The 576,716-nt window shown below is 40.4% G+C and overlaps 3 protein-coding genes across 5 annotated transcripts in view; 2 read left to right on the forward strand and 1 right to left on the reverse strand.

Moving 5' to 3' along the window:
- The first annotated feature begins 18,137 nt into the window (after positions 1-18,137).
- c11h11orf96 (chromosome 11 C11orf96 homolog) lies at positions 18,138-19,159 on the forward strand. The gene has a single exon (XM_072273165.1). It carries the CDS (start codon positions 18,216-18,218, stop codon positions 18,582-18,584), a length of 369 nt encoding a protein of 122 aa, XP_072129266.1. The 5' UTR covers positions 18,138-18,215; the 3' UTR covers positions 18,585-19,159.
- Positions 19,160-146,631: 127,472 nt separating this feature from the next.
- cstpp1 (centriolar satellite-associated tubulin polyglutamylase complex regulator 1) lies at positions 146,632-429,976 on the reverse strand. The gene is made up of 9 exons (XM_072272685.1): positions 429,827-429,976; positions 373,148-373,250; positions 295,156-295,286; positions 230,953-231,037; positions 189,993-190,078; positions 160,860-161,049; positions 158,048-158,157; positions 149,985-150,048; positions 146,632-148,612 (listed from the first exon to the last, which is right to left on the reverse strand). Exons 1-9 carry the CDS (start codon positions 429,867-429,869, stop codon positions 148,459-148,461), a joined length of 966 nt encoding a protein of 321 aa, XP_072128786.1. The 5' UTR covers positions 429,870-429,976; the 3' UTR covers positions 146,632-148,458.
- Positions 429,977-494,987: 65,011 nt separating this feature from the next.
- Positions 494,988-576,716, forward strand: part of lrp4 (low density lipoprotein receptor-related protein 4) — a 452,403-nt gene continuing 370,674 nt past the window's right edge. For all 3 annotated transcript variants that reach the window (XM_072272686.1, XM_072272688.1, XM_072272689.1), the window contains exon 1: positions 494,988-495,243. In XM_072272686.1, the coding sequence (XP_072128787.1) occupies positions 495,186-495,243 (58 nt within the window). In that variant the 5' untranslated portion in view covers positions 494,988-495,185. The remainder of the gene's footprint in view (positions 495,244-576,716) is intronic.

Raw genomic sequence — 576,716 nt, forward strand, 5'->3', positions numbered from 1 at the left:
GAGTTATTGAATGCAAAGTTGTTTCAACAAGGAAAGAGATTGTTTGGCACTTTGACCTTGCAGCTCCTCCAGTCCCAAGCGTTATTATTCACTTTCTCCTGATTGTGGGTGTCATGGGCAATGCCATCAGTAATGGTTTCTTCTCAATTGCCCTTGAGAAAGTGGTGGCCAAGTGCTCTCATGAACTGCGAGTCACCTTGGTCAATGTCCTTCCACCCCTTTCAACTGGATAGCAGATTCCAGGGTCTAGACTCTGTGCTGATGATGTAATGGTAATATATTTCCAGGTTTGTATAATGTTTGATTTGAAAAAGAGCTTGCTTGCGATAGCATTCCCGTGCTCATTTGTTCCTTGGTGGTAGAGGTTGCCACTTCAGAAAGATCTTCAGAATATCTTGGCAAATACTACACTATGTTGTATTCTTGGCTATCTCCTTCAGCCTGCAATTTTCCTAGAAAATCTATTAGTTTCCCTTTTGAATATTCTTTGCAATAAGACCATAAGACATAGGAGTAAAATTAGCCATTCAGCCCATTGAGTCTGCTCTGCCATTCCATCACAGCTGATCCCCGATCCCACTCAACCCCACACACCTGCCTTCTCACCATATCCTTTGATTCCCTGACCGATCAGGAAATGATCAACTTCCGCCTTAAATATACCTACAGACATGGCCTCCACTGCAGCCTGTGGCAGAGCATTCCACAGATACAGTAATCTCTGGCTAAAAAAAAAAATCCTCCTTACCTCTGTTCTAAAAGGTTGCTCCTCAATTTTGAGGCTGTGCCCTTTAGTTCTCAATACTCCCGCCAAAGGAAACATCCTCTCCACTTCCACCCAAACCGTAGTCTTTTCAACCTTTTTGCAGGTTTCAATGAGATCGCCCGCATTCTTCTAAATTCCAATAAGTACAGGCCCAAAGCTCCAAGTGCTCCTCATATGTCAACCCCTTCATTCCCGGAATCAACCTCGTGAACCTCCTCTGGACTCTCTCCAATGACAACACATCCTTTCTGAGATATAGGGACCAAAACTGTTGACAATACTTCGTGTGGCCTGACTAGTGTCTTATAAAGGCTCAGCATTATCTCCTTGCTTTTATATTTTATTCCCCTTGAAATAAATGCCAACATTGCATTTGCCTTCTTTACCACAGACTGAACCTGTAAACTAACCTTCAAGGAGTCTTGAATGAGGCTCCTAAGTCCCTTTGCACCTCTGATGTTTGAACTTTCTCAAAATTTAGATAATAATTTACACTATTGTTCCTTTTACCAAAATGCATTATCATACATTTCCCAACACTGTATTCCATCTGCCAATTTTTTGCCCATTCTTCCAATTTGTCTAAGTCCTGCTGCAATCGCATTGCTTCCTCAGCACTACCTACTCCTCCACCTATCTTCGTATCATCCGCAGACTTTGCCACAAAGTCATCAATTCCATTATCCAAATCATTGACAAGCAATATGAAAAATAGGGGTCCCAATACTGACTCCTGAGGAACACCACTAGACATCAGCAACCAAGCAGAAAAGGCCCCCTATATTCTACTTGCTGCCTCCTGCCTGTCAGCCATTCCTCTATCTATGCCAGTATCTTTCCTGTAATGCCATAGGATTTTATCTTGTTAAATAGCCTCACGTGCGGCACCTGATCAAATGCCTTCTGAAAATCCAAGTAAGTGACATCCACTGCCTCTCCTTTGTCCACCCTGCTTGTTACTTCCTCTAAGAATTCTAACAGATTTGTCAGGCAAGATCTCCCTTTACAGAAACCATGCTGACTTTGACTTATTTTATCATTAGTCTCCAAGTACCCTGAAACCTCATCCTTAATAATGGACTTCAACACTTTCTCAACCACTGAGGTTAGGCTAACTGGCCTATAATTTCCTTTCTTTTGCCTTTCTCCCATCTTAAAGAGTGGAGTGACATTTGCAATCTTTCATTCCTCAGGGACCATGCCAGAATCAAGTGATTCTTGAAAGATCATGACCAATGTATCTGTTATCTCTTCAGCAACCTCTCTCAGTACAGTGGAATATAGTCCATCTGGTCCAGATGACTTATACACCTTAAGACCTTCAACTTTGCCTAGCACTTTTTCCTTTGTAATAGCAATTGTACTCACTCCTGCTCCCTGACATTCACGGACCTCTGGCACACTGCTAGTGTCTTAAACAGTGAAGACAGATGCAAATTCTTCATCTGCCATTTCTTTGTCCCCGTTACTACCTCAGCAGCATCATTTTCCAGTGGTCCAATATCAATTTTCACCTCCTTTTCACTCTTTATATAACTGAAAAATCTTTTAGTACCCTGTTTTATATTATTGGCTAGCTTGCCCTCATTTTTCATCTTTTCCCTTATAGCTTTTTTATTTGCCTTCTGTTGCAATTTAAAAGCTTCCCAATCATCCAACTTACCACTCACTTTTGCTACCTTATATGTCCTTTCCTTGCCTTTTCTGCGGTCCTTAACTTCCTTTGTTAGCTACGGTTGCCTGTCCCTGCCATTTGAGAACTTTTTCCTCTGTGGGACATATCTCTGTTCCTTGTGAACTGTCCTCAGAAACTTCAGCCATCTCTGCTCTGTTGTCATCCCAGCCAGTATCCTCCTCTAGTCCACCTCATACCTCTGCAATTCCCTTTATTCCATTGCAATACTAATACATGTGACATGTTTCTCCTCTGAAATTGCAGTATGAATTCAATCGTATTATGATTATTGCCTCCTAAGGGTTCCTTTACATTAAGTTCCCTAATAAGTTCTGGGTTATTACACAACACCCAATCTCAGATAGCCTTTCCCTGAATAGACTGAGGCTGTGCCCTTTAGTTCTGGATACCCCCACCAGAGGAAACATCTTCTCCACTTCCACCCTATCTAGTCCTTTCAACATTTGACAGGTTTCAATGAGATTGCCTGAATTCTTCTAAATTACAGTGAGTACAGGCCCAAAGCTCCAAGTGCTCCTCATATGTCAACCCCTTCATTCTCAGAATCAACCTCGTGAACCTCCTCTGGACTCTCCAAAATCTGTTTGAGATATGGGAGCCAAAACTGTTGACAATACTCTAAGTGTGGCCTGACTAGTGTCTTATAAAGGCTCAGCATTAACTCCTTGTTTTAATATTCTATAACCCCTTGAAATAAAAGGCTTTGCCAATTATGAACATGAAATGTTTCATGGTGATAGCATTTAATATTTTAAAGTACCTCCATTCCATCCGCCACAAGCGGGACTTCCCAGTGGCCAAATACTTTACTTCATTCCCGTTCTGACGTGAGCTCATGACATCCTCTTGTGCCAAGATGAGGCCACCTTCAAGGTGGAGGAGCAACACCTTATATTACATCTGGATACCTTTCACCCTAATAGCATGAATATTGATTTCTCTTTCCAGTAAACAAATTACCACCCCCACCCCCTTCTACTGCCCACTCTTACCTTTTACTTCTTGTCTGCCTATTACTTCCCCTGGGTCACTTCCTCCTTCCCTTTCTCCTATGGTTCACTCTCCTCCTCTATCAGATTCCTCTTTCTCCAGCCCTTAACCTTTCCTACACTTCTGCATTTTGTGTGTGCTGCTTAACCTTTGTAATTGGTTATCAACTAAATTCACAGCCTCATTTGTGGCACTGTGGAAGAGTACCGAGCTCAGGCTAGTTTTCTCTTGGAAGGAGAAATGGAAATTAAGAGAGTCCAAGCTAGTATCTCTCAGTGTTATCATTACAGTTGGTTTCAAACTGAAAATATTGTTACCTTGCAACTACCTTTTAAAATGCAGTGATGTGAAATGGTGATAAGGATGCAGGTAAATGTTTCCACCTTAAAACCATTGATGTTATAAATATTTCCCTTTAAAACATTCTTGAATCACTTTTTGCTCGGTAAATATATGCATACAACTCAGCTTTAACAATTTATCTGTCAAATTAGGATGTATTTTTATGACATCAAGTAGTGGTTCCATGCTTTCTATAGAAATATTATCAATGCTGGATTTTTAGTGCAATTATTCTGATAAGAGTTTTTTTCAGCAACAGGAAAAGGCAAAGTTCCTTTTTGACAGGTTTTAGTTCTCAGTAGGAATAATGAAAACATTGCTTCAGTGGAGTGACACATTATCAACAATCTCTGGCAATTTGGCAAAAGGTTGCTTGCCATGTTTGAAACCTGCAGCTTTTTATAAATAAAAAAATGTTTACAAGCCACCTGTCACACCAGAGCCTTTGAATTAGTACATTATATGGTGCAAAAAAAAATACTGACAACTATCCAGTTACGTAATTTTGGGATGCTGAATGAATGATAAATGTTGCCCAAGATATCAAGATAAAATGTACAGCTCTCCTTTCTGAAGTGCCTTTTTGATGCAGGGATCTTTTATAGTCACCCAAGCAGACAAATTAAACCTTGGTTTAAAGTCCCATTCAACAGGGGAGGAGGGAGGGGGGGTTGTTCTATGTCAGTAATACAGCATTGCATCTTTGTACAATGAACTTGCTGCATTAAAATGTGTGCTATTTACAAAGGAAGATATGGACAATGATAATCCTGTGAATGCCAACACTGCTCCCGAGATCATCTCTTTTCTTATTGTTTATATATAGTACACTATTAATCTGAAAACTAGAGGTTTCCTTTTAAATCTGATATATTTTAAGTTTCAATGAGTTCTTATAGTTACTGTGATGTGGAAGAAGACCATTTGGGCCATTGAATCATTGAATCCCAGGAGAGCAATCTCACCAGTCCATTTCTCCTAGAATTACTTCTTTCTCATATGTTCATTATCACCCCTTTGATTCTTCTTTTCTATGGTCCATGCCATGGGGCAATTTACAGTACCCAGTGAACCTACCAGCACGTCTTTAGGAAGTGGAAGGAAGTGAGCACGCAGAAGAGACTCACACAGTCACTGACAAAATGTGCAAACTCCACCCAGAAGGCATCTGAGGTCAGGAGCATAATATTAATTGGGAAAAACTAAATTTTGAAGTGCTCAGTCTAGAATCTGTGATAGTCTATGTTAGAAACTAGCAAACTGCCAACTACAATGGCCTAGTAACATATAGCATGGGAAATGTTACAACTATAAGTAGCTCCATTTGATTGGTTAAGTTAGCTGGATCATCCCCAACAACTTTAAACTTAATTTTAGAGGCTGACATTTTAACTCTACCAGCTACACTCGGTTCTTGGCATGAACATGGATGGCCCTTCTACTGGAAAAGGTGTACGTGGTAAATTTCCCCCCAGTTGCAGCATTGTGACCTGCAGCTGACTGCAGATCACAGAAGAGGTGAAGTGTTGAGATTCACCTTTTTAGAAATCTGCTTTCTTTGAGGAAATAGAAATATTAACATTTGATCAGGGACTAAAGCAAGTTAAAAGACAAAATAATTTAATATTTACTTAGTAACTTAACCATGTGCTAAGATAAAGGTGTTGAACTTTAAGGGGATATGTTTAGCATTGTGGGGGGTGGGGGAGGACAAAATTCTACATTACACTCTTAGGGAGAAAATTCCAAAGATCCTTTACCCCTTGGTGAAGAAGTTTCTTTTCATCTCCATTCTGAATAGCTCTGTATAGCCTAAGATTGTGGCTCCTGGTTTTAGACACTAAAGTCAAGAGAAGTTGCCCTACAAAGTCCATTCAGAATGTACTTTTCAATGAGATTGCCTCTCATTTTATAAATATGCAGGGCCAGCCTGCTTTAACATGACAGACACAGCATCACGGAATCAATCTGCTGAACCTTGACAATGCTCCCTCTGATGACTCTAGCTGATTCAAAGCAGAATTTAAATGCATTTATCTTTAATTGGGCTAGAGTATCGAGGACTATATTTATTTTACGATCGCATCATTGTTCAATTTCCACATTAAAAATCATTGCAACAGCTGGCGATCATCATCAAATTGTTATCATGTGATATAACAAGCAGTCATCCATTGCTTGGCTCTGCTCTTCAAAAGGCTCACTGAACTGTAGCAACCTGACTCAAGCACGCTCATGCTGTTTCATTCTCAGCTTACTGTCACCTCAGTCTCAGCTTTCTTAAAAGTATCAGTGAGCAAACTATTTTAATTAAAGGCATCTTGAAAGCTCCAAACATCACGGTTTTTGGCACTGCAACAAATTATGTCTTTTTCTATATGGAAATTGCTGGTTTAGCAGCCGATTAATCCACCTACTTTTAGGCCAAGATGTTATCTAAATGTGCTTATTTATACTAGTGGTTTATGTCCTTATGACCACAGCAAAAGCAAATCTTAAAATATACGACAAAGATGTTCTTTGAATGAAAGTAAACATTATTTTCAAGGTGTTAAAGTTGTTCTATACATGTAATTAAGAAAATTTACATTTTGGATTTCTGATACAATAATTTTCAAAATATTCACGAGTGCAAAATGTTTGGATGTACTGTAATCACTAAATATATAAATTAAAACTAATGTACTTTTCTGTTCTCACTGACATGATCACTTCTCACATCCCTCCTTCTCTGTGTAGCACTGTGGCCGGCTCTGAGGCGCAACAGAGCGATAGTGAAAGGAAACTCAATAGTGAGCGGGATGGACAGCAAGTTCCGTTGCCATGATAGAGAAGCCATTATGGTGTGCCACCTCCCAGGTGCTCGGGCCCAGGATATCTCAAAATGTCTGCAGAAGGTTCTCAAGAGGGAGGGTGAGCAGCCAGAGATCTTGGTGCACATTGGCAACAATAACAGGTAGAAAGGGGGAAGAGGTCCTGCCCAGTAAATACAGGAGTTAAGGAAGAGGCTGATGACCCGGACCTCCAAGGTGGTAATCTCTGGATTACCACCTGCTAGTCAGAGCAGAGATGGGAAAAATGAGTGGCTGAGAGAGAGGTGCAGGGGACAGGGTTTCAGATTTCTGGATCATTGTGAGCTCTTCTGGGGAATGTATGACCTGCACCAAAAAAGGAGGGGTGACACCTGAACCCAAGGGGAACCAATATACTCGCGGGCAGGTTTGTTAGAGCTGTTAGGGACAGGGGAGTGATAGTGCTGAGGATGGGGCAGTTAGTAACTCTGTGTGTAGTAAGACTGTGAGGAAAAACAAGCAGATGACAGGGCAAAATTGCAGTCAGTGGGATTAGTTGAAGTGTAACTTGTGGGCAAATTCAAAAAAGGTGATGAATACAGGACTGAAAGTGTTATATTTGAATGCACAAAGTATATGTAATAAGGTAGATGATCTTGTAGCAGAGTTAGAGATTGGCTGGTATGATGTTGTGGGCATCACAAAGAAGATCATAGTTGAGAGCTTAACATCCAAGGATACACCTTGTATTGAAAGGACAGGCAGGTAGGCTGAGGGGTTGGTGTGGCTATGTTGGTCAAAAATGAAATCAAATCCTTAGAAACAGGTGACATAGGATCAGAAGATGTAGAATCTTCGTGGGTAGAGTTAAGAAACTGAAAAGGCAAAAAGACCCATATAGAAGTTATATACGGGTGTCCGAACAATAGCCAGGATGTGGGATGTAAATTACAACAGGAGATAGAAAAATAATGTAGTAAGGGCAACGTTATGATAGTCATTGGGGATTTCAATATGCAGGTAGATTTGGAAAGTCAGGTTGGTGCTGGATCCCAAGAGAAGGAATTTGTAGAATGCCAATGAGATGGCTTTTTGGAGCAGTTGGTGCTTGGGCCCACCTGGAAAAGGCAATTCTGGATTGGGTGTTGTGTAATGAAGCCTCTCAAGTATTGAAAGGCCTAGACAGAGTGCATGTGGAAAGAATGTTTCCGATAGTGGGTGAGTCTAGGACCAGAGCTTCAGAATAGAGGATATCCATTTAGAGTAAAGATGAGAAGGAATTTCTCTAGCAACAGAGATGTGAGTCTGTGGAATTCATTGCCATGGATGGCTGTGGAGGCCGAGTCAATGTGTATATTTAAAGCAGAGTTTGATAGGTTTGTTGTTTAGTTGTTTAGTCAGGCTGTTAAAGGTTACGTGGAGAAGGCAAGAGAAAGAGTTTGAGAGGGATAATAAATTAGCCATAGCGGGATGACGGACTAGACACAATGGGCTGAATGGCCTAATTCTGCTGCTATGTCGTATGGCTTCTGCACAGTTGACATGTGATTTCTGCATTTGCCTATGTTTTCCCTCACAGGTGCTAATGAACTGGATATGTATTTTCCATTCTTTTGCTTTCACTATATTTGTAAAAATAATTGAAATTTCTAGGATTTCTTTTCCTATATCCTTCTCCCTGTTGAACTGACCCACAGACTTCTCCCTTTGCCCATGAAGCCAAACCTCTCCTCAGGCTTTTTTCATACCATTGCCTTGTATTTTCATCTATCTTCCATCTCTCTGTGCAACCTATCACACTTCTCCCACTTCCATTGTACATGATCTTTTAAGTGTTTTCCCTCCTCTCAAGATGTGTTTTCAAAAAGAAAGCCACCTTCATTTCCTTTGTTCTGTTGAACTATCACTCTATCCTCAACCTTTCTTCTGAAGTCCTGTATCATATTGTCTTAAGCCTTCAATTCGCACACTGGAATTTTTACATTAGAATATCCCTCTTCCACAACAATGAATCAGCCCAGTCTGTCTTTCTGGTCACCCTACCTCTTGACAGCATCCTCTCATTCCAAAACCACCTTTGTTGTTGAGCAAAGTTGCTGACAGTATTTAAGGGATGTCTAGATGAGCATTTGAATTATCTTGGCATTGAAAATTATGGGATTAATACAGACGGGTGCTGACTGGTCAGTGTGGATGTGGTGGACCAAATTACCTGTTTCCATGCTGTATGATGCTATGAATACCCTTACTGGATTCCATATATTTACGTAATTATAAAGAATTATCAATAGCAATTATTTCTCTGCCTGACAGCCTTATGCACAGAAAGCATTAACTCTGTTTCCCTCTCCACAGACGCTGTCCGACCTGCTGTATCCCCAGTATTTTGTTTTTATTACAGCATCCAATTATTACTGCTCCATTTCTCTCTGTTGTATTAATTTGTCTATCCATCTGTGTTGTATTTCTTATATGTTAAGCTGCAGCATCAGGTGGTTTTAAGTGTGTCAGATACCGAAAAGGAGAAATACTTTTCTCCTTTTTTTATGTATTACGTAATTTATTATGTATTAAATACGTAATTCATAGAATCCATTTGCTGCAGGTATTTTGAAGCCAAAGTACCAAAGTCAAAGACAAAGTAAAATTCATTATCGAAGTACGTATATTTTACCTTGAGATTCATTTCCTTGCAGACATTTACAGGAAAATAAAGAAATTCATTAGAATTTATGAAACACTATAATGACTAACAAACCTCTCCAGCTTCTTTCAGTCCTGTGTAGTAGCCCTCCCATACCAGACAGTGATGCAGCCTGTCAGAATGCTCTCCACAGTACATCTACAGAAGTTTTTGAGTGTATTTGTTGACATGCCAAATCTCTTCAAACTCCTAATGAAGTATAGCCACTGTCTTGCCTTCTTTATAACTGCATTGACATGTTGGGACCAGAGACACCCAGGAACTTGAAACTGTAATCACTTAGAGCATATTTTCTCAATTTTTTTACACCATGGATCAATACCAGTAAGCAAGGGGTCTATGGATCCCAGTTGGGAATCCCTGACTTAGAGTGTTTAACGGAGACATACCGGAAGATTGGAACAGAGTATTCATACCCTTAGAAAAGATGGATTCTTTCTCTTGAACAATAGGTGGAGCCCTTTCCAAAAGCAGGTGTGGGGCCAAAACATAACTGTGAAAAAAGATATTACATTTTTATTTTTCAGCTTGGAAAAATATGAACAGTAAAAGTTATGCTGCAAAAAGAAAATTCAAGTGAATTTATATGTAAAATATGTTCACTTTTAAAATTCTTATTGAACGTGTGCTGTTAAAGGTTTTGTTTGTAATTAATAGAATCCATTTGTTGCAGGTATTTTGAAGTCAAAGACAAAGTAAAATTTATTATCAAAGTACATATATTTTACCTTGAGATTCATTTTCTTGCAAGCATTTATGGGAAAATAAAGAAATACATTAGAATTTATGAAACACTATAATGACTAACAAACAACGAATCAGAATCAGGTTTATTATCACGGCAGGTGACGTGAAATTTGTTAAGTTAGCAGCAGCAGTTCAATGCAATACATAATATAGAAGAAAATAAAATAAATAATAATAATAAATAAATAAGTAAATCAATTACAGTATATGTATATTGAATAGATTTTTTTAAATGTGCAGAACAGAAATACTGTACATTGAAAAAAGTGAGGTAGTGTCCAAGGGTTCAATGTCCATTTACGAATCCGATGGCAGAGGGAAAGAAACTGTTCCTGAATCACTGATTATGTGCCGTCAGGCTTCTGTACCTCCTTCCTGATGGTAACAGTGAGAAAAAGGAATGCCCTGGGTGCTGGAGGTCCTTAATAATGGACGCTGCCTTTCTGAGACACCGCTTCCTGAAGATGTTCTGAGTACTTTGTAGGCTAGTACCCAAGATGGAGCTGACTAAATTTACAACCCTCTCCAGCTTCTTTTGGTTCTGTGCAGTAGCCCCCCCATACCAGACAGTGATGCAGCCTGTCAGAATGCTCTCCACAGTACATCTACAGAAGTTTTTGAGTGTATTTGTTGACATGCCAAATCTCTTCAAACTCCTAATGAAGTATAGCCACTGTCTTGCCTTCATTCTAACTGCATTGATATGTTGGGACCAGGTTAGATCCTCAGAGACACCCAGGAACTTGAAACTGCTCACTCTCTGCACTTCTGATCTTTCTATGAGGATTGGTATGTGTTCCTTTGTCTTATCCTTCCTGAAGTCCACAATCAGCTCTTTCGTCTTCCTGACAAATGTTCGTTCATAGCATAATCTAGAGGAATAATTTTAGATTAAGAATAAAAAATATATCTATTTCAGAACATTGCAGCTCACTGAAGCTATCTGATTACAATCAGCCAGGCCCTAGTTTTTATCTTGGCCCAAATGGAAGCAAACTAGTATTTTTGTTGTTACAATTTTATTTTAGACAATAGACAATAGGTGCAGGAGTAGGCCATTCGGCCCTTTGAGCCAGCACCACTATTCACTGTGATCATGGCTGATCATCCACAGTCAGCATCCAGTTCCTGCCTTATCCCCATATCGCTTGACTCCACTATCTTTAAGAGCTCTATTTAACTCTTTCTTGAAAGCATCCAGAGAATTGGCCTCCACTGCCCTCTGAGGCAGAGCATTCCACAGATCCACAACTCTCTGTGTGAAAAAGGTTTTCCTCAACTCCGTTTTAAATGGCCTACCCCTTATTCTTAAAGTGTGGCCTCTGGTTCTGGACTCCCCCAACATCGGGAACATGGTTCCTGCCTCTAGTGTGTCCAATCCCTTAGTAATCCTATATGTTTCAATCTTTATGTTTTGTTGACCAGGTTTAATGTTCCATTTATTTATGGGTATTGGGTCAGTGATGACAGTAATCAAGAAAACCCCTCCAGAGTGCCTTCTTGTAAGAGTATTAATTTTAGAAGCTGACATTATTACTGTAATTAGGGTGATTTCCTTTGGTGAAGTGATACTTCTGTAAGAGAGGAGATAGGTTTACCAAGCTGACACATCTAGAACATCGCTGCCAATGTAGTACACATTCCTCTCCACTGACACAGAGCTGAATTAATTCATGTATTCTCCTGTTCCTAGTTTATAATTAGTTAATACTACCTCAAAAGAATATCCCTGTTAACATCAATAACCAGAAATAATATGAAAATAAAACACAGACATATATGGATAGCCTGGGGATTTTTATAGGTATTTATTCCAATGTTTTGCTTCTTTTGTTGAAAGTCTATGAGCTATTATTGCTTGAAATCTCCCTATTATGATCTAAAGTCTACCTTTCAAAGCATGTTGTTTATAATGAAACTGATAGTGTGGTAACCTTGCTGATTTTAACATTTCCTTTGCAAATGGAGATCATATTAGAAAATTTGGTGTTCATTGGGAGTTATAAACAGGATCTGATCTAAGCTGCTGTTAGTTTTATTGAAGCCATCTGATTACTGTCAGCCAGACCTTGGAGCAGTACCAGTTTAAAGAATTAACGTTTTTCATACTTATGTAAGCAATGTTAAATATAAAAAGATGGTCATTATATAGCTCAGAGAAAGAGTAACCTATCCTAGCTAATGTTTCCTAAGCAAATAACTGATGTTGAATTAATTAGCCAATTCATGATACAAGTAAAGGGGATTAAAGTAAGGATGAATTGGCTATTATATTTAAAATACTCACTAATTGTATATGTTTTCCTAAAGCTGCTCAATATTATGACATTCCCTGCTTCTCAGCTTACTCTGCTGCTTTCTGCACTCCTCTAAGTTCCTAAAAGAGCCAAAAGCCTGCAGTGAAGAGCAAAGAACATTAGTTTGTAAAAGCAGGTGTCTCTTCTTCCCTTAGGATTGAGGCTGACTTGCTTTCACTCTGAATTGGTGGATTCTGATATGACTCTTGATACTCGTGAGGGAACTGTAAACTCTTCCAAGCAGGAGTGGGATTATGGGTAGTTTGTGAGTTGGTTTGGTCCTTTCTTTACTTAAGCTATTACATGGACTCATGATTCTTAAGCTATGCCACCATGATACCTTCCAGAAACTCAGTTTGATGTGTGACAAAAAATAATGGTGGGGAAGAAGCCAGTGCAACAAATTCATGTAAACATAGATGTGTTAAAAGGAGATATTAAAAGGTGATATTAAAGCTATGAAAGAAAATCGATTTGGTGAGCAAGGTACGAAGAAGTGATAATTACTGCAGTCTGAAAGATGAGAAGATAATTCTTTGTTTAGAATGATGCCACCATCACAAAGATCACACCTAAGGCCAAATGCAGAAGGAAACTGAGACCATCACCTGGTGATGTGCAGATGCAGAGCATAAAGATTCTGAAGAGCTAGATGGTGAAATGAATGGAAGACTAGCTTTATAAAGATTGCTGCTTCAGGTTGCCATACCCGTATGCTTTGAAAACAAAGTAGAAATTCACAGGAAACATGATGACAAAGATACAACCCAGAATGGCAAAGCTGCAGTTAAAATGTACACAATTAATATAGTTAATGGACTAATGTCATATTGCCGAGCTGTTATCTCACACCTGCTATTCTGCTATTTCTCCTGCTCTTCCTTTAACCATAAGTACAATGCACTGTCAAAAATGTCCTGATAAGCAACAGCCCTGAGTTTTGGCATTTGCCCCATTATCAGCTTTAGTATCACTGACCTATGCCATGAAATTTGTTGTTTTATGGCAGCTGTCCAGTGAGAGACATAACAATTACGATAAGTTACGAAAAATAAATAATTAGTGCAAAAGACAAATAGTGAGTTCATGGGTTCATGGACCAATCAAAAATCTGATGGCAGAGAGGATGAGGCTGCTCCTAAAATGTTGCGTATGCATCTTCTGGTTCCTGTACCTCCTTCCTGATGGAAGTATTGAGTATGTTCAAGATGTCAAGGATGTCACTTTTTTGAGGCACCACTTTTAGAGATGGTGGGGAGGGTTGTGTCTTGGTATCATCTTCTGAAATATGGTCGTCTCCGGTAGGAATGGAGTGTAGGCTTCCATTTACATCTGGATGATTCTCCAGCTAGTGAGATTTGAGAAAAAAACTAATGAAATGTCTAAATCAACACACACTAAATGCTGGAGGACCTCAGCAGGTCAGGCAACATCTACCTATTTGTTGAATTGTCTAGGATCCCCTTAAAGATATGAATCATATTGGAAGAAATCTGCAGCTAGGCATAACAGAGATGCGTGGATACCCACAGGAAATTCCCTTTGTTCATATCTGTATGGTATTTGTCAAATATGACAATGAATTTCACAACCAGCTTACAGACACAAAATGCTGAAGAAACAAGACCAGCCTGCCAATTTACAGGGTAAAATGTACACAAAAACATTTACCCTCTTTTGCCCCAGACATTGCTGACAAAATCATTAGAGAATTAAAAGTGAGCACTCAAAATTCATTGACCTGGGAATTTCATAAGAATACTTTATATAAACCCAATGCAGTTGCAAAATCAAAGTCAAATTTATTGTCATTTGCACAAGTACATGTATGGTGGAATGAAAAGCTTTCTTGCAGCATTACAGGCAGGCACGTCACATCATGTAAGCAGCATTCATAAGATAAACATAAATGTGACATAATTTTTTTCACGTTTTCCACAAGGACACGCAATTTACAACAAAAATCCATTTTTAAAAAGCTCATTTCAGTGCAGTGTGGTCATGGTGTTGCTCAATTGCAGTGATTTGTCACAAGGGGGGCGCTGGTGAACAGACCCAAATGCAAGACACAGACACTGAAGTACTAGGAACAGGACTTGACTAGAGTAGGGATGTGACAGGATACAGACAAGGAGCAGGGTCAAGAATGCAGACTTGGGCTAGGACATGTACTAGACAGGGAACCTGGACAAGGAACTATGAACTAGGAGCCTGGGCTTGGGAGTCTGAGCCAGAGACTGGACAAGGACGCAGAACCTGGGTCTTGCCTTGGGCTCGGACCCCACAACCAGGCAAGTACATGACATGGCTACAGGACAGGATGTGGCTAGGGTCTTGAGTCTTGAGGCTTGAGGCTGCAGGCTGGGGGCAGAATGGCCTGACTTACCCCACAGAGGCAAGGATAAGACAAGACGGATCCCCCCGCAGGGCAATGGCAGAATGGCCTGGCTTATCCCACGGAGGCGAGGACAAGAAGAGACAAACACCGAAGAACAACAGACAGTTCCATCTCTGCATCGGGGTTGCTCCGAATCGCAGTTACGGCCAGCAACCTCAGCTGGCTACAGAAACAGCCGGATCCCTAGCTAGCTCGGAATGGCTGACGGCCACTCAGCTGGCCTGGGAAATAGCCGAATCCATACTGCAAAGATAGCTCCAACTACCGACAGCAAGGCTCCATGAGGCGATGGTTCTCCAATGCAGCCTAAAGATGGCAAGTGGCCGCCATAGCCTTCCACTGGCAGGTTGCTCCCAGGGGATCTTGACAAGACAAACCAGCAGGCCACACTCGAACTAAGGCTACTTATATTCCAAGCCCCAAAATGGGAATCAGGTGCCTATGATTAACCCAACCGAAACAAGGGACAGCTGGAAGACCCAGAGTCTGAGTCTATGGACCGGACCGTGAACCAGAATGTGGACTTTACGGACCAGACCGTGACAATACCCCCCTTTTACGGGAGCCTCTGGGCAACCGAAGAGGCTCTCCAGGACCAAGGACGACATGGGCAGGTGGGGGGGGGGCATTCAACAGGCGAGAACCCAGGATTGCAAGAGTTAAACGATAGTGTCTGTGTCGCTGGGTCCATGAATGGCTGGTTTGTTCTGTCCATACCCCCTGTCTGAATCCCTTATGTTCCCCTTCCTTCTGTTGCCTCGCCTGAAGCATCGCCTCGTTTGAAGCCTCACCTCGTCTGTAGCCTTGCCTCACCTTGCCTCGTCTGAAGCCTTGCCTCACCTATAACCCTCGCCTGCACCGCTGTCTAGTTCAATCGCCAGAGCAAGATAAGGAACTGTCTATCATTGTTTTGAACTATCTCTGTGTCCACGCCTTCACTAGGTAGGTCCGGCTGTTTGCTACTACCTGATGTTGGGATCTGTCTGTATCCACGCCTTCGCTAGGTAGGTCGGGCCGTCTGCTGCTACATTGTGTTGGGAACCATCTCATCGTATTCTGTGGACTGTGTATGAGTCCCAGCCCTATGTCCTGTTTCCAAGGAGGGGTCCCGGCTCTGTGTTCCATGTTCCTGTCTCTTCCTTGACCAAGGCTCTGTGTTCCTGTCTCTCCCTCGACCAAGTCAAGGCTTCGGGGTCTCGTCCAGTCCTAGCCACGATCCAAGAACCTTGTCCTGTCCAAGCCATGGCTTTGTGTTCTTGTCTTGTCCATGTGTCTTGCCCAGTCCAGCAGTACCTTGCCCAGCCCAGTGCTGGGGTTCCCTCGTACTGTAGCCATGCCACATCCTGAAGCCTCGTCATGTCCTCGCCTAGTTCCAGGGTCCGAGCCTGAGTCAAGACCCAGGTTCTGGGTCCTTGTCCAGTCTCTGGCTCAGAGTCCAAGTCCAGGCCCCTAGTTCCAAGTTCCATGTCCTGGTTCCACTATCCTAGTCAAGTCCTAGCCCAGGCCCTATATCCTTGTCCCGTCCAGGGCCCGTGTCATGTCCAGCGTCCTTTCTTCCTCTCTCCCACTGCTTCCTTGTCACGCTTAGTCCTGTTCCTAGTACTTCAGTGTCTCTGCCTCGCATTTGGGTCCGCTCCCAGTGCCCCACTATGACATGATTAGGGGTTTGCCCGCTGATTCAAGTACTAAATGTTTGAAGGGAAGCAGCTGCTCTTGGACCTGTTGGTGGTAGTCTTCAGGCTTATATATGTCATGCGCGATGGTAGCTTCAAAACGATGGCTCGGCTCGGATGGTGGGGATCTCTGATGATAGATGTTACCTTCTTGAACAGTGCCTCCCGTGATGTGTTAAGTAGATCCACTACTCTGAGCGGCTTCCTACGTTCCTGCGCATTTGGAGTGTCATCCCAGACCGTGATGCAACCAGTCGGGCTACTTTCAGCTGTAGAAGTTTGTGAGAGTGTTCGGTGGCAAGCCGAACCTCCTTAACCTCTCCAGGTACCTTTTCCCACCTGAGTGCTAGGACAGGTCATACAATGTGTTAACGGCCAGTGAGTTAAAGCTAGACGCTCTCTCCACCGCCCATCCTCCCAATGTCGATCTGAGCATGTTCGCCCTCCTTCCCCTTCCTGAAGTCAACGAATCAGCTTTTCTGTCTAAAGGAGAAGCTAAAAACCCCTTCACCCAGAGCATGCCCTCTTCTCATTGCTACCATCAGGAAGGAGGTACAGGAGCACACTCATCGATTCAGGAATAGTTTCTTCCCCTCTGCCATCAGGTTTCTGTATGGACATTGAACTCATTACCACAACCGTACGATTGTTTTCCCTTTTTTTGCACTATTTATTTCAGTCTCCATATTTTACTGTAATTTATAGTTTTTTATTATATATTTCAATCTCCTGCTACCGCAAAACAACCAATTTCACGCCATATGCCAGTGATATTAAACGCGATTCTGATCCTGATTCTGAAATGCATTAGATTTTTTTTAGGACAACCGAATATATTTTTGTTTATTGACAGAACTGTCATTCAAGACAGCCACTCTTTGAACTTGTTCAAGTGTGGTGGATATCTTCTGATAACCAACGTTTCTGTTGGCACAGACGTCCATCCACGCACCGACTCTGTCGGAAAATACACAAAACTCATTCGAATCGGTAACCATATCTCCACATTATTGTAAAGAATGGCATCAAAAGCACTCAAAGCGATGAAGAACAATTACTGGCTGAAAGAAAGACAGAAAGAAAGAAAGAAAGAGGAAACTAGTTTGTTGGGAGGAGCCTGTTGGACTTTCGAATTTAATTCTATTATGGGAGCTCGTTTGGGGGAGGGGGGGAGGTCTCCATATACCAGGCATTTGTAACCTGGGGACGGCCTGTATACGATAAACAAGTCCTTTTACCGGTGTTGCCCCAATCACTACCTACTTCTGGTCAAACCATCCACGAAATCCCCCCACAGTAACAGCACGGGAAGTCGAAACCTGAACAGAGGAACGCATTCCAGAAGGTGAGGAGACGCCTCCAATTTGATCCGAGCTGGCTGAAGGTCTTCAGCATGGTTCCTACAATGGTTACTATTACTGCCCCCTTACCGTCTGGCAACACCTTGAATACATTTAATGAAACTTGGGCGCCACTCATTGCAAGCAGGCTATCTTTAATAAGCCGCTTTCTGCCGCTCTATTCAGTATTACAGCAATCCCATGCCAGGGAAAGTCTCGGAAAAGGTGCATCCGGAAATAGGCAGGCAATGGATTAATAAAATTATTTCACTTCTAGTACGTCAGCCCCCAAAAAACGGTGTACGGGAACGACATGATCGCTTTAAAAGGCAACTGTTGTCATCAGAGGCTGCGCACACGTGGGTCGAAGTCTCTGTATAAATGGTGTCTCCAGTGCCGACTGAGTCAAAGTTGCGGCAACTCGCCGAGAGAGGAGACGGTGCAGATCGAAGGCCGGTGCTGTGAAGCGGATGGCAGCGGGCAAGCAGGGCGAGGTGGTGGGAATCAGCACCAGTTACCAGGCGGTGATGCCAAGCTACGCCGGGATAACGGAGGAGTTCCCACAGTCGCTGCGGCGCCAGCTGCAGAAATCCAAGCTGAAGCAGAGGCGACCCCGGGAAGCCAGGTTCAAAACACAGCCGGTCACCTTCGATGAAATCCAAGAGGTGGAGGAGGAAGGGGTCTCGGCCCTCGAGGAGGAGAAAGCCAAGAAGTCGTTCCTGCAGTCGCTTGAGTGTCTCCGGAGGAGCGCGCAGAACTCCCGTGCCCAAAAGGCAACTTTAAGCAACTCAAAGCTGAGGTATAGCTTGGACTCGAGCGACTCGGATTCCGCCCACTGATCGCCGGGGCACCGAACCGCCCCTTAAAAGTACTGTGCTTCATAATGAAGTTTTAAAAAGCTGTATTTTGTAAAAAAAAATCTATTTTCAAAGGAGAAACCTTTACGCATTGATGGGCACAAATCAGGAATAAATACTGATGTGAGATGTTGCTCTGTGCTTGGATGTTTGGTGGTGGCGGTGGATAAAGGCTGTTCGCGGAACCTTGCTCCTCTGCCCAAGTCACGGAGAACGCAGCGTTGGAAAGGAACGGCCCATTCCTTTATTGGACATCATTGAAGTTATGATGAGGATATAAACGCAGCTCAACTGCAATTTAACTGTTGTTTTCTATTCTGCTTTCAGAATTATTAAAATGCAAGATGCAATTTCCAGTAAAATTCCTTTCTATACGTTGTTGGATTGCACTACAGATGTTCCAAGCGTTAGCGATTTAATAGCTCGGCTCCTGCCAAATTTCATTTATGTAATGCTTTTACTACTTAAATCGGTAATTTATATGTTTGTATTTTGTGAAACTTGCAACAAAGCAGGATTGTAATGCCTCGTGATTAATAAAATTAGTGAACACTTAATATCTTACTTACAATGTTATTTTTTTTTGGACAAATGCTTGCTTGAGTATCCAACATCTACGTTAGATCAGCCTGTCCCAATTGGTGGAATAGATTTTGACCAGCGTCACAGGTTTGGGTTTCATACTTGTAATCAGATGAAAATTTGTTTTCCTTTAAAGCAGTCGGTTATATCGTATTAGCCGGATTTGCGCTTTCCACGCGGCGGGAATAGATATTACAGTATTGGAAATAAAGCATATACTTTTGTTTCACTTCGGGTCTGCGCAACGCGCTCGACAACTTCAACCGTTCCTCTTTAAATCGCGTGTTTGCATTTCGTATCGCAGCTTTCAGTTGCGAGTTTTGTCGCAAATTGGTCTCCCTTCTGCTAGCATTGCTTGTTCAATATTACTGAGTACTTAAGGTGTAAGAAGGCTTATTAGAAGCATACACCAGTAGAGCCAAATATGCTGTAAAATCCTTATGTAAGATTGAACCCACTGCAGTCCTTAAGAGGCGCGATTACAACTAACTTAAAGCTGCAAAGCATGTTTTGCTCATCGAGTGCTCCAGTCTTTCCCCCCTTCGCTCGTTCCCGCCCCGCTTGCTGCAATGTGTCGGCCCCGCTACATTTCTGATTGAAATGCGATCGGAGTTGGTGCGACGAAACCACCCCCACGCCCATTAAAGTGGTTTTCATGAATAACCGATGTAATGTGAGGTTGTTGCAGGCCCGCTAACGTATTGATTGTAATTTTTTAAAAAAACTCGTGTTAGTTAATGAAGAGGATTATATTTCTTCTGAGTGAGGAGCAATCTGTTCCTAATTTGGACCGGCATTGAAAACTCCATCGGTCTCGCCGGATCGCAAAGCTCGCTTACTGACGCCGGACAACGCTTACTGCGTCCGGCTGACGGCTCTTGCCCTTTTAGATCACGCGGGACGAAGTGCTGGTCATTTGGGGTGGTGAAAGCGGGAATTGTAATTTTTCTAGAATATAAATATGCTGTAGGAACTGTAAATTCGCAGCATTTTTGAAATAGTGCTTTTAATTTGTGCCTGAATAAATCACATATAATAGGTACAGTGGAATAACATGGCTTGGGCATTTTTATAGTACAATTTAAGAAGCTATATAGGGAGGTGGGGCTTGGCGGGATATGGGCCAAATTTGAATTAAATGTGTGGTCGATATGCACTGTTTCGGCCGAAGGGCCTGTATCCGTGCTTATGACGAGTAAAACAAAAATCACAAAAATACTACACTTCTTTAAGTGATCAACTGTTAACACGTAGTTACTCAGCTAATGTTCTACAGATTTCTGCTGTATTTTTTGTATGTAATCCGTGTGTATCAATGCCCGTAGAAAAATTGGAAACTGCCTGCGATTGTAAAAGGTCATATGAGAATGTAGGGTTTTATTATCTAAATCCTTACAGATGCAGTCCTGAGTAATGAAATATAATGCCCCAGATTTTATAGATACAATAATGTTCAAAGACTCTTAAGCTGCTGGCAGTGATTCAGATTCTTCTACAAGCTGGTTTGCAGCTTCCTGGAGTAGAATGGGGGAAATGTTAAATTTATGTAAGATTATGGTATTTATGAACTAGTTTTACAATGCCATATGGAGAATGCTGGGATCTGTGTTTTAATAGTGTTCCAAGTCTTAACACTTTCCACATTAGCTGTAAATTCTTCTTTTATGTGGATTGTGGTTCCTTCTGATTAAATATTTAAAATATTTCAGATTTATTTTTAACTTATAGTTCAGTTGTGTTAATTATGAGTAAATTACAATCTTGGTGTTCTGAAATATTTTAGTGTGTTTATTGTTTTTAAAAGCTTGTGAGAATTTATACATTTGTGTTTGACTGTTGGGGCAGATAGGTAACAGGAGCTGCCAGAGAGGCTACAGAACCCTTTGATCTCGCCATGCAGTAAGATTTGTACTTTGTTCAGTAAAGAGGATTTTGTTTCACAGCTGACCATAGGGTATCATTTGTGAACAAACTAATTAGAACTGTCAGATTACATACATTTGATAAACTGGTTTAAAAAATAGAAAATATATTAAATCTAAGCTACACTCAAAGGCTGCGTCCATCATGCCCTCTTCTCTTTGCTACCATCAAGGAGGAAGTACAGGAGCCCGAAGACGCAAACTCAATATTTTAGGAACAGCTATCAGCTACCTTCTGCCATTAGATTTCTAAATGGACAATAAACCCATGTAACCCACATCACTTTTTTTTGCTCTTTTTGCACTACTTAACTTATAGTTTTTATTATGTATTGCAATGTACCGCAGCCAAATAAATTTCATAATAAACTTTACTTCTGATTTTGTTTTAGCATCTTAATAATATCTGAATCTGTTAAACCATCCATTAATGATGTGTGATAAATAGAGAGAAGATATTAAGAGGAATAGATAGAGTGGATAGCCAGCGCCTCTTCCCCAGGGCACCACTGCTCAATGCAAGAGGACATGGCTTTAAGGTAAGGGGTGGGAAGTTCAAGGGGGATATTAGAGGAAGTTTTTTACTCAAGGGGGTGGTTGGTGCATGGAATGCACTGCCTGAGTCAGTGATGGAGGCAGATACACTAGTGAAATTTAAGAGACTACTAGACAGATATGTAATGGAATTTAAGGTGGGGGGTTATATGGGAGGCAGGGTTTGACGGTCAGCACAACATTGTGGGCTGAAGAGTCTACTGTGCTGTACAGTACTATGTACGTTCTATGTAAAAGAATTTGGACCTTTTTTGAGTGGGAGTTTCTAATCTTCAACTGTACAACATCAATGATGAGTTCATGACAATGTGAAAATTATTTGTAAAATGCATAAATTAACAGTGCAGTGTTACCTCTGTGCAGTTGTATAGTACGTAATCTACAAGTAATGGTAAGCAGTTAATTTTACACTGAAAAATATTATATCATGAGGTTACAATAACCTCCTATTCATAGCATTCCTTTCACACTTTAGATATTAAGCACACTTTAAAAACACTGTGTGACGTGTTATATAATTTTGCCAATATGATGTATTGCAGGATATAACTGCATTCTTCCATTATTCTGCATGAGTGAGCAAGTAAAATATGTCATGGGATATGGTCAATTTCATGAATGATGTCACCTTGTGTCTTGTCACTTTTATAATATTCTTTTTGAAGAAACTACTGACTGTGTCATATGGAGTCATGTCACATTGATAATTTTACAATTCTGACTCATGATTTATGTTACCTCTTTACAACTTCTATCTTCCCAATTTCCACCCCACCCTCATCCTATTTCCTTCTTCCTTCCTCCTTCCAACATGTGAAAGTATTTTCTCCATTGCTCTCCAACCAAATGGTTCCAGTATTTTAAAGTTGGTTGATTTCTTTGGTGAAAGATTAAGATGGGACTTCAGTCTGGTTGGTCTTTCACAATAAGTATAATAGCATTTTGGTTCTGGAATCATCCTGGTTACTATGTTTGCACCTTCTCTCATGCAAAACAGTCTACTGATCTTGCAAGATATCGAGTTCAATAATGCACAATATTTAAACTTGTTCCATTCAATGTTCTGTATCATTTTAACTATCTTTTTTTTCAGTCTTAAAAAAAAAATTTGGTCTCCTTACCTAAAAAGGATAGAGTAGCATTGGAGGAAATCCAAAAGAGTTACTGAGTTAATCCCTGGGATGAATTGATTGTTCTATCAAGAGAAGCTAAAACAGGTTTGGTCTTAATCCTTTGGAATTTAGAAGAACAGATAAAATCCTAAGGGCAGGATAGATGCTGACATGTTTTCACTTGTGGGAGAATCTCAAATGTTAGTGATACTAACCTGTTTTGATAGTTTCAGTGATTTTTGTGTTTCAATATCACCTCGATATTCATTTTGAATTAACTGGGTATGCACTAGTTTACTATTGTTTTATAATGTGAATGGACAGAGAATAAACGATTGCCAAGGGTTTGTAGTAAGTCTGAAATATAAACAATATGTATATTTTCTTGGATTCAATTTATGTTTAGAAAATCTACGTCCTGATTTATCACGTATAGACAGCCACTTGCCAGTCTTTTTTTTATAGCTCAACATACGGTCTAACTCTTTTTAAAAAAATTTCTGCATAATTCTGTATTCAATATTCTATATTTCTTGAGGCCCTCCATTGGTCAGGGTCGACCAGGGATGTTGCGTCCCAGCTGTCTACGTGATAAACACAGCAGGGCAGTACGATACAGAGAGCGAGCTGTTGCCCATGTAATAGGCTCTCCACTCCACGCAGCTGATGAATCCAAAGCAGCAGCAGAGACCGACGCAGTTTGGCACAAGCAGTGTTGCTCGAGTTGCCAGTCAGTAGGACTGCCTTAGGGACTCTAGCTGTGGATTCTTTTTGGTTGAGGTTTACTCCCAAAGCCTTCACCATGAGCTGGTATAGCTGCAAGGCAATAGAGGTCAGGGTACAGCTTCTCCTAGATGAGCTGCCAACCACAGCTGATGAGCCCCATCCGCCCATGTTTCTAGAGATAAAAATTATATTTAAACATAAAAAACATAGTTTTTAAAGGTTTTTTTTTTAAATTTGCAATGATCAATTTAAGAAGACAATCTCAAATTAATAGCTATTATAAACTCTACCTAAGTTTTGTTTTTGTGGATTTCTACAAAAAGTGAAATCATGCAAATTAAATAATGGACAAACAATTGGATTTCTGCAACATCATATGGACCGTGAAAGTTTGGGTTACCCCTTTTATATTGGATTTTGGCTAAGAATCTACACTTATGATCTCCGAAAACAAATCAAGTTAGGCTCTGTGATGTGAAGCTACACACAATCTGCAGATGAAATTTGGTGGTTGAAGCAGTACATGAGGCGAAAGGAATTTGCAATGTTTCATGTCAAGACCTGTATTAGGACAGGCTATTTTGCTCCATGTTCTGACGTCACACTTGTGTATCCTGAGTGCTCAGATTGCTTCTGAATGTGGCTAACACTGTGGAGTCCAGTTAATTGGGCCATCAGTCAATCAGGGTAGCTGCTTGTTTGGGACAATTCTTAAAGAATAAAAATTAATCAAGAAAGTAGCCAGGTTTCCTTTGTTAATTTGGGACACTGTGCCACCTAATTGGGACAGGAGTCTATTGCCAAACAGTTTCTAACTAGCATCAGCTGTTATGCATGTGTGTGGCTGTTATACACTACACCGTGCTTAGAATGAACATTTTTTAAATGGCACCAGTTGTGCTTGTGCTCAAAAAGCAGGGTTTTGTCAGTGATAGCTGGCGAGAAATAAGCAGGAAGACAATTCAGAACTGCTTTGCTCACTGCAGTTTCAAGCAATCAGGCTTGGAAATGCGAGAAACAGCTGGGTTTGAAAATGAAGCAATTTCACTACTTCAACAAGTTGAGAGCTATGAAGAATTTGAAGGTATCGACAATAATCCTGAATGTTACAATGAAAATGAAGATTTTGGAGGACGCAATAGTTTCTAACTAGTGTCAATTGCGTGCACTTGTGTGGCCAATAGACACTTAACCATGCTTAGGGTGTTATGGTGTCAGTTGTGTACGCTGGTGTTATGTTATTCATGTGAGCCAACCAACGCAAATTGAAAAGCAGTGAATTTTGGCACTACATGCAGAAGGGCAATGAATCAATGATCTGTACTAGATTTTCTTCCTTTATAGTCAGTCAATCAGTCAACAGAATAAGGCAGCATACACTGTATGAATTCCTCCATCAATAACTATTAAGAATTAATACCGTTGTAGAGTGCTGTAGTAATATTGGCAGAGTTCTGATTTGTTCTTTATTTAATTTAAATACATAATTTATTACTCAGTTAAAGGATAGTTTAAAAACGCAAACATGAGAAAATCTGCAGATGCTGGAATTTCAAGCAACACACTTAAAAGTTGCTGGTGAACGCAGCAGACCAGGCAGCATCTCTAGGAAGAGGTACAGTCGACGTTTCGGGCCAAGACCCTTCCCTGAGGGAGACGGGGTTACAGAGTGGTGGTGGGGGAAGGGGAGATAGGAAGGGTCTCTGCCCGAAATGTCAACTGTACCTCTTCCTAGAGATACTGCCTGGCCTGCTGCATTCACCAGCAACTTTTATGTGTGTTGGTAAAGGATAGTTTGTCTCTTTTAAACTATTTCCATAGAACTTTGGCTAATTGGGGTAGTTGCTTACTTGGGCCAAAATGTACAGGTCCCAGTGCGTCCCAATTAACTGCATGGACAGTCTTTCTCAGGCATGAGCCAAAGTTGTAAAACCTTAAATTGGATCAAATTCCTAATAAAATAACTTTATTGACAAAATCTTAGTGTTGTTTGGTGAAAAAGAAAATGTAATTCTTTGCATATTATTATAATTTATAGTTTTATATAGTTTATAGCACTGAACTACTGTCGCAAAACATCAAATTTCACAGCTTGTGTCAGTGATATTAAACTGGATTCTGAGTCAAGACTGTTGTCATTCTTAGCAATCCTATAAATGCAATGTACCAGTAACTGTTTTGAGTGTGGCCATTTACACATAAGGTTAGCTTATTTACATCAATACAATCAAACTTTAAACATTGTTTGTCATGATGAGGGAATCCTTACATGGCATTTTACCATAATAACTGAAAATAATTATTTATATTTCTGTAATCCTTCAACTTTCATAATATTTATGAAGTTGAATTTCTTAGAAATATTGTTTTCAAAAAAGGCTTTTATTTAATTTGGGAACTTGTATGGTAAGTTGGGAAAATATAATCAATGATTTCCTGAAACTTCCAGTATATATGTTCACCAATTAATTGTGATTGTCTGGTATTTGCTTACAAGATATGATTATTAATGTTATAATTTATGCAACTTTTTATAAAGTGGCATTTGTGTAATCAATTGTGAATTGCACTAGCTTCCCTATCCAAATGCAATGTAGCATTTGGTTTTGGTAAATTGATTATTTAATTGCATATATAATGTAAAATATTTTTGAGAAAATAGATTTCCTGTAATTTTCAGACAGTAAACATAGTTGCTTTTAATGCTAATAGCAGTTTGGATTGCCCATCCTGAAAGTCACCAAACTGATCAACCTCTTGCGCTTTGGGTTTTTGGGTTTTCTACATACTTCCATATTGCTATTGCTAGACATATAGCAAATGACCAGAATTTAAGTGATTAACAAGAATGATATTTAAACATAAAGGCATAGCTTTTCAAAGGTAAATTTCAATTTTCAGTGACATGCAATTTCAAGCAATCTCAATTTATCTGCCATAATAAATGCTGCCTAATTTTCCCTTTCACTGATTTTATACCCAAAATCAATTACTGAAACAGGATTTGTGCGATTCGCCATAGGTTGTCACTCAATTTAATGTTATTGTTTCAATTTTTAAAATTGACTTTTATTCTTGTTAAAAATTAATGTAAAGGAGGAAACAGTGAAAGAACAATATCTTATTCATGATTGTTACCTTCCGTAGAGTAAATTTTACAGGTAAACACAAACAGCACCATTGCCCCTCAGGTAGGCCCCTGAGGGAATACCCCTCTCATTGTTTGAGGGGCTTCCCTACCCAACTCTCCCTCAGGTAGCAGAAACATCCTAGACCGGTACCTTCTCCACAGAGTCTTACCGAGGGTCAGTATATCCCTCAGCATGTCGTCCTTTGGCATGAACAATGCCAGTCTGCAGCAGCCCATACCTATATCTCAGCATGGTGGAAGACCAATAGGCTTTGGGCGGACCAAAGGTCATCCTTCACCAAGTGGATGACCTTCCAGCAGCACTTGATGTCTGTCTCTTCCACAAGGCACAGGTAGAGCTGCAAATTCTGGCTGACTGGAGCATCACGCGGTCAAGGGGCCAGACCTATCTTCCACAACCTCAGGATGTAGTGACACTTGGTGCCTGCATACTTTGGATTCACACACCAATTGATAGAATCCTACACAAAGGTCGTCATCGGGAGCAGGGCAACTACTACTACTACTACGTCGACTTAGGCCTAGCCCCTTGCCCCTTTTCTCAGAGGACTTGTGAATCATGGCCCATCTTGAACCCCCAGATAAACCGGAAGAAGTTTCAGGTGACTACCGAGGCAGGGAAGCAAGGGCACCACCACACTTGTGCCCAGTACAGCAGCCCTGAGAGCACCTCACACCTGATTCTTCCCAGTTATTTAAAGAGGACACTATTTCCACAAACACGAGGAAATCTGCAGATGCTGGAATTTCAAGCAACACACATAAAAGTTGCTGGTGAATGCAGCAGGCCAGGCAGCATCTCTAGGAAGAGGTACAGTGGACGTTTCAGGCCGAGACCCTTCGTCTGGAGTACTTCCACAAACTCAGATTTTGTTTTACCTTCCAAACCTGCTCCAGCCAGCTCTTCTTACATGCCTCCAAGTAAGACCCTGGAACCTTCAGGTAGCTGGGCTTGACGGTGAAGGGCACCTTGGAGTGGTTGGACCAGATGTTGAGGAGCGTCCTCTTGCTCTTCCAATTTTGACTCCGGCCCACAATGCTGACTCAGATTGGACACAGATGCCGATCAATCTGCAAAACGACAATGGATCTGAGCGGAAGATAGCACCTCGTACATGTGAAAGGAGGTTTTCACTGCCTGGCAATGTCACCTTCCTTACACTCTCGTCCTTCCCAATGGATTCAAACAAACAAGATAGGGAAGAATGAACAACCCTGCCTGCCTCCAGGTTTAATGGGAAAACTATCTATCTTCCACCCACTGATTTGAACTACACTACAGATACCTGTGCAGAGCATTTGGTTCCAAATTCTGATTCCTGCCCAAACTCATTTTGGAGAGCATGCCCATCATGTACATCAGAATCAGAAGCAGGTTTAATATCACCAGTATCTGTCATGAAACTTGTTAACTTTACAGCAGCAGTACAATGTAATACATAATAATATGGGAAAGAATGACTTTCAGTAAGTATCTATGTGTATCACATAGATAAGTAAGTAGTGCAAAAACAGAAATAAAAAAGGAGTGAGGTAGTGTTCATGTTTTCAATGTCCATTCAGTAATCTGATGGCAGAGGGGAAGAAGCTGTTCCTGAGTCGTTGTGTGCCTTCAGACTTCTGTACCTCCGTCCTGATAGTAACAATGAGAAGAGGGCATGTCCTGGGTGGTGGGGGTCCTTAATCATGGACGCCACCTATCTGAGACACCAGTCCTTGAAGGTGTCTTGGATACTTGTGGGATACCCTGTCAGAAGCTTTCTCCTGGTCCAATTAACTCGGCAGGCATCCATACCTCTGTCCTGCACATAGGTGATGGTATCTTGAGCAACGTAAACCAGTCTGTGTGAATTGTGTGTGCATGTTTGTATGTGTAAAATATTTATGAACTGATAAAAAATATGCACAGAAAGAACTGTGCCAGACAAATTCTTAAAATTCACAGGGGTTATATGTAATCATTTCCCATCACGCTTTTGACTGTAGAATCTGGCCTGGGACATCATTTTGACTGCTTTTCGTTAAATAAGCACAGGAATTTCTTCAAAGATTGTTTCCAAGATTGTATTTCACTAATTTAAATGTGTCTTGTTTTATTTCTGTCATATTCTGAATTCCTTTATCTATGTCATAATGTTTTTTATAAAGTGGATTTTACAGTATTTTTAGGTCATCCTAACTTACTATCGATTGAGGATACAGAACATGTTAAGGGTGCACTGACCTCTGAGTCTAAGTTGCTTAAGCATCTTCACATTACAAAGAGCTTTGTACCAGTGGTGTTGGATGGCAAAACTCACCTTATTAACAGTCTTTCTATGTTTTACTCCATGAAGATTTTATCAGATAATTACTAAATTGAGCTTTATTTTTTTGCATTGCTTTAATGCTTTCATGAAAGAATCAGCTTTAAACAGAGCTACTGCTTGCAGAATGGTGCCTTGGTGGATGAGCTATGAAGCTATTATAAAATGGGAAGGTTTTAAAGAGTTTACAGCGTGTTCTTCATTGTTTTAAAATTGAGTTCTCATCTTAAGTACTGATAATGCTTGATGAAAGCTGAACAAAAACCTAATGCTTGGTGAGCTGATAGAGGTGTATAAGATGATGAGAGGCATTGACTGTGTGAATAGCCAGAGGCTTTTTCCCAGGGCTGAAAAGGCTAACATGAGGGGGCATCATTTTAAGGTGCTTGGAAATAGGTACCAAGGGGATGTCAGGGGTAAGTTCTTCACACAGAGAGTGGTTAGTGTGTGGCATGCACTGTCGGTGGCAGTGGTGGATGCAGACACAATAGGGTTTTTTTTAAAGAGCCTCTTAGACAGGTATACGGAGCTTAGAAAAATAGAGGGCTATGTAAATTCTAGGCAGTCTCTAGAGTAGGTTACATGGTCGGCACAACATTGTGGGCCGAAGGGCCTGTAATGTGCTATATATTTCTATGTTTTAGAAAGGGCTGTGAATTTTCCAGAATAGTTCAAAGTGAAATTGTAATTTTTAACACACACAAAATGCTGGAGGAACTCAGCAGGTAGGTCAGTTACGAAGGGTCTCGGCCTGAAACGTCAGCTCTATTCCTCTCCATAGGTGCTGCCTGACCTGCTGAGTTCCTCCAGCATTTTGTGTGTGTTGTTCTGGATTTCCAGCATCTGCAGAATCTCTTGTGATTGCATTTTCCTTTTGGCTGAAGTCAATCAAAATAGGTCACTAGAAATTAAAATCAGGCAGGTAGTATAATGAATATTCAATTTGCTTGTTTGTTCACTCCAGGAGAAGCGAGGGTGAAAAACATCAGAAAAATGAGAAAATGCAAACGTGGAATTCACTCATGTCTAAAATCTGTTTGTCTCTTTATCTTTGCTCTTTTAAAATGTTCTTTGGAGCTTATCTCTTTGACCTCACTCTCTTACTATAATTTTATTCTAACTTGGTATCCTGATTTAGATTGGTAGTATTTCTTCACCTTAATACTGTACATTAAAGCTATCTTGCAAATAAAAGTTGTTGTTACACTGATGCCACAATTTGTTTGATCTCACTTCGCCTTCGTGCAATTATGTGGTAGCAGGTGGAACTCTGTAATGGAGTCAGGGATGGGAATGCAAAAGGGAAAATATATTAGAGGAGGAAAAATAGATATAGAGTTTATTTTCTTTATAATTTGAAGTAAATTATACTTTATGAATAATGATTTAAGCTTTTTTTCCCTCAAAAATGAATTGACTTTGAGACCTTTTTTGACAGTAGTACTTTCCACTGAAACACACACAAAATGCATGAGGAACTCGGTAGGTCAGGCAGCATCTATAAAGAGGTCCTGATGAAGGGTCTTGGCTTGAAAGTTTGGCTGTTTATTCTTCTCCATAGATGCTGTCTGATTTCTGAGTTCCTTCAGCATTTTGAGGGTCTTACTCTAACTTTCCACCGAGAGGGCTTTATATGACGTCCTCCTCTGTTGATCTATTGTAGTGTTAAGTACTGTTTCCTTTGCTGTTTGTTATGGCTTTAGAATATTATAAACCATAGATCTCAATGTAACATTTTCCTTTTATTGTCAATAAAATTGGATTAAAAGGGAACTGAAGAAGGCTTTGTTATTGATTGCAATATTTCCTCATAAAATGGTGCTTTTAAAAAAACATTGACAGTATAATGGAAACACGAGGAAATCTGCAGATGCTGGAATTTCAAGCAACACACATAAAAAATGCTGGTGAACGCAGCAGGCCAGGCAGCATCTATAGGAAAGGGTAAAGTCAACGTTTCGGGCTGAGACCCTTCATCAGGACTAACTGAAGGAAGAGCTAGTAAGAGATTTGAAAGTGGGAGGGGGAGGGGGAGATCCAAAATGATAGGAGAAGACAGGAGGGGGAGAGATGGAGCCAAGAGCTGGAAAGTTGATTGGCAAAAGGGATATGAAAGGATCATGGGACGGGAAGCCTAGGGAGAAAGAAAGGGGGAGGGGGAAGCCCAGAGGATGGGCAAGCCCAGAGGATGGGCAAGGAGTATAGTGAGCGGGACAGAAGGAGAAAAAGGAGAGAGAAAAAAATATATAATAATAAATAAATAAATAACAGATGGGTATGAGGGGGGGAGATGGGGCATTAATAGAAGTTAGAGAAGTCAATGTTCATGCCATCGGGTTGGAGGCTACCGAGATGGAATATAAGGTGTGAACGTTGACTTCTCTAACTTCCGTTAATGCCCCACCTCCCCCCTCCGTACCCCATCTGTTATTTATTTATTTAGTATAATATATATATATATTTTTTTTCTCTCTCCTTTTTCTCCCTCTGTTCCTCTCACTATACTCCTTGGCCATCCTCTGGGAATCCCCCCTTTCTTTCTCCCTAGGCTTCCCATCCCATGATTCTCTCATATACCTTTTGCCAATCACCTTTCCAGCTCTTGGCTCCATCCCTCCCCCTCCTGTCTTCTCCTATCATTTCGGATCTCCCCCTCCCCCTCCCACTTTCAAATCTCTTACTATCTCTTCTTTCAGTTAGTCCTGATGAAGGGTCTCGGCCTGAAACGTCGACTGTACCTCTTCCTATAGATGCTGCCTGGCCTGCTGCATTCACCAGCATTTTTTATGTGAGTTGATTGACAGTATAATGGATCTTTGATTTTGCACTAAAATGCAAAGGTGGAGTTGGGGATAAGTCTTTCTGTGCATATAACTGAGTTAGGAAGGGAATGCAATAACTATGAGTCATATTTGGAACTATTTTCCATTTCTCTGTTTATGCAGTGTCATAATTCCAATAGTTATGCCGTGAGAATGTGGCTACTTTTTAAAAGTCATCTCATGTAATTTACACTGGAGAAAACAGAGACTTCATAAGTCATTCCATCCAAATAATAGATGAAGCTTCTTGAACAAATACGGCCTAACTTGTGCAACTCTGCTGGCCAGATGCAAGTATTTCAGTCATGGGCTGAAAGGCTTGTACTGTGCTGTAATGTTTTATGTTCTAAGCCTGCTCCTGCTGTGATATCCAAGCAAATATTAGGCCAGGAAGCTGATAGCCAACAACTGTCAGAACTTTATACACAATGTCTTGCAATAAATTTAACATTCATTTACTTTAGTTTTGTAGATAAAATAGCAATTTTTCCTCATGGGTACATTGGCAGAAAAAATCCCCATAATTTCACTGTTATGTTACTTATTTTTTCACCTGACATGTTTCAGAACCTACACTGCTTAAAGGATTGGTGAGACCCATCGTACCCCTATATTGGTGAGACCTGTTGTAAGTTAGGGGACTGCTTTGTCGAGCACCTCCCCTCCATCCACCAAAAGCGGAACTTCCCGGAGGCCCAGCATTTTAATTCTGGTTCCCATTCCCATTCTGACATGTTTGTCCATGGCTTCCTCTTGTGCCAAGATAAGGCCACCCTCAGGGTGGAGGAGAAACACCTCATATTCCGTCTGGATAGCCTCAAACGAGAGGGCATGAATATTGATTTCTCCTATCTTTTCCTCCCCTTCCTGTCTTCTATCACCCACTCTGGCCTCTTACCTCTTCTCACCTGCCTATTTCCACTGCCCCCCCCCACCCAGATTCCCTCCTAAAGGAGCAACGCCACACTTTACATTTGGGTAGCCTCCAATCTGATAGTATGAACATCAATTTCTCCCACTTATGGCAATTTTTTCCCCTCCCTGTTCTTCTTCAATTCCCCATTCTGGCCCCCACTCTTACCTTTTCACTTCTCCTCATCTGCCTACCTGCCCCCCCAGTGCCCCTCCTCCTTCCCTTTATCCCATGGTCCACTCTATCAGATTCCTTCTTCTTCAGCCCGTTAACTCTTCCACCTATCACCAGCCAGCTTCTTACTTCAACCCACCCAACCAACCTGAATTCACGTATTATCTTCTATCTTGTCCTACTTCCCCTCCCCAATCTTCTTATTCTAGCTTCTTCCCCTTTCCTTTCCATTGCTGAAGAAGGGTCTCATCCCAAAATGGCAGCTGTTTATTCATCTCCATAGATGCTGCCTGACCTGCTGAGTTCCCCCAGCATTTTGTAGGCGTTGCTTTGGATTTCCAGCATCTGCAGAATTTCTCATGTTCGGGTGTTAAAAGGATTTTGTTCTCAGCATCCTGACCTGCCTTCCATGCCACGTGTTAAATGTCACAATTTTAGGATTTTGCCTGTTTGGACTTTAGCAAAACCTTCGACAAGGTCTCACATGGTCGGCTGATCTGAAGTGTTAGGTCTCATGCAATTTAGAGAGAACTAGTTTGGTGTATTCAAAATTGCCTCAGAGGTAGGAGGCAGAGGGAGGTGATTGAAGGTTATTTCTCAGAATGGAGACTCGGTGACTAGTGGTCTGCCTCAGAGGCGGGTATTGGGATTCCTTGTTATTTCTTATTTATATAATTGATTGGATGCAATCATTCAGATGACACAAAGTGAGGAGGAGTTGTTGATGATGAAGATGGGTATCGTACATTACAGGGGGATCTTGATCAGTTGGAGAAGTTGGCTGAAGAGCGGCAAGTGGATTTCAATACAAATAAATGTGAGGTGATGCACTTTTGAAATTCAAACCAGCATCGGACATGTGCTAGGAATGGTAGAACACTGGGGGAGTGTAGTGGAACAGAGGGATCTGGGACATCATTCATTGAAAGCAGTGACACAGGTTGGCAGGGTAGTGATAAAGGCATTTAGCACATTGGCCTTCAGCAGTCAGGGAATTGAGTATAGCAGTTCAGAATCTGGTTCAGATTTAATATCGCTGGCATATGTTTTGAAACTTGTTAACTTAGCAGCAGCAGTATAATACAATATGTGATAATACAGAAAAAAATAAATAAGTCAATTACAGTAAGTATATGTATATTAAATAGTTAAAAATAGTGGAAAACAGAAATAATAAAAAAATGTGAGGTGGTGTTCACAGGTTCAATGTCCATTTAGTAAATGGATGGCAGAGGGGAAGAAACTGTTCTTGAATCACTGAGTGTGTGCCTTCAGGCTTCTGTACCTCCTTCCTGACGGTAGCAGTGAGAAGAGGGCACGTCCTGGGTGATGGCCGTTCATAATAATGGACGCCGCTTTTCTGAGGCATTGCTCCTTGAAGATGTCTTGGATACAATGGAGGCTAGTATCCATGATGGAGCTGACTATCTTTACAACTTTCTGTAGCTTCTTCTAATCCTGTGCAGGACCACCTCCCACCCATACCAGACAGTGATACAGCCTTTCAGAATGCTCTCCACGGTACATCTGTAGAAGTTTTTGAGTGTTTTAGGTGATAAACCAAATCTCCTCAAACTCCTAATGGAATATAGCCACGGTCTTACCTTCTTTATACCTGCATCAATACTTTGGGAGTTAGAGCCTCAGAGATGTTGACAGCCAGGAATTTGAATTTGCTCCCTCTCTCCACTTCTGATCCCTCTGAGGATTGGTTCAGATTCCTTTGTCTTGCCCTTCCTGAAGTCCACAAACAACTCTTTGTTCTTACTGACACTGAGTGCAAGGTTGCTGCTGCGAGACCACTGAACTAGATGGTATACCTTGCTCCTGTATGCCCTCCTGTCTTCGTCTGAGATTCTGCCAGCAATGGTTGTATCATCAGCAAACCTATAGATGCCATTTGGGCTGTGCCTAGCCATACTGTCATGGGTATAGAGAGAGTAGAGCAGTGGACTAAGCACACATCCCTGAGGTGTGCCAGTGTTGATCGGCAGCAAGGAGGAGATATTATCATCAATCCTCACAGATTGATGATACTAGAAGGGCCGAGATGGCCTGTTTCCGTGCTGTAATTGTTATATGGTTATATGGTTATATTGTGGTCTTCCAGTTAGGAGGTCGAGGATCCAATTGTAGAGCGATGTACAGAGACCCAATCAGGACTGTAGGAATGATAGTGTTAAACCCTGAGCTATAATCAGTTAACAGCATCCTGACATAGGTGTTTGTATTGTCCAGGTGATCTAAGGCCAGGTGAGGAGCCATTGAGATTGCATCTGCTGTTGACCTATTGTAATGATAGGCAAAACGCAGTGGGTCCAGGTCCTTGCTGAGGCAGGAGTTCATTCTAGCCATGACCAACCTCTTAAAGCATTCCATCACCATCAATGTGGACAACAGTCATTAAGACCACTCACACTACTCTTCTTGGCACTGGTATAATTGTTGCCCTTTTGAAGCAGATGGAAACTTCTGACCATAGCAGAGAGATGTTGAAAATGGCCTTGAATACGCCTGCCAGTTGGTTGTCACAGGTTTTCAGAGACTTACCAGGTACTCCATTGGGGCCTGCCACCTTGCGAAGATTCATCCTCCTGAAAGACAGCCTGCCAGCGGCCTCCAAGACAGAGATCACAGGGTCACTGAGTGCAGCAGGGATCTTCACAGCCGTGGTGCTATTTTCCCTTTCAAAGCATGCGTAAGAGGTATTGAGATTGTTTGGTAGTGAAGCATTGCTGCCGTTCATGCTTCGGGTTTCGCTTTGTAGGAGGTAATGTCCTGTAAACCTTGCCAGAGTTAACATGCATCCGATGTTGCCTCCAACCTCACTTGGACTTGTTTCTTTGCTCTTGAAACAGTCCTCTGCAAGTCATCACTGGTTTCTTGTATAGACCTGGGTCACCAGACTTAAATGCCACAGATCTAGCCCTCAGCAGACCATGAACATCTTGGTTCATCCGTGGCTTTTGGTTTGGGAATGTACAGCAAGTTTTCATAGGCTCACATTCATCCACACGGATTTTAATGAAGTCGATGACAACTGTGGCATGCTTATTCGAAGATGAGTCCAGGTGGACATTATGTTGCAGTTCCAGTTGCAGAAGTTCTTGGTGAGGCTGCACTTGGAGTCCGGGTATACTTTAGTCACCCTATTATAGGAAAAATATAGTTAAAATATTGGGTGACAGGGTGGAGATAGGTCTCTACCAAAGGAGGTGTAAAGTGCTCCTTCCCTCGGCTAGCCTTGGGCAAAGTGTTAGCATCTGGTTAGCCTTCTCGACCCCCGCTGGATCAGGGTCACATGAAGCCATGGGAGCAGGTGGTGAATGGCCACATGACCAGCTGGTACATATCACAATTCCTGGATATGCAAACACTGATGCCAAGCAACCTCTGAAGAGTATCGATAGTGGCTGGGGTCACCCGTCTTGTAAAGACACTGCCCAGAAGAAGACAATGGCAAACCGATTCGGCAGAAAAAAAATTGCCAAGAACAATCATGGCCAAAAGATCAAGATCACCCAAGTCAGACGAAATGGCACATAATGATGATGGCTAAAATGAAGAGTGCAGAAAAGATTAATGAGGATTTTGCCAGGTCTTGAGGGACTGAATTGTAAGAGAGGTTGGCCAGGCTATGTCTTTACTCTGTGCAATGTAGGAGAAAGAGGGGTGGTCATATAGAAGTGTTTAAAATTATGAGAGGCATAGATAATGTGAAGGGTAACCATTATTTCACCAAGGAAGAGCTGTCCAGGACCAGGGTGCAGAGATTGAGGGAGAAAGGGGGAAAAAAATCTAAAATGGAACAGAGGGGATTTTTTTTGTGCAGAGAGAGTTGAGCATCTGATCGAAGTCATTGAGGCAGATATGATAGCAGCCTTTAAGGAGCACTTGGGTAGGTACATGGAATGCTGGGGCTTAGAGAGATATGGACTGAATGCAGGAAAATTGGGCACCATGGTGGTGTGTGGACTGGACTGTGAGGCCTATATCCGTGTGATATTGCTTTATGACTTGAAGACTAATTGTCAAGCTCATCTTCAAGCTAAATCTAATGGATTTAACTAGAGATAAACACACACATAAATAAAGTAATATACAGCAATCTACCAAAAGAGCAATTAGAAATTTGTTTTAGTGAAGTTCTCTACAACAGTTCAATATATAATAAAGCTCTTGGATAACATTGCTTTCCTTGGAGTTTTAGTGATACAATTCTCAGTGAGCGTGTCAAAATCCTTATGTTGGTTCCAAGACTATAATTGTATCCAGAAAACAAAGAGAATTGAAGATTACAGAGAAATCTTGCAGCTTTGTTTCTCAGTCTCCAAAAAACATTCCACCTCAAAGATATCGTAGTGAGCTTTTGCAAGAAACACCAATAAGCAATTTGACAAACATTGTCTCTGCCTCATGCTTTTCAAGACCTTAAACAGAGCTCTTGTTAAATTTCTGCTGGAATGAATACTTCTTTATCTTATCTAATAGTCTAATTACTCAATCTAGTCTGTTTTCTCACTGACAACTTGACTTGGATTGCTTTTGAAACTGACAGTGCAGGCAGCATTCATCTCTATTGTAATTTCAAAGCAAAATAGCAGAATACAGATATTTTTGCTGTTGTCTGTCGAATTGAAGCTCTGAATGTGTTATATATGTATCAAGTGAAGGTACAATGGTGTTTATGATATCGCTTATAGTCTACAACAGCGAAATTTCAAATTCATGAGAACATAAGTTTAAATTAAAGAATTATGAACAAGCAATTCATTGGTGGGCCTATGATACAGAGTTTGTGACACTACAAAGGCAGCCCAAGATCTCTGGATCAGCCTCAGAATGAATCATTGATCACTGACCATGGTGCAGCCTGGTTGCATAGTGGTCAGTGCAATGCCATTACTGTACCAGCAACCTGGGTTCAATTCCCACTGCCGTCTGTAAGGTGTTTGTATATTCTCCCCATGACCATGTGGGTTTTCCTCTAGATGCTCTGATTTCCTCCCACTTTCCAAAGATGTACGGTTTAGTAGGTTAATCAGTCATGTGGGTAAATATTGGATGGCGCGAGCTCGTTGAGTCAGAAGGGCCTGTTACCACACTGTAACACTAAAAGGCAGATATCGCCATTAAGTTTTTTTTTGCCAGCTGTTCATTTACGTTTGCATTTTAGGGCAAACCCTCAAAAAAAAAATTGAGAGAGTACAGAGGAGATTTACTAGAATGTTGCCTGGGTTTCACCTCCTAAGTTACAGAGAAAGGTTGAACAAGTTAGGTCTTTATTCTTTGGCGTGTAGAAGGTTGAGGGGGGACTTGATAGAGGTATTTAAAATTATGAGGGGGATTGATAGAGTTGACGTGGATAGGCTTTTTCCACTGAGAGTAGGGGAGATTCAAACAAGAGGACATGAATTGAGAGTTAAAGGGCAAAAGTTTAGGGGTAACATGAGGGGGAACTTCTTTACTCAGAGAGTGGTAGCTGTGTGGAATGAGCTTCCAGGCAGGTTCAATGTTGTCATTTAAAGTTAAATTGGATAGATATATGGACAGGAAAGGAATGGAGGGTTATGGACTGAGTGCAGGTCAGTGACACTAGGTGAGAGTAAGAGTTCGGCACGGACTAGAAGGGCTGAGGTGGCCTGTTTCCGTGCAGCAATTGTTATATGGTTATATCTCTTCAACCCTTTCCTGGGGTATATTTCACTTACGTACTAAAAACGATGGCACCTGCAGGTTATCACTCCAGAACTGGTCCACAGGAGCCAAAATTTCTCATCTATTGTCAGTGTTAGGACCAGGTACAAACTGCTTTGCAGTTTTTAGAACTGTTCCTGAAATATACTATTCAAGATTAATTTTTAACAACATAATCCAAAAACATAGGTTACTTAATCTGGTGGCACATGAATATTGTAGTTTCTCATGTATTTTTGAGAACTGTAAACTCTAGCATTCAGAAGAGAACACATTCCTTAATCTCAGATTAGTATGAGGCAACTATCCCAAGGGCTTGCTAGATCAGTCTTTGCTCTTCATTTGGTTTATGCAACAAAATACACGTTCCATTCCTTGTATAGTTATGCAGTCTTGGCAACTCTCTTTTAAACATTAATGGAGAAATGTTTACAGAAATGAGGAGCGATCATGTTTCCACCATTCATAATATCGGAAAGTCGGAAGCTAGGCAAAACATGTAGTTCAGAATCTGAATCAGAGGCAGATTTTATATTACTGTCTGATATGACATAAAATTTGTTCTTTGTGGCAGCAGTACTGTGCAAAGACATAAAGTTACTATAAATTACTGAACACATTAATGATGCAAAGCAGAAGGAATAATGAGGTCAGACAGAGGGAAAGATGCAGGAGAAATTTCTTTGGCCAGAGGGTGGTGAATCTGTAGAATCTACAGAGAAGGCTGTGAAGGCCAAGTCGTTGGGTATATTTAAAGTGAAGGTTGATAGGTACTTAATTAGTAAGGGTGGCAAAGACGATGAGGAGAAGGCAGGAAAATGTGGTTGAGAGGGGAAATAAATGAGCCATGATTGAATGAGAGAGTAGACTTGGGCCAAATGGTCTAAATCTGCTGATTTTATGTTGTTCTTGAGTTGTTGAGTGTGGGTCTTAAGTCTCTTGTACCTCCTCCCTGAAGGTAGGAACAACCAGATGGCAAGTCAAAGGAACACACATAAAAGTTGCTGGTGAACACAGCAGGCCAGGCAGCATCTCTAGGAAGAGGTGCAGTCGACGTTTCAGGCCAAGACCCTTCGTCAGTACTCAAAGTCAAAAGTCAAAACAGAAAGCAAATAATAGTGGGGAGTTAGAGGACTGGAAAGCCCTTAAAAACCGACAGTGGCAAAGAGTAGTGCTGGCTGTTGGTGACTACTGGTGTTCCACAGGGGTCTGTGTTGGGACGGATACTTTTTACATTACATGTCAATGATTTGGATGATGCAATTGATGGCTTTGTTGCAAAGTTTGCAGATAATATTAAGATAGATGGAGAGGCAGGTAGTTTTGAGGAAATAAAGAGGCTACAGAAAGACCTAGACAGATTAGGAGAATCGGCAAAGAAATGGCCGATGGAATAGTGTCGGGAAGTGATGATCATGCACCTTGGTAGAAGAAATGAAAGGGTTGACTATTTTTTAAATGAAGAGAAAATACAAAAACTGAGATGGAAGGGACCTTGGGAGTCCTTGTGCAGGATTCCCAAAAAGTTAATTTGCAGGTTGACTGTCTGCGATGAGGAAGGCAAATGCAATGTTAGCGTTCATTTCAAGAGGACTAGAATATAAAAGCAAGGATGTAACACTGAGACTTTATAAAGCACTAGTGAGGCCTCATTGTGAGCAGTTTTGGGCACCTTATCTTAGAAAGGATGTGCTGAAACTGGAGAGGGTTGAAAGGAGATTCATGAAAATGATTCCAGGATTGAATGGGCTGTCATATGAAGAGAGTTTGATGGCTCTGGGCCTGTATTTGCTGGAATTTGGAAGAATGATGGGTGACCTCATTGAAACCTATAGAATGGTGAAATTCCTTGACAGAGTGCATGTGGAGGGGATGTTTCCTATTGTGGGAGAGTCTAAGACCAGAGGACACAGCCTCAAGAACAGAGGGACATCCTTTTAGAATGGAGATGAGGAATTTCTTTAGCCAGAGAGTGGCGAGTCTGTAGAATTATTTGCCACATGCTGTGGTGACCAAGTCTTTATATATATTTAATGCAGAGGTTGATAGATTCTTGATTCATGAAGGGATATGGGGAGAAGACAGGAGATTGGGGCTGAGAGGAAAATTGTATCAGCCATGATGAAATGGCGGAGCAGACTTGATGGGGAAATGGCCTGATTCCGCTCCAATATCTTATGGTCTTATTTCCTGGACGGTGAGGGTCCTCAATGGATATTGTCTTCTTGAGACAGTATCTCTTGACGATACCTTTAAAGGAGGGGAGGGTTGTGCCTGTCATGGAGATGACTGAGTCTGCATCCCTCCTCAGTCTCTTGTGATCCTGGAGCCCACATACCAGGTGGTGATGCAACTATTCAGAATGCTCTCTACCATACATCTATAGAAATTTCTAAGAGTCTCTGGTGAGATAGGAAACCTCCTCAAAATGTGAGTGAAGTAGAGATGCTTGTCTACTTTCTTTGTGATTAAACCAATGCATTCCACTCAAAAGAAATTCTTAGAGACACTGACAACAAGAACTTAAAATTGTTCATACTTTCTGCTACTTATCTCTCAATAAGGAGGACATAAATAATCTTCCAGAAATAGTAGGGGACAGAGGGTCCAGTGAGATGGAGGAACTGAGCGAAATACATGTTAGTAGGGAAGTGGTGTTGGGTAAATTGAAGGGATTAAAGGCAGGTAAATCCCCAGGGCCAGATGGTCTGCATCCCAGAGTGCTTAAGGAAGTAGCCCAAGAAATAGTGGATGCATTAGTGATAATTTTTCAAAACTCATTAGATTCTGGACTAGTTCCTGAGGATTGGAGGGTGGCTAATGTAACCCTGCTTTTTAAAAAAGGAGGGAGAGAGACACCGGGGAATTATAGACCGGTTAGCCTAACGTCGGTGGTGGGGAAACTGCTGGAGTCAGTTATCAAAGATGTGATAAAAGCACATTTGGAAAGCGGTGAAATCATCAGACAAAGTCAGCATGGATTTGTGAAAGGAAAATCATGTCTGACGAATCTCATAGAATTTTTTGAGGATGTAACTAGTAGAGTGGATAGGGGAGAACCAGTGGATGTGGTATATTTGGATTTTCAAAAGGCTTTTGACAAGGTCCCACACAGGAGATTAGTGTGCAAACTTAAAGCACACGGTATTGGGGGTAAGGTATTGATATGGATAGAGAATTGGTTAGCAGACAGGAAGCAAAGAGTGGGAATAAACGGGACCTTTTCAGAATGGCAGGCAGTGACTAGTGGGGTACCGCAAGGCTCAGTGCTGGGACCCCAGTTGTTTACAATATATATTAATGACTTGGATGAGGGAATTAAATGCAGCATCTCCAAATTTGCGGATGACACGAAGCTGGGCGGCAGTGTTAGCTGTGAGGAGGATGCTAAGAGGATGCAGGGTGACTTGGATAGGTTGGGTGAGTGGGCAAATTCATGGCAGATGCAATTTAATGTGGATAAATGTGAAGTTATCCACTTTGGTGGCAAAAATAGGAAAACAGATTATTATCTGAATGGTGGCCGATTAGGAAAAGGGGAGGTGCATCGAGACCTGGGTGTCATTATACACCAGTCATTGAAAGTGGGCATGCAGGTACAGCAGGCGGTGAAAAAGGCGAATGGTATGCTGGCATTTATAGCGAGAGGATTCGAGTACAGGAGCAGGGAGGTTCTACTGCAGTTGTACAAGGCCTTGGTGAGACCACACCTGGAGTATTGTGTGCAGTTTTGGTCCCCTACTCTGAGGAAAGACATCCTTGCCATAGAGGGAGTACGAAGAAGGTTCACCAGATTGATTCCTGGGATGGCAGGACTTTCATAGGAAGAAAGACTGGATGAACTGGGCTTGTACTCGTTGGAATTTAGAAGATTGAGGGGGGATCTGATTGAAATGTATAAAATCCTAAAGGGATTGGACAGGCTAGATGCAGGAAGATTGTTCCCGATGTAGGGGAAGTCCAGAACGAGGGGTCACAGTTTGAGGATAAAGGGGAAGCCTTTTAGGACCGAGATTAGGAAAAACTTCTTCACTCAGAGAATGGTGAATCTGTGGAATTCTCTGCCACAGGGAACAGTTGAGGCCAGTTCATTGGCTATACTTAAGAGGGAGTTAGATATGGCCCTTGTGGCTACAGGGATCAGGGGGTATGGAAGGAAGGCTGGTGCAGGGTTCTGAGTTGGATGATCAGCCATGATCATAATAAATGGCGGTGCAGGCTCGAAGGGCCAAATGGCCTACTCCTGCACCTATTTTCTATGTCTCTATAAGGACTACCGCGTGTTCTCAGATTTCCCCTTCCTGAAGTCCATAATCAATTCCTTGGTCTTGCTGATGTTGACTGTGAGGTTGTTGTTGTGTCATCACTCAAGCAGCCAATCTATCTCAATCTCCTTATATACAGAGAGAAAAGATGAATGTGAAGGTAAGCTAGCCAATAATATAAAAGGGGATATATAAAAGAGTCTTCTCAGATATATAAAAAGTAAAAGAGGGGCAAGAGTGGATATCAAACAGCTGGAGAATGATGCTGGAGAGGTAGTAATGTCGGACTAAGGAATGGCAGACAAACTTAATAAGTAGTTTGTGTCAGTCATCACTGTGGAAGACACAAGCAGCGTGCCAGAAAGTGTCGGGGGTAGAAGTGAGTGTCGTTGTTGTTACTAAGGAGAAGGTACTTGAGAGACTGAAAGGTTTGAAGGAAGACAAGTTTGGACCAGATGGACTACACACAAGATTCTGAAAGAGGTAGCTGAAGAGATTGTGGAGGCATTAGTAGTGATCTTTCAAGAATCACTAGATTCTGGAATGGTTCCAGAGGACTGGAAAATTGCAAATGTCACTCCACTCTTTAAGGGAGGGAAACAGAAAAAGTAATTATAGACTAGTTAGACAATAGACAATAGGTGCAGGGATAGACCATTCGGCCCTTCGAGCCAGCACCGCCATTCACTGTGATCATGGCTGATCACCCACAATCAGTATCCAGTTCCTGCCTTATCCCCATAACCTTTGATTCCCCTATCTTTAAGAGCTCTATCCATCTCTTTTTTGAAAGTATCCAGAGACTTGGCCTTCCACAGCCTTCTGGGGCAGAGCATTCCATATATCCACCACTCTCTGGGTGAAAAAGTTTTTCCTCAACTCCGTTCTGAATGGCCTACATCTAATTCTTAAACTGTGGCCTCTGGTTCTGGACTCACCCATCAGTGGGAACATGCTTCCTGCCTCCAGCGTGTCCAATCCCTTAATAATCTTATATGTTTCGATAAGATCCCCTCTCAGCCTTCTAAATTCCAGAGTATACAAGCCCAGTCGCTCCCATCTTTCGACATATGACAGTCCCACCACCCCGGGACTTAACCTTGTGAACCTATGCTGCACTCCCTCAATAGCAAGAATGTCCTTCCTCAAATTTGGAGACCAAAACTGCACACAGTACTCCAGGTGTGGTCTCACCAGGGCCCTGTACAGCTGCAGAAGGACCTCTTTGCTCTTATACTCAATTCCCCCTGTTATGAAGGCCAGCATGCCATTAGCTTTCTTCACTGCCTGCTGTACTTGCACGCTTGCTTTCAGTGACTGATGTACAAGAACACCTAGATCCCATTGTGCTTCCCCTTTTCTAACTTGACTCTATTTAGATAATAATAATCTGCCTTCCCGTTCTTACCACCAAAATGGATAACCTCACGTTTATCCACATTAAGCAACATCTGCCATGCATCTGCCCACTCACCCAGCCTGTCCAAGTCACCCTGCATTCTCATGACATCCTCCTCACATTTCACACTGCCACCCAGCTTTGCGACATCAGCAAATTTGCTAATGTTACTTTTAATTCCCTCATCTAAGTCATTAATATATATTGTAAACAGCTGCAGTCCCAGCACTGAACCCTGTGGTACCCCACTGGTCACCGCCTGCCATTCCGAAAGGGACCCGTTAATCGCTACTCTTTGTTTTCTGTCAGCCAGCCAATTTTCAATCCATGTCAGTACTCTGCCCACAATACCATGTGCCCTAATTTTGCCCACTAATCTCCTATGTGGGACCTTATCAAAGGCTTTCTGAAAGTCCAGGTACACTACATCCACTGGCTCTCCCTTGTCCATTTTCATAGTTACATCCTCAAAAAATTCCAGAAGATTAGTCAAGCACGATTTCCCCTTCGTAAATCCATGCTAACTCGAACCAATCCTGTTACTACTATCCAGATGTGTCATAATTTCATCTTTTAAAATTGACTCCAGTATCTTTCCTACTACCGACGTCAGGCTAACCGGTCTATAATTCCCTGTTTTCTCTCTTCCTCCCTTCTTGAAGAGAGGGACAACATTAGCCACCCTCCAAACTGATCCTGAATCTATAGAACATTGGAAAATGATTACCAATGCATCCACGATTTCTAAAGCCACCTCCTTAAGTACCCTGGGATGCAGACCATCAGGTCCCGGGGACTTAACAGCCTTCAGACCCAACAGTCTATCCAACATCATTTCCTGCCTAATATAAATTTCCTTCAATTCATCCATTACCCTAGGTCCTTTGGCCACTATTATATCTGGGAGATTGTTCGTGTCTTCCCTAGTGAAGATAGATCCAAAGTACCTCTTCAACTCGTCTGCCATTTCCTTGTTCCCCATAATAAATTCACCCGCTTCTGTCTTCAAGGGCCCAATTTTGGTCTTAACTATTTTTTTTCCTTTTCACATACCTAAAGAAGCTTTTACTATCCTCCTTTAGATTCTTGGCTAGTTTACCTTCATACCTCATTTTTTCTCCGTGTATTGCCTTTTTAGTTACCTTCTGTTGCTCTTTAAAAGTTTCCCAATCCTCCAGCTTCCCACTCGTCTTTGCTATGTTATACTTCTTCTCTTATTTTTATACTATCCATTACTTCCCTTGTCAGCCATGGCCTCCCCTTACTCCCCTTAGGATCTTTCTTCCTCTTTGGAATGAACTGATCCTGCACCTTCCGCATTATTCCCAGAAACACTTGCCATTGCTGTTCCACTGTCATCCCTGCTAGGGTATTGTTCCATTGAACTTCGGCCAGCTCCTCCCTCATAGCACCATAGTTCCCTTTGTTCAACTGTAATACTGACACTTCCGAGTTTCCCTTCTCCCTCTCAAATTGTAGATTAAAACTTATCATATTATGGTCACTACCTCCTAATGGCTCCTTTACCTCGAGGTCCCTGATTAAATCCGGTTCACTGCACAGCACTAAATCTAGAATTGCGTTCTCTCTGGTAGGCTCCAGTACAAGCTGTTCTAAGAATCCATCTCGGAGGGACTCCACAAGCTCCCTTTCTTGGGGTCCAGCACCAACCTGATTCCCCCGGTCTACCTGCATGTTGAAGTCCCCCATAACAACTGTAGCATTACCTGACTTCAGTGGTTGGGAACATGTTGGAGTTCAATATTAAGAATGAAGTGTTGGTGTACTTCAAGGCACATGATAAAGTAACAGGCAGGATAAACTAAGAATAGTCATTGGATGTTGTTTACTTGGATTTTCAGAAGGCCTTTGGCAAAGTGCCACACATGATACAAGGCCATGGTGTTGCAGAAAGATACTAGAGTGGACAGAGCACTGGTTGACTGGGAGGAGGTGAAGAGTGGGAATGAAGAACACTTTTTATGGTTGGCTGCTGGTGACTAGTGGTGTGCCATGGGGGTTGGTGTTGGGACCACTTCTTCTCACATTATGTCAATAATTTGGATGATGGGATTGATGGTTTTGTGGCCAAGTTTGCAAATGGTACAAAGCTAGATGGAGGGGCAGGGAGTGTTCAAAAATCTGAGATTCTGCAGAAGTCTTGGATGGATTAGGAGAATGAGCAAAGAAGTGGCAGGTGAATATAGTGTACGGATGTGCAAGGTCATGCACTTTGACACAAAGAATAAAGGCATAGACTATTTTCTAAGCAGGGAGCAAATTCAAAAATCAGAGGTGAAAAGGGAGGTGAGAGTCCTCATGCAGGAGTCTCTAAAGGTTAACTTGCAGATTGAGTCAATGGTAAGGAAGGCAAATGCAGTGTTAGCATTCATTTCCAGGAGGCCTAGAATGTAAAAGCAAGGATGTAATGCTGTGGCTTTATAAGGCACTTTTCAGATCGTACATGGAGAACTCTGATCAGTTTTGGGCCCCTTATCTAAGAAGAGTTGAGCTGGCATTGGAGAGGGTTCAGAGGAGGTTCACGAGACTAATTCTAGTGAATGAAAGGGCTAATGTATGAGGAGTGTTTGATGGCTCTGGCCCTGTACTCATTGCAGTTTGGAAGAATGAAGGGATTTCTCATTGAAACCTAGTGAATATTGAAAAGCTTTTATAAAGTGGATGTGGGGAGGATGTTTCTTATAGTAGGGGTGTCTAGGACCAGAGGCAATAGTCTCAGAATAGAGAGATGTCCCTTTAGCACAGAGGTGAGGAGGAATTTCTTTAGCCAGAGGATGGTGAAACTGTGGAATTCACTGTTTCAGACGGCTCTGGAGACCAAGTCATTCAGTACATTTGAAGCGGGGGTTGATAGATTCTTGATTAGTCAGGACGTGAAAGGTTACGGGGAGAAGGCAGAAGAATGGGGTTGGGAGGAATAATAAATCAGGCCTGATGAACTGGTGTAGCAGACTTTGGACTGAATGGTCTATTTTTGTTCTACAGTGTACTTTATGGCCTATCTACCTTTATGTAGTTTTCTACCTTGGCTGAAATCCTCTGATTTTTCTGTACCTTGTGCTGTTTATGATTAGAACAAAACCTTCAATAATTTTTATCCCCTAAGTTAATGGCACCATTAGATCTGATAACACAACAGAAGGCCTTGGATCATCATGTGGCTCTTTTTATCTATAATGCCAAAATCCTAATGTTCCTAATCCCAACATAACCTCTCAAAGTAATTACTGTTGAATAATTCACCCCCACCGATTTCTATTAAATTGACAACTGTCTTCGAGCTGATCCAAAACATAAAATAATGCTATGGAGCTTTAACAATTTACTGATAAATAATTTCTGTCGTTCCATAATGATAGATGGATTATTAATTTATATATATGTTTCAGTTACATTGTGATACTATTGCTAAACCAACCTTGAAGTACTGCCTCCCAGTTATATCATTTGTAATCCACAGCGAATAAGGCTCTTGATTATATTCATCCTTTCATTTGAATAATAGCTATGATGGCCTGCTATTGCATTCCCGGATTTGCCTTTATTATGCTTGTTTTCCTCTATGCTTTTGGATATCTGCCACTCAGCAGCCTGTTGTTAAAAGGAAAGAGCTCCACTTTGTTGGTCCCACAATTCAATTAACTTGCTGTAGCCTTCAGATCTTGTGAACATATCCTGGTTTTCCAAAACACAGCAAAACAAAAGAACCAGTGAATCCCTGCTGGGTCAAACTGTACCAAATATGCTCTTGAGCATTTAATCAAAGATGCACCCAAAATGGTATTCAAGCAATTAGAGAACAAAGCAGCACTGTTCATCTTAACAAAGATGTCATTTAGCACGTAGATAACCATGTTGTCAATAGATTCTGTCTTTTGTATCCCTAGTAGAACAAAACGGAGAAAATAACTAACAATAAAGACTATAGCAGTTATTATTTGAACTGTTTGGGTGATTTGAAAAGGAAAAATATTTCCTTTGGCATTCCTCACAATGTTCCTGTTATATTATTTCATACCAGAAACAAACAATTATTTGTGAATCAAAGGACAGAGAACAATTAATATATTATTTTCACAAAATTTTACCCAAACTTGTCTGATACACTTTCAAAGCAGAATGAGCTAAAAATAACTGCATTTTTTATATAAATTTCCCTGCACTAATGTACTGGAATAAAACCAAAAATGTATTCTGGGAGGTAAAAACTAAGATTACAAAGATCAGAGCAGGCCTTCTGTGACACAGTGAAAACAAGGCTCATTTTCTTCAAGATGCAGGCAGGAGGGAGGTGAAGATAGTGACGCGACGCAGCGTGCACAGCCATTCCAAATGAATATTGATATGTGTAACTAGCGGCCGTGCACAATCCAGATTTGATGGAGACAGCCGTGAGAAGCGCAGAGGAACATCTGGAGCAACTTCTGAAATGCCTGCTTCGCTGCCGCTGCTACTGTGCGATTGAGAATCTCTGGAGACGGCCCCAAATTCTCGGCTTTGCGTATTGCCTGTTGCTGGGGCCGGGGTCGAAACGCTCGGTAGAGATAGTGCTTGGTGCTCAGTGTTGAATAGGTGGTCAGAGGCTCAGAGCTTTTGGACGGAGTCAGAGTCGGACTGTGGTTGGATGCTTCCGGAATGCTGCATCGGCAAGTTGGCGGCGCTGGGGGTTTACCGTCTGCGTGAGATGATGGGACTTTGAGAGACTTTGAGACTTTTACTGTGCCATGGTCTGTTCTTATCAAATTACGGTATTGCTTTGCACTGTTGTAACTATATGTTATAATTATGTGGCTTTTGTTAGTTTTTAGGTCGGTTTGTCATGTGTTTTCGTGATATCATTCTGGAAAAACATTTTTATCATTTCTTAATGCATGCATTACTAAATGACAATAAAAGGGGACTGCGTGTCCTCATAATCATAATCTTAATAATAAGTAACATTTGCACCTTGGTCAGTGTTTGTAGAACAAAAATCTGGACTGTGAGCTTAAAACTCAAGTGAGTACAAAGTTAGTTGTAATGTTTGACCAACTGTAGGTTATTGGATACATATTGTAAACTCTGAGAAAAACCAGTGTTCTCAATTCAGCCATTTAAAACAGATTGAGTACTTGAGTGGTAAATTCACCCAAGAAGGCTGTGAACATTATTCAAAATGCATTAAACCTAGCAAAGGATGTGTTACTGAATTTAGGAAATGTATTTTATAGGACAGGGTAAAACCACACTCATTACCCATCTAGGTGAGACCCTCATTATGAATAATTCATAATGTGCTACGAGTAATGTGCAGCTATCCAGTTTTGAAGAACTTCGAAACAGTATTAAAAATGAGCAATGCAGATAATCTGGTGGTGATTTAGCAGATAAATGGAATGATGTTTTTTTGTTCCGCTCTACCCTTCTACCCTATCATAATCCACCAGCTGGTGATTGAACTGATTGCTCAATTCGTACTTGGCAAGGGAAGTTCTTGGTATACTGGTGTGAGAGACAGATCTGGGCTTACAATTGCATTGGGGGGGGGGGAAGCACTGACCTTCATTAAAAAGGTCAATTAAGCTAAACACTATTTTTATTTATTTGTCTATATGTATGAGGAAAGTAGCAAACAATTAAATTAAATTAAGCTGCAGCAGTTTAATCAAACTACAAGCCTCGGATATGCCTTGAGTATTGCCACAACCATGGTAAGTTTTTGCAGTTGTGTGGTTCTCAGTAACCTTGACACCACTTTATTGCAGTCAGCCTGGGATACAGAGCAGTCTGACAGTGGTGACTAGGCCTCAAGCAATGGAACCTGTTAAAAACTCAGACCTGCTGTCACCAAAGTCCTTTTCAAATACTTGCAAACATACAGCACCTGATGCAAACACATTTTAAAACAGCTGAAATACATTAAAGCTTGTACTTTGGGCCATCTTCAATCCATGCCAGCCATCAACCTGACAGTTCCTGATTTAACCCTAAGCTGAATCATGGGGCAATTTACAATGATCAAATAACCTTGATTTACTGCAGAATATTAACCAGCAGACATTCTGTAAACTTTGGCATCAATGTTGAGGTTAGTATTTAAAGAGATAAACAGAACATTTAATCATAAAATCAGCTTGTTCCTCTGTGAGCTACATTTCCAAAAATGGGGAAAACATTGAATACTTCAGAGTTATACCTCCTGTTTATGTTAATACCCTTTATTAGGTACCTCCTGAACCTAATTTCGTGCATGTTCATGGTCTTCTGCAACTGCAGCTCATCCTCTTCAATTTCAACATGACATCTGTCCCAGACATCCCACCCGGCAAAAACTCATTTCAGGGAGGTAGCACCACCACTGCCCCCCCCCAACCCCGGTCGACCTCCAAGGGTGTATGTATATATTGTGGTCCCTAAAAGAAATAAAAGCATAAGGTGTATCCTTATTATATTGTGTTACGCTGAAAATGTGATATTAAAATATGTAGAAGCATAGAAAATAGGTGCAGGAGTAGGCCACTCGGCCCCTCGAGCCCGCACCGCCATTTATGATGATCATGGCTGATCATCCAACTCAGAACCCCGCCCCAGCCTTCCCTCCATACCCCCTGATCCCCATAGCCACAAGGGCCATATCTAACTCCCTCTTAAATATAGCCAATGTACTGGCCTCAACTGCTTCCTGTGGCAGAGAATTCCACAGATTCACCACTCTCTGTGTGAAGAAGTTTTTCCTAATCTCGGTCCTAAAAGGCTTCCCCTCTATCCTCAAACTGTGGCCCCTCGTTCTGGACTTCCCCAACATCGGGAACAATCTTCCTGTGTCTAGCCTGTCCAATCCCTTTGGGATTTTATACGTTTCAATCAGATCCCCCCTCAATCTTCTAAATTCCAACGAGTACAAGCCCAGTTCATCCAGTCTTTCTTCATATGAAAGTCCTGCCATCCCAGGAATCAATCTGGTGAACCTTCTTTGTACTCCCTCTATGGCAAGGATGTCTTTCCTCAGATTAGGGGACCAAAACTGCACACAATACTCCAGGTGTGGTCTCACCAAGGCCTTGTACAACTGCAGTAGTACCTCCCTGCTCCTGTACTCAAATCCTCTCGCTATAAATGCCAGCATACCATTCGCCTTTTTCACCGCCTGCTGTACCTGCATGCCCACTTTCAATGACTGGTGTATAATGACACCCAGGTCTCGTTGCACCTCCCCTTTTCCTAATCGGCCACCATTCAGATAATAATCTGTTTTCCTATTTTTGCCACCAAAGTGGATAACTTCACACTTATCCACATTAAATTGCATCTGCCATGAATTTGCCCACTCACCCAACCTATCCAAGTCACCCTGCATCCTCTTAGCATCCTCCTCACAGCTAACACTGCCACCCAGCTTCGTGTCATCTGCAAACTTGGAGATGCTGCATTTAATTCCCTCATCCAAGTCATTAATATATATTGTAAACAACTGGGGTCCCAGCACTGAGCCTTGTGGTACCCCACTACTTATATTATATTATCATGGAGTCATTTTTTTTTATTCTATTACAACTTTAAGTATGTCCTCATCACATAGGACATCAATAGAATAGCTCCTTAGCAGCTAGCCAGCTGGCTAAATAACGTTAGCTATGCTAATGAACAATGACACCTATTAAACTCACCTCAACATGTCTTTTACGGTCATTTAACCCACCATGGGCAATAGAAAAGTCACTGTTGCAAACAGTGCAGCGAGCAACACTGTTATTATTTTTGACCCCTATTAGGCAGGGGTACACTTTAGTGTGGTCTGGGGTGACGTACGTTTTATATTTTCTTTTTTTTGGAACACTCTGTCATGGCACTGCAGGACACTAAACTAAACTGATGGACAATGAAAGAGAGAGGGAGGTCGACTGTAAAGCCCGCCCACAGAGAAAACAGATAGGTCTACTTAGCACAAAGAGAGACCAATCAGGATGCTCTCTCTGTCACTCTCTTGCTACGTCTGTCACTTGCTCTCTCTGTCTGTCTCTCTCCCTCTCAAAAAAAAAAATCGATTTCCGGGATATTGTATATAATTTGCGGGTGTCAGGGAGCCGCTATCAATAGCGGAACTTCCGGGAGAGGTGGGATGTTTGTCTGTCCAGAGATGTTTTTCTGCACTCCACTGTTGTAACAAGTGCTGATTTCAGTTACTGTCGACTTCCTGTCAGCTCGAACCTGTCTGTCCATCCTGCTCTGACTTCTCCCATTAGCAAATCAACATACACAAAACGCTGGAGGAACTCAGCAGGCCAGGTAGCATCTATGGAAATGAATAAACAGTCGACGTTTCAGGTCAAGACCTTTCATCAGGACTGGAAAGGAAGGGGGAAGAAGCAAGAATAAGAAGGTGGGGGAAGGGAAGTAGTACAAGGTAGAAGAGAATATGTGAATCCGAGTTGGTGGGGGTGGGGTGAAGTAAGAAGCCAGGTGGTGATAGGTGGAACAGTTAAAGGTCTGGAGAAGAAGGGTTCTGCTAGGAGAGGAGAGTAGACCATGGGAGAAAGGGAAGGAGGGTAATGGGCAGGCAGGCAGATAGGCAGGTGAGGAGAAGAGAAGAGGTAAGAGGGAGTCAGAGTGGGGAATTGAAGAAGTACGGGAAGGGCTAAATATTACTGGAAGTTGGAGAAATTGATGTTCATACCGTCAGGTTGGAGCCTACCCAAATGGCAAGTGATGTGTTGTTTCTCCAACCTGAGAGCGGCCTCATCACGGCAGTAGAGGAGGCCGTGGACCAACATGTTGGAATAGGAATGGGGATTGGAATTAAAATGGTTGGCCACCAGAAAATCCTGCTTTTCGTGGAGGGAGTGAAGGGGTTCGAAGGTGTTCTGTTGACAGACTGCTGCTCACTGAAAGTTTTTTTTTGTACCATTTGCTGTAAGATCTAGAGACCGGTGTGCACGAAAGTCTCAGGAGATCAGTAGTTTCAAAGATATTCAGATCACTCTGTCTGGCACCATCATTTCAGGGTCAAAGTCACGTAGATTCCACTTTTTCCCTAAACAGATGTTTGCTCTGAACAACAGCTGAACCTCTTGACCATGTCTGCATGTTTTTATACATTGACTTTCTGTGACGTGATTGGCTGATTAGATATTTCCATTAACAAGCAGGTGTACAAGTGTACCTAATAAAGTGGCCACAAAGTGCATTTTTTTAATGTTAATAACATTTGGAACAACATTTAATTTTAATTAGAGTTGGACTACGCTGAGTGGCTTGACAAAATAATATTTCCTAAATTATATGGATCCTCCCTCTTTTCCAATTATTCCAATTATTCTGAATGATGTCAATGTAAAGCTGTTATTTGTACTCAACAGGAATTCTGCAGATGCTGGAAATTCAAGCAACACACATCAAAGTTGCTGGTGAACGCAGCAGACCAAACTATCTACGGCCTCCTCTACTGTAAAGATGAAGCCACACTCAGGTTGGAGGAACAAAACCTTATATTCCGTCTGGGTAGCCTCCAACCTGATGGTATGAACATCGACTTCCCTAACTTCCGCTAAGGCCCCACCTCCCCCTCGTACCCCATCTGTTACTTATTTTTATGCACACGTTCTTTCTCTCACTCTCCTTTTTCTCCCTCTGTCCCTCTGAATATACCTCTTGCCCATCCTCTGGGTACCCCCGCCCCTGTCTTTCTTCCCGGACCTCCTGTCCCATGATCCTCTCGTATCCCCTTTTGCCTATCACCTGTCCAGCTCTTGGCTCTATCCCTCCCCCTCCTGTCTTCTCCTATCATTTTGGATCTCCCCCTCCAACTTTCAAATCCCTTACTCACTCTTCCTTCAGTTAGTCCTGACGAAGGGTCTCGGCCTGAAACGTCGACTGCACCTCTTCCTACAGATGCTGCTTGGCCTGCTGCATTCACCAGCAACTTTGATATGTGTTGCTGTTATTTGTACTAACAGGGACGGTATTCATTCGCTTGGCAAACGATAACAGTGCTAGCATTTTTTCAGTGAAGTTCTTCAACCTCAGAAAACCATGTGGATGAAATGTTATAAGTGTTTTAAAAAGATTTTAAAATAATTAGCTTTATCTGTCACAGGGAAATCGAAACATCAAGACGTACTGAGAAATGTGTCATTTGCGTCAAATCAAGTCAGTGAGGATTGTTCTGGAGACAGCCCCACGCTTCTGGAGCCAACATAGCATGCCCACGACTTCCTAACCCGAACCCTAACAGTACACCTTTGGAATATGAGGGGAAAATGGAGCACTCAGAGAAAACCCACACAGTCACGGGAAGAACATAAACTCCTTACAGACAGCAGTGGGATTTGAACCCTGATCAGTGATCATGGTGCTGTAGCACAGTTGCATTACCACTACACTACTGTGCATTTTGGAATTTATAAAAATGCAAGACAAATGAATGTTAACTTATTTGAGAGCAGAAGGCTATCCCTCTCGATATTTCAGGATTAACCTTGCTCTCCGTACTACGTAATTATTAATCCAATTGTCACTTTTCGTTCCTGATCAAATGCTTACTTTGAAATCAGATCAGATTTGAAGCTATCTGCCTTTGCCTGTTATATCTCTTAAACGTCACATGGTGCAGGTTCAAAACATTGAGTTAATGGCCTGTTCAACATATGTTTTGAACTGTTTATATTGAAAGTTTATGACTTTGACGCAGTTGCAATGATTATCATGGGTCAGTCCCACCAGTAATGTTGTCATTTGCAACAGCGGTTTATGGGAAATGGCTGTGAGCTTGAACTAGGTCACAGAGTTTAGATCTGTTCTGCCTGATGAAAGACGTAGTTCTGATCAGCAGTCTATTAAGCCTTTCTAGAATATCGTTCACACTGACTAGAATGTAATTGAAAATATTTTTCTCAATTTAAAAGCAAAGAAAATTTACTATGATAGTAAAATTACTATTACACACTCCTTCCATGCTATATACTGTAGACATACCATACACAGCACGTATAGATATGATGCAGCATGTACAGTTACCCATGGCACATGTACTTATGATAAAGCACAATACAGCCACAAAATAATATTAGCACAAGTCTCCCAGAGGCATGGCCTGAAAATTGATGCTGCTTCAGATGTTGGTCTGGAGCCAAATTTCTGTAAGAGTAACTTTGTATATGTATAAACATCTGTGAATTTACGAAGAGTTTTTCATAATTTCTATTGTATTTCTGTAAATGCCTGCAAGAAAATGAATCTTGAGGTAGTATATAGTGACAAAAGTAAGCTTTGTTAATAAATTTTACTTTGACTTTGAGGATTGAAAGACATCAACAACTTAAAAAGTCCTTTCAGTCAATTGCTTGGATGAATTCATTACACAATGCCCGGCACTGATGATATCTTAAACAATGACAGTAATGTTTAAGTCATTAGATCCCTAAGATTGTTTATTACCACTTATAATCTCTGGGACAACTATTACATTAAAATGGACTGTAGATGTCAGAGATTTTTATGTGTTTAGAACTAATGAGCAAACCTCTGCTTCCCTTCTTTCCTTCCTTTACTGTGGATTCTTTGGCTACTTGTTTTTTCCAAAAAGAAAATTTATGTGTCTGGTTTTAGGAAGCTGAAGTCAGACAGGGAATTTGAGGTATATAAAGGAAACAGAAGAGAATTAAAACAGCAGATCAGCAGGGCTAAAGGGAGCCAAAAAACGTCCTTGGCACATAGAATGAAAGAGAACCTCAAGAGATTTTATACATGCATTAATAATTAGTGCAAGTTGATTGTCATTCAACTGTACACATGTATACCACTAAATGAAGCAACATTTCACAGGGACCGAGATGCAAAACACAGTATATATACCAAATACAGCACAAAATATTATTTATAGATAAAAAAGTACTCTGTAGATGTACAAGTTGACGAAGTGCATATAGTTCATATAGTTAAACATGCAACACTATTACTGCTACAGGTGCTGTTATAGTTAATGTGTACTGGGTGGTAACAGGGTGCTCAGAAGTCCCACGGCCTGGGGGAAGAAACTGTTACTCAGCCTAACAGTCCTTGTTCATATACGGCGGTAACTTCTGCCTGATGGTAGGAGATCAAAGAGATTATGGGACAGGTAGGAGTGGGATAATGACGAGGGCTCAGCGAGGATTGGACCATTCAAGGATGTAGGAGGGAATTTATGTCTGAGCAGGATGAAATAAGCAATGGCGTTTAACCCAAATAAGTGTGAAGTGGTTTGGTTTGGAAGGCCAAATTTGAAGGCAGAATATAATATTAATGGTAAGACTCTTGGTAGTGTGGAGGATCAGCGAGATCTTGGGGTCCATGTCCATAGGACACTCAAAGCTGCTGTGTAGATTTGACAGTGTTGTTAAGAAGGCATATGGCGTGTTGGCCGTCATCATCATCTGTGGGATTGAGCTCAAGAGCTGAGGGGTAATGTTACAGCTGTATAAGACCGGAGTTAGACCCCACTTGGAGTACTGTGTTCAGTTCTGGTCACCTCACTAAAGGAAGGATGTGGATACTATAGAGAGAGTTCAGAGATTTACAAGGATGTTGCCTGGATTGGAGAGCATGCCTTATGAGAATAGGTTGAGTGAACTTGGCCTTTTCTCCTTGGAGCGACGGAGGATGAAAGGTGATCTGACAAAGGCATATAATATGATGCGAGGCATTGATCGTGTGGATAGCCAGAGGCTTTTTCCCAGGGCTGAAATCGCTAACACGAGGGGCCTAGTTTTAAGGTGATTGGAAGTAGGTACAAGGGGGCTGTCAGAGGTAAATGTTTTACACAGAGAGTGGTAGGTATGTGGAATGCACTTACAGAGACAGTGGTAGAGGCAGATACAATAGGGTCTTCTAAAAGACTCTTGGATAGGTACATGGAGCTTAGAAAAATAGAGGGCTATGCAGTAGGGTAATCTAGGCAGTTTCTAGAGTAGGTTACATGGTCAGTACAACATTGTGGGCTGGAAGGCCTATAATGTGCCGTAGATTTCTATGCTCTATGATTCTATGACTAAACAAGTACTTGTCATTAGTATTCACCTATTCACTAAAGAAAAGAACGTAGATGATTCGAGATCAGTGAGAGGTGTACCTATATTATAGGCATGTTGACATCATACAGGAAGAGGTATTGGGTCACAGTTTGAGGATAAAGGGGAAGCCTTTTAGGACCGAGATTAGGAAAAACTTCTTCACACAGAGAGTGGTGAATCTGTGGAATTTTCTGCCACAGGAAACAGTTGAGGCCAGTTCATTGGCTATATTTAAGAGGGAGTTAGATATGGCCCTTGTGGCTAAAGGGATTAGGGGGTATGGAGAGAAGGCAAATACAGGGTTCTGAGTTGGATGATCAGCTATGATCATACTGAATGGCGGTGCAGGCTCAAAGGGCCAAATGGCCTACTCCTGCACCTATTTTCTATGTCTCTTGATTTTAATACTTTTCAATATGTTCCAAGGCCCTGCTGGAATCTCACCCAGGTTCTTGAGAAGAGAATTACTAGGGCCTTGATACAGATCTCTTTTTCCATTTTAGACAGCGTCAACATCCGAGGAATATGGAGACTAGCCAACGTGGTTCCTCTGAAAGTCAGCAGGGCCAAACCTGCAAATTATGGGCCAGTGTGCCTAACAGCAATGGTAGGGAAATCACTGGAGAAGATAGGGATCAGATCTACTTGCATCTGGATACACCTGGACTTTATTATTCAGCCTTTGTGCAGGGGACATCACATCACATTGTACAAACCTGAAATGTCTGAGGAGGTGATAAAGATGGATAATAAGGGCAAGTCTGAGAATACTGCATACATGAACTGGAAGCATTTGACAAGCTCCCTCATGCTGATCCTGAAGACTAAAGAGTCCGTGGAAACTTGGTAGATTAGATTCAAAATTGGCTTGACCATAGAAAATAGAGGATCATCATGCATGGGTGTTACTCTGAGTGGAGGTCTGTGCGGGCCGACGGGTTGTTTGTTATCACAAACTGTTTGTTTTGATATACCTGTACATGTGATAAATAAAATGAATCTGAATCTGATTCAGCGGTGTTCTCCTTGGTGTCACAATGGGGATGGACTCAAGTGCAAGACACAGACACTGAAGTACAAGGAACAGGGCTTGACTAGAGGAGGGACGTGACAGGATATGGACAAGGAGCAGGGACAAGAACGCAGACTTGGGCTTGGACCCCGAGCCAGAGACTGGACAAGGACCCAGAACATGGGTCTTGCCTCGGGCTCGGGCCCCAGAACCAGGCATGGACATGAGATGACTTCAGGAATGGAGGCTGGGGTCTTGAGGCCTGAGGCTGGAGACCAGCTTGGGGTCTTGAATCTAGGGTACTTCAAGGCTTGGGTATGGACGTACCGGGCAAGGACTCAGAACCTGGGACTTGACTCGGGCTTGGACTTAGAACTAGGCGAGGACAAGACGAGGCTACACAACTGAACATGGCTTGGGTGAGGAACTCCTGGGTAGGGCAAGACACAAGGACAGGTAAAGGAACAAGGACAGTACTCAGATAGGACTGGACTAGGCAGGGACTGGACAAGGGCCTTCAGGAGCACGGAGCCTTGGACTAGGAGAGACGGGAGCACGGAACACAGAACTGGGACCCTTCCTTGGGAATAGGACGTAGGGCCGGGACTCATACACAGAACGCTGAACATGAAGAGACAGATCCCAACACAAGGTGGCAGCAAACGGCCGGACCCACCTAGCGAAGGCGAGGACACAGACAGAGTTCCCAACACGAGGTAGCAGCAACGGCCGGACCTACCTAGCAAAGGCATGGACACAGAGAGACAATTCCACACAACGAAAGACAGTTCCTTATCTTGACCTAACAAGGCTCCAGTCTTGCTCTGGTGGTAAAACTTCAGCGATACAGGCGGAGTATCCAGACTAGATGAGCAGGCAGAGAGTCAGGCGAGGGGGGAAAAACAAGGAGGGGAACAGAACAGTCAAGCAGGGAATCCCTCGTTTGCAGAGGCATTTATGTCTCAGCCCCAAAATGAGAATCATGTGCCCTCAACAGAAACTGGAGAAAACCAGAAACCCCGGAACAAGGAACCATGGACTGGACCATGAACCGGAACATGGACTTCACGGACCGGACCATGACACTGGGGTCATTGCTGGGCCCTCTAAATGATTTATACAAAGTGTATTGGGCTGATTAGTAAGTTTGCAGATAACACAAAAAATAATGGAGAGTGGTAAAAGGATTCAGCCACATATAGTCCAATTGGCAATATGGGCAGAGAAATGGCAGATGGAGTTTAATCTAGAGCAGTGTGGGGTGTTGCACTTAAGGAGGTCAAGAGGAAAGAAGACAGTAATAATGAGCAGGGCCTTTAGAAGCATTGATATATGTAAGTATTTTAGGATGCTACTCCATAATTCATTGAAAGTTACAGCACCAGTTGATCGGGTGATAAAGAAGGTGTATGGACCACTTGCCTTCATTGGTTGGGGTGTTGAGTATGGAAAACCATGTTGCAGCAGTATGAAAGTTTGGTCAGGCCACATTTGGATTATTGTGTGTAGCTCTGTTTCCCCATTGCAAGGGCACAGAAGCTTTAGAGAGGGCACAGAAGCTTTAGCGAGAGTGCAGAAGTTTTAGAGAGAGCACAGAAGAGGTTCACAGGATGCTGCCTGGATTACAGAGTACTGTATAAGAAGAGGTTGGACAAGCTTGGATTGTTTTCTCAGGAGCATTGAGGGCTGAGGGCGAACTGATCGAGAATATGAAATTATAAAAGACAGTCAGAGACCTTTCCCAGGGTGGAAATGGCAAATACGGGAGGGTGTAGCTTTAAGAGGAGGAGTGTTTCAAGGAGATGTGCTAGACAAGTTTTTGTTACATAGTGAGAGATATGTGTCTGGAACCTACTACCAAAAGAGACGGTGGAAGCAGATCCAATAACAACACTTAAGAGTTACTTACACAGGCAGGAAATTTTAGAGACATAGCTCACATACAACAGATGTGCTCTTTAAACTGGCCTCATGGTAGGCACAGATGTTGTGGAGAGAAGGGCATCGTCCTGTGTTGTACTGTTTTATGTTACATGTCCTGCATTCAATGTACAATCCTGTGGGAAGAGTGAATGGCAATCCTATTGAAAGAAGACATATGCAATAAAAGCTGAGGTAGGCCATAGGCTTATTGGCCTTCCTTAGGTCTGATCATCTAATTTACTGTTGAATACACTTTATGACTTAGTGTCCTTATCACTCAATCCCGATGAAGGGTCTCGGCCCTAAACATTGACTCTTTATTCCTCTCCATAGATGCTGCCTGACCTGCTGAATTCCTCCAGCATTTTGATAGTATTACTCTGAACTTCCAGCGTCTGCAGACTCTCTTGTGTTTATGTTTCATAGTGTTTATGTGATGCTCAAAACTCCCAGAAACCTTGTCCTCATCAGCAGCTTGCAGCCATGTTTGAAGCCCTCTCCACAGGTACAAAATATAAACTTCTTTCCCATGCAGTTTCATTGAACTTTCAACTCCTCTTAGGCTAGCCGTCAGTTAATAATTCACCACAAGATGCCTCATACCATTAGGCCTACTGACATCATACGATATATGTATTTCTGAGATTTCTGAGGGACAACTTCACTCCAGTAATGCGAAGCTGCTTGCAAAGAAGATCCTTCCTGTCAGCCTTAACATGCTGTATTCCATTCAGACCATATCACTAAGGCCACATCGCAATTTAGGAATACATAAATGCAAATTGAATTCTTCAGAATACGAGATAAAAGAAACAATTCAATCTGAAGATGGAATGACGCTCAGGATATACTTGGGACTTTGATTCACTCTGAGCCTTTGATTACGTAGCTGGTTCTTACCTATTGTCAGATATCTATTATTATCTACTTTTGTGAAGTGCTTAGTGCCATTAAGATCATTTAAAGTCTATTTCTCTTTTTCAATGGGATATTTTTATTCAGGCACACAGCAGAGTGCAGTCCTCGATGATGTGTTCAACTGTAATTTTCTTGAACAGAATGCTGTGACTGAACTAAAACTGAGCCACACGGAAGCTGTAATTGGGAAATTTAAAAATCTTCATTCACTCAGCAAACCTTCAGGAGAGAAAGTCCAAGGGAACCACACTCTCCTGGCATGATGTTTATCTTCAACACAAAGATAACAATAAATGATTAACTATAGTTTCAAATGCTATAATTATCAACTTAGCTAACATTTTGAAAACCGTCAGGTAAATTTACAGAATTATACATTTACAATGGTGGCACATCCCAACGAGTAGAACCCCTTCAATACTAGTGTCAGTTCTAAAACCCAGTCACCCAAAACATATCCCTTTTGTTAGTGTTGAGGTTGGCTCCATGAATATACAACTAACCAGAAGATTAAGGGACAAAGCAAATCGATCCTGCACTGTGATTTAAATGTGCTAATAGAAGAAATTGGCATCTATAGTCTTCTTCTATACAGTTTCAATGGGTCAGATTCAGAATGCCCCATGAAATTGTATGCAGGTTTTACGTTTTGGAGCAACTTTGATGTGTGTTGCTTGAATTTCCAGCATCTGCAGAATTCCTGTTGTTTACATTTTGGAGACTGGTTCTTATTTTAGTTAATTCAAATTTATGCTAGCCATAATTCTATAGCTCCAGAATGATCCCTAAGATGAATAATAAGATACTTTGAGTTGATAATTATAATTTGTCAGTCAGCATCCCCAAATACATTTTTGCAAATGTTTATTTGAAACCTTTACATTTCTCTATTGTCTCAGCTGTCATATGTAATACCCTGTCTTTCAAGCAGTTCAAGCAGAGTTGATGTTGTAAATGCAAATCATGCTTTTTTTCCAAGTAAATTAAAAATTTTAACAATTATTTGTGCAGTATGCTTTATTCTTCATGGTCAAGTGTTACAAAGAATGAGTCTGATAGAATAAAATTGTTTGTCACATTCCTATAAGACCTATAGCATTCAAGACCTGTCACAACTGTTAAGTATCCTTCAGTGATTCAAGTTTGGTCCAGAATTGCCACTTTGCTCGTGGGATGGATTTCCAGAGGTTGTATCTGGATCTCTTGTTAGCTCTTAACATTATATATTCAGTAAGCCAATCATGTATGAATCACATATATGATGTGTTCAAAAGTAATACTTTGGGCTTGCCTTCTACACTGCCACCATTCCACTTTGTCCTGATGAAGGGTCTTGTCCTGAAATCATTGACTGTTTTTTACCTTTTCATAAATGCTGCCTGTCCTGCCGAGTTCCTCCAGCATCTCGAGTATATTCCACTCTCACCTCTGCCTTCTGGGATTTCTGTCCCCACTTGCATCCATGCGAAGAGCCAAAAGCAGCCTAGATTTCCACAGGCCACCAGTCTCTTCAGCATGTTAGAATGCCCTTTCAACCAGTTAGTGTAGCCTCATTTTTTCTTTTGCGTAGGCGAGAATCTTTCTGAAAACTGCAGTTTCCCTCTGGGAACCAGCCAGCAGCCAAATTTTCTGTGCATTCCCACCACTATTTGTGGTACTACTTCCAATCTTTCTTAGACCAAAACATGCAGAAATAAATAACAACAGAAATTTGCACAGTTCTCAAAACCTAATAGCTAAACTGGCAACAAAGTTATTCATTAGATCAGCAAAAAAGATACCCTTAGGAAATTTCTCTGAAACTGGACTGCATGTTTGACTGGGAATTAGATGGTGACTTTTTTTCAGGATGCAGGGCGTTAGTTCCTGGTGAAAACTTAACAACCTGAGATATTAAATCTATCTTCCTGACATGCAGTCTGTTTCCCACCTTTCCTGTCTTTGTTTCAGATTTCCAGTATGTGCAGTATTTTTGCATGGAACTTCATCCCTGCTCAGTAACCGTAAACACACCATGTAACGATGCTATCACATTGTTCTTTGCATCAAAAATTATTGCATTAATTTCAATAAAATAGATTTCAGAGGTAGGGTCCAGCGTGCTGTTGCCTTGGATGCTTCTGGACGGGAAATAATTCATGAATGTTTGTCTTTTGCTGATTTCCATCTGTTGATAACTATGGTCATGTGTGTGACAAAGATGTATCATGGGATATGTAGTTTTTATCTAAATCTTCCAAGCACTACTATGTGATGTTTTTATCTTGAGTTAGCCATGTGGGATATTGCTCAGATGAGTTTATTGTATTATAATAATCAGCGAAAAACTGCTGCAATAAGAAACCATTGGGACTATATTAGACAAAAGAGGCTGTTATTTGAGTCTAGAACATTCTGTGAACAATGTACCAGGAAGTGTATCAGACGTGTATGGTTGCAGGTTGTAAAATTAGAAATCTGTCAGCAAAATTTTATTGCCTTTTATTGTGTTGCATTTATTAATTATATCTTTTGTTTTCAGTGATTAATGTTGGAATTTGATCACTTTGTTGAGTCACCTGCATCTGTCAGAAATGGCAGGTTACCGCACATAAAAGGGCCCATTAAAAGAAAAAGGTCATTAAGATTAAAATTGAAAATAATAGCATTATTTGAAAAAACCTATGGAATAATATTTTTTGAAACAACAGAATGCTGTCTTCGCCTCTGATTAATCTATATTTTGTGTTCCTGAGAGCGTGCATTATTTCCCGTACACTTTAGCAGGCATGTTGAGTCTTTCTCCAGGATGGTCACTGCAGCCTCTGGAGCATTCTTTGAACAATGACTCCAAACTAATTCTCATCCACCCTCTTCCTCCTGGCCGAACTTGTTTTGAACTGAAGCAACACTTTCAACTTCACTAACTTCCTGCCGATAAGAGATGTTGTTATGGAAACCTGCACAGGTTCCAACTGTGCCTGTGTTAAATATAGGATGCATAAAGTGTTCTTTTTTCCAGTGCTACTCAAACTTTTTCCTGACTCCTCCTTTTGCCCTTGTGACTGTTAATCATGTTTACTTCAACTAGTAAATTTCATTTACTATTGTACTAATTCACCCTCACTTGAAACATGTCTGACATTGTTCTCCATTTTCCCTCTAGGAGTTCTGTGCCTCTGTACCTAGTAACTGACTTTCCATTGTAATATGACTGATATCTAAAATTCTTTGCTTCTGCTTTCGTCAGCCTAACTCTTTGCTGCATTTGGAAAATGACACAGGGTGCTTTAAATACCAGAGGCTCCGTCTGTCCTAAACCAAACAGGCATTGCTATGATTTGGGTGAAAGGAGGAAAAGCATTCCTAACACAAGGGTTTCTGCCAGCTTGGCTTCTCAATAAAAACTGTAGGAAATTGTACGTTCTCCTTGTAACCATATGTGTTTATTCCAGATCCTCTGATTTCCTCACATCGTCCAAAGATATATGCTAATTGGTCACATGGCTGTAATCGGGCAGCACAGCATGTTGGGCCGGAAGGGCCTTTTGCTGTGCTGTGTCTCTAAAAGCTAAAATAAAATAATTATTTAGAACATAGGCAATGATTCACTACCAAAGTTTGATGATTTGCTGGCTGCCTTAGGAAAAAAACTTACTTCTCGTCTTTCCTGGAACAAGCCAGGAAACCCCTATTGTCCCTGAACCCAAGAGCCATCAATTTCCCAACCTCTGAAGGGATTCTTGCAAAATGGCTGCACCTCCTGTAGGTCAGGCATGCGCTGTTGGAGTGCAGATGAGCGAATATCCCGCTAATCTCTTGGAGCCTGCTAGGGTCAGAAAATCAAACACATCGAAAGAATTTTGTCATGTCTTTCATGGGCAGAAGGGTCTGTCCATGTGATGTACTGTTCCATTTTCTGGCAGCTACCATCGGGAAGGAAGTACAGAAGTCCGAAGAACCACACACCAAGTTCAAGAACAGCTACTTCCTTTCATCATAGGTAAGATAATTACGAATGGTATTTATAAGCAAAGCTTTACAGCTCTCACAACATGCTGGAGGAACTCAGCAGGTCGGGCAGCATCCGTGGAAACGAACAGTCAACGTTTCAGGCCGGATCCCTCCGTCAGGACTGAAGAGGGAAGGGGCAGAGGCCCTATAAAGATGGTGGGGGGAGGGTGGGAAGGAGAAGGCTGGTAGGTGCCAGGTGAAAAACCAGTAAGGGGAAAGATCAAGGGGTGGGGGAGGTGATAGGCAGGGAAGGTGAAGAAGGAATAGGGGAAAGCACAATGGGTAGTAGAAGGAGGCGGAACCATGGGGGAGGTGATAGGCAGCTGGGGGAGGGGGCTGAGTGAAACTGGGATGGGGGAAGGGAGCGGGAGGGAATTACCGGAAGTTGGAGAATTCAATGATCATACCAATGTTTACAGCTCTCATTTCCTGAAAATGTAAATATTTTACAGTTGTTGAATTTGTGTTTGTACTTTCCTTTCTGTTGTCCAAATGCACTTTGAACTATAGTTAGCCTGATCCTAGCAGCTGCACCTTATTAAAAATAGATTTGGAAGAAATATTGGCCTAAAAAATCCAGAGATGCTGGGAGCATTTTGAAAGCAGAACACTGGCTCAGAAATATTCTGTATGGGTTAGTAGGGATAGTTTTTCAGCCTGAGTTGGGCTGTTCACTACATCAGTACGGGCACTAAAGGAGCTGCTCAGGGTCTGTGCAATAGTTGATCAGCCTGTTAGACACTGTACTTAAATATGAAGTCTAATCCCTGTGAATCACACAGAGTCAGCCTGTGTTTACAGATGGTTTAAATGGTGTCAATTAAAAGCAAATGCATGAGTTTTATAAACTTCTCCCATCCATGGGAATCAGGAAGTGAGGGAATACAAATTGTCAGTCCCATCCTGATTACACCCGCAGCCTCTCTCTACACCACTATTAAATGCTAACATTTACTTATGTAGATCTAAGAAGTAGATACCATTGCGGGAATCCAACTTTACCAATTCATTTTGATGCTACACAGAGAATTTTAGTTTTAATTTCTTTTAAGTTGTTTTTTTCTGTAGGCAGAAAGAGAAATGGTCCACTCTTGGTCCATAAGGAAACCTACAGTCTTCCCTGCACACACCCAACTCCTTACACTCCAAGAAATAAGATAAAGGTTAGCTTTACTTGACATATGTACATTGAAACATTGAGAGATACAGTGAAATACGTTATTTTTGTCAATGAACAACACAGTCCGAGGACATACTGGGGCAGCCCACGAGTGTTGCCATGCTTCCGGTACCTACAGAGCATGCTCACCACTTACTAACCTTAACCCTAACCCACACGTCTTTGGAATGTGAGAGGAAACTGGAGCACACACAGGAAGCTCATGCAGTCATGGGAAGAACCGTGTTACTCAATCGGATCTCTATCTCTGCTCCCTTAGTGTGGAGAAACATTACTGTGGTGCTTGTTAGCAGTCGGCATTGGAGCCATGGTCAGTGAGAGATACGGCAGAGAACAGGGGATTCACTCTATGGAATCCATTCCCACCGTAAACCACACATTTACACTGTCCCATTATTTCAAGTCGCCACTCGCCTATACACAAGGGGAGACTTACCGTGCCCAATTAACCTACAAACCCACGTGTTTTTGGGATGTGGCTGGAAACCAGAGCACCTGGAGGAAATTCACATGCTTCTATGAAGAACATGCAAACTCCACGCAGACAGCGCCCACGGCCAGGATTTAACCCAAGTCTCCGGCGCAATGTGGCAGCTGCTCTCCCAGCCGTGTGACTATACTGTCCAGTAAATCTGTTCAAACTCTTTCACTGGGCTGCAAATCAAATGTAGGCAGGAGTCAATTTACAGATTTAACTGAGACCTTGAAATGATCTATATCATATTTCATGCCGCTCTGCAGTTCTGCAATTGTAATTATTGCATCATTCCTTACAAGCTGAACTAATGTTCTCAACTCCTCTTGAATCAGGGTGATCTTTTAGAAATATATAAGATCCTAAATAAGTTTGACAGGGTAGACATTGAAGTATTATTTTTACATTTTTAAAAATAATCTTCATTCCTAATAGAAAAATGCAGTATATACAAAAGAAAGCATTAAATGTTTACATTTATGGTCATTCCATTCAGTAGTGTGAACCGTTGCCCCCTGGGGTGAGACACCAGTTCATTGTTCCTGGGGCTTTTCCTCCTGACTCAGCCCCTTCATGTGCAGTAGCAGAAGCCTAGACAGTGGTGCACAATGGGTAGGATTTGCACAGTGAGCAGCAGGGCGCTGAGCAGTGCAGTAGGACAGAGGGATCTGGGAATACTGATCCATAATATCTTGAAAGTGGTGTCACGGGTCATAAAGAGAGCTTTTGGCACGTTGGCTTTCATAAATCAAACTACTGAGTGCAGGAATTGGGATGTTATGTTGAAATTCTATAAGGCACTGGCGAGGCCGAATTTGGAGTATTGTGAGCAGTTCTGGCCAGCTGCTTACAGGAAAGATATCAATAAGATTGAAAGAGGGCAGAGAAAATGTACAAGGGTTTTGCCAGGACTTCAGGACCTGAGTTACAGGAAAGGTTGAACAGGTTGGGACGTTATTCCCTGGAGTGTAGGGGAGAATGAGGGGAGATTTAATAGAGGTATACAAACTTATGAGGGGTGTAGTTAGGGTAAGTGCAAGCAGACTTTTTCCACTGAGGCTGGGTGAGACTACAACCAGAGGTCATGGGTTGAAGGTGGTTCCGGCCCGAAACGTTGACCGATTGTTTCCACGGATGCTGCCCGACCTGCTGAGTTCCTCCAGCGTGTTGTGAGTGATGGGTTAAAGGTCAAAGGTTTTGTGTTTAAGGGGAACTTGAGGGGGATATTCTTCACTCAGAGGGTAGTGAGAGTGTGGAACAAGCTGCCAGCGGAAGTGGTGGACTTGGGTTCAGTTTGAACATTTCAATTCCAACATGGATGGGAGGGGTATTGGAGGGCTATGGCCCGGATGTAGGTTGATGGGACTAGGCAGCTCAGCACAGACTAGCTTCTCTGCTGTCATTTTCTATAACTCTATGTCTCCATGCCTTTTCCTTGAAGACAGTGGTCAATTAGACTAATTTCTGGGATCAGAAATGTCTCAGGAATATTCTGTGACAAAGTTCCCAATTCTCAAGCCAAGGGAGCTACCCTCATACCATCCACAAGGTCAAGTACCTTAAGAATTTTATACGGTACAAAATTCTTAAAGGGATCACATCTTAATTTTCCAAATTCAAGGCCTAATCTATTCAATTTCCCTGTTGGCATATTTCATCACTTCAGAGTAAACCAGTTAAAATCTGTTGCACTTTCTCTAAATAGCCATTGATCAGGAAGATCTAAAGGGAACTTCCTGATCATTGTTCTTTCTGTAAAATGGAGGCCATCCCAGCCAGAGGATGACTGAGGGAGACAATTAAGCAGCTGCATTTGTGAACCTTGTGCTAAAATAAACAGTGATTCTTTCCCCTCTAAGCACTTTAACGGTGAGAAACAATTTTCTCGCAAAGGGTCTTTGTTTTGCAATGGAAACTATTTCATGTCAACAAATTCAGAAGACATAAGGAAAATAAAATAAAATGAATGTGTTTGGCCAGCTGTGGTAATAAAGCTATGGTATCAATCTAAAACATGTACAGCTTGAAGAATGGTATAAATATGTTCTTCCCTTTTCTTGAATATTAGTTTTAATTAAAATCTTCTGCATTTATCATTGGAGTAATTTCACAAAAATAATCTTTTGCAGCTTTCATGCTGTTCTGATTTAAAATAGACAGTCAAATTGACACAGTGTATGAATTTAAATGAAGACCTTCTAAATAATTTGGCATTGTTTGCTAATGGTGCTGTCTGCAGAACAACATGTCCTTGTACAGTACATTAGCAAACTGATTCTACAAAATGAATCCCATTTGATGTCATCACTGGTTAGATAATTGACTCCGCATTCTATTACTCTCAGTAAGTACAAGTTGGTAAAAGCAGATTTGATATATTTAAAGGATACAGTTGCACTATCCTATTTATAATGTTCCCTGAATTTTTATGTCCCATTAAAATTAATCTGCTGTGCTAGTTATTACAGATGTAAGACGGGGACAAGGACACCCAGCATCTGGACCCAGTAGTGTACAGCAAACAAGGCACCTATCGTCAGAGTCGAAATGTACTTACAGACTGTTCGCAGATTCTGTCGGGATTCTATCCCTGAGGCTAAAGAAAGTGATGGATACAGCCGAGTCCATCCCATCAAAAGCCTCCTGCCTTTACATGCAGCGCTGTCACAAGAAAGCAGCATTAATCATGAAAAGACCCCCACCACCCAGGCCTCACCCTCTTCTTGCTACTACCATGGGCTGGAGGTACATAAGCCTTGGGTCCCATACCACCAAGTTCAGGAACACTGTTACCATTTGTCCATATTGAACTGGCAAAGATTACTTCATTCACCAAAACTCTGAACTGATTCTACAACATACAGACTCACTTTGAAGATTCTTTACAACTTGTGTTCTCAATATTATTTTTTATATTTTTAATTATCTGTACAGTTTGTTTTCTTTTGCATGGCGGTTTGTGTGTTTATGTATCGTTTTTTTGTAAACTATTTTGTATTTCGTTTTCCTTGTAAATGCCTGCATGAAAATGGTAGTATGTGGTAATATATACATACTGTGCCAGTAAACTTGCTTTGAACTTTAAACTGAGAATTGTTTGTAAACCAACCTGTTCATAAGTCAGAGAACAACAAAAACAGTGTGTGGGAGAGGGTCAGGGAAGGAGCTGTGTTGAGAAAGCAAGCAGACGTGGGAAGACCAGGGGCCAACCGGACTCTCTGACTCACGAGTGAGACTACTTAATGATTCTAACCCTGCTGGCCTCAACCCAGCCCCCGATTGTTATGGGGGGGGGGGGGTTGTGGTGGCTGTGCTGTGTGGGGAAAGGAAACACCCTGAAGTCCCTCCTTTCTACCCAGCAGAAGATGCCTGCAGCCTCACAGCAGTTTCCAAATCCATTCCGCTGGACTCCAAATTACTCACTCGGATTCTCACTCACAGGCTGACCCGCAGGGCCTTCATTGCATGGGGTGGACCACTATTTGCCAATTGGATGCCTATATCTGTTAGTTCCCACTCTTAATGAATTGGTTTAGCCTGGATGTGTCAGGGTGACAGCACTCAGAGGCACATAATTCCTCACCAGGGCTTCTGAAGAGTTCTGCGAAAGGGAGCCACCAAAGAGGTGTCATGGGCCGGTCCGTAAAGTCCTTGCCTCCGTGGGATAAGTCAGGCTGTCTTTGCCGTTACCCTGCAGTTGGATCTGTCCCTTCCTGTCCTTGCCTCTGTTGGGTAAGCCAGGCTGTCTTTGCTGTTACCCTGAGGCTGGACTGTTCCCTTCCCCTTCCCCCTCCTTCTGGAGTCTTTGCCTGCAACCTTGTCAAGTTCAACCACTGGAGTGAGACTGGAGCCTTGCTGTGTCAAGACAAGGAACTGTCTATCGTTGAGTTGGAACTGTCTCCGTGTCCACGCCTTCGCTAGATAGGTCTGGCCGTCCGCCACTACTTAGTGTTGAGAACTGTCTCTGTGTCCGCGCCTTCGCTAGGTAGGTCTGGCCTTTTGCTGCTACCTAGTCTTGGGAACCATCTCGTTGTGTTCAGCATTCTGTGTATGAGTCCTGGCCCTACGTCCTGTTCCCAAGGAGGGGTCCCAGCTCTGTGTTCCATGTTCCTGTCTCTCAATTCCAAGGCTCCGTGTTCCCGTGCTCTAGACCAAGGCTCTCTATTCCCGTCCTCCCCAAGACCAAGTCAAGGCTTCTGGCTTTGTGTTCTGAGGTTCCTGTCTCCCAAGACCACGTCATGTCCTCGCTTAGTTCCAGAATCCGAGTCTGAGTCAAGACCCAGGTTCTGGGTCCTTGTCCAGTCTCTGGCTCGGAGTCCAAGCCCAGGCTTCTAGTTCCCAATTCCCAGTCCTGGTCCTGCTTGCCTAGCCAATGTCCTAGCCCAAGTCTGTGTTCTTGTCCCAGCTACTAGTCTGCATCCAGTCACATCCCTAACTCTAGTCTCTAGTCCTGTCCCGTTCCTAGTACTTCAGTGTCTGTGTCTTGCATTTGGGTCTGCCTCCCAGCGTCCCCATTTGTGACAAGAGGTAACTAATCTCAGAAGAAGCAAGCTAAAACCCCAAATGTCTGGTCTAAAGGTGAGCTTTATGAAGTGATTCATGGGGAGCAATTTAGAGAGGTGTCACAGGTGACACATTTAGAGAAGTCTACGGATAGGAAGGAGAAGGCAAGTGGCATAGGTGGGTTTCTCTAAAGCTGGTACATGCCAGTTTGTTTGTTCCTCTTCTGTATTCTCCCTCGTTCTCTTCCCCTAATTACCTCTGCACCTTCTCAATTGCCCATTTTGTGTCAGGTCATTTCTCCTTCCTGAACCTCCACCGCTTCCCGTGACCTAGCTGACGATTTTGGATATGGACTTGGTGTCTCTCCTACCAAGCTGCTTGGTGGTATCCAGCTCATGTAAACAAAGTCCAATGTCCGATATAAGATAAGCTTTTGGTTCTGGTTGGCATCTCATCTTCATATATAAACGAGCTGTCAATTCGCCTTCACCCACAACCCCACAAACTCAGTGACCATCAATGTGGAGGACCAAGAATCCATCAGGACCTAAAGTTTAGAAACCTTGTCCAACTATTCAAATTCGACCATAATGTCATCCTATATTGTCTCTGTAACCAATAATCCCCCCCAAATTAAGCTTCCATATTCCCAGTTTTTCACTCCTTTATTGGTGGCTGTAACTTTATACACATTTGCATATCTTTCCTAAACTGTGCCACCTCTCCAAATTCGTCCCCATGAATCACTTTATAAAGCCCACCTTTATACCCAACTTTAGGGTATTAGTTTACCTCAGAGATGAATTATTGAATTTTGTTAATCAATGCAACTCAACCTTCAAGTCAAGATGTGCGGGATTATTAAGTTCCAAGTTCAAAGTAAAGTGAAGTTCTCCGTGCCAGTTCAGGAGCCTGATGGTTGAACTGTTCCTGGACGTGGTGGTGTGGGACCTAAGACTCCTGTACATCCTACCTAGTGTTAGTTGTGAGCACAGAGCAAGGGGGGTCTTTGATGATGGATGCTGCTTTCTTGTGGCAGCGTTCCTTGTAAGTGTGCTTGAAGATGGGGAGGGTGTTGCTTGTTATAAGATTATTATGTGTCATCTGGGCTTCTCCACCTGATTGTTGGTGCACTATGCTGCTGGCAACCAATGAAGTGTGAAGAGGAACATCACTGGATTTGCCCAGGGGATTATGATTTCATAGGTTCCTCCCAGCAGCCTGTCCATCAAGGATTTCTTTATATTCCACAAGAACAATTCTGCCTAATTGGGAGAGCGGGTTATAGATGACAAGCAAGGATGGGCTATTGATAGCTGTCTTCTTTCTCCTCCTTCTCATCATATTCTTCCGATTCTGTCTGATCACCCTATGGAACAAACAGTGTTTTACACAAAGACTCTGGACCTTGCCTGGCTCTGCTTGAATCACTGTTTATCTGCTCTGAATGCAGTGCAAAATGGCGTGAGGATCCAGGGGAAGCCATTGTCCCCCCATTCTGGCCGTGACACTCTAGGGAGGATGTAATTAAGCTAGCGAGTGCTGAAACGTTTCATAAAGATATTTCGGGACTGGAGGGCTTGCGTTATAAGCAGACACTTGATAAACTGGGAGTGTTTTCCTGCTAAAACCAGGATAAGCACATATAAGGTAGATAGTCACTGTCTTTTACCCAGAGTAGGAGCATCTAAAACTAGAGGCTGTAAGTTTTAGGTGAAAGGGCGTATATTTAAAGGGGATCTGACGTGCACACATCTTACACAGTGATGAATATGTAAAACGAGCTGCAGGGGGAATTGTAGAGTTGGGTACAAATACAACATTCAAAAGACATTGAAATGTTTGTTTTTAACTGTGATGGCTGTGCAAAGATGTTGGTTCATTGATAAGGAAGTTTTACAGGGAAATGGGCCAAATACAATGAATGGGACTAACTCAAGAAGTTCCTTGTGAGGCATGGGAGAGTTGGGCCAAAGGCCTGTTTCCACACTGTATAACTTGAGGACTAGATGACTCTATGTAAATTTAATGCATTCACCTGTAAACCATCATTACCCTGAATAAAGCTAAGTTTTGCTGGATTCATATGTAAGTTACCAAATCTAGAATGACATCTTGTGATATATGAGAGAAACAAAAAGTAGTATAGGAAATAAAGATTGCAACAAGAGAAAGTTAGAGTCACAGAATAATAGAAAAGTGCAGCACAGAAACAGACTCATCTAGTTCACACTGAACCGTTTAAACTGCCTACTACCATCAACCAGCATCTGAACGACAGCCCTCCATATCCCTCCCATCCATGTACCTATCCAAACTTCTCTTAAACATTGAAATCTAGTTCTCATGCACCACTTGTGTTGACAGCTAGTTCCACACTCTCACAACCCTCTGAGCGAAGAAGTTTCCCTTCATATTCCCCTTGAACTTTTTATCTTTCACTCTTAACCCATGACCTCTAGTTGTTGTCCCACCCAACCTCAGTGGAAAAAGGCTGCTTGCATTTACCCCATCTATACCCCTCATAATTTTGTATACCTTTATCAAATCTCCCTTCAACCTTCTACTTCCCAAGAAATAAAGTCCTAACCTATTCAATCTTTCCTTATATCCAGTCCTGGTAACATCCTTGTAAATTTTCTCTGCATTCTTTCAACCTTATTTACATCTTTCCTATAGGTAGCTGACCCTAACAGCACACAATGTTCCAAATTAGATCTCACCAAGATCTGATACAACTTCAAGATAGTATCCCAGCTCCTGTACTCAATACTTAGATTTTTGAAGGCCAATGTGCCAAAAGCTTTCTTTACGAGCCTATCTACCGATGATGCCACTTTCAATGAATTATGGACCTGTATTCCCAGATCCCTTTGTTCTACCACACTGCTCAGTGTCTACCGCTCACTGTGTAAGACCTACCCCAGTTGGTACGACTGAAGTGCAACACATTACACTTGTCTGCATTAAATTCCATCTGCCATTTTCAGCCCATTTTTTGAGCTGGTCCAGATCTCGCAGTAAGCTCTGATGGTCTTCCCCGCTGTCCGTTACACCCCCAATTTTGGTGTAGTCCACAAAATTGCTGATCCAGTTAAGCATATTATTTTTCAGATCGTTGATATAGGTGACAAACAACAACGGTCCCAGCACCGAAGCGTCACGGGCCTCCAGTCAGAGAGGAAACCATCTACTACCACTCTCTGGCTTCTCCCACAAAGCCAATGACTAATCCAATTTACTACCTCATCTTGAATGCCAATCAACTGATCCTTCCCGATCAACCTCCTATGCTGGACCTTGTCAAATGCCTTGCTAAAGTCCATGTAGACGACATCCACTTTCCTGGTAACTTCCTCAAAAAACAACGTAAGAATGGTTAGACACGACTGACCACGCAGAAATTCATGCTGACTATCCCCAATCAGTCCCTGTCTATCCAAATACTCATATATCCAGTCCCTTAGAACACCTATCAATAAGTTTCCCACTATGGATGTCAGGCTCACTGGCCTAAAATCTCCTGGTTTATTTTTAGAACCTTTTTTAAGTAGCTGAAGTACATTAGCTATCCTCCAATCCTCTGGTACAGTACCTCACCTGTTGCTAAGGATGATTTAAATATCTCTGCTAGGGCCCCTGCAATTTCTCTGGGTTGCCTCCCACAGGATCCAAGAAAACTCCTTGTCAGGCCCTGGGGATCTATCCACCCTAATTTGCCACAAGACATCATACATCTCCTCCTCTGTAATCTATATAGGGTCCAGCACCTTGCTGCTGCTTCCAGCTCCTCTATAGACTCTGCATCCATCTCCCGAGTAAATGCAAATGCAAAAAGATCCACTTAAGGTCTCCCCCATCGCTTTTGGCCCTAGACATGGATTACCATTCTAATCTTTCCAACGACCAATTTTGTCCTTTGCAATCCTTTAGCTCTTGACATACTTGTAGAATCCCTTAGGATTCTCTTTCACCTTGTCTGTCGAGCAATATCATGCCTTCTTTTAGCCCTCCCGATTTCTTTCTTAAGTGTTCTCTTGCGTTTCTTACACGCCTCAAGTACCTTATTTGTGCATACCTGCCTGTACCTGATATGCACCTATGATTTTTCTTAACCAGGGCCTCAATATCTCCTGAAAACCAAGGTTCCCTAAACCTATTATCATTACCTTTTATTCTGACAGGTGCATACAAACTTCTTTTTCCTCTTCTGCCTGTTTCACCACTTAGGGAGACATAACCCTTCTCGCCTATTCATTAACAAAATCAGTTGAAAAGAGGAGAGTTCCTCGACAAATAATGCTCCTCCAGTTTCTAATCCATTTTCAATATCAATAGACATTTTTCAAATCTGCTGATAATCCTGTAAAAACAATAATAGAAAAGACTGTGGTTAAATGTTTATTTTCTGGTTTGCTTAAAAACTTCAATAACAAAGTTATCTGTATTATTTCATTTACAACACCAGTAATATCAGAAAGATAATACAGCAAAAGCTTAATTTTGATTATGCCTCCACAGCATTCCTCAGACCCACCATTATCACCCCTCCACTGGAAAAGCACATTCCGGAGTGCACTTTGACCCTTGGCTAATGAAGAGCCCATTTATTTTAGATAAAAATAAAGACTGAATAATATGTGTGCACACCTATGTGAGATGTTTGAAATTTTCTTATTCCTTTGTGGTTAAAGCACATCAGTTTCCCCTAAGGACAAACAGCAGGAAATATAAACATTTCTATTAAAACGGACATGAGACCATGTGTGAAAATAAAGATAACTGTCAGATCTCATGTAATATAGAATGTATCTACTTAATTGTTTGAATTATGTTTGCATGGTGGTTATGAGTGAATTCTAGATATCCAGTTAGTGGTGGAATTGGGTACGTACCAGACACGCCTGTTCACATTGGCTTAGAACATAAGAAATAGGAGCAGAAGTAGGCCCATTGAGCCTGCCCTACCATTTAATAAGACCATAGCTGATTTGCCTTTTCCCCATAACCCTTAAATCCCCTACTATGCAAAAATTTATCCAACGTTGTCTTAAATATATTTGAGGTAACCTCCACTGTTTCATTGGGCAGAGAATTCCACAGATTCACCACTCTCTGGGAAAAGCAGTTCCTCCGTCCTGAATCCACTCCACTGAATCTGGAGGCCATGTCCCCTAGTTCTAGTCTCACCTACCAGTGGAAACAACTTTTCTGCCTCTATCTTATCTATTCCTTTCATAATTTTATGTTTCTATAAGATCTCCTCTCATTCTTCTGAATTCCAGCGAGTTCAGTCCCGGACGACTCAATGTCTCCTCATAGTCTAACCCCCTCATCTCCGGAATCAACCTGGTGAACCTCCTCTGCACCACCTCCAAAGCCAGTATATCCTTCCTCAAATAAGGAGACCAGAACTGCACACAGTACTCCAAGTGCGTCCTCACCAGTTGCAGCATAACCTCCCTGCTCTTAAATTCAATCCCTCTAGCAATGAAGGCTAAACTTCCATTTGCCTTCTTGATCGCCCGCTGCACCTGCAAACCAACCTTTTGTGATTCATGCACAAGCACTCCCAAGTCCCTCTGCACAGCAGTATGCTGAAATTTTTTTACCATTTAAATAATCATTTGATCTTCCATTTTTCCTTCCAAAGTGGATGACCTTGAGTTTACCAACATTGTCCTCCATCTGCCAGACCCTTGCCCACTCACTTTACCTATCTATATCTCTCTGCAGACGCTCCATATCTTCTGCACAATTTGCTTTTCCACTCAATTTAGTGTCAACAGCAAAGTTAGATACACTACACTCAGCCCCTCTTCCAGATCGTTAATGTATATCGTGAACAGTTGCGGGTCCAGCATCGACCCCTGTGGCACACCGCTCACCACTGATTGCCAACCAGAATAACACCCATGTATCCCAACTCTCTGCTTTCTATTAGTTAACCAATCCTCTATCCATGCTCATACATCGCCCCCAACTCCATGCATCCTTATCGATAAGCCTTTTATGTGGCACCTTATCGAACACCTTCTGGAAATCCAAGTATATAATGTATCCACTGCACTCATTATACCCTCAAAGAACTCCAGTATGTTTGTCAAACAGGACCTGCCTTTGCTGAATCCATTCTGCATCTGGCTGATGGATCCGTTTCTTTCCAGATGCCTCGCTATGTAGAAAACATAGAAAACCTACAGCACAACACAGGCCCTTCGGCCCACAAAGTTATGCCAAACATGTCCCTACCTTAGAAATTACCTAGGGTTACCCATAGCCCTCTATTTTTCTGAGCTCCATGTACCTATCCAAAAGTCTCTTAAAAGACCCTATCGTATCCTCCTCCACCGCTGTTGCCAGCAGCCCATTCCACCCACTCACCACTCTCTGTGTTAATAAAAAAACTTACCCCTGGCATCTCCTCTGTACCTACTCCCCAGCACTTTCAACCTGTGCCCTCTGATGGCAGTCATTTCAGCCCTGGGAAAAAGCCCCTGACTATCCACACAATCAATTCCTCTTTAATGATTGCTTCAAGCATTTTCCCAACTAAGGATGTTAAATTAACTGGCCTATCGTTACCTGCCTTGTGCCTACATTCTTTTTTGAACAGTGCCGTGATATTCGCCGTCTTCCAATCCACTGACACCTGCCCAGAGTCCAGAGAATTTTGGCAAATTATCGCCAAAGCCTCTACTATAACTTTGGCCATTTCTTTCAGTACCCAGGGATGCATTCCATCAGGACCAGTGGACTAATCTATCTTCAGGCCCACAAGTTTGCTCAACATTACCTCTTCAGTGATAGCTATTGTATCGAGGTCCTCATCTCCCATCACATCCATAACATCTCTCTTTGGCATGTTAGACATGTCCTCCATTGTGAAGACCAACACAAAATAGTCATTCAAAGCCTTGGCCATTGAAAATCTACTAATGTTGGAAATCTGAGCAACACCCACAAGATGCTGGAGGAACTCAGCAGGCCAGGCAGCATTTAGGAAAAGTACACAGTTTACGTTTCAGACCTAGATATTGCCTGGCCTGCTGCATTCTTCCAGCATTTTGGGTGCGTTCCTCATTACCCAATATCAATTCCCCCTTCTCGTCCTCCAAGGGACCTATGTTCATTTTAGCCACCCTTTTCCGCTTTATATAATTATAAAAGCTTTTACTATCTGTTCTTATATTAGTTTATTTTCATTATCTACTTCATTTTCTTTATTGCTCGCCTAGTAGTTCTTTGTTGCTTTTCGAAGTTTTCCCAATCTTCCAGTTTCCCACTACCCTTGGAGACTTTGTACACACGAGCTTTTAGTTTAATGCCTTCTTTTATTTTCTTAGTTATCCAAGGCTGGCTCTCACCACCCTTACTGTCCTTGCTTTTAACTGGAATATACTTTTGCTGAGCACTGTGAAAAATCTCTTTGAAAGTCTTCCACTGTTCCTCACCGTCCCACCATATAGCCTGTGTTCCCAGTCTACACCAGCCAAATCCTCCCTCATCCCATTGTAGTCTCCATTGTTTAGGCATAATACACTGGCTTTAGATTAAACGGTTAGACCCTCCATTTGTATGAGAAACTCAATCATACTGTGGTCGATCTTTCCAAAAGGATCCCTAACTGCAAAATCACTAATCTTACCCGTCTCTTTGCACATGACCAGATCTAAGATAGCAAGTTAGAGATCATGGGCTGGAGCCCGCTGGATATAAGGTATCGGTAATAATATTGAAAGGCAACTATAATGTATTGTGTGAGTATTCGTAGCGTCAGAGTGCGTATGATGTCAGGACGTGGAAAAAGTTTAAAACATGGAAGTCTGGTGAATAAACAAGGTTATTCAATCTACAGCGGTGTCCGAGTCACATCAGTATTACATGGTGTCAGGAGTGGCTTTTTGAAGATGCTCTCAAGTGGTTTGTGATCGCTCTCAACCTGGATTTCTTTGCCATGTACATATTGGTGAAACTTCTCACACCCATAAACTATGGCGAGTAATTCCTTCTCGATTTGAGCATATCGGCGTTGACAGTCCATAAGTGCTCGTGATCCATACGCCACAGGCCTCCCATCCTGCAGTATAACAGCTCCTATTCCCTCCGAACTGGCATCCACAGACATCGTCACCGGTTTATTGACATCATAGAACTTGAGTACTGGTGCATTGGTAACCAACTGCTTCAATGTGTCAAAACTTTTCTTTTGTTTGTCTTCCCAATGCCATTCAGTGTTGCTCTCTTGTAGCTTTCAGAGTGGAGTGCTGACTCTGATAAGTCGGGAATGAATTTGGCAAGATACTGTATCATGCCCATGAACCTCAATAGTTCTTGCTTGTCTTCGGGTGGTGGTAGCTGTACCACAGCTCTGACCTTTTCATCATCTGGTTTTAGCCCATCAGCACTGAGTACATGACCTATGTATTTGATCTCTGTAGTTCTGATCTTACATTTACTTTTGTTCAGTTTTAGGTTGTACTCACGTGCTCTCTCCAGGAGCTTCCTCAGTCTCTGATCATGTTCCTCAATTGTGTCACCCCATATCAGCAAATCATCAGTGATGTTGACCACCCCGTCCAGGCCTTCAATCATTTGTGCCACAGATCTCTGGAATACCTCTGATGCAGAAGAAATCCCGAGGGTAGATGCAGGAAACGATATCTCCCTATGGGCATGTTGAAAGTGCATAATTTGGAACTTTCTTCATCCAGCTTGATCTGCCAGAAGCCTTTATTTGCGTCTAATACTGAAAAGTATTTTGCATTAGGCATGCGGGAGACAACCTCTTCAACTGTGAGCAGCGGATAGTGCTCTCTTTTGATGGCTTGGTTGAGATCTTGTGGATCCATGCAAATCCTCGTCTTTTTTTCTGTCACCACTGTCACCATACTATTCACCCAGTTGGTCGGTTCTGCTTGTCTTGTTATGACTCCCATCTGTTCCATTCTGTGTAGCTCCTCCACTGCTCGATCCCTGAGAGCTACTGGAATCTAAATAGTTGGATCAATCTGGATATGGTGTTTCCCTGGTAAACATCCTAATCCAGAAAACAAGTCATCAAAGTCTTTGAGAATGTCATTTTCTTTTTCAACACCGTAGATTCGCTTTACCAGGCCTAGCTTTGTGCATGCTGCTTTGCCCGGTATTGCTGAAACATGTTGCTGTACTATTTCAAACTCGATCTTGTATTTTTGACCTTTGTATACACAGGTGAGTGCTTTTTCGCCCAGTGGCGCCATCTTGCAGCCACAATATGCAACAAGCTTGCAGGTGGATTTTTCCAGTCTTCCTCTGATGTCCAGTGAGTTGAATGTTTCTGCCGACATCACATTGCACTTTGCCCCAGAGTCAAGCTTAAATGTCACTTTCCTCCTGTTTATTATCAGATTTTGAGTCCAATCACCTTCATCCCCCATCTCTGCATTGTCAATATTCTTGATGCATACCTCCTGTTCCACTTCAACTGTGCCAATGAACATGTCACTGCTCCACAGCATGCATTTTTCTTGCGTGCTCCTTCGATTTGCACATCTTTGCAAAGTGATTTCTTTTCTGGCATAACTTGCATGTCTGACCAAATGCTGGACATTTTCTGTATCCATGTTTACAACCACATCTGTTGCAGTTAACTTCCTTTTGATCATCCTGTGGAGCTGGCTTTGTCCTACTCTTGTCAATTTTCACAGTGTTTAATTTGTGCACTTCAATCTCTTCATTGAGCACTTTGACCTGACTTGACGTGATCCCGCTGGCACGGCAAACATCAATCGCCTTTTCTAATGTAAGATCCGCCTCTCTCAATAGCCTGCCTCTCACTTGATCATCTCGTATGCCGCATACAATCCTGTCACGTATTAAAGAGTCATGCAGTTGTCCGAACTCACAGTCTTTTGCCTTGCTCTTCAAATCTGTTACGTAGGCGTCTATGGTCTCCGTTGGTCCTTGAGCCCTCGTGAAAAACCGGTGTCGGATGTACGGTAAGTTTTTTCTCGGTTCGCAGTCATTTTGAAACTTTTTTTTCAACACTTCAATTTTATCTTGCTCATCATCTTGGAAGACAAACGTGTTGCAAACCTTTATTGCCTCTTCTCCCGCTACGTGCAGAAATGTAGGATGGGAGGCCGCTAGCAGTGCAAAACAGCTCAAACCTCTGGATCCATATTTTCCGGTTCTCAGCAAGATTACCTTGTAGGCTTAAACTTGACGGAGGCTGTAACTGTGACATCTTTTACCTGTCTTCTCTTCCTTTTTATTTTCCGCGTTTTCTTCTGACACCATGCTTCTCCACCAAGCTCCTATGAGGCTACAAAGGATGCTTCTCAGGCTACAGAGGTACACTCTCACAGTCACCTATAAGCCAGGAAAAGAACTGTACATCGCTGATGCTTTGAGCCATGTTTACCTCAAAGAGCAAAAGGAAGAGTTGCTAGGAAGAGAGATGGAGGTCAACTGGGTTACACCTCAGCTACCCATCTCTGAGGAGAAGTTGAACATGTTCAGGAAAGCGACTGCAGATGATCCTGAAAGGCAAATGCTAAGAGACATTGCAATGAATGGATGGCCAGCAGAAAGAAAAGATGTTCCAAAGGAAATGCAGAAATACTGGACATTTAAAGAAGAAATCAGCTATGCATCAGAACTAATGTTCAAAACGGCAAAACTCATCGTACCAAACCAAATGAGACAGGAAATGCTCAACAGAATTCATGAGTCACACCTGGGGATAGTGAGATGTAAAGAAAGAGCAAGGGACATTCTCTACTGGCCAGGCATGGCAACTCAGATAGAGGACATTGTGTCTCAGTGTGCTGTCTGTAATGAAAACAAAAACTATCACCTCATAAGAGGGATGTTGATTCTGATTGTAGACAATAGAGTATCTCTGTTGGATGCTGTGAAGTACCTGAAGAAGGTTCTGAGGTGAACCATGTTTTTGTATGTTGCTTTGGAGGCTATGATCTAGCAAGAAAACAAGCAGGATTATGCTCTTGCTGCACATCACACCCACCTCACCACACCCTGTATATCAACTGAAGTATACACAGCAGGTTATAAGGATATACACAAGACGCTGGAGGAACTCAGCAGGTCAAGCAGCATTCATGGAAATGAGCAGTTGACATTTCAGGCCAAGACCCAACCCTTCTTCAGGACTAGAAAAGAAGGGGGAATATGCCGGAATAAAAAAGTGGGGGGAAGGGGAAGGAGAACAAATTAGAAGGTGATAGATGAAGCCAGGTGGGTGGGAAAGGTAAAGGCTGGAGAGGAAGGAATCTGAGTGGACTACAGGAGACAGGGAAGGAGGATGGGGCACCGGGGGAGGTGATAGGCAGGTGAGGAGGTAAGAGGCCAGAGTGGGAGAAAGGGGAGGGGGGGGCGGAAGGGAAATTTTTCTTTAACTGGAAGGAGAAATTGGCATTAATGCCATCAGGTTGGAGGCTACCTAGATAGCATAGAACATAGAAATCTACAGCACTTTACAAGCCCTTGCTGGAGGAACTCAGCAGGCCAGGCAGCATCTATGGAAAAGAGTAAAAAGTCAATATTTCAGGCCGAGACCCTTCATCAGAACTGGAGAAAGAAGATGGAAATTTAGAGTAAGAGGGTGGGTGGAGGGGACGAAGAAATACAAGATAGTAGGTGTTGGTGAAACCCAGCAGGGGGGTGGTGGTGGGGGAGGAATGAAGTAAAGAGCTGGGAAGTTGGTTGGTGAAAACGATAGAGGGCTGGAGAAGGGGGAATCTGATAGGACAGGACAGAAGGCCATGGAAGAAAGTGAAGGGGGAGGAGCATCTGAGGGAGGTGATGGGTAGGTAAGGAAATAAAGTAAGAGTGGGAAATGGGAATGGGGAATAGGGAATGGGGGTTATTACCATAAATTCGAGAATTTGACATTTTTGCCATCAAGTTGGAGGCTACCCAGATGGAATATAAGGTGTTGCTCCTCCAACCTGAGTGTGGCCTCATCTCGGCCGTAGAGGAGGCCATGGTGTCATGGTCCGGTCTGTGAAGTCCGTATTCCGGTTCACGGTTCAGTCCATTGACCCTTGCTCCAGGTTTTCCTGTCTACCCTGTTTCTGTTCTTGTTGAGCTCTAATTGAGGCAGCTGATGTTCATTGGGGCTGGCTGCTTAAATACCTTCAGAGACCAGGGTGTGGCTGCTGGATTATTCTTGTTCTTACTCCTTGTATCCCTTCCCCTGCCTTCTGTTTCCTCGCCTGAAGCTTTGCCTTGTCTTGCTGGTAACTCTCGCCTCATCTTGCCTGCAGTCTTGTCCTGGAGCCATCCTGTACTTAGCTCCCTTCCTGTTCCTTGCCTCTGCCGGGTAAGTAAGACTGTCTTGCCATTACCCTGTGGTTGGTTCTGTCCCTTCTTGTCTCTTGCCTCCGTCAGGTGGTGATCCGCGCCCTGCCCAGGAGGAGTCTCCAGCCCTGCCTCCTGCCAAGCCTCACCTCAAGTCTCTAGCCTCAGGCCTGAAGACTCCAGCCTCCTGTCAATCCTTGCCTCAATTCTCTAGCCTCTAGCCTCAAGCCTGAAGACTCCTGCCTCCTGCCAAGCCTCACCTCAAGTCTCAGCCTCCTGCCTCCTGTCAAGCCTCGCCTCAAATCCCTAGCCTCTAGCCTCAAGCCTGAAGCCTCATGCCTGCTGCCAAGCCTCGCCTCTAGTCTCTAGTCTCTAGCCTCAAGCCTGAAGACTCCAGCCTCGTCCTGCCTGCCAGCCAAGCCTCGTCCTTGTCTAGTTCTGGGGTCTGAGCCAGAGGCAAGACCCAGGTACTGGGTCCTTGTCCAGTCTCTGGCTCAGAGTCCAAGCCCGGGCTCCTAGCCCTCTTGTCCAGTCCTGTTCCGGGTTCCCGGTTTTCATGTCCATGTCCTTGCCCTCAGCCTGTATCCTAGTCCTGTCCCTAGTACTTCAGTGTCTGTGTCTTGCACTTGGGTCCGTTCTCAGCCACCTCCTTATGACATATGGACTGACATGTCGGAATGGAAAGTGGAATTAAAGTGGATTCTCCCAGTGGCCACCCATTTTAATTCCACTTCTCATTCCCATTCTGACTTGTCAGTCCATGGTGTCCTCTACTGCTGCACTGAGACCATGCTCAGGCTTCAGGAGTGACACACTACATTCGGTCTGGGTAGCCTCCAACCTGATGGCACGAACGTCAAATTCTCGGACTTCCAAGTAATGGCCCCCCCCCCTCATCATTCCCCATTCCTATTTCCTTCTCTCACCTTATCCTTACCTACTGATCAACTCCCTCTGGTGCTCCTCCCCCCCCCCCTTCTTCCATGGCCTTCTATCCTCTCCTGTCAGATTACCCCTTCTCCAGCCCATTATCACTTTCACCAATTGACTTCACAGCTCTGTATTTCACCCCTTCTGTCTCCCGGTTTCACCTACCACCTACTACCTTATATTCCTTCCTCCCCTCTCCCCCACCTTCTTAGTCTGACTTCTCATCTTCTTTCTCCAGTTCTGATGAAGCCTGGAACGTCGACTGTTTACTCTTTTCCATAGATGCTGCCTCACCTGCTGAGCTGCTCATGTAATCATGAGCTCATCGGCAGAACACGCGCTTTGTCAGAGGTGACACTTTGGGGAGCTAGCAACTGGAATGGGGAAAATAGGATGTCATAGTTGTCTATTCAGTCTGTATCAAGGGATTCAGATGCTAACTTCCAAGGTTCAGACTGCCTTTCTGTATGATGCTCAAAGCACTGGACAGTTTACCTCTGAACTGCACACAACATCAAAGGGTATTGAGGAGTTCAGCAGCTTTTCTCAGGTCTTTGTGCAGAAGATTGCATATCACCCAGTTGCACTCATGAGAAGTTGGCCGTGGAGAGAACTAACTCCTGCCAAAGCAAGGACCTGGATATGCTGCAGTTTGCCTCTTGTCACAATGGCTCTACAGCAGATTCAATCTTACTGGCTCTCCATTCGGCCTTGGACAACGTGGACAGCAGCAATGGCTGTTTATTGATTACAACTTGGTGCTCAATACCATCAAGCTCTCAGTACTGAACAACAAGCTTCAAATCCTGGGCGTTTGTACTTCCCTCTGCAACTGGATCCTTGACTTGCTCAGGGGAAACCTGTGTGGAATGGAAATGGAAATAGCATCTCCTCCTCACTGACAGTCAACATAGGCGAAACCTCGAGGATACGTGATAAGCCTGCTGCTCTACTCTCTCTGCACCCAAGATTGTGTGGCTAGGCACATTTCAAACACTGTCTCAAAAATTTGCTGATGGCATAACTATTGTCAGTCGAATCTCAGATGGTGACAAGGAGGCTTTTAGGAATGTGATTGATGAGCTGATTGAGTGGTGTGTCACAACAGCAACCTTGCACTCAACGTCAGTGAGACCAAGGAATTGATTGCGGATTTCAGGGCAGGCAAGTTAGGAAAACATACAGCAGTCCTCACTGAGGGGTCAATGGTCGAAAGAGTGAGCAACATCAAGTCCCTACACGTCAGCAGCTCAGAGGATTTCTCTGAGGCTCAACATATTGATGCATTCACAAAGAAGGCACGCCAGTCCCTCGAGTTCATTGGGAGTTCGAGGAGATTTTGTGTGCCATCAAATGCTCTGGCAAATTACTAAAAATGTACGGCAGGGAGCATTGTGACTGGTTGCATCACCCTCTGGTACGGAGGTACCTATGCACAGGATTGGTAAAAGCTGCTAAGGATTGTAAACTCAACCAGCTCCATCATGGACACTAGCCTACCTACCATCAAGGACATCTTTAAAAGGTGATGCCTTATGGAAGCATCATTAAGGAGCCCCATCATCCAGGGCAAGCCCACTTCTCATTGCTACCACCAAGGAGGTGGTACAGGAGCCTGAAGACACCCACTGAATGTTTTAGAACCAACTTCTCCTCCTCTATCATAGATTTACGAACCACCCATGAGCCCATGCACACTACCTCACTATTTAACTCTTTTTGCACTATTTACCTGTCTACCTGTCCATGTATGAGTGTATTTATTTATTATTATTGTAACTTACAGTATTTTATGTACTGTCGCAAAACAAGGCATCTGAGGACACATATACACAAAAGATTCTATAGATCCCATATATCCAGCATAACACAGACAAATGCTTCTGATTCTGTTTCTGACAGAATAGACTTGGAATTATTAAAAGAATAAGAGGGGGTCTCATTGAAATAGGAAATATCCTATAAAAATGCTAGTTATATTTACTTCATTCATATAAGATTCAATAGCTGGATTTTCTCTAACTGGATCAAATCACCAGCCATGATGGAAATATTCTGCAGTACACATGAAGAGATATACAATGTTAATGTTTCAGGTCAATGACTTCCCAACATTTTTTTGTTTTTATTTCAGATTTCCAATGCCTGTGGTATTTTGCTTTTGGCCATTCTATGAAACGTAATTGATCTAAAATTTATGAATTACTTAAAAGCAGCTACACTAATGGAGTCAGTTATTTTTTTAATTCAATAAGTTTCACCCAGGGTTTTTGATGAAATGAAAGGGACAACCATTTCACCCAATATGATTTCTATAAAACATAATGAGCCAGATATTTCACTCAGAAGAGAATGAGCAACTCCAGTCATTCGTTGTGCTTAAACCTGTCTGCAGGGGTTCCAGAGGATTCATATTGATTAGAGAGGCATTCTGGCATCACACCATGCATAGGGGATCAGGGACATTTGTGAACATTGAAATCTTGTCATCTAATCAAACAAAGTAACTAATAAGGTGTGCAGTGTCTGACACAGACACTGGAAGATTTAACTCAATGCCAGGTTATGTACAGTAAACAAAGCAACTTCTATTTCCATGTTTAGATTTCTCTTATTAATCTGCACAATTCAGTTTACGTCATTTAACCCTGGTGTGAATTCATGATAAGAACTCAAACACGAGGAATTCTGCAGATGCTGGAAATTCAAGCAACACACATCAAAGTTGCTGGTGAACGCAGCAGGGCAGGCAGCATCTCGACTGTACCTCTTCCTAGAGACCATGATGAGAACTGTTGCATTTAAAATATAAATGACAATGTGTTAACTGTACATTTACTTTATATAATTTGCTGCATTTAAATGCACATATTATGTATAGAACAACAATATATTTATTAATTTTATGTAAATTTATTATCAAAGTATGTATATATCATCATATACTACCCTGAGATTCATTTTTTTGCAGCCATTCACAACAGATGCAATGAAACACAATAGAATCAATGAAAATCTCCACACAAAGACGGATGAGAATCCAATGTGCAAAAGAATACAAACTACACAAATGCAAAAACAGCAATAAATGATATTGAGAACATGAGTTGCAGAGTTCTTGAAAGTGAGTCCATTGATCGTGCAATCAGTTCAGTGTTGAGGTGAGTGAAGTTGTCCTTGGTTCAGGAGCCTGATGGTTGAAGGAATTTTAGCTGTTTTTATACTTTTCGGTTCTTCCCCATGATTGTGCACCCAGAATGTTGTCAGCACAGTTTAGCATGGCAAAATCTGTTGGCTCATTTTGATGGATCGGAAAATTACAAACTTAATGATCTATAGAGAAAAATAAGACTATCCTCAACAACAATGACTAGTAACTAATCTCTTAATGTGTCAATTTAACATGAAGCTTTGTGTCCTTAAAGGTATTGGTGAAGGTGAGCACTGTTGTCCAATAGCAAGTGGATAGTATCTTATTGTTTTCTGTTACATGTATCCCTTTGTTCTAAACTTCCATGATCTATACCACAGGAGAGCTTCTCTAAATATAAATGTTTAGGCTAAGGGTACTTAAAAGCATCATGTGCTGGTAAAAGGCCTGTCAGTAGGATAGTGCACAGTAAACTAGAAAATTGAACACAGAACATGACAGTTTCTTCAGCCAACAAAATTGTGCCAACCCAAATAAATTAGTAATCAAATAGTCAACCAAACTATTCCCTTCTGCATACAAAATGTCTATATCCTTCCATTTCCCTCATTTACTGAAAGGCTTGCTTACCACATTTCTTGCAGCAGATCACAAAGTTGAAAATAATTTTTTTTCAGTTATAAAGCCAAATACCAGGTTAAACACATCTGTATTAGAAGCAAAATAATACATTGTTACACGGTGTAAGACCCATGTACACAATTAATAGTAATCTTCACATTCCTCAGCCAATATCCCAGCCTAATATGTAGAATGAAATACATAAATACTATCATTTGATCCAGCTGGTCACTGTCAGTGGAGATGTTGCACGTGAACTCCCTCCCATGTTCCTGTCAGAGTAATGTTATATTTTCTTCTGTTTAAATGAACGATGGTAGTGACCTCAATTAATTTTAATCGATGAGTTCACCTTCTTACCATTCCCGTGATGAAGACTTCTGAATTCCTGAGTGGATATCTACCACTGTAGTTGGGGAATGTCATTCAAATAATTAAATATATCTGGAATACGACCTAGTATCCATGGTAGCGACTGGATTATTGTAAAAACTCAAGTGGATCACTAACGTTCTTCAGGAAAGGGTATCTATTGGCTTTATGGTCTCACTCTAGACCAGCTACTATGATTAACACTTTATGAAACATTCCAGGAAAATGGAGAAGGAACAACAAATGCTGCATTGCCAGCAGCACCCATATCCTGGGTACAAAGAAATAAAAAATATTACACAACATTCTCATGCTTGGGATTTATCATTGTAATTAGTTTTCAATATATCATACCTTGAACAACATCATGTGAAATTTACTACTATTTTAGAAAGAGTTCAAAATTTAGAGCTCTGTTTTGTTACTAATTAGGGATAGTTCATTAAAGCATCTTTGACTAAATTTGGATCAATTATTAGTTTACAAGTTTTGGTAAAGTCACCACAAAGGCCTGTTAGACTTCTCCCATTTTCCATTATTATCATCTCCATTCCTCCTTTCCCTGCTGGGGACCAGTTTCACCAAAGCACTTGGCTTCCACCCAAGAAGTCATTTTTTAAATGTGCAGCTTAACAAAGGACACCGGCAGGCTGTCCAGATCTGAATCTGCACTCACCCCTTGCCCATAAACATACATAGCCTTCAAGGGCCCCTATGTCAAACCTAACATACATACATTTTGACGGGGATTTTCTTTTGTTCATCCTATCAGCAGTCATCATTATCATCACTGCATGCCGTGTCATATGACTTTGATGATCATAGCCCTCCTTATGTCTTTAAGACCCCCTTCATGTTGTTCTTATTCTTTTAACGACCCGTGACCATGATTGTTCCTGGCAAATCTTTCTATAAAAGTGGTTTGCCATTGCCTTCTTTGGGGCAGTGTCTTTACACGATGGGTGACCCCAGCCTTATTCAATATGCTTCAGAAATGATCTTCCTGACATCATAGGACTTGTGATATGTACCAGCTCCCCACGCGACCATCCACCACTAGCTCCCATGCCTCACGTGACCTGGATTGGGGGTAGAGGCGTGGCTAAAGGTGATCTGAAGGCTGGCGGAGGGAAGGAGTGCCTTACACCTCTTTTGGCAGAGACGTACCTCCACCCCACCACCTTAATTGCCAGTAGTATGTACAAATTTGCTTTGTTTTTCTATCAAAGCATAGAATTAACATTTGTTTCAATTGGTAGTTATTTTCAGAAACTTGAGGGAGGCCTTTATATCAGACATGCAAAATTATGTCATTAAATTGAAGTTTTTAATTATGTTTTATCTTGATGACCAACATGATGTTATTATGTTAGAATGATTCAACGGCTACTAACTACCATTGCGGACGGGGCGGCATAGTAGTATAGCAGTTAATGCAATCGTTTTACAGCGCCAGTGATGATCAGTCAGGTCCTGCTGCTGTCTGTAAGGAGCTTGTATATTCTCCTGTGACCGCGTTGATCCTTCCAGGTGCTCCAATTTCCTCCCGTATTCCAAAGATGTACGGGTAGGGTTGGTAAGCTGAGGACATGCATCATTGGCTCTCGAAGCATGGCAACACAAGCAGGCTGCCCAGTACCATCCTTAGACTGTGCTTGTCTTTGACGCAATATGATGCATTTCACTGTGTGTTTCAATGCTTTGATGTTCATGTGACAACTAAATCCAGTTCTAATCATTAGTGAAAATAATAAATGGTTTAAGATAGCTGACCAGATATATATTCATAGAGCAAAATGCAGTTGGTGAAGGAAAACAGAAAACTGTTCAGGTCAATGACCTTTTAACACCGCTGTGAGTTTTTAATCTCAGGAATATGTCATCCAGTGCTTTTTGAGGCTCCATATGGATCCAAAGATTCATATCAACTCTTTGGATTTATTGCTTCTTGGTTCTCCAGCTTGCTCAGAGGGCTGCCATTCACTCAATACAGATAGAAGATAGCCCACTCAGCCAGAATATCCCCCTTCCCTCTTCAGTCCTGATGAAGTGTTCCAGCCCGAAACGTTGACTGATCGTTTTCACAGATGCTGCCCGACCGGCTGAGTTCCTCCAGCGTGTTGTGAATGTTGCTTTGACCCCAGCATCTGCAGAATATTTTGTATCCCACATGATCATCAGCTACACTGCCTCACAGCATGTGAGTAACCATCATCTGTTACATACCTCGTGGGTATCTTGTGACTGTCTTATGACCATGATGTAATTGAGTATCTTGTGAGCATGATGTGATGGTCTTGTGATGGTGGAGTGATGTGATTTTCCCGCCAGTGTGAGGTCACGTGATGACATGTTCTCAACAGGTATATAACGGGATACATCTGTTGTTACGCAGTTGATTCGTTGTTTAATTCGTCAGTTATTCCGTTATGCTGCATATTCGTCTCATGATGCAGTTTCATTTTAAAGTAGAATTTTACTTTCTATTGTAAGTCTAGTATTGGAGAGTTTAGACCTTACTAAAGTACGGGAACCTGAAGGATTGAGTAAAGTTGGTGTCGTTTGGCGGTTTAATACAAGATCTTCGTTCAAAAATAGTGACCTGCATCTGAGATAACCCCTGTAATATCAAGAAAGTTTGTGCAGTGTTCATTCGCCAGTAAAAGAACAGTTCCTTTAAGCCATTTTATTTCCTTCATCGTGAATCCTTTGGACAGAATCAGCAGTAACGTCACATCTTCGAAGAAATCTGTTTCCAGAGAAGTCTCTCCTTATTGACTGTGTAAATCACTTGGACTTTCGAATTTACCACTTTAAGAATTTCAGAGTTGCCGTATAGCAGTTAACTTCCGGTTAAGTTAGTCGTTTGAATACTTGTTGCTATTGTTGAGCAGAGTTTAAAAAATGTTTATGTTTGCTTTTAAAACCTGACTCAATTCTATATTAATTGTTGCTGATGACGTAACACATCCAACTCAGCTCCAGAAAATGGATATAAATGGACCATAAAACATAGGAGCAGAATTAGGCCTTGTGGCCCATCGAGCCTGCTCCATATAGAACAGGGAAAGGCACATTGGAGATGGGCCCTAAGGATTTGCACAAGGCCAAATAGTCAATGTGCCACCCAGTGGGGTAGTGGCATCCACACTGGACTTCAAGGTGAGTGGTCCCAGGTTCGAATCCGGTTAACTCTTTGGACGCTGTCCATTCGTGCTGGGTCGAGCGTCGAGCTAGCAACTCAGCCTCGTAAAAAAAAAGATGAAAATACTAAAGAAACGGCAAGGTTGCCAGCCGATGCGCCACAAGACGTGGAGATGAACAACAATAAATAGTTAATAGTTGCTTGGTTTGGCAATTGATTTGATGTATATGCATGTTTGATATATTCACTTAGTTGGTATGTTTGCAAATAACGTGTGCTTAATCATTGAGTTGCTCAACATTAAGGGAAGGTTCAGTAGGAAATTTGTTCCTTTCAATAATAAGAGATGTGAGCATTAACCAGCCAGTTGACAACCACCCAGATTTTCTGTTTCACCACCACCATGGTGCTAGCAAACAATGTGACCAGTGGTAACATCCTTCAGACAGTTTGCAAAACTACTTTTACTACTTCTTCTTTCAAATACGATTCTGCTACTACTGGAACCTGTGATTTAAATGAAGATGGTGTGTTTTGGGCCGATTGAGTGATCTGGTGCTTTGTTATCTCTGAGGGAGTTTGGTGAAGTTTGAAGCAGAGTGTGCGGCCTGGGGGCCAAGGAGCCTGGAGATGGGCCGTGAGTCCACGATCAACTCCATTTCTCTCCAATAACACTGATTAAAGCTTTGAGCAAGACTGAAATCAACAAAGATGAGAGCAGAAGGCGAGCAGGAGTTCAATGCCGTCTGCCAGCTTTGACTGGGTCTCTCTCTTCCTCGCTCTCACTTGCGGCTTCCAGAGGAAGATGCTTGTGTTTAGGCGATCCCTCTCTCCCTCTTGCTTGATGCTGCCAGAGGACGGTGCTGGAGTCTTGGACCTTGGGTGAGGTTTAAGCAATGTGGTTTGTGGGTTGGACTCTATAATTCATGTTACATGTGTTTTTGGTTTCTGGTTACTCCTTTTTTATAATTGCTATTCTGTGTGATTTTGATTGGGGCAGACTGACTCTGCAGCCTGCAGTCATTGCATGACACAGTGCTAATTTGAAATGAACTAAACTAAACTGAACACTCCCAGACTATTTCAATGTCTCTGTGGGTTGACGTTTTATATTCTGTGTTTGCCATTTGTGCAATTTGCTCTTTTTGTTTGCACATTGGGTGTTTGATATTTTCTTTGAACAGGTTCCATAGTGTTTCTTTGTTTCATGTCTGTTCGTGAGACGATGAATCTCAGGTTGGTATACTGATAATAAATGTACTTTGAACCATTTAATTCACTATTCATTCTTAACACATTTTCCCATCGAATCCCAAATCTCTGCGTTACTCTATTTGTCTCTAATTGCATATATATGTATATATCCTCAGCTGGTTGTTCCTCCCAACCCAGTATTTAGTTTAAAAATTTGCCTTCTAAATGAGTTATTCATTTTCAGACTGGTCCTAACCTGCTGTAAGTGGAGCCCATCCTACCAGAAGATTTCTTTGTTTTACAGCCCATGTACCACCTGGCCTACATTTACACAGCTCAAGTACCATTTTCGTATATACTACAAAAACTCGGAGACTACACATAACGACAGAATGAGTGGTTCAAATGTTATTTACATTTAGCTAACAATAGACTTAATTTTATTTGTGATTATTCCATAAAAGACCCAGTAAGTGATTTTTAAATCTTCAAACCCACAAGGGTTCAGAATAAATTTGCTTATGTTTGCCATTCTCATGTGGTACTGATCATAGTTTGGCCATTATGTTTCCAGCTCCAATTGTCCTCATGCTGGTGAAATTTGTGAGACCATTAGATTTTATTCCTAGATGGCTAATTAGTTCATTTTGCTAGAAAAACAATCACAATTGTTCTAACATGCCTATTTAATGACCAGTTTTCTTTCCATTGAAACAGAAAATATGCATCAGCTGTCTAACTGGCTATGGTAATCCAATAAAAGCTGAATAAAAGACAACGCATGTCTAAATTACATATTAGTGCTTATTACATATGGAAAGTGTGTTAATTGTGTTTTTCCCCTCAGTTTTCTTTGTTGGTAAGGCCTGTAACTGTCAAAGCACAACTAATTTTTATAGATGCACCGTAGAAAGCAATCTTCTAGGGTGCATCACAACCTGGTATGGAAGTTGTCCTGTCCAAGACCGGAAGAAGCTGCAGAAGATCGTGAACACGGTGCAGCACATCACAGAAACCAATCTTCCGTCCTTTGATTCACTTTACACCGCACGCTGTCGGAGCAGTGCAGCCAAGATAATCAAGGACACAACCCACCCAGCCAACACACTTTTCGTCCCTCTTCCCTCTGGGAGAAGACTCAGGAGCTTGAAGACTCGTATGGCCAGATTTGGGAACAGCTTCTTTCCAACTGTGATAAGACTGCTGAACGGATCCTGACCCGGATCTGGGCCGTACCCTTCAAATATCTGGACCTGCCTCTGGGTTTTTTTTTTGCATTACCTTACTTTCCATTTTTCTATTTTCTATTTATGATTTATAATTTAAGTTTTTAATATTTACTGTCGATTTGTAATCCAGGGAGCAGGAAGCGCAGCATCAAATATCGCTGTGATGATTCTATGTTCTAGTATCAATTGTTTGGCGACCATAAAGTATAAAGTTCAACCACGCTAAAGTTTCCTCAAATTTAACACAAATAGGGTTAAAGCAGATTCTGTGGTCGAACACTAGAAATAATTGCTGCTCTTAGAGGTGCTGGCTCCTGAGCAGAACCGTCAAAAAGATTTAAGATCTTTGGCACTGAGTCCTCAAAACAACATTTCCTGAACTTAGCAACAGCCTACCGGTTATTCTAGCCAAAGCTGCCCTGAGAATGAGGCCTGCTATATTTGGAACTTGTATTCAAGCAGCTTATAGTCATGAAGGCAGTATGTAAACTGTACAGCACAAAAAGTTCGCTATTTAATTAGTAATGCTGGAATCAAATGTGACTAAACGTAAATACTATGATTTTATGCTCCTTAACTAGTTTATAAACATAAAAAAACTTTTTGTTATTTCGTTCTAAACAGTGTATTAAAGTTCAATTATATGTTTTCCAAAAAAAAAATTGCTTTAATTTCAACAAGTTGCCTTACCTATCCTGATATCAGCATATTGCTCTTTGGAGAAAAATAAACTTCTCCTGTCCTGCTAACCCAGAGTTCATTGTGTGAGTTGAGTTAACAAAACAGCCATTGGTTGGTATTCATGAAGGTGAGTATTTTATACATATCTTTCTTGAACATAAACAGTACTTTTAGACTTGCCCTGAAACAAGTAACCATAAAAATCTTTGGCAGTTTGTAAACCTACTTACTTCCCATAATAGGTCAGTCAGTGCTGTTGTAAAGCCATGCTGACCAACTTGAAAATTATTACTGTTGTTTATTTAATCTGGTGGGCTGATCTGCTTCAGCCTTAACTGTTGTAATGAACGCTTAGCAGAAGCAACTTTTAGGGAAAGAATCACAGCAGAAACTAATTGCAGTTAGATGCAAAAAAACACCTGTAGTGAAATATATTTTTGAAGCCTTGGTCTTTTGTTGGCTTATTAGGAGGTGTGGGAGGTAGGATGATTACGTTGTAATTTTAAGCCGGTAAAAAATGCTTCTCGATACTGTTTGTTGTCTGTTTCAATGCCTTGATGAAAATGCAACAGAAAGCAGATTTACGTAGAGAGGAATTGAAGCATAGCTGTTCCACTATTTTCCTTCCACAGAACCTATTTCAGATACCACCTTCAAATGACCTGCCCTTACCAGGTGCCCTGATTTATCTCGAACTTGTACCTTGTCATATGGGCTAGCCTATTTATTTGATTAAAATTACCAAGAAGTATCTTGCTATCAGAAAATAGGATAGATTGGAATGAACCAGATAAGAATGTATAGCAGCCAAAGGAAAGATTTTTTTCCATTTCCTGGACATCTGAAGCAATACTAATAAAATAACATACATTCAGTTCCATCGTTTTATTAATTGGACACCATTACCAAAGGCTTTTTAGCAAATTAAACCACAGCTACTCCTGGAACACTCGTTTTAAATTTGAAGACTCTGAAAACTGTAGAGTATCCATCACGAAAATAGCAAAACCCCCACTCAAAACTCTCAGCAAATCAGGCCACAGCTATGGCAAGAGAAGCAAGCGTTACATTTCTGAAGTGGGAAATGGAAGACTGAATAAAATGTATCACCAGAGCAGATATTCCACAATGTATAAATAAGCCAGATGTCTACTGGCAAATTTTAAAGTTAATGCAAATATTCAAAAGGAACATTCAGGACCAGCATTTGGAAACAAGAACAAATTCAGGTAAAACTTAAGAGGTTTTCTTTACAGGAAATTTGCGATGAAAATGCCAACACAGAAACTAACTTAAGCAGTTTCATTCAAGTTCCTGAAGGACCCGCAGGCAGACTTTGTTCTGATTCAATATTCATAGGCTGATTAAACTTGTTAAACTAAAGGATAGGTGTGGATATTGGAGAATGCTATTGGTACAGTGGGTAATTGTTATGACAGAATAAATGGCATTTCATTATTTACTTAGGCTCACTATACGTCCTGAAGGAGAACTTTGTCCCAACTTGGAGAGTCTGAGAAATGGTAAAGTTTCTCCATTTCTCACCATTGCCTGACCTCTCAGGTTGGAGGAGCAACACCTCCTATTCCATCTACTGTAGGTAGCCTCTAATCTGATGGCATGAACATTGATTTCTCCAACTCCTGGTAAGTTCTTTTCCCTCCCCCTTCCTTCTTCTCCATTTCCGTACTCTGGCGTCTTACTACTTCTCTTCACCTGCCTATCACTTCTCCTCATCCCCCTCCTGCTTCCCTTACTCTCATGATCCACTGTCCACTCCTATCAGATTCTTTCTTCTTCAGCCCCTTTACCTTTTCTACCTACCACCACCCAGCCTCTTACCTCATCTTCCTCCACCTCCCCCCCCACCAGGCTTCACCTATCACTTCTAGCTTGTCCTCCTTCTCCTTCTGCACCTTCTTATTCTGATATCTTTCCCCTTCCTTTCCCGTCCTAATGAAAGATCTTGGCCAGAAATGTCAACTGTTTATTCTCTTCCATGAATGCTGTCTGACCTGCTGAGTTCCTCCAGCATTTTGTGTGTGTTGACTGACATTTATTGCCTTTCTATATGAACACACTATCATCTGAATGCAATGCTCCTTGTGATCACTATTCATAATACTGCACCTGTTTAAATCAAATAATAATGTAGAAAACAAATACTCACCAACAATAACGTGTTCCCAGTTGTTCTACAATCAGGTAATTTTATTGGTGAATGTTGGCTTTGTATCTATACTTCTCGGAGTACGAACCTGCCCAAGGAATAAAAAAGAGAAAGTCTACAGATGCTGGAAATTCAAGCAACACATACAAAATGCTGGAAGAAACTCAGCAGACCTGGCAATATTTATGGAAAAGAGTGCAGTTGACATTTCGGGCCAAGACCCCACATCAGAACAGAGAAAATGTAACCTCTCACATGAAGAAACCTGCAGATGCTGGAAATTCAAGCAACACACGCAAAATGCTGGTGGAATGCAGCAGGCCAGACAGCATCTATAGGAAGAAGCACAGTCGACGTTTCAGGCCGAGAACCCTCGTCAGCACAAACTGAAAGAAGAGATAGTAAGAGATTTGAAAGTGGGAGGGGGAGGGGGAGATCCAAAATGATAGGAGAAAACAGGAGGGGAGGGATGAAGCTAAGAGCTGGAAAGTTGATTGGCAAAAGCGATACAAGGCTGGAGAAGGGAAAGGATCATGGGACGGGAGGCTTAGGGTGAAAGAAAGGGGGAGGGGAGTGCCAGAGGAAGATGGAGAGCAGGCAAGGAGTAATAGTGAGAGGGACAGAGAGAGAGAAAAAAAAGGGGGAAATAAATAAACAAACAAGGGATGGGGTAAGAATGGGAGGAGGGGCATTAACGGAAGTTCGAGAAGTCAATGTTCATGCCATCAGGTTGGAGGCTACCCAGACGGATATAAGCTGTTGTTCCTCTAACCTGAGTGTGGCTTCATCTTGACAGTAGAGGAGGCCATGGATAGACATATCAGAATGGGAATGTTTCTTTGAACAGAGGTTAAGAGAATTTTGTAATGGCACAACTTTGAAGGGTGTGGGTGAACTAATACACCTTGGTATCCATTTGCAGGGCACACAGATAAAGTGGTAAAAATTACAGTTAGGCAACTCAAATTTAGAAATGAAGGCATAGAATAAATAGATTAAAAAAAAGAGCATGTTACAAATTGTTGGTTAGGCTTGAGCGGAAGTATTGTGGGCAATTCAAGAAAGTGATTTTCTCATCTGTATTCACCAGGGAGAAGGATGTAGAGACTGGAGCGTTAAGGGAGGGTGATGCTGATATTCTGGAGCAAGTCTGAATCAGGAAGGACAACATCTTATAAATATGATGTATATTAGGCTGGATGAATTCCCAGAGCTGGATGGTATCTATTTCGATTTGCTAAAGGAAGCAATGAAGGAGAGAGCTGGGGTTCGCCAGAGATTTTCGCCAGTAGTGAGATACCAGAAGACTAATATTATCCCCTTATTCAGAAAGGGTACTTGGGGTAATCTTGGTAACTTGAGGCCAGATTTATGTGCATTTGGAAAGGCAAGGTCTAGTTAGGAGGAAACAGCATGTTTTTGTGCAGGAGAGATCATGTCTCACAAATCTGATTGTGTTTCTTGAGATCAAGGAAATTGATGAAGGCAGTTCTGTAAGGCATGGTTTGTATGAACTTCAGTCAGGCTTTTGATAAAAAGTCCTGCAATGGGAGGCTGCTTCAGGATGTTAAGACACAAGAGAACTGAGCTATGTTTGTAAGGTGGATCCAACATTGGTTTGGTGATAGGAAGCAGAGGGTAGTGGTGGTTTCTCTGGCTCATTACTTCTGAGCAACATTCCCTCTAATTTTGTTTTAAAGCAGCATGGTCCAACCATTTCCTCAAGTAGAAAGGTTTCACATGGCCTGAAAACTGTGCTGCACTTTAATAAAACATGATATAAAATAAAATTCCAGCTGTGTGCCAACAAAGGCTATGTGCATGGTGGCAACTTAACGGGAACAATGCAACAATGCTTCTGAGACCTTTGCTGTTTGATATATATAATTTGGATGAGAACGCATGTAGTCTAATTAGTAATTAAATTGGTGGAATCGAAGATAACTAAGATAGTTGTCTAAGTGTACAGTTGGACACAGATCAGCTGGAAAAATTAGGTAGGACAGAGGCAATTGGGATTCAATCCAGATAATTGTGAGATAATGCACTTTGAGAAGCCAATTTATATAAGGCATGTAGAGTAAATACAGGGACCCAAAGATCATTAATGTAGAGAGGGAAAACTTGGGTACAGGTCCATAGTTCCCTGAAAATAGATGCACAGATGGATAGGGTATGAAGGAGGCATTTGGTGTGCTTGAGTAACAACCTGCAGGAGGAACTGCAGTAGGTTGAGCCATTTATGTGTGTGGGGGGGGGGGAGGTGTCAAGGAATTGTTAATGTTTTGGGTTGAAACTCTATATGATAATAGTTTATAAAGTTCTACCAAGACCCCCCTGCTCTTATATCCTATAGCCAGGTTAATGAAAGCAAGTATCCTGTATGAATTCTTCACCAACTGCCATTTTCAGGGACCCTTGGACTTCAGCACCAAGGTCCCTCTGTCCCTCAATACTGCCCAAGGCTAGTTCATACATTTGAGATGTTCTAACCTTATTAGCCACACTAAAATTCATTACCTCACACTTACTGGGAATAACCTCTGTCTGCCATTATTCTGCCCATCTTAGGGAGAAAGAAAGGGGGAGGAGAGCACCAGAGGAAGATGGATAGTAGGCAAGGAGTTATTGTGAGAGGGACAGAGAAAGAAGAGAGAGAGAGAGAGAGAGAGAGAAAAGGGGGGAAAATAATAAATAAATAAACAAATAAATAAGGGATGGGGTAAGAAGTGGAGGAGGAGCATTACTTCAGCCATATATCCTTCCTTGGCTGTTAATGCCCCTCCTCCCCTTCTTACCCCATCCCTTTATTTATTTATTTATTTATTTATTTATTTATTAGTTTTTCCCTTTTTTTCCCTCTCTGTCCCTCTCACAATAACTCCTTGCCTGCTCTCCATCTTCCTCTAGCGCTCCCCTCCCCCCTTCTTTCTCCCGAGACCTCCCGTCCCATGATCCCCTCTCTTCTCCAGCCTTGTGTCCCTTTTGCCAGTCAACTTTCCACTCTTAGCTCCATCCCTCCCCTTCCTGTCTTCTCCTATCTTTGGATCTCCCCCTCCCCCTCCCACTTTCAAATCTCTTACTATCTCTTCTTTCAGTTAGTCCTGACGAAGGGTCTCGGCCCGAAACGTTGACTGTACTTCTTCCTATGGATGCTGTCTGGCCCCCGTTGCGTTCCACCAGCATCTTGTGTGTGTTGCTTGAATTTCCAGCGTCTGCAGATTTCCTCGTGTTTGCAAGCAGATACTCATCCTGGTCACCCTGGTAACCACAACCAATGGACAAAGCAGCATGAGCACAGAATCACCTGTCTGCAAATTCCCCAACTAGCCACTTAGAAAAATGTTGCAGTACCTTCATTATTGCTGGGTGTAAACCGTGGAACTCCAAAGCAAAAGCATTGTGGGAGTACCAACACAACATTACTGTTCAGGTTATTGAGGAAAGGGCACATATGTCCATGTCCTGAAAAATTAATAAATTAAAAAATGAGCTCCTTGCATGCTCCAGTTTTTTATGGATTAACCAATATGATTGATTTTCCTGTTGGATTTCCAATGTTTGAAATGAAATCATAATATTTTTCTTGAAAATATTTTATTGATTCCTTTAAAGCACTGGCTGAGTCTGAGGGGCACAGAGGGAAAGAAATGGACATTTTTCCTGAAACACATCATGCAGCCAGAACTTTACAATAGTTATTTTGTCAGTGGGCCAGGAATTTAAAATATTTTTCTCAGTGAGTATGACATTTTGTTAAATCAATTCAGAATAAGTGCAAAATTAACCTTAACATCCTACATACTGGGAAACTACAAATACAGTATAAGTTCATGGCGCAAGGGAAATAATGATGGAGTGGTTAGGTGTACACCAAAGTAGCAAATGGAAATCAGTCTGGAAAACTGTGAGATAAAGTATTTTGGGGCAAAAAACAAGACAAAGGGATACATGTTTACTAACAGGATAGTACAAGATGCAGAGAATCAGAGGGAACTTGGAGCTCAACATCACTGATCCCCTACGTTAGTAGAATATGTAGATAAAGTGGTTATAAACATAGTTGATATATCATTTTTGATACAGTTATAGGATCCAGGAGCAAGAGATCATGCAGGAATTATGTTAAATACTAATTACATGAAGCAGTTCTGGTCCTCAGCCTATGAAAGGGATATGATAACACTTAATTGGCTGCCAATAAGATTTTCAAAAGTATTGCCAAAGCTGGAGTATTATTCAATTCAAGTTTAATAGTCATTTAACCACACATGAATACCCATGAATACAGCCAGAAAAATACAGCATTACTCCAGGGCCAAGGCGCAATACACAGTACCAACAGTCACACAGCCCAAAGCAGAAATAGCACATGCAAGATAGCAAGCACATAAAGATATCAATAAGATACACCCACTCAAAACAAAATTGCCCAGACTGGAGCCATGGATGCCTCAGAAGTTTGTGGTTGACCACAGTACAGCTTGTCTTCTGCTGAGCAAATACTGGGGGGCAGCACCAACTCCAGCCTGTGTGTTGCATCACACTGCCCCTGGAGGAGAGAACTGGTTCCGCTGCCTCTCTCCTGGTGGCTGTATACAGGCAACACCGCAGCTTGAGGCCTAGTCCTCGCTATTTTGTTATTTGGGACTGTTTTCTTTGCAGCAAATAGGACTGAGTGGAGATTTAAAATAAATAAAATGATAGAGGTATGAAACATCTCATATACTGTCTAGGTAGTCTCCAGCCCCTTGGTATGAACATTGAATTCTCCAACTTCCGGTAATACCCTCTCCATCCCTTCCCATAGCCCAGTTTCACTCTGTCCCCTCCCCCAGCTGCCTACTACCTCCCTCATGGCTCTGCCTCCTTCTACTACCCATTGTGTTTTCCCCTATTCCTTCTTCACCTTTCCTGCCTATCCCCTCCCTGCTTCCCCTCTCCCACCCCTTTATCTTTCCCCTTACTGGTTTTTCACCTGGAACCTACCAGCCTTCTCCTTCCCACCCTCCCCCCACCTTCTTTATAGGGCCTCTGCCCCTTCCCTCTACAGTCCTGATGAAGGGTTCTGGCCCGAAACATCGACGGATCGTTTCCACGGATGCTGCCTGACCTGCTGAGTTCCTCCAGCGGGTTGTGCGTGTTGCTTTGACCCCAGCATCTGCAGAGTATTTTGTGTTTGAAATTATGTGACGCCTTGAGAGATTAGCAGTAAGACAATTTTTTTAGCAAAGTGGTTGGTAACCTAAGGCATGGAATTAAAACTAATCGGTAGGAATAGGGGAACACTGAGCATTTTTTCTATCCACAGAGCACAAGGGTTCCAGAATTCTCTTTCTGAAAGGATGGTGGCAATGGCACTTTTAGGCTATAGTCTGAGATCTGAGTACTGAGAATAATCATTACAGTTAATATTTCTGTCTGGGATGAATTCCTTTCAGGAATAAATAGCTGTTTGCTTAGATAAACCTTCTACTACCTGTTGCTAGGTTGATTTCCCATCAGGACACATTGGTGGGGCTCGGTTCATTCCGGTAGCTCAAGGTATGGCCGCTGTAGGCCCGTGTATTTCCCATCCTTCAGCCCAACATATACAGCAACAAAGCATCTGCCTTGAGGAGAATATGACCATATTATAATTATACATTAAATTTTAGGTACCAGTACCCATGCAGCGTAATGTAATGTTTCCTTGGAGCAGTATCTTTAAACAGACAGGAGATCCTGTGGACGTGAATGGGACGCCCGGATGGAATATTGACTCCCACATGCTAGGGTCAGGACATCTCGGATCATGCCCACAGCATTTTAGAGAGGGAGGAGAGAAGCCAGATGACTTTCAACTTATTGGTACCAATGACATAGGAAGGAAAAACGATGGGGTCCTGAATACAGGATTTAGAGAGCTAGGCAGGATAGTAATTTCTGGATTGTTACCTGTGCCACATGCTAATGAGTGTAGAAACAGGATGATTTGGCAGATAAATGTGTGGCTGAGAAGCTGGTTCAAGGGGCAGGGCTTCAGGTTCTTGGATCATTGAGATCTTTCCGGGGGAGGTAAAACCTGTAAGAAGGGAACAGGTTGCAGCTGAACCCACAGGGGACCAATATTCTCATGGGCATGTTTGTTAGAGCTGTTGGGGAGGGTTTAAACTAATTTGGCAGGGGTTGGGAACCGGAATGAAGGGACTCAGGATAGGATGGATGGTAAAAAAGTAAAGATAGCATGCAGTGAGACTGTCAGAAAGGGCAGGCAGGTGATAGGACAAAATTGCAACCAGCAGGTGAGTATCAGTGCATTAGGGATGAAGAATCAAAAAGGGTAGCAAATACAGTATTCAAAGTGTTATAACTCAATGTACAGAGTATAAGAAATAAGATGGATGATCTTGTTGCAGGCTTCAGACACTGGTTACAGGGCAAGGCTTCAGAAGGAAGGGGTAGAGAAAGGATTCAGACAGGGGGTTTGGACAGGAACAATCCAGCCACTGAAGTTGAACCAAGGAGCTATTTACGTAGCCAGCCCAAAATGTGAATCAGCTGCCTTAATTAGAGCACCCAACAGAAAAAGGCAAAACCAGAAAACCTGGAATAAGGAACGACGGACCAGACCTGAACCAGAATCCAGATTTCATGGACCGGACCATGACAAGTATGGCATCAAATCAGTAGAATGATTTGGCATAGGATCAGAAGATGTTGGATCCTTGTGGGTGGAGTTAAGAAACTGCAAGGGTAAAAGGACCCTGATGGCAGTTACATACAGGCCTCCCAACAGTAGCTGGGATGTGGACCACAGATTACAATAGGAAATAGAAAAGGCAAGTCAAAAGGGTAATGTTATGATGGTCATGGGTGATTTTAACATGCAGGTTAATTGGGAGAGCCAGGTTGGTAATGGATCTCAAGAGAGTGAGTTTGTTGAATGCCTACAAGATGGCTTTTTAGAGCAGTTTGTCGTTGAGCCTACTAGGGGATCAGCTATACTGGATTGAGGATTATGTAATGAACCAGAGACAATTTGGTAGCTTAAGGTAAAAGAGCCCTTAAGGGACAGTGTTCACGATGTGATTGCGTTCAACATGAAATTTGATAGGGAGAAAGTAAAGTCTGACATAGCAGTATTTCAGTGGAGTAAGGGAAATTACAGTGGTATGAGAGTGCAGTTGGCCAAAGTAAATTGGAAGGAGATGCTGGCAGGGATGATAGCAGAGCAGCAATGGTGTGAGTTTCTGGAAAAAAAATGAGGAAGGTGCCGGACAGATGTATTCCAAAAGTGAAGAAATACTCAAATGGCAAAATAGTATAACCGTGGTTGACAAAGGAAGTCAAAGCTAATAAAAAACAAAAGAAAGGGCATACAACAAAGCAAAAAATAGCAGGAAGATAGGGGATTGGGAAGCTTTTAAAACCCTACAGAGAGCAGCTAAAAGAATCGTTAGGAGGGAAAAGATGAAATATGAAAGCAAGCTAGCAATTAATATCGAAGTGTAAAATAAAAGATTTTTCAAGTATGTTAAAAACAAAAGAAATGAGAATGGATATAGAAAATGAGACCAGAGAAATAATAACGGGGGACAAGGAGGTGGCAGATGAACTAAATGAGTATCTTGCATCAGTCTTCACTGTGGAAGACGCTGACAGTGTGCCAGATGTTGTAGAGTGTGAAGGAAGAGAAGTGGGTGCAGTTACTATTACAGGGGAGAAGGTGCTCAAAAAGCTGAAAGACCTAAGGGTACATAAGTCGCCCAGACCAGATGAACTGCACCCTAGGGTTCTGAAAGAGGTAGCAGTAGAGCCATTAGCAATGATTTTTCAAAAATCATTGGACTCTGGCATTGTGCCAGAGGACTGGAATATTGCAAATGTTACTCCACTTTTTAAGAAAGGAGGAAGGCAGCAGAAAGGAAATTATAGGCCAGTTAGCCTGACCTCAGTCATTGGGAAGATATTAGTGTCAATTGTTAAGGATGAGGTGATGGAGTACTTGGTGACACAGGACAAGATAGGACAAAGTCAGCATGGTTTCCTTAAGGGAAAATCCTGCCTGACAAACCTGTTGGAATTCTTTGAGGAGATTACAAGTAGGATAAGGGGGATGCAGTGGATGTTGTATATTTGGACTTTAAGAAGGCCTTTGACAAGGTACCACACATGAGGCTGCTTACCAAGTTAAGAGTCCATGGTAGTACAGCAAAGTTACTAACATGGTTAGAGCATTGGCTGATTGGTAGGAGGCAGTGAGTGGGAATGAAGGGATCCTTGTCTGGTTGGCTGCCAGTGACTAGTGGTTTTCCATAGGCGTTGGTGTTGGGACCGCTTCTTTTTATGTTGTATATCAATGATCTAGATGTTGGAATTGATGGCTTTATTGCCAAGTTTGCAGATGATATGAAGACTGGTGGAGGGGCAGGTAGTGTTGAGGAAACAGGTAGGTTGCAGAAGGACTTAGAGAGATTAGGAGAATGGGCAAGAAAGTGGCAAATGAAATACAATGTTGGAAAATGCATGTCTATGCACTTTGGTAGTAGAAATGAATGTGCAGACTATTTTCTAAACTGGGAGAAAATCCAAAAATCTGAGATGCCATTGTTGAAAAATGCATGGTCATCCAGTTTGGTAGTAGAAATAAATATGCTGACTATTTTCTAAATGGGGAGAAAATCCAGGAATCTGAGATGCAGATGGACTTGAGAGTCCTTGCGGAGAATACCCTAAAGGTTAGCTTGCAGATAGAGTTGGTAGTGAGGAAGTCAAATTATTCATTTATTTCATTAGTATTCATTTCAAGAGGTCTATCATACAAGAGCAAAGATGTGATGCTGAGGCTTTATAAGGCACTGGTGAGACTTCACCTTGAGTATTATGAACAGTTTTGGGCTCCTCATCCCAGAAAGGATGTGATGGCATTGGAGAGAGTCCAGAGGAGGTTCACAAGGATGATTCTGGGATTGAAAGGCCTATCATACGAGGAATGTTTGATGGCTCTGGGTCTGTACTAGTTGGACCTAGGATGGATGACAGGGGATCTCATTGAAACCTTTCGAATGTTGAAAGGCCTAGACAGAGTAGATGTGCAAAGGATGTTTCCCATAGTGGGAAGTCTAGGGCAAGAGGGCATAGCCTCAGAATAGAGGCGCATCCACTTAAAACAGAGATGCGGAGAAATTTCTTTCGCCATAGAGTGGTGAATCTATGGAACTTGTTACCAAATGCAGCTGAGAAGGCCAGTTGTAGGGTGTATTTAAGGCAGAGGTCCTTGATTGGACACAGCATCAAAGGTTATGGGGAGAAGGCTGGGGAGTGGGGCTGAGGAGGGGAGAAAGGATCAGCCATGATTGGAGCAGACTTGTTGGACCAAATGGCCTAATTCTGCTACTATGCCTTATGGTCTTATTATTACAGCTGCAATGTTTTTTTGTTATTTTTGTTACTGATGCACCTTGTTTTCTTATGTCTGTAATACGCTGTAAGGTTTCTCTGCTAAGGCCAATGTAATGGCTTCTATGTAATGTTCCACTGTTAAGGTAATGGTTTCTCTGTAGCAGCAATGTTTGGGTTATGACTATAGATAATGGGGCTTTGGAATGTATGTTATCCAATGGGAGAAATGTTGTTCTTTCTTGTGAGTCTGGAAGAGAGATTTTTGCAGTCTTTCATCGGGGAGCAATGGAGAGAGAGGACACAAACAGAGGGAGTTGGAAGACCACCGGATGGAGTGGACTGAGGAGCGAGGGTCCGAGGGCCGGCTACGCTTGGAGGTCGACGGGAACAAATGAACGAACAGTGAGCTCCAATGGTGCGCAATAGACTTTTTCCTTAAAATGGGCCCTTTTACTTTTTATTTTCTTTACTGACCCTCTATCCAGATTAAGACTTACAAAGTTCAATCAGTTAATTGCATATGGTGTGCTGCCTGATATTTTACAGTGCAGATTTGTAACAGACAACACATCACGCAGCATCCGCACAAACAAGATTTCTCGGTTTGGCTGGGCCAGAAGTTGTTTTTCCCTAGACGAACACATGCTGGCCGAGCCTGATGGTTACGTGTCTTACATTTCTAAGAAATATCATAGCTTATTTGGATGTTACTTTTAATAACATAACCGTTCCCTCCAGCCTTGATTCCCGAATCTCTCCCCACTCCCTCTGAGCAGTTCTACAACAGTTCCAGTACCCATGCAGTGTACATAATGTTGGCTTGGAACAGTTTTTTAAAGATAAAGATCAGCTTTATTTTGCATCAAAATGTACAGTGTTTTGTGTCAAACCCAATCAATAAGGATTGTGCTGGGCAGCCCACAAGTCTTACCAATAACCCTAACTATACGTCTTTGAAATGTGAGGAGGAACTGGAGCACCTGGAGGAAATCCACACAGTCACGGGGAGAACGTACAAACTCCTTACAGGCAGCGGCGGGATTTGAACCCCAATCATTGATCACTGGCTCTGTAAAATGATAGTGCTGATTGCCACACAACTGTGCGACCTTACAATATGTGATGCTTTAATGCTGTTATTTCATTTAGGATTGACTGTCCCATGGATTGCAACAATGCTCATACAGTTTTCCAGAGAGGCAGTCTGGGAGAAGTCCTCGGACAAAGATGATACATCTTACTTTGAGCCTTTCACAACACGTGTATTTGTCTGCACACACTGCAAATGGAACTTGCAGTCATGAACAACTCAGCGTTAAATAGAACTGAACTAAACTAAACTTTATGAACATTCCTAGACTATTTCAACGGTTTGATGCTTTATATTCTGTGTTTTTCACTCGTTTTCTGCCATTTGTGAGACCTCTTCCTTTTTTTTGTGCGTTGAACTGGAATGTTATGATGAGGTTGTATAAGGCATTGGTGAGGCCGAATCTGGAGTATTGTGTTCAGTTTTGGTCACCAAATTACAGGAAGGATATAAATAAGGTTGAAAGGGTGCAGAGAAGGTTTACAAGGATGTTGCCGGGACTTGAGAAACTCAGTTACAGAGAAAGATTGAATAGGTTAGGACTTTATTCCCTGGAGCGTAGAAGAATGAGGGGAGATTTGATAGAGGTATATAAAATTATGATGGGTATAGATAGAGTGAATGCAAGCAGGCTTTTTCCACTGAGGCAAGGGGAGAAAAAACCAGAGGACATGGGTTTAGGGTGAGGGGGGAGAAGTTTAAAGGGAATATTAGTGGGGGCTTCTTCACACAGAGAGTGGTGGGAGTATGGAATGAGCTGCCAGACGAGGTGGTAAATGCGGGTTCTTTTTTAACATTTAAGAATAAATTGGACAGATACATGGATGGGAGGTGTATGGAGGGATATGGTCCGTGTGCAGGTCAGTGGGACTAGGCAGAAAATGGTTCGGCACAGCCAAGAAGGGCCAAAAGGCCTGTTTCTGTGCTGTAGTTTCTATGGTTTCTATGGGTGTTTGATGTTTTCTCTGATTAAGTACCATGGTGTTTCTTTGTTTCGTGGCATCTGCGGGAAGATGAACCCCAGGGTTGTGTACTGCATATATACTCTGATAATAAATGCCCTTTGAACCTTTGAAATTTAGCTGATTGCTGGCAAACCCTTATCACAAATGGAATTGTTCCAGAGAGTCAGAACCCAGCGCTGTCTTTACTTAACTAGTATAATTCATTCCATTTTACACGTGGCTAAAGGTGGCACATTCACAATTATTGATTCCTCAGAATTGTCCGGGTTATTACGCACCCTTACTGCACTGTGTCTGGTTCATGGAGTGACAACAGGCTGAGATCCCTGTGTATGTTGCTTTGACATCACTCTACTTCCTGATGCAGTAGTTCGGACCCACCATGGCAGCAGAAACAAGCACTATAGAGCTAGTTAGTGACAAGAGGCTGTCACCTCTTCCATGGTTCATTACTCCACCTGGTAGAATCATGAAGGCTGGATAGGGAAATCGCGATGCTTCATACATTAGGCAGAAGGAAAAGAGTTAAGCATACCACTGGAATTCTGCTTCGAAGGTTTGATGTTGTTGTAGAGCGGGTAGTGCCTTGCAGTACAAGCCAGCAATGCTTAATAAATTTTGGAAGCATGTTGTATGCTTCACAGCTTTAGAGGAAAGGGATGGTTAGGGATATTCCGTTGAATTTTAGAGAGGTTGCTGTTAACACTACTGATATGGTAAACTTGAACCAGGAAAGGTAACCGCTAGAGAGTGACAGTGGTTGAAAGATATCTGAGACACATGTGGTACACTTATAAAGATGGATAAATCACGACTATTATTTAGGAACCCAACACATCAAAAATCAACCTCTGGTCAGGCCTTGCAGTGAGCTATGATATCCTGACTCTGAATCTAAACATCAGCACGTTACCAATCCTCCATTACAGAACCAAACACCAAGCAGTCCTTGCGCTCCTCTTCCACAACATTACAGTAATTTGTTCTTTCAGTGTGGCTCAGTTGCCGTACACACTCCTTGTGATCAGGCAAGGTTGTCTCCATCCTATTCTAATATTTAGATTAGATTAGATTATGAGGATGCGCAGTCCTCTTTTATTGTCATTTAGTAATGCATGCATTAAGAAATGACACAATGTTCCTCCAGAATGATATCACAGAAACACAAGACAAACCAAGACAGAAAAACTGACAAAAGCCACATAATTATAACATATAGTTACAACAGTGCAAAGCAATACAGTAATTTGATAAAGAACAGACTACGGGCGTGGAAAGTCTCTCGAAAGTCCCATCATCTCACGCAGACAATAGAAGGAAGAAGAACTCTCCCTGCCATGAACCTCCAGTGCCGCAAACTTGCCGATGCAGCATCCTGGAAGCACCCGGCCACAGCCGACTCTTGAGTCCGTCTGAAAACTTCGAGCCTCCGACCAGCCCTCCGACACCGAGCACCATCTCTGCCGAGCGCTTCGATCCCGGCCCCGGCAACAGGCAATAGGCAAAGCCGAGGCTTTGGGGCCTTCCCCTCCGGAGATTCTCGATCGCACAGTAGCAGTAGCAGCGGCAGCGAAGCAGGCATTTCAGAAGTTTCTCCAGATGTTCCTCCATGCTTCTAACGTCTGCCTCCATCAATCCTCCATCAAGATTGTGCACGGTACCTACTTAACAAATACCGATATCATTTTGGAGCGGCCGCGCACGCTGTGTCGCGCCACCATCTTCCCCTTCCCTCCTCATGAAGTTCAGGATGAAGGTCTCTGCTACAATACGCATTGGATCTTTGGGATGAAGAGACCCTTTCCCAGATTTCCTCTACACCTAGAGTCCTGGAGTACACTCAGCACAGGCAAACTTGTTCAGATTGACAGGAGCAGTTGTTACCCCTCAACCATCAGGCTCTTGACACAGAGGGGATAACTTCACTTAACTTCGTTTTGCTCCAGCACTGAACAGTTACCACAACCTATGGACTCACTTTCAAGTTCTCTTCATCTCACATTCTCAATATTTATTGCTTATTTTTTTTTCTGTTTTGTATTTGCTCAGTTTGTTGTCTGTTGCACATTGGTTGTTTGTTAGTCCTGTTGGGTGCTATCTTTCATTGATTCTATTATGGTTCTTACATTTACTGAGTATGCTCATAAGAAAACAAATCGCAGGGATGTATATAGTGGCATATATGCACTTCGATAATAAACTTACTTTGAACTTAAATAAGTAAATGAAATTGCACTTAATAAACTATTTACCTGCATTCCTTTGCTAAGCCACAAGATGGAGCACTTCCATTTAGTGATCTTTTAATATGGAGCAAATGGAGGATGAGGAAACCTAATGTGTTAGTGCACAATCCACAGTAATGCGGCTTCAAAAACACAGCAAGACATTAAGAGATTAAATGAATAACTGATTACAGAAATTCTGAGGTACAGGACAAATTCGTGGCCGTGATAAGCCCTCAAAAGTTAATAAATAAAAGCACGGTTTCTGCTACCGAGGGTCACCAGAAGTCAAAGTTTACATTCTGAATAATTTTTATCATTTGTGATTTAAAATATGGAAATATGTTTTTATTTTAGATTTTCTTTTTTTTCTGATAGTAAGCCAAGTAATAATTGAGAGCTTTTCAGCTTTGAGGAAAATTACCATCATGATGTGTTTACCGATTAGCAAGGACCAGATGATTAGTCAGCTCCACCTTGGGTACTAGCCTCCGTAGTATCCAAGACATCTTCAAAGAGTGGTGACTCAAAAAGGCAGCGTCCATCATTAAAGACCCCCATTACCCAGGACACGCCCTCTTTACATTGTTGGTGTCAAGAAGGAGGTACAGAAGCCTGAAGGCACACACTCAGTGATTCAGGAGCTGCTTATTCCCCTCTGTCATCCGATTCTTAAATAGACATTGAACCGATGAACGACTCACATATTTTATATATATTCTGTTTTAGCAATATTTTTAATTTAACTATTCAATATACACATATACTTGCTGTAATTGATTTATTTATTTTTTTCTATATTATCATGTGTTGCATTGTACTGCTGCTGCTAAGTTAACAAATTTCACGACATATGCCAGAGATATTAAAGCTGATTCTGATTTAGAGCATACCATTTTGTACCTAAAATGCATCGTTTTACTCCACCTGACATAAATTGCTGGAACTGGTGCATCTTATGATTTCTAGAGAACTGGATATCAGCACATTTGGTTCAGTTCTAATTCTCATCCCTCATTACAACTATCTGATTTAACAGGACTTGCGGAAACAACGCATGAAACTGATTAATTGGGTCACTCTACAGGATGCTGAAGTCATTTGTTCCATAACAAACTGCATATGAAAAACAACCCAGCATGTGTTCAACTTAGCCCTGTGCTAAATGAAACAGCAATAACTAAAATGCTCATGTTTATGTCATAAGGCAGTCTTGACATTTAACCACGTGAGTAGTCCCTGAATGTTGGAAAATTACACTATTTATTTGTGTTGGATTGTCAAACCGATTGAAAGTGCCCAAGTTGTGGTGAACTGTTTTTTCCCACCAAATCAATGAATTCTGCATTGTGCTTAGTGATGTAGTCTTATATTGTCATTTACACTGCATAGGTTTGAGATTGTAATTCTGTATTTCAGCTTTGTCAACCTAAACATACCACATGTCCCATTCCCACTACATTACCATTTCCTCTCAGAGTCACCTTATGTACTTAGATTCCCTTTGTATAGTTACCATCAGTCTATGCATATGAGCTAATTTTATGTATTTAAAGTAACACACACACACAAAATGCTGGTCGGCAGGTCAGGTTGCTCTTTCAGGATCCTGGCCCAAAAACATTAACTGTTTATTCATTTCCACAGATGCTACCTGACCTGCTGAGTTCCTCCAGCATTTTGTGTGTGCTGCTTTGGCTTTCCAGAATCTGCTGACTTTCTCATCCTATGAATTTAAATTTATTGTGTTCTTGATGCTAATTATGTGTTTTTCTTCCTGCATTGGATCCAGAAATCATTTCATTCTCCTTTACACCTGTGTACAACTGAATGACAATAAATAATCTTGATTCATGTGGAACCAGGCAAACAATTGTAAATGAATGTGGAGTTTTAACCTCAAGTTATATCCTAACGGACTGGCTGTCACTTTCTCAGTGAAAGTACTTCAATATTAAATTTGCACAGACCTACCCTTGCTCATTAAACTGCACATATACTCAGAACAAAATTATGAAATTCTGCAGGCTATTGATTTGGGAAGGCCCTTCAAATTGCACTCATTTTCAAGTTCAATAGGTTTCAGTAGGTACATTTAATGTCAGAGAAATGTATACAATATACATCCTGAAATTCTTTTTCTTTGCAAACGTCCACAAAAACAGGGGAGTGCTCCAAAGAATGAATGACAGTTGAATGTTAGAACCCCAGCTCCCCCGTCCCAAGCACAAGCAGCAGCAAAGCAACGACACCCCCTCCCCCACCAGCAAAAAAGGATTGGTGCCTTTCACGGAGCACTCAAGCGTGCAGCAAAGCATCAATAAGGCACAGACTTACAGTACTCCAAAGACTACTCATTCACCCAGTATTTGACATTCCACAGGCACTCCCTCTCTCTCGCTAAGGGAAAAAGCGGTTCCCCAAATCACAGCAGGAGGGGAGACATAACAAACAATTCATTGACTTATGGTGTTAAAAGTCTGCTGTGTCGTTTTTTTCCGAGCTCTGTGCCCGAAGAACTCAGGCCTCTGGTCGCATAGCCAGCAGCCAGCCCGCTGTTTCCAATCTCCCATGTTCTCCCGCGATGCAGCAGTTGGTTGCACCGGCCTTGAGTTAGTCTGCCTCCAGAGCCACGAAAATCCAGCACCCTGCTAGTCTTCTAGGCCACGTCCTTGGGATATCGAAAAGTGGCAAGTCGTGAGGCCCTGAGAGCGGGTCCCATTCCCGCAAAGAACGAAAATAACTCCAGGTCAGGGTCTTCAAAGGAACCTCGAAAAGGGTAAAAAAGAGATATCAAAGATAGAAATAGAGCTCATCATGTAGATGCAAGCAAAGGGGTTGCTGTTTAGCGGAAGGCTTTAAAACCATTCTCACGTCATGGAAAGTATGATGCAAGACACCAGGTTGAAACCATCAATAAGAACACAAGAAATCTGGCAGATGCTGAAAATCCAACACAACATAATGCTGGAGGAACTCAGTAGGTCAGGAAATGAACAAACAGTCAATGTTTTGGGCCGAGATCCTCTTCAGGACTGGAAAGGAAGTGTGTGTGGGGGGGGGGGTGGAATATGCCAGAATAAAAAGGAGGAAGGGAGAGAGTGGGAGAAGTAAAGGGCTGGAGAAGAAGGAATCTGATAGGAGAAGAGAGTGGACCATAGGAGAAAGGGAAGGAGGAGGGAAGCCAGGGGAAGGTGATAGGCAGGTGATAAGAGGTAAGAGGCCAGAGTGGGGAATAGCAGAAGAGAGAAGGGGGATGGAATTATTTCTACCAGAAGGAGAAATCAATATTCATGCCATCAGGTTGGAGGCTACCCAGATGGAATATAATGTGTTACTCCTCCACCCTCATCTTGGCACAAGAGGAGCTCATGGACTGACATGTTGGAACAGGAATGGGAGTCAGAATTAAGATGTTTGGATACCAGGAAGTTCTGCTTTTGGTGGAGGGAGCGGAGGTGCTCGAGGAAGTGGTCCCTCAATTTACATTGGGTCTCACCAATGTACAGGAGGCCACATTGGGGGAACTGGACACAAAAGACAACCACAGCAGATTTGCAAGTGAAGTGTTGCCTGATCTGGAAGGACTTTTTGGGGACCTGAATGGAGGTGAGGGAGGAGGTGAATGGGTAGGTGCAGAGATAAATGCTAGGAGGTAGATTACTGGGGAGTCAGGAATAGACAAGGGAATCAGGGAGGGAGCTGTGGAAAGTGGAAAGTTGGGGGTGGGGGTTGGGTACTGTAAAGATATGTTTAGTGGTAGGATCCCTTTAGAAATGGCGGAAGTTGTGGAGAATGATGTGCTGGATTTGGAGGCTCATGGAGTGGTAGGTAGGACAAGAAGAACTCTATCCCTGTTAAGGTGTGGGAAGATGGGGTGAGTACAGACTTCCAGGACATGGAGGAGATGCGGGTGAGGGCAGCAGCAATGGTGGAGGGAGGGTAACCCCATTCTTTGAAGAAGGATGACATCTCTGATGTCCTGGAAAGGAAAGCCTCATCTTGGGAATGGACGTGGTGAAGACAAAGGAACTGAAGAAAGGGTTTTTACAGGAGACAGAGTGGAAAGAGATATAGTCAGGTTAGCCATGGGAATCGGTAGGTTTATAAAAGATGTTGCTGGATAGTTTGAGATTGAGAAAGGGGTGGGAGGTGTTGGAAATGGACCAAGTGAATTTAAGGGCAGGGTGGAATTTGGAGGCAAAATTGACTAAGAGCTCTGTACATCCTACCCAATGGTAGTTGTGAGAAGAGAGCATGGCCTGGATCGTAGGTTTCTTGATAAAAGATGCTGCTTTCTTGTGGCAACTCTTCATGTAAATGCATTCAGTGGTGGGGAGGGCTTGGCCTGTGATGGACTGGGATGTACCCAGCACTTTCTGTAGCCTTCCCCACTCCTGGGCATTGGCGTTCCCTTATCAGATTGTGATGCAACCAACTGGGATACTCCCCATTGTGCAAATGAACATGTCCCATAAACTGCCTATTATTTGAATGGTTAGCTTGACACACAGACCAATTCTAAACATGTTAATTTTGTGAAAACATGTCTTCATTTAGTTACTAGAATGGTTCACTAAACTGGGCTCTGGAGAATGATGTAATTGATTACATCAGAGATTGTGAAGGTCAAGAAAAATGGCATGTAGTTTTTACTTGCTTAACGTTTTTAAAACCCTGTGTTCCAGAAATTTGTAACTTGCATTACTTTGGTCTTTACCTTCAAGAAGGGATTATGTAGCTTGTGCCACACAGAATCCCACCAGTCAGTGAAAGACCACATCACCAGTGATGAGGACTAAGAAGGCATGATCAAGGGAGTGGACAATCACTTACAGAACAGCCTTGAGTTGGTGAACTGGACAATATGCAAGGATTTATCTTTGGAGCTAAATGAATACACCACAGTTGTCACCAACTTCATCAAGACCTGTATGGATGAGCATGTGCGTTCAAGAACAAACCAAAAATCAGTGGATGAACCAGGAGATTTGTATTCCGCTGAGGGCTAGAGCTGTGGTATTCAAGGCTGGCGATCCAGAACTATAAAAGGAATTCAGCTGCAACTTACAGAAGGCTATTTTAGGGGCGAAGAAACAATTTCCATTGAAGTTAGGCATAGAATCAGATGCACGTCAGCTCTGGCCAGGTTTACGGGTCATTATTTTCTACAAGGAAAACCCTAACATCGCGAATGGCACTGACGCCTCACTCCCAGATGAGCTCAATGCCTTTCCTGAACACTTTGAAAGGGGAGAATAAAACTACACCTGTGTGAGTCCCTGCAGTATCTTGTGACCCTGTGACCTCTGCCTCGGAGGCTGACATCATAACCTCTTTCAAGAGGGTGAACCCTCGAAAGACATCAGGCCCTGGTGATGTACCTGGTAGGGCATTGAAAATCTGTGCCAACTGACTGGCGGAGTGTTCAATCTCTCACTGCTGCATTCAGATGTTCCCACCTATCTCCAAAGGGCAACAATCATAGCAGTGCCCATGAAGAGCAGGGAGAGCTGCCTCAGTGACTGTTGCGCAGGTGCACTCACACCTACTGAGGTGAAGTGCTTTGAGAGGATGGTCATGTCGGGAATCAACTCCTGCCTGAGCAAGGACCCGGACTGCTATTATTGCCTACCGCCATAATAAGTCGACGGCAGATACAATCTCACTGGCTCTCCACTCACTCTTGAATCATCCTCAAAAAGTAATACAAAGTTAGCTGCTGTTTATTGACAACAGCTCAACGTTCAACATAGTTATACCCTCAGTTCTAATAAACAAGCTCCAACACCTGGATCTCCGTACTTCCCCCTGCAACCAGATCCTTAACTGCAACAGTGGATCAAAACTAACATTAGATTAGAGGTACCGCGCTGTAGCAGGCCTGCACTGCCCAATTACACCCATGTGATCAATAAACCTACCGACTCATACATCTCTGGAATGTTGTTTCCTCACCCAGAGGAAACCAACACAGTCACGGGATGGACATGCAGACAGAAAGGCTGTCCTTACAGATAGCAGTGGAATTGAACGAGCATTGCCAACTGTCCCGTATTAGCCAGGACATCCCGTATATTGGGCTAAATTGGTTTGTCCCATACGGGACCGCCCTTGTCCTGTATTTCCCCCGCTAAGGTAGAGCGTTCCTATGAAACCGTTCGTAACCCGAAATGGCGTAAAGCGAAGAAGCAATGACCATTAATTTATATGGGAAAAATTTCTGAGCGTTCCCAGACCCAAAAAATAACCTACCAAATCATGCCAAATAACACATAAAACCGAAAATAACACTAACATATAGTAAAAGCAGGAATGATATGATAAATACACAGCCTATATAAAGTGGAAATAATGTATTACAGTGTAGTTTCACTGAATAGAATTGGGAAGATTTAGCCAAAACCCCGATTTGTAGAAAAAAAAATCGGCACGTATACGCATGCGCACACAGGTGCCCGCGCAAGGCTTCATGGTCATGGTAGTCTTTCTCAGGGTAAACACAAGTGTCCCGTATTTGACTGCTACTTTTGTCTCTTATTTGGGAGTGAGAAAGTTGGCAACCCTAAATTGAATGCAGGTCGCTGATGCTGTAATAGCATTATGCTAACAGCTGCACTAGCACATCACCCTATTTTATTATCCATTTAAAATTGTTTGCTAATCTGTACCCTTTGATATAATTTTCTACCCTTTTATTGCAAATTTTAGGATCTGCCATTTAACCAGCTGAACGCACAAAATATTCAGGTTCCAAAACTCACCTGAACTGAATATTGATGGTTAAGAAGTTTGGTGGCTTATAAAGCAGCTGGTGCTTCAGTCATCTGGAGATCTCTGGATTCCCACCACTGGTTATTCTTTTCACACCAGTGGTCTCTGAGACCCAGAAAAGAATGCTCCCAAAAACCATTGGTCGATAAAATATGTTGCTGAGAGATTAGTAGAGAAAATTGACTTTGCTAAACAGAGATGCTTTTCAAATTCAGACAGCAAGATGTTTTTCAAATTCAGACAGCAAGATTAGTACGATATAAACATTTAGAAACAGGGGGGCAAGTACAAATAGTGCCAGAGTCACATCTGCATTAGTTGTCTAGGTGAAAGTAACTGTGCAGCTAAGCAGATTTCATTGAAGTCATTTCCCTAACCTAACCAAGGGAGCTCTTGTGTCCTAATCCTGTAATGGACAACAGATTGAATCAAAACAATTTGACACTTGGCAGATGTTAGAAACCTAGAAACCCTACAGCACAATACAGTCCCTTTGGTCCACAAAGCTGTGCTGAACATGTCCTTACCTTAGAAATTACCTAGGGTTACCCATAGCCCGCTATGTTTTCTGAGCTCCATGTACCCGTCCAGGAGTCTTTTAAAAGACCCTATCGTATCCGCCTCCACCACCGTCGCTGGCTGCCCATCCCACGCACTCACCACTGTCTGCATAAAAAACTTACCCCTGACATCTCCTCTGTACCGATTTCCTAGCACCTTAAGACTGTGAAATTAAAATCTGTGGCCACTGTCCGCCAGAGAAAGCAGGGTCTCCCAGTGGCCACACATTTTAATTCCACATCCCATTCCCATTCTGACATGTCTATCCACGGCCTCCTCTACTGTCAAGATGAAGCCACACTCAGGTTGGAGGAACAACAGCTTATATTCCATCTGGGTAGCCTCCAACCTGATGGCATGAACATTGACTTCTCTAATTTCCGTTAATGCCCCACCTCCCCTTCGTACCCAATCCCTTATTTATTTATTCATTATCATTATTAATTTTTTTCTTTCCCCTTTTTTTTCTCTCTTTCTCCCTCTGTCCCTCTCACTATAACTCCTTGCCCATCTGGGTTTTTTCCTCCCTCCCACTTTCTTTCTCCCTAGGCCTCCCGTCCCATGATCCTCTCCATTCTCCAGCCTCGTATCCCTTTTGCCAATCAACTTTCCAACTCTTAGCTCCCTCCCTCCCCCTCCTGTCTTCTTCTATCATTTCAGATCTCCCCCTCCCCCTCCCACTTTCAAATCTCTTACTATCTCTTCTTTCAGTTAGTCCTGATGAAAGGTCTCAGCCCAAAACATCGACTGTACCTCTTCCTGGAGATGCTGCCTGGCCTGCTGTGTTCACCAGCACTTTTTGTGTGTTATATGAAAATATTATTCTGTTTAAGATGCTAGAGATTAGAATCAAAATAGAATCAGGTTTACTATCACTGACACATGTCGTGAAATATGTTGTTTTGTGATAACAATACATTGCAACACACAAAATATACTATACGTTAAAATAACCATACATAAATTAAATAAGGCCACTAATTAGCTACTAATACTGTTAATTAGACTACTAATTAAAAATAGTGGCCATGTAAAACACAAGAGATTCCGCAGATGCTGGAAATCTAGAGTAACACACACAAAATGTTGGAAGAACTTAACAGGTCAGGCAGCACCTATGGAGAGGAATAAAGAGCTGACAACTTGGACCTGTGAATGGCATGAAATGTTGACAGCTAATTCATCTCTGTAGATGTTCCCTGACCTGCTGAGTTCCTCCAACATTTTGTGCATATTTGGGGTTTCTGTAAGAAGTTACTAAATTAACGATCACTTTCTACTTTTTCTAATCATCAGCTCTGTACACAATCTAGGACTAAAAGAAATACATGCATTCATCTTAAATAAAAATGAGAAATTCCTATACTGGGAGCAGACTGCCAAGTCATTGTAAATTATAAACATAATAAACCTTATTCTGTGAATGATTTGGAACCATGACAATGATTATATTTACTCCTGGATTATCCTTCTGTACCCCATTCTCCTTACTCCTCCCTGTAACCTTTGACCTCCTTATCAATTAGACCATAAGACCATAAGACAAAGGAGCAGAAGTCGGCCATTCGGCCCATCGAGTCTGCTCCACCATTTTATCATGAGCTGATCCATTCTCTCATTTAGTCTCACTCTCCCACCTTCTCACCATAACCTTTGATGCCCTGGCTACTCAGATACCTATCAATCTCTGCCTTAAATACACTCAATGACTTGTCCTCCACTGCTGCCCATGGCAACGAATTCCACAGATTCACCACCCTCTGGCTAAAAAAATTTCTTCGCATTTCTGTTCTGAATGGGCGCCCTTCAATCCTTAAGTCATGCCCTCTTGTACTAGACTCCCCCATCATGGGAAACAACTTTGCCAGATCCACTCTGTCCATGCCTTTCAACATTCGAAATGTTTCTATGAGATCCTCCCTCATTCTTCTAAACTCCAAGGAATACAGTCCAAGAGCGGACAAACGTTCCTCATATGTTAACCCTCTCATTCCCGGATTCATTCTAGTGAATCTTCTCTGTACCCTCTCCAACGTCAGCACATCCTTTCTTAAATAAGGAGACCAAAACTGCCCACAGTACTCCAAGTGAGCTCTCACCAGTGCCTTATAGAGCCTCAACATCGCATCCTTGCTCCTATACTCTATTCCTCTAGAAGTGAATGCCAACATTGCATTCGCCTTCTTCACCACCGACTCAACCAATGAATCAACCTCTGCTTTAAATATACCCGACGGCCTCCACAGCTACCTTTGGCAGTGGATTCCACAGATTCAGCACCCGCTGGCTAAAGACATTCCTCCTGATCTCTGTTTGGAAACAGACTGACCACCCACCAGCCTCTCTCTCCCCACACTTCCCACTCTTCTCCACCCTCCACACCTGTCTCTTTCTGCTAGCCATCCACCCCTCATCTGGTTCCCCCTATCACCTACCAGCCTCTGATCTTCCCCTCCCTCTCAATGTGTATAATAGTTACCTTTGCACTATACTCGCAGTCCTGCTGCAGGTTCACAGCCTAAAATGTCAGCCGTGTCTTTGTCTTCACTGACGCTGCTGGAACTGCTGAGCTCTTCTCAGCAGTTGGTTTTTATATCCAAGGTGGAGATTTGAACTGCAAGGGAATCAGGAGGTATGGGGGGTAGAAAGGAAAGTGCCAAAATCCTAAAGGATAGTGGAGCACACTTAGGGAGTGACTGACCCACTGCCACTAATATTTGTATATTATTAAAATTCTGTGCAATCTCTTCAAGTAGATTTGAGCTAGGCACAATGAATTGCATGTGTTGGGTTGGCTAGCTGCCCACTTCTGTTGACAAAGAGGATGGCAGCCGCCCCCCCGCCGCCCCGTTAGCAGGAACCCTGTGACAACATCCTCTGGCTAATGTGCCTCACCATGCACAATACCCAGCTGATAAATGGCCTCTGACTCAAGATTCAAGGTATATTTATTATTAAAGTACATAAGCAGTACACCGCACTGACATTCATCTTCCTGGAAAATTTTTCCACAGATGCCGCTTGACTGGCTGAGCTCTTGAAATATCTGTTTGTTTTTTTTCCAGATTCCAACATCTGCAGTTTTATTTGATATGGGACAAAAAAAAAACATTAGATAAAAGAGCCTGTTCTTAAAGCAGCAGTGTGTTCAGCCAAAACCTACTTGGCTCATTTTCTTTTCTGGATTTGCCTAACACAGCAATACAATTTTGATATTTTCCCAGCTGTTTTTCACTAACAAAAAAAGCCATCTATTTGAGTCTGAAAAGTACTTGTGACCTGTGCAATGTAGAAGAAAATTTAGGATGCCCACAAATCTATTAAATTATAAAACTGACTTGCGGTGAAGTGGCAACAGATTCTTTGATGTTTATTCATTTTCATAAATGCTGCCTGACCTGCTGAGTTTCTCCAGCATTTTGTTCAAAATTCAAAGTAAATTTATTATGAAAGTACATATGTCACCATATACAACCCTGAGATTCATTTTCTTGTGGGCATTCTCAAAAAATCCAATAACCATAATAGAATCAATGAAAGACTGCATCAACTGGGCATACACACAGTGTGCAAAGGACAATATACTGTGCAAATAAAAAAAGAAATAATATTAATATTAATAAATAAATAAGCAATAAATATTGAGAACATGAGATGAAGAGATATTGAAAGTGAGTCCATAGGTTGTAGGGACATTTCAATGATGGGGCAATTGAAGTTGAGTGAAGTTATTCCCTTTGGTTCAAGAGCCTGATGGTTGAGGGTAATTGCTGTTCCTGAACCTGGTGGTGCAAGTCGTGAGACAACAAGCAATAAGTGCATTTTTGCAGTTTGAGTTTGTGCCACAGCTGACACAGTTTATATTTCCACAGAACATTGCAGAATCTTGTAAACACTAAACAGCCCTGATATTGCACAGCTAAATAAAGTTGGCTTGCTTTCCACTAATCATTGCCAGCAAATGCAGATGACTTGATTAGATTCCAGCTAAGTATTAACATATTGTTGCAGGATGAATAGCCTGTTAATTTCCATTTGTCATCAATTTGCCCATGTTGAGGTCAATTTGGGGATAATTTTGGTTTCTTAACCTATGGTCCACAGACCCCTTGGGGGTCCGTGGATAGATTCCAGGGGTCTGTGAACTTGGATGCGAAAAAGTTTACATCTTTATTTTCACTAACCCCTAACTGAAATTTAACACTTCCTTCAATTATAAATGTAGGCAACAAACCACAGTCGTATTAGCAGTACCTGTGATATTGTCACCAATAGAAATCACAGGTATTTTCATATCACATTACAGTTGTTGCAAATATCTCAACATATCGTTTACTCATCAGTACTTTGAAATTATGGCAGTTATTAGACCTGACGCTAAATCAAACGTGATTGCAGTTTTCCTGTCTGCAGAGGCTCATGCAACGCAGCTGGCCCACTATCGGGCAGCCCTGCGATTGGACGTCCAACATGACATGCATGTTGCTTTTAATGAAAAAGACCACCCCACAGTTTAATGTTCTTGTTCAAGCTAAGCAACAACAGCCTTCAGATTGATAGGTCTTTAAAAAATAAAATCCGATTTGAACTTGCCTATGTGTTAATGCATTAATCAAGAAGCACATATCATACTGTATCACAAATTAGTTTTAAAAAATATTTTGCTAACTATATTTCAATATAATTGGTTTCTTTTGTAATCTGATGTATTCTATTTTATATATTTAAATACATTATTCTGAGAAGAATACTGGGTTTCTGAAATGTGGGTCCAACTTTGAGTGAGTTGTATGCATATCACAATATCATATCATGCATATCATGATGACAAATGCAATTCCAGTTTTTATACACAAAACCCATAATGAATTATTGAAATGAACAAGAATGCTTTACCAACTGATATATCTCAAATATTACTTAAATTTTCAATACACAACACTCCTCCCTGCTTAGCTATAAACTTCAACTCAATATAGAATGCCTCTGAGCTTGGATACACAGTGTAGTAAATAATACAGCAGCTATATACAGACATCCACAGCATAGTATATTTTAAATTGTCCCATTCAGGCCTAAAAATTTAATCGCTATGGAGGACTTCTTACTCTTGTGGGATAAATCATTCCTGACAAGGGGGAAATCACTCTGCTTGGCAGCTGAGGCTTCAGGCTGTGAAAATAATCTCATGTTCTGGTGCCTCCTCCATTGTGATTGTAGGAGCTGACTCTGAGACTGCAGGAAGTGATTCTGACAGTGGTAGCCACCTTTATTCTTCTTCCTTTTTCTTCTTCTACTTTGGGCATCTGGATCTTAGGAAGGTGCATTTAGTCTACTGCAGTATTCTCTAATTAATCTTTCTATTGCTCCCTTTTCTTCCTTTGGTTTCCTCAATCACAACATCATCTGATGAATACACTTTTTGTATCTCCATCGACTCCTTTCTTTCTGGCCCTCCGTTCACCCAGCTTGGCTTTGGTCTTTGCATTTACCTTTACAAGCAGCTTTTTGTCTCCCATTTCCGCACAATGAGTCGATTCTGGTTCTTTATTTCCAAAGGCCAAATGCTTGCAACTTTCCAGAAGGTCCTTGAACTACCAAACTACATTTTGCAGGTAACTGCCTGATTAACATATCAGAAACTTTCTCAGATATGTTGCCTACAAAAGCTGTCGTAATAGGACCACTACTTTTGTCACTTTCACACTTCCTCTGAGCAGCATGGTCCTTCCTTGTTCCAATATACTTTCCAACCAGAGACACAGAGGCTGGCATCGATGCCTGTTTGTCCTCTGCTGGGCAATGGTTCATGGTGTTCGGCGTGGAAACAGTTGTAGCGTTATCCAATACCTTTCTTAATTCACTCTCTGTTGACTTTATTGCAGGGGATGTGGCATGCAAATTGTGGATGGATCTTCAATTAAGTGTTAGCTCTCTCAGCCAATCAAGTCCCCACAATGTGGCCCTCCCATTATTGCCACCTATAAGCTCAATGGGGCTTGCTGGTTGTATTTCATGGTCACAAACATCATTTCTACAGGAGTTATCTTTACTCCAGTATACTGTAAGTTCTTAGTTAGATATCTGCAACCTTCAGTTTACTATCTTTGAAATGCCGTTCAAACTCATTTTCAGGAATGAATGAAACAGCTGAACCAGTGTCTAATTCCAGCTTAGATAATTTTCCATTCACTTCTGGTGCAAGCCATATTGTTAATTTTTGCATCAACCGAGGATCGACCGCATCTGGAGGAGGGGTCACAGTCGGTGACCTCAGGTGACATCACAAAGGACCCGCCCGAAAGCTGCTTGTGAGCAATATCGCCGGTCTGTGAGTGGAAGCCGTTTCTGAATGATCAGTCGTTTTCTCTCTCCCTCCCCCCCCACGTTGTCCATCGCCATGGCAACGATTACTGCGAACTGAACTAAATTGGACTGAACTTTGTGTCACTTTGAAATTGGTCATTTACCCCTAGACAACGATAGAGCTTGATTGATGCTGTTATCTTAATTCTGTGCACATGTGTGTTTATCATTGCTGAACTGTTGCATGTATTATCCTTTCGATTACTGTGTTGCTTGTTTCTTTAATAAAACTTTCTTAGTTCTAGTAAAATAAAAATAAATCTCAAGGCTACACAGCCCTGTGTCAGTCTCATAATTATCAGATTTGTCTTCAAAAGCATGCAGATTAGAGCTCTTTTTGAAACTGCGACTTGACTTTTTAACTTTTTCTCTTCCCTGAGTAGTCTATTTATTTTTGTCTGCCCAGAATGCCCTTTGTATGTGTCCTACTTTTCATCATTTTCAGAAAGTTTCACCTTTAAACCTACATTTCAAAATTTAAAGTACATTTATTATCAAAGTATGTATAAATTATACAACCTTAATATTTGTCTGCTTACAGGCAGTCACAAAGCAAGAAACCGCAAAATGTTTTTTTTTTAAAAGACCAACACCGAATGCAGAGAGAAAGAGGGGAAAAACACAAATCATGCAAACAATAAAAGCAAGCAACAGCAATCTGAACCAAATTGAGTCCATAGACCCGAATCCAGAGCAGCTGGACTGGGCCCATAGTCATTGCAGCCAGAGCAATCTTATAGCATCGCTGAGGAGAGCAGAGTCAAATTTCACAGAGCGGAACCAGCCCAACCATCACCTCCAGTCCCAACACCCTGCTTCTTCAGTCCATCTGGTCTGGCACTTAAATTGTCTAAGCACTGGGCCTTTCTCCACACTCAGACCCAGGCCCCACTGCAGCGATACACTCTGGGCCGCTCCCGGCCCTTACTCAAACTTTCCAAATCAGAGTAACACTTAAGTGAATCAAACCCTCCTTCCAGTTTAGGTGGACGGGCTCCAGAACATCTCTGTTTCAACTTTTCTCCGCTCCATCCCACTCCATCGTCATCACCAAAGTGTCCAACTTCTCCATGAATATGCCTCAACCTCGCTCTGATTCTGTCTTGCACCTGCAGGCCATGACCCTCGGACCAGCCTCACTTACCCTTGCCTCCTCATTGTTTGCGGTGATCATTTACCATAATTTTCCATATAAGAAGTGTTTTTAATAGACTATTCAGTCAAACTTCTTGCCTTGAAAGCTACCTGTAAGCTGTCACCCACATTCAGTCGAACCATCTTAAGCCAGAACTTCGGTGTATGTGAGCCACTGCCACAACAGTAACACAATTCTTTCAGCAAGGCTGGTTTCTATTTAGACATTGCAATTTTGTTCATACTCACTTCCATTGCATGGACTCACCTTCCTTTTGATTCCACTTATGAAACCTAAAGCATTTGCAATCAACAAATGCTTCGGTTTCCAAGTGTTCCTGCATTATTTTGACAATATCAGCAGAGCTCACTTCTGCAGGTTTGATTGGAACAGTCAAACTTTGAAGCAAACTGCATGCCTTCAAACCCAATGCACATTGCAAAATTGGTACTCATTTTTTCATTGGCTATTTCATTTACTTCAATAGCTCCAAACTGTTCCAATAGCTCAGTATACATGAGCCAATTACTCGTGTAATCAAACTCATCAGTCGTTCTGATGTAGCCAGACATTTCTGATTCTTTTTTAATGATTATTATCACTCGATACTCACTCTTTATGAACCTGTGAATTCTTCCTTTCTGTTAATTAACCCATGAATTATTCCTTTTTCTGACATTTCTTCCAACTCAATATTGTCTCCCCTTCCAAAGAATTTGTGCTGCACTGTTTTTTGTTTAACTTGACAGTCTGCATGTAGTGTGCTGCATATTTTACTCACCAATCATCGCTGTGTTTTTTTTTTAGTTCAAATGTCTTGCTGCACTTGAACAGGTCGGTAGCCGTCTCGAGTTCGTTTAAAATAAGATATCTTGACGCCAGTTTATGTATTGTAACTTCAAAACATTAAACTATTTCAAAGGAAGACACTGGAGTCCAAAATGAGGGTCTAACTTTGGGTTTCCATCAAAGGGAGACATGGTGGTGTTGTAAAGTACGCAATTCAAATATTTATACATATAACCTGTAATGAATTATTGAAATAAACAAGAATGCTTAATCAACCAAAATATATACAAGATCACTCAAATATTACTTAAATATTAAATACACAACAACAGACACACTGGAGCATTGGATAACTTCGACTGTGAGAAGGTAGGTCACTCAGGAATGTATAGGAACATTCACATTCGGAGATAACCAAAGCTCTAAAGGGGATTTCAGCAGGTGAACAGCTGTCCAGAGTCAAGACAAAGAGGTGTTAAAGATGGTGCAGATATGCAGCTGTAAGCTGGCCTCAGGGTCCAAAATATGCAGCCTCCTTCAGCTGAAGAGTATATTATAGAATGTTATTTGCTCAACGATGCCGTCAGCTGTTACAGCTGCGCTCGTAAAGCACTTCTTTCAATTCTAGCCACCCCGTCTGATAGTCTTAGATAAGCAATCAAAGGATTCTTGAAGAGTTGACTGTTTAACCCTATGTGATTCTCTATTCTGTGCATAATGTCCAGTATAAGACCTCCTTTCCTGCATAGTGACTAAATTAGCAATTAATCATAAAGTACATCAGCATAGAAGGTAATGTAAGATCAGCTTTATTTGTCACGTGTATATTTAAATATACAGTGAAATGTGTCATTTGCATTAGTAACTAACACAGTCTGAAAATGTGCTGGGGGCAGCCCACAAGTGTCACCATGCTTCTGGTGCCAACATAGCAACTTACTAACCCTAACCCGTACCTCCTTGGGGTGGTAGGCAACAGGAGCATATGAAGGAAAGCCAATCGGACATGGAGAGAATGAACAAGCTCCTTACAGACAATGGTGGGAATTGAGCACCTATGGAAGTTCAAAGTTCAAAGTAAGTTTTTTATCAAAGTACATGTATGTCATTATATACAACCCTGAGATTCATCTTCTTGTGGGCATACACAGTAAATCCATACTAGAATGATGACTGGAAGAGAACCAATGAAAATCCTCAGCAACTTGGGCATTCACCTGGTGTGCAAAAGACAAAAAGAAAGAAAGGAACATCTGGAACGTGAGATGAAGAGTCCTTGAAAGTGAGTCCAGAGGTTATGGGAACATTTCAATGATGGGCAACTGAAGTTGAGTGTGCTTAACTCCTTTGGTTCAAGAGCCTGATGGTTGAGGGGTCATAACTGTTCATGAACTTGGGGGTGTGAGTCCTGAGGCTCCTGTGCCCTCTTCCCAATGGCAGCAGTGGAGGGGGTCCCTGCTGATGGGTGCGGCTTTCCCATGACAATGCTCTGTGTAGATGTGGGGAATAGCGGGGAAGGCTTTACCTGTGACGTACTGGGCTGTATCCACTCCTTTTTGTAGGTTTTTTCCATTCAAGGGCATTACTGTTTCCACACCTGGCTGTGATGCAGCCAGTCAATATACTCTCCACTACACATCTAAAGAAGTTTGTCAAAGTTTCAGATGTCATACTGAATTTTTACAAACTCCTAAGGAAGTAGGGGTGCTGCCTATCTTTCTCCATAATTGCCCTTACAAAAAGATTACCCTGAGGAATTTAAAGTTGCTGACCCTCTCCACCTCTGATCCTCTGATAAGGACTGGCTCATGGATCTCTGGTTTCCTTCTCTTGAACTCAATAGTCAGCTCCTTGGCCTCGCTGACATTGAGTAAGAGATCGTTGTTATGGCACGACTCAGCCAGATTTTCAGTCTGTCTCAGAATCATATGCTGATTCATCGCATCCTTTGATTCAGCCTACACCAGTGGTGTCGTTGGCAAACTTGAATGTGGCATTGGAGCTGTGCTTAGCCACACAGTCATAAGTGTAAAGTGAGTAGAACAAGGGGCTAGGCACACAGTCTTGTGGTGCACATGTGCTGATGGAGAATGTGGAGGAGATGTTGTTGCCAATCCAGACTGACTGGGGTCTGCAAGTGAGGAAATTGAGGATCGCTGGTGCTGCAGCAGCATTACCTGAACGGCTATACTACCCTACCAACCGCACTAGAGTGTGAGGAGTCCTCTTTAAAAATAAATACGAAGGCTGCACAACTGTATGTATCAATCCTATCAAAATAATGAAAGTAAAACGCAGAATTTGAAAGGTGTCTGTGGGAAGTCTAGAAACAAAATGGAAATGTTCAGTGGCATCCACGAAGAGAGTGAATATTCCACATCAAAGATCTTTAATGAGAGCTGAAGAACTAATTAGAACAAGCATGTGTGTTACAATACTTAATGTACAAACTGGGAAAATATGCATTTTACAATTTTGTGTTACTGCTCTTGTCTAATTTATTGAGATACAATGCGGAATAGGCTCTTCTGGCCCTTTGAACCACGTCACCCAGCAATCCCCTAATTTAATTGGAGCTGAATTACGGGACAATTTACAATGAATAATTAACCTACCGACTGGCATGTCTTTGGGAGGAAATCGAAGTACTGGTGGAAACACAGGGAGAAGATACAAACTTCTGACAAGCAGTGGCGGGTCGCCTGTACTGTAAAGTGTTGTGTTAACCACTATGCTACCATGCTGTTTGCTGTTACTAAAACAGGAAAATGGTGCTACTGCTTAATTAATGGCAATTAGTCTGACATCAGGAAGGAAGTTGTTAAATGGAATCATTACAAATATTCTGACTGATTATTTCGACAAAGAAGGTGTTAGGAACATTTTAACACAAGATCTGGAAAAAAATCTTGCCATGAATTTTGTCAGTGCACAGAAATAAATGGTGAATGATCTTAATGTTGGTGCATTTGCATGATGATGTACAGAACAAGATCAAAACCTAAATGTTGGAGATACTAGAAGACTGGAACAAAAACAAATACTGGAAATACTCAACCGCTCAGCCAGCATTCATAGACAAAAAGGAATCAAGGATAAACATACCTCTTGTGTCTCCATTTCACAAATCTTAACATTTCATAATGCTGACCTTTGATAAGTTTGTGACCTGAAACATTACTTTTCCCTCATCGGGTGCTTTCTGATCTACTTTTTCCAGTTTTGTCTGTTTTAATTGTAGGACAAGTTGTCAGCTGTAAGTGAATTGGTAACATATTTAATTCTGAAATAGAGACTTAATTTCTACCTGGCACTCCACTGTAGGTATGGGGCAGTTTCAGAGGTGCCGTCATTCAGGTTAGGTGTGAATATTTGCACCTCAGTCTCCTTTATCAGTGGATAGAATGGATTATTATAAATACTTAACAAAAATTGTACAGGGTTTCATTATACTGTTTCTAAGAGGTGTTTATTGTGGTACCCAAACAGAAAATCTTCAGTTGCTGGAAATCCAAACAACACACACAAGAAACACAGCAGGCCAGGCAGCATCTATGGAAAAGAGAACAGTCGACGTTTTGGGCCGAGACCCTTCAGCAGGACTGTCGACTGTACTCTTTTCCACAGATGCTGCCTGGCCTGCTGAGTTCCTCCAGCATTTTGTGTGTTACTGTGGTACACATTATTTTTCTGGTTCCAACATTTTGAAGTGCTTTATTGGCAGTAAAATGCTCTGCATCCTCCTAAGAAAGGTGTGATATTGCTATAAAATGCGAAACATTATTTATTTTGGAGAATTTTTGGATAATCTGCACTAGCAAGGATCCCTTTGGAGCTCATTTAAGGCTCCATTTCCCAACGATGCAATTTATAACACTCATGCAAAAACTAACATTACAACCCAAAACAGGTCTCACAGCCTTCCCCAGCATTTTTATTAACTAAAATAAACTTTATATATATATATATAGTGCAATGCCTTTTTATACTTACGTTCATAGACAATGCATTAAGTAACGTTCAGTTACATTTCTTAAAAACCTCTAGCACTGTTGCCTCTCGTGTGCCCACCCTGAGGTGGTTCACTACTACAATACTTGAGGGCCTTCCTCTCCCAACCCAGCCCCGCCTTGTCCAGCAGTGGACAAACCCAATACTCTTTTCTTCCTCCACTGAGCACTGGCAGTGGCTGCACTGGCCTTCGCTGCTTCTCTCAGCACCTACTCCTGGTGCCTGGAATGTGCGAGTCATCAGCATTCCTCAAGGGAGGGGTGCCCAGCACGGGGTCCATACATCCCTTGCTTAATCCAGACATCCCACCTCTCCCGGAATTTCCGGGAGTCTCCCGCATATTAATAGTAGCTCCCTGATGGCCGCAAGTTATATACAATATCCCGGAAATCGATTTTTTTGAGAGCAAGCGAGCGCGAGAGCAAGAAAGAGAGAGAGAGAGCAAGTGAGAGCGTGATAGAGAGCAAGAGAGAGAGAGAGAGCACCATGGGAGAGTGTTCCAAAAAAAGGAAATATAAAATATACGTCACCCCAGACCACACTAAAGTGTACCCCGCCTAATAGGGGTCAAAAATAATGACAGTGTTGCTCGCCGCACTGTTTGCAACAGTGACTTTTCTATTGCCCATGGTGGGTTAAGACTGTAATAGACATGTTGAGGTGAGTTTAACAGGTGTCATTCATTCATTAGCATAGCTAACGTTATTTAAACTAGCTGGCCAGCTGCTAAGGAGCTACTCAATTGCAGACATCCCACCTCTCCCGGAATTTCCAGGAGTCTCCCACAAATTGATGGTGCTACCTCCCTGAAATGAGTTTTTGCAGGGTGCGATGTCTGTTAATCGTATTGGTCCATGGCATTTGGGAACCCCTGCTCTACGGACATCCCAATGTGCTGTGTAATGTATCTCAATAAATCCTTCCCCAGTATTTGTATTAAATGCTATTGAGGGATTAGTGATCAGTGAAGGACACCAGTGTTACAAACTGTTTACATTTCCACAAAATACTGCCTGACCTGTCTAGTTTATTTCAGGATTTTCATATCCTGCACACATCTAGCCCTGCTGGGCAAGAGCCATCATCTTACCATTAACAACTCATTATATAGGTCTAGTAGCTAAATGCACTGATAACGTTCCCCATTAAGCCATTTCAACTCATGTTACCTGCATTGGTGAGACCTGACATAGATTGGGACACTGTTTTGTTAAGCACCTTTGCTCCTTCTGCTTCTAAAGGTGGGATTTCCCAGCAGCCACCCATTTCAATTTGACTGCTCATTCTGACATTTTGGTCCATGACCTCCTCTACTGCCATGATGAGGCCACAATCAGGTTGGAAGAGGAACATCTTATATTCTGTCTGGGTAACCTTCAACCCGATGCCATGAACATTGATTTCTCTAACTACTGGTAATTTCTCTCCCCTCCTCCTTTTTTTTTCCTTTCCCCATTCTGGTTCCCCTTTTACCTCTTCTCTTCTACTCACCTTCCCATCCCCTCTCTCTAATGCCCTCTGTTTTCCTTTCTTCCATGGTTCACTCTCCTCTCCAATCAAATTCCTCTTTCTTCAGCCTTTCACCTCTTCAACCTATCATCTCTCAGCTTCTCACTTCTTCCCTTCACTCATCCACCCACCTTCCCCCTCACTAGCTTGTGCTCCTCCCGTACTCTGCACCTTTGGATTCTGTCTCCTTCCTTTCCAGTCCTGAGGAAGGGTCTAGGCTGTTATATTTAGTAACTCCAAAACATAACACTAATCAAAAAAAATGGGGAGACTAGGAGAACACGTATGCCCCATTTTTACTTTAGTAAGACGTGCACATGACTTGGTGGTGTAATGATGTATGTCATTTACTTACTTTTACATATAACATGTAATGCATTATGTAAGCAACAAAGAGTGCTGAATCAAACAATATATTTATATTATTTCTCACATATTACTGAATGCCTGAAATGTTGACTGTTTATTCTTCTTTATACTGTAGATGCTGCCTGACCCGCTGAGCTCCTCCAGCATTTTGTATGTGCTGCTCAGATGATGCTATTATTGTCATGTTCTTTGGTCTACACATCCTTCCCCAACTTACCCTCCTGAGGAAAACTATATTGCATTTCTTTTATTTGCAGGGTCACACCTGAAATACTGACTGCACTGATCTGATGAGTTTTTCCAGCATGCTGTTGTTTTATAATTCATATTTTCAGTATCAACACTTGTTTTTATTTTCACTTTCTATTCAGTCTTCTGACACGAGTATGCTTTTTGATATTCTTAAGTGATTCCATACCCTACAGTTTCTCCCCTCACAGTCATTTCACAGGAACACAGAGATCCAAATCTAACAGCAATAACAGGAAGCTTTATAAGCTTAAACTTGTGCTGAAAGAGGTTTGCTTAGCTTGTGGAAAATAATTAACTAAACTGCATATGGAAGTCTTTAATCTTTAAATGGATGAAATTTTTAATTGCTTTCACCGAAAGGACATTTGTGGGTAACTCAGAGCAACATACACAAACTGCTCGAGGAACCCAGCAGCTCAGGAAGCATCCATGCAAAGGAGTCAACACTTTGAGCTGAGATCCTTCATCGGTAATGGGAAGGAAGGGGGAAAATGCCAGAATATGAAGGTGGGGGTGAGGAAAAGGAATACAAGCTGGAAGGTGATAGGTGAAGATAGTTGAAGGGGAAGGTAGGTGCTGGGGGGAGAGGGAATGAAGTGAGAAGCTGGGAGGTCAGAGGTCAGGCTGAAGAAGAAGGAATCTGATAGGAGAGGAGTGTGGACCAAGGTAGAATGGGAAAAAGGGGAAGAGGAGGGGCACCGGAGGGAGGTGATGGACAGGCGAGGAGAAGAGAAGAGGTAAGAGGGAAGCCAGAATAGGGAATGGAAAAGGAGAGAAGGGAGAAGGCAACAAAATTAACGGAAGTCGGTAGTTGTTTATGCCTTCAGGTTGGAGACTATCTAGACAGAATATGAAGTGTTGCTCCTCCAACCTGAAAGTAGAGGAGGCCATGGACCAACGTTTTGGAATGCGGAGAGGAATTAAAATGGTTCGCCACTGGGAAATCCTCCCTGTTGTGGACGGAACAAAGGTGCTCAATAATTTAATCCCACAAATGCAACATGAAATTGAACAAAACTAAACAAAAAAAAGAAGCCGATGCCTGAGATGCTGTAGAAGTTATAAGGTATTATGACTCACTTAATACAATACGGTTTAGGAAATTAGAAGAACAGGTGATCTTGCATGTTTGAAAAAGATCCTAAAGGGGTAAGATGGGGCAGATGTTAAGATATTTACACAAGTGGGAGAATCTCAAATTAAGCAAGAGGATGGGTATTTAAAACTGAAATGTGTAGGAATTTCTTATAGAGGGCTGTGAGTCTCTGGAATTCTCTGCCCTGGAGCATTGTGGAGATTGGGTTATTAAAGGTATTTAAAGGGGAGATAGATAATTTTTTGAACAACTGGGAAATTGAGAATTATGGAAAACTGGCACAGAAGAGACAAAATGAAATAGAAAAATAAATCATGCTTAACAAAGGACTATAAGTCATAAGAGCTTAACTAATCCATTCAGCCCATCAAGTCTGCTCTGCCATTTCATCATGGCTGATCCATTTCCTTCTCACCCTCTTTCTCCTGCCTTCTCCCCATAATCAAGAACCTAACAACCTCTGCCTTAAATGCACCTAGTGATCCGGCCTCCACAGCCACTTGTGGCAAAGAATTCCACAGATACACCACATTTTGGCTCAAGAAATTCCTCCTCATCTCTGTTCTAAATCAATGTTCCTCTATTCTGAGGCTTTGTCCTCTGGCCCTAGACTCCCCGACCAAAGGAAGCATCTTCACATCCACTTTATCGAGGCCTTTCAGCATTCAATAGGTTTCAGTGAGATTCCCCTCTCATTCTTCTAAATTCCAACAAGTACAGGCCCAGAGCATTCAATCACTGCTCATATCATAACCCTTTCATTTCTAGAATCATTCCCGTTAACTTCCTCTGAACACTCTTCAATATCAGCACATCCTTTCTCAGATAAGGGGCTCAAAACTGCTCACAATACTCCAAGGAGGCCTCATCAATGTCTTGATAAAGCTTCAGCATTACATCCTTGTTTTTATATTCTTGTCCTCTTGAAATGAATGCTAACATTGAATTCACTTTCTTCATCACCGATTCAAACTGCAAGCTAGCCTATAGGGAATTCTACACAAGGATTCCTAAATCCCTTTGCACCTCAGATTTTTGACTTTTCTTGCCATTTAGGAAACAGTGTATGCTCTTTCTCCTTCTACCAAAATGTATGACGATTCACTTCCCAACACCTTATTCCATCTGCCACATCTTTGCTCATTCTCTTAATTTGTCTAAGTCTTTCTGCAGCCTCTCTGCTTCCTCAACACTGCCTGTCCCTCCACCTATCTTTATATCATTTGCAAACCTGGCCTCAAAGCCATCAATTTCAACATCCAAATCATTGACATACAATGTAAAAAGAATTGATCCCAACACAGCCTCTGTGGAACACCACTAGTCACTGGCAGTCAATCTAAAATAGATTTCTTTATTCCCAGTCTTTTCTCTTGCCAATCAGCCAATGCTCTATCCATGTTAGTATCTTTTCTATAATACCATCTTGTTTAGTAGCCTCATGTGTTGCAACTTGTCAAAGGCCTTCTGAATATCCAAGTACACACAATGCACAGATTCTCCTTTGTCTATCCTGCTTGTAATTTCTTCAAAGAATTCCAAAGATTTGTCAGGCAAGATTTTCCCTTAAGGAAACCATGATGAATTTGGCCTATTGGTCATGTGCCTCCAAATACTATGAAACCCATATCATTAACAATCGACTCCAACATCTTCCCAACCACTGAAGTCAGACTAACTGGCCTATAATTTCCTTTCTTCTGCCTCCCATCCTTCTTAAAGACTGGAGTGACATTTGCAATTCTCCAGTCCTCTGGAACCATGCCAGAATCTGTTGATTCTTGAAGGATCATTATTAATGCCTCTGCCATCTATTCAGCTACCACCTTCAGAATTCTGGGGTGTAGTCTATTAAGTGCAGGTGACTTACCTACCTTCAGAGCTTTCAGGTTCTCAAGTAACATCTCCCTAGTAAGAGCAACTGCTCTCACTTCTCCCCCTGACGTCCTTAAACTTCCAGCATACTAGTGTCTTCTTCAGTGAAGACTGATGCAAAATACATATTCAGTTCACGTATTATTTCCTTGTTCCCTGTTACCATCTTTCCAGCACTCCATTATCTATTCTGGCCTCTTGTTTTTCACCTTTTATATATCTGTAAAATCTTTTGGCATCACTTTTCATTTTATTGGCTAGCCTACCTTCATATTTCCTCCTCCCCTCCCCCCATGGTTTTTAGTTGCCTTCTGTTATTTTTTAAAAATTTCCTAATCTTCTAATTCCCCACTAATTTTTGCTCTATTATATGCCCTCCCTCTTGCTTTTATGCTGGCTTTGACTATCCTTGTCAGCCACGGTTGCATCATCCTGTCTTTAGAATATTTCTTCTTGTTTGGGATGTATCTATCCTGCACCTTTTGAATTGCTCCCAGAAACTCCAGTCATTGCTGTTCTGCTGTCATCCCTGTTATTGTCCTCTTCCAATCAACTTTGGCCAGCTCTTCTCTCATGCTTTTTTAATTCTCTTTACTCCACTGTAGTACCAATACATCTGACTTCAGCTTCTCCTTCTTAAATTGCGGATGAATTTTATCATATAATGATCACTGCCTCCTAAGGGTTCCTTTACCTTAAGTTCCCTAAGTTAACTTAGGGAACTTAAGTTCCCTATCCATTTCATTACATGACACCCAATCCAGAATTGCTGATCCCCAGTGGGCTCAACCACAAGCTGCTCCAAAAAGCCATTTTGGAGTCATTCCACAAATTCTCTCTCTTGTGATCTAGCAACGACTTGATTTTCCCAATCTATCTGCATATTGAATTCTCCCGTGACTAACATAACATTGCTTTTTTGACATGCTTTTTCTGTCTTGCACTGTAATTCATAGACCACATCCTGGCTGCCATTCTGCGGCCTGTAGATAACTCCCATCAAGGTCTTCTTACCCCTGCAGTTTCTTAACTCTACCCACAAGGATTCTACATCTTCCGCTCCTACGTCTTCTCTTTCTAAAGATTTGATTTTATTTTTTACCAACAGAACCACTCCTCCTCCTCCTCCTCTGCTACCTGCCTGGACATTTGATAGATTGTGTCTCCTTTGATATTAAGGTCCCAACTGCAATCGTTGTTCAGCCATGATTCCATGATATCCACAACATCAAACCTGCCAATCTCTAACTGCACTACCAGATCATCTGACTTATTCGGTATACAATGTGCATTGAAATATAACACCTTCAGTCCGGTATTTGTCACCCTTTTCAGTTTTGTCCCCATCTTGCTCTGCAACCTCTCCCATTGACTGCAATTTTGCCCTATCATCTGCCTGTCCTTCTTGACGGTCTCATTATACACTAGCTCTGCTTGTAAACCAACACCCCTATCCTCATCCCTATTACTATGCATCCCGTACCCCTTCTTCTCCATGTACGTGAATGTCGGTGCACACGTGAATTATGGGTGCACCAATGTATTGGGCTAGAGGATGGAATAGTATACGTGATTAAAGGCACACCTGTATATCTGACCTTGATATGTTGATTTCTTTGATTTATCGAGGCCAACGAGAGGCAGCAGGTGGCCTGTGATAGAGAGCACTGATCCGGAGCAGCCAAGAATTCTGAGGAATCCAAAAGACCAAGAGAAGAGGAGATGCAGGAAGGATCCTACTACTCAAGCACCCACATCCAGCTGCTCCTACTGCTCCAGAGTCTGCAGATCCAGAATTGGCCTCTACGGTCACTAATGGTCATGCTGTCGCTCCTGAGAAGTCTTCTTCCCTCCTGATCTTCACAAGCGAAGACCCAGCCATCATCATCGTTGTATATTTGAGAGAGGAGTGAAGTGTACTTGTGCAACTGTTGCCAGAATCTGAATTTGCTCCTATGAAGTATTTAAATATTTATTTGTTGAAGCTACTTATATTTGGTACCTGCAAACATACTTATTCAGAAAACTGTACGGACAGTACAATGTGAAGAGAAACGTGGTGAGGTGACAGAAACATATGAAGGTGCAGTACTGAACAGGCAAATCTATAATTGCGTGAACTTAAACTAGTAACATGAGATTATTTATTTTTGATTTGGAAGACAGTTTTGTGATGTAAGCCAAAGAATTCTGGAGGGAGCAAAAAGATTTAGATGTTCCTAAATACTAGTGCAGGGTGTCCCAACCTTTAATATGCCATGGACCCCTACCATTAACCGAGGAGTCCATGGACCCAAGGTTGGGAACCCCTGGACCAGTGAAATCAACTAATCAAAATGTTCGCCTTCATCTCAAGGGAATCATCGGTAGTAGTTTATTATTGTCCCATGTACCAAGTTGCAGTGAAAAGACTTGTCTTGCGTACTGTTCATTCAGACCAAACAGTGCATTGAACTGAAATAAGGTAAAACAATGACAATGCAGAGTGAAGTGTAACAGCTACTGACTCTGGTAACAGTGGGATAGAACCCACCCTTAAGCCTGATGGTATACGCTTTTTGCCTTTTGTATCTTCTGTCTGATGGGAGAGAGGAGGATCAGTATACAAAACAGAGATTCAGCTCAGAAATGAAGCTTCAGCTGAACACTAAATTTAGTTCTGTTCACTGACTTTTGAGGCAAAATATCATGGCCTTGGAAAGATTATGTACAGTTTCACTGGAATTACATCAAGCTTTAAAAGTTTGAATGATGAAGATGGCTTGCATGAACTTGGTTTGGATTCCTTTGTGTTTAACTAAACATGAGGGATGATTATTAACTTGCATTTTTATTGTAATGAATTTTAATTTCCATATGCCTGTCCGTTTTACCAGTCCATTTAGTTTCTGAGATATGTTGCATTAAATGTTCTCTCTAAGGTGTGTGCTTGTGTGTGCACACACATCTTTTCCTACTAGTGCACTGAGGAATTTAAACTGTGCACAGAAAGTTGTCACCCTCTACTTCATTGGCATGTTAAGTACATTTCGCGATAGTACACAATCATATTTCCTTTCCTGGTTTCTGATGTGGAAAGTGTTGACAATGTGGAGATGGCAATAATTAGTCTGCAGATTTTAGAACTCGTTTACTTATATTTCTTTATTGGAGAAATTATGGATTCACAATATCAAATTCCAAAGAAGCGAAATGTGTGAAGCACAAAGGAACTGCTAGTTCATTTAAAGAGGAATGGATTAATGAAACAGTAGAAACTGCTACATGAAAGTTCATGAGGTCAGGAATGTGCAGCTACAAGAAATATTTATGCACAGTACAGAAACTGGTGTGACCTGCATGTATTGTAGCGATGCAAAAGTTGCTGGAGAATTTGCAAATGGGAAGAAGTGGAGTGATATTTGGAAACCTGACTTTTTAGTGTCATTTAGCAAGTGAAACACATATGGACAGTGTGCAAAAGCTCCGGCGAGAAAATCCTTCATTACCCGCTACAGGCCTGTTACGTATGAGAGAGTGCAGATGAACGAGAGTGAAACCTAGAGGTGTATTGCTCAGATTTCCAGCATCTGCAGATTTTCTCTTATTTGTGATTTGAAACTTGGAGGAGATCACAGTTCTTATTAACAGTTATTTTCTTTTAAACAATGAACAACAAACTGGGCTTGGTAGTTTATTATCCTTAGAATAGCTTCAGGTTTACTTCCATTTAAAAATTCAGTGTGCAGACGTTCTTGTCACTGGGCAAAAAATTGCACAGCACAAGATTTTTGCACACACTGGTCATTACAAATTAGCGGGAACATAGGTTGCCATCCTGTTTGATTTCATTGTTAACCACATTTTAATTTTGCATTATCTGTAAATCTTGAAATTATATCCTATGTACTCAAATGAAGGTAATTTTTTATTTATTGAGATACAGTGCGAAGTAGCCCTTCTGGTCCTTCCAACCACCCAACAGTCCCCCGATTTAATCCTAGTTTAATGATGGGATGATTTACAATGACTAATTAACATAGCAACCAGTGCATCTTTCGGCTGTGGGAGCAAATTGAAGCACCCGGAGGAAACCCATGTGCTTAGGGGGAGAAAGTACAACTCCCGACAGGCAGTGGCAGGAATTGAACCCAAGTCACTGGTACGATCAAGCATTGTTCTAACCACTATGCTACTGTGCACTTTTGTATGTATCAAATAGATTAACAGTCCTAAATACCAATTCCTGGGAAATACCGCTCTGAAAATAAATGATTCGTTGCTCCCCTTTGCTCTGTATTCACAATTTGGTCTCTTTGTTTCCATTGCTCCTTTAACCTTTTAAATGTTTTTGCTCACAGCTACTATATGGTACTTTACCAAATTACGGTACTTTCAAAAGCTCATATACCAACGCTGACTGCACCACCCTCATATCTGTTACTTCGTCAAAGATTTAGTTAAATATGATTTGCCTTTTTTCCAGTTCCATGTTGACTTTCTTCTTTACAATTCTGGAGGTTTTTGCCCCATTGCTAGTTCTATCAATGCTAGTTCCCAGCAGAGGGATTCTATCAGTACCGTCCTCCCTGTCCTTTCTTTCAATGTAGACCCTTTTTAAAAATGAATTCTTATTTCTCAAAATTCAAGTGAATTTTGTCAGCAGTTAAAATCACACCACTGACATTAGATAGAGTCAGTTGTAGATCATCCAGAACAGGCCTTCCTTTCCCTATAAACAAATCTTGCACTACTTTACCTGTCACAAGGTAAATCAATGGGACAGAGCATGCAGATTTCTGGAAATAATGAATACACATTTTTACAGTGATGTGTCAAAGACGGTGGTGTCCTGCACTTCCTGCTTTCGCCACACGGTGACGCCCAAAGATGAGATTTAAAGTTGATTTTGTTTTCTTTGATAATACAAGCAAACGTGCTCTGTTTCTCCCCTTTGTGGCCAAACGACATAATGCTGCTCCTACAGTGAAAGAAGCCAAATCATTAAATCTCTGGATGCAATCTTAATTTTAGTGATACAGTATGGTAACAGGCACTTTCAGAACAAGGAGCCAACATTGCCTAATCACACCCATGTGATTAATTAGCCTACAAACCTGTACATTTTCGGAATGTGGAGGAAACTGGAGCACCAGAGGGCTGGAACAAACTCACGTAGTCATGGGGAGAATGTATAAACTATTGAACCTGGGTCAATGATACTGTAATAGAATTACACCAACTAAATCACTTTACTCTTGTAAATATTTTGTATATATTAGGCAATTTGGACACAACTGAAAATACTGAGAATGGTAGATTGGCACTTATAAAGTGTTAGAATTAGCAAATGGGATTTATATTTTGTCAAATTCTAGAATTCGATAGCTTGCAACTTCTGTAACAAAAACATAGAACACTAGAGACACTCAATGAGTCAGGCAACAACTGTGGAAAGAGAATTGGATAGTGCAAGTACAAGCAGATATTTATCCATCACACAATACCATAAGGGAGGCATTCTGCAGTGGGACAATGACTCCAAACACACAGCCAAGATCATGAAGAACTATCTTAAGTGAAAAGAATAAGGAACTCTGCCACAGATGGTATGGCCTGATTTCATCGAGCTTGTCTGAGATCACCTGGAGAGACAACCAAAGTCTGCAGAACTGTGGCGTGTTCACTTATAAAACTACGTGACATGTATCCAAGAGAACTGATGCAGTTTTAAAGGCAGGGGGCGATCACAACAAATATTGATTTTATTTAGCTTTTTACTCTTTACTGCACTTTAATTTCTTTGATATTTAGAAACTTTTCATTATTTTTGAAAGTATCTTCGCTTGACAGATTTTGTTTACATGTGTATAAGATTAAATCTTCTCTGGAAGACACAGAGTTGGAAGCAGTGCAGAGGATTTGACATCATGAAGAATTGTTCCCTCCACAACTCCTTAGTTTGCTTCTCTATCAGCCCCTTGCATCGTCCCTTTCCACAAAACAAGGATGGAACTAGCACTTCCAGATGCTACCCAATCCAATTACTAATTCCAGCATACTCTTTTGATTCAAATTTCCAGTGGCTGCTGTGTCCTGTGTCTCACAGACTCAAGCCATTTTCTTTCTTTACTCTAACAGCTGGCACCAAAAACAATTAGATTAGATTAGATTATGAGGACACTCAGTCCTCGTTTATTGTCATTTAGTAATGCATGCATTAAAAAATGACACAATGTTCCTTCAGAATGATATCACAAGAAAACACAGGACAAACCAAGACTAAAACTTACAAAACCACATAATTATAACATATAGTTACAACAGTGTAAAGCAAAACCATAATTTGATAAAGAGCAGACCATGGGCACGATTAAAAAAAAGTCTCAAAGTCCCAATAGACTCATCATCTCACACAGGCGGCAGAAGGGAGGAACTCTCCACGCCATGAACCTCCAAGTGCCGCCATCTTGCCAATGCAGCACGATTGGAAGCACCCGACCGCAGCAGACTCTGAGTCCGTCCGAAAACTTCGAGCCTCCGACCAGCCCCTCCGACACAACCTCTTCAAGCACCATCCTCTACTGAGCGCTTCGACTCCGCCCCGGCCGCTGAGCAACAAGCAAAGCCGAGGACTCGGGGCCTTCCCCTCCGGAGATTCTGGACCACGCAGTAGCAGCAGCAGTGAAGCAGGCATTTCAGAAGTTTCACCACGTCCGTCTCCATCAAATCAGGATTGTGCACGGCACCCTACTTGACAGATAACAGACATCACCACCGGAGTGGCTGCTGCGAGCTGCATCACGCAGCCATCTTCTCCTTCCTCTCCATTTCAGAATCAGAATCAGATTTATATAAAATGGACGTTCTTGATCTCCATCCTCTTCAACTCTACTACTTCCTGCAGCTTAAAACAATTGTTTTCTTATTACTTTGGCTCTGATGAAGGGGCATTGGCCTGAAATGTGGAATTCCCCATGGATGCTGCCCTTTCTGCTTTTCCAAAATTTTCTTTCTAACAACTTGTTGTGTTTTTATGCCTCCATTACACCAATTTGTCCTTGATCTGTATGAGAATAGAAGCAGGATGGGTTTATTTGTGTTGAAAACATGCTTGTAGGGTTGGTTCAGTATCACTGTGCTAAGGGTTTGCATCAATAGCAGCTGTGACCAATAACAATGCAAACTGAAATGCAGGATTTAAAAGGGCAATGCAAAAGAGGAACATAGAAAGCAAAATATGAGGAAAGTTTACTTCACAGGTATCTGCAGTAGGCTGTGAGATGCCTGGGAGGGAAGAGGAAAACATATTTCTGCAATAAAGAAGGCATATTTGGTGGTGACTGAGAAAGTCAGTAGAGGACACACGGTGCCATGCTCATTGATTCAATGCAGGTGTTTTGGTGACCTATGCAGTTGTGTAAAGATGCACATTCACTAACGTTGGAAGCCATTGTCTTTTTTCTCATATACACATATTTTGATGGGATCATTAAGTGATCCAAACCCCCCCCCAAAAAGACGATGACCTAAAGCCCATGAGTAGTAAGAGATGTGACTTCAAAGTTCAATATTCAAAGTAAATTATCAAAGTACATACTTTATACAACCCTGAGATTCATTTCCTTGTGTACATGTTCAATAAATCCATAATGGAATAATAACCAGAATGGAATCAATGAAAGACAGCACCACCTTCATTCAAGCAGTGTGCAAAATACAACAAACTGTGCAAATATGAAAATAAATAAATAAATAAATAATAAATAAACAATAAATATCAAGAACATGAGAAGAGCCGTTGAAAGTGAGTCCATTGGTTGTGGAAACATTTCAATGATGGGGCAAGTGAAGCTGAGTGAAGTTATCCAGCTTTGGTTCAAGAACCTGATGGTTGAGGGATAATACTGTAACTGTTCCTGAACTTGACGGTATGAGTCCCGAGGCTCTGTATTTTCTTCCTGATGGCAGCAGTGAGAAGAGACCATGTTCTGTGTGGTGGAATCCCTAATGTTGGTTGCTGCTTTCTTGTTTCATGTGAATATGCTCAATGATGGGAAGGGCTTTACCCGTGATGGACTGGGCTGTACCGCTACTTTTTGTAGGATTTTCCATTCAAGGGCATTGGTGTTTCCATACCAAGCTGTGACGTAGCCAGTCAATACACTCTCCACTACACATCCATAGAAGTTTGTCAAAGTTTCAGATGTCATGCTGAATCTTTGAAAACTCCTGAGGAAACAGAGGCGCTGCCATGCTTTCTTCATAATTGCACATAGGTGCTGGGCCCAGGGCAGGTCATGCAAAATAATAACACCAAGGAACTTAAAGTTGCTGACCCTCTCCACCTCTGATCTTCCGATGAGGACTGGTTCATGAACCTCTGGTTTCCTCCTCCTTAAGTCAATAATCAGCTCCTTGGTGACATTGAGTAAGAGGTTGCTGTTGTTGTGGCTCTTCTTCCTATATGCTGATTCGTCACCACCTTTGATTCGGCCTACAACGGCGGTGTCATCAGCAAACTTGAAAATGGCATTGGAGCTGTGCTTAGCCACAGAGTCAGGAGTGTAAAATGAGTAGAGCAGGGGGCCAAGCACACGGCCTTGTGGTACACCTGTGCTAATGGAGATTGTGGAGGGGATGTTGTTGCCAATCTGTCCTGACTGGGGTTTGCAAGTGAAGAAATCAAGGAACCAATTGCACAAGGAAGTATGGAGACCAAGGTCTTGAAGCTTATTGATTAGTTTTGAGGGAATGATAACATTGAATGCTGAGCTGTAGTCAATAAAGAACATCCTGATGTTTGTACCTTTGCTGTCCAGATGTTGCAGGATTGAGTGAAGAGCCAATGAGGTGGTATCTTCTGCGGACCTGTGGCTCTGGTAGGCAAATTGGAGCTGGTCCAAGTCACTTGTCAGACAGGAATTGATATGTTCCATCACTGTGGATGTAAGTGTTATTGGTTGATAGTCATTGAGGTAGGTTTCCACATTCATTTTAGGCACCAGTGTAAGTGAAGACCGCTTGAAGCAGGTGGGTACCTCAGACGGCCGAAGTGAGAATTTAAGGATCTCAGTGAACACCCCAGCTAGTTGATCAGCTCAGGTCTTTAGTACTTGGCCATGCACCCCAACTGGGCTGGATGCTTTTCATGGTTTCACCCTCCTGAAGGCTGCTCGCACATTGGCCTCAGAGACTGAAATCACGGGATCATAGGGGGCTGTGGGAGTTATTAATGGTTCCTCCATGTTTTGATGGTTAAAGCAAGCCCAGAAGGCATTGAGCTCACGTGGAAGTGAAGCCCCGTTGTCACCTTTGTCACTTGATTTAACTTTATAAGAGGCAAGAGTATCAAGCCCTGCCATAACTGTCGAGCATTGTTTCTTGATTCTAGTCTGGAATTGCCACTTTGCCCGAGATGACTTTCTGGAGTCATTAACAACCACAGTGTATACATTCAGACCCACAGATAGTCTTTGAACACAGACCAGTCCGCTGACTCAAAACAACCCCAAAGTCACTCCTCTGCCTCCTGCGCCTACCTTTTAGTTGTCCTAATCTCCAGAGCATTTCTCTCTAGCCCCTGGCTGCATGCAGGTAGGTCAGCAAAGTGATCCAATTGACCAAAATGTGGTCTGGAGATGGAATGGTAGGCATTCCTTATCTTAGTATAATAGTGGTCTGGTGTGTTGGAACCTCTGGTGCCACAGGTTATATGCTGATAGTAATTGGGCAGTGTTTTCTTCAAACAAGCCTGGTTGACTTGAGTTTTCTTAAGTAATCATATGTGAGATGAGAGTATCCTTGTCAAGGTCATTATTTATCATATAACTTCCATGACAGTAGCACTGCAGGGAAAGCATGAAGATTGTATGCCACTTGTAACTTTTGCCAGCAGTTCTCTGAAGCACCCAAGATAAAGATTGTTCCTCAGAATTCCCTCAATGTGAACAGCTCGTGTTTCACTGTCACCACATCACCTGTTCTCTCATCTTCCTCACTCACCTCGGATTCATATAGAAAGCAAGCTCTTCGTCTTGTTCCCGTCTACAAAGCTTATGTCATTAATGGAAGACAAATTATTCAGAATATTTCTAGATTGTGTTTATAACTACCTTCCAAAATGTTTATTCAAAACAATGTGTTGTTAAGAAGGATGTTCCACATACGGTACCAAGCAAAATGCTAGAAAAAAATCTTTGCTGTAACAAGCTTTCAAATAAACTCTATTTCTAGAACAAATTTGACCAAAAATGACAATGTTACATCATACTGGCTTGTGTTTCTACTCTTTTGAAACTGACAGTACAAGTTTCAAGGTGAGACTGCAGCTGTTGGAATCTGGGCAACGAACAATCTGCCAGTGGAACTCAGTTGGTTGAGAAGCTTATGTGGTGGCAGAGGGAAGTGGGTGAGTCGAAATCCTGCATCAACACCCAAAATGTTGACAATACTTTTCTCCTCACAGATGCTGCTTGACATGCTGAGTGCCTCCAGCAGATTGTTTGTTAGCACATGTGTCACTGGTTATTTCTTCATTTTACAGGCCTTGTGACTTGATACATCAACAACTATTTTAACAGTTTTATTTAATATTAGGACACGTTGTAGTGAAGAAGATACTGTCATTTGGATGACATTTGCTCTAGCCAATAGATTTAACGATTACAAGATGCCTTCTCAAAGGAAAATAGAGAAGTCATTCCCAGTATCTAAGCGAATATTTATACTTGCTAAATTTTAAACTTTTAATGAGGATTTAATTTTTAATATTTAACTTTGCTAAATCAAATCTTCTGGTCATTATCACTCCTGTTTGTGGGACTTGGTTATGTGTAAATTGGATTTCCTCTATCATATCAGAGGCGTCACTGGTGCAGAAGCTTCATAAGTGTTTCATTGTCTTTAAAGTTCTTTATGATGTCTTGAAAGAAATATGAGAGGGAGTATATAAAGTGAAAACATATTTATGTCTTTTTTTAAAGGCATTTACATTACACTAATGTGCAAAGTTTAGCAGTAAATTACATTTGCATTGAAACAGAACAACAAATATAAAATTACATGTATGAGCATATGGATTACCTGCCAGGCTAATGTTACTTTATCTTTCAAAATCCTCAAGTTGCAATGAGGTAAAAAGTTGAGGAAGGAAATAAAAACAAGAGAAATGTAATGATTGTCACTCGCTACTTTTAAGATTTATTTCCAGGCTTTCTGTATTTTCTTGGTGAACAGAATGCAATAATGCGTAGGCATCTAATATGCATGCACAATATCTGAACATTTGATTTAAGCTAGGAAATATGCTTACAACACGCAGCCACCATAGGAGGTATAAAAGTTGATGAAAAATCTGGCTGGAATAGTTGACGATTATCAAGAGTGTTGGAAATCGGCGCATATGTAATTAAAATGTGCTTATCACAGAACTTGAATGCTCCTATGGAAAATGATGAGAATGAGTTGGAGAATATAAGAGATTTTAGATTATTTCGTATCATTAAAGTAATGAAGTAGTAATGAGTTTAGATTTGTTTTCATTTGGATAAAGATTTTATAGTCATGTTTAAAATAATCAAAGGGTGGACTGAGTAGCTGGAAAATTGTTTTAGATAAGATGTAAAGGGCTACATTTCATAATTAGTGATTGAAATAGAGACCATGGGCACTTAAATTGTTATATATGTGGAGGAAATAATTGAGAATAATGAGTGTATGAAATAGATTTGCAACACTACTTAGTTCAACAACACACTGTCAGAAAACGCAGTTTGATTTTTGGATTCAGAGTCTATTCCTAAACAATTTTCAAAGCACCAAAGCAGTAACTTGAGAAATGCCAAGAGGATATTTCATGTGAAACACAGAAGTAATGTTATTTTTTTCCTTAAAGCAATATAATTCAAAACTAAATCTTGCATCGTTCAATGGCAACCATAGAGAAATCCAAGAATATTTTAGTGGCTCAATTTATAATGTAATTGCAAGGTTGGCTTGTTTTCACAATCTTGTGGTTTTCACTGTAAAGGTGAACTTTATCTGAAACCTCAAAGTAAATCTGCATTCAATTCAGCTACATTTAATATGGCAGTTTCTAATCCTTTCAACTGAGGAGTCATAGATAGTGTATGTCTAAATGAATTCATTAAGAAAATTTGTATAAACAATATGTATTATGCTCTGGACTAATTCTCTGGTTCTTTTTATTCTGTTCAAATTTATTTATTTACTTAATCAAGTTATTGTTTTTAGTGAATTTCACCTCTGTTTACAGATTAATAGAAGATCCTTGCAACTTCCTTGTAAGGTTAAATCTCTTTTGTATCTGATAGATTTTACTCAGATTCAAAGCCTTTATCAATTCACCTGTTCTTTTTTAAGCTGTTACCATTGACAATGACGTTCAATTATAGATTATCACTGTTGAAACCAAATCATTTTTTTGATAACTATAGGATGGTTGAATTAGTTATGGTATTTTTTAAAAATTCCAGCTAACTTTCTTAACCATTGGACAAATAATATGACAAGAAGATCATTAATACCTGGAAGCATCCTGAGCAGAGCTTTATGGAGATGCATCATCATAGTTTCTAGATTCAGATACTGTGACTCTAGTGTTGTAAGATTTGTCTCTTCAATATTCCATCTGAAGTAGATGGACAGAAATGTTTGTACGTTTGTTCTTATCAAGATGACATAGTTTATTGATAAGGTTAGGTGGACAGTTGGGCACCCATTGCTCCTTTTTACAGCCTCCCACCACACCATCTGCATAACAGTACCATCCCCAGAAGGGCTCAGTAAATGAGATTGCCGCTGCTATTTTTTATTTGAGCAAGGTTCAAATGGAACTGGGTTGAGCAGACCCAGTAAAGGTAGTAGAAAAAGGCAATTTTCATCCCATTAATCCGAATGGGATTCAAATTGCATTTTAACAAAACTAGTATAACTTAAGACTTCACAATGAAATGAAAAAAATTAATGTACAAAAATGGAATCAACTTTCAGAGGAATCAGTTTCTTCAGTTGACCCATCACTCTCAATGTCCACTTTTTTGCGACGATGCAAAGTCTTACGATGAGTGGATTTTCGGGTTGGTTCCTTGTGCGTAGGAGTACTGGTAGTTGGGTTATTGAGTATGTGATCAATACTGCCAACAGACATAAAGAATCACATTAGACATTTGCAAAAATTTTAACACCACTATTTCCTTGTAAAGATGTATTCAACAATCCCCATCTCGTGAATGCACGGTCTAAACTACGATATGGGAAGTCCAATAAGACAAACCATGGAAAATTTGGAGTGTTTTATCACAAAATTTAGATCATGAGATTAAGCAATCCCAGTAAGTTATTAAAATCCACACCCGTTTCCAGTTTAACAAAATGAGCAACTGATCCTGCATTCACTCTCGAGGGTTTGCTTGAAGACTTTAATCAGAAACAGAATCAGAATCAGGTTTATTATTGCTGGCATGTGTTGTGAAATTTGTTAACTTAGCAGCAGTAGGTCAATGCAACACATAATATAGAAGAAGAAGAAAAAGTCAATTACAGTATATGTATATTGAATAGATTAAAAATCATGCAAAAACATAAATAATAGATATTAAAAAAGTGAGGTAGTGTTCATGGGTTCAATGTCCATTTAGGAATCAGATGGCAGAGGGGAAGAAGGTGTTCCTGAATTGCTGAGTGTGTACCTTCAAGCTTCTGTACCTCCTTCCTGATGGTAATAATGAGAAAAGGGCATGCTGTGAGTGCTGGGGGTCCTTAATAATGGACACTGCCTTTCTGAGACACTGCTCCTTGAAAATGTCCTGGGTACTTTGTAGGCTAGTACCCAAGATGGAGCCGACTAAATTTATGACCCTCTGCAGCTTCTTTCAGTCTTGTGTAGTAGTCCCTCCCCCTCATACCAGACAGTCATGTAAGCTACAATATTTTCTCACCAAATGTTATTTTTCAATGGTTTCTGAATCTCCTATAACAAAAAAAAACTATTAATCTTATTTACATTACTATCACACAGACACATTGTACACCTGGTATGACATGAATATTGTCATGCTTTAGTGCAATAGAGTGAATTGCATTTAATGTTATAGGGTTTCTTCTTTAGAAGTGACAATAAACAGACACAAACCCCCAGTAATAAGAACTTAACTATGGGGCAATTCTTTTTTGTGAAGAGCACGTTTAAAGCCATTTTAATGAAGAATTTAATCTTCCAAAGATGTAAAACAATTGGAAGAAAAATGAAGGTGCATCCAGTATACTGGTTTCTTCCAGACACCATTCCCTTTCAAATGAGGAACAAGGAAACCAAGGAACTAAGGCAGTAGATTGGTTGCCTCATTAACATAATGCAAAGTAGTTGGATGATTTTCAGATTCGTCTAAGTTCAATTGATTTGATATATTGGTTTATAAAAATGGAATGTCATTGTAAGGTGAAAAGGAATCCAGTGATGGTGGGACAGAAACTTGTAGGTTTAGTATGCAGTTAATTCTTACGTACAATTTCTCAAGCTCTTGGTCCATTTCTGAATCTGTAAAAAGTTCTGCCTTATTGGGCACAATTCCTGTAAATATAGAACATATTATTTCAAGTTATTTGACACCGGTAGTATTTTAACAAACTTATTCATTAGGAATAGCTTAAAAAGTTTTAACATTCTTCTCTATTTAATCAGGGGAAATTATAATTGGAAATAACTATGACATTAAAACATACTTATAACTGCCTTCAATGCAGACAATCAGTACTTATGTCATAGATGCTAAAAATATAAAACTAGATAGGATTGTTACAGATGAAAAATGACTCATTAAGTAGATATCATTGCAAATGGTCAAAAGTTTTGCCAACAAGGTTGGCTTCAGCAATTGTCATAAAGGAGGAAAAAAGAGATGGAAAATGTTAGGGACAGGAAGTCCAGGCTTAAGGCCTGGACGCTGAAAGTATAGCCACCAAAGATATAGCAATGAAGTTCATAGTCAATCAAAGGTAATTATCAAAGAAATGGTTAATTTTTCTTTTCGGAAAATTCCTATTTTATTTCCTTGCATTATTTAAGATCTGACACTGGATGGCACTGTAATCTTCAGAAGCATTAACTAGTATCGACCTCCCCAATAGTGCAGAGAACTGGTAAAAAACCCAACAGGCATCCATGCAAATATAGCTCCTGTAGTTTGTGGCAGGGCATAGATTAGGGCACATCTTCAGAAATTCTCACCTTAGAGGGGAAAAGAATGAAGGATAAAAGAAGGTTAAGTACATCAATGCAAATAATTTAAAATCATAGAATAGTACTGCAGGGAAATGTGCCCTTTAGTTCAGAGTTAATTCAGAATACAGTAAATAGGCTGCACTCCAATCTGTTCCACCACTTAACAAGGGCATAACTATTCCATCTTACATACTTTCCCTCCTTATTCCCATATCATTTCATTCCTTTAGTATCAGAAATCTATTGATCCCACTCGGACATACTGAGGTCATTTATTTACTTTGCTCATATTCTGTAAGAGAAAAAAAACCTTTTTTTGTCTCGTGATTTGTAAGTTCTGTAATCCCCATAACCCGAATGGCTGAAACATGGGGATCAGATGTTGGTCATCTAGATCTTGCAGGTAGCGGTGAGCACTGCTGACATAAGGAGGGGGTGGTGGGGAGAAAGTAGACTTAACTTTTACAGTTTTCCCAGTGAGTTTATCTGTAAAGAATTGATAAGAATCGTAGAATCATACAGCATAAAATGGGCCCTTCAGCCTATCAGTTCCATACTAATGGCAGGGTAATTCTGCAGTAAAAGGGTCTTCTGCATTGCAATGGGAGCATGCGGGATGGTCAACACCTAACCACCCAACAGAAAAAAAAACCCTCACTTAACTGAAATTGTTAAAGATGGTTGGATATTTTGGTTATATCAATACACAGAAAAGGTGCTCATGTGAAAGAAATCTCAGCCTTTCTCTCCCACAAATCTTCAATTTTTGCAAGTTTTGAAATATCTTGTCTACCCCTAACATATTGTATCCAACAGTATTTCAATTCTCTTAAATAAATTTTAAACTTTAATTAATATTAAACATAGGTAAACATTTTATTCTCAATATAACATCACATTGCTTGAGTATTTACATGTATCAATCTGATTTAAAGGTGTTGAAGCAGGATACTGTTCACACCATTAGAAGATGTTCTTAAAACAGTGCAATCATTGACCTGATCTGAGTAGGAAACTATGACAGCACCCGCCCCTCTCAACAATTTGCATCCCTTTAGGTCTCAGCAAAGTAAATGAACTAAGCTGGCAGAAACATTTACACAGACTGTAACAGTAGCAAAATTCAGGATCACAAAGCACATCGACCTGTTTAACTTCCAATGGACTGCTGCCTTCAGTGAAGTGTTCAGATTCCACAACCGTGTGAAAGGGATAAAAATGTTAAATTTTCATATGTCAGAAAGAGTTAAACATTTTTTATTAAGATGGACTGATTGCTGTTCCAATGAATCATGGAATCTCATGAAAAAGAAGGAGACATAAGCCCTCTTTATATATTTAAAGTGAGGATAGTAGGCTCTTGATTAGTAAGGGTTTCATAGGTTATGGGGAGAAGGCAGGAGAATGGACTTGAGGGGAATAATAAATCAGCAATAATCAAATAATGGAGCAGACATGATGGGATGAATGGCCTAATTCTGTTCCTATGTCTTGTAATCTCTTGAGATTTTACAAATAGATATCCAACTTGTCACTCAGACCCCACAATTATTACAATTTGCCTGATGCTTCACTTTAATCAGCTGATTTTTCTTTTGTTGAAGAACATGCGGTTTAACACTGACTTTCACCGTAAGATCAGAATGCTCTGCAATATCTTCCACATTTGCATCCTTATTTTTTATAATTTTTAATAGTTAAATTTTTAAAATTAAGAATTTGGTCAAGAATTCCCTAACATACGGATGATTGGGGATTTAATAATTAGCTCTAAAAAGGAAGTTTAACAGATCATTAAATAGAGTGACATGGTAATCTTTTTCCTGTTCGTCTTACAAAATGTAGTACTTCTTTGCAGACTAAGAAGATTCTGCAATTCTGAAAATAAATAAGACACTTAGCTTACCACACGGGACTGTCTATAATGAATATTACATTTAAAATTGTTCCAGAAAGCAATAATTCAGCATTTCCAAAAATGAATCTTGTATGAAAATGTTTGTCACAGTTCTTGTTCTGAACTGTCATGTTTCTGGATTTGAGTATCATTCTGTATTACACTAGATTGTTTCCTTGTGCATTCAATTGAGATGATAAATTTTCCATAAAACAAGCCAGCATTTGAGGCAAACCCAATATAATATTTGACGAATTTTATTGTAAAATAACAAATTAATTCAATGAGAGAGCAAGTATTAACATGCTGTAAAAGTTACCAGAAGACCAAAACAGTATCTCAATTTGATAAAATGAATCTTGCTCTTCGTTGATCTAAGAAGAGTAATAAGAGTATTCCACCATGTGTCACGAAAGATTGGTGATCACGGATCTGATTCAAATTCTTGAATACACCAATTGGCTGTAAGTTACTTTATTAAGAAATAAAACATGTCCAAACAATTATAATAAATGGCAGATTCAAACCTAAGGTTCTAGGTGAAATGATTGCCTCTGGTTGCCATGGGAAAACAGAAAGACTTGTTTCAAGCAGAATGATTTTCAAGGTGGGACTTTGCAACTTAATTGGAAACATCTATCAGAGGGAATTTTTCTGCTAATTATACGGTGTTACTAACATAAATTTTACCCACTTGAAACTAGTATAATAGCTAAAAATGTTTTTGTACTTCTCTTTAGCCAGAGATGAAATGATAATAAGCCAAGATGCATTCATGCATTGAAATCAATAGACAGTCATATATGATTGCGGATTTACAGGCTGAGATAATTATATACTTAACACTCATACGCCCAAGGTTCTTCATTGTTTTGTATGGTAAGCACTATTTGCGTAATGCCTTGATTATAAATGTCTCTGGGTACAAATATACTTTTCCCATGTAAAACTGTTACAGTTTCCAAGTTTTAAATATCCAAGACAAGTTTACAATGTATAGTGTTAATTTCTCTTGCAGAACTTGGAAGTCATCACTCATTACAAGCGGGGAAATTGTGGTGACATATTAAAGCTATTATTTTACATTCTGATCATGCTTCAAGCTTGATTTCTGAAAATAAACTTGTTTAACCATTCTTAGCAATGACATGATAATGTGATTCAGATTTCCAGCCTTTACAGCACTGCCATTGGGTTTAGTTTTTCAATAATTGACCTGTACTAACCACTTCATTTGTAATGAAATTAGCTTTTGTTCAAACTTTGTAAGCAATATAAGATAAGGTTGCTCTATCCCAGCAATGTAAAATCATTTAAAATTACTTGCTTTTGTTTCCCCTCTTATTTGAAGGAGTTCCAGTGGGTTTGCTGGACTTGCCTCTGTAATTACAATTCTTGGCTTTAATCTTGGAGAACACTGATGTGATTGATTGACACTGGGATTGTTTAGATATGTAAAGAATGGTGTTGGACTATTAACTACCTTGGTCCAGGACTGCAAGCAGTTGCAAATTATTTTTGTGAGATGTGGAAAAGGGCCATTAGATCACTATATGGCTAATGTATAATAGATATTTAAGAGGGATCTAGAAGATCAAACTACTGGTTAGACTAATGCATTATGTGGGAGAAGTTCCAAGACATTTTTTTTTGCTCAGCTGCCTTTGGAAATTGGTATCCAATGCAAACTGTGGAGCATATGGATCCCTTCTTTGTAGAAGTCGGCATCTTGGACCTCCAGAAAGTGGTCCACAGCAAGGGTGATTGATAAATTCGTGGCTTAAGGTAGAAGGAGATGAGTTATTAACTTCAAACCTTCTTCATTTTCACTCAGAATTGAACTGCACGTGCATGTAACGACAGCTGTATAACTTGGACCACTTTCTGGAGGTCCAAGACGCCGACTTCTACAAAAATGCTCCATGACCGCTGGACTAAGTGTGTAAATGTAGGAGGGGACTATGTTGAAAAATAAATGTGCTAAGTTTTCTAAAATTGACTCCTTCTAACTTAGACCATGAACTTATCAATCACCCCTCGTATTTGAGTAATCTTGTATACCTATTGTCTGATTAAGCATTCTTGTTCACTTAAATAATTTATTACAGGTAATATGTAAAAATTCATGAATTGCCTACATCATCACACTATTGTGATATGCGCGCACCTCACTCAAAGTAAAACAGGTAGTTAGACTCTCATTTCCGGCTCTTTTGTTTTCCTTTTAATTAGTTTAATGCTTTGAAGTAAAAAAAATGAAGCAAGAAGCAGCAAATTAAAAAAAAACAGTTGAACATATAGAGACGGTCAAGTTGAAAAAGGTAGAAAACAGAAGAATTCACAGGTTCATAAATATTGAGTACTGGCTGATAATAATTATATCTTATCTGAGGAGAAGATGGCAGCGCGCAGCAGCCACTCCAGTGAATGATACTGTAATCTGTCAAGTAGGGTGCCATGCACAATCCTGATTTGATGGAGACAGACGTGAGAGTACGGAGGAACATCTGGTGAAACTTCTGTAATGCCTTCTTTGCTGCCGCAGCTACTGTGTGATCCAGAATCTCCAGAGGAGGAGGCCCCGAGTCCTTGGCTTTGCTCGTTGCTTGGCAGCCGGGGCGGGGTCGAAGTGCTCGGCAGAGATGGTGCTCAGTGTTGGAGGGCTGGTCAGAGGCTCGAAGTTTTCGTACGGACTCAGAGTCGGTTGTGGTCGGGTGCTTCCAATGCATCGACAGTTGTCGGCGCCTGGAGGTTTACGGCAGGGAGAGTTTCTCCCTTTTGCCACCTGCTATCGGGACTATCGGGAGTCGTTCGGAACTTTGAGACTTTTTTTTACCACGCCCATGGTCTGCTCTTTATCAAATTATGGTATTGCTTTGCACTGCTGTAACTATATGTTATAATTATGTGGTCTTGTCAGTGTTAGTCTTTGGTTTGTCCTGTTTTTTTTGTGATATCACTCTGGAGGAACATTGTATTATTTCTTAATGCATGCATTTCTAAATGACAATAAACGAGGACTGAGTGTCCTCATAATCTTAAAAAAAACTTAGCAGGTCAGGCAGCATCTATGGGAATTAACACAGTGCATGCAAATCATATTGGCTTATGAAACATTTAATTAGTTGGCAACATTCACTGGTGAATTACTGCAGCATATTTTTAGATTTACTAAATACAATGGATTCTGGTTAATTGGGACCAGTACATTTTGACCTAATTAAATGGCTGTTCCAATTAGCCGAAGTTTCATGGAAATAGTTACAAAGGTATAAAAAAGACAAACTACCATTTAACTGAGTAACAAATTATGCATTTAAATGAAATACAGAAGAAAATTAGAACAGTGGTCCCCAACCACCAGAGCATGCGCTACCAGGCCGCAAGGAAACGATATGATTTGGCGATATGAGTCAGCTGCACCTTTCCTCATTCCCTGTCACACCCACTGTTGAGCTTGAACACACGCGAGGTCATTACCCGCGCGTCATCCATGTCAGCGCGGGAAGGAGATCAACTCCTCGAACTTGCAGATGACGGCGGGCTGAAAAGTATGTTTGACATAACATCCCTGCCGGCATTCTGGATCAAAGTGGAGGCTGAATATCCTGAAATAGTCACGAAAGCATTGAAAATGTTGCTTCCATTTCCAACATATCTCTGCGATGAATGTAACAAAAACTAAATTGCAGAATAGACTGGACATAAGGAACCCCGTTCGAGTATCGCTGTCTCCCATCACCCCTCGATAGGACCGTCTTGTTGCAGGAAAACAAACCCAGGGCTCCCACTGATTCGGCGATACTGGTGTGTTGCAATGATTTTATATGTTCATACGGGAAGATATGTGCTGTGTGTTTAATATCCAAACATTATTTAAAATGTTATGATGCTATTGATTTATATAACTATATAACAATTACAGCACGGAAACAGGCCATCTCGGCCCTTCTAGTCCATGCTGAACGCTACTCTCACCTCGTCCCACCGACCTGCACTCAGCTCATAACCCTCCATTATTTTCCTGTCCATATACCTATCGAATTTAACTTTAAATGATAATATCGAACCTGTTTCTGACACTTCTACTGGAAGTTCATTCAACACGTACTTCAAGCTCCCCTGTCCTCCCCTGATAATTGACTTATCGCTATATTCATGCGAGGAAAATATGCGCTGTATGTTTAATATTAAATTCGTTAGATAAACCCTTTTAAAAACGAAATTGAGTGTATTAGCCACTTATCACCGATATTCCGGTCGTGATTGACACCCCCCATCGAACAGAATCGCCAAAAACGATTTGTAGAAAAATAATCGGCAGGTGCCCGCATGAGCAGTTCACGCATGCACACTGGTGCCCGCGCAAGGCTTCATGGTCTTTGTAGTCTTTCTCTTGGTAAACACAACGTATTTGACTGCTACTCTTGTCCGTTGGCAATCCTACACGCCCCCCCCCCCCGGGTGTCGGCCGGTCCGCAGTGCTAAAAAGGTTGGGGACCCCTGAATTAGAACACTGTCAATAATAGTACACAGTACTATAAAACTGTCTATGAGTTCTTAATAGTTACCTATGGTGGAATTAATCCACTATATGCTGGCACGTTCTTTTGATTGACTGTAAATGAACAAAATCAACTCAAATACCTAATGCAAATAATGGACTGCTTTCATCAATGTTTTTGACAACTGCATCCTCCAAGTCTTCATTTTCATTGTAACATTCAAGATGATTGTCGATACCTTCAAATTCTTCATAGTTCCTAACATGTTGAAGCAGTGAAATTGTTACATTTTCGCTCCCAGCTGTTTCTAGCATCACCAAGCCTGAATGCTTGAAACTGCAGTGGGCCAATGGTTCTGAATTGTCTTACTGCTTAGTTCTTACCAACTATCAGTGACAAGAATCACTGCTTTTGAAACACAAACACATGCAACTGAAACCATTTAAAAATTGTTCACTCTAAGTATGGTATAGTGTCTAACGGACATGAGTGTATGCAGCTGACACTAGTTAGAAACTATTCAGCAGCAGTCCCCTTTCCCAATTAAGCAGCATAGTGTCCCAAATAAATGAAGGGAATCCCAGCTGTTTTCTTGATTAGTTTTTGTTTTTTAAGCTGTCCCACATAAGTGGCTGCCCCAATTAACCGATTACCCACTGTATATATGATTAAGGATATTAAAATGAAAAATATCAGGAGATATTATACAATAGTCAACTTTAACATTTAACTAAGGAATTGTCTAATGCCTTCAGCTGATTAGCAATTCCCAAAAAAAGTCAAATGGGTCTCATCTAGAGCTTCTCACTAGAATTCTCATTGTTGAAATATCTGAATATGTGGTTCTTTGATGTGCTTGGTAAATTTACAACACATGTATTGCACAGCTTCTAAACCTTTATTTTAAATTCCAGAACTCCAAAGGTGTAGCTTAATTAGTACCTACCCAATTTGTAGTTGATTCCCTCATGTTTTACAATGGCCATCAGAAATCCAAAGAACGTCACTCGATCCACTTTGTGGAGGATCTGCTCAAGGTATGAAGTTGGTGGGTAACTGTAAAAGTAAATGCATTGTGGTTCATAAGCTTTCATTTGTATTTAACTAAATAAATTGAAGTACAGTATAGCATATTCCCTTAAAATGTATAACTTTTTCAAATATCATAGTTAAAAGCTGACATTGTAACAAAAGTGGTGTGAGATATCATAAATATGTAGAAATGGTACATTAACCCCAAATCAGTAGTGCTTTGCATCACCTGATGCTTAAATTGTAACAATGTTTCCCACTCTTTGAATTTACATAAATTGAATTCTTTTAACTCTACTAGAAATATTTCACTGCCAAAATTTATTCTAAGCATACAGAACGTGTTATTAAAGAATTTTGTTATAAGGAGGTTCAGTGCAGAAAGCTGTGGCACACAAAAAGTCTTTTTAGCAGATAAAGGTATTCATTTGACTTATCTAAACATTATCTTTTGAAAGGAATAGGCCTATGTAATGGGAAACCTGGAGAATTAGACTAAACATTTTTTTTCTAGGATTACTATCATTGCTGGAACAACAGCTATCCTTTAAGTCATTTGGCTATTCAGAAGAGCATAAAATGTAGCCAATGGTTTCATTCTTTATTCTGCACAATACTAAGAAACTTATTATGTTTAGAAGAAGAATTGTAGTGTATTTTAATGATTTAACATAGATCGCTTTCATTCTGAATAAACTGCTTGAATTTCTTAATTCAAGTGAGAATCAGTCTGGGTCAAATTGAATTTTAACACAAAACCTAGCAGTGTAAATCCAGAACTAAAACCGGTTCTGCTTTACCACAGAATGTATAGTTTAACAAAAAGGTTTCATTGTACCAGTTTGGAGCAGATAACATCCTGATTTAGAAAGAGGATCTTGGTAACAAAAGCTCCGTTCATAACGATGCAGTAATTTAAGGCAAACAAAATTGTCTATGACCGTTTTCACAAAATATTAATTTCAGTGAACTCCATTAAAAGATTTTCTGAAGCAAAAGGAGGTAGAGCATGGTCTTGTTAAGTTAACAGCCTGCATCTTGTTACTAAACATTTGCTATCCTCCAATTTTCTGGTACCGCTCCTGTGGCCAGTGAGGACACAAAAATCAATGGCAGAGCAATCTCTTCCCTTACTTTCTGTAGTAACCTGAGGTGTATCCTGCCAAGCTTGGGTTCTATCTGTGCAATGGCTTTCAGAAGTTCCAACATAGTCTCTTTCTTAACCTTGACATGTTCCAGCACATTAGCCTGTTCTACGCAGACCACAGATCCCACTCACTATGTAATAATGAAGTAATGTATTCATTATGGACCTCCCCTCCTCCTCCGACTCGAGGCATATGTTTCCTTTTTTCTCCCTGACTGGTCCTACCCTCACTCTTATCATCCTTCTGTTCTTAATGTCTTGGAGTTTTCCCTAATCCAACTTGCCAAAGCCTTCTCTTAAGCTTCCTGGCTACCTTGTAACTCTCAAAAGCCCTGTCTGATCTTTACTTCCTAAACCTTAAACCCTGTCTGATCTTTACTTCCTAAACCTTACGCTTCTTTCTTCCTCTCCACCTCTCTTGTCAACCATGGTACCTGAACCCTACCGTCCTTTCCCTGCCTTAATGGAACAAGCCTCCCTTTGTTTCCTAAACAACTTCCATATTTCCATTGTATATTTCCCTGAAAAAACTCCCAAGTTCCTGCCTAATAGCGTTGTAATTAGTCCCCCTCCCCCCAATTAAATACTTTCCTATACCGTGTGCTCCTATCCTTGTCCAGAGGTATGCTAAAGGTCAGGAGTTATCTCCGAAATGCTTGTCCACCGAGAGATCTGTCACCTCACCAGGTTCATTGCCTAGCACTAGATCCACTATGGCCTCTCTGCTCACTGGCTTGTCTACATCTTGTGTCAGGAAAACCTTTCTGACACATCTAACAAATTCTGCCTCATTTAATCCTTTGCACTAAGAAGGTGCCAATCAATATTAGGGAGGTTGAAATCACCCATGGCAACAACCCTATTATTTTTTGCACCTTCCCAAGATCTGCCTACTATTCTGCTGCTCAGTGTCCTTGCTGCTATTGGGAGGGGGGGGGGGCACGAGAAAATTTCTATCCTACCTCATTGTAGAGACAAACTTATACAATGAGTGAAATAGTTAGGGCATTAAACCATTTCAAAGAAGACAATAGACTGGAAAAGTAAAAAAAAATGAGAATTTGTATCAGAAGGAATCGTGAGCTTGCGGCTATTGTGAGATTGGTCCCAAGTTGTAATTTTGCATTTTTTTTCTCAATATTCCTGATTATTCAATACTGCTAGCACAGTCCTGGATGTTGCATGTGAATTATGAAGGAAGTAATATGACTAGTGAATTACAAATCAAAAACAATTCAGCCAATCCATTCTACTGGTTCAGCCACAAATAATGATGAAATATAAATCAGTTTGAGATTCTCGGGAAGCCGATATAAATGCTTATGACAATAAAAAAGAAAAATGATTAACAGCTGGATACCATGATTTAAGTAATCGAATAAGTATATAGAAACATAGAAAATAGGTGCAGGAGTAGGCCATTCGGCCCTTCGAGCCTTCACTGCCATTTATTATGATCATGGCTGATCATCCAACTCAGAACCCTGCACCAGCCTTCCCTCCATACCCCCTGACCCCCGTAGCCACAAGGGCCATATGCAACAGTCACAAAAATTACTATTAGAAAGATAATACCTACCTGTGCTTATACCTATCACAGAGTGTTTCCAAACAGTCATAAAACTGGGATGCATCAACACCCTCTTGAGTTGGTGAATCACTAGTAGGTGACTGTGATTGTTCAATTGAAGAAGTTGGCACAATCACAGTATTTGGATTCTTTCCCAGATGGAGATCTTCGTAAATTGTAGCAATGCTTTCAAGAAATTCTGTATGTTGAAAATAATTCAAGCAGAATAATTTTGTTCATGAGTACTGTAGTAGTATATTATTGAATCACATGTATAAAAAAAAACTCGTGTTTTCTGGTTTCAGAGGTGTAGAAGACATGTAAAACAGTATAAAAATACATTCTGAAAAATGTCTGATGAGCATATTTCTAATAAATTAATACAAAATGGCCCCAATGTTATAGTTTCAAACTGTATATTACAATTAAACAGTAATGCAACCTTCTAATGAATCAAATCGCAAGCTAACAAAGAAAACAAGCCATTCCCCACATTTTTTTAAACTTCTTGCCTAATTTTGAAGTCCATCCAGGACCTTGCATCTCTCTACCTTAGTATTCTGTTCCAACTGTAGTGGGGAGATAGGATATTTCTTCAATATCGGCCTTCTAAACATATGAGCACAAGAAATAGAGCCAGAAAAGGTCATTCAAAGCTTGCTCAATCATTCAGTGAGATTATCTTTTACTTTGGCATCACTTTCCTGTATTAACCCAATATCCCTCAATTCTATGAATATGAGAATTCTATCAGTCTGCTTTAAATAGACTTGGCCTCTGAGTCTACATAGTATTCTTGGGGCCTTGAATTTCAAACATTCACTACACTGTGCTTGAAGTAATCTTTTCTCGTCCCAGTAGTGAATAATCACCCCCTTTTTGAGACTGAATCCTGATTCTTCACACACCAGTTAAGGAAAATATTATCTCTACACCCAGTGATATCACCTCTCACATTCTGCATTCTACAGCGTATATGCTCTGTCTGTTTAATCAGGCATCATCCTCTACATTGCAAGTATATCCTTCTTCCAGAAAGGAGATCAGGCTTGTACACCACCCTGCAGTTCAATCAAGGCTCCACATAATTTGACTAAAACATACTTTCCCTTGTATTCAAATCTTTGTGCAATAAAGATAAACTACTTGTTTTCCAAATTGTTTGCGGTACCCACAAATTAACATGCAGTGAATCATGAACATGAGCAATCCCCCAGCTCCCTCTGGACACCAACACTTTTCAATCTTCCATCACTTAAAAAACACCTACTTTCTCCTCTGCTTTTTTAAATTGTCAATTTAACCAGGTTTTGGCACTAGCTACCATCTTGCTCTCAAATTCACTTGGACACTTTGATACTTCTCTCCAACACACACAAAATGTTGGAGGAACTCAGCATTTATAGAGGGAAATAAACAACTGATGTTTCAAACTGAGCCTTTTCATCTGGATATCATGAACAGCCAGAAATGTCGATTGTTTATTCCTCTATAGATGCTGCTTAACTCGCTGAGTTCCTCAGTATTTTCTTTTGTTTGTGGCTTAAGATTTCCAGTATTTATATTGAAAAAAACAGGTAGCTAGAAGGAGGGTATGGGGTGGCACTGTTGGTAAAAAATTAAGTCAAATCCCTAGAAAGAGGATGATATAGGATCAGAAAATATAGATCCCCTGTGGGTAGGGTTAAGAAACTGCAAGGGTAAAAAGATCCTGATGGGAGTCATATACAGGCCACTGAATAGTGGCCAAGATGTGGGATGTAAATTACAATGGGAGATAGAAACGGCATATAAAAAGGTCGATTTTACAACAGCGAAGAGGGATTTCAATGTGCAGGTAGATTGGAAAAAAACAAGGTGGTGCTGGATCCCAAAGTTGCCCCCAGAAGTTCCAGAATTTGCAGAATGCCTATGAGATGGCTTTTTAGGGCAGCTTGTCATTGCGCCCACTAGAGGAAAGGCAAATCTGGATTGGGTTTTGTGTAATGAACCAGATTTACTTAGAGAATTTAAGGTAAAGGAACTTTGAGGAGGTAGTGATCATAATATGATAGAATTCACCTTGTAGTTTGAGGGGAGAAGATAAAGTTAGATTTATTACTATTACAATGCAGTAAAGGGAATTACAGAGGCATGAGAGAGGAGCTGGCCAAAGTTGATTGGAAGGGGTCACTAGCTGAGATGACAGCAGAACAACAATGGCTGGAACTTCTGGGGGCAACTTGCAATGTGCAAGATAGATACATCCCAAAGAAGAAGTATTCTAAAGTGAGGATGAGGCAACCATGGCTAACAAGGTAGGTCAAAGACAGCATAAAAAGAAAAGAGAGGCTTTAATGTAGCAAAAATTAATGGGAGGTTAGTGAAGCTTTTAAAATCCAACAGAATACAATTAAAAAAGTTATAAGGAGAGACAAGATGAAAGATGAAGGTATGCTAGCCAATAATATAAAGGAGTTAGCAAAAGTTTTTTCAGATATATAGAGAGTAAGAGAGGCAAGAGTGGATATCAGACCACTGGAAAATGACACCGGAGAGGTAGTAGTGGGAGACAAAGAAATGGCAGATGAACAAGTATTTTGCATCAGGCTTGATGTGGAAGACACTGGTAGTATGCCAGAATTTCATGTGTCGGGGCAGATGTGAGTATAGTTGTCATTACTAAGGAGAAAGTGCTTGGGAAGCTGAAAGATCTGAAGGTATATAAGTCACCTGACCAGATGGACTACACCCCAGGGTTCAGAAAGAGGTAGCTGAAGAGATTGTGGAGACAGTAGTAATGATATTTCAAGGATCACTAGATCCTGGAATGGTTCCAGAAGACCGGAAAATTGTAAATGTCACTTCACTCTTCAAGAAGGGAAGGAGGCAGATATTATAGGTCAGTTAGCTTGACTTTCATGGTTGAAAAGACGTTGGAGTCCATTATTAAGGATGAGGTTTTGGGGTACTTGGAGGCACATGATAAAATAGGCCAAAGTCAGCAATGGTTTCCTTAAGAGGAAATTTGTTTGACAAATCTGTTGGAATTCTTTGAGGAAATAACAGGCAGGCTAGACAAAGAAGAGTGGATAGATTTTGTTTATTTCAGAAAGCCTTTGAGAAGGTGCTGCACATGAGGTTGCTTAACAAGACAGCCCATGGTATTACAGGAAAGATACTAGCATAGATAGAATATTGGCTGACTGACAGGAGGCAAAGAGTGGGAATAAAGGGGGCCTTTGCTGCTTGGTTGCTGGTGACCAATGTTCCTTCTAACTTGTAAAGACCAGTGTGCGCAGAAATCTTGTGCTGTGCATTTTTTTTGCTACTAGCACTGAACATTATATATAGAGATACTCTTTTAACAGCTACCAAAACACTGTCAATAAGAACTTTGATCTCCTCTGGGTTTGATCACTTTCGCTCTCGTTCATCTGCACTCTCACAAAAGATACGCAGCAGGCCTGCAGTGGGTATTGAAGGATTTTCTCGCCGGAGCTTTTGCACCCTGTCCACATGTGATTAGCTTGCTAAATGGCACTTTTAAAATTCAAGCTTTCACTCCACTTCTTCCCACTTGCAAATCCTCCAGCAACTTTTGCACCACAACAATACACACAGGTAACACCAGTTTCTATGTAGTACGTAAATATTTCTCGTAGCTGTACGATCCTGACCTCATGAGCTATCAGTGTAGAAGTTTCTACTGTTTCATTAATTCATTCTACTTTAAATGAACTAGCAGTTCCTTTGCACTTCACGCCCATTGCTTCTTTGGAATTTGACATTGTGAATCCAGAATTTCTTCAATAAAGAAGTTTCAATAAGCTAGTTCTAAAATCTGCAGACAAATCATCACAAACTCCACATTGTCAACACTGTCCGCATCAGAAAACAAAGAAGGAAATATGATTGTGCATTATTGTGAAATATACTTAACATGCCAGAGGTGATAACCTTTGTGTGCTGGTAGCAAAAAAATGTGTGCGCGCACACGCGCACATGTTAGAGAGAATATTACTAATGATTGCTGGTGTTCTGCAGAGGTCATTATTGGGATGCTCTTTTTTCATGTTATATGTCAATAATTTGGATGGAGTAATTGATGGCTTTGTGGCCAAGTTTGCGGACGATACAAAGATAGGTAGGCTGTAGGCAGTATTGAGGAAACAGGGTGTTTGCAGGACTTAAACTGATTGGGAGAATAGGCAAAGAAGTGTCAGATGGAATATAGTGTTGGGAAGTGCATGGTCATGCATTTTAGCGGAAAGATTAGACTATTTTCAAAACGGGGAGAAAACTAAAAAGTCAGAGGTACAAAGGGACTTTGGAGCCTTTGTGCAGGATACCCTAAAGGTTAGCTCGAGGTTGAGCTGCTGGTAAGGATGGCAACTACAATGGTAGCATTCATTTCGAGAGAACTAGAATATAAGAGCAAGAATGTAATGCTGAGGATTTATAAGGCATTTGTCAAATTGCACTTGGAGTATTGTGAGCAGTTTGGGCCCCTTACCTATGAAAAGATGTGCTGGCATTGGAGAGGGTCCAGAGGACGTTCACGAGAATTGTTCTGAGAATGAAAGGGTTAATGCATGAGGAGCATTTGATGGCTCTGGACCTGTAGTCACTGGAGTTTAGCAGAATGGCGATGGTGGGGGGCGAGGGATCTTATTGAGACCTAATGAATATTGAAAGACCATTTCCGATAGTGGGTGAGTCTAGAACCAGAGGGTATGTCCTCAGAATAGAGGGACTTCCATTTAGAACTGAGGTGAGGAGGAATTTCTTTAGTCAGAGGGTGGTGAATCTGCAGAATTCATTGCTACAGACGGCTGTGGAGAAAAGTTACTGAGTGTATTTCAAGAGGAGCTTGATAGATTCTTGATTAGTCATAGTGTCAAAGATTATGTGGAGATGACAGAAGAATGGTACTGAGAGGGATTATAAATCAGCAATGATGGAATTACGAAGCTCCTTGATGAGCTGAATGGCCTAATTCTGCTCCTATGTTTTATGGTCTTAATGTCTTACTTCCAGAGTCTCTTGTGTTCTCTCACTTTTCTGGATCTCTGTCTCCAGCTCAGGAGAGCAAAGTATCCATTGATATCTATATGAACCCACTAACTGCCACAGCTACCACAATGACACCTCTTCTCATCCTGTCTTCTGTAATGATGCTATCCCCCTTGTCAGCTTCTTCAACTCTCCCACATCTGTTCTGAAGGTGAGGCTTTCTGTTCCAGTTTTCTTGAAATATCTTCCTGTTAGAGGAAATGTAGCTTCCTCCCTATTGTAACTGAAGGAACCTTCACTACATCTTCTCCACTTTTTGGATGTCTGTTTTAATCATGACAAGACAGCGTAGAGATATAATTTCATTAATTTCCCTCCACCTCCCCCCCACCCAACCAGCCACCTCTTTCAGGAATCATGTTCACCATTTCCACCAGCTGCCATGAGATATCAGCCACACCAGTCATGTCTTCCTCTCTCCCCATTTTTTATGTTTTCTGCAGGGATCACTCTCTTCATACTCCCTAGTCTGATCATTACTCCCCATTCACCTGGATGTTTCCCTTGCAAACATAAGAGATGAAATATCCGTTCCTACACCTTCTTCCTCAAAACCTCTTAGGGACTTTAAACAACCCTTCCAGCTGAAGCAGAGATTCAGGGGCACCTCCTCTATCCTCATTTATTGCATTCTGTCCTAGCACTGTGGTCTCCTTGATATCAGCAAAACTAAGCAACCGTTTTGCAGTGCAACTGTGCTCAGTACACAACAGACATCTTGAACTTCTGGTGGCACATCATTTCAACTCCCTTCCCACTCCCTCAGCAACTTGCATGTTCTTGATCTTCTCCATTGCCAGAGTGAAGTCAAAAGCAAATTAGAAGAATAAAACCTCTTATTCCACTTGGGTAGCCTACACCCCAATTGTATGAACATTGAATTTTCTATTTTCATGTAACCTACATTCCCTGTGTTCCTTTCTCACTCCTGCTGGTCTAACCATGGCCTCTGTTCATCTTTTCTCTTTTTCCACAACCTCCAACACCCTCCACTTACACTTATTACCTAGATTTGCAACCCTAAATGATTCTATCTGTCTGTCATTCCACACTTACCCACTTACTTTTCTCTCTACCTTCCCTATTCCTTCCCACATCTGGTTCCATCTGTCCACCATCTCTCACTTCACCTAGTGTCACTATCACCTGCCAGCTCCTGCCTTGCCTCTTTATACTGGCTATCTTCCTTCAATATACTCTGTCCTGATACAGAGTTTCAATCCGAAATGATGACCATCCATTTTCCTTCCTGGATGCTGCCTGGCCTGCTGAATTCTTCCAGCAGTTTGTTTTCTTCCTTTACCTGTATCCTAGAGCCATCCTCTTCACAACCAACACTGCTCTGCACTACAGTATCAGAAAAATTAGATGCATTAAACTCCCTCACTCATTAAAATTATTAATATAGATAGTGGAGAGTGAGGGTCCAAGCAATGATTCCTGTAGTACCAAACTAGTCACAGTGTAGCAACCTGAAAATGATCATCTACTCCTACTATATTTTCTGTCCATTAACCAAATCTAAATCCACACCAGAAAATTATTCACAACACCTCATTTCTCCAATTTTGTTTCATTACCTCAAGTGACTTCTTATCAAAGACTTCCTGAAAATCCATATATAACATATTTACAAATCTACCCTCATCCTTTCCACTACTTACAACCTCAAAAAAGAGAACATATTTATTTCTTAAACCAACGCTTCCTGCTAAATCCAGTTATGTTGAGTGTTCTGCTATCATTTAATTCTAGAATCTAGTACTTGACATCAAGCTAATTGGTCTGCAGTTCCCCTTTCTGACTTTTTTCTTTCTACAGAATTAAATTTTCTCTCTCGCAACCTATGGGACATTTTCTAGAATCTATGGAATTCTGAGAAACAACCAATGCATCCACCATCTCCACAGTCATTCTTTCAAAATTTTGGGAAACAATTATTCATTTTCTCAGGAATTTATCAATTTTCAGTCCTGATTAATTTCTCTATAACCTTTTTTCACTATTGCTAATTTCTTTCATTTCTTGATTTACTGTGAATTATTCTTCAAGACGTAAGATTGTTTAATATCATTTCCAATACACAAATGTAAAGGAGAACAAAATTGTTACACTGCATCCAGTGCAACACAAAAAACAGTAAGATAAAGAACGCAATAATAAAAAGCACAATAAATATAAATACATAAGATAGTTTACAAGCATAGATTGATTGTTTGTCCATAAAGTGACAGTAGTGTCTGTCCATAAGGTGACTGACAGGAAATGATAAAGTCGTGGTGGTTGGGGCTTGGAGGGGTGGGTTAGAGGGTGGGAGTGTTTGATTAGCCTTACTTCTTGGGAATAGTATCTTTTTTATTTGAGTCTGGTGGTCCTGGCGTGGATGCTACATAATCTCCTCTCTGATGGAAGTGGGACGACCAGTCCATGAGCGCGGTAGGTGGTATACTTCATGATGTTGCTGGCCCTTTTCCGGTACCTTCCTGTATCTACAGTATGTCCTTGATAGCAGGTAGGCTGGCACCAGTGTTACATTGGAAGGGTTTGACTACTCATTGTACAGCTATCCTGTCCTTCGCGGAGCGTTTCCATACCATGCAATGATGTAATTTGTTAGGATGCCCTCTACTGCGAATCTATAGATTGACTTGAGTACAGATGAGCATGGTCCAGTTCTCTTCGGCCTCCTCAGAAAGTAGAGGCGCTGTTGAGCTTTCCTGAATGTGTAGAGCGTGTTCTGAGGCCATGAGAGATTGTGAGTGATGTGCACTCCCAGGATTTTGAAACTGCTCACAGTTTCCACTGCTGTGCTGCTGATGTACAAAGCAGTGTCAGTAGCACAACTTCTACCACCAATACTTCAGGGGGGTTTCTGCATCTTAAGATATTTGTTTTATTTCTCTACCAATTTCATATGACCTTATGAGATTTCTCCTTTCTCAGTCTATAAAGAAGCCGCCATTTTTCCTGCGCTTTTTGATACCCTTTCTCATTGGATTACTTTTGTATTCCAGTTCTTTCTTTTTCAGTTTCTTGGTCTTCCTTTTGTGAAATTCTGAAATATTTTCAATCTTGAGACTTCCTGATCTTTCATCAATAGTTCAAGATTTTCCTTTTAAGATAATACTGAATTTACCTTTCTGTTGGCCAAGGCCGGATCACTTCCTCACTTGATTTTAGCTGCTTTAAAAGGGTTATACGTTTGTTGTGAATTGTGTAATTACGAGTTGAGATACATTAATTCTTTAAATATTATGCGTTGTTTGCTTACTGTCATACCGTTTAATTCCAAAGCAAACACAAGAGTTCTTTTTGCTTAGAATTAAGACCCACGTGTCATCCTTGATAAAATAAGCCCCTTAACTACTGGGCTACTAATTAACCCTTTATGAATGCACAATCCTATCTAAAGTACCCTTGAACATCTCTAGTTTCAGTTGCTGGCTATGATATCAATTTCCAAAGTCCAGGATTTCCTTCTTAAGGCTTTAGGATGCTTCTTGAAGCCCATCTTTATACGAGTAAATATCAAGTTTTGTTTACCAACATGTCTATGAACACTCTGGGGGTATGAAGTCCATGACAGGTGTTGCAAAGATCTAAGTGAATTTTGGTTCTCGTGATCTTAACCACTTCAAAGAGTGAAGATATGGACTTATCTGAAGATTGAACATCAGGAGAATAATAGGTTATATTTCTCTGCTTATCTTAGTTTATGAAAGGGATACCATATTATTTATTTTCTCCTCTAAGTTATATATATTAAACAGCTTTCATGATTTACCTGATTACTTCATTTTCCAATGTGAATAGGCAAAATTAAATGTGTTTTCTATTCTTATCCAGTTTAACTTTGAGGCCTATTAGGGGATTCCAAATTAAGCAGCTAAGTTAAGAACAGGCCTAGGTCATTTAGTTTCATTTAGTGTCCTACCATTCAATTAGATGTCTATAGCTTCTAGTCTTGCATCAGATTCATTAGAAAGACCTGCCCTTTACATTTCCAGACTTACTCTCTCTAATCAGAACAAAATTTACAAGCTGTTTAGACAGTCCACTGTTAATTATATATTATATTCTGACAACAGCCGTTAGGCCAATAGGTCGACAATTCCCTGGTTTCCCGTTCCTTTTTAATCAAAGCAACTGAATCGCACTCAAACTGAAATTAGTGGTGTAATGTAAGGAAACTATAGCAACTTTCATGAATTTAGGATATCTCAAAATGTTGTTCAGTTAATCAAGTGCTTTTGGACTATAATCCCTACAATAGTTCAAGGATGCATACATTCCTGCCAAATTATTAGATCCCTTTGAATTAGTGGCCAGATAATCTGTTATTGGGACTGGAACAATTTTTGAAGGATAAGTTTTGAGAGGAAGATGTCTCTGCTCTTCAAAATGGTTTTGCAATCTATTCAACTTTCATGTGAGATGAAAGACAGGAGCTTAACATCTCACCTGATTTACAAGGACCGTTCACACTCACTCTCTGTGCTTCTTTGGGCGAGTCAACCGAGATTAGGGGCTTGAGTGATGAGAATGGTGCTTAAATCAAAAATCGCTATTGATTGAACAAACTTGATATGCGAGATAGGGATAAGGAGGGAGAGGGAGAAGGAGAGGGGAGGTATAGAGAGGGTGAGGGATAGAGATAGAGAGAGGGAGGGATAGAGAGGGAGGGACAGACGGAGAGAGGAAGAGGAATAGAGAAGGGGAGAGGGATAGAATAGGAGAGAGAGGGATAGAGAGTGTGGGAGAGGACAGAGAGAGTGGGTTAGTATGGAGGGAGAGGGAGGGAAGACAGAGAGAGAGGTGAGGGAAAAGGCAAAGAGAGAGCAAGGAGAAATAGAGAGGGCATAGTGAAGAGCATAGAGGAAGAGGGCATTTGGGGGAGAGAGGAGGGGAGGGAGGTGAGGGGGAGTGGGGGAGAGGAGGGGAGGGGGGGTTTACAACATGTAGTTAAAACTGCCCAGTGCATCACTGGCACCAGCATGTTCCATAATGAGCAAGGACATGTTACAGAAAGGTGCCTGAAAAAGTCAGCAATATAGAAACACAGAAACACAGAAAACCTACAGCACAATACAGGCCCTTCAGCCCACAAAGCTGTGCTGAACATGTCCCTACCTTAGAACTACCTACGCTTTATGTATTTTTCTAAGCTCCACATAGCCATCCAGGGGTCTCTTAAAAGACCCTATCGTTTCCACAAAATACTCTGCAGATGCTGGGGTGAGTGTTACCCTATCGCTTTCACCTCCACCACCACCGCCGGCAGCCCATTCCACGCACTCACCACTCGCTGCATAAAAAAAACTTACCCCTGACATCTCCTCTGTACCTGCCTCCAAGCACCTTAAAACTATGTCATAGTCATAGTCATACTTTATTGATCCCCGGGGAAATTGGTTAGATACTTTATTGATCCCGGGGGAAATTGCCCTCTCGTGCTAGCCATTCCAGCACTGAGGAAAAGCCTCTGACTATCCACATGATCAATGCCTCTCTTTATCTTAAACACCTCTATCAAGTGACCTCTTATCCTCCATCACTTCAAGGAGAAAAGGCCGAGTTCACTCAACCTATTCTCATAAGGCATGCTCCCCAATCCAGGCAACACCCTGGTAAATCTATCATGAAGGATCCCATCCACCATCCTTAAGGATGGTTTGTCCCACTTCCATCAAGGAAGAGGCTATGCAGTATCCAACTCAGGATCACCAAACTCAAAAACAGTGACTTCTCCCAAGCTATCAGGCTGCTCAACACCTCTACACATTAGACCAGCCTACCACTCTCCGAGCCACCACTACTTTACCATTTTTATTGTGTTTTAATTGCATTCTTTATGCTTCTTGTCCTTTTTACAATGCTGCATCGGATCCGGAGTAACAATCATTTTGTTCTCCTTTACACTTGAGCACTGACGAATGATAATAATAAGTAATCTTGAATAGTAAGAGTTCTGATATTTATGAAAATGGATCATTTTCCTGATCCATGTAAACTACAACAAAGAAAGTCACACTGTGGGGAAAAGGGATGGATGTAGTAACACAGAATCAGAATCAAGTTCATTCTATCACTATATTGCAGGTCATTCTACACTACATTAGTAGTGGGCAAGTTGTTGAACCGATACTATTGAGGGAGACACACTTCAATCAAAGACAATCGGCACATAATTGTATGGGAAGATCATATTTCATTTATTTAATTTATGTTTTTAAGAAAGTAACAAGGAGTTTTTGATGAATGCCAAGTTTTAAATCTGGCTTTTCTTAAATTTATCATGGAAGTAGAAGCCCGCTGACTCGAGTGACAAATTGTGATTAAAAATCAGTTCAGTGGCAGAAAAGTTCATCATTCACACGTGTCAAGAGGTTGTATGGGGTGAGGCTGTGCAGGGCTCAGCACTAGGTCCTTGATTTGTGTGTGTCCACATAAATGAACTGGAATAAGAATTAAGCCAATAATAGGGATTGTGTTGTCAGACAGGAAGAAAGTTCTAGGCTACAGAAATATATTAATGAACTAGTTACAAGGACACAGAAGTGGGAAATAGGATTCAATATGGAGAAATGAGAGTTGGTAACTTTAGGAAGGAAAAGCTTCCTTCCCAAATGGTGGGATAGAAATATTTGTATATGTCTACAAATCTCAGAAGATAACAGGTAGTAGATACCCTGATTAAGATAACAATTTTGATATGTGAAAGATGGTACAGCACACAAAATTAGAGAGGCCATTTTAGAATTATACAAAAGATAATTAAGGGCACTGCTAGAGTTCTGTTCATCACAATTGCTTGATTGCACCAGAGGGAACACAGAGGAGATTTAATAGCATGTTGCAAGGGTTGAAGAATAATAGTTGTGGCAGCAGAATGTCTAGACAAAGATTACTTCCTCCTGAAAAGATGAAACTGAGAGAAGATTTAACTCTGGTTTTAAAAAAAATTGAGAAATATTTGTTGATAACTCTTCCTCTCTGCTACATACCTTTTACAAGCAGCATTGAAGAGTATGTCAGCACTCTAAACAATGAAAACCATAAACTGATCTAATTTCGGCCCATAAGTAACTGGCACCATGCACACTGACAGTATCATTAAGTGTGGGAAAAAAGAGGGAGACACAATATTAACATTAGAGCGAAGATAATCCTGGAGAGGTGCCCTGTCCAATTACTTGCTAGGTAAGATTTCAACAGAAAATAGGGCGGACAATTAAAATATGTACCGATTAGGCACAAAAATCCAGTTTACATGGATTTGAATGCAGTTTCCTGATCATTCAATCACAATTTTCAAACAACTGTTAGGTTTCCTCCAGGTCTTCCTCTGCATCAAAAAAAAAGATATAAATTTATTCAATAATGCTGAGAAACTATAATCTCTTCATTCCGGTGGAATCCTTGTAAATCTGTACACCTTTACTTCAGCTTTGACATCCATTTGTCAGCAATAGAGACCAGATATGTAGTCAGTACTTCAACTGTTACAGAAGGTGTGTAAACACATGAAAAAGCTTCATTATTTTTGAAATGTGTACACCCAGAAATAAATCCCAATGCTAGCATTTTAACTGCTGACTAGTGATTCTGGTTTTAATGATTTATTCACCTCCAATGTTTGGTAGCTCTGTAAATTATTTTCCTTCAATTATCTATCCAATTTCCTTTTGAAATCCATGGCTGGTTCTGTTTTCACCAGTGCCACAGGCAATGGATTCATGAGCAAACCACTCCTTGTGAAAAATGTTTTTTTTGGCATTTTCTTTTTTTTTGTCCATTCCTTCCCCAGTTCATGAATCATTCACCAATGTGTACAGCTTCTATCTATTTATCATATCTAAACTTGTGACCTATCAAATCTCCTCTCACCCTTCTGTCTCCGAAACAAGTAACACCGGCTTTTCCAGTCTAACCATTTGGTGGCTATCCATCATCTCTGAAACCATATTAATGGATCGTTTCTGTGCTTGCTTCAGGGATTTTATATCTTTATTAAAGTGAGGTGACTGGAAATGGACACCGAGCTCCAGTATTGGCATAACCATAAATATCATAAAATTCTGATGGAGTCTCCCTATTTTTCTACTCTGTACCTTTATTTAAGAAGCTCGGAATGCCATTCTAACCAGTCTCTCCAGTATGTCCTGCATCTTTCAAAGATTTATGCATGTCTCCAGGTCTTTTGTTCCTACATAACCTTGGAACTATGTCATTTGATCTATCTGGTCTCTCTTCACTCTTTTTGCCAAAGCATTACTTTCTCTAGTAAATTTCATCAGCCCATTGGAAATTCAATGGCATTTTTCAACCTGTACTATACTCTTGTGCCATGCAACAAAGTTTCCCCCACCTCTCCATGTCATCTGCAAATTTTATACAAGTTAAAATCAGGAACATACAGGCGAATATCAATTGCCTCAGCACAGAACACTATCTTCTTCCTTGCTCTCATCTCAAAAACATGACCAAGTTATTAATAGATACCAAATAGAACACGAGATATTAAAAAGGAACCTGGTTCAAGTGTTAACCTTTGAGAGGCAACAATGACCATCATACTCTGATCTGAAAACAACTGCCTACCACAATGCCTATCTTTAGCTGATTTTTTTAATAAGTATTGTCATTGATACATCTGTTCTGTGGGCCATAATTTGGCTAATCAGCCTTTCATATGGGAGTCTGTCAAATGCCAATGGAAAATCCATACAGATGGTATATATTGCATTACCTTCATAAATCTCTACTAACTACATTATTGGAAAATTCAATCAGATTAGTAAGTAAATTTTTGCCAGTCCTCCTTTATTAATTCAAACTTCTCCAGTTGCTTATTAACTTCCTTTTGTCTAATTGCTATCGAAAGGCCAGCCTGCCACTGTGGATACACTAATCAGCATGTAGTGCTGCATGTATCCAAATTATTAATAAAACTTACGAATATTAATGGTTCCAGCACTTACCTGCTTAGAACATTTTCTACCTTTTCAACCTACTTGCTTCCTAACTTTATCTGATCCACATTAAAGTAATATTATCCTAGATTTAACAGTCATATCAATTCTAAAAAGTAACTTATCTACCACGGGAATGTTCTTCTTATCAAATCCAGCAGAGGTCAACAAATGACCACAGATTGTACAATCCTCATTCTGAAATATGTTGAGTTAAAGTGTTTATGCATAGAAGAGCGTAGAAATAAAGAAACAAAGTTCTAATATCTTGGGTAGCACAACAGAGCAGCTGCAGACCTGGATTCAATTATCTCTGTGGAGTTTGCATTTTCCCCTGGGTGTTCTGGTTTCTTCCAATATGCCAAAGATTGGCCATTTTAAATTACCCCTAGTGTGTCAGTGAGTGGGAGAATCTTGGTGGACTTGAAGAGGATGTGGGGAAAATAGGATGGGATTAGTGTCATAGCGGTGGGGCAGAACAGTAGCATAGCGGTTAGCGTAATGCTTTTACAGATCGGGGTGTTCCAGAGTTTGGAGTTCAATTCTGGCACTACCCGGTAGGAGTCTGTACGTCCTCCCCACGGAATGCATGGGTTTCCCCTGGGTGCTCTGGTTTCCTCCCACAGTCCAAAGGTTAATTGGTCATTGTAAATTGTGCTGTGATTAGGTTCGGCTTAATTGGAGTTGTGGGGTTGCTGGGGCAATGCGGCTGGAAGGATCTACTCTGCATTGTATTGCTAAATAAAAGTTTTTAAAAAATGAATAGCTTATGGTCTGTGCAGACCCAATGGGCTGAAGGGTCTGTTTCATGCCGTATGGCTCGATGAATACTTCGTGTTACAATGAAAGTAAACATTGAAACTCCTAAATGTTTGCTATGCTTATATTCTGCATATATTTCACTTAATAATTTGATTTAAAACATTATCCCTGTACCAAAGATATTTATGGATGTTATTAAACAAATATGTATACATAATTTGATAAAATTACCTACTTAAAATTATCTCTGAACCTTTTGTAAGCTTTTCTTTCCTTCTTGACTAGATTTATTACAGCCTTTGTACACCATGGTTCTTGTACCCTACCATAACTTCCCTGTCTCATTGTAACGTACCTATACAGAACTCCACACAAATATCCCCTAAATATTTGCCACATTTCTTCGGCACTTTTCCCTGAGAACATCTGTTTCCAATTTAAGCCTCCAATTTCCTGCCTGATAGCCTCATAATTCCCCTTACTCCAATTAAATGCTTTTCTAACTTGTCTATTCCTATCTCTCTCCAATGCTACTGTAAAGGAGATAGAATTATGATCACTATCTCCAAAATGCTCTCCCACTGAGATATCTGACATCTGACCAGGTTCATTTCCCAATACCAAATCAAGTACAGCTTCTCCTCTTGTAGGCTTATCTACATATTGTGTCAAGAAACCTTCCTGAACACACCTAACAAACTCCACACCATCTAAACCCCTTGCTCTAGGGAGATGCCAATCGATATTTGGGAAATTAAAATCCCCCATCATGACAACTCTGTTATTATTACACCTTTCCAGGATCTGTTTCCCTATCTGCTCCTCGATATCCCTATTACTACTGGGCGGCCTAAAAAAACACCCAGTAAAGTTATTGACCCCTTTCTGTTCCTAACCTCCACCCACAGAGACTCTGTAGACAATCCCTCCATGGTGTCCACCTTTTCTGCAGCCGTGACACTATCTCTGATCAACAGTGCCACGCCCCCACTTCTTTTGCCTCCCTCCCTGTACTTTCTGAAACATCTAAAACCCGGCACTTGAAGTAACAATTCCTGTCCCTGAGCCATCCAAGTTCCAAGCATCTCCAGTTCCCTAACTCGATCTCTCAGGCACTGCAGCTTGACACACCTGGTGCAGATATGGCCGTCCAGGAGGCTGAGAGACTCCAGGACCTCCCACGTCTGACACTGAGCACAGAAAACTGGCCTCACATACATACTTCCTCCTTTCCGCAAGTAACACAGGTAAACCTACCCTGCCTCATCCCATTACCATCTAAGCCCGTTGAGCCAAAACCCTATCACTCTGCTGCCTCTCACTCTGCTGCCTGCTGGATATGTCGGTCTTCTCTTGAAACCTTTCGCGTTCTAGTGGCTGACGTCACGTGCCTGCACAGTCTCACCTCTCTTTTACCCCAAGTAGTAAAACACTCCCTTCGCTCTGAAAAGTCTGCCATTCACTCGCAGCCTTCTTGCTCCGAATTTGAAAGCAAAAGTTAACTGATCAATTTCAATCCTTAACCATGAAAGGTAATTCAAAGCACAAATACTCCACTGTGTATATGGAGTTGAAATCTGCCCTCAGTACAGCAACATACTATGTCTATACAAGTTGGGCCAAGACTTTACAATTTTTAAAAAGAGACTAAAATAAATAGATGTTATTAAAATAAATCCATGGTATTGTAAAGAAAAATGCCAAAAGCACATATGACTTATATAAAAGAACAATTACTAAAAATGAGAGGAGATAAGAAACTGGTTCTTCCATTCACAGGAACAAATACATGCCAGATTTAAGACCATCAGACCATAAGACAAAGGAGCAGAAGTCGGCCATTCGGACCATCGAGTCTGCTCCACCATTTTATCATGAGCTGATTCATTCTCCCATTTAGTCCCACTCCCCTGCCTTCTCACCATAACCTTTGATGCCCTGGCTACTCAGATACCTATCAATCTCTGTCTTAAATACACCCAATGACTTGGTCTCCACTGCTGCCCATGGCAACAAATTCCATAGATTCACCACCCTCTGGCTAAAAAAATGTCTTTGCATCTCTGTTCTGAATGGGCGCCCTTCAATCCTTAAGTCATGCCCTCTTGTACTAGACTCCCCCATCATGGGAAACAACTTTGCCACATCCACTCTGTCCATGCCCTTCAACATTCGAAATGTTTCTATGAGGTCCCCCCTCATTCTTCTAAACTCCAAGGAATACAGTCCAAGAGCGGACAAACGTTCCTCATATGTTAACCCTCTCATTCCTGGAATCATTCTAGTGAATCTTCTCTGTACCTTTTCCGATGTCAGCACATCCTTTCTTAAATAAAGATCCCAAAACTGTCCACAGTACTCCAAGTGAGGTCTTACCAGCACTTTATAGAGCCTCAACATCACATCCCCGCTCCTATACTCTATTCCTCTAGAAATGAATGCCAACATTGTATTCACCTTCTTCACCACTGACTCAACATGGAGGTTAACCCTAAGGGTATCTTGTACGAGGACTCCCAAGTCCCGTTGCATCTCAGAACTTTGAATTCTTCCCCCATTTAAGTAATAGTTTGCCCGTTTATTTCTTCTGCCAAAGTGCATAACCATACACTTTCCAACATTGTATTTCATTTGCCACTTCTTTGCCCATTCTTCCAATCTATCCAAGTCTCTCTGCAGACTCTCTGGTTCCTCAGCACTACCGGCCCCTCCACCTATCTTTGTATCATCAGCAAACTTAGCCACAAAGCCATCTATTCCATAATCCAAATCATTGATGTACAACGTAAAAAGAAGCAGCCCCTACACGGACAGCTGTGGAACACCACTGGTAACCAGTAGCCAACCAGAATAAGATCCCTTTATTCTCACTCTCTGCTTCCTGCCAATCAGCAAACACTCCATCCATGTATGTAACTTTCCCGTAATTCCATGGGCTCTTATCTTGTTAAGCAGCCTCATGTGTGGCACCTTGTCAAAGGCCTTCTGAAAATCCATATATACAACATCCACTGCATCTCCCTTGTCTAGCCTACTTGTAATTTTCTCAAAAAATTGTAATAGGTTTGTCAGGCAGGATTTTCCTTTAAGGAAACCATGCTGAGTTCTGCCTATCTTGTCATATGCCTCCAGGTACTCCGTAACCTCATCCTTGACAATCGACTCCAACAACTTCCCAACCACCGATGTCAAGCTAACAGGTCTCTAATATCATTTTTGCTTCCTTGCCCCCTTCTTAAATGGTGGAGTGACATTTTCAATCTTCCAGCCCTCCAGAACCATGCCAGAATCTATCGACTTTTGAAAGATCATTTCTAATGCCTCCGCAATCTCCATAGCTACTTCCTTCAGAACACGAGGGTGCATTCCATATGGTCTGGGAGATTTATCTACCCTTAGACTATTCAGCTTCCTGAGTACTTTCTCTGTCGTAATTGTGACTGCGCACACTTCTCTTCCCTGCCACCCTTGAGTGTCCGGCATACTGCTGATGTCTTCCTCAGTGAAGACTGATACTTGTTCAGTTCCTCTGCCATCTCCTTATCTCCCATTACAATTTCTCCAGCATCATTTTCTATCGGTCCTATATCTACTATCACCTGTTTTTTACCCTTTATATACATGAAAAAGCTTTTAGTATCCTCTTTGATATTATTTGCTAGCTTCCTTTCATAGTTCATTTTTTCCCTCTTAATAACCTACTTAGTTTCCTTTTGTAAGCTTTGAAAAACTTCCCATTCCTCTCTCTTCCCACTAATTTTTGCTTCCTTGTATGCCCCTCCTTTGCTTTAACTTTGGCTTTAACTTCTCTTGTCAGCCACGGTTGCATCCTTTCTCCATTCGAAAATTTCTCCTTTTTTGGAATATATCTGTCTTGCACCTTCCTCACTTCTCACATAAACTCCAGCCACTGCTGCTCTGCTGTCCTTCCTGCTAGCATCCCTTTCCAGTTAACTTTGGCCAGTTCCTCTCTCATGCCACTGTAATTTCCTTTACTCCACTGAAATACTGACACATCGGATTTCGGCTTCTCTTTCTCAAATTTCACAGTGAACTCAGTCATGTTATGATCACTGCCTCCTAAGGGTTCCTTCACCTCAATCTCTCTAATATCCTCCGGTTCATTACACAATACCCAATCCAGTACAGTCGATCCCCTAGTGGGCTCAACAACAAGCTGTTCTAAAAAGCCAACTCGCAGACATTCTACAAATTCTGTCTCTTGAGATCCAGTGCCGACCTGATTTTCCCAATCCACTCGCATGTTAAAATCCCCCACAATTATCATAACACTGCCCTTCTGACAAGCCTTTTCTATTTCCTGTTGTAATTTGTAGTCCACATCACTGCAGCTGTTTGGAAGCCTGTATATAACTGCCATCAGGGTCCTTTTACCCCTGCGATTTCTTAGCTTAACCCATAAAGATTCTCTGCACCTTCCGATCCTATGTCACCTCTTTCTAATGATTTAATATCATTTCTTACCAATAAAGCCACGCCACCCCCTCTGCCTACCTTCCTATCCTTCTGATACACCGTGTATCCTTGGACGTTCAGCTCCCAGAGACATGCATCCTTTAGCCACGTCTCAGTGATGGCCACAATATCATACCTGCCAATCTGTAGCTGTGCGAGAAGATCATCCACCTTATTCCTTATGCTGCGTGCATTTAAGTATAACACCTTAAGACCAGTACTTGGTACTTTTTGCTTTGATTGCACTGCAACCTTATTGCGCTGCAACTCATCCGAATGGCTACAATTTGCCCCATCACCTGCCTGTCTTTCCTGACATCTTTACTGCTCACTATCTTAGATTTATTTCTGTTTTCCCCTTCCTCCGCTCTATCATTCCGGTTCCCATCCCCCTGCCAAACTAGTTTAAACCCTCCCTAACAGCTCTAGTAAACCTTCCCGCCAGGATATTGGCCCCCTTCGGGTTCATCTGCCTGATCCTACTATTCTTGCCCTCGCTAGCACGTGGCACAGGTAGCAATCCCCAGATTACTACCCTGGTGGTCCTGCTTCTCAGCTTCCTTCCTAACTCCTGGAAATCTCTCTTCAGGACCTCCTCCCTTTTCCTATCTATGTCATTGGTACCAACATGTACCAAGACAACTGGCTGCTCACCCTCTCCCTTCAGAATTATTCTGGACCCGATCTGAGACATCCCGTACCCTGGCACCTGGGTACCTATTTGAAAGCTAATAATAATACAGGAACTTGTTTGCATGTAGTGATGCCCATAAATCAGACAATTGTAACCCAGTGATGGCCTATGTTTAAGTTATTAAATTTGTTTTTGCACTTGTTATCCAGTTGCATTAGTCATCACATTCTTGGGGATGCTGCACATTTGATCAGTATCACTCCAGGTATTTCAATATAGTCAATAAATTTAACAAGCCTACAGTGAGTCTAATTATCTTGATCTTTTACATTATTCTTTAGCAATGTAGTTTGTAGCACTGCTGGATTAATGGCCACACTCAATATTTATCCAAAATTACCACTTTATTATTCATTTTTAAAAATCTTGGCATGACTGGCATGGCCAGCATTTCAAGCCCATGCCTAAATGTGCTTGAGAAAGTAGTGTGAGCTGTCTTCTCCACAAGACCACTGGAGAATTCAAAAATGAAGGGCTGCTGATCTAGTTCAAAGTCAGATGATGGTTTTATTAAGTACAGATAAAGACAAATGCAGGAATTATAAGACAAAAGAAAATGAGGATAAACTAAATTGTGAAGGAAGATTAAATTTACAACTGAGAGAAAATAATTTTGTAAAGCCTCATCAATAACCGGTTAGATGGTGGGATGGGTAAGGGCACTTAAAATATTAAATGACAAAAAACATAGCCCATTTTGTAACTTCAAAGCAAGATAAGAATGTACAATGAGAGAAGGCGTAAAGAAAATGATGATAAGCATACCTTAAGATATAGCAGGAAAATCTATACTGAGCAACACACATAAAAGTTGTTGGTGAACGCAGCAGGCCAGGCAGCATCTATAGGAAGAGGTACAGTCGAAGTTTCGGGCCGAGACCCTTCGTCAGGACTAACTGAAAGAGGAGTTAGAAAGATCACCCTCCCCCTCCTGTCTTCCTCTATCATTTTGGATCACCTCCTCCCCCTCTCACTTTCAAAGCTCTTACTAGCCCCTCTTTCAGTTAGTCCTGACGAAGGGTCTCGGCCCGAAACGTCAACTGTACCTCTTCCTATAGATGCTGCCTGGCCTGCTGTGTTCACCGGCAAGTTTTATGTGTGATGCTTGAAATTCCAGCATCTGCAAATTTCCTCGTGTTTGCGTTTTTAAATCTATACTGATGCAGGTTTCAGCCCAATTCCTTTTCCCTTTATGATGTTGCTTGATCTACTTAAATCAGGGAGGATGTGCTGAAGTTCTTGAGAATATTGATTACAAGAAGGAAGAGGTCCTCAGTCCTTTGAAGCACATAATAGCATCCCCAGGACCTAATGGGATTGGTCTCTGGTTATTAAGAGAGGCAAGAGAGGAGATTGCTGAGGCCTTGACAGAGATCTTGTATTCTTTTTCACCACAGGTGTGTTCCCAGAAGAGTGGGGGTACTCAGCTTTGTTTCTTTGTTTGAAAAGGGCAATAGGTACAAACTAGGAAATTATAGGCCAGTAGCCCTTACGTTAGTGGTAAAGAAGTAAGTGCAGAAGGTTCTTAGGGAAAAACATGGACATGTTCAGAGTAGTCACCATGGCTTTGTGTGGGGGGGGGGCTTAATTAGAGTTTTTGTTTTGAGGAGCTGACAAAGATCATTCATGAGGGTAGGGCAGTGTTCCCTACATAGACTTTAGTAAAACATTCCCAAAGTCCCTCATGGTAAAATGATCCTGAAGATTAAGGCACATAGGATCCATGGTAACTTGGCAGATTAGATTCTAAATTGGATTGGTCATAGCAGACGGAGCATGGTAGTGGAGGGATGTTATTCTGATTAAAAGGTCTATTCTGATTCCAATTTGAAGGTCTTTAAACCGTGTTCTGCTTGGATTAGTGCTGGGACCTCTGTTATTTATGAAATATGCAAATAACTCTGATGAAAATGTAGGTGGACCGATTGGCAAGTTTGCAGATGACACAAAAATCAGTAGATTTTAGCCAGTAGTGAAGATTGCCCAAGGATACAGCAGGATATAGATCAGTTGGAAATACAATATGGCAGAAAATGACAGATGGAGTTTAACCTAGACAAGTGTGAGATGCTGCACTTTGGGAGGTCAAATGCAAGAGGAAACTATACAGTAAATGGCAGGGCCCTTGGGAGCACTGATGTACTAAGAGATCTTGGGATGCAAATCCATAGCTCCCTGAAAGTAGCAACGTAAGTAAAGCGTGGTAAAGAAGGTATATAGTTTACTGGCCTTATATTGGCTTGGGCAATGAATATGAAGTTGGGAGGTGATGTAGCAACTGTATAAAACTTTGTATAGCCACATTGGAGTGTGTGCAGATCTGATTGCTGTATTACAGGAAGTAAATGGAGAGGGCACAAAAGAGGTTCACCATTATGTTTCTTGGATTAGAGAGTATTAGCTATAAGAAGAGGTTGAACAAACTGGGATTGTTCTCTCTGGAGTATCAGAGGCTGACACAATGGAAGTATATATAATGATGCAATACAAACATAACCTTTTTTCCTCAGGGGCAAATGTTTAAAGTAGGTGACACAGATTTGGGGTGAGATGGAGTAACGATTAAAGGAGATTCGTGAGGCAACTTCTTATTTTAGAGACAGGTTCCTGGATCATGCTGCCAGGGGAGGTGGTGGTAGCAGATATTATAATAACATATAAGAGGCATTTGGAAAAGTACACAAACAGGCAGGGAACAGAGGAATGTGGACCATATGCAGGCATGTGGGATTAGTTTAAATTGGTATCATGGTTGTTAGAGACATCGTGGGTCGAATGGCATGTTCTTGTGCTATACTGTTCAATCAGCTATGTTCTTAAACTGCACACAGTACCTCAAAGCCTCGATAGAGATAACGCAATGTCATTACTGCAAACATTAGTATAAGAGCTTATTGAAAGTGTGGATATTCAAAAAACTACTAATGACCTTGTTCACTATCAGAATCAGAATCTGGGTTAATATAATTAAGTATAACTGCTACAAGATAATTTTAGAACAGGTGTAGAGGTGTACATTAAAAGCTGAAGGAAATGGTTGTGTTCTTTAAAGAACAACAAAAATGCAGCAAAATGGAGAGAAATGATTGCTACCCACTTGAGTGCATACTATGTTTGCTAGTGTAATTATAAACAGAATAATTCAACAACTCGTTGCTGAAATCCATAATGTGAACCGGAACCAGATAAGAACAATATATGCTAATTGGCCTAGAATGTAATATTTCTCGGCATATTTCCACCCACTCTAATTTACCAGCCCCTCTTTCTCATGCAAGTATAAAGATCCACACAACCACACAGCACAGATAAAATGAGGCATTCCAAATTTAAAATTGTAGAGAAATAATTTTATCAGAGTCTTCTCCATTCTCCAAATAGAGTGAAAAATTATTGATAACTCTGCAACATTATAAATGGGTTATTTTAGAGATCTAAAACAACTTTGTATCAGGGCATAAATTATATAGAAAATTAAAGTACAATTAATCATTTTTACATATTGGGAACTTAGTAACAAAAGCAAGGCAGATAACCCGAACACCTTGACAGTCATTAACATCTTTTATCTCTCTCCTTCCCTTGCAGGATAAAATAGCTAGATTTTGGACATCACTGAGCGAGTGACCAGTAGTGTCACCCAAACCTTTTACATATTTCAAATCTTGCTTGTGGAAAATGATGTCCTGTTCCTCCACTTGGCAGAGCATCTGTATTTAGCCTGCAGGGGTAATCATGAACTCCCTATAACCTAATAAATTAAATAAACAATTTAATTGTCTTCCTGTTTGCAAATGCGGTTTTAAATAACTTCAGTGGTATCCTATCTTTTTTCCATAATTAGACACATTTTTTGGATTCTTTTAATACTTTGACTTTATGCTTGACAACTGTATTGCTTATTTCTCATAAGCTGCAACTCCATTCCCTGAAGAATTACTCTTGAAATCTGATGTTAACATAGCCATACCAGCTTCTTAAATGAATATGTATAATATCCATTTAATATTATACATTCATCCTCAAAACTAATACCACCATATTCTCCCTCATATACTATCTCTCCCTACTACCTATTATGAGCCTATAAAATAAGAATGCATTAAGTTTTGAACACTGGAATTATTCATCATAGTATATAAAGGACTCAGCAGAAGATGGATTCCAATGGGAGTTACAATGGATTAATAAAAGTATGAAAGTAATATGAAGTCTTTAATCCTGAACATACAGTATATAATGATTATGAACATATAAAAAAGGAATGCTTTAAGTTTTAAACACTGGCTTTGTGAGTTATTGTGAACATTCTACAGTTTCCAGAGAAACTATAGCTTAGTTTCCTTCCCCTTGCCTTTCTTCATCATATTTATCTACGTGCTTTCATTTTGCTTCATGGATTTCAAATACCCTTTTTAATTTTGCATTTTTTCAGGGGCCTTTTTTTATGAATATTTCATTCAGGTAATGCTTTTCAACTCTTGATTTTGCTTTTCTTTAAGTTGATTTCTTGGTGGTTCAATTTTAGGACATTAACTTCTTTCATATTATCAGAAAATACAATGTTTCTGAGTAATACCTCATTTTCACACCTTCCATGTTTGTAACTCAAAATGGAGTCAACCTTCTGTTGAGGCTACTTAACAAGATAAGAGCCCAGGGAATTATGGGAAAGTTACATACGTGGATAGAGCGTTGGTTGATTGGCAGGAAACAGAGAGTGGGAATAAAGGGATCCTATTCTGGTTGGCTGCCGGTTACCAGTGGTGTTCCACAGGGGTCCGTGTTGGGGCCGCTTCTTTTTACATTGTACATCAATGATTTGGATTATGGAATAGATGGCTTTGTGGCTAAGTTTGCTGACGATACGAAGATAGGTGGAGGGGCTGGTAGTGCTAAGGAAACAGAGAGTCTGTAGAGAGACTTGGATAGATTGGAAGAATGGGCAGAGAAGTGGCAAATGAAGTACAATGTTGGAAAGTGTATGGTTATGCACTTTGGCAGAAAAAATAAACGAACAGACTATTGTTTAAATGGGGAAAGAATTTAAAGTTTGGAGATGCAACGGGACTTGGAAGTCCTCGTACAAGATACCCTTAAAGTTAACCTCCAGGTTGAGTCAGTAGTGAAGAAGGCGAATGCAATGTTGGCATTCATTTCTAGAGGAATAGAGTATAGGAGCAGGGATGTGATGTTGAGGCTCTATACGGCGCTGATGAGACCTCATTTGGAGTACTGTGGGCAGTTTTGGTCTCCTTATTTAAGAAAGGATGTGCTGATGTTGGAGAGGGTACAGAGAAGATTCAATAGAATGATTCCGGGAATGAAAGGGTTAACATATGAGGAACGTTTGTCCGCTCTTGGACTGTATTCCTTGGAGTTTAGAAGAATAAGGGGAGACCTCATAGAAACATTTCGAATGTTGAAAGGCATGGACAGAGTGGATGTGGCAAAGTTGTTTCCCATGATGGGGGAGTCTAGTACGAGAGGGCATGACTTAAGGATTGAAGGGCGCCCATTCAGAACAGAAACGCGAAGAAATTTTTTTAGTCAGAGGGTGGTGAATCTATGGAATTTGTTGCCATGGGCAGCAGTGGAGGCCAAGTCATTGGGAGTATTTAAGGCAGAGATTGATATGTATCTGAGTAGCCAGGGCATCAAAGGTTATGGTGAGAAGGTGGGGGAGTGGGACTAAATGGGAGAATGGATCAGCTCATGATAAAATGGCGGAGCAGACTCAATGGGCCGAATGGCCGACTTCTGCTCCTTTATCTTATGGTCTTATGGAGTCCTTGATATACTATGATTAATAATTCCTTTGTTCAAAACTTAAAGCATTCCTACTTTATAGATTCATAATCATTATGCATGTTCTGGATGAAAGACTTTACATTACTTTTATACTTTTATTTTGTCAATTCTCTCATCAGAAATCTATTGCTTTCTTGCTTTCATTCTAACACTTCTCTTTCTCTACACTTCTCTCACCCATAAATATATATACAAACCCCATTTCCAGGAAAGTTGGGATATTTTCCAAAATGCAATAAAAACAAAAATCTGTGATATGTTAACTCACATGAACCTTTATTTAACTGACAAAAGTACAAAGAAAAGATTTTCAATAGTTTTACTGACCAACCTAATTGTATTTTGTAAACATACACAAATTTAGAATTTGATGGCTGCAACACACTCAACAAAAGTTGGGACAGAGGCTTATTTACCATTGTGTTACATCACCTTTCCTTTTAATAACACCTTTTAATCGTTTTGAAACTGAGGATACTAATTGTAGAAGGTTTGCAATTGGAAATTTTGTCCATTCTTGCTTGACATAAGACTTCAGCTGCTCAACAGTCCGTGGTCTCCGTTGTCTGATTCTCTTCATGATGCGCCATACATTTTCAATAGGAGATAGATCTGGACTGGCAGCAGGTCAGTCAAGCATACGCACTCTGTGTCTACAAAGCCACGCTGTTGTAGCTCGTGCAGAATGTGGTCTGGCATTGTCCTGCTGAAATAAGCATGGACGTCCTGGGAAGAGACGTCGCCTTGATGGCAAAATATATCTCTCTAAAACCCTAATATACACCTCAGAGTCAATGGTACCTTCACATACATGCAACTCACCCATGCTGTGGGCACTGATGCACCCCCATACCATCACAGATGCTGGCTTTTGCACCTTTCGTTGATACCAATCTGGATGGTCGTTTTCATCCTTGGCACAGAGAACTCGACACCTGTTTTTTCCGAAAACTAGCTGAAATGTGGACTCATCTGACCACAGCACACGTTCCACAGTCTTTCGGTCCATCTGAGATGAGCTCGGGCCCAGAGAACTCACCAGTGTTTCTGCATAGAGTTGATGTATGGCTTCCTCCTTGCGTAATACAGTTTCAAGTTGCATTTCTGGATGCAACGACAAACTGTGTTAAGTGACAATGGTTTTCCGAAGTACTCCCCAGCCCAGGCGGCTGTAATTGTCACAGTAGCATGACGGTTTCTTAGGCAGTGCCGCCTGAGGGCTCGAAGATCATACACATTCAACAGTGGTTTCCGACCTTGCCCTTTACGCATTGAGATGTCTCTGAATTCTCTGAATCTTTTCACAATATTATGTACTTTAGATGTTGAAAGACCTAAGTTCTTTGCAATCTTGCGTTGAGAAATGTTCCTTTTGAACTGACTAACAATTCTCATGAATTTTGGCACAAAGGGGTGAGTCATGACCCATCCTTGCTTGCAAAGACTGAGTCTTTGATGGACGCTACTTTTATACCCAGTCATGATACCTCACCTGCTACCAATTAGCCTGCTTAATGTGGAGTCTTCCAAACCGGTGTTACTTGAATATTCTGTGCACTTTTCAATCTTATTTTAACTCTGTCCCAACTTTTGTTGAGTGTGTTGCAGCCATCAAATTCTAAATTTGTGTATGTTTACAAAATACAATTAAGTTGGTCAGTAAAACTATTGAAAATCTTTTCTTTGTTTTTTTGTCAGTTAAATAAAGGTTGATTTGAATTAACATATCACAGATTTTTGTTTTTATTGCATTTTGGAAAATACCCCAACTTTTCTGGAAATGGGGTTTGTATATGTATACACACACACACACACACACACACATATATAAAACATATATTTCACATATAAATACATTCTCATCTGTTGTTGTCACCACAAAACAGCAGGTGCAATTTCACCAGCTCACCACTCAGTCTTGGATCAACTGGATAATTGTTATACCAGCCTGTTAGTAATTTATTGATTACAGCTCAGTGTTCAACACAATCATACCCTCAGCTCTAATCAACAAATGTGAAAACCTGGACCTCTGCAGGGAGATTACAGTCTGTTTGGACCGGAAATAGCATCTCTACTTCACCGACAATCAACACTGGTGCACCTCAAGGATGTGTGCTTATCCCATTCCTCAACTCTCTCTACACCTACAACTGTGTGCGAGGCACAGCTCAAACAGCTATTGTTGGCAGAATTTCAGATGGTGACAAGGAGGCGTACAGGAGTGAGATAGATCAGATGGTTGAGTATGGTGGCAAAAACAACCTTGCATTCAATGTCAGTAAAACCAAGGCAATTGTGGACTTCAGGAAGAGGAAGTCAAGGGAACAAACAACAGTCCTCAATGAGGATCAACAGTGGAAGGGGTAAGCAGTTTCAAGTTCCTGGGTGTCAACATCTCTGAAGATCAATCCTGGGTCCAATGTGTTGATGTAACACAGAAAAAAGGCATGATGATGGCTATATTTCATTAGGAGCTTGAGGAGACTTGGTATGTCACCAAAGACCCTCGCAAATTTCTACAGATGTACAATGGAGAGCTAACTCTCTGGTTACATCACTGTCTGGTATGAGGGGGGCACCCGCAGGATCAGAAAAAGCTGCAGAAAGTTGTAAACACAGCCAGCTCCATCGTGGGAACCAGCCTCTCCAGCATCAAGCCCCCCCCCCAGCCCCCAGGACATATCCTCTTCTCATTGCTACCATTAAGGGGAAGGTATAGGAGCCTGAAGACATATACTCAGTGTTTCAGGAATATTTATTTATTTCTTAGAGTAATTTATAGTTTTAAAAAATATTATGTATTGCAATGTACTGCTGCCGTAAAACAACAAATTTCACATCATATGGCAGTGATATTAAACCTGATTTTGAAGAAAACCTGCAATTGTTGCAAAAGTTACCGACCATTGCAGAAGAAAGGCATACTTAGAAAAATAATTTATTTATAATAAGCATCGTGAGGTTTGTAACAATATTACACTAGTCAATTGTAGATGTTCATGTCTCATATTGGTTGATGGGGATTTAAGTTAAAAAAAATTAAAGTCTCAAAGCAGACTCAAAGGTAAAATTGACTTTCCAGTAAATCACCGCTTCAAATTGATTTCTTGTCCTAAAATTAACGAGTCAACCTACGTCAATGAATATTCTGCAGGTATTGTTCTGTTAGGAATCATAGGTTGTATAAGCTGTGAACTATCAGATGACTTCTAAATTCAAGAGGGTACTACTATATATTACCTAATATTATTAATTTCAAATACAATACAATGTAGAGAGAGCTGTCAGGCCCTCAGCACCGTTTCATGATTCAATTGCTTGTTTTGTTCACCCAAATGAAACAAGAAAGCAATAAAGATAGAAACTTACCACAGTAGTAGAACTGTATCTGGAATGCATACAAAAAATCCATAAATGACATTGGACAGTCCATTGCATCATCCATGAGAATAATCCTGCAAACAGCAATTGAATAGATTTTGTTTGTGGCTTAGTAGAAAAAATCATTTCATTTGGTTAATTGGGTGTAAATATAATTTTATTAAAACATTTTATTTGTTTCAGTGGAACCTCCTTGCCAAGCTAGAACGGCAAAGCACATGGCAAAAAAAGATGTACTGAATATTTACTGTCACAGCTGAGGTATAGAATACAAGAACAAGAAAGTCATGAGAACTCAGCTCTTTTGGTCTCAAGGTTGTAATGCTACCACAGGTGGCACAAGAGGTTAGGCTCTTGTCAGGACGGGAGAATTTTGGTTATAAGGAGGGACAGTCAAGGCAGGCTGGTTTCTTTGGAACATGAGGGAATAAGTGGAGATGTAATTGAGATGTAAATAATTAGAAGAACATAAAGCTGTGTGAACAGGAAGGATCTATTTCTCTTAGCAGAGAAGTGACTTTAATTATAGTGCACATAATTATATTGTCTGGCAGTAGGATTAGTAGGGAGTTGAAGAGAAATATTCAAAGAATACTGACATCTAGAGTACAATGGCAAAGGGTTGTAGAGACCGAACCCCCTTATTATGTTTAAAGTACATTTGGTTATTCACTTGAAGAGCTGACAAGACGCTTGGGAGCACTTTTCTTGGCTGCCATGCACTTAGGACTAGCAAAGACTTGGAAAATGTTATTACTGTTAAGTTAGGTAAAAATATAGGAGTCAATAATTGAAAAAAATTAATAAGTTGTCTCTTAAGAGGCATATGCCTAGAAATTGGACCATTTGGAACAACTGTTTTGCACTCCTTAAATCACATTTGCAACCAGTTCTAGTTTTATTAGCAACCATTTGGAAATTACCCAGCCATTTTCCAGTCGTGATTCATCTGAGCACTACACACAGATTAAACAATATCATCTAGCATGCAGTGGCCTTTTCTGCATTATCTGCCAGAATGTGGCTGTTAAGAGGAGTGACCTAAATTTATGACTCATTGAAGAAGATATAGCAAAACCTGAGGCAAGTTAGCAAAATAATACAAAGTAAAAGATACACACTGGGGTATCAATGCTGTGCTTGCAGGGAATATCACAGTCCAATTTCTGTCCTTTGCTTTTGACCATAGGACCACTGAAGATATTCGCAGCTTCAGCATATTATGTCTTTCTGCTGATACTATGGTCATTGGTCCCTTGATAAACTTGCAACTGCTAGGAGGTTGGTAGGTTTTGTTGGGGCTGCTTAACTACACAGGTTTCCTATCTCTCACACCAACTCAGCTCCTAAAAACTCAGCTGCTTTTCCTCCTCTCCATGGAAGAATTTCAAGTTCTGTATTGTTCTGTGCAATGCTGTACTGTGGTTACCAATGGATAATACAGTTTAAAAGCGGACCCATGTCGCAGCAGTCAGCGTGGCAATGAGCTGCCATCTGCAGTGTCTGCAGGTAGATGTTGTCACACCACATAGATCAAATTTTACAATGATTTGAGTGAAAAACTATTGCTTTTTTAAAAACTAGATTTTTTCCTGATTCCGAGATATTTTGCAAGTCACCTCATGTAGTGTCAAACAGTCATACAGTACAGAAACAGCCCTTCAGCCCAACTGGTCGATGCCAACTACAATTTCTAACTACACTATTCCTATTTGCCCACATTTAACTCTCCAATCCTCTCCTATCCATGTATCTGTCAAAGTACCTTTTAAAATTTGCTAATATACTGCCTCAACCATTTCCTCTAGCAGCTTATTCAATATGCTGACCATTCTCTGGAGGAAAAGGTTGCCCCTTGGGTTCCTGTACTCTCCCCTCTCAGCTTAAACCTAAGCCCTCTCGTTCTTGATTCCCCAACCATAGGTGAAAGATTGCTCCCATTCACCCTTTCAATGCCTCTCATAATGTTATACTCCTCTAGAACATCACCCCTCATTCTCCTACCCCAGTGAAAGTAAGTCCCAACCTGCTCAACCTCGCTTCAGATCTCAGTCCCTCAAGAGTCGGCAATATCCCTGTAAATCTCCTCGGCACTCTTTCCAGCTTCATGGCATCTTATAGATGAGTGATGAAAACTGAACACAATATTCTAAATGTGGCCTCACCATCATACTCCATTAATTGCAACTTGGATACTGAATGGTCTGAGTGATAAAGGCCATTGTGTTTTAAGGGCTCCTTTACCACCCTGTCACTTCCAGGACACCGAGTTGTACTCCTAGTTCCCTCTGTTCTACAAAACTCCCCAAGGGCATTACCATTCACGGTGAAAGTCTGACCCTCATTTATCTTCCCAAAAAGCAACATCTTACACTAATCCCCACTCATCTGGAGAAGAGGGATGCATACATTAGAATGCTGTTCCTGGACTACAGTTCAGCATTCAACACCGTAATTCCTTCCAGACTTGACAGGAAGCTCAGAGACCTTGGCCTGCACCCCGCATTGTGCAGCTGGATCCTGGACTTCCTACTGGATCGTCGACAGGTGGTAAGAATGGGTTCCTTCACCTTTGCCCCTCTGACCCTCAACACAGGTGCCCCCCAGGGTTGTGTCCTGAGTCCCTTCCTCCAATTCTTTTACACCCACGACTGTGTTGCCACACACAGCTCCATTCTGCTGATTAATTTTGCAGAGGACACAATATTGTAGGCCGTATCTCGGGTAATGATGAGTTTGAGTACAGAGAGGAAATTAAGAACCTGGTGGCATGGTGCGAAGACAATAACCTCAACGTCAGCAAGAGGAAGGAATTGGTTGTTGACTTCAGAAGGAGTAGCGGACTGCACGACCCAATTTACATCGGTGGTGCGCAAGTGGAACAGGTCAAAAGCTTTAAGTTCCTCGGGGTCAATATCACAAATGACCTGACTTGGTCCAACCAAGCAGAGTTCGCTGCCAAGAAGGCCCACCAGTGCCTTTACTTCCCGAGAAAACTAAAAAAATTTGGCCTGTCCCCTAAAACCCTCACTAATTTTTATAGATGCACCATAGAAAGCATTCTTCTAGGGTGCATCACAACCTGGTATGGAACTTGTCCTGTCCAAGACCAAAAGAAGCTGCAGAAGATCGTGAACACAGCACAGCACATCACACAAACCAATCTTCCGTCCTTGGACTCATTTTACACTGCACACTGTCGGAGCAGTGCTGCCAGGATAATCAAGGACACAACCCACCCAGCCAACACACTTTTCGTCCCTCTTCCCTCTGGGAGAAGACTCAGGAGCTTGAAGACTCATATGGCCAGATTTGGGAACAGCTTCTTTCCAACTGTGATAAGACTGCTGAACGGATCTTGACTCGGATCTGGGCCGTACCCTCCAAATATCCAGACCTGCCTCTCAGTTTTTTTGCACTACCTTACTTTCCATTTTTCTATTTATGATTTATAATTTAAAATTTTAATATTTACAAATTTTTACTATTTTTAATATTTAATATTTGTAATCCAGGGAGTGAGAAGCACAGAATTAAATATCGCTGTGATAATTGTATGTTCTAGTATCAATGGTTTGGCAACAATAAAGTATAAAGTAAAAGTATTGAACAGCCTTATTTCTAGTAGTAATGAGACAGCCAACAGAGGAGAGGTTAACACTCTGACACAGTGGTTCCAAAAAACAACTTCTTCCTCAATGTCCAGAAAACAAAAGAGCTGATTGTGGATTACAGGAGGAAAGGAGACAAGCTCGCCCAGATTACATCAATGGGACTGCAGTAGAGAAGGTGATTAGTTTCAAGTTCCTCGGTATACACATCACCGAAGATCTCACCTGGACTGTCTATACCGGCTGTGTGGCCAAAAAACCACAACAGCATCTCTTCCACTTCTGGCATCTGATGAAGTTTGGCATAAGCCCCCAAATCCTCAAGACCTTCTACAGGGGCACCACTGAGAACATCCTGACTAGCTGTATCACCGCCTGGTACGGGAACTGCACAACCTTGATTGCTGGACACTGCAGAGAGTGGTACGGGCAGCCCGGCGCATCTCTGGATGTGAACTTCCCTCCATTGAGGACAGTTATAGAAGCAGGTGCTTAAAGAAGGCCTGGAAAATCATTGGGGATACCAGTCACCCCAACCATAAACTGTTTCAGCTGTTTCCATCTGGCAAATGGTACTGCAGCATTAAATCCAGGACCAACAGGCTATGGGACAGCTTCTTTCCACAAACCATTAGACTTATAAATTCACATGTCTGTACATTGCGATGGAGTTATAGCACAAAGATTTTTTACTCCCTCACATTGTAGGACAGATGTAAGATTTAAATAAATAAATAGATAAATAGATAATCCAAAATAAATTACATTGCCTTTCCTCAGACTACTTACCAACTAATCAAGATCCCTTTGTAAAATCTGATGATCCTCACTGCCAACCCACCTTAGTGCCATCTTCAAACTTACTACCCATCCCTTGTACCTTCTCATCCAAATCATTGATATAGATGACAAATACCACTAGGCTAGGGAACTCCAGTAATCATAGGCCTTGAGTCTGAGAAACAAGCTTCCACCATAACCTTCTGCCTCCTATCTTCAAGCCAATTCTGTATCAACATAGCTCATTTTGTGCATGACATGAGAGTGAATGGCAGCTTCTAGGAAATAACCTGTAACATGTATAATCTCTACCAAATATTAAGCATTACAAAAAGTGTAATTTTCTGTTATTATTAACAATTAATGTATATTTGAATAAGATTATATAGGGGCAATCCATAAATAATTCAATTTGTCAACAAAGTGAAATAATGTGTTTTTAAGTCTTCATCATGAAAGCTAACAACTGATATTAAACACAAGAAGGTTCACCATTTTTGTCACCTGTTGAGGTACACTGCACTTCATTCCATCGGCTACAGCTTTACCCAACTTTCCAGGATCCACGTCCCACTGTATCTTTAGACAGCTTTCATCATCTCTGATTTTCATATTATCTGTAAACTTACTCATCAGATTGCCTACATTCTCATCCAGGTCCTTTCTATATATTACGGACAACAATGGTCTTAACAATAATCCTAATGGCTGAAGCCTAGAGACTGGAGTTGGAGGATAGTCTGCATGTGTATGTGCGGGTAGGTGGTAGGGAGGAAAGGGGCTTGTTTTGCTGTTGTGGCTTTGTTGATTGTTGCATTCTATATTGTTCTGCTGAGTATTGTGGACATGCTAATATGCTGCTGGAATGTGTGGTGACATCTATGGGCCACCCCAAGCACATCCCTAGTAATGTTGGTTGTTAAAGCAAATGACACATTATGTTTCGACGTAGATTTGGTAAATAAATCTGAATCTGAAAAAAAACATCTGTGGTATACCATATGCATTGCAGTCAACAGTCTGGGAGCTAGTTCACATGAACTACAGTAAATGGAGGCTGGTAGTGATACAAAGTGCCAGTGCTTATATCTCCTGTGCACTGTGTGAGCAAATTTTTCTAATTCCTATTTGCCACAAAGGAGCATTTTATAATATGACTTTTATACCTAAAGAGCAACTGAAAGGAAATGTTTAATGACTTTTTTTTCTGTTGATTACGACCTCATAAATACACAGCTTTCTTCCAGCTGGGCACATTGACTATAAAAAGGTCATCTTTTCCCCTCATGCAGCCAATAGCAGTTCTCACGTGCTTTCGAGCAAGAAGTTCCAGAACATGAATTGGCCACTCTCACAGCTGGTGATCAGCTGCTGAGATGAGAATATTGATATATGTAGATGATCTAGCAAGCTGTATACAAAATCTCAGAAAACACAGCTCACATTATAAACACAAGAAATTCTGTGCATGCTGGAAATCCAGAGTAACATACACAAAATGCTGGAGGACTCAGCAGGCCAGGCAGCATCTATGAAAAGGAATAAAGGGTCAACATTTTGGGCTGAGATCAATGTTCTCTCTAATTTGTAATGTCCAGTGTGTGCAAAAATCTTGTGCTGTGCAATTTTTTTGCCCGGTGACAACACGTGCGCACTCAATTTTATATATAGAGGTATTCACTTTAACAGCTCGCAAAACACTGTAAATAAAAAATTAAGAGCTTTTGCACACAGTTCGTATGTGATTTGCTTGCTAAGTGACGCTTTAAAAAGTCAAGTTTCCAAATATCACTCCATTTCTTCTCACTTGCAAGTTCGCCAACGAGCTAGAGGGTGACAACTTTTTGTTCACAGTTTAAATTCCTTGTGCGCTAGTAGCAAAGATGTGTGTGTACTCAAACATGCACACGTTAGAGGGAACATTGGCTGAGATCCTTCATCAGGGCTTATCACTGGGTCCTGATGAAAGATTTTGGCCCGAAACATCAAACAGCATCTATGGAAAAGAATAAAGTGCCAATGTTTCAGGCTGAGACCCTTCGTCAGGACCTGATGAGTCTTAATGAAGGGTCTCAGCCTGAACCATTGACACTTCAATCCTTTCCATAGATGCTGCTTAACCTACTGAGTTCCTCAATCATTTTGTGATAATAACTCACATCAACCCTCATTCAAAAAAGGGCAGTGGAAATATACCTGGAAATTACAGGCTAGTGAGATTCCAAGGGGCAAGACTTATGTTCACTTGGAAAGTTAGGGATTAATGAAATGGAGTCTGCAAAGAAGATCATATCTCACAAGTCTGATGGGGAATTTTGAGGAGGCGACTTAGAACAAGTCAGCATAGTAGATGTAGTTTTCATGGACTTTATTACAGTAAAGCTTTTTACAAGTTCCTGCATTGTGGACTGGTCCAGAAGGTTAAGGCATAATGAATTTGAGGTGTGTTGGCAAACTGGATCCAAAGTTGGCTTGTTTATAGGATAGGGAAGTAGTGATACACAATTTTTATGATTGGAAGTCTCCAATAAGTGGTGTAGCACAGGGATTGGTGTTTATTATTTGTGAAAAAAACCTACGTGTGAACTAATGCACTTTGGGGTATCACATTCTGGAGTGGAGAAATTTAAAGATCTGAGAGTGAATTTTCTTAGGGGAGAATGGTAGTTATCGAGAATGAACTGCCAAAGGAACTAGAGTCATAAATTATATTATAGAGAAACAGGTACTGTACTTTGGACTAACTCATCAATGCCAACCAAGAGTGCCCTCCTGAGCTAGTCCCATTTGGACCATATCCCATTTTAACTTTTCTATCCATGAACTTGTCAAAATGACTTTAACTTGACTTTACCACACTCTCTGATAGTTTGCTTTACATACCCATTACCTTCCGTGTGGAAAAACACCCCTCAGGTTTCTTTAAATCATTCCCCTTGCATGTTAAACTGACATCCTCCAGTTTTAGACTCTCCTTTCCTGGCAAAAATGCTGCAACTATCCACTTTATCTGTCCCCCTCATGATTTTACAAACCTCTGTAAAGTCATCCTTTAGCTCCTATGGTCCAAGGAAAACAGTCACAGCCATCCCAGTCTTTCCTTACAACTAAGCTCTCCAGTCCCAACAACATTCTTGTGAATATTTTTGGCACTCTCTCCATTTCAATCATATTCTTTTTTTGGTATGGTAATTATAACTGCACACAATATTCCAGGTGCAATCTCACCAGTGCCCTGTACAGTTGTAACATGATGTACTAACTCTTGTACTCAATGTCCTGCCTAATGTGGACAATGTGCCATATCCCCTTTTCACCACCTTGTCTACCTGTAAACCACTGTCAAGGAATCATGTATTTGCATTCCAAAGCTTCTATTTTCTACAAATCTCCCCAGGGCCCTGTCATTTTCTGTACATAACTTGCCCTGGTTTAACTTTTCAAAGTGCATGACTCCATTTGTCTGACTTGAATTCCATCTGCCACTCCTTTTCCCACTTTCTCAGTTGATCTAAATCCTATGGTAAACTTAACACGACTTTCTTCACTGTCCACCATACCACCAATTTTGGTGTCATCTGAAAATAAACCTATCACGCTATCTGGATTCTCCTCCAGATCATTTGCATGATAAACAACAGAAGACCCAGCACTGATCCCTGCAGCACACTACTGGACACAGGCATCCATCTGAAAAAAAAAATCCTTCCATTACCATCTTCTAACTCCCTTAACCAATCAATTTTGTATTCAATTGTCTAGCCAACCCTGCATCACCTTCCAGTCCCGTCTACAATGGAAGACCTTATAAAGATCATCATGTAATAGATATTAATAGTAATTATTTTAGTCAAGTATATGGCTGTCATCAATCCTCTCAGTTACCTTTTCAAAAATATTCTATTAAATTTGTAATACACAATTTACCATATACAAACCATGCTGGCTAACCTTAATCAGTCCTTGCCTTTCCAAATGCTAATATATTGGTTCTAGTGTAACAGTAGTCAGTGAAAAATGATATTTTTAAAGTAAATGACATGCTATTCCTTTAATACTCGCCATTCTTTAGGCTACCCATGAAACCAATTTCCTACCTAGATTCAATCTGCTTCACACAATTAACTGGCATTTCTTGTTGAGCACACAAAACTCAGGCCAGCATGATTGTGTGTGATAATATTGAACAGTAATTGTAGCAATCATTAAAAACTCCTGATCATCAGTGCTACTGAGTAGCTCTTTCTCAAAACTGTATGCAAGAACCATATTAGGCTTGGACGTATGTCAATCAAACCACTGACAGTTACAGTCCAGTCCCAAGGTCAAAGACTGACTTGTTGGATGAAGTACAGGGAGTTGGAAGTCTCAGTACAACTACAACCCTGCAAGATTTTCAGTAAGAAAAGGATTTTAAAAACTGTTAAAAAATGCTAATTAGCAAACAGAAAATTTAATATATGTAAGGCCAAGTTCAAAGGTAGGAGCCTCATCCATTGTGTTTGTCCCCACCTCACACTGGATTATAAATATGTGCCGCTAACAATAAATGCATAATTCAAAATAACATTTTGCAAGGTTTCTGTGGTAATCAAAGTGGCATATTGATCTCACTGCTCATGCTCATTCATTGGACTCCATTAACATTCTATTATAGCAGCACTAGAGCTGGAATTCATTTGTTTCCACAGATCATAAAGTACATAACATCATATTGAAAACTATATCAAAAGCTTCTCCACAAAGTCTGCCACAGTTCAACAGACAGCACTCACCTGAATCAAAAAGGTTGTAGGATAAAACTTATCCCAGAGTCCAATGCAAAATAATCTAAATTGACGCATAGTGTGCTATCTTGTGAATTAGAAATTAACTGAGGTCTATTCACTCACTATAGATTTAATGATTCCTTGATGCCACTTGGAAATAATGTAGGGTATTTTCTTAAGAGTCCCGGCCAAAGTTCATCCATCAATCCACGCCATTTAAAAAGTATAATCTGCTCATTATCATATTGCTGTGTGGGAACTTGCACGTAAGTTAGCTGTCACATTTTTTATGTTACAAGGAGACTGCAACTCAAAAGGACTTCTTTTGAATGCTAAAGTTGGCTCTAGCCTAAAATTATTAATACCTAAGGCTGTGAATGTAAGTACCTCTAATGCAAGACTTCATTATTTATTCCAATTACTTGTGTATTAACTTGTTGGGTGTTCTCAGTGTAGATTATTGGATGAAATTGGAGCAAGAAAAGATGTTGGATCACAAAAATAAGATATGCTAGAGGAGCTCAAGGGGTAGTGCAGCTGCTTCATGGATACAGGGACTTGGGTTTGATTTCTTCATCCAATGCTCTTTGTGTAGAGTTTGCACCTTCTCCATGTGACCATACTGGTTTTCCCGAGGTGTTGCACAGATCTATTAGTAAGTTATCCACAGTGTAGATCATTAGTAGGAGAATCAGGAGGATTGTTGATGAGTATGTGTGACAGAACAAGTTACTGTACAGGGAAATAAGTGGGGGAATAGGACTGATGGGGAGTTCTGAGAGATGCCATGATGAGCTGAATGGCTTTCTTCAACATCATAAGGAAATAATATGGAAATCTCTCTGGGTGAAGTGGAGAATCATCAAATGGTAGAAAACATTGGTGGGAGTTGTCTATGGTTATCAAGTTGTCTATGGTTACGAAACATCAGCCTGATGGGCAGGATGAATTACTGGAGTGTGTGTACAGGATGGTATTTGAAAACAGGGCACTGAGTTCCTGGTATAAGCATCAACACTCCAACCCCAAATCCCTTCAATTCACTGTCTAGACCTGTAGCTGAACTGCCAAACCTGGTGTTAACAGGGAAGCAGGTTCATGGTTTTGGTAAGTGAGATGGAAAAGACATTGATAATGAATAAGCACGTTAACCAGTTATTTACAAACAAACAGTAAAACATTCAAACATCTAAGTTAAACAAGTACTCATCTAAGCCACCCTAAGTTACAAAAACTACAACACTAAATATTCAGTAATACTTCAAACTCTATAGATACTTTGTTAAGTCTCTCCAGGTTACACAACTACAGAACTTGGTCTTGGTCTTGTGGGAACATTCAACAAACAGGTACTTAGCTAGGTGTGAGTGTGGGCCCTCCTATATTTGCAGCATACTTTCCCAATGGTTCTTCAGCACTGTTCACAATCTCAGTGCAAAGATGAGCCCCTGGAGACTAAGGAAAAGCAAGCAAGTCTCTCACACATGCTGTTCTTATACCCCTGACGTGTCCGGAACTGAACACTGGTGCCCTAGCACACAAGGAAACCAGCAGGAAAGATCTGCTGCATCCGTCGAACAGGCCAATAAATGACCGGCATGGCAGAAGCAGCTTTCAACTGGCAAGTAAACTAACCCATCACATTACACCTGGCCACAGGGAAATCAGTAATGGAGACAGGGATCTGTACTTTGGATGCGAAGTGTACAACTCCTGATTCCTTGCAACAGTGGCCTCATGCTTTGTTTGCAAATGGTTTTGATGCATTGACACAATGACCAATATAGTCAGAATCACACACCACTTACACTATTCCAGCATACCCCTGAGGAAATACTGGAACTTCCAGCATATTTCCTTTCTCAGGGTTGTCAGAATTTGTTTGACTTAGCAACATCAAAATAAAATTTACAGTACATCTTGGCAAGCTTCAAATACAGAAAATTTAAACCATACACTAGCGAAACAAGACATAAAATACAAAGCCAAACAAAAGTGTTTGATATGTCTTAATTAAAGACTTGGATGAAATTCTTCAACCCTTGGTCTTGTGGGAATACAAGGAAATAAGAAATAGAAACAGGAGAAGGAAAAGGAGTAAGCCAGTTGGCTCCTGGAGCCTGCTCTGTCCATCATGTTGCTGTTCCATTCTTGGCCTCAACAGCACTTTCCTACTCTCTTGCTTTGTAATTCAAACATCTGTCAGTCTCCACTTGAATACATTCTATGGCTCAACCTCCACAATTCCTAGAGTAAAGAATTTCAGATTCACAACCCTCAGGGAAGAAGTTCCGCTTCATTTCTTTCAAAAATGGACCTCATTCTGAAACTATGCCCCATAGTTCTAGACTTCCCACTGGGGAAATCAATCTCTGAGTATTCATCTCATTACTCCCTTTCAGAATCATACGTATTTCAATAAAATCATCTCACATTCTTCTACATCCTAATGAGAAAAGGCCCAGCTTGTTCAACATTTCTTCACATGACAACCCTTTCATTACAGGAATCAACCTAGTGAACCTTTTCTGTACTGCCTTCAGTGTAAGTGTGCTCTTCCTTAAATATAGAGACCAAAAACTATATACGGTTTTTGAGCTGCTAACCATTCTTTCTACATTAACCATTTCATCCCAGTAATCAATTTGGGAACATTTTTGTGCCACTTCCAACACAAAGATGTATTATTCCTTAACTATGGACACCAAAACATAATAGCCCAGGTGTACTCTCTCCAATGCCATGTAAAACTGCATCAAAATTTTCCAACTTTTATACTCCATATCAGTTGCAATTAATAATGGTGTTTCATCAACCTTTTCAGTTACCCACTGTAACTGAATACTAATTTTTGTGTTTCTGTACTGGAACCTCCAGATTCCGTTGCAGTATTCTACAGCCTAAAAAGGCAAAAACTCTCTCAGAAACAGACTTTACATAATTAAGTCATCAGGGTGGAGTATATGGTCCCCTGCCAATGCTGATCAAAGGAAGTCATACTAGCAGAGTACCAGATGCTAAAAAACCTCCAGGAAAATATTAGATAGAGAACATAAAATTTAATGGCTGAATTTTAATGATTATGTGCTTCTCCAATCTATAGGCATACATGTACAAAATAAATCAGAATCTAAACTACAATGTTTAGTGTAAAATGTTGCATTCTGAATGAACATTTGAATATTTTAAATTGTTGTTGTGCATGGAAAGTCATGTTTGACAAATCTTATTGAATTTCTTTGAAGAGGTTACTAGGAAAGTTGACGAAGGTAAAGCGGTGGATGTTGTCTATATGGACTTCAGTAAGGCCTTTGACAAGGTTCCACACGGAAGGTTAGTTAGGAAGGTTCAATCATTAGGTATTAATATTGGAGTAGTAAAATGGATTCAGCAGTGGTTGGATGGGAGATGCCAGAGAGTAGTGGTGGATAACTGTTGGTCAGATTGGAGGCTGGTGACTAGTGGTGCGCCTCAGGGATCTGTACGGGGACCAATGTTGTTTGTCATATATATTAATGATCTGGATGAAGGGGTGGTAAATTGGATTAGTAAGTATGCAGATGATACTAAAATAGGTGGAGTTGTGGTTTTCAAAGCTTGCAGAGAGATTTAGGCCAGTTAGAAGAGTGGGCTGTAAGATGGCAGATGGAGTTTAATGCTGATAAATGGGAAGTGCTACATTTTGGTAGGACTAATCAAAATAGAACATGCATGGTAAATGGTAGGGCATTGAAGAATGCAGTAGAACAGAGGGATCTAGGAATAATGGTGCATAGTTCGCTGAAGGTGGAATCTCATGTGGATAGGGTGGTGAAGAAAGCTTTTGGTATGCTGGCCTTTATAAATCAGAGCATTGAGTATAGGAGTTTGGATGTAATGTTGAAATTGTACAAAGCACTGGTAAGGCCAAATTTGGAGTATTGTGTACAGTTCTGGTCATCGAATTATAGGAAAGATGTCAACAAAATTGAGAGAGTACAGAGAAGATTTACTAGAATGTTACCTGGGTTTCATCTCCTAAATTACAGAGAAAGGTTGAACAAGTTGGGTCTTTATTCTTTGGAGCGAAGAAGGTTGAGGAGGGACTTGATAGAGGTATTTAAAATTATGAGGGGGATAAATAGAGTTGATGTGGTTAGGCTTTTTCCATTGAGAGCGGGGGAGATTCAAACAAGAGGACATGAATTGAGAGTTAAAGGGCAAAAGTTTAGGGGTAACATGAGGGGGAACTTCTTTACTCAGAGAGTGGTAGCTGTGTGGAACGAGCTTCCAGCAGAAGTGGTTGAGGCAGGTTCGATGTCATTTAAAGTTAAATTGGATAGCTATATGGACAGAAAAGGAATGGAGGGTTATGGGCTGAATGCAGGTCGGTGAGACTAGGTGAGAGTAAGAATTCGACACGGACTAGAAGGGCTGAGATGGCCTGTTTCCGTGCTGTAATTTTTATATGGTTATATATGGTTATCACTTGTGACATCTGGCTGGTTTGATTAATGTCACTACTTTTAAGTTATTGCACCGTGAGCTTTCATTTAGAGAATGATGGGAATGTGTGAAAATTTAAATAAAACTAGATACTTTACTAGTTTACTTAACTAGGACTTTAATAATTAAGGATATCCATCTAAAAATAGTAAGTTCTGAAAACTACTTTTACCTCAAAACTAACATACAAACTTCAGACTTGGTTAAACTAGAAATCAAGCAGGAATTACTTGTAGTCCTAGCATTACTTCACTTTCCACAATGGAGTTCTGAAATGCCCTCTATGTCCCCCTTTCAGTTTCATAAATGTAGCCTAATCATAGGGCACGATAGGAAACTTGACAAGACAAAAAAGTTCAATAGTTCAGTCTTTGCTGTTTAAATTGTAGCAATCAGGGTAAGAGTACTCATTGTGTTAGAACCTTGACACCGATGACCATGAATGAGATAAGGGTGAAGTGAGTCCAGATAGATAGGTTAAAAATTGTAATTTAGTATTGATGAGAAGAATGAGAACCTGATACCATTCAGATAGGGAGGCACTTCAGTCGTAGCCTACGTGTAGAATAAATATAACAGAGATGGGTAGGGTAGACCAAAATAGTTACTATAATAATGGCACATTCCAACATCTTAAGTATCAATACATAATTATATTGAAAGGATGATAAATGTAATCTTATACTATTCTTACTCTTGTCAATAGACCTAGGAGATATCATTCAAAAATGGAAACATCATAAAAGAGTATTATAGCAGTTACACTATCAACAATATCCAAATCTGAATCTAGGTCCATTGGAGGCCAAAGAATATGGACTGCCTTAGGGTTAGAGGACTGTGTATGTGTGTGTGAGAGAGGGAGGAATGTGGGCTTATGTTTGTGTCGCTGTTTTGTTTGTCGTGGTCTGATTTGTGTTCTACATTGTTCTGTTGAGCATCGTGGGCATGCTTTGTTGGAGCCAGAATGTGTGGCAACACTGGTGGGCTGGCACAGCATCTTGAACCCTGACACTTGAGTAGAAGTGTGATTAAACCAAAGAATTTAATGATTGTCTCTGTGTATTCTCTCCATGTGCTATGAAAATGGCCTTGCTCTATTGACCACTGTCTTATTTCTTAGTACTGCACACTGGGAATGGCCTTTGTACATGAGCATGAAAAAAAAAATTAGCCCCAGTGGAAATCAATAAGCCTGGTAACAATGTTTTGCAATTCAAATACCTTTCAATATTATGAAGTATCTTACCAGATAACAGCTTCCATCCCACAACACATGAATTTTATTATGCTCATATTAAGAAAAAGAAGGTGACTAAGAAGATGGTAGAGCCACTCAAGGATAAAGGGGGGAATTTGTGTTTGGTGTCAGAGCAACTGGTTGAGGTATTAAATGAGTACACCGTGTCAGTATTTACCAACAAGAAGAATTCAGAGGATAATGCAGGCAGAGTGGGATATGCAAATATGCTACAACATTTTGAGAATAAGAAGGAGGTAGTGTTGGGTCTTCTGAAAAGCATTAAGATGGATTGGCACGCAAGGCCTGAAAGCATATATCTCAAAATATTGAAAGAAGCAAGTGAGGAGACTGCTGGGCTTTGACAAAGATCTTTGTGTTGTCACTAGCAACAGGCAAGGTTCCAGAGGATGGAGTGCAGCAAATGTTGTATCTTTGTTCAAGAATGATGCACGAGATAATCCAGGTAACTCTAGGTCAGTGAGCCTCACATCATTGGTAAGGAAGCTACTGGTGATGATACTTGAGGGATAGCATTTATGCATATTTGGAAAAGCATGGCCTGCTTAGGTATGGTCTGGTACAGGGCAGGTCATATCTCTAAAACTTGATCAGGTTTCTTGAGGATATAACAAAACAATCTGATGTTGCGTACATGGACTTTAGTAATGAATTTGATATGGTTCCTCATAGTAGGTTGACTCAGAAGATAAAGGTGCATGGGATCCAGGGTGAACAGGAAGTCTGTATCCAAAACTGGCTTGGCCATAGAAAAGAGTAGGGGTGTAAGGCTGTTATTTCGTCTGGAGGTCTGTAATCTGTGGTGTTCCATCGGGGTTGCTGATGGAACCTCTATTGTTTGTGATACATAGCAATGACTTGGATGAAAATTTAGAAGGAAGGATTAGCAAGTTTGTGGGTGACATCAAAGTTGATAGAGTTGTGGATTGTGGAAAGGACTCTCAAAGAATACAGCAGGATATAGATTATTTACAAATATAGCCAGAGATGTGGCTGATGGAGTCTAATCCAATCAAACGTAAAGTATTGCACTTTGGGAGGCCAAATGAAAGGAGAAAGTAAATAGTAAACGGTAAACCCCTTAATAGCATTGAGGTACAGATAGCATTGGAGTCTAGGTCCATAGTTCACTGAAAGTGGCTAGGCAAGTGGATAAGTTGGAAACTAAGACATACGGAATCCTTAGCAACACACACAAAACGCTGAAGGGACTCAGCAGGTCAGGAAGCACCTATGGAAAAGAATAAACAGTCGATGTTTTTGGCCGAAACTTTACTTTTCCATAGATTCTGCCTGCCCTGTTAAGTTGCTCCAGCTTTTTGTGTGTGTTGCTTGGGTTTACAGAATCTGCAGACTTTCTTAGTGTCCTTGCCTTCATTGGGTGTTGAGTAACTATATATATAACCATACAACAATTACAGCACGGAAACAAGCCATCTCAGTCCTTCTAGTTCATGCCGAGCTCCTACTCTCACCTAGTCCCACCGACCTGCACTCAGCCCATAACCCTCCATTCCCTTCCTGTCCATATAGCTTTCCAATTTAACTTTAAATGACATCGAACCTGCCTCAACCACTTCTGCTGGAAGCTCGTTCCACACAGCTACCACTCTCTGAGTAAAGAAGTTCCCCCTCATGTTACCCCTAAACTTTTCCCCTTTAACTCTCAACTCATGTCCTCTTGTTTGAATCTAGAAGATAAAGAAATCATGCTGCTGCTGATAAAACTTTAGTCAGAGTAGAAATGCCAAACATCAGATGACATGTGTTTTAGGTTAGACGGGGGGAAGTTTAAAACAACCTGAAGGGCAAGTTTTTTGCTTACACAGAAAAAGATAGGTGCCTGGAATAGGTTACTATGGGTACTGAATCGGGTGGTCTGCTGGAGCTTAAGAGGCTTTTAGGCAGACACATGAAAATGAAGGGATTGGAGGGATATGAATGTACTCAGTAGGAGGACATTTATTATAAATTTGCATCAAGATTGGCATATCATGGGCCAAATCATCATTATGACTATTCTGATTACCTTGCACTAAATGGACTTTGATTTTCATTTATTCTAATTTTTTTTCTTTTAAAAGTTGTATTTATATTTTTCTCTTGTGAATGCTGCTTATATAATGCTGTGTGCCTTTGACGCTGCCTCAATTATGTTTCTCATTGCACCTGTATATACATGTTTTATGCATACGACAATAAACTCAACTTCAACTTTAAAATTTTAAGGTACAAAATTCAGACCTTGGACAAGCCCCCTAGAAAAAGGCAAAAGTGACTTGTGCTTCATTTGTTCAGTTTTAATGATAGTAACCAAAATAGGTTGAAATGACTAAAAAGTGAAAACCTAAAAAAACTGCTTAAAAATTCATTTAGTTCAAAGGCTAAAAAACACAGATTAGTAAAAACTTAGGATGCATTGGATAAAATTTAATCTGTAGGTTTATTGTTTCTCTTTATCTATTTAGTTGTGATTTATCCCAGAAACTGAAAGGGGATGCATCTATTTAAGATTTTCTTTCCAGTAACTGCAAATATCTGATTTGGCAAAGCAATAAGAACTGAAAAACTTCCCCAAAAAAACTAAAATTAAACACCAAAAGTAAAAAAAAGTGCAGGTGTAATTCATATAGCAAAGTCACAAACAAATGCCAACGTGAATGTCAAAATGTAAATTTAATGGCAGAAGAAGTGGTTGCCTGATCTGTTGGATCTGATGTCTGGCAGACACTGCTAACTTCCTAAAGTAGGCTTCACTTCACCACACTTTGTACACCAAAAGGAGCAGGAGTGTGTTTACATACTGTCTCGGATCTCTCAATGAAGCCAAGCCTCATACAGTATCTAGACATCCCACCCTGCAAAAACTCATTTCAGGGAGGTAGCACCATCAATTTGCGGGAGACTTCCAGGAGAGGTGGGATGTCTGCAATAGAGCAGCTCCTTAGCAGCTGGCCAGCTAGTTTAAATAACGTTAGCTATGCTAATGAATGAATGACACCTGTCAAACTCACCTCAACATGCCTTTTACAGTCTTAACCCACCGTAGGCAATAGAAAAGTCACTGTTGCAAACAGTGCAGCGGGCAACACTGTCATTATTTTGACCCCTATTAGGCAGGGGTACACTTTAGTGTAGTCTGGGGTGACGTACGTTTTATATTTTTTTGGAACACTCTGCCATGGCGCGCTCTCGCTTGCGCTCTCTCTCTCTCATGGTCGCTCGCACGCTCTCAAGCACTCTCGCTTGCTTTCTCTTTCGCTCTCTCGCTCGCGCGCTCTCGCTTGCTTTCTCTCTTGCTCTCTCGCTTGCTTGCTCGCGCGCGCACGTGCTCTATCTCGTGGTCGCTCTCGCGCTCTCTCTTGCTTTCTTTTGCTCTGTCTCCAAAAAATTGATTTCCGTGATATTGTATATAATTTGTGGGCATCAGGGAGCCACTATTAATATGCGGGAGACTCCCGGAACTTGCGGGAGACTCCCGGAACTTCCGGGAGAGGTGGGATGTCTGCAGTATCTTCCTCTCGCCTTCTCAGTTGCTAAATTTCTCTGCTCAAAATCACCATTTTCCCTCTTCCCAACTCCCAACCTTTATTCAATCTCTTAACTTAGCAATTTGATGTTTTCCAAATCACTAGCCTGTACAAACTTCTTGATCATGCGCCTAAACCCCATATCCCAATCTTATCACCTAATCTTTATCAACCAAAATACAACCTAAACACTCTTTCCCAAACTACAGGCTAAACCCCTTTGCCAACTTGCAGCCTAAAGTTGTCTTCCAAACAATCTAAAGCCTTTTACCAATTTCCACCTAGTTGTACCCTATGAGAGATATTCTGTTCTTCTACTTTTACAAATCTCTTTTGTCTCATTTTCACTTCTTAAAATGGTTTCTGAGCCGACACATTAACACTGTTTCTCTTTCCACAGCAGTGGCTTGATTTGCTGAATACTTTCAGCATTTTAGGGATATTAGAGGAAGGTTTTTTACTCAGAGAGTGGTTGGTGCGTGGAATACACTGCCTAAGTCAGTGGTGGAGGCAGATACACTAGTGAAGTTTAAGAGACTACTAGACAGGTATATGGAGGAATCTAAGGTGGGGGCTTATATGGGAGGCAGGGTTTGAGGGTCGGCACAACATTGTGGGCCGAAGGGCTTGTACTGTGCTGTACTATTCTATGTCTATGTCTATTTTCATTATTTGTTCTCAATTTCCAACCTAAACTCCATTCCCATTTTCTCAGTTAGCACCCTACATACTTCTCCCCATTATCTCACCACCTTTATCCCAATCATCTGCTTTCCCTCTTCCAAGATCACCTGTGGCCTACAGTTGATGCTCTTTTCCCAGCACCAACAACAGCAGGTTGTAGCATGTCAGGGAATGTAGTCTCCTGCCAATCCACCATGCTATATATTATACTTAGGTAGACAGTTGATTAGTGTCATCCCTATAATACTGAGGGTCCCAACTGCAGGGCATGACTCTTCAGCCATTACAGGGATCCTGCTCTTGCCTCGACTTTCCTGTCTCCCATTTATTACCAAATTCAGATGAGGATCTCAAAGAAAATGATGAAAATAGACATCTTCGTAAAAAATTACAAACTTACGTCTGAGATCATGAATATGTATACAGAAGATTAAAGCTTCACATGTACCTTTAATCATTCTTATTTGTACTTGCTATATATGAATATAGTATTATTAAATATACTTGGCTCCAGTCGTTTCACCCTAAGCCACAAGCAAACCATTCCAAAACATTTTTGCATTTTGCCGGCAGCATCACTTAAAAAGTACTGGGCCACATCAAAAGTCTTGCAGCCTTTTGTTTAAATCTGTAAATAACAGAAAAAGAAATTCCCCTAAAAGCAAAGAAACCACAATTTATAATGCCCCATTTAAGTAAATTATAAATATCTTCATTGCTTACACCAATTACAATCTGTATATGGCAATGTACTGCAAAAGCTGGGTAAACACAGGTGCAACAGCTTTGCTTGAAACATATACAATCTGATTTCAAATACCACTTAACCTCAACTAATGCCACCCAAAGAGTTACTTCTTCTTCTAAAATACATTTTATTATTTATGCCTTGTATAAATATATTAACTTATATTTTGGAGGAGTGGGGGAAAATCATGGTCCACACTGTTGGTTAGATGTGTTAATGCCTTTTAAAGCTCTGAAATAAATTATTATATACGTTCACTAAAAATAAACTGAGTCATTTTTTTCTTGGAGTGAGGGAAGGCATGGGCTTTTCATTAAACTTCAGGAACCAAAAAGTATTGCTGATGAAGTTGCTGCAAGTGAAAACTGATTAATGGTACTGGTAGGTCAACAGGTCCAGAATGAAAAACAGTGTGATGAAAGGAACAAGAGATAAATAGAGGAAGCATTGACAAAGATGGTGAATTATTGTGGTTGAATTCATTGTCAAAATGGCCCAGGAGAAGGAAAATAGAAACAAATGAGAAAATAAAGAAAGAAAATCTAAAATAAAACAAACATCTGAAAGTTATAAATCTCCAAAAAAATCAAATCACAACCAGCTGAACAAAGGACATGTTAATTATAACTGCTTGCACTCAGGGTTAAAAGATGCCGATCATCATTCGCAATCACGATTGAAATGATTTCATTCACAATAAAGGGCAGATTTATTTCTCTGCAGCAAATTTAGAACCAATATACAAAGGCAGTAGCATTATGTATATCATGGAGAGATTAAGTGGACAATATTTCTTTCATAACACAAAATACAGAGCATCATAACTGGTCAGAAACATGACAATCCATAACTTAAGAAAGTCTGTTCCTTGCCAAATGTTGCTGGTCATTTTCATAATTATGTGTACCTTTCAAACATAATTATTTTTTCAGCAAAGTAACTGTGTAGGTGACCTGGGAGCCATTCTGCAGCTAGGTCTCTCAAACAGATTGATCAGGATTTCAAGAAAAATTGAACCACAGGAACAACTAGTTCTAGGATTCATGTCACATTCTAATTATGGTATAATCAGCAAGGCAACATGCTTTCAGTACTCTGCTGAAGCATGAAGCTAAAATATTCTGCTCAAGTCCTTAAATGAAGCTTAAGCTCCCCATCAAGGGATTTTGTGCAAGTGTTACTGAGTGAAGTTAACACATCTTAGTTCTGAACTTTAACTGTTTGCCTTTAAAGGAATTTTGTTTGATGCAGCTAAAATCAGATTTCAAAGGAAGTTTAATCATTTTTGTTCATTACTTATAGGTATAACCTGTTCAATTCCTAAACAGAAGTGTATCTACTTCTGATTTTGAAGGAGATTATTATAATTGAAACATTTGTTTTGCTATGAAATTGTTCTTTGTACTTGTTAGGAATATATTTTCCTCATACCTTGTTGAGGGTTTGAATTGTGCTCATTTTGTGTTCTTACCTCCAGGCTGTCCACAATCAATAATTAGCAAACTTGCTGCAGAGCAGTTTAATAACATTCCCTTTCCCCCATCTTAATTTTCTCCACTTCACTGAAAATAAATTCATTTCAATTAAATTCAACAAAGGAAACACATATTAATTCCAAATAGGGTGATAAAAGATAGCTTGTTGAGTCAAGTTTAGGCATTCTCTTTCCTGGGCGTGAGTAGTGTGATAACCCCAGAGGATTCTGAGTAATTTGAATGAAGTTAATGATTCATCCAGTTCTTTGACAGATGTTTGCTGAAACACAACGATCTGCTCCTATAAATGAGGAGATCAAAATTTAGAAAAATACCAAAGAATAGGTGAGCAGAAGGAAAGCAAAACTAATTTATGTAATTCCATTTAAAATCTTACAATTAAGTAAATTTAGATGGTAGGCACTGTAGTGATGTAGAAAATTCCTAACAAGTTAACTTTGTAATCTGTGTTAAATATTATTCTGTAGTTCTAATTATATCACCAAATAGAAATTTTCAACTTCCTTGAATATATTTAAGTTGAAAATATAGGCTATCATAGTCTTTGTAAACACGTGCATTATATGAATGACACAAAAGTACATGTACGATGAGGAAGTGCTGAATAAATGAGATATGTGTCTTTTAGCTGTTTTCCAAGCAATTCATTACACTGTGTTTATGGCACTAGATATTGTAAGACAAAGAACCCCAATACAAATTGGTGGTATCGATGTAAAGAAAGACTGAAGAGTCAAACAGAACATGTTACCTCAAGCCAATCGCTTGAGGTGCCTGGCTATGTTGGATAATAATGGGAACACTTCATGCAGGGAAGAGAGAAGCCAAGCAGATACATAGTATTTAGCAAAAGGAAATTAAATGCTTTGGGATAAGAGATCTCTTGATAAATCCAACAGCATGGGGTTTATGTTACAAAAGCTATTGTTTTAATCTAGTAAACCGGAGCATGCAATTAAATAGGCACTTAAGTGGCAGGAAATCTTGTGTATTCTCATCTGACATTATTTGTTTTGGTAGGGAAAGGCAGCAGCACAATGAGAAAATTGACATATATGCTTACAACTTGATGATTTACTTCTGTAGATAGATAGAGAACAGACCTTCACAATCCGTGGCATATTGTTGCTAATCAGATTGAGATAAATAAAAAGGTACAGGTTTGTGCAGTGATGAATATTTAACTTGCACTGTTTCATTCTAACAAATGTCCATATGGGGTAGCACAGCTCTGGGCATCCTTCTGCGGATAATGAGCAGTTAACCAGGCATCATCAGGAACTTTGATGTGCCATTGTTTACAATGACAGTGCAGGAGCAAAGAAAATCTAGCGGAGGAGTTCCCAACCTTTTTGATGCCACGGACTCCTACCATTAACCAAAGGGTCCATGGATCCCAGGTGGGAAACCCCGATTTAGAGGATGAACTTCAATGATTTGGTGCATGTTGTGCCTTTATCGCCTGAAAAGTACTCTATACTTTTTTAGAAGATAGATGCTTAAGGATTCCAAACATGATTATATAAGCCTCTCCAAGGTCACCCCTCCTATGTTCCAGTGAGGATAAATGCAACCTATCCAATCCCTCCTTGTAAGTAAAACCTTGCATTTTGGGCAATATGTTTGTGAATCTCTATTGTACTTTAATTCAGCAGGCTTAGCTGAAGCATTAAATAAGAGATTTGTAACATCATGTTGCAGCTATACAAAACATTAATCGGGCCATACTTGGAGTATGTGTTCAGTTTTGGTTGCCACGCCACAGGAAGCATGCAGTTTACTAAAACGCTTTTTCATTACCCTGTGTCACCATTTTCAGGGAGCTATGAACTTGCACCCAGGGTCAACATACCAAATGCTGGGGGAACTCAGCAAGTCAGGCAGCATCTATGGAAATGAATAAACAGTCGGTGTTTTAGAATGAAACCTTTCATCAGGAGTTCCTCCAGTATTTTGTGTGCATTTCTCAACATTTCCAGCATCTGCAGAATCTCGTGTTTATGGCTTGTGTTATGCTTTGTAACTGCAAACTATAAAACTAATCAAAAGAAAAACATGGAGCCGTGAATAACATGTCTGCTTCTTTCTTAACTTTAGTGAGGCGTACTGACATGGTGGCACAATGACGTGCACCATTTCTGTACTTTTACATAAAATCAGAAATGAATTATGTAAACAACAAAGAATGCTTAATTAAACAATATATTTACAATATTACTCACATATTAAATACACAAGGTCTCTTTGTCAATCAAGAGTCCTAACTTCCCTGTCATTTACATTATATGTCCTGCTATCCCAAAATGTATTACCTCACACTTGTCTGGATTAAAATCTATACCCACTGCCCTGCTTAGCTTTCCAACTGATATATGTCCTTTCTGTACACTTTGACAACCTTCATTTTATCAGTGTACATACATTCTCAACTAAGTATTTTACTTAAATGACAAACACTAATGGTCCGAGCTCTGATCCCAGGGGGAGCATGGTAGCTTACCAGTTATCACAATGCTATTTCAGCACCAGTGACCCAGGTTCAATTCCTCCTGGTCTGTAAGGAGTTGATACATTTTCCTAGTGACGGAGTGAGTTTCCTCCCACATTCCAAAGATGTACGGGTTAGTAGGTTAATTGGTCACATAGGTGTAATTGGGTGGCATGGAGTCATTGGGTCAGAAAAAGCCTGTCACCATGCTGTATCACTAAATAAAAATAAAATAAATACACCACTGCTTACAGTCTACAGAAACACCTCTTGACCGCTATACTCTGCCTCCAAGCCAATTTTGGATCAAATTTGCCAACCTAACTTGGATCACACATGCTTAACTGCTAGATCAGACTGGAACTGAGAATTCTGTGAAACAAAATAGTGCTGAGCACACATATATTTTACGACATGATCATGCACCAGATGGAGCTACTGAGAGATCTGAGAACTGTGAAAGAAGCATTGAGACAATGGGTATTTTAGGGGTGCCCATTTAAAGTAAGTCATCAGTAAACTAAGTGTTTGCTTAAGTATAAAATAATGCCAGAGTCCATAGCAGGTTATAGTCCAGCTTGGTTACTGATATGCTAAAGACTGAAAAAGATTGAGTTCAGATTAGCCAGATTTTGAAGAGAGTGGAAGTTACGCAAGTGACACAGGGACAAAATCATGACTCTGTACATGCTGAAAGGCATTTCAAGCAACATGGTAGAGTTCATATTTTAATAATACATTGCAAAACTGACATTTAGAAATGGGATGTTGAAGTGATAGATGAAAAATGTGGTACAAAGGGTTATCATGTAAGATGAAAGTATAAGTGTACATGTAATTTACCTAATACTGCAATAAATATACAAATAAATATAAGAGAGTTATGTGATCATGAATATATTCCGAAGTTGATCTAGTGTGATTATGAAAGAAAGAGTTAAATAGCATAGATAGATGCCCTTTGATTCACTGGGTCAATGCTAGAAAAATCAAGCATCATTTTATTCTTAATCCTATTTTATTCCTCTCATATTCTCATTAAATTCACCACAGGTTCTACCACTTACCAACACAAAGGGTGTAGATGCAAACTCCATAAATACAGCACCAGAAGTCAGGGTTGAACCCAGGTCACTTGGAGCCAAGAGGCACTCAAATGATATGAACTGAGTTAAGATGTGAAATAGGTCAAGAAATGGTGGAATAAACAAGGATGATATGGTCCAACAGCTATTTTTTATTTGCATGAAGTAATGGAGTTTCAACTACTCTCAGGAAGTTCAACACCATCAAGAATAAGGCAATGGCCTGAAACATTCATTTCTTCCACCAACAGTGCACAGCAGTACAGTCTACACCATCAACAAGGTGCACTGCAGTTAATTATCTAGTCTAACCTGATAGCATGTCCCAAGCCTATAATCTCTCATCAAGGATGAGGACAGCAAGTAAACGAGGGCACCACTATCTGCAACTTCCCCTTTGAGAAGCACTTGGAAGAACATTGGCAGATTCTCATTATTGCTGGGTCTAAGTCTCGGAACTCTACTAAATGGCAATAACGCTGGTCTTGCTGGCAGTGTCTGTGTGCCAAAATAATAGATGGATAAATAAGTAAATACCATTGTCCTCAAGGAGTCCAAAATGAGCACAACCCACTTTCCTATTTTAATGTAAAGAACCACAAAAAAATCTCTTTCAAAAAGATAAACATGCGGAAAACAATTTTTAAAATGTACCATTCAGTGTACAACAAGTTCACATCAAGTCTCCAACTTGTGAGATACAGTAAATTCAGCCTAGGATGCCAAGATTAAAGATTTGATTTGTAAAGGTTCATTTTGATGTGTCAGCTTCCAATGGATAAATGTTGGAACTACTCTCATCTTACTACTGATTTGAAAATCGCTCCTCAGGTCAACAATCTAAATGGTGTTTAGTAGGATGGGGTACATATGACAGCATGAACTATTGCATCTTTAATGATTTTAGGATGTCCCAAAACACTTTTCACTTACTAAAGTACCTAGAAGTGCAGTCACGTCAGCAAGCATTCATGTCAATGAAAGATAGCTTTCATTGGACCTGGTTATGTTGTCCCTCAGCTGGAAGCATCTAATCATGACAAAGAGATTTATTTCCCTCAGATAGAAGTATTTAGTTTCTGTAAAAATAAATGAAAACCATAAGAGTTCATAACTAGTCTTTTTCTGTTGGTGTGCTCAATGTTTGTATTTCAACACAGGACATGACATTGTCAGAGGAACTTACTGAGAGTACTAATAAATTGACACTGTGAAGGAGCTAATTTAGACGTAATATAACTTCTGAATTAATTATGAGTTAATTACTCCTTCCAGTTATTTTATTTCACTTCCATCATGTCAGTTAGCTCTTTTAACCATTTTCTGAATAATGTCATCACTACTAATCATTTTTTATCTTTAAAAATGTATTGATGAATTTTTGATTAACATACTGATTGCTCATGCTAGGAAACAGAATATTTTTCCATATTGAAAGATGTAGCACAATATGCTTATAGGTCAAGTACAAGGACAAATATGCTGTCACTATTCTTTAGCTACAGATCTATAATGAGTCACTTAAGTATTGATTTCCAATTGACTAGTCCTGACTAGATGATACTGTTTGGTTGCCCACCTGATTCTTGCAGTCATGAGAAAATCATCCAAATGAAAGGGCACAAAAAATTGCTCCCACATATTAGACTTTAAAATGCACCAAGAAACAGGAAGGCATGGCTGAGTTTAAAAAGGAAGCTCTTCATCAATCAAAAATGCATAATAAGATCCGCTAAATATTTTCAAATCAAATCAGGGCATGTGTTTGACAGACCACTTTTACATCTTACATTTTTATAGAACCAATTTGGAAGCCTCAGAAAGAACAAATATTTTAACACATTTTTGGCATAGATAATAGTGTCTGGCAATCTATGCATAATCAGAACTCAAGGTAGTTCTGATTATGGGAGAAGATTAGAACAAGAGAGAGAAGAGGCAACTCACAGGTCCCTGAGTTAGATTTAAAAAAGGAGCATTCACGGGCTTCCAGAATTTTTCCATTGGCCCAATCAATGAGAGATTCATTACCAAGGGCAAATAAAAATAAGGTAGGGACAAGCAGAGTGGTCATTGTCTGAGTGCCCCAGAGAGTGGGGAGGCTTTGGCTTATCAGGCTTGGGTGAAGTAAGAATCTGGTAAGTTTCTTCTTCTTCATTCATTGTCTGTTTGTACATATTTAGAGCAGTAAGGATGGCTCCAGGGTTTGTGCTGCGTTCTTTGTGTGAGAAGTGGGAAATGACCATCCAATACAGGGTACTCTTGTGGCCGTTGCCCTCAATAATAAGTATACTATTTTGTACTATTGAGTTAGATGGCCTTTAGGTGGGGGGGGGGCACAACGACTGGGTCTCTGACACCTAGTCTGGCACTGTGGCTCAGAAGGGAAGGGGTGAGAGAGGATTGCAATAGTGATGGGGGATTCCATAGTTAGAGGAGTAGACACAGGATCCTGTGGACACATTAGAGACACCCAGACAGTATGTTACCTCCCTGGTGCCAGGGCCAGGGACATCTCGAATTGGGTCTACGGTATTCAAAAGGGTAAATATAGGTAACAATGACATAGGTAGGATAAGGGAGGTTCTGAAGAGAGAACTTGGGGAGCTAGGTAGAAAGCTGAAAAGCAAGATCTCAAGGGTAGTAATCTCAGGATTGCTGCTTGTGCCACGTGTCTGTAAGGTCAAGGACAGGATAATTTGGCAGATGAATGTGTGGCTGAGGAACTGGACAACTGGAATCTCTTTAGGGGAAGGTATGACCTGTACAAAAGGTTACACCTGAACCTGGGGGAGACAAGTATCATTGCAGGCAGGTTTGCTAGAATGGTTTTGGAGGATTTTAATTAAATTGGCAGAGGAATGGAAAACTGAGTGATTGGGCTGAGGATTTAGCAGATGGTGTACAAGCAAAGGCAGCATGTACTGAGACTGTCAGGAAGGGCAGACAGATGACAGAGCAAAATTAGAGTCAGTGGAATGAGTTGCAATAAAACAGAGGGACAAAATTGAGAAGGGTGACAAATAGAACTGAAGGTATTATATTTGAATGCACGCAGTATACAGAATAAGTTAGATCATCTTGTAGCGCAGTTATAGATTTACAGGTACAGTTTGTCATTGTGGTGTCACGGAGACATGACTGAAAGAAGATTATGGTTGGGAGCTTAACATCCAAGGATACACAGTATAATGAAAGGACAAGCAAGTAAGCAGAGGGAGTGGAAACAACAGGAATTCTGCAGATGCTGGAAATTCAAGCAACACACATAAAGGTTGCTGGTGAACGCAGCAGGCCAGGCAGCATCTCTAGGAAGAGGTGCAGTCGACGTTTCAGGCCGAGACCCTTCGTCAGGAAAGGGAGTGGTGTGGCTGTGTTGGCAAAAAAATGACATCAAATCCTTAGAAAGAGATGACATATAATCATAAGATATAGAATCCTTGCAGGTAGAGTTAAGGAACTGCAAAGGTTAAAAACCCCTGAAGGGAGTTATATATAGGGCACTGGACAGTAGCCAGGATGTGGAATTAAATTACAATGGGAGTTGGAAAATGTATGTCAAAAGGACAATGTTATGATAGTCATGGGGGAATTTCAATATGCAGGTAGTTTGGGAAAATCAGGTTGGTGCTGACATGGTCCTTGGGTGCTGTATGCGCCAAGTATACATATTCTCCCCATCAATGTGTGGACTTCCTCCACATGCTCCAGCTTTCTCCCACATCCCAAAGGCTTGCTGGAAGGAAGGTAAATTGGCCACTGTAAATTGCCCCTAATATGTAGACTGATGGTAAGATCTGGGGAGACCAGGGTGAGTGAACTGGGAATACTGTTAATGGGTGGTTAATGACTGTTGCAGATTTATTGGGCCAAGGGGCCTGTTTCTGTAGCCTATCTTTTTATAATACCATCAATTAGAGGTCATGGGTTAAGGGTGAAAAGTGAAATGTTTAAGGGGAACATGAAGAGAAACTTCTTCACTCAGAGGGTGGTGACAGTTTGGAATGAGCTGCCAACGCAACAGGTGGATGCAATTTTGATTTCAATGTTTGAGTTTGGACAAGTATATGGATGGGAGGGGTATGGAGGGCGATGGTGTGGGTGCAGATTGATAGGACTAGGCAGTTTAATTGGTTCAGCAAGGACTAGATGGGCCAAAGAACCGGTTTCTGTGCTGTAGTTTTCTATGACTCTATGACTATGATTATCAGGATTTTTCAGAATTTTGAAGAAGAGTATGAATCCAGTGTAAAATTCTAAGAGTGCATACTTAGCAATTCTGACTTAAAGGCTGAAAATGTACTTAAGAAATCATAGAGTATGATTTCAATCACTACACCAACCCTTCCTTTATCCCACTCTCCTTTAACCCTTTCTTCCCCACCAATAATTCCTGCAACAGCACTTACCTTTAATAGCTACATAGTTCCCAAATGCTGAGCTCTCCCAGCCATGAGGAATCCACAAAGCAGTACTCCTAGGCCTCAGACAGCAAATTCCAATGGACTTTTAGACAGAAAATTATGCTAAAAACCTTTTTAATTGTTTCTAAATGATCATACAGAACATTTTAAAGCTATTATCACTGAGGTTAGCTTTTACTAAGATTAACGCCTGCAGTGGATTAACAAAAGTAAAGTGTTCAGGACATACTTTTGAGGTATGGCACCAACTGTTTCACTATTCTGAATTCAATATATTTGATTTTGTCACTGATCATTCCCAGAAGTATATCAAGGAACATATAGTTCCTGCCTAATATCGAGTTATATAATAGCCTGATTCTGAGACAATGACAAAACCTAATTACATTTCCAGAATGAATGGATGTTGTTTTCTCCCAAGCATCAAATGACTTTTTCTACTTTCTGGGAGACGCACTGATAAACATACCGGTGACAAAAGGCTAGCTGTAAATCAACACTCTCATTTATTTCACAACACTAAAATAATTATTTTCAAAGAACAATTTTCTTTTCGCATATTGCCTGTAAATTAAATATAGATTACATAAATACTGTCAGTTATATGGTGGTGTCCTCACTTCATAAGCTAATATTCCTGAACTAACCATCAAAACTGTAGACTCCTCTATCGTCCTTCAGACTCTCATTCTTCATTCACTGTGAAAAAGGTCACCAACATTTGAATCATCCATCAGTTTCTATCGCCAGGAATTAATTAACAGCACTGCCAAACAATCAACCAGTTTGGATCAGAAATAATATTCCCCAACTCCTAGGTTAATTGTAGGTACCAACTTTTCTAAAATATGTTCACAACTTTGCCCTTTGCCTGAAACCAACACTACTGGCATGCAGAATGTTAAGTATTTCACTTAGTACTTCTGCTTGGTCTGGTGCTACCAACAACAGCCTTGAGCTACTATACGAGTCAAAGGACACCCCTACCTTCACAAGTGCCAGATGAAGAAAAGGATACAACCCAGACCTTGCCTTTGTTACCTCGGCAAGCTCCAACCTCTTGAGATGAACAGTCCTCCAACATCGCAACACCATCCAGTCCAGGTAGAATCCCTTCCAGTTCTCAGATCTGTACCATCAAAGTACCTATCAAGATTTAACCTGAGAAAAGTGAATTGGACATCTTTCGCAGAATCCCTTCATCAACTTATCGATACCATACCACCAGAACCTGATCATTATGATGAATTTGTCCGACTAATCTGGAAAGTAGTGCAGCAGAACATACCTAGAGGCTGCAGAACCAAATATATTCAGGGATTGACTAGGGATATCAAGCAAAGTTAAGATGAGTATGTCAACTTATACGACCAAGACCCGTTTGGTCAAGACACAATTGAAATGGGAGAGTCAGTTCTGTCCCTACTGAGCCAAGAGAGACAACAGCGTTGGCAGGAACTGATAGAAAACACAGACGTGACCAAGAACAATAAGAAGGTGTGGGCAACTGTTCGGAAACTCAACTCAGACAATAGACCACGACAGAGAATTGCTGCCGTAACACCCAATCAGGTTGCCCACCAACTGGTACTAAATGGTCGACCAAATAACGAGGAACGGAGGCAAAAGAAAAAGCAACATCAGGAGATGGAGGCAGCTCTCTCAAATGGGAATAACAACTTGCCACCTCTCACCCTAGAAGAATTAAAGGATGAAGTATCACAGCTAAAATCCAACAAAGCTGCTGGCATAGATGGGATTCTTAATGAATTCCTTAAACATCTTGGACCTAAAGCACTCCACTGGCTTCTGTCCCTTTTTAACTGTTGCCTAAGATCATTAAAAATACCCATGAAGTGGAGAAGAGCCAAAGTTGTTGCTCTCCTAAAACCCAATAAAGACCCCAACATTCTGAAAAATTACAGACCGATTTCCTTGCTCTGCACCATCTATAAACACTACGAGAGACTCATACTGAAAAGAATATCCCCCTTAGTTGAAGATCTTCTAACACCAGACCAAGCCAGGTTCAGGCCAGGTCGCTCTTGCTGCGGTCAAGTCCTGAACTTAACCCAGTATATTGAGGATGGCTTTGAAATGTGACAAATTACAGGGGCAATATTCATTGACTTAACAGCAACATATGACATTGTGAATCACAGAGGCCTTCTACTGAAATTATCTAAAATGTTAAAGAACTAAACCACAGTCAAAGTAATAAGAAGCCTCTTAGAAAATCATAGATTTTATGTAGAAATGAATGGAATTAAGAGTAGGTGGCGTCCACAAAAGAACGGACTACCACAGGGATCAGTCCTGGCACCTCTACTATTTCATGTCTACACAAACGACCAACCAACCTTTCATAACACATGCAGGTTTATCTATGCAGATGACATATGCATAACAACACAAGCTAACTCCTTCCAAGAAGTTGAAGTACGACTTACAGCAGTCCTCGAAGCAATTAAACAGTATTATAAAAAATGGTCTCTGACCCCAATTCCATCAAAAACTCAGGTGTGTGCATTCCACCTGAGGAATGGAGAAGCAGCTCGGAAACTCAAGATCTTCTGGTGTGGGAAGGAGCTTGAAAACCATCCGACTCCAATTTACCTGGGAGTGACACTGGATAGGACACTCTCATTTGCCTCCTACATCCAAAAACTCTGAGGGAAAGTTGGCTCTCACAATTCTCTCTTGAAAAAATTAGCAGGCACGAAATGGGGAGCTAATGCTCATACACTTAGATCAACTGCCCTAGCACTCTGCTATGCACCTGCAGAATACTGTGCACCTGTGTGGGGCAGATCAGCCCATGTGAAGAAAATAGACCCATTGCTTAACGAAGCCTGCCGAATAATCACGGGCACACTGCACCCCACACCCACTAACGTCATTTACAGACTCGCAGGCATTGCTCCCCCAGAGATCCGAAGGCACACTGCAACAAAAATTGAAAAAGGTAAACAGAACTCGGATCCACGGTACCCACTACATCATCATGTGCCAGTTTCCATCTGCCTAAAGTCGAGGAAAAGCTTTGCTACAGTGGAGGAACTACCGCACGGAACATCCCCCCAAACATACAGGATTGACCTCTGGCAACAAACAGAAGCCAGAACCCCACCAGACAATACAGTGCAAGACCCCACAGAAATGTTACCAGACGGGGCACTGCTTGACAGACGGAAGTGGTGCACTCTCAGAGCGAGAGCTGGAGTTTGTAGGACGGGAGACAATATGGTGAAGTGGGGTTTAAAGACCAGCGAATCCTGTGAGTGTGGCGAAAGGGTGCAGAACATTGAACACGTTCTTTGCGACTGCTCACTCTCGCCTGATTTAGCTGACACTGACCTGCTCAACATCAACCAAACAGCACTAGAGTGGCTGGCTGTCTGGTGTGACAAGCTATGATGATGAGTACTTCTGCTATGGTACCTAATTTACAACCCAAGTCACATAGAGGTTGCTGAGACAAAAAGTATTCAGTAATTTTTCAGGATCTGGGCATCAGCAGCAAGACCAGCATTTATTTTTCTATCCCTTTCTCTCATTGAGAAGCAGTTGGTGAGCCATTGGTCACCCGTGGACTTTCCCTCAGCCTATACTTAAGCTACAATGTGACCATCTCTCAAAGTGTACCTGTCTTAGCCTCACAGATGCACCACAGTGATTTTAGCCACAACACCTGAGGTGTGGAAACTTAGCTGGTGCTCAAGACAATGCACATGTTTGGCAGCATCGCACTTGACACATCCATGACATCCAGCATGGTGCAGGAAATGCAGTAGAAGTGCTGCTATTTTTGCATCTCCAGTAATAACTAATAAGCTATAAAATTGCCAGACAAGACTAATCATCCACCTCCCTGACTTGCACTGATAGCAGCCCATTGAACTGAAAGATAATGGTGAGAATCTCTCTCAGACCATATACATCGAAGCTTCCTTACATACCAAAGTCCACTCTGCAAACACTTCATGCTCTGGTTCCTAGTGTCCATTTTTAAGTTAGGTGAATACTTGATCTCGGTTTCAAGGACTTAAAGGATTCTCTTGGTTTCATTCTCTTCAATTACAAACACAATACAGAGCCCTCCCAGAATGGCTTGCTACATCTTCATACAAAACTGCCAAAAAATACACAAAATACACAAAGAAAAATACACAAGGAATAAAAGGTTTATAAAAACAATGCTAATTATTCTACTGATGGCACCTCTCAAAAAAAACTAACGTGTTGGATTACAAAAAAGAATACAAAGAACTTCCAGCTAAATGTTTAAAATCTACAAGGATATCTCATTAGCAGTCACTAGGTTTGACTACCATCTTAAAATGAACAGATGGGCATATACAGGTTTTATCTCTTGACCTTGGCAGGATATACATACAACAGAGGGAGAGATGCAAAGAGTCACTGAGGTGGCTGGTTTGTCATCTGAAAAGGGATTGAGCTGGCTTAAGCTCTGTTGTGTTGAGGAGAATTAGAAGTCATCTTCCCTTCCACATTCCAAAGACGAAGGTTTAATAGGTTGATTGGTCACATGGGTATAATAGTGCATTGCGGGCTTGTTGGGCTGGAAAGGCCGGTTACCGTGCTGGATCTCAAAGTAAAAAGTAATTAAAAATACAACATTTTAAAGAGGCTTGATGGGGAAGATATACAGTTAATGTCTTTTCTGGCTGAGGCATGCAGAACAGAGGGAACTGGCTATTCAGGGCAGAGTTGGAAACTCTTCACAGAGAAGGTGGAGAATTATACTCCACCCAAAAGGGCTATGAAGTGTAATTATGACAGATTGAGAGACTTTTAGGTGTAAAGAGCATCAAGGGAGCACAGACAGATTATGCATGGATCTGGCATTGAGGTAAAAGAACAGTTTTGATCTTACTGAATGACAGAACAGGTACGAGAGGGCTACTTCTGTTTGAAATTAAGTTTGCATTGTGGTAGTGACATCTACTAATATTACCATGCATCTATCAAAGGGAGATTGGAGAGTATAAAGTAAAGTGGATTTATTCATTGTAAAGCATTGTAAAGCTTAGTTCATTGTATTCTCTGGACCCAATCTGGCAGCTTTCATGTGATCTCCCATTACTATCATTAAAATGTTGCTCATTTCATAGTCATAGTCATAGTCATAGTCATAGTTTATTGATCCCAGGGGGAAATTGGTTAAATTGTGAACATTTTAGAACAGACTTTTTCATATACAAAATTGTGCAATACACCTGTAAAACTGAAGGAATGACTGCCTGTCTTCCTTGTATACTAGCTCCAATGGATGTTTATATTGCCATACAGAGAGAAGTAATTCAGAAGTTACGATAACACCTATATAGGAATTGGATTTCGTTTATTATTGTCACATGTACAGAGGTACAATAAAAAGCTGATCTTGCATGCTGTTCATACAGATGAAATCATTACACAGTGCATTGAAGTAGCACAAATTAGAACTGTAGGCTATGAAGGAAGAATACAGACAGTACAAGCCTGCAATTCTGCAAGAATTTAGTCAGTCTTGTAACTTGAAACATTGTAACTGTAACTACGCTGAAGAACTAAAATGTTTCAAAGTAAAGGTTGTGGTATATTTACTATTTGGAAAATCTATTGATTATATTCACTATCACATAATTCATTACAAGGTATTTCACAATTACATTGATATAGATTTCAAAATTATATTAACATCATATAAAGAAAATTCCAGCTGCGTAGCAACGAGGCTATGTGTGAGGGAACATTTCCATTCTCGTGCAGCCACGCACCCATGCAGCTTAGAGGGAACAGTGCCCACAATGCTGCTGCATAGGGAGATGTAAGATTTTGATCCAGTAATCTGAATAATTGTATAATTTTCCCAGGTCAGAATAGTATATGATTTAGAGGAGTATATGTATATTCCTAAGTAATTGGTTTTTCTCTTAGGTGGGGTAACATGCAAATTTCAGAGGTGTTAAACAAGTTCTAACAGCAAGTTTTTACAATGCATTATGTAGATCACATAAATTATAGCCACCGTGTGCTGCCTAAGGTCTCTAGTTAAGGGTGACCCTCAGGGTATTGATGGTAAGCGATTTAGCAACACTAATGTGAAGGTACAGTACTATGCACTAACCTTAGGCACATATATGTAGCTAGGGTGCTTAAGATATTTTGCAGAGTACTTTATTTGTCAACATGGAGGGAGAGCAAGTTTGAAAATCTGGTGGGAGCAAAAGATATTGGAAATGGCGAGGGTGAAGCACTGTGGGAGGGGTGTCAGACAGGTAGCAGAGGAGTGCCAAGGGGCAGTGGGTGGCATGGGTGCAGACACACCCAGCCCAGAGACACCAGGCAAGGTTATTTGATTCTAAACAAATTGGTTTATTAATCATTATAGAATGTCTCTCTGGTGCTTCCCAGTTCACCCCATCTCCCTTCCTTTTTTCCCCAACGATGATTCCCCTCACCCTGCTCCCTTCTCACTCTCAGTCCACAATAGAGACCCATATCAGAATCGGGTTTATCATCACTCACACATTGCATGAAGTTTGTTTTTTTTGTGGCAGCAGTACAGTGCAATACATAAAATTACTGCAGTACTGGGCAAAAGTCCTGGGCACCCTAGCTATATATAGTATATATGTATGTGCGCCTAGGACTTCAGCACATTACTGTAAATTGTCCTTATTTTTTGTGAAGACTTGTCATTGTTTGGCACTTCTGTGAAACAAGTTGTCATTTACCAACTCAAACTAAATGTTGTCCAAATGTTTTTTGCCTTCAGGCGTGGGCTGTCCTTTAACAGAGGAGTTGGAAATGGAAGCAATCAACATTTAATCTTCCACATCATTCCTGTTTTTGACTTTATGATTGAGCTAAAATCACGCATAATGCAGGTGATATAGCTAGGATTAAGATACTGCAATGAAGAGCCCTACCGGTGATGTACTGAGATTGGTGACCTTTAAGTGTGGTATGATTCTAGACAGTGGAGAGTTTTCTGATTTATTTCCAATGACTTCAGTTTCATTACAGGTCCTTGATGTTAGCTTTATTCAATGTTGCCAAATTAAGGCACATCACCTCTGTTCAATGCTGTCACATCACTTCAGAAATTACCTCTTTATCACAGTTTGCAACAAGGCCATTATAAAACTGGCAGGAGAGGAGAAGTGACACAGAGGCGACGAGTAGAAGGCCAGTGTAGGGGGTTTGAGATGCCAGGTTACAGAACAAAGAAGAAGTGTACGGTCCTGTGACTGGCTGATGAGAAGTTACCAAACAAGCAGAAAGACTGAAGGAAGAGAAATAAAGAGCCACATCAGGGCGGCGATTGAATTGAAATGTCATACACGCAGACCAACAAGGAGATGATTTGAGAAAATTCAAATCAGAGATTGGAAACTAGTTAACTTGGAGTTAATTTGGAACAATGATGATTCATTGTGTAAGTTTGGATATGGTTATCGAGAGGGAGTGAATCCAGGTGTGGTGAGATTGGAGGAGTATTGTGAAAGATAAATAATTCAGACTAAACTATAAATACAGCTAAGTGGCTATAGCTAAATCAAACAACATAAAACTCATTTTAAAATGAATCTTCAACAAATCTTTCATTTTCTTCTAAGATAAATATGACCAGATTTATATTACATGGAATTCCTTCCAGTGAGTTCTTCAAAGGAATATTCTTGTCCAATTAACTCTAAAGACACATTGATGCATTGTATATCTGGAAAGAAAGTTGCTATTTTTTCCTATTGAGCATAATATTGGTTGGAAAATAATCTAATTTCAAAACCATAATTATAAGGTTTCTATAGAGTGTTTTTGTGCAATTATCAGTACAGAATACCCACATACCTATGTCTTTTAGGCTGTTGAAAGAGTTTGTCATCCACACTCTTTAAAGCATATTGTAACATATGATCTCATTTGGTTATTTTTTAAAGACAGTGTAATAATCGACCCTGTTTGTGTATTATGAATGATATCAAAACAATATTACGAAATTATATTCACCACATACAAATCAGAAAAAAACAACAGCTAAAACAAAACAAAAAAATCAATTCAGACCAAATAAAATGGTACAGAAAAAGCAATCTGAAATAAAAAACAGAATAGGCAGGAAATATTCAGCAGGTCAGACAGAATCTGTAGAATGAGAAATAAAGTTACTACGTTAGATTCAAGAGATTCGACAGATGTTGGAAATTTTGAGCAACACACACTGAATGATGGAGGGACTCAACATGACAGGCAGCATCTAAGGAAGGGAATAAACAATCACCATTTTGGGTCAAGACTCTTCAACAGCAGACCCAGCATGTCAAAAACTAATTCCCCCCACAAATGCTGCTGTCTTCAAAGGTTTCAAATGTACATTTAATATCACTTGCTCTATTCCTCCAGTATTCTGTGTGTGTTGCTTACTATTTTAGATTGATGGTTTTTTAAATTAAATCTCTGAAAAGTTGGACAAAACCTTGCTATGATGTTTTCAATTAGAGAATTACAGTTTAAATATTTCAAATAAATCTATACTTTGATCCAAGCAGTTATCTAAATTCTTGCACCCAAAATGAACGGAAAAATATCATAAAGAAACTTATGCTCAATTGAAAATCATCAAAAACCATCTTGAAAAGTACATGGACAGGAGAGCTTTACTGGGCTGTGGGATGAATGCAAGTAGACAGATCTAGCCCACTGGGCAGAACAATCAGCCTGAAGGAACTGGACCAAAGGGCCCTTTTCTTTGATATATGACTCCAAGTAGTTTTTCGTTGTAAGAAGAGGTGGTTAAATTATTTGTGACTACATCAAGTCAAGCCAAGTCACTTCTTACTGTCATTTCGACCATAACTGCTGGTACAATACATAGTAAAAACGAGACAACGTTTTTCAGGACCATGGTGCTACATGAAACAATACAAAAACTACACTGAACTACGTAAAACAACACAAAACTATACTAAACTACAGACCTACCCAGGACTGCATAAAGTGCACAAAACAGTGCAGGCATTACAATAAATAATAAGCAAGACAATAGGCACAGTAGAGGGTAGTAGGTTGGTGTCAGTCCAGGCTCTGGGTATTGAGGAGTCTGATGGCTTGGGGGAAGAAACTGTTACATACAGTAGTCTGGTCATGAGAGCCCGAATGCTTCGGTGCCTTTTGCCAGATAGCAGGAGGGAGAAGGGTTTGTATGAGGGGTGCATGGGGCCCTTCATAATGCTGTTTGCTTTACGGATGCAGCGTGTGGTGTAAATGTCTGTAATGGCGGGAAGAGAGACCCCGATGATCTTCTCAGCTGACCTCACTATCCGCTGCAGGGTCTTGCGATCCAAGATGGTGCAATTTCCGAACCAGGCAGTGATGCAGCTGCTCAGGATGCTCTCAATACAACCTGTAGAATGTGGCGAGGATAGGGGGTGGAAGATGGACTTTTCTCAGCCTTCGCAGAAAGTAGAGATGCTACTGGGCTTTCTTTGCTATGGAGCTGGGGTTGAGGGACCAGGTGAGATTCTCCGTCAGGTGAACACCTGGCATCAAACTTGCAGTTGAGCTTTCACTATCAACCTCAGGTGTTACGCACATGGAAACCATGTCTAAGAAACAGATTATACACTCTTAAGCATATAATTAATTTTATTTAGCCATAGGATAAAACAACTTGAAGATAAGATGGTTTCATTGCAATGGAAACCATTCAAGAAGAAGATTCATGAAATTTGAGGAAGCATGTTCCCACAAAGAAAATGAATGAGATTGCAAAATGTAGTTTCCTTCTCACAAGATGCACAAGGGGAAGAAGACAGAAAAAGGAAATTGATGACAGACACTGAGAGCTTAAAACACCAAGAAACCTGGAAGAGAATAAAATGTGTAGGAATGGAGTTGGAAGAAGATGAGGAGAGAAAAAAGAAGGCCTGAAATAATTTTGGTAAGTAAAATCTAAGAAAATCCATAGATGTTTTATCAAGGATAACAAATAATAACAGCATGTCTTTATCAAAGAAATAATGAAGGAAATAATAAAGGCTATTCGGGACAAAAAGGTGTCCTGCATGCTGAGGTGGAGAATGTGGTTAAGGTGCTTCATGAATATTTTGCAATTATATTCACAAAGAAAGGTAGGTGATATCAATGCTGTGAGATATTTGATTGGGTGATCATAGCAAAGGTAGAAATGTTAAGGGATGTATCGCCTTTGAAAACTGATTATTGCCCGGCCTGGATGACATATATCTCAAGCTGTTAAAAGAAGCAAAGAAAAATACAGTGGATGCTTTTGATTCTCTTTGGAAACGGAAGTGCTGTCTGAAAACTGGAGGATTGCTAATAATATACAATGTTTAAAATTGAAGAAAAGATAAATCAAATAATTAGAGGCCAGCTCGTTTAACATTGGTGGCGGGCACATTATTGGAATCTATTGTAAGGGGCCATTAAACTTTCATTTATAAAGGCACAGATTAATCAAAGAGAGTCAGTATGGATTAAGGAAAGATCACGCTTGACAAACCTGATTGATTTCTGTGAGGTGGTAACACTGAAGGTCAATGAAAGAAGTATGCTTGAAGTAGCTTACACAGATTTTGGCAAGTTTTTGAGAAGATTGATCAAAAAGGTAAATTTCCATCAGTTGCAGGAAACAAAGGGTCATGGTTAATGGGTGTTCTTACACCATCACATTCATTACCTAGAGCATAGAATATAACAACAGGGAGGTAACCATCATTAGTTCGGCCACAGCTTGTGTACAGCCCATAATTACAGTCTGCATATTACAAAAAAAATGTTATTACACTCGAGATGAAGTGAAGAAACTTTACAAAGTCATTACTAGATCTAGAAAATTGTAGCTATGAAGATAGATCAGCTAAGCTTTAATTGCTTTCAATATTTTAAAAAATTCAATGAACAATTAATTCACATTTAATAAATCAAATTATAAATGTCCAGTATTCAAAGCACATTCAATGAACACTATTTTTACTCCTTAAGCAATGAAACATATAAAAACATTAATAATGTAAAATGTGGTATTTTAAATACAGTACTGAAAGAGCATGGAAATGTAAATTGACAATTACAATTTTTTTTGTCCAAATAAACTCTTCACAGATTTCCAGCCGGGTACTGGCATTGATTTTAACCTTAAAATCAATACCTGTACCCAGCTGGAAGCCTGAGAAGAGTTTATTCTTCATATATGCCAAGAAAGCACTTGATCCTTTTTTTTATCCCTTTCACACAATTTGTAAAATGGTCATGAAGTCAAGCAGCCTCACAATTAATTACAAAATAGTTAACAGGATGGTCTTCACAATTCTGCTGGCATTAAAAAATCTTTGGGAAATGAAAACAAAACCTATTTTATCAATTGAACACTGTTCTTCTGGGCTTATTGAACAATGAATTATCAAATTGTTTAGAAAACCACGGAATACTGATACCGCTTACTCTAAGAAATATTGTTTTGCAGAATGCTCCCTCCTACACATAACCAGTATTTTACAGAGCTTCTAAATTCAAAGAATATGGCATCAGAATGGTTTGTTAAATTGCACATTACCTTGCTGCTTTCTGGGAAAGATCCATTGGAAAGTCATGGCAAATAAGCTGAAGTAAGGAATGGTATTCCATTACTGTCAGTAGATCTGAAATAAAAGAATTTGAAATTAAATCAGTTCAGGATAAATCTAGAAATGGTAATACTTTGATACATGAACATGGTTGTGAAGACAAAAGATCCCCAGTACAATTTATTTCTTCAATTGAATTGAATTGATTTTTCTTACATCCTTCACATACATGAGGAGTAAAAATCTTTGTTACGTCTCCATTTAAATGTGCAATGTGGAATCATAGTAATTTATAATAAATAGAACAGTCAATGTAATACAGAGTACACTCAAATCAGCGTGAGTTCATCAGTCTGATGGCCTGGTGGAAGAAGCTGTCCCGGAGCCTGTTGATCCTGGCTTTTATGCTGCGGTATCGCTTCCTGGATGGTAGCAGCTAGAATAGATTGTGGTTGGGATAGCTTAGGTCCCCAGTGATCCTACGGGCCCTTTTGACACACCTATCCTTGAAAATGTCCTGAATCATGGAAAATTCACAACTACAGATGAGCTGGGCCATCTGCACCACTCTCTGCAGAGTCCTACGATTAAGGGAGGTACAGTTCCCATACCAGGCAGTGATGCAGCCAGTCAGGCTGCTCTCAATTGTGCTCCTGTAGAAAGTTCTTAGGATTTGGGGGCCCATACCAAACTTCCTCAACCATCTGAGGTGAAAGAGTTGTTATTGTGCCTTTTTCACCACACAACTGATGTGTACAGAGCACGTGAGGTCCTCAGTGATTTGGATGTCGAGGAACTTGAAGCTGTTTACCCTCTCAACCCCAGATCCATTGATGTCAATAGGGGTTAGCCCGTCTCCATTCCTCCTGTAATCCACAACAAGCTCCTTTGTTTTTGTGACATTGAGGGAGAGGTTGCTTTCTTGACACCACTGTGTCAGAGAGATGATTTCTTCCCTGTAGGCCACCTCGTTATTGTTTGCGATAAGGCCAATCAATGTAGTGTCATCGGCAAATTTAATTAGCAGATTGGAGCTGTGGGTGGTGATACAGTATTGGGTATATAGGGAGTAAAGGAGGGGACTCAGTACGCAGCCCTGAGGGGCTTTTGTATTGAGAGTCAGAGGGTTGGAAGTGAGGGAGCCCACTCTTACAACCTGCTGGTGATCTGACAGGTAGTCCAGAATCCAGCTCCACAAGGCAGGGTCAAGGCCGAGGTCTCTGAGCTTCTTGTTGAACCTGGATGGAACTATGATGTTGAGTGCTGAACTGTAGTCCAAGAACAGTATTCTCACATAAGCATCCTTCTTCTCCAGATGTATAAGGACAGTATGTAGAGCAGTGGCTACTGCATCATCTGTCGATCGGTTGTGTCAGTAGGTGAATTGTATGGGGTCTAGTTTGGGTGGTAGCAAGCTGCAGATGTAATCCTTAACCAGCCTCTCAGAGCATTTATTCTATGAAATGCAGTTTTATGGCTAAGAAGATGCCTGAGCCACTTGCAATATGTCTCCCAATATCAGCAAAGTGTCCTTTGGATAGTAATTTTATGAACAAGGTAGTGCCAATGTGGTCCAATTGCATTGAGACTATCCCATGAAGTTTCGATTGAGCTCCAATTGGTAAGGGAGGAAAGAGGTACTACATAAATGGGTGACATCGTCAAGTCTGTACCTGATGTCACATAAGTATCAGGAGCAGTAAAATAGAACTTGAAAGAGACTAATCTATTTTTGTAAGGATGCAATTTCAATCAAGAAACGCATGTCAGCACAGTAGTTTTGCACAATTGAATATAAAATTGAATGTTAATTGATGTAATTTCTAAGATAGCATATCTTTGGCAACACAGCATTGGGTCTGATTCCTTCATCAAAGGAACCAATTTTAATTTCAAGTACAGAGTCTTACTTTCAAGGTTTAGTTTCTGCTAAAAAGCATAAAATATGCAGTCTCTGGGCCTTTCATAAGCGAATGGTCCTGAAGACCACAGTTATAACATTGGAAATCTGTGCAAATTCACAGACAGTTTTTCCAATATTTGTTGGTATACAAAATAAAGAAAATGCACCAGTAATTCAAAGGTAAAAGAAATTGCATAAGATTGAAGTCTTTGAGGTCCAATATAATGCCTTTCACTTGTAATGGAGAAGGAAATAAATGATCCTAGTAAAAGAAAATACGCAATGAAAACTCAGACCCCTCTAACATGGTGAATTAGGATAATAATCAAGTTTCAAGTTTTAATGCCAAACAGTCTAAAGTTTTTGATTAGACGTTTATTGACAAAGTGGGGGGTATTACACTTACTATACAAATTACTGTAACATACTACAAAGTGCACTAAAACTGGTAATAAACAATCGTTATCTTCAGCCAAATGGAAAGAAATTTAATTTGAAGAAGAAAATGGTGAGACGTTTTGCTGTCTAGTAATATCCAAAATATGATTTCATTTTCATGATTTTAATAACAGAACTATTCCCTTTCAGAAGAGTCTCAAACAGTATTGCTTAACTCATCAAGGAGCAGATTGTAGTCTTTGCAATTCTCTCTTCCTCCCTAGAGTTCCCATTACTCCTTCCTCCCCACATCAAATTCAGACATTGCTCTGTGGGTAGCATATTGTTTTTCATGACTGGGTAATATTAATATTTTCATTGTAACTTCCTCTTCACATGTACTTTCCATCATACTAAATATAGAATAAAGACTACTTTTCATAAGGGCAAGGTCATAACCAAACCAAGATTCTTGGAAGAGATTATACCATGTGAGATAGGTGTCTTGGCTACTCAATCCAGAAATTATATGGGATCAAAAAATAGCTGCAGTAGCTGGAATGTAAAGTGAAACAGAAAATGCAAAAAGCACTCATCAAGTCAAGCAGTATCAGCAAGAAGAGAATAAGACTGATGTATTGGGTCAAGGATACTTCTGAGACCTGAAATACTGACAAAACAAATATGCTTTGTTGCAGGAGAAGGGTTGGGTGCGCACATATCAAAGTGATAATTACTTGGTACTAATAACCAGAAAAGGGAAATGAATGAAATTAAAAGAGAAATGTAGACACATCTATGAAGAGAAGAAGAAAAGGAGAGGTAGCCAAAAGATATTAAATTCAAAACGTAAGTCCTGCGAGCTTCAGCGTAAGGTGCTGCCCTTCAAGCTTATGTTATGTATCCCTGGAACAATGTAGCAAAATAAGATAGAGAAGTCAGAGTGAGAGTGAGGTAGAGAATTAAAGCTCAGGGTCATTCTTGTGGAATGAACTCAGATATTCTGGAAATTGCTTACCCAATCTGTATTTGGTTTCTCTGCTGAAAGAAGATCAACTGAACTACTTGCTTCACATGGAAGGACTGTCTGCATGTGCATGGTGGGAAGGGTGAAGTTAAAAACCATTTGCTTCCCCTCAGTTGTCTAATCCACCATAGGGTTGAAGTTGAAAGAGTGGACCAGGGTATGGTGAAGTACCTGATTTATTCTGAATGCTGAAGGTGAGGGAAGGAGAAGATGTGTCTGGTGGTGGAGATGCATTGGAGGTGGCAGAAACTATCGAGAATGATTGGGTATACATGAAGACTGCTGGATGGAAGGTGAGATCATCCAGGTTTTAAACAATGAGGTCTACCAGGTTTCTCCAGATCTGGGACCTTGAGAAAGGGGTACAGGTTACTGTATGGCTTTGAGAGAATACAAGGTATCAGGCTGAGGAGGGAAGATCGTCTAAAGAAATGAGTTCATTGCCTGTCTGGAAGACAACGGCAGATGCTTAGTGGTAGAATGATGGTCCATGTGAGTTGTGAGTGTCTATTTTGCTTCTGCAAGATAGGCGCCAGTTCACCAAACCACAGGGTACCACGCTTGCTAGAAGGTATAAATATGATAACATTGGGATTTGTCCTTTGTGACTAAATGCAAATTCAAAATGGATTAGTTTAGTGGAAGAGAAGTCAGTGGGGAAAAAACAATGATAAATGTTGCATTGGCTGCTAGTGTTGAGAAAATACAGCGAGGTTAAGAATACAAACAATAACAGAGGATGGTTCACATCAATTTGATTTGGTTATGCCATTGTTTTCCAGCATAACTGAATGAAATCATGTGGGGAAAAGGGGGAATGGAGTCAAATTGCCCAGCCACTAACGTGTTGACAAAAGGTCAGGATGACAGTTAAGTTGCAATTCTGATTTATACAAAGAATCATATTATGGTACCAACAGCAATCAACTCAGTGGATCATTGTTGGCTCTTCAAATGCCATTAGCACCATACTCGTATCCGTTCCCCAGGGATTACACATTTTACCCTTGGAGTATTATCCAGTTCACTTTTGGAGGCTATTAATACATTTACATCCAACATCCTTCCAGTCCTGAAAACTCCATATAATAATAGCTATATGCATAACTTTTTCTTTTGTCTTGCGACTTCTGATTGTTAACCCTATTCTTTAAACCTGTGATTACTGCACACTCTACCACTGGAAACTATTTCCTTTCATATGCTCCATCAATTCCCATCATGATTTAGAATAACTCTAAAATTTCAGTTTCCTGTTTTAAGGACAATAACCCCCATTTCTCTGGTCTCTCAGAATAAGTGAAGTCATTAATCTCCAGTGCCATTTCATCCACCTTCTGTCAAAATCCTAAACATACTCTTAAACATGGTGCCAAGAAGTAGCCTCCATGCTCAAGCCTAACTTGTATAAATTTTTATACTCCTCATCTCCACTTGGAAAGCCAGAGATCAAATATTTCTTTATTTAACAAAAATCTTCCCAGTATGTTCTTCCACCTGCAAAGATTCATATGCATTCCCAGGTGTCATCGTTCCTGTATCCCCTTTTAAAACTGTATAATTTGGCTTTTCATGATAATTACATACAATATTTGAAACTAATAAAGATGAACAAAAGGATAATCAGTTAATCTCAACACAGTAAAACCAATCATAAGACCATAAGACATTGGGAGCAGAATTAGACCTTATGGCCCATCAATTCTGCTCTGCTATTCAATCATGGCTGAACCTTTTATTTCCCCTCCTCAGCCCTATGCCCTGGCCTTCTCCCCATAACCATTGATGCCATGGCCAATCAAGAACCTATCAATCTCTGCCTTAAATACACCCAATTAGCTGGCCTCCACAGCTGCCTATGGAAACAAATACCACAAATTCTCCTCCCTCTAGCAAAAAAGTTTCTCTGCATCTTGTTTTAAATAGATGCCCCTCTATCCTGAAGCTGTGCCCTCTTATCCTAGGTTCCCCCATCATGGGAAACATCCTTTGCACATCTACTCTGTCTAGGCCTTTCAAAATTCAAAAGGTTTCAGTGAGATCCTCCCCCAAGCCCCCAATCCTTCTGAATTCTGGCAAGTACAGGCCCAGAGCCATCAAATAACCCTTCCTTTCCCAGAATCATCCTTGTAAGCTTCCTCTGAACGCTCTCCAATGCCAACATATCTTTTCTTAGATAGGAAGTCCAAAATTGTACATAATACTCAAAGTGAGGCCTCACCAGTGCCTAATAAAGCCTTAGCATCACATCCCTGCTCTTATATTCTAGACCTCTTGAAATGAATGCCAACATTGCATTTGTCTTCCTCACCACTGGCTCTACCTGCAAGTTAACCTTTAGGATGTTCTGCACAAGGACTCCCAAGTCCCTTCGCATCTCAGATTTCTGGATTTTATCCCCGTTTAGAAAATAGTCTGCACATTTATTTCTTCTACCAAAGTTCATGACTGTGCATTTTCCAACATTGTATTTCATTTGCCAATTTCTTGCCCATTCTTCTAATCTGTCCAAATCCTTCTGCAGCCTTCCTGTTTCCTCAACACTACCTGCTCCTTCACCAATCTTCATATCATCTGCAATCTTGGCAATCAGGCCATCTATTCCATCATCTAAATCAGCGATATATAGCATAAGAAGAAGCAGTCCTAACACTGACCCTGCAGAACACCACTAGTTATTGGCAGCCAACCAGAAAATGATCCTTTTATTTCCATTTACTGTCTCCTACCAGTCAGTCAATGCTCTAACCATGCCAGTAATTTTCCTATAATGCCATGGCTTCTTAACTTGATAAGCAGCCTCACTTGCGACATCTTGCCAAAGGCCTTCTGAAAATCCAAATATACAACATCCACTGCATCCCCTTTTATCTATGCAGTTGTAATCTCCTCAAGGAATTTCAACAGATTCGTCGGGTAGGATTTTCCCTTTGTCCTATCTTATCCTGTGTCATCAAGTACTTCATAACATCCTTAAAAATTGACTCCAACATCTTCCCAACCACGCAGGTCAGGCTAACTGGTCCGTAATTTCCTTTCTGCTGCCTCCATCCTTTCTTAAAGAGTAGGGTGACTTTTGCAATTTTCCAGTCTTCCATAACCATGCCAGAATCCAATGATTCTTGAAAGATCATTACTAATGCCTCCACAATCTCAACTGTTACCTCTTTCAGAATCTTTGGGTACAGTTCATCTGGTCCAGGTAACTTGTGTACCTTTAGTTCTTTCAGCTTTTTGAGCACCTTCTCCCTTGTAATAGTAACTGTGCTCACTTCTCTTCTCTTCTCTCACACCCTTCACACCTGACACACTGCTAGTGTCTTCCACAGTGAAGACCGATGAAAAATTCTCACTTAATTGATCTGCCATCTCCTTGTCCCGTTATTATTTCTGCAGCCTCATTTTCTAGTGGTCCTATATCCACTCTCATCTCTTTTTTTATTGTTCATATACAGTACTTGAAAAAGTTTTCTCTATCCACCTTGATACTGTTTGTGAGCTTGCTTTCATATTTCATCTTTTCCCTCCTAATGATTCTTTTAGTTGCTTTCTATAGGTTTTAAAAGCTTCCCAATCCTCTACATTCCTGCTAATTTTTGCTTTGTTGCATGCCCTTTCTTTTGTTTTTATATTAGCTTTGACTTCTCTTGTCAGCCACAGATGTACTATTTTGCCATTTGAGTATTTCTTTGTTTTTAGAATACATCTATCCTGCACCTTCCTCATCTTTCTCAAAAACTTAAGCCATCCCCACCAACATTTCCTTCCAATTTACTTTGGCCAACTTCTCTCTCATACCACCATAATTTCCTTTACTCCATTGAAATACTGCTACATCAGACTTTACATTCTCCCTATCAAATTTCAAGCTAAACTCAGTCATATTGTGATCACTATCTTCTTTTACCGTAAGCTCCTTAATCACTTCCGGTCCATTACATAACACCCAATCTAGTATAGCTGATCCCCTAGTAGGTTCAACAACAAACTGCTCTAAAAAGCCATCTTGCAGGCATTCAACAAATTCACTCTCTTGTGATCCATTACCAATCTGATTTTCCCAACCTGACCAACATGTTAAAATCTCCGAAGACTATCATAACATTGCCCTTTTGACACGCCTTTCTATTTCACATTGAAATCTATAGTCCACATCCCAGCTACTGTTTGGAGACCCGTAAATAACTGCCATTAGGGTCTTTTTACCCTTGCAGTTCCTTAACTCAACCCACAAGGATTCAATATCTTCTGATCCTATTTCACATCTTTCTAATGCTTTGATCCCATTTTATTTTTACCAGCAGAGCCATGCCGGTCCCTTTGCCTACCTTCCTATCCCTCCTATACAATCCCTCCTTGGACATTCAGCTCCCAACTACAACCATCCTTCAGCCAAGATTCAGTGATGGCCACAACATACCTGTTAGTCTGTAAAAGTGCAACAAGATCATCCACCTTATTTCTGATACTCCATGCATTGAGATATAACACTTTGAGCAATGTACGTGCTATGCTTTTTGATTCTATAGCCCTAAAGCACTGATACTCACCCTGTTGGCTGTAATTTTGTCCTATCATCTGCCTGTCCTTCCTGACAGTCTGACTGCACACTATCTTTGTTTTTTTACCATCCATCCTATCCTGAGTCTCTTAACTCCAGTTCCCATTCTCCCTTCCAAATTAGTTGAAACCCTCCCCAAAAGCTCTAACAAACCTGCCCACAAGAATATTGGTCCCCCTCGGATTCAGGTGCAACCCGTCCTCTTTGTACAGGTCAAACCTCCCCCAGAAGAGATCCCAATGATCTAAGAACCTGATGCCATGCTCACTGCACCAACTTCTCAGCCACGCATTTATCTGCTAAATCATCCTGTTTCTACCCTCATCTGAAACGCCCCTATAAACGTCTATTATCTATCTCTAAGTGCTTGTGCAGTTACTGAATTCAAATCGATGGGAGCAAAAATAATGTAATTGCTGGACACCCAAAATAAAACCAGGGAATGCAGGAAATATTCAGCAAGTCAGATGCTACCTTTTAGCAGAGAAACAGTAAACAAAGTACAGATAGCCCTTCACCAAAACTTGGAAGGGTTAGAAATAAGTATATCTTGAAATGCAGAGAAAGTAAGGAGAAGAAGAGAACACAATAGATCTGTCACTAGGCAGAAAGGAGGAGAAACTAAGTGACCAAAGGTGGGGGTGGGGGGGAGTGCAAAGTAAAGGTGTATCAAATTCCAGGATTCCTATTCATAAAGTGGTCGGCAAAATATGCTTGATAATGATTAAACACCTTGTTTCCACTTAATTCACTGTTTAGCCCAACAGAATATTATGGATTCCCATGGAATTTTAGAACAGATCTCATTTGAGGACCCCAAAACTCTCTCAGTGACGAGAATGCTCATCTTCCATGGCTATAATTTTCTTGGGCATTTCACGATATGTCAATCCATGGTCTCCTCTACTGTTGTGATAAGGGCACACTCAGGTGGAGGAACAACCTGATTCTGTCTGGGTAGCTTCCAACCTGATGGTATGAACATTGATTTCTCAAACTTTGAGTAATGACCCCGACCACCCCCTTCTTTCCAATTTCCCATCCCCTTTTCCCTCTCTCACCTTATCTCCTTGCCTGCCCATTGCCTCCCTTTGGTGTTCCTCCCCCCCCCTTTTCTTTCTTCCATGGTCTTCTGTTCTCTCCTGTCGGACTCCCCCCCTCAACCCCTCTCCAGCCCTGTATCTCTGTCACCAATTAAATTCCCTGCTTTGTACTTTACCCCTCCCCCTTCAGGTTTCGCCTATCACCTTGTGGTTTCCCTCTCCCCTCCCCCCACCTTTTAAATCTACGCCTCAACAATTTTTTCTCCAGTCCTGCCGAAGAGTCTCAGCCCGAAATGTCGACTGTACTTTTTTCCATAGATGCTGCCTGGCCTGCTGAGTTCCTCCAGCATTTTGTGTGCGTTGCTTGGATTTCCAGCATCTGCAGATTTTCTCCTGTTTGCACTTAAGATGATTCTTTTCAGATCTTAAATAACAACAATTATATATAGCATGAAAGAGTCTTTAGAACTCAAAATTTGAGTAGAGATCTAGTTTACATATATACAATTCAACTTAATTGTTCATGGGTTATGCAGTATAGCAATATTTCAAATACTTCACATATTAAATACTTTACTATAATATACTCCCTGCTAGAGAAAAAGAATCCAATTAACTGTTTTGAAACAGTGGCGACAAGTCATTTGTTTTATCTAGCTTAGTTTATCTGAAAACACTTGTTTCTCTTTTGATCATTATCAGTGTTCATCAGAACTGACAATCACAAACCTGGTATTAATTTTAAATTGGTCAATGGCTTTCATCTTGCTCAGCAAAAAAATGATCTCATGCTATTGTTATTCACACTAATTTATAGTTCCAAGTTACAACAAACCAAACCCAAAGCTGCAGCAAACCTACAAACCTGCACCACGACACTGTAGGTTTGATCATAGTTCTGAACAAAATGGCATCTTCGAGGCACAATCTCACAGCCAATCTAAGTTATGAATTAACTGAGTGATGTGTAAGTACAGGTTAAGTGCCCCTGATCTGAAATGCTTGGGGCTGGAAGTGTTTTGGATTTTCTCAGATTTTGGAATATACTTAAAATAAAATAGCTTGGGATTGCCATTATTTCCAGCTTTGAGTTTATGTGCTACTAGTGAGCAGACTTTATCTTACACTTGTTCATCACAAATATGCACTTAACAGTAAAAATTATTACATACCATTAATATAATGAAAATATGTGTGCAGTGCAGCAGCATCAGGAGAATACCCAAATCAATTGTTGAACAACAACAAACAACAGCAGGCTTTCAGTCTCCAGCTACGATCTCTTTATCTTTTCAAGGATTTCAAGTTTCCCATCATCTCATTTTTACTATGGATGACCAGTCCCTATACACCTCCATCCTCCACCAGGAAGGCCTCAAAGCTCTCCGTTTTCTTCTGGACACCAGACCTAACCAGTTCCCCTCCACCACCACATGGAACTAGTTCTCATTCACAATAATTTCTCCTTTGGCTCCTCCACTTCCTACAAACAAAAGTGGTAGCTACGGGCACTCACATATGTTCTAGCTATGCCTGACTGTTGGCTACATGGAACAGTCTATATTTGAAGCCTACACTTGTGACTGTCCTGCACTTATCCTATGCTACATGGATGACTGCATTGTTGGTGCTTCTTGCACCAGTGCTGAACTCATCAACTTCATCCTCTTTGCCTCCAGCTACCACCCTGTCCTCAAATTCACCTGCTGCATTTCTGACACCTCCCTTGCCTTTCTCGATCTCACTGTCTCTATTTCCTGAGACAGCTTATCCATCGATGTCTATTACAAACCCACGGACTCTCACAGCTACCTAGACTACACCTCGTCCCACCGTACTACTTGTAAAAAAAAAACCCTTTCTCCTTTCCTCAATTCCTTCGTCTCTGGTTAAATTTCTGCACCAGCCTGTTGAATATTCACAATTACCTTCAATTTTCTGTTTGTCGTGATAGATTTTTGTTTGTTTCATGATCAGCAAACTGCTAAGTGGTTCTTTAAGGTTGTTATATTTGGAGGTGGTAGTGGTGATAAGCTCCCACTACCTATTACACGCTCCCAATGGCGTGTGCCTCAAGTAGCCTCTGACAAACAAGTCCAGCTCTTGGCCTTCACATGTGGTTTAGCCTGGCAGGACCATTTCTACTGACAGGGGAGCAGTCAAAGGCGGGTTACTGGCACCTTAAAACCAGTCGCTTCAGGCAGATGTGGCTTGTCAGCCGTGGTGGGCAGCTCATCTAGAAGAAGGAAATCTCTGATCTCAAACCTCCGCTGCCTTGCGGCTATACTCACTCATGGGGAAGGATTCAGGAGTAAAACCCCAAGGGAAAAAGCTGGAGATGGAATCCCTAAAGCAGTCCTACATTGTGTTCAATGCTGACTGGCAACTTCTGCCATGCTGCAGGTACCAAACTATATCAGTCTCTGCCGTTCCTTTCAGTTCATCTGATGTGTGCTGGGGAGGGGGTGGTGCTTACTACATGGGCAACAGCTTGCTCTCCATACTGTAATACCCAGACTTGCATATCTAGACAGCTAGGACACAATATTCATGGCCAACTCTGACCGGTGGAGGCCCTCACCTCACCTCATTCTGTTAAGTGGCAAATGTTCACTGCATTGCTGGTGATACACGTTTGCAGTTACTGTTACAAATAACTGCTCACAGTTATTGCTTTACAGATTTGCTTCACATGCCCGCAGAAAAAAGAATCTCAGGGTTGTATGTGGTGACATGCATGTACTCTGATAACAAATTTTACGTTGAACTTTGAAATCTTCATTTTTTGCTTTATGCAGTGTTTTTCTATTTTTCATTAACTTCTGTTTGTTACATAGAGTGCCTATAAAAATATTCACCCCCCCTTAAAAATGTCCATATTTTATTGTTTTACAATATTGAATCACAGTGGATTTAATTTTACTTCCTTGACAATGATCAACAGAAAAAGACTCTTTTGTGTCAATGTGAAAACAGATCACTACAAAGTGATCTAAATTAATTACAAATATTAAACACAAAATAATTGATTGGCTAAATATTCACCCCCTTTAATATGACACACCAAATCATCACTGGTGCAGTCAATTGGTTTTAGAAACCACAAAATTAGTTAAATAGAGATCTGTTTCTAGAGATCTGTGTGCAGTCAAGGTGTTTCAACTGATTGTGGTAAAAATACACCTGTATCTGGAAGGTCCAACTGCTGGCGAGTCACTATCCTGGCAAAAACTACATCATGAAGACAAAAGAACACTCCAAACAACTCCACAAAAAGGTTACTGAAAAGCACAAGGAGATGGATACAAGAAAATGTCCAAGTCACTGAATATCCCTTGGAGTACAGTTAAGTCAATCATCAAGAAATGGAAAGAATATGGCACAGCTGTAAATCTGCCTAGAGCAGGCCGTCCTCAAAAACTGAGTGACTGTGCAAGAAGGGGACTTGTGAGGGACGCCATGAGACCCTTGACAACTCTGGAGGAGTTATAAGCTTCAGTGGCTGAGATGGGAGAGACTGCACATACAACACTGTTTCCCGGGTGCTTCACCAGTCAGAGTTTTATGGGACAGTGGCAAAGAAAAAGCCACTGTTGAAAAACACTCAATGAAATCTTGGCTAAAGTTTGCCAGAAGGCATGTGGGAGACTCTGAAGTCAGCTGGGAGAAGGTGCTTTGATCTGATGAAACCAAAATTAAGCTTTTCAGCCATCAGACTAAACGCTATGTTTGGCATAAGCCAAACACCACACATCAACAAAAACACACCACACCTACAGTGAAGAATGACAGTGGCTGCATCATGCTGTAGGGATGCTTCACTGCAGAAGGTCTTGGAAGGCTTGTGAAGGTAGAGGGTAAAATGAATGCAGCAAAATACAGGGAAATTCTGGAGGAAAACCTGAAGCAGTCTGCAAGACAACTGCAACTTGGGAGAAGATTTGTTTTCCAGCAAGACAATGACCCCAAGTATAAAGCCAAAGCTACACAGGAATGGCTTAAAAACAACAGAGACCAGGCCTCAATCCAATTTAGAACTTGTGGCTGAACTTGAAAAGGCTGTTCACTCACGATCCCCATGCAATCCAACAGAGCATGGGCAGTTTTGTTAAGAAGAATGGAGAAAAATTGCAGTGTCCAGATGTGCAAAGCTGACAGAGACCTAGCCACTCAGACTCAAGGCTGTAGTTGCTGCCAAAGGTGCATCTACTAAATACTGAGTTGAGGGGGGTGAATATTTGTGCAACCAATTATTTTGTGTTTTATATTTGAAATTAATTTAGGTCTCTTTGTAGAGATCTGTTTTCACTTTGACATGAAAGAGTCTCTTTCTGCTGATCAGTATCAAAAAAGCCAAATTAAATCCACAATGATTCAATATAGTAAAACAATAAAACAGGAATACTTCTAAGCGGGAGGGGGGTGAATACTTTTTATAGGCACTGTATGTAAGGTCAATTCTCAAAACTGTCTGTACTGTGCAGAGATATGTGTATTGCCTGGGAACTTCTCCAGCATCCCGTGGATTTTACTGTCTGTGATGTCGTGTCAATGCTCAAAAAATTGAGATAACAGATGTTTTCAGATTTTGGAATTTCAGATAAGGGACCCTCAACTCACACTATCAAATCCTTCATTTCCAAACTGCTAAAATTTCAAAAGTGATAAAGAAAATTCTTCATAAGGTTATTAAATATGGACGAATCAAACAGAGGAGCATAAATAATTCAGTCAAACCACACTTTGAAGCAATATTTTTATAAACCAATATAATTCATATGTTTTTAAGATGCTATGTCAAAATGTTTTAAAATATTAGAAAAATATAATTGTTCATTTTAACAAATACTGAATATTTAATATTGTGCAGATATTATTAAAGAAGCTTCCATTTTAGATAGTGTGATCTTTGCTTTAATTAGATTAGATTAGATTCAACTTTATTGTCATTGTGCGGAGTACAGATACAAAGCCAATGAAATGCAGTTAGCATCTGACCAGAAATGCAAAGAATAGTGTTATTTACAAAATAACTGTGAATAAAAAGTAAATGCTACAGTACGCAAATATAAAAGTACTGAGACAGTACAATATGGGTGCAATACTGCTTAGTGCTGTGATGTGAGGTTCAGCAGGGTCACAGCCTCAGGGAAGAAGCTCTTCCTGTGCCTGTTGGTGCGGGAGCGTAGGTTCCTGTAGTGCCTACCGGATAGGAGGAGAGTAAAAGGTCCATGGTTAGGGTGAGATGCATCCTTGATAATGCTTTTCACCCTGCCCAGGAAGTGTTTATGGTAGATGTTCTCAATGGTGGGCAATTGGGTGCTGATAATCTGCTGGGCAGTTTTCACCACACACTGGAGTGCTTTGCAGTCCGATACGGGACAATTGCCATACCACATGGAGATGCAGTTGGTGAGTATGCTCTCAATGGTACAGTGGTAAAAGTCCATCAGTATCCTGAGACAGAGGTGAGCTTTCTTGATGCGCCGCAGGAAATAAAGGCACTGTTGCACCTTCTTGATCAGGATGGAGAAGTTCAGGGACCAGGCAAGATCCTCGGAAATGTGGACACCAAGGAATTTGAAGCTTGATACACGCTCCACTACAGCTACAGTTAATAACTTTCAGCACAAGAAGTCAACTTTATAATTGACAGTGCTCTGGATATTAAGCACTCAACATTAGAAACAAAAGAGACTATAGATGTTGCAATATGGAGCATAAGAAGAGCACCAGAGAACTCAGCAGGTCAAACAGCATCCATGGAAGCAAAAGGTGCAAGTTTTTGGTCAAAATCCTGCATCAGAACTAAGTGGTAAAGGAAACACTGATAGTACATTGCAGTACACGGGGTGGGATTACGTCTAGGAGTTAACGGATGGAACAAGCCAGGGTGGTGTTGATGGACAGATGGAATGAGCTGGGTCAGGCCAAGAGAAATTGTTGAGGAACACAAATGCAGAAGAAAATTAGGTGGACGGTTGAGTGTGTGTGTGAGGACAACACTGGAGGTGTTTAAATTTCAATATTCATACCTTTGGATTGTAAGCTACCTAAGTGGAATATAAGATGTTCTTCCAATTTGTGTTTGGCATTTCCAGAGTGTTGGAGAAGGGTGAGGACAGATATGGTCCTGGGTATGACTCTAAACTACAACCGGTGATGAGGCTCTGACTGGGGACTTTCAGAGCTTTGGGGAAAGAGGAGTTACCCCTTAGTCATTCATTGCTCCCAGGGCCGCTCTGACCCGGAACGGTAGCACCTGCAAGGGTTCCTGCTCAGGATACGAGCGAAGGCTAATGGCGGATCTGGCAGATTCAGTAACTGAACTTATGACAGAGAAGACGGATGAGCTAGGACCTCAAATGTCAACGGCTATAGTACAGGCGGATGAACATTTCGGAAGAAAAATGGCGATTTCTTCAGTTCGCCCAACGGAAGGCAATAGCAAACCACCACTGCTAGATACGAGGTTTCATAGAATCTATTTGCTAAGAAAACTATGGTCAAACTCACAAAATGTATCGCATAACAACAGCGTCAAGAGGATCTTCAAGACAATTCTGAAGATGCTTCGCTCGGTAGGATTGATTCTGGGCAGCAGGGGATCCCCGACCATCATCAAGCTACTGCTCATAAGATTCAAGTAACAGAAAAGAAAATTATTGCCACTTGGAATGTAAGAACACTATATTAAGCAGGAAGATTGGACAATGTGAAAAATGAAATGGAAAGACTAAAAATTAACATCAAGGAAATTAGTGAAGTTTGTTGGACAGGTGCTGGAACATGTCAGAATAGAAATAAAACACTAATTTATTCTTGTGGAACATCCCATACTAATGGAGTAGGAATTCTTATGGATGAAAACAAGGCAAAAAGTGTTTTAGGACATTGGGCAATATCAGAAAGAGTGCTCCTTGTTAGATTCAGAGGACAACCATTTGATTTAGCAATTATACAGGTATATGCACCAACAACAGATGGAACAAATGAGGATATAGATAAGTTCTGTGAAGAGCTTGAACAAGCAAACAATGGATGCAATTCTCAAGATATTGTTATTGTCATGGGAGATCTAAATGTTAAAGAAGGACAAGGTGCTGATGGAAATATCATAGGAAAATTTGGACTGGGGAAAGAAATGAAAGAGGTCAGAAATGGGTAGAATGGTGCAAGATGCATAATCCAGTCATTATGAATACCTACTTTAAAAACCATCCATGACGCTTGTGGACCTGGAAAAGTCCAGGTGATAACACTAGAAATCAAATTGACATTATTACTATAAACCAAAGATTTAGAAACTCAGTGACTCAATGCAAAACATATCCAGGTGCAGATTGTAATAGTGACCATAACCCAGTAATATGTCATGTAAAAGTAAAACTTAAAAAACTAAAGAAGCAAAAACCTTTACAATCGCTTGACTACTCACAATTAAAGAAGAAAACTTAAGACAAAAATTTATAATTGAAGTAAGGAATAGATTTCAAAGTCTAGAAATAGAATATGTTGACAATGATAGCAATCATGTAGAAATGAAATTTAACTCTCTGAAGGATGCCTTGAGAAGGCAGGGGAGTGGGACTAAATAGGAGAAAATGGATCAACTCATGATAAAATGGCGGAGCAGACTCGACGGGCCAAATGGCCTACTTCTGCTCCTTTGTCTTATGTCTTATGGTCTTATGGTATTGGTAGAATCAGCAAAGTCAGTGATTCCTAAAAAAGAAAAAAGCACAACGAATAACTGGATGACAGATGAAATCAAAAATCTAATGGAAGAAAGGACAACGAAGAAAGCAAATCCTATGGAATATAAATCCTTAGATAAAAAAGTTAAAAGCTTATGTCAAAAAGCCAAAGAATGGTTAAACCAGGAATGTGAGCAACTAGAAAGAATCCCTATTACTGATCCAAAAAGGGTACATCAACAAATCAAGAATATCACTGGTAAAAAGCTCCTCTGTTCTTCAGGTGGATGTTTGAAAGCAAAGGACAGTACCATTATCATGGAAAAGGATGAGATTATGAACAGATGGACTGAGTATATCCAGGAATTATTTGAAGACAATCGAGGCCAAAAACCAGAAATTAAGAAGAACATTGAAAGTCCAAGTATTTTAAAATCTGAAGTTTGTAATGCAATAAATAAGATGAAGAAAGCAAAGGCAGCAGATCCTGATGAATTAGTAATAGAACAAATTATCGCCCTTGAAAATTATGGAATTGAAAAGCTTACTGATTTAATCAATGATATTTATGAGACTGGAATAATACCAGAAGAGATGAAAAAATCAGTATTTATCACTCTCCCTAAGAAAGCTGGAGCAATAGAATGTGAATTACATAGGACCATAAGTTTAATGAGACATATCACTAAGATACTTCTAAAGATTTTGATGACAAGAGCTAAAAGCAAGATACAAGCTGAAATAGGTAAAGAACAATGTGGTTTTGTGAAAGGCAAGAGTACAAGAAACGCAATATTGATGTTAAGGATACTATCAGAACGAGCTATTCAAGTGCAAAAAGATTTGTTTGTTTTATTGACTACACAAGAGCATTTGATAAAGTGAAGCACAGTAAGTTATTTGAAATATTACAGAAAACTCTAGATCTAGATTCGAAAGTCCTCCACCTAGTCAGAAATCTGTACTGGGAACAAACTGCCGCTGTAAGAATAGATGGAGAAGTGAGTCAGTTTACGAAAATCAAGAGAGGCGTTACACAAGGGTATGTTTTCTCCCCTGAGTTGGTTAATGTATACAGTGAAGCAATATGACCAAATATAAGAGACATCTTGGGAATCAAAGTTGTCAGTGAAAACATCAATAATTTCAGATATGCGGATGACACTGTGTTAATTGCAAGTACGGAGGAAGAACTACAAAACTTAATTGATATAGTTGTTGAAGAAAGTGCAAAAATGGGTCTATCTATCAATCGCAAAAAGACAGAATGTATGGTGATACCCAAAAAGGAGAATCCTATCTGCAGGCTGAGAATAAACGGGGAAGACATAAAACAAGTACAGAACTTTTGCTACTTAGGAAGCTGGGTGAGATCAGATGGCAGGTGCGACATGGACATCAAAAGAAGAATAGGGATGGCAAAAGACATCTTTACGAGAACGAAGAGTATGATGACCAATACTAAACCAGGCAAGACAACCCACCTCAGAGTACTGAAATGTTACATTTACCCAGCTATGTTACATGGATCAGAATGTTGGACAATATATAGTAACATGAGGAAACAAATTGAAGCAGCAGAGATGTGGTTTTTGAGGAGGATGCAAAGAATATCATGGACAAAATGATAATCTAACGAGGATGTCATGAACAGAGCAGGCACAAAAAGAGAAATAATGTATGAGATCATGAAAAGGCAACGTAACTTCACTGGACATGCGATTAGGAAAGAGGAGTTAGAATGCACGGTAATTATGGGAAAGATTGAAGGGAAGAAAGCAAGAGGAAGGCCAAGACAAATGATGATGGGGACAGCAACCAGAGAACTGGAAATGAATACCAATGAATTGATCCACTTGACCCGAAACAGGCGTGTGTGGGCCATGGCTGTCAAAGCTCAATCTGGGCATGGAACCTGATGATGATGTGATGAGGACAGATAAGTCAGTGTGGAAGAGGGGAGGAGAGTTAACATTACTTGCAGTTGGAAGCTTGAGATGTCCATTGCAAACAGAGTGCACATGTGCCACAAAACCTAGTCATGTGGTCCATATGCTTGGTCTTACCAACGTAGAGTAGGTTACACTGTGAGCACCGAATGCAGCAGACCAGGTTGGAAGAGACACAGATGAACCTTTACCTCACTTGGAAGGGATGTTTAGGTCCCTGACAAGTGGAAGTGAGGGAGGAGCTGAGGGAACAAGTGTTACACCTCCCATAATTGCAATGGGAAGTGCAAGGGTTCGGGGGGGATGGCTGAATGTGGCCCCTGCAAAATGTAGAAAGGTGGGGAGTGGGGAAAATATGACTGGTGACTGAAGCTGGCAGAAATGCTGAAGGATGATATATTGGATGTGATGGGATGAAACAAGAAGATCAAGGGAGCTCTACTGCTGACTGTCTGGGTAGAAGGGAGTAAGAACAGATTATGGGGAAATGGAAGAAGTGTGTGCAAAGATTCCATCTACCATAGCAGAGGGCAAGCCACTTTTCAATAAGCAGGACATTTCAGAAGCCCGAAAGAAGAAGGCCTCATCTTGAGAATTGATGCAAGAGAGATGGAGAAATTGAGAAAAATAGATAGTATCCATGGGAGGCATGGGAAGTGGCGGGGGGGTATGGTTGACATAGCTGTAGGAGTGAGTAGGTTTAAAGAGGATGTCAGTAAAATATCCATCTCCTGAGATAGAGAGTGATGGAGGAAAGGAAGTGCCAGACATAGGCAGGTGAATTTGAGTGGAAAGTTATGGCAAAAGCGATGAAATTGATGCGTTCTGTATTCATGCAGGAAGCAGCACTGAAGCAGTTGTTGGTGCAGCAGGAAAAGAATTGGGAGTGTGTGATATAATTTACCATAGTCAAGAAAAAGACAGGCAAATCTAAGATCCACGAGTGCCCACTGCTACATTTTTGATCTATAGAGTGGGTGGAATCAAAAGAGTAGTGATTAAGGGCAGGGACAAATTCGGCTAAGTAGATTTAGGTGTTAGCAGATTGGAACTAGTTGGTCTTTGCTCAAGAAAGAAACAGAGGCTCTGGGATTTTCTTGATTGGAGAATAAAGGTGCAAAGAGTTAAGCAACAACATTGCTCTGAATTCAGGATTTTATCCGTCAGGTTCAAGAATTGCTTGTCACTACACTTTTCAAAACCATTATTTTTGTGATACTTCAAGCTGCAGTAGGATAAAATAAAATGCTTTCCAACTAGTAGTTTGTGAAGAATTTGATTATATTTTTGATAATGGATATAATGGATTGTAACAAATCAAGTATCAAACATGGTTACAAATAGGATAAACACAACTGTCTACCAGTTTTCTAATGTTGAGGAGGGTTGCTGCCCAAAAGGAAAATCTTGTTGTATACTTCATTGTATGCATCAGAATCTTTTATTTTTGAAACTCCACATAGAATGCTCAGAGAAAGTGGGCATTTAATATCTGGAACTGGGTAAAAAGGCTGAAAGAAAGGAAGCAAAGGGTCTTACTTAGGTGGGTGATGTTAAATTATGTTAGTCAAGCTAATGCTGACCATTTGACATTTCTGGAACTGAATTGATTGTCCAACAATTTAATAACCTGCCAGGGCATCAAAGGGTATGAGGATAAGGCAGGGGAGTGGGGATGACTAGAAGAATTGGATCAGCCCATGATTGAATGGTGGAGTAGACTCGAAGGGCCAAATGGCCTACTTCCACTCCTATACCTTATGGTCTTATGGTCTTAATGAAGTAAACTGAATAAAGAAAATACGCAGGTTGTTTATGTTGGTAGATGACACTGAAATGGAGCAGAATGAAGCGCAAATTTTGAAAAAGATAAGGAATTATATAAAAATTACAACTGTTTTTCATGGCATTCAATGTGGCCAGATTTTCAAAACTTAAAAATTATACATTATTAATAAATTATCAGTTTTATATGCCACTAAATGTTTACAGTCCTCAAACAACAGTTGTATATCATTTTACAAAATGATCATCATCATCATTGTGTAGGTATCACAGTGAAAATTCAAAAATTCCAGGAATCATATTATTCAGGAAAGCAATTGCTGCTTAACAACAATACACTTTATTTGTAGAGTACCTTTATTGTAGCTAAACATCATTTGGTTTCCTATCAAGCAAGTGCCTTTAAGCTTATCAACTCTTGTAAGGTTGTGAAGAACTTATTCAGGACTATGAAAATGATATCTCCTTCATCCCTTTAATACTCGTCACTTGTTGATAACTCTACACATATGAAAATATAATAGCCTCCATCCAATACTACTCACACTATAGTTCAAATTAAATTTTTTTCCAGGCATCCTTGTCTTAGCTCTAGTGATCTATACATGCTAGAATCTTAACTGGTTATGGGAACAAAAAATTTTATCTTAAGAAAAATATTGATGGTAAGCTACAATACAAAACATTATTTCCTTTTAAATAGCATATTAAAACTTGTGAAAGCTTAACCAGGTCACTTGCCACTTCATTAATTTAAAAAAATTGCAACAAACTATCCATTGCCTGCAACGTTCAACAAGGCATTGGAATATTATCACCTTCAAGTTCCCTTGCAAGACACACATAGTGCTAACTTGCACATTTATTCACTGTTCCTTTATCAATGCCGAATCAAATCACTTAAGATCCTGGAACATTTAAATGAATAGAAGTATGTGAGCATTATCACTGCACATAAATGTAAAAGCCCAACACCATCTACTCATAGCAACAAAGAGTGGGAAATATACGGTAAACTTGCTGAGCAAAAGAGTTTTATTGTGCTTAGTCCAGTGATTTTCCAACTATCTTTCAGGTGACACAATTTAAACAATGGTTCACCCACACAATCCAATAATGATAACTATAAATCCAAAGATATGACTTCAGTTAAACCATAAAAAGCACTATCATAAGAAATGGATATTAAATGGATATGTTACTGCTGCAACAGGTAGGGTTAGAATAACGTGAGCTGCCGTAATGACAATCGCCCAATAGCACTCACATCTACAGTGATGAAATGCTGTGAGAGGTTGGTCATGACAAGACTGAACTCCTGCCTCAGCAAAGACCTGGACCCACGCAGCTTGCCTATCACCACAATAGGTCAACGGCAGAGGCAATCTCAATGGCTCTTCACATGACCTTAGACCACCTAGACAATACAAACACCTGCGTCAGGATGCTGTTCATCCACTATAGCTCAGCATTTAACACCATCATTCCCAAAATCCTGATTGATAAGTTACAGAACCTGGGCCTCTGCACCTCTCTCTGCAATTGGATCCTCCACTTCCTAACCGGAAGATCACAACTTATGCGGATTGGTAATAATATCTCTTCCTCGCTGATGTTCAACACTGGTGCATTTCTGAGGTGTGTGCTTAGCCCACTGCTCTATTCTCTCTATACCCATGACTGTGTGGCTAGGCATAGCTCAAGTACCATCTATAAACTTGCTGATGATACAACCATTGTTGATAGAATCTCAAATGTAGATGAAAGGGCATACAAGAGTGAAATATACCAACTAGTGGAGTGGTGTCGCAGCAAAAACCTTGCACTCAATGTCAGTAAGATGAAAGAGCTGATTGTGAACTTCAGGAAGGGTAAGATGAAAGAAAACATACCAATCCTCTTAGAGGGATCAGAAGTGGAGAGAGTGAGCAGTTTCAAGTTCCATATAACATATAACATATATAACAATTACAGCACGGAAACAGGCCATCTCAGCCCTTCTAGTCCATGCCAAACGCTTACTCTCACCTAGTCCCATCTACCTGCACTCAGCCCATAACTCTCCATTCCTTTCCTGTCCATATACCTATCTAATTTTTTTTTTAAATGACAAAATCAAACTTGCCTCTACCACTTCTACTGGAAGCTTGTTCCACACAGCTACCACTCTCTGAGTAAAGAAGTTCCCCCTCGTGTTACCTGTAAACTTTTGCCCCTTAACTCTCAACTCATGTCCTCTTGTCTGAATCTCCCCTACTCTCAATGGAAAAAGCCTATCCACGTCAACTCTATCTATCCCCCTCGTAATTTTAAATACCTCTATCAAATCCCCCCTCAACCTTCTACACTCCAAAGAATAAAGACCCAACTTGTTCAACCTTTCTCTGTAACTTAGGTGCTGAAACCTAGGTAACATTCTAGTAAATCTCCTCTGTACTCTCTCTATTTTGTTGACATCTTTCTGATAGTTCGGTGACCAGAACTGTACACAATACTCCAAATTTGGCCTCACCAATGCCTTGTACAATTTTAACACTACATCCCAACTCCTATATGCAATGCTCTGATTTATAAAGGCCAGCATACCAAAAGCTTTCTTCACCACCTTATCCACATGAGATTCCACCTTCAGGGAACTATGCACCATTATTCCTAGATCCCTCTGTTCTACTGCATTCCTCAATGCCCTACCATTTACCATGTATGTCCTATTTTGATTAGTCCTACCAAAATGTAGCACCTCACATTTATCAGCATTAAACTCCATCTGCCATCTTTCAGCCCACTCTTCTAACTGGCCTAAATCTCTCTGCAAGCTTTGAAAACCTACTTCATTATCCACAACGCCACCTATCTTAGTATCATCTGCATACTTACTAATCCAGTTTACTACCCCATCATCCAGATAATTAATGTATATGACAAACAACATTGGACTCAGTACAGATCCCTGAGGCACACCACTAGTCACCGGCCTCCAACCTGACAAACAGTTATCCACCACTACTCTCTGGCATCTCCCATCCAGCCACTGTTGAATCCATTTTATTACTTCAATATTAATACCTAACGATTGAACCTTCCTAACTAACCTTCCGTGTGGAACCTTGTCAAAGGCCTTACTGAAGTCCATATAGATAACATCCACCGCTTTACCCTCATCAATTTTCCTAGTAACCTCTTCAAAAAATTGAATAAGATTTGTCAAACATGACCTTCCATGCACAAATCCATGTTGACTGTTCCTAATCAGACCCTGTTTATCCAGATAATTATATATACCATCTCTAAGAATACTTTCCATTAACTTACCCGCCACTGACATCAAACTTACAGGCCGATAATTGCTAGGTTTACTCTTAGAATCCTTGTTAAACAATGGAACCACATGAGCAGTATGCCAATCCTCCGGCACCATCCCTGTTTCTAATGACATTTGAAATATTTCTGTCAGAGCCCCTGCTATTTCTACACTAACTTCCCTCAAGGTCCTAGGGAATATCCTGTCAGGACCCAGAGACTTATCCACTTTTACATTCCTTAAAAGTGCCAGTACTTCCTCTTCTTTAATCATCACAGTTTCATAACTACCCTACTTGTTTCCCTTACCTTACACAAGTCAATATCCTTCTCCTTAGTGAATACCGAAGAAAAGAAATTTTTCAAAATCTCCCCCATCTCTTTTGGCTCTGCACATAGCTGTCCACTGTTCCTGGGTGTCAAGATCTCTGAGGATCTAACCTGGTCCCAATGTATCGATGCAGTTATAAAAAAGGCAAGACAGCGACTATACTTCATTAGGAGTTTGAAGAGATTTGGTATGTCAACAAAAACATTCAAAAACTTCTATAGATGTACTGTGGAGAGCATTCTGACAGGCTGCATCACTGTCTGGTATGCGGGGGGGGGGGTCTACTGCACAGGAATGAAAGAGGCCGCAGAGGGTCATAAATTTAGTCGGCTCCATCTTGGGTACTAGCCTACAAAGTACCCCAGACATCTTCAAGAAGCGGTGTCTCAGAAAGGCAGCGTCTCGCCTGACCTTCTCCCAAGCTCTCTAGTTTTGTTACCCTCCCCAATTCTCCACAAGCTCCCTACAAACCTCTTTGCCTTGTTCTCCAAACCAGGTTCTCTAGAGTCCTTTCCCTCCTGCACAATCCCCTCAAGTTCCCCTCTCTCCCAAAACCTGAGCTACTTTTCCTCCCCTCTTCCCAATTTCCTCAAGCCTCTAGGGCTTCCAGTCCTTTACTCATGTTCTCTGGATCCCTCCCTATCCTGCACTCAACCCCCATATACTCCAGACCGCTCTCTCACTCCAACCTTTCTGCTATGCACTCCAAGATGCTCCTTCCACCAAGCACCCAGGATATCTCTCCATTGTGTTCCCTCCAAATTGCCCTAGGTTCTTTCCTCCCTGTTAACTAGAATCCTTTGGCTAACAGTCTAGCAACCTTTACATGATCCATTTGATCATCCATCGCATCATCAGGGGCTGACTGGGATTACCTGGAGAGACAGAAGCAAGCAAGACAGCTGAATCTTTTAGAAGAACTGTGGCAGGTTCTCCAAGTGTCTTGGAACAACCAGCTGAGCTTCTTATAAAACTGCACAGCAGTGTACCTATGAGAAATGATGCAGTTTTAAGGAAAAGGATGGTCACACCAAATACTGACTTGATTTAGTTTTTTTTTTACTGTTTACTGCTCTTTATAGGATTTTTTAAAAATAGACTCTTCTCATTTCATTAATTTTGAATGCATCTTCCCTTTACAGAATTTTTTTTATATGTGCCCAAGACTTTAGCACAGCACTGTAGCGGGTGCAAGGCACAATTCTTAAACTTATCGAAGACACAAAATTTTTTTGTATTATAAAATGACAAGCTGATGGTGATAAACTTCAGCTGGAAATGCACAGGTTGGTGTGAAGTGTGAAACTCCTGTAGTAAATGTTTAAAGATGAGAAATGCAAGGTAATGAATTTTGATACAAAGAATGTGGAAAAATAATATAGAATTAAGAATAACATTCTACAAGCACTGTGGGATTAGAGGAACCTTGGGGTATGTGTGCTAAGATAATCAAAAGCGGTAAGGCAGGTTGACAAAACTGTCAACAAGGCCGTCACATTCGGGGTTTTGTGAATAAAGGCTTGACATAAAAACACATGAGAGTTACATTGACCTTTATAAAACACTGGTCCTGGCTCAGTATGATGTTCAATCCTGTGGTGTTAAAACTCCATCAGGACAGACCCTAATGATATTTCAGTATCTTAGGTTATAGCTTGTGTCTAAGCAGCAATATACCACTTGTTGAGTGAGTCCACTGGGTGTGGACCTCATCATAACACAATGAAAATACTCTATGTCATTAGCCTATTTGAGATTTGGAACCAATCCTAGCAATACTATATATACATAACAAAGAAGTGTTTTCAGAATAATTTATTAAAACTCCTATCGTGCCATATAAACTTCAATGTGACTCCAGGATGACAGTCCCACATTTGCACTTACATCGAAAAAGAGACCCAGAGGACTTGAGATTAATGAGCTTGAATAACTGATCTGTTTTTGTTTAATTCTTTCATGGGACATCAACATACTGTTCTAGGATGACCAACATTTAGAACCCATCTTTAATAATCTGAGACATTGGCAGTGGTCCAATTTCCCAACTTATTGCAGCTCATTTGGTTAAAAATTTTCCATCACTTTGGTTGACAGTGATAGAAAAATACATATTTTTCTTTAAAAAAAACTCTTTATGCCATTATTTAAATATAAGGATATCTTAGGACAGATGTGTACCAGACAATTTATTTCTTTAAATAAATAAAACAAATTACAACATTTGTGCATACTTTTGTGAAAAATACCTAGAACAAAGAACAGTACCTACGCCATTGGAGTAAGCCCTTCAGGTCATGATATTGTGCCAAGCTTATCAAACTAGTAATTAAGCCTAACTAAACTAATCCTCTCTGTCTACATGATATCCATTGCTCTCCACTCTCTGTACATTCATGTGCCTACCTAATAATCTTTTAAATGCCTCTATCATATTTGCTCCCACAACCAACTCTTGTAACACACTCCAAGCACCCACTATTCTGTGAAAAAAAACCTGCTTCGCACATCTCTTTTATAAAAACTTACCCCCTCACCTTAAATGCACGCGCTCTAGTATTATACATTTCAACCCTGGGGAAAAAGATACTGGCTGTCTATCTATGCCTCTATCATAATCTTATAAACTTCTGTTACAGTTTTCCTTAGTCTCTGCCTTTCCAGAGAAAACAATCCAAGTTTGTCCAACCTCTTCTCATAGCACATGCCCTGTAACTTAGGCAGCATGCTGGTAAACCTCTTATGCTCCCTCTCCAAAACCTCCACGTACTTCCTACAATGTGGCAACCAGAAATGAATGCAGTACTTCAGAAATAGCTTAACTAGAGTTTTATAAAGCTGCAACACAACTTTTCCACTCTTGAACTCATAAAGACAAGCTTGCCATATGCCTTCTTTACCACCCTATCAACCTATGCAGCCATTTTCAGGGAGCTATAGATTTGGATCCTAAGACCCCTTTCTCATCAACATCACTAATGGTCTTGCCATTAACTATGTACTGTCCCATTACATTTTATCTCCCAAAGTGTAACATTTCACATTTACCTGGAGTAATCTCCATCTGCCATCTCTCCACCCATACCTGCAATTGATCTATATCCCACTGTTTCCTTGGATACTTTCTATACTATCTACAACACTACCAATCATTGTTTCATCTGCGAACTTGCCTATCCACATTTTCATCCAGGTCATTTATGCTGTATACTGTATATCACAATCAGCAAAAGGTCTCTGTGGGACACCACTAGTCATGGACCTCCAGGCAGAATAAATCCCATTGACTACTACCCTATAATATTCTAATGGCAAACCATTTCTGAACTCAAACAGTCTAGTCATATATCCTAATCTTCTGATAAGCTTCTCATTAGGGACCTTTGTCAAACACCTTACTAAAATCCATGCAGACAACATCTCTACCTTCATTAATCACCTTCATTACCTCTTCAAAAAACTCAATTAAGGTAGAGAGGCTCAACATGCCTTGTACTAAACCAAGCTGACTGTCCCCAATAAGGCCATGTTTTCCCTAATGCTCATAAATCCTATCCCGAAGAATTCCCTTCAACAGTCTTCTGACCACTGACATGAGACTCACCAGTCACAGTTTCCAGGATTGTTATCATTTCCCTTCTTGAATAATGGAACATCATTAGTTGCTGGAGAGTCCTCTGGGAGTCTGCTACAGAGGACACAAATATCTTGGTCAAGTCCCCAGCAGTCTCACTTTTTGTCTCTCCCAGTAACCTGGGATTTTTCTCATCAAGCCCAAGAAACTTATCTGCCTTAATGTTCTTTAAAAGACTCAGCACTACTTCTTTATATCTCAAAGTGCCCCAGCATATTAGTAAGCTCCACGCTGACCTCACTACCGTCCACATCCTTCTTGGTACATACCGATGCTAAGTACTCATTTGGGACCTTGCCCACATCCTCTGCCTCCTAGCATATGTTACATCCTTTGTCCTTGAGTTGTCCTGCCTTCTCTTTCATTACTTTCTTGCTCTTGATCTATGTATAGAATTCTCTTTAATCCTACTTGCCGAGGACTTTTCACGGCTCCTTCTGGGCCTCTTAATCCCCCTTGAGTCAATTTCTAGCTTTGTAAGAATCATCAAAGGCTCCATTTGATTTTAGTATCATAAACCCTACAAATGTTGTTTAAAGATGATAATGGGTATTGAACGAGCACATCTGAAATCTTGAATACTCATGAGTAAAAGATAAAAAATGACTCTTTATATAATGGTTTTTATAACCTCTCGCCATCCAAAATTATGTTGTAGCCAATGAAATATTTGTTTTGAATGTATCAGCTTTGATGAGGAAGCTGCTCAAAAATCAATATGACAAAAAACAAAATGAACTACAGGTCCCACGAATCTGAATGGTAGGTCAGTGTAACCTTTAACCAGGTCTGACTACGAAAACAAAACGGCACCATTTGTGTAAGTTAGTTTCATTGTTAATGTTCTGTAAAACAGTGTTGAAATGAAGGAAAGTTTTTATCGTAGAAATGAAGAGGGTTACAGCAACTTTTTCAATGGAGATGCACTGGGGATGGCGACAGTTGGGATGTGAGAGGCCATATAAAATTTAGATAGCTACCTTGATGAGAAAAGTATGGAGGGCTATGGTCTGGATGCAAATTAAATGAGACTAGGCAGAAAACCATGCCATAGACTAGATTGCTGAAGGCCTATTTCTGTGCTGTATGACTCTATGATGATAAACATCTATTTGACAATCTGCAACTGTGAACTTGCCTAACTAGCTACATATGCAGAGGACAATACAATGATCTGATCTTTTCTGTAAAATGTTAAGAGTTTTCTTCTGTAGTTGCAACTGCATTCTTTAATGAATTAGTGGGTGTTTCACAGCACTCAACAAGTAAACTAAATTGTGGAACATTCTGCTGTTCAGTCAACAGGAATACAAATTACAGAACAGCAACAATATGGCAAAACAAATTTTCAAGGAGACTGAAAATACAAAAATTGTCAACAGGCAAGATTCTATTTGTGCAAAAACACACAGTAGGTGGCTCATTGGATGTTTAAGTATAAAGTTCTTGAATAAGACTGAAAACCATTTCCAGGTTTAATTGTATTTGTTTTTGGAGTTCTCACATCACTTAGAGAGAAAAGAAATACAGTAATACTGTTCAACTCTGAAGTGAAGGCAATCATGTAACAGGTGCTGAAATATTCATACTTCAACAGTTTATAGATACATCTCTTCCTTAAAGCAAGAACTGGCTTGTGTCCTATGTCAGCAATATTTCTCCGATGCCACAGATGCCTCACTTCAGACAGCAGCTTTACTTTTGAATTCTTCCCAATCTTGTCGACGTGGCCTGGAATCAAGATTTATCTATTTTCGTAGTAAGTCACAATGTAAGTTAATTCTGACAATAAAACATTGTTTCAATGAAACTCAATTAATAATGCAGATAGAAAAATATGGATTATTTAATTTTTTGTGCAGAAATAGAGCCAAAATTAGATCAGAACCATTAACCATTTTGTCCTTGTGTGAAGTAATACATATGTATGGTACATTAAATCTAAAGTCCTTTTATTTTAACTTGCTTCAAATGTTCTGAGCCCCAGGCCTCTGTAGGTCAGAGTTGACCATGTGTATTGCATCTTAGCTGTCTAGGTAGGCAAGCCTGGTCAGTATGATATGAAGAGCAAGCTGTTGCCCATTTAGCAAGCTCCTACTCTCCACACATCTCGTGAACTCCAAGGAACAGCAGAGACCCATACGATTTGGTATCAGTACTGTTATTGTACAGAAAAAAAGCTGATGATGAGTAACATTAAATATTAAATTATGCTTAATATTATCCAATCTTATTATTACAATAACAGGGAGGGGGTTGCATGTGCAATGTATTATACCTGAAGTATACTAGATATTGATCATGATATCAATCAAGGTACGAATTGAAGTTGATACTGGTACTGCCACCTGGAACTCAATATTTCACTACTGCCTTTTCTACCCTCACACTCATCAAAGCAAAGGAATCGCAGTTCCCTTGCACCAATACATTTAAAGAGACTGTCAACTACTTACAAATTAATAGCGGCTAAATTCCTTCTGAGGTGCAAAGTGCAATAACTGCATGCAAATCTAGAAGAGATTTTACTCCCTCATGGTCCAAATGGCTGTGTCAATTGGGGATGAATCACATTGACCCATGCCTGATATCCAGAAAGTACTAGTTCTCCACAGCTACATTACTGTGCCAAAGTCTTAGGCACATATATATAGCTAGAGTGCCTTAGATTTTGCACAGTACTATACATTATGTCTTTCCAGTTACCAAATAACACTTAATATTACTGAGCTAATACAAAGTTAAGTACTCTCATTTCTGTTTCCCAACCACCTTCTAATTTTAACCAAAGTACAGTGCTCTGCAGTAGTCCTTAGCACCCTAGCTATATATATGTGCCTAAGACTTTTACACCGTACTGTACATTTGTACTTAGTGGCAAACCAAAGGGAAGCTATTGTTCGCAAGTAATATTAGCTAATGACAAGGCTCATGATGCCAGTCTGCATCCCATAATTGCACAATGGGATCTATCTTGGTATGTGGTAGTTGGCTAACCATTGTTACAAGTACTGCAGTACAGTGAAGAGTTTAGTTTTGCATGCCATCCATGCAGATCATTTCAAAACATGATTGAGGCAGCACAAAATAAAGAAAATAATAGAGAATAGAATATAGTGTTACAGTTACAGTTACAAAGAAAGTGAAGTGCAGGTAGACAATAAGTTTCAAGTGCCTTGGTGAAGTGGATTATAAGTTCAGGAGTTTGTTTTTTTAACGTACAAGAGGGCTATTCAAAAGCCTTATAACAGTGGGGTAGAAGCTGTCCTTGAGCCTAGATGTGTGTGTGTCTTAAGCATTTATAGCTTCTGCCCCATGGAAGGGGAGAGAAGAATGTCCAGAGAGGAAGGGTGTGATAGAGCATGCAGAAATAATCTTCCAGAGATCTAAACTGCTCAGCAAGAGCTCCAGAGTACTCAAATCTATGAATGCTCCAATGCATTGTTTCCTGCTGCATGCTAGAAAATTGAGCTGACATGAGGAAACAGCTTTTGACACCTGATACAGAGGGAGCAGTTTAGGAGTATGAGAGGTAAGAAGAACACTGAACGCAACCAAAGAACATCCTACTTTCTTTCTTCAGGTAAAAAAAATCTGTTAAAACATCCTCTGAATGGCAACGACTGCTTACAATTTTTAAGGACCGGGAACGCAGTTGACAGGATGTAAGATTTAAACGTTTATTCTCTGAACTTGACCATGAATGCCAAGACAATGAATGCAATCTTGCATCAAAGTTGTCAGAACCAGATTCATGTCACTGACCACCACTGCCATCTGAGCTTGTAGCTGTAAGACTTTCTGGTCCCATACAAGTGCAGGACTATCTTTCATCATCTGCTGCATAGTGTTGCTCAGAAACCTTGGAGACCACATGTAACGTCGTCATCATTGATTCTGAAGAAGACTCTCAGCCCAAAGGATAAATTATTTATTTATTTCCATAGGCGCAGTTGGACCTGCTGAGTTCCTCCAGCATTTTATGTGTTGCTCTGGATTTACAACATCTGCAAACTTTCATGTGCTTATTATTGATTCTGGATCATATTCACCTAATGACATCTGCTCTGTCCTCAATTTTACTGCTGCTTTAGGAAATGCAGGTGAGCTTTAACAGGTATTCGTTACTTAGTCCATCTATCACCAGCATTGCCAGCACTGTTGTAATCACAGTGAGCAGGTATGCCACAGATAGTTTACTACTTACATTACAAACAGCCAGTGTGGCTTAATAATACAGCGTGGTACCCAGGCTCACTGTTTTTGGGTACTTACATCTTGGGAGAGTTTGAAGATTTTACCGATGCTACATTTGGAGGTGGCACTGGGAGCACAAAACTTACAAACAGTTGAACAGCTGGAGGGTGTTTAATGTTGGACTGATTTTTACAAATAAGAACCAAGCTAATCCAAGTAATTAAAGACTACTTTCGTCATCAAAGATTTGGTTTAAAACAGGGGTTCCCATCCTGGGGTCCACTGTTTAATGATAGTGGTCCATGATATAAAAAAGGATGGGAACCCCTGGTTTTAAAGATGTTTGACTAATTGCTTGAAGTTAATTTGTTTCCTTTTGAAACTGTTTATGTTATTATACAATGAAGGTGTGGAATATTCCACTTATAAACTTTTAGAAAAACATAATACATAATTCAATAAGATAATGAAGAACATAAGAACAAAGGAAATTAGGGCAGGAGTAGGCAATCGAGCTTTTTGAGCCTAAATCATTCTATCACATTGCAGTACCAGCAGGCGATCTGAGGGGTAAATTTTTCACACAAGTTGTGGTGAATATCTGGATTAAGACGCGAGGAGTTGATGGAGGTAGATGCAATTACAGCATTAAAGTGTTTGGTGGGGTATTTGGTTAAGAAAAGCACAGACGGATCCAGGCCTAATGTAGGCAGATGGGATTAGTGGACTGGTTAGAGGGGCCCGCGATCCTGATCCTATTTTATTGAGTTCTTGTGCTCTCTGGTCAGGCACTGATGATTCACTTCTCCCTTTTCAGGTGTTACGACTCAAAATGTTGTATTGCTTGCAACTTGTGCATTGTCTGTTAACTATTGTCAGCAATGTAAAATATTATCCAACTTATATTACTTTTCTAGTCAGAAGCCTTGGTTATAATTTGAATAGAAGGTGTTGTCCATCTCTATTTGAATTTAAAATCTACCCATTTAATTTATTTTCCTTAAAGTTGTCCTTAAGTGTCTTGACCAAGTATGGCACTGCTTTTTGATGTATACTAGCAGATCTGATCATTTCAAGTAATTTACCATTCCTCCATTCCTTTCTTTTTATCCATGTCTCCCAGTTTTCTCTATATTCTCCTTTTCTGAGAACTCAAATTGCACAATTATTGTCACATCAGTTCAACATCGAAATGAAAAATTAGCTAGAGTTATAGTTTTATATCCCATTCTTTTCAGAGGAAAGTTGTAGTCCAACATATAAACTACAGTACTATGCAAAAGTCTTAGGCACATGTAAGAAAGTCCTATAAAGCCAAGATGTTTTCAAAACTAATGAAAAGTTTTTAAATTATCAAAAAAATTACTACAAATAGCAGTAAACATTAAACATTTAAATCAAATCAATATTTGCTGTGACCACCCCATGCCTTTAAAGCTGCAACACTTCTCTTACAGGAGATTGGGGCTGAGAGGGAAATGGGTCAGTCATGATGAAATGGTGGAGCAGACTCAACACGCCAAATAGCTTAATTCTGCTCCTGTATCTTACAGTTTCCTAGGTACACTGTTGTGCAGCTTTACAAGAAAACTGGCTGATAGGTTGTTCCAAGTATCTTGGAGAACTTGCCACAATTCTTCTGCACAATTTGGCTATCTTGCTTGCTCTTGTTGCTCCAGGTATCCCAGACAGCTTCAATGATCAGGGCTCTGTGGAGACCATACCATCTGAAACCAAATAAAAAATCTAGGGTGCCTAAGAATTTACAGTTCTATACATCAAAAAACACCTTAGCTCTCACATAACTTCAACGTGAAAGCAGAGAAACTCTGCTTTCGACAGACTACATAGAATTCATAAAAATGTATACACAGGCAAAGACTGACAAATGTGCAAAAGAAGACAAATTGTGCAAATAAAAAATAAATAACATAGAGAAACTCAACTTGTAGAGTCCTTGAAAGAGAGTCTGTAGGATATGTAATAATCCAGTGATATTGGAACAGCAGTCTGAGTCATCATCCTGATGTAGAATATTTCATTCATCGAAGACCTCTTGATTGATGCCAGGCCAAACTCTGATTTGCAAGCATGGTCACATTCATCTCACTGATGGCTTGTCTGTGTATTGACACTGCAGCCTTATACTGACTCTTCAATGATTTCCATTCTGTGTTGCTTGAAACATAAACTGTAATATCACAGGCTATGTGCCATGCAATTTTCTTTAGTGCAGCTGTTCCCCATGTCATGCTGGAAGCTTTGCAGGCACAGATCATTCATATATTTGACATGGCTTGCCAGCATAACTGAGCTGAATAAGCACAGAATCAACTCGATATCATATCAAAGTATTTGTAACACATATGTCTCTCATCTTTTTGGCAGAAAACAAATAGCTTAATGTCTTGGAACAGCAGAACAGCTTATGTTTTTATTTTTCATTTTTATTTAACTGACAAACTCTTTCATACTTATAACTATCTTCTTAACGTCAGGCAGAGGAAACTGGCTTCCCATTATCTCTCTAGTTCAGGCAGAAAGGATCTGTTTCTCAGTGGTTATCATTTACTACATTAACACAGAGGCTGCATACAACCAAATAACCACTCCCTGTAATTGTGTCCAACGTCTAAAGTCATACAGCACATAATAAATTACTAGTAAGTCCAATATATACCGTATTTTATTTTCAAAACTCTGCTGCAGAAATTGTTTAAGTTTTGAAAATAGCTGCTTATTACAATTTGTTCAAATATAAACTTTTGTAAAATTTATTATTAAAATATACTGTTTGTATTTAAATAATTAACAGATTTTGGCTACATGATCAGAACCAACAAAACTGAGACAGTCGTAGTAACATGGGTCAGCTAATCAAAGCTAAAACTGATATTTAGCCTTTAATTGCAATCTTAATCCGGAATGTCATGATGATAGCACTGAGATAATGTACTGGATCTTCCTGGTCTGCCCTCATTCACCTGGACCTAAATTGAAGGCCATGTTTCTTGAGTTTCCACACACAGGAACTTGGAGAAACTGGGGAGATAGTGACAATTGAGATTCACATGGATCTAGCAGTTGCTTTTTGAACCAATAGCTTAAGCGAGCCAAATTCGTCCAGCTTTGAAATTTAGTCAGATATATCCAATTTGAAGCTAATTATACTGTATCTACCAAACCTTTTATGTGCTAAAACAACTCTCACTGCCAAATATGTACTAAAATGAGAATACAATAAGAAATAAAGCAATACATTTTTATTCAGTTAGAATTGGATATTGTGCCTTCTGTGCATGTCATCTCAGGAACATACTTTGAAAGTGGGTTGAGTTACCTCTGGTAAAATGAAATGAATCAGCAAATTCTTTAATTGACAGTAGCATGAGCAATATTTATGATCAGACTACTTAATTCAGATTCTACTATATTAAGCGACTGTTGTACTTTATGTAAACACAAGCGGGAAATGGTTCTCGTTGGTTTTTGTTTGGTATGTGGATCTAGTCCCAAATAGCTAAACCATTGATTTTCTTGTTTGGTAATTACAAAAGTAGTTTAGAAATTTGAATTTACTAAATCTTTTGTGTAACTTCAAAGTCATTCATGCTGGAACAGGGCCTACACAAAACTTGCCACAATTCCAAAATCAATCATCATACAATGTTTACATGCCTTCAAATCATGTCCAAAAATTGCTTTTTCAGGCACAAGCAGTAGTAAGTACCTTTGAAATATTAAAAAAATATTGACTTTATGATGAAACTGATATATGTATACTCATGACCTTGTAATTACTTCTACATAGCTTTTGGAAAGTTATTTTCAGTTATTTAAATTTGGAATATTTACAGGTGGTGGACTAGATGGGGCCTTGATGTGTAAATGTGGAGAGGAAGTTTCCTCTTATGGAAGAGGATTGAAACTGGAGACACTGTTTAAAAATAAGGGGTCACCTATTTAAGGCAATAGAGAGGAGAAACTAACAGATCTGTAATTCTTTTTCATCAAGGAAGAAGGAAACAGATGGTTACTTGATGAGCATCAGGTGAAAGGTTTCTGCTGGTAATTGGGAATGTAGAGTTGAGGCTTCTACCAGATTGGCAAGGAATTTATTAAATGATAGGGCAGGCTCAAGGGGGCATGTGACCTTCTGCTCCTTGTTTGTATTTATAAACATGCTTAATATTTCTGGTAATCCAGTTTTTAACTCTTAACAAAGCTGCACCATGTTGCTACTATTAAATGAATCAAGGAGTATTTAATAATGCAAGAAAAAATAAGTATTCAATTCCAGTTTACACTGTTTCGTGTCAGAATTTACATTTGCAATTATGCAGATGATTTGCATAAAATTTGAATCCAGCCTTTACTTCAGAAAATTGGCACATATGTATCCTAATTGATTATTATGTAAAAACAGAATCACCACCCCTGATATTCCATCTTCAAGAACTTCTAAGCGCCTCTCCTCAGTGAAAGGGATCTCTCACATAAACCTCATATTCTCCAGCAGATCCTGTATCTATTCAGACACACTGGAGATTGAACAACTTCACAACACTCCATTATATGTTCTTTCTGAATAGTAACAAAAATATCTCAATGGACAACAGTTTATTTTACCAAGAAGCATTCAAAGGTTAATTTAAACACACATTAAAAATTTGAACGTTTTCCAAGTCTTCAACTAAATACAATTTTAAAATATATTTTTCTTTTAAATAATTTGAACTCAAATTGTTAAATAATTAAATTTTGTAACTTCAAAAAGTAATGCAATTCCCTGAATAGGATGTAGATGCCTACATTACAATATACTCTACACAAATTCCAATGTAGCAATATTTTTAAAAAGTATAAAAGTTTTGTGTTTTTTTGAAGAATGTCTTTTTTTTGTATACTTCCTGTCAATGTTAATACTAATTGCAGTACAGATTGGGTGCCTCGTCTCTAATTCCAAAATCCGAAAACCTCTGAAATCCAATCCTTGTTTGAGCGCTGAATGACTTCACAAATGGAAAATTCCGCAAGATGCTGGGAAGGTTCCCAGGCGGTACACAGGTCTTGCACACCAGACAGTTCTTTGAAGTGACTGCACATATGTAATGAACAGAAGTTAATAAAAAATATAGAAACACGGCATAAAGCAAAAAATGAAGATCTCGATCATGTACCATCAGTGTTAGGGTGAACATACGCCACTTAACGGAATGCTGATCATGAAACAAGCAAAGATCTATTATGACAAACTGAAAATTGAAGGTAATTGTGAATATTCAAGAGACTGGTTGTAGAAGTTTAAGAAAAGGCACAGCACAATATTTTTCAAGCGCTTGCTGATCGCAAGAAGCTAACACCGGAGCAAGTCTATGATGCTGATTGTTTTTATACCTTACATAAAACCTAAGAAATAGTAAAATACGAATACACTGTACTGTAACCTTCTAATCAAAACACAGCATCACAGGTGGAGACCGAAAGCTTGCTGTTTTTCAACAGCTGATTCAGGTATTCTCCCGACGCTGCGATGCTGATTTTGTTACCCTGAACACATTATATTTTCATTATACTGATGGTACATAATAATTTTTACTGTAAGTATAGATGCATGATGAACAAGTGTAAGACAATGACTGCTGACCAGTAGCACATAAATTCAGAGTCAGAAATGATGGCGATCCCAAGCTATCTCATCATATATTCCAAAATCTGAAAAATATCCAAGATCCAAAACACTTCTGGCCCCAGGCATTTCAGTTAAGGGGGACTCAACTGTAGTGCGAACCTCACATTGAGTATGATATTCTCCTAAGGGATTGTTATCAGTGGGTCTTCAGGTGGCTGTAGAGGCCATTCTGAGATCCACATATTCTGGAGCAGTGTGGGCAAGTGTAAGTGGTGGCTGAGGTTAGTGGTTTGGTCCTTTGTTCGCTCAGTCTCTCCCTTTGTAGCTGCCACTTGTTCTCTGAGGCACAGCAGAGCTCGCTTTCACGTAGCACAGATAACTCTTGAACAAATTTCCTCCTGTACCTACTGAGTGCAATGTCTTCCCAATTTTTAGATGTAATGTTGAATTTCTTCCAGCTGATTTTAATCTCATCTTTGAAGTGTTTCCTTTGCCCACCAGGGGCCTGCTGACCTTCCTTCAAATGGGAGTAAAGGATCTATTTTGGGAGATGCGAGCAGGCACCTGAATGACATGACCCATCCATCGGACTTGGTGTTGCTGTACTGTATTGGAGATCCTATTCACGTTGGCCTCCTCCAGTACACTGGTGTTAGTGCGTCTGTCCTTCCAGCTGATCCGCAAAATCTTTCACAAGGATCTTTGATGGTATTGTTACAGAGGCATTTCTCTCCTGTCAACAACAGGCAAACTGCTGTCACCTGACTCCTTCTGCTTTCTGAAGAAGTTCTCCCTGAATCAAAGCGTGGTTTTCACCCATCTAGAGTTACCACAGGAATGATCTTCACAGCATACCAATCACAAGAAAAATGCTATGAACAAAGGCAACACTTGTACTTGGCTTTTATAGATTTGACAAAGGCATTTGAAACAGTTGACTGCCAAGCTCTCTAGCATACACTATCAAGACATAGTTGCCTTGACAAGTACTGAGGCTACTGCACAACGGCATGTCAGCCACAGCAATAGTGGGGCTGACTCAGAACCTTTCACTGTCAAGAATGGATTCAAACAGGGCTGTATCATTGTGCCATCTTTATTACTGCCACACTTCATCTCATTGATCAAGACCTGCCACAGCAAATCCCAATCATGTACAATTTGTGAACCTTGTAGAATTTTCTCTATTTCTGCATAAATATGACCTAAAATGTGATCAGATCTTCCAGCAGGTCCTAAAACTAGATAAAGAGAACCCAATTAAATATTTAACACAAAAAAACATTACACTGGTTCATTTATTTATTGAGAAAAATGATCCAATATTACAAGTATTTGTTGGAAAAAGTATGTGTACCTCTGGGGTAATGACTTCTACAAAAGCTATTTGGAGTCAGGTGTTCCCATCAATGAGATTAGATTGGAGATGATGTGTGAATTGTAGAGGTGCCCTGCCCAATAAAAAAAACACACAACGTCAGGTTACTGACAGAGCTTGCTCTTCTCAAGAGAGATCTGTTTATGTGCAGCATGCCTTGATCAAAACAACTTTCAGAGGATGTTAGAAGAATTGTAGAGATGTGTGAAGCTAGAAAAGACTACAAAAGCATTTCTAAAGACCTGAGTGTTCATCAGTCCACTGTAAGAGAAATTGTCTACAAGTGGAGGAAACTCAATACTGTTGCTACTCTCCCTAGGAGTGGGCATCCTGCAAAGATCACACCAAGAGCACAATATACTATGCCGAAGGAGGTGTAAAACAATTCAAAGGCAATAACAAAAGACCCGCAGAAATCTCTAGAGCTTGCTAAAGTCTCTGCACATGTGTCCACTATAAGAAAAATACTGAACAAGAATGGTGTTCTTGAAAGGACATAATGTAGGAAACCACAGCTCTCCAAAATAAAACATTGCTGCAAGTTTGAAAAAGATCACCTGGATGTTCTACAACACCTCTGGGACAACGTTCTCTGGACAGATGAAACAGAAGTTAAACTTTTTGGCAGAAATGCACATCACTATGTATGGAGGAAAAACAACACTGCACACAACATCAAAACTTCATCCCAACTGTGAGAAGAGAAGACGGTGGCGCGATGCAGCGCGCAGCGGCCACTCCGGAATGAATATCTTTAATCTGTCAAGTAGGATGCCGTGCATAATCCTGATTTGATGCAGACGGACATGAGAAGCATGGAGGAACATCTGGTGAAACTTCTGAAATGCCTGTTTCGCTGCCACTGCTACTGTGCGATCCAGAATCTCCGGAGGGGAAGGCCTCGAATCCTCGGCTTTGCCTGTTGCTTGGTGGCCGGGGCCGGGGTCGAAGCGCTCAGCAGAGGTGGTGCTCGGTGCTCAGTGTCGGAGGGCTGGTCGGAGGCTCGAAGTTTTCAGATGGACTCAGAGTCGGCTGTGGTCGGGTGCTTCCAGGGTGCTGCTTCGGCAAGTTTGTGGCGCTGGAGGTTCATGGCAGGGAGAGTTTTTCTTCCTTCTACCGTCTACGTGAGATTATGGGGCTATCGGGACTTTGAGACTTTTTTTTTACCGTGCCCATGGTCTGCTCTTATCAAATTATGGTATTGCTTTGCACTGTTGTAACTATATGTTATAATGATGTGGTTTTTGTCAGTTTTAGTCTTGGTCTGTCTTGTGTTTCTGTGATATCATGCTGGAGGAACATTGTATCATTTCTTAATGCATGCATTACTAAATGACAATAAACGAGGATTGAGTGTCCTCATAATCTAAAAAAGCATGGTGGAAGGAGCATCATGGCTTGGGGCTGCTTTGCTGTCTCAGGACCTGGACAGCTTGCAATCGTTGAGGGAACAGTGAATTCAAAATATTTTACAGGAGAATGTCAGGGTAGCAGTACGCCACCTAAGCTTAATAGAAATTGGATAATGCAACAGGACAATGATCCAAAAGACAAGAGTAAATTAACAACAGAATGGTTTGAGGGCCCCAGCTATGCCTGGCTCTTTGTTGGCTACATAGAACAGTCCATGTTTCAAGACTTCCTCAATAATGCTCCCCAACACTTCTTCTGCTACATTGATGACTGCATTGATGCTGCTTCATGCACCCATGCTGTGCTCATCAATTTCATCAACTTTTCCTCTAACTGTCCTTAAATACACTTTGTCCATTTCTGACATCTCCCTTCCCTTTCTTGATCTGTATCTGCATTCTGGAGACAGTGTCGACCAACATCTTTTATAAAACAATTCCCATGGCTATCTTGACTATATCTTTTCCCACTCTATCTCCTGTAAAAATGCTATTCCCTTTCTCAATTCCTTCATCTCCACTGCATCTGTTCCCAGGATGCATCTTTCCCTTCCAGGACATCAGAATGTCCTTCTTCTTCAAAGAATGGGGTTCCCCTTCCTCCACAATCAATGATGCCCTCACCCACATCTTCTCTATCTCCCAAACATCTGTACTCAACCTATCTTCCCACCGCCTTAACAGTGACAGAGTTCCTCTTGTCCTTACCTATCACCTCAAGAGCCTCCATATTCAACACATCGTCCTCCGCAACTTCTGCTACCTCCAAAGGGATCCAACTACCAAACATATCTTTGCCTACCCCCTCACCCCCCCCCCACTTTCCACTGGGATCACTCCCTCCATAATTCCCTTGTCCATTCTTCCCTCCCCATTAATCTCCCTCCCAGCACGTATCCCTGTAAATGGCCAAAGTGCTATACCTGCCCACCTACCTCCTCTCTCACCTCCATTAAGGGCCCCAAACAGGTGAGGCAACAGTTTACCTGCAAATATGCTGGGGTTGTCTACTGTGTCCAGTGCTCCTGATGTGGCTCCTCTACGTTAGCGAGACATGTCAAAAATTTAGAGATCACTTCGTCAAGCACGTCCGCTCCAGCCGCATAAAGTGAAACTTTAATTCCAATTCCAATTCCTGTTCCCATATGTCAGTTCATGGCCTCCTCTTGTGCCAAGATGAGGCCACCCTCAGGATGGAGGACTAGCACCTTATATTCCTTCTGATTAACCTCCAAGCTGATGGCATGAATATCGATTTCTCCTTCGGGTAAAAAAAAATCACTCACCCTCCCCTCTTCTTCTATTCCTCACTCTGGCCTCTTAACCCTTCTCACCTGCCTATCACCTCTGGGTCCCCTCTTCCCTATCTTTCCTCTCTGAGCAGATTCCTTTCTCTCCAACCCTTTATCTTGCCTACTCACCTGGCTTCACCTATCAACTTTTAGTTCTACTCCCTCCCCTCCCCCATCTTTTTATTCTGGCATTTCCCTCTTCCTTTCCAGTCTAGAAGAAGTGTCTCGGCCTGAAACATTGACTGTTATTTCATTTCCTTAGACGCCGCCTGACCTGCTGAGTTCTTCCAGCATCTTGTGCGTGTTGATCAGGAGAATGAGACTATGAACATGAATATCATAGTCTGACAGAGGAGGCTCCACACAGGTAGGAGCCAGTGATTTAAAAAATAACATTCACGGGCTTTCTTTATTTTTCTCTGGTAGCCCAACCAAATCAACAGAGGAGACTTCACACAGGTAGGGGCAAGTGATTTAAAAAGTAGTGATCACGGACTTTCTGCTTTTTCCAGTGGCCCCATCATATCGTGATTTATTAGCAAGGGTAAATTAATAATAAGGTAGGGTGAAGAGGAGCAACCATTGCGCTAGAGTTAGAGTGGGGAAGCTTTGGCTCAACAGGCTTTGGCAAGGTAATTTTCTTCTTCATTCTTAGACTGTTATGCATAGTTAGTACAGTGAGAATGGCTCTTGGAGCTGTGGTGTGTTCTTTGTGAGAGGTCAGAATTTTGGGAGACCTCCAGTCTCTCGGATAACCACAGCTACACCAGGTGCACCAAGCTGAACCTCCTCGGAGAATATGTTAAGGAACTGGAACTGGAGCTGCAGCTCAATGACCTTTGGCTCACACAGGAAGATGAGGAGGAGATAGATGGGAGCTACAGGAAGGTAGTCACCATTAAGTTTCAGGATGGGTGAATGTCAAGAGTTGAAAAGGAAATGGGCAGCCAGTGCAGAATACCTCTGTGGATATTCCCCTCAATACCGCTTTGGATACTGTTGAGAGGGATGAACTACTGGGGGAAGCGACAGCAACCAGGGCTGTGGCACTGAGTCTGGTGCTGCGGCTCAGAAGGGAAAGGGGGAGAAGAGGACTGCAGTAGTGATAGGAGATTCCATTGTTAGAGAAATAGGCATAAAATTCTGTGGACATGAAAGAGACACCAGGATGGTATGTTGCCTCCCAGATGTCAGGGTTGGGGTCAGGGGCATCTCAGATCAAGTCCTTGGCATTCTAAAGTGGGAAGGCAAATAGCTAGAAGTCTTGGTACTACTGGCACCAAGACACAGGAAAAAAAAGGGGAGGAGGTCTTGAAAAAAGAATTTAAGGAGTTAGGTAGAAACCTGAAAAGTGGGCCCTCTAAAGGTAGTAATCTCTGTATTGCTGCCTGTGTAACGTACCAGGGAGAGTATGAATAGGATGATTTGGCAAGGTGAATGAGTGGCTGAGGAACTGGTGCAGAGGGCAGGTTTTCAGATTTCTGAATCACTGGGATCTCTTCTGCGGAACATATGATCTGTACAAAAGGGATCAGTTATACATGAACCTGAGGGGGACTAATTTCTTTACACTCCAGTTTTCTAGAGCTGTTCGGGAGGTATAAACTAATTTTTCAGGATGATGGGAACTAGAGTGATAGGGTTGAGGATGGGGTAGTTGCTATACAAACAGAGGCAGTGTCTAGACAGACTCTCAGGAAGAACAGGCGGGTGATAGGGCAAAATTGCAGTCAGTGGGATGAGTTGCAGTGTAACATGGGGACAAACTCAAAAAGGGTGATGAGTACAGGACTGAAGGTGTTATATTTGAACACACGCAGTATATGAAATGAGGAAGATGATCTTGCAGTGCAGTTAGGGATTGGCAGGTATGACATTGTGGATATCATTGAGTCTTGGTTGAACGAAGATTATAGTTGGGAATTTCACATCCAAGAATACACATTGTATCGAAGGGACAGGCAGGTTGGCAGAAGAGTTGGTGTCACTTTATTGGTAAAAATGAAATAAAATCCTTAGAAAGAGGTGACATAGGATTGGAAAATGAAGAATCCTTGTGGGTACTGTCACGGTTTCGCAATGTACCAGCAGCAAGAGATGATAACTTGCTTTAATGTTAATATTAAAACCACTATATTTATTTACATCTTCTCAAAAATATAGAAAATTAAATAAGCTACTTTCTTAAACAGAAGTTAACAGTGTTATGTGTCTATAGCTCCCAAACAGTCAAACTTAGAAACCTTTCCTAACAAATCTTACTCAAGCACAGTTTTAAAGTGGCAGTTCAGAGAGTCCCAGTAATTCACGAAATAGGTGAGGAGAGAGACTTATGGACTTATGCAGTGATGAGGCGATCACGACGAATTCCAAAGATTCCACGGCTAGTGAACGAAGAACTGGTTACCGAAGATCCCAGCCAAGGAATACTGTTCTGAAGTCCGTGAAGAGCGATTTCACAAAGTAACTGTCACGAAATCCACACCCATGGATCATACGAAGGACAAACACGTCTCCACAATGCATAGTGTGCCGCTGATTAACTCAATCCTTTGGGTTTGGGTAAGCATTAGACTTTACCCTGCTCGGTCGTGAGCTTTTCCTAGATAGCTCAAAGCCTGCGATTTTCACTCCCTCTCTCTTTCCTTTGACTTCCTCTTAGCATGATGCCCACATTTCTTTTACACCGTCAGCATACAACATAAGGTAACGCTCACAGAAATGAAACTGTGGACTCAAAGTAAAAGGAAACTGAGGACATGTGACGTCCACAGTAAAAGAAACTATTGACTCCCAGGAAAACAAAACTGTGGACACGTAACACCTTCCCCCCAAGAAGAGAAAATTCTGATCTGTAAGAGCAAAATTTTAACTACAATCTACAATATGTGGAACAATACATATACAGTTATCATACAGCACGCTACAAACTAATACAACATATTGCAGGAGCATATACAAATATTAAATTCCACTTCATTATTTAAATTACATTGCAAGTTTAACATCTGGAAAGACAATTGGCAATTACATTATCTTTGCCTTTAATGTGGATTATCATGAGATCATAATCTTGCAAAATCAAACTACAATTCAGCAACCTTCTATTTTTGCTTTTCAGCTTATTCCAGAACACCAATGGATTATGATCTGTATAAACGACGTGGTTTCTGAGCTGTGCAAACATACACATCAAAATGCTGCAAAGCCGAAATAAGTGATAATAATTCCTTCTCTATGGTGGAATAATTCCTTTGATGCTCATTGAATTTCTTTGAAAAGTAAGCCACAGGATGGTCAACATAATCATAATCATTCCTTTGTAGTAACACTGCTCCTGCAGCTTCATCACTGGCATCCATAGCTATGGAGAATGGCTTGGAAAAATCAGGTGACCTGAGCACAGGTTGGTGACATAAGATAGCTTTCAATTTATCAAAGGCTTCCTGACAAGGTTCCGTCCAAACAAACTTTTCACCCTTCTTCAGGAGGTTAGTCAATGGGAGAACAATATCAGCAAAGTTCTTACAGAACCTACGATAATATCCAGCCATTCCCAGAAACCTTCTAAGAGCCCTTTTCCCAGTTGGAATGGGAACCTCAGAAATTGCCTGAACTTTTGCCTGAACAAGAGCCAACTTGCCTTGACCTACAACATAACCAAGATAGGTCACAGTGGCATGGCCAAATTCACTCTTAGCTAGGTTAATTGTAAGGTTGGTTTTTGAGAGCCTTTCATACAGATTTTCCACTGCAGAGATATGGGCTTCCCAGGTGTCATTCCCCATGACTAAATCATCAATTTAGGCATCTGTGTGTTTTAACCCCTGAATTACAGAATTAACCATTCTCTGGAATGTTCCCGGAGCATCTTTCATTCCAAATGGCAAAACATTGTATTCATACAACCCAGAAGGCATCACAAAGGCAGAAATTTCTCTACCTCTATCCATTAATGTAACATCCCAATATCCTCTAAACCGATCAATCTTTGTAAGAAACTTAGCTTGTACCAGAAATAAAACAAGCTCTTTACCTCCCAGCTTGAATGACCTCATTCTGGCTTGTTGATCATACCAAATTTTCATTCTTTCCTTGGCTGATTTTAAATCTTCCTTTGATAGGTTGCAAGCCCTTTGCAATTTGTCCTTGAACTTCAAAACATAATCTAGCAAATTAACATGCAGGTCATTGTTAACCCACTGTTCCTTTAACAGTGCCAAAGGTCCTCGGAACTGGTGACCAAACACAAGTTCAAAGGGACTAAAGCCTAAGGACTCTTGTACTGACTCCCTTACTGCAAATAAAAGCAAATGAACTCCCTCATCCCAATCCTTCTCATTTTCAATACAGAATGTCCTAATCATGGTTTTGAGAGTAGAATGGAATCTCTCTAAGGCCCCTTGGGATTCTGGATGATATGCAGATGACGGAATCTGTTTAGCTCCCAGTTTGTAAACTACCTGCTGGAATAATCCTGACATAAAATTACTCCCTTGATCAGACTGAATTTCTTTAGGCAAACCAAATAAAGTAAAAAGTTTTATGAGAGCTTTTGACACAGTTTTGGCTTTTATATTTCTGAGAGGTATTGCCTCTGGAAATCTAGATGCTGTACACATAATAGTTAGCAAATACTGATGACCAGCTTTAGTCTTTGGCAATGGGCCAACACAATCCACAATAACTTTAGAAAAGGGTTCACCAAATGCAGGAATAGGCTGCAGTGGGGCCACTAGGGTGACCTGATTAAGCTTACCCACAATCTGACAAGTGTGACACATCCTGCAAAATGTTGCAACATCTCTCCTCACACTAGGACAGAAGAATTGTTTTAAAACTTTGTTCACAGTTTTCTTCACACCTAGATAGCCATCCAAGGATTCACTATGGGCCAAAGTTAAAATCTCATTCCTATAGGCTTTAGGAACTACAACCTGGTGAACAATTGCCCATTCCTCACTTGCAGGAATATCAGGTGGTCTCCAGTTCCTCATTAACACTCCACCTTTGAAATAATACCCTACTGGCACTTTATTAATCTCCTCACCTGAGAGAGCTTTTACTCTTAAAGCTTCTATCTCAGGGTCTCTGCTCTGTTCTGCTATAAACTCCTTCCTAGACAGAGATAAATCCTTATTATCAGATTTAATACCTGGATCCTGGTGAAACAATAGAGGCAGAAAAGTCCCTGACAAGTCATCAAAATCTGATTCCCTATTTGAGCTATCATGGGTAGCCGAATCATGCTGCACAGGACCACTTACATTGGCAAGTTTCTTGGCCCTAGCTTGAGTTACTGCACACGAGGCATAAGTGTTAGGGTCTATCTTTGAATCATCATTGATTGGATTAGTTGTCAGCTGCACTGTAGGAACAACTTTACCACCTGCTAGGTCATTCCCTAACACCAAAGAAATATCTTCCGCCGATAAACTGGGTTGTAGTCCTATTTTAACAGGTCCTGAAACTAACTCTGACTTCAAAATTACCTTGTGCAGAGATACAGGAACAACGTCGCACCCAATACCTCGAATAAGATTTACCTCACCAATGGCAGTCTCATCACCAAACTTTAGAACACTGTCTAATATGAGTGACTGAGAAGCCGCAGTATCTCGAAGAATTTTCACTGGTACCAGGGTTGACCCTTCCTTTACTGAAACAAACCCATCTGATGTAAAATGAAGGAATTCTTTCCTAACCTGACCAGACATCTTAGCCTTTGACAGAGCTTCATCAGAATGTTCAGAACCTCGTGGGTTCACAGGTGTTTCAACATTTTGAACACAGGCATCTGGAACTGCCTCCTTTTCCTTCTTCTTTTTCAGAAGGAAACAGTTAGTCATAACATGATGAGGTTTCCATCAATAGTGACAAGTAGGACCAGAGGGCTTCTCCTTTAATTGTTTCCCTTCATCCTTGCCTTTGTCACTAGACACAGATTTGATTTCTGGTTTACCCTGACTATCCATGCTATTCATTTAGAAGGTCTTACTCGGGGTAAACTTTAACTTGTGGGTTAAGGAAAACTCATCTGCTAATTTAGCAGACTCTTGCAAAGTGGCAGCATCTTTTTCATCTAAATATGCCTTTATGTCATTAGGGACGCACCACTTAAATTCTTCAATTAAAACCAACTGTTTCAAGTTGTCAAAATGAACCATCCACATTTTTAGAAATGCATCAGCAGTCAAAACACACAAACTTCTCATAAGCAAATTCTACATGAGTCTGGTTCACAGATTTCCTCAAATTCCTAAACCTTTGCCTATAGGCTTCTGGAACCAGTTCATAGGCTTTAAGTACAGCCCGTTTCACAATCTCATACTTAACTGCATCATCAATTGATAGGGCAGAATAAGCCTGTTGAGCCTTACCCTTAAATACACTCTGTAACAAGAGAGGCCAGCTTCCTTCCGGCCAATTTAGGCTCTGAGCCACTTTCTCAAAATGCTGAAAGTATTTATCAACCTCATTCTCATCAAATGGAGGGACCAATTTAATTCCCGACTGGCAACAAACTTATCACCAGAGTCAAACGCTGCAACTTCTCTATCTTCTGAAACTCAAACCTCCTTTGTCTTTTTGCTTCCTCCCTCTGTTTTTCTGCTTCTTAAGCTGCAAACCGCCTCTGTTTTTCTGCTTCCTCAGCCTCAAGCTGTTTTTGCCGTAATTCAAACTTGAGCTGTTGCAGTCTTCGCCTATCCTCAGCCTCCATCTTTAATTTTTCCAACTTGTACTGGAGCTCAAGATCACTGGGTTTACTTTCAGGAAACCTTTCTAACACCCCCTCTTCAAACTTCTTCAAAGAAATATAGTGCTCAGCTATTATCCTCTGAATCTGTACCTTTTTCATATCCTGTTTTACCGCAGTAAGTCCCAGCTCCTTTGCAATGGCCAACAAGCTGTCCTTTCTAGCATCCCCTAATGCCTTAGGGTCTGGCGATGCCAGAAATACCCCAATATCCATTGCTGCTGGTTTCCCCACACAAGTCAATCAAAAGCGCAGTAGCCAATCAGATCGATAATCAATCAATCAATAAGCTCCAATTTTGTTCACTTCGCTGGTGAGCCCCCAATTTTGTCACGATTTCATAACGTACCAGCAGCAAGAGATGACACATTAAGTCAGGTTTTAATATTAAAACCACTATATTTATTTACATCTACTCAAAAATATAGAAAATTAAATAAACTACTTTCTTAAACAGAAGTTAACAGTATTATGTGTCTTTAGCTCCCAAACAGTCAAACTTAGAACCTGTTCTTAACAAATCTTACTCAAGCACGTCTTAAAGTGGCAGTTCGGAGACTCCCAGTAATTCATGAAATAGGTGAGAGGAGAGACTTGCAGATTCACAATGCAGCAACGAGGCAATCACAACGAATTCCAAAGATTCCACGGCTAGCAAACGAAGAAATAGTTACTGAAGATCCCAGCCGAGGCATGCTGTTTTGAACTCCACGAAGAGCGATTTCACAAAGTGACTGTCACGAAATCCACACCCATGGATCATACGAAGGACAGGTACGTCTCCACAATGCACAGTGCCACTGATTAACCCAATCCTTTGGGTTTGGGTAAGCAGTAGACTTTACCCTGCTCGATTGTGAGCTTTTCCCGGATAACTCAAAGCCTGTGATCTTCACTCCCTCTCTCTTTCCTTTGACTCCCTCTTAGCACGATGCCCACATTTCTTTTATACTGTCGGCATACGTCATAAGGTAATGCTCACAGAAATGAAACTGCTGACTCAAAGTAAAACAAAACTGGGGACATGTGATGCCCACAGTAAATGAAACTATGGACTCCCAGGAATATGAAACTGTGGACACGTAACAGTACAGTTAAGAAATGGCAAGTATAAAAAGACCAGGATGTGAGTTATATAGAAGCCAGGATGTGGGTTACAAATGACAATGGAAGATAGGTAAGGCATGTAAAAAGGGCAATGCTTCTTTAGTCATGGGGGATTTCAAAATGTAGGTAGATTGGGAAAATTGGGTTGGTGCTCAATCTCAAGAGAGAAAGTCTGTAGAGTGCCTACAAAATGGCTCCTTATAGCAACTTGTGGTCGACCCCACTAGGGGAAAGGCTATTCTGGATTGGGTGTTGTGTAATGAACCAGATTTGATTAGGGAGCTAAAGGTAAAGTCAGATTGTATCAGTATTACAGTGGAGAAAAGAGATATGAGAGAGGAGCTGGCCAAAGTAGACTAGAAGGAGACACTAGCAGGAATGCCAGCAGAACAGCAATGGCTGGAGTTTCTGGGAGGAAGTTGGAAGGCGCAAAACAGATACACATCAAAGAAGGAGCATTCTAAAGACAGTTTGATACAATTGAAGAAGGGTCCTGACAAAGGGTTTCGGCCTGAAACGTCGACTGTATCTCTTCCTAGAGATGCTGCCTGGCCTGCTGCGCTCACCAGCAACTTTGATGTGTGTTGCTAGTATTTCCAGCATCTGCAGAATTCCTCGTGTTTGCGTTGATGCAATTGTGACTAACAAGGAAAGTCAAAAACAACATAAAAGCAAAAGAGGGAGCATATCATAGAACACAAATTACTGGGAAATTAGAGGATTGGGAACATTTTAAAAACCAACAGAAAGCAACTAAGAAGCTATAAGGAGGGAAAAGATTAAATATGAAGGTACGCTAGCTAAAATAAAAAAAGATACCAGAAGTTATTTCAGATATATAACGAATAAGGGAGAGTTGAGAGTAGATATCAGACCGCTGGAAAATGATGCTGGAGAGGTAGTAGTGGGAGACAAGGAAATGGTGGACAAACTGGAGAAGCATTTTGTACCATTCTTCACTGTGTAAGACACTAGGAATATGCTAGAATTTCAAGAGTGTCACAGAGCAGAAGTGAGTGTAATTGCTATTACTAGGGAAAAGGTGCACAGGAAGCTGAAAGGTCTGAAGGTAGATAAGTCACTTCAACCAGGTGGACCACTTCACACAATTCTGAAAGAGGTAGCTGAAGAGATTATGGAGGCATTCATAATGATCTTTCAAGAATCACTAAATTCTGACAAGATTCCAGAGGACTAGGAAATTAAAAATGTCACTCCACTCTTCAATAATGGAGATAGGCAGAAGAAAGTAAGTTATGGGCCAATTAGTCTGACCTCAGTGGATGGAAAGATGTTGGGAGGCAATTGTTAAGGATGAGGGGGTCTCAGGGTACTTGGAAGCGTGATACAAAAGGCCAAAGTCAACATGGTTTCCTTAAGGGAAAATCCTGCCTGACCAATCTGTTGGAATTCTGTTCTGGTCGCCTCACTACAGGAAGGATGTGGAAACCATAGAAAGGGTGCAGAGGAGATTTACAAGGATGTTGCCTGGATTGGGGAGCATGCCTTATGAGAATAGGTTGAGTGAACTCGGCCTTTTCTCCTTGGAGTGACGGAGGATGAGAGGTGTATAAGTTAATGAGAAGCAATGATTGTGTAGATAGTCAGAGGCTTTTTTCCAGGGCTGAAAAGGCTAGCATGAGAGGGCACAGTTTTAAGGCGCTTGGAAGTAGGTACAGAGGAGATGTCAGGGGTAAGTTTTTTTTTTTACGCGAGAGTGGTGAGTGTGTGGGATGGGCTGCTGGTGACAGTGGTAGAAGCAGATACAATATGGTCTTTTAAGAGACTCCTGGATAGGTACATGGAGCTTAGAAAAATAGAGGGCTATGGGTAACCCTAGGTAATTTCTAAGGTAAGGACATGTTCGGCACAGCTTTACAGGCCAAAGGGCCTGTATTGTGTGGTAGATTTTTCTATGCTTTCTATTAAATTTTTGAGGAAATAGGAAGCAGGATGGACAAAGGAGAATCAGTGGAGTTTGGACTGTCAGAAGGCCTTTGTCAAAGTGCCGCACATGAGGCTACTTAACAAGATAAAGCCCATGGTATTACAGGAAAGATACCAGCATGTATAGTCTGGCTGGCAGGAGGCAAAGAGTGGGAATAAATGGGAATCTTTTCTAGTTGGCTGCCAGTGATTTGTGGTGATCCACAATGGGGTGTGTGTTGGGACGGCATCTTTTTACATTATATGTCAATGGCTTGGATGACAGTGGCCAGGTTTCTGGATGATATGAAGATATTGGAGGGGCAGAAAGCAGGGATGCTGCAGGAGGACATATTGGAGGAGTGGGCAAAGAGGTGGCAGATGGAATACAGTGTTGTGAAATGTATGGTCATGCACTTTGGTAGAAGGAATAACAGCAGAGACTATATTCTAAATGGAGATAAGATTCAAAAATCTGAGTTGGAAAAGGACTTGGGAGTCCTTGTGCAAGATTCCCTAAAGGTTAACCTGCAGGTTGAGTAGGCAGAGTCGAAGGCAAACATAATGTTAGCATTCATTTTGAGAGGATCAGAATAGAATTAACAGATTTTGGTTGCTGAGGATCAGTAAGAAATTGCATTCCATCCACAGACAACTGAGCCTTTCTGATGCCCCTGTGTCTATTCTCTAATGTGATTTTATCTTTCAACACCCTTGTTTTTCTACTTCCTTGAACAGAACAACAAGGATGTAATGCTGAGAGTTTATAAGGCATTGGTCAGACCACACTTGGGAATACTGTGAGCGGTTTTGGGTCCCTTATCTAAGAATGGATATGCTGACATTGGAGAGGGGTCAGAGGAAGTTCACAGCAATAATTCCAGGAATGGAAGTGTTACTATATGAGGAGCGCTAGAAGAATGATGGGAGATCTCATTGAAACCTATCAAATATGGAGAGGATTTTTCCTATAGTGGGGGTGTCTAGGACCACAGGGCACAGCCTCAGAATAGAGGGACAACCACTTTTCTTCGGTATTCACTAAGGAGAAGGATATTGAATTGTGTAAGGTAAGGGAAACAGGTAGGGAAGTTATGGAAACTATGATGATTAAAGAGGAGGAAGTACTGGCACTTTTAAGTATTATAAAAGTGGATAAGTCTCCGGGTCCTGACAGGATAGTCCCTAGGACCTTGAGGGAAGTTAGTGTAGAAATAGCAGGGGCTCTGACAGAAATATTTCAAACGACATTAGAAACGGGGATGGTGCCGGAGGATTGGCGTATTGCTCATGTTGTTCCATTGTTTAAAAAGGGTTCTAAGAGTAAACCTAGCAATTATTGACCTGTGAGTTTGACGTCAGTGGTGGGTAAATTGATGGAAAGTATTCTTAGAGATGGTATATATAATTATCAGGATAGACAGGGTCTGATTAGGAACAGTCAACATGGATATGTGCGTAGAAGGTCATGTTTGACAAGTCATTGAATTTTTTGAAGAGGTTACTAGGAAAGTTGACGAGGGTAAAGTGGTGGATGTTGTCTATATGGACTTCAGTAAGGCCTTTGACAAGGTTCCACATGGAAGATTCGTTAGGAAGGTTCAATCGTTAGGTATTAATATTGAAGTAGTGAAATGGATTCAGCAGTGGCTGAATAGGATATGCCAGAGAGTAGTGGTGGATAACTGTTTGTCAGATTGGAGGCCGGTGACTAGTGGTATGCCTCAGGAATCCGTACTGTGCCAATGTTGTTTGTCATATACATTAATGATCTGGATGAAGGGGTGGTAAATTGGATTAGTAAGTATGCAGATGATACTAAGATAGGTGGCGTTGTGGATAATGAAGTAGGTTTTCAAGGCTTGCAGAGAGATTTAGGCCAGTTAGAAAAGTGGGCTGAAAGATGGCAGATGGAGTTTAATGCTGATAAGTGTGAGGTGCTACATTTTGGTAGGACTAATCAAAATAGGATATACATGGTAAATGGTAGGGCATTGAGGAATGCAGTAGAACAGAGGGATCTAGGAATAATGGTGCATAGTTCCCTGAAGGTGGAATCTCATGTGGATAGGGTGGTGAAGAAAGCTTTTGGTATGCTGGCCTTTATAAACCAGAGCATTGAGTATAGGAGTTGGGATGTAATGTTAAAATTGTACAAGGCATTGGTGAGGCCAAATTTGGAGTATTGTGCACAGCTCTGGTCACCGAATTATAGGAAAGATGTCAACAAAATAGAGAGAGTACAGAGGAGATTTACTAGTATGTTACCTGGGTTTCAGCACCCAAGTTACAGAGAAAGGTTGAACAAGTTGGGTCTTTATTCTTTGGAGCGTAGAAGGTTGAGGGGAGACTTAATAGAGGTGTTTAAAATTATGAGGGGGATAGATAGAGTTGATGTGGATAGGCTTTTTCCATTGAGAGTAGGGGAGATTCAAACAAGAGGACATGAGTTGAGAGTTAGGGGGCAAAAGTTTAGGGGTAACATGAGGGGGAATTTCTTTACTCAGAGAGTGGTAGCTGGATGGAACGAGCTTCCAGCAGAAGTGGTAGAGGCAGGTTCGATATTGTCATTTAAAGTAAAATTGGATAGCTATATGGACAGGAAGGGAATGGAGGGTTATAGGCTGATTGCTGGTCAGTGGGACTAGGTGAGAGTAAGCATTCAGCATGGACTAGAAGGGCCGAGATGGCCTGTTTCCATGCTGTAATTGTGGGAAGATGGCGACGAGACGCAGCACGTGCGGCCGTTCCAAATGATATAGTATCTGTGAAGTAGGATGCCGTGCACAATCCTGATTTGATAGAGGCAGACGTGAAGAAGCACAGAGGAACATCTGGAGAAACTTCTGAAATGCCTGCTTCGCTGCCACTGCTACTGTGCGATCGAGGATCTCTGGAGGGAAGGCCCCAAATCCTCAGCCTTGCCTATTGTCTGTTGCCGGGGCCAGGGTCGAAGCGCTCAGCAGAGATGGTGCTCGGTGCATCGGTGTCACAGAGCTGGTCGGAGGCTCGGAGTTTTCGGACGGGCTCGGAGTCGGACTGTGGACAGATGCTTCTGGGATGCTGCATCGGCAAGTTTGCGGCGCTGGAGGTTTACCATCTGCGTGAGATGATGGGACTTTCGAGAGACTTTGAGACTTTACCATGCCCATCGTCTATTCTTATCAAATTACGGTATTGCTTAGCACTGTTGTAACTATATGTTATAATTATGTGTTTTTTGTCAGTTTTTCAGTCTTGGTTTGTCATGTGTTTTCTGTGATATCATTCTGGAAAAAGACTGTATCATTTCTAAATGCATGCATTACTAAATGACAATAAAAGAGGACTGCATGTCCTTATAATCTAATCTAATATGGTTATATGGAATGGAGATGAGGGATTTCTTGAGCGAGAGGATGGTGTATTTGTAGAATTTGTTGCTAAAGGCGGCTGCGGAAGCCAGGGCATTGGGTGCATTTAAGGCTGAGGTTGATAGGTTCTTGATTAGACAGGGTGTGTAAGGTTATGGGAAGAAGGCAGAAGAATGTGCTTGAGAGGGAAAATGGATCAGCTATGATGAAATGGCAGAGCAGAGTCGACGGGCCAAATGGCATAATTCTGCTCCAATATCTTATGATCTAATATGAGGGGAGCCAGCCAATATTAAGAGGAGTGAGGTTGTGGTGAAACAGTGACAGAGGTGATTGGTTATCCCACATGGGGATTGGTGGGGGGAAAATTGAGGAAAGATGAGTAGATAAAGCCAGGTAAGGGAACTGGGAGACAGGCAGTTGGTGGATATAAAACAGAGGTAAATGGAGTCAAATAGGAGGAGGGGTGGATGAAGATAGTGAAGGTGATAAGCAGAAACACAAATGGTTCCAGTGATAGAATCTAATAAGTAAGGATGATGATTTGAGAGGGAGAAGCATAAGTCACATGTATCAGTATTGCAGTGGAGTAAGGGAATTTTAGAGGCATGAGAGAGGAGCTTCCCTAGCTGGATTGGAGGAGGATACTGGCGGGGATGATGGTAGAGGATATGGCTGAAGTTTCTGGGAATAATTCACAAGGCGCAAGATAGATATGTCCCACAGAGGAAGAAGTTCTCAAATGACGGGTAGACAACCATAGCTGATGAGGGAATTAAATGATGGCATAAAAGCCAAGGAAAGAGCATATAAGTTAGCAAAAGTGAATGAGAAGTTGGATGATTGGGAAGCTTTTAAAATCCAACAAAAGGCAATTAAAAAGCTATAAGAAGGGAAAAGATGAAATATGAGGGCAAACTAGCCAACAATTTAAAGCAGGATACTGAAAGAATTTTCAGTTATATCAAGAGAAAAAGGAAGGTGAGAGTTGATATTAGACCACTGGAAAATGATGCTGGTGAGGTAGTAATGGGGGACAAAGACATGGCAAATGAACTGAATGGGTACTTTCCATCTACCTTCATTGTGGAAGACACTAGCAGTGTGCCAGAGGTCCATGAGTTTCAGGGAGCAGGAGTGAGTACCATTGCTATTACAAAGGAAAAAATGCTTGGCAAACTCAAAGGTCTAAAGGTGGATAAGTCACCTGGACCAAATGGACTACGTCCCAGAATCCTGAGAGAGATTGTTGAAGAGATAACAGATGCATTGGTCATGATCTTTCAAGAATCACTTGATTCTGGCATGGTCCCAGAGGACTGAAAGGTTGCAGACGTCACTCTACCCTTTAAGAAGAGAGGAAGGCAAAAGAAAGGAAATCATAGGCCAGTTAGTGTAACTATTACCTAAATGGAGAGGTTCAAACATCAGAGGTGCAGAGGGACTTAGGAGTCCTCATGCAAGACTCCTAGAAGGTTAATTTACAGGTTGAGTCTGTGGTAAAGAAGGCAAATGCAATGTTGGCATTTCTTTCAAGGGGAATAGAATATAAAACCAAGGAAATAATGCTAGCTTTTATAAGACACTAGTCTGGGAGTATTGTTAATAGTTTTAGGCCCCATATCACAGAGAGGATGTGTTGTCATTGGAGAGAGTCCAGAGGAGATTCACAAGGATGATTTTGAGAATGAAAAGGTCAACTTATGAGAAGTGTTTGGCAGCTCTGGAATTTAGAAGAATGTGTGTGGTTTTCATTGAAACCGAATGTTAAAAAGACTAGATAGGGTGGATGTGGAGAGGATGTTTCCTATGGTGGGGGTATCCAGAACTGCCTCAAAATTGAGAGGTGACCTTTTAGAACAGAGGTAAGGAGGAATATTTTTATACAGAGTAGTGAATCTGTGGAATCCTCTCCTCTGCCACAGACTGTGGTGAAGGCCATCCGTGGGTCTACTTAAAGCAAAAGTTGATCGTTTCCTGATCGGTCAGGGCATCAAAAGGATATGATGAGGAGGCAGATGTGTGGGGTTGAGTGGTATCTGGGAATGGCCATGATGGAATAGCAGAGCAGACTCAATAGGCTGAATGGCCTAATTCTGCTCCTATGTCTTATGGTCTTATGGTAATGATAACCATTGGGGGAGGGAATCTGAAGGAGGATGGTAAGGAAGGTGGGGGAGGGTGTAAACACTGGAGATAAGGGTTATCTACAACTTGAAAATATAATGTCATACCCTTGGGTTTAAAGTTCAAAGTATATTTTTCATTAATTTATGTATACTATGTACAACCTTGAGATTTGTCTTCGTACAGGCAGCCAAAAGTAAGAAAGAAACCCAATAGAACTAATTAAGACAGACCATTGCAACACACAGAAAATACTGGAGGAACTCAGCAGGCCAGGCAGCATCTATAGAAAAGAGTACAGTTGACGTTTCAGAACGAGACCCTTCATCAGGACTGGAGAATAAAAAGAGTAAGAAAGTGGGGGAAGGAGAAGAAACACAAGGAGATAGGTGAAACCAGGAGGGGGGGAGGGGTGGAGTAGTGTTAAAGAAAGACTATCAAACACAGAATGTGTGAAAAAAAGAGGAAAAAAATCATGCAAACAATAAAAATAAATAAATAACACTCAGAATTAAATTTCATGAAAGTGAGTCCACAGATATAAAGCCAGTTCATTGCTGCAGCCAGTCCAGGGGCCCATTAATTGCAGGCCACAGCCTCAGTTCAACACAGAGATGAGCAAACCTTGCGGAGCAGTGAGCTGAATGCCGGTCCCTCTCCTTCAGCCCAGAAACCTCGACCTCTTCAATGTGGCCCAATGATATTTCTACTGTATTTCAAGTTAAAAAGGCACATCAATTCTCTATTGATCCAAATATGTGAATTTCAAACCACCTAAGAAAAACCCCTCACGTAATTACATGAAATGAAGACAAAAGTTTTAATGTCGTGTCTTAACTTTACATTTCAATTTAATTTATAGAAAGTATTTCCAGTAGTTATTTGCCTGTGCCATTCTACCTGGGATCAGTAAAGGTAAAAATTACTATTTAGGTCCTCAAGTTCTTTTTCTATCATAATTATAGCCTTCACAAATGAATGGAGTTGATTTTTTTAAAAAATCCTGCTTTTCCATTCTACAAGCACATACATGCAATGCAGTAAGAAATCTAAAGGTGAAACATTTTTGTTCCTATACACACATATAGTTAAGAAATTAATCCAACTTCTAAGAGCCAATGCCAAATTTGCAAAAGCATGACAACTATTATCACATGAAAACTATTAACACAGTTCATATTTCATGAGTACTCTAAGTCCAGTGGTATGAAATTACCATTGGCCAAACCTTGCATAATTCAGACTTAATAACAAAGCTGCTAAATTGGAGTTCAGCAGTCCAGTTGATGGTGCACATTAAGCCTGCTCTGCTGAACATGTGCTTGGAGTAGGAGGGATTAACTCAGTTCTGTTCTATTGTTACATAATTTCTATGGATGGTTAGCTTGGAGCTTCCAGAGTTCTGCGGAGTGGTGTCTCAGAGCCAGAGGAGTTTGACTTGGTTTTAAGGCTTCTGCAATAACCAGAAGCACAAGAATGTGCAGATACTGAAAAATAACAGCAACACACTAAAATACTGGAGGAACTCAGCAGGTCAGGCAGAAACAATGGATTGGAATAAACAGTTGACATTTCAGGCTGAGACCCTTCATCATGACTGGAAAGGAGAAGGAAGAAGCCAGAATAAGAAGGTGGAGGGAAGGCGAAGATGTAGAAGCTAGATGGTGATTGGTGAAGTCAGTTGGGTGGGGGATCAGCAATGCAGTGGGAAGCAGGGAGGTGATAGGTGGAAAAGGTAAAGGTTTAAGGAAGAAGTAATCTGATAGGAAAGGAGAGTAAACCATGGAAGAAAGGCAAGGGAGAATATGTAGGTGATAAGAAGAGAGGAGCCAGAAAAAGGAATGGAGGAAGAGGGAAGAGGAAGGGAGAAAAATCACCAGAAGTTAGAGAAATCAATGTTCATGTCATCAGGTTGGAGGCTACCCAGATGGAATATGATGTGTTGATCCTCCAACCTGAGAGTGGCCTCACTGTGGTAGTCGAGGAGGCCATGGATTGACATGTTGGAATGGGAATGGGGATTGCAATTAAGATGGTTGGCAATTGGAAAATCCTGCTTGTTGCAGATGGAGAGAAGGCGCTTGACAAAATGGTCCCCCAATCTATATTGGGTCTCACTAATGCAGAGGAGGCTGCACTGGGATCACTGGATACAGAATATGAGGTGTTGCTCCTCCAGTCTGAGAGTGACCTCATCATGGCAGTAGAGGAGGCCATGGACCAACATGTTGCAATGGGAATCATGAGATACTCCTGGATATAGTTCTTTATAAACGATTAATTTGGGGTAGTGCATTATAGTGCAAATGAACAGGAAAGATGTAGAGCAGAAAAATCTGATAGAAGTGCAAGGAGAAGGGAAGGAAGGAGGGCCTCAGTGGAGACCATATCCAGCATTGGTTTTCAAGAAAAAATTCTGTTTCAAATTACATGCTCTCACAAGGTAATGTTGCAAACACAAAAAAGTTATCAAATAATCGTGGTACTGCTAAATAATGCAGATCCAAGTCAATTTGCTTACTCTAATTCCTGGATATCATTCACAAGCTTTGTGGTTTGGCAGTGTCATAAAAGAAAAAAAAAACCTGCAAAATGTTTATATTTTACATATGCATATTCTGAACCATGCAAGCCTTGAAAGTCAAACACATCATGTAGGCTAAATATGAATCTACATAAGAAGAATGCCAATGAAAGTAAGCAGATGTTTTTAAGAATGTACATTAAATGGTGATTTGAAACAATTATCTCCCGAACCTGTGCATCCACATGTCACAGAGATACTTATCTATTAGTTATACCTATTTAACAATTAATTATGATGGCCTTGGAGATGTAAAGACATTTGTTTTGATAATTTCAAGACACATCTATAATTTTATCTCCACTCACATGTTATATAGCTTTTTTATAATTATGAAATGTTAAGAAGCATATTTTGGTACATTTCCTCTACTCATAGGAATCTGCTAATTGACAGATTAATTCAGTTCTTTGATTTCTAATAACCGATACAACAATGGTTTGACATCACCGCTCCCATTTTAGAACTTGGCAATCAAATTGTTGCTCTCTTTATTTTCGCAAAATACATGCTAAGCATCAAGAAGAATACCACACCAGGGCTTTTTAAAGGAATTATAAATAAAGTGAAACTTACTTGATGTTTGATTTCTCCTGGCTGTTGCTATGATTCAACACTATATTCTGCTTTCTGACTTGAAGAGCCGTGATTATAGAGGTCTAATGCTGAATAGTTGATGGCAGAATAGACCTAATGGACATAATAGCCTCCTCTCTCATACATTTTTTATGATTCCATAGTCCTGTCAAGTTTCAAAACTCAGCAGGTTATGGCATGGTGAGTGTTGAAGGTGTTTTTGCCGACTTCAAGGTGTCTGCACAAACCAGCTGCTGCCAGAAATTACCCCAACCACATGAGGTTTTGAAAGGGATAATAAAAGGGGGGAGGGGGCACAGAGAGCACGACATGATGTTAAAGGAGTAATAAAGAGGAAAATGACTTCAATTTTAACATCGAAACATAGAAAACATAGAAAAGGGCACAATACAGGCCCTTCAGCCCACAAAGCTGTGCCGAACATGTCCTTACTTAGTAATTATCTAGGGTTACCCACAGCCCTCTATTTCTATAAGCTCCATGTACCTATCCACGAGTCTCTTAAAAGACCATATCATATCTGCCTCTACCACCGTCACCAGCAGCCCATTCCACATACTCACCACTCTGCTTAAAATACTTACCCCTGACATCTCCACTGTACCTACTTCCAAGCACCTTAAAACTGTGCCCTCTCGTGCTAGTCATTTCAGCCCTGGAAAAAGCCTCTGACTATCCACATGATCAATACCTCTCATCATCTTATACACCTCTATCGGGTCACCTCTCACCCTCTGTCGCTCCAAGGAAAAAAGGCCAAGTTCACTCAACCTATTCTCATAAGGCATGCTCCCCAATCCAGGCAATGACCTTGTAAATCTCCTCTGCATCCTTTCTATGGTTTCCACATCCTTCCTGTAGTGAGGTGACCAGAACCGAACACAATACTTCAAGTGGGGTCTGACCAGGGTCCTATACAGCTGCAACATTACCTCTCGGCTCCTAAATTCAATCCCATGGTTGATGAAGGCCAGTGCACCGTATGCTTTCTTAACCACAGAGTCAATCTGCGCAGCAGCTTTGAGTGTCCTATGGACTCAGACCCTAAGATCCCTCTGATCCTCCACACTGCCAAGAGCCTTACCATTAATACTATATTCTGTCATCATATTTGACCTACCAAAATGAACCACCTTATACTTATCAGGGTTGAACTCCATCTGCCACTTCTCAGTCCAGTTTTGCATCCTATCAATGTCCCGCTGCAACCTTTGAGAGCCCTCAACACTACCTACAACACCTCCAACTTTTAATGCCATATTTTCAGAATTTGTCAGGTACCCGAACTTCAGTAAAAGTCATATTGTTAGAGCCTATGATTCAATAACGATAGATTCACTAAAATCCACTGTCTGCTCCAACCACACCTGTAACTTTAGGCCAGGGCAAGGACTATGATTTCACTGCCTGGTGAATCATACTTTTAACTACATAGTTCCTTCAGAACTGATGCTGGATATGTCAACACTTTGCCCATTTGGCTCCGATCAAGACGTTGAAGGTAAATGTGAAGTTCCATTTACAATTGGCAACCAAACAGGTAAAATTTCTCTTCATGTGTGTTTTACTATGAATGGAAAAAATAAATCTATTTCCTATTTCATGCCTGGATGTTTCACTCAGGACCACCGGAAGTAATGAGTTGATTCCATCAACAATTACCTCAATTTTTCGTATAGCTTGGGTTCCTGCAAACAGTCTTACAGTTATTCCAACTTTTAAACGTTCAGAGAGTCAATATATCGTTAGCTTTCCAATAGCTGTCTTTCCCACCTAGAATATTGTCACGTGACTAGCAACAATGAATATCAAATTGAGACAGGTTATATTAAACAAACATAAACATTTATTAAACTCTGCTCAACAAATAGCGAAATGTATTCAAGCGACTAACTTAACTGAAAATTAACTGCTATAAGGCAACTCTGGAACAGTTCTTAAAAAGGGTAAATTCAAAAGCAGTTCTTAAAGTGGTAAATTTGAAAGTCCAAGTGATTTACACAGTCAATAAGGAGAGACTTCTCTGGAGAAGGATTTCTTCATAGATGCGACACTTCTGTTGGTTCTGTCCAAAGGATTCACGACGAAGGAAATAAATGGCTTAGAAGGAAATAAATGGCTTAAAAGGAACTGCTCTTTTCCTGGCGAGCGAACCCTGCACGAACTTCCTTTCTCTTTTGGCAGGAGTTATCTCAGATGCAGGTCACTATTTCTTGACCGAAGACTCAATAAGGTCGATCCTTTAGAAAACTGCCGAACGACACCAACTTTTCTCAATCCTTCGGGTCCTGTACTTTGATAAAGGTCTTCACTCTCCGATACTGAACTGCAAAGGTAAAATTAAAACAAAAACCTGGCAGATATTGTCGAAACTGCCAGCACAGAGGTTCTACCTTAATATAGAAAGTAAAACTCCAGTTTAAAAACGAACTGCGTCTTAAGATGAATACGCAGCATAACGGAGTAACAAACAACAACTCCACTGAAACTAACTGCGTCACACCAGGGGTCTCCCTTATACTGTATACCTGTTGAGAATAGGTCATCATGTGACCTCACACTGGCGGGAAAATTACATCATGTGACCTCCACAAAACCATTACATCATCCTTAAAAGACAGTCACAAGGTATGTAACAATATGAAGTGTGGCCAATGATATCTATCAAAAACAGCGTATGTAAATTAATTAAATTCTTAAGAATTTAATGTCTGAGGACATTGGAATACATTTCAACGTGATTAATTATGTGCCTTTAATTAATGCTTTTTGGTTTAATTGTGAAGATAAATATCTTCAACTTAAACTGCATGCTTAGTGTGGTTGAATACAGGCATTCTTCACCTATGTTGGTGACCTGAGACAGAGGAAGATGTGTATTTAGGACAAGCCCTGTTTTTTTCTTTTCATCACCTATCTCTCTGTATCCTAACTTTCATCAAGAAAAAATTAAGACCCATATCTTATGCATAGTCACGTTCTAAAATTCTACATGATCTGGCAGCAAACAGAATTATTTTATTCAAACCTTATTGTGAAAATCTATTAAACAAATAATGAATACAAAATATCTTTGTGAGTATTTAGTCAGGTGAAGCAATTTATTTAGGTGATGCTTCCCTACAAGCAAATTTGGCAATTCAGATTTTGACAATAAACTTGCTGGGAAGTCACCTATAAAAAGTGAAATACAAACAGCATTTTGGTTTGTTAATTAATGGTTCTTGAAACCACAATAGAAGCAATTTAAAAGATGAAAATAATTAGATGTCACCTTAAGATAAATGGCAAAACATTTGGAGAAAAACGCTATTATTATTTTCTTAAAAATGTATTATGTTGTTATTGTCTGGAATGCACCATATGGAAGTGATACCTAGGTCATGGGTCTCTGGCTTCCCTCTGCAAAGCACCTTCATGAAGCTCTCTATACCTTCTACAATGGATGTCCAAGTTGCAGATGTTGAATCTGTAGGCTTACAGGTCTTTTCCAACCAGTATTTCCAACAATACACCTTTATGTCTTCCAGCAGTGAAATAAGTTCTTGTCAGGTCTCCTTGAAGAGTTGGTATTTTGATTTCAATTACTGCTGATTCATTTTCACATGAGTGCAACAAGCGCAAAATGATTAGCACTTAAGAAATACCAAAGGGAAAATTATGAAGTTGCTCATTTTCAGTGTGTTGTTACATGATGATTGAAGAAATATATATATTTCCAAAACATACATTAGATTCACACAAACAAATGATTGAATAACAAAATCAATATATGTGTTTAGTTTTGATCTTAGTTTGAAGTAACATGAATGTTGCAGACCTTCCCTGGTATACTAATCATTACTTAACCTGAGCTATTTTAGCTCAATCATAATGTGATTTAATCTTGAATAACATGGCTAATGCATTTGCTGAAGAATAAGAAACGTATACGTTTTAAAGAACATCGGTTTTGAATCAAAAGGATAGAAATATTTTTAAAGCTTATATGTACTTTCTGATCATGTATAGTAAATTACTTTTAAAATGAAGTTTAAAAAGGTTCTCAGAGCTTAAATAAGAAATACAGTAGGTAATACATATACCTGCTACCACCAAAGTAATAGTTGTAAGAAGCTGGAACCACAAAGGAGAAATGTACTACGTGAACAACTTTTTTAAGTAAAAGGCAAGCAAGTTGTGAATAAAAGGAAATTTGCAATGGATCACTGGGAGCATCTTACCTCCATTCTTGCCTATTTGTCGAAAGCACTGCCAGAACATTCGTATAAATGAGGCTCTGTTGTACGGGGTGGCGTTCACAAAGCTGAACTCACGAAACAAAATGTGACTTCCACGTTTAACACTGGAGAAACTAAACAAAAAGAGACATTAATTATGACTAAGATACAACAAGACAATTCCATTCATTAAAAATGCTGGCGGACGCGTTCACCAGCATTTTTTGTATGTGTTGCTTGAATTTCCAGCATCTGCAGATTTCCTCGTGTTTGCGTTTTTTAATTCCATTCATTATTGAGATTGCATGAGACAACTGTTCATCAAACAACATGGATGTTGTATTAACTTCATGATGATCACATATCTGCTCTTCTATAAGTTTGAATATCTAAATATCCCACATGTTTTAGCACCTTAGAGACACTAAAAGATGAAAGGAATAATTCATTCCAATTACACGAAGAACAAGAGGTTACACTTATGAAAGGGAATGTAGAAAATATGACCTATATAACTTTGTTCAGTGAAACTTGGACTCTGAGGGGAAATGGGGTGGGGATGATGGAGTTGCTGATGGATTAGAAAAGCAGTTTTCCATATTCTGTAACTATGAACAAAGTAAAGCAGTAAAATTTTTTGATAATTAAGACTATTGCTAAAATGTGATGGAGAAAAGTTTTGCACATAATTAACTTAAGAGGGTTTAAACCACCGTTATTAGGAAGCATAATCATCAAAATGCCCAGACTTTGCTTGTATTCACTCGCTCCTTACACAATCACCAGCAGTTACACATTTAAAACTCATGTATTCATGAACTCCACACGAAATCTTTTGTGCAAGTCTTTAATCTTAATTAGCGATATATGATGTTTTTCAAAATACTCTGCCACTGAACTCCTCACGTAGACTTCAGCTGTAAAGCTGAATCTTGATGAATTCCTCAACATTTGAACTATGAAGCCGGCTTTCTGCTCCTGTGCTAGGTTAAAGCACCTGATTTAACCTGGCTCAGAATCTGCCAAGTCATTATCTTCAATGAGGATTGTAAGGATACACAAAAGGCAGATAAGGAGAAAATAACTTCTTTTTTGTAGCTTATATAACATTTACAAAAGTTCAGTTTAAAGTTTGAAGTAAATTATTTATCCAAGTACATGTATGTCACCATATACAACCATAAGGTTGAATTTCTTGCAGGCATACTCAATAAATCCATAACGGAATAATAACCATAACAGAATCAATGAAAGGCCGCAACAACTGTATATTCAACCAGTCTGCAAAAGGTATCAAACTGTGGAAATACAAAATTAAGGAAATATTAATAAATATATAAGCAATAAATATTGAGAACACGAGGTGAAGAGTCCTTGAAAGTGACTCCATAGGCTGTGGGAACAGTTCAGTGAAGGGGGCAAGTGAAGTTGAATAAAATTATCCCCTTTGGTTCAACAACCTGATGGTTGAGAGGTAATAACTGTTTCTGAACCTGAGGCTCCTGCATCTGTAGATGTACTTCAGCTCACGTTACTACTTTAGGAGATTTCAAAAATCAATTTTAATTGGCTAATTTTCATGAAGGTCAGAACTATATAAACCCTAATGATTTTGACAGACAACAATATTCAGGTAATGTTTAGCTAGCTCTCAAATCTGTTAGGGAAGCCATTGTGCCATTTAAGGCTTCTAAGAGTTTGGTGCTGAATTTTGTTTATTGTGAAGTTTGTTTTTTGATTGTTGTGGAACTTCAGGCCATCATGATAAGCCTTCTACATCCAGAAGAGGTACAACTACAAGTGCAAGGTAACACGTGTCATTCATTAGGAGATTGGAGTATTTGAAAATGAAGAATACAAGTTACCAGAAGGGGATTACACTAGTTAATTCTCAAAACCCAGCACTATTGTGTCCCAGCCCACTTTGGAGATCAATCCTTTGCAGCTGTTTCTAATCCTATGCAGTGGCCCCTCTGACGCAACCAATTAGAATGCTCCAAACCATTTGATAATAAGATCACTCCTTACAAGTTCAATGCCTTAAAGAAACACCTGTCATTTTATATTTTGTGTCAAAACCTGACTACTGACATCTACAGTGAGGTGTACTCGAAAAGTTCAATTTGATGAATGACATGTCCATTCCTTTGTCTATTCATCCCTCCCCACTAATCTCCCATCTGGTACTTATCCCTGCAAGTGGCCAAAGTACTACACCTGCCCATTCACCTCCTTCCTCACCTCCATTCAGGGCCCCAAAGGGTCTGTCCAGGTGAGACAACATTTCACCTGTGAACCTGCTAGGGCCGTCCATTTTGTCCAGTGCCCCCAACGCAGTCTCCTCTACATTGGTGAGAGCTGTCGTAAATTGGGAGACAGCTTCATTGAGCACCTCCACTCCATCCACCTAAAGCAGAACTTTGCTGTGGTCAAACATTTTAATTCCCATTTCCATTCCGACTTGTCAATCCATGGCTTCCTCTTGTGCCAAGATGAGGCCACCCTCAGGGTGGAGGAGCAACACCTTATATTCCATCTGGGTAGCCTCCAACATGATGGCATGAATATCAATTTCTCCTTCTGGGAAAAAATTCTCCTTCTCCCCTCTTCTTCTATTCCCCACTCTGGCCGCTTAACTCTTCTCACCTAACACCTCCCCCTGGGTCCCCACCTCCTTCCCTTTTTACCTTTAGTTTACTCTCCTCTCCTATCAGATTTCCTCCTCTCCAGCCCTTTTCAACCCACCAGGTTTCACTTATCAACTTCTAGCTATCCTCATTCCCCCTTCTTTTTATTCTAGCGTCTCCCATCCCCCCCTCCAAAGCATATGTTTGAGTTTGTAATTCTGTATAACAGCTTTGTCAGCCACACGTCCCATCCCACTACATTACCATTTCCTCTCAGAGTCACCTTATGTACTTAGATTCCCTTTATATAGATACCATCAGTCTATGCATATAAGCTAATCTTATGTATTTAAAGTAACACACACAAAATGCTGGCCAGCGGGTCAGGCCGCCTCTTCAGGATCCTGAAGAAGGGTCTTGGCCTGAAACATCACCTGTTCATTCCTTTCCACAGATGCTGCTTGACTTGCTAAGTTCCTCCAACATTTTGTGCGCGTTGCTTTTAACAATAAATGTCATCCCAAATGGATTCTGAAAAAATACCTTAGTTTGAAACAAAATTAACAAAATCTTTAGTCAAGAAAGATGTATATTAATTGCTATCTATACTATGGTTAATGCTATGATTAAATGATCCTGAAATGTAAGACAGTAGTGATAAAATCAGCAAACGTCAGGAAAGTGTGGCATTAAGTGAAGACTAATGCAGTACAAACCAATGCATGTGAATCATGAAGGCATTTCATTCTAAAAGCTATAACATTGTAAGTGAGCAAGCATGAATTACAAAGTCTTTTTATTCAACTCTGTCATGCTTTATTAAATTGGTTTGCCTTTTGTAGTTTACCTTTAATCACCATTATTTAATGCCACAGCTGGGCTGAAAGATCATATAGATACCACAACTGAAACTTTGATGCTGTCCTTTAGTACATAAGACACATACTGATTTTTTTGTAAAACTTTTGTTTTGTTTTAATAAGTTAAGACTTTGAAAAAACAAAAATGAAACAAACCTCCCAGGATTATATTCCTATTAACAATCTAGTTAGATCATTTTTTTCAATCTTATGAAGGTAAATCCCAAAGAATACATCTGTATTTGTGTTGTGCTACATTTACAACAAATATTTGCACAATGATCCAAAGATCAAACTAAATTTAAAGTATTTTTTTTAATCAGAGTAAATATATGTCACCATATACTGTCCACTTTTTTGCAGGAATTCACAGTAGATACAATAAACACCAAAGAATCAATGAAAAACTGTGCACACAGGGGGACAAACAACCAATGTGCATAAGAAGGCAAACTGTTCAATTTGAAAAACAACAAATAAATAAAAAGATAGATAAATATTTGATTAATTAATATTAAGAACATTAGTTGGAGAGTCCTTGAAAGTGATTTCATAGGCTATGGAATAGTTCAGTGCTGAGGTGAGCGAAGTTATCCACTCTGGCTCAGGAACCTCATGGTTGAAGGGTGATAACTGTTCCTGAATCTGGTGATAGGATCCACATGTTTGTTCTTTGAAAGAGATTCTACTAGTCTCGTCATCATGGCTCTTCACCATAGCTTTGATGTATTTTCTTTCTCAAGCATTTTACCCGAGTCCCTTTTGAATATTATTCTGAAACTGCTTCCACTATCCATTCAGTTCACTCTTAGCATAACATGGTCTTTAGAAAAAGTTAGTTTAAAATAGCTTAAAATCCTTATGACAGACCATGAGGGAAACACTTCCTTCTTTACTACAACCAGATTTGGCTGTTTTCTTGAAAATATCACAGTTATGGTGCGACCAGGGCCACTTGCACATCCTCCTACAGGCCATGAGGTTGTGAATTTATGACTCTCCACCAAGGTGATTGAGAGCAGCAGTGTGGGAAATGAAGGAGATGGAAGTGAAGTCTCCATCACATACCGAAGTGGGAAAACCATGTTTCCTGAAAGAGGTAGACATTTCAGATATCTTGGAGTAGAATACCTCGTCTCAAAATCGGTGCAACCAAGATGGAGAAACCGAGAGAAAGGGATGGCATCATTACAGGAGACAGGGCTGCAGTTAAATGGGTTCACATTAAACGTTAATGGATAGCTGGGCTCCTGAGATGGGGAGACAGAGATCTAGAAATGCGAGTAAAGTGTCAAGAACAGTTCAAATGCATTTGAGAGCAGGGTGGAAGTGAGTCATGATGATAAATTTGGAGGCACCATCAATGCATTTATGGATATATTGGGGAAAGAGTTGCAGAATGAAAGCAGAGCAGGTTTGGAGCATTGACTGCTCCATATAGCCAACTATACTACAGTCCATGCACGTGCCCATGGCTACACCTTAGATTTGTTAAAAGGTGAGAGGGATCAAATGAGGTTCAAGATGAGAATAAGTGTGGCCAGGGGGAGCTGAGGAATTGGTAGAATGTAAATTCTAGAGAGAAGTGGAGAGCTTTTAAGTCTTTCAGAATCAGGTTTAATATCATTGGCATATGTTGCAGAATTTGTAGTTATGCGGCAGCAGTACATTGCAATACATAATAAAAAAACTATAAATTACAGTAAGTATATATATTAGAGAGTTAAATTCAATAGTGCCAAGAAAAAAAATAGTGAGGTAGTGCTCATGATTTCAATGTATACTAAGAAAGTTAATGACAGAAGGGAAAAAGCTACTCCTAAATCATTCAGTATGTGCCTACAGGAAGCTGTACCTCCTCCCAGATGGTAGCAATGAGAAGAGGGCATGTCCTGAGTGATGGGCGTTCCTAATGGTGGATGTCGCTTTTCTGAGGCATCACTCCTTGAATACTACCTGGATGCTGGGCAGACTACAGCCCATGGTGGAGCTGACTGAATTCACAACTTCCTGCAGCTTATTTCGATCCCCTGCAGTGCCCCCCCCCCCGCATACCAGACAGTGATGCAGCCAGTTAGGAAGCTCTCCACGTACATCTGGAGAAATTTGGGAGCATCTTTGGTAACATACCAAATCTCCTCAAACTCCTAATGATATATAGCCGTTGTCGTGCCTTTATTTGTAACTGCATCAATATGCTGGGCCCAGGATAGATTCTCAGAGATGTTTACACCCAGGAAATTGAAATTGTACACTCCTTCCATTACTGATCCCTCAATGAGGACTGGTGTGTCTGCCCTCATCATACACTTTCTGAAGCCCACAATCAGTTCTTTGGTCTTACTGACATTGAGTGCAAGGCTATTGCTGCGACACTACTCAACCAGCTGATCTATCTTGATCTTGGATGCCTTCTCATCACCTTCTGAAATTCTGCCTATAATAGTTGTGTCATCAGCAAATTTATAGATGGCATTTGAGCTGTGCCTACCACACAGTCATGGTTGCAGAGAGAGTAGAGCAGTGGGCTAGGCACACATCCTTGAGGTGCACCAGAGCTGATTATCAGTGAGATGGAGATGTTATTTCTGATCCACACAAACTATGGTCCTCTGGTGAGGAAGTCAAGGATCCAGTTGAGGTACAGGGGCCCAGGTTTTGGAGTGTTTTTTTAAAATCAGAACTGTAGGTATGATCACATTAAATGCTCATCTGTAGTCCCTGAAAAGCAGCCTGACATAAGTATTAGTACTATTCAAGTGATCCAAGACCACGTGAAGAGCCAATTAGATTGTATGCACTGTTGACCCATTGTTGTGATAGGCAAACTGCAGTGGGTACAGGCCCTTGCTGAGAAGGGGTTGATTCTAGCTATAACTAACCTCTCAAGGCACTTCATCATCGTAGGTGTGAGTTCTATTGAACAATAGTCATCACGGCAGCTCATCCTGCTCTTCCTGGGCACTGGTATGATTTTTGCCCTTTTGAAGTAGGTGGAAACTTCTGACTGTAGGAATGAGAGATTGAAAGTTTCTTTGAATATACCTGCCAGCTGGTTGACACAAAAGCACTACCATGTACACCTTTGTGGTCCGTTGCCTTGCAAGGGTTAATCCTCTTGAAAGATTTTCTGACGTTGGCCTATGAGAGAGAGATCACAGGGTCACTGGATACTGTGGGGATCCTCATAGCTGTAGTTTTATTCTTCCTTTAAAAGTGTCCATAACAGGCGTTGAGCTCAACTGGGAGTGTAGCATCACTGCCATTCATGATGTTGGGTTTCTGTTGGGGTATGGAGATGTATAGGGACTAGAAGTCCACAGTAAAAGTAAAACAGTTGGGTCCAAGGAATTAGATGTTGTTCAAATGATGGAGAGCATGTGAGGTATACAAGATCTAGGTGGAGAGGTATTGGACGAGGCAGTGCAAAATAGAGTCAAAGTATGTGGAAATAAGTTTATTGGGGTAAGAGCAGGCAGAAACAATTACCAGGGCAGTCATTTTTACGCATCATAGGGAAGAGATGTCTATTGGAAGGGCCATCCCTCTCGTGACTCTATCGCTTTCTCCCAGTTTTTTCTGCGTGCGCTACATTTCCACTCCAGTACATATGAAATGGGGTAGCATGGTAGCCTAGTGCTGAGCACAACACTTTACAGTGCCAGCTGTAAGGTTAGAGAGTGACAGGAATTAAACCCAAGGAGTTTGTGTGTTCAACCAGTGACCATGTGAGTTTCCTCTGGGGAATCTGGTTTCCTCCCACTTTCCAAAGCCATACGGTTACAGTTAGTAAGTCAAGGGCAAGCTATGTTGGCACCAGAAGTGTGACAACACTTGCAAACTGCTCAGCACAATTCTCTCTGATTCAATTTCAATAAAAAAAAGCACATTTCACTGTATGTTTTCATGTATATGTGACAAATAAAGCTAATCTTTAATCTTCAATGACTTCCTTTTTCAGGAAATGTGGTTTTCCCTCTACTGGCGGTGAAGGAACTCTCACCCACATCTCTAGTCTTTCCTGTACTCCAACTCTCTCATCTATGGAAGCTTAGTCAGCCACAATGTTTAATTTATAATTTCCCTCAAACATACCAATGCAGAGAACAAGAAAAATGTACAACCGTATGCATCAACAAAATAAACACATTATATACAAATCCACTATAAATAAACAAAATTACTTCAACTATGTACATACTTGCTCTATTACATTGTATACTTTGCAAGATTGCATAATATCCTGTGGCAATTTTTTAAGGCACTGGCTAAATGGTATTTATTGTCTATGTATTAATGCTAGCAGACATTAAGCATCAAGGATATAGTCTCAAACTTGAGTTTTTGTGGGCCACATTGTATAGCAAAGACAAGATTGCAAATTAACACTGTAGTGTGGTGAGCTTTTCTGGAAGAGTGTCAACCATTCGTAGAATACATATATACTTTCAAAAGGAATTTGAAATACTGAAAAATAATAGTACTTATAGTACCACTGTCAAAAATGTCATGGTACTTCATAGAAACCTTTTCAAAAACCTAATTAATTCACAAGATGACACTGGGTTTGCTTCATCAAGAACTGTTGCCTGTCCACCCTCGTGACGTGGGTTACTGATTTTCACTGAAAGAAAAATTGAGGTGAGGTTAAGATTTTTAGAATACATGTTTTTATTTCAAATATGATTTATTTTAATTACTTTACAACACCTTAATGTATTTTCAACTTCTGAAAAAAATGTTAAGACAGTTCAGAAGAATGAAAGGTAATATCTTTGAAACATGAAAAATCCTTACATTTGATGGCTTGGCAGGTTGGTCATGGAGTTGATGTCTCTCTTGGCTGAGGTTTGAGGAACCAGGGGATCGAATCTTAAATTAGGAGTCGGTCATATTAGCTATGAGTATACAAATCATACATCAGTCAGGAGCCACATGTAAGTAAATAAATCAGGAGATTACATCGTCAACCTTTAGTTTATAGTGGTGATGCGAATGCAGGCGACACAGTGGTTCATCAAAAAATGAAGGAATCATGAGGAAGTGTATGAGGAAGAGAGAACCGCTAATTGAGAGGTGTTATAACAGTAAACTCATACTCAACATCAGCGAGACCAAGGAATTGTCTGTGGACTACAGGAGGAGAAAGTAAGGCAAACACACATTAGCACTGATTGAGGGGTCAGTAGAGGAAAGGGTGAGCATCTTCAAGTTCTTGGGTGTCAACAAACCAGAGGATCTATGCTGGGCTCAATGCACTGATGCAATCATGAAGATGGAGTGCATCAACGGCTCTACTTTGTCAGGAGTTTGAAAAGATTCGGGATGTCACCAAAAAGTCTTACAAATTTTTATAGATGTAGGGTAGAGAGCTAACCTGATATGGAGGCCCCAGCACACAGGATTACACGAGGCTGCTGAAGTCTATAGATTCAGGCAGCTCCATCATGGGCAAAACACTCCACATTAAGAACATCTTCAAGAGAACCACACCATCCGGGACATGTCTTCTTCTGCCTACTAACATTTGGGAGGAGGTATAAGAGCCTGAAGGCCCATATTCAACATTTTCAGTACAGTTTCTTTCCCACTGTCATCAGATTTGTGAATGGTCCAAGAGTACAACCTCATTATTCCTCATTTGCACTATATATTCTGGTAACTTATAATAATTATGTCTTGCACAATGCAGAAGCCATCAAATTCAACCTACACCGCTGCATAGCATGCATTTCGCATGAGCATAATATACTTCCTGTCCCTTTTCAGGAAAGAATGAATTACAGTCAGCTCACTCCTGAATTAAGATATTTCTTACATAACGAACAATATATTGTAAACATATTGACAACATTTCAGGCTGGAAAGAGTCTAAAATATTAAAGATATTGGCCATGGTCACCTCAACAGCAACTAGTAAGGTGGACATCATCCTGCTTTAAGATTGCAGCAGATAGCAGAGGAAGATGTCGTGACTAAGACCCATATTATTCACATGCAACTCTGCAGTGAGATTCAGTACAGGATTCCTCAAGTACACTTTTATCAGACAGAGTCTGTCCTCTTCTCTATTGCTTTTATTCCTAGGAATACTGCAGTTCAAGGATAATGTTTACTAATGTGTCACAGCGCAATTCATTTCTGCAGGGAAGTCAATTTCTGCAAATGTCAGCAACCATGAGAACTCTAGGTCGACTGATACTTGTGTATTTGCAACAAAAAACAGCAGGAGTTATCAGAAAATAACTTTAAAGCAGTGGAAGATCCCTTTAAGTAGTGCTGGTGGGAAGTCTTTTTTGCTGATGATGTGTGTTTATCTGTATGGGTGTGGACAAGTATTTAAATTTTAGTGGCTGATGGTGGAGTGGGTGCACACGGATGCCCTTCACACCAACATGATTTCAGAATGATTCATGCTACTATTGTAAAGGGATATCGATCATAATGTTTGAAATAAATCTCCACCAACCACGTTATAAAAAAATTGCTTTGGGGTGTTTCTTTTAGTGCAATGGAGTCCAATATATTTGAAAATAAATGTGGGACAAGATCAAACTCATTCTCTCCTAATTGCTGCATATCTAATTGAACTATTCCATTTTATTTCCACAATGGTTGTTTGATAGCAAGACTGCACCAGATGCCGCAACATATGGTTAAAATTAATCTAATACCAGAAGTCATTCTGATTCTTGACTTTCTCCTCATCATCCTTATATAATTTTTATTATTTTCTCTTTAATTAAAATATTGCATTATAGTTGCTTCACATCTCATTCCAATAAACTATTATACATACAGCAAACTAGCAATGGATGTGCTGATAAAATTACCTTCTTTACATTTACATTCAATTTACATCCATTCAGTCTTAACTTGGTGTTCTTGTTGAATATTCCGAGCATGTCTGTTTTTGCCAAATTTGTTCATAGTCATAGTCATAATTTATTGATGCCGGGGGAAAATTGGTTTGCACCATAAATAATAAATAGTAATAGAACCATAAATAGTAATAGAACCATAAATAGTTAAATAGTAATATGTAAATTATGCCAGTAAATTATGAAATAAGTCCAGGACCAGCCTATCGGCTCAGGGTGTCTGACCCTCCAAGGGAGGAGTTGTAAAGCTTGATGGCCACAGGCAGGAATACTTCCTATGACGCTCTGTGCTGCATCTCAGAGGAATGAGTCTCTGGCTGAATGTACTCCTGTGCCCACCCAGTACATTATGTAGTGGATGGGAGACATTGACCAAGATGGCGTGCAACTTAGACAGCATCCTCTTTTCAGACACCACCGTGAGAGAGTTCAGATCCATCCCTACAACATCACTGGCCTTACGAATGAGTTTGTTGATTCTGTTCGTGTCTGCTACCCTCAGCCTGCTGCCCCAGCACACAACAGCAAACACGATAGCACTGGCCACCACAGACTTGTAGAACATCCTCAGCATCATCCGGCAGATGTTAAAGGACCTCAGTCTCCTCAGGAAATAGAGACGGCTCTGACCCTTCTTGTAGACAGCCTCAGTGTTCTTAGACCAGTCCAGTTTATTGTCAATTCGTATCCCCAGGTATTTGTAATCCTCCATCAAGTCCACACTGACCCCCTGGATGGAAACAGGGGTCCACCGGTACCTTAGCTCTCCTCAGGTCTACCACCAGCTCCTTAGTCTTTTTCACATTAAGCTGCAGATAATTCTGCTCACACCATGTCACAAAGTTTCCTACTTTGTTGCCATTGTCATTGCAAATGTTAATACTGTATGACTTTGCCTCTTGTTCTGAGCCAACCAACTTTGTTGTTGCCATAGGTATTTCTTTGGTCAGAACTGAGGCAGGTTTGGAGTTGCGAAGAAATCTAGTATTCAGCATATTTTTAGATTTGACATGGTTATATATAACTCAAGCTGACAGGGAAAGCTAATTTTATGGTGGGGTTAAATTCATTTTGTAAGCATGGCTGGGCAGAGGCTGGCTATTGGGGGAGGCCTCTGTTTAATGAATAAACAAGGGAAGAAGATACCTGCGATAAAAAACAGGGAAGGAAGGTTGTAAACATTCAAGTTTGGTAGCTTGTTATAGAATTCAGCACCTTCAGTACAAATGGCCTAGATCTTTATCACTTCATTCTGCTCCTCTTCTTCACTGTTCAGGATATTACTGAATATTTATGGTTAATTGGTCAAGGGTAATGTAATGTCAAGTGCTTTCTGTCATTACATTGGTACAAGGAAAAACAGGTGTACAAGAATTCAATGCTTATTATTGCATAAATGAAGGTCAGATTGTATACTGTATTATGCAGTGAAGTTTTTATATAAGCATCTTCAGATATGGTTATGATTAGATTAACTTCCAATAATTAAATGGTGGCACAAAAATTGAACAGGAAATATGAATACAGAAAATATTGCAAAATGTTGACCAGACAAAATATTCAAACAAATTAATGATGTCAAATTACAATGCATTTTTATGGTTTTATAGTTCAGTTAACTGTTTGGCAGGACTCTTGGCTATGAAAGATGTCAGCTTGAATTCCTGATATATTAGAAAATGTTGCCGAGATTAAAGGATGAAAGGAGACAGGAAGGTTTATCCAAAGAAATTGGGATCTACATGACAATTTAACATCTTAGAAAACAAATTAAAAACACTATTTGTCTAAAGCCTACTATTTGGATGAGAACTGGTCTTTCAACTTAAATTGTGAAAACCATAAGTAATATGATATAGTCTAATTGAAGAAACAACTTTTATCATTTTAATATCCTAGCAAAGATGATGGGAAGTTGATTAAAGAAAACAACTTTACAGAGAAATGCTCAGAGATTGTATTTGTTTCAGCAATTAAATCATATTTCCACATGAAGGGTTTTATTAATACTGTTAAATTAACTTATTATGCAAGCGTGTACTGTATCTAGTAAATTCTATTGTCAAGCAGTAAACATAAAATTAAAAGACTATTTCAGTAAACATCTCAGATACATTTCGTGACTCAAAAAATGTAATCTTCATTCAGATGGAACACTTAATAAATTTTTTATTTAGATAAACCCCTTAATACTTTGAAGCATCCAAAAGTGCTTCACATGAGCACCATCAGAAGAAAGTGACACCAATCTGTTAGAGTAAAATGTTTAATCAATCGGAAAAAGATTCTTCTCAATTCTGTACAAAATATCCAAGAGTGTAAACCCTTATGCTATGCTCTCTAATTAACATTTCTCAGATAAGAAGTTGAAAACAGTACACTGAAGTCTTTGGTATGACCAAAGCAGTGAGTACATATTAACTATCTAAATAAGTTCATGTACATAACTCTTGAATATCAACGTATATCAGCTTCTCAAATTTAAAGATTTGGAAATTCAAAGTACAAAGTATGTATACAGAATACAGCTCTGAGATTCGTCCTTCCACAGGGAGCCACAAAACAAAGAAACATTAAAAACCCAACACACAATAAAAGAACAAATTGTGCAAAAGGCAACAAGCAAGCAAACTCTACTGGCTTTCTATTCTTCCAGTTTAAGTGGCTTTCACTCATTTGAAATTCCACTTACCTTTTTCTTGTGCAATCACTTAATTATTATATTTCCCAATACCCCCCCCCAATGAAATTTCCTCTAAATTTGAACAATCAGAAATGATAGACATATTACATCTATTACAACATCCATAACAATGATATTGACTAGGAATAGCTGAGGATGAAGTACCGATCCTCACAGCACTGGTTACATTCAGTATGTCTTCCCAAAAATAATCCCTTTATCTCTCTCGGACTATGTTAGCGCTGATCATATGTAACAATTCCTAGAGGGATACCTTGGTATTTTTTTAAATATACTATTTCAACTGATTTCACTTTTTGCCCTTGCGAGTTAAACCTTCAAAGATTTCTTAACCAATTTGACTTGGCTTTCGTAAAGCAATATTCTCTATGCTAAATCATTTCTACTTTTTCAAGAGCCCTGTTTTAACATCTGTAATGAATAATTAAGAGCATTTTCAATATGACTGATATTAGCATAACTAGCCTGCAGTTGTACTTCATGTCTGTACCATGATTCTTGATGAATAGTGTTGTATTTACTAGATTTTATTCTACTGGGATGATACCAAAAATCATAGAATTATAGAAAATCAGAACCAAAATGTCTTTCATCTCTGCAGCTAACTTCTTTTAAGCCCACCATTAAGGAAATCAGATTCAAGAGAATTGTGATTTTTCAGTTGTAACAATTTTTCCATATCACTTCCCTTACTTTTGTTAGTTATTTAAAGTTCCTTTTCCTCATTAGAATCAAAGAGCAACAAGGTTTTACTAGAATTGTATTGAACACTAGTTGGGCCACAGTGCAAGTACTGTGTACAGTTCTAGTAATCACATTACAGGAAAAATTCATTTGCATTGGAGAAGGTGTAAAAGAGATTGGCAAAGATGTGACCAAAATTGGCAAATTGTAAGAAAGAAGAAAGATCAGATAAGGTAAGTTTGTCTTATTTGGAAGAGAAAAGGTTGAGCGAAGAATTAATGAAGGTGTCCAGATTTATGAAGAGGTTAAATAGAAAAACTATGATCTTTAGAAACGTACTTAAAGAAGTATGACCTGAAGTGCTGGAAAGTGAGATTACATCACATTTTTGACTGGCTTGGACATATTTGGCCAAATGGCTTGTCACCATAACACAAACACTCTGCAGTTCTATACTTACATAGCAGACACAGCTAACTTTAGTGGTGAAATGATGCAGTATTCGAAACTTTTTTCAGCATTAAGAGCAAAAAGACAAAAACTGCTGATTAAAAGTGAGTGAACATCCAGTAAGAGAGACTGTAGACGGCAGCAGCAAAAGATATGTCAGGTTCTGTTTATTGATTATAGTTTGGTGTTCAACACCATCATCACACAGCCTTGTGGTGCACCTGTGACGATGGAGATTGCAGAGGAGATGTTGTTGTCAATCCAATCTGACTGGGTCTGCAAGTGAGAAAATCCAGGATCAAAATGCACAAATAAGTATTGAGGCCAGAATCATTGGAGTTTGAGGAAATTTGGTATGATACCAAAGACTCTAGCAAGTTTCTGTACATGTACCATCGACAGCATTCTGACTGTTTGCATCACCGTCTGACCATAAGTCAAAGGAGCAGAATAAGGCCATTTGGCTCATCAAGGTTGATTTAATATGTGCCATGGAAGTGCCAATGAACAGGACTGCAGGAGGCTGCAGAAGGCTGTAGACTCAGCTAGTTTCATCATGGGCACAATCCATACCACAATCAAGGACATTTTCAAAAAAGGGTGCCTCAGGAAGGTGTCCTCTACATGAAAGGCCCTCACCATCCAGAACACTACCTCATTATTTCTCTTTTATACTACTTATTTATTTTTATCATAATTTATATAAGTTGTTATGCTTGCACTGTACTGCGGCCACAAAACAACAATTTTCACAAGTAGTGTCAGTGAAATTAAACTTGATTCTGATTTTGAGACTAAGATTAGAAACTAAGGAGCATCTTTTCCACAAATACAAAAGCAGAAAATGTTGGCTAGCAAAGATGAACATTGGGACATCCATAGATGAAAACATAGGCATATAACACCAAATAAAAACACACACAAAATGGTCCAGCACACTGAAAGTACAGAAATTCTGAGATGTTGGGGTTTCTCTATCATGAAGAAGAATGCTATTGTCAACCATGAAAACTCAAAGAGAAGGAGGAAAAACAGATAATTGAGCAATAACTTTCTATATCATTCAGCAAAAGAAGTTTGCAAAAACCAACTGCATATAAAATCTGAAAAATCAGATCAATATTATGTACATTAATATTATAAATGAAGAAAAATATTCACGGATGCTGATGTATTAGTCCTCCAGAACTACAATAAATGTTCATGCTACTTTTTTTTTCACTCACTTTACTAGATTAATTATGGCTTAGTTTTTAAAATATTTTGTACCATACACCAGAACTAAAGAAAAGCTTATGACCAAGATTTCAGAAGAGACCTGCTGCAATTTTTTTTTACTTATAATCTTTATATGTTCTCATGTGTGGACACTCTCACTTTTACACACTTCTTTCCTTCTATGTCCAACCTAATGGTCAAGCTCTACTGCCAACTTGACAAAATAGCATGAGCTAATGTTTTTTAAAGAAGGTTCTAAATGCCTGCCTCAATTAGCTTTATCTGTATTATATGAAACTGGAATAAGAGGAATTCCCTGCCAATTTGCATTACATTACAAAATGGAAGATAAAATGGAAAAACATTAATAGTGCTACATATTTATGTCATAATTATAATTATATTTTTCCATCTCATATTTGGGAGTGAGGCTGGGTGCAGCTGTGAAACAGAAGATTTACAGGTGGCCAAAGAATTAACAAGCATATAACAAAGATGATCATTTAGCCAAAGTGTCCAAAACTATTTGCGCAGTTCATGTAAAGCATGTCAGATAGTGTGCAGAGGTCAATGAAAGCATTTATAATTTCATTACACACACTTCCCATATCCTTTTATTTAAAAAGTGGGCATCTTTCAAGATGCAGCCGCAAAAGGTTAGCAACTGATATATAGCTACATTTTACGATGTAAGATGCAATAATATGCCCAACTAATAAAAATGATAGAAGCAACACCTGCATTCTCCACATTTCAAACCCCAACAGATTTACAACAATTTAATTGGAACAATAATATGCCTATGACTACTTATATGGACGTTATAATTGTCAATCACTTTACAAAAAACTATTGTGCAGGAGAGCCATGTGGGCCAAATGATGTGCAACAATGAAGATGTGATATAGTATGATGGGAAAGAGATTAAAGAAACCCATAAAATGAAATATAGCTGGAAGGCAAATGTACATACTGAGAAGTATAAAGCTACAGTAAGTGATCAGAGGGTTAGCGGGCACAATCTCAAATTGGAAGGACGTCCCTTTACAATTGAGATGAACAGGAATTTCATCAGCCGGTGGGTGGTGAATCTGTAGAATTCATTATCAAAGACGGCTGCAGAGGTTGAGAGGGAAAATAAATCAGACATGATCACATAGCGGAGCAGACTCAATGAACCAAATGGCCTAATTCTACTCTGATGTCTTATGGTCTGAAAAATAAGTGAACTTTCCCATGTCTGGAATTTTATAACCATGATGTACAAAACAAACCACTAAACTTTTCTGTGTGACATTACCCTGCCACACACAGACCCCAGCTCCTTCCAGTATTGATTATATCTCATTGGTGAAAAAACGGTTTCCACTTACCTTCAATATAGCTTTTGTAACCTTCTCTTATTTGACTTGAAAATTAAGATTATATTTGGTTCTCAAATGCAGAATAGTGACTTAGACAAATTTGAGAAGAAAATTTAATTTTCAGGAGAACAAAGGTGCCAATTTTATCAGGAAAAAAAATCTCATGCCTTAGAATTAACAAATATTCAGAGGGTTGTAAATTTAGCTAGCTCGATTTTGGATACTAGCCTACAAAGTACCCAGGACATCTTCAAGGAGCGGTGTCTCAGAAAGGCAATGTCCATTATTAAGGACCTCTAGCATCCAGGGCATGTCCTTTTCTCACTGTTACCATCAGGTAGGAGGTACAGAACCCTGACGGCACACACTCAGCGATTCAGGAACAACTTCTTCCCCTTTGCCATCTGATTCCTAAATGGACATTGAACCCTTGGACACTATCTCATTTTTTTTAATATACAGTGTTTCTGTTTTTTGCATGATTTTTAATCTATTCAATATACGTATACTTAAAAAGTACACTGAATAAGATATATTTATTTATTTATTATTATTACTACTACTTTTCTTCTGTATTATGTATTGCATTGAGCTGCTGCTGCTAAGTTAACAAATTTCACGTCACATGCCGGTGATAATAGACCTGATTCTGATTCTAATTTCTAATGCTGCCAATACCAGATCAACACTTCTATTTTATAAAAATGAAGACACATTGTTTAAGTATGTGCCTTAATGTACCTTCAATCCACCTCTTTGTATTCACTTTGCACAAAGGTCCTGAGGTTGTCATTATATTTCTTGGAACTACAACAGCTTTTCTACAGCACCCTTGTTTATTTTCCAGAATGGCATACTGTATACAGTCTTTTGTAGTACAAGTAAGAATACACTTAATGACATAGCGACTTTATTCAACCAAAAATCTGTTGCGAGAAGGATTCACTTCTTCCCTTCTCACTGCAGTTTAGGAATGTACTAAGTGGAGTTATTCTCTGAAACTAGCCCACACACCAAAAGTGAATGTTACAAGTAGGAGATGAAACAAGAGTCGATAGCACTTTTTGGAGATAAGATATCTTTGAATCTATGTTCTGTTCCTGAGAACTAACACGTTCATCACAATGTTTGGCAAAAGAACTCTATACCTTTTCTCTTTCCTATAGCCCGCTGTAATTACTAACTTCCAAACATCCCTCCTTCAAATGGATGAATGCAAGTTGGCGAGATTTTGTTCTTCTGGGATTTCATATAACTGCTTTGAAGCTAAACTATAAATAATAGATAAAGGAGTGCTACTCAATATTTACCCTCAAGTGGAATGCCTAGATCAGTCAAAAACATAGCTTCTCTTTTTCAAATTCAAGTTTATACAGGTACAGTACAACATCTGCAGCTGAGGTATACCATAAGCAATAGATTTTAAGTTGTACAGACTTCTGCTGAAAGGTCTTTCTTCTACTTCTTGACCATTGCAGTACGTTAGAGGTGTCCATGAGAAAATATTAATCTCGAGGAGACAGCGTTATGTTCACTGTTTTCTACTTTATCATGGCTTTGCATTTTATCAAATTAAACACTATTGAACTGAATTCACTTTATTTCTTACATCCTTCAAATACATGAGTAAAAATTTTTATGTTATGCCTCCGTTCAAATGTGCAATGTGCAATTAAAGGAAATTAGGAATGTCAGAAGGGGCCATGAGAACGCCTTGGTGGGCAGGATTAAGGAAAACCCCAAGGCATTCCACAAGTATGTGAAGAACAAGAGGATAATACGTGAAAGAATAGGACCTATCAAGTGTGACAGTGGGAAAGTGTGTGTGGAACCAGAGGAATAGCAGAGGTACTTAATGAATACTTTACTTCAGTATTCACTATGGAAAAGGATCTTGGTGATTGTAGTGCTGACTTGCAGCAGACTGAAAAGCTTAAGCATGTAGATATTAAGAAAAAGGATGTGCTGGAGCTTTTGGAAAGCATCAAGTTGGATAAGTCGTCAGGACCGGATGAGATGTACCCCAGGCTGCTGTGGGAGGTGAGGGAGGAGATTGCTGAGCCTTTGGTTATGATCTTTGAATCATCATTGAGGACGGGAGAGGTTCCGGAGGATTGGAGGGTTGCAGATGTTGTTCCTTTATTCAAGAAAGGGAGTAGAGATAGCCCAGGAAATTATAGACCTGTGAGTCTTACTTCAGTGGTTGGTAAGTTAATGGAGAAGATCCCGAGAGGTAGGATTTATGAACATTTGGAGAGGTATAATATGATTAGGAATAGTCAGCATGGATTTGTCAAGGGCAGGTCGTGCCTCATGAGCCTGATTGAATTTTTTGAGGATGTGACTAAACACATTGATGAAGGAAGAACAGTAGATGTAATGTATATCGGTTTCAGCAAGGCATTTGATAAAGTACCCCATGAAAGGCTTATTGAGAAAGTAAGGAGGCATGGGATCCAAGGGTACATTGCTTTGTGGATCCAGAACTGGCTTGCCCACAGAAGGCAAAGAGTGATTGTAGATGGGTCATATTCTGCATGGAGGTCAGTGACCAGTGGTGTACCTCAGGGATCCGTTCTGGGACCCCTTCTCTTCGTGATTTTTATAAATGACCTGGATGAGGAAGTGGAGGGATGGGTTAGTAAGTTTGCTGATGACACAAAGATTGGAGGTGTTGTGGATAGTGTGGAGGGCTGTCAGAGGTTACAGCGGGACATTGATAGGATGCAAAACTGGGCTGAGAAGTGGCAGATGGAGTTCAACCCAGATAAGTGTGAAGTGGTTCATTTTGGTAGGTCAAATATAATTGCAGAATATAGTGTTAATCATAAGACTCTTGGCAGTGTGGGGGATCAGAGGGATCTTGAGGTCTGAGGTTGACTCTGTGGTTAAGAAGGTGTACGGTGTATTGGCCTTCATTAATCGTGGAATTGAATTTAGGAGCCAAGAGGTAATGTTGCAGCTATATATGACCCTGGTCAGACCCCACTTCTGGTCGCCTCACTACAGGAAAGATGTGGAAGCCATAGAAAGGGTGCAGAGGAGATTTACAAGGATGTTGCCTGGACTGGGGAGCACGCATTATGAAAACAGGTTGAGTGAACTCGGCCTTTTCTCCTTGGAGCGACGGAGGATGACAGGTGACCTGATAGAGATGTATATGATGAGAGGCATTGATCTTGTGGATACTCAGAGGCTTTTTCCCAGGGCTGAAATGGTTGCCACAAGAGGACACAGGTTTAAGATGCTGGGGAGTAGGTACAGAGGAGATGTCAGGGGTAAGTTTTTTTATTCAGAGAGCGGTGAGTGTGTGAAATGGGCTGCTGGCAACGGTGGTGGAGGCGGATACGATAGGGTCTTTTAATAGACTTTTGGATAGGTACATGGAGCTTAGAAAAATAGAGGGCTTTAGGTAAGCCTAGTAATTTTTAAGGTAGGGACATGTTCGGCACAACTTTGAGGGCCGGAGGGCCTGTATTCGGCTGTAGGTTTTCTATGTTCTATTATAGTAATTTATAATAAATATCATGTACAGTAGGATAGCCAATATAACATAGAAATGCAGTTGTGTCAGCATGAATTAATCAGTCTGATGGTCTGGTAAAAGAAGCTGTCCCGGAGCCTGTTGGTCCTGGTTTTTATGCTGCGGTACCATTTTCCGGATGGTAGCAACTGGAACAGTTTGTGGTTGGGGTGACTCGGATATCCAATGATCCTTTGGGACCTTTTTACACGTCTGCCTTAGTAAATCTCCTGAGAAGTGGGAAGTTCACATCAATAGATGCACTGGGCTGTCCGCTCTACACTCTGCAGAGTCCTGCGATTGAGGGAAGTACAGATCCCGTACCAAGCAGTGATGCAGCCAGTCAGGATGCTCTCAATTGTGCCCCTGTAGAAAGTTCTTAGAATTTTGAGGGCCGTACCAAACTTCTTCAACTGTCTGAGGTGAAAGAGACGCTGTTGTGCCTTTTTCACCACACAGCCAGTATGTACAGACCACGTGAGATCCTCGATGTTTATGCCGAGGAACTTAAAGCTGTTCACCCTCTCAACCCCAGATCCATTGAGCTATAGGGGTTAGCCTGTCTCCACTTGTCTTGTAGTCTACAACCAGCTCCTTCGTTTTTGCAACGTTGAGGGAGAAGTTGATTTCTTGACACCACTGTGTCAGGGTGATGTCTTCCTCTCTGTAGGCTGCCTCATTATTATTTTAGATTAGGCCAATCAGTGTAGTGTCATCAGAAAATTTAATTAGCAGATTGGAGCTGTGGGCGGCGACAGAGACATGGGTGTACAGAGAGAGGAGGAGGGGACTTAGTATACAGCCATGAGGGACATTTGTGTTGAGGATCCATTAATTAGATCAGTTCCTGATACAGCCAAGGTTTCTCAGCTGCCAATCTCTCACATATTGTCAGTATTGCAAGTCAATGTAATTGATTTAAAATTACCCCTTTTAGCCAACTCTTAATTCACCTAAGCAGTTTGTGCATATCTTCTGACTAATATAGTGTCTTGTAAAAGTATTCAGCCTCAAACTCTTTGTTCACATAAGTGAGTATTACAACCAAGGATTTTGATCAATTTAACTGAGAATTTTTATTTGTGAATCACGTGCTCCTTCCCCCCCAACAGTAGAGCCCAAAAAACAAGGAAAACTATAAAGCATGAAAAGCTAAAAATTCAGAAACTGGAGTGTTAGCAGTTCATAAGTATTCGTCCCCTTTTGCTCAGTACTTAGTTGAAAGCCCTCTTGCAGCTACTATATACAGTATCTTTTTGATAAGTCTCTGTTAACTTTGCACAATGTGATGGAGCAAGATTTGCCCATTCCTCCTTGCAAAATTGCTCAAGTTGTGTCAGGTTAGTTGGGGAACCACAGTGAGCAGCAATCCTGTGGTCTTGCCAGAGATATTCCATTGGGTTAAGGTCAGGACTCTGACTGAGCCACTCAAGGACATCAATTTTCCTCATTTAAAGCTACTTCATGGTTGCTCTGGCTTTGGGTCGTGGTGCTGCTGAAAGACAAACTTCCTCCCTGCTTTAACCTTTCTAGCAGAGGCTGGCAGGTTTTTATCCAGGAGCTATTCATATTTAGCAGTATTCACCTTCTCATTAATCCTGACCCAATTTCCAGTCCCTGCTACTGAAAAGCATCCCCATAGTGTAATGCTATCTCCACCATATTTTACAGTAGGGACGATATTACTTGGTTGATGCGTAATATTACATTTATGCTTAGTGTTGAAGCCAAAAGGTTCCACTTCAGTCTCAACCAACCACAAGACCTTCTTCACATATTTACAGTATCTTCTAAGTGATGCTTTGCAAAGTCTTTATGGGCAAGGATATACTTTTTTTTAAAGCCAGCGCTTCTTCCTTGCCATTCTTCCATAACTACCCTTTATGTTCAAGCCTTTAGTTTGTGGAGCCTGAACTTCATCTCCAGTTGCAGTCACTAACTTCTGCAGCTCCTTCAGAATGATTGTTGACATCACAGTAGCCTCGACTACACGTGCTACTCCGGTGACTAAGTTTTTGAGTGGTGGCTTGACCTAGACATGTGGCTTTGGTTTCATACTTTCTTCCACACTCACAATGCCTGCACCGAGTTCTGATGTATGTTCAAGTGCCTTTGAGATGTTCTTGTATCTTTCCCCAGATTTGTGCTCCTCTGTTATCATTTCCCTGACTTGTCATAAATGCTCTTTTTTCTTCATTTTGGTTTGGTCTGTTAAAAGTCTAGCATACTGTTGGGCCTTACAGAGAGGGAATATTTACAGTACTCTAACGAATTCATTGAAAATTAGTGATGCTCCAATTTTCAACATCAACAAATTGGGTGAGTTCGCAAACAAGAGAAACTCTGCAGATGCTGGAAATCCAAGCAACACACACAAAATGCTGGAGGAACTCAGCAGGCCAGGCAGCATCTATGGAAAAAAATACAGTCGATATTTCGGGCCAAAACCCTTCAGCAGGACTAACTGGGTGAGTTGGTTGGTGAGATAACATACAGTAGAGCACCTGAAGAAAGTTAGCACAGTACGTAATTACAAAGAGGAAAAGCAATTTTTCAGCCTCCCGGTTTTGCTTTTGAATTTCTACTAAACTGAGTTTTTTCATTTGATTTGACATGATGTACAATATTTTGTAGATTAGCTCAAAATCCAACTTCAATGTATTTTAAATTTAGAAACTAAGACAATAAAATGTGAAAATAGCTGTGGGGGTTGAATACCTTTTCAAGGCACTGTAATTTGGTGAGGATGCATTGGATATCACTTTTTTAAACTTTGTAAAACTCATGCTGGCTGACCATTTTTTTCCTCTTTATTTATTTTATTTGATGAAACTTAACATCCATCCAGTTTTCTATATGATGGATTGCAGAAAAGTTGTGTTGTCTTTTGGTTTCTGGATATAACCTTCCCTTTGGGATCATTCTGACACTCTTCCTAAATTCATGTTGATGCCATTCCGCTAATGTTGGCATTTTCCACATGCTTTGCCAAACTTCTACAGAAGAAGATATCAGGTATTTTGGTATCAAAATGCAGAATGATCTACGCTGGAATAGTCAGACGCATCATGCAACAGTGAATGCAACAGGAGTCCTAAATTTTTTGAGATGCAATTTTCACCATTGTTCAGCTTCAGTTAAGGAGAAGTTGTACCTCACCCTTGTTAGGCTACATTTGGAATATGCAGTTGCTGCATGGGACCCATACACAAATAAAAACACTACTTCCATCAAGCGAGTCCAAAGACAGGCCGCCCGATTTGTCACAAATACGTATGAGAGAGAAGCGAGTGTTACTAAACTTTTAAATTCATTAAAGTGGAACTCTCTCCAAGATAGACGTGAAGCACACCGCCTGACCTGTTTTTACAAAATGTTAAATGGTCAACTCAACATAGACTACCAATCCCACATCAAACCCAAACCTATTAGGGACAGAAGAGGGCACTCAACGCAATTTGAAATACTAACTACGAAGTCAGGTGTGTACAGCAATTCATTTTTCCCCCCACACAATTAAAGCATGGAATAATCTTAATCCTAACACAGTCACACAACCAAACCCAATTAAATTTAAGGCAGCTTTTCTTCTTCAAAAATCTCCTTCTTAAGCCCACCCTCTACCACCTCCAGTTTAAATTCCATGTGGAATATTTTGAAGGATCACGAACCAAGAACCAAGAAGAAGAAAGCAATGAAATGCCACGCTGCCGCCATCTGTTCCGGCACATCATGACAGTAGTTTTAAAAAGCTCTGGTTACCATGTCCACATTGCAACGGATATTAGGCGTTTTACAAAGTGTAGATTTATTCACTCTGGAGACCGTTTCTGAAAATCTCCATTTTCGGGGGATGAAAACGTCGTTTTAGTGTGGACAGAGGGTCAAAACGAAGAGAAAAAGCTTTGTTTTCAAAATTATCCGGCGTAGTGTGGACGTAGCCTCAACTTGGTGTTCTGGTCATTTAAAACATTGCTATAGGTGGAGAAATTCAAAACCTGATAATATCAAATAAAAACTGCAGGAGATCGGAGCTGGTGAGGCATTAGGTACAGAGAATCATAACTTTTGGTGCCAGAAAATTTAAGTACAATACAAATATAGAGAGTAGCACAGATTCATTGATCCCTGGAATGAGAAATGCACATCAGAAACTAGGATCTTAAAGTTAACTAAGTATGGCTGTGTAATGATTATGACAATATATTTATGGTTTTGACCAGAATCTTTTGTGCTGTTACAATTGTACGATTCCAGAATAATTTAAAAATGCTTTATAATTCTTAATAAACATATTGCACATTGCTGAGAGAAATTAAAATGACATAAGGGGAAAAGAGGGCAAAAGGAAAGGCTGACATTAGTAGGAACTCTAAGAATAATCAAAACATTGAACATATGAGAGTGTGTATGTTAACTAATAAGAAATATGAAAATGATTTAAAGAGATTCTACAACCACAAAAAAAGAATCTGCAATAGCAAATACAGATCCATTGGAACCAGGAGCCACAGAAATTAAAATAAGTAATACAGAAATGGGTGAGACATTAATGAAACATTTTGTATTTGTCTTCATCATGGAATACATAGTAAATCTGTAAGAAATATTGATTTATGAACTGGGATTTCAAAGTCATTAATCTTTCTAAAGAGGAAGCACTAAGACAACTACAATAAGATAAAACCCAATTTCTGATAGCCCAAACTCAACAGTTGCAGAGGTGGTGGCGGATGCAATAATAATCTTCCTATATTCCCTGGATGTCCAGAAAGTTTGGAAGATAGTAAATGTACTATCATTATGCACAAAAGAAAGAAGAGAAAATAGGAAACTATGGACCACTTTGACATTAGTCGTTGAGGAAATGCTGGGATCTATTATTAGGAAATACATATGAGATAACTTGGTTAATCAAAGTCAACATGTCTTTGAAGGGAGAAAAAATTGTTCAGGAAGTTGCAATCAGATGGAAGGATAAAGAGAAACTAGCAGATGTTGTAGATTCGTGTTTTCAAAAGGAGACAGAACAAGGTGGTTATAGAACAAGAAAAGGGAATCATGGTGAAATTATACAGCATTTTGATGAGACCAGACCTACAGTACTGAGTGAAGTTTTGCTCATTTACAAGAAACTAAAGTGCCTTGAAATGGTATAGCTTGGATTCACTATTTTGATTCCTGAGATCGAATGGATTTGGATGTATATTGCCTAGAATTTAGAAGCATAAGAGTTGGCCTCATTGAAATGAGTCTGGCAGTGTAAATGCTGAGAAGCTATTGCCTCAGGCTGGATAATCTCGAACTAAGAGCACAATCTCAGTATTTCCTTCAAATAATTAGCACTGAGATAACATACATTTTCACAGAAAAAAAGCACTTTGGAGCTCTCTATCTCAGACAGTACTTGATGTTTGAAAACCTTTAAAGCTGAGACATCTAGATCTTAAATATAATAAGAGACATTGGATGAAGTATAAACATCAGTCATGATCCTGTTGAATGGTAAAGTAGCCTTGAAGGAAAATGAGCTACCACAGCTTCTATATCTTGTATTCCATGCACTGCACCTATGATACAACCATGTTCAATTCCAGAACAATTCATGGAAACATGCAACATCTGGTCTTTTAGCTTTTACATTTGATTGGATGAATTAGAAGTTTTTTAAACTTTAATTCTATCATTTATTTACTGAAGAATTTTCTCCAAATTGGAAAATATTTGTTCTCAAAATCTTGTTAACCATCTCATTTTAAGTCTTCGAAAAGAAAACAGTCTGCATTAAAGTAATTTTAAATAGGAAGAAAGTGGTTCATAACAGTAAATGAAGATGAAATTGGCAAAACTTTATAACATATATATTGAAATTTTAGCATCTCAGTACATCACAAAAGAAAATATGGACAGGGACCAAACCACCCCATGAAGATTATGCTTCTATCAAAGAACTTTGAAAACAAAACTTTACACCACTGCCAGTTAATAGCAACACCTGTTGTTACACTGACATATTTCAGATAGGTTTTTCTCACCAATGACATTTTTCTTTGCACTTGCTTATGTGTCCGAAATTTCAAACAAAACTTGAAACCATATAGTTTTGGAAAGGCCACTATACAGTGTTCAAGTTAGCAACCTTTATACTGCTGTCAAATATCCTTCAGGTAACTATTTAATTCAGAAGGCATATGAGGGTGTACAGCTGTGTCTTTGTAATGTAGACACCACAACACAATATAATAAATTGTGAAATGCAGTTTGGAACTTGAGTACAATGATCACTATGTGAAATTTATACTAAACAGAATGTTCAAAGGCATAGCCTTTTACTGTAGTGAATTTACCTTGATGAATGGTGAAACAATTAAAGCATTCTAAGTCGAAATTTGTTCCATTTTCCTTTACATTCAGGTAAAATACTGTAGTCAGGAACTTAAAATGCATCACTTCAAATCACAATTTTATCAAATTCCTTGGCCCCACTGAATAAGGGATATTGATAGCCAGGCTTAATCTAAAATTAACTCCAATGACTCTCAGCTTTGCTTTCTTTCTAAATCCAAATTCAACTCAGCAAAAAAACATTCTTCCCTAAATAATCATGACTGGAAATATTAAATCTTTGCTTTGTTTTAAAATTAACTTCTGTCATCTATTGATATGACAATACTGCAAATTAGATGAAAATAGTGTTTGTTTCACTCTAGATCAAAGATATGGGTCAAACACCAAGCATTGCCCTTGGAATATGGCTTGGGAGAACGAACAGAGTGTAGGGAGAACAGAATGCACTGTGGGAAGAGCAGGAAAGAGAACTTTAATCAAAAGGCCACAGCAGCCAGATCACTCAGGGAGCAATCCTCCTCGCAATGCATGAGCTGGCAAACCAATAAAAAGTTCCTTTAATGGATAGCTACAATACCACTGTTACAATTGCAATACAAGATCAGGACGAAGACAACAATGGCAGCATCTGTCAAAATAACAATAGCAATGAAAGTTTTATGTAACTAACTTTTATGGGACCAGACAACATCTTGGCTGAAATTATGATGATTTTACAGCCCCATAGTAATCATTCAGCAACAATAAGGCATAAACACAATAGAGTAAAATGCAAACCTTTGTTTGTAGTATCAAATCAAGCCCTCTTCATTTATGAATATAGCAGATTCTGGTTAATCGGGGCAACTGCTTATTTGTGACAACTTTTAAAATAAAAACAAATCAAGATATAGCCGGGATTCCCTTAATTTATTTGGGACACTATACCACTTAATTGTGCAAGAGACAACTGCCGACCAGTTTCGCACGCACATCGTATGGCCGTTAGACACTGTGCTGTGCTTAGAGCAAACAGTTTTTAAATAGTGTCACTTGCATGTGTTTGTGTTCAGAATGCAGTATTGTGTTACTGCTTATTTCTCGCCAACTATCAGTAACAAGTGGTAACACAATTCAAAACTGTTTTGCTCACTGTGGTTTCAAGCATTCAGTCTTGGAGATGCCAAAAATGGCCAGGAGTGAAAATGAAATGATTTCATTGCTTCTACAAGTTAGGAACTATGAAGAATTTGAAAGCATCAACAATCATCTTGAATGTTACAATGAAAACAAAAATTTGGAGGATATAATTGTCAAAAGTATTGCTTGAAGGCAGCCCATTGCTTGAAGGCAGTGCTAGGCATTCTAATTTGTTCTGTATTCCATTTAGTGTTGTACATAATTTATTACTCAGTTATCTTTTTATACTTCTTTAACTATTTCCATGAAACTTTGGCTAATTGCAGCAGTTGCTTAATTAGGCCAAAATCATATGAAGAGTGTTTGATGGCTCTGGGCCTGTATTCACTGGAATTTAGCAGAATGAGGAGTGACCTAATTGAAACCTATCGAATGGTGAAAGGGCTTGATAGTGAAGATGTGGAAAGAAACCTTCCTTTGGTGGGAGTGTCTAAGATCAGAATTCACAACCTCAAAATAGAAAGGTGTCCTATTCGAATGGAGACGAGAAGGAATTTCTTTAGCCAACGAGTGGTGAATCTGTAGAATTTGTTGCTATGGGCAGCTGTGGAGGCCAAGTCTTTATGTATATTTAAGGTAGAACTTGATAGACTCATGATTGGTCAGCGCATGACGAGATATGGGGCGCAGGGGGTGACACAGGAGATTAGGGCTGTGAGGAAAAATGGATCATCCATGATGAAATGCAGGAGTAGACTCGATGGCCCAAATGGCCTAATTCTGCCCCTATATTTTATGGTCTTATCTAAAATGTACTTGTCGCAATGCGTCCAATTAAGCAGAAATCATTATATTTGTAAATGATAATCGTAAGGTATAATATAAAAAAACACTTGGCCAATAAAATGAAGCACTCTTTTTACATCTACCCTGTTGAGATTCATCAGGATCGTATATGCTTTAATCAAGCCTAGCTTGCACATAAGGCAGCTAATCTGTTTTCATTGCAGCAAATCCTACATGACTGTTATATGCATTAATTTCCCTCCTTAAAAAACTTTAAAAGGTACTCCAAACATTGAGTCAACACACTATATAATTGAAGCACATCTTCCTTCCTTCTTCCTTTGCAGTTAACATTGACACGTTAGCCTTCCTAATTACGAGCTGTACCTGAATAGCAGCCTTTTGATAACATCTAAACCTGTCTTCGTAATGGTTCCTTGATAAAGTTGTGCTGATGAAGAGTCTCAGCCTGAAACATCAAGGGTTTATTTCTCTCCATAGATGCTGCCTGACTTGCTGAGTTCCTCCAGTATTTTGTACGTGTTGCTGAAGATTTCATGCATTAGCAAAATGCTTTATCTTATAAAGTCATGTTGACCTTTCCAGATTACCATGGCATAATACAGCTTCTAAAATTTTCCAAATGACAGACATAAAGCTAACTGTACAGTCGTTTTTTCCTTTCTGCTACTGTCAGCCACTCACTCCCATTTTTAGATCATAACAATCCAATACAATATTATATGAATCTCAGAACTTCCGAACAATTAAACTCAAGGCATCAATTTTATCACTGGCCATTTCTCTAAGGACCCCTGGATGAAGTCCAACAGGACTCAGAGATTTATCAACAGACAGCTTCAACAATTTGCTTAGTAACACTACCCTCCATTTCAAATCCCAATTAATAGCTATTTGTGGCAAGTTACATTTATCATTTACAATGAAAACTGATACAAGTTACCTGCTTGATGTATCAGTCTGCTTAATTCATGTCAGGAGGATACTTCATTATTTATTCTCCAGACCCACTCTCTAAAGGACCAACACTCTGTTAACCATTTTTTAAAATATCTACAGAAGCTCTCACTATTTGTTTGTACATTTCTGGCTAGATTCATCACCTCTCTTCTGGCTTTTTTTTTAGATCATGAGAACACTCAGTCCTCTTTTATTGTCATTTAGAAATACATACATGCATTAAGAAATGATACAATGTTTCTCTGGAGTGCTATCACAGAAAACAGGACAAACCAAGGACTTACACTGACAGAACCACATAATTATAACACATAGTTACAGCAGTGCAAAACAATACCATAATTTGATGAAGAACAAACCATGGGCACGGTAAAAATAGTCTCAAAGTCCCCGAGGCAATCGACTCCCGAGTCCCCGATAGCAGGCGGCAAAAGGGAGAAACTCTCTGCCATAAACCTCCAGGCACCGTCAACTTGCCGATGCCTTGGAAGCAGCCGACCACAGCCGACACTGAGTCCGTCTGTCCGAAAACTTCGAGCCTCCGACCAGCCGCTCCGATACAGCCTCCCGAGCGCCATCCTCTGCCGAGCGCCTTTGACCTCGCCCTGTCTGCTGAAACACGCAAAGCCGAGGATTTTGGGGCCTTCTGCTCCAGAGATTCGGGTTACCACACAGTAGCAGCAGCAGCGAAGCGGGCATTTCAGAAGTTTTCCAGATGTTCCTCCGTACTCTCACGTCCGTCTCCATCAAATCAGAATTGTGCACGGTCCCCTACCTGACAGATTACAGATATCATTCATTCACGGGACAGGCCGCGCACGCTGCTTTTTTCCTCTCCCTATTAATCTTTTAGTCATTGTTAGCTGTTCCTGACCCACCATCTATCTTAGGTGGAACAAAAGGAATGGAAGCGTCTCAGTACACCAACTTTGCTGTGTATGCTAATTTCTGGGATTTCCAAAGCCAGTGAGTGTTAACTTTGCTGGTGATTGGTTGCATTATTAGGGGGGCAATATTATGAAGGGTTATTTTCAGTCATAGAAGGTAATTTACTTTGTAAAATGAAATACATTGTGACAGATAGTTAAAGTGGGTTAAAGTGTGAGGTTGGTTACATTGAAAAAAGAAACCACCCAAGTGAAAGTGAATTGAAATTTTCAGCTACTGCAACAAAGGCAATAGACGCAACGAATTGTGTTAAATTAAACAATAAAACAGGCTTGGGTTTACAAGATATATTTCTGGAATAATTACATTTAGAAACATAGAAAATCTACAGCATAATATAGGCCCTTCAGCCCACAAAGCTGTGCTGAACAAGTCCTTCCCTTAGAAATCACCTAGGGTTACCCACAGCCCTCTATTTTTCTGAGCTCCATGTACCTATCTAGGAGTCTCTTTAAAGAATCGTATCCGCCTCCACCACCGTCACCGCCAGCCCATTCCACGCACTCACCACTCTGCGTAAAAAACTTACCCCTGACATCTCCTCTGTATCTCCTTCCAAGCACCTTAAAACTGTGCCTTCTCATGCTAGCCATTTCAGCCCTGGGAAATAGCCTCTGACTTGGGTTTACACGATCAATGCCTCTCATTATCTTATACACCTCTATCAGGTCACCTCTCATCCTCCATTGCTCCAAGGAGAAATAGCTGAGTTCACTCAACCTATTCTCATAAGGCATGCTCCCCAATCCAGGCAACATCCTTGTAATTCTCCTCTGCACCCTTTCTATGATTTCCACATCTTTCCCATAGTAAGGCGACCAGAACTGAGCACAGTACTCCATGTGGGGTCTGACCAGGGTCCTATATAGCTGCAACATTACCTCTTGGCTCCTAAACTCAATCCCACGATTGATGAAGGCCAATGCACCGTATGCTTTCTTAACCACAGAGTCAACCTGCGCAGCAGCTTTGAGTATCCTATGGACTCAGACCCCAAGATCCCTCTGATCCTCCACACTGCCAAGAGTCTTACCATTAGTACCATATTCTGCCATCATATTTCACCTAACAAAATGAACCACTTCACACTTATCTGGGTTGAACTCCATCGGCCACTTCTCAGCCCAGTTTTGCATTCTATCAATGTTCCGCTGTAATTTCTGACAGCCCTCCACATTATCCACAGTACCCCCATCGTTTGTGTCATCAGCAAATTTACTAACCCATCCCTGCACTTCCTCATCCAGATCATTTATAAAAATCATGAAGAGAAGGGGTCCCAGAACAGATCCCTGAGGCAAACCACTGGTTACCGACCTCCACGCAGAATATGACCACTCTTTGCCTTCTGTGGGCAAGCCAGTTCTGGATCCACAAAGCAATGTCCCCTTGGATCCCATGCCTCCTTACTTTCTCAATAAGCCTTGCATGGCGTACCTTGCCAAATGCCTCGCTGAAATCCATATACACTACATCAACTGCTCTACCTTCGTAAATTTGTTTAGTTACATCCTCAAAAAATTCAATCAGGCTCGTAAGGCATGACCTGCCTTTGACAACACCATGCTGACTATTCATAATCATATTATGCCTCTCCAAATGTTTATAAATCCTCCTTTTCAGGATCTTCTCCATCAACTTACCAACCACTGAATTAAGACTCACTGGTCTGTAATTTCCTGAGCTATCTCTACTCCCTTTCTTAAAACGGAGAACAACATCCACAACCCTTCAATCCTCTGGAACCTCTCCCATCTCCATTGATATGCAAAGATCATTGCCAGAGGCTCAGCAATCTCCTCCCTCGCCTCCCACAGTAGCCTGGGGTACATCTCCTCTAGTCCCGGTGACTTATCCAACTTGATGCTTTTCAAAAGCTCCAGCACATCGTCTTTCTTAATATCTACATGCTCAAGCTTTTCAGTCTGCTGTAAGTCATCCCTATAATCACCAATATCCTTTTCCGTAGTGAATGCATTGCTCAAAATTTTCCTAAATGATAACAACGAAATTTTTTTTTGATGAAAGAAAAGCAGAAACATCACAGAATTCTCAGTACTAGCTGATTCCAGCTAGTCCAACTTTCATACTCATTTCCCATTGCTTTGTGCATTCTTTCCTTTTTGATAATTATCTGGCTCTTTTTTGAAAACTACAATTGAATCCCCATGTATCACTCACTATTCCTGTCAGGGCATTCTAGTCTCTAACTAGTCACTGCATAAAATGTTCTTTTCCCATGTAACTCTTGAATCCATCATCAATCATCTTTATTCTAAGTCCCTCGTTCTTTACTCTTCCACAAATTGGAACAATATCTCTCCATCTACTCTGACAATTTCAAATAGACGCACAGAATCACAAATACCTCATCCTCTCAGCCAAGGAAAACAACCAAGCTTCTCTATCACAAACAAGAGAAATTCTGCAGGTGCTGCAAATCCAAGCAACACACACAAAATGCTGGAGGAACTCAGCAGGTCAGGCAGCATTTATGGAAAAAAGTACAGTTGTCTGTTTGGGCCTTCTGCCGAAGGGTCTCGGCCTGAAAAGTCAACTGTACTTTTTTCCATACACGCTGCCTAGCCTGCTGAGTTCCTCCAGCATTTTGTGTGTGTTGCCAAGTTTCTCAATTGCATCCACAAACAAAATTCTCTTATCACCTCGAGTGTGGTATTCATGACTGGCCATAATAGTCCATTTGTGGCCAAAATGGTATTTTATGGGATTCATCATGTCTTTCATGCAGCTGTATTCTACATCAAGTTATAAAGCCTTAGATCCTCTATGCTTTGTTAAACATTTTCTCAAGATGCCCCATCAACTTTTGATAAACTATGCATACATAACTTATATTTCTCTTTTATTCAAGAATCATTGTGTTTCTTTTACCATTCTTCTGAACAAAATGTTAACACTTCACAGCATTAAATTTCACCAAATATCTCTCAACCAATTCCAGTAGCCTATGTCTCCTTAAAGTCAAAAACTATCCTTATCACAGTCCATTACACCTCCAAATTTGTGTTAAATCAATCAGCAACATTTTCTCCAGTTAATCAGGTTATTAATTGCAAATATCCCAGTGGAACCTTTCTGTCTATAAAGTTAATCTTCTTTACAGAAATAATTTTATGTGTAATCATGCATGTCCGGTATACACAGTATTGCCATGTTCCTGCACACTGGCAAACACAATGATGATGAAAAGCATACAAGTTACCAAAATAACTATAGCTGCAACCATCTGGTTTACAAATTGTCAAAGGGTGATTCAACTATTGAAACTACTGCACGTCATATTTTTACTGATGGCTCTTGTGGACTGTTGCTAAGTTACTTAATTCAAAATGTGGAAACTCAACAGGTTACAGGGACATGGGGGGATGAGGACAGAATGTATGGATGGGTCCATCAATGTCATGAGTTATTTCCTTTTTTTGTAAATATCTTAATTTTCATAGAAAAAAACAATAATAACTGCATACTCTGATGAGGCAGAACAAGAACTGATTTTTCAACAGAATTCACCCATCAGCATCACTGGAACAAAAGGCACGGAAGCTTAAACACAAATTACTTTCATCACAATTTGAGTCTCCAAATTCTTCCATGGTCCCCTTCAAAAAAGTGAGATAGATACCCCACTTATGAGCCAATAACACACGTTTCTGCTCAATACATATGATTACAAGTCTTTCAGGTACTGTAGCTCTGATAGTAAAGAATAATTTACAAAGTTTGTATATATGGACTCATCAAAGCTCTTCAGATCGCCACTACCATTTAGAAAGTACTGTTTTATTCTTTTAGACCCATAGTGGATTAATTCATATCTGTTACATGGAAATGTACTTGCCACTGTTCTTCCCAAGTAAAATAGTTCACGTCATTACTGAGGTCCCTCTCATTCCCCATGATAATACTTAATTTCATCCATTGATCCACAAATATACGCATTATTGCATTCACTGATTCAAGAAGGGAACTTGCATCAATATCTTTATGTTTAATGTGTTGTTCATAATCTTATGCTGCTATAAAAAGCTTCTATTCAATTATATTGAAGTTTTAAACGTTAACAGAAACATTGAAATAATTAGTATTCACTTAGTATTCAGCATAAAAGTCATAAGTCATGTGGCAGCTATTTGGTTACGCTACATTTGACATATTACATACACTTCTGGTCATTGCATTGCAGGAATGATGTAGAGGCTTTGGAGTGGGTGTATAAAAGATTAATCAGGATGTAGCCTGGATTAAAGTATTAGCTATAAGGAGAGGCTGGATAAACTTGGATTGCTTTCTCTGGAGCATCAGAGGCTGATGGGCAACCCAACAGAACAAAAAATAAAATTATGAGAGACATCGAGAGGGTCGATAGTGTGAGTTTTTTTTCCCCAAAATGAAAATGTCAATTACTAGAGGGCAGGAGATGAAAAATTTAGAGGAGATTTACAAGGCAATTTTATCACACAGAGGGTAGTAGGTGCCTAAGATATGTTGCTAGGGGAAGTGGAGGGAGTAGATAAAACAGGCAAGCTTCAGTTTTTTGTATCTGGATAGGCACTTGAACAGGCCAAAAATTGAGGCATATGGGCCCAATGTAAACCGATGGGATTAGATTAGACTACCATCATGGAGGGCACAGACACTGTACGCCAAGAGATCTGTGCTTGCGCTGTGCTGTTCCTTTGTGGTAGAACAAATGATAATTTGAAATTACAATTAACAGAATAATAGAAATTATGTTTTAAAATAAGTAGCTTGTAACCCTTTTGACAACTTGGTAAATCAAAAGATCATGAGCAAACACTGAGAAGTAGAACACATTTTCCAACATGAATTTTGATCTGCTAAGATTATTTCCAAATGCTGTGACCTCCACTAGCTAAGCCAACGTGACAAATCCCTCTGTACTGTCAAAGCAGTTTTCAGCTTTTCTTTGATAAATTCACAGTACCAAATTATCATTTAAATTTAAAGACTGATATTTAAAGAACCAAGAGCTAAAAAACAGTGACTAAATATTACAAGGAAACAAAAATAACTGTTTTGACTATGTTCTCCAGATGACTTATATCTCAACATATAGAGCAGGAAATATGTTTCTCTCTCATTTCATCCTTCACACAAATCTGATGCACGAAGCACATTTCCTGGTCTTCTGGTCATCTCTAGCCTTGCCTTCATTTCTTCAATCCCATGGTCACATCTCTGTTTTCTTGGATTCTATTTAACCTTAACAGCACATAACACATTCCAGAAAACAAAACAGCACCAAGTCCTTTATTCTTCTGATGCATTCTCTTTTTTCTTAGTTTTAAAGCCCTGAAATATTTATTGCTGAAAGACGTTCTTAGTGGCCAATCCATTATAAGACAACAACTTTGCACATGGTCATTTATCAGATATGGCATATCTGTTGCCACAGTTCAATATATTTTCTCCTTCTCCTTTGCTTCTGCCACCTTTTATATCATCAACCATTTTATGATCCCCACAATATATTCCCCCATTTATGATTTTCTTGGTAATCTGCTACTTTGACATTGTTTTATTTTGATTGCTGCCACGTACGTGACAATGAATACATTATATTGCATGAAACAGCATTTTTTTGAACTGCAAAATTTAGGTGTTCTCAAGCTTCTATTCTTGCTTCCTTCTATATTATTAATTACATGCTACAAATGTACAATAGCACTTGGAAACACCTGATCAGTTACCACATCTGGGCCATTAACTTTTGGGGGATAGTGAACTGTCTAATGAACAGGATGAGTGTTGATTGTTTTTTCCTCACTATTCCATTCAGATATTTTGAAAGATACACTAAGGACACCCAGCTTTACTTCGTCGATTGATTCATAGACTTTTGATATCCTGCTTGCTCAAAAATTTGATCTGGGGAGTCAAGTGAATCAAAAATTGCTTTGAGTTATATGCACTAAATGTTCAATATAGAAGCAGACATACTATTTCTGAAATTTGAACCTTTGAAAGGAGAGCACAATGTGAATACACTATTAATTTATAACATGAATCAAAGAGCAAGTTTCTATATCAATGATTTATTTCAGGACATTGTCATTAGCAAGGCATCAGCAAGTGAGCAACTATGGGAACTAGAAGATATAACTTCAGAGCCTTATGTGACTGATTTATATTGCTTTCCCACTTAAGCCAGCACATGGGCAGGACTAATAAAATTATTAACAGCTCCATAAAGAAATAGCATTAATGGGCAAAAACTAATGGACTCCTGCACCCATCAAGCATATGCTTGAGAAGTTATAAAAATGCAAATATTTATTTAATATAGTCTAGATCTAGAAGCTGGCATCATTCCAGCTAATACAAAGATTTATATTCTGAGTTTTCAGAGTATAAATTGTAACAATGATCCTGTGGTTATGCATCGTTCATTATAAAAGGAAGCATTTTTAAACCAAATACCGTTATGCCCAACAAAGCTGTTAGTCATGTGTAGGCAGTAAAGAAAAACAAAGGTTGTCAGTAAGTTACACTTCAAAGCAAGTAAGTTATATCGTTTCAAAATGCTTATTAAAATGATAATTAAGCTTACATTTAGAAGAAACATCTTAAGATGGAAACCAACTTGCAACCTAGTCTTTGGAAATGGTTCCAGGAATTGAAAACTAGACATCATATCTACATAGCTAGTCCTCCACATGGAATGAATTTCTCTCTTGAGAAATAATGATCTCAAATTGGACTAAAGTAAATGCAATGAAAAGTAAAGAAGTGAACTCAATTAAGTTAGATATGTACAAAGATCATTTTAAAAAGGAACCAGCAGTGAAGCCAGATGGTCCTTCAGTTAGGAAGAGTGAATGCTCAGATCTCTTAAAAGCTATCTCTGTCAAAAATGTCCAGTTGCAAAAGTGGTTGAAATACTATAAGAACATGAAACCATTGTCTGAAGAAGCATAGCAACCTACAGTCTTCAGACACAAGAAAACATGAGAAAAGTCACTAGAAGAGGTTTTAGAAAAGCAATTATCTCCATGGCATAATCAGAAACCTCTTCATGCATCACTTAACAACAAAGCAGAGGCAGGGCATAAATATTGTGGCAATCTCTTTCTTGCCTGCTTATGGTTGGAGAAAAACAAAATCAAAAATTATAGTAGGGGAATTTTTCTTCTTAAAGTTGCTCTCAAGCTATTCACATTGGTCATTCTTAATAGAATATAGATCAGTACATCTTAGTACATGTTGGCAGTTCAACCCACAATGTTGTGCCAATCTTTTAACCTACTCGCAGATCAATCTAACCCTTCCATCCTGTTTAGCACCCCATTTTTCTTTCATCCATGTGCGTATAAAGTACATTTGGAAACACAATGTCATTTTCAAGCGGTGGCTTCCAATATGGTTTTTGAACAAAAAAAAGCAGATGATGAGAAGTTAACAACAATTTTTATGAAAAAATTTGCAGTGATGGGATATAGCAGCAAACTCTTACAGGTCATTAGCCTCCAGAGTATTTCTGTGCCTTTTCAAGTTGCACCTGACAGGTAGGCTTTTAAAAACTATCTTTTTTATTACATATTCTAATGGAATTTGCAGCTCAGTCCAATTTAAAACTGACAAGAATGGTGAGGTGAAAAAAATGCACATTTATTGTTTCTTCCAAATACTTGAAGGAAAAATTAAGTCAAAAAACATTAATGATAATAATCTACAAATTGTCGACTCAAGTAAATTCATTTCATACAAATTAACTGAATTAGATGAACAAATAAAGTAATAACATATAAACAATGTTCTATGATATCAAGTGACTCAAACCCAATGAAAAGTCTCCGAAGTAGAGACACTGTTGAAGTACAGTAACAGTCAATTGTTCACAGTACATCAAATATGATGAAATGCAATATAATGAGTCCTGCTGGTGTTAGTTTTGTGATAAAAAATGGCCAAGAAAAATCTTTCTTCTCTTTCTAAAAAAATATCTTTCATTTCTAATTGGATTGGACTGTTTAAATTATATCTCTGAATTCATAAGACCATAGGACATTTTAGTGTTTGGGCAAGACTTAAATTCAAAACTTCTGACTTAAAATTTAAGAGACCTACCATTGAGTCTACTCTAATCACATGCCTTCATGATGTAATAACAACAATATGAGTTCTGTTATACTGTAAGAATGCTCAAAGTAAAGGGAGAAGAAATAGACATCTGATATAAGATGATCATGAACGCCAACTTCATTCATAGAGTGAGTTTTATGATTAATAATTGCAATTCTGAAAACTTTATTGTTGAAAACTGATGACCAACTCATGAAGGTTATTTCAATTGCCTCCAACTTGTTGGCAAATGACAGCTGTTTCACTGGAAATGCCAGCATTTGCTCACATGTCGCCAACAACTCTGAGAATTTGATGCATGTGTATCCAGATGTGCAAAGTCTGAACATGCTAACAAGCCCTTGCTGACAAATCTGTCACCATGCTTAGATATTAGAATAAAATAGGTCACATTTCTCAAATTATTTTTGTTACATTTTTACATTTTTAATAATTTACTTTAAGTAATTTAATTATTAAAAGGTTCTGTCATTTTACTTAACTAATTAATTTAAATATTTTATTTATTTTATATCCAACATTTATTGCATGCAACTGATGGCCAGGAGCACACAGAAACTTTGAAATAAAATGATTGGATTGACAGACTGCTATTTGAAAGACTGAGCATTATGGGGAACTGGCATAGAAGAGCAGTTGAGGACAGCATAGAACTGCCATGCTCATATTGAACTGGGGGCCACACAGCCTCCTCCTGCCCCTATGTTCTTCTGCTCTTGTGAGACAACCTTAGTTTTTGTAGTCTCTACATACTTGTATCAGTTAGTCACTTGTACCTTGATGCACCTTCAATTACTCCAAAAGACTGGAAGTAGGGTAAATACTGAAAGGCTTTTATTCGCAGTAAAATGTGACCTCCATGCTGAGTGTCTACCCCTGGACTGAGGAGGCGGAGCAATGGCGAAATCACCTTTATTCAGGGGTCTGTGGGAGGAGCCACAGGGGCAGTCAGCAGAGGGGCGTGTCCAGACAGGTAACCCAGTTACAACATATATATATGGTTTACCACATACCTTAGTAGCAAATGTCTTTTACAGTTCATCTAATCCCTTGGTATCTTTTACTCTGGTATCCAGAATTGGCCTTAATACACTAGTAGTTTAATAAGAGGGTCTCGGCCCAAAACGTTGACTGTACCTCTTCCTATAGATGCTGCCTGGACTGCTGCGTTCACCAGCATTTTTTGTGTGTGTTGCCAACTAGGAGTGTCATTTTAACACCTTTGCAAGGTTTTCTCAATAGTGTTGTGCTGGAGCTAGCTCTGGCTCAGTCATGTAACTCTGGGAACCTACATAGTATAAGATGCAATGTATTATCAAACCTAGCGAGGATTTTCTTGAATTTAAATTTGGCCATTGTCTTTCATATAAGCAAAGATGAGATTATAATAAAAGTACTCAAAATATTTCTAGGATACAATAGAATGTTTCTATTGCAATTAAATACTATTTTTTCTTGGATTTTTCAGTTTTAGATGGCTCTGTTTTTAAATTGGAAGGAATTCCTTGGTGTCTTCCATACCTTGGTAAGGGATTCATTCCTCTGAAATATATAATTTCATGATCTGGAAATGACATGAAACTTGGAAATGCAGTAAACAATAAGGATAGGAAGCTTTGGTAAGACGGCAATAAAAACTATAAAATACAATTTATTAGCTGAGGCACAAAATACAAAGTAAGGAAAATGTGCTAAAACTTTCCAAAAAACTTATTAAAATACTAGTGTATTAAGGCCAATTCTGGATACCAGAGTTAAAGGTACCAAGGGATTAGATGAACTGTAAAAGACATTTGCTACTAAGGTACAAGTGACTAACTGATACAAGTATGTAGAGACTACAAAAACTAAGGTTGTCTCACAAGAGCAGAAGAACATAGGGGCAGGAGGAAGCCGTCTGGCCCCCAGTTAAATATGAACATGGCATTTCTATGCTGTCCTCAACTGCTCTTCTGTACCAGTTCCCCATAACTCTCAGTCTTTCAAATTTTTATCTATCTCCACCTTAAATACATCTCTATAATCAATGAGGAGTAGGGGATTCCAGAGACTAACAACCCTCTGATAGAAGGAATTTCTGCATACCACTACAGAACAGAGAAGGACAAGAAGCAATTCAAAGGAGCGATTTGAAATCATGAATGGCATGATGAAATAGATAAGGTGAAATATCTTCTAATGGTAAAAGTGTTATTAACAAGAGGACACCGCTTAAAGTAAACAGTGTAGTAACCAGAATCGAGCAGGAAAAAAGTGAGAGCAGCTTAACTTAGCTGAGGCAAAATATTACTGAACATAAACTAATTTAACATCCAGAATATTGTTTGTCAGACTTTGTTTTATGTATAGTTTTTCACAAATTCTATTGCAACTATTTTCTTGTAAATGCCTGCAGGAAATTAATCTCAAAGTAGTATATGGTAAAATATACCTACTCTGATAATAAATTTACTTTGAACTTTGATGTGTCCAGATAGCTTCATGACATAATAATGTTAATGAGCTGGCACGATAACAGAAAATAAACTCACATAACTTATTGAGAGATATATCACTGCAGCGAGAAGAACACCATATAGGAAAAAAACACAACCATATCTGCACCTGTTATGGCTTGAGGCAGAGTACTGTGTAGCCCCATTAGTTGATCACTGGGTAAATCTGTGGTTGCTATGAGAACATTTGCTATTGAATGCTGATTTTTCCGACTTGTAGATGAAGGAAAACAGTTGTTGAAGCTTAAGCATTCCACTTGTGTTCTGTCATGCAATGCAAGAAACGTAAATAATTCTGTAAACAGTTATCTAACACTCTTGAATCGATATCATAGACAATGAACAATGATAGTGCAGGGTGAATATGACACTTAATCACAGTTAGAAGAGGAGAAAATCTGTTAGGTAATGGGGCACTGAAGTGTCAAATAGGTTTCAGGTACTGGGTAGTAATGAGATGATTAATCATGTCAGGGAATGTTGAGATGAATAAGGGAAGACATAACGATGAGTGAAAGAAGATATGGTAGCAGGAGAGTTAAAGCTATAAACAATTTGAGCTGCCATAACACTAATGTTCTCAGGCTGCTTAAATATTAAGAGAAACAACAAGATAGTTTAATATTTAGACAAAAAGGAAAACAGAAATGAAAAACCCATCATTTTCAAGACTGGCATTGCTGGAAGAGAAATAAACTAAGATGTTTTCAAGTACAGATTGAATACCCCTTATCTGACATTCCAAAATTTGAAAACCTCCAAAATCCGATTTTTTTTTAGCACTGACATGACGTTGCAAATGGAAAATTCCACAAGATGCTGGGAAGGTTCTCAGTTGCTGAGCAGGTCCCGATGTGCCACAGACAGTTCTGAGAAGTGATCTCACATGTACAATGAACAGAAGTTAACGAAAAACAGAAAAACATTGCATAAAGCGAAAGATGAAGATAACGATCGTGTACCATCAGTGTCACAGTGAAAATATGCTACTTAATTGAATGCTGATCATGAAACAAGCAAAGATCTATCATGACAAACTTAAAATTTGAAGGTAATTGTGAATATGCAGCAGGCTGGTTGGAAAAATTTAAGGGCACTGCAATAAATTTTTAAAGCATCTGCTGATCACAAAAACCTAGTGCCAGAACAAATCTACGATGCTGATTCTCTTTATACCTTACATAACAGCATTAATTTTTTAAAGCATTACTGATGAAAATCTAACACCAGATATACTTTACATAAAATCTAAAAAAAAGTAAAATAAAATTATCGCATACAGCAACCTTTTAATCAAAATACAGCATTGCAATTGAAGACTAAATTCTGCCGTTCTTTGTTGCTGTTGCAGATATTCTCCTGATGCTGCTGGGCTGCTTTTGTTGCCCTGCACATTTTTTTTTCATTATATTAATGGTATATAATAATTTTTACTGTTAAGTACTTATATGTGATGAACAAATGTAAGACAAAGATACTTACCGGAAGCACATAAATTCAGTTGGAAAAAAAGAATACCAAGCTATCTTATTATATATTCCAAAATCTGAAAAAAATCCCAAATCCAAACACTTCTAACTTCAAGCATTTCAGATAAGGGGTACTCCACCTGTTCTGACAAGGAATTTGTTACATGTTTAACTCTGTTTTATTTTCCACAGATTCTATCTGAACAGTTCAATATCTTGAACACTTTGCAGAGTGTTTTGCATTTATTTCAGCATTTCTATGTTCCTGGCTTTCCAGGATCCAAATATCAGAGGTTGTAGGTTGAGGAAAAGTCTTACCAAATTGCAGTGCATGACTGAAGTAGTCTTGTCAAATTACCTTGAATGAATCATTCCAGCTGTGCTCATCTGGGCACATGGAGAGGTTTCAACCATACGGTCTTGTCTTGTTTTGAAGGAATTTGGAGAGTCACTTGCTACAAAGCACCCAGCCATTGACATGTGCTTTATCAATGTTTTTACGTACTTAATCCAGCTGAGTTTCCAGTTAATGACTGATTGTGGATTTCTGGAGGGAGACATCAGGAAAATACATACCATTCCCATGTGAGGGGTCAGCAATGGAAAGGTTGACAGTTTCGTGGTCCCGGGTGTAAACATCTCTGAAAACTTATCCAGAGCCCAACAAATTGATGCAATTACGAAGAAGGCACGACAGCAGCTACATTTTATTAGGAGTTTGAGGAGACATAGTATATCACCAAAGACTAGCAAATTCCTACAGATACAAAATGGAGAGCATTCCAACTTGTTGCATCACTGTCTAGTATAGAGGTGCCAATGCACAGGATCACAAAAGTCCTGGTGAAGACCCTCAACCCAAAATATTGACTTCTAGCTCTCCTTCAAAATGCTACAGTATTTTGTATGTATTACTCAGGATCAGAAAAAGCCACTTCCACCATGGGCACTAGCCTCCACACCATTAAGGATAGCTTCAAAAGCCAATGTCTCCAAAAGACGGCATCCATCATAAGAACCCTCGCGACCCAGGACATTTCCTCTTCTCATTGCTACCATCAGGAAAGAGGTAGAGAAGCCAAAAGATAGACACTCAACATGTCAGGAAAGTTTCTTCTCCTCCACCATCAGATTTCTGAACACTCCATGAAGCCATGAACACTAACTCACTTGTTTGCTCTTTTTGCAATACTTATTTAAGTTTCTTGTTATAGCTTATAGTATATTTTATGTAGTTCACTATGCTGCTGCCACAAATTTCACAACATATGACAGTGATAATAAACCTGATTCTGATTTAATGGTGACACTACCCCCATCCCTAATCCTAGAAAAATATGCTGTTAATTTTTGCAAAGGCAGTTACATTCTTTCTCATAGCAAGCAGTCACTACCTGGCAGTTGCATGATTATTTATGCCTCTATGTTTTCCAGGTCTTTTGAGGATTAGAATCAGGTTTAATATCACTAGCATACTGTATGTTGTGAAATTTGTTGTTTTGCGGCAGCAGTACATTACAATACATAATAAAAACTATAAATTACAACAAGAACTATATATAAAAACAAATTAAATAAGTAGTGCAAAAAAAAATCAGAAAGTGAGATGGTGAATTCATGGATTCATTGTCCTTTCAGAAATCTGATGGTGGAAAGGAAGAAGCTATTCCTGAAACAATGAATGTGGTCTTCAAACTCCTGTACCTCTTCCTTGACATAGCAATGAGAAGAGGGCATGTCCTGAGTAATAGGGTCCTTAATGACAGATGCCGCTTTTTGAGGCATCACTTTTTCCGACCCTGTGCAGTGGCCCCTCTATACCATACGGTGATGACATACAAGTGTCCTCAAACTCCTAATGAAACACACTCGCTGTCGTGCCTTCCTTGTAATTGCATCAATTTGTTGGGCCCAGGATAGATTTTCAATGACGTTCACACCCAGGAGCTTGAAATTGCTCACCCTTTCCACTACTGATCCCTTGATGAGGACTGATCTGTGTTCCTTTGACTTCTCCTTCCTGAAGTCCACAATCAATTCCTTGGTCTTAGTGATGTTGAGTGCAAGGTTGTTGCAACACCACTCTACCAGCTGATCTATCTTGCTCCTTCATGCCTCCTGGTCACCGTCTCAAATTCTGCCAACAATAGATTTGTCATCAGCAAATTTGTTGATGGCATTTGAGCTGTGCCTAGCCACGCATTCATGGGTGTAGACTAGAGAGTAGAGCAGTAGAATAAGCATGCATCGTTGAGGTGTACCACTGTGGTTATCAGCAAGGAGATGTTATTTCTAATCTGCACAACTGTGGTCTCCCAGTGAGGAAGTCAAGGATCCAGATGCAAAGGGAGGTACAGAGACCCAGGTATGTTTGTTTGTTGTTTGCCTACCCCTTGTTTATTATTTATTTATAGATACAGCACAGAATAGGCCCTTCCAGCCCTTCGAGATGTGCCGCCCAGCAACCCCCAATCTACTGTAACCCCAGCCTAATCATGGGACAATTTACAATGACCAATTAACCTGCTAATATGTATGTCTTCGGATTGTGGGAGGAAACGAGCACCTGGAGAAAATTCACGCATTCCATTGGGAGGATGTACAAACTTACAGTAGACAATAGGATTGAATTCCAAAGTTCAACACTCCAAGCTGTAATAGTGTAGGGCTAACTGCTACATTCATGTTGTACTCTGTCTTTGAGCCTGTTGATTAGAACTGTGTGCACAATTGTGATAAGTGCTGAGCTGTAGTCAATAAACCCACTCATCTACTCACTCACTCATTGGGATTTCTATGTACTGAATAAGAAAACCTTCCTAAACACATTTGACAAACTCTATCCCATCTAGTCCTTTTACCGTATGGGAGTCCCAGTCAATATGTGGAAAGTTAAAATCACCTACTATAACAACCTTACCTTTCTTGCAACAATCAGTGATATCTCTACAAATTTGTTCTTCTAAATCCCTCAGACTGTTGGTATGCCTGTAATACAGCCTCAGTAACATAGTCATATCTTTCTTATTTCTCAGTTTCACCCATAACCCTTCATTAGAGGAGTTCTATAGTCTGTCCTGAACACTGCTATGACACTTTCCTTGACTAGTAACCCCACCCCTCCTCCTTTAATCCCTCCCACTCTGTCACATCTAAAACAATCAAACCCCAGAATATCGAGCTGTCAGTCCTGCCCCTCCTGCAACCAAGCCTGAATAATGGCTATAATATCATAATTCCAGATGTTGATCCATGCCCTGAGCTCATCTGCCTTTCCAACGATACTTCTTGTATTGAAATATATGCAGCTCAGGACATTAGTCACACATGCTCAACCTTTTGGTTTCTGACTTTGCCTTAAGTCTTAATAACATCTGTCTCCACAACCTCTCCACTATTAGTTCAAGCACTCTGGTTCCCATCCTTCTGCAACTCTAGTTTGCTACCCACACCCCGGGTAGCATTAGACCATAGGACCATAAGACAAAGGAGTAGAAGTCAGCCATTCGGCCCATCGAGTCTGCTCCGCCATTTTATCATGAGCTGATCCATTCTCCCATTTAGTCCCACTCACCTGCCTTCTCACAATAACCTTTAATTCCCTGGCTACTCAGATACCTATCAACCTTAGCAACCTTCATGCTCGGATGTTAGTCCCCTTCCAGTTCAGGTGTAAACCATTTCTTCTGTACAGGACCCACCTTCCCTGGAAGACAGCCCAATAATCCAAAATTCTCATGCCCTCCCTCCGACAACGAATCCTTAGCCATGTGTTAAACTGTATAATCTTCCTACTTCTGGCCTCACTAGCACGTGGCACGGCTAGCAATCCTGAGATCACAACCTTGGAGGCCCTGCCCTTTAACTTAGCACTTAACTCCCTGAGCTCCCAATGCAGAACCCCATCATTCATCCTACCCACATCATAGGTACCTACATGGACCACGACTTCTGGCTGTTCACCCTCCCACTTAAGAATGCTGAGGACTCAATCTGAGATATCCTGGGCCTCAGCACCTGGGAGGTAACATACCATCTGGGAATCATGTTCTCATCCACAGAACCTCCTAACTAACGAGTATCCTATCACCACAGCTCACCTCTTCTCCCCACTTCCCTTTGGAGTCATACAGCAGATTCAGTGCCAGAGACCTGACCTAGGGCCTAGGTCCTCTGCTAGGTCATTTCCTACCCACCCCACCCCACCACCCCCCCCACACACACACACACAAACAGTATCCAAAATGGTTGTTGGGAGGACAACCACAGGGCTACTCTGCACTGGCTGTTTAACCCCTTTCCCCTCCCTGTCACCCAATTTCCGGCATCCTGTACCTTGGGTGAAACTAACTCTCTATATGTCCAATCTATCATCCCTTCAGCCTCCCTAATTATACAGAGTTTATCCAGTCCCAGTTCCAGCTCCAACTCATTAATGCAGTGTGTTAGAAGCTGCAGCTGGATGCACTTCTCGCAGGTGTAGTCATCAGGGACACTGGAGGTCTCTCTGCCATCCCACATCCTGCAAGAGGAGCCTTCCACTATCCTGCCTGGCATCTGCACCTTTCCTAACTGAGCAACTGAATGGAAAACAATAAACTGTGTGGGGGGGGGGGGAGAAAAAAACTCTACATACCACTTTTTTATCCTTCTCTGACTGAAGCTTTTCCACACAGAAACCTCAAAGACCTAAATCCTCAAAAACCCCATTCTAGCTCTGTCCACTCCAATGAAGGCCACTCCGACAATGGCTGCTCTGCTGGTCCCTACCTTACTTTAACATGTTCTTGTCAATCAATCCCGAACGCTGATTGGGCGCTGCTCAAAGCCCCAAACTGCCGCGAGTCACTGTCTTTTCTACCCATTTGGCGAAACTGAGTGAACCACGTCTTCTCAGGCTTCCGATTTGCGATTGAACAATACTCAAAGCAGCTTCAAGGACAATAAAGAGCAGATGGAGACAGATGTGCTTCTAAATAAGATCCAAATTAACATGCGCGGGAATGATTTAAAAAGCAGCTTACATACAGGAAGTGACGTTCATACAAAACAAACTGCACTTCTAAAGGCCAGAACATCAGCCAATCCACCACCCGCTTCCTCCCATTTGCAAAGAAGCAGTATCCTAACTGCATCATTAAAGAATGTGTACATTTGATATTGAAATGCTGCTCTGTACTAGAAAGTTCATTTTTTTAGCTTAACATTTCAGAGGGCCTCACAGCACAAGCATTTATATTGAGGCACAACAGATTGTCCTGAATGCATTTCAAATTAATTTAAAATGTTAAATTTTTGTTGATAGGAACAATACCACAGTCAGTTATGTCACATCCATGAAATATGCATGACATAACTACTAAGACATGCACCTACGTGGCAATTAGCAGCTGAAATGGATACTGCCAATACCAACTGCCTGGTGTACATATAATCAGTAATGTGCATAATATGCATCTAATTCTTATTAACAGAAGGCAAAACAGTAAGGTTTATACTGAAATGGATACTATCTGTACAAGTGTTACTTTTAAACTGTGTTCTAGACTACTTTCCATTTCCATAAATTATTGAAGTGAATTGTAAACCCTGTAGTATTCCTTACTATTTTAAAATAAACAGTACAAATATTGTTCTTCTGATTAGTCATTGTCATAAAACAGTGTAGCACAGAAACACGACCTTCGGCCCAACCAGTTCATGTTGAACCATAAATCTGCCTAATACTGTTGACCTGCACCTGGACCCCAGCCTTCCATACCCTTCCCATCCAGGTTTCTCTTAAGTGTTGAAATTGACCCCACATCCATCACTTACCCAGGCAGTTCATTCCATACTCTCACAACCCTCTGAATGAAGGGTTCACCTTTCACCCTTAACCCATCACTGCTAGTTCCAGTCTCACGCAACCTCAGTGGAAAAAGCCAGCTTGCATTTATCCTATCCATACCGCTCATAATTTTGTATATATCTATCAAATCTCCCCTCAATCTTCTACATTCCAGGCAATAAAGTGCGAACCTATTGAACCTTTCCCTACAACTCAGGTCCTCAAGTTCTGGCAACATCCTTCTCAATTTTCTTTACGCTCTTTCCAATTTTATTTACATCTTTCCTGTAGGTATGTAACCTAAACTGGACACGATACTCCATATTAAGCCTCACCAACTTATACAATTTCAATACAAGATCCCAACTCCTATACTCAATATTTGGATTTATTAAGGCCAATGTGCCAAAAGCTTTCTTTACAACACTATCTACATGATGCCAAGGAGTTCCCAGATCCCTCTGTTCTACCACACTCCTCAGTGTTCTACAGCTCACCTGGCGTAGGATCTACCTTGGCTGGTCCTCCCAAAGTGCAACACCACACACTTGTCTACATTAAATTCCAGCTGTTATTTTTCAATCCATTTTTCCAGCTGGTCCAGATCCTGCTACAAGGTTTAATAGGCTTCTTTGCTGTCCTGTACATCCCCAATCTTGGTGTCATCTACAAATCTGCTGATTCAGTTATCATCCAGGTCATTCATATAAATGACAAACAACAAAAGACCCAGCACTGATCTCTGTGGCACTTCACTAATCACAGGCCTCCAGCCAGAGAGGCAACTATCTACTACCACTCTCTGGCTTCTCCCACAAAGCTAATGTTTAATGTAATTTACTACCTCACCTTGAACGCTGAGCAACTGACCCTTCTTGACCAATCTCCTATGCATTTATCCATTCTAATTTGCCTCAAGATAGCAAACACCTTCTTCTCCGTAACCTGGAGGATAACATGCAAGAAGCAGTGTCCCATGTGCTTGCAGCTTTGTCCATTTTGGTAGAGGTTTATAAAATATTATCATTGTGGCTTAAACTGGTAATTGTAAAGCACTTTGTAGATGGTGCAGACAGCAACCAGGATTCATAAAATTACTCATTATCCATGATTTGGTCACTAAAATTGAATTGCGATTATGTTGATTGTCAGTGCATCAAATGCATTACTGAAAACTCAATGCTATTAAGCTGGTTCAAATTATATTGAGTTGAAAAACTAGAAATTCATTCAACCAAAACATATTTTACCCGGTATAGATATTTACATTAAATGTTGCTTTCATGAAGAATAAGACATGTTTATTTCCAAAGATACACTCAAAGTTTATTACTTATCGCCAGTATTTATGTACATAGTATTTTTCAAATCTCCCTAAAAAACAGGAAGTGTTTTAACTAAAGCTTGAAAAAAGCACCAATAAAATTCCACAGATGTATTGAAGGCATTTTAAATGAAATTTGAATATGCAATTCACATAAAGGAATTACCCATGTAGAGATTTTTTGCATACCCTCATGTTGAATTTCAGCTAAGCACAAAATTAATATATTAGAGATATCTATATTCACACACAACCTCTATAATCTAGCTGGTGTAACTTTAGTACACATTGTAAAATCAATCATGAAAATTTGCTCTATGTTATTGAGTGTTGACACTCCACATTTCTAATACTACTAATTGATCTAGTCCTATTTTCTTTAATTCTCTTATTCTTTTAACTATGTTTATAACAATGTGATCTTCAATTTCTGCCAAATCTGCCAGGAAAGAAAAACATTGCTAGAATTAGAAACAACCAGAGCTTTAACAAATATATAAACATCCTGCACAGCACTAAGTAGTTGTAGTAAAAGAATGAGCAAAAGATTAATGTAAAATTTACTTCATCCTATTCCCATTCTTGTAAGTGAAGAAAGTGCAGATACTGTAATTTTAAAATAATGAGAGAAATGCTGAAAAAGCTCAGATTAGACAGCATCTGTGGACAGAGAAACAGCATTAATATTTTAGGTCAATCACAGTTCAACCAACCCTGTGTAAACTGTAGATGAGAAGAATTACATACAGATTAAACCAAATTATCCACTCATTTAGTAGTCTTAACCCATGTGTCAACCCTGTTTTTGCATGAATTCCAGAGTAACATTTCACAAACTCTGACAAAGAATTCCAGCACAACACTTTTCAAACTAAAGTGCAACAAGCTATTAAGAAGGCAAATGGAATTTGACCTTCATTGCTGGAGGGACATTTAAGAGCAGGACGGTTATTCTCCAACTGTACTGGTTACTGGTGAGGCTGCACCTGGAGTACTGTGTGAAGTTCTGGTCTCCATACATGAAGAACGACAAACTGACTTTGGAGGAGTTGATGAAGAGGCTCAGCAGGTTGATTCTGAAGATAAGGTGGGGGGAGGGGTTCAAAGTTCAAAGTAAATTTATTATCCAAGTACATATATGTCACTATATGGAACCCTGAGATCAATTTTATTGTGGGCATATGCAATAAATCCATAGAATAACAGAATCAATGAAGGACCAGACCAATCTGGGCATTCAACCAGTGTGCAAAAGACAACAAACTGTGCAAATACAAAATGAGAGAAAGAATAATAATAATAAATAAATATTGAGAACATGAGATGAAGAGTCCTTGAAAGTGAGTCCAGAGGTTATGGGAACATTTCACTGATGGGGCAAGTGAAGTTGAATGTAGTTATCCCCTTTGGTTCAAGAGCCTGATGGTTGAGGGATAATAACTGTTGCTAAACCTGGTAGTGTGAGTCCCAAGGCTCCTGGTAGTTTCTTCCTGATGGTAGCAGTGAAAAGGAGCATGTCCTGGGCAGTGGGGGTCCCTGATGATGGATGATGCTTTCCTGCAATAGCGTTTCATGTAGATGTTTTAAGTGGTAGGGAGGATTTTACCCCGATGGACTGGATCGTATCCACTACTTTCTGCAGGCATTTCTGTTCAAGGGCAGTGGTATTTCAATACTGGGCTGTGATGCAGCCAGTCAATGCACTCTCCACTGTACATCTACAGAGTTTGTCAAAGTTTTAGATATCATGCCGAATCTTTGTAAACTCCCAACGAAGTAGAGGCACTGTCATGCTTTCTTTGTAATTACACTTACACTTAGGTGCTGGGCCCAGGACTGATCCCCCACGATAGTGACATTGAGGAATTTAAAGCTCCTGACCCTCTCCACCTCTGATCCTCCTGCTGGGATTTACTCCATATACTCACTAAAATTCAGAAGATTGGGAGGGGGACTTACAAAAACATAACTATTATTGAAGGGATAGGTAAGATAGGAGCAAGGAAGTTGTTTTGACTGGTAAGTAATACTAGAACTAGAAGACATAGCCTCAAGATTTAGGGAAATAGATCTGGGACAGAGAAGTTGAGGAACTGATTTTCCCAGAGAGGATAACATTGAGCTCTCGCCCAAGGAAGGTGGGACGTGTACAGAAGAAACAGTTTGCACCTGAAATGAAGAGGGAAGGTTTGCTTGTGCTGCACAGGGGTGTTTAAACTAGAGCTGCAGAGGGATAGGAACCGGAATGCCAGACACATAGTGGAGAGGTTATGGAAACAGATCTTGGTAAGAACTCAGACAAAATCAGGAATCAAAAGATTAAGTAGTGTGTGGCTAATGTCCTGAGCTACAAGAAATATCACAGGAAAGGCAGATGAGCTCAGAGCTTGGATCAACACATGGAATTATGATACTTAGTTGCAGGAGGGGGTAGGACTGGCAGATCAGTAATCTGGGGTTCTATTATTTTAAATGTGACAGAGCAGGAGAGATTAAAGGAGGAGGAATGGCTTTACTAGTCAGGGAAAATGTCACAGTAGTGCTCAGTCAAGAGGAACTGGAAATCTCATCCAGTGAGGCATTGTGGGTGTAACTGAGAAATAAGAAAGGTATGACCACGTAATGTGGTTATATCACAGACCACCCAACAGTCCGCAGGATTTAGCGGAACAAATTTGTACAGCGGTTGCAGACTACTGCCAAGAAACACAAGGCTGTTTTATTTTAACTTTCCACATATTGACTGGGACTCCCATACTGTAAAAAGACTAGATGGGACAGCGTTTGTCAAGTGTGTCCAGGAAAGTCTCCTTAATCAGTACATAGAAGTCCCTATGAGCGACTGTACAAATCTCCTGCCAGGGAATGAGGCAGAAGCTTATGCAGGGGAACACTTAGCATCTAGTGATCATAATCCAATTAGTTTCAAAGTCAATATGAAAAAAGCTAGGTTTAGTCTGCAGGTTGAGATTCTAAATTGCATCTGTATTTGCACAGGAGATGGACACAGGTCGAGAAACGTGAGGCAAAGTAGCATCGACTTCATGGACCCTTTACAGATTACAGAGGAGAAGGTGATTATTGCATTGAGGCAAAGTAAGGGTGAGTAAATCCTCAGGGCTTGATAAGGAGACTTTCCTGAACACATTTGACCCTATGGGAGTCAAGTGCCAAAATTGCAGGGGCACTAGCAAAGATATTTAAATCATGCATAGCGACAGATGAGGTCTCAGAGGATTAGAGGATAGCTAATGTTGTTCCACTGTTTAAGAAAGGCTCTAAAAATTATCCAGGAAATCATCAGCCTGTGAACCTGACATCAGTATTGGGAAAGTTATTGGAAGGTTTTGTAAGGGACCGGATATATGAGTATTTGGATAGCCAATGATTAATTAGGGATAATCAGCATGGCTTCATGCATGGTCAGACATGTCTAACCAATCATATAGAGTTTTTCGAGGAAGTTACCAGGAAAGTTAATGAGACAAGGTAGTGGACATTGTTTACATGGACATTAGCAAGGCATTGACAAGGTCCCACATGGGAGACTGGTCAAGGTGGTTCAGTTGTTCGGCATTCAAGATAAGATAGTAAATTACGAGGGGTATAGATAGGATAAATACAAGCAGGCTTTTTGCACACAACAGGAATTCTGCAGATGCTGGAAATTCAAGCAACACACATCAAAGTTGCTGGTGAACGCAGCAGGCCAGGAAGCATCTCTATGAGAGGTACAATCGACGTTTCAGGCCGAGACCCTTCGTCAGGATTAACTGAAGGAAGAGTTAGTAAGAGATTTGAAAGTGGGAGGGGGAGGGGGAGGGGGAGGGGGAGATCCAAAATGATAGGATAAGACAGGAGGGGGAGGGATGGGGCCAAGAGCTGGACAGGCGATTGGCAAAGGGGATATGAAAGGATCATGGGACAGGAGGCCCGGGGAGAAAGACCGGGGTGGGGGGGACCCAAAGGATGGGCAAGGGGTACAGTCAGAGGGACAGAGGGAGAAAAAGGAGAGTGAGAGAAAGAATGTGTGTATAAAAATAAATAACGGACGGGGTACGAGGGGGAGGTGGGGCATTAGTGGAAGTTAGAGAAGTCAATGTTCATGCCATCAGATTGGAGGCTACCCAGACAGAATACCAGGTGTTGTTCCTCCAACCTGAGTGTGGCTTCATCTTTACAGCAGAGGAGGCCGTGGATAGACATGTCAGAATGGGAATGGGATGTGGAATTAAAATGTGTGGCCACTGGGAGATCCTGCTTTCTCTGGCGGACAGAGCGTAGGTGTTCAGCAAAGCGGTCTCCCAGTCTGCATCAGGTCTCGCCAGTATATAGAAGGCCACATCGGGAGCACTAGACGCAGTATATCACCCCAGCCGACTCACAGGTGAAGCGTTGCCTCACCTGGAAGGACTGTTTGGGGCCTTGAATGGTGGTAAGGGAGGAAGTGTAAGGGCATGTGTAGCACTTGTTCCGCTTACAAGGATAAGTGCCAGGAGGGAGATCAGTGGGGAGGGATGGGGGGGGACGAATGGACAAGGGAGTTGTGTAGGGAGCGATCCTTGCGGAAAGCAGAGCGGCGGGGAGGGAAAGATGTGCTTAGTGGTTGGATCCCATTGGAGGTGGCGGAAGTTACGGAGAATAATATGTTGGACCCGGAGGCTGGTGGGGTGGTAGGTGAGGACCAGGGGAACCCTATTGCTAGTGGGGTGGTGGGAGGATGGAGTGAGGGCAGATATGCTTGAAATAGGAGAGATGCGTTTGAGAGCAGAGTTGATGGTGGAGGCAGGGAAGCCCCTTTCTTTAAAAAAGGAAGACATCTCCTTCATCCTGGAATGAAAAGCCTCATCCTGAGAGCAGATGCGGCAGAGACAGAGGAATTGCGAGAAGGGGATGGCATTTTTGCAAGAGACAGGGTGAGAAGAGGAATAGTCCAGATAGCTGTGAGAGTCAGTAGGCTTATAGTAGACGTCAGTGGATAAGCTGTCTCCAGAGACAGAGACAGAAAAATCTAGAAAGGGGAGGTAGGTGTTGGAAATGGACCAGGTAAATGAGGGCAGGGTGAAAGTTGGAGGCAAAGTTAATAAAGTCAACGAGCTCAGCATGCGTGCAGGAAGCAGCGCCAATGCAGTCGTCGATGTAGCGAAGGAAAAGTGGGGGACAGATACCAGAATAGGTATGGAACATAGATTGTTCCACAAAGCCAACAAAAAGGCAGGCATAGCTAGGACCCATACGGGTGCCCATAGCTACACCTTTAGTTTGGAGGAAGTGGGAGGAGCCAAAGGAGAAATTATTAAGAGTAAGGACTAATTCCGCTAGACAGAGCAGAGTGGTGGTAGAGAGGAACTGATTAGGTCTGGAATCGAAAAAGAAGCGGACAGCTTTGAGACCTTCCTGATGGGGGATGGAAGGGAATGGACATCCATGGTGAAAATAAAGCGGTGGAGGCCAGAGAACTTAAAATCATCGAAAAGTTTAAGAGCCTGAAAAGTTTCACGAACATAGGTAGGAAGGGATTGAACAAGGGGGGATAAAACCGTGTCGAGGAATGCAGAAACGAGTTTGGCGGGGCAGGGGCTGAGACAATAGGGCTGCCAGGACAGGCAGTTTTGTGGATCTTGGGTAGGAGGTAGAAATGGGAAGTACGAGGTGTGGGAACTCTGGGTCCAACATATTATTCTCTGTAACTTCCGCCACTAAGCACATCTTTCCCTCCCCCCCCCCCCCGCTTTCCACAGGGATCGCTCCCTACGCAACTCCCCTGTCCATTCGTTCCCCCCATCCCTCCCCATTGATCTCCCTCCTGGCACTTATCCTTGTAAGCGGAACAAGTGCTACAGGTGCCCTTACACTTCCTCCCTTACCACCATTCAGGGCCCCAGACAGTCCTTCCAGGTGAGGCGATACTTCACCTGTGAGTCGGCTGGGGTGATATACTGCGTCCGGTGCTCCCGATGTGGCCTTCTATATATTGGCGAGACCCGATGCAGACTGGGAGACCACTTTGCTGAACACCTACGCTCTGTCCGTCAGAGAAAGCAGCATCTCCCAGTGGCCACACATTTTAATTCCACATCCCATTCCCATTCTGACATGTCTATCCACGGCCTCCTCTACTGTAAAGATGAAGCCACACTCAGGTTGGAGGAACAACACCTTATATTCCGTCTGAGTAGCCTCCAACCCGATGGCATGAACATTGACTTCTCTAACTTCCGCTAATGCCCCACCTCCCCCTTGTACCCCATCTGTTATTTATTTTTATACACACATTCTTTCTCTCACTCTCCTTTTTCTCCCTCTGTCCCTCTGACTATACCCCTTGCCCATGCTCTGGGTTCCCCCCCACTTGTCTTTCTCCCCGGGCCTCCTGTCCCATGATCCTCTCATATCCCTTTTGCCAATCACCTGCCCAGCTCTTGGCTCCATCTCTCCCCCTCCTGTCTTCTCCTATCATTTTGGATCTCCCCCTCCCCCTTCCACTTTCAAATCTCTTACTAACTCTTCCTTCAGTTAGTCCTGACGAAGGGTCTCGGCCTGAAACGTTGACTGTACCTCTTCCTAGAGATGCTGCCTGGCCTGCTGCGTTCACCAGCAACTTTGATGTGTGTTGCAGGCTTTTTGCACTTTAGTTCAGTGGAACTACAACTAGAGGTCATGATTTAAGGATGAAAGGTGGTTGTGAAAGCGAGTTGCCAGCACAAGAGGTGGATGTGGGGTCGATTTCAATGGTTAAGAGAAGTTTGGATAGGTACATGGATGTAAGGGCATGGTGGCTATGGTCCTGCTGCAGGTCGATGGGAGTAGGCAGTTTATCTGGTTCGGCATGGACTAAGTGGGCCAAATGGCCTGGTCCTATGTTGTACTTTTCTATGGCTCAATTATCTCTAATGAATCTGAGGAATTCTCTGCCCAGGTAATCAGTAGATTCCCCGGGCAGAGAATCTTTAAAACACTGTTCGACAGACTTCAGCATAGCAGAGGACTTAATAGATATGGGGGGAAAGGCAGGCAGGTGGAGCTGAGTTCATGGCCAGACGGCTTTCTCCTGGCTCCTATTTTTTCACATTTCTTACGCTTATAATAAATACAGTTGGAGCAATATAGTGTACATATGTACCATGTATCAAAAAGTCTGTTGAAGATAACTATAAGGAAGTAGAAAGAAAGGCAAGAGCGACAATTTATTAAACTAGTGCGGTTGCAAGGCAGTATCTGTGGCATGAAAAATCTACCCATTCTCCAGACTGTTAAGAACAAGGAATCAATATGTAGAATATATTGCACTAAAACCATTAGCAGAAAAACCAATCATTACAGCCCAATTCTCCTTTACAGAATGAATAAACAATCTTAAGAGTAAATACATCACACTGAGCTTTTCCATTATAAGTATCATTTTTCAAATACAGCAATTTCCGTAACTAAGATAACTTGTGCAAAGAAGCAAACCTAACTAAACCTAAATTAAAAAAATTTAAATGATTAAAATGAGAGAAAGAGCATTCAGTTTAATACAAATCTCAGATTGCACAAGGACTCAATAATTAGTCAAGTTGAGTCTTCTACTTTTTAAAAAAATTCTTATTGGTTCTCATGAGAACCTTAAATCTATTTATTTCCATGTATCTCTGAGCTGCTTTTCCAATATCTGACCTAATGTTTACAATTTCTCTTAATAAAACAGCATTGGTTTTCAATTTTCTACTTCACACATTATTTAAAAAGTATAAACTTATATGTACAACAGACTAGACTTCATAAGTTGTTTGGGAAGCATAATTGGGTTTCATATCGATTTGTGGTTGTTTTGACGACAGCAATAAAGTGTTTCTTCACAATGTAATGCAAAGCAAACCAAGGGCAAACAGAGATTTTCAGATCAAAGTAAGACGTACAGGGTGTCACTCTGGACTTAGTATTACAGCCACTATATTTTAATCTCTATTAATGTTCAAAAAGCCGGCTGGTGGCGTAGTGGCATCGGCGCCGGATTTCGGAGTGAAGGCTCCTGAGTTCGAATCCAGCCGGCTCCCTTGCACGCTTTCCATCCGTGCTGGGTTGAGTGTCGAGCTAGCAACTCAGCCTTGTAAAAATAATAAAGCCTGCTAAAAAAACGCCGTCATGCCAGTGTCCCAATGACTCCACTCGGAGTTAAGGGCTTTCTTCTTCTTCAATGTTGAAAACAGGAGGCATACTTTCAAAGATTATAGTTCAGGTTTGTGTAATGGCCAATGAACACCTTAGAAAACTGCAACATATTCTAGATGATATATACAAACTAGTGAAACAAGCAACTAGGAAGATGCAGCTTCATTGAAGCAAAATGCAAAAAGATGCAATTTGGAAAAAAGAATGAACAGAATATACAGTCAGTGGTCAGTTCATCAGGTACCTCCTGTACCTAATAAAGTGGCCACTGAGTGTATATTCATGATCTTCTGCTGCTGTGGCGATCCACTTCAAGGTTCAAAGTGCCGTGCATTCTGAGATGCTCTCCTGGCACCACTGTTATTTGAGTTACTGTCGCCTTCCTGTTAGCTTGAACCAGTCTGACCATTATCCTCTGACTTCTCTCACCAACAAGGCATTTTTGACAAAGAACTGGACGTTTTTTGTTTTTCTCGCCATTGTCTGTAAACTGCAGAGACTGTTATGTGTGAAGATTCCAGGAGATCTGCAGTTTCTGAGATACTCAAATTATCTTGTCTGGCACCAGCTACCACTTCACAGTCAAGACACATATCACATTTCTCCCTATTCTAATGTTTGGTCTGAACAACAACTGAATCTCTTGACAATGCATGCATGCCTTTATGCACTAAGTTGCTGACACAAGATCAGCTGATTAGATATTTGCAATAAAGAGCAGGTGTACAGATGTGCCTAATAAAGTGGTCACAGAGTGTATAACAGGAATGTATATTTCCATAGTGTTAGCTACATTGCCACATATCCCAAGATGCCGTTCAGTTTATAAAGAAAGTATCTTATGGTCAGTCACACAAGGAGATAATAGGGAAGATGGCAAAAAGCTTGTTTGAAGAAAACAGGAATGGAGGACGTGATATTTCAGAATTCAGTGTATTGGGAATGCAATGTACAACTAGCAGTAATGGAACATCTAAATTTAGGGATGCTCATGAGGCCAAAATTGGAGAACCACGGGCATCCAAGAGGAATGTAGAGCTGGGCATTCCAAAGGTCATCTTAAGGTCAAATAAGATCTTCAAAATGTGGTTCAATTTCAGACACAGCAGGTACAGAGTACAAAAGTAAGAAAGTTATGGTAAGCCTGCATAGAATATACCAGGCTCCAGCTGGACTGTTGCGCAAATCTGGGCACCATAGATGACACAAGAAGTCAAGGCCAAAGGCAGGGAGTGGTGATGATAGTTTCGGCAATGATGAACCAATTATGTGCAGTACAAGAGAATTCAGAATTACTCACAGAAGAGAAAATGGTCAAAAATAAAAGGTTTTCAATGCTTAAAATAAAAAGATTATTTTTGCAGTGACAGGAAGATTAACTCGGATTGTGTCCACAAAATTTTGAAGAGGGAAGGGGAGCAACTAGATATTGGTACCAATGACATAGGAAGGAAAAGCAATGAGGTCCTGAAAAGATAATTTGGAGAGCTAGGTAGAAAGTTGAGAAGCAGGACCTCCCAGGTAGTAATTTCTGGATTGTTACCCATGCCACGCGCCAGTGAGGGTAGAAACAGGATGATTTGGCAGATAAATGCATGGCTGAGAAGCTGGTGCAGGGACAGGGCTTCAGGTTCTTGGATAATTGGGATTCTTCTGGGGGAGGTACGACCTGTTCAAAAGTGACGGGTTGCACCTGAACCTGAGGGGCACCAATATTCTCACGGGCGGGTTTGTTAGAGCTGTTGGGGAGGGCTTAAACAAACTTGGCGGGGGGTGGGAACCAGAGTGAAGGGACTCAGGAAGGACGGATGGTAAAAAAGTAAAGATAGCGTGCAGTCAGATTGTCAGGAAGGGCAAGCGGGTGATGGGACTTCGTTGCAGCCAACAGGCAGAGTATCAAATCATCAGGGATGCAGAATCAGAAAGGACAGCAAATATGGTACTCAATGTGTATCTAAATGCATGTAGTATAAGAAATAAGGTGGATGATCTTGTTGCAATATTATAGATTGCCAGGTTTGATGTTGCGGCCATCACTGAATTGTGGCTGAAGGATGGTTGTTGGGAGCTGAATGTCCAAGGAGGGATAGGAAGGTAGGCAGAAGGGGTGGTGTGGCTCCACTGGTAAAGAATGGCATCAAATCAGTAAAAAGATGTGACATTGGATTGGAAGATCCTATGAATCCTTGTGGGTTGAATTAAGAAACTGCAAGGGTAAAAGTACATTGATGGCAGTTGTATACAGGCCTCCCAACAGTGGCTGGGATGTGGACCACAGATTACAACAGGAAATAGAAAAAGTGAGTTAAAAAGGCAATGTTATGGTAGTCATGGGAGATTTTAACATGCAGGTCAATTGGGAAAATCAGGTTGGTAATGGATCTCAAGAGAATGAGTTTGTCGAATGCCTAAGAGATGGCTTTTTAGAGCAGTTTGTCGTTGAGCCTACCAAGAGATCAGCTACGCTAGATTGGGTGTTATGTAATGAACCAGAGGTGATTAGGGAGCTTAAGGTAAAAGAACCATAAGAAACCAGTGATCACAATATGATTGTATTCAACCTGAAATTTGATAGGGAGAAAGTAAAGTCTGATGTAGCAACATTTCAGTGGAGTAAGGGAAATTACAGTAGTATGAGAGAGGAGTTGGCCAAAGTAAATTAGAAGGAGCTGCTGGCAGGGATGTCTGAACAGCAGCAATGGTGTGTGCTGCTGGGAAAAATGAAGAAGGTGCAAGACATGTGTATTCCAAAAATGAAGCAATACTCAAATGGTAAAATAGTACAACCGTGGCTGACAAGGCATGTCAAAGCTATTGTAAAAGCAAAAGAAAGGGCATACAGCAATGCAAAAATTAGGGGAAAGATAGAGGATTGGGAAGTTTTTAAAAACCTACGGAGAGCAACTAAAAAAAATCATTAGAAGGGAAAAGATGAACTATGAAAGCAAGCTAGCAAATAATATCAAAGTGGATAGTAAAAGTTTTTTCAAGTATGTTAAAAATAAAAGATAGTGGATATAGGACTGCTAGAAAATGAGGCAGGAGAAATAATAACAGGGGACACGGAGATGGCTGCTGAATTAAATGAGTATTTTGCATCATTCTTCGCTGTGGAAGACACTAGCAGTATTTTTGATGTTGTAGTGTGTGAAGGAAGAGAAGTGGGTGCAGTCTCTATTACAAGAGAGAAGGTGCTCAAAAAGTTGAAAGACTGAAAGGTACATAAGTCACCTGGACCGGATGAACTGCACCCTAGGGTTCTGAAAGAGGTAGCGTTAGAGATTGTGGTGACATTAGAAATGATTTTTCAAAAATCATTGGACTCTGGCATGGTGCCATAGGACTGGAAAATTCCAAATGTCACTCCACTCTTCAAAAAAGGAGGAAAGCAGCAGAAAGGAAATTATAAACATGAGGAAATCTGCCGATGCTGGAATTTCAAGCAACACACATAAAAGTTGCTGGTGGACGCAGCAGGCCAGGCAACATCTCTAGGAAGAGGTACAGTCGATGTTTCGGGCCGAGACCCTTTGTCAGGACTAACTGAAAGAAGAGCTAGTAAGAGATTTGGAAGTGGGGGGGGGAGCGGGGAGATCCGAAATGATAGGAGAAGACAGGCGGGGGAGGGGATGGAGTCAAGAGCTGGACAGTTGATTGGCAAAAGGGATAGGAGAGGATCATGGGACAGGAGGCCTAGGGAGAAAGAAAGAGGAAGGGGGGAAGCCCAGAGTATGGGCAAGGAGTATAGTGAGAGGGACAGAGGGAGAAAAAGGAGAGAGAAAAAGAATATATATATAAATAACAAGGGGGAAGTGGGGCATTAACGGAAGTGAGAGACGACAATGTTTATGCCATCAGGTTGGAGGCTACCCAGACAGAATATATAGTGTTGTTCCTCCAACCTGAGTGTGGCTTCATCTTTACAGTAGAGGAGGCCGTGGATAGACATATCAGAATGGGAATTGGACGTGGAATTAAAATGCGTGGCCACTGGGAGATCCTGCTTTCTCTGGCGGACAGAGCCAGAAACGGTCTCCCAGTCTGCATCGAGTCTCGCCAATATATAGAAGGGCGCATCAGGAGCACCGGAGGCAGTATATCACCCCAGCCAACTCACAGGTGAAGTGTCGCCTCACCTGGAAGGACTGTATGGGGCCCTGAATGGTAGTGAGGGAGCAAGTGTAAGGACATGTGTAGCACTTGCTCTGCTTACAAGGATAAGTGCCGGGAGGGAGATTGGTGGGGAGGGATGGGGGGAACGAATGGACAAGGGAGTCACGTAGGGAGCGATCCCTGCGGAAAGCGGGGGGGGGGGGGGAGGGAGAGGAAATTATAGACCAGTTAGCCTGACCTCAGTGATTGGGAAGGTGTTAGAGTCAATTGTTAAGGATGAGGTGATGGAGTACTTGGTGACACAGGACATGATAGGGCTAAGTCAGCATGTTTTTTCAGGGAAAATCCTGCCTGGTGAACCTGTTGGAATTCTTTGAAGAGATTACAAGTAGGATAGACAAAGGGGATGCAGTGGATGTTGTATATTTGGACTTTCAGAAGGCCTTTGACAAGGTGCCACACATAAGGCTACTTACCAACCTAAGAGCCCATGGTATTACAGGAAAGTTACTAACACGGTTAGAGCACTGGCTGATTGGTAGGAAGCAGCAAGTGGGAATAAAAGGATCCTTTTCTAGTTGGCTGCCAGTGACTAGTGGTATTCTGCAGGGGTTGGTGTTGGGACCACTTCTTCTTATGTTGTATATCAATGATTTTGATGACAAGAGCTAAAAATAAGATACAAGCTGAAATAGGTAAAGAACAATGTGGTTTTGTGAAAGACAAAGGTATAAGAAATGCAATATTGGTGTTGCCAGGTTTGCAGATGATACAAAGATTGGTGGAGCGGCAAATAGTGTTGAGAAGTCAGGTAGGATGCAGAAGGACTTAGACAGATTAGGAGAATGGGCAAGCAAGTGGCAAATGAAATACAATGTTGGAAAATGCATGGCCATGAGCAAACTATTTTCTAAATGGGGAGAAAATCCAGGAATCTGAGATGCAGAGGGACTTGTGAGTCCTTGTGCAGAAGACTCTGAAGGTTAACTTGCAGATTGTCAGTGATGAGGAAGGCAAATGCCATGTTAGCATTCATTTCAAGAGGTCTAGAGTACAAGAGCAAGGATATGATGCTGAGGCTTTATAAGGCACTGGTGAGGCCTCACCTTGAATTTTGTGAACAGTTTTGTGACCCTCATCTTAGAAAAGATGTGCTGGCATTGGAGACGGTCCAGAGGAGGTTCACAAGGATGATTCCAGGAATGAAATTGTTATCACACAAGGAACGTTTGATGGCTCTGGATCTGTACTCACTGGAATTCTGAAGGATGAAGGGGGATCTTATTAAAAGCTTTCGAATGTTGAAAAACCAAGACAGAGTAGATGTGGAAAGGATGTTTCCCATGGTGGGAGAGTCTAGGACAAGAGGGCACAGCCTCAGGATAGAGGGGGCACCCTTTCAAAACAGAGATGCGGAGAAATTTCTTCAGCCAAAGGGTGTTGAATTTGTGGAATTTATTGCCACATGCAGCTGTGGAGGCCAGGACATTAGGTGTATTTAAGGCAGAGATTGATAGGTTCTTGACTGGACATGGCATGAAAGGTTACAGGGAGAAGGCCAGGAACTGGGGTTGAGGAGGAGATAGAAAAAAGGATCAGCCATGATTGAATGGTGGAGTATACTCAATGGGCCAGATGGCCTAATTCTGCTCCCATGTCTTACCAGAGGATACATAGTTAAAGTCATTGGCAAAATATCCCAGGAACTGCTCAGGAAGATGCACAGAAGTTCTATTTCTCTGCATACAAATATAATCTGGATGTATTGTGAAGAGTAATCTTTGTGCATGTCAAATGTCTTGCTCACGGTGGCCTTGGACAGTTTCGTTGGCGACCGTGAGACCATGAAAGTTACATGAACACAGGGGTGGGATTCGTGTAGAGCGGTGGCAAGTGATTATTGGTTCAGTGGCATGTGCTGGTGCAAATGTATTGGTCCACTGATTGCAGCATTATATATCAGTGGACTAGAGCAGTCAGGGGCATGAAGAAAGTTTACCAGTGCCTCACTGACGGGCTGGATCACGAACAGCGCTGCAGATCGGGCAGAGTGGGAGATGTACTGTGGTGAAGGAGGCCCACGCACACCTAGGTAAGTATTTTAATGCTTGCTCGTTTCTGTCCAGATAAATTCAAAGTTTTGAAACAGATAAGGGGAATGTGTGTCTTTCTGCCTCACCAGATGGATCCGCAAACCTTTTGGCGTAACTCTAGAACATACTGTTGATAAGACCAATGGGAGCAGGTTCAAAAGTAAATTTCAAAAAAGAACTGTACATATGCTTAAAAAGCAAAAATGAAATTGCAGAATTTTAGGAAGTACAGATAATAGACGGATTTTTTAAAGCACCACTATTAGCACAAATGGACTTTTCCATGACACGTGTTTCTATGAGAAACTAAAAGATTTTGGGTTTTCTCTTCTCTAAAATTCTCCAATTTTTTTTTAATCTTTTTGCTCAATTCCAGAAGTTTGTCCTTAATAACTTGTTAAAAGGCAATGTGGCAGCCAATCCCCAAATTTGTGTTGAGCTAACAATCTCCTTTTAAATATGTGTCACTGAATATGGATAAGGAGTGAAATTATTGACTAAACACTCTTCTATCTGTAATTCAGCAGTACCAAGGTCAATTATAATACCTTCGCACTTGCTCCAGGTGATTGAGAAATGTGTAGGGTAGGTCTCATGTTAGATTTTGAAGCATTGTACAGTTTAAAGTCAAGTGTTGTTGGTAGAATCTCAGATGGCGATGAGGAGGATTACAGATAGACTTATAGTTGCATCAACAAGTGAGGTATCTAGTGATGAAGGGTTGCTGTGCCAATGCAGGCACTTAAATTAGTGAAAATCAGCATGTATCTACTGAAGACAACATAATAAAAAGACAAAAATGAGGTGATTGGAATGATATCTTGCTCAAAACTTATTATATGATTTTATATACAATTTCTCCATATTTATGGACTGCTCAATTCATTAACAGAGTCAACTCAGTAGAAAACTTAAGAATTGGAGAGATTGGTCAGAGTATTATGGTATTTATACAACTTTGCCACCAAACTGAGCCATAAAATGGTCTTTACCTAACCTTTAAGTTCTAAAGATAAAGTACCCTTGTAATGCACAGTAGAAACCCCTTTGTCAATCAGAGATGGAGAATTATTTGTTGAAGAAATTATATTTGCCCTGTCTCAAGACTCCTTCAGACCACTCGCAGTAATTGCTTGATGGACAGCACAAGTAACATCTTGCCTCTATCCTGTGCTTTTAATGAAAAAAATTAACCTCAGAGCATTTTCAGGAAGCCTAAGGCATCACCCCAATAGTGGACTGATTTGAAGGAGCATGTAGTAATTGAAGAAATGTGGGTTTAGGGGAGATTATAGGGATAATAAGATGAAAGGCCACAGAAGAATTTAAAAAGGCTAAGAATTTTAAAACAAAAAAATTGCTTAACCTGAAACAAATGTTGGTCAGTTAGAACAGGGTAACAAGTGAACAGGTCCGGGGGGGGATGGGGATAGAACACAGGAAACATCCTTCTTAACACTGCTCACTTACCTTCAAATAAAGGCTGTAGTCACGTAGGAATAGGAACCTATAAGTGTTCAACTTGTGGGTAGTTCTTTGTAGCAGCCATGTTAAATTCATTTTTTTAATCCTATGCATGATCCCTTTTCCAATGGGGCAAGATTACAGCTCTTGCACTGAACAAGAAAGCCACCTTTGCTCTAATTTGGCACCTTTTCCTACATCATCTCACAGTCTTCCTTTCCCTCCCTCAGGAATTGTTTCCAACTAATATCCACTACAGTCCCAGGGTTCCCTACAGCTACCATGAGAACACAAAGTCCTTGTTACATGCAAGGTTTAGAGGTATAGTCTTCTCACACTATATATATTATATATAACAAAAATAAAACAGCTACCAGCAGGGCATGTAATGGCACAAAAGGTGCAATGTTACAATATCAGTCTATCTATGGAAATAATTACATGCAAGTCTCAGCTTGTAAAATCTGACAAAATGAAACATGCAAGAACTCTGCACACCAGACACAAATCTGCCTACTTTCAAAACTTTCAGTGTTCCCAACCCGAACTGCAGACTATTGATACTTCACTACTTGGCATTGTGACATCAATGCAATTACGTTATGACAAACAGAATTTACCATACACGCCAGATGACAGCTCTGGAGAACACGCTACATTTACTAACTTTCCCAGTAATTCAAAGCTGACCTCAAGACTGCATAGACCTACAAATAGAGTTATAGAAAACTACAGCACAGAAGTGGGCCTTTTAACCTATCTAGTTCCGTGCCGAACTATTAACCTGCTAGACCCATCAACCTGCACCCAGACCATAGCCCTACATACCCCTCCCATACATGTACCTATCCAAATTTCTTTTAAATGCTGAAATCAAACCCAAATCCACCACTTCTTCTGGCAGTTCTTTCCACACTCTCACCAACCTTGAATGAAGAAACTTCCCTCTCCTATTCCTCTTAAACAGATCATCTTTCACACTTAACCCATGACCTCTAATTCTAATCTCATCGAACCTCGGTGGAAAAAGCATGCTTGCATTTACCTGATCTATTCCTACTTTACATACCCCTATTAAGTTTCCCCTCATTCGCCTATCCTCTAGGGAATTAACTACTAACTTACTCAACACTTCCCTATAACTCAGGTCCTCAAGTCTCCCGAGTAAATACAGATGTAAAAATAACATCTAACATCTCCACCATCTCTTTCATCTCCATACACAGACAACCACTCTGATTTTCAGGAGGACTAATTATTGTCACTGCAATCCTTCTGCTCTTAATATATCCACTGAAGCTCCTGGAATTCTCAGAATCAAAATCAGGTTTATTATCACCGGCATATGTCATGAAATTTGTTAACTTAGCAGCAGCAGGTCAATGCAACACATAGTATAGAAGAAAATAATAAATCAATCAATCAATCAATTACAGTATATGTATATTGAATAGATTAAAAATCATGCAAAAACAGAAATAGTATATATTTAAAAAGTGAGGTAGTGTTCATGGGTTAAATGTCCATTTAGGAATCGGATGGCAGAGGGGAAGAAGCTGTTTCTGAATTGCACAGTGTGAGCCTTCAGGCTTCTGTACCTCCTACCTGATGGTAACATTGAGCAAAGGGCATGCCCTGAGTGTTGGAGGTCCTTAATAATGGACACTGCCTTTCTGAAACACCTCTCCTTGAAGATGTCCAGGGTACTTTGTAGGCTAGTACCCAAGATGGAGCCGACTAAATTTACAACCCTCTGCAGCTTCTTTCAGTCCTGTGCAGTAGCTCCTCCATACCAGACAGTGATGCAGCCTGTCAGAATGCTCTCCACGGAACATCAGTAGAAGTCTTTGAGTGTACCTGTTGACATACCAAATCTCTTTAAACTCCTAATGAAGTAGGGCCGCTGTCTTGCTTTCTTTATAACCGCATTGATATATTGCAGGTTAGCCCTCCTTCATTTTCTCTACTAAAGCAGCATCATGCCTTCATTTAGCTCTCCTGATTTCCCTCTTAAGCGTTCTCTTGCATTTCTTATACTTATCAAGTATTTCATTTGGTCCTTTCTGCCTATAGCTGCTATGTACCTCCTTCTTCTTAACCAGGACCTCAATATCTCTTGAAAACCATGGTTCCTGTTACCTTTGCCTTTTATTCTGCCAAGTACATATAAACTCTGTACTCTCAATATTTCACTTCTTAAGACATCCTACTTACCAAGTGCACATCTGCCTGAAAACAACCTATCCCAATCCACGCTTACCAGATCCTTTCTGATGCCATCAGAATTGGCCTTTCTCCAATTTAGGATCTCAGAGTGAGGACCCGACATATCATTTTCCATAGCACACTGAAACTAATGGCATGATGGTCACTTGATGCATAGTGTTCCCCTACAAAACTTCTGTTACTTGCTCTGACTCACTCCCTAATAGGAGATCCAGTATCACACTCTCTCTAATTGGAACTTCTACATACTGATTAAGGAAACTTTCCTGAACACATTTGACAACCTCTTTCCCATCCAGCCCTTTACAGTATGGGAGTCCCAATCTATTTGTGGAAAGTTACAATCATCTACCACTCTAACCTTATGTTTCTTGCAACAGTCTGCAATCTCTCGACAAATTTGCTCCTCTAAATCTCACTGACTATTGGGTAGTCTATAACAGAATCCATTTTTTAATTCCTCATTTCCACCCATATAGCTTCAGTTGACAAATTCTTCAGATATTAAGTTAGTGGATAGTGACAGTGAAGAGCAACAGTCAGTAGGCAGTGTGCATTTCCTCATCAACTATACACATTTTCTCTACTTTTTGTCTCTTTCAATGCTGCCTGACTTGCTCAGTATTTCTGCTATATTTCAGATTTTATGTATCTGCATCATCTGCTTTAGAACGAGAGAAGGAGAGCTCTGGACAACAGCAAAGTTATGAAATATGGCATAAGGAAAGCAGGCCTGAAGTGCTGCAGAATAAACAACTCTAGTGTTACATACCTCAAGGAGATCTGTGTTTTTTTTTGGAGAATGATGTAATGGTCTTTTGGAGGTCACCTGATGTAATTTTCCCACCGATGTGAGGTCATGTGATGACATGTGCACCACGGGTATATAAGGGAAGACCCCAGATGATGCAGTTAGTTTTTAGTTTTTAGTTTTCCAGCTAGAACGTGCATCTGTGTCTCCGTTTCTGTTGCATATTTATTTTATAACGTGGCTTCATTTTTTTAAAAATGGAGCGTTGCGTTCTGTTGCAAGGTACAATAGTGCTGGATTGGCAATTTTTGCTAGATGTGTTGATGTACCTTATTCCAGCAGTAGTACGGGAGAATGAAGACTTTATCGAAGTACAGGACCCGAAGGATTGAGAAGAGTCGGTTTCGTTCGGTAGTTTAACAAAGGATCGACCTTATTGAGTCTTCGTTGAAGGAGTAGTGACCTGCATAGTGGATAACTCCTGCCAAAAGGCAAAAGGAGTTCATGCAAGGTGCTCTTTAGAATTTAAGGTCAGTTGTTTTAAACTGTTTATTTCCCGCATCGTGAATCCTTTGGACAGAACCAGCAGGAAAGTCTGGTTAAAGTTTTCGGTTTTTTTTTTTATCATTTATCCATGTTTAATAAATGTTTGGTTGTTTTTATATAACCTGTCTCGACTGATATTCATCATTGCCGGTTATGTAACACTACAAATAACAGCAACAAGAAACATCAGACAATTGATCAGAAATAGAAATAAGTGGTCTTTGAGATGGTTAGAGGACTGAAGATAATTTTAGGGACAGTCATGACAAAAATTTCTTGCATACAGGCTGGATGCTTCAGAATATGCAATAGAAATTCAAAATATTAAATCAATGCCAAAATTATTTGGCCTTCTTCCCAACACTATATAAAAATGCTAAACGCTTTCTGGCACATAACCTAAAATAACAATAATTTAGTTAAGCATTTTTTAACCATTGCTTAATCGTTTAATCGTGTTTTGTTATTACTCAAGGGTATTTGCCCTAATCTCATGCACATTGATTGTTGTCTGTCATGACAAATCTGTCAAAAATGAGGCTTGAAAATTCAATTCATGGCAAACTGTGGCTGGAAATGCAGTTAAAAAGGGAGGGAAGGGAACTGAATTATGGTGAAGCCACTCAGAACTATAAATTATAGTCAATGGCTAGATTTCACACATTCTCTCCACGCTATTGTTTTTTTTGCGCTATCAATAGGTAAAAAATGAAGAGATCAATTAGCACAGTTTTTTGTGTATTCTTCAATTTTGTGTAATTTGTTTCAATGCCAGTAAGATTTAGAAAAGCATTTTCTGTTTTTTTTCCCAAAACATCTGGATGTTTAGAGATGCTCCAACTGAGCATCAGCATAAGATTTGTTTTTGAATTTGTAAAACCCATTCCCCTATCATTTCAAAAATCTACCTGAAGTGACATTCAACTATAATGCATTTCCAAAGGAAAGAGTTAATAAACATGCAGCAAGTGATCAAATACTCATAATAGGTATATTTTTTTGAGATCTCCAAGCCCCTGTGTCCTCCAGTTTACACAGGTCACTGGGCAAAATAAAATAGGCACTCAACAACTGTAGGCAACAAAAAAAGCCCATTAATTATACAATAAATAAAAGGTTATCTGCTCATTTCCTTTCAAAACAATGTCTCTTCTGAAACTTGTTTGACTAAGGACAATGATTGTTTAATAAACACACCAATAAGCCATTATTCATCATTCTATTTACTAGGATCCATGTATACTTAACTGCAGAATAACATAAACTTTAGCCAATGCTTATTCCACTTATTTTCAAGTAACTTCAATTAATACAGTGAATATTTAGCATTTTCACCACAACTGTCTTCTTCTTGTTTGTATAAAGTTATCCTTTCTCTGACACTGAAAAATCAGAATCTCTAAGTTTGTGGCAACTGTGTACAAGAAACATTACATTTTAAAATCAAGATTATTTGATTGTATATTCCCCTCTAATACTGAAGATTTGAACTAATGGCATTATTTAAGTTGCACAGAAATACGACCATTTGTTTTAGATGCAAAAATCCTGTTTTTAACGTCAACCACCCATAATTGTTCAAATGCTTCAGCAATAAAAGAATTTGATGCCTTCTCTCAAGGTTTCAAAACAAAGGCACAAAAAGGGATTCTCAGAATTCTTACTCCCTGGCTGCAATTGCTTGCTTCAATTCTGGAATGACTAAAATTATCACGTATGATATATTTATGACTTTAGAGTCACAGAGTGATAGAAGAGGACCACACAGAAACAGGCCCTTCAGCCCATCTAGTTCATGCCAAACCATTTAAACTACCTACTCCCATCAATCTGCACCAGAACCATAGCCCTCCATACCCTTTACCCTGCATGTATCTATCCAAACGTCACTTAAATACTGAAATTGAGCTTACATGCACCACTTGCGCTGGCAGCTCGTACCACATGCTCCCGACCCTCTGAGTGAAGAAGTTTCTCTTCAGGTTTCCTTTAAACTTTTCACCCTTAACCCATAACCTCTAGTTCTAGTTCCACCCAACCTGAGTGGAAAAAGCCTGCTTGCATTTACCCTATATATACACCTCATACTTTTGTATATCTCTATCAAATCTCCCCTCAATCTTCTATGTTCCAAGGAATAAAATTCTTGCATATTCAATCTTTTCCTATAACTCAAAAGTCCTCCAGACCCAGCAACATCCTTGCAAATTTTCTCTGTACTCTTTCAGCCTTATTTACATCTTGCCTGTAGCTAGGTGACCAAAACTGCACACAATACTCCAAATTAGGCCTCACTAACATCTTATAAAACTTCAACATTACATCCCGCCTCCTGAACTCATCACTTTGATTTATGAAGGCAATTGCCAAAAGCTTTCGTTTTGATCCTATCAACCTATGATACTACTTTCAATGAATTATGGACCTGTATTCCCAGATCCCTTTGTTCCACCACACTCCTCAGAGCCGTACCGCTCACTGTGTAAGATTTACCCTGGTTGGTCCTACCAAAGGGAACACTTCACACTTCTCTGTACTAAATTCCATCTGCCATTTTTCAGCCCATTTTTCCAGCTGGTCCAGATCTCGCTGCAAGCTCGGATAGTCTTCCTTGCTGCCCATTATACCCTCATTCTTGGTGTCATCTGCAAATTTGCTGATCCAGTTAACCACATCATCATCCAGATAATTCATATAGATAACAAACAAGAGTAGACCCAGCACCGATCCCTGTGGCACTCCACAAGTCACAGGCCCAATCAGGGATCAACTATCTACAACCACTCACTGGATAATTCCTCAAAGCCAATGTCTACTCCAATTTACTACCTCATCCTGAATGACGAGGAACTGAACTTCTTGACCAACCTCCCGTTCAGGACCTTGTCAAATGCGTTACTAAAGTCCACACAGACAACATCCACTGCATGCCTTCATCCACTTTACTGGTAACTTCCTTGAAAAACTCTATTAGATTGTTTAGACACAACCTACCACATACAAAGCCATGCTGACCATCCCTAATCAGCCCATGTCTATCCAAATAGTCATATATCCAGTCACTTACAATACCTTCCAGTAATTTTCACATTACTGATATCAGGTCCACAGGCCTATAATTTCCTGGTTTATCCTTAGAGCCTTATTTAAACAGCGGAACAAGGTTAGCTATGCTCCAATCCTCCAGTACCTCACCTTTCACCAAGGATGATTTATGTATCTCTGCTAGGGCCCCTGCAATATCTATACTTGCCTCCCACAGAGTCAGAGGGAACGCCTTGTCATGCCCTGGGGATTTATCCACACTAATTTGCCTCTAGACAGAAAACACATTATCCCCTGTAATCTGTATAGAACCCATGAAGTTGATGCTGCTTTGCCTCACTTTTGTACTCTGCGTCTGTCTGAGTAAACACAGATGCAAACAATTCATTTAAGATCTCCTCCATCTCCATGCATGGATTAACATTTAGATCTTGGATTAACTACTCTGAATAGGTAGCGATTTCTATTATCTTACAAGAGATATATATTCTGAAACCTCAGTACATTAATCCTAAATTTATAACTGAAAAAGTGTAACAATCAAGCTATTCTTTTTAACATAAATTATCTCACTCAACAAATATTGCTGCTTTATGTTATTGTTACATGAGGTGCTAGATGGCATAAGTCAATGGAATTTCATGCCAATGTCTCTGAAGGATTCAAGGAACGATTCCCAAAATATTGTATAAATATGTCAATTTAAATCAATAAGACGAATCTCATGATAATGTACAAATTACACATACACAATCAGAAATCTGAAAGAGCTCAATGTCAGTAATACTAACAATGTTAAAATAGGGATCAAAAGAACAGTAGAACAGAAGAAATCTTTATGGATAGGATCTATGAGCAGTTGGAAAAGCATGCCTTTGTGCAATACAGATCATGTCCTACTAAGTTGATTGAGTTTTACAAAGAGGTGATGAAGACGGTCAATAAAGGTAGATCTATGAACAAGGTCCTTCATGGCAGAATCATTTTGAACTGTTTTTCAGATACTTAAAGAGTAAAAGAGAGGCGAAAGAGGATATTGGAACACTGGAAAATCATGCTGGAGAGGTAGTAATAGGAAACAAAGAAATGTTAGAAGAACTTAATAAGTATTTTGTGTCAGTCTTCACTGTGGAAGATACTAGCAGTATGCCAGAAATTCAAGAGTACTGGGGGGAGAAGTGAGAGTAGGTGCTGTTACCAAGGAGAAGATGCCTTGGAAGCTGAAAGGTCTGATGTAGATAAGTCACCCGGGACCAGATGGACTACACCACATGATCTGAAAGATGTAGATGAAGAGCTTCTGGAGGCATTAGTCGTAATCTTTCAAGAATCACTACATTCACTGGAAAATTCCAAACGTCACTCCATCTTCATGAAGGAAGAGAGGCAGAAGAAAGGAATTTTTAGGCCAGTTAGTCTGAGTTGGCTAACAATGTTAAAATAGAGAACTGAAGAATGATAGAACAAAATAAGTGGTTGGGAAGATACTGGAATCCATTTTATAGGATAAGGCTTCAAGGTACTTGGAGGCAAATGATAAAATGCATGGTTTCCTTAAGGGGAAATCTTGCCTTACAAATCTATTGGAATTCTTTGAGGAAATAACAGGCAGGATTGGCAAAGGAGAGTCTTAGATTTTCAGAAGACCTTGGAGAAAGAAGAGTGGGAATAAAGGGGGCCTACACTGGCTGGCTGTCAATGACCAGTGGTGTTCTGCAAAGGCTGGTGTTGGGACCGCACTTTTTCACATTATATGTTAATGATTTTGATGACAGAATTTGACGGCTTTCTGAGCAGGTTTGGGAGAGGCAGGTAGTGCTGAGAAAGAAGGGAGTTTGCAGGACTTCGGCAGATTAGGAGAGTGGGCAAAGAAGTGGCAGATGGAATATACTGTAGGGAAGTGTATGATTACACACTTTGGTAGAAGGAATAAAGGCATAGACTATTTTCTAAACATCAGAAAATTCAAAAATCAGAGGTGCGAAGAAACTTGGCAATCATCATACAGGATTCCTGAAAGGTTAATTTGCAGGTTGAGTCGGTGGTAAGGAAGGAAAATGCAATGTTCGCATTCACTTTGAGGATGTAAAAGCAAGAATACAATGCTGAACCCTTACCAAGCATTGGTTAGACAGCATTTAGGAGTATTGTGTGTAGTTTTGGGCCATTATCTAAGAAAAGATTGGAGAGGGTCCAGAAGAGGTTTACGAGAATGATTCTGGGAATGAAAGGATTAATGTATGAGGGGCGTTTGATGGCTCTGGGCATGTATTCACTGGAGTTAAGAAGAATGAGGGTGGTTGTCATTGAAGTGTAACGAATGTCGAAAGGCCCCGATAGTGTATGTGGAGAGGATGGTTCCTATGGTGGGGAAGTCCAGGACCAGAGGGCACAGCCTCAGAATCAAAGGATGTACTTTTAGAACAGAGATGAGGAACCATTTCTTTAGTCAAAGGATGCTGAATCTGTGGAATTCATTGCCACTGATAGCTGAGGAAGCCAAATCATTAGGTATATTTGAAGCGGAGACTGATAGGTTCTAGATTAGTAAGAATGTCAAGGGATTTCAGGAAGAAGTCAGGAGAATGGGGTTGAGAAAGTAAATATATCAGCTATGGTGGAAGGGCATAGCAGACTCAATGGGTCGAATGGACTAATTCTGGTTTTATTTCTAATGCTCATATGGTCTTAAGATTAAGATGCATGGGTTGCATGATGATTTGTACATTTGGATTCATAATTTGTTTGGCAAAGGAAGTCAGAGTATAGCAGTTAACGGGACTTATTCTGACTGAAGGTCAGTGATTAGTAGAGTCCCACAGGAAACCATGCTGGAACTTCTGCTGCTTGTGATACTTATGAACAACTTAGATGAAAATATGGATAGATGAGGTAGTAAGTTTGTATATGATATAAAAATTTATTGCATTCTGGATGGTGTAGAAGATTGTGAAAGGATACTGTGGATTATAGATCAATTGCAGGTATGGGTGGAGAAATGGCAGATAGAGTTTAATTAAGTAAGTGCGAGGTAGTGCACTTTAAGAGATCATATGAAAAGGGGCAGGACACTGCTAATTGCAAGACCCTGAACAGCATTGATGATCTTGGAGCCACAACTCCCTGAAAGTGGTTGCATAGGTCAATGGGGTATTCAAGAAGGCATATGGCATACTTTATAAAACTCTGGTTAAGCCTCATCTGAAATATTGCATTCAGTGCTAGTGACTCCATTATAGGAAGGATGTGGGGGCTTTGGGAAGGACGCAGGACATGTTTACCAAAATTATACTTGGATTATAGGGCATATGCTGGGGAAAATGTTGAACAAGTGGTGGGTGCTTTCTTTAGAGCAGCAAAGTCTAAAAGTAGACCTGATAGAAGCTTATAAGATTATGAGAGGCATAGGTAGACTGGACAACAGCTATCATTTCCCAGGGTTGAAATGTCTTATGCTAAAGAACATGCCTTTAAGGTGAGGGGGGCTAGGTTTAAAGGGAGATTTGCAGGGCAAGTTTGTGTGTGTGTGTGTGTGTGTGTGTGTGTGTGTGTGTGTGTGTTTATTTATTTTTACACACACACACACAGAGCACTGAGGTCTGGAATGCATTGCTAGAGGTGGTAGTGGAGGCAAATAAGATAGGGAGATTTAAGAAGCTCTTAGATAGGCATACAAATGTATAGATAATGAAAGGATATGGACACTGTATTGGCAGAAGAGATTAGTCTTAGTTAGGTATTTAATTACTGGTTTAATTATTTCAGCACAACATCATGGACTGTAGGACTGACTTGTCCTTGTGCTGCACTGCTCCATGTTCTAAGAACAGAATCCAATTACTTAGCCCAATTAACAAAAAACAGGAATTTCTACTGTTAAGTTTATGTTTTTAATTCCTTGTTCAAATAACTTATGCACAAATGCAACCAACAGTCATAACCAAGTTCAGTTACCATGAAAACACCAGCACAGGATTCCTACAGAATCTAGTGATAATCTCAGCATACAGAGCCTTTGTATTGCTAGCCTGCTCCGAAAAGCTTTCATGAATGAGGACAGGACTATTCTTTGTGTTTCCATCCTAAGGAAAGCATCTATTCCAGATTATATATCAATATAGTTTGTGATTGTTCATGCTGATTTGATGCCTGTGGGATGATGTGTTTTAATTTGCTGTGTGCTGATTGACTTAGGTATTGGAAAAGCCTTTCACTAAAGTTATAGGATGTAGAATATAATTTGTGATTTTCACTATTCTTGTGCAAAACCAGATGATGCCAAAGACATATACTTACATCTCAATTCTCTTGTCATTCATAATTAAAAAGTAAAAATTGAGCTATTGTGGGATATTCAGGAAGAAGTCCAGGTAAGGGGACAGAGCAAAAGCTCCATTGAAAAGATTGGCATCTAGAAAGGAACATTTGAAAATGAAGCCTTCAATTTCAATCAATTATGCCCCTTCTCTTTTCTTTCTTTTAAAGCTTGAACTTGAAGTTCCCCCAATCTATGATCAGAAGACACATGATCTCTTTCATTAGACATCTTATGTTTTCTGATCATATTCTGTATTAAATAAATATAAAGTTATTGCTGATGTCGTCATTGCATCAGGAACTTAGAGCCAGCATTAGATTGTGAGGAATGGAATATGGTCCAGAACAATGCAGAGCCATCTGGTACCATGTAATTGAATAACCTAATTCAACTCACCAACACGGTTTGCTTTTCTAGTATAGTTCCTTGATAGAAACACAAGAAAAAGCGTCCATGAAACTGAAGACTAACAAGAGATAATACTTTCAATAAAGGAGTAACAAGGAAACTAAAAGAAAAACAGGAAAAGGAAAATGTACATGGCTAAAGACAGTTATTTATATATGTAGATTTATAAGGATCAAGGATTTACTGTATGTATCTGCTATATACATTTGCATATATTAGGAATTTGCTGTGGTGTGTTAGTGCAACGTGGAACACAAAACAACAACTTTTCAACAATTATAAGGAATAAAGAATTACATAAAATATAAAGTACAGACATGGAATAAAATGTTCATAAGTACATTATACCAACATGTATTTACAATGTAAATAGGATTACAAAATGTGGCTTAAAATGTGACTGAGGAAACAGATAGACAGAGGTGGGGGGGGGGGTAACTAGAATGGTTGATCCCATTAACTGCTTGGGAGAAGAAATTTTTAAGTTGGCGTGAAGTTGTTTTTTTTTGTATATTTTAATAGCCCGCCAGTACTTTCCAGAAAAGAGCTTTTGGAAAAGGTAGTTTGCTGGGTGAGTGGTGTTAGCAATGATTTTTCCTTTGTCCAGGACACATACAAGTCCTGCAGTAATAGTAGACTACAGCTATTACCCTTTCCTGCTATAGGTTTCATATATTGCAAAATTCATATTGTGTATATTGGAAATATTGAAATTTTCCATAAAATAATGTAGCAATATAAATAGGAAAATCAAATTGTTAAAATATTTTGTTGGGAAAAATCAGCACTTATACTGAAACGGATCTGAATTAAACTGCTGGGGAACAAGTGGATTAAAGATATTCCGGATAAACATATGGTACCCTTCACACATCCAAACTATTGGTGTCAATACCAAAACATTTAGTCTGGCCAATGAAATAATCACAGGAAAACTGACGTAGATCGTTACATGCTAGTTATTTGTTGCAAGATATTTAACAGGTTAGCTTATAAGGGTTACAACATAGCAAACATGAAATTCATATGTATCAAATATACCAAATGGAACAAAAATTAAAACAACTTTGTTGCACAATGATTTGTTTTAATTAACAAAAGTTTCAATTTCTATCGATATTTTGAGACATTTTTGTACTTACTATTCAGCGAAGAACCTGGTAATCCCAATTTTACTATGTTCATCCTTATATTCTAGTAGCTGACTCACTGCATCCTCAATGTAAGTTAAAACATGAGTCTGGCCTGAAAATAAAGATATCAATTGCAAATTAATATAGAATATTCAATACTTTAAGTTACAAAACTGTTTTCAATTTGCCTAAGATGATTCCATTTTCTTTCATATCTAAGTTATTCTTCACAAAGATTATAGAGGTACTGGGATTAACTATACACGAGGAGATAAACTAATATAGTGAAAATTAAACATTAAAGTACGAATAGCAATATTCTCTTCATGTGATTATAGAGCTAGATCATTTTCATGATCTCTGAAAATAATATCCCCTTACATTCCTGTCCACATCTACTAGTGCATTTATAAATTTAAATAAAATTTGCAATATCTAGTTACGTGTAGAAGAGAGATATTTTTCTACTCAGTACAATGGAATGACAGGGAGAATTGTAAATGCTGAAATTAGCACCAAAAGTTCTACAAATCCACAAGAAGTCAAAAAGCAAATCAAGGATGGACATTGATCTAGTGTGAAGAAATGGGGGTGAATGAAAAAAAGACCATTTTGCATTGAGAATAATTAATATCTAGCATTATAAAACTAAATTATAATAACTTTGCTTGGAAAATGCATTTCCTGCACTCAGATGAGGAAACATTTGTATTAGTCTTAGCTTAGGATGCAGGTTCTGTTGTGAACTCTCCTTTGGAAAGATTATTTGTTGAAAATGTGAAGGCCAGTCACAGGGATTCACATAAAAAAATCATAAAAATTAGCTTTATTTGTCACCTGTACATTGAAATATATAGTGAAATGCATCGCTTGCATCAAATCAGTGAGGATTGTGCTTGGCAGCCCAGAAGTGGCGCCAACATAGCATATCCACGACTTACTAACCCTGACTATGCTAGTTTGGAACGTGGAGAGAAAAAGAATCTCAGGGTTGCATGTGGTGACATGTACGTACTCTGAGAACGAGTCTTACTTTGAACTTTGTATGGAAACCAGAGCACAAGGAGAAAATCCAACACAGTCACAGACAGAATGTACCAGCTCCTGACACTCAGCAGCAGGAGTCGAAGCCTGATCTCACAGCCGGTACGATAAAGCACTGCATTTACATTTACCTTTATGCTTCTGTGCCACCCCATTCACAATACACTTCCAAATTAACTGAGGCAAGTACAGGGTTGTTGGAATAACCTGAGCTTTGGTGGTGTGTTGATGATTTTGACACTTTAATAAGTGACTATGTCATTAAAAGCCTTTTAAAGTGGAAGTTCAGTCTTCTCGGATCTCATGAAACATGGAAGCTGAAGGAAAGTGGGAGTTGTCAGAGTCAGGTCAGTGGTTTTGCTGTAGATCTCAACAGACTAAGAAGAGCTGAATTGAAGAGCTCGTAACTGGGAATCAGGAAGTGTAATTCACCACCCAATTCAGTTGTGTTGCCACTTTCAGTGACAATTCAACAGGAAAACCTGCTGCAGTTGCTCTGACACTGTTTACAACTCTGATAGAATATAGAACAGACCCTTTGGCCCACAGGGTCTGTGCTGACGAATACACTAACCCAAAACAGCCCCATCTGCCTGTGCATGATCTATATCCCTGCAATTCCTGTGTGTTCACTTGTCTTTCTAATGCCTCTTAAGCACTACTCTTGTATCAGTTTCCATAACCTCTCCTGACAACACAGTCCAGGTAAAACAAAACTGCCATGTAAATCAACATAAACACGAGGAAATCTGTAGATGCTTCATCCTGACAAAGGGTCTTGGCCCAAAACTTCGACTGTACCTCTTCCTGGAGATGCTGCTTGGCCTGCTGCGTTCACCAGCAACTTTTATGTGTGTTGATGTAAATCTCCATTAAACCTTCCCCCTCTATCCTTAAAGCTAATCTATCTGTACCTCTTTCTAGCAGGTTACCAACCTTCTCCCCCCACCCCCCATCACCCCACCTTCTGACGCTCGAGAAGAAACCATCTGATTCTGAGCCATTCCTTTTAGCTAAAACTCCAGCCAACCTCCTTTTAAACACCTTCTTCAAATCCTCCACATTCTTCCTGTAATGCAATGACCAGAACTACACACAACACTCCAAATGCAGCCTGACCAAAGTTCTATATGCAAGCATGCCGTATACCTTTATTTACCACCCTATTCATTTCTGTTACCACTGCACTGGACAACAAATTTTTTCAAAAGTGTTGCTTCCTCAGAATTTTTTTTGTTATGATAGACTGCTTAAAGATGAACACAAATATAATTTCAGACTACTTGTATCACATAGGAATTTGGAGAAACAACAAATTAACTTTTATTGAATATAATGTGTTTAATTGCATAATGGTGCTGATGCTTTGCAATAGTTCAACTAAGTTAAAAATATTTTGTGAATGATTTTCATTTGTACTCAGTGTCTGAGGTTTCTCGCTTAAGTGTCCAACAATAATTCGCCAGCACTGATGGATTCCAGTTGCCCTGGTATCCTTTCTCCATGACTGCAATGTCCTGGTGAAACCTTTCACCATTCTCGACACTAACAGCACCAAGATGCGCAGGGAAGAAGTCGAAATGGGAATGCAGAAAATGAATCTTTAGTGACATGTTGCATTTCATGGTTTTATATGCTTGAAGCATGCTTTCAACCAGCTACATGTAGTTTGATGGCGAGAAAAATTTCAACAACTTCCTTGAATGCGGTCCATGTGATTTAGATTAGATTATGAGGACACTCAGTACTCGTTTATTGTCATTTAGAAATGCATGTATTAAGAAATGATACAATGTTCCTCCACAGTGATATCACAAAAAAACAGGACAAACCAAAGACTAACACTGACAAGACCACATAATTATAACATATAGTTACAGCAGTGCAAAGCAATACCATAATTTGATAAAGAGCAGACCATGGGCACAGTAAAAAAAAAGTCTCAAAGTTCCGATCGACTCCCAAGTTCCCGATAGCAGGCAGCAGAAGGGAGAAACTCTCCCTGCCGTAAACCTCCAAGCACCAACAACTGCCGATGCATTGGGAGCACCCGACCACAGCCAACTCTGAGTCCGTCTGAAAACTTCGAGCCTCTGACCAGCCCCTCCAATACAGCCTCCCGAGCACCATCCTCTGCCGAGTGCTTCGACCCCGTCCCGGCCGCCAAGCAACAAGCAAAGCTGAGGACTCGGGGCCTTCTCCTCCGGAGATTCTGGATCACACAGTAGCAACGGCAGCGAAGAAGGCATTTCAGAAGTTTCTCCAGATGTTCCTCCATGCTCTCACATATGTCTCCATCAAATCAGGATTGTGCACGGCACCCTACTTGACAGATAACAGATATCATTCACCAGAGTGGCCGCTGCGCGCTGCGTCGCGCCGGCATCTTCTCCTCCTCTGGTCCCACTAGAAATTCTTCAAATTGCCTGTCATTGATGATCTGCTTGCTTTGTGGACCAACAAAAATGCTTTCCTTAATCTTGGCATCAGTTATTCTGGGAAGCATCTGTCTCAAATATCAAAATCCTTCATAGTACTTTTTGTGCCTGGTGATAGCAAATTCCATCCTTACGGTCCTGAGCCCAATAATTATTACTAAACCCTGTCCTGCCATGCAGCAGCTGCGCCACCTAAGCATGCCCAAGTTTGCCTGGACAAGATAGGAAACTTTCCAGCTTACATTGTAGGCAACATTTTAATTGACTTGAATTATGAATTGAAATAATAAACATAAGTTTATTTAACAAATGGTGCGTGATAGGGAAATTTCATGGTGATTTTCATGATCAGTAGCCCAAAATTCATAAGACACACCTAAAGCTATTCAGGAAGAAAATTTTTTGTTGTCCAGTGCTATCAGTGAGCTATGAACTTGTACCCCAAGAACCCTCTATACCTCAATGCTTCTACTGGTCATACTCATGATCCCTTTGCAATCTCCAGAGACTCTTTGCAATTGTTCAACTCTCCATAGAATCTCCAGGTTTACTACTCCCCCATCCACACATCCATTCACAAATTCCAATGCCATTTCCTCATACAGATCCAGGATAGCTGAGAAACCCATACGATGGTCACTATTCGTCATTGGGTTTATGCAGGAGGGAGGGAGGGATCGTTGACTCAGGCCTAAGAGGCCAGCGTCGGGCATTTTCATGCCTTACAAGGCGCAGAACAAAAGACTGTGTGGGGCGCCACTCCTCACACAGACATAGAGCAATGTGTGGTTAACTGCCTTGCTCAAGGACACAACACGCTGCCTCAACTCAGGCTCGAACTGGCGTCCTTCAGATCACCAGACGAATGCCTTAACCACTTGGCCACGTGCCCACATAATGCAAAACACACATAAATGAAATTAATTCGTCTTCATCCAAAATATGATATGCTCAAAACCTGCAGAATAAGTGAAGATATCTCTGGCAAAAATTATGGTGATGATTAAGAGGAGAATTTTTTTTCACCTCTAGAGCAAGATTCAAAACCACTCTGCACAAAATAATCTTGAATCTCTGAAATAGTTATTTGGGTTTCTCCATTACATAAGTTCCACTGCCTAGAGTTTGAAAGAAACTAGTGGAAAAACATGTTTACAATAACAAACTCAAACAAACTTAAAGATGCTGAGAAACTAAAGAAATGCCACTCTGGGAAGATATGGTATTGTTCTGAAGCTGGAGAAAGCTTTGCCTGCACATTTAACTGTGCTATATCTGACCTGTCAGTGGGCAATGCTGCTAGCAGGTGCCCATAAGTCCCTCTCTTAATAAACACATAAATATTCAAGCATGAGAAGGAGGAGGCTTCTGCTGTGATTGATCCCTGTTAATCTATGGAGTACAGCTGTTGGCATTCCAATGTCATATACAAGCTTCATCTATCACAAAGCCCACCTTCATGCATGAAAATATTGGGATTTCAGAGCAATGTTTAACACTGCAAAACCTCTCATCAAGTACATATTTGCATTCAATGTTGTTGGTAAGTAACAAATTTGATCAGTTGGAGGAATGAACTTTAAGTTGTTAACATCAATCTACTTGTTCGGAAAGTGAACTAAATTGTGAAAGGACATGCAACAATCAAGCATAAAAATACTTACCTAGAGGTAAACTGACATCACTTATTTAAAAAGAATCAGATCCTGAACAAGTCTAAACGTAAATGAATAATTTTCCAAGGGCAAAGGGTTTGGGATTCAAGGTAGATACATTCCCATGAAGAGTAAAATCAGGTATTAACTTCAAGCTAATCAGCATCAGCTTCAGGGCAAAACTGAGGGCTGTTAAATTGAACTTGAGTTTACAATACAGGAAAATGCCATGACATCTCTAATGTCCAATCAGCCAAAATCTAGCTCTCCTGACTAATTACACTTCCTGATTCCCAGTTACTAGCTTTCAAAATACTTGTAAATCCTTCCTGAATTTTCTCCATAGATGCTGCCTGGCCTGCTGAGTTCCTCCAGCATTTTGGGTGTGTTGCTCGGATTTCCAGCATCTGCAGATTTTCTCTCGTTTGTAATTTCAATACTCTCGTTGTTGTCTAACTGATATTTTGTAAGTTCAAACATAAATCTCCCTACTGTTACATTCCACTACATATGATGTCACCTGCTTCGGAATAGTGCCGAATTGCCCTTGATCCAAGTGACTTGCCAGGCCCTTGGTTGTTGAGTTACTTCAGAGGGCAGTTAAAAGTCAACCATATGTGAATCTGGGGTTACTTATAAACCCAACTGGAAGAGAATAGCAGATCTCCAGACCCAAAGGGCACCGATGAATCATATGGATTGTGACAAATGATTATAAGTTATTGTTACAGACACGTTTCAAAACCATCCTAAACTGAAATAAAGCTTTTTACATTTCCGGATAATTTTTCCAGATTGTATTCAATTATTCGACCCTACATTTATTGCAAAACCCCCTTTCTGTGGATTCTGCTACATGTATTAATCTGTTCATTAAACACCAGCTGATCATACTCCTTGATTCTTGGCACAAAATCAGTTTTAGTTCCCACTTGCTATACTCCCTTTGATTCTCTGGACTTTCACTGTCTTAGTCCGTATGCCAACTGGGATCTTGTCAAAATCCTTGCTAAAACCCACATGGACTAAATCAAATGTGCTACCCTCACCATTACTTAATTATCTCTCCTTTCAAAAAAAAAGCACTTGTTCGCTGGAAATAGACTTCCCTTGATAAATCTGTGCTGATTACCCTGATCAATCCTGTGCCTTTCTAAATGGTTCCTTCGAAGAAATACTGCTCCTTCAAAGTTTTCAACTAAATTTTATTTTTTCCCAGCTATATAGACACACACAAGTGAAGTGAAGCATTTTAAATTAACTGAATGAGAGTGATAGATGCAAGTTACATTTGGGCATTTGGCCCAAGGACATTCAATGTAACAGCTTTTAAAACACACTTTCAAATGAAAAATACTTTTTCCTCATATAACTACAGTACATGGCCCTTTAAAGGTTTATACTCTTTATAATTAGTTGGAGCTGTTCTTTGAAATAAATTTAAATTAATTAACATTAAGAATTACAGTAAAAAGTTAAATTACATTATAGCACTGCATTAATCTTCTAACCCTTTAAAGTTCAAGAAGGTGTTGTAATACCATATTTTTAATATATTCATTTCTTCTGTCTGATGAACTTAAGCCATCTGGAGTTCAAAGACACAACATAAATTAACAGACGTGCTTGCATTGGTGTGTCAGATACCAGCAGATGTAAACTGAGACATCATTTGGTTTGACATCCCTGTTATATAAGTGCTCACTTGCCAACAAAGAAATAGTCACTTCATTGATCAAATATTGCTGAGGCCTTCGCAGAGGAAAAGGTGATGAGCAAGTGGATCGAGCTTAACTATATACAAACAATTCATGGTGGAAAAAGAGAAATATTAGTCCCTACACTTTTATTTCTATCTCAGTAAAATGACACATTTTTAAGTACAGAATAAAAAGTTTTAAATAGAAGATATTTCAAAGATGATACTGGTGCAACAATCTAATTAACAGTCCTATCTGTCAAATTCACAATCCTATCTACCGGAAATGAGCCATTGGAACTCTCTGGATTTTCAATTTCTGAGCACTTAAATTTAAAAATAAGCTCCACAGTTCACTACCTGATTCAGAAAGGAGTTTCAACTATTCCTCACGATATCTAAAATTTATGATAAATATGGTAAATACATTCTTGAGTTCTCATTCCCACTTTATGGCCCAATTTTTCAGCCAGCATTCTTCCTCCTACCCCCAATGTAAAAATTCTCTTAAAACCTATCTTTTCACCCACAGTTTAAATCATTCCGTGCAATGTACTTGTATTTATTACTCAGCCCTTAACCCTTCTACTGTCAACTTTGGTATACTTTATGCTGTGGAAGGTACTTTAAAATTCAAGTTATTCTTTCTGTAAAGAACAAATATGCAGATTGCATGATGATTGATGAACCTTGGAAAGGAGATGCCTTCTACTATGGTAGTGAGGCAAGTCTACATTAGTGAATGTTTGTCTAAAGTGGTCATCAGATTAATTCCATCATGGAATTACAAAATTTAACAGGACAACGGGAAGAACCTTGGCTCATTGTGTCCATGCTACTCAAAGGAAAATGATGCACGATAATCTAAATTCTAGACAATCATATATTTCTGTGTTTAGCTGTGTCTGCTTGGGCATTTAAGACAATCTGAATCACAAACTTTTCCCTCCTTAATTATCACATGTCCGTTAGCTCTATTCAGCCCACTAGCCTGGCACATTTCCTCAAGCTACTCAAAATGGCTGCATATGGGCTGTCTTCAAAGCTTTCCAAACAGTTCCACTAAAGGTGTTCAAAGAAAACTACTATCTATACCAAGTATGGTACAGTGTTCAACGATTATAGCTCCAAAGATCCAGATTCAATCTCAACCTTCAATGCTGTCTGCGTGGAGTTTGCACACACTCCGTGTGACTGCATAGGAGGTCTGGCTTCCTCCCTCATGTCCTTTGTGTAAGGGCTTGCAGGACATATGGGAATGGTGATGTTGATGGGTAAGCTTGAGGAAAAATGGGATTGGTGTGGATAGTTGCTTTATGCTATACTGTAATAAAGTGTTGTGCTAGCTACTACGTTACCGTGAACGCAGTTCAGAGGAAGTTCAGGATGGGCAGTAAGTAGTGGCCTTGTCGGCATAAACTAACATTCAATTAAAAGATTATTCTTAAAGAGGACAAGTAGTCCTGCAATATACAAAGTAATAAAATTATTAAAATTTCACAAATATACATAAAAAAGGACACAAGTGTTTGGAGTATCCAAATTCTCCAAGCACAGTAATTGGTAATTTTACAATTGATGGTGATAGAGCATGGCTGCAGTACACTCAATTACCATTGAATATTTTGCAAATATTTCTTAATCCATGAAGTTCAGGGATAGCAAATTAATAAGCTAAGAGTGCCCTATAATGATCACAGATATTATGCATACACTAAAATCATTCTAGTGTATTATTACCAAAATAAAATTCTTGTAATTCATTTACACTGTTGGCTAAATTCTTATATCCCCATTACTATGGGTGCAGTCAATCACATTCCAAAAAAATCTTTTTAAACCTTTTCTTTGTCTCCACTGTAGTGGAATTAGACAAATCCATGGACCTTTCAAAATAGTGCTATGAATACTTGTGAACATTGCAACTAGTGCAATATCTGAAAACAAAAAAAATTGTGCCAGGAAGGAACCAGTAGCCAAAAAAGTAATTGATGCCATCATTTTCACATTCACAATCAAAGCAGGTGGACTTACTCATGTGGATAATCTTAGAAATCCAAGAGCACAGCTTTGGCTGCCAGGAATTTCAGCAAAGGCTCACAACAATTTTCTGTCCATTAATTTTCATGGCACAGTTGTGCTTTCTGTGTGCACAATGGAGGCAGGATCATGAATTGGCCGGTAAACTATGTCAAATATGCATTGTGTGAAAAGCTGTGGGTTAAATTTAAATTTAATGAGTTAATTGTTATGTTACTTCAAGTTCAAACTTTAACACATATATTAAAACTATTACTATAGGGCTGTCTGATGGAGTTGGAACTATAACAGTGATTTATCTGGGATGGTTTCTGAGGGCAAAATGAGATTGTGTAGTATTTATTTCAAAAGGAACATGGTTGAGGAGGAAATTGGAGAGGGATCTTTTGTGTAATGTGCTCTACTAATAACAAGAACAGAATATATCCAATTAGGAAAAAAGAAATTCTTGAAAGGAATAAAAGTACTGACAATCACAGCATAGCTCACAGCAGATGCTCACTATATGAAAGATACAAGGACCTGTATTATATAATTAAAGGCAGTCACTAACAGTGTCATGAAATGTTTCTTTGAAATAGCTCAAACTTTAATCATCATCTTTGAAATTTCTGAATGAACTCCGAGCAGACAGCTATTTGTGGGCATCACATCTTGAAGGCTCAGTGTAGAGTTATAGGATTCAATCAACACAAAGCTTATCATGTTTCTCCCTTAAAGCGACAATTTGGAGAGGCCTTAATGTTCATAAATAATCACTGGTGTTGATTTCCTTCCTGCCCATTAGAACCCTGGTTGCAGCTGTCCTTATGCTTCCACTGTGCATCAGTCCTGACATCTTGTAAACAGAACAGCAAGGTACACCCCTCAGCACAAATCAGTCTCATTAGAACCTGTTCATGTGCACCACCCATCGGTTACAGCATAATTATCTATAGTGCAGTCACAATAAAACACTTACACAAAGGAGTAAGTTATATTGTCATGTTTTGAATTCATTTCCTTTAAAAAAAACCATAAACTCCTTACTTCACATTGATAATTCAGTTGTCTATTTTGGGGTTGATTCACAGATCACAATCATACAAGGGTATACTGTATGTTTTGTGGCCGTATTCACAATACAGTAGGTGAGAACGGGTTTTTCATATTCAAAATGAAATACACAATGTCCTCAGCATAAAACACAGCTATCCCTGGCTGAGCTTCCTGATATAGACTTCAATAGATTGTGTTATGGTACCATACAAAGGCAATTAAATATGATTAATTGCCATTGCATAAATTATGGAATCAACATATGTATATGGATTAAATTTAAATGCAACTCCTATATGTTTACCATCCAACTCCAGTTTACCATCTAAGTTTACAACATCAATCATGTGTAACAGGCAAAATAATGCTTCACCTCTAACAATACTGAAGACGTTAATTATTCACTTCAAAGTAAGCAGATGAGTATGAAAGACAAATTTTATGATGTAGAATTACTAACTTTTCTTTCCTGTATATGAAATTATAAAATATTTAAATTTAATTGCTCTATATTTGCGGTTACATTAAACATTTAAAAGATCACAACATATTCCATTCCAAAAAGATCTTGTGCCACTCCTCGTTACATGTGCATCTCGTTGCCACTGCAGCAGTTCCATAAACTCAGGAACTGGCCTCAGCAATTTGTCATGCATATGACAATTTAGTGTTAAGGTCTGAATGGCACAGTTGAACAAAACCAAGACAATCTGGATTAAGTTTTGTAGAACTGCATTAACATCTAAGAAAAAAAAGAAGCAAATATTTTTACCTGAGGTTAATCATTTTATACATTTTAATATACAGTAAACACTGTTTGTTATATTTAGCTTGATTTATTGTAATAAAATGACTGAGATATCTGGAGTTGTTTCTGCGACAAATTTAAGTATGTGGCAGAAATTAATAATGTGCCAAAATGAAAAGGTTAGTATCAGTTGGGAATTTCAAATGTAAGTTTTGCTTTTTTTAAGAACAGTATTTTTTTTGAATCTCACTGTGAATAATTTACCCAGTTGATTGATACATTTCATATCACCTCAATGTTGTTTTTTTAATCTGTCACACGGTGAATGACCAATAATATCTACTTTGAAATATTTCATATCCCAACTTGTATTATTGTTTGAGAATATTAGGTAGTCAAGTCAAAAGACAATGGTGTCACTTAACCGGAGTGATTACCCACCATAGCCGTGTAAATGTGTCATAGGGATGAATAAATATGTTACGTTGCACAGAGCAATAGTTGTTTCTTGCTTTTACAAATTTCACTACAAAGTAGCATTACTAAATGCTTATTGATCAATATTGACTTCTAAAAAAATGTAACGGCTGTTAATATTAAAAAGAGTTGATAACATTGGATAAACTAAAATACTTATCGTAAATCTATTCAGCTTTAGCCGTCCTTGAATTGGGCAAGCTTCTAATGGCATGAAAGAGAAAAAAATTAATAATCATGCTAAAAGGAGAAATGGAAATGTCAACATTTACCAAAAAAGCTAGGTGTACCATTGCCCACTGTTAGTTCATTTCATGGGCAGAATTAATCCATGCTTATTTTAAACAGTTTTTTTCTAGTCAAACAAAGCAAGTATGTCAGTTAGTGTTCTGTATTCACTTAAGGATTTGTGGCATCTTTTAATACCTTTTCTAAATCAGTTACAAAAATTGTGCATGCAAGCAATCTGACGGTCATAATTTCAAACAATTTTTAAAGCATCAACACAAGAGCAAATTAAAATGGAGCTAGAAATCTGAAATAAAAAACTAAAATCCAAGAAATACTTAGCAATTCAGAAAGTTTCCATGAAGCTCCATTTATATTGACAGATCCGTTGCATAATTCCAGCATGTTCTGTTTATATTCAAAATACCAGCAACTACTCTTGGGCTGTCACAACTTTTGCCGTTTTGTTTTGAGAATATGATTTTTTCCAAAGTTGGGGCATTCACATAATATTTGCGGTGGGTTAACTTCTGAGTAAATTAAAAAATGACATTAAGACATAAATTCCATAGAATCCAGATTTAGTATAGTAGATTTCAACTTTTCAGTAAATACTGGATAGCTTATTTCAACTGCTAGAGTATCGGTTTTGTAATCTCGTGACTTTTAGCTACTTCTGAAAAATGTCAAAACTCTTGCCCTGCCATTGCCCTGAAAGAGAATAAGTGGTCTGGACATTAATTCATGGATCTGGCCAGAGCCAGATTTAGTGGGGCCGGGGCCCCTGGGCTGGAGGCCCTAATGGGCCCCTGCCGACACCGCAAAATGCTGCTGTACCAAGCAAAAAAAAAGCAAGAACAAGAGCAAAGGTCGTATTGATCTAAATATCAAAGCTGTGGACCAAGACATTGGTTTAGTACAATACGAAGGATATAAACTTACAGATCTTAAGAGGGAGGACAGAAAGTAATGCAGATTCTTAGTTTGAAGGACAGCATCTAAAGCACTCAAAAATTGACCTAGGCTTAGTTGGCTTAGTAAAGTTATGAGGGAGATGAAGTATGATGTACCCAATCTTAAATCTTTATTTAGCTATTGCTGCACATACCATAGGCCTTATTTCTCAAACAATGTCAAAGCATTTTTATCTAGGTATTTTCCTCAACCATGTGTTCTGAGAAAGTAAAATGGAAATGAGAGACAAAAAGGCCAAGAGAGATGGCACTATGGCAAACTAGGAAACTTCACAATACTCCAACAATCTTTTTGAAAAATGAGATCTAGCACATACTAACCTATTGCTGTGCTGTGTGGCTTGCAGAGTAAAGACCACTTATTACTTACTAGGTTTGTAAACTGTCAACTATTAGCCTATTGCCACAAAAACAGGAACAACACTGACACACAAGCCCAGATATTTACAAAGTCGGATGCTTATTTTTCAAAATTAAAGCCTAATTCTTCTGGATTCCTTCGCAGCAAAGTCCTTAATCAGATCACTAAAATCCGGTTTCTGAACAAGATCACTTTCAAGTGACATCAGAGTAAGATGATTCAGCCTGTCTTGTCCCATTGTGGATCTGAGCCTATTCTTCACTAGCTTGAGCTTGGAGAAAGATCGCTCACCACTTGCATTTGTGACGGAGAGTCAGGTAAAGCCTCAAAGCAATGCTTACATTTGGCAAGATGACCTGCAAGTTGTTTTTTTTTCTCTGAGGAAGCATAAAAGCTCTGTTGCGGATGAAACATCTTTGCCACTTACAAATTCCCCGAAATGGACAATCTCCTCCAAAAAGTCTAACTCCAGGTCAGCTGAATATCTGCTTTGAAGATCAGATGCTCTCCTGCGCAGATCTTGTACAGAGAGAGAAGGGATATTGTTTAGGATGCCAAATGTGTTGTTAAGGTCATTATATGATGCAAATCTGCAATCAGTTTCTGCAAGTAATCTGTCCATTACGACCAAAAAAAACAGTAGCTGAGAATTTTTCTGTGGCTGACAAGCCAACATCAGGTGTTGTGGATTCACCCAGAAAGGCTTTACGTTTTCTTTGTCGTTGGGTGTCTTCTTTGTACACTTGTGAGACTGTTGGAGACATAGTTTTAGCTTGGGTCTCAAAAGTATCAAATTGATCATGCAAGCTTGCTATGTATCCCCGTGGTGATCTCACCAAATCCACAGCATTACACAGGTCTAGATTTACAGCTTGCTATGCAACACTTGCACTTTCAAAGCGCTGAAGAATGCAATGCCACAATTTGCTCAGAAAGCTATCTCAAGCTTGTCCATTTCTTTGTATAGTGGCCTTGCTTCATTTCTAGTTGCTATGTTCTGATTAATTCATCTGCAATGCTCTTTAACGAATCTTCAATATTGGCATAATTTCCATACAATGCCTGCCTGGCTTCTGCATGTGTAGCCCATCTAGTATTAGAGAGAGACTTCAGAGTTTCAATGCGCTTGTTCATATTAGGCTGAAGTCCTGTGGTCACCACTTTCCACCTAGAAGTTGACTTGGAGCAGAAGCTGAACACATTCTGCACGAAGCAGAAAAAATCAGCTGTTTCAACACAGGAGTTGACACTGTTGATTCCAACGCGATTCAATGTGTCTCCTGCACATGGAACCCACTGTTCCAAGAAACAAAACACACAGCCGGTGGAAGGGGAATATAAGAGCCATTGCCTTGATATGTACTCACCATTTACTAGCTGGCGTTTGAAGTGAAATTTGGAGGAAAAAAGTCTCTGCTGTTTGTATACTCATTCCGAAGCTTTGATATCCACATCTTTATTCTGGCAGGACTCCGGCCCTTTCTTAGCCCAGTATGCTCGGACTGAATCATCCAACGTTTCCTTTCCCCAGCGAGCAGGATCATTGCTGTAAGGATCCTCAGTAGCGGTAACGTTAACATTAATGGGGACCTGACTTAGTTGTGGAGGCCTCTGAGGTCGGGAATCCCAAAGTCATGTTCTCTGCCTCTTCAACGTTAGCTGTTGTGGCAAGGACGGTGGTCCTGTGCTAATGCTGGTGCTAGCACTAGCTATTGAACAAGTCTCCATTTGTCCACCGGTCTCAGACTGTGACAAGAGTGATGGTACTGCTGCATCATCGAGAACAGGTTTAAACAATTCTGTCAATTTCAATGTCTTTTTTAATGCTTCTTTCTCACTGTCTTCTTTTTCTTGTTTCTTTTTTCTTTTCTGTGCTCCACTCTCATTTTTTTTTTGTCCGCCATGATGATAGCTACTTATTTTGGGCCCCTCTGCGGCTCTGGCCCCTGGGCTGCAGCCCAGCCTAGCCCTGCCTAAAGTCCGGCCCAGGATCTGGCAATGAAGAAGAGGTAGAAGAGAGAAGTTTTTAGGAAGTTGTTATGTGTTTATTTACAAGCATAAAATCTTTTATCCATCACTCACATTGCTATCTCTCAGATGTAGATCATTACAGGCTCAATATGTAATCTTCTGCACTCTAGTAGAAGAGCCTTGCATTTACAAGAACACAATGGAATTACACTCACAGTTGCAACATGCTGCAAATCATGTTTGGCTGTGTCATGATTCCTAGTAAATGCCACTATGCCTTGATCCTGCATTTGTCATCAGTTTTGCTCTGCAGTGCCCTGTAGGCTTAGCCCAGCCCCTCTGTTTCCCATCCATGCCCTCCCACTTCCTTTCTGCAGAGACTGGCTGCTGGAAGACAAAAGCCAATGTAGTTATTGCTTTCTCTCAGAGAATATGAATGTGACACAAACACTGTTGGTTTTACAAACCCTTCACTCTCCACCCCTACCAATAGCTCAGAACTTAATGAAAAGTTTTGCAAAACAAGATGACTGCTCAGTGATACATTGGAGAGTAGTGCTGACAAAATTAAAAAGAACAAAGTTCTAAAGGAAATGTTTCCACCTGTCTTGTTCTTTGCTCTAATTTAAAGTATACATAAAATCCACCTGTTCAGATAACAGCATGTAAATCAAAGGAGTCCCCCTTCTTGTAGAAATGCAAGTTGTCCTTTACTACAGGAATATGAAAGCCAACAGTAGCAACCTAAATGCTAGTGCTAATGAGTTCAATTAGTCTGGTGTAGACAGCAGATCAGACTAGACCCTCGTGACACCTTAACAGAATGTAATTTTCTATTCTACATTAAGCACCAAAATCTATCTTCAAATTAAGTATAATTTATGCAATAAGAAATTTCCTGAGTAGAAATGCTCCATTAGCAAACTAGTATTTTCTTTTATCAAAGGTATCAATTTACAATTCTTAATACAGGACACTCAGCTAAAATGAGTGATTCAAACATCATTTTAGATTCGCTGAGAAGTCATAAGTTATTGAAATATTCTGACTTGCTAAATATGGTAAATTCAGAGTTCTGCCTTCACACTACGAGCTGATGAATTACAGTTCATTATCTTTCCAAAACTGAATATGTTAATCCCAGCACAAAAAGGCTCAACAACACTTTGTACTTAGAATGTACTAAGTCAGAATCAGAATTATTATCACTGGCATGTGTCATGAAATTTGTTAATTTAGCAGCAGCAGTACAATGCAATACATAATATAAAAATAAATAAATTACAGTAAATATATGTACATTAAATAGATTAAAATTAGTGCAAAAAATATAAACTAAGAATATAAACTAAGAAAAGAATCAATATAATTGGCAAAAGTTAACTATCCAATGTGGGCAGTTGTGGATATCTTACTTTATCAGTAAAACATCAGTTTTAAAACAGAGCAAGATCTATGTATTTAAATGACTCTGAACATTGTTGTGTGTAATATATCACCTTGCACTCAGCTTCCTTTCCAATTATTCAAATGTTAACCCAGCCAGATACAGCCCAGAATACTTCACTGGCATTTTGATGTACTTCTCTTTAAGAAAAACGCGCTACTGCAAATTTTCAAAGCAGATGGCTCAGTGAGCACTTTGCTTTGGATGCAACCACAGATCTTGTCACCTAAATCATGTAGGTACTGAAGATTTGAGGGACAATAGATCTTTCTCTGATAAAGCAGTCACCATATATTGTCGTTGTAATTAAGCTAAAATGTTAGTATTCACCTTTATTACCTGGCAAAATTGACACCAATATTTAGTGTGCATGTGAAGTTAAAATGCATAACTTCAAAATGTAATGTCAGCAATGTTCTGCTCCACAACAATGTGCACTTTTGGACTTTTGCGGAGAGAATCAATTGGAAAACAGCAATTTGACAAGAAATTCAACTTCATATACAATATTTTTGATGTAAAAATCAATGAAAAGGTTTCATGATATTGAACTTTGAAACGGTGTTATATCCCATGATTAATGAATTTTCTATTAGTTTTTTATGTGCCATGTCTCATTCCTTCACAATTATTATTCCAAAGATTTTAAAATAATTAAAGATTGTTTTTTTTAAGTTTATGTATATTTCAGTTTCAACCTCAATTGTGTGAGTGTCACAACATTTATTTTTCTGGTTGCAAAATACTTAAACATATGACTCTTTACTTATTCATCTGTCAAAACTGTTTAATATAATTGGCTACTTTGCCTTATTTATGGAAAACTTCTGCTTGACATAAGATTTGATGGTTGAGGTTAAAATAAAAACAGAAAATGAAATTCATGCTTGGTCAACACAAGACATTTCTGGAAAGACCAATAACATCTCATCACTAACTACAAAAATACTGAATAGTCAATGGTGTAACTTAACACAGCCACCTTTCCACCATCATTGGATAGTACAGCAGACAACGTGATTTTCAGTAACATAATTCTGGAAGAAATCAGCCTGGATTCACTCCAGTGCCCAAACTCACCATCCTTAAAACCTGACTACTTACCCTTCCCAATATGCAAGGCTGTCCAACCTGATTCTGCTTCACTGAGAGGCATCTTGCATTGAAGAGCTCTTTCACACTTCAAGCAAGTCTTAAATCATTGGATTCTCAGGAACAACCCTCAAATACCCTGAAGACCTTAATAGTTTACTGGAGTCAAATGCCTTTGGGAACTAGCTTTAAAGAGCTCCAGAGACCACAGCATTTAGATTTAAATACTTTTATGACTTAAAAATAATGAGGTAAAACAACTTAAATGACTAAAAATAGCTAAAATACCTTAAAATATGTAAACCAATGAATTCATGTACTTACATTTAAATGAGAACATTTGGTGTGCTTATGCTATTTTGCAAAGTGCACAGTATACTTGTGCTTCACTACTGGACTCAGTAGTGTTTAGTAGAAAAGCAGGAGGTCAAATAAACCAGCTCATTTCAAACTCAGACTTTGACATTTGACAAGCTTAACTGTGACTAGCAGATAACCGACTAGCAGACAAGGAACTATCGGTTGGAATATTGATTACATGTTGCAGTTATACAAGATTTGGGTCAGACCACGCTTGGGAGTATCGTGGACAGTTCTGGTTGCCACACTACCGGAAGGATGTGATAAGTAATAATAAGGGAGCAGAAGGAATTCATCAGGATGTTGGATGGAATGAAGGGCTGCAGATTGGAAAGGTTGGCTTTACTTTCACTGTAACTTTGGAGGTTGGCTTGTGGTCCTTACAGAGATAAAATAAGTCATCAAAATCTATTTCCCAGCACAGGGCAGTCTAGAACTAGAGGGCACAGGTTTACTGTGGGAAGGAAGAGGGCACAGGTTTAATGTCAGACTGGCCCATATTCAAGAACTCGTTTGAGGACTAGAATGATGACACCAGAGTTGTTACAGACATTTTTTTTTTAAAAAACAGCGGTGGATGAGTGTGTTCCCACAAAATCGCTCAGTGTTTTCCCCAATCAGAAGCCCCAGATGAACAAAGAAATCTGGAACCTGCCGAGAGCCACATCAGAGGCATTTAAGTCTGGAGATCAAGAATGTTATAAAAGGCGCAGGTACGATCTCCAGAAAGCCAATTCTCAGGCGAAGTGGAGATTCCAGACTAGTCTGGAACCAACGAGGGATGCTTGACAGCTGTGGCAGGGTTTGAATGCCATAACCTCCGACAAAGTTAAATCTTGTGACCTAGGGGACAGTAGAGCTTCACCTCCAGATGAGGTCAATGACTTTTGTGCTCACTTTGACCACCAGAACAAGGAGGAACCATTGCACACCCACATGTCTCCCAATGATTCTTTGGTCTCAGTATCTGAAGATCCCTTCAAAAGAGTGAATCCAAGGAAAGCATCAGGTCCAAATGGACTACCTGGCCAAGTACTGAAGACCGGTGCCAACCAAATAACTGGTGTATTCATGGATATCTTCAACCTCTTGCTCGGACAGTGTGAGGTACCCACCTGCTTCAAATAGGCTTTAATCGTACCAGTCCCCAAGAAGAGTGTGGTAATATGTCTAAATGATTATCACCTGGTGGCACTTAAATCCACAATGATGAAGTGTTTTGAGAGACTTACGTTGAAGCACATCAGCTCCTGTCTGAACGGTGACTTGGATCTGCACTAATTCACCTACCGAAGCAACAGGTCTATAGCAGATACTATCTTGTTGGCTCATCACACAACCCTGGAACATCTGGACAGCAAAGACGCATATATCAGGATGCCTTTCATCAATTACAGCTTGGCATTTAACATCATCACCCCCTCAAAACCAATCAGTAAACTCCAAGATTTGGGCCGCTACACCCACTTGTGCAATTGGATCCTGGATTTCCTCACTTATGGACCGCAGTCAGTTCAGATTGGCAAAAATATCTCCACAATCTCCATCAGCACAGGTGCACTGCAGGGATGTGTACTTAGCACCCTGCTCTACTCGCTTTACAACTATGACTGTGTGGCTAAGTACAGCTCCAACTCCATATACAAGTTTGCTGATGACACCACTGTTGTGGGTTGTATCAAAGGTGGTGATGAATCAGAATACTGGGAGGAGATTGAAAACTTAGCTGAGTGGTGTAATAACAACAACCTCTCACTCAATGTCAATAAGACAAAGGAAGCGATTGTAGACTTCAGGATAGGGAAACCAGAGGTCCATGGGCATCACAGGATCAGAGGTGGAGAGCATCAGTATCTTTAACTTCCTGGATGTCACCTTTCAGAGGACCTGTCCTGGATCCATCATATAAATATTATTGTGAAGGAAGCACAACAGCGCCTCTACTTGCTCAGGAGTCTGTGGAGGTTTGGCATGTCATCGAAAACCTTGGCATACTTCTATATCTGTGTGGTGGAAAGTGTGCTGACGGCTGCATTACAGCCTGATATGGGAACACCAAGGCCTTTGAACAGGAAATTCTACAAAAGGTAGTGGATTCGGTCCCGTACATCACGGGTAAAACCTTCCCAACCATTGAGCACATCTACATGAAACATTACTGTAGAAAAGCAGCATCCATCATCAAAGATCCACACCATCCAGGACATGATCTTTTCTCACTGCTGCCATGAGATAGAAGGCACAGGTGCCTCAGGACTCACACCATCAGGTTCAAGGGCAGTTATTACCCCTCAGCTATCAGGCTCTTGAACCAAAGGGGATAGCTACACTCATTTAAGGACTCTATTATATTGTTATTTCATGCTCATTATTTATTGCCACTCATTTACATCTGCAATTGCAGTTTATTTACAGTTAACAGTTCCTGATACTTATAGTTTACAGTCACTGTTCTATAGATTTGCTAAGTATGCCTGCAGAAAAAGAATCTCCAGGTTGTATGTGGTGACACGTATGTACTCTAATAATAAATTTTACTTTGAACTTTAGAAATTTAAAGGAGATCTGAAGGGTAAAATTTTCCACAAAAGGAGTGGTGAATATGGAAGGTGGAGGAAGGTATGGTTACATTTAAAAAGCCTTTAGACAGGAACTTGGATAGCAAAGGTGCAGACCGACCTATCCTTCTCCATAATTATTTTGAAACTAATAGCATTGTGATCACTGGACCCGAAGTGCTTCCCAACACATACCTCCGTCACCTGACCTATCTCATTCCCTAACAGAAGATCCAACACTGCCCCTTCTCTAGTTGGTACCTCTATATATTGCTGCAAAAAACTATCCTGCACACATTTTACAAACTCCAAACCATCCAACCCTTTTACATAATGGGCTTCCCAGTCTATGAGTGGATAATTAAAATCTCCCACAATCACAACCTTGTGCTTACTACAAATATCTGCTATCTCCTTACAAATTTGCTCCTCCAATTCTTGCTCCCCATTAGGTGGTCTATAATACACCCCTATAAGCGTTACTACACCTTTCCCATTCCTCAATTCCACCCAAACAGCCTCCCTAGAGGACATGGACAGAGCAGATGTGGCAAAGTTGTTTCCCATGATGGGGGAGTCTAGTACGAGAGGGCATGACTTAAGGATTGAAGGGCACCCATTCAGAACAGAAATGCGAAGAAATTTTTTTAGTCAAAGGGTGGTGAATCTATGGAATTTGTTGCCACGGGCAGCAGTGGAGGCCAAGTCATTGTGTGTATTTAAGGCAGAGATTGATAGGTATCTGAGTAGCCAGGGCATCAAGGGTTCTGGTGAGAAGGCAGGGGAGTGGGACTAAATGGGAGAATGGATCAGCTCATGATAAAATGGCGGAGTAGACTCGATGGGCCAAATGGGCGACTTCTGCTCCTTTGTCTTATGGTCTTATAGATGAGTCCTCTAATCTATCCTGCCAAAGCACCGCTGTAATATTTTCTCTGACAAGCAATGCAACACTTCCCCTTCTTGCCCCTCCGATTGTATCACACCTGAAGCAACGAAATCCAGGAATATTTAGTTGCCAATCACACCCCTCCTGCAACCATGTTTCACTAATAGCTACATAATATTTCCAGGTATTAATCCATGCTCTAAGCTCATCTACCTTTCTTACAATGCTCCTTGCATTAAAATAGATGCATTTAAGAAACTCTCCACTTCTTGCTCTGTTTATCCCGAATGGTGCAAACAACTTTGTTATCTTTTTCTTACTCTCCCTTACATCTTCGGTCTGAGTGCTCCCATTCTCTGTCCCCTGCCTATCCTCCCTCACACACTACTAGTGTTCTCTATTTGTGAACTAACCACCTCTCTCCTAGTCTCTTCAATTTGATTCCCACCCCTCACCCATTCTAGTTTAAAGTCTCCCCAGTAGCCTTCGTAAATCTCCCCGCCAGGATATTGGTCCCCCTAGGATTCAAGTGCAACCCGTTCTTTTTGTACAGGTCACACCTGCGGCAAAAGGTGTGGCCTGTATAATTGTGGCTTTGATGATAATTTACCAAAATTCTCTGGAATCTGGGCAGGTTCCGACAGACTGGAAGGCGGCAAATGTTACGTCACTGTTCAAAAAAGGCTGTTGGCAAAAGGCTGGCAACTGTAGGCCAGTTAGTTTAATATCTATAGCTGGGAAAATGCTTGAAGCAATCATTAAAGAAAAATCCTTGAGTCATCTGGAAAGAAGTGGATCCAGCAGGCAGACGCAGCATGGATTCAGCAAAGTCAGGTCCTGCTTGACAAACTTACTGGAGTTGTTTGAGGATATACCAAGCACAGTGGATAGAGGGGAACAGATGAACCTTACTTACTTGGATTTCCTGAAGGCATTCGATAAGGTGCCACACAAAAGACTTACCTATAAGGACGCATAGAGTTGGAGGTGATGTATTAGCATGGATAGAGAACTGGTTAACCAAAAGAAAGCAGCAACTTGGGATATGTGGGTGCTTCTCTGGTTGGCATTCAGTGGTGAGTGGGGTGCAGCAGGGGGTCAGTTCACAATATACATTAATGATTGGGAAGAAGGGACTGAGTGTACTATATCCGGATCCTTACTAACTTTCAGAATTCTAAACCAATTAAACTCCAATGTGGAACCAGACAAGGATGTCCATTGAGCCCTTTGCTTTTTGATTTGGTATTAGAACCTTTAGCAATTGCCTTTCCAGAGTCTAAAGATATCACCGGTATCTTAAGGAAAGGTACAATTCATAAAGTTTCACTTTATGCTGATAACCTATTGCTTTTTATATCTAATGATACAACTTCTTTACCCTCTAGGTTTATTTGACTAACTAATTTTAGTCAGTTTTCAGGATATAAATTCAATTTACATAAGAGTGAATTGTTTCCTTTAAATAATTTGATACCATCCGATATTAACCTTTCTTTTAAAATTGTAAGAAAACAATTTACATATTTGGATGTAACAATCACAAAGAATTATAAAGATCTATTCAAAGAAAATGTTCTAACCTTAATGAATTATGTGAAAAAGACACTTTCTAATTGATCTCCTCTCTCTTTATCATTGATCAGTCGAATAATTCTATTAAAATGAATATTTTACCTAAATTTCTGTACCTTTTTCAAGCCATACCTGTTTTTATTCCTAAGTCTTTTTTTGATTCCTTAGATTTGATTCTTTCTTCCTATATAGAACAGAAAACCCCGATTAAATAAAGACCACCTTCAAAAAATTAAAAAGAATGGAGGCCTTGCTCTACCCATTTTTAGGTTATATTATTGAGCAATTAACATATGAAATCTCACATTCTGGTTATATTATATTAATTGTGAGGATTATCCAATATGGGTCTTTTTGGAAGCCAACTCTGTTATGAAATTTTCTATTATCTCTCTTCTCGGATCCTCTCTTCCTTTATCTTTAAATAAATTAACTGACAGTTTGGTGGTTAAACACACTTTGAGGATTTGGCTATAGTTTAGAAAACATTTTGGTTTATTGAGATTTTCTCTTTCTAGTCCTATTTTTTCTAAATTTTTTTAAACCATCTACAACTGATCTGTTTTTTAGAGGATGGGATAAATTAGGTATTAAACGATTTCAGGATCTGTTTGTTGGAGGGTATCTTTCTTCTTTTGAGCAGCTCTCAGTGAAATACAACTTATCAAATACCCACTTTTTTCGATATCTACAGATTAGAGATTTTTTAAGATCTAAACTACATATATTTCCTACCAGCCCGGAAAAGAACATAATAGATGTAATTTTTAATTTGAAACCTTTTGATATCTTATATTTATGGTCTGTTGTTGGGACTGAGAATGGCTCCTTTAGACAAAATTAAAAAAGATTGGGAAAAGGATTTACAGACTTCATTATCTAATGAGACCTGGAGGGCTATTTTCAAAATAGTTCTTCATTATTATGCGCACATCATTCCCTCCTACAATTTAAAGTGGTACATACTGCTCATATGTCTAAAGACAAGCTCTCTCATTTTTTTTTGCAGATATATCTCCTTACTGTGACAGATGTAATAATGGAAAGGCTTCATTAATTCATATGTTTTGGTCATGTTCAAGCCTTGAAAAATATTGGAAAGATGTATTCCAAACTTTTTCTGTACTTTTTAAAGTTAATTTTAAGCCCAATCCTTTGACTGCCTCATTTGGTATTGTTGAGGAAAGAGCTATAATTTTGGAGCCTTCTCATTTGCGGGTACTGGCTTTTATTTCTCTTATGGCTAGGAGGGCAAGCTTGCTTAAATGGAAGGAGGTTGCCCCCCCCCCCAACACATGCTCAATGGTTATGCGATGTTATGTCATGTTTAAATTTAGAGAAGATTCATTCTTCAATTTCTGATTCTAATCAAGATTTCCAAACATTATGGGGACCCTTTCTGAACTATTTTGAAAATCTTTGAATTGTTATTGTTGTTAAAATATAGATCTGGGCTATTATTATAAAACACTATATGGTAAAATACTCTTTGTCTTTTTTTACAACCAGCTTTGTCTTGATATTGGGTGTAGGTTTTCTTAAATACCTGTAATATAATTAACCATATTATTGTATTTCATAATTCAATTTATTTTATTTGATTGATCATGAATATGGGATACCATGATTGTATCAGTGTGATTTATATATAGTGCATTATGTGCTACATTATGTTGATTTATAATAAGTATCCTTATGAATTCTGTATTTATGTATATGAAATTTAATAAATTTAATAAAAATATTGGAAAAAGAGTGTACTATATCCAAGTTTGCTGATGACACTAAATTGAGTGGAAAAGCAAATTGTGCAGAGGATATGGAAAGTCTGCTGAGAGATATAGATAGGGTAAGTGAGTGGGCAGGGGTCTGGCAGATGGAGTACAACGTTGGTAAATGCAAGGTCATCCACTTTGGAAGGAAGAATGGAAGATCAGATTATTATTTAAATAGTAAAAGATTGCCGCATGCTGCTGTGCAGAAGGACTTGGGAGTGCTTGTGCATGAATCGCAAAAAGTTGGTTTGCAGGTGCAGCAGGCTATCAAGAAGGCAAATTGAATGTTGGCCTTCATTGCTAGAGGGATTGAATTTAACAGCACGGAGGTTATGGGTATAGGGTACTAATAAGGCCACATCTGGAGTACTATGTAAAGTTCTGGTCTCCTTACTTGAGGAAGGATATACTGGCTTTGGAGCCCGTGCAGAGGAGGTTCACCAGTTTGATTCCAGAGATGAGGGGGTTAGACTATGAGGAGAGATTCAGAAGGATGAGAGGAGATCTTATAGAAACATATAAAATTATTAAGGGGATAGGTAAGATGGAGGCAGGAAAGTTGCTTCCACTGGTAGGTGAGACTAGAACTAGGGGACATAGCCTCAAGATTTGGGGGAGTAAATTTAGGATGGAGATGAGGAGGAACTCATCTTTCTCAAAGAGTGATGAATCTGTGGAATTCACTGCCCGATGAAGAAGTGGATACTACCTCAGTAAATATATTTAAGACAAGGTTGGGTATATTTTTTGCATAGTAGGGGAATTAAGAGGCCCGGGGAAAAGGCAGGTAGATGGAGCTGAGTCCATGACCAGATCAGCCATGATCTTATTGAATGACAGAGCAGGCTCGATGAGCCAGGTGACCTACTCGTGCTCCTATTTCTTTTTTTTCAAATCACTAATTTTTATTGCAACACCAACAAATTACATTCAATACAACCACTTGCTGATTACATTTTGACTGTTTAACCCAGCCACCCCCCAACCTTCATCCCCACCCCTCTCCACCACCTCCCCTGATACCAACCAACTGAATAGTAGTGCATACACAGACAGAACATTCCTATTTTAACAGGAGATCTTTTAAGTTAGATATCAAATTTGTCCACATTAAGATTGTGTTTGGTTGTCCATCATTTACTCTTGCTGATGATAATTCCAAGTAAGAAATGTCCAAACAGCTCCGAAGCCAGTTTCCAATGCTGGACTACAATCTTCTTAGCTGCAGTCAGGCCTGCCAGCCAGACTTTGCGTGTTTTTTCCGTAAGGGAAAGGTGGGAGTCATCATTTAGAAGATATACAACAGGGTCCAGTGGTAATTGTACCCCTGTTAGTTCTGTAAGAGTACTGATAACCTTCCCCCACAAACCAAAAACCCCTGGACATTCCCATACAACGTGTATAAAAGAGCCCATGGTTCCGCGGGGGCAAAATGAGCAATATGGGTCAGGAACCAGTCCCATTTGATGTCTAATTCTCGATGTTAGATATGCTCTATGACAAAATTTCAAGTGTACATACCAACGATTTGGGTTTTTCAAAGCACCGGCAGCATTATCCCAAATCGCATCCCGGTCTAAGTCTTGTCCCAACTCAGATATGTCCCTATCCCAGGCTTTCATTCCTGCGGGCATAAATTTCTGGGAGTTTAATTTATCAGAGATATATGATACTATCTGTCTTGGAGCATTCTGTATCCAACTTAAAATGGGATGGTCCTTTAAATCTGACCCCAGGGAACCCCATAGGCTTTACAAGCTGATCTTACTCTAAAGTAGAAGAAAAGAGAGTGTTTATCAATATTATATCCAGATATCAGTTCTTGAAAGCTAAGGATAGTACTTGCCCCATTAATATCTTGAAGAGTTGTAATACCTTTATCCTCCCAAGTTCTGTTAGTGAATGGCTTCCCCCAAGATAGAAGATGATTATTGTTCCATAATGGAGATGATTTGCACCATACACTTTTAAATTTTAGGAATTTTTCTGCCGCTCTAAACAGTTGTAGCATATGGGTAAAAATTGGACCGTAATACAAGTCACATTTTTTGATAGACATACCAATAAGGAGAAAGTCCTTCAACCTTATTGGTGCTATTAGCTCTTGTTCTATATTTTTCCATGACAAAACTTTATCCTCCTCCATCCAATAGCTAAGACTTTTCAATACAAATGCCCAGTGATACAGTTTAAAATTTGGACATGCCAATCTCCCATCCGACTTTTTGAATTGTAGAGCTGACCACTTTATATTGGGTCATTTACCGTTCCAAACATAGCATCGTAGTAAAGAGTCCAGATTTTGCCAATATCCTGCTGGAGGCACAAGTGGGATCATTGAGCTGATAAAATTAATGCGGGGTAAGATGTTCATTTTAATGACTGATATACGGGATGGAACTGATGCTGGCAGGTATCTCCATCTATTAATATCTTGTTCTATTTTTTTCAAAATTAAAGAGTAATTTGTTTTAGCCACAGATGATAGGGAAATATTAACTGTAATACCCAAGTAGAGGACATCATTTGTAACATTAATCTGGGGAGGGAGAGACACCTTACTTTTATCTGTATTAATCAGCAACAGTGCTGATTTTGACAGATTAACTTTGTATCCTGAAAGAAATCCAAATTGCTCCAATGTTTTTAAAACATAGGGGAGAGTTTGTTGAACATTTGCCATATAAACTAATGTGTTGTCCACGTAAAGTGATATCGAATGTGATGTTGTACCTATTGTAATAGGGGAGGTCTGAGGAGAGCTTCTAAATAAATGTGCAAGCGGTTCAATAGATATAGTAAAAATTAAAGGAGACAAAGGGTCCCCTTGTCGTGTGCCCCGTCCTATGTCAAGTAACTCTGAGAAACCTCCTCCCACACATACCCGGGCTGAAGGATTAGCATACGTAGTGTTTGAATCATATTGATAAATTTATCGCCAAACTTGAATTCTTTTAGAACTCTCCAAAGATACGGCTATTCAAGGCGATCGAACGCTTTTTCAGCATCTAGAAATAGCAGGCCACAAGCACGCGGGATTTTATGTGTTGCACTCAGTATGTGTAAGAGTTGGTGAATATTATCAGATGGGAGACATCCCCTGATAAAGCCCATTTGATCTGGGCTAATTATTTTCCCAACTACTGTCTCAAGTCTACTGGCTAAGACTTCAGAAAATATCTTGAGGTCGGCATTTATCAAGGAGATTGGACAGTGATTGGCACATTCCGAGGGGTCCTTACTGGGCTTAGGTATAACTGTGATCAGGGCTGTGTTTAGATCTCTATGGAAAGCACCATTTCAAATAGCATAATTTAATGTTTCTAACCATACTGATCCAAGAATATCCCAAAGATGTTAACTTGCCCATGCCTGTTAGATTGCGCATACAGGCTGGTCTGAGCTCTTAATACAGTTCCATCTCCTCCTGAGGGGCGTGTGGACTTTGGCCACGGTCTTCTTCCATATCTCCCAGCACCGATAATTTCAGGGCTTCTTTCGCTTCCTCTACCGAGTTAAACGACATCTTCATGCCCTTGATATTCACTCTCAAGATCGCCAGGTATATGAGGAATGAGTCGATCCCCTTCTGTCGAAGCTTAGCACGGATCTCCTTGTAACCCTGCCGTTCCTGCATCGTACCGGGGCTGTAGTCGGCAAAGAACTGCAGCTGGGTGCCATCAGGGGCAGTAGTTTTGGCTTTCCTCGTGCCCTCCAGGATAGCCTGCCAGTTGGTGTATCATAGAAGCCTAAAAAGCATGATCCGTGCTCTTGAGGTGCTGTTGGAAAAGATCCTATGTGCTCTATCAATCTCCAATGGAGTGCTGTGGGAGTTCTTGAGCGCTGGAATCCAATTAGGAACTTCTCCTGGAGGTAGCCTCTCGGATCGTCGTTCCCCCCCAGCGCCTGTCGGTAAATTGACCAGCCGCACATTGCTTCTCCTGGATCTGCCCTCCAAGTCATTTAGCTTCTTCTGTATCTTAGTCACCTCTGTGAGACAGCTTTCTCATTCTTGCGTAAGCTAACCTGAATGTTGTCTACTTTGTTGAAGACCGTGCAAAATTTTTTGGCATGAATGTCCACTTGCTCCTTTAACAACTACAGAATGTTGCCATTCACTGCCATATGCTTCTGTATGGGGTCGAGAACCCTTTCCAGCAACTCCTTTAGCATGTGGGCTACCATTTCTTGCAGCAATTCCATCTCCGTTGCCATTGTTTGCTTAATTAGCATAGCTATTTCCTTGGATGAATCGCTAGCTTGGTGTCATCTTCTGGTATCTTGTTTCTTGGTTGAATTTGGATCTTTTTTTGCGGTCATGTCTTCAGTTAGATCTTTTTCCAACTCAAACTTGTATTAAGACCGTCTATGAGCCCTAAAGAACGTGAAAAAGAAAGGTTATATGTCAGCACTCAGTGCTGTGCTGCCATCTTGCCTCGTGCCTCACCGGAAGGCATCCTGCTCCTATTTCTTATGTTCTTCAATTGGATTAGCATAAATAGACATCAGACTCAAACTGGATGAGTTGAGTTGAAATTGCTCATTTCTGTGCCGTATGCTTCTATGAGTCTTCGCTATTCAGTGAAACACGTATGCTTAGGCATTATAAACAAGTTAAGCAGGCTGCTAGACACCCAAATGGAGAGAAGTTAAAAAAATTAATCAATAGCAAAAACATTTATGTATAATGATCATCTCCAATTGCAATTCTCATGAAATTATCTTAAAGCAAAAGTGATGGGCTCCATAGTGCTAACCACAAAAAATTACACATCAATAAGGGTGTATTAAATGCTTTCTACTTTTTTCTGAAAGCATTACGAAAGGATGGCCTGCTCTAAAATTTTTATATATATTGGTTTAAGCAGGTCTGCCCAGTTGGGTCATGATAAATACACTTACATGCTTCTGCATGTGCTGTACAGTATTGATATGGATCATTTAACTGCAAATGAAAGGTCACAACTGTTGTAACATTAAACGTAAAGATGCCTGGGCTAGGAAAAAAAAGAACAAGACATAGCAAAATGCAATGTCAGTGGTTTTTCCCCATTATAGTGATCGATTCTATCCAACAGATGGCTGCTAAAATGAAACAGGCTATTCATATTATGATTCGCAAAATATCAAAAAGACTTTCCATTTGTTTTGATGGATATGATAAAATCTTCTATTCTGCCAAATCCACCAGAAACATTGCTATACTTTATTTGCCAGAATCCTAATTTCCCCAAAGCATACTGCTAGCTCACTGCAGCTATTATTTGAATACACTGGGCAAAAAGTACATTTCCTGGGCAAAGACCCTATTCCCAAGTAGTTCCAAAACCAAGTGCAGAAATTCTTATAACGGTCAGAAATCTGAATAATGTGCACTAGAAGAATATTTACAAACTTGACTCAACAAATTTTCTTATTCTACTCCTAAATCAAGCAGTCAACATAAATTTGAAAAGCCTTTTAACATTGGTCCCTCTGGTGTACCTTCAGTTTCCTATTACAGGAGGACACTAAATCAGTTAGAGTTTTGTGTTCCTCCTGCAAGAAATAAAATTAAACCTTGCCAGATAAATCTAAACCACTAGGTTGTGCATTGCTTTGGACTTATTTTCTTTTTTTTTTTTTAAAAAGGAGTACAGCCCTTCTTTGACCCCCTACATCTGTAGCCAATGCACACTAGAAACAGGCTTTCAGAGACTTGTTTCAGAAAGTAAATGTTAATTCCAAGTGCAAGGTCATTCATTGTCTTTTTTTTAGTATTTTCTCACATTAAAAAACTAACATTGAAATATCTCTTTGAAACAATGTCTGCAATAACTTGAGATTTCTAACTCAGTCTGAAATAATTGTGTCAATGTAAATTGCTTCACAGAAATCATAAATTACAGATTTCAATGATAGAAAGTGTGGTATATCTGACTGCAAATAATGTTAAACAACATTTTAGAGAATAGAGAGTAAAGAGCTTTTCTTTCAGATTCTTGAAATAACAAATAAAACTCCTTGCAATAGAAAATTATTGTCGTAATTTGTCAATCACAATGATGTGAGGCACAAAAAAGAGGTATTGTTTTTCTGATTGAATATAATTATCCTTCTTTAAATTATTAGTCTTTAAATTTGAAGGCTCAACAATGTGGCTGTGAAAGCATCGATTGATTTGTTTGAGAGCTACAGGCAATCTGCTGAAGGAATTCAACTGATCAAGCAATATCTGTTGGTGTTGGGGTCAGAGAATGGGGAGGAATTGTCAGCATTTCAGTTCAGAACCTTACATCAGGACTGAGTGGGGAGAAGGCAGATAGACAGCGTAAAAAGGAGGGGAGAATTGAGATGACCCAGTAATCAATTGGTGGACTGAAGACTGGTGAAGAATCAGAATCAGGTTTACTACTGGCATGTGTTGTGAAATTTATTAACTTAGCAGTAGCAGTGCAATGCAATACATGATAACAGAAAGAAAAACAATAAGTAAATCAATTACAGCAAGTATACAATATACAGTATATTAAATAGATTAAAAATTGTGCAAAAACAGAAGTAATATATATTCTAAAAAGTGAGGTAGTGTTCATGGGTTCAATGTCCATTTAGGCAGAGGGGAAAAAGCTGTTCCTGAATCACTGAGTGTCTTCAGGCTTCTATACCTCCTTCCTGACAGAAACAATGAGAAGAGGGCATGTCCTGGATGATAGAGGTCCTTAATAATGGACATCACCTTTCTGAGGCACCGTTCCTTGAAATGTCTTGGATACTATGGAGACTTGTACCCAAGATGGAGCTAATTGTACAACTTTCTGTAGCTTCTTTCAACCCTGTGCAGTAGCACCCACTCACCCCAGCAGTTTGAGTGTTTTAGTTGACAAACCAAATCTCTTCAAACTCCTAATGAAATATAGCCAATGTCTTTTAAAGTTGCATTGATATGTTGGGACCAGGTTAGATCTCCAGAGATTTTGGCACCCAGCAACTTGAAATTGATTACTCTTTCCACTTCTGATCCCTCTATGAGGAATGGTTTGAGTTCCTCATCTTACCCTCCCTGAAGTCCACAATTAGCTCTTTCATTTTACTGACATTGAGTAAAAGGTTGCTGCTGTGCCAACACTCAATTAACTGGTATGTCTTGCTCCTGTACACCTTCTCATCTCCACCTGAGATTCTACCAACAATGGTTGCATCATAAGCAAATTTATAGATGGTATTTGAGCTATACCTAGCCACACAGTCATGGGTATAGAGGGAGTAGAGCAGTGAGCTAAGCACACACCAAGGTGCACCAATGTTGATCATCAGCGAGGAAGAGATATTACCGCCAATCCGCACAGATTGTGATCCTCTGGTTAGGAAGTCGATGACTGCAGAGAGACGCACACAAAATGCTAGAGGAACTCAGCAACCCAGGCAGCATCTAGGAAAAGTGTTCTAGTATCTACAGATTTTCTTTTGTTTGTGATTGCAGAGGGAGGTACTGTTGTTGCTTATTGATCAGGACTTTGGGAATGATGGTGTTAAACACTGAGCTAAGATCAATGAACAGCCTCCTGACATAGATGTTTGTATTAACCAGGTGATCTAAGGCCGTGTGAAGGGCCATTGAGATTGTGTCTGCCGTAGACCCTGTTGTGGCGATAGGCAAATTGCAGTGGATCCAGATAATGGGCAGGTGGAGCCCGGTAGGGGAGGGTGGAGTTGGAAGAAAGAAGGAGGTGCATGATAAGGGAGGCAGATGCAATTGGGAGAGGAAGGGGAGAGTGAAGTTGGTAACAGTTGCTAGAGGGAGATAAGCAGAAACATAAAGTCCACCAGGGGAGTAATCTGATAAATGATAATGGTAGTCACTAGTGGGGAGATAGGCAGATTGGATCCAGATGGGGAAGAGGGTTTGGTGGAAAAACTGTGTGGGCAGCAACCAGGTGAAGGTGGGGGGCAAAAATGGCTGATGTGAGTCTGGGGGAAGTCAATTGGAATGAACCAAAAATGGAAGGAATAGAGGTGAATTGGAGGTACTTTAAGTACTGAGTTCCTCCATTCGATTGTCCATTGCTCCAGACTCCAGCCATCTGCAGTCTTTAGTATCTCCAATTCCGTTTTACTTTAGCTTGTATTTACATGAAATATCTTCAGCAGTCTATCATATGCAGTGACAAAATCAGACTAAATGGTGTATAATATTCCACTGGCATACAGAATTGTCTCCTTTATACTGCAATTTAAGCTTTGTAAATAAGCTTAGAGGTCAGATCTGTATATACCTTCTATAGTGTATGTGTACCTTTTTAAGGCTAAACACAAAGGAAGACATACATTAAAACAGCTTTGCTGTTTTTATTGGTTCAAGCCTATGCTGTTAACACTTCTGCTTTTATTTAAACGAAGTCAGTAAACCTAATAGAATAATAAACAATTACAATTCAGAGTAATAACTACTGTATATGGCCAGATGTTTAACATTTAAGAGAAGCCTGCTAATTTGTGGAGAAATCACATAGAAAGTAATTCCACTGTATAACCTAATAGAATGTTGACTTGTTTGACATGTATGTTTTATCAAAAACATATTAAAATGTTCTGTACATTTATCATAGCCTTATTTTATGCTAAGTTGAGCTATGTTCCTACATTAAAGGCTTTATATGTCAATTATGGTAACTATATTTTAAAGATATTCTATTAGGGGTACATTTAACACATTTCTCATATCCTAAACAACTTACAAAACCACCCAAGCAATTTTCTCAACATATTTAAGGAGTAACATTTTGTCTGGTGTTACGTACCCCGTAACTGGGTTGCCAAACCAGCAGAAATGGATCACTCAGTTGGAGTCTGGATTACTAGAACTAAGAAAGTTTTATTAAAGAAACAAGCAACACAGTACTCTAATCAAAAGGATAACAAATGCAACAGTTCAGCAATGATAAACACACATGCATACAGAATTAAGATAACAGGATCAATCAAGCTCTACCGTTGTCTAGGGGTAAATGACCAGTTTCAAAGTGATGCAAAGTTCAGTTCAATTTAGTTCAGTTCAGTTCGCAGTAATCGCTGCCGTGGTGATGGACAGTGGGGGGGAAGGAGAGAGAGAGCAAAACGAATGAATATTCAAAACGGCTTCCACACAGACCTTCGCAGTCAGCTTTCGGGCGAGTCCTTTGTGATGTCATCTGAGGTCACCGACCGTGATCCCTCCGTTTCCAGATACGATCGTTTCCCTGCGGTGAACCCGGCACCCAGGCAAGGGTGGACACACACCAGGTTCCCGCCGATCATGCCTTTCCACCCTGTGCGTCTATGGCTTGTCCCACGACTAGCAGTCCAAAACTTCCCACCGACTTGTGAGAGACGCATCGCTTCCAGGGTCTCGTTACCTCGGGGTGTCGTGTGTGTCTTGCCTTAGCGAACCTGTCCCTTTTTATCCCCCTGCTGGGGTATCGCCTGTCCATCACTTCAAACAGTTCAGGGTTCAAAGGGGGGAGCCGATCTTGACAGCTCTCCTTCCGTTACTCTCTCCCGTCCCTTCATTAACATCTCCAAATGCCGCTCCATTGTTTTCCTTATCTCTCTTTCTCCTGAAGACAGATGGCAGACCAACTGCTGATCCCACTGGTGCCAGCACAGGCCAGCTAACATCTTAATCTATGTGTATTCTCGTCACACTTCCCCCCTTTAAGGATTTTTACCGGGGTAAAAATTACAAACATGAATACATTATTTGATACAGACAAATATACATCTTTATCAGCTATTTGGCTAATACAGCGAATTTGAAGTTGCCAACACCTGACAGACAGTCAGCCATCACATTTTCTGTTCCTTTTATATGTGTTATTAATAATCCCTTAGACCAGGCTCCAACTTAGCAAACTTCATAGTAGCCAAAAACACTGATGAATTGCGATCAATGTAACCTCTCATTGGATTTCGTCCCGGACCACAATAACAAGGGTCGTCCCATTCCGACTTAGTTTTCTCTCGCAAGGGCTTAGTAGGAGGGCGAGGGGTAGTAACTGCAGAGTTATTGCAAAACTTCCTACAGTACCCCACCATCTCCAAGAGCCTTCTGAGGGCCCTCTTGTCTGTCGGGGTTGGGATGTCAGAGATAGCCCGCACTGTAGCTTGCATCGCTGCCAGCTGCCCCTGTGTCACCACAATTCCCAGGTAAGTGACCTTCGTGTGGCCGAACTCATTTTTTTCAAGGTTCACTATCAAGCTGGCTTCAGACAGCCCTATTACATTGCCAATACACACCTATGTGCTCGTCAGCCCTTCTGTCACTGAATTACTCATTCTATATGACTGTTGCTCGCTGGGCTGACCCAGTGAAACAAACACCACCCAACGTCCCAGTTCCTTGCATCGCCTCAGGACAATCAAACACACGTGTGCGAGTCGTTTAATTACTTCTCCTAAAGAGTCGCTTTGTTCGGGGGTTAAGGGAGAGACCCTATCAGCAGAGCTGGCCAAAACAATAGCCTTCTCCCATCTGGTCGATACCATACTCATCTTTTCAAAATGGTTTTTTTCTCTTATCAGGGGGACCCTAGCTTCATTAATTTCCGCACTAACACTGACTAGGTTTGTTAGCATATCAAAAGCCTGTGACCGTCTCAGTTCACGTCAGCCATAATCAATAACATCCCTCCTCCGGTGCAGCCGGTAAACCTCTTTCATGATTCCACCAACTGTTTCCTCCAGCACCGCAAAATGTCCACCGGGGGGTACCTTGTGGGCCAGGTTAAAAATCTCAACCCCATAACTCTTTTGCACCACCCCCCATTCCTCATCTGCAGGTACTGTACTTGGTTTCCCTTTCTTCCTTAGCACTTCCTCCTCCACACAATAGCCTACTGGTTCCCTTGTTAATTCTGCGTCAGAGGGCGCTGTCTCTGCCAAAACCATCAGCCCCTCGTCTCGCTCCTGCGCCTGCACAAATTCTTTCCTGGCTAATGCTAAGTCTGTCTCAGCTCCCTCACTACCTCTTGTTTCACTACACTCCTTCTTTTCACTTTTTACCCCCTTCTCGTACAAGGCTGGCAGAAACGTCTCAGCTAAATTCACTACCACAGCCCCATGATGAACCTGTGAGTCCATGGGTGGGGCCTCAATGCTGGCAGGCTGACCTGTCAATCTCACTGCTGGAAACACGATTCCCCCAGCGAGGTCATTACCGAGCAAGACTTCCACGCCTTTCATCGGTAATTCGGACCTCACCCCGATCGTGACTAGTCCAGAGACCAGGTTGCTTTGTAAGTGTATCTGGTGCAAAGGGACTGCCTCTGTCCCTTCCCCAATACCCTTGACCTTGACCTCCCCAGTCTGGGTCTCTGAGCTAAACTCTAATACACTCTTCAGTATTAGTGATTGCCACGCTCCCGTGTCTCTCCAGATCCGCACTGGAACTGGTTTTAACCGCTCCTTCACTGACACCAATCCGGCTGAGATAAACCTCTCGCGCCCTTCCTGAACATTGGCAGACCTGTCCTCTCCTAGCGGTTTGTTTACCAGCTCGATACAGCCAGTCAAAATCGCCGTTTTTCCTTTTCCCGTCTCCTTTTTTGGGGCAAAGCACCTGGACACAAAGTGTCCAACTTTCCCGCAATTATAACAGACAACCCCAGGAGACTTCCTACCAGACTGCTCCCGGTCTACCTTATCCTTCTCACTAGTCCCCGGCTTACTTTCTGACTTTTCTGGCGGACTCTCCCCACCATCCTGACTACCCTTCTGGTAGCCTTTACTCGGGGCAAACTTCATTTTATGCGTCAACGCATACTCATCCGCTAACTTAGCAGTTGCAGCTAACGTGGCTGCCTCTTTCTCATCTAGGTAGGGTCTCATACCCTCAGGGACACAACCTTTAAACTGCTCAATCAGGATCAGCTGTAGCAGTCTGTCATATTCCCCCTCTACCCCCTTCGAGGCGCACCAACGCTCACAATATGTCTGCATCTCACGGGCAAACTCTAAATATGTGTGGTCCCACTGCTTCCTCGCATTTCGGAACCTCTGCCGGTATGCCTCTGGGACCAACTCATAAATCCTGAGGATGGCCTCTTTCACCATCTCATACCTCTGGGCATCTTCCGCAGACAAAGCTGAGTAAGCTTGTTGGGCTTTCCCTTTCAGTACACTCTGAAGCAAAACAGCCCACTTATCCCTCGGCCAGTCCTGACTTGTAGCAACTTTTTCAAAATGGAGAAAGTACCGATCCACGTTGGTATCGTCAAATGGGGGAACCAGCCTAACCTCCTGGGTCGCCCAGAACCCTTCACCTTGGTTTGGCACAGGCCCCTTCTCTGCCCTTATCTTTAACTTCTCCAGCTCGAATTCCCTTTCCCTCTGTTTCTCCTCTCGCTCCAACTGTCTCTCTCTCTCTTGCCTTTTTAACTCTCTCTCCTGCCTTTCTAACTCTCTCTCCTTCTCTTCTCGCTCCAACTGTCTGTCCCTCTCTTTCTCTTCTCGCTCCAACTGTCTGTCCCTCTCTTTCTCTTCTCGCTCCAACTGCCGTACCCGGAACTCGTGCTCAAGTCTCAGTTTTTTAAGCTGCACCTGTACCGCGTCTCCAGCAGGTTTTTCAATAGACACCACCTCCAGCTCCCCTTGGGGAAACACACCTTTAGATACATAGCGCTCTACGATAGCTCTGTGTATCTCTCCTCTCCTCATTGTCGACTTCCCCTTAGCAAGATTCAACCGTTTGGCCACAGCTACCAATTCCGATTTCCTGGCACCCTCTAATGCCTCCAAGGTCGGTGCCTTTATAAATTCCTCAGCCTCCATTTCTGCTGTTTGTCTTTTCTTTCTTTCGGGAATTTTGACCCAATCAATTTACTCCGTCCCAAATTTAGCGTTCAAAATCCCAGACGAGCCCCCACTTAGGTTATGTACCCCGTAACTGGGTTGCCAAACCAGCAGAAATGGATCACTCAGTTGGAGTCTGGATTACTAGAACTAAGAAAGTTTTATTAAAGGAACAAGCAACACAGTACTCTAATCAAAAGGATAATGAATGCAACAGTTCAGCAATGATAAACATACATGTACACAGAATTAAGATAACAGGATCAATCAAGCTCTATCGTTGTCTAGGGGTAAATGACCAGTTTCAAAGTGACGCAAAGTTCAGTTCAATTTAGTTCAGTTCAGTTCGCAGTAATCGCTGCCATGGTGATGGACAGTGGGGGGAAGGAGAGAGAGAGCAAAACGAATGAATATTCAAAACGGCTTCCACACAGACCTTCGCAGTCAGCTTTCGGGCGAGTCCTTTGTGATGTCATCTGAGGTCACCGACCGTGATCCCTCCGTTTCCAGATACGATCGTTTCTCTGCGGTGAACCCGGCACCCAGGCAAGGGTGGACTCACACCAGGTTCCTGCCGATCATGCCTTTCCACCCTGTGCGTCTATGGCTTGTCCCGCAACTAGCCGTCCAAAACTTCCCACCGACTTGTGAGAGACGCACCGCTTCCAGGGACTCGTTACCTCGGGGTATCGTGTGTGTCTTGCCTTAGCGAACCTGTCCCTTTTTATCCCCCTACTGGGGTATCGCCTGTCCATCACTTCAAACAGTTCAGGGTTCAAAGGGGGGAGCCGATCTTGACAGCTCTCCTTCCGTTACTCTCTCCCATCCCTTCATTAACATTTCCAAATGCTGCTCCATTGTTTTCCTTATCTCTCTTTCTCCTGAAGACAGATGGCAGACCAACTGCTGATCCCACTGGTGCCAGCACAGGCCAGCTAACATCTTAATCTATGTGTATTCTCGTCACACTGGTCAATCCAAAAATGAACTGACAAGTGCTACTAAACAACCATTACGTATTACATGAAACAATACATCACTGATAGTTCATTCTCACTTGCAGGAAGTGGAATGCAGAGTGAAGCAAGAGTGATTTTATTTCTTTATACTGTAATTTTTCTGTTAACATTGTAAATTTATCAGTTGCTCCATCACCAAGTAGTTCTACAACTTACTTCTTAAACTCCACTCACGTATATTCATAGTTCCAGGCAATCAGCTGATTGAGCTTCCTGAAGAACACTCGAAGGCTTACAGAGGTACATGTGTAAATTGGATTGAATTCTCATCTAATTCCAGAAGCAGAACACTTCAAATATCTTCCTTTAGTTAATTTCTAGTTACTGGAGTCTTTTGCACATAAAATCAGCCATATTCCTATTGGCTTTGTACATATCAAAGAAAAGTCCCAAAGACACAAAGGGACAAAGTCTGTTTAGGATTACTTAGCTTGAGGGATAAATAGTGGCCCAGATACTGACATATTTAGACAAGAATCGTAATACTACTTGAAGACTGCCCCCAAAACTGTAAAATTTCAGTGAAGAAAACATTTAGTTACACTTAAAACTAAAACAGCCTGCATTATGGTTTACGCAAACATGAGGAATTCTGCAGATACTGGAAATTCAAGCATTACACATCAAAGTTGCTGGTGAACGCAGCAGGCCAGGCAGGAGTCCTGACGAAGGGTCTCGGCCCGAAACGTCGACTGTACCTCTTCCTAGAGATGCTGTCTGCGTTCACCGGCAACCTTGATGTGTGTTGCATTAGGGTTTAAACCATTTTTGATGTGGCTTTTTTGAAATACTTAACTTTATTTCAGCAAATTGACAAAAATCATACATCCATGCGTCTTTCAATCTTGAAAGCCACTTCACTTATATTAAATGTTTTGAGGCAAACAGCAGCAGAAATAGTTCCTATTCACCTCTGATATTACAGCCACACAACAGATCACAATTAGTTGAAAATGGTGAACTCTTGGCATTGAAATCCTTATCACTTAATCAATACAGGGACACACACAAAGTAGAAAACAGCTTATATGAGGGCAAAACAATGACACTGCTCTCAAGGGAACCAAGCCTCCCACATGATGCTCAATTACAACTTCCTATCTTTTGCAAATACACTAATGTGGTTCTTCATTGTTTACAGAATTGATTTCTGTACTAATCTCAACTATCATCTCCTAAAACACCATTGTAATATACACTGAAACAACTTCAATGTCAACCCAGTCCTTGCTGGCTTCCACTGAGAAAGAGCTATAATGTTTCTTATTTGTTTTTCTATTCTCCTGGGAAATACTTCTCATCGATTACAGCTACTGAAATGTCATCACTGCTCTGATACCTTGCCAAATCACTGGTCTTCAAACTTTGAAATAAGTGCCAGCAGAATACTTGAACATTATGGTGTTGCAACCAAGCAACAAGCATGTCCTCATCTGACTTCTATAAACAAGTTCTTTATTTTCTATTTTCAAAATGAAACATTCTCTCACAATCATATACTCAACCTTGGAAACAGCTAGTGGGTGCAGGCATGTCCTGTTGCTGCCTAAAAATTATATTATTCACATTCCAATGGCGAACTGACATTCCCCTGCAACCCTCTGAAGTTTACCTACAATTCTTTCTAAGCAGATAATTTAACAGAAAGTTACAACCTCTTCTCACCTTTCCTGATTTTACACTATGTTCTATACCATAGGCAAATGGTCTATAATATAAATTCCACTGTGTCACCCCAATGCAAATGATCAGATTTGTTCTCATGGCAAAATATTCGTTTGTTATTATTGCTAAATGTCAGAACACACCTCCCCAAGTGCAACAGCTAAATGGACCATAAACCACAGAAACAAAAATATCAAATTTATTTTTATATCTATGCTTCAAATGTGTCTCTGGAAAGCTACTTTTCAATCAGCTTATCTCAAATTACAACAATACAGATTTAAGTGAATGATTTTTAAAGGAGATCTGTATATTCTGGTTCAATATGAAATAAAATATGGCCAATATCTCAATGTATAGGAGTAAACTACTGCAACACAGGCAATCTGAAGTAAAAACAGAACACACTGCATAACAGATAAACAAATCCACATCAATAATTATTTATCAGAAATGAGCAAATTAACACAATTCTTGGGTGGACTTCAAAGACCCCATGTTACATCAATAGTATTGGAACATTATAAAATGTATACAAATCATTCTTTAACATTTATCTTGTGGGTATCCCAGTGCTCAAACAACTCCACAGTGAAATAAAATAAAAGCCGACAATACGAAATTCATTTTATAATTTGTTGTAGTCCAAGCAGACAGTAGGAGCTTTGGTAGCCACACCTTCAAGAAAGCCTTTGGTTCTGAGCAGTATGCGGCCTTCCCCTTTCCTCGCATCCAAAAACTCTGATGGCGGTATCTGTATGCCACAGATGCATTCAAACTCTGTCTTCCTACTATTCTATTCTCCCAACTCCCCAACAAATTCCTCCAGCAATTTGCAACCACTCTATCACCGCCAAAACCTTCCTCCCTCTGATTCCCCCCACCCCCCGATCCTGATTTCCAGAGACTACAATGGAAAAAGAGACTAGGAGCAGCTGAATTATGGTTCTACAGGAGAATGTTAAAAATATCATGGACCACACACACATCAAATGAAGAAGTTCTCAGAAGAGCCCAAGCGGTTTGATGACTCAAACCAACAATAAGAGAAAGACAACCCAGATTCCTAGGACACATCATGCAGAAAGATGAACTAGAAAAACTCATACTCTCTGGAAAGATTGAGGGGAGTAAACCTAGAGGAAGACCTCGGCTTATGTACATCAAAAGCATAGCCAGGTGGCTACACATTGAGGAAATGGAAGTCATCCAAAAAACGAAGGATATATCTATATGGAAAACCATGGTCACCAAAGTCCGCATTGGATATGGTACCTAGACAGACAGACAGACCCTTGTTTTTGCAGCTGCTGATTGCTCATGTCAATTTATCTGGCTGCTGCTTAGGGGGGAAAAGCACCAAATTTTAATGACAAGATCCATCCCCGTAACCCCACTTTTAATTGATTTCCCTCTGTGCTCCTATTATTCAGCTGTTCATCCACAATTATGTAACTCATTTAACTAATGTATTACTTGGCCATAAAGAAAAAATCTTTCTCCTGTATAATTCACACTTATGGTTGGGCAGACCAACAATCATGACTTCTTTTCTTTCTAAGAGGTCAAAAACAAATAACAGTTTAATACCATTCATATTAAAGTTGATAACCAAATGTTTATACAATCTAAGTCATTAGATAAACAGAAGTCACAGAATAAGATTAGGAAGAGTACTAATGCTTGGATTACACATCCAATAAACCTTCTTGAAATAACCAGATGCCAACATTTCATAGTTGTTTCCAGAATATCTTAATCTAATCACTGATGGCCCAAAAACATGGTGTGGATCTGTCAAACGAAAATGTTCTTATTGCCACAAGCATTTTCAGCAAATGGAACTTTGAAACAGAGGAAATCAAATGCAGTTCATAACTTACAAGATGAAAGGAATTTCTCTTCAGGATAAAGGCATTTAGATTCATCCAGTTGGGTATGAAGATATGATATGCAACATTTTGATTGTAATAATTCTCTTCTTGAGATTTGGGCAATAATTTTTTCAGGCATCCATTAGTCTCATGAGACCATGGATTTGCACCTTGGAAGGTGTTCCAGGGCGCAGGCCTGGGTAAGGTTGTATGGAAGACCAGCAGTTGCCCATGCTGCAAGTCTCCCCTCTCCACGCCACCGATGTTGTCCAAGGGAAGGCACTAGGGCCGATATAGCTTGGCACCGGTGTCATCACAGAGCAATGTGTGGTTAAGTGCCTTGTTCAAGGACACAACACGCTGCCCAGCTGAGGCTCGAACTAGGAACCTTCAGATCACTAGACCGACTCCTTAACCACTTGGTCATGCGCCAACACTGGGCAATAACTAGTTTGGTCTAAAGTACAAACTTTATTCACCACTATATACAACCAACATCTGTATGATTTCACACTTCTATTGTAGGAGAGCATTCAAATGTGATTAATAGAGTATTATAACACAGAATCAGGCTCTTCAGCCCATATAATACATGCCAACCTGATTTTCTGCCTAATCCCATCAATCTGCACCCAGACCATATCCTTCCAAACCTCTCCCATCCATGCACCTATCCAAATCTCTCAAATTCTACAATTGCACACATATCCATCATTTCTACTGGCAGCTCATTCCACACTCGCATTGCGCTGAGTGAACCCTCTCAGGTTCCCCTTAAGTATTTCACCTATCATCCTGAATCTATGATCTCTAGTTCTGGTCTCACACAACCTCAGTGGAAACAGCCTGCTTGCACTTACCTGATCTACACTTCTCATAATTTTGTAACCTCTATTAAATCTCCTTTCATTCTCCTATGCTCCAGGGAATAAAATCCTAACTTATTCAACCTTTTACTCAGGTCCTCAAGTCTCAACAATACCTTTATAAATTTTTTCTGCAAACTTACAAACTTATTGATAACTTTCATGTAGTTTGCTGACCACAAGTGCACACAGTACTCCAATGTCTTATACAACTTGAACAGAACATCCCAACTCCTGTATCCAATACTCTGTATTATGAAGGCCAATGTGCCAAAAGCTCTCCTTATGACCCTATCTCTCTTGGATATCACTTTCAAGAAATTAAGGTTCTGTACCCCCAGGTCCCTTTGTTCTACGACACACTTCAGAGCTCTACCATTCACTGTGTAAGTCATACACTGGTTTGTCCTCCCAAAGTGCAAAACCTCACACTTGTCTACATTAAAGTCCAACTGCCATTTTTTTGGCCTGTTTTCCCAGCTAGTCAAAATCACAGTGCAAGTTTTGATAGTCTTCCTCACTGTCTATTGAACCCCTAATCTTGATGCCATCATCAAATTTGCTGAACCAGATTAATACATCATAATCTAATAATTCTATAGAAGACAAACAAAAATGAAACCAGGACTAACCCCACTAGTAACAGGCCTTCAGTGAAAGACAATTAACTACTCCCACTCTGACTTCTCTCACTAAGCCAACATTGAATCCCATTGGCCACGTCATCCTGAATGCTAAGCAACTGAATCTTCTGGACCAGCCACCCACATGGACTTTGTCAAAGGCCTTGCTAAAGTCCAGGTACAGTAGATATCATCACTGCCTTTCCTTCATCAACCCCGCCCCCCCCGGTAACCACCTCAAAGGCTTAGACATGATCTACCATGTACAAAGCCATGTTAACTATCCCCAATCAGGCCTCGTCTATCCAAATACTTATATATCCTGTCACTTGGAATTCCTTCCAATAATTTACCCATACCTGACCTCAAGCTCACCAGCCTATAATTTCACAGGTTATTCCTAGAGCCTTTCTTGAACAACAGAACATTATCTTACAGCCCTTTGGCATCTCCCTCATGGTTAAGGACATTTTTAATATCTCTGTCAAGGCCCCTGCAATTTTGGCACTAGCAGCCTACAATGTTCCTTTTGCTTTTAATATAACTAAAGAGGCCACAGGATTTTCTTTCACTTTGCCCGCCAGAGCACTTCATGTCCTCTTAAGCCTCTTCATTTCTCTCCAGCATTTCTTCTACTCTTCAAGTGCCTCATTTGATCCTAACTGTTCATACCAGATCTGCTCCACCTTTTTTTTCCTTTACCAGGCTTTAATATCCCTCAATAATTGACTTTCCCTAAACCTGTTGGCCATGCCTTTTATGTAACAAGAATACAGATTCTGTATTCTCTATATTTCACTTTTGAAAGCTTCCCACTTACCAAACATCCCTTTGCTAGAAAACAGCCTATCCCAATTCATACCTGCTGGATCCTTTCTGATGCCATCAAAATTGGCCTCACACCAATTTAGAATTTCAACTCAAGGATCAGTCCTATTCTTCTCAATAATTATTTTGAAACTAAAAGAAATATCATTAAATCCAAAGCATTCCTGTACATACAATTCTATTATCTGCCCTGTCTCATTACCCAACAGGAGTTCCAGTATCAGACTCTTGTTAATTGGGATCTCCACATATTGATGAAGGAAGCTTTCATAAACACATTTGACAAATTCCATCCCCATCCAATCCCTTTACAGTGTGAGGCATGTTGCCTGCTTTTGGAGGACATGTGTTATAAGGGGAGGTTTGACAAACTGGGACTGCTTTTGCTCGAGAGGCAGAGGCTGAGAGGAGATTTAATGTAAGTTTATAAAATTATGTAAGCCATAAAGTAGACAGCAAGAATGCTTATCCTAGGATTAAAATATCTAGTACGAGAGGGTATGTATTTGAAGTGAGAGGGGAAAAGTACAAAGGAGATGTGCGAGGCAAGTTTTTCTTTTACACAAAGAGTGATGAAGGCCAAAATGCATGTCCAAGGGTGGTGTAGAAGCAGATAGGACAGAAGAGTACAAGAGACTTTTAGATCAACATGTGAAATGTGTGGAGGAGAGAGTGATATGGTGAATGTGTGGAGAAGAGGGATTGGATTGATTAGGCATCATGATTTAATTAGTTTCGCACAACATCATGCATTACATGCAGAAAGGCCTGACCTGTGCTGTGCAGTTCTATATTCAATATATTTTAACATAAAAATTGAATCAGATTTATTATCACTGACATTTATACCATGAAATTTGTTGTTTTCCAGCAGCAGTTCCACAAAAAGGCATAACAATTATAATAAACTTCAAAGATAAATAATTATGTAAAATAAAAGGAATAACTAGATAGCGTTCATGGGTTCGTAGACTGTTCAGAAACTTGAAGCTTTCTCTGAATCAGTGACTTCCTGTACGTCTTCCACAATGGTGAGAATGAGTAGAGGACAAGCCCTGGATGGCACAGGTACATAGTGATGGTAGCCATCTACGTGAGACTCCGGCTGTTGGTGATAACAGAGATGGAACTGGCTGAGTCTACAACCCTCTGCAGCCTCTTGCGATCCTGCACATTGGAGCCTCCATACTAGGCTGTGTTGCAAGCAGTCAGAATGTTCTCCAGCATACAGCTATTGAAATTTGCAAGAATTTCTGATCCCAATCTACACAAAATCCCAAAAGGAGGAAAACTGCTAGCAGGAATTCTCTGTGTTGGGCCCATGATAGATCATAGCACCTAAGAACTTGAAGCTGCTCACCATTTCACTGCTGACCCCACAATACACATTGGTATCTGTTCTCCCAACTTCACCTTTCTGAAGCCCACAATCAGTTCCTTGGTCCTGTTAATACTTAGTGTGAGATTGTTAACATTCCTCACAAACCAGCCAATCTCACCCCTGTACGCCTCCTCGTCACTATCTAAGGATCCATCAACAATTGTGGTTTCACCAGTGAATTTATAGATGGCTTTTGAGCTGTGCTTATCCACTAGTCTTGAGTTTAGAAAGAGCAGAGCAGAGGGTTGAGCAAACTTCCTTGAGATGTGCCTATGCTGATTATCAGCAAGGAGATTATTATTACTGGTCTGCACTGACTGTGATCTTCCAATAAAGAAGCCATGGATCCAGCTGCAGAGTGAGGTACAGAAGCCCAGATTTTGAAGCTTGGTGTTAGTACTGAGTGGATAGTGGTGTTGAATACTGAGATGGAAATCAATATCAGCAGCTTGACATATTAATTGGAATCACGATCAGATTTATTATCACTGATAAGTCTTGAAATGTATTGTTTTGCAGCAGCAATACACTGTAATACATTAAATATACTATGTTACAATAAGAAATAAATAATAAATTGTGCAGAAAGAGAGCAAAAATGGTGATGTTATATTCATAGACTGTTCAAAAATCTAATGGCAGAGGGGAAGAATATATTCCTAAAATACTGAGTGTGAGGCCTCCTGTACCTCTTCCCAGATGGCAGTAAGGAGAAGAGGGCATGTCCTATGTGGTGGGAGTCCTTAATGATGGATGTAGCCTTTTTTTGGGCACTGCCTTTTGAAGATTTCCTCAACACTGGGGAGACAAGAGCCCACGATGGAGCCGGCTGAGTTTACAACTCCCTACAGTTCCTTTCCAATCCTGTGAACTAGCCTTTCCATACCAGACAGTAATGCAACCAGTTTGAATGCTCTTCACAGTACCCATGTAAAAATTCACCAGTGACATACCAAACCTCCTCAAACTCCTAAGGAAATATAGTCACTGGCATGTCTTTTTCAGAATTATGTCAATACGTTGGGTCCACGATAGATCTTTAGAGATGCTGACAGCCAGGAACCTGAAACTGCTCATTGTTTCCACTGCTGATCCCTCAATGACGACTGGTGTGTGTTTCCTCAATTTCCCCATCCTGAAGTCCAGCATCTCATCCTTAGCTTTGCTAATGTGGAGTGCAAGATTGCAACACCACTCAATCAGCCAATCTATCTCACTCCTATACACTTCTTTGTCACCATCTGAGATCCTGCCAGGGACAGCTGTGTCATCAGCAAATTTCTAGATGGTGTTTACACTGTACCTGACCACAGTCATGGGTGTGGAGATAGTACAGCAGCAGGCCAAGCACACATCCTGTGTTGACTGTCAGAGAGGAGGTGATGTTATTTCCAATCCATGTGGACCATGATCTCCTGATGAAGTCAAGGATCCAGTTGCAGAGGGAGGTACAAAGGGCCAGGTTTTCTATCTTATTGTGATGGTCCTACCCAGACTTCGTGTACATTTCTGGATTACTGGCCTTGAACACTGCGGATCTAGCCCCCAGCAGACTGGTTCATCCACAGCTTCTGGTTTGGATGTGTACAGTATGTTATTGAGGGAACATACTCCGATCTTGACAAAGTCTGTGACAACCGTGGAAACTTCATTCAGATCTGAAGATGAATCCCTGAATATGGTGCAGTCTACCAATTCAAAGCAGTCCTACAAGTGCTCCTCCACCTCCCTTGACCAAACCTTCACAGTAACTTATCAGTGGTACTGCAGTCCTCACTTAGCCCGTATGCCAACAGTAGGAGTACAGCCACTGACCAGACTTGCTAAAGTGTGGGCTTGAGGTGGCACAGTAAGCGTTCGTGATGGTGGTATAACAGACGTCAAGTCTGTTAGCTCCTCTGCTTCTACAGTTGATATGTTGAAGGTAGTTGGTCAGAGACTTGTGGTTGTCTAGGTGCTCCAAAACAAAGTGGAGAGCCAATGTGATTACATTTGCTGTAAAACTGAGGTGGTAGTAGATGAACAACTTCTACTCAGCAAACCAGATCCTTGCATAGGTAAGGGGTGCACGTAAGGGTAGATATAACCAATACTGTATCTCGAAACACTTCATTACTGTAGATGTGAGTGCTACAGGGTGATACCAAGATGGTGTACATGGCTGGGTACTGAAAACTTGTGCCAACCAACTGGCTGGCCTTTTCAAGGGCATCTTCAACCTCTAACTGATGTGGTGTGAAATTCCCATCTGCTTCTTCAGAGCAGCAGTCATACTAGTGCCGAAGAAGAGCAGGGAATTTGCAATTTTCCAGTCCTCTGGAACCATTCCAGAACCTAGTGATTGTTGAAAGATCATTACTAATGCCTCCACAAACTCTTCAGCTATCCCTCTCAGAACCCTGGGGTGTATACCATCTGGTCCGGGTGATTTATCAAACTTCAGACCTTTCAGCTTCTAAACCATGTTCCCTTTAGTAATAGCGAAGACACTCACTTTTGCCCCCTGACACTGGCACATTTCTGGCATACTGCTAATGTCTTCCATAGTGATGACTGAGGCAAAATGCACATTAAGTTCCTCAGTCATTCCTTTGGCCTCCATTACTACCTCTCCAGCATCATTTCCCAGTGGTTCAATATCTACTCTCGTCTCTCTTTTACTTCTATATATCTGAAAAAAAAAACTTTTTTGTAGTTTTTTTAATGATATTGACTAGTTAACTTCATACTTCATCTTTTGTCTCTTTTTTAGTTGCCTTTTGTTGGTTTTTAAACGCTTCCCAATCCTCTAACTTCCCACTAAATTTTGCAGTGTTATATGGCCACTTTTGCTTTTATGCTATCTTTGACATTTCTTGTCCACCACAGTTGCTTCACCCTCCCTTTAGAATACTTCTTCATCTTTAGAACATATCTATATTCAACCTTCCAAATTTCCCCCAGAAACACCAGACATTTCTGTTGTGCTGTTAGCCCTGTTAGTGTTCCTTTTTAATCAACTTTGGCCAGCTCCTCTCTCATACCTCTGTAATTCCCTTTATTCCACTGTAACACTGATACATCTGACTTTAGCTTCTTTCTCTCAAATTGCAGGGTGAAGTCTATCATATTATGATCACTGCTTCCTTAGGGTTCACTTACCTTAAGTTTCCTAATCAAATCTGGGCCATTACGTAACACCCAATTCAGAACTGCCATTCCCTAAGTGGGCTCCATCACAAGCAGCTCTAAAAAGCCAGATTGTAGGCATTCTACAAATTCCCTGTCTTGGGATCCAGCTCCAACCGGATTTTCACAAGCATCCTGCATACTGAAATCATCCATGATTATTGCTAATTTGCCCTTTTCACCAGCTTTTTCTATCTGAAAGTTACAGCCACAGGGGTACTCCACACTGGCTGCCTATTCCCTTTTCCAAGTTACCAGGGGTGACTACTGCCCTGGAGCTTCTATCTATCACCTCCTCATTCTCTCGTACACACTGCAGGTCATCGAGCAGCAGCTCCAGTTCCGTAACATAGTCTCTAAGGAGATGCAGTTCAGTGTACTTCATGCAGATGTCATCATCAGGGAGACTGGAGGTTTCCCAAATTTCATACATCTCACACAAGGAGCATACCACTACCTTTGGATCTACTCTCAGTGCATTAGCTATGTACTAACAGAAATAAAACTTCATCAAAACTTTCTTGCTTACTTACTTGGAACTTCTGCCTGTGCTTGCCAAAGCCAGACCACTCTAACAATGGCTGCTCCACATACAGCTCCTTTCTTTTTCTTGACCCCACACTGACTGCTGACCACCAAAAAGCACCTGAACAACACACACAAAATGCTAGAGGAACTCAACAGGTCAGGCAGCATTTATGGAAATAATAAACAGTTGACATTTCAGGCTGAGAACTTTCTTCAGGACTCACCCAAGCTCTTTTTAAACTTCACAATGCGTCACCAACAAATGATCTCTTGTGCCAATAGGCGCTTGTCAAGAGAAAAAAGTGAGAAAGCACCTCAGCTCCTTTTAAACCTTGTGCTATGTCACCAATGAATAACCTCTCTGCTGATTGTCACCAGCCAAGGAAAAAAAAAGCACTTGAGCCCATTTTAAACCTTGTACTGCATCACCAACAAGCAACTTCTTGCACTGATTAGCACCTGCCAAAATAAAAATGTCACAATCTTTCCACCTTCCAGATACAAGTTTGCTGACGACACCACTGTTGTGGGCTGTGTCAAAGGTGGTGATGAATCAGCATACAGGAGGGAGACTGAAAACTTGACTAAGTGGTGTAATAACAACAACCTCTCACTCAACGTCAATTGTCCAAGAAACAGGTTGTAGACCAGGAGAGGGAAACCAAAGGTCCATAAGCCAGTACTCATCGGAAGATCAGAGGTGGACAGCATCAGTAACTTTAAATTCCTGAGTGTCAATATCTCAGAGGATCTGTCCTGGATCCATCATATAAATATTATTGTGAAGGAAGCACAACAGCGCCTCTACTTCCTCTGGAGTCAGCGGAGGTTTGGCATGTCATCAAAAACCTTGGCAACTTTCTATAGATGTGTGGAGGAAAGTGTGCTGACTGGCTGTATTACGGCCTGGTATGGGAACACCAATGCCTTTGAGTGAAAAATCCTATAAAAGGTAGTGACTTCGGCCCAGTACATCACAGGTAAGGCCCTCCAGACCATTGAGCACATCTACGTGAAATATTGCCATAGGAAAGCAGCACCCATCAAAGATCCTCACCACCCAGGACATGCTCTTTTCTCACTGCTGCCATCAGGTAGAAGGTACAAGTGCCTCAGGACTCACACCGCCAGGTTCAAGAACAGTTAATACCCTTCAACCATCAGGCTCTTGAACAAAAGGCGATAATGGCACTCATTTAAGGGCTCTGTTATATTGTTATTTCATGCTCATTATTTATTGCTATTTATTTATTTCTGCTTTTGCACAATTTCTTTACAGTTAATAGTTCCTAATGTTTACAGTTCTATAGATTTGCTAAGTATGCTGCAGAAAAAGAATCTCAGGGTTGATGCTGTGACACTCTAATACGTAATAAATTTTACTTTGAACTTTGATTATGAACCAATCACTGTTCAGTATTTTTATATGCTTATTTTTATTTGTGCTGTTTCAAAAATGGGCAATACAGCTTTCTGATAAAGGTCAACTTTACAGTATCAAAGCTTTGGAACTTTGCAAAAAATAAAATGGCATTATATAAAGTCAGAGTCCTACAGCATGGAAACAGGCCTTTCAGCCCAACTCGTCCATGCCAACTGTGTTGCCCAGTGAGCTCGACCCATCTTCCTGCATTTGTATATTTATACAATTTTATAAGATAGGCAGGAACATGACAGATGGATTGAGTTGATTATTTCAATGTCATTTGCCATATTTTACCACAACATAGTAAATCCATGAAACGAAAGAGCAACATAAACACTTATTCAAAAATTGCAACATTTATAATAAGCTATTTCCACAAATCATTTTCTCTGGATGTACATTCTGTGCACAGAACAGACTTCCACAAAGTGAAGGTGTTTGTTAGATATTTGGAAAAATCACTTTGAGGATGCACTATATACAATATATACCGATGCACAGATAACATCTTTTAACAAAATTACAAAGTTAGTGGATGAGGAAGTTAAAATGACGTGTCACAAGATTAATCACGCTCAGTGAAGTCCTACAAGAGATAAAAAATAACTGGTAAATTGGAAGTTATGAAAATGGATAAAAACTTGTACACAGAGACAAGCAGCTTGTAAAAGTGAACCTTTAGGAAGGAAGATATAATCAGATCCAGAATACAGAATAATATATCACAATTACACAGTAATTGTGTTGAAAATAGACAATATGATGTCAGGTCATAACAGTGTAAATTTTGAGATCAAGCTACCATCTTATCATGATAGGAAGCCATTCAATGGTCTTAAAACTGTGAAATAGAAGCTGTCCTTGAGACTGTGGTACATGCTTTCAAGCTTTTGTATCTTCTGCACAATGAAAGGGGGAAAGAAGAGATGATGTCAGGTATGGATAGAATCTTTGATTACACTGGCTGCTTTTCCTGAGGCAGTGAAATATGTAGACAGATATCACAGCTAAGTTGGTTTTTATGAAATGCTGAGCTGTGTCCACAACTTTTTTGTAGTCAAGGGCACAGCAATTCCTATAGAAAACCATGATGCATCTAAATAAGATACTTTCTATGGTGCATCAATAAAAATTGTTCATCTAATTGCTCCCTGCCCTCAGTGGATAAGATAGATTCAAGGGTTATTCCCTCAGAAAACCATTTATAGCCAGCACGGTGTAAATTGATTGGTGAAAATATTACCGCCTACTATGTAGATGTGGTCATAGAGTTAAGAGGCTTACTGTGTTAAGTGCAGGACCAAACCATGGAAAGGCTTTCTATTCCTATGCAACGGGGACAAGAAATCCTGACAATAACAAGAGTTGTGGCTACTTCAAGTGGGAGTGGGCATTGAGGAAGGAGAAAACCTCTTCAGCCTCACTTGCAAATAATTTGGGTGCCGTTTCATCTGGAGCCTTTCCTCCTTCCCAAAGAAAATATCTCGGCCTCAGATTCTCTTTCCAGAATTAACAATGCACCTGGATCAATTTGCATTTAATCTAGTACAAAGCAACAAATTTTCAGTATTTCAGAATAGAGTGATATAATATTTTTGGAGAGCACTCAACTTTCTTGACTAGGCTTGTTTTCCTTCTGTGTATAAAAAATTGGCATGGGTCAAAGGGAACATGCAAAATTTCTTGAGCCTCCTGAGGAAGTAGAGGCATTGATGAATTTTCCTGGCCCTGACCAACATGGTTGGAGCAGGACAGCCTATTGGTGATGTTCACTCCTAGGAACTTTTAAACTCTCAGCCCTCTCACCTTCAGTGCCATTGATATAAACAGCAGCATATGCATTACCTCCCTTTTATAAAGTCAATGGCTGACATTGAGGAAATGATCGTTGCTATGACACCATTGCACTATGTTCTCTACCTTCTTCCTGTACTCCAACTCATCATTATTTGAAATTCAGCTCATTACAGTGATGGTTATCTGCAAACAGATAGATGGATATTGAACAGAATCTGGCCACACGGTTCTCAATTTATAGAGAGTAAAGTAGAAAGCTGAGGATGCAGCTTTGTGGGACACCAGCACTGATAATAAACAGGGCAGAGGTTTTGCTGTCTATCCTCACTGATTGAGGTCTGTTGATCAGAAAATCAGGGATCCAATTGCAAAGGGAGTTGCTGAGTTCCGAGTCCAGGAGTTTTGTGGTGAGTTTTGTTTGGAATAATAATAATAATGAAGATGGAGGTGTAGTCAATAAATAATAGTCTAACAAGGTGTCTTTACTGACCAGATGCTCCAGAAGTGCGCGTAGGACCAAGAAGAAAGCATCTGCGGTGGACCTGTTTGAGCAGTAGACAGATTGCAATGGGTCAGGTTTGCCTGGGAAGCTGGAGTTAATGTATATCAGGACCAGCCTCTTGAAGCAGTTCACAATGGTAGATGTCAAAGCCATAGCCAGTAGTCATTAAAACATGTTACCTAATATTTCAATAAGTTAGAAAAAGTTTATAAAAATTATAAGGCTGTGTGAAAGGACAGAAAATATTACAATAATTCATAACTAACTAAGGCACAATAAAAAGAAGTTAAAGCTAAGTGGAGCAACGATTGTTGAGATGGGCCAGTGTAAGTGGGAGCTGAGGCTTTGGCTCAGGAGGCTTCAGCATGAAAAGACAGAGGAAGTGGCCCATATGTAAGGAGTGAGAGCAGCTCGATAAAATTGCTTCAGTGAGAAGGCACAGGTAAGATTTTATTTGGTTGCTCATCCTTAGTAATTGATTCATTGTAGGCAAGATGGTAGTTAGGGCAGTGGAATGCCGTCTCCTTGATGACTACCTCCAAATGCATCTCCTGACAGAGTAGGTCAAGGAACTGGAGTTGGATCTGGAAATACTCAGGTGAGGACTTCATTGATGAAACTGTTACTGAGATGGTCACACTCAAGGAACAGGTTTTAGAGCAACCACCAGCAGTTCAGTGTAGGGATCCACTAACAGGCACGCTTTTTGGGATACTGTTGAGGGTGATGCTCTTTCAAAGCTACCAGCAATGATCAGATCTTGGGGGGGGGGGGGGTTGGGAGGGGACTCAAGAGAGCAAACTCAGTGACAAGACAGGGACACATGCAGCAACATTTACAGGAAAAAGGCAAATAGGACCACTGCTTTAAATTGCAACTGCTTTAATGTACACGGCTTAACAAGTAAGGTGGACAGATTCTTCTTCTCTAGCAAGTCATGAAATGGCGGCAGCACGATCATCAGCTCCCAAATCCCTCCTCCCTGCATAAAAAATGAACAAAAAGATGGAAAAGGCACATCGACCCCCCCAAACCCCTCCCCCCCACACACACACAATGAAAAAAATCCGAGAAAGGTCGGGCAAAATACACAGGATATAAAAACTAAAAGTCTGAAAAAGAGTCTATTGTCCAAGTCCTTATCCAAAATGCAGAAAACATGGGTAACATTCTCTGGGCACAGCGCAGGCCTTTCCCCCTTCGTAGTAGAGTGATCCCACCAGTGATCAAAAGGCAGGCAGGCAGCAGGCACTCACCTTCACTATTCACTTTGATGTTTCAATCTCCTTCGCCACTTTAGTCAGCGAACAGTAGAAGCTTTAATCAGTGAAATGAAGGCACCAACTTGACCGGGAGTCCGAACTGAGGACGCAGATTGTCTCGAGACTGGAATATTGTGGTTACAACAGAAATGTGGCAGAGAGAAGGGCAGGTTTGGCAACTTAATGTTCCTGGATACTGATGCTTTAGGCATGACAGAGGAACAGGTAAGAATGGAAATGGTGCTGTCTTTCAGATAAGGGAGAATATAGTACCAGTGCTTAGTGAAGATATTCTTGAAGGAGCATCTAACAAGGCCACGTGGTAGGATTTAGAAATAAGAATGGGTTGGTCACCTTGGTAGGACTTTATTATAGTCAGCAGGAACTTGAGGAGCAGATGGGTTGAAAAATTGCACGTAGTTGTGAGAATAATAGCGGTGTTAGAGGGAGATTTCAATTTTTCAGGTATTGACTGGGGAACCCAGATTGCAAAGGGCTGGATGGGACAGAATCTGTGAATGGTGTTCAAGACAGTTCCCTTACTCAATATACAAGAATTAGGCCACTTGGCTCATCGAATCTTTTCCACCATTCCATCATGGCTGATTTTTTATCCTTCTCAACCCCACTCTCCTGCCTTCTCCTCATAACCTTTGACACTCTTACTAATCAAGAACCTATCAACCTCCACTTTAACTGTATCCAATGACTTGGCCTCCACAACTATCTGTGGCTATCAATTACCCTCTGCCAGCATGAGTAGCGCATGCAAGCTCAATCTCAACATTTAAGCAAAGTTTGGGTAGGTACACATACAGCTCTAGAACTGAACTCCAAACTACAATGCTCCAAGCTGTAATAGGGTTGTGCTGAACACTTTGCTGCTGTGGAACCCTAAATAAAAAAAAAATCAATATCATATTTGAAATCTTGCAAGGAGATAGAATGATGTGACACTAACATACAAATTAACCCCATTATGGACCCTCTTCTCCATAGATTGTCACCTTGTCGTGGTGAAGAAGCATGTGTGGTCCTGTGAGAGCAATGCCATCTGGAGCTATGCTCCTGGTAGGGTCACCCATGGTGGTAAGGTCGAGGGTGAGGTCTCTGACAAAGAACAATCCAACCAAGACCTCAACGGTGGAACAGGCAGACAAAGTTACTTCGAACTCAACAGCTGTGAAGGCGGATGAAGGCTGCAACAAATCCATCAGCTCCAATCACCGTAGTTTCCATGCCATTGGAATCAGTTGGTTGATTTGTGAAGTATCGCGTGCTTCTTGGAGTGCAACATCAAGTACACATTAAACAAATACACGCACAGGCATCTTCGCTCTGTGGACCACTTCTTCAGAACGAAGACCATCATCCTTGCCCTCGAGGGATAGCCACGACGACGACTATGGACCAAGTATCAGAGAATAATAGCATGGAAATAAGCCTTTTGTCTCTGAGCCATTTACACTGAGCCCACTTTATTCTCCCCCATATTTCTATTCCCCAGATACTGGTTACAGCTAGATTTAACACCTGCCTGAACAAGGACCTGAACCACTGCAATTCACCTACCACAAGTCTAAACATTCGCAATTTCACTGACTCTCTGTTCTGTGGAGCATGAAGACAACAACAAAACATACAATCAGGCTGCTGTTTATTGACTTGCAGCTAGGCATTCAGCACCATCGTCCCCTCGGTAGTACTGTTTTTTTTTACACAAGATATTTTAGACTGAGTTATTCCACACTCAAAACGCAGTTTTACTTTAAAAGAAAATTATAGATATCAGCATCTTCTTATTCCCACAATAACATTTTAGTCCAAAAGAAAACTTGTTAAAAATTACAGCAAGTTCAAAAGATAGAATTATTGAATGAGCTGATATAATCCACAAAGGTAAGGCAATACGCAGAGGTCCACGTTCCAGCAACGTACCTAGCCAACGTTCCTGAACTTAGTTTCAATGAGCTAATAACTATGTATCTTGCAATACAAAGCAGAAATTAGCAATCCTCTTTATTAGTAGATTGCCTACAAGTTTTGTCTTAAATTTATTGATAAACATATATAGAGTTGGTACGTCCAAAACACTCTAGGAACACTTGGAGCGTAGGAACGGGCCCTTCGGCCCACGATGTACAACATGCTCTTTGAAGATTACAAGATGCAGCTCTGATAAAAGATACAGTTAGTCCACTAATACAGAACAAATGCTTAAACTTCAACAATTGTCTTTATGATCATTGTTTTCCACACTCCGTGCTTTCCTGCCTGCAGTGATATAACTACAGTGCCTTTGGGGACAGTGGGAGGGAATGGTATCGACCGAGACAGGGGAAAACATCAGAATCTCTGCTTCCAATGGAAAAGGGATGAGTCTCTATCAATGCACAATCTGCTGACACATTTCCAGAGTCCCACCGGCTGGGACTGTTCAAAGGACAGATGATGGGTGCTCTGCTCTGCTCATCGCAGCTCCTGCTCCTCCTGCCCCGGTTAGGTGTGGTTCGACTGAAAGTCATTCAGGCCGTTTGACAGCTTCCTCGCCGCACATCCCGCCCTGTACTCACCCAGATACTCCTCAGCAGACAGCGAGAACCGGTCAGCACTCATCCTCCCTACACTCACGCCAGCAAACGCACCGAAGCGGAGATGAGCCGCCGGTCTTTATCGAAAGCTCCGCGTACTTGTGCAGCTTGTTGGCTCCGGTTACCATAACAGCAGCTTTCCGGAAAGGTGCTACTGTGATAGTTACCGTCTCAACCTCGTCGGTGGCGAGCTTTGGTTCCGGGATCAGTTCCGTCTATCCCAACGCGCAGCTTGCCTAGAGTTGGACGTGAAAGTAAAGAAGCATTTCTTTGTCATGCGATTAGGCAAACACGGGGTAATAGAAAGGAAAACAGAGGAGTGTAAAACTCAAATGAGTTTTTTTCAAGCAGGTGTAATGTGACAGAAGTAATGAGATGGGTGCAATGAGCAGTAGTAATGTTCTGATAAGGAGTCTCGGCCCGAAACGTCGATTGTTGACTCTTTTCCATTGATGCCTCCTGGCCTGCTGAGTTCCTCCAGCATTTTGAATGTGTTGTAATGAGATAGGTGAAAGTTTGAAGTACAGGTAACATGATTTAATGGTTGTAATGGTTTAAACTGAAGTTGAAAGTACGTGGAGGTGGTATGGTTTCAAGAAAGCTAAAGATAATTGTGAATATGCAGGGACGGATGAAGATGCAAAAGATGACATGGGCAAAACCACGAGATATTTAAAAGTGTACTTTGAATGAAGTGGTGTCAGTTCCAAGGTAATTGTGACTGTTGAGGCTCTCTCACATGCTGCATTAACTGCCTGCATTAACTGACTCACAGTGCACGTTATTGCTGTTGACTCAGCTGGCGACTCATTCCGTGTAAGGTTTGTTGAGTGGAGTGCTCAAGTGGTGCCCCTTTCCTCTCCTGGCATAGTCAGCAATTGGTAAGCGACTGTGTTTGATCATTTTGTTTATTGTACTTTCTACATAGCCTGCAAATCCAGGCAAGTCCAGTGAAGACATTGATGCAGATGTTGTGATTCCACCAATAATTGATATATTTGTGGAACTTTGCATGCCATGTCCAATATTTTCAATATTTAGTTCAATAAATATTTATTCAAGAAATATCTCAGTCTGACATTACTATCTTAGATCTAGTCCTGTGCAATGAGATAGGTAAGATTAACGATCCGTAGTCAGGGATCCTCTTGGAAAGAGTGATCATAGTATGATTAAATTTCACATTCAGATGGAAGATGAACTAGTTAGATCTAAAACTAGTGTATTATGCTTGAACAAGGGAGACCACAACGGGATGATGAAGGAGTTGGCTAATGTGGATTGGGAGCGCAGGCTATTTGGTAGGACAGTTGATGAACAGTGGAATACTTTCAAAGAGATTTTCACAGTGCTCAACAAAAGTATATTGCAGTCAAAAGTAAGGACAGTAAGTGTGGGGAGAGCCAGCCTTGGATAACTAAGGAAATAAAAGATAGTATCAAATTAAAAGCTCATGTACAAAGTCGCAAAGAGTAATGGGAGACTGGAGGATTGGGAGAACTTTTAAAAACCAACGGAGAACAACTAAACAAGAAATAAGGAAAGGGAAGATAGAGTATGAAAGTAAATTAGCACAAAGTATAAAAACAGATAGCAAAAGCTTTTATAAATATATATAGTGGAAGAGGGTGGCTAAAGTCAATGTAGGTCCCTTGGAAGATGATAAGGGGAAATTGATATTCGGTGATAAGGAAATGGCTGAGGCTTTGAACAACTATTTTGTGTTGGTCTTCACAGTAGAGGACACATCTAATATGCCAAAGAAGGATGTTACGGATGAAATGGGAGGTGAGGACCTCGATAAAATCATTGTCACTAAAGAGATAGTGATGAGCAAACTAGAGGGCCTGAAGGTAGATAAGTCCCCTGGTCCTGATGGGATGCATCCCAGGGTGCTGAAGGAATTGGCAGAGGTTATAGTAGACGCGTGGCAATCATTTAGCAAAATTCTGTAGACTCTGGGCAGGTCCCGGTGGATTGGAAGACAGCAAATGTCACGCCACTTTTTTTTAAAAAGAATGTAGGCAAAAGACGGGCAACTATAGGCCAGTTAGCTTAACATCTATAGTCGGGAAAATGCTTGAAGCTGTCATTAAGGAAGAAATAGCAAAACATTTAGAAAGGAGTGGTTCCATTAGACTGACGCAACATGGATTCAGAAAGGGCATGTCCTGTTTGAGTGCAGTGGACAAAGGGAAGCAGGTGAATGTCGTATACTTGGATTTCCAGAAGGTGTTCGATAAAGTGCTGCACAAGAGACTTATAAATAAGATACGGATGCATAGAGTTGGAGGAAGTGTATTGGAATGGATAGTGGATTAGTTAACTGATAGAAGGCAGAGAGTTGGTATAAATGGGTGTTTCTCCGGTTGGCAGTCAGTGGTGAGTGGGGTGCCGCAGGGGTCGGTGCTGGGCCCGCAGCTGTTTACCATTTACAGTACATTGATGATTTGGAAGAGGGGACTGAGTGTAGTGTAGCAAAATTTGCTGATGACACTAAACTGAGTGGAAAAGCAAATTGTACAGAGGATGTGGAGAGTCTGCAGAGGGATATAGATAGGTTAAGTGAGTGGGCTAAGGTCTGGCAGATGGAATACAACGTTGGTAAATGCGAGATCATCCACTTTGGAAGGAATAATAGAAGAGCAGATTATTATTTAAATGGTGAAAGTTTGCAGCGTGCTGTTGTGCAGAGGGACTTGGGAGTGCTTGTTCATGAATTGCAAAAAGTTGGCTTGCAGGTACAATGGGTTATTAAGAAGGCAAATGGAATGCTGGCCTTCATTGCTAGAGGGATTGAATTCAAGAGCAGGGAGGTCAGGCTGGAACTATACAGGGTACTGGTGAGACCGCACGTGGAGTATTGTGTGTAGTTCTGGTCTCCAGACTTGAGGAAGGAGAGATTCAGTCGCCTGGGACTATACTCTCTGGAATTCAGAAGAATGAGAGGGGATCTTATAGAAACGTACAAAACTTTGAAAGGGATAGATAAGATAGAAGTAGGAAAGTTGTTTCCATTGGACGTGAGACTACAACTAGGGGATATTGTCTCAAGATTCAGGGGAGAAGATTTAGGACGGAGATGAGGAGAAACTGTTTTTCCCAGAGACCGGCGAATCTGTGGAATTCTCTGCCCAGGGAAGCAGTTGAGGCTTCTTCACTAAGTATATTTAAGATACAGTTAGATAGGTTTTTACATAGTAGGCAAATTAAGGGTTATGGGGAAAAGGCAGGTAGATGGAGCTGAGCTTACGGACAGATCAGCTATGATCTTATTGAATGGCGGGGCAGGCTCGATGGGCCGGATGGCCTACTCCTGTTCCTATTTCTTATGTTCTTATGTAACCCTTAACTCCATCCTGGATTCATAATTTTCTTTCCAACTTTGGTATTCTGTATTCTTTGTAAACATTTCAAGAATACAAAACCAACAGAACAAACTCATTCTCAAATTATAACAATAAAGAATTTAAATAATATAGCATTTAGCATTTGAGTCTACTTGCTGTTGATCAGTTCAACTAGAGACTCATTATAAATTCCTTATTCTTCAAACACAGTAAATTGTGCACAGTTCCACATAAACTGTGCATTCTGCCCCATAAGAATTCACTTGTGAACAAATTATTAGTTTCCATATGTAAAAAACATGGAAATATAGAAAATCTACAGCACAATACAGGCCCTTTGGCGCACAATGCTGTGCCGAACATGTCCTTAATTTAGAAATTACCTGGGGTTACCCATAGCCCTCTATTTTTCTAAGCTCCATGTACCTATCCAGGGGTCTCGTAAAAGACCCTATCGTATCTGCCTCCACCACTGTCGCCAGCAACCCATTCCACATGCTCACCACTCTCTGTGTAAAAAACTTACCCCTGACATCTCCTCTGTACTTATTTCCAATCACCTTAAAACTGTGCCCTCTTGTGCTGGCCATTTCAGCCCTGGGAAAAAGCATCTGACTATCCACACGATCAATGCCTCTCATAATCTTACACATTTCTATCAGGTCATCTCTCATCCTCTGTCACTCCAAGGAGAAAAGGCCGAGTTCACTCAACCTATTCTCATAAGGCATGCTCCCCAATCCAGGAAACAACCTTGTAAATCTCCTCTGCACCCCTTCTATGGTTTCCACATCCTTCCTGTAGTGAGGCAACCAGAATTGAGCACAGTCCTCCAAGTGGGGTCTGACCAGGATCCTAGATGGCTGCAACATTACCTCTCGGCTCCTAAACTCAATTCGACGGTTGATGAAGGCCAATGCACTGTATGCCTTCTTAACTACAGAGTCAACCTGCGCAGCAGCTTTGAGTGTCCTACGGACTTGGACCCCAAGATCCCTCTGATCCTCCACACTGCCAAGAGTCTTACCATTAATACTATATTCTGCCATCATATTTGCCCTACCAAAACGAACCACCTCACACTTATCTGGGTTGAGCTCCATCTGCCACTTCTCAGCCCAGTTTTGCATCCTATTGATGTCCCGCTGTAACCTCTGACAGCCTTCCACATGATTCACAACACCCCCAGCCTTTGTGTCATCAGTAAAATTACTAACCCGTCCCTCCACATCCTCATCCAGGTCATTTATAAAAATCACGAAGAGTGATGTTGTGGCCATTACAGAGATTTGGATGGCTCAGGGGCAGGAATGGTTACTTAGAGTGCCAGGCTTTAGATGTTTCAGAAAGGACAGGGAGGGAGGCAAAAGAGGTGGGGGCGTGGTACTGCTGATCAGAGATAGTGTTGCGGCTGCAGAAAAGGAGGAAGTCATGGAGAGATTGTCTACTGAGCCTTTGTGGGTAGAAGTTAGGAACAGGAAGTGGTCAATAATTCTACTGGGTGTTTTTTGTAGACCACCCAATAGTAACAGGGACATCGAGGAGCAGATAGGGAGACAGATCGTGTACCCCGATGCCCGCACTGACCCACTCACTGTCTGAACGTGAACCAGTGAACAACATCCTGTGTTGCAGAAATGGAAATTCATCCTTTGGGAAAATGGAAAAGCTAGAACTATTTTCTTCAGTGCCTGCTATAAACCTTTCCTACTCACCAGATCACCAGAATCATTAATAGCAAAATTAGAGTATTTCTAACAAAGGATCTTCAGCCTGAAATGTTAATGCTATTTGTCCTTTACAATATGCTTCTGGCCTACAAAGTGTTTCCAGCATTTTCTGTTTATGTTTCAGTATCAATAATTTCTTTTTACTTTCATGAGACCTTCTTCTTGGTGTGAAAGGAATCTTACCTATCTGCCCATTACTTCCCTCTATGCTTCAATGACCAATTTTGTTTGGTTAAACTGCCCTAAATGCTAAATGATATATGATGTTCAAGGGGAACGTGAGGGGACATGTCTTCACTCAAGAGGGTGAAGCTGCCAGTGCAAGTGGTGGATGTGATTTCAATTTCAACGTTTAAGAGAAGTTTGGATAGATACATGGATGGGACGGGTATGGAGGTCTATGATCTGGGTGCAGGTCATTGAGACTAGGCAGTTTAAATGGTTTGGCATGGACTAGATGGGCTGAAGGACTTGCTTCTGTGCTGTAGTTTTCCATGACTATGACTATAAAGCATCTTAGGCAGTTTATTATATTAAGTCCAAATTATTGTTGATATTGCATCTGCAAATGTTTTAATATTATAAATGATGTTGTTTTGAAATCTAAAATATACAAACAAAATAATTGAGTGCTGGTCAGGGAAGTTCATCCTGATTCTAAAATATACAAACAAAATAATTGAGTGCTGGTCAGGAAAGTTAGTCCTAATATTGAATTAGACTTCAGAATCGGAATCAAGTTTATTAACACTGTCTTAGATTATATGAAATGTGTTATTTTATGGCAGCAGTAAAATGCAAAAGCATAAAATTACTATAAATTACAAAATAAATAAGTAGTGCAAAGAACAAGGTTCAGGGGTTCATGGATTATTCTGAAACCTGAAGGAGTTGTTTCTGGATCATCCAGTGGGGTTGTTTAAGCTCCTGTACCTCCTGTCTGGTGGTAGTAATGTCCAGTAAGCATAAACATAATTCAAGGACTGAAACATGGAACAGTACAGAAACAAAGACCAGTATCAGTAAATTCATTTATAAAAACAAAGAAAAATAAAGGCATTTGATAAGAAATAAGAGTAACACACATCAAAGTTGCTGGTGAACGCAGCAGGCCAGGCAGCATCTCTAGGAAGAGGTACAGTCGACATTTTGGGCTGAGACCCATTGTCCTGATGAAGGGTCTCAGCCCGAAACGTCAACTGTATCTCTTCCTAGAGATGCTGCCTGGCCTGAGTCCTGGCGAAGGGTCTCGGCCCGAAACGTCGACTGTACCTCTTCCTAGAGATGCTGCCTGGCCTGAGTCCTGACGAAGGGTCTCGGCCCGAAACGTCGACTGTCCCTCTTCCTAGAGATGCTGCTTGGCCTGCTGTGTTCACCAGCAACTTTGATGTGTGTTGCTTGAATTTCCAGCATCTGCAGAATTCCTCGTGATAAGAAATAACTTTGTAGAGGTAGCCAAATTGAAGCTATTCAAACAATCTCCAATTTTACTTCGAATCAAAGTCTAAGAAGTGTACATTTAATATACCAGTAAATTATGATTAATATTGTAAATATGTGTTGTTTACATAATTCATTACCGCTTATATGTAAAAATACACGAATGGCAAATGTCATTACGACACCACGTCACGTGTGTGCCTCACTAAAAGTAAACCTAAGAGTAGACACACTGTCTCTGGCTCTGTGTTTCTCTTTCAATTAGTTTTATGTTTTAGAATTACAAAACATAACAGTGGCAAGTAGGTTTTAAAACGAACCTGAGATGACTACCTACCTGTTGAAGCATAGCATATTTTTTTTCTTCAAGAAGAGGGAGACATTCGAGTTTTGAAAAAAAGGGACACCACATGTCTCTTCAGAAAAGGAGCAAGACAGTTGAGTTAAAAGAAAAAGGTAGAAAAGAGACAAAATTCACAGGTTCATAAACAGTGAATACTAGGTGGTAACAACAATAAATTACTAAAAAGCAGAAATTTCTGGCTACTTCAGAAAGATAGATGTGTCCGATTGCACAGGAGTTAAATGGATTGAGGAGTATTTTGCAGCAAATGAAATAACCAATGAAAAGCAAGTATCAGTGTTACTAAGTGCCATAGGTGGAAAGGCATACAGTTTTAAAAAGGATCTTGTGCTATCCTGGCTTATATGATGAATTAGCTCTTCTCAGGCTTCCAGCCAGCTACAGGCATCGATTTTAATGGACATTTTGATGACAAACTCTGCCATCTTCATCAGGGATGATGCCTGGCATGTCTAGTCGTGTGGTATTTATGCCCCCGTCTTCCGTCCCTCCTGATTGGCTAGTCCTCATCAGGTTTTCAATTTTGGACCCCCTGGTGAAGGAAGCCATTGAAATAAAACTGGAGGAAACAAAGTACAAAGCCCACCCCGAAAGGAGAAAAGAGTATGAGACTTGTGTGGAGCAGAACTCTCAGTTGTTAGAAGAGTGACGGTGCTCTCATGAAGTAAAAAGATTGGTTGAGAGTTTGAGAGGCCGGGCTGCTGATGTAGTGACAGCCATAAAGACACAGAACCCATTTGCCAGCTCTGCGGCCTACGTGCAACCGCTAGAAAAGGTGTTTGGCGCAACGGGGAGCCCGATGGAGCTCATGGCGGGGTTTCAGAACATGTGTCAGGAGGAAGGGGAGAAGCTTTTTCTGCCTTAGGTCTGCAAGTGGGACAACGGAGTGTCCCTCATAGGCAGTGTTAGGGTTGCCAACTTTCTCACTCCCAAATAAGGGACAAAAGTAGCAGTCAAATACAGGACACTTGTGTTTACCCCGAGAAAGACTACCAAGACCATGAAGCCTTGCGCAGGCACCTGTGTGCACATGCGTGTACGTGCCGATTTTTTTCTACAAATCGGTCTTGGCTTAATCTTCCCAACTACACTGTACATACATTATTTCTACTTTATATAGGCTGTGTATTTATCATACCATTCTTGCTTTTACTATATGTTAGTGTTATTTTAGATTTTATGTGTTATTTGGTAGGTTATTTTTTGGGTCTGGGAACACTCAAAAATTTTTCCCATATAAATTAATGGTAATTGCTTCTTCGCTTTACACTATTTCGACGCGAAAGGTTTCATAGGAACGCTGTACCTTAGCGGGGCAAATACGGGATAAAGGCGGACCCGTATAGGATAAACCAACTTAGCCCAATATACAGGATGTCCCGGCTAATATGGAACAGTTGGCAACCCTAGGCCGCATCTTCCTCCATACACATTGAATGCACAACTTGCAGTACTCTTTGATCTCAGGCTCATTCGGGGCCAGTAGAACTGATCTCTGAGCAATCCATAGGTCCTCTCAACCCCCAAATGGCCAGACTCATAATGAAGTGACTTCAACACAATCCTCTGATACTTCTCAGGCAGAACTAGCTGAGAACGCTGAGGCTGGTCCAGAAGCAACATGACCTGGTTTCTCAACTCCAATCTGGGCCATTCTCTGAGACACCACAGCATGTTTTGTCTTCACCACTTGGGCCATGTTCGGCACAGCACCGTGGGCCAAAGGGCCTGTATTGTGCTGTAGGTTTTCTATGTTTCTTTGAAAAGAATTTTAATAAAGTCAAAGGTCTTGCTATAAGTAAAAGCTGAAATAGAATTGTAAACAAGGTGAGACAGTGGGAAGCAGTGGAGGCTACCTCAGTAAATATATTTAAGACAAGATTGAATAGATTTTTGCATAATAGGGAAATTAAAGGTTATGGGGCAAAGGGAGGTGGAGGGAGATGAGTCCATGGCCAGAGCAGCCATGATCTTACTGAATGGCGGAGCAGACTTGACGGGCCAGATGGCCTATTTCTTATGCTCTTATAAAACCTGCTTGAGTGAGTACTAACTAATCAGGAGGGACGGACGAGGGGTGTAAAAATACCACCGGACTAGACATGCCCAGGCATCATCCCTGATAAAAATGGCAGAATTTATCAATGAAACATCAGTTAAAATCAATATTTGTCCCCGGCTGGAAGCCTGAGAAGAGTGTATTTGCACACAGTCATACAGGTTGTTTAGAAGTTTAACTGTTCCAACCAAACCAGCCAAAATGAGTTTTGCTGTTACCATGAAAGGAGTGCAAGAACATTTAGAACCAAAACCATTATTGATTACAGAACACATTAGGTTTAATAAGTAGAATCAAAATGCTGGTGAGTCCATTTCTGCTTACATGGCTCAATTGAAGAAATTGTCTGAGCATTGCCAGTTGAGAGATGGGCTTAATGATCCACCAAGAGGTTGTTTAGTTTGTGAAATCTTGCAAAGAAGCATTGAAAAACTTCTCCTAACTGAAGTACAACTCACATTTAAAGGAGCAATTGAAATCGCTGTATCAATGGAAACAGCAAACAGAGATCAAATTTAGTTGCGGTCAAGAATGAAAGTGAGCACGAACAAAATTGCATTGTCTAAACAGAAACTTGCCCGGCCAAACAAATTCTGTTACCATTGTGGCAGGGGCTCACATACACCAGACCAATGCAGGTTTAAAGACAAAACTTGCAGAAAATGCAACAAAGTAGGACACATGCAAAGAGCATGTCAGGCAGATAAAAATAATTAGACTGCATAGGGATGAGAAAAAGATAGAAAATGAAGTTGTAGTTTCTAAAAGAGTACTGATCTTCATGCTGTTGTCAAAAATCTGGTAATGATGAGAGTGACATGGGACTGAAAATTCTTGAGGTTTACTGCATAAAACTAACATGAGGCAAGCAATATAGCTTATACCAGAAAGTGAATGGCAAATTAATTAAAATGGAATTGGACACTCAGTCATTCCACAAAATGAGTTTGAGCAGCATTTCGAAGATACTGAGCTGAAGTCTGCAGCTATCCAACTAAGAACTTATACTGGAGAAAAGGTAACTCTTGTGGGAATGACATTCGTAACAATGAAACGCAATAACTAACAAGCCAGTGTGGAAAAAGGACTCCACACGGTCCCAGGTTTATGTGGCCACCCCAAATGGATGGAATTTGCATCTGAAATCCCAGTTCCCCGACTTTTCCCAGTGCTGGAAAGAACTTGCCCTTGACGGAGCTTGCCTTATGTGAGGATTCAGAATTGTTGTACCATCCAAGCTGAGAGCTAAAGTATTGGAGGAGTTACTGTACATGTTAGTCATCTAGGCATGGTCAAAATAAAGGTGCTGGCTTGAAACATCTTCTGGTGACCTGGGTTAGATCAGCAGATCGAGCAGCTTGCCGTGCACTGTTTGAGATGCCAACACGCCGAGAAGAAAGGTGCCCAGAGCTCTCAGAACCATTTTCTGCATTCCCAGATTCAACTCTTACAACCATCACAGAGATGGCTTCACAACCACAAGTTTCACCTGCCAAGCAGAGTGATCCCCCCCGTCAGAAAAGTCGTAAGCCCACAAGATTAAGAAGTCTCCCATAGCGATTAAATCTTTAGGCCTGAATACATTACGGGTTACCTGTAAAGTACATGAATAGCGTATGTTATTATGCCACCACATTATATACGTGAGCCTCACTAAAAGTGAACCTCAGAGTAGACACATTATTCTCCACTTCGGGTTTTTCTTTTGATTAGTTTCATGTTTCAGAGTTACAAACTATCACAAGGATGAGCACAATTTCAAATTAACAAAAAACTAAATTGGGTTTCACTTCCATCAGTGGGTGACCAACTGTTGAATTGACTTACTCGCACTGAGCAAAAATCCTGAAATAATTCAGGAAATGATTGAATAGAAATCATTATGTTTAGTGCATTTTAGGTGGATTAGTTGGTGCTCTGCCTGATACAGGTTGAGTACCCCTTATCTGAAATGCTTGAAGCTAGCAGTGTTTCAGAGTTAAGATATTTTTCAGATTTTGGAATATGTATAGAGATAGCTTGGGATCGCCATCATTTCCGACTCTGAATTTATGTACTGCCAGTAGGCAGTCCTTGTCTTACACCTGTTCATCATACATATGTACTTAACCGTAAAATTATTACATTCTATTAATATAATGAAAATATAATGTGTGCAGGCTTTGGCAAGTAGGCTAAAGCAGGGGAAGATCACCAGCAGCCTTATACCCTGGTGAGATAGGGAGATATCTGTCCAAGCATGTGAAGTCAACTCCAGTGGACTGGGCGGATGAGATCTACAGTGAGATCCAATGGCAAAGAAGATGGTACTACGGCACTCCATGGAAAGTGAAGTGCATGACAAGGCACACAAGGTGTCATGGTCATCCAATGCAACCAAGGAAGACTCCAGTTTGTGATGCTTGTTTGTACCACTGGGCCCAGACTTCTGAGGCCAAGGGAGTGGAACTGCCTCAGTGCAACTGCTCTTCCACATACAAAAACTGTCCCGCACATCTTTCCTGTCATTGTTGGACACGATGGACAACGAGCAGTCAGAAGGGTAAAAAAGCAGCACAGCAGCATCGGGAGAGAATACCTGAATCAGCTGTAGAAAAACAACAAACAACGGCAGGCTTTCAGTTTCCACCTACAACGTTGTGTTCTGATAAAAAAAAATTGCAGTTCAGTGTATTTGTATTTTACTATTTTTAAAGTTTTTTTGTAAGGTATTAAAACAATCAGCATTGTAGACTTGTATCAGTACTAGATTTTTGCTGAATATTCACAATTACCTTCAACTTCCAACTTACCATGATAGATTTTTGCTTGTTTCATGATTAGCATACCATTAAGAGGCATATGTTCACTCCAACACTGGTGAATCCACTCTTTCAATACGCAATCAAGATCTTCATTTTTTGCTTTATAGATTGTTTTTCTGTTTTTCATTAACTTCTGTCCATTACATATGTGAGGTCACTTCTCAGAACTGCCTGTGATGTGCAGAGACCACACACATCATTTAGTAACCTTCCTCACACCTTGTGGAATTTTTCATTTGTGACATCATGTCAGCGCTCAAAGAAAGTTCAGATTTCAGAGGTTATTGGATTTTTGGATAAGAGGCACTCAACCAGTGTTTCCATGGATATATTTAAGAAATTGTAGGAACCCCTTCTGCATGTGCTTTCACATCTGCTACATTGTTGATATTAGATTATGATAGGAAACATAAATGGATCAACATATATTTGTGTTTTAGACAAGTACTTTTTAGCCAAGGCTTTGTGGTTTTTAAAACTTTGGTCTGTCAACAGTTGTGACAAAGAAATCATAAAAGTACATAAGCAGTGACCAAAATTTTGCTCAAGTTAAACTAACACTTTCTGCAAAATAAGAATCAATGAAATGATGATCAAAGAGCAGAAATAATCGCTATAGAATCACATATAGGGCAGACAAGTAGATTTCTTTCACAGAAGGAGATTAGTGAGCCATATGTGATTTCACAACTGTCTGGTAATTTCATGGTAGCTCTACCTGACATATCTTTTTTTAAAAATGCCAGGTTGATTAAATTACCTGAATTAAATTTCCAGATGACATGGTGGGATTAGAACATGTGCCTCTAGGTCAATATAATCCAATCCTCTGTATACACAGTGAGTAATTTAAATACTCAGCAAGCATACTCCCACATCAACTGACCTTGCAAGCAAATGAAACAACATTGTTGTAGATCATCTTAGAATGATGTTAACAAATATGTAGCATTATTCAATATAAAACACATAATAGGAATTCAGTTCAACAATGTAACATGTGATCTTTTGGGATTGTCATTGTGGATTCATGATAATATTTTCGATCAAAATATTTAAGCAATTATCACTATTTCCTTTATATATCTTACCATTACTATTTTTTCCACGTAATCTAATTTGTAGTTAGAAATGTATTTCACATAAAAGTAGAGTCATATATCCATATTTGTTGATGACACTAAATTATTGAGCACAATAAATAGTGCCAGCATGAGCAGAAAGTTGATAAATTAGGCAGGTGAGAATATGACAGGTAAAGATTATGGGAAAATGTGAGTTCATTCACTTTGATCATTCATATTTAGTAAGACTGGCTTCTAAACTATGAAAGGTAGAAACTGGAGGGATTAAATAGTACAGTGCAGAAATCATAAAAAATACTATTTGTACAAAATAGAATTTGTAAGACTAGTTTACCTGCAGATTTACATTCAGGTATGGGTATTGCACTCCATTAAGAATGTGTTAGACACTTTAATTCTTCAACCCCCTCCAGTTCTAGCCAATTCCAGCCAATCTGTGTTTAGCCTCATTTATTTTTGTAATGAGGGCAATGTGTGCATGGGGAATAGCACATCATTTTGTTTCTGTACATATTGGAGCCTTCTAGACTCAATATCAAATTCTACAGATTCAGGTAACTAATTTTCTCTCTCTATGTTGGGATTGGCCATTTTTGCTGGTTGTCATCTGTCTGTGATATTGCCTCAGTTTTTCATTCGACATTAATATAACCTAGCCCACTGGACGCATCCTACAGCCCTATATTTCACAACTTTCTATGTTCTTTTGTTTTTATTCTTGAACTGCCCTCAATGACTATTTAGCAGAATGACCTCTCCAACTTATCCCAATGGAGACATTGATTTCACTCTAACGCAAAATTCCTTGTCCTATCCATCCCTCCGAATATTCTCTGCAATTTTATTTCTCAGTCTTTCTGAACTTTGACGAAGGGTCTTGTTAGCACTAATCCCAGGAGAAGGTCATCCTGCATTAATAATGACTCCATGATAAAAAATAAAATAAAATTACCTGACAGAAAAAATGTGTTCAAGTGCATAGGACAACATAAATTTGCAATAATCTTATACTGATTTCCAACAAACACTAGGAGTTTACTATATGTATAGAAGTGTAAGCATTGATGAAGTCTTTGCTGTCTATTTTCAAGCCTTTATTCCCGCAGTCTTCCAAGCTAACTTACTAATTCTCACCCCATACATTTCTATCTTACCAGTTTGCACCCCACCCTCTTCTGAAGCCACACTCCTATTCCACTGCCCTATGTGCCCTCTAAAAAGATGACTAAGCTGTTATGTTTTGGAGGCTTTGCCTTCTCCAGAACCCATTCCAATGCTCAATAAATGAAGCACATTCTACCTGCCCCAACTCTTCAGACATTCCTTTATCTGCACGAAATCAGGATTGTCACTACTTAAACATAGCTTCCACAGTTTCAAGTTGGATTGCCTCTTTTTTGAACTCAAGGTGCTTATGGTTAGTGCTTGCATAGGAGTCAACTGTGAGCTCTCAATAAGAATGCAAGATAAGCTGAACCTTTGAGAATGTGACAAGAGAAAATCGGCAGATGCTGGAAAACAAAGTAATACACACAAAACCCTGAAGGAACTCAGCAGGATAGGAAAAGAGTAAACAGGTAATTTTTTGGGCCGAGACTTCATCAGGACTGTGAATGCTTCATGGGAGTGCTTTGTTCTCCCAACACTACACTGGATGTCTTGGTGGAAGAAATGGAAGGGAACGTCCTCCTTATATCCATATTCAACCACAAGACCATAAGATATTGGAGCAGAATTTTGCCTTTTGACCCATTGAGTCTGCTCTGCCATTTCATCATGGCTGATCCAATTTTCCTCTCAGCCCTAATCTCCTGCCTTCTCCACGTATCCCTGCATGCCCTGACCAATCAAGAATCTATCAACCGCTGCCTTAAATCTACATAAAGATTTGGCCTCCACAGCTGCCTGTGGCAAAGAATTCCACAGATTCACCACTCTCTGGCTAAAGAAATTCCTCCTCATCTCTGTTATAAGAGGATGCCCCTCTATTCTGAGGCTGCATCCTCTGGTCTTAGATTCTCCTACCATAGGAAACATCCTCTCCATATCCACTCTAACAAGGCCTTTCAGCTTTCAGTAGGTTTCAATGAGGTCTCCTCTCAGTCTTCCGAATACTGGTGAAATTAGGCCCGGAGATATCAAACACTCTTCATGTGACAAGCCATTCAATCCTGGAATCATTGTTGTGAGCCTCCTTTGAACCCTCTCCAGTTTCAGCACATCCTTTCTAAGATACGGGACCAAAAACTGCTCACAATACTCCAAGTGAGGCCTCACCAGTGCTTTATAAAGTCTCAATATTACATCTTTGCTTTTATATTCTAGTCCTCTGGAAATGAATGATAACTTTGCATTTTCCTTCCTCACTACAGACTCAACCCAAAAATTAACCTGTAGGGAACCATGCACAAGGACTCCCAAGTACCCTTCACACATCTGATTATTGTATTATTTTGTATTTTGTAAGATGGCTGACAGAGCTCAAGAATTGAATGTCAGGTGTCTAGCGTCAATGATTTGAGTGCAGTGCCACGTCAACAATCTCATAAACGTATTCAAAGTCTGTGACTGAATGAAGATCCTTCCATCTCCGTACACCCATCATTTATTCTTGAGGAAACTCCATACACTCACTATTCTCCTTCTAGGAAACTCCACTGATATGTTCTCACACCCAACATTTATTTAGAGATACAGCACAGTAACAGGGCCTTCTGGCCCAACAAACCCACACAGCCCAATTACACCCATGTGACAAAACGACGTATCGACTCACTATTGAATTGAACCCGGGTCGTGGGCATTATGATCGTGTCCAATCAGAGCACCTGAAGGAATTCCATATGATCACGAGGAGGACGCACAAACTTCTTATAAACAGTGGCGGGAAGTTAACCTAGGTTGCTGGCACTATAAAGTGTTACGCTAACCACTACACCACCATTTTGCCCCATAAATATGCATTCACTTTATTCTCAGCTTAGTTCTGTTGCAAGCCTCCTAGCCATATCTCTCATCTTGTATAGACCATCAGATATTTGATCATATTAATCACATTATGTAAATATGTAGAATGACACTCATTGACACACTGTTCTGTCTTTGCACAATTAGTTTGGACAAAAGCTTTAAGCTTGCCTGCAGGTATCTTGGCATCTGTCAAGCACATCCTGCAGACTTTTAAAACATCACTGGAAGGAAGCATAAATAACTGCAGCAATGGCAATAAGAAATCAACTAGTAATGATCCTCTAAGATTTTTATGATCCTGTTAAATACTGCTGGTGAGGTCCTCTTGCTGCTTAATGTGTGAACTTAATCACTGGCTTCTTCTTTGAGCAGCAGAATAGCTGTACCGGTGTCAACTTAATGTGGAATACTAACTAATATCAAAATGTACATAATCCAATGGATATATACATTACCAAAATTAACGCCTGTGTTTTGCTTCCAAAATGTCAGTAAGCATTGATTACGGATGCTACTTGGAACCGTATAATTTGAACAGAATGGTAGCATCTGACAAGAAGTTTTACAGTCTAAGGAAAGATTTTGCCATTCTCCAGATACAGAAAATACCAAAACATGGAATTGTTGAGTTGAATTTCTACTAACTGCATATTCCAGAGGATGCATTAATGCAAAAGCTAAAAGAAAATCAATGGACAAGTGCAAGTTTAATGAGCTATGTTGTTTGCGGCTGACTGCAATATTTGTCACTAGAATAGATAAGTAGATTAAATTATGATTCTCCAAAATATTAACACAAATTGTGCATTCCAAATAGTAAAAGTCATATTTAACTTTTTGAGTCATCATAAACTATGACTGTAATCATTACCTTATATTTAAGATTGCCTTTTAAGCTGTCACATTCGTTAGAAAGTTTATGTCAGCAACTTTAGAATTACCAATTAGTGCAAAGGAACATAGTTTGAAAAGGCTGATGAAACTCCATTCTTATCTATCAAGTTCCACAAATAATAGAATATTACTCATTTCAGCTATAGCTAGCTTTATGTGTAATACATCAAAGTTTAGTGGATTCTATTTTTTAATGTTTCAATGATAAGTGTAATTGATTTTAAAACCTGACAATGAGAAATGCATTAATTTTTCCATTGACATTCTACAAGGTCATGAAGTGCCACAGCTTCAACAAAATGAAATGCACTTTTCATAATCTACAGCTAGGAAAGTAATTACAGATATAAGTTCAGTTACTGTCAAAGTAAAGTACAAAATGTTGATAAATAAATTATAATTGGAAAATAAAGTGCCCTGAGCAATTCAAATTGCCCAGCTGTAGCTATGTAATCACACCTGAATTGTCTTTGCCTGAATACTCGACATTATTATTTTCAATGTTCAAAGTAAGTTCATGATCGAGGTACGTATATGTCACCATTTACTATCTTGAGATTCATTTTCTTGCAGATATTTTAGGAAAATAAAGAAATACAACAGAATTTATGAAAACTATAAATAACAAAGGCTGACAAGCAGCAAATGTGGAAATGGAGTTATACAGTATAATGCAAATAATAAGAAAGTAAATAAATACTACTGATAACATGCAATGTAGAGTCCTTGAAAGTGAATCTATAGGTTGTGGAGTCCGTTCATCATTGAGTTCAGTGAAGTTATCCATGCTGATTTAGGAGCCTGATGGTATAGGATAATAACTGTTCCTGAACCTGGTGGTGTGGGACTTAAGGCTCCTATACCTCCAGTCTGATGGAAGTAGGAAGACAAGAAGAGAGTAAGCCCTGGATGATCTGGGTCCTTGATAATGATGGATACTGCTTTCTTGTGGCTGTGCTCCTTGTAAATATGTTCAATGATGGGAAGGGCTTTCCTTGTGATGGACCAGGCCACTACTTTTTTGCAGATCTTTCATAAAAACATATCTACATGAAGGATGTCCCTCATTTAGTGATGATGTTTCACTGAAGATTACCTATTTGACTGAAATTTCAATCCTACCAAGTCATGTTGCCAGAATTTGAACAAGGTGGATTAATTAAAAGCCTTTGTTTGCCATTTGGCCATCAATTTATTTTGGTCGTGCTGTAGCACGCCTTTCACTAAGAAAAGTCACCAGAGTTAAAGGGAATTATTTTTGTTCGGTTATTATGTTGCAGTAATTTATCTTGCTCAGTACTGTGTAAATTTACTCAGGCAATCATTCAAAAAAAATCAAGAACAAATAAACCAGCAATTTCCATGGCTTCTCTTGTTACATAAGTGTAAGCTTCTTAAAGATTCGTAAAGGTTCATTCATAGAGCAGAGTAAGTAATATATAACAGGTCAATCAGAAACATCAAAGCACTGTAATTCTATTCTAATCTCCCTGAAGACATGTTGACACAGCTGTTTGATAATTTAGTTTTTGGTTTTCTCTACATTAAGTACATTAAACACTAATGAGTGATTGATTGTTCTCACATGGTTTATGGTTATCATGAAAAGAAAAACCTTCAGCCCTCGTTATTTCAGATGTTCCAATCAAGGCATGACAACAAAGTACATCTACTGATGAGCTGTCACATGAAGAAAGTTTGTATTAAGTGTGAAGTTGGCATATCATAACTGTCAGTATAATCACTATGCAGACCTTGTGTCTAAAATATGTATAACATATTATTTGCAAAATTTGTCTTCAAAGTGCTTTGTGTGATCATTAAATTTTTTTCAATTTGGACCTTGCTGTGTCCAAGTAATTTCTGTGTTCCATATGCTTAATTATTGACTATATTTCAGAATATAAATCACTGGGTGTGAAATATTTTATGGAAAGCCAAGATTGCAAAGATAGCTCAAAATATTCACGTTATTTCTTCCAAATATTTATTATCTCAGGTTATTTAAACATTATATTTCCTAAGTACATTGCTGGCCGATTACTAAAGTAACAAAAGACAAAAAATAATAATTTGGGGGTTGATAAAGTCACTTCCATATTTATTTATAGTGATTTCTGTTAACAGTCAGTGTCTCTATTTCATTATTTCTCAACTACTGTTTAGAAAATAGTTTTCACTTCAGTTAGAGATGAGACGTTTATTTTTTCTGTCAGAGATGCTGAGTCTTTGGAATATTCCTCCCTAAAGGGTGCTGGGAGCAGGGTCTTTAAATATTCTTAAGGCAAAGCAGACGTGTATGTACATGATATGACTGGAAATGAAAGTTGAGCATGGGTAGATTAGGACGCTGAGTTGAGCTGAAGTTAGTATCAGCCATGATCTTGCTAAATAGTGGAATAGGTTTGAGAGACTGAGTAGAATACTCCTCTCCCAACTCCTATATTCGTGTCAAGATTAGAGATAAAGAATCAGAATCAGGTTTATTATCACCGGCATGTGACGTGATATTTGTTAACTTAGCAGCAGCAGTTCAATACAATACATAATCTAGCAGAGAGAGAAAAAAATAAAATAAAACATAATAAATAAATAAATTAAAATATAATAATAAATAAACAAGTAAATCAATTACGTATATTGAATAGATTTTTTTTTAAGTGCAAGAACAAAAATACTGTATATTTTTAAAAGGTGAAGTTGTGTCCAAAGATTCAATGTCCATTTAGGAATCGGATGGCAGAGGAGTTGTTCCTGAATCGCTGCGTGTGTGCCTTCAGTTTTCTGTATCCCCTACCTGATGGTAACAGTGAGAAAAAGGCATGCCTTGGGTGCTGGACGTCCTTAATAATGGACACTGCCATTCGGAGACACCGCTCCCTAAAGATGTCCTGGGTACTTTGTAGGCTAGTGCCCAAGATGGAGCTGACTAGATTTACAACCTCTGCAGTTTCTTTCAGTCCTGTGCAGTAGCCCCTCCATACCAGACAGTGAGGCAGCCTGTAAGAATGCTCTCCACGGTACAACTATAGAAGTTTATGAGTGTATTTGTTGACATGACAAATCTCTTCAAACTCATAATAAAGTATAGCTGCTGTCTTGCCTTCTTCATAACTGCATTGATATATTGGGACCAGGTTAGATCCTCAGAGTTCCTGACACCCAGGAACTTGAAGCTGCTCACTCTCTCCGCTTCTGATCCCTCTCTGAGGATTGGTATGTGTTCCTTCGTCTTACCCTTTCTGAAGTCCACAATCAGCTCTTTCGTCTTATTGACGTTGAGTGCCAGGTTGTTGCTGCACTCCATTAGTTGGCATATCTCACTCCTGTACGCCCTCTCGTCACCACCTGAGATTCTACCAACAATGGTTGTATTGTCAGCAAATTTATAGATGGTATTTGAGCTATGCCTAGCCACACAGTCATGTGTATATAGAGAGTAGAGCAGTGGGCTAAGCACACACCCCTGAGGTGCACCAGTGTTGATTGTCAGTGAGGAGGAGATGTTATCACCAATCCTAACAGATTGTGGTCTTCTGATTAGGAAGTCGAGGATCCAATTGCAGAGGGAGCTACAGAGGCCCAGGTTCTGCAACTTCTCAATCAGGATTGTGGGAATGATGGTATTAAATGCTGAGTTATAGTTGATGAACAGCATCCTGACATAGGTGTTTGTGTTGTCCAGGTGGTCTAAAGCCGTGTGGAGAGCCATTGCATCTGCCATTGACCTATTGTGGTAGTAGGCAAATTGCAATGGGTCCAGGTCCTTGCTGAGGCAGGAGTTCAGTCTAGTCATGACCAACCTCTCAGAGCATTTCATCACTGTAGATGTGAGTGCTACTGGGTGATAGTCATTAAGGCAGCCCACATTATTCTTCTTAGGCACTGGTATAATTGTTGCCTTTTTGAAGCAAGATGGAACTTCTCCTTGTAGCAGTGAGAGATTGAAAATGTCCTTGAATACTCCTGCTAGTTGGTTGGCACAGGTTTTCAAAGACTTACCAGCTACTCCATCGGGACCTTCTGCCTTGCAAGGGTTCACTCTCTTTATTTGTCACATGTTCATTGAAACATACAGTGAAATGCGTTGTCTGTGTCACCAATCAACACAGAAATGCCGCAAGTGTCAACATGCTTTCGGCGCCAGCAGAGTACTACCACAACTTACTAACCTTGACTTGTATGTCTTTCGAACATGAGAGGAAACCGGAGTACTCGGAAGGAACCCATGAGTTCACGGGAAGAATGTACAAGCTCCTTACATACAGCAGCAGGAATTGAACCCTGATCTTACAGCCGGTGCTATAAAGTTTTACAACTAACCACTACATAACTGTGCCGTATATTTATATTTGATGGAGTATTCACCACCTGAATGGATGAGTGTGTATCCAACACCACTTTGGAAGTTCAACACCAAAGCTGCCTACTTGCCTAGAAACTAAACATTCATTTCTTCCATCAGTAATGTACCTCTGATCCAGTGTGTGTCATGTAATAAAAATGTCCAGTATGCAGTATAGTGCAAAAGACTTAGACACATATATATAGCTAGGGTGCCTAAGACTTTTGTACAGTGTTGTATTTGTCAACGTGGAGTGGAGACCAATTTTGAAAATTTGGCGGGAGCAGAGGATGTGGGGAATGGTGAGAGTGGAGTGCCGTGGGAGAGGTGTGGGACAGGTGTCAGAGAAAGAGTGCCAGGGTGGAGGGCAGTGTGGGTTCAGGCACACCCAGCTCTGAGTCACCAGGCAAAGTCATTTGTTTATTGATCATCACAGGAAGTCTCTCTGGTGCTTCCCGCTCTCTCCCCTCTCCCTTCCCCTTTTCCCAACCATGATTTCCCTCTCCCTGCCCCCTTCCTACTCTCAGTCCACAATAGAGACCCATATCAGAATCAGGTTTATCATCACTCACAGATGTCATGAAATGTATTTTACTTTTGCAGCAGCAATGAAATACATAAAATTACTACAGTACTATGCAGAAGTCTTTGGCACCCTAGCTATATATATGCTCCTAAGACTTTTGTACAGTACTCCACTCACCTAAGCTACTTCGGCAGCACTTCATAAACCCAAGGGCTCTACCAACCAGGAGGACAAGACAACAGGTGCATGACGTGCAGGTTCCCCTCCATTATATTGCTATTCGTTCATTGTCATTGCATTTAATTCAAAGGGAACGCTATCCAACATGACTGTTATGGTACAAATGACAGTGCACCATCATCTAATCTAAATCATCGAATAAATGACGGGTTTTCCCATGATGCCTGTATTCCGATAAATGGATAAATTAAAAACAAACATATTCTAATTGGGATATCCTCTCACACCAGGAATAAAACCAATGAACCTTCCTTGCTCTGCCTCTGAGAGCATGTTATATTAAAGTCTGCCACGAGCCTTGTGGCCCATCAGGCAGATGCTTATGCCGGTTTCCATGGCGTGAGGCGACTGAGAGTACAAGACTCCCCCCCCCCCCCCCCCGATAGGACGCCAGTCTATCGCGAGGTTAACCCCCAGCATTTTTGCTGGTACACATCCTCAGCTGGGTAGACTGGAGCATTGTGTGGTTAAGTGCCTTGCTCAAGGACACACACATTGCCCTGGCCAAGGCTCGAACCCACAACCTTTAGATCGCTAGTCCATTGCCCTAACCACTTAGCCACGCACCACACACTGAAAACGTGTTAGGGGGATTTAAACTAATTTGACTGGGGAACAGGAGTTGGATGATTGGGCTGAGGATGGGGCAATTGGTATACAAATAGATGCAGAATGTAGTGAGACTGTGAGGAAGAACATGCAAATGATTGGGAAAACTTGCAGTCAGTGGGATGAGTTGATGTGTAACATGGGGGGAGGATTGAAAAGGGTAATGAAAGCAGGACTGAAGGTGTTATATTTGAAAACACACAGTATATGGAATAAAGTAGATGATCTAATAGCACAGTTGGAGATTGTGGGTATCACTGAGTCATGGCTGAAAGAAGATCATAGTTGGGAGCTTAACATCCAAGTTTATATATTGTATCAAAAGGAGAGGCAGGTATGCAGAGGGGGTGGTGTGGCTCTGTTGGTAAAAAATTAAGTCAAATCCTTGGAAAGAGATGACATACTGTAGGATCAGAAAATTTATTTATTTATTGAGATTCAGTCTGGAATATGCTGTTCTGGCCCTTCACCACACAGCTAAGCAATCCCTGATTTAACCCTAGGCTAATCAAGGGACAATTTACAATGACCAGTTAACCTACTACTTGGTACATCTTGTAGAATCCTTGTAAGTAGAGTTAAGAAACTGCAAAGGTAAAATGATTCTGATGAGAGTTCTATACGTGCCTCTGAACAGTAGCCAAGATGTGGGATATAAATTACAAAAGGATATAGACAAGGCATGTCAAAAGGGCAATGCTACAATAGTCATGGGGGATTTCAATATGGTTCAATGGCTCGATTTAATATTAGAGTACGCAGACGGTATACAACCTGAAATTCTTGCTCTTCGCAGACATCCACAAAAACAGAAGAGTAACACAAAGAATAAATGACAGAAAAAATGTTGCAACCCTAAAGACCCCTCTCTCCCCCATGCACAAGCAGCAGCATAGCATCAACTCTCCCCCCTCCTCCTCCATCGCTTATTCAGCAGGAAAGATCAGCACCCACCACCCGCCAAGCAAGCAATAGCAAAGCCCCAAAACAGAGACCATGATCCGCGGTCCAAAAACAAACTATTGTTCACCTGACAATTCAACATGCCACAAGCTCTCTTTCGCTAACAAAGGACAGAGAGGTATTACTGATATGTAGGTAGATTGGGAAAATCAGGTTTGTGCTGGATCCCAAGAGAGGGAATTCGTAGAATCCCTATGAAATTGCTTTTTATAGCAGTATGTGGTTGAACCCACGAGCGGAAAGGGAATTCTGGACTGGATGTTGTGTAATGAAACAGATTTGATTAGGGAGCTTGAGGTAAAGGAACCCTTAGGAGATGTGATCATATTATGATAGTGATAGAATTCATCCTGCTGCTGGAGAGGGAAGGTGAAGTCGAAGTTCAGTAGTTATCCCTTTTGGTTCAAGAGACTGATGGCAAAGGGATAATACCTGCTCCTGAACCTGATGATGTGGGTCCTGAGACTCCTTTACCTTCTTCCTGATGGTAACAGCGAGAAGAGAGCATGGTGGGGGTCCTTGAGGATGGATGTTGCCTTCCTGCGACAGTGTTCCGTGTAAATGTGCTCAATAGTGGCGGGGGGGAGGCTTTACCCGTGATGAACTGGGTCAAATTCACTATGTTTTGTAGGATTCTCCATTCAAGGGCATTGGTGTTTCTATACCAGGCCATGATGTGATCAGTCAAAATACTCTCCACCACACATCTATAGTAGCACTTCAAAGTTCTAGATGACATGCTGAATTTTTGCTAACTTCTGGAAAATTAGAGTCGATGCAGTGCTTTCTTTGTAACGGCACTTACGTGCTGGATCCAGGAAAGATAGTCTGAAATGATAACACTGAGGAATTTAAAGTTGCTGAGCTAACACTGTCCGTGGAACTCTGGTTTTCTTCTCATGAAGTCAATAATCAGCTCCTTGGTCTTACTGACATTGAGTGAGAGGTTGTTGTTGTGACATCACTCAGCCGGATTTTCAGATTCATCACTGCCTTTGATTTGGCCAAGGACCGTGGAGTTGTCAGCAAAGTTAAATATGACATTGGTGCTGTACTTAGGCTGTCAGTCATAAGTATAAAGTGAGTCGAGCAGGCGGCTAAGCACACAACGTCGTGACGCACCTGTGCTGGTAGGGACTGTGAAGGAGATGCTGTTGCCAATCCAAACTGACTGAGGTCTGCAGGTGATGAAATTGAGGATCTAGTTGTACAAAGGGGAGTTGGGGCCAAGGTCTTGAAGCTTATTGATTAGTATTGAGGTGAGGTTAATATTGAATGCTGAGCTATAGTCAGTGAAGAGAATCCTGGTGTTCTTTGCTGACCAGATATTCTAGGGTTGAATGAGGGACCAGTGAAATGGCATTTGCTGTTGGCTTACTGTGACAGTAAACAAATTGGAGCATTTCCAGGTTGTTGCTCAGGTTGGAGCTGATATGTTTCATCCCCAGTCTCTCAGAGCGCTTCATCACTGTGTATGTACGTGTTATAGGCGATAGACATTGAGGCAGGTTACCATATTCCTCTTAGGCACTCAAGTAATTGAAGCCTGCTTGAACAGGAGGGTACTTCAGACTGCCGAAGCAAGAGGTTAAAGATGGGAGTAAGCACTCTGGCCAGTTGATCACCAGAGGTGTTTAGTACTCGGCCAGGTCCCCCATCGGAGCTGGATGTTTTCCATGAGTTCATCCTCCTGAAGAATGCTCTCGCATTGGCTTCAGATGCTGAAATCACAGGGGAAATGGGGGTGGAGGCTGTGGGAGTACATGAAGCTTCCGACATGTTTTGATGGTCAAAGCAAGCATTGAGCTCATTTGGAAGCGAAACCTTGTTATCGATATCATTTGGTTTCACTTTGTAAGGGGTGATAGCATTCAAGCCCTGCCATGCAATGTACTGTAGGCAGCTACTCTATGCTAAGTTCATATCAAGGTTGTAAGATGGAAGTCCACCCTCTGAAACAGCTACAATCTGCATTAATTTATTGATTCTAAATCAGTAAAATGTTCAAAGCATGTCCCAGGAAGATCAACAATTAAAAGTTATAAATGTGATCCACATATTTGTCCAGTTAGCAAAGAGATAGATTTTATGAAATAACTGAAAGGACAAAACAGAGTTACAATAGTAGGGCTTTCTAAGAAATAACAACTATTGGTTTGCTACCAGTGATGGCGAATTTAAAACCAAGAGCGTCTGTCTAGGAAACCAAAATAGAGGATTACAGATCTCAATATGTTATAGAACTGGAAAATGTTACAGATATATAAATAATCACAGATATAGAATGATCTGAAAATGTTAAAGATTTTTTGAAAATCAATGGTGCTCAGCATGTTCAACCAAGAGCCATGTTTTTTTTAATTGAGTATGGGATGACAGGTAGCTGAAACAATACTAATTAGGATATGGGCTGTGAGAGTTTTCAATGAGCTTGTTTATGGAGGACATAGTCAACCTGAGGTAAGACAGACATGGATGACAGCAGACACCATGTTGCTAGTTCTCTGATGTGGAAATTGCTACCTTAATGATAGTACAGGCATAGAACCACAACCCTTATTGCAATGAGACAACAAATGGTCTGGTCCAATTGTGGCCTGGGAATGGTTAGGTTTTAAGATACTGGCACCAAGTAGTGTGATCCAGTCCACAATGAGAGCTTTTTAAGTGAATCTTCTGAATCAATCACAAAATCTTCAGAAAAAAATCAACTTCAAAGATTCTGACTTCCAGCCTCTTAAGCATTTTGAAGCTAGTCTTACAGACAGATAATGCCATTACATTATGTATAACGCTGTCAGTTACATTCAAAAGTACTCATAATTATGCAGTAATATCCAGCCTTAGTTTGACAAGTCCTGGGTAACAGTGACATTATAAAAGTACCAAGCTATGATTCATCTCAAATGATTAAAAAAAAACTTACCCTACCTTCAGTTGCATCATGCATCTTTATGTCTCACATCTGTGCATTCTGGATTTGAACCACAAAAAAGAACCCCCCACCACTATTTTATTCATGTTATATCTAACTTTGCTGACAGTTTTATTTACAATTTCAATTAATCAGTCAAGGAACAACAACAGTAAATGAATAATGCAGTTCAGAGATAAGATATGGGGCTCATGATGTGGCATTGGTTTGGCTGTAATATTCAATGAACTTTAACATGAATTTACAGAGATATGAATGCTTCGAAGGCCGTGTTCCAGATGATGAATTATGTACCTGATCCCTGTGGGAACCATTATCCAGTCCATTAATTTGCTTGGAACAGCAGGCCCAAGGTGTCTGTTGAATATTATGCTTTATCTGCTGTGGAGATTGTGAGTTTAATAACGGACTGGGCCAGGTCTGAAGAGGCTGAGCACAGAGGGCACAGCTGTTAGAGGTCCAACAAGGACCTGGGAAGAGGGGCAGTCAGGTAATTCCGGAATGTATGGAAACTGGAGAGAGATGAGGAGATTGGATTTAGAGTGGAGGGAGGATGGCTTCAGAATTAACGCAGAGTTAGGGTCTACTGGAGAAGAATGCCTGGTTGACACAGTGGGTCAGTCCTGAATAAAGCATTTAAGTTTAAGAAACTACGAGATGGGGCATGAGCCAATGTTTGACTCAGTTTCAATGATTAAAACTTCCATTATTCGGCGATTAAAGTGATGAGGGTTCAGCGCTGACTACCTGCCTTTTGATCACTGATGGGATCGTTGATCTATTGCTGTGGACAGCGGGTAGGCATCTGTGAATGGTGTCTCACTCTTTCGATGGTGCCAGAGGATGTTACTGAGGTCCGCGTTTATCGATTCGAATTAGGGACCATAAACCTTTTCAGTCATATGGTTTTTCTATTCTGTGTTGTCACTCGTTGTTTCTCATTTTTTTGTGCAGGTGCAGGGCGGCTTGGGGGTCGATGTTTTGTATGGGGAGGGGGGTTTGGAGGGGGTTGATGATCATGTTGCTGTTCATTTTTTGTGAAGGGGGTGGGTTTGCTGTTTCTCTTTGAATTGACCCATTGTTTTCTTAGTTTCATGGCTAACTGGAGATGAAAAATCTGAGTTTTTAACTGCATACATACTTTAATAATAAATAAACCTTTGAACTTTTGTAATTTAAAAATGATGTCACTGGCTTGGAGTCCAAGTCCTGGGTTGAGTCCTTAATGTGTAGTTGAATTTCTGATGTGATGCAATCTGCAAATGACTGCAATCATGTTTCTCTTTGAAAGTAAGCACTTTTTCAAACATTAGGCTCTGAGAGAGCAATTGTGCATGTCATTACCAGTCCTTAAGTTTTTCCAAAGCAGACTACAGCATTCTCAGAAAACTGGTTTAATGCTGGATTCTAGCAGATCAGGTATTTCCAGGAAGTTGAGATAATGGGCAGTACATCAAGACGACTGACAGGCTTGCTGGCTCACAGAAGTAGAGATTTGGGATCAAAATTGACCTTGGGTGCTGCTTGTGTGAAATTTGCACACTTTACTTGTGACTGCAAGGAATTCCATCAGGTGCTCCAGTTTTCTCCCACATCCCAGAGAAATGTGGATGTGTAGCTTATTTGGCCAGTATAAATTGCCCCAACTATGTAGGAGAGTAGTAAAATTGTAAATTGTGCAGGGAGGGTGGAGGGCAGGTTGATGCTTATGAGAATGTACTAAGATTTTAAAAAAAGGAATTAGTGTAATATTGCTGTAAATATTGATGATAGGCATGATTTTGCTGGCTGAAGGGCCTACTTCTGTAATGTATCTTTCTTTGAATTCATGTTCTGGTTAGCCTTGAACTGCATGGCAAATGGGACGCATTCGAATGGGTACCCTGACTGGCGTGGACAAGTTGAACCAAAAGGCATGTTTTCATGCTGTATAGTTCTATGACTCTAGGTGTGAATGTTCAACTAAACTTAATTAGGAACAAGAGTAGGCCACTCAGCCCTCTCATTTATTCTCTGCCATTTAATAAATTGGCGGCTGATCTGACAGCTGAACCTCAACTTGCATTCGGGTCCACTTGCAGTAATCATCTTCTTGCTTATCAAGTATCTTACTGACTTTGCCTTGAAAACATTCATATGTTCTCGAGGAAGAGAGTTCTGAAGACAAGGCACAGAGAGAATAAAATAAATACACCTCTTATGTGGGTGATCCTTTACTTTTGAACAGAGAGCTCAAAATCTACACTCCCTTCCCCCCACATAAAGAAACATCATCTCCGCATTTAACCTGCCTAGATCTCTTAGGATCTTAGATTTATCAAACAAGTTACTTTGAACTCTTCAAAACTCCTGTGGGTACGAGCTTTGTTCTGTTGATATAGACCCAGTGAGATGGTAAATTGAAGATTCAGATAAGTGGCTAATTTGTTCATATAATCAACAAAAGAACAAATGACGAAGGGTGGAAAATATCAATGGTAGCATAAGGACCTCTATCAGAACCCTGATTCGTGGAAAAGTCAGAAGAATAGGCTCTGAATCCGTAGAAGTTATGTGTTATTTGGCTTTCAACTTCTGACACATACCTGTTTAGTTGACTGAAATTCTGAAAGAAATCCACATAGATTTTCCTGCTGTCTTCTAGGATTTGGAGCATTTTTTGGCAATATTTAAGATACATGTCTATGTTCTTTCTGATTCTGAAAGCAGAAAGTGGATGGTAATGCACGAGGAAATAAGTGAAATTCAGAAAAAATAAGTGTTGAAAATGAAGTTGAAAATTTTTAAGTCTTTATCCTTACAAAAGTAATTTTGTAACAGTACGTAAGAACATAAGCAACAGGAGCAGGAGTAGGCCATCTGACCCGTCGAGCCTGTTCCACTATTCAATAAGATCATGGCTGATCTGGCCATGGAAGTCCAGTAATGTTAAATGTTTAACCTTACAGAAGTAAGCTTGCAACAGGTGTCAACACAACACTCCACTGCAGCTAATTAATGAGGATGAGGCGAACATGAACAAGAGGGGGCGGCATGGTAGCATAGAGGTTAGCGCAATGCTTTACAGTACAGGTGGGTGACCCGGGTTCAATTCCTGTCGCTGCCTGTAAGGAGTTCGTCCGTTCCCGTGATTAGGCTGAGGTTGAATTGGGGGATTGTTGGGTAGCGTGGCTCGAAGGGTCGGAAGGGCCAATTCCGTGCTGAAAATTTAAATTAAATAAAAATAAAATGAACAAGAAAGGAAGATGATGTCAACAGATTTTATTTGTTCTGAGTGAAGCTCATCAGCCCAGAAACCCAGAGGATGAGCAAGAGTTGGTTCTATAAAGCTGAACAGCTAAAAGCCTAGATTATATGTCTGTTCCCACACAGGTAGGAAAATCCCTTATTTGACATTGATAATTCAACAGCAATGTGCTCAACACCAACTGTAAATGCAATTTTATTGATCTATTTCATAACTTTCTCATGCAAAATATATCTTGAGTATTGAAACCAAGAGAGCACAATTATGTTTCAAATACTTGTAGTATACAAATTACATTAGGGCTTATATCAGTTTAAACTCTGTTAACAATATCTAGTGTTGTAATTTGCAATGTTAATTTCACCGTGGAATTGATTTCGTTAACTGGATGTTGCAAATAAATCACCATTTGACAATTTATTTATGTCTGAACTCAACTTTAATGACTCTGGATGAATGAAATTATATCATTCCTCTTGGTGTCTGACTTCACATTTGAAAACTGATTGATGGAAATTAAATCATTCCACTTAAGGTTTCTTTTTTATAATTCGTAAGTAATTGGTAAGTTCCATGCCTGTTATAAACAATTTGCATTGTGCCTGTGAGATGATTCAGACATGAACTAAATTGGGCATCTTAGAAATCACAGAAAACAGAGTGGAAATCCAGACACCTTGCTACATATATTGTTCTCAGCTACAAGCTTCAATATGTACTGACGGAAGATTGAAAGTGAATATGAACTGTATTTCATATACGTATAATTAGTTTTACCATCCATACTATCTTGTAGTGCGAAAATTATATTCAGTGCTCTAAACTTGGTACCACCACCAATGGTTCATTTTTCCATTTATTGTTTTATCTCACGGTGCAAAATCCTGAACATACACAGAGAGCTATTAATGAACATATGGGAAAATAAATCTGTATGCATACACGTTGCAACTGTTAAGAACTGATCTTCAATTTTCAGCAGTACTCAAGTTGAATCTAACTGTTGGATGCTTACTAATTATTCAAAGTTCAAAGTAAATTTATTATCCAAGTACTTATATGTCACCATACACTATCTTACATTGAGATTCATTTCCTTGCAGCATTCACAGTAGATTAAAGAAATACTGTAGAATCAATGAAAAATTACATACAAAAAAAGACAAACAACCAATGTGCAAAAGAAGACAAACTGCAAATACAAAATAAAACAATTAGCAATAATAGCGGACTAGGTAGGTATGTGCTCTGTAGCATTTTGTTATTTAATTCTAATAATTTGAAAATGAAATTCCTGAAAAAAATATTTATGTTCAAACATATACCATCACTTCAAAGTTCAAAGTAAATTGATTATCAAAATATGTATATGCCACCATATACTATCCTGAGATTCATTTGCTTGCAGGCATTCACAGTAGAACAAAGAAATACAAAACAATCAGTGAAAAACTGCACACAATTACTGACAAACAACCTATGTGCAAAAGAAGACAAACTGTGCAAATAAAAAAAGGCGTAATAAATAAATAAATAAATAATACTGGGAGCATGAGGTGTAGAAAACTGACAACAAGAGTTGTAGAATTATTGAATGCAAATATGCAATATACAAATGCTTAGAGGCAGGATGAACCATGAGAAGGAGAGTAAATTTGTCAAGAGGAAATAGCTGAGGAAATAAATGGATGAAAACAAATGAAATTTCTCACAGGAAATGCAAAATGTTGCATTTTTCTGTGATTCCATGATGATGTTTGTTATGAATTGGTCCTGTATTAGCTAATAAATCTTGTATCAGTTAATAAATCCACACTTGAGCGGTGGGTGGTCGTAAAGGGGAAGATGCCTACCATTCTTTGGAGAAAATAAACTATTCAAATGGGTTTTCAGTAGTGTGAGTGTTTTGGAGCAGGGTGTACAGCCTCAGTATAGAAGGAAGTTTCTTTAAAACAGAGATGATAAGGTATTTATTTAGCCAGAGGGTGGTCAATCTGTGGAATTTATTGCCACAGTCAGTTTGGAGGCCATATCATTGGGTAATTTAAAGCAGAGGTTGATAGGTTCTTAATTAGTTAGGGCATCAAAGGTGCCAGAAGACAGTGAATGGGCTTGAGAGGGTAAAATCAACCATGATGGGAGGGATAGGAAGGTAGGCAAAGGGGGTGGTGAGGCTCTGCTGGTAAAGAATGGCATCAAATCAGTCAAAAGATGTGACATAGGATCAGAAGATGTAGAATCCTTATGGGTTGAGTTAAGAAAATGCAAGGGTAAAAGGACACTGATGGCAGCTATATACAGGCCTCCCAACATAGCTGGAATGTGGACCACACATTACAATGGAAATAGAAAAGGCATATCCAAAGGGCAATGTTATGATAATCATGGGAGATTTCAACATGCACATCAATTGGGAACATCAGGTTGGTAATGGATCTCAAGAAAGTGAGTTTGTTGAATGCCTATGAGATGGCATTTTAGAGTAGTTGGTCATTGAGACTAGGGTATCAGCTATACTGAATTGGGTGTAATTTAATAAACCAGAGGTGATTAGGGAGCTTAAGGTAAAAGAACCCTTAGACGATAGTGATCACAACATGATTGAGTTCAACTTGAAATCTGATAAGGAGAAAGTAAAGTCTTATGTGGCAGTATTTCAGTGGAGTAAAGGAAATCACAGGGGTATGAGATAGGAGTTGGCCAAAGTAATCTGGAAGCAGCTGCTGGCAGAGATGACAGCAGAGCAGCAATGATGTGAGCTTCTGAAAAAAATGAGGAAGATGCAGGATAGATGTATTCCAAAAACAAAGAAATACTCAAATGGCAAAATAGTATGACTGTGGCTGATGGGGGAAGTCAAAGCTAATGTAACAGCAAAAGAGAGGTCATACAACAACGCAAAAATTAGTGGAAAGACAGAGGATTGGGAAGCTTTTAAAACCCTACAGAGAGCAACTAAAAGAATCACTACGAGGGAAAAAATGAAATATGAAAGTAAGCTAACAAACAATATCAAAGTGGATAGTAAAAGCTTTTTCAAGTATGTAAAAACAAAAGAGAGATGAGAGTGAATGTAGGACTGCTAGAAAATGAGGCCGGAGAAATAATAATGGGGGAGAAGGAGATGGCAGATGAACTAAATGAGTATTTTGCATCAGCACTCAATGTGGAAGACATTAGTAGTGTGCTAGATGTTGAAGCATGTGAAGGAAGAGAGTGAGCACAGTTACTATTACAAGGGAGAGGGTGCTCAAAAATCTGAAAGATCTAAGGGCACACAAGTCACCTGGACCAGATGAACTGCACCCTAGGGTTCTGAAAGAGGTAGTGATACTATTGGAGCCATTAGTAATGATCTTTCAAAAATCATAGGACTCTAGAATGGTGCCAGTGGATTGGAAAACTGCAAGTGTCACTCCACTCTTTAAGAAAGGAAGAAGACTGCAGAAAGGAAATTATAGACCATTCAGCCTGACCTCAGTGGTTGGGAAAACGTTGGAGACTGTTGTTAAGGATAAGGCTATGGAGTACTTAGTGACACAGGACAAGATAGGACAAAGTCAGCATGGTTTCCTTAATGGAAACTCTTGCCTGGCAAACCTGTTGGGAACCTTTGAGGAGATTATCCTTTGAGTAAGATAGATAAAGGGGATGCAGCGGATGTTTTTATACTTGGACTTTCAGAAGGGCTTTGACAAGGTGCCACACTTGAGGCTGCTTACCAAGTTAACAGCTTGGTATTACAGGAAAGTTAATGACGTGGTTAGAGCATTGGTTGATCAGTAGGAGGCAGGCAGTGGGAAGAGAAGAATCCTTTTCTCATTGGCTGCCAGTGACTAGTGGCATTCTGCAGTGGTCGGTGTTGGGACTACTTCTTTTTATGCTGTATATTAATGATTTAGATGATGGAATAGATGGCTTTGCTGCCAAGTTTGCAGATGATATGAAGATTGGTGTAGGGGCAGGTAGTGTTGAGGAAACAGGTAGGCTGCAGAAGGATTTAGACAGGTTAGGAGAATGGGCAAGAAAGTGGCAAATGAAACACAATGTTGGAAAATGGTCATGCATTTTGGTAGCAGAAATAAATGTGCAAACTATTTTCTAAACGGGGAGAAAATCCAAAAATCTGAGATGCAAAGGGACTTGGGAGTCCTTGTGCTGAACACCCTAAAGGTTAACTTGCAGGTACAGTTGGTGGTGAGGAAGGCAAATGCAATGTTAGCATTCATTTCAAGAGGTCTAGAATACAAGAGCAAGGATGTGATGCTGAGGCTTTATAAGGTACTGGTGAGGCCTTATCTTGAGTATTGTGAGCGATTTTGGGCCCCTCATCTTAGAAAAGGTGTGCTGGCATTGGAGAGGGTTCAGAGGAGGTTCAGAAGAATGATTCTGGTAATAAAAGGATTATCATACAAGGAACGTTTGATAGCTCTGGATCTGTACTCACTGGAATTTAGAAGGATGAGGGGTGGATCTCATTGAAACCTTTCGAATATTGAAAGGCCTAGGCAGAGTGGATGTGAAAGGATATTTCCCATGGTGGGGGAGTCTAGCACAAGACTTAGGATAGAGAGACGTCCATTGAAAACAGAGATGCAGAGAAATTTCTATAACCAGGGGGTGGAGAATTTGTGGAATTTGTTACCACAGGCAGCCGTGGAGGCCAGTTCATTGGGTATAATTAAGGCAGAGCTTGATAAGTTCATGATTGGACATGGGATGAAAGGTTACGGGGAGAAGGCTGCGAAGTGGAGTTGAGAAGGGAAAAAAAAGATCAGCCATGATTGAATGGCGGAGCAGACTCAAAGGGTCGAATGGCCTAATTCTACTCCTCTGTGTTATGTTCTTATGATCAGACGGCAGAGTAGACTTGATGGGTTGAATGGCCTAATTCTGCTCCTATCTCTAATGTTCTTATTGCTGTTATAGTGATGAAATTGGCTTTCATCAGAGACATATTGTTGGACCATCATCTACACCTTCTAGCAATTATGCTTCTCATACAGTACAACCTTGGCCCATTTTATGATACGAGTCCTGATAAGAACTTATTCTGGACCAAAAGAAATGAAGGATTCTTCTGAAGCAGTTTGAAGACAGTTTGGACACATCATATTCTATCATGTCCTATCATTTTCGGCATTATTGAGAAATACTGAAAACATATAAACTTTGAACTGAATTTTACTGATCTGTAAAGTACTTCAAATTCCTGAAAATATTCTGTTGTTGATGTACTGAGTTATTCCACCATCCTGGTTGATGTACAGTACGTGTATGTTTCTCTTTCAGTGAAGCTGGTAACCTCTCTCTGTTCTGGTGATGGTGAGGAACTTTTAAAGATGATAGCAGCTATTGTAGTTAATGTTCAGTCTGATGTGTTTGCTCTAAGTATTTAATTCAGGTTTTTTGGGTCATTTGGTATGAAATAGGACGACAAGATCATCTGCAAAGTCAATGCTTTCAAGGGATACAAAGGATATCAATCTGATCATCTTGGTATGTCTCCTGTTCTAACCCCATTACCTAATCAATGACACTTGAAGAGAATTGCAAACATGATATATCTCTGAAGTATTTGAGTTCACTCTAATCAAAATTTGCATGTCAAGTTAAAGAGAAACTTTTGACGATGCTGATCAAATGCAGAAAGTTTCCTAGTGTTTACAAAATATGCCACAGGCTGGTTTTATTCATGCTATCTGAACATTCTGAATGGTCTATAAACTTATGCAAAGTTTCCATTACCATTCTGAATAATGTTCTATGTCCTGTAAAGTAAAATACTGGACTGCGTAAAGATAGTCTTTACATAACTTGCTTCTTTTCTGGGAGTGCTATCAACAGCCAGAAATATGAACTTAGGTATACCTTGGTTCATAGAGGTGCTAGCATGTATCCACACACCCTCCTTTCCTGTGTATCCTCAATAAAAACCTATAGGTCCACTTATCTTGACTTTTTTCCCTTCTCTGGACTTATGTGACTTAGATTTGTTTTGACAATTTCATGTTCAAGTTGTCTTTGCTTTCACTTATTTTGAGGATTTGATAGATTGGATGATATTTTCTTTATCAGGGTGTCTACGTTGATAGTAAGACTTTCTTCTGCTTCCTGAATGCTATCTCTTCAGGCAGCTTCGTGTTCAGTAGTTCGTGGAGCACTATCCAGTAAACACACTGTTTTACTGCTGTCAGTAGATGGGCTTGCTTGTCACTGGTGAGTATGTTAGTTGTTTTCCATTAATAAGCCATGCCGTTTTATTCTCAATTCTTTGATCACCAGAGGCAGCTGCCCTGACTGTTTGTGTTGCCAGCTTATCAATATCTTCTCTTACAAAGGGGTATTGCTTGCCAATTTGCCTCATTCTACCGGCCATTGTTTTTGTCCTCTAACCTTTGGGGCTTTGCATCTAGAAGATCCTCCAGTGTCTTCGCATTCCACATATTGGATGTATGCTCTGTCCCTCTTTTTTCCTTTTACAGCCTAGCTTAAATAGGCTTCATTCCTGTATATATGGACTCTTGCCACTTCTCCTTATTTCCTATCAATTTCATTGGCTACCTTTTCTGTTTATCATGTGCCTGAGTTTCATGCTTTACCTGCAGAAATTTGGGCCTTCTTCATTCTGCCAAACTTTAGTTTGTTAGTTATGTAAAAATACCTACTCTTGGTGGCCACACCTCCTCATTAATGCAAATATCTAATCAGCCAATCATGTGGCAGCAACTTGATGCATAAAAGCATGAAGACAAAATCAAGAGGTTCAATTGTTGTTCAGATCAACAATCAGAATGGTAAAGAAATGTCATCTAAGTGACATTGACTGTGAAAAGATTGTTGGTGCCAGACAGGGTGGTTTGAGTATCTCAAGAACTTCTGATCTCCTAAAATTTTCATGCACAACAGTCTCTAGAGTTTACAGAGAATGGTGCAAAATAACAAAAAAAAATCCTGTGAATGGCAGTTCTGTTGACAAAAGTGCCTTGTTAATGAGGAGAATAAGGTCAGGGGAAATTGTCCAGACTGGTTCAAGCAGATAGTAAGCCAGCTGTAACTCAAGTAACCATGCGTTACAAGAGTAATGTGGAGAAAAGCATCTCTGTATGCACAGCATGTCGAATCTTGAAGTGGATGGGTCACAGCAGCAGAAGACCACACAGGTCACTCCTGTGGCCATTTTATTTGGTGAACTCCTGTACCTTGTAAAGTGGCTACTAAGCGTAAATACCTTCTATGGTGGACTGATATTTCTGTTATACCTTAACAGAGGTTGTCACAATGTGAAATTCACATCACAATGCTGAAATGATGTCCACTGCTAACTTGTTCATTTACAGTGCAGATATCAACAAGTCTTTTTTCCATTTCTATTCCTATTCTTCCCATTACACTATTATTATCTGCATTGTCCTTATTGACTTCGGCATTCAGGTTTGTCATGAAGGTAATTTATTATGGCATGATACGTTTTAGCATTCCATAATAAAGTTAGCTTCATGAGAAACCTGGATGCCAAGTTTAAGGTAGAATCACTGTCAGCTGTTGGAATATTGCACTGAACTAGAGTGATGCCATTGTTTCCCACTCAGTCTGATTTTCATAAATCTGTTGCTGATGGTCTTCCAGTCCAGCAGGAGCTATATCATTTCCTTCTCAATAAGACTGGCAAAACCCTTGGGGTGTTTTCACCATCCCATCCAGAGTATGTTTCTCCTGATGCTGTTGGTAATCTTCCTGACCATCTGATGTTCGTGATATTAGCTGTGGTGTCTCATTCCTGCTGTGACCTGAGCTAGATTTATTTTTTCATACATTCCAAAGACAATTTTGATTTTAAGTCCCGGCATTGTGCTCCTCAATATTCATGCTAATGCCTTCTTTTGGTTTTAACTGCTGGCAGTCTTATGAATGTCTAACTTCTGAATTTTATAACAGCTGATTTCTCTACCACTATTTCAAAACAAATGTTATTTTACACAGAACAAAGTTCTTGGCACTGTGTCTGACCACCAGGATGTCTGTTTTGTCTAACCCTTCTCCTCAGACCTATCTGAGATGGTTGATTATGTCAGGATGAAAAGCTGCTATCAACATATACCCTGATGATAACATATCTTGTCTCACCACAACAATGTGTAAATACTTGGCACAGAAGATCTTAGCAGCTTTTTAAAAATAACTGAATTGATTGAAAGAATGAAGTTGGTGATTATTTTCTTCAGAGAAAATTATTTCTTTCATGTTCTCTATATAGGGAATGTTGGATAGATTAGGTCTTTATTAGAGTATTGGTGAATGAAGGGAGATTGATAGAGGTATACAAAATTGTGAGGGGTACAGACAAGGTAAATCGAAGCAGGCTTTTTCCACTGAAGTTGGGTAGGATGAAAACTAGAGGTCATAGGTTAAGTATGAAAGGTGAAATATTTAAGGGGAACATGAAGGACATTTCTTCACTCTGAGGGTACAGGGAGTGTGGAAAGAACTGCCAGCAGAAGTGGTGGATGCAAGTTTGACTTCAACATTTAAGAGAAGTTTGGATAGGTACATGGATGGGATGGCTATTGTCCAGATGCAAGTTGATTGGACCAGGCAGGTAGTTTGGCATATACACACAAAATGCTGGAGGAACTCAGCAGGTCAGGCAACAACCACAGAAGTGAATAAATGTTGACTTTTCGGGCCAAGACCCTCAGGCCCTTCTTCAGGACAGTTCAGCATGGACCATATGGGCCAAAGGATCTTTTTCTGTGCTGTAACAAATCTCACGCCACATGCCGGTGATAATAAACCTGATTCTGATTTTAATGTTCTATGACTCCATGATTGAATAAATATTGTTTAGTGAAAACACAAAGGACATCTGATAACTCAAAGAATAAAGAATTTTTACAGCATCATTAGACAGGAAATGTTTACCTGAAATAATCTGAATGTATCTTACCTTGGTTAATAAAACATGCCCTGTAAATACAATGATAAATTTTGTTCACACAGAATACTACTAATTCCCTTACAAATTCACCTATTATTTGGTTGTATATTCTTATAAGATAAATAATGAGTGCTTTGAAAAGGATCTTTAAATGTAAATCAGTTATCACAGAATGGTGTCTGTCCCATTCCAGTTTATATAAAATCCATATAAAACAATTTTAAAATTTGGATTTGTAATTTGTCACTGTCACAACATTTTAATTGTCTTTTCTCTGACTGCTGCTGGGAAAGTAGTTTAAATGTCTATGTAAGGGGAAGCATAGAGAATACTTAGGTAATTGTCTAGTTTGGGATAACAGAACCACTTTGATGCATAGATATTAAAAGTATATAACTTTGGGGAATCTTTCCTTTAATGTTTCTAATTAGAAGTGAAGAAATACACAAGACAGTGTCAAATGAAATCTTTCTCATCGACTTTATTATAGGATATTGGCAAGCTGTAACAACCAGGTTACCTGATCTGGTAATTAATCAGATAATGAATGGAGGACAAGAAGCTGGTTGCTTACATTCTTTCTGTCAGATGATATTTTAAAAAAGCTTAATCACCAGACTATCAGTGTCCCACTTTCTACCATATATGGCTGTTAAATCTATTTCATTGACAGTGTTGACTGATTATGGGTCCAAACCTTCTACTCATATTTTCCTCATCTGAATCAAGGAGCAGAGAAATATAATTGGGAAATGGAGTCCTACTTCTGTCAGTTCATTTCTAGTGGATAAAGTTATAGACTAATTGTGTTCCATCTCAAGTGAAGCAAAGGAAAGCCTGCAAATTCCATAATATGCATATAAAACCCCACAAATATTGACAGTTCAAAAATTATATTCACTATAAACATCAATATGCAAAGATGAACTATCATAGTGATGGTGCACTGAGATAAGATATTAACACTCACTAATCAGGAGAAATTCCATAAAGGAGGAAATTATAAGAGGCTGAAATCTGTTGTTTTTCACTTTCACCTGCTACTCTGACTAAGACATTCCAATACGAAGGTGGAATATCTTCTTTGTCTGTATATATCAGGGTCCAAGTTCAATTTTAATCTTGCCACTGGCCTGGATGAAGAGGTCGCTGTGGGAAGAGAATACACAACCAGAAGAGGCCATTAATGTAAGCTTGAGTTATCACCTTCCTTTAGGAAGTGTTGAGAGTTGCTACTCACTGTAGCACTGCAGTGGAGAGGGTTTGATGTGAAGGAGATCTCCAAAGAAACAAGTTCAGAGGGTAGCACCCAATACATCCTTATTCGCTGGGGAGGAGGGATTGGAAGACAGTTCAAGGTGCAAGTGACACACTTGTCCATTTCCTAGAATCAGTGTTGCCCACTGATTCTGTAAAAAGCTGAGAGATTTTAAGCACTTCTTCATATTGTTATTTTATTTGCTTTGAGGAATTTTTTGGCTTCTACCATAGATGTCATTTCTATCACTTGTACCTATAGTTCTTTTTCCTTTGGTACAAGTTCCGTAAGATTTCCATTCTCTGAAGCCACACTGGCATTAATTCTTAAGAAAAGTTTGAGCCCAACTTGTTCTTTGTCTTAGATTCCTGACATCATGGTAACATAAATTGTTGAGTATCTTTAAGTTAGAGTTTCATAGATTTTTGGAGAATAAACTTATCAGGGACTCTGTGAATACTACATGAAGTTGACTCTGATATAACAACCATAGTGTTATTGAATAGTTGAGCAGGTGGGAAGAGGCTAATATCATACATTTGCCATTATTCCTCATGTTCTTGGCTGTCAGGACAAAGCAAGCACTAAGTATTTCCAAATTAAATATCTAACTAAAAAACATCATTGCTTCTGAAATCCAAGATAAAGAGCATATTGGGACAAGTTTTTCCTTAAATAATAAGCTCAGTTTATTAACAGAATATGAACATCTTACTCACTACTATAGATTGGCTAGTGAGATACATCTGCTATATAGCAGAAAAATAAAAGATGGATGACTGGTTAGTGAATGTAAGAAGTGACAACTTGTCGCATATACCTGTTGCTCTTGTACTTTTGAAGTGGTGCAATATGCATTTGATAAATAATGCAGCCACTGGCACCATTGTTGGAATTGTGGGAGATAATGTGGCAGTAAAGTGGGCTGTTTTGTCATGGAAGGTTTAGAGATTTTTGAATTTTGGAGGATCTGCAATTAACCAAGTAGTTGGAGATCAGTGTATCACATTTCCAAATTGTACAGAAATGTGATAGACTGCAGGTAGGGAAAAATTTCATTGGGGAATCTGGAATTGAGTTTTTCACCACATACTATTCATCATGATCTAGTCTTGTGGCCAATATGTATGGCTAGACCAGATGTTTCTGGTCCATAGTGACCTCACCAACCACATCCCACCCCTCTTTGCTCAAAACCTAGATGCTGTACAAGTCTTGTTGCAAAAGGGATCAACAACATTGTTACCTGAATAGAAGAACATTTATGAAAACAGTTACCACACAGCCCTTGAGATTTTGTTCACAGATGCCTAAGGGCTGATTGGCTGAATCTTGCTGAGTTCAGCTTCCTCCATTGTTAATTTTGCATGAGTTGTTAGTTTTACTCTGACTATGCTTTGGTAATGTGTAATCTGAATCTGTTGACGACAAGCTGGAAGAATTAACCACATTTCACAATTTCATTTGCTCCTACTCTGGATACCATTGCCTGAGCTGAGTATTTAACTGTTTAAAGAAGAAACTCTTAAAATAACTTCCAGATGAAAAACAGGGAATCGAAACCATCAACATTATCATTTTAAAATAGACTTCTGGGGAACAGTCTTCTTCCTCTCTTTGAGACGTCACTAAATTTGCTACGTGCTCACATTTCTGTCCATAGCCTCCTCTATTGTCTGGGTAGCCTCCAGCCTGATGGCATGAACATCAATTTCTCTAATTTATGGTAACTTCTCCCTCCTCACTCCTTCTCTTTTTTTTTGGTTCCTCTTACCCTTTCTCTTCTCCTCACCTGCCATCACCTCCTTCTGGTTCCCCTCCTCCTTCCTTTTCTTCCATGGTCCACTGTTCTCTCCTATTAGAATCCTCCTTCTTCAGCCTTTGTCCTTTTCCCCTCTATGCTTTTCACTTCATCCTTCTCCCCCACCTACTCAACTTCCTTCTCACCCAGTCTCACCTATCACCTGCAGGATTCGATCCTTCCCCATCTCCTATTCTGGATTCTGCCTCCTTCCTCTCCAGTCCTGTTGAAGTGCCTGGGCCCAAAATGTCAACTGTTTACTCCCCTCCATCGAAACTGTCTGACTTGCTGATTGCCTCCAGCATTTTGTGTGTGTTGCTCAAGATTTCAAGCATCTCTTGTATTTATGTATTCAAATGTTGTCTATAAAATCTTAAATAGAGTTTCTTGACTGTCAAGGGAATACGTGTGTTTTTTAAAAATAACCAAAAAGATCATTTTAGTATACAACCTTTAATAACATCCAGTAAAGTACTTATGTGAAAAGTACAGGAAAAGAAAAGTTTAGTTTTCCCTGATGGATCAGGCTGTTTCCAGTCAGGAGCTTGCAAATTGTCAACGCCTTTAATGACCATTATATTATGGGCCAAAATTCCTGTGGTTCCTCATCACTTCTAGCACATGTGCTCAGGGTTCATTCATTTGTTATTTCATACGAAGAAGTCCTTATCCACTACATGCAAATTAAAAATGGCTTTTAAAGTTACAGAGCAGAGGCATGCATTTCAGATTACACACTAACAAGCAAATCAACCTTCCACATCAGACATCCCTGTAGTGTTGTAAAATGTGGACATTTAGAAAGCTCAGTATAATTGATTTCAATCTAAAACACAATTCCATTCCAGATGCATTCTGTTTTAAATGTTCAAAGCATGTACAATTCTGCAAACAGAGCAAACAAAGCTGAATTAAGGAAGTTAAATCATTCACATGACCAGACAACTTCTGAATCTGAAAAGTGCAACAACAGCTTGGCCTGGCATGGAAACAGCAATGCCCAGGAATGGAAAAGGCTACAGAAAATGGTGGGTGCAGCCCAGTCTAATACAGGCAAAGCCCTCCCCACCATTGACCACATTTACATGGTGCGCTGCCTTAAGAAAGCAGCATCCATCACCAAAGATGCCACCATACAGATCATGCTCACTTCTCACTACTACCATCAGGAGCTACAGAAGACTTAGGTCCCAAACCACCAGGTTCAGGAAGTGTTATTACCGTACAACTATCAGGGTCCTGAACCGGCGTGTATAATTTCACTCACCACAATTTATTTGCACTATTGGTCTTCTTTAGCTCATTGGTTGTTTGTCAGCCTTTACGTGTAGTGTTTCACAAATTCCTTCGTATTTCTTTATTTACTTCTAAATGTCTGCAAGAAAATGAATCTCAGGATAGCATATGATAGAGCTTATGATAATAATTTTTATTCCAAATGTAACCCTTGGTTTGGCTAGCGGCTTAATCTATGGGATGAGAGCCTCTGGCCTGACCAAAGTTAACAGATCTTGTTTGGGTGGATGCTGTGTGATGTGCCCCCTGTTACAAATCAGTACCACGAAATGACAAAAGTATACAATATGCAATTCAATGATTGAGCTTTATAATTCTTAATTTGACTGTATGGTTAGTAAAGAAACAAAAAGAAAGGGCCCATCCTCATGAAACAGTCTAATGTGCAAACGTTGGAGCTCACAGTTTTGTCCATTTGTTCCTGTCGACCTCCTCCGAGTGTAGCTGACCCTCGGACCCTCGGACCCTCGCTCCTCAGTCCACTCTGTCCGGCGGTCTACCAACTCTCTCCGTTCACATCCTCTCTCTTCATCCCTCCCCAACAAAAGACCGCAAAATCCCTGCTCCCAGACACACAAGAAAGAACAACATCCCGTTCATTGGCTAACATGCCCCGTTATCTCTAGTCACAACCCAAACATTGCTGCTACAGAGAAACCACTGCCTTAGCAATGAAACCTCACAGCGTGTTACACTCTCCCACCACCCCCCCCAACAAATTTAGTCATGTACTCCTGATGTTGAGATAATTCACCAACCCTTCCTGCAAAACACAAAGTCCAATCCAGGTGCACAAGGCAGTGACATAGCTCCCCAAAATGGTAGGGGCACACTCTGTTCCTCCGGTGCGACGTAGGCCAGCCTATCCAGTGGTGTCTTAATTCTCTGAGACCAACACACCCCCTCACCTAACTCTTCAGGTTCAGACACTATTGGGGGTATTTCCAGTCTACCTGGTGAGGCCTCCCCCTGACCTATCACTCGTGGTCACCTACAAATTGGACCCCTCTGTCCTGTGACCAAGCCCCGCTTCATCCCTTGCTGTGTCCCGCTGCAACCCAGGCTGTCCACAGATAGCTCCCCCCACTTCAGCTGACTCAGCAGGATAAGGGCTGGAAACCTCTTCCTCAATCAATGGGGAGTTAGCAAAAGGCAGCATATACCATGCATCCAGGTCCTCATCCTCCAAATCAGTATCCCTCTCAGTGGCGGGGGCTGGCCTAATCTCTCCTACTGTGGGCCCTGTCGCCCCACGTTTCAGCAGAGTCCTCTTACTAGGTGTAGGCTCCAAGTTGGGCTCTGGATCTACCTGCGCCTCTTGTCTCAGGGGTGGCAGGTGGTTTCGATGGAGAATCTTGACAGGCCCATTCCCAACCTCTGGTTTCACCTTGAAAACTGGTAGGTTTGGCATTTGACTCTCCATCACATGGGGCGTAGCCGCCCAGCAGTCCACCAACTTATGTTTCCCAGGTAGCCCCAAATTCCTTATGAGGACCTGGTCTCCCAGCAGGAGGTGGGAGAACCTCACCTTTTGATCATACCTCCTCTTATTTCCTCAATTCTGCTTGGCAGCCGTGACCCCAGCTAATACATAAGCCCATTTCAGCTCTCTTCTCATATCAGATGTGTGTCAGATAAGTCTTTGGTGGTAAGTCACCCATGTTGGTCCCAAAACAAAGGTCAATGGGCAACCTTGTCTTGCGCCCAAACATCAGATAATATGGCGAGAACCCTGTAGCTTCATTTTGGGTACAGTTGTAACTGTGGACCAGATGTCCAATATGTTGACTCCACCTGCTCTTTTTGCTGATCTCAAAGGTCCCAAACATGTCTAGCAAGGTCCGATTAAACCTCTCTGGCTGGGGATCACCCCGCGGATGATAGGGCATGGTCCTCGACTTCTCGACTCCAAATGTGCCCAGTAACACATGGATGAGACTGCTCTTGAAATCCTATCCCTGATCACTATCTATCTGCCTGGGGAGACCATAATAAATGAAATATTTCTCCCACAACACTTTGGCCACTGTAGACGCCCTCTGGTCCTTGGTAGGGAAAGCCTGTGCATATCTGGTGTAGTGGTCCGTGATGACTAAGACATTCGCCGTGTTGCTGGCATTGGGTTCTATTGACAGGAAATCCATACACACCAGGTCCAGGGGCCCCGCACTCTGCAAGAGGGACAAGGGAGCTGCCCACGTAGGCAGTGTCTTCTACCATATGCATCAAATGTATGACTTGCAGTATTCTTTGACTTCCAACTTCATCCGGGGCCAGTAAAACCCGTCTCTGAGCAATCCATAGGCCTTTTCAACCCCCAAATGTCCCGAATCATCATGAAGTGACTTCAACGCAATCCTCTGATAGTTCTCTGGCAGAACCACTGGCAATTCCGAGATTGGTCCGGGGGTGACGTGACCCGGTATAGGATCTGTTTCCGCAACTCCAAATGAGGCCATTCTCTCAGTAATGGAGGCACCGCCGTGTATTTTGTCTTCTCTGCCTGAGACACGGCTCCCTTTTCTACCGCAGACCAAATGATACTGATGCCCAGATCATCTCGCTGAGCAGCTGCCACTTCCCCAGAACTCAATTCTGGCAGCTCATTTGTCTTCAGAGCAGTCAGGTTACAGTAAACTTGGGGAATGGCGTCATCAGAAGCTCCCAATTGATCCACCGCTTGATCCTGCCCCTCATTTCTCTCTGCCTTCACAAACTGACACATGGCCTTCACCCCCGAGGCAGGAATGCTCTCCCTCTCCTCATCCCTGACCAGTCCTTCATGAGTCCGTCGGTACAAAGCATCAGCATCAATGTTCCTGCTTCCCAGCCGGTACTTCAGGCTGAAATCATAGGCAGACAACGCCGCCAACCACCGATGGCCTGTGGCATCCAGTTTTGCCAAGGTCAGGATGTAAGTGAGAGGATTGTTGTCCGATCTCACCTCAAACTTGGCCCCGTAGAGGTAGTCACTCAAGTTATCCACCACCGCCCATTTCAACTCCAGAAATTCCAAATTGTGCACAGCATAGTTTTTCTTGGAGGGTGACAAACTCCAGCTGACAAGTGCAACGGGCCTCAACCCGGTGCCCAAATCCTGTTACAGGACGCCCCTTAAACCCTCTTGGCTGGCATCAGTACGTACTGCAGTACGTATAGCAATCGGGGGATCCGCAAAAGCCAGCACCAGTGCCTGGGTCAGCAGTTCCTTCAGCGACTGAAAGGCCTCCTCACATTTTGCATCTCACACTGGTCCAAAGGGCCCCGATGGGCTAAGGTACTCTCCACCCTCCTGTCCTTTTTCCCCCTCCGTTTCTTCCCCAAGGAAGGGTAACTCCACAGAAGCTGATTCAAAGGGTGACTCACTTTTGCGTAGCCTTTCACAAACCTCTGAGTGTAACCACAGAACCCAAGGAATGAGAGCAGAGCGCTCACAGTCTGGGTCTTGGCCAAATGGTCACCGGCTCTATCTTAGCTGGATACGTAGCTACTCCACCCGTAAGACTATGTGCCCAACATGGCTAACAGACGTTTGGAAGAACTAGCACTTGTCCAGGGAAAGTTTTAACCCTTCAGCTTTCAGGTGGCCCAGCACCTTCAACAGCCTCGCTTGATGTTCTTCCAAGGTGGGTCCAAACACTATGAGGTCATCCAGATACGTCAATACCTCAAGCAAATTCATATCCCCCACTGTCTTCTCCATGACCCGCTGGGAGGTTGCAGAGGCTCCCAAGATGCCCTGGGGCATCCTTTCGAACTGTAAAAATCCCAGGGGACATATAGATGCTGTCTTCTCTTTGTCGGCCTCACTTATGGGGATCTGGTAATATCCACTCCTCAAGTCCAGCACACTGAACCACTTCACACCACTCAAGCAGGCCGGCACATCTTCAATCCTCAGGACCGTATACTGGTCAGGGCTGGTGTGCCTATTCAGAGTCCTACAGTCCACACATATCCGTACCCTCCTATTCTCCTTTTGGGCCTTTACTATTGGGGATGCATAGGGGCTTCAGGACTCGGTGATGATCCCAGCTTCCTTCAACTTACACGTATGCCGCCAAACGTCCTTCATCTCTGCAGGGGCCAGTCGCTGCGACCATTCTCTGAACAGAGTATCCTCGGTCACCTGGATAGTGTGACGAGTGCTCTTGGAACAACCCACCTCAAACTCGTCAGTGGAAAAGACACCTTCCAACTTCAACATCTTCTCTACCAGCCTCCTCTTCCAACCCACTGGAACCAGGGAGTCCCCGAAGTTGAATGACTCAGCAGTCAACTTTCCCCCTTTTTCCAATAGTTTCTCCCCGGCTTGTCTCACAGGAACATTAGACATTACCGTCATTGGGAACAAGTGCGCCAGGGGCATCCCCCACCTAAGGGTGACCTCCCCTTTCGTTGTGTTCCTGACAATCACTGCTACCCTGCTCGCCTGTACCACCGAGGGCTTCTGCAATTTGGGCCTCACCAGTACACCAGCAGGAAATCCCGACTCCCCCTCGTGGTCTTCCGGAGTGTCCACTAAGAGGTCCTCACCCTCAGGAACTCCAGGAAATTTGGGGTTCCCATCACTCTCGCTACTTCCCCAGGCCGTAGCACCATTGGCTTCAACTGGGTGAACGGCACAGTCCCTTGTCTAAATTCGGTATCCGGCCCAGTGCAGCCACGCACTTCCTCAAAAGCAGCTCAAAACACCGGGTGCACGGACAATGTTCCCAGAAAGCTCTCGCCAGCCTTCTCCTTGCAGGCCCCCATGAGCCTCATCACAAGAGAGGCGTTAGTCCCCACCAGAATTGAAATGCCGCCCTTCTCAATAGGGTCTGGACAAACCAGAACCAATGCATCAAGGACTTCAGACACTCCCACATCGGCCTCCGAGAACTCCAACTTCACTGACAAGTAACTGTTGTACGGATAATCAGCCGCACTAAGACCCCAGATCTCCAGTGCCCTGAATGGGGTCAATGTTCAGATACTGGTTGTAAAATGAACGGTACAATGTGACCTGCAATCCAGTGTCAAGTATGGGGTTAGCATAAATACCCTCTATCTGTAGTGACACACTGGAGCATGGTCCCACTAGGCCTTCAGAAATTGGGCCTTTCACTTTCAGGGGTTCTTTGGTATGTTGCTGGGAACATGTTCCCTCAGGGACACCAGGCTGTTCCCTCACTGGGTCTCCTCTAAGTTTTGCCAACGACTCTCTCAGCTTTGATACCCGTGGGCTCACTCTGCTTCTCACGTGACACCTGCTACCAGCAGCCCTCCGCATTGCTCATCCCCTTGGGGAATCCATCTCCCCCACCCCATCATCAGCTCCATCATATGGGAGGGGGTTGGGTTCACACCCACTGAAAACAACCGAAACATCTCTGTTCTTAACTCTGTCACAATTTCTTCTACCGTTCCCCAGGGTAGGCTATCCGTGGTCACTTCAACGCAGGGGACTACTACCAAGGACTGTACTCTGCTGATGGAGGCCTCCCACAACTCTGGTGCTTTCTCCTCTTCCCATACCTCTCTGATCAGCTCAACAAAAGATGGAGGGAGGTGCGTCTTACGAGACTGTCGGAGACCCCAAGCAATCAGGTCCTGGGACTGGGCGCCCCTGACTACCTGGTCCATTCTTAACTGATCCACCTCAGCTGCCTGAATGACCGCTCTGCGCTGCAAGCAATTTAGCTGCCTCTCTAGCAGAAAAATAAAAGCAGAAAGCTTCGCACCCTTCTACTGACACATGTTCAGAAACCCCACCATGAGCTGCATTAGGCTTCCTGTCGGGCCAAAAGCATTGTCCAGTGCTTGCATGTTATTGACAGCTGTCGCTATGGGATACCGCAACGTGACAGCTCTCACAACGCCTGCAGCCCGCCCACTCAAACTCTCAACCAATCTCTGTTGCTTTATGTCATCAGAGCACTGCCACTCATCTAACCACTGAGAGGTCTGCTCCGCCTAAGTCTCATACTCCTCTTCCCCTTTAGGGGTGGGCATTATTCCAGAGAATAGGCGGAGCCTACCATAGCAGGGACTTTGAACCTGGGCATTTTTCCACTTATTCACCAGAGAGGTAAGGGCAGATACTAACTCAGAATTCTCACTCTTCACCGGGGGACGTGGACTAATTAGATATTCCAAATCCAACCACTCCTTCCCCTCTCTCCTCAGAAATGATAGAACACTGTCTTTGAAATCTCTGCCCCCAGCTACTGCTACATCAACGCAGTTCTGCATTAAAACAAGAGCTGCGCCCGCCATTTTATCAAACCACCACCCACAATTGCAACTTTAACAGTACTTAACAGGCGAATTAATAATTAATTCAGAGTATGAATATCTACTCCACTGGTTCAATGCTCAGGGTAATCACACAGCATCCAACGAAATCATTCCCAGACGAGCCCCCACAATTGTAACCCTTGGTTCGGCTAGCGGCTAAATCTAGGGGATGAGAGCCTCCAGCCCGGCCAAACTTAACAAATCTTGTTTGGGTGGATGCTGTGCAATGTGTCCCCTGTTACAAATCAGTACCAAAAAATAACAAACAGTACACAATATGTGATTAAATAATTGAGCTTTATAATTCTTAATTTGACTATATGGTTAGTAAGGAAACAAAAAAAGAAATGGGCCCATCCTCATGAAACAGTCTAATGCGCAAATATTGGAGCTCACAGTTTTGTCCATTTGTTCTCATCGACCTTCTCTGAGTGTAGCCGACTCTCAGACCCTCGGACCCACACTCCTCAGTCCACTCCGTCCGGCGGTCTACCAACTCTCTCCGTTAGCGTCTTCTCTCTTCATCACTCCCCGACAAAAGACTGCGAAATCCCTGCTCCCAGACACACAAGAAAGAACAACATCCCACTCATTGGCTGACACACGCCGTTATCTCTAGTCACAACCCAAATATTGCTGCTACAGAGAAACCACTGCCTTAGCAGTGAAACATTACAGAGAAGTCATTACATTAGCAGCGAAACCTTACAGCATGTTACACAAACTTTGAAGCAAAAAAACTTTCAAATAAGAACATAACTTCACATCATCCAGTGGATTTTTATCATTGAAACTGAATAGAATCACCAAATTATTTGTAATATTTAATTCCTTTAGGAGCTAAAAACCTGAATTAATGTACATATCATTCGACTCAAAAACTACACACTTCAAAATTCTACTTTCTCACATTTGTACAGTTTCAAGATGGGAGTCGAGAAGAAACTGCAGATGCTGGAAATTGGAACAATGAGCAATCTGCTGGAGGAACTCAGCAAGTTATAGAGCATCTACTGGGGGTGGGGGAAGGGATCGACTACGTTTCAGATCATAATCCTGAATCAGTCAACCTGAAATGTGGACAGTTCTTGTTCCCCATGCCCAATGATGGCTTATTCTCTGGAGTCCCTCCAGTAGATTAATTATTGTTAGAAATCTTTCACTTGGCTGCAAAAAAAGTTAGATTAACTATTCTATTGAGTTTAATGCTTACATGTTTCAGTAGCAATGAAGCAAAAAAACATTGGAGCATTATTATTCACTCCCTGCACATCATTTTTGCACAGTAGCTGCAGTGTACATCATCCACTTCTTGCACCCATGCAGGGTTTGTCGCTTTCATCCACTTTGCCTCCAACTTTCACCCTGCCCTGAAATTTACCTGGTCTGTTTCCAACACCTCCCTCCCCTTTCTCGATCTCTCTGTCTCTATCTCTGGAGACAGTTTACCTACTGATGTTTATTATAAACCCACTGGCTCTCACAGCTACCTGAACTATACCTCTTCCCACCCTGTTACTTGTAAAAACCCCATCCCCTTCTCTCAATTCCTCTGTCTCTGCCACATCTGCTCTCATGATGAGACTTTAAATTCCAGAACAAAGGAGATGTCCTCCTTCCTCAAAGAAAGGGGCTTCCCTTCCTCCACCATCAACGATGCCCTCAACCACATCACTTCCATTTCGCACATGTCTGCCCTCACCTCATCCTCCTGCCACCCCATCAGGGATAGGGTTCCTCTTGTCCTCACCTACCACCCCACCAGCCTCCATGTCCAGCACATAATTCTAATAATTCTTCGTAACTTCCACCATCTCCAGTCCGTGGGATCCCACCACCAAGCTCATCTTTCCCTCCAGCACCACCCGTGCCAGGGATCACTCCCTTGTCCATTCATCCCTCCACATTGATCTCCCTCCTGGCACTTATCCTTGCAAGTGAAACAAGGGCTACACCTGCTCCTCCACCTTCTCCCTCACTACCATTCAGGGTCCCAAACGGTTCTTCCAGGTGAGGTGACACTTCGCCTTTGAGTCTGTTGGGATCACCTGCTGTATCTGGTGCTCCTGGTGTGGCCTCCTGTATATCGGGGAGACCCAACCCAGATTTGGAGACTGCTTCCCTGAGCACCTACTGTCCGCCAAAAAAAGCAGGATCTCCCAGTGGCCATCCATTTTAATTCCATTTCCCATTCCCATTCTGACATGTTACCCCATGGCCTCCTCAATTGTCATGATGAGGCCACGCTCAGGTTGGAGGAGCAACACCTTATATTCCATCTGGATAGCCACCAACTTGATAGCATGAACATTAATTTCTTGAACTTCCAGTAATGCCTCCCTCACTCCTTCACCAGTCCCCATCCCCTTTTCCCTCCCTCACCTTATCTCCTTACCTGTCTATTACCTCCCTCTGGTGCTCCTTCCTCCTTTTCTTTCTTCCATGGCCCTCTGTCCTCTCCTATCAGATTCACCCTTCTCCAACCCTGTATATTTTTCAACAATCAATTTTCCAACTCTTTACTTCACTAGCCACCCCCCCCCACCAGTTTCACCTGTCAACGTGGTTCTTCCTCCCCACTCCACACTCCTCATCTTTTTTTCCAGTCTTGATGAAGGGTCTTGGCATGAAACATCAACTGTGCTCACTTTCATAGATCCTGCCTGACCTTGCTACTTTTTTCAAGTATTTTTTATGCATTGCTTGGATTCCCAGTATCTGCAGATTTTCTTTCATAGACGTCCATTTAGAAATCAGATGGCAGAGGGGAAGAAGCTGTTCCTAAGTTGCTGAGTGTGTGCTTTCAGGCCTCTGTACCCTTCCTGATGGTAACAATGAGAAGAGGGCATGTCCTGGTATTGGGGGTCCTTAATGATGGATGCTGTCTTTGAAGATGCCTTGGATACTGCAGAGGCTAGTACCCATGATGGAGCTGACTAATTTTACAACTCTGCAGCTTACCTCAATCCCGTGCAGTACAGCTGAGTACTCAAATCCAATGAGCAATTTTGTAAAATTGGGATGTAGATTTAAACAATTAAATACAAGCTCTGTGGTGATAAAGATGGAACAGTGAGAGGCCCATCCCAGCTCCTATCATTAATATTCAGACATTTCATTATTATTCCCTTTGCTGAAAATTTCAATCAGTTGAAAATTTAGGACACGTGGTGTGTTTATTCCAACTTTTCTCTTTGTTGTATCCAATGCCATGATCATTGAAGCACTCAGTCTTTGCACGTATGAGCAGGGCAGGATCCAGCACACTACTGTGCATTATATCAAAACCGTAGAGATATACAGCACTGAGCAAGCTATTTGGTCTATGGTGTTCATTAAGGCAGTGTACCGCCTAATCTCACTTCCCAGTTCTGCGTCAAACGCTTTGTGCTTAAATTCCAATATGAGCAGCTGTATTTATAATTCACCCGCATATTTAGCAGTGTCCCTCCATTCCCTTTTGTCGGTGAAATACACGTGTGCAAGGAGATAAATGGTTGGAGCTCTCGTGTTCTGCGGGTTGCAGCTTGTTCTACTGCCGCCAAAGTGCAGAGATGCTTGTTGTTTAGGACTACTCTAGCTCTGAGGCGTGTAAGTCCCAGCAAATCTTGTCAGCAAGCAGACATAGCAAGCCTACCAGTCAGTGTAGACAATATACTGCTGGAATCCAGTCTCAGTGGTGGCAGGCGGTGATATTACCTGTGCATACCTCGACAACAGAATGGTATTTGTTATTCCAACAATACGATATCCAGTTACTACATTTACAGCATAACAGTCAGGGTCATAGGGATTAAAGGAGTATATTTCTGTTCGAAGGAACCATTTAAAGAGCTGGATGGCATCTCTAAAATGTTTTTGGTACAGATTCATTTGGCTAGATTCCATTCGCCAAGACTGACGCTGCACTACAGGAGACTAATCACAGCTGCAGAACAACGTTCACTATCTTCTGCAGCTGCTCTAATATGCACCTGATTATGGACAAGTGTGGGTGGACAGGAAGATCAGATGCTCCTGATGCTAATTATTGCATGTCATGGAGGAGATGTGCATCTTGGCTGAAGGCAACTAGGAAATAGATTAGAAGATATAACGCCAGGAGAAGCCGTCTGCAAACTCAGCCCCCGTCCCCACTTCGCCAAAACAATTCTGGAGAAAGTCTACAGGTGAAAATCACCCCTTCCACCTGGTAACTGACCCAGCATGAGATGAGGAACTGCTGCGTGCTATTTTTAGAAAAATGTGTCCCCGGGACAACATCCTACGTACTAGTAATCATCAAGCCATGTTTCTCAGAGCCCTGTGCTAATATTATTTTGTGACTGCGTTGTGCTTTATTGCAACTATATGTGCTGTGGGTAACTGTATGTACTGCATCATATCAATATGTGCTGTGTACAGTGTGTTGACAGTATACAGTATGTATGGTGGCTTGTATCTTGGCCCCAGAAATAACGAGGTTTCATTTAGCTATATACATCTGTATGGTTAAATGATAATAAACTTGAACTCGAACTTTGGAAATGTGAGTTTCTCCCCTGAGATGCTCAGCAACATGGAATAAAGCTGCTAATTAGATGGGGTCTAATGCATTATCCTTGGACTTGGCTATATTGAGGGGAAAGGTTGAAAGTTCTGATGAAAATCAAAATAAAATAGGCGCAGTACTAGGCCTCTCAGATTTGCCAAACTATTAAATCTAATCATAGCTGATCCAATCCAGGCCACAAGTCCTCTGCAACAGTGCCAATTCTGCAGAGATTTCAATCCCTTTTTCTGTCAAAAAAAATTATGTCTCCCCTTTAAATGATCCAGCCTCCACAAACTTGTTAAAGTAAAGCTCACAAGTCATCTCTTTAGCAGCCTCTTAAGCCTCAATGCTCAGACTTTCCAGTCCAGATTTCCAGGACACTCTCTCATTTTCTTCCCCACTTTGTAGTATCTTCATCTCTTCCAAATATTACACACTGTCAGCTCTACTCTCATTTCTCATACAGTGTTCACCTCCTCAACATCTCTACCACATATTATCCACCAACGTTACTGGTCTATCCGAATATGCATATTTTTGAAGCATTTTACTACATTGATTAATATTCCTGCTGGACAGCAGACATTTCAGGTCCATGCTCTTCATAGACTGAACGGGTGGAGGGTAGACAGCCAGTTTAAAGCGGTGAGTGGGAGGGGGTGGGCAGGAACTGGCAAATTACAGGTAAATCCAGCAGAGGAGAGGTGATTGGCAGACGGAGTCAGCTGGAAGAGGGAGGAAGGGCAGAAACAAGTGGGGGCAATAAAGGGCGGCAGATCATGGAACCTAAGAAAGGAGGGCGAAGAGGAACCAAGGGAAGCAAGTTAGGCAAATCGGAACAGTGGGGGAGGAGACACAGTGCATGGAGTACGTGGCTGATGGGCAGAATCAGGTTTAATATCACTGGTATATGTTATTAAATATATTTGTGGCAGCAGCACATTGATATAATTATGTGTAAAAAGAAAGAAAAAAAAAGAAAAAAAAAGTGAGGTACACATGGGTTCATTGTCCATTCAAAAACCTGATATTGGTGGGAAGAAGCTGTTCATTAAAATTTGAGTCTATGCTTTCAGGCTCCTGTAGCTCCTCCTGATAGTAGCAAAGAGAAGGGGGCAAAGTGATGGGGGTCCTTAATGATCGTGGCCGCCTTGCCTATTGAAGGTGTCCTTGATACTGGGGAGGCTAGAACCATGATAGAGTTGGCTGACTTTGCAACTTTCTGTGGTATTTTCCAATACTGTGCAGTGGCCCCTCCATACAAGACCATAATGCAACCAGCTTGAATGTTCTCCATGGTACATCTATAGAAATTCCTGAGAGTTTTTGGTGACATACCAAGTCTCCTCAAATTCATAAAGAAATATAGCTGGTGTTGTGCCTTCTTTGTAATTACATCAATATGCTGGGCCCAGGAAAGATCTTCGGAGATGTTGACACTCAGAAACTTGAAACTGCTTATGCCTTCCGGTGCTAACCTCTTGATGAGGACTGGTGCGTGTTCCTTCGACTTTCCCCTCCTGAAGTCCATGATCAATTACTTGGTCTTACTGATGTTAAGTGCAAGGGTGTTGTTGTGACACCACTCAACCAGCTGATCTGTCTCACTCCTGTACGCCTCCTCGTACAATAGTTGCGCCATCAGTAAATTTATAGAAGGCATTTGAGGTGAGCCTAGCCTCACAGTCACGGGTGTAGAGAGAGTAGGGCAGTTGGTTAAGCATGCATCCTTAAGGTGTGAGGGTGTTGCTTGTCAGCAAGGAGAATATATTATTTCTGACTATGGTCTCCCAGTGAAGAGGTCAAGGAACCAGTTGTAGAGGGACGTACAGAGGTTTTGGAGCTTGTTGATTAGTACAGAGGGTATGATGGTGTTGACTGCAGAACTCTAGTCAATAACCAACAGCCTGATGTAGGCGATCCAAGGTCAAGTGGAGAGACAGTGAGATTTTATCTGCTGTATACCTATTGTGGCAACAGGCAAATTACAGCCGGTCCAGATCCTTGCTTAGGCAGGAGTTGGTTCTGGCCATGACCAACTTCTCAAAGCACCAAATCACCGTAGAGGTGAATGCAACTGCATGATAGTCATTGAGGTAGCTCACCTTGCTCTTCTTGGGCATGGATATGGTTATCTTCCTTTTGAAGCAGGTGGGAACATCCAATGGCAGCTGTAGGAGACTGAAGTTGTCCTTGAACACTCCTGCTAATGGGTTGGCACAGGTTTTTGGTGACGTACCAGGTACATCATCAGGGTCTGATCTCCTGAGAAGGTTTACCCTCATGAAAGATGTTCTGATGTTGGCCTCTGAGACAGAGATTACAGGGTCAACAGATGTTGTAAGGATTCGCACAGGTGTAGTTTTATTCTCCTTTTCAAGGCATGCATAAAAGGAGTTGTGTTCATCTGGGAGTGCAGCATCACAGTCAGTCATGACGTTAGGTTTCGCCTTGTAGGAAGTAATGGCCTGCAGACTCTGCCAGAGCTGATAAGCATCCAATTCTGACTCCAACCTCCATCAGAATTGCTTTGTTTGTTAGTAAAATAGCCTTTCATAGATTGTACCTAGGCTTCTTGTATAGTTCTGGATCATCAGTCCTGAATACCACAGATCCAGCCCTCAGTAGACAATGAATCTCCTAGTTCATCTGTGGATTTTTGCCTGGGTGTGTCTGGTATGTTTTGTAAGGAACTCACTCATCCACACAAGTCAGTGACAACTGTGGCATATTCATTCAGATCTGATGATGAATCCCTGAATAGTGTCCAATCCACCAACTCAGAGCAGTCCTGTAAGCTCATTTCCACCTCCCCTGGCCATACCCTCTTGGTCTTCACCATTGGTGCTCTGGTCTTTAGTCTCTGCCTATTTGCTACGAGTAGAAGTACAGCCAAGTGATCGGACTTTCCAGAGTGTGGGCGCGGGATGGCACGGTCAGTGATCTTGATGGCGGTATAACGGTGATCAAGTGTGTTGGCTCATCTGGTTCCACAGGTGATATGTTGGGGGTAGTTGTTTTGTAGAGCTCTTCCAGCTGGCCTGGTTGAAATCCCCCACAATGACAGCGAAGGAAGATGGAGTAGGTAGCTCAGGGGAATAAAAACTGGAAGATGGGGGGTGGGAAAAGGGTGGCTTGGCAAAAAAGATGTGTGTGAGACTGCCTAGATAAATCAGAAGAAGAGAAAAAAGAGGGAGAAGTTGGAGAATTCTATGTTCATATTGTAAAGTCATGGCAGAATACGAGGTGCTGCTCTTCTAGTTTATATTTGGCCACAGCTATCACGTTCCAGCCTCTTTCACTATCTCCACTCTTCACTCCTTTTATTGACCCAGCCAATCCCTCTTCACAATTATCACTTATCTCTTGCCAACTCTTGCCTCATCACTCTTCCTCATCTCTTTATACTGGCTGCCTCTCCTCAAAACATCCTCCACACATCCTTTGTGACCTGCTGAGTTCCTCCAAACAGTTTATTTCGTTTCAGCTGCAGAATACAATATCTGCAGTTTCTTGCATCTTTCCTTTTCGGAGGTTACCAGTCAAGTCATGGAAAAGGGCTCTTACATGGTATGGAGAAGCTGGAAGATACCACTTTCATCCTTTCTAGAGATGGATTGATTTAGAAAAGATCCTCCTGGAGCAGGTGACACACCTGCACTAAAAGCCACAGATACTGAAGGCATCGTCTACCTTAAAGGATCACTTCCTGTCCAGCACTACATTGTCAACAAGCCTGCATTGTATGGCAGAAAGCATGAAGGAGTTCCATTCTAATTTGTTTTGGGCTACGAGATCGACTTTGTAATCAACCATAAAGCAACTGTAAGATAACTGCAGCTCTGATAATTTTGTTGAGTTCTCAGCACTGTGAGCCTGATAATCTCACATCTCTGCAGTCTTCCAGCACTGGCAGATAGCATGTTTAAGTGTGCTCAGAACATTGATATGAAGATACCATAGCACTAGTTTCTTCTTCACACAGGAGGGGAAGTGAAGGAAATTCCTCTTAGGATACTGGGAAGCCTGCTCGTTACTGACCTGGTGCCTGTGTCGATTCTACACAACCAGCTCACTTAGATTTCCCTGACGCTCAATGAGACTAAGCAGTCTGTTGCACAAGAACCAGAGCTCCTCTGGATCACCCAAATGGACATGAGGTCTCAGTAGATGGTCAGACAGATGGGCTGGACCAGTTGCATGGTGGTTAGCATAACACTATTACAACGGCAGCTGTAAGATTAGAGTCTGATCCCTCCCACTGCCTGTAAAGAGTTTGCACGTTCTCCCCACGACCGCATGGGCTTCCTCCAGGTGCTCCGGTTTCCTCCCACAGTCCAAAGATGTATGGTTAGAGTTAGTGAGCTATAGGCATGCTAGTGTGACAGCACATGCAGGCTGTTAGCATAATCGTCGCTGATTTGATTTGACGCAAATGACACATTGCACCATATGTTTTGATGCACATGTGACAAATAAAGTTAATCTTATTCTTTTTCCTCTTGCAACCTCCTGCAAACAAAGAACTATTTCATAGAAACACTAGAACAAGCAGAAAGATGGTGGAGATGGACAGTGATTTTACTTCATTATTAGGAGAAGTGGAAAATGGTAACTGGAATAATGTGTGTGATTAAGTGAAGAGATATTTTCCAGTAACAGTTCTGTTGTATAGGTCAGAAGGGCTTGGATTTGGGGTAGGAAGAAAAGGATTTGAAAGCAACTTGAGGAGCAAATTTTTCCCATGGGGAGTGCTGGATATATGGAAGATTTGGTTCAGTCAGAAACAATTTTGATACTTATAGGATATTCGGATAGGGAAGGTTTAGAGGGGAATGGGCCAAATACAGGCCAATGAGACTAGCTCAGTTAAGAGACTTGGTCAGCATGGACAAGTTGGGCCAAAGAGCCTGTTTCAATACAGTATACCTCTGTGACTCTATAGTTATATATGTAGGAGGCACATCATGAAACAAGTATATATTTTAAACTGATTTTCAGGATGTTCCCAATGCTGGCAAACCCAGCAATTACTGTCCAACCATATTTATTCTCAAGAAGGTGATGATGGGGCACTTTCTTGAACTCAGAATCAAAATCAGGTTTATTATCACTGGCATGAGATGTGAAATTAGTTAGTTTAGCAGCAGCAGTTTGATGCAATACATAGTCTAGCAGAGAGAAAAAAATAAAATAAAACATAATAGTAATAAATGAGCAAGTAAATCAATTACATATATTGAATAGATTTTTTAAAAGTGTAAAAACAGAAATACTGTATATTAAAAAAAGGTGAGGTAGTATCCAAGGGTTCAATGTCCATTTGGGAATCGGATGGCAGAGGGGAAGAAGTTGTTCCTGAATCACTGAGTGTGTGCCTTCAGGCTTCTGTACCTCCTACCTGATAGTAACAATGAGAAAAGGGCATGCCCTGGGTGCTGGAGGTCCTTAATAATGGACGCTGCCTTTCTGAGACACCGCTCCCTGAAGATGTCCTGGGTACTTTGTAGGCTAGTACCCAAGATGGAGCTGCCTAGAACTGATGAAGGTACTTACATAGCACTGCTTGATTTAGACCCAATGATGATGAAGAACTAGTTGTATGCTTCCAAATCAGAATGGAGGGTAGCCTGCAGGTGGGTGTTGGAGAATATTTAGAAGTGGATAGAAGGGATGAATCAAATAGCAGGACTGTTAGTGGGATAGTTTGCTTCAGAGAATCCTTCTACAATAACTGTTGACTTAAGGCCTAGAAGATGGTAACCATGCTTGGCTTTGGTTTTCTTCATTCTCTTGATTATCCTATTCTTGGACCTCTTCCTGTAAGAAAGACAAGGTTTATCCTCTCTGAATGGATTCTTCCAAATCAGCCAAGTGTCCACGCTTGAAGAATCTTACTGTTGGTCAGAGACTTCTGGTTTTTTTATGGTTTTCTTTGTGTTGGTATTAAGCATGGCTACTTAGACTTCTGATGGACATTTGTACTCTGTATTTGAGGAGTCACAACTTTCTCCAAAGAGATAATGATCCTCATCTGTCTGGGCCAAAGACTGGAGCGCACTGGTGCACTATTAAGATGTCATGGCAGCTGCTAGGAAAACAAATACAGTAATATATTATTCACTCTCAGCGGTCACTGATCAGATGAATATTCAGGAAGTAAAACCTCTTCCTGCTATAAATCACTGCTGGCTCTTGACAGAAACAGCACAAGGCAACATGTGTGCAATCAATTACATTTTGCACCTGGGGATATTCAGCAATGTGGGATTATTGAGATCTTTCCTTTCTTGATCAGTAGCTTCCGTTGGCAAAGTGATGTATTGCACTCTTGGCTATCTATCACCTGCTTAATGGTTGTATAGATAGTAAATTTACTGCTCCAACTAAGTGTCATCTGTCGCAATTTGGATTGAACTGATGCATTGAAATTGAGGGCCAAAATAACCCATGTAGCCACAGCCAATACCGTGTGTACCCATGAATTTGTCTATAATTCCTATTGCAGCAGGTGACAGATGTCAGTGACTGGTTTCCTGCTAAGCACAACTTCCCCATACGTTCCTCTCCTATCATGTTAAAGAAAGACATCTAGTTACAAAATAATGCCATCAGAAATATGCAGCAGCTAAAAATATCTCTGCAAAGACTTAATTTAACTGAAGTGAGAAATCCTTTAGGTTAGACTGCTGCTGCCTACTTCTTCAGTGTTGGTAGCTTATTTTTCTATGCATTGCAAATCTGAGTGGGGAAAAAATGCCCCTGGCATCACATTTTCTAAACCAACCTAATACAACCAACACAGGGAATTTTCTTTACACACTCTGATTTGCAATGCATAGAAAAAAATCATGTTCTCTAATAAATATAGAAATAATAAATATAAAGCTTGTCTATATTTATTACATCTAGCATCTAGTTCAGGAGCATAGCTGAGTAACACCTTATCCAATCTGGAGACCGAGAGATTGCAGATGCTGGCTGAAAGAATAACCTGCTGGAGGAACTCAGCATTTTGAACGGCATCTATCAGGACAACAATGTTTCTTGATGCAGAGAACCGAGCTGCAGAATCAAAAATTTGTTCCCTTCCACTGATGCTGTGCTGCTGAGCCCACTGAGTTCTTCCAGCAGAATGCTTGTTGCCTCAACCTAGCTAACAGCTGAGCATGTTCACCTCCATTTTAGGGCAGGGAAACCCCCATCTCAAGAAGGATACACAATGCTGATATTGAACAAAAAGTAAATAAATTCCTTGCCCTTTTGGTACGCAGCATCTTTTTTGGCTGCTGGAGTCAATGTGGGTTCAACAGCTTTCATGTTTAACAAGCAAAACATCCCAAGACCCTTTATAATGACAAAAGAGGCATGTGTTGCAAAAAAGGAACAAAGGGTCAAAATATCAGAATTTAATACCACTGAGATATATATGTGGTGAAATAGCGATATGGTCGCATAGTGGTTAGTGAAACACCAGTAACCCAAGTGCAATTCCCGCCGCTGTCTGTAAGCAGTTTGTACTTTCTTTCCATGACCATGGGGGTTTCCTCAGGCAGCTCCAGTTTCCTCTCGCATTCCAAGGAGATACAGGTTAGTAGGTTAATTGGTCATGTGGGTGTAATAGGCAGCATGAGCTTATTGGGCCAGAAGGACCTGTAATCATACCATAATGCTAAATAAAATAAAATTAAATAAATAGTGCAATAAGAGAGCAAAAATAGTATTCATGAGCTGGTTCAGAAATCTGATGGCAGAGGGAAATTCCCAAAACATTGAGCGTGTGTCTTCCGATTTCTATACCTCCCTTTGGTTGTAGTAAAAAGCAGGAAGGGGATAAATAAATGGCAGAAGATTGCGTCGAAACAGGGGAGCAAAGCAGGGCAGAGTATAAGTACGAGGAGTGATTGATAAGTTCGTGGCCTACAGTTGAAGGAGTCAATTTTAGAAAACCTAGTACTGTACATTCATTTTGCCTACACTTACACACTTAGTCCAGCGGTCCTGGAGCATACGGATCCCTTCTTTGTAGAACTAGGTGTCTTGGGCCTCCCGAAGTGGTCCACAGCAGGGGTGATTGATAAGTACGTGGCCTAAGGTAGCACGTGCATTTAACCAGAGCTGTATAACTCATCTCCTTCTACCCTAGGCCGCGAACTTATCAATCACCCCTCGTACATTTCTGAGTTAACATACTTGATGAGAAAGTCTGGGGAAGAAAAATCCATCATTTAAATTCCATGCAGGGTGGATCTATTATTGTTGTTAACATAAATATTCTTCAAAAACACAGGAAAGGTTGAAGAAATCAAAATGTGTCCACAGACAATCTATATCAACGCTTTCTGTGGAAGAGCCTGACCAGCGACACAAGATCTATCTGAGGGCTGCCCGTGCGAAATCAGGAGTCTCACTTTCCCTGAAAACGCCCGCCGCCATTCTGGCCACATTTCGCAGATTGGACTTGCCGTGGTGTCGTTTCAGAATGGTAACTTCTTGCATTTGCTCAGCGGTTGCGCTGAGAATTCCGAACACCGAACTCCTGGTTCAGGTTCAGCGACTCCATTCATTTCACTGGGGAACCGTTTTGAGTGAGAATGGTAATTTATAGATTATGAATTAAATTGACTTGTTGGCAAATGTATTTGTTATTCCTAATTTTTATTTTTATAAACACTTTTAATAATTTTATAATATTTAATTGCATGGTTTCAAAATATCTCCATTGCTCACGAACACATGAATTCTAACGTTCCAAGCACTCTGACACATTTGGCTGCCGGTAAACGCAGGGGCGGGGTTAAACAGTAGTTGAGACTCTTCTGCAGGTGGGATCTGTGATCGCCCTGGCGAGTTAACTGAGGTTTTATCTCAGCGTTCGCATATCCAGGGCCTTTGCACTATTGCCATGTCTTTTAAACTGTAGCTGATTGAGTGATAATTGGAGGTACAGTGTGTGTCACGGTGAGCTGATTGGTTCGCCTTTTGCTGCTGCGGTTAAGATTGGAAGGGAGCAAGCGCCTAGGATCCGAATCAGGTTTACCATCACTGACATATGTAATGATATAGAGCAGTACATAAAAATATTATAAATTACAATATGAAATTTACAGTACTGTGCAAAAGTATTAAGCACATGTAAAAAAATCTGTAAAGTGAAGATGCCTTCAAAATAATGAAATGAGAAGTTTCTAAATATCAGAAAAAGACTATAATGAACATTAATCAGTTTTTAAAAAAAGTAAATGTAATCACTTCGAAAAGTCAATAAAAATTATATTTAAAAATTTTTTAAAAGTAAATCATATCAATATTTGACGTGACCAGCCTTTGCCTTTAAAACTGCATCACTTCTCTTAGGTACACTGCCGTGCAGTTTTATAAGGAAATCGACTGATAGGTTGTTCCAACCATCTCGGAGAACTTGCAACAGTCCTTTTGGAGACTTTGGCTGCCTCTCCAGGTCGTCCCAGATATCCTCGATGATGTTGAGATCAGGGCTCTGTGGAGGCTATGCCATCTGAAACCAGAAGCTGCCCTGGACTTCTGCACAGTACTGTATGTTTTTAAAAATAATGTAGTGCAAAAATAGCGAGGTAGTGCTCATGGGTCCGTTCAGAAATCTATGGCGGAGGGGTAGAGGCTGTTCCGAAAACGGTGAGTGTACGTTTTAGGATGGTGATTCGCTGCGCGCTGAAACAGGCGAGATCGACCCATCCGAGCATCCGGCTATGGCTCACACGTTACCTGTTGCACTCCGCTGGTATCAGTACTAGAAACACGAATGAGGAATGGGTTTTAAGAGACCATTGAGACCAGGACCATGTATGGGAAATTAATTTGAACGCTTTTTGGAAAAGCACTTTGAACAGACTCATATTATACAAAGATGTAAACGTACATGTAATTTGATTATGGGGAAGTTCGTCTCAGAGGTTAGAATTCTTTGTCCCCGAGCGTGGTGGAGGCCAAATCATCATAGTTAAAGTGGAAGTAGTTAGGAATGGAAAAAAAAACAAGAAATTGAAGGTTGTGGGGAACTGACGGAGGAGAGGAATTTAAGTCGGCATGGATCAGCCATGAACATATTGAACGACGGAACAGGCTTTAAAGGCCTACTGTCCGATTCTCTTATGTTCCCTTTCCCCAAGTGAGACCACATCTAACCACGTGCCCATACTTCAATGGGGGGGGGGAGGGAATTAGTAGTCTTAATTAATTGTGAGCAGCGCTCTAATTGTTGTTGGGCTGCACGATTTACAGCACCGCTCCTCCAAACTCTTAATATTTGTAGTACAGCAGAAAACCCATTCCTTTAATCTGTTCATTAAAATGATTATCCAATTTAATGATAGAGGCAGTTTCAATTGAAACTTTTGAAAAGGAACTAGGCAAATACGTAGAGAGCAAAAGTGTATAGGGAATAATGTGGAATGACAAATTATTGGATATGTCTCCGAATACAGGCTTGATATGCTAAATACTGTGGGTACTGTGAAAGCAAATCAAAATTCTCCTTTTACCTTCATAACACCCAAATCTAACTCATCGCCACCTATTGAAAACACTTCATTGATTCTGATTTGCAAGGCTGTTAGACTGCACGGAGTACTGGTCGGGTAGAAACCACCCACCACCTCATCATTACATTTTAGGATGGCCATTGTCTTCATTACCATTCTAAAACCCTGTTACCACCTTTCGGATCTGTGTGCTTCTGATTTCTTGCGCGCCCTCCGACTTCCATCCCTCCCATTAGTGGCCCTCGTGTCCTCCGTTGTCTTACGTCTGTGGGTCTGAATTGCTTTCTTCAACCTCCTCCTTAAGACCCACTTTTCAGCAACCCTTTCATCACCTGTTCTGAAAGTTCATCACGCGACTCTGTCAAAGTGTTGAAAACACTTCTGTGGAAGTCCGCAGGGACAGAACTACATTAAAGACATTAATCCAAGTAGCTACTTTGTTTTTTATGCCATGCAATAAGTTCCATCAGAAAATGTTTTATTGCACTGCTAATAAATAACTTATGTATACGTGCATTGCGTAGTTTTAAATTAGCTTATAGATAATAAACGAACACATCAAAAATGTTAAAGGCTGCCGGTTGGTGATCACTATCTACCGCCTTCATCTCTGCCACTACGGCTGGCGACTGACTAAAGCAAGTTTAGGATTGGAAAGCTTCTTGCATTCAGCACACGTCTTCGGGGGACGCAGGTTAGCCGGAGACGCAAGTTCCTCGGGCTTTGAAATATTAAGTGCAATCTAAGTAAGAACATTATCACTATTTACTGGTAACACGGTGGACTGCCACGGGTTCAGGCCAGGCAGCGTCGAGGGATTTCTCCGTGTTCTCACAGTTTGATAACACTCCTCCCCCCCCAGCATTGGAAGGTGGTGCGGTCCATGTTGCTTTTGATCAATCCATGGGAGAAAATATCGTGCACTCGGACTGAGACGGCAGAGCGGTGCACGTTCGCTGGTAGCATCCAACAGTTACGTCGTTCTGAAGTTTACCTTTAAAAAGAGCAAGGGAAACTTACTAACAATAGCCGCCAGCCATGAACTGATCTTATCTGCAGCCTCATTTTCCGAACCTTAAAGAAACATTTTTTGTTCCCTCCTTTTAAGTGTTGGTTTAAACAAAACAAATCATCAGGAGTCAGACAAGATCATAATGCAGCCTGTTGCGCTGCTCTTTGGCTTCCTGCTTGTTATAGTGTTACACGGCCAAGGTAAGAACTTACCGATCCTATCGGCATTGCCGTATTTGTTTCGGGGGGACAGATACGATCGTGGAGTTATAGAGTGGATGTGCAGTGGTAGTCGGTGAGGTCTATGGAAGAAACGAGGACTGAACGGATGCCCCCGCAGTAGACATGCGGCGTGTTGCCTGAGACTGGATGTATGTCATTTAACTCCTGACTGACTTAATTCCAGCTTTACAGCACCATATAGAAACCAATTGGTATAGGGAACTGAACCGGGGTCTTTATTAGCAAGACAAATGAAATAAAGTGAGGTTGTTTGAAGATGAGAACAAACTTTTGATACAAGTTTTGAAGTGTATGTTTCGGTCTTTGTTTCCCCAACAAACTCCGTCAGAAGAAAGGACTGAATTCTTTATTTCAACAGAAACGCCGATGGGTTTTAGTAGGCATGCAGAGTTTTAATCATTATCAGCCTTGCACATTCGGGCATTCTTGAGCCAAAGGAGCGAGGTAGAAAGGTTGCTTGGGTCTTGTAGGCTTTCAACACCTTGCATGTTGTAACAACAGCCGCGATTAGGAATGGTATGTATTAGGAACGAGGGAACTTGGGGATCAGGCATGGTGGGTAAGGCGGAATTCTCACTCCGAACAGGCAAAACTATTTTACTGATTTTTTTTTATAAAGGGTGTCGGCGGGCATTTAAGGATAATTGGTTTCTCAACTATATTCATGCACGTGTTGTGTCTTAGATCATTAAAATAAGAGAAAACGAGGAATACCAGGTTATGTAGAGAAAGTAATGCGCTTCGGGGGCTTTAACTTAAACTGCGAAGTCTGAAATAGTAACCGGTTGCCATGCAGGACCATGTGCCCAGTTTTAATACTGCTTTGAAGTCTATATCTCGACTGCATCATTTTACTACTTTTAGAAAACAGCTATACTATGTCGATAGTTTGATCTTTTCAACCGAGGAAACGGCCATTCCACTTTAAAAGTGCAGCCTTGTCCTTCCTGCAGAATAATTTGTTCGCCAGTCCGATTAAAAGGCTTGTCACAGAGCTGTTTGAGGTTGCTTCGTGACAGCTGCGCCATCTCCTCCTAGACATTTTCTGCTACACTTTGCAAAGTCTCACTTTGACCCGCCGCTCTCAGATGAGTCAGTCACAGTGACTCCCGGTAGAGTAAAATTGTTCGAAACTGACAAGCCAGTGTGTTTGGAGGAAGCCCCCTGCGCCACAGTTTACTTTGCCCATCTGAGAAAGATAACTAACTCTCTGGTAGACGAGCATTGCTCATTCTTTTCTTGCAGCACGATTAAATATGCAGGCGCCAGTTTAGCCTTTATCTGTCGTAAGACAAAGGATTACAACAGCCCTTAACACCAGAGGACGAGCGGCGACAGTACTTTAAAAGTAGTATTATCTGGAATACCATCGCACTTCTACTGAGAACAAACAGAATAGCCACGCGGAACGGACTGTGTTCTCTAATTGAACGTCTCTTGATTCATTTGCTTTGTCTGGGCAGCGCTGGGATGTCGGGGAAACGAGACTTGACCATTTCCGTTGTAGGACTGTAATTACCAGTCTTCTTACTATAATTATCCCAGCCTCTTCCAAAAGATAGAATGCGCTTTGTGAAACACATTTCAGAGTCGCGGGGAAACTAATGTTTAATCGAAAACATCACACCAGATAGAATACGTCTCAACTATTAAAACTTGGGTTTCAGCGTATAGAGAGAGCAGTATCACTTTGTAACCACCGGGGTATCAGCGCAGGTGTTTATATTCTCAATAGAACCATCCATTTGTATTTCCTCATCCACGGAAAACGCTCGACCATTGAAAATCACCGCTTATTCATATTGATAAGACAAATGACGAGTATTCGGTGTTTGACACTGAATTGCTGTTTACCTGCTGTGATTGGCGGTTCGTGCAGTCCCAGTGAAGCTTTTCGCCAATCCATCTTCTAAGCCTGTGGCGTTGTAAGGGTGAAACTTGACAACTATTTCTCGGTGTGTATCAGTGTTGTCTAGAACTCTCGAGAAAACAAATTCCTTTCTTCACCGGAATACTGCAGAAAATGTGTGTGTGTGTGGGGGGGGGGGGGAGAGAATTAATTTAATTGCAAAGTGTTTATTTAACCCGACAGAAATATCTATTTGAAAAACCTCGTAATGATATTAATAAAAATGTGAAACGTCTAGTAGGTAAAATAAAACCCACCAATCTATGTCAGCTCCAAAGCTGGAGGATTTGCGTTTCCATCTGAATGTGTTCGCCTACTGGAGCGATTTGAATATCCATGCCGAAGTAAAGCAAGCTCTGGAATGCAGATATTTCTTGAAGAGACCACCGTGCTAGACTTTTTACCTTTCTTTTAAAACCGGGATGAAGACTTGGCCCATTGGCTGCAGCAGAAAATTATTCGTGAAACTAATCAGTTACTTTTGGTGTCGAGTTTTTAAACATTTCTAACAGTTCTTTACAATCAAAATCTACCTAATGTGGTCGATAATCTCTATATTACCTTAGCTCTATGCAATTAGATTTTGTTAAAATTAGTATGTTAAATACTTTAATATTAAGCAATTTTTCACGTGGTTTTCAGTTTTTGTAAATGGTGAGATTGTCCTTTTAGTATCTTTTGCGCGCGTGCACGATCAATGTGTGGGCAGGTATATGTACCGAGTAGTAGGAACTTCAATCTTGTTAAGATATATCTAAATCTGTCTCTGGCAGCACTGTGCCTGTTTGCCCAGGTTCCGTCGTGTATATTAATACAGTGCGAAGAATTTCTGTCGTGGAATTTTCCTGCCGCCCTGGCGCGAATGGCACTCTTCAGCTATTTTATTACAGGAACTCTCTTTGAAAACCCAGTTGGAACAGCAGGGAGTTTTTAAAAAAAAAGAGCTCCGCGGTCCTAGCGCTCGGTCAATATAAACGAGCAAGCGCACTTCAGTTTGAACATGCTGCGATGTAACCTATTGCTACGTGTATCTATTTCTATCCAATCGTTCTTTATTCAGATATATAAAACGTAAGGAACTAATTGCATCAAATTATCGAGTACTTGTATACAATGCCTTATTTATTGACGAACGTTCAAATAAATGTTAATTAACTTGTACTCAACATATGCAGATATTCAAATATCTGCATCGTCACTGATGAATAGGATGCAAATGTTGCGTTGTCCTATACATAAGTAAATCGCTGAATGATTGTCATTAAAAATCAAGTGTTGGCTTTAAAGTCCTTAGTACACTATTCCCAATATTCATGCATCAGGTTAGACATGGATATTAATATTTGTCTATTTTGTATGAAAAAGCACAGTGCGTTAACTTATGAATGCATATTGTCGGTGGGCAGTAAGACCCTGCGGAATTCTGTCCTTGGCTCAATTCTGACATGCCTGACACGATAACAGGTGGTGGCGTACCCAAGTAAGATCGCCGCCAGTAGAAGTGACTCCAGAACTGCCTTTGTTGTAATTTACCTCTTGTCCAACTTAATTAAGCGCATTTCAAAAGAGCTTTAGATAGTAAAGAGTTCATTTTATTCTATTGTACTTAGTTACAACATTCCCCAGTCTTCAATTACGCGGGAGCCGCAAAATGGAAACGGAACCTTGCAGGTCAGTCACTTGTATTCACCAGAAAAATGAGCCCGTCAATAATGAATGCAACGTGGCTGAGGAATTGTTGAAAGGTGAGTTTTCGTAGGTACCTGAATAACTTGCAGGTATCTGGAAAAACTTTCTAATTATACAACTCCCAAACATGTATCAATAACTGTTTTGAAGGGGTAGAATTAAGAAAGAACATGGTCAGGCAGACAATCGCAATGAGATGGTAAGGATAAATTAGAAGGACCATTATTGTGTTAAGTTAGGGAAGAGAATAAATATTCTGCAGTTCTGCAATCATCTGAAGTGAAAACAAGTCGGGGTGGAGATGAGCCTGAATGAGGATTTAAAAAGTGGATATGGCTCTGATCAGATCCCACACACTTCATTGACATTTTTCAGGCACAGATGGGAGTTGGACATTGGCCACAAAATGGGATCCATACAGTTCCAGGCGAGGGGTGATTCACTGCTCTTAAGTGGGGAAACATCAGGGAAAAGTGAAGGGTGGCAGCTGAAGGCCAGTCACCACTTAAGCATGCATAATAAAGGTTTTGAATGAGTATATTTTCCCTTTGCATCAAGCTGGTAACTGTTGCCACAGCTTTGTGACCTTTTTGTCATTTGGAGCTTGGAGTAGGGACGAGTTGTCATTACAGCATCATTTGAACTAAACTACAGGGTGCCTGGTGTCCATCACGTTGTTCTCTGAGATGGTATGAACATTAAGAACCCGACTGAATCTTATTTCATTATGTGATATGTCATTACGATAACTTTTCAGCCTTGTGTTTCATTTTCCTGGTTGACATGCAGGAAAAAGATCCCTAGGGTTCATTTCCTACATCAATAATGTATAAATGCTGCTGAAGCTGAAAATTCTCATTGTTTTGGTGAGGTTTAACACAAAAAAATTGAAAGAATAAGTTCCTTAATGCATTTTTTGCTCCTTTCGGCTTTGTGTGGTCCTCCTGACTCGTCCTCAATATCAATCTCTCCATTTTTTTTTAGGGATTAATTATTCATCAATGTGTATGCTACATTAATTGGATTTTAAACCTATCTTGACAGCATTTCTCTTCTCCCTCCCCCCCACCCCCCATCACCAGTTTCTTCTTAAAAATGTAAAATTTCTCTTTCACTGTTATGGTTGTACTAGAGCATGACACATTGGGGATGCCACTACATGTTGTCCAGTATGGCATGGCCAACTTCAATCGGTTTCGATAGGTACATTTAACGTCAGGGAAATGTATTCAATGTAGATCCTGAAATTCTTTATCTTTGCCAACATCCATGAAAACAGAGGAGTGCCCCAAAGAATGAATGACAGTTAAAAGTTAGAACCCCAAAGGCCACCCCCCCCCAGCTGCCCTCTCCCACACACAAGCAGCAGTGAGGCAGTGACCCCACCTCCACCCCCACCAGCAAAAAAGCATTGTCGCCCTCCATCGAGCACTCAAGCATGTACCAAGCATAAATAAAGATACAGACTTGCAGTACCCTAAAGAGTGCTCATTCACCCAGTAATTCAACATGTCTCCCTCCCCCCCCATAAGAGAAAAAGAAATGTCCTCATTTCACAGTGAGAGGGGAGACATAACAAACAACTCCCTGATTTATGATGTTAAAAGTCTGTGTTGCTTTTTCCAAGCTCTGCGCCCAGTTGGCATCATAAAGGTGCATCTCTCCAGACACACAACCCCCAGCAGCTAGTCCACTGCTCCCAATGTTCTGTGTTCTCCCACAATGCCTCAGTCAGGGGCACCAGCCAAGAAGCGGCCTGTCTCCAGAGCCACGAAAATCCAGAATCCTGAAGGCACGCTCGCCTTCCAGGCCGCGTCCTTGGATTCTTTGCCCTTGATATTCCCTCAAAGTTTTGTCTTCCACTTCAGTAGGTTAAGTCTTGAACTGTGTTAGCCTCACTTCTTGCATTTTCATGCTCAGGCCGTGCCCTCTTTCCCAAAATAATGGATTAACTTTTGACCTCACCAGCTATTTTATGCATCTCCATTTTCATTGTCTGTTTTCTGTTGTTTCTGTCTCATCTAGCACAAAGTCACTGCTTGAATGAAATCTGAAGTTAGAAAAACAAAATTCAGCAGATGCTGGAAATCCACACAAAAATGCTAGAGGAACTCAGTAGGTCAGAGCAGCATCTTCGGAGGGGATTAAGCAGTTGACCTTTCAAACCAATGGAAAAACAGACTTTTTTGGAAAGTTAGTCTTTCCTTTCAGTAGTCCACATGGATACTGACATCAATAGACTGGGGTTCCCAACCTGAGGTTCATGAACCTCTTACTAGAATTAGTCCATGACATAAAAAAGGTTGGGAATTCCTGTCATAGACTCCTGAGTCTGATGTCTTTCTGGGTGTTCTGGGCTGCTTTGACCCAGAAACCTTTCTTCAATTCACTGATGGGGATGGGTGGGGGTGGTTTCAGGCCCTTTGAGCTGGGAGAGTGTTCCTACAGTGAACATGCTGGTCATTTTTCTGTAAGTTGTATCTTTGCCGTGTATCTTGCTGTGCAAGCATGGAGGATGCACATTGTCTATTTACGTCCAAGCTTCCCACCGCCCAGGATTTCATTCTTTAATTTTGGGAAACCATGCTCTAATTGGAAGACTGTTTCGTCAAACACTTCCATTCAGTCTGTGAGTGCCCTTGGGATTTGTGTTTCCTGCCTTTTCACTGTTCAGATGGAGCTCGAGGCATGGCATCTATCTTTTTGTAAGGTGCATTCGAAGTTTTTAGGCTGAGCAGTAGATCAGCAGCCGGTTGGTGGCGTAGTGGCATCAGTGCCGGACTTCGGAGTGAAGGCTTCTGAGTTCGAACCCAGCCGGCTCCCTTGCACGCTTTCCATCTGTGCTGGGTTGAGCGTTGAGCTAGCAACTTGGCCTTGTGAAAAATAAGAAAGCCTGCCAAAAAAAACGCCATCATGACAGCATCCCGATGACCCCACTTGGAGTTAAGGGCTTGCAGCTGCTGCTTCTATGATCAGTGGTGAACATTTTTCTGTTTCCATTTGTATTTCCTTGAGCCTGGTTTTTTGTTCCACAGATAACTCTTTATTGCTTAGTGCCAACTGATTTTTCCATTGATTTTAGCTTCCACCTTGTCGTATCTCTTTGTATTTTGCTTTCTAATGCTCTTCACTCACTTCTTGTATTTCTTTAACATTTTGCAGCTCTGACAAAAGGTGAACAGAAAACATTGCAATTAAGACCAATGCATTGTGCGCCTTCCGGATTAATTTTTGTGCCCGTATGAAATGGTTTGCACCATATAATGCTGAGCATCCTTTCCTAATTTCCCTGGTATAACTTATCTAAGTAGGAAGTAAAGGAAATTTGAAACATTTATTTTTCTCCATAGATATTGAATATCTTCAGCATTTTCTGTTTTATTGTCTCTGAAGACCTCTGGGCAATACTGTTAATTGTGATTCATTAGAAAACACATTCATGATCAGGGATACAGAATCCCAGTTTTGATCATACCAATGGAGAAAACTGAAAGAAACATCAGGATTCAGGTTTATCAATGCTGCTATTGTGTATCTCTTGGTAGTTGGCTCAAGAATTGCAATGACTGGTCTTGGGAAGTATGCTGTTGGAATCTTCTTGACTGCGGAATGGTGTACGCATGCAGAGATCCAGAGGCAGAGGAAAGAAAGAAACTCCTGTTGGTAACTGGAATTTATGATGCAGAGTGTCAGAGGACTGTTGTTTTACGTTTTTGGATCTAGATCCAGTTGAGACGGATGGGTTGGAATAAAATTTGTTCTATCTATGGTTGTCAAAGGTCCAGAGGGAAGTTTTCTATATACAGTTGTTCAGGTTCTAAAAAGACTCCTGTCTGCTTTAGAAAGCCTTCATCTGATCTGGCAGTGCAACAGGTGATCAATCAGCATTATGTCATAAAAATGTCTATTGGGCAGTGGAGACGCTTTTCTGGTTGTGATTTAGAAATAGTGTGCGGGGAATGGATTGGAGAGTATTATAGGTTAATTGGTGTAAAACATTTCATACAAGCACAACAAGCAATTACGAAGATTATATTGGCCTTTACTGCAAGGACATTTCAGTACAAGAAATTAAACAAAGCCCTGGTGAGACCAAATGGAATTTTGTGTACGTGTCCAGTTTGTCTGCACAGGGAAGGATATTGTGACAGGGGGAGTGTAATGAAGCTTCACCATATTGATTACTGAGTTGGGGATGGGGCTTCTCTTGTGAGGAGAGATTGATCAGACAAGACCTCAATTCTCCAGAGTTTAGGAGAAAGAGAGGTGATCTCAGTGAAACATGTAAATTTTTTTATACAAGGTTTTAAAGGAAAGATGCAGGGTTGATGACTGCCGTGTCTTGAATTGGGGCTCACAGTTGTTTTCTTAAAAAATATTTGTCACTCAGAACTCAACTGTGTAAAAACATTTTGTCAACCAAAGAATGATAAATCTTTATATTTCTCTGTACAGGAGAACTGTTGAGATGCACATACTGAATATTCAAAAATATTTGCTAGAGTTTTGTACATCAAGGGTATCAAGGTATGCAGTTAGTACTGGCAGGTGGTGCTCTAGTTAAAGCATCACCTCTCTAGCCTACCGCTTTTCTTTTTCAAATATTACTTCTGTGCTAAAATTGATTTTCAGTCCACTAAAACTTGTACAACATCAAGTACACAAGAGATTCTGCAGAGGCTGGAAATCCAAAATGCTGGAGGAACTTGCAGGTCAGACAGCATCTATGGAAATGAATAAACAACTGATATTTCTGATCGAGACTTCATCGGTCCAGTCCTGCAGCCGTACATAGATGCTGCTAATCTGCTGAGTCCCTCCAGTATTTGGCATGTGTTATAGCATTATTTACTTTGCTTGTAAATAATTCAGCTCTGAAAATTCACATTCCTTTTTGAGCATTTTCTCCATTTGGTAAGAAAAAGTTGGAAACTGGAATAGATTTGCCTGTATGCTGCTAGAATACAAAAATGCTACTGAAAGACTTTGCTGTAAGGACGAGTAGGTGTTCTACCTTAAGAGTTGAGCAACTGTCATGTTCATGAAGCAGTCCAATTTTATAATGTTGCTTAATGTGGTTGTTGCAAAATAGTTTGATTTCTGTCTGTGTTTGGAGTGTCTAGGCATCTCAGTAGACTTCCAGCGTTTACAGAAATGACCACCGTTCTGAAATTCACAAAAGATGTGAAACTTGTAGAACTGTTTTCTGATTTCAGAACAAGCTGCTAGGTTAAAACAGTGGATAATCCCAGGGTCCTCAATTCTAAATAATTTCAAGGATATGTGGCTTGTAAATTTTGAACTGTTTGAATTAAAACAATTGTATCCTTTCTGCGATCCCCATGCTTTGAGGGACTTATTTAAATATTAAAATGGTAAACTCTGCTTAATGATGTGGAGAAAGATAAGGGTGGTAAACTAGGAAATGAATCAAGTGAGAGAACTGTTTTAGAAAACTGCCTTGATTGATTACAAACTTAATGATGAAACAGTAGTTTAAGCATTGCTTTGGTTAAAGCTCACCGAACAAGTGAGTGATCTGTTGTATACATGCTGCCTTTCATTAAACAGTGCTGTTATTACAGGGAGACCACCCAAAATAACGATTATGTTGTGGCTTCAGGCAGTAATATGTTCATTATTGCTAAAAATGAGACACTGATTAATCTTTCCTGAATGAATAATGTAATTTGATCATTAAAATACCTTAATTCCTTCATGTTCTCAAAATAGTTTTACCATTCTAATGAAAGGTGTGGGGAGGGGAGGTGCACAAGTAAATAAAATATCTTCCAGCCTTTCAGTGATCATGATTGACGTGAAGTCTAGGTGAAAGGTTTGCTTCCTATTTTGATGTGTTATTTGGTTACAGTTGTTCAGTCTTGCACACTGATATGCAGGATGATGAGTATTTTTATGAAACTTCTAAGGAGCAATATCCAGCTTCCTATAACACTTCAACCAATGGGAATGAAAGAAAATCAACAATTCAAGTTTATCGTCATCTGACTGTACATGTATACAACCCAATGAAACTGTCTTCCTCTGGACCATGATGCACTGACAAAACGTGTATCACACACAGCACATAAACCAAAATTTTACCATATTTGAATAAGATAAAATTCAAAATGCATGCAGTGCTCAGCACAGGTAAACAAGCAGCTTGCTGTCCTTGTGACAAGGCCCTGGTGGTGGGAGAGTAATATAAGTCTCACAGCCTGAGGGAAGAAGCTGTTACCCAGTCTAGCAGTCCTAGACTTGGTACTCTTGTACCTCCTTCCTGAGGGTGGTGGTTCAAGTAGATTGCTGAATGGGAAGTAGGGATCCTCCACAGTGCTTTGGGCCCTTTGTATGTGATGCTCCCCATAAATGTCACAAATAGTGGAGAGGGAGATCCTGGTGATCCTCTTGGTAGCTTTTACTATCTCCTTAGGGTCTTGTGGCCCAATGCCTTGAAACTTCTGTGCCACAGAATGATGCAGCCAAACAGGACACTCAATAGTGCTCCTGTAGAAAGTTATTAGAATTGGAGGCCTATCTTGTGCAGATATGCATCACATTGATCTGAAAAGTCTATTAATTAGGGGTGACAGATGAATAATGACTGGTTACACAAGAAAGTATTCATTAAATACATGCATCAAGTGGTGATTGGAGGAGGGGAATAAATCTCGCCTTTTATAATTGAAATTTGGCTGACCTAGGTGAAGCTTTAGCAGACTGAATTCATAATTAACAAGTAAGAGCATTGTAAGTGTCCCATTTAATTCATTTTCTTTTTCTCCTTTGGTAAAAGCAGTTTGTTTCATTTTGCAATGAGAGCATTTCTGTTTATCTGTAGTAAATGTCACATCCACGCCAGGACCAGCAGACTCAAAGGCAGTTAGTTACTTCCCCCAAGCAGTAAAGCTGATCAATACTTTCACCTATTACCTACACTACCAGTTTATTATTTTCTGTCAGTCACCTTGTGCAGCCTATAGTCACTTTATGGGCATACAGTCAATCTATGTATTTGACCTATCCTATGTACTTATTGTGGTTTTAAAAATGTTATTGTGTTCTTTATTTTTGTGGTTTTTTTCATGCTGTATCAGATCTGGAATAACAACTAATTTGTTCTCTTTTACACTTGTGCACAGGAAATAACATTAAACAATCTTGACTCTTGAACATAACAGAATCAATAAAAAGGATGTTGTAAACATCCATTCAATAAGATAGCAAGGGGATGTGGTTGTTTTACTGGTGTTACAGCACTGTACATTATTGAGTTGGTAAATGAAGACCTGTATGTGGAAAGCTGCTTTCAGAGTGCATGTGTGAAGTAAGGTCCCACACCACCTTGCTTCTTCATTGGAATCTTTTTAGTCTTGTCTCCTACACTGTTGGATCGATGCTCCAGAAACAATACCTCCTCATCCTTTGATTAGGCCTTCCAGTCTCGATATCCAATAATTTTGGATCATAAGCAATACTCTTTTTCTTTCATATGGCGATTGATGGCAGTGACTCCAACCTCTCAAAAGATTCCTCTTCTGTCTTGCTTCTCCCATTACCACCCAAGTTGTCATATGCCAGTACTCGTACCCATTTTGTTCATGAAATCTCTCCTGCCTTCAACCCTAATGTGATTTATTTTTTTTCCCTTTTGTTTTACTCATCTAATCCTGCCTTTTTCTGGTTCTTCAAGCTTGTATCACCTCAATTTTTTTTTCAGATTGGGCGGGGGGGTGGAAAAAACTTAGCTTAAAAAGCTGACTTTTTCTCTTCAGATACTGGCTTGATGGAGGACTTATTTCAACAATCTACATTAAGAATATATACTGTAATTGCTTTGAAATTGCAAGAAGTCTGAAGACAAAGAATGATAGATATGTCTGTAGTGTGGAACACAAGAAATGAAAGTCATAAAATGATTGGAGTGACAGCTTTTATGGGAGAAACTTAAATAGGCTTGGGGTAGGTACTACTGTATATATTTTGTATTAACTATATTGCAAGTAAAAATTCACTGATTTCTAGATTGAAACAGTCTATGACATAAACAAATTTTTGAAGTTAATGTGCTGCATTTTGTTTCTGAGAAAGTGCTTGGGCATCTAAGTACATTACTAAATGCTGATGGCATCTTAGCTATCTTTATGTGAACAATGCAGGCAGGTAGCGGCAAGTTCAAGTACATGCTTGCTACATTTTTGGAAAAGATTTCGATTATGCATCGGCTAATCCTTTAATGGCCTGAAAAGACAAGGGAAAATGAATTCATTTCTCAGGACCTTGTGCTTTTCTCTATCCGATGCACATTGTTGTTCTTTTTATCGCATGGCGAATTGAACTGATTGAAACCTGGCCCTTGTGGTAGACCTCAGGAGGAGACAGGTGGAACATCATATTGTCATTTTTTTAGATAAACACAATTGCAAATCTCCCTCAAAATTTGTTACTGGTAGAGGACAGGGGTTATAGAAGATAGGAAAAATGTGACTGAAAGGAAAACTTCAAACATTTTAAAACACGGTGTTTGAACATTTCAGCAAATAAAGATTGCAAAATGAGATATCAGACTGTGGGCACAGAGCAATGCCAGAGAGAGTGCTGAGCATAAATTAAAATATTTGGTGCCATCTGATGTTCACTTGATTAATTAGAAAGGGAGTGTATTGAGTTGATTCAAATCTACCAGATGACTGAAGCAACAGAATTGCATTCATTGCATTTCCATAGTGAGTCAAACAGTGGAATAATGTTGATGTGAAGCAAATGAACTGATTCTACAACCAATGGACTCTACACGACTCAACAGCTTGTGTTGTCAATATAATTTATTATTATTTTGTTTTTCTTTTTGCATTTGCACAATTTGTTGTCCTTTTGTGCGTTGGTTGTTGTCCTTTTGTGTGCAGTTTTATCATTAACTCCATTGTGTTTCTGTGTATTTTACTGTAATTCTTCTTGGGTGCTTAGCTCCCAGTGGAGCATGGGCCATTGATGACTTCCCATCTCCATCACCCAAAGTGGATGGAATGTTTAGTGTTTATCAGTGTTTCTGTAGTCCATTGTATTTTGGCCTATACAGCTTCACTGGAGCCCTGTTGGCTGGCCTTGCCCATTCCCATCTCTCACAATGGGGACGTAGGTGGACTCTGAGTGGCTTTGCTGTGAAGGCCTGCAGGAAAATGAATCTGTGTGTTATATAGTGACGTGTATGCACTTTGATAATACATTTACTTTGGAATTTGGAATGAGGGAGAATTGTAAGTTGATCTGCAATTTGAGATGATTTGCATTTATCTAATTATTTGCCTCACTATTAACCTTGTGTTTAAAAAAAAAAACCACACACAACCAAATGCTATTGGCCTCACTGTTTTTACTGGGCCAAATAAAATTTGGGATTGAGCGCATAAGCATACTTTAGGCTTATTGTAAGATTGAGTGCTTGGGTGTAGAAAGAATCATTTCTACTCCCACAAACAATACAATAGTAATTGGAGTCTTTTTACCTGACATTAATTGAAAATAAATATTAGACTGAGACCAAGGATAACTTCCTTGCTTTTCTGAATTATACCATTGGGCCTTTTCAATTGTAGAATTGTCCCTTTTACTAGATTTACGGTCTTGAGTAAGTTTTAACTGAATCTGGTTGCTGAGCTTTCATTGTACACGTGAGAGATGCACAACTGACGGTGAGGATAGAATATTTTGGCCTGAAATCCTTTGTTTTCCATATAGAAGGGGTGGAGTGGACTGCAAGGAAGTAAGAATTGGGGGAGGGGAGGGTGACGAGTACTCGCAATCGTGGTGTCCTTGTGGTTGGGAAATCAGAAGTGTAGCAATTTTTCAAGATCAGAAGAGCAAACGTAGCTGACAAAGTATGTTAGAACTAGTGTGCTTCTACAGCACTGTTCTTGCAGCTTGCATATTATGTCATAACTCTTGACTTGAGAAGCAGAGCAAAGTGAGAGGAAGAAGTTGCACAGAAAGGCAAAAATACAGGAATGACAGTGGAAAATAGCTTCTAAATTCTGGTGATGAGCAAAAATATTGATACAGGAAATGAATTGTAGCGGGTTACTGAGCTGGATTTACTGAGCTGGAGGTGCAACAGTTCAAAGGTGTAAGATGGGGGGGCACACTGGTGTGTGGGGCTTAGTATTAGGAAGTTTGTTGTACTAAGGGATGACATTGGACCATGTTGGACCATGTTGAACCTTGGTAGGTAGGCGAAGCTTGGACCTGAAGCACGTTTAAAAGGACTGGAATACTCTTTGTTGGTTAGGGGTGGGAAGAATGAGTACAAACACAGCAGAATGGCCAAATACATCAGCAAGATACTCACAAGAGTGTGTGAGAAGCTATCCTGCCAAACTAAGTGTCGGATACTGAGGCAGTAACTGGACTCATTGTTATTGCTCAATTTTCCTGCAGAAACAAACATTCCTTAAACCTCTGTCTTTGTCAAATGTTAATAGCATGTCAGAAATGCGAGCTTAATGGTTGGTTGACTGCTTTTGGCAAATAGTTCCTTTATTTTTAGTTCAAAAGCCCATTGATGACAAGCATTTGTTGCTGTTTTTAGTTTAATAAAATCATAATGAGGATGAATTCAGGTAGTATGCAGACCTAATTGATAATTTGTTACCCATTCGCTTGGTTAAATTTCAATTTATTGTTTGGCGTGCATGTTATTATCCAGATAAGAGGGCAAAGAAATTATTATTAATCAAATTCTCCTTTCGAGTTGGCTACTGGAAATGTGTCAGTGCAGAGCTAATGACTGTAAACCTGATCACAAATGAGAAAATCTGCGTATTCTGGAAATCCGAGCAATGCACAAAATGCTGGAGGAACTCAGCAGGCCAGGCAGCATCTATGGAAAAGAGCACAGTCGACGTTTCGGGACGAGACCCTTCAGAAGGACGGGAGAGAAAAAGATTATTCAGTTAGAAGATGGAGGGGAAGGGAGGGAGAAACACAAGGTAATTGGTGAATTGGTGAAACCTGGGGGTGGGGTGAAGCAAAGAGCTGGTCAGTTAATTGGTGAAAGAGATACAGGGCAGGAGAAGGGGGAACCTAATAGAGGACAGAAGGCTGTGGAAGAAAGAAAAGGGAGAAGAGCACCAGAGGGAGGTGATAGGCAGAAGGAGATAAGGTGAGAGAGGGGAAAAGGGGATGGGGGAATGGTGGAGTGGAGGAGGGGGGGTGTTGTCCTTGACCATAAGTTAGAGAAGTCAATGTTCATGCCATCAGGTTGGAGGCTACCCAGGCAGAATATAAGGTGTTGCTCCTCCAACCTGAGTGTGGCCTCAGTAGAGGAGGCCATGGATTGACATGTTGGAATAGGTATGGGAAGTGGAATTAAATCGGATGGCCACTGAGAAATCCTGCTTTTTCTGGCAGACGGAGCATAGGTGCTCGGCGAAGCGGTTTCCCAGTCTACGTTGGGTCTCATCTATATACAAGAGGTCACACCGGGAGCACCGGATACAGTAGTTGACCCCAACAGAGTCACAGTTGAAGTGTTACCTCACCTGGAAGGACTGTTTGGGGCCCTGAATTGTAGTGAGGGAGGAGGTGTAGGAGCAGGTGTAGCACTTGTTCCACTTGCAAGGATAAGTCCCGGGAGGGAGATCGTGGGGAGGGGCGAATGGACAAGAGAGTCATGAAGGGAGCAATCCCTGTGAAAAGTGGGGTGGGAGGTGGGATCACATTGGAGATGGCAGAAGTTATAGAGAATTATGTATGGGCTGGAGTGGAGGCTGGTGGGGTGGTAGGTGAGGACAAGAGGAACCCTATTGGGATAGGGCTATTGTACACAGTCAGTTTTCCCTATGCAGTAAACTAAATCAATAAATAGCTAAACTACTTTTGAGTTGTTTAAAAGAGAGATGTTGGATCGTATGTTGGGAAAATTCATGCACTTCTGTAGTTGCTGTCATGAAATTTCCTGCTTTCAAGATCAATATGACAGAACTATATTTTTGATGTGCATCTCCAAAGCTGCAGTGTTCCTGTGATATACGACCAATGGCCTAGGTTACGTGCCGAAATTCTGGATTGGCTTGGAAATCAAATACTGTATATTCTGACTCAAGGCAGGTTTGGGGCCAATTGTGGCAAGTTAATATTTACAACCACATTATTGACATAAACTTTAGATCTTCCAGTCCAATAGACGGACATAAAATACAGTTCACATTTTGGGTTGAAATTTAACTCTTGGCTCTCCTTGTACCCTGAAAATCTGACTGGTATAAGATGAGAATCGTGGAAGAGGCCTGTACCGATGGGTAAGCCTCATTAGCTGCAGTATGTAGGCATGTCTGTATATTGGCTGGAGCTCACTCAGAATGTAAAATGTAATATTTCCTTATTGCTCAATTTGAAGCTTGATTTGTAAGACTCTGATACAAATATGCATTCACTGAAAGTTCTGAAATTACCAGTTCTTCCCTGTTGTATTAGTTAAAGACGGAACCATCAGGATGTCACAGTAGGGTGGCCACACAGTCCTCTGGGTGTGGTAAGCCATGTATATATGTTGAAACTCGGTTACCTGTCTGGACACACTCCTCTGCTGACTGCCCCTGTGGCTCCTCCCACAGAGTCCTGTATAAAGGTGTTCGCCTTGCCCCTCCCCCTCAGTCCGGGGGCAGACACTCACTGTGGAGGTCGTATTGTACAGCGAATAAAAGCCTTTCAGTATTTTACCAAACCTCAGTCTTTTGGAGTAATTGAAGGTGCTTCACTGGGTTTAGACCTCTGGGCACAAGGAGTGCTAGTCCTTTCCTTGTATGGCTCTGGGCTAACTCCAGTGGCCTCGCCTTGCTTTAGGTTCTGGTGTCAGAGATGGTTCCAACCACTTGTCTGTTCAGGGATGCTCTTCTGGTACCTAAGCTCTTACTGCCTCCCTCAGAAGAACTTGCCTCAATGCTTAGGGCTAGGCTTGCACATGAAGCAATTGCACTGTGAACCTGACATTAATTTTTAGTGCAAATTAAACTTTCCCCTGAAATTCCCATTTTACTGAATTAAACAAAAATGAAATGAAGCCTTATCATAAGCAAAGTCAGAGGAGTGGATTTTCATTTAAAACCTGCAAATTTTGGAATGATAGATATATTGATGGGAGAGATAGGGCTGTAGTCCAGGTACGGGTTGATGTGACAGGCAGAATAACAGGTCAGCACAGACTAGATGAGCTGAAAGGCCTGTTTCTGTGCTGTGGTGCTCTACAGTGTAGATATATAAAATATGTGTGTGTGTATATATATATATATGTGTGTGTGTGTGTATATATGTGTGTGTGATATATATATGTATGTGTATGCATTGTATTACACCTTAAATGTAATAAAGTGAGTTAAAATTGACATTGAATCAAACGTAGATGTGGGATACCCAACTATAGATTTGTTAGATGTAGCAAATAGGAATGCAGAATGATTTAACTGGGAATTCTGGAGAGTGTGGACGAGGTGACTGATAGCACTATTTTCAGCCATTGGCATATGAAGTGGGAATGCACTAAGGATAACATTGAAGCAACAGGGAGGTCTTGGAAATTTTGTTTGAAGCTTGCATAAAGTGCAGAGTGGAATTGAGTATGGAAGTCTTTGTTCTAACAGCTGCTGTGTCAGCCAGTGACTTGGTTGTAAAATCCAATTTCTTAAATTTTGGTTAAAAGAACCCTGACACGGCAAGCTTTCACATCTGGAAATGGGAAATCAGTGCATTATCCTGAATGGGAAACATGCAGCTATCTGTTGAATGTAATCACATTTAGCTGAATCAAGATAAAGCTCTCATTCTCAAATGAATAGCTCCTCACTGCAGCGGCAGTACCATGATTTGCTGTGGCCACACAATGCTTTGATTTATGGGTGGTCTCTTAGAAAATTCCTAAGGAGTTGCATGCAGCTCCCTCTTAATCAGGGCCAGCCTTTGAGGAAGGTGCCGAAAATTGCTGTCTCCTCTGTCACACTGCACGAAAAGTAAAAAAGTCAACAGCTACCATTTCAAATCTCCGAGCAGCACAGTCCAGGCTGTTTTGACATGGAATCTCAGAGGCCACTCTGAAAGGACTGTTCCAATGAAGTGTTTCTACTAGCTGACTTCATTAGTAACCATTCTTGGACAATGTTTGCCATTCTAACTGATGTTTGAAAAGCCTATTTTGTGCTTGGAGTGAGTTGATATTGTTTGTTTAATAGAGCCTGCTGCTTTGGGCTGCCTTTGATTAAAGCTTGGAGAGGCAGGCGTATGAATGTGGATGATGGTGCAGAAAACGTGACATTGCTATGGCATGTGGGTTTGCAGTGAAAATGTCTTTGTGCCAGCAAAGCGTATGGCCGCTTGTACAACGAATTTTACAGTCCAAGAGGATAGAATGTGATTCAAATCTTTTTGAAAACAGAATTGCTCAAAGTTCCAATTTTGTTAAGACAATTTAAAAACAACAGTTCATTTGATGCTCTGGAATGTAAATGTAAAAACTCTTGACCAAATTGTAAATCTTGTCCTGCATAATTAAATTTTAGACAGTACCACCAAGATGTAATTGCTTTACTATGTCTTGCAGTCTGTGAGAGTGCAATAATACATAATTTTTGTTTTCCAACCATCGAAAGCTACAATTTTCATGACATATGTCAGTGATAGTAAACCTCATTCTGATTGATTGGATTACTGGTCCAGCAACATAATATGTTTGTTAGTGTACGGTTAATAAATAACTAGTACTTGAAAGTACATAGAAACCTTATCATGATGAAACGTCTCGTTTAAACTTCTACAAAATAAATTACTCTGTTTTCTACTTTCAGCCAACCTTTGTGTAGGCAAACATGACAGCACACAAAGTTTGACAAATAACTTGTAAGAATAAACAAAGTAAAGTTCCACGCCATTGAGCTGTGAGCCTAGAGGTACTATAGGAACAGACAGTGATACAAAATATTCTTATGAGCATTTACATGGTCAAGGGATAAAGTATTATAGGGGTTGGGAGTGCTAGCACTGGGGCTTGGGCCCCAGTGACATTCTTGAAACAAGGAGTGATTCTTGAAACAAAGAGTGGTCCTTGAGCCCCCAGTGAAGTGCAGAACTGAAGTTTGTTTCTGAGGTCTGCAGTCCCTCAGCAATCTGGGAATATTGAGGAAAGAAGAGAATTAGGATTTGTATTTTTAAAATCTTAGTCAATGTTCTAAGACAATTGATGTCATTTAAATTCAAAAACCGTACGGCTTTATAGTTGATATGACCATCTGTGTAAAGTCTTCTGTATGCTGAAAATGGTGAATCATTATAACTTGATGCTGGTTGAGTCTGTAGTTTTACTGAGGGTTTGTGTGAAATGTGCTTAAGCTCTAAGCAATGTAATTGCCTTGGATTATTAATTTTTACAAAGTCTTGCAAATAAAAGATGCATACAGTTCCATAGTTCTTAGTGGTTAAAAAGAGAACTCAAGCTGGAAGAAGCAACACACATCAAAGTTGCTGGTGAACGCAGCAGGCCAGGCAGCATCTCTAGGAAGAGGTACAGTCGACGTTTCGGGTCCTGACGAAGGGTCCCGGCCCTCTTCCTAGAGATGCTGCCTGGCCTGCTGCGTTCACCAGCAACTTTGATGTGCGTTGCTTGAATTTCCAGCATCTGCAGAATTCCTCGTGTTCAAGCTGGAAGAAACTTGCTAATAGTTTGAACAGGAATAATATAACATATTGTAGAACTGAGAATTTGTTGCAGAAGTGAGTGATGGTTGGCTGAAGTGATGCAGGCATTCACTATATATGTGAAGGATATTAACTATAACTTCAGTGACCCTGGGCTTTCACCTTCACCAAAATTGCATTGTTAAATCAGTAAACAATGATTATGATCTGTAAATAGAGTATGCAATTTTTCACATAGTACATTTCCACAAGGCAAGTTGCAACATCTTCAAGTTACCCACTGCACAGCCTCCAAATCTAACCCTTTCGTGGACAAATGTTATAAAGCAGAATCAGATTATAGCCGTGCCTTTACCAAGATCATCTTTTTCAATTGCTAAATCAGTCTGGCCTAGCTCATCTGCTGCTGAATGCCTCTTCGATGGCTTTGTTACCCTGTAGATTTTGACTATGTTAACACAATGATACCTGGACTTTCTTATTCTGTTTTTATGGACTTTACGTCACATTGAAATTCTTCTGCCATGTCCTAATTTGTTGCCCATTGTCCTGTTGTTAGTTGGCCCTTAAGTAATATTAATTTGCAATTTGTACCTAATTTCCAAATAGCTCCATTGGTTTTTGCCTTGCTTAGAAATTAGACCCATTTCAAATGCAAGTTCCAAGTTTAATTGTCTTTCTACCGTACATGAATACAGAATTCATCCAGGGCCAAGGTGCAAAATACAGTACTAACAGCATATAAAGTTCTGATAGAGGAATATACAATCACAATATAAAATAGTACAGCCCAAGTCCCTGGGTGGTATGGCATGTAGATAGATGCCACATGGGATATTGTGACATTTATGGAGTTTTTTGTGTAAATTACACAAAGAATTGTGCATTTTCTGTCCATTTTCTTGTAAAGTCCTGCCCTTCAGACAAATAGACCAGCCACTTTGAAGAGTAGTCCTTTGTGCTTGGTGGGGAGGGGGCCATGGATGGAGTTTCCAACTGCAATCCATGTGTCATTATTTCCAGCTCCATTCCCTCAAATGCAGACAATATTGTGATCCCAGTGCTCCAATGGTTTCCTGCAAGGCAATCACTGTGCATCACGAGATATCCATTGCTGAATCTCCCCACTATTTCCTGCTCACCACCTTCTCTTCAGTGGCTACCTGGAGAACTCCCTTGCTGCAGCTGTTTGTAAGTGCATGGCATATATTAGTGCTTCCAGTAGAGAATAAATCTCAACGCTAGTTTGGAGAAGGAGAGCTCCTGTATTCACACCACCTTCGGTGTTCTCTGATCTATCATTGAGGCAAAATGTAGTGACTACACAGTGTCGTGAAAATGGGAGGGATCTAATTTGTGGAACCCATTGTTGTAATCTCCCCTCATCCAGCCACACTGAGTTATCTAACTTCAAATCTGGCCCCTCGATCATCTTCAGATTTAATTGCTTCACCATTAGTGACAGTGCCTTCAGTTGCCAAGGGCTGGTGCTCAGGAATTCCTTGACCCCTCCAGTGTTCTAGCCATCCACCTTTTAAGAGGCTGCTTAAAATCCACCTCCTTGAACTTCCATTCGATCTCTTACTCTAATCTTCTTATGCAGCTTGTCCACGGTTTTATTTTGATTGCACTACTGAGGTATGATGTTTTGCAATACAAATGAAAGCTGCCGTGAAGCAAAATAACATGATGAAAGATAATATTGTTTTATTATTGCAGTGAAAAGTTTCTACAAATATTACGCATGATAAAATAAAATATGTACACTTGAATATTTTTAAAAAATCCTTAACAGCGTGTTAATTCCAGGTTCAGGGAAGGCTTTTATGAGCAACATTATTCTCAAGTGCAGATTTGCAATTTATTAAATAGATATTTATTTTCAGAGTTCAATTTCATTACATCAAATCTAATTGTTATTCTTTTTCTGTTTTACGTAATTTACTGTTCTCTTCTAGTTTTCACTGCTTGCCTTATCACCCCTCCCCTCCCATCATTTTGGTTGGTGTATTAGTCCTGATGCTGTTTTCTTCTGGTATCTACAAAATGTCTCATTAGCCACGGACTTGCTTTAAGCGTTGTATTATGAGACCAAATGCACTCGATATGTTATAACCTGTTTTTATTGCCTTCAGCAGCGTTGATTTGCTGGCAGGGCAGTGGTCACTTTAAATCCCCCAGTATCTTGGAAAATAAATGCGGGGTTGTGGGGGGGACACGTAGTGGCAGTAGTACTGATCAATTAAATTATAATAATTTTGATTTGCCTGTATCTGAATACAGAGCACTGCATGCTGTTCCCTCCCGTTTAAATGACTGGCCACATAAATACTAAGCAGTAAGCCTCCATAGGCTATCGATAAATTTCCGTTGGCAGGTTATAGATGCTATTGTCTCTCTCACTCTTCGTCAGCATTCAATGCTTAGCTGGAATCATTGGCAGTACTGTATTGGGGGAAAAAGAACTATGGCTGCCTTTTTCTCTTCATTAGCTGAGGGCTTTCTCTCTTAATATAATAATAATCTGTTGAATCTCTGATGGCCACTGCTTATTACCAGGACAATGAATCACATTGGAGTGAGAATTAAAAACAATATTGCAAATTGGCCGAACTGGATAAAGACGATAAGATTCCAAAACACAAACACGAGATCCTGCAGATGTTGGAAATCCAGAGTAACTTTCGCATACAAACACACACAGCAGGTCAGGCAGCGTCTCTGGAACGGAATAAAGTGTTGACATTTTGGGCTGAGATGTCTTGGCCCAAAACATCGACTCTATTTGCTCCCATGGATGCTGCCTGACCAGTTGAATTCCTCCAGCGTTTTGTGTGTGACTCAGGATTCCAGTGGCTTCTTAATGATTCAGTAGATTTTAAGTCGGTATTACTAACTTAATTTTTAAATTCCTCAATTTATTCTTTAACTGAATTTAACTACTAAACGTAATGTTGTGCGACTTTTTAAAAAAAAACTGCTTACGAGTCTGGATCTCTGGATTCCTTTTCCCGTAACTTATCCACAATATCATTGTACCTTGAAGTTGTGTTTATAGTGTTTCTATTTCTTATTTGGCTGAGGTCTGGTGTGGCTTAGTCATTCCTGGTTTTTAAACAGCAAAATCAAATGCAACCTAATATACACAACAAAACCAAAGACTAACAATTACATATAAATCTTGAATCTCATGAATTTATATATGTTTGCTTAAGCTTGTCTTTTGTGGAATTATTCAAAAGTTTCTGCAGAGCACAATAGAGATTGTGTTTAGAAGAACAAGAGATTCTATGTCCTGGTGTAGTGGAATAAAGCAGGAAACTGAAAACTGGAGTCAGGATATGTTCTTTAAAAGGATATTTGCTCATATTTGCCACAATATTTGCTCATCCTTGTACTTGGTGGAAATACGTACTTGCTCTGTCTTGGAGTTGTTTGAAGTCACTGAATTGCTAATGAGTTGTATGGGGATGGAGCGGTTCCTGCAGATGCTTATTCTCTCCTCTCCCCATCACCATCTACCTCACTCTCTTGCAGACTTCAGAATGCAAAAATATGAAACATGCAAGGTGTTCGTAAAATTTAGAACTTGAATACAGCACATGCAAACAGATCCTTCGGCCCATGTCTGGGCTTAACATGATGCCTATTAAACTAATCCCTTCTGCCAGCACATGGCCTGTATCCCTCCATTTCCTGCATATTTGTGTGCCTACCTAAAGGACTATTGAACCGCACAGTCCTAACTTCCTCTGCCATCTCCACTGGTCGTGCATTCCAAGTACCCACTGTGCTTCTGCATTTTTTTTTAAAAAAACCTTTTCACAGTGGTATGTGCCCTGCATATCTCAAACAAGCTGCCTCACTCCAACCCCCAATTTAAAACTGTACCCTGGAGTATTTGAAATTTCTAGCCTGGGGGAAGAAAAGATTCTGACTGTCACGCCCCCCCGCCCCCCCCCCATCCATGCTTCTCATAATTTTATGAACTACTATTAGTTTCCTTTTGGCCCCTATTTTTGAAAATCTTTGGACGTGCCCTCTATGGCCAGCCTGTGCTCTACGTCCATCAGTTTGGTATAATTTGTCAAATATTCACTTGCTGTTTTGACCTTTCCAGATGCATTATCTTCCATGTCTCAGAGTTTTAAGGTGCCTTTACTTTGCATACCTGACATGTCCATTAATAACTCAATGAAGACAGTTTCTTAGTTTAAACCACATAGCCAATTCTTGCATTTTTGACAAATGTGGCCTCTACATTTCTTCCTTCTCTTCATTGACAGTACAGGCACACCTCGAGGATGTGTGCTTGGCCAACTGCTCTACTCCTTCTGAACCCATGTTGGCTGGGCACAACTCAAATGCCATCTATCAATTCACCAATGGCACTGCTGTTAGCAGAATCTCAGATTGTGATGAAGAGGGAGGGAGATAGATAGATTGGCTGGTTGAGTGGTGCCGTAACAACCACCTGACATTCACTGTCAGTAAAGTCAAGGAATTGATTGTGGACTTCAGAAAGAGGAAATTGAATCAATACCTGTCAGTCCTCATTTTGAGGGATCAGTAGTGGGAATGGTGAGTAGCTTCAAGTTCCTGAACATCAGCATCTCGGATAATTTATCCTAGGCCCAACATATTGATGCAGTCCCCAAGGAGGTATGCCAGTAGCTATACTTAATCAGGAGTTTGAGGAGGCTTGGTATGTTACCAATGATCCCAGCAGGTTTCTATGGATGTGCGGTGGAGAGCATTCTGACAGGTAGTATCACCGCCTGGTACGGAGGCTGCAATGAAAGCAGTGGCAAAGGGTTGTAGACACAACCAGCTCCATCACAGCCACCGTGCTTCCCAACCTCTGAGATCTTCAAATGGCCGTGCCTCAAGAAGGTGGCATTCATCATTAAGGACCCTCAATCTGGGGGTCCTGATTACTACCATCGGGGAGGAGGTACAGCAGCCTGAAGTCCCACACTCGGTATTTTATCAACATGCCTCGGCCCAAAACGTCGACTGTACCTCTTCCTAATAGATGCTGCCTGGCCTGCTGCGTTCCACCAGCATTTTGTGTGTGTTCCTTGAATTTCCAGCATCTGCAGATTTCCTCATGTTTGTGCTTGGTATTTTATGACTTCTTGCCCTCTACCATCGGATTTTTGAAGGGTCCATGTACACTACTTAGCACTTTGTTTATTTGTAACCTTGTAGTAAATTTTATGCCTTTCACTGTACTGCTGCCTGGAGCAACTAATTTCATGATAGAAGTCAGTGATAATATATCTGACTCTTTAAATTTAATTCTAAATCACTGACATGTACAACAAAATCAGGGGACGGAGTGCTGAGTACCTTCAAAGCACATAGGCAGCCAAAACCTAACCACAAAAATACACATTGATTATCGCTCTGTACATGACGTTACTGATTTAGTTGACAGTTTTGTGAAAATCCACAAGTGCTTGTTTTTCAGATGAATCTGAGTCTTGCCAGATGCCTTGTGAAATCCCTGTCAACTACATCGAATGCAATGCTTTCATTGACCTCTTCGGTACCTCTTTCAAATATTTAACCAGATTACACAGACATGGCCTAGCCTTTGAAAATTTCATGGTGACTGTTTTGATTAATTCATTCATTTCTAAATGATAATTAAAACTGTTCCTTTCTGTTTCCCAGTATAAGGTTTGCCATTGTTATTAGGTTGAAGAGTTTGTAATTACTTGCCTATTGTACTACTTTGAATGATTCTACCTAGTAGGATACCAAAGGACTTCCAGTTCAGTAACATGCCTATAGCACGATGTATAGCTCAGATTACTGATATATTGCCTTGAAGATGTAATTGCTGAACAATGTAGTCTGACCTGGTTTTGGCTATTGACATGCTCTGTGATTAAAAATCCAGAATTATTTTCTTATATCAGACATGGGTAGAACAGAGCTTAACAGTATCCTATTAGCTCAAAACAGGTGCTTATATTTCAAAGTAATTCAATGACTTTGAAGCACTTAAGAATGCCCCAAGGATATTCAATGCAAGTTTTATTCTTTACAAGGTACCTAAATTTCTTGAATGAATACTTGGTTGTAAAGGTGTCTTAACCTATAAATTATCCTCCACATAATACACTAGCAATTCTGCTCAGAAGATTAAAGTAGAAACATTTATGTTGAGTGTGGTATTGACCATTGTAGGAAATATGCCATCAGGTTAAATGCTCTGAGCACGTTGTGTTCTGTGGCATTCCTAAAGCCCAAGAGACATCTTAGTCAGAGGGCAGCTTCTGTCACATGGTCAGGATTTGTAAATTATTGTCATAGTTATCAGAGCCAGAGAGAATAACTGAAAAATCGTACTTTTTTTTGTATCAGCAAATGAACAGAATTGTCTCAATAAAACCTATCCCATGAATGAGAAAGATATAAGCAGGGATCTAGAGCTTTGAAGATTTGCCGCCCTTTCACTAGTCTTGAAGGGTTGTTTCTGTAAATATAAAATAATTCTAGAAATCCCAACTAGGTAGACCTTCTTCCTTGTATCTACTGTGTTAATCCTCTTGAGTGTAAAAAGAACTCAAATTGTACAAATACAAGAAAACTAATAAATAGTATTGAGAATGAGTTGTGGTATCCTTGAAAGTGAGTGGATTAAGTTGTGGAATCGGCTCAGTGTTGAGGCGAATGATGTTATCTATGCTGGTCTAGGAGCTGAAGATTGAGGGGTGAACCTGGTGGTGTGGGGGGACCCAAGGCTCCTGTACGTCCTTCCAGTTGGCAGCAATGAGAAGAGAGTATGGCCTGGATGGCGGGGATCCTGATGATATTTTGCAAGAAATTAACAGCATCTCTTTCTCCCTCATATTTCCAAGCACTCTTGAGACAATTGTAATTCCATTTATTTTTCTGGAGAGAGAATCCATACATTTCAATGCTTTGATATGCACTGGAAGCCATTTCATAAAGGCAGAAAGCACTATAGGCTAAATCAATATGCTATTCTGTTTTATGACATGTGGTGGGCAGATCAGAAGACTTGTAGCTGTATTAATAGGGGAATATTTTCTCTAGTGTTTTTTTTAAATAAAAGTACTTTCAATAATTTGTGCTTAGCCGAAATCCACCTGTCATGAAGAGTAAGTGATGAGATAGCAGAGCAGCAAAGGGCACAGTACTGCTTTATGCTGCACTGGGAATTATTGAAGTTGTTTATCTGAGAAAGAACATTTGTATTTCTATGGTTTTGACAGACTGAACATTAATATACCATTGTTCATGTCCTCTGGATACTTAAGTGTTTTGTATGCAATGAACTGTTTCTGAAACATGGTGCTTCTGTGAGAAGAGATAAGATCTAACTTATAAGTAGCAAGATCTTGGATAGTATGAAGAGAATTTATAATGTCAAAATAATTTTTCCATTATTCTCAAATTATAGCAAAAAATTATTTTTTGTTTCCTCTGAATATACTTTTGTAGTCTGTACAGCCAAATGGTTACTCTAACTATGCCATTTTCCATATGACACTGATAGATTATTTACTAATATCAGGGCACAGAATTGTATCTAACGATCTCCAGCAGTATGCTTTCACTGAGCCAAGGCTTGATGTGCTCTTTGCTCGGTCAAGTGTGCCTGACTAGTCAATTATGATTGCAAGATGTTCTTAAAGTAATTTTTACTTAAAGTTAAATATAATATGAAGACATGATTCAGGTTTGTGAGGATAAATTCCAACTGAGCTTCTGTGTTCCTGAGTTAGAAATGTTCCCAATGTCTGGACATTGGGTATCAGGAGAATGCAAGTGCAAAAGGAGTGGAGATTGCAGTCGAGGCATGGTAGTGGACTAGAGAGGCAGAGTGGCAATCAAGGGTAAGAAAAATGATTGGAAAGGGAGGGAGTTGTTTTTTTTTAAAGGCACAAGTCTGGGGTACAGGTGTTTAGAGTTGGGTGTAGGCCACAGCTAATGTAGCCAAACTCCTCAAACTGTGTACTCAGTTCCACCACACATGTGAAACTTGCTCCATTTGTCCCTTGATAATGGTGTCGATGGATCTTTAATTAAAATGGTAAAGGTGTATGTATTTGTTACTTAGTGTTTACACAAAACTGTTAAAATATAGGCCATTAAATGTTTAGCTTATCTGTACTCTGCAATTTGCATTATTCCCCTGGATGGTTTGCCATGTTTCCTGGATTTAGCTGAGGAACATGATCGTAATTTTGTGATTAAAGTACTGTATTTAGAAATATTTCATCTTTTATTTTTATTTATTTATTTATTTTTGTATTGGCATACCATGCAGAATGGGCCCTTTAAGCCACATCACCCAGTTTAATCCTAGCCTAATTATAGGACAATGTACAATGACCAATTAACCAATCAACTGGTACATCTTCAGACTGGAGGAGGCAACCCAGGCGTTCATGGGGAGAAAGTACAAACTCCTTACAGGCAGCAGTGGGAATTGAGCCAGGGTCACTGGTACTGTAAAGCGTTGTGCTAACCCCTACGCTACCATGCCACCTTGCAATAGTTTTCTCTGTATTAATTATTTGATTGAAGTATTTACTAACAATGAAGCATAAACCAATGAAATTGTTTTATTTATTATATTAAAGATACAGAGCAGAATAGGTCCTTCGAGCCACACCGTCCAGCAACCACCAATTGTTTTTTTTTAAGCTCTTGCCAAATCACAGGACAATTTAGGATGACCAATTAACCTACTAACTGGTACATCTTTGGGCATAACATATGAACACAGGAAGGAGCATCCAAATTTGTTATGGAGGACACCTGAATTGAACTCCAAACTCTGATGCCCTCAGCTGTAATTGCATTGCACCAGCAAATGGTCTGTCCTCCAGCAACACCATGTTAGTCAGTTGAAAGAGCAGAGAAAGGGAAACCTCCTTAGGCTTCCCCAAATAAAGAGTAATTTTTTAAAATGAAAAATTGCAGTGAGTGGAGAATTGTTCCATATATGCGCATAAACTTAATCACAGTCACTTAAAGCAGTGGGGTCACCAAGGTTAAGCATCAGAGGTATTTACCCAATAAGCTCCAGTCTGGCTGGCTTTAGCACTGTCACTATATACAGCCTGATGTCGAGACTGTTTTTAAAACTGAAGTCAAGGTTGATCTATCATCAATCCGAACCAAAATGAGTTATTTTCTTTACTAAAATGAATGGGAACAAATGCTGTTCAAGTAAGTTTTTCCAGAGGGGAGAAACTGAGTTCATATTTCAGCTTGCTGACCTCTCAGGTCTTCAATCAAGATTGAAAACTTATCAAATATTTGCATTCATAGGTGCAGTTTGTTTTCTTCTGAAACCGGATTACAATAGCTGAACATCAAATATACTCAGTTGTTCCTTGTCTCATTTTGCATAATGAAATCAAATCGTACATGTGACTTATTTGCACTGGAAGTCTCCTCTAGAATGGCAGTGAGCCGTGAGACACCCAGGTAATTTCACAGACTAGTAAAATGTTAAAAACATGTGAAGGATGAAGTATCTGGTGGTTGAGCAGTTGTTTCATGGCTGTGAAAGGATTGCAGAACAGCGTCAAATTAATTGTTTCTGAGGTATGAAAGGAAGCTGCATTTTGTGCTGTTAAATTGTAGTGGCAGGCAGATCGAAGGAATGAATGTTGGAGATAAACTCGGTTTTAAAAAAAACACACATGATCATATGAGAGCTTCATTGTGCTTGGTTTTGATTGGATTTTCTGCTGAGTTCCCAGCATTCTTTGGTGTGCAGATGAAACTCTGGGTGATAAGCTGCATTATTATTAAAAGTGCATGATGTGCTATGAGACAGGACCCAGTTTTCATTGTCCCCTCTGACCCCTTGCATCTCTTCATGATCTGGACCTCCTGTGGGCATCTCCTGTGAGACATGCTGCATCTTCTTCCTGTGGTGTCGGTGACAGCTATTCTTGTTGCTCATCCCGGGACAAATAGATATGCCCTTTGTTCACTTTGCCAACCTCCAATTTGCAGAGTTCAAAGGGATGCCGTGGGTGTCTATTTTCTGAAGCTGTGAAAGGGAGCCGAGGCTGGCTTTTGTTTTGCTCTTGACCTTCCAATGTCTGATAGATACAACGCAATGGAAAAGGTCACGCCTGGCACTGCAGGCAGCTACTGTCATTGGCTTTCGTACTGCATGCTTTTTAAGCTCAGCTTTTTATGTGACCACATTCCAGGGCATACATATCCACACTCTACATTTTATATTACAAATGTCTGACCTTTCTCTGCAGGCTGTCTGGTTCACGATACCCATAAATCAAAATGTAACAGCAAAATTTAAAGCTGCCCCTGGTTTATTTTAATAAACTACTGCATTTCTTTCCTGTAACATTTGTCTCCATTCTTTCCACTGGTACTGAAGATTATTTACAGGTGGTTAAATATCTCTGCTATGAATGATTAGAAGACAACCATTTACAGTCGAAGAAGGCTATAAAGGTATTTTTTTCAATAAACTGGTGGCTTTCTCATCTTGGTTCCTGTTTGAATTGATACCTCGTGTGTGGATATTGTCTCAGTTGTATTGACTTCATATTGTTTTTATCTTGCTGTGCAGACGTGAATAAGTGCTGTTATATCAAATCCCAGGATTCCTTTTGCTTGCAGCTTTGTTCTGTAGATCAAAGAGAAAATCTTCCTTCCAGCAGGAGTCCAGTTCATGACACCAGAGTCTCTGCTTTCCAGACATCGAGCTCACTCAATGTGTCTTATGATATGGTTTTACACAGAATTTAAACTTTATGTATAGGTAGAGGAATGGGATTCAGGTTTAGATATCTACTTTTTTTGCTTCAAGGCAGAATCATGTCCATGGATTTGAATTATTGACCACTAATTTAACAGGAATTTAGCATCAGATCATTTATTTTAAAAAAAAGTTTAAAGTTTACTAGTGAGTCTACTGGGCATGAGTTTGCATATGTACTTTTTCATTTCAATTTTATGTTAATAGATCAATTAACATAATTAGTAACAATTTTATGAAGCAAATAAGACAGAAGTGATACTCTCTTGAAATGTGGCCACTACTAATAAACTTGCCAATCACTTGACTGCAGCCACTGATGGAATTGCTGGAATATTTAAGAGATAGGATGGAACAACATGGTGTGTAATGAGATTTCCCACTCTGCTTTTATTACGCTCTTAATTTGGAGTGATTGGATGAGCGTAGTGTCTTCTTTACTTTTCCGAACAGATGCTCCACTTTGGTTAGAGGGCATTTTAGGATAAAAATGATACTTGCTGGGTTTGCACAGTTGATGCTTGTCAATCACTGGCACGTGAGTAATTAGAACTGCACCTTATTTGCAAAACCATTAGCAACAGGTATAATTTATTGGGGAATTAACATACAGGTAGCTATGTAATCACACCTGAATTGCTTTTGTCCGAATATTCAACAATATTATTTCCAAAATTCAAAGTAAATGTATTATTTAAGTATAGATATGTCATCATGTACTACCCTGGGATTCATTTCTTTGTAGGCATTCACATATTCACAGAACAAAGAAATACAATAGACCTAATGGAAAAACTTCACTCAAAGACTGACAAACAACCGATGTGCAAATACAAAAAAAGTAAATAAATAATAAGAACGAGTCCTTGAATGCTGTGGAATCAGTTCAGTGTTGAGCTGAGTGAAGTCATTCACACTAGTTCAGAAACCTGATGGTTGAAGGGTAAGAAACCACATGTATAATATCTCAGAGGCATCCAGTAAGATTAGATTATGAGGACACACAGTCCTCTTTTATTGTCATTTAGTAATGTATGCATTAAGAAATGATACAATGTTCCTCCAGAATGATATCACAGAAACATAAGACAAACCAAGACTGAAAAACTGACAAAAACCACATAATTATAACATATAGTTACAACAGTGCAAAGCAATACCGTAATTTGATAAAGAACAAACCATGGGCACGGTAAAAAAAAGTCTCTCGGAAGTCCCGTCATCTCACGCAGACGGTAGAAGGAAGAAAAAAAACTCCCTGCCATGAGCTTCCAGTGCTGCAAACTTGCCGATGCAGCACCCTGGATGCACTCAACCACAGCCGACTCTTGAGTCCGTCGGAAAACTTCGAGCCTCCGACACCGAGCACCATCTCTGCCGAGCGCTTCGACCCTGGCCCTGGCAATAGGCAAAGCCTTCCCCTCCAGAGATTCTCAATCACACAGTAGCAGCGGCAGCGAAGCAGACATTTCAGAAGTTTCTCTAGATGTTCCTCCATGCTTCTCACGTCTGCCTCCATCAAATCAGGATTGTGCACAGTACCTACTTACAAATACGATATCAAAATTGAAAAGGGAGTGGAATTTTTGTAGTGGTTGAGATGACAGGCATCCAGTTAAAGGAATCTTGAGGGACGGAGTGATAAGATGGCGGGGAAGGAGGAGTGATAGGAGAAGAGTTGAGAAGTTCAAACCCTGTACAGAACCAATTGGGTCAAGTGCTCTGTTTTTTGCGTTGCAGATTCCACTGCCATTCTGTCGATACCAAACCTCAACTCTTGTACTTTCTTCACCAGTCATATAAATGAGTTAACTTAAAATAAATTGTTCAATTTTTCTATAAATATTCAAAAGGTTTTTAGTGGAGCAGTTGCTAAAGCAGACGTATCTTAAAATAAAAGGAAAAATCTAATCATGACATCTTTCATCCAAGTAAACAGCGTAGCATTTGATGCAAGGCCTTCTGTCACCAGATAATTTTGGTATTCGACATCTGTCAGTGAAAACATTATGTTGTTTTATTTGTGGCTTTATAACTTGAATGGTTGAAAAGACTAAAAATCATAGAAATGTCAAAATGTAATCAAAGTAATTATATCTGCAATGGTTATAATGATTACTATTATACCATTTTATTCATAGCTTTGGATGCAGCTATTCTAAGCTTGCTGCATTATCTGTATATCTCAATCATGGGTTTTGAAGGTCCATGTCTGTTTATTGAACTACTTTATTGAACATTTTTGGTTAGAATTTTGTCTAGCTGTTGAAGCTGTGCCCTGATGAGCTTTGAATTACAAAATTATAGTGGTGTTAAAGTAAATATGAAGTACAAATTCTTGACTTGAAACATGCACTGCCATTGCATTCTCACTTGCTACTGCCCACACGCCGTGTACACAGCTGTAATAACACCACCACCTGCGTCTGACTCAACCAGGGAATGTAGTGAGAATTATATCAGATTGTGCCTTTAGTTGAGGGTGGGATAAAGGAACATAGCTTAACAAAACTTCAAAGGTTTTTTAAAGCCTTTAAAGCCCTCAATACTGCATCAAGTTATATAGTTTTATCCAATATATGATGAAACGAGATCATTGAGTCCAAATAATAGCTGGCATGAAGTCTGAATTTGGCTTTGCTGGTCTACCACAGTGGAACGGGACAGCCAAATTCAGATGACATACCATCTATTATTTAAGAACGACATCAGATAGCCAGAGCAGATCTTTTTAAAATTGTTTTGAATTCTATGTTGATTCTGACATCTTGCCTGTCTGGGAGTTTATTTGCAGCATATGGAAAAAAAATAACCTATTTGGTGACAGGAGTTAAGTATCTGATGAAATCCCAATGGAGAGAAATATTTTTGGGTTATTTTTGATCCAATGGATAAAGTTTCCAGTAGCGTGGGAAAGTGTACAGAGAATCTTGGATGACAGGGATTTGCTTTTAAATAATTTATATTGGGTCATGTTTGTCTATAAACTTGCTGTTGCAATACAGTTGGCTTTTATTAATAGGATATTGAGATGCAAAATTAATCACTTAAGTCACTCTGATGATCTTATCCTTCCTGAACTCCACACCCATAGTTCTACTTTGCTATAATCTGAGATATCCTTGACACTCCTCTCCATACTACCCATGTGTGATACCCATTTAAACTCAAATGAGGAACTCCAGCTTGGACATTTTGAACCACTCGGGCACTTGCAGGAACTTGATTGCTCTGCAAGATTACTAAACACAGACTTGATATTAAACCTTGTGGCATGGTTTATTAAATTGGCCAGTACCTATATTCACAAAATAATTGAAGCCATTTAAACCTTTTTACTAAATGTCTGTAAATCCTTCATGATAGCAAATTCAACCTTTAATAAATATAACAGTGATTTGTTCAAGTATCACAATTGAGACCCTTTGATAGAGAGTAAATATTAACCTGAAATGCTGTATTGTGACTTTTTGGGACCTCTTAGAAAAATAATAGTTGAATATGTTAAGACATAATTGAATCAGTTGGAAGTTTGATTTTCATTATGTAGAATTAGTTCAATGTTTGAAGTATTTCTATATCCTTGGTTATGTGAGCCAATCCATGTCACTTATTAAACCACCCTGGATCAGATTTTTGCATATTAATTGTACTATGTAATACTTTGAAATATCAAACATAAACATTATTCTTGTCTGTCTTGGTGCTGCTTAACCTGCTAAGTATTTGCACCATTTTTAATTTTAATTTTTGATTTCTAGCATAAGATTGCACCAGTGCTTGGGTTAAAGTAGGAAGGTTATTGGACCTACCAAACAGTAATTGTAATCATAGAGCTCCATGCTAAACATCTGTAGTTTCACTTATTTCATTTTCACTCTTTAATACCTGTGGTAAATAGTTGCTGAATTTGATCCCATTATCATGATTTTTTTTCCTCTTACTTCTCTTGCATTCATCTTTGGAGTAAGTTTTATGAAGCAGACCTTGTCCTTTTAATTGGAACCATACCATACAAGGTGAAGAAATCAGGCCCTTAAAGTGGTTGACGGAAAAACCAGAGAACCTAACCATAAGGAGGAACCTGTCGCTACCACCAGTCTCCAGTTTCTAGAAGGATCGCCAGGATCCTGAAGAAATACCAGATTAATACCATCCACAAGCCCGTAAGGAAATTCAAATCGCAGCTTTTGTGGGTCAAAGATAACCTGGGACTCAGTTTACAGGATTTCCTGTGAATATGAAGCAGTGTATGTCAGCCCGATGGGACAGTCAGAGGAAACTGGCATCAAGGAACGCAGGAGGTGTATCTTTTTGGGTTATCCAGAGAACTCGGCGGTAGGAGAACACTGCATTCACAATGGCCATGGGATTTACTTCGGCACAGAGCTACTGTGCCGCACCTTTTGGAACTGTCTGGTGAAGGAAGCCATTGAAATAAAACCAGAGAGAAAGAGTTTTAAGGAAGATGAACGTCTCACTCTAAGTAAGAATTGAAAATGGATTGTAGACACAGTGGGAGAATGGAAACTTGATTGGATGAGGATTAACCAATCAGGATAGATGGGTTACAGAGGTATAAATACTGCAAGAATAGATGTGCCTAGGCAACATCCCTGAGGAAGTTGGCAGGGTTTGTCATCAAAACATTGGTTATAATCGATATCTGTACCCGCCGGAAGCCTGGGGAGAGTTTTTGTCATATCTGCCGGGAAAGCACTAGATCCTTTTTGAAACCATAATATTTAATCACGTTTTATATGAATAATTCTAATTGCTAGAGGCTCTGCCTAAGGCATTTAAATATTAATGAACATACAAATTAAGAATAGAAATGGCAGGATCCAGAGCTCTCTGCAAAGAAAGCTCTATGTCCATCACATTTCACTCATATCTAACTTTATAACTCATGAAACATCACCATTAACCTCGTTTAAGCCCTTTGCTTGCTTAAATGTTATTTGTTGAAATAGAGGCCCAAACTGTGTGACATGTGAAGCTTAAAATTAATATAAATGTGTCATTTTTTAAAAGCAAGATTTTGGACATTTCCTGTTGTGTGATTCTGGAATCTCTTAGAATGTTATCACCATTAGCTGGGGAAAAAATCTGCACTTGTGGTGAGTTGCTTTAGCTAAACTATCTAATCCTGCTGTGAGGACGAAGTGCATGAGCAGATAAAAAGACAATTTCAGACAAATATAATTTGCTTGGAACAGATATCTTACATATTCAGAGTTAAAAAATATATAGCTTTAACTATATAAGAAACTAGAGAGTAATACACTGAACTCAGCACATCATGGTCCCCTCTGTGGACTATGTCTTTACTTCTCACTGACTATGCTGGTTGCTCTACTGAGACCATATGACATAGGAACACACAAAATGCTGGAGGAACTCAGCAGGCCAGGTAGCATCTATGGAAAAGAGTAAACAGTCGATGTTTTGGGCCAAGACCCTTCATCAGGACCGGAGGAGGGGGGTGGGCGGGAGATGAGAAGTCAGAGTAAGAGGGTTGGGGGGAGGGGAGGAAGAAGCACAAGATGGTAAGTGATAGATGAAACCGGGAGAGCGGAAGGAGTGAAGTAAAGAGCTGGGAAGTCGATTGGTGAAAGGGATAAAGATCTGGAGAAGGGGGAAGCTGATGGGAGAGGATAGAAAGCCAAGGAAAAAAAGAGTGGGGGAGGAGCACCAGAGGGAGGTGATGGGCCGGTAAGGTGAGAGAGGGAAATGGGAATGGTGAGCAGAATTGGGCCATTCAGCCCATCTAGTCTCCCCGTGGCTGATTTAATTTCCTTCTCCAACCCCATTCTCCCTGTATCCTTTGATGCACTTACCAATCAAGAACCTTTCAACCGCTGGTTTAAATGTGCCCAAATGACAATTATGTCAACAGCTTAAGTTAGAAATTAAATGACACTGCTTATCTCCCGAGCTGATTGACGTATGGTCACTTCCTTCAGACTGTTGGTGTGCTTTGGAAGCGTTTGCTCGGCACTTGCATTCGTCCTACAGAAAAAGTAGTGTAGAAAGTTCTGAAAGGTAGTAACATGGACAGTATTGATAACTGGATTAGGCAATTCCAGTTCGATCTCAATAAGCCTCTCGGTTCTATACACATATGGCCATCAGCAGAACTCGTAACACAAAATGATGGATACTGATACTTTGGATGCTGCACTTGGCTACGTTCCACTGCATCATCTTAGTCCTTTGTGGGAAAGGATGACTCGGTTCTGCTTCAATTCTGTTGGTTTTGAGATGGCTGAATGAGAAGAGTCCATATAAACTTGAAGACAATAATCTAAAAGGGATAAAAGACCTGAAATCTGTGGTGTCTGTGCACAGTTCATTGAAAGGGCAGGTTGAGAAAGTGATTAAAATAAGTGTGAGATCCTGGCTTTGTAAATTGAGGTATGAAGCGCAAGATTAAGGAATTCAAAGAACATTTATTATCAAAGTACACACTTATCACCATATACTACTTTGAGATTCATTTTCTTACAGGCATTTAGAGGAAAATGAAAAAATATAATAAAATTTATGAATAACTACATGAAGGTGACAAGTAATCAGTGTGCAAAAGAATCCAAATTGTGCGAAAATAAGTGTTGAGATCATGAGTTGTAGAGTCCTTCAAAATGAGTCTGTAGTTTGTGGAATCAGTTCAGAGTTGAGGTGAGTGAATTTACACACACAGGTTCAGGACCCTGGTAGTTTAAAGGTAATAACTGTACCTGAACCTGATGGTGTGTGACCTAAGACTTCTGTCATAATGAACATTTATAAAATACAGGCTTAGTCAAAATGGAAATATTCTGTTTATTTATTGGTATTACACTTTAAGGGACATGTAGTCTTTAAGTTTGCCAAAATAATTCTAGAAGTAGTGAATTTTAGTTCTGTGATAGACTGGAACAGTAGGATAGTTCTCCCTTGGAACCTGGGCAAAGTGATTGAATTTGCCAGAGGTAGTTGAGATTCAAAATCATGAAGGTTACAGGTAGAGGATTGTGTCAAACAATTCCCATTGGGAGTGGTCACAGAATGAAGATGAGGAACTTGACTAACAGTGAGTTCTTAAGTGTCTAAGAATGTACTGGAGACAAGTTCATTTGTAGCTTTGAAAAAGAAACTGGATAAATTGCAAAAAGAATTGACTGGTCCTTGTCAAAAGGTTGAGGTCTGAATTATACTTGTGTGTAATCGGTATAGATTTGATAACTCTGCCATGGACGGCCCCCAAGCCCAACCGCAGAAGGAGAGGGGTTGGGCATGGGGCCAGCAACCCCCATTTCGTAAAAACCCAGAGCTACAAAAATGCCTGTAGAAGCTCCAAAGACTTCATCACCAGGAGAGGAAGGAGACACCAAGAAGATGGGCTACACCTGGGAAAACTTGAAAGACTGGCCAGGACAAAGGACATTAGTGAGCTGCTGTCTGAGGCCTATACCTCAGTAGGATGATGGGCTGAAGTACTTAAGAACATAAGAAATAGGAGCAGGAGTTGGCCATCTTGCCCATTGAGCCTGCTCCACCATTCAATAAGATCATGGCTGATCTGGCTATGGACTCATCTCCACCTACCTGCCTTTTCCCCATAACCCTCAATTCCCCTATTATGCAAAAAAAAAAGTAATATAGATTTGATGGGCCAAATGATTTTCTGTTTTGACCTGTGCACCATCCTGATGGACACATGCTTTGCATGTGATAGTACCCTCATTTGTATAGTGTTCAGTCAGACTTCTCCACCATACGTGTGTGCTCATTAAATATGATGAGACATCTAGCTAAATGTTTCAGCGTCTGTACATGACGGGGATACACCCCACATTGCTGGATTGAAGTGCTGACTGTGATGTGTACAAGTGTCAGGGCAGGACTTAAAAGTACAGACTAATGACCTTGGCAAGAACAGAACCGCCAAGCCAGAGTAGATGCCATTCAGGCCTATGCAGCTTTAACAAATTGCAAATTAATAGTTGAATCGACAGACAAAGTTCACCTTACCACAAATTTACTGCAAAAATGATGTCACCAATTTGGTTGCAAAATTCTATCTTTTGTGATTTCAGAGTTACACCCTTTTTGATTGTAGGATTATAGGCTTACTTTCTGTGCACAAGGTAGCAATATATTTGTTGCCAAAGGAACAGGCAAACTGATGTCTCTTAAATTTAGAACTTGTGTTAATAGCACTGAAGGATCTGCTCCTTATCTTCCTGCCAGTTTCCTGAAATTAATTTTTCAGCCTCTGGGTATTCGATTCTCTGTTTGGACGGGGCTTAGCTCAAATACCAGGATTTACTGCTAACCAAGCAAGTCCGTCATTTATCCCCGAGGTTTGTTTAATTTCTGTTTTGCCAATTGACAAATATTTGCTAGCCATTCGCATTTGACCAGAGTCCATTTATTTTAGCTGTTTATCAAAATTAAGCACTGCAAGGATTTCTGCTGTTGAAATTTTGATTGCTTATCCCTGTTTACACTATTTCTACGCTATTGATAGATTTGGCAAAGCTTGGTCAAATAATGAATGAGAGAACTTGGTAATCATACAGCTTGTTGCACAAGCCAGGTATCAAGTTGTGCTTTTGGGATGTTGCTCACTACGAGATGCTTATCTTTTACTTGAGAATGGTAATAATGTAAGCTTGCAATTGAACTAATCCCCAAGAATGAAGTTTATTTCCAAGAGTGAAAAGCTTGTGTGTTTACCCATGTCTGCTATATTAAATAATGCATTAGCTATTTCACTTTGACAGTTGATTTACATTCCAGAATTTACAGCTAACTAAATGGGATTTGACATTTAATTCCACCAATGATACCACTGTCTTCATTGGTGGTTCCAGTGCTCACAGTGGACTTAATTGTACTGCAAGTGCTTTGTAGTCGACCACATTTTAACAGACCATGCCATTATTGGGAAATTTCAGCCATTTTCAAACTTGGTAGGGTAACAGTGCCTTAAACCTACACTAAAATGACAAATTCATAGTATGCCCCACACTGCCAACATCAGTGCATTGACTATGTCATTGTCATCCTTCAAGAATTTCACATTACTGATGTTTCCTTTAACATGGCTGAAGCAATGTGTCTAAACACATCTTAATTAAGTAAATACATTGGAATTGCCATATATATTGTGTGATTGTTGTAAGTCTGGGTAGGAGTTGAAAGGAAATTGTGATTAATATTAACTGAATTGTTAGAATAGTGAGGTAAGAATAATTAATATTTTAAATGTCAACTTGCCTTGTAATATTGACTGGTTTTACATCACAAATTCTATTCCTTCTGCTGTTCTGCATATATACTGACAACTGAAAAGGAGAGAATATACTGCTCGGAGAAATTAAACTGCTCTCAGAGGTAATATTCCCCCCAACCCCGGAGCTGATTTTTTTTGGAAAATTTTTTAATTAAACAATTTTGATAAAGGAAATTTTTATGGTTCTCAATGATACTTTTCAATGGCAAATTAATCCCATGTCTTTTTAAATTTCTTTGGAAGTTGTGTCAGGTACCTGATATCCTGGAGTCACAGAAGATGGTAGCTATTGTTTATTATGATTTAGACAGATGGATGACCAAGTTAAGCACCATTGGAGCTGGCTTTCCTCTACCAAAGCCGTCGTTGTTTCAGACAGTGAAGCTTCCTTCCTTATTACTATCCAGCTTCTGAAATTCTGACCTTGCCATCCCTTTCTCCAATAACAAGCGCAAAGAGTCTATGGATATTTTTGCCACTGCCCGTAAGGTGTCATAAATACCGCCTCCACTGCCTCGCTCTTCTAGAAGTTTTACTGGAGAATGAAAATGTATTTTTTCATACAAGTATAAGGATTTGGACCATGATTCTGGTGTTGACAACTAGTGCTTGTCAGGTGAAATGTCAGACTTAGGGAGGTGCTCTTTTAGAGATATGCTGGAGCAGAAATTTTGACTTGACTAGATGTTAAATTTACATTTATGATTGGTGGTTTCACAATAGATGTGTAATCATGTAAATAGGACTTGTTCCCACTGGAAAAGAGCAGCTTGAACGGCGAAATACTCGTTTATTTTACCCTATAGGGATGAGGTAACAAGCCATTTCATCTTGTCCACACAGTGGAATATGAAAGGGCTCTAGAAGGAGTCTGTGCATAAACCAATCTCAAAATGGTCATGTATAGATTAGGAGGTGGTAAAAACACGTACTGACTCAGCCAAGCAATTTCTCTTGGAACACAGAATTTGAGCTTACAGAATGATGCATAATCGGTATTTGGGACGATCAAGGTGCTGACCTGCAGCTCCCGAAGCTCTCATTCACTTGTGTCAAAAATTGGTCCATTGAAGAATGAATGAAAGAAATAGATTGCAGTAATGAGTCGATGTCTCAATTAGATGAATAGATAGACATACTTTATTGATCCGGAGGGAAATTGGATTTTGTTACAGTTGCACCAACCAAGAATAGAGTATAAATATAGCAATATAAAACCATAATTAATAATAATTGGTAAGTTATGCCAGGAAATAAGTCCAGGACCAGCCCATTGGCTCAGGGTGTCTGACCCTCCAACGGAGGAGTTGTAAAGTTTGATGGCCACAGGCAGGAATGACTTCCTATGACGCTGTGTGTTGCATCTCGGTGGAATGAGTCTCTGGCTGAATGTACTTCTGTGCCCAACCAGTACATTATGTAGTGGATGGGAGACATTGTTCAAGATGGCATGCAACTTGGACAGCATCTTCTTTTCAGACACCACCGTCAGAGAGTCCAGTTCCATCCCCACAATATCACTGGCCTTACGAATGAGTTTGTTGATTTTCTTGGTGTCTGCTACCCTCAGCCTGCTACCCCAGCACACAACAGCAAACATGATAGCACTGGCCACCACAGACTTGTAGAACATCCTCAGCATCATCCGACAGATGTTAAAGGACCTCGGTCTCCTCAGGAAATAGAGATGGCTCTGACCCTTCTTGTAGACATCCAGAGTTCATGTATTATCCAGAGTTCATGTAGTCACTTGGGTGATGGAAGGCCATCTAGTTGGACCTTGGTCATCCTTGCCATGTAATTTCCATGCTTGTGCAGATTCCAGCCAATTCTTTCCATAACCTTCAAAACCAGTCCTATAAGCAGATTGTTTCTTAAAGGCATATTGATAGGGAGTGCAAATATCTATAATGAGGCCATTAAATAACCATGTTTTTACCCTAAAATAAATCAAGGTGAGAGTCCAGCATCAACTCGAGGGTACCAAAGGGGAAACACTTTGTGCTCAATATCAGCTGTTATTTCTGGTGAACAAAGCTCTCTTTGTGCTTGTAATTGACTACCAGTAAAAGTGGTTGTGACTTGTTTGCATGCAGAATAATTCTTATTTATGAAATTTTAAATGATCTTTTACATCAGAAGCATGCCTGCACTGGTCTGTCTTGAGCGCAGCAGACTGCTCTGAGCAGTAAGGAAGAGGAAGTTGGTTTGTGGTTCAGTCATCAAAATATAAATAGGTTCTGAATTCCAATGAACCTCCAGTAATTATTGAACAATAATATTACACAGAATCAACGTGATTTAATGGATTGAGATGAAAACAGAATGTACAATAATCTGGTTGTTTTGATAAATGGGAGAACAAAAATATATATGATTAGTCCAATAAATGGAAATCAGCCTTGTTAGAGGGATGGGCAAGCCAGTCATTGTCATAGGAGAATGAAGTTCTGCAGGTTACTGTTGCTTCTGGGAGCAATCCCTCAGGAATTCATCTTGCTGAGGTAATATAATTCCATCCAATGCCTTTTACCAAGTGGACTTGCTCCGCTATTAACCATGCCTCCAGCAGCAAGGGCTTAGAACTCTTGGAATTTCCTTCCTAAATATCCACTCCTTGCTTCTTTGATGCACTCCTTAAACCCAAATTATACTTCTTCTTCAAATGTACGCTTGAGGTACGACGTAGCCGCATACCCTACGCTGTACTCTATGCCAAACCCTACGCTGTAGCCTATCACGCACCTCTCCCAAAATGTAACTAGGCGTCGGGGCGACACAGACCGCAACAACTGTGATTGGTCCTCTTGGTAGCATCGCATTTCCTCCTACGCATTTCTGGTTCCTGCTACTTCTCTGCCATTTCAGAATTGAGAGAGAAGAAACTCTTGTTCAACATTTATTAACTCCAACATGATGCGCTCAGTTTCAATTGCCATTGTTTGAAGTACAGGAATAAACTCAACAGTGACATTGAAACCCCACCGCCAACTAGTGTTTTGGTGGTAAATTGCAGAGCGGCGCAGACACACCAATGCACAAGTATAAATGCTCACAACAGCATAGGCTACGGCGTAGCTCGTACGCACACGTATAAATCAGCCTTTAACACTTGCTGCTTTAATCAAGTTTAAAACCTTATTCTAAGACTGACCTCTGTGTGTCAAACTCTGTAATGTTCTTATAGGGCACCCATGAATGTCTCGTTATGTAGAAAATGTTATTTAAATGCAAGATGCTTTCTCTTTTAAGGATATTTTAGTTACTTTGTTGATCATGCAACATAGAATGAGTGCATAGTAGATTGAACTGGCAGTCTTTGAATTTTGTTTTTTAATCACAGATTGAACAAGGATTTCTGGCAAAGCATCTAAGTGTGCTGTAGCAACTGACTGGTAAATTAATCTGAATATTTTCACAAATGAGATTCAGATCACATTTATTTTAAATGGGCAGGGAGTTTTAACTCAAGCCTGTATTGAGTAAGTGAACAAAATGAGAGAAATCAGCAGCTGATTTTTATCTCTTCTGCCTTAATCCAATGTAAAGTAGTACTGTACTTTTTATTTTTCTTAACCAATCTTACTTTAATCAACTAGGATAAAGAAGAATTTCACGTTCCCTTGATGAAAGAAAATGGGGAACCTAAAACAGTACAGCACAAGAACAAGGCCTTCAACCCATGATGTTGTGCCAAAGCAATTAGGCTGGTGATGCGTCATTAAACTAATCCCTTCTGCCTGCGCGTAGTTCATAATCCTCCATTCTCTGTGTATTTGAATGCCTGACGAAGAGCATTTTAAACACCACCCATCATAGGTGGCACCACCACCACTCATGGTCGTGCACTCCAGGCATCTAACACTCTTGTTCCTTTTTTTTTTAAACAAAGCCTACCCTGTCCATCTCCTTTTGAACTACCTACTTCTCATTCAAAACGCCTGCCCTCTAGTACTATACATTTTCACCCTGGGGAAAGTTACCAGCAGTCTGCTCCAGCTACGCCTCTCAAAATTTTACAAACCTTTGAGTCTCCCTCCAGCCTCCACTCCTCAACCTTCAGAGAAAGTACAGTTGGTTTGTCCAAACTCTCCGTATAGTGTGTAACTCCCTGGTGAAGGTTTCACTAGCGGGAGATGAAGAGAGAAGATGCCGGAGAGAACCGATCGTAGGATTTGGTCCGGTGGGAACTGTGATTCGATTGAGCAAGGTGCAGGAGTCTACTGAGGATCGGTGGATCGATGAATGTGACTCTTGGAAGATTTGAGCTCCAACCTGTGTACGTTTCAGTGTTTAATTACAATGGGCCCTTTTTGTTTTTTCTTTACTAATTCTTTGGTTAAGTTAAAATTCATAAATGTACTTTCTTTAATTGTGTGCGGTCTGTTTATTTCCTGCCAATGAGCTGCAACAGGGCAGCAAATCACAGAGCACTCACACACACTGGGACGTGGGTGGGAGGGACATCCCACTCATGGATTTGCCGGGACTAGAGTGTGTATACCTGAGACCATGGGTCGCCAACCTTTTATATTCCATGTGTCAATTTTTCACTCACAAGTTCAGATGCGCCTTACAACTCTTGTACCCCCATTTAATTCTTGTAAAAAAAAATGTTAATCTACAACTCTTGCGTGGAAAAAATTGCATCTGAACTCGTGCTTGAAAAAGTTGATGCATGGAATGTCGAAGGTTGGCCACCCCTGCCCTTAGACATATGAGTCTGCAGAAGGGAGGGTTTCTTGGCACGTAAACCTTTTCTGTGCCCTCTCCAAAGCTTCCACAACCATCCTATTTACTACAGGTGTCCCCCATTTTCCGAACGTTTTCTTCACGACACTTGGCTTTTACGAAAGACCTATATTAGTACCTGTTTTTGTTAACCGAAAGAGGATATTCACTTTTACGAAAAAAGACGCTCGCTTTAAACTTGTGTTTACCTCGAGAAAGACTACCATGACCTTGAAGCCTTGCGCGGGCAGGTGTGTGCGCATGCGTGAAGTGCTTGTACGTGCAAATGCGTGACGTCCACATGAGTGTACCTGCTGATTTCGGCTCAAACTTCCTGATTTTGTTAAGTGAAACTACACTATACGTTATTTTTACTTTATATAGGTTGTGTATTTATCATATCATTCCTGCTTTTACTATATGTTAGTGTTATTTTTGGTTTAATGTGCTATTTGGTAAGATTTGGTAGGTTACTTTTTGGGTCTAGGAACGCTCAAGAAATTTTTCCCATATAAATTAATGGTAATTGCTTATTCACTTTACGCCATTTTGGCTTACGAACGGTTTTATGAGAACACTCTAAATTCGGATAGCGGGGGAAACCTGTATTTACTTTAGCTAAACTGAAGTCATTCAGCAGATTTGTCAAAGTTTAATATGTATTCTCTGTGCTGTTTTTTTAAAAAAAATGTAGCTTCACTAGAGGCTTCAGATGCTGAAGTCTGGAGCAAAAAATCTCTGTGGATCAAGCAGCATCTGTGTGGGGGGAGGGCACAAGGATGGTCAATGCAAGGGGCTAGGCACGCAGCCCTAGGGTGCACCTGTGCTGCTGGTGAATGTGGGGAAGAAGTTGTTGCCAATTCAAGCTAGAGGCGCTGGAAAGCTTTCTTGGCTGTGGTGTCCACATCAGGCCAGCTATTGATAATGTTCATTCCTAAAAACTTGAAGCCGCCAAACCTCTTGACCTGTGCACCATTGTTGTTAACAGGATCATGTACTCTGCACATGCACTCCTGCCCCTTCCTGAAGTCAGTGACCAGAACTTCTGTGCTAAATTGCCCTTGGTGTAGGAGAATTGGGTGTCATGGAGTAATGGCTGCAGTTGAACTGATAATAGCAGAGGAGAGAAAAAAAATTAAAATGCCAGGTATTTATTTGAATGTAAAATTAACTTTCATCATTCTGGGAGCATCTGTTAAACTTTCTCAATTGACAAGAAAAATCTTTGAAGTGCACATTAAGTATTTTGATGTCTTTAATGTATGCTGCTTTGGATTCATTGTAAGAAAAGAATATTGTACATTTAAAAACTAGTATGATATTTAGGAGAAAAGTAATGTGCAGGTGTTCGGCAAGGGCTATTGTAACTGAAAAGTTGATTGAAAGCTAGCCCTTAGAAACCGTATCCATTTCTAAATCATTCCATGGATTCTTCACTTCAAAAATAGTTTAGATGTATACAACGACAAAAAGCTTTGTTGTAAAAAGCAAAGGTACCAGCTTTTGTTTCAGTTTGCAGCTTGGCAGCAGTTAGGCAGCTCAGATTGGAACTGATACTGCTTTTAGTTGGTTTTCTGATTCAATGCAGGCAAAAAGGTATTGTTATAGAAAGTCATGAAGGTATGCTTTCAGGGCCTTAAGATTTTTAAGATAGTTTATGGAATCACTTCCTGCATTTTCTGATGTTCCTCCAAGGGAATGATAACTCTTCAAGATATTAAATGAGAATTTCATTGTTTTACTTGATTGGATTACCGATCTTTGCTTTGCCAAAGAGCACCATTTTCATAGTTGGTAATAAGCAATAATTTTCAATGGAAATAACTCAGAAAATGTGTAGCTTGGGTGGTTGATTGTTGAGTTTTCTCCAATCTTGGCAATCCATTTGCAAACGTTTTGTCGCCATACAAGGAGACATCATCAGTGCGCTGTTCACTTGTGGTGTATCCTCTGAATGCTGGGCTTGTATGTACTTGTCAATCAGTTGATTGGTCGTCATTACGGAAATTTATTTGTGACGTAGGGTGGGGGGTGTCTCATTGCTGATTGGTTGCGTGGCAAACTCTGTGTTGTCTGGAATTTTGCCCACACTAGCTTACAAATGGGATCGAGGTCTACATGTCTTCTGCAAACAATTCTATAAACAGACCATGCTTCTAGGAGGTCTCTTGCCATGAAAATACGACATCAGTGAAAGTCACAGTGCAAGCAAACATGCGGCATGCAAAAGAATTACTAGAAACATAGAAAACCTACAGCACAATACAGGCCCTTCGGCCCACAAAGTTGTGCCGAACATGTCCCTACCTGAGAAATTACTTGATTTCCCCATAGCCCTCTATTTTCCTAAGCTCCATGTATCTATCCAAAAGTCTCTTAAAAGACCCTATCGTATCCGCCTCCACCACTGTTGCCGGCAGCCCATTCCAGGTACTCACTGCTCACTCTGAGTAAAAAAACTTACCCCTGACATCACCTCTGTATCTACTCCCCAGCACCTTAAACCTGTGTCCTCTTGTGGCAACCATTTCAGCCCTGGGAAAAAGCCTCTGACTATCCACACGATCAATGCCTCTCATCATATACACCTCTCATCCTCCATCGCTCCAAGGAGAAAAGGCTGAGTTCACTCAACCTGTTTTCATAAGGCATGCACCCCAATCCAGGCAATATCCTTGTAAATCTCCTCTGCACCCTTTCTGTGGCTTCCACGTCCTTCCTGTAGTGAGGCGACCAGAACTGAGCACAGTACTCCATGTGGGGTCTGACCAGGGTCCTATATAGCTGCAACATTACCTCTCGGCTCCTAAATTCAAATCCACGATTAATGATGGCCAATATACCGTATGCCTTCTTAACCAAAGTCAACCTGCACAGCTGCTTTGAGTGTCCTATGGACCCGGACCCCAAGATCTGTCTGATCCTCCACACTGCCAAGAGTTTTACCATTAATACTATATTCTGCGATCATATTTGACCTACCAAAGTGAACCACCCCACACTTATCTGGGTTGAACTCCATCTGCCACTTCTCAGCCCAGTTTTGCATCCTATCAGTGTCCCGCTGTAACCTCTGACAGCCCTCCACACTATCCATAACACCTCCGACCTTGTTGTTCTGCAACCAATTCTATATACAGCCATATGGACCTCAATCCCATTTATAGGTCAATGCAGGCAAAATTCCAGACAATGCACAGAGTTTACCAAGCAACCAATCAGTGAAAAGACCCCCTCCCTACATCACGATTGAATTTCCATAATGACGACCAATCAACTGAATGATAAATATATAAAAGCCCAGCATTCAGAGGACACCCCACAAGTGAACAGCGCACTGATATTGTCCCCTCGTATGGTAGATTGCAAATGGATTGCTAAATTCGGAGAACAACTCAACCCAACTATATTTTTCTGTGCCTATTCATGAAATCATTTTGCACATTCAGGGATGAAAGGTTGCTTGGTTGTATACATGGGACGTGGCTCACCAGCTGGGCACTGGCTTAGTCAAATCAAAGCTATCAGGATTTTTGAAGCTGAATGGAAAAAGACTAAGTTATGCACGTAGATCCAGTGTTGCAGTTAATTCATGAAGAGTCCAGAGTGACTTTGAAACCAGTGCGGCAAATGTGGTCATGCAGACAGCAGTAAAATGTACATACCTCCAGCACTGTACTACAGAGAACAGTTCTTTTATTCTGGCACCCAAGGGAGGGAATAACAAGGTACTGAAACAGAATTTGCAGTGAGAAGTGCTTGTGAAGCAATCTGTCATTTCCTGTCAGTGATTCCCAGCTCTCAGTGCAGTTTTACAATTTTCTGCATTGTCATCTGCGGGGAAATACTTCAAACATGGCGGCTTGCTGATCTGGACGGAATACTACTTTTGCTCTTTCGTTTTGCACATTTCCTTCAGAGCATTGTTTGGAAAATTAGATCTAAGTGACTCTGAGTTGCACCTCTCGGAGCAACTAAATATTAATAGCACTTCTTGGTGTGGCACAGCATTGTTTAAAGTAGTTTCACCAGAATCTAGTGTTTAGGGTATATACCCTTCATACTAATTACCTGCAGTCCTTTAGTCATCATTGTTCTGGCTACCCTTTATTTTCCTGTCAAATGGCCCAGGCCCCAAATCTGTTGCAATCGTGTAATAAAGCGAAAGGTGACCAAATCCATATTGGAAGTGCATTAAAAGTTTTAAAAATTAATTTCCAGATACTATGACTTACTAATGTTTTCATAAATCCTATATTTCCTATAAAAGGATTTCCAACTCAGGATCAATAAAGTACTTTATTATATTATTATTATAATATCTCATTCCACCTGTTTTATTATGAAGGTCTATAGTGTTTGGAGAGTCAGTCTGCTTTGAAAAGTCCCATCACCCAGATGATGCCAGCTAAATCATGAGCACATGATTATTCAATGTGATGAAGCCTACACCATTCATTACACTGCAAATCCTGACCTTTGCACCTCTTGGATTAATTGTGGGCAGTATAAGTGACTTTTGTGTTGTACCTGTTTACACAAGTACACATTAATGCAACGTTCTGTTTGTTCTACGCCTGTGGAAGGAATTAACAGTAACGCAAAGGCTAATGCATTGAAAGCATATGGGGGGAAAAGTAGGTTGACTGGCGGTTCATGGCTTCTAGACACAGGAGTGTTTTGTTGTAGTTTGGAGATTGCCAAGATGTTTTTTAATTCAAACATTGACATCCAGTGTAACAGATGTTATCTTAATCCCAGGACATGAATGATGCTCTGCTGCTGTTTTACTGAAGCACTACAACAATGATGACAAACAGTGGCCTTTTCAGTTTTGAAGGGAGTATAATTTAATTTGAAATGTTTTTAATAGATTCTGGGTGTCCGTCAATCAAGGAATCTGACAGTATTCTACACCTTTCCAACTTGTATACTAAAATTATGCACATGGTTAGCGTACACACATGTACATAAATATATTGTATTCTCACTAAAATAAAGAATACAGAAAGGATTATCAAATTGGTGTGCTGAAGGATATGGTCTGTAACTTCATTTTTCAATGGTTGTGCTAAATGTGGTTTGTGGAGTTTCACCAGCAGATGACCGAATGTGTGTGAGAGAGGAAAAGAAAAACTGAAAACACAATTGCATGTGTTTCTTGGTGATTTGGTCCAATACAAAATTAGAATTTCCTCGGAAAGTTGCATGGAAACTGCTGAATTTTCCAGCAGAATTTTTTGCAAATTTTCTTGGCTCCATAGATTCATATATTAACCAGAATTAATAAATTAGTAGGGGTTTTCATGGTTAACCCATATCTCCTGTTAACTTTTGTGAAATAACATGATTTTGATCTCCGATTGCAATATCCTTCAAGTGGGAGATAACTTGTATTTCCAACTTTACTCAGTAATTCAGGGAATCATCTAGAGATAAATGTTGGATTTGTAGTTGGTAACAAACAATCTTAATAAGATGTGTTCTTTCCTGTGCCAAACACTCCAAAGTTTTGCTGGATGTGGATCATAATCAATTCGGCATGCTTTGGTTCTGACACTGTTGACATGGCCTCTTATCCCTGGGTTTGAGTTTTGAGATTGACAGAAAACAAAGGTCAAAGAGCAAGAGTTAACAGCAGGATTGAGCACATAAGCCCTGTGTTTACTAAATTAAGCTCTTTGGGAAAATTCAACCACTTCTCATAATGGACACCATAAGGACAGATTTCAGCTTTTGTTGAGAATTTAATTTATCAATCATGGAACAGTGGTGTTAAATAGAATGAAAGATTTGGGGCATTTCTTGAAATCTGTTTTAATTACTCACCATTCCTATTGTGCTCTTAAGAAATAGCTTTAGAAGCTTTTTGGACTTGTAATAATAATTAGAATTACGGTTGGTTTTTGTTTCATAAATCATGACAGGGATAATTCGCCAACCTCCTTCCTCTTTCCAGTGTATATTTCTGAGCTTGGACAAAGACCAAGATGATGATTTAATTGCAGAATTTCAAAGCTGTCCCTGTTGTGCAGAGGCAGTTATCTTCAATCACTTGGATGTAGTGCTAGAAGATGTGTTGCTTTTGGAGAGAAAAGATCATACAAGTTGTTCTACAGTATCCTAACACTGAGACAGTAGCTCAGCTTGCTGGCAACACATCAGACGGACTTGCCTATGTCTAAGTTCATTTCAGTTGTACAGCACCAAGGTAGTGTGATCTTGTGAAAGAGAATATTAATTATAGTCATGAGATGTACCATTATTGCTTGTTTAGGCTTTACAAAGACTAAATTTGTGAGGAATTTACTTTTGAATCAAAGAGACATTGTTTAGTTTCTTATTCCCACTGCCCCAACAGTATTGTAAAGAGAAGACCTATCTTATTAATAGCACTGTTAGAATATAGTCTGTATACTCACTGAGCAACCTGCTGAGTGGAAAGAGTGAGAGGTCATTACAGATAGATTGCAGCTGTTTCACAATACCAGTGGCCAGCTGTGATGCTTTGTCATTGCATTCCAACTGGTGTCAAACCTCATGAGTTGTTATAACGTGGGCTACAGCCAGGAACAAATGCTGATATTGCTATTCAATTCCCAGTGCCAGATTTGTCTCCTACATTGTGTCTGTGGAACACACATTCAGACAGGATCAGAATATATGATCTAGCTAGATAAAATTTCACAAAAAAAAGACCACACACTCGTGTTGCACATTATCACATCAGTCAGAAGTGTCTCAATATTTCAAATGCAGTGAGTTACTTTGATGTATTGTGCCTTGATGTTTCAAGTACAGTGGCTGCTGACAGCAAATTCCCAGATGTAGCAGAATGTGAATATCAAGTTGGTCTTAATGGCCAAAGTGGTAGTACTTGTTAGACAGTGATCTCCCTGGTGTTATTAAGAAAGTACCATGTTTGGCTTTAGATCTTGCCTCTCTTCCTGCTATTTTGTTAGGACTGGGATATTTTGTGGGTTACTGTAATGACATTTATACTGTTCCATTCTGGATCTGATAGGCACCAAGTTATAAGGTTGGGTTAAACAATGTGATCTTAGTCTCTTTGCTTTTATTGAGTGGCCTAATATTTGCTTTAACTCATCTGCACCCAATTATCTTTATCATTATTGGCACCCAATTGCCCACCATTGAGAATATCTACCATAAACGCTGCCTGGGCAGGGTGAGAAGCATTATCAAGGATGCATCTCTCCCTAACCATGGACTTTTTACTCTCCTCCCATCCAGTAGGCGCTACAGGAGCCTCTGCTCCCACACCAGCAGGCACAGGAAGAGCTTCTTCCCTGAGGCTGTGACCCTGCTGAACCTCACATCACAGCGCTAAGCAGTATTGCACCCATATTGTACTATCTCAGTACTTATATATTTGTGTGCTGTAGCACTTTTTATTTGCAGTTATTTTGTAGATAATACTATTCTTTTGCACTTCTGGTCAGATGCTAATTGCATTTCATTGGCTTTGTATCTGTACTCGGCACAATGACAATAAAGTTGAATCTAAATCTAAAAAATCCTTTGAAGGAGTCGGCAAGAGAATAACTTGCTGTTATTCTGAGGATGTTGGATTATTTTGAGGCAAGCTATAAGGTGGTATAAATGAAGAACCTGGTTATCTTGCACATCATATATTTGTGGCTTTCTACCATGTGGAGAGAGTTGTTGAGGAAGTGTTAATTTTTAATTGTAATTGTCTTCTTCCCTATCCCTACCTCCCCAGGTCTGATCCTAACATGAGCTAGTGTTGACACAAAAATGGATTTCTAACAGTGTTCAAAGATTAGTATCACTCAGCTGTCCTTGAGGTACTAAATTACTTATGGCTGTCCAGTTGAATATTGGTAAAATCAAAGGCTAGCAATTGAACCAGGAATTCATTGTGGTTACAGGAGGACAATTTTTTCCCCCCGACTGACCTTGATCATTTCATGAAAAATGCTGGATGTAAGTGTATTTTTTTCATAAAGTCAAGGAAATGTATTCCTACCATGCTGATACTTGGTTTCTATTGTGGTATATTTGAGAATTATTGGCAAGGAAATGTTGGCTCATTTGAATTATCAGAAGTTATTTTAGTTTATATCCATCTCTACATCTTTTTGAGTCAAGATTTGAAGTGAATGTAACAGAATATAATTTGTTTCTTGAAATTGAAACAATAGTTGTTCAACCAGCCATTGTTTCAAATTCAAATTGGCAGCACCATTTTCTCCCAACTCAGATTTTATTAGGAAACATCAGTAAATATGGTGTGGCTTTGAGCACTGTTGTTTTCCCAATGAGATTTGAAGTACAGTATACCTCCTCTGCACCTCATAGTGAAATCCAATTATAAGTTCCAGTGGGAGATCCTTCAAGAGGGCTTATTCATAACTCAAATAATCTTCATCCTCTCTTACCAGTAGTTGAAATCTAAATTACTGGTGCCTGAAGTTCTTGTTCTAATGGTTTCCTTTCCATAACATCACCAGATATTCAGATAAATACTGGAAAGCGCTGCATCGTCTTGACTGACAGAATAAGTCATTTTCTCAGGGTTTTTTAAATAAAGTAACTGTATTTAAGAACATCCTGTTATTGAACTCTTCATTCTTTTTGTCAAGGTTGAAGACATTAATGTGCTTTACCTTTTTAAATAATTGCTTCCAGATATAGATGTTGTTAATAACTATTTATTGCCTATCAATGATTGGTAGTGAAACATCCACTCCTTAAACTGCTATCATCCTCGTGGCAATGCCAGTGAAAGATTATGGTTGAAGAAAGCGAATCTTGAAGTGGATGGGCTACGGCAGCAGAAGACCACAAACATGGACTCTGTGGCCACTCTATTAGGTACTTCCACGTTAGTGTTGGGCATAGTGAGGTGCTCTTCTGCACCATGTGATTACTTGAGTTACTGTCACCTTCCTGTCAGCTTGAACTGGTCTGGCCATTCTCCTCTGACCTCTCGCGTTGACGAGGTGCTTTTGCCCACAGAACTGCTGCTCAATGGATTTTATTTTGTTTTTCACACCATCGTGTAAACTCTAGAGACTATTGTGTGTGAAAATCTCAGGAGATTAGTAGTTTCTGAGATGCTCAAACCACTCCCTCTGGCACCAGCTACATTCCATAGTCAAAGTCACCTGGATCAACATTTCTGCCCCATTCTGATGTTTGATCTGAATGACAACTGAACTGCTTGACCATGTCTACATACTTTTATGCATCGACTTGCTGCCGCATAATTGGCTGATTAGATATTAGCCTTGGCGAGCAGGTGTACAGGTATACCTAAAAATAGTGGTGCATATGGTGAAGAGGCTTTGATAGGTGGAAAGAAATTCTCTCATTGCGCAGCACCTGATCAGTGCCTGGCCATTGTTACCAAGGTGTAGGAATGGATGGTCAGTAAGTGATTGCAGCTCTGTGGTGAAAGAGTACTTCAACATCAGTGGCAATAGCTTCCCTTCATTTAAAATGAATAATCCATGGCTTTCTCGTGGAATGAACTTTAATCTCGTGGAATGAATGGATCTGGGCCGTACCCTCCAAATATCCGGACCTGCATCTCAGTCTTTTTGCACTACCTTACTTTCCATTTTTCTATTTTCTGTTTATGATTTATAATTTAAAATTTCAATATTTACTATCGATTTGTAATCCAGGGAGTGGGAAGCGCAGAATCAAATATCGCTATGATGATTGTACGTTCTAGTATCAATTGTTTGGCAACAATAAAGTATAAATATAATTGTCTCATATCAAGCCAAACCTGTACGTTACCCAGGTCCTGCTGTAGCATGTCATCTTTTTTTATGTTAGATATGACATCAATCACTGATGTGTTAGTCATTCAGCTAGGCCTCTGTATTTGGCTAATGCTACCTTGTGTTCCTTTAATCTATACTTGCTGTTAAGGAGAGTAACAATAATGAACAGGAAAACAAATGTTCAACATGCAGGCGGGCTCTCTTGCAAGTATCTGCTTTCCCTCAGTGGCGAATAAACAGACACCTGTGCCAAATTCCAGTTTTGCTACTGACACACTCGGTAATGGTGCTTCCATGTAGAGGCTTGTTATGTCAACTGCTTTGTTCATTGTGAAAACTTAGACTTGCTGAAGTTCCAGTTGTATTCTTCTTTCATCAAGGTCATTTCTTATGGAATATTTAACTTGAATTTCTGCCTCTGATGGCTGTAGATTTCAATTCCAGTCCTGTTCAAAGTATGAACATTTTATACACTTCAATAATTTGTGTGGGAATGTTTAATGCATTGTCTATTGACATTATCCCAAGTACTGTTAAACTTTTTTAGGGGGAATGAAAGACGGCCCTAACACAATTCTTCTGGTTTGCTGGCCAGTGCATGTGAGCTGTAACATAATTTGCAGTACAATTATTTCGAAGTCGGAAAATCGTGAGCTCAAGACTTCTGAGCTATGAGAACAAAAGCAAAGACTTGTATTAGAAAGAATCTAGTGCACAGGAAGTGCTGTGCTGATCAGATGAAATGTCAAATTGAAGTCCCATCTACTTTTCAGGTGGTTGTAAAAAGTTGCTTGGAAGTACTGGGGCGGGGGGGTGGTGGTGAGGAAAGAGCAGCAATTATGTTGGGTATTGCAGCAGGTATTTATTCCATAATCATTATACACGCAGACCCCACATAATGCTACCCCACACAGCGGTGATTCGATACAGCGTGGCTTTTCAATTCTTTATAGAAATTTTTTTAAATGACGGAAATTCATTCTAAACAACCCCTAATACCTAAGAGTGGCCGCCATGACAGTAAACATTCAATCAGCCAATGAAAGCACTTTACATATGCTCTGAGCCACCTACAGCCAATCACATATCAGTTTACACTCTGCCTCCCTACGTGTGCAAACGTTCTTGCTCCCTCGCCAATTTATTCCATTTTTTTTTATCCATAATATCTGGAAGATGGCCTGCAACTTCGAGTAAGGATAGTGCATCTGAGGTGTGTAGGGAAAGCATTAGCATGGATGAGAAACTGCGAGTGATACTGAAGTGTTACTGCATTCTCATGGTGAGAGTCTTAATAACGAAGAGCTTTGAGAATTGCCAGAGCAACACGTACTTTGCTTTATAGTTGCCAAACAATTGATACTAGAATGTCCAATCATCACAGTGATATTTGATTCTGAGCTTCCCGCTCCCTGGATTACAAATCGATAGTAAATATTTAAAATTTAAATTATAAATCATAAATAGAAAATAGAAAAATGGAAAGTAAGGTCGTGCAAAAAAACCGAGAGGCAGGTCCGGATATTTGGAGGGTACGGCCCAGATCCGGGTCAGGATCCATTCAGCAGTCTTATCACAGTTGGAGAGAAGCTGTTCCCAAATCTGGCCGTACGAGTCTTCAAGCTCCTGAGCCTTCTCCCGGAGGGAAGAGGGACGAAAAGTGTGTTGGCTAGGTGGGTCGTATTCTTGATTATCCTGGCAGCACTGTTCCAACAGTGTGCGGTGTAAAGTAAGTCCACGGACGGAAGATTGGTTTGTGTGAGGTTCTGTGTTCACAATCTTCTGCAGCTTCTTTAGGTCTTGGACAGGACAACTTCCATACCAGGTTGTGATGCACCCTAGAAGAATGCTTTCGGTGGTCCATCTATAAAAATCATAAAATTCATCCTGGGTGAATCTGAGGACACGGATAGAGAGGAGGAAACTACAGTAAGAAGCCTCAGCACTAGTATCACCACAATTGCACAAATCATGAACCAGTTCATCGATAATGACCCTGACTGGGAGTGAAGCAATAAGGCAAAGGGAGGTGTTCTTGCCATGATTTCCTGCTATCAAGGACCGCTTCATGAGAGGAAAAGACAGTCAAATCTCAACACCTACTTGAAGAAGTCGTCCTGACGAAGGGTTCCGGCCTGAAACGTTGACTGATCATTTCCACAGATGCTGCCCGACCTGCTGAGTTCCTCCAGCGTGTTGTGAATGTTGCTGAAGAAGAAGCCAAATTTCAAAGAGGATCCACAGCCTGGCCCCTCCTCTAAGATGTAACTACCACCTGCTTCCCTCTCCTGCTGCTGCTCCACTGGTTTACAGATTAGGCCTATTTGTGTGTTTGTTACTCCACAAATTACTGTGTAAACATAAAATAGCGTATCATACATCTGCGTTTGATTTTTTTAAAATCAAGCACACATGTCCATTTACATAATGCTATAATGACCCTGCACAGTGCTGATTTACATATTGTTCCACCTCCAAGGAACGCATCCTTAGTGCTAAGCGGGGTCTGAGTGTAGCATAAACCGTTAGGTCATGGACATTGTTGTTCATGGAACATGTGTACAAATTAACCATTTAATGATGGTGTCCAATTCTTGAAAGCACTTCATAGGCTCTAAAGTGCTTTTGGATATCTTAGTTGCAGAAGACGCTTTTCAACTGGCAGTTACTTTCTCTTTAAAGCCTTCACCTTTCAACTGGCCTCTCAAAAAAGAACAGCACTCAGTCATTTGTCACAATTATTGTTTGTACAGTTGTGCTGGGAACAGCTTGGACTGCTGTGGTTGTCTGTGTCCTGATGGTTACATGTCTATGGCTTGTTGGCCAGAAAATAATTTTGAATGCCTTGCAGACAGCAAGTGTTTTTTTTTCCATGGTCATAGACAACCCTCTGATACTAAACTCCACAGGATTCTTGTCATCGGTGTTTTCTGGTAATGACTGTCGATGGCTTACCTTACAATAGAGTTGAAACCTCTTGCATCTTCATATTTTATACAATTGTTAACAGATCAAGAAATGCTAGTTCTCCCTCTTCTAAGGAAGCTACGATGAGACAGCATGAAAAGGGCAGATTCTGTTCCCAAACTGAAGAACTCTAGTCTTAAACTGTGAGACTAATGAATACCCTGCAACCAATGAAGTCTCATTATTAGGACAGTGAGCTGTTTATGTGTACTGTGTGAGACGTATGTTTTGTGGGTTCACTGTGTTCCAGAGGAATGTTGTTTTGTTTGGTTATATATAAGTAGAGTCAGATGACAATGAACTTGAATATAGAAAACTGCATTTGGTCCATGATGTTGTGCTGACCTTTTAACCTACTGTAAGATCAATCCAACCCTTCCCTCCTACACAGCCCTCCATTTTACTATCATCCATTTGCCTCTCTAAGAGTGTCTGAAGTGTTGAAGATATGAAATAAAAGCAGAAAATGCTGGAAACACTAAGTGAGACAGCAGGAAAGAAATCTAATTAATGTTTCAAGTTGGAGAACAACTTGCAGTTGAGTGCAACCTCATTGATGATGCGCTCTGAAGTTTTGCTGACCATGACTCCCTCCCTCTGACTGCTGATTATGTTTCTGACTATGTTTCCTTAAGTTGCTGGGTGACCATTTTTGTGCTATTCAGACTGGTGGATGCATTGTAATGCCTCCAGGCTGTGCAACCCAGTGCACGAGCTGGTGAAACCAGGGGTCACCAACTGTAGCTGTGAGTCTCAGGAATGCAAGAAGCATCTTGGAATACTTGCATGCCTCAAGCTGTACAACATGCAGGACGGCACCTCTGCCATATAATCTCCTTTAGAGAAATAACACCTTAATATGTAACTCAGTCTCTATTCCCACATTGTATTTGAACTTTTTAAAAGTGAAAGCAGTCACCAGCTACCAGGCAGATTGGCACCAATGTCACACTGTCAAAGCAAAGGCCAGTGTTAAGATGTTCTGACAAACCTTCTCTTCAACCAAAGCCCTCACTGATACCTGCACTCGAAGGACCACCATGAAAGTATATTTTTTTCTTGATAGTGTTAGATTATCTTAAAAACTTTCCCAGAGAAAAATTGACAATATTAGATTTTTTTATACATTCTTGCTTCTTTAATAATCTTCAGCACTGACCGCTTCTCCACAGACTTTGAACAAATTCACTTGCTGTATGGACTTGTCTTGTACACACACAAATTTAAGTTTTAAGTTTTTAGTAAGTGTCATGTAGCCTAGTGTATGTTTTTCAGTAATACAATTTAATTCTGCCACTGATAATGGGTGTCCTGAGATTACTTGGCCTTCCTTTCCAAAGTCCTGCTTCTAAGGTTTCCTCTTATTTGAGGAATTTTAATCTTTTGTGTAACAGCAGCTGACTCATAGATGTTTGAGTGCAGCTACAAAAGTATGGTACTTTATATCGGTAATTTAATAGGAAGCCATGCATTTGTTATAGGAGTGGTGCCAGAAGATTGGAGACATTACTCATATAATCCAAGTGGAAGGAGCAATGTGCCAGCCAGTGCAATGTTGGTTATGGTGAAGCTACAAGAGACAAGACTTCAGGACCAAATTGTTTCTCACTTGGGGAGGCAGCATATATTTGTCAGACATTAAGAACATAATTATGTCTGATTAACCCCAGTGTGTTCTTTCATGAAGTAACAGAAGATTGATTCAGTAGCTGCTGTAAGAACTTTGAAAAGGTACTTGATATAATAGTGGATCTATTCAGAGAATAGGACATGGTTTAAAGGCTCAATGGAATATGTTATTGGTTAAGATATAGTCCATAACACATACGAGCAGAATTAGGCCATTTGGCCCATCGAGTCTGCACCATCATCCCATCATTGATTTATTATTTCTCACAACCTCATTTTCCCGCCTTCTCCCCGTAACCTTTGATACCCTGACTAATGTGGAATCTATTGAATTCCATTTTAAATATACGCAATGACGTGGTCTCCACAGCCATCTATGTAATGAGTTCCACAGATTCCCCACCCTCTGGTGAAAGAAATTCCACCTCATCGATGTTTTAAATGGACATCCCTCTATTCTGAGGCTGTGCCCTCTGGTCCTAGACTCTTACACCAGAGGAAACATCCACACCACATCCACTCTATCCAGGCTTTTACAGAGGGAAATAGTCACGAGTAGGTGTTTGTCCTAGCAGAGGAGATGATTTCTCTTGGGACCATTGATTATATATAAATATCTAGAATTTATGTTCTATAGCAAGTGAGATGTTGGGTTACAGTACCTCTCTTGTTGAAGAGGTGCAGTATAAGACAAAAGATGATTTAATTTTGCTTGTTTCAAAATAGACAATGCTGGCTAAGTTATTTACTTAAAGGAAATTTGTAGACCAGATGGAGACGATCACTTAGCCCATCAATAACTGAACTATTAATAACATGAGAATCACGTTTGAGTCCTGATGAAGGGTCTCGGTCCGAAGCGTCGACTGTTTCTTAATTTTCATAGATGCTGCCTGACCTGCTGAGTTCCTCCAGCATTTTGTGTTTGTTGCTTTTGATCTATTAATTAGTTGGAAGGTTTATGTACTTGGGGTAGTTAGCTGCATAGCATTAATTGTGGGTAATTGAGATCTCTGCCTCAAAGAAACTTTTAGACTGTTTGTGTAAAAAGGGTATGTAGAGAAATAAAGTGTGAAGTCACTCAAGTGGCAAAGAACCCATATAAATGTAGATACCAGTTAAGATTTCTTAGGAATGGTTAAATAACAGGATAAATGACAAACACTGGGTGAACTAGAATCCCTTCCTCTGGTTTTGATTTCTGCGATGGATGACTGGTTGGTCCGCATCATCGTTATGTCTTTTGTAGCTTGTGGGAGTTGTACCTGTGGTTTAGAAATCCTTTGTGGTTTAGAACTGGTTTGTAATTTGGAGGACTTTTTATAAGGTAGAAACCCTCTTAGTTTTAAGAATGTTGTTTGTATTTAAACATGTATCACTGAAAATAAATGAACTATGTTTAAATTACTACTTCTTGGTAGGACGGGGGGACCCACCGCTCAGATAGTGGATGATGGAAGCTAAACTCACCATGGAGAATAAACAGGGAAGTAAACGAGGCTTTGTGTAGTTACAATATAATCTCCCTTCAGTGAGGGGACCCATAGTTATCTATGACAGATAGGGCTTAAGGTCTTCACTTCAGTTTAGAATCTCACATCCAGCAAACCCAATACCATCACAAAGATAAGCAAATGGAACAATTTGGGGCTGATTAGCATATGGGTGGCATGGACTAGTTGGGCCAAAGGGCCAGCTTCCATTCTGTACCATTGAGTGCCCTGTCCACTCTTCAGTGACCTGGTTATGCTTTTTTTCACACCCCTGCAATTTACAGGCAGCTACAAATCAAGAAGCTGTAAAGAACCCAATTTAAAAAGACCAGCACCCAATGCGCAGAGAGATGGGAAAAAAAGTTTTCTGAATCTGCAGTATTTCTCGTGTTTGTCATTGTTAGAAGGAGCCTCCTAAAGCAAAGCAGATGGGATTCTATTTAGCCCCTTATCCTTCCCTTTAAACCGGCATCTACTGCTCTCTAAGTTGTATTTATAAAGAGTGCCCATCAGTGACTAGCCATTGAGACTTTGTTAACTGGAGTCGGCTAGATAATAAACTGGAAATTAAAAAAAGTCTGCAAGAGGATGTGTGTTAAGAGATTGCATGGCTTGTTATGGAGGATAAATAGATTTTCTTCAGGCATTGTGCATGCTGGACAAATCTCATATATCCACTGCAAGTGGTTGGGATTGTACCAAAAGGAGGCACTAATCTTTATGATGGCAACACCATATGATGCACAGCCAAGTATGAACCCTTGTGAACAGACGGGTATCAATTTTCTCAATTATCCATTTTGCTATGTTTTTTTTGGTTTATTATTGTTACCTGTACCAAGATACAGTGAACAGCTTGACGTGCATACTGTTTATACAGATTAAATCATTACACAGTGAATTGAGCTTAGAATAAGGTAAAACAATGTCAGTGCAGAGTACTACTGGAAAAATTGCAATGCAGGTAAATGGTGAAGTGCAAGATCATAACAAGGTAGATGGTGAGGCCAAGAGTCCACCATATCATACGAGAGGTCTGTTCAAGGGTCTGACAATAGTGGGATATAAACTGTCAAGGGCCTTTGTGTTTTCTGCCCAATTTGAGAAGAGAGAATGTTGGGGGTGGGTAGAGTCTCTGATTATGCTGGCTTCTTTACTGAGGCATCAAGGATAGACAGAACCCATCGATTTCCCATGATGTGCTGAGTTGTGTCCACACTTCCTTGAATTCTCTACAGTTTCTTGTATCGTTGTATTAAAAAGAAATCTGAATATGTAAGGCTTCTGATTAGAGCAAATTACACGTTTAAAATAGCCTTTTTATCTGCTCATGGCACTTCCTTTTCATAGCAGGATTACATAGTTTGGATAAAACAGCTCACCACTAGTGTAGATTTTCTTCCAGCTAATGGGAACAACATCAGTGGAAGAGATCTCTTCAATAATGCTCCTTTAATGTGTTACTATTAAAAGGACTCCTATTTACTGGCCTGATTTGCGATTAGAAACATTTGTTCAGAAGTAAAGATAGTGCTTGAATAAATGGTGGCTGGGACTGGAATTTCAAATTTTAAACTTTGCCTTAACAAAACTTACCACTTCATTATGTTGCTCACCTATTACTTGTAACACAAAGATTTCTGTTTCAGACTGGTATAAATGTGCAGCTGGAGTTGTTCTGCTGGTTCTTAATTCTAGACCGCAATCATCATTTACCTCAAATAGGGCTGCCAACTGCACCTGGAATTTGTATGTTTAAATTTGATTCCATTAAATTATAATTCAGATTTTTGTTTTGTTTATTTTCATTTGGCTTTGCAATGAGAAGTGGATAACTCCTTCCTTCAGGCTTTCCCAATGGTAAGGACATTTTCTGATGGGGGTAATAGTACAGTTATAAGAAAAAGTTTGTGAACCCTTTGCAATTACCTGCATTAGTTGCTCATAAAATGTGGTCTGATCTTCATCTAAGTCAAAATGATGGAGAAGCGCAATCTGCCTAAACTAATAACACATAAACTATTGCACTTTTTCATGTCTTTATTGAACATGTTGTTTAATCATTCACAGTCCAGGCTGGAAAACATATGAACCCTAGTATTTCATTATCAATACCAGCAACAACCTCCACCAAACATTTCCTGTAGCTGCTGATCAGACGTGCACAACAGCGAGGAGGAATTTTAGACCATTCCTCCATACAAAACTGTTTCAGTTCATTGACAAGGTCCCGCATAGGAGGTTAGTTAGGAAAATTCAGTCGCTAGATATACATGGAGACGTGGTAAATTGGATTAGACATTGGCTCAATGGAAGAAGCCAAAGAGTGGTAGTAGAGAATTGCTTCTCTGAGTGGAGGCCTGTGACTAGTGGTGTGCCATAGGGATCAGTGCTGGGTCCATTGTTATTTGTCATCTCTATCAGTGATCTGGATGATAATGTGGTAAATTGGATCAGCAAATTTGCTGAAGATACAAAGATTGGAGGTGTAGTAGACAGTGAGGAAGGTTTTCAGAGCCTGCAGAGAGACTTGGACCAGCTGGAAAAATGGGCTGAAAAATGGCAGATGAAGTTTAATACAGACAAGTGTGAGGTATTGCATGTTGGAAGGACAAACCAAGGTAGAACATACAGGGTTAATGGTAAGGCACTGAGGAGTGCAGTAGAACAGAGGGATCTGGGAATACAGATACAAAATTCCCTAAAAGTGGCGTCACAGTAGATAAGGGTCGTAAAGAGAGCTTTTGGTACATTGGCCTTTATTAATCAAAGTATTGAATATAAGAGCTGGAATGTTATGATGAGGTTGTATAAGGCATTGGTGAGGCCGAATCTAGAGTATTGTGTTCAGTTTTGGTCACCAAATTACAGGAAGGATATAAATAAGGTTGAAAGAGTGCAGAGAAGATTTACAAGGATGTTGCCGGGACTTGAGAAACTCAGTTACAGAGAAAGGTTGAATAGGTTAGGACTTTATTCCCTGGAGCGTAGAAGAATGAGGGGAGATTTGATAGAGGTATATAAAATTATGATGGGTATAGATAGAGTGAATGCAAGCAGGCTTTTTCCACTGAGGCAAGGGGAGAAAAAAACCAGAGGACATGGGTTAAGAGTGAGGGGGGAAAAGTTTAAAGGGAACATTAGCGGGGGCTTCTTCACACAGAGAGTGGTGGGAGTATGGAATGAGCTGCCAGATGAGGTGGTAAATGCAGGTTTTTTTTAACATTTAAGAATAAATTGGACAGATACATGGATGGGAGGTGTATGGAGGGGTATGGTCCGTGTGCAGGTCAGTGGGACTAGGCAGAAAATGGTTTGGCACAGCCAAGAAGGGCCAAAAGGCCTGTTTCTGTGCTGTAGTTTCTATGGTTTCTATCAATATTTTTGGGATACCTTGCATGAACAGCAGCCTTCAGGTCATGCCATGCCATCTCATTTGAGTTAAGTTCTGGACTCTGACTTGGCCACTCCAAAACACAAATTTTCTCTTTTTTTTTAAACCATTCTGTTGTTTTACTTTGTGTTTTAGATCCTTGTCTTGTTGTATCATTCAACTTCTATTAAGCTCAGGTGATGGAAGCTACCTTGACATTCTCCTTATAATGTCTTGATACAATTTGGAATTAATTGTTCCCTCAACTATTGCAAGCTGTCCAGACTCTGAGGCAGCAAAGCAGCCCCAAACAATGATGCTCCTTCCACCATGCTTCACAATTGAGATGAGGTTTTGGTGTTAGTGTGCAGTGTTCTTTTTCCTGCAAACATAACTGTGTGCATTTCTGCCAAAAAATGTCAACTTTTGTGTTATCTGTGCACAGCGCATTGTTCCAGAAGTGTTGTAGAACACCCAAGTGGTCTTTTGCAAACTTATGTGCAGCAATGTTCTTTTTTGAAGAGCAGTCGTTTCCTCATTTGGTGTCCTTCCATGAACACTATTCTTGTTCTGTGTTTTTCTTATGGGGGACACATGAACAGAGACTTCAGCAAATTCTGGAGATCCCTGCAGATCTTTTGCTGTTGCCCTTGGGTTCTCTTTCACCTCCATCAGCAATGCACATTGTGCTCTTGGTGTGATCTTTGCAGAACTGAATTTCCTCCATTTGTAGAGAATTTCTCTTACTGTGACTGAACACTCAGGTGTTTAGAAATGCACTTGCAGCCTTTTTCCAGCTTCCTGTATCTCTACAATTCTTCTTCTAAGGTCCTCTGAAATTTGTTACAATTGAGGCATGGTGTGCAGAAACAAATCTTAAGAGCAGGCTCTGTCAGTAACCTGACTTTGTGTATCTTTTTTATATAGGGCAGGGCACCTCTACAACCCACACCTCCAATCTCATCTCATTGATTGGAACACCTGACCTCAAACAGATTTTGTCAAGGGCTTTGCCCCAGAGCTTCAAGTACTTTTTTTTTAACCTAGACTGTAATTGTCAATATTGACAAGAAGAAATACAATTATTCATGTGTTATAAGTTTAGGCAGATTGTATTTGTCTATTGTTTTGACTTGGATGAAGATCAGACCACATTTTATGAGTAATTAATGCAGAAAACCAGGTAACTGCAAAGGGTTCACAAACTTTTTCTTCCAACTGTCATGTTATGGCCTCTGAGTACTCCACTTGAGGGCTTCTGGATTCCTAAGTGAGAATGCTCTTGTAAGCCTCTAATACGCTGTAGACCATTGAGCTGGTGTAGAATTTGCTTTACAGATTTAGCATGTGTCATATGCAAAATTTGTTCTTTGAAAGAATGCAGATGGGGGATAAGGGATCTGCAAGTTCAAGGAGATAGGAATGTCAGCAGTAAATTAGATTTCATCTACAGATAAATCTCTCTCTTTTCTGACAGGGTCAGGTGGATGATGGTAGCCTTTCAGAAATACCACCACTTCTGCTTGATTTGTAAAGTAAAAGAATGATTCTCAGGTGCTGAAAAGATACAGATATCTCAATTTCTATATTCAGTTATCGATATGTGTAAAATTCAGAGTAAAACTGGTTGGCAACCAGGAACATGAAATTTCTCGTAAATTGAATGCAGTTATCAACTATAAATAGTGCTTGAATAGATGACATGCAGAAGCAAAAAATGTGGGTAATTAATGTGCCACTAAACGTTATTTAACAGCTCTTTCAGTGTGGCAGTAGTCATACCTATCAATACTGTATCTTAAAAGATATTATTTACATAGAATCTAATTGTATTTAAAGTAATCACTGAGCATAATAAACAAAATGCTTAGGCAATGAATTTCCCATGCTTGCCTGATTGTCTCATTCAAATTGGAATCTTCGATGCTGATGATAAAACTTCCACAGTGTGGTCTAATGTGCAGAAGAGAATAGATCTGGGTTTTGCATGAAAAGCAGTAAAGCGTGAATGTTTGTAAAACAGCAGACCTCTGCTGCACCTGGCCTTGCTTACATTTTCTTTCACACATGAGAAAATTGTTTTACGGTCTCTTTCTTTTAACCAAATATTCCCATTTTGCAGCTCCTTTTGATTCTGCACATTTTGTTTTGATTTTGTTGGAAGATTGCTTGGTTCACATCACTAATATTGGAGTGGTTGACATCAGCCCCCAGTGTTGCTCCATGATAACAAAGGCTTGCTTGTAGTCATGCCATGCAGTTTGTGAGTTTGTCAGACTACTTCTTATCCCAAGATGGAGCATAGTGTTGTCTAAAACCAAGTGGCCAAACTAAACTGTAAAGGGATTAAACTCATTCCTGCTGTGGCAGAATGATTTGTATAATAAACAAAGAACTTGCATTTCTATAGCAACTTTCACAACCAAAGGACGTCCTATAGCGCTCTACAACCAATGAATTGCCTTTTAAGTGTGGTCACTGCTGTATGAGAGCAGCTGATTCACCCACATCAAGGTTCTGCAGCGATGAAGTAATGGTGATATGTTCTTTTTGTGTGTATGTAATGTTTGAGGGATAAATGTTGCCTAGGACACTGAGGAGCATTTCCCAGTTGGTCTCCAGGTAGTGCCATGAGATATTTTGTGCCCATGTAGGGAATAAACCAAGCTTTGGCTTAACATTTCTAAAATGGGTTTCACTAATTAACTGAGGTGTGAATCTAGCTCATGAGTACAAGCCTCTTGTGCAGGTACAAAGGCTGACTGAGGCACAGATCCCAGCACTGCAGTAAAGAGCTCAAAACCAAACAGATAATGCTGGTTATCTTAAAAGAACGTACTAATCTGCATCAAAGCATTCTAAACTTTTTTTAAAAAAGCAAAAAATCTTAGCAAAAAATTCATGTAGGTTAAAAATGAATGAATTACTGAAATGTTTAAATGTTATTGAACAATTAAGATATTAGATAATTCATACAGTAAATATGGTGAATCTTATTGTTGTACAAATGCAGACATCCCACCTCTCCCGGGAGTTCCGGGAGTCTGCCGCATATTGATAGTGGCTCCCTGACGCCCGGAAATTATATACAATATCCCAGAAATCTATTTATTTATTTATTGATTGATTGAGAGGGAGAGCGAGCATCCTGATTGGTCTCTCTTCGTGCTAAGTAGGCCTATCAATTTTCTCTGTGGGCGGGCTTTACAGTCGACCTCAAAAATAATGACAGTGTAGCTCGCTGCACTATTTGCAACAGTGACTTTTCTATCGCCCATGGTGGGTTAAAATGTAAAAGACATGTTGAGGTGAGTTTAACAGGTGTCATTTGTCATTAGCATAGCTAACGTTATTTAAACGAGCTGGCTAGCTGCTAAGGAGCTACTCTGTTGATGTCCTACGTGATGAGGCCAAACTCCCTGTAGACTTGCTTAAAGTTGTAATAGAATAAACATGATAATATAATATAAGTACATATTTTAATGTCACATTTTCTGCATATACCCAACTTGGTTTACAGTTTAGACAAAATCACTGAACAAAGTATTACATACACCCTTGGAGGTCAACGGGGGGGGAGGGTGTATATGGAGTTGCGGGGGACGGGGGTGCTACCTCCCTGAAATGAGTTTTTGCAGTGTGGGATGTCTGCAAATGCAATTATCGTGAACGATATTCTAAGAGCCATAATTTGCCATTGAATAGCATGGTATTGTAATAGTGATTACCTGCAGTTCCCCACTGATTGGACTGCACAACATATCACTTGGATCAATTGAAAGTTGTAATGTTACACATTATCATTCTTGTATATTCATGAAATTAATTAATCACACCACGCAAACATTAATTCAGTTCACTCAATAATTCTTAAACTTCATGGATGCAAGCTTGCCTGCAAAATAAGCAGTCATTTCAAATTAGTTTGAGAATTGGGATGGTTTCAGCACTTTAAAGTTTGAAACGAGTAGAAACAGTTTGTTTAGGTTAACTTTTTTTGTTTTGTTCCAGTTCATGGGAATTCTAGTTCATTGCTGAGCAATGGCCACATTTGTCTTCATCCCTAATAGCTGTTGAACTAAAGAGGCAATCCACTTCAACCACACTGGTGGGTCTGGAGACACAAAGAGGCAAGACAGGTTAAAGATGGCAGATTCTCTCTCCCCCCCCCTCCCACCCCCTGCCACCACACCAAGGACATTACTCATCACTCGACTAGAGAAGACTTTATGACAGTTTTATGGTCATGGTTACAGATTGCAAATGTTCCTAAACTGTCACATTTCTTGGATTATATGAATTTAAATTCTCCAGTTGCCATGCTGGGATTTGAACCTGTGTCTATGAACCTGTGGCCTAGTTCTTTTCATTCTAGTCCAATAACTTAACCACAGAGCCTTGAAGCAGGGTTTCAACCTGAAACATCGATTCTTCCTTTCCTCCCACAGACACTGCCTGACCTGCTGAGTTCTTCCAGCTGATTGCTGTTTCTGATTCTAGCACCTGGGGAGCCTCTTATATCTTCAACTTAACCACTGTGCTTTAGTATACAGAGAAGTGATGAAAAATAAGAATAATGGAGAATACATCTTTAGGCTCATTCAGCTGCGTGTCCATGTAACAGACGTAATTACAGTGGACAGCTCTGGTTAATTTGGACACTTTGGGACCAGTACATTTTAGCTCAATGAAGTGGCTACCCCAATTTAGCTGAAGTTTCATGGAAATAATTATCAAAGTATTAAAAAAGACCAACTACCATTCAAATTGGCTTACAAATGATGTATTTAAATGAAATACAGAGCAAATTGGAACACTAACAACACTACCAAGGGCCTCTGTTGGTCAGAGTTGACAATGGATATTTGTGTCCTAGTTGTCTAGATACACAAGCCTAGGCAGTACGATTATGGAGAGCAAGCTGTTGCCCAAGTAGCAAGCTCACTCACTCCACGCAACTGATGAACCCCAAGGAACGCCAGAGTCTGATACAGTTTGGTGCCTGCACCACTGGAGAATTGCCACCAATGTAGGACTGCCTTATGGACTCCAGCTCTGGATTTTTCCCTCTGGGTTTACTTGCAAAACCTTCCCCATGTGTGGGTGTAGCCGCAAGGCAGCGGAGGTTTGAGACCAGAGTTTTCCTTCTCCCAGCTGAGCTGCCAACCAAGGCTGATGAGCCCCATCTGCTTGAAGCAACGGTGCCAGTAACCCGCCTTTACCCTTTCTCCTGTAAGTAGAAACAGTTCTGCTGGGCTTGGTAGCTAAGCCACACACAAAGGCCAGGAGCTGGACTTGGTCGTCAGGGCCTCTTTGAGGCCCACACCATTGGGAGCATTTAATAAGTGGTGTGAGCTTGTCCACTTTACCACCCCCTGGCTATAACAATCTTATGGAACAAACAATACTATGACAGTACTATAAAACTGTATGTTAGTTTTTAATAGCTATCAACAGATAAATTCATCCAGTGTATGTTGCTGTGTTCTTTTGATTGACTATAAATATACATATTCAATGCAGACACTTGGTGGACTGCCTTCATACAATGCTTTTGATGATTGCTTCCTCCAAATCTTCACTTTCATTGTAACATTCAAGATGATTGTTGAAACCTTCAACTTGTAGAGGTAGAGAAATCTTTTCATTTCCACTCTTGCTGTTTCTCACATCTCCAAGTCTGAATGGTTTGAACCACAGTGAGCAAAACAGTTCTGAGTTGTCTTATTGCTTATTCCTTGCCAACTATCAGCGACAAAAATCATTGCTGTTTGAACAAGCACACGCAAGTGGCGCCATTTAAAAATTGTTTGCTCTTAGCACGGTGACCACACAATGTGCACACAACTGATGCGAGTTAGAAACTGTTTGGCAAGTCTCCTGTCCCAATTAAGCGGCATAGTGTCCCAAGCAAATGAAGGAAACCCTGTCTATTTTCTCCAATTAGTTTTCATTCTTTAAGAATTGTTCCAAATAAGCAGCTGTCCCAATTAACCAGAATCCACTGTACTGGTATTCCTATGGGAGAAGGTTGACATTGTTTCATTCAGATAATCTATTACTGAAGGGATTGTCCAAATAAATTTCCTAAAGGAAGCACAGTGTATAAGCTGTTAAATCAAACTGCATCTTGCCTTTATCATAGAGGGAAAACATATTTCATTCCTTATACAACTTTTTAGCATTTTAAGAACCTGATACTTCAAAATAGAGGGGATCTTTATTTCTCCTGAATTTATGCCTTTGTTCCGCCTTCTCGACTGGAGGGCAATGTTGGAGAATCTTCACTGTTCAGGGATTGTGGGAATGTGTAGTGAACACTCATCATTGGTGACAAATCAATGGAGACCTCAGAAACAGAAACCCCAGGCTTCCGTCTGGTAGAGCAGCAAATCAGTGGGGATATTTGGAAAGAGATAATGGATTGTGCAGGAATATGACTTGCTGAGTGGATGTTGGGAGTGAGAAACTGAGAGCAGCTATTATTCCTCTTTTGCTGTAGTTTGTTTCCAAGCAGGAAAGCTTTGGCTATTTTTGATTTACTTTCAGCAGATGGAAATGAAGTTGACTGCTGTGTTGGACGAACAAAGGAAGTTTAGAAGCAGCACATTTTACGAAACTACTCCCTGGGGTTACTTAATGGTTATTTGTGTTCTTGAGGAATATAAGGGAAAGAAGTGTACAAGTAAGCTTAGAAATGGCAGTCAAAGACTTGTGTATTTAAAACTTTGAAAGAAGATTTAAATTTGAGAATTGCCCAATTTCACTACTAAAGAACTGTATGGCTTTGTTTTTACTGGCCTTCTATTCAAGGAGAGCACAGCTTTTCTCTAGTCTTTCGCTGATTTTGTTTTGGTCCTGATTTGGGATGCTTTGGTTTTGGGGCTATCCTTATAAACGATGTGAAGTAGGGCTGTCTGGTTTTGCGGTTAAAGAGCCAAGTCCTTCTCAGGGTCTCTTTCAATATTGAGACGTGGTACTTATGAAACAATGACAATTCCGTGAAGAATATGGTGGTCCCATTGCTAATGTGGTTGTGGTATTGAATTGACAGTTTATTGTTTTGCTATTCAGAACTTAAAGGGAAGCACAAAAATATTGCTTGTTGATATTTCCATCTCACTTGATTTGATGCCACGGTTTACTAGGGTTGTTGGAGGGAATTGCTTAAAGCTGTTCCAGAAATTTTAACTTGACTGAATGATCCCCACTGAGATAGCAACAATACTTGTGTGGTAAGAGAAAGAAATGAAGAACTGGGACATTTTGGTCATTAATATACTGCTGTCACAGGAATTCATTCCTGTCAGTTAACATTTTAAGTGCTGAAGTTAGAAATAATCATCAAGGGAAGAGAGTTAACTTTTTAAAATCTGGAGTTGGATGGAGATGAAAATAGAAAGCTAATGTAAAGCCCAGAATGCAGAAAGCACGGAATAAAGTTGTGCTTCATCATTCCTTCTAGCCGATGGCAAGTTGTAAAGTACCTTCAGATATGGTGCAAAGATGAGAAAGAGATTTGGAGAGTGATACACTGGTTTTTAATCAAGAATTGGAAATCAACACACTTAATTATCCTTATGTGGTGCTGTTTTGAAGGCTGCAGTTTATTTGCTGAAGTCTCTCCAAAAGTACTGTTGCGTAGTGAATACAGTAATGTGACCTATAACAATTAAGGGCTGGTAATATTATTTCTGAGCCAGGATGGTGTGCAACTGGATGGGGTATTTTACCATAAGACATGGGAACAGAATTAGACCATTGGGGCCCATTGAGTCTGCCTCACCATTTCATCATGACTGATTTATTATCTCTCTTGACAACATTCTCCTGCCTTCTCCCTACAACTTTGATGGCCTTGCTAATCAAGAACCTGTCAAACTTTGCTTTAAATATACCTGATAACTTGGCCTCCACAGCCACCTGGGCAATGAATTCCACAGATTCACTACCCTCAGGCTCCTCAACTCTGCTGCAAAGGGACATCCCAACAGATACCTGAGCATCAGTTGGCCTTTTCCTTCTAGATGACGGGTTCCCAACCTTTTTTATGCCATGGAACCCTATCATTAATGGAGGGTGTTCTGTGGACCCCAGGTTGGGAGGCCCTGTTCTAGACTGTTGACATAACAGTTCCGGAGGCACAACTGGAAAAAATTACAGTTGCTGCATTGACCCTGTTGATATCTATTGTTGCCATGACAGGCTAGTGGTGTAGGGAATGAATACTTGGAATAGTGAAAGGGATGCCAGCCAAGTAGTACTATGATGTTCTTGATATAATGTTATGAACAAAACTACATACGGTACTCTAGCATCACCCTGAGCAGGCTTTATGATACATTTCTAGCATGACCTCCCAGAATGCACAGAGTGTTGTTATGGCCATTAAAGTATGTTGCCTGTGTGCCTTCCCAAGCATCACACTTACTGATCCTGGTACTTTAGGTATCTGTAGACATGTAACCCACAATTCTATGCCTATACTTGTCAGACATTTCCCTTTTACGCTCCTGTTGCAGTCTGCCCTCTACCCATTCTGAGATATTTCACACACCTCCAGATTGAGCTTCATTTGTCACTTTCTCTGCTCTGATGAGTAGTCCATTAATATTTTATGCTCAGTAGCCTTTTTCCCCCCTCAACAACGTCTTCTGTTTTTGTGGAACCTCACTGGCAAAACAATTTCAGTCTCTAAAATGCCTGTAAACCACTGCCCTTGGCTGCTTGCCAGCAAGGCAAGTTTGGATATTGCCTCCCATGTGGAAACTTGTCAAAAACTTTGTTAAAATCCATGTAGACTATGTATAATACATTGACATCGTTGATCCTGGCCTTTTACTCCTTTAAAAATTTCCATTATTAGTCAGACACAATCTTTCTTTAACAAGTTCATGCTGACTGGGCTTGATTAGTCTATGCCAATTTAAGAGATGTGTGCAGTGCCTCTGAATTGTTTTGTAAATTGAATCCATTACCATTGATGGGCTTTCTGGTCTCAAAACCAGTTGATCTCTTTCTTCACGTTTGTGTGCTCCCAGCCCTCCAGCAACACGCCTGTGGTCAGAGAGGATTGGTGCTTAGAATCTCAGTTCTTGTAACTGGGATTGTTTTTAAACTATGACAAATAATTTATTCCGTAAAGTTCTAAACACCTGAATATTGCTCCTCTGTTTATGTCGACCAATATTCCCTCACCCCTGTTTTTGAAAACAATTGTCTGAAAATTGGGCTCCACTATCCTGATGGGCAAATGTGTCACGTATAGCACCAATCCTCATTCTAGTCTCCAGAAAAATTGCACTGAATCAGACAGAAATCCATTAAAAAGAGTACTCTGGGGTATGGCATGCCAAAAGGGGATCAATGTAGGATTAGTGTACATGGGTGGCTGTTCGTTAGCATGGACTTGGAGGGCTGAAGGGCTTCTTTCCACACTGTATTTCTCTGTGACTGAGATTCAAGTGCAGAAATGGGAGTGTAGCAGTTCCTGTGGGGATGCCCTTGGCTGATTGACTACTGGGCAGTGAGACATAATCTCCACTGCCCCTCAATCTCCCAAGACGGTCATGGCACAAAAGAATGCAAGATGATATGAAGAATGGTTGACGTGGAATTCTGTGCATTTTGGAACTCTCTTCATATCAACACTTGGCCCCAAAGCTCTTTATTAGCACCTACTAATTTGCACCTTTATTGAGGCTTATTTGCACCTTTACTACGCATTGCCTTGAGCATAGCCTCTGATGTTTGCATCATTGTTGTTATCATTTGGCTTCAGATCGACCTAGAAAAATAAAACTGGTTTCCAGATTTATGCCTAGGAATTCTGTTGTGAGAGAGCTAAGTATTTTAGAGCAGTGATGACATTTTACACTCTCCCTTAAAAATTTAGTGCAGTCAAACTGTACTTCAGGATTAGAGCACATTGCATTGTCACTACTATCCTGCATGCTATGTACTAACAAGCGATGCATTTCTAGGTGCTGAATCATAAATGCTCATCAAAATTGTGCAAATTATTGAGTTACTAATTCACTTATTTAGAAGTGGTCTTGCCCTTAGACCTTTATTCCAGACTCTGTTGTTTGCACTGATATTCTTTTGAGGGTATTAGTCAATGTCCTGAGCTATGTAGTCTGGTAGCTAAATCGTTTACTAAAATCTACAGTTGTGAATTTATTAAATATGAATGCAAGAATTCACCATAATACCAAAAAAATCTCATTTGTCTCTGCTCTTGGACTGTGGGAGATTGATTTAATCCTTTATAACTGTAAGCTATACTGAAAATAGCATGAACTTTATATTTTTTTCAAATAAAAAAAATGAGTCTTTACTGCCTTTCCATGTGAAAAATGTATCGTGAGAATAGAATTTCTTTTCTCTGCAGGAGGCTCATCGTTTAAGCAGATTGAAATGAACCTATTACAGCTGCTTCTGGCTTGTCAGATCTAGTTGTAGTCATTCACCCTGGTATTGATGATAACATTTTTATGAAGGTCCAGCAACCTTTCAGATAATCTTCACACCTGATAACATGACCATGTTCATTGTGCCAGAACTGTGCAAGCAAGAAATTAAGTAACTTGCCAAATTCCATGAAAGGAGAGAAATGTCTTTCTAGTATCCTGTGAGGAAAGGTACATGTATAAAGCATGGATTAGTGACAGCAACAAACGAAGTACATGGTGCACAAGCAATGAAGATGAACGGGTGTAATTACTCCAGTCCAATCTCTGAATCATAGATTGAAGGAGATTTGAGATGCATTCCTTCGAAGGTTAAAGAGGGAACATGAAACACATCTGTCCTTTTTTTTGTGGGAAATATAAATGGGTAATTTCCTTGTTCTGGACATCCCTAGAAATATCAGGAAAGTTAATTACTTCATTAAACAAAGTCATTTTATTTGCTTGGAATGAAATGTATCTTATATTCAGTTAAAGGAAGACTTTCTTCAGAGAATGTGCCAAGAATAACATTTGCATATAGTAGTGAGGAATGTTTTCTTTATCTAGCCACTGGAAAGTAAAGGGTAAAAGTTGACTTTACATACAACAGAACTTGTTCAGTTGGACAAGTGATATTCCATTTTAGAAATGGTTCAGAATTTGCATTAAATGCTCGGATTTGAAATGAATAAAATGAAACTGCACAATTTATTGAGAGACTTTAAACAAATCAAATGCCAGATCCATTTGTTAATTAATTCCCTTCATCTCTGTAATTATATCCTGTTATTCCTTTGTAAGAACACAGTGGATCTTTCTTCTGCAAAAATCCAATTTGTGCTTCATTTTCAGGCTGCTAATTTCAGAGAGGAAAACCAGACCTATAACTATTGTAATTTACCTCCCACACCTTTCACCACATCCTGTCAATGTAGCACTCCATTCTAACAGCAGGTCCTTGTGCCTCAAGCACTGATGATGGAGTTTAATTTCTCCAGGAATTCGGAGTAAACATAGAATGAAATAGATTTGGTAATAATGTTAAGCAGACATCACAACATTGTTAATACAATTACTATTCTCTTCAAGTGTTAGCATAGAAATTATCTGCGCAATATTATGACAATACAGTGCAAACCATTCTACTGAATATAAATAGGTGTTTAAATAGGTTGTTCACTTCTTAAATATTTTTACTTTAGGCTTTGCTTCCTAATATTCTACATGTAATCTTTTATTAATGCTATGTAGAATATTCAGATCATCACCTGTCAATCCAAGAATATGTCTTTTCAGATTTTTGTTCTTTGAGCATATGAAGAAATCTAATACAAAATAAAGCTCAAAACAGGCTCCATCAATATGTTGTTGGCCATGGTGGCGATCTGTGCCGCTGGCATCCTAGACTGCCAAAATGTTGAGTCACTATAAATGTTGTTTCTTAGTGTTGAGGCCATATCGTCAATAGAAGTCTTTTTCAAAACCTGTCGCTCGCATTGTCTCTAAAGCATGGCGGCCCTGTGATTGTTTAGTCTGAAATGAGTCCTTTTCCTCTCATTGTTTATTTCATGTGAGAACCGGTAGCCTCTTAGTTACCTGAAAATACAGCTGCTGGAACTAATGAGATGTACTGAATTGTTGTGAGCAAGATGAACTTGCCCACAGCTCTGCACAGTGGGTAGCTGTCAACTCATTATTGAAAAACCCTATGATAGCATTGGCAATTTGTGCTTGGCGACAGGGCCAGAGCTACAACATTTGGAAAGTGTTTCTGTGCCCGGTGGAACAGATTGCTTTGTCAATACAAACAATGTCCAATTTAAAGGGCAATAAGTGGATGGGAATTTTATAGTCAGCCCAACCTATTTGCCAGTCTCTTTATATCACACTTTATTAACCTGGGGAAGGAACTGACTGTGAATGATGGTACTGAACAAGTGCTCCACTGAAATCTTATTACCAATTTTTAATCCATTCACAACCTACAGATTAAGTAGATGAGAAAATCGGCCATAGTAATTCTGTATCTTAGCAACAGGATTTTTTGTAAATTCACCTGAAACTGAATCAAAGAACAGCGGATAAAAATTCTGCCTTTATGAATGCCATTAAGTAATTTATGTTAAGAGTTGTGATTTTTCTTCCATCGAAAATGGTAGCCTTTGTCAGGACCTCGTCTTTCACACAAAACATGTTTTATTGGACATGAAACAGCCAGTGCAAGAGTAAGTTAGCTCTTATTCCAAGCTCCATTTCAGATAGTTAAAGAAAAAATGGAAGACTATCATGCAAAATGTTTTGACAAGGGGGCAGTGAGATGTTACTTGTAACATCCAAGTCCTTCCTCCAAATTTAGAGAATATCCAGTTAGGTTGAAGCAGAAACAAGAGAATAATTAATCTCTTTTGGACCAGAATTTCTAAGCAGTAATGAATCATCATTGAAAAGTCCACATTCTGTGGTGATTTTTTTTTTCTTTTCCCCCCATAGCCTGCTTACAATGTGTGGGCACTGTACGTAAGTTCACCATTTTAAAAGGCATTATAAAAGACTCAAGAAGTCATCATAGTATGCTGGTTTCTTGAACTGCTGTAGCTTTGAAGTGATGGTACACACTTAGTGTTTAAGTCCAGGGACCACAAAAGAACAATGATATTTCCTCAAGTCAGAATGTTGTTTAATCTTAAAATTTTGACCCTTGGAGTGAAAGGATCCTGTGCTTAAACTTGACCTCACCTGTTGCCTGTGTGGGATTTAGATTGAGTGGTTACTGTTAATTTCCCCTTGTGTGGACCAATGAATCATGGTGGAAATAGCCAAGGGACAGAGTACAGGCAACAGAGCAACCTATAGGTAACCATAGGTTACAGTGAATGGGATTGAAGGGCACTGATAAATACAAGAGATTTGTGCAGAGCTGGAAATCCAGAGGAACACATGCAGAATACTGGAGGAACTCAGCAGGTCAGACAGCATCCATGGAGAGGAATAAGCAGTTTATGTTCAGGGCTGAGACTCTTCACCAGGGCTGGGTTCCTCCTGTATTTTGTGTGTGTGTGTGTGTGTGTGTGTCTGTCTGTTTTAGACTGCTCTGAGAGTTGCCATAGACTCAATGGGTAATTAACCTCTTCCAATATCAAATGAACTAAATGAGTTGTGGGTTTGGAATGTGCCCTTGGCAAGTTGCTGCTGTACCTTGTAGATTTTGTTACTGAGTTAAGTTGTTTTCTGTACAGTTCAGAAAAGGTGGAAGATGAACCTTCTATAAAAGAGTTCTGTTTGGACATCAATATGTTATCCATTATACATACCCAGGTTTAATAGTGAGCTGTGATAAACTAACTTTGTCACAATATGTGCAAGGAAAGCGGTTGTGGATTGTCAAAAACCTGCTTTAATGAAACAAAAACAGAAAATGCTTGGAACACTCAACAGGTTAGGCAGCGCTGTAAAGGAGAAACAGGGTTGGGACAGAGACTTTAATCAAAAGTTTATTGATATCAATTAATTACATTAAATATTGTTGAAAACTTTTACAAAACAGCTTGTTTATAACACAATCTTCAACAGTTTGTAAAATTTTAATTTTATATTAATGCACTCAACCACTGTGGTGAAAATTGTCTGGTAACTATTAAATATCGACCTCTAACCACACACATCGAAATTAGTTCTCCCAAATTTAGTTTTGTATTGCATCTTAAATCTATCTGATCAAATTAAAGCATGTGCCCATATTAAATGAAAGCATATCCATCAAATGGTTCTAAAATGGGGTGTCGTTGTAGCATAGCTGATAGCATGATACTACAATAACTTGGGGAGTCAGAGTTCAATTCTTGCTTCCTCTGTAATCAAGTTTGTGTGTGTCCCGCCATTGTCCGCATAGGGTTCCTCCAGGTGCTCTGGTTTCCTCCCGCAGTCCAAAAACATACTGGTTAGTAGGTTAGTTGATCATTGTAAGCTGTATCGTTATTTGGCTAGGATTAGATCAATGGGTGACTGAGTGGCACAGCTTGTGAAAAGCCTGTTTTGCCTTGTATCACTAAATAAATAAATTAAGCCAAGACCAGTACAGCAAGTTAGATATCTGGCAAAAAGATATCTCGTCTTTGGCACTTTCAAGTTGTGCTGCCTAGTATTTGGTTCTGATTTTCAAAGAATAGTTTCAGTGGTGGGGAGTTGAGGGAATATTCATGGAATATTTACGTGGATCTGAGGATTTGTTTTTTTTTGGCTCCGAACGCTGTCATTTGCTTTAGTTGTTTGCGTGATTTTTATTTTTTTTCCTTAATTGGGTTCTTCCGGGTTTCGTGCTTTGTGGCCTCCTGTGTGCAAACAAATCTCAAGATTTTATAATTTATACATTCTTTGAGAATAACTGAATCTTGATGTTCTTGGTGAGCTTACTGTTGAGTTATCAACAAGCAAGTACTGCATGGTGATACCCTTGTGTATCAGGTTGGAGGCAGCTCTGTTGGATAACTTTGCACTGGAAGATTTGGGTCACATGAGCGCAGATGTATTTGATACACGAGCAGCAAAAAGGAAGTGGCTGTTGGGCTGCCAGTCATTTAGGACGATTTTTGACTGAAGGTAGTGCTCCTGCCAACGGAAGTTTAAACTATTCACGTCTTTTACTTCCGAAGTTATGGGCTGATTAGTTCTGAAACTGGCCCATTGCCTAGAATGGCTGCCAATGTTCTCCCCATGGCTGTAATAATCAAGTAAGATTGCACAAGTGGAATCCTGCTGGGACCCTGAATGTTAGAGGCATCTGGTGAGATGCAATAAGGACTCAGCCTCGAGTGGGCTCAGATGGTGTTTTACAGGAACTCTGTGGCTGGAGCACCCTGTGTGAAGCTTTGACAGAAGGCAAAGGCGAGGGTAGAGCTTTGCCTTGTCAGAGTTGCCAAGGAATTCAAAATAGTTTAAATTTCAGTGACATTGTGTTCAGAAATGCTTATAATTCAAACATATGAGGTATTTTAATTTTAAGGAAGATGTGTGAAGCTAAAATTTGAGGACAATTTGTTTGCTTGGGAATTTACTCAGGTACATACAATGCTTGTCATGTGTTGATACTTTGTTTCATGATAAAACTACCAGTTGGAACTGAAGCATGCTAATTGGAACTGTAGAATGTTTTTGTGTCTTTGTGATTAGGTCTTGCAGTTTACAAGGTGTTATGATTATTTTGTTTCTGTCTTACATAGTCATTTGCTATTGAGACTGATTTGACTCCACTCCAGTGGAGCAACAGAGGGGAGCAGTCGGTAGAATTGCTCCCTCAGAGGTATATTGCCCTGCGTTCAGTTCTCACCTCTAGTGCTCTATGTCTTGAAGTTTGCATATTCTCCCTGTGACCATGTGGAATTACCACATGTGCACCCGTCTGCTGCCACGTCCAAAAGATGTGCGAATTGTTAGGTTAATTGACCACTGTAAATTGTATCTATTGGGCAGGTAAGTAGTACAATCTGAAGCGAGTGAATAGGAATGTGAGGAATAAAATGGGATTAGTGAAGGAATCCTGCAGATCGATATCTGATGGGCCAGAACTCCTATGGCTGATCTACGTGATCTTGTGACTCTAAATTTCTTCACCTTTGGGATTCTCTACCCAAGAAGACAATGGGGTCCGAGTCACTAAGTAAACTCAAGACTGACTGATTTCTTAGATACTATGGGATATGTTTCAGTGCTTTGAAAGTGGGGTTTGGGTAAAGGATCATCTGCAATCTGGTTAAACAGTGGAACGGGCCAGAGAGGCTGAATGACTTCCCACTGCTTCTATATCACATGTTCCAAGAGGAATTAACAGAGATGTAAGTGGCATATGTGGATATGCTAATAAATTTCCATGATGAAAATCTAAATTATAATCAGGAACCTGTAGACCATCCTGACGGTAAGTACTGCTCTTCTGTTTGCTTCCTTTCATCCTAGTTTTGCTTTTGCTATTATTTTTAAGAACTTGCTAAATTTGATTTTAACTTTTGAAGCCAATTTAATGATGTGATAATTGATCGTAATACCAAGCAATCTTCCTGGCCCAAAGGTATTTAATCTGATTTCTGCAGGGAGTCAATTATTGCCAGAGATTTATTTTTATATATTTTTGCGATCCAGCATGGTAACAGGTCCTTACAGCCTGAAGAGCTCATGCCACTCAGTAAGTCCATATGACCAAAATAACCTAACTAATCTGTACACCTTTGGGATGTGGGAAGAAACCACCTGCATCATGGGGAGAGCATACAAACGTCATACAGACAGCAGTGGGAATTGAACCTGGGTAGTTGGTGTTGTAATGCCTCTATGCTACCGCGCTGTTGAATATCAAGCTTGTTTAATTGTTTTCCTGCTATTTGTTTTCAATTTTTTTTCCTTCCTGAAATCTGTCAATTTATTGTATTTGCTTTGTCTCAATTCACCCTTTTCTGTTCCTTCATTTCTTCCTTTAGGTTCATGTAGAGCCATGATTGGTTCTGCCTTTAACTATGATGCCAGATACCCCATTACCCTTTCTGGCCTGGTATCACTTTACAATTACAATAAGCTTTTGCAGATTTTTTAAAAATCTGGATTGTGTAGGAAAAAATGCAGGGACATGTCCAAGGGTGTTGCAGTCCTGTGTTAATTAGTCCAATTGTTTCTGCATTTCAGAGGAAGTGAGGAATTGTGGTATTATTCATGTGAGAATATTTCACATGGGGTTAACATAAAATGTAGTTTATATTCATGCTGACACTGGATTTATGGCCTTTAAAGTTACCTAATTTGTGAATAAGAGGCCTATTAGAGGAGCTAGATAGCTAATGTCTGTATAATTGTAAAATCTTTACTAATGCAATCCTCCTAGGATGCGCACCGCAATTTATCAAGTGGTTACATTCCTCTTAATTAATCATTGTCTCTTTTTTATTAAAGTTACTGCCAAAGTGGTTCAAAAATAATAGACTTTTGTTGCCTGCCTCCTTTATTTTTATTAAAAGAATAAAACATTCAAGCTGGTCTGATGGTGTCAATTTCGATCACTGAACATTTCCGATGAGGCATTTAATTGGACTGGGATCTTTTAATTTCTGATTCCTAAATTAGTGGAAAACTGGAGAAGTGTCTAGAACCTAAAACACTGCTTTAAACTAAGGGTTCAACAAGTTTGGCATAAACTTTCTGTTCTAAACTTTCACTTTCACCCAGTTTTTTTTGTCCATGTCATGTATTGAAGATTAATTCCAATTTAGGGAGACTTTTCCAGAGCAATTTGCTGGAGGTCCTGTGTTATCATGCTTAAGTTGCTGCTTGTCTTCTAGATTCCAAGTGAATATCAGACTGTTAGTTAATTGTATGGAGATATTACATTTGAGGCTAAATATGCCCTTCTCAAACATACATGCACACAAAGTCCTGGCCAGCCTTTTGAATTTCTACCTCCTGGGATGATGGCATTATTTTTATCTGATATTTTTTTTCATGATCAGGATCACTAATTCCCTGGCTAGTGACTGTGCTCCAAACTTGTCCCTGATGGTGTTGTCAGGAAATTGCAGGATTTAGGTATGGTGATGAGGGACCAGCGATATATTTCCAAGTTAGTTTGATGCACAACTTGCAGAGAAACTGCATGTAGAAGTGTTCTTATGCATAT

This window comes from Mobula birostris, chromosome 11 (assembly GCF_030028105.1).
Source record: "Mobula birostris isolate sMobBir1 chromosome 11, sMobBir1.hap1, whole genome shotgun sequence".
Taxonomy (NCBI): Eukaryota; Metazoa; Chordata; class Chondrichthyes; order Myliobatiformes; family Myliobatidae; genus Mobula; species Mobula birostris.

What these genes read in the sequence shown, in the direction of transcription:
- c11h11orf96 (XM_072273165.1), top strand. Translation starts at nt 18,216, where the DNA reads ATGGCAGCGGGCAAGCAGGGCGAGGTGGTGGGAATCAGCACCAGTTAC.
- cstpp1 (XM_072272685.1), bottom strand. Translation starts at nt 429,869, where the DNA reads ATGAGTGCTGACCGGTTCTCGCTGTCTGCTGAGGAGTATCTGG. An exon ending in GTCTGCTGAGGAGTATCTGG is followed by an intron (nt 373,251 to 429,826) that starts GTGAGTACAGGG and finishes CTTTATTTTCAG; the next exon opens with GCCAGACTCATGTTTTAACT. An exon ending in CTTTCCCAGAAAGCAGCAAG is followed by an intron (nt 190,079 to 230,952) that starts GTAATGTGCAAT and finishes TGCTGTTTGCAG; the next exon opens with GATTATTCTCATGGATGATG.